This window comes from Schistocerca gregaria, chromosome 5 (assembly GCF_023897955.1).
Source record: "Schistocerca gregaria isolate iqSchGreg1 chromosome 5, iqSchGreg1.2, whole genome shotgun sequence".
NCBI lineage: Eukaryota > Metazoa > Arthropoda > Insecta > Orthoptera > Acrididae > Schistocerca > Schistocerca gregaria.
Window position 1 is genome coordinate 182237050 of NC_064924.1, and position 576716 is coordinate 182813765.

At 43.0% G+C, this 576716-nt stretch overlaps 1 protein-coding gene across 3 annotated transcripts; it reads left to right on the forward strand.

The window, feature by feature from the left end:
• Positions 1-3311: 3311 nt before the first annotated feature.
• LOC126272508 (uncharacterized) lies at positions 3312-460813 on the forward strand. 3 transcript variants are annotated; one of them, XM_049975405.1, is made up of 3 exons: positions 3312-3364; positions 387519-387655; positions 458378-460813. In XM_049975405.1, exons 1-3 carry the CDS (start codon positions 3333-3335, stop codon positions 458767-458769), a joined length of 561 nt encoding a protein of 186 aa, XP_049831362.1. In that variant the 5' UTR covers positions 3312-3332; the 3' UTR covers positions 458770-460813. The 3 variants fall into 3 exon arrangements, with proteins under 3 accessions (XP_049831362.1, XP_049831364.1, XP_049831363.1); XM_049975407.1 differs by lacking the exon at positions 3312-3364 and adding an exon at positions 156089-156248; XM_049975406.1 differs by lacking the exon at positions 3312-3364 and adding an exon at positions 232958-233052.
• Positions 460814-576716: the final 115903 nt, after the last annotated feature.

Here is a 576716-nt window from a genome sequence, read left to right on the forward strand (position 1 = left end):
TTCCTGACTGAGCGCCTACAACCGCTAGACCACCGCGGCCGGCGCCTGGATGGACTTCTTAATTTTGTTTCGGCCCGAATAGACTAGTTAATATTATTCAGTCTCACAGTGAAGACTACTTTCGAACGATGATATGCAAAACCGTCTAAAAGCACGGTAAAATTAAGGCGGAATAAAGCGCCCCCGAGAAGTTAAAAATAATGAGCAACCTAATCAAAGGCTAATCCATTTTAAACAATAATTTGTCTCTGAAATGTTCATAACAGTGAATGCTTTTAATGACCACGTATGGGCACACTAATTTTCAGTTAGCTCTGACAGTCAAAGCAACAAAAAAATTACAGTACAATGAAGCGTAGCCTCCAGACATACAAGGGATGCGATGTTTGCAAATGACTACTGGTATCCCCAGCTCTTCACACATATCATCACAAGTTTGAACTTAACTGCCGTTAACGCACTTAAGTTGGAATCCTAAAGATTATAAATTGCCATTCAGGGACTATAGATGTAAATATGATAAGCTAAAATTTTTACAGAAGCTTAAAGCTCTTCTCAGACACGGTCTACAACAACTCGTTCTGAAGGTAACTCTGAACTGACAAAACAGGTGATATGAATTTAGTTTGATTAGGTGATAAGAACTTTTGTTACCTCTCGACGAAGTCTCATCGAAGACGAGACCATTAGCGAGCAAGAACAAGTTCTGACAGCACACCTTTAAGGTAAAGCGGTGCTCAACCTGCAGTTAGGTTAGAACACTGCAGTGCTTCGCTATATCTGGTCCTAATGAATCAGGGATTCAGGAATTCAAAGCGAGTTCAGAGCTGTAGATACAACACGTCGCTCTCATGTGTTCTCTTGTCATTTAATGTCGCTCATAACTCAGTTTATCCTTGAATTACCGTATTTATACGAACTTAATGCGTCATCGATTATAATGCGAACTCCAGTTTTAAAAATTAAAATCATGAAAAAAGAGTTTGTTGGCGCATGACCGGTAGGCTAAATTTATTTTACACAACAATGGATGTATAAGTGAGGTATCGAAACAACAATTTTAGGTGACCCATTCAAAAATGACACAGTCGTTATTAAAATAACGCCTAAATTGATTACCTACGTGACATGCAAACAAACATACCGTAAATTATAGGCATTACTCATATTATTCACCTAATAATATGAGTATCATCATTACTGGTTTCCTCAGAGTAGTCTTCATCAGAAACTTTTTCATTTCCTCTCTCCTAATCATGTTAGATGTCATTCCAGAGCACATCATCTGCACTGCCGTCCAGAGCATTTGAAATGCAACATTTCTTGAATGATATTGCTATCATTGTTACTTTGATACTTTTCCAGACAACCGAAACCTAGAGTCCAATACTGTGGAGTGCAGCATGCTTAATTTTTGCAGTTGGAGTCAGCTCATGGCTTCGTTCTCAAAACTATTTTTTATACTGTTCCTGAATGTAACCTTTGAAACGTTTATGTATTCTAAAGTCCAAGTGTTGCAACATAGAGTCATCCCACCAGGAATAATAACAAGGTCACTAGGTAGGATGTGGATCTTCTGTTTTACGCTGCCAGTGAGACGACCACGATCTGCTTCAAGACAAAATACTGATGGTAGTTTGGAAAGTACCCAGGACGGACGAGTTCCCTTACGTTTCGGAGCCAGTCAAGCATTATAGTTTCAGTCATTCATCCTTTTCCTTGATTTCGAACAATGACCTCATCAGGGAACAGCTTTTCATTTTTAGGGGTCTTGGGGCTTGCTTTCCTCTTAAAGATGAAGAAATGGGAAGACTGCGACCGTCTACTGTGATTGCCAACTTTACAGTTACGTGCTGTTTTTCACATCCTGATGTTTTGATGATAACTTCTTTTGTCCCCTTTCCATCAATCGTGAAATTACGCGGCATATCAGACCAAACTGACGTCTCATCAGCGTTGCCTGTTTCGCCCATCAAAACATTCTTCCCTTTCATGAGTGTGATAATATACCGCTGAAGTTCTTGAAGTTTTTGTTCAAGTTCCTGTGGAAGCTTTTGCTATACAGTTGTACAGCGTTGTAGAGATAAGCCTGCCCATTTCGTAAAACGATCAACCCATCCACGGCTAGCCTTAAACTTCTACCTTGGTATATTCATAACGGCAGCCCCCTCTTTTGTATTGTTTCTTATGACGTCACTAGTCACTGGTTGCCACTTTTCCTTCTTTCACGCCGCGCGAGGTAGCCACGTGGTCTTAGGCGCCTTGCCATGGTTCGACCCCCTTCCACCATCCCCTCCCCCCTCCCCCCGTTGGAGGTTGGAGTCCTCCCTCGGGCACGGATGTGTGTCTTGTCCTTAGCATAAGTTGGTTTAAGTTAGATTAAGTAGTATATAAGCCTAGGGGCCGATGACCTCAGCAGTTTGGTCCCATAGAAACTTGCCACAAATTTCCAAATTTCCCCGTTTCGCACACAAATTCCACAACTCGTACCGCAACATCAGGATTTCTTTCTTTGCGAGTGCCAGTGAACTTCTTTCTCGTAGCGGTAGTTGCAAATAATGCCATTACCTGTTTCTTACATGAGCGAACATTATCCTCGTACCGTCCTCCTGTTACCATATTTTTCACCATAAAGAATTACTTTCAACTTGAAAGTACCATCGCTCGATACTTTTCTCTGCTTGCCTTCCATTTCGTGACTACCTACTGCGTACACACTACGCAAATAGGCTACAATACTGTAACGACTATGAGAATTACAACAACGCATTGTGACGTAAGGAACAATCCCTACATTTCAATTATGTTGGCAGTAACCACACATTCAAGTTTTTACTCGAATGGAATGAGCCATGGAATCTTACATGCAACCACAGTTTTCAATACGTGGTAAAATTGTGATCATTAGACTAGCGCAAATACGGTAGATAGAATAGAAAAGTGAAAAGAAGGCCTACTAAAATGTTGCTCTTCCTCTCTCTCTCTCTCTCTCTGTCTCTCTCTCTCTCTCTCTCTCTCTCTCTATCTCACACACACACACACACACACATACAGAATTACAAAAATACCGTAAAGAGGAGGAATAAGATGGAGAAAGAGAGAGAGAGAGAGAGAGAGAGAGAGAGAGATGGAGATGTAGAGGAGAGTACCCTACAGTATCTGAGATGCTAAGGTGTGGTTGACCAAGTCTACAGTAATCACGTTTGGTAAGGAAACGCTAACGTAACAGCAGTTCCTGCCGGTCGCAGCCTTATCGCTTTGGGCGGATGCTGGGATGGAAGCGATATCGTTTGTGTGTGCTGGGTCCATATCAGTTGCTCCAGCTGAGCCTCATGGTTGTCTACGACCATCGGTGCAGAAATAGGTAAGTGACAAGTTAACTCGCTGCATCACTATGTAAAGTCGATTAACTAAACTTGAAAATCAGCATCAAGGTCTCGCTGGTAATACAAAATTTTCTCATCAGCTTCTGTCACAGAAGATATTCAAAGTATATTAGAATACTGTTCTCTCAGAAACTAATAGGTGGAAGAATTGTCTTAGAAAGAAAAGAATGAATTACTCATATAATTGCAGCTACTCATAGAGTCCCAGAGTGGGCTGTAATTACCCTAAGGCAGTGAAACTTTTACATAATCTAATGCGTTAATGTAGAACTCTAGAAAAAGTTAGTTACAGTTTGGCCATCACCCGCAAATCTGAGGCTCTGAATACAAGAAAGACGTACAGAAATGTTTCCATATGTAATGGATTAGGAAGGGGACGTGGGCACAAAACGTCAAACAAGTGAGGAAAGCATAACGCTAATTTTATTATCAAACGCCGTTTACACAGTTGGTTCAAAATTACCACAGAAGATGTCGACGAGATTCCATACAGCGCTAGATTAGCACCTGTTGGCCAAAGTTGGAAATAAATTGTTTTCTATAGTATAGTTTCCGCACTAAAGCATTAGCATACCCTCTACGTTTCACTGTATAGGATAATTATAGCCCACACTGAGCCTCAGTGAGTAGTTGTACGTTAATTATACTGCCAGGATTTGATCTGTGTTTCTGTAAAAGAAAAACTAAACGGACACAGCCACGATCATGCCAAAAGGTAGATCGAAACGATAAATCATTGAAGAGAAGTTATACTTGTTCTCTCTATCTGATGTAAATGATTATACCAGAGTTATTCAGTAGGCACGTTTATCAAGGGCAATGAAATGAAAATAAAACTATGTTCTTAGAACCATTTGATGTAACAGATACACCAACTGTCATCCTACCACTGTACATAATCTGGTCGTGCCATACGCTCATACATCTATGTCAGCGGTCTGACGCCTACCATGGGAACTAATACGTAATAGCTGCCTGCAACTTTTCGTGCTACGAAAATATGAAGAAAAATGTACTTTCTTCAGATATAACAAATGTGTGAATGTGTGCTGTCGGTAACACTAAACCCATGAATATATATTTGATGACCTTACGCTTCCCAGCAGAGCACAAGTTATGCTCTAAACTGTTTTTATCGCAGAAGAAATACTGCTCTGCATTAATTTGGTCTTCCGCGGAAATCACTGTGATGATAATGATAGCATTCCTCTTTCTTTCTGGAATAAAAGTGGAACCGATTCTTTTAAGTTTGGAAGTCAGGTGACATCGACCTCGCTCGTACATTCTGGAACATATACCGCTTCGTAACAATTTCGCGTACAAAGATTGAGGATATCTATGAGAAATTGCAAAATTAACTGTTGTTTATAATGCGCGCAGTGTTATCATTGATGACGAGCACATACAATTGCGCTCCTCATCGTGGACATTTAAATGACATTAAGAGAATTTCCTGCGTCATGTACCTGCTGTCGACTTTCTATTCCACTAACCAAGAATTTCGACAGTTTTATATGTTAAAAACCTCTTTCAGTCTCCTAAGCTAAGAAAGGAGCGTAGACAATATTTCTTTTCTTTACTGATAAGAAAAACAATTAAGTTTTATCATACTACAACAAAGGAGTTATTAGCTATTTAATGACAATTAAATAATAAACATAGCCCAAGATCTAAGTACTAACTTACGTGCGTTCCTAAACGTTTTACCAGATTCCGCTAAAGTAATGGGAAAACAGTCTACTATGGTGTCGCCTACATTGTATCATCCGCTATACTTAAAGCATCTAAAGAGGTCACAAACAGTACAGGCCTAACAGATGCTGTAGCGAAAGAGATCTCAAACAATGTATAAAGAACTTACCATACTAATTAATTTTGAAATTTCTATTGATATTTGCCTTAACATTTAGTGCACGTAACGAAAGAAGGGCCGTGGTTAAGTAAGGTTAAACTGCAACAAAGTTAAATATGGTGAGCAGTTGCCGATACTTTTATGTCAAAAATTCCAACTGTTCCAGTGCAGCGGAACGCACTTGATTCGATTTCTCACCGAAAAAGATGTTACTGATTATAATCAAGCTGTTACCTGGACCCGCCAGGGTATTCGTGCGCTCTCACACCCCGCTTGCTGTATTTGAGTCTCGCGGGAGACGCAGATCGAATGCACCCGGCGGTTTAACTACGACGGCTAATATGCTCGCCTGCCTGAAAAAAAAAATGAAAAACTAGAAATGACATTCAAAGCGTGTCCAACGCCATGTGCAATGCAGACACAAGCAACACAATATTTCTTGTATGGAAATAATTTTGGTGGATAATTCTCTACAAATGATTTTTCTTAAACTATTTTATGGCAAAGAATTACTTTATAACTTCATTTCCAAGATCGCGAACAATATTAACTTTATAAAACACTGATTGGTTTTAGAAACAATTCCAACAGGTTGATTACTCAAAATTTTACCATACACAAAAAATTAACCTACCCAAAATGATCTATATTTTTCCACAAATGTATATCTGAGGAAGGAGAACGAACTTCCCTAGCTTAAAACAATCTATGTGATTTTTTTTTTCAAACAAACTTCGGTACAACAGTCAATGATACTACAAAGTACGAACTACGCGCAAGTATGCAAAGCTGCGGATTTACCTTCAATCTCAATTCTCCACAAAAATCATTTCAAAATCCATAAATACTCTCATCATTATCTTATTCAATGATTTCCAATGAGTCTGAATTCAGTATTTCGCAGCTAAACTCCAGACTATTCAGGTCCACGTCTGCTTCCTACCAAACCTCGACTAATATTAATGCACTCTCTGCGTGTGTCCTCAGACAGAAACGGTGTAACAACACAACCAAAGATCGCGGATCTACGAGGCTTGGTATCATAACAGGCGCAACACTCCTCGTTTTTGTTACCCATAGTGACAGCAGCGCCCAAGCGGCCAGCAAGCGACGCTTGTGAACTGGATATCGAATGAATGCGAGTACTAACGTTTATATTGATTTGTAACATTGCTTTTACTACAGATAGTGTACGTAGTGCCATAAAGTCGACAGTGACAAAATGATGCCATACTCGGAGATACGAAACGGTACACTACAGGACAGTTTATTTACCTTTCTCTTGTAACGAAGAGATATTTATTGAATAATGTGGTTTTCGTTCAGTAACAAAAAAGTTATTAATAAATATCAGAAAACCTGCCCTCTTGCAAACAGACGTCATATATCTGTCCAACGAAGCGGAATTTTGTTCGCTAAACTTTCAACCAAATCAGTGAATGTGAAAAGTAGCAAAGGTATATGGAATGTAATAACTACACGATTTAACCTTCTAAACGAGGCACCACATCTTTAGCTTAAGAGAAAACCACGAAGACCAGGTAACAAATCGTCAAAAGCAGTAAAACTGCTTTTTGACACAGAAAAAACCGAATCCACAATTTTTGTTAACTCTGAATCACAAAAAAGAAGAGTCTTCAGCACATTCGCTTTTGAAGCCAAAGTAGTTACATTTACAAAAATATTGGTGTATTAGAAAGTCGAGTGAAGTGTAAGAATGAGAGGATCATTAGACTCCATGAATTTTTCTTAAGTGCCAAGAAGAGAGCCTCTGATAATAACTATACACAATAACAGTAATACGTGCTCCTCATGCATGAAATATGTGTTCACATTCTCTCGTCTTTAGTTAAGCAAGCTGCATATACAGAAACATTCGAAATATTTCTTCATGAGCAAGACGTAGTTTACGTTACCAAATCGGTATGATTCGGCTGTTTTTACATGTGTTCTGCGATAATTCATGTCTCTTCGTAATTTGCTAACGCACAAACGCAGGAATATAGCAACTATTTCGTTAATCAAGTAGAATATAATTAAAAACAAACATACACTACTGGCCATTAAAATTGCTACACCAAGAAGAAATGCACATGATAAACGGGTATTCATTGGGCAAATATATTATACTAGAACTGACATGTGATTACATTTTCACGCAATTTGGGTACATAGATCCTGAGAAATCAGTAACCAGAACAACCACCTCTGGCCGTAATAACGTTCTTCATACACCTGGGCATTGAGTGAAAGCTTGGATGGCGTGTAAATGTACAGATGCCCATGCAGCTTCAACACGATACCACAGTTCATCAAGAGTAGTGCCTGGCCTATTGTGACGAGCCAGTTGCTCGGCCACCATCGACCAGACGTTTTCAATTGGTGAGAGATCTGGAGAATGTGCTGGCCAGGGCAGCAGTCGAACATTTTCTGTATCCAGAAAGGCCCGTACAGGACCTGCAACATGCGGTCGTTCATTATCCTGCTGAAATGTAGGGTTTCGCAGGTATAGAATGAAGGGTAGAGCCACGGGTCGTAACACATCAGAAATGTAACTTCCACTGTTCAAAGTTCCGTCAATGCGAACAAGAGGTGACCGAGACGTGTAACCAATGGCACCCCATACCATCACTCCGGGTGACACGTCAGTATGGCGATGACGAATACACACTTCCAATGTGCGTTCAACGCGATGTCGCCAAACACGAATACCAACTTCATGATGCTGTAAACAGAACCTGGATTTATCCGAAACAATTACGTTTTGCCATTCGTGCACCCAGGGTCGTCGTTGCGTACACCATCGCAGGCTCTCATGTCTGTGATGAAGCGTCAATGGTAACCGCAGCCATGGTGTCCGAGCTGATAGTTCATGCTACTGCAAACGTCATCGGACTGCTGGTGCAGATGGTTGTTGTCTTGCAAACGTCCCCATATGTTGACTCAGGGATCGAGACGTGGCTACATGATCCGTTACAGCCATGCGGATAAGATGCCTGTCATCTCGACTGCTAGTGATACGAGGCCGTTGGGATCCAGCACGGTTTTCCGTATTACCCTCCTGAACTCACCGATTCCATATTCTCCTAACAATCATTGGATCTCTACCAACGCCAGCAGCAATGTCGCGATACGATAAACTTCAATCGCGATAGGCTAGAATCTGACCTTTATCAAAGTCGGAAACGTGATGTACGCCTTTCTCCTCCTTACACGGTACATCACAACAACGTTTCACCAGGCAACGCCGATCATCTGCTGTTCGGTAGTCACCGTGCCATCAAGGAATATCGCACCAATTATTCAGTGAGTGGATATTGCGGTTCGCACAGACATCATTTCAGACCCCCACATCAGCCAGATTTGTTAACTGACGAACCAAACCAAATGAAAGTAGGCTTTGTCCCTGAACCAAACCATACAGCGCATACTTACTCTAATTATCACCCGCGGCCAACCGTTCAGTTTGAACGTCCTAATGTAAACCATTCACAAGTTATAACGATTTTATTTCGTATAGTTCAATAATAGTCACCCTGTATGAGAGTAAGATGTTAACAATTCTGTGAAGATCAAGTCATAAGATGACGCACAAACACACACACACACACCACACACTCTATATAAATTCCAAGTACTGGCAGAAAAAAGTCGCCAGGTGGAAAGCCAACATAACTTTTTCACATGATTTTGAGCTACTAACTATGTTAAATGATTTTGGAAGTGATTAAATAGTGAAACGGCGACGGCTCATGAATATGATTACAATTTAGTACAGAGGATTTTAGACCTGGATATATATTTCATAGGAGCAACAACCACAGTAGTTATAGTACAATAGTTATAGTACCAGTATATAGTTATAGTAATATAGTCTTAATGAAGTAACTGAGTGGCCAGTCTACAAAACTGAGTGTGTCCTAACTGAAGTACAGCACTTTTCAGTGTATAACATAGCAGCGCTGGACGTACTCTCATGTAGCGACAGTTGGGTGCATGTAATGCTTCCAAGAACGCTATTCAAATAGTTCAATTGGCTCTACGCACTATGGGACTTAACATCTGAGGTCATCAGTCCCCTACTTAAACGTAACCAACCTGAGGACATCACACACATCCATGCTCGAGGCAGGATTCGAACCTGCGACCGTAGCAGCAGCGCAGTTCCGGACATAAGCACCCAGAATCGCTCTTCCACAGCGGCCGGCAGGAACAGTGTCGAGTATGATCGTTTTGGTGGTCAGTTCTTATGGTGTTAGGAAGCATAATGTTGCTTGGCGTACTGATCTCCAAATCTCTGAAGACGGTACACTCACCGCTTAGCGTTACTGTGACACTTATTTTTATGGATGACAATACGCGACCATATCTAATAGCACAGGTGGATGAGGTCTTGGAACGGGAGGACATTCGGCGAATGGACTGGCATACCGGTTCCACGGATCTAAATCCCACCCAGCACGTGTGGGATGCATTTGGGTGTCGTATTGCAGCAGATCAATATGCGCCAACGAGCATCCAGCGTTTGTCAATGGCACTGATGGAGAAATGGAACGCCTTACCACAAGAACTCTTATAATCCTTGTCGTCAGCATGGGAATACGTTTCAGATCACACTCCCTATGAAGAAACATGTCCCGCATTTTGTAATGTCCATTATATCATCATAAATCTATCCTCTGGATTATACCGTAGCAGTTCTTTCTGTAAATAGTCCAAGTTTCATCGATTTATTTTACTTGGCACTGACACATCATGCGACACTTACCTTCATCCATAAGTTATACATATCAGTGTATTTTCAAGAGAACCATCCCATTTCATCGTATTTATTACATGTGTACACATGCAGCCTTGGGGTGCTTTTTAAAGATAGGTTAAAGATAGAAGTTTTGATTTATTTATCACAAAAGTTGAATGTGTCCTCCACTGGAAGCACAGCATATATCCAGACCATACTCCAACTGGTGTCATATTTTTACAAGAATATCAGGAGTTACTGCGTTCACTGCTGATGGCATGCAGCCCCGCAGTTCACTCAAAGCTGTTGCAAGGGGAGGCACACAGATGTTGTCTGCCAGAGATCAGGGGACCTTGGAGCTCATGGTGTAATGCGAGGTCCGTGTGCTTCTTTCAGCCGATCAGTCTTCGAAGCAACTCATTGTTAAGAAATGTTCTTGCGTTTGCCGTCTGTTGGCCTGTACCGCGTCCTGTGCAAAAATGAAATTTTCGGAATTTTCTGGCAACTGTGTAATTGACGAGAGCGAGATAGCTACGCTAGTGAGATTCTATCGGCAGCCGCATTAACGAGCAACTTACGACTCGCACCAAAGTTCTGTCCTCACTTAAGTAGACGATATAGTCTCGTGAAATCAGATATGTCTTTTTGAAAGACTCTGTATTATTGCACGCCTCTGAGTGATAATATGAGCAGTGTACTGGTTTCGTGCACTACAGAATGGCTGTTATTTGCTCACTCCAAGTTGACACTAGGCCCCTAGACTGAGGGGAGCGTGCATAAAGGCATTCCCAATACACAGCATTCCCCATATACAGATGCTCTCATCAGTCAACACGCCGAGTGTCAGCTTGGACTGCGCGAGTAGTAGTATAATTCCGTTGAAACTAGAAGAAGGGCAACAGCTGTAAATAAATGACCGTATGTGATCCGTTTTAGACCGGAAAACTTGCATACGAAATTTGTAAGGATTAAGCATAATGTTGTTGTTGTTGTTGTGGTCTTCAGTCCTGAGACTGGTTTGATGGAGCTCTCAATGCTACTCTATCCTGTGCAAGCTTCTTCATCTCCCAGTACCTACTGCAGCCTACATCCTTGTGAATCTGATTAGTGTATTCATCTCTTGGTCGCCCTCTACGATTTTTACCCTCCACGCTGCCCTCCAATACTGAATTCATGATCCTTTGATGCCTCAGAACATGTCCTACCAACCGATCCCTTCTTCTGGTCAAGTTACGCCACAAGCGTCTCTTCTCCCCAATCCTATTCAATACCTTCTCATTAGTTATGTGATGTACCCATATAATATTCAGCATTCTTCTGTAGCACCACATTCCGAAAGCTTCTATTCTCTTATTGTCCATTCCGTTCAACAGCTCATCCAAGTCCTTTGCTGTCTCTGACAGAATTACGATGTGATCGGCGAACCTCAACGTTTTTATTTCTTCTCCATGGACTTTAATAGCTACTCCGAATTTTTCTTTTGTTTCCTTCACTGTTTTCTCAATATACAGATTGAATAACATCGGGGAGAGACTACAGCCCTGACTCACTCCCTTCCCAACCACTGCTCCCTTTCATGTCCCTCGACTGTTATAACTGCCATCTGGTTTCTGTACAAATTGTAAATAGCCTTTCGCTCCCTCTATTTTACCCCTGCGACCTTCAGAATTTGAAAGAGAGTATTCCACTCAATATTGTCAAAAGCTTTCTCTAAGTCTACAAATGCTAGAAACGTGGGTTTGCCCTTCCATAATCTAGCTTCTAAGATAAGTCGTAGGGTCAGTATTGCCTCATGTGTTCCAACATTTCTACGGAATCAAATAAGATCTCCCCCGAGGTCGGCTTCTACTAGTTTTTCCATTTGTCTGTAAAGAATTCGCGTTAGTACTTTGCAGCTGTGACTTATTAAACTGATAGCTCGGTAATTCTCGCATCTGTCAACACCTACTTTCTTTGAGATTGGAATTATTATATTCTTCTTGAAGTCTGAGGGTATTTCGCCTGTTTCATACATCTTGCTCACCAGGTGGTTGAGTTTTGTCAGGACTGGCTCTCCCAAGGCCGTCAGTAGTTCCAATGGAAAGTTGTCTACTCCGGGGGCCTTATTTCGACTCAGGTCTCTCAGTGCTCTGTCAAACTCTTCACGCAGTATCGTATCTTCCATTTCATCTTCATCTACATCCTCTTCCATTTCCATAATATTGTCCTCAAGTACATCGCCCTTGTATAGACCCTCTATATATTTCTTCCACCTTTCTGCTTTCCCTTCTTTGCTTAAGACCGGGTTTCCATCTGAGCACTTGATATTCAGACAAGTGGTCCTCCTTTCTCCAAAGGTCTCTTTAATGTTCCTGTAGGCAGTATCTATCTTACCCCTAGTGAGATAAGCCTCTACATCCTTACATTTGTCCTCTAGCCATCCCTGCTTAGCCATTTTGCACTTCCTGTCGATCTCATTTTTGAGACGTTTGTATTCCTTTTTGCCTGCTTTATTTACTGCATTTTTATATTTTCTCCTTTCATCAATTAAATTCAATATTTCTTCTTTTACCCAAGGATTTCTACTAGCCCTCGTCTTTTTACCTACTTGATAGTCTGCTGCCTTCACTACTTCATCCCTCAAAGCTACCTATTCTTACTCTATTGCATTTATTCCCCCCAATCCTGTCAATTGCTCCTTTATGCTCTCCTTGAAACTCCGTACAACCTCTGGTTCCTTTAGTTTAGCCAGGTCCCATCTCCTTATTTCCCACCTTTTTGCAGTTTCTTCAGTTTTAATCTACAGTTAATAACCAATAGATTGTGGTCAGAGTCCACATCTGCCCCAGGAAATGTCTTACAATTTAAAACCTGGTTCCTAAATCTCTGTCTTACCATTACTTAATCTATCTGATACCTTTTAGTATCTCCAGGGTTCTTCCATGTATACAACCTCCTTTCATGATTCTGAAACCAAGTGTTAGCTATGATTAAGTTGTGCTCTGTGCAGAATTCTACCAGGCGGCTTCCTCTTTCATTTCTTAGCCCCAATCCATATTCACCTACTACGTTACCTTCTCTCCCTTTTCCTACACTCCAATTCCAGTCACCCATGACTATTAAATTTTCGTCTCCCTTCACTATCTGAATAATTTCTTTTATTTCATCATACATTTCTTCAATGTCTTCGTCATCAGAAGAGTTAGTTGGCATATAAACTTGTACTACTGTAGTAAGTGTGGGCTTCGTATCTATCTCGGCCACAATAATGCGTTCACTATGCTGTTAGTAGTAGATTACCCGCATTCCTATTTTCCTATTCATTATTAAACCTACTCCTGCATTACCCTTATTTGATTTTGTGTTTATAACCCTGTAGTCACCTGACCAGAAGTCTTGTTCCTCCTGCCACCGAACTTCACTAATTCCCACTATATCTAACTTTAACCTATCCGTTTCCCTTTTTAAGTTTCCTAACCTACCTGCCCGATTAAGGGATCTGACATTCCACGCTCCGATCCGTAGAACGCCAGTTTTCTTTCTCCTGATAACGGCATCCTCTTGAGCAATGCCCGCCCGGAGATCCGAATGGGGGACTATTTTACCTCCAGAATATTTTACCCAGGAGGACGCCATCATCATGTTTAATCATACAGTAAAGCTGCATGCCCTCGGGAAAAATTACGGCGGTAGTTTCCCCTTGCTTTCAGCCGTTCGCAGTACCAGCACAGCAAGGCCGTTTTGGTTATTGTTACAAGGCCAGATCAGTCAATCATCCAGACTGTTGCCCTTGCAACTACTGAAAAGGCTGCTGCCCCTCTCCAGGAACCACACGTTAGTCTGGCCTCTCAACAGATACCCCTCCGTTGTCGTTGTACCTACGGTACGGCTATCTGTATCGCTGAGTCACGCAAGCCTCCCCACCAACGGCAAGGTCCAAGGTTCATGGGGGGGATGGGGGGGGGGGGGTTGGCAGTTGTATTTGAGCATTGAAATGGATCAATGGTAGCAGTAGAAAATTTGTGCCGGATTGGGACTCGAACCCGGATCTCCCGCTTAACGTGACCTGTCATCTTAACCAATTAACCATGTTTTAGTTTTTTTTCTCCTGAACTGCCACCTTTTATTCCCTTAAGGAAGTAGATCGTTCAGATTCAGGCCGGAGCATACAGAGTGGACAGGCGGCGAAACCCGAAGCCTCACCACGGTGCCACGTCCTTCACGTCCCTGAACCGCCCACTCCGACCATTTTCATTTGTGGGACTTGAAGGGAGGTTAAACAAAACCTCTTCATTCGTAGAATTGTTCTTTTCCACTGGAAAAACTAAAAAAAAAGTAATGGCTGCCCCTCCGGGGGAACCAACATTGACACTACATGCGCGGGCTCTAGCGACAAGATGTCGGCAGGTCTATCTAACACGCCATTGGGACGGGGCACGATCTGACAAACAAAGGGCCCGCATGGTTCTGTCACTTGTTCCGGTCCGTGAAACTGACACGCACATAACGTTAACTTCTCATATCCGGCACACCCTAACTGGATGGTCTAAGAAGACACCACCAAGCTTATAGGAATGTCCAAAAATAGAGAAAGTGCTTCTCAATATCCCAGTAAAGATGCATTGTAGTAAAACCCTTGATCCATATCAGTTCTTGCATCTTAGTACACGGATAAAACGTCATATCCGTTATATGAAGGAACTGCAGTTGGGGTCGTGCGGTGAATGAGGAGCAACATCACTCTCACCAACTTCTGCACCTCCGCAACAGACCTCCATTCCAGACATGGTCATCCGTATCAGGTAGGTGGCACTAGAGACGGAGGGTCTGCGGTACGTATGGAATGGACTCCCTGCGGATTCATATATTTGTGGTTGACCAACAAATACCAGGCCACCGTAAAATTCGAATCGAGGACAGCGCCTTGCACTGAACGTCAGATCACCGGCCAAGTAGCCGAAGGAAATCGACTTTCGATCCAGTTTCGGGGATATCCTCGCATCATCCAGCAATAAACGTCATGTGCCCTCTGCTCACTCAGCAGATCGGCATTGATGTAACTGAAGACCACAAGAGACTCCATAAGGTGAGGTAGTGTTAGGTAACTACGTACCATTGTGACTGGTGGTCCGGAAGCGGCTGGGGCCAGTTCTTCGACCAGAGCCCCCGTGAATCCGCGCTGGCGGTGAGTCCACAATACATCGTGGTGACATATAAAGCAGCTGCTCTAACCCACACACTGACCATTCCGACACCACCCTTAGTGGTATAGAGAGTTAGCGTTGTAATGTGTAATAATAAAATGGATTTGACTGGTTTCCTATATTCAACTTCGTGTATCTGTGTTGTTGCCCAGAACGCTGGAAGTGGCGTAATTACGAAAACGCCATCTGATAAAATAATTCACCGAACTATCTGAACGTCCATAGGTGTACACCTGTACAGCGATTAACTTCTACCAAATTAATTAGAAAACCAAAACTGTAAACTAAAGAAACGTTCTTAACTAATTCTCTGTTATGTAGTGCAGGGAACGGCGGTATAGTGTGTGATGTTACAATACGTGACTTGCAATTTGAACACACAAAATTACCACAAAAAATACTACATAAACTTAACAGTCGAATTTAGAAACAGTAAATACCAAAACATTTCTTCTAAAATACTCTGTGATTTTATGTGTGCAGAATGAATAAATAAAATTGTAAGTACTAAAGAATAAAACAGTCTGCATAAGAAATGTAATCTGAAATTCTCTCTATCCAAACTGATAATGAGTTTGAAAAACAACACCTAGTTACGAATGATACTGCTGTTTCCCAACTGATGTAAAAGTAGCTCTAATACATTTATGTAGCTTACCTGTGGCAATGGGAACTCGGTCAGTACAGCTCAAAGTGATGAATAGTGGAACAAAGCCGAAGAGACGCCATTCTACGTTGTTTACGAAATTTATTGAAGATGGCGGCACTTTCTGAGTGGTCCCACCACTTCCTCTCTGTGGAGGGTATATGTGACAATGTCACACTGGTGATATCACTACACCACATCTCCCCCTCCCCCCTTCCCCCCCCCCTTCCCCACTTCCCCCTCCCATCCTCCATTTCCCGTCCTCCCCGCCAAAGGTGAATTGATGGGGGAAAGACTCAGATGTACTGAGATACTGGAGAATAAGGGTGTAAAGTACTTTCTTGGGAAACGTGTTCATTTATTTATATATGTACTATCCTGGTGGATGATTTTCCTAAATTTTGTTGGGGAAACTAAAATGGCAATTACCCTACAGGTTTGCTGCTCCAGTTTTTAAGTAAACACAACTGCTTAAAATTGCAGGGGTGATAGGAAAACGATTTTGTGACACGAAATGGGTGGTAAATTCGAAAAAGTTGTGGTTTATTTAGTTGAACAGTAGTTAACTTAATTAATTAAATTGCTGGGAAAATGTTCAGTTGCCTAGATGTTGATGTTGGACAGAGAGGAATTTCGTAAGGGTGTTACCTGTAAGCATACAGCTGAATAATGCATTCATAGCCTCTCACATTAGGAATGGAAGGAGATAACAATAGATGATCGTAAGGGGGGGGGGGGGGGAATAGTTTTCAGCAAATAATCGTGATGAAGCAGGATGGACTAAGGATGCATTTCACAACTCTTGGAAACAACTGCCTGTGTGGCGCTGTTTATCTTTTTGAAATGAGCAGTCAATCCACAGTGCAGGAGACAAATCTTTCGTATTCCACTACCCCAGACTGAATGAAACAGAGGTGTACGAAAATCAACTGAAGATGCATGAAACGGTTTTTGTTCCCCTTTCTGATCACTGGTGTGTTATGTTCACCTTGATGCGTGCTCCAGTTCACAATACCACTCGAAATTGGAGGGAAACTGTCCTACACCTGCTGCCAGAAGAAATGCCTCCAACCGAACAACAAGTGAAACAGCAGCTGGGGAAGTTATACACATGCACACATACATGGTAAGAGGGGAGAGGACAGCAATCTATCAAAGAAGTGTAGGAAGAGTTGCCTCCTACTAATGTTCACCACCCACTGATCTACACGTGATAAAACTGCTGAGGAACTTGTGCACATGTGCATGGTAAGAAGTGGTAGGACAGCACACTATCACAGAAGAGGAAGGGTTGCTTCCTACTGATCTACAACTGAAGTACCTACTGAGGAACTTGTACGCAGATACATGGTAAGGAAGGACAGGACGGCAAACCATCACTGAATGTAGGAACGCTAGTACACTATACCACAACTGAAAGAAAATATTTCACTGCTATAATCAGATATCGACACTGTTTTAAATAAACCAACTCTCAGAAACAACGAATTATAATGCAACACAAGCACTGGAAATTCAGAAAAACCGGTATAATAACACAACTATTGCAATAACCGGACACAAAAGATGGCATGAGAGAGTTGATGCAACTGCATGTCTTTTCATCTCGATGTGTGGTTATAGATTAAGCAGCTTAGAACCAGTTCTATCTCCTCTCCTGCCTCCTTTCCTATCCTGTTGCTGATGGTACACCATGAGATTCATCCGCTGGCAGTGATATATTGTTCCCAGTCTGCAGAAATCAGTCACAAACGGACAGAAGACTCAATAGCAGATGGCTTCCTGAAACCTCATTTCTCAGAAAGACTGGCTCTGCTGGAAAAATTTCCTAGAAAGACTGTCCCCCTGGAAGAACAGCGAAATACCTGATTATTCATCACATAACTGAACAGTCAACAGTGGAGTGCTTTAAATCGCTCTGATTGCGCTGGTAGTATCTGAAAGTGATCCTTGGCTAAGTAAAATCAGTCTCACGTAGAAATAAACATTAAAGTAATACATTCTGTATAAATGAGATACAAATGGATCTTTATACTAGTCATCTCACAGTGCACTGATCTGCTCGTTTTGCCATCGACAGGTAGGGAGCGGTGCCACACACGCGCTAACCTCTGCCACTGCGTGCGGTTATAACATGTCGTTCACTTTTATTCTACTTCTTCTGATATCCAAAGATTTTCTGCTACAGGTTTCAGACCCTCCACTGTACCGAATAACAGGTTTCTGTGTGTATGTGTTTTCATATACTGTGGAAGTATGAGATCCTTGCCTTACGGAGGCAGAGGAATAGATGGTGGAGGAATTTTACACAGATCACTTGCTCCTCATGGAGTAACACATTGAGTGTCTGCCTAAAGTGCTGCCGTTCGTAGCAGGTCCCCTGCTGTAATGTCAGCTCATTTATTCAAAAATAATTGACTGAATAAACACATAAACCCATTCGCTGCATAAAATATTATCACCGTTTATTCTCCAGGTGCGATTCTTACCCTTACTACAACAAATACTGTACCGACAGACCTCACTTCACATCATATAATGGATTTAATATCATACTTCTAAAATGTGGCTATTGTGGCAGTACTAAAATCAAGGAAATCTCCAGGTGAATAACCATAAACTCACTCTCCAGGTGTGATTCATATGCTTGCTACAATGAATATTGTACTGAGAGACCTCACTTCATGTGGTGTGAAGGGTGTAGTCTTACGCTTGTAAAACGAATATTGTGACAGTTCAGGTAGTGGCTATAGTTCTCAATCAACGAAATATCCAGCTAAAGAAGTGCAAACTCGTACTTTCAGTGTGAACTTACGCTTGCTACAATGATTACTGAACTGAGGACATTGAATCTTGCTTAGAATATACTACAAAATAAGCATTAACACCATCCAACGGTTTTTAAACACACATTTAGTGAGCAACTTCCACATGCTATCGTGAATAGAAGACTTCACCAATAACATAAGCTCTGGTAGGACCAAATAACAAACAATAAGCATTATTGAGCCAAAATTTTTGGATAGATAGCCATGTTTTCCTGGTGATTGGTACCAATGAGTCTTACGAGGAGACAGACGTAATCCTCTTATAACTGAGCAACTATAAAGGAAAGGGCCCAAAACAGAATAGCTGGGACTCTGCTACACTGTAGTAACATCACGCAAATGTCGAAAAAGAAGTAGAAGGGCACTGTACATGGTATATACAATATCTCATGAAGGAACAGAACCAGCTGAGTTCCATGTAATCAATAAACTGCTATATTTTGCTTTCAGAACGAGCATAACACGTTTCAGACTTGCACAACTGATCAACGCTAGTGATGTGGACTGACATTCTCATTACATTATACTGTAACTGCCCTTCTGCAAACACTGTTCCATACAAACCTTACTCACATCACACATATCAGTGCACACGATCTCTCTAGATGCATGCATGCTGAGGAGGTTAGCACTCCTTACTGTTGTATAGTAGATGCTAGCCTGATGCATTTGAGATTGTTGTGGTGATGGAACAGTCGGTCAAGAAATGCATGGTTTATCATTCAGAATCAGTGGAACGAGGGAGAGATTGAGTGGGGCCCTGCCTGGGAACACAGCACATGAAGCAGCATAACTGCACAGTGTTTACAACAGAATAACTTCAGCCCTCTAACCCCAAACAGCGATCCATGTATGTGTGTTTTATCGACGGACTGTAATTATCCTGTCTGTGCTGGGGGCATATGTCAGCAGAAATTGCATAAAACACCCAGTAAGCAATAAGAGCATATATTTATGGAAAATCGAGGCAGCAGGAGCAGGAGAAATCGGCTCCATACACTCAACAGCTTGCCGCAGCTCCCTACACACTTGAGTGGAAATCAAGTAAACATGCAGTACTGTTTCCAGATTTTGAGTTTCCATCAACTGCACCACTATATGCGTCTGCAGACGGGCTCTCTAATGCATTAACGGAGAACATTGAATTGTTTTCAAACTATGAGCTTCCACAATGTCCTTTGCATGCAACACACATCGAGCCTCACATAGCTATAAAACTAGGGATACTACATTTCAGCCATTTAGTTCAATTATTTTCATTTTTGTCCCATCTGAAATGCATGCATGTAGACTACCAGAAAGAGGGAAATTCTCAGGATGTTTAGTAGGCTGACGAATATTACCCATATAAAACTAAGACACACCTGGTTATGTTAGCAATATCAGCATAAGGATATCAAGAAAACGTGGAGAAAAAGCCATAAAATAGAAAAAATACGAAAATTGAAGAAAAATACATATAAATTAAGGTAAAATACAACAACATGTGGGAAAAGTGAGGGAGACAAGAGAGTACTTACATGTCTGCCTGGTACAGGAAAATTCTTGTACATGGGAACGATTGTGTGACAGCAAGAGGAATACGAGAAAGACGGCAGCGGTGGCCGAGCGGTTCTAGGTGCAACTGATATGGCCGCAGGTTCGAATCCTACCTCGGGCATGGATGTGTGTGATGTCCTAAGGTTAGTCAGAATTACGTAGTTCTAAGTTCTAGGGGACTGTAGACTTCAGATGTTAAGTTTCATAATGCTCAGAACCATTTGAACCATTTGGATATGAAAAAAAGTCGACATGGGCGCTCTGGAACCCAGAGAAAAAGTAATTGATCGTGGACAGTGATAAGGTGGCTGGAATCGACTGTTTAATAAGGATGACCACTAAATATAGAGTAATAAATTCATCTATGTCGGATCAAGCCGAGGTGTGACCCAAACGTCAATGGTAATTACCTTATAGCTTATTATGAAGTGTCCAGACAAATTTTACATCCTCCTTAGTTAAAGAGCGTGGTGTTATCAGCATGGAAATTGAAATATACAACTACAGAATGGATCGCATGCTCGGACTGTTTAAGTGTTTTCAACTCTAACAAATTGTATTTACAATGTGCTTCACTGTACCCTCTACCAATCGCAACCATTGGGTGTCAGCTAACAAACACATTAAAGACCCCTTATTGCACCCTTGGTCTACGGGTAGTGTCTTTAATTTATAGTCAAAACGTCTTCGGTCCCGGGTTCGATCCCCGCCGCTGCCTAAATTTTGATAAATAATCAGCATTGGCGGCCGAAGACTTCCGGCATAAGAAGTCAGCCTCATTCTGCCAACGGCCTTGTCAAAGAGGGCGGAGGAGTGTATAGAGGTTCAGGGCACTCTCTTGTCCTAGGGGTGGGAAAATTGCCCCTAAAGGCGGAAGAATCAGCAATGATCAACGACATGAGGATGCAGAAGGCAATGGAAACCACTGCATTAAAGACACGTAACGTGTATCCACAGAACATGTGGCCTGTAGTTGAAGAAGTGTCATGATGATCTCTCCATTGGCAAAAGATTCCGGAATAGTCCCCCATTCGGATCTCCGGGAGGGGAATGCCAAGGTGGAGGTTACCATGAGAAAAAGAATGAATAATCAACGAAAGGATAACGTTCTACGAGTCGGGGCGTGGAATGTCAGAAGCTTGAACGTGGTAGGGAAACTAGAACATCTGAAAAGAGAAATGCAAAGGCTCAATCTAGATATAGTAGGGGACAGTGAAGTGAAGTGGAAGGAAGACAAGGATTTCTGGTCAGATGAGTATCGGGTAATATCAACAGCAGCAGAAAATGGTATAACAGGTGTAGGATTCGTTCTGAATAGGAAGGTAGGGCAGAGGGTGTGTTACTGTGAACAGTTCAGTGACCGGGTTGTTCTAATCAGAATCGACAGCAGACCAACACCGACAACGATAGTTCAGGTATACATGCCGACGTCGCAAGCTGAAGATGAACAGATAGAGAAAGTGTATGAGGATATTGAAAGGGTAATGCAGTATGCAAAGGGGGACGAAAATCTAATAGTCATGGGCGACTGGAATGCAGTTGTAGGGGAAGGAGTAGAAGAAAAGGTTACAGGAGAATATGGGCTTGGAACAAGGAATGAAAGAGGAGAAAGACTAATTGAGTTCTGTAACAAGTTTCAGCTAGTAATAGCGAATATCCTGTTCAAGAATCACAAGAGGAGGAGGTATACTTGGAAAAGGCCGGGAGATACGGGAAGATTTCAATTAGATTACATCATGGTCAGACAGAGATTCCGAAATCAGATACTGGATTGTAAGGCGTACCCAGGAGCAGATATAGACTCAGATCACAATATAGTAGTGGTGAAGAGTAGGCTGAAGTTCAATACGCAAAGAAGTGGGATACGGAAGTTCTAAGGAATGACGAGATACGTTTGAAGTTCTCTAACTCTATAGATACAGGAATAAGGAATAGCGCAGTAGACAGTACAGTTGAAGAGGAATGGACATCTCTAAAAAGGGTCATCACAGAAGTTGGGAAGGAAAACATAGGTACAAAGAAGGTAGCTGCGAAGAAACCATGGGTAACAGAAGAAATACTTCAGTTGATTGATGAAAGGAGGAAGTACAAACACGTTCCAGGAAAATCAGGAATACAGAAATACAAGTCGCTGAGGAATGAAATATATAGGAAGTGCAGGGAAGCTAAGACGAAATGGCTGCAGGAAAAATGTGAAGACATCGAAAAAGATATGATTGTCGGAAGGACAGACTCAGCATACAGGAAAGTCAAAACTGCCTTTGGTGACATTAAAAGCAACGGTGGTAACATCAAGAGTTCAACGTGAATTCCACTGTTAAATGCATAGGAGAGAGCAGATAGGTGGAAAGAATACATTGAAAGCCTCTATGAGGGTGAAGATTTGTCTGATGTGATAGAAGAAGAAACAGGAGTCGATTCAGAAGAGATACGGTATCCAGTATTAGAATCGGAATTTAAAAGAGCTTTGGAGGACTTACGGTGAAATAAGGCATAAGGGATAGATAACATTCCATCAGAATTTCTAAAATCATTAGGGGAAGTGGCAACAAAACGACTATTCACGTTGGTGTGTAGAATATATGAGTCTGGCGACATACCATCTGACTTTCGGAAAAGCATCATCCACACAATTCCGAAGACGGCGAGAGCTGACAAGTGCGAGAATTATCGCACAATCAGCTTAACAGCTCATGCATCGAAGCCGCTTACGAGAATAAAATACAGAAGAATGGAAAAGAAAATTGAGAATGCGATAGGTGACGATGGGTTTGGCTTTAGGAAAATTAAAGGCACGAGAGAGGCAATCCTGACGTTACGGCTAACAATGGAAGCAAGGCTAAAGAAAAATCAAGACACGTTCATAGGATTTGTCGACCTGGAAAAAGCGTTCGACAATACAAAAGGGTGCAGGCTGTTCGAGATACTGAAAAAAGTAGGTGTAAGCTATAGGGAGAGACCGGTCATATACAATATGTACAACAACCAAGAGGGAATAATAAGAGTGGACGATCAAGAACGAAGTGCTCGTATTAAGAAGGGTGTAAGACAAGGCTGTAGCCATTCGCCCCTACTCATCAATCTGTACATCGAGGAAGCAATGATGGAAATAAAAGAAAGGATCCGGAGTGGAATTAAAATACAAGGTGAAAGGATATCAATGATACGATTCGCTGATGACATTGCTATCCTGAGTGAAAGTGAAGAAGAATTAAATGATCTGCTGAACGGAATGTACAATCTAATGAGTACACAGTTTGGTTTGAAAGTAAATCGGAGAAAGACGAAGGTAATGAGAAGTAGTAGAAATGAGAACAGCGAGAAACTTAACATCAGGATTGATGGTCACGAAGTCAATGAAGTTAAGGAATTCTGCTACCTAGGCAGTAAAATAACCAATGACGGACGGAGCAAGGAAGACATCAAAAGCAGACTCGCTATGGCAAAAAAGGGATTTCTGGCCAAAAGAAGTCTACTAATATGAAATACTGGACTTAATTTGAGGAAGTAATTTCTGAGGATGTACGTCTGGAGTACAGCATTGTATGGTAGTGAAACATGGACTGTGGGAAAACCGGAACAGAAGAGAATCGAAGTATTTGAGGTGTGGTGCTATAGACGAATGTTGAAAATTAGGTGGACTGATAAGGTAAGGAATGAGGAGGTTCTACGCAGAATCGGAGAGGAAAGGAATATGTGAAAAACACTGATAAGGAGAAGGGACAGGATGATAGGACATCTGCTAAGACATGAGGGAATGACTTCCATGGTACTAGAGGGAGCTGTAGAGGGCAAAAACTGTAGAGGAAGACAGAGATTGGAATACGTCAAGCAAATAATTGAGGACGTAGGTTGCAAGTGATACTCTGAGATGAAGAGGTTAGCACAGGAAAGGAATTCTTAGCGGGCTGCATCAAACGAGTCAGTAGACTGATGACCAAAAAAAAATTGCATGGTCTTTAACAATATTCTGCAATATGTATACAGAGGTAATAGGAACACATGCAAATTGGGGTGTAGTGGTTGTGTGGTATAACTGTGTTCCACTCTTGTACAACCACATGTTCTGGATGTGACTTATAGCACTGTCTACCTGCAATTGTAAACAGCAAACATCTCCATGCCACAGTGGGCAGAGGAAATCCAACGTATGTGTGATGACTCATGTCGACTAAACAGATGGAAAACCTATTTTGGCACCCTCCTCTAGATGAACGTGAAGTACACCATTTCCCCACACATCTTGGACATAGCTCAAGTCTTCATTTTCAAGACTGCAGTAACAAGACTTTGTGAGGTACTGAAAACAGTTGTGTGTGGAAGAGAATGTGTTCTATTGTCACAGTTAGTGCAGCATGGTATGTAATTTCACTTGTTAAAGACCACTGTGAAGCATTTGTCTTTTTCCTCATAAGATGTCGTTGTTTCATGCACTTTCCATTGCTGATGGTCCTCTTATAGGACTGGAGTGAGCATACTTGGATGTGAAAGCTGGGTGCTATTTATCTGTCTCGAAAACTATGTACTGCATGTATTGCAAAAAATATATGTTGTCTTTTTTGTGTGGAATGGTATAGTTTTATCATCTTATATATATATATATATATATATATATATATATATATATATATATATATATATATATACTCCTGGAAATTGAAATAAGAACACCGTGAATTCATTTTCCCAGGAAGGGGAAACTTTATTGACACATTCCTGGGGTCAGATACATCACATGATCACACTGACAGAACCACAGGCACATAGACACAGGCAACACAGCATGCACAATGTCGGCACTAGTACAGTGTATATCCACCTTTTGCAGCAATGCAGGCTGCTATTCTCCCATGGAGACGATCGTAGAGATGCTGGATGTAGTCCTGTGGAACGGCTTGCCATGCCATTTCCACCTGGCGCCTCAGTTGGACCAGCGTTCGTGCTGGACGTGCAGACCGCGTGAGACGACGATTCATCCACTCCCAAACATGCTCAATGGGGGACAGATCCGGAGATCTTGCTGGCCAGGGTAGTTGACTTACACCTTCTAGAGCACGTTGGGTGGCACGGGATACATGAGGAGGTGCATTGTCCTATTGGAACAGCAAGTTCCCTTGCCGGTCTAGGAATGGTAGAACGATGGGTTAGATGACGGTTTGGATGTACCGTGCACTATTCAGTGTCCCCTCGACGATCACCAGAGGTGTATGGCCAGTGTAGGAGATCGCTCCCCACACCATGATGCCGGGTGTTGGCCCTGTGTGCCTCGGTCGTATGCAGTCCTGATTGTGGCGCTCACCTGCACGTCGCCAAACAAGCATACGACCAGCATTGGCACCAAGGCAGAAGCGACTCTCATCGCTGAAGACGACACGTCTCCATTCGTCCCTCCATTCACGCCTGTCGCGACATCACTGGAGGCGGGCTGCATGATGTTGGGGCGTGAGCGGAAGACGGCCTAACGGTGTGCGGGACCGTAGCCCAACTTCATGGAGACGGTTGCGAATCGTCCTCGCCGATACCCCAGGAGCAACAGTGTCCCTAATTTGCTGGGAAGTGGCGGTGCGGTCCCCTACGGCACTGCGTAGGATCCTACGGTCTTGGCGTGCATCCGTGCGTCGCTGCGGTCCGGTCCCAGGTCGACGGGCACGTGCACCTTCCGCCGACCACTGGCGACAACATTGATGTACTGTGGAGACTTCACGCCCCACGTGTTGAGCAATTCGGCGGTACGTCCACCCGGCCTCCCGCATGCCCACTATACGCCCTCGCTCAAAGTCCGTCAACTGCACATACGGTTCACGTCCACGCTGTCGCGGCATGCTTCCATTGTTAAAGACTGCGATGGAGCTCCGTATGCCACGGCAAACTGGCTGACACTGACGGCGGCGGTGCACAAATGCTGCGCAGCTAGCGCCATTCGACCGCCAACACTGCGGTTCCTGGTGTGTCCGCGGTGCCGTGCGTGTGATCATTGCTTGTACAGCCCTCTCGCAGTGTCCGGAGCAAGTATGGTGGGTCTGACACACCGGTGTCAATGTGTTCTTTTTTCCATTTCCAGGAGTATATATATATATATATATATATATATATATATATATATATATATATATATATATAGATCAGATAGTGGAACAGAACCCATTTCAAGTCTCCTCAGCTGAACCCTATACACCAATTTCTTTCGGTCTGGGGTAGTGGAATAGGACTGTGGACTGCACTGTGGGCTGACTGGCTGTTTCAGAAAACTAAGACACCTCCAGCACAGGCAGTAGTCTCTATGAGTTGCAAAATGCATCATCATCTCATCCAGCAACATCTGTATTATTCGCTGAAGATTATTTTCCCTATGTTCATCCATTATCACCTCCTTCCATTCCTTGTGTAGCAGGATATGGATGCAATCCACAGCTGTATGACTTCATGTAGTAACTTAATAAATTCTACTCAATGCAACGCCAACATCTCATCAGTTGAATATATTTCGCACAAATTTAATTAATTATTTTAATTAGTGTTGAAGTAAATGAACTATATGTTGACGAAATTTACTGTCTTATTTCCATAAGAGCGTTTTTTTATCTTTCAGCCAATTAAAAGCACCTGGGTTTATTTGAATTTTAGGCAGCAAGGCTGCCAAAATTTAGTAGATTCTTCCAACAGGATAATTCACATTAAAAGAAATGAGCACAGTCCCCAAGAAAGTACATTACATCCTTCTCCTCCAGTAGCTGAGCACAGACTGCGCCTTTTTCCCACCAATTCATGTATGGGGGAGGGGAGGTTAAGTGGCCAAAGGGAGAAGGGAACTTAGGTATGGCTGGGAAAGTGGAAGAGAGGAGGAGTAGGTGTAGTGACATCACCTGTGTGACAGTTCCTCACCGACCACCCACAGAGAGGAGGCAGGGGACTACTCACTAAGATCTGCCATCCTGAATAAATTTGGCAACAATGCAGACTGGTACCACTTCAGCTTTGTTCCACTACTACTCCAGCTAATTAAAAATCAAAAATGTAAACTAAAGAAACGTTACTGTGCAATTCTTTATTATGCAGTCCAGTGAACAGTGGTACAATGGGCGATGTCACAATACATGGATTACACTTTCAACACACAAAAATAGCAGAATAAAAATGCTACATAAAATTTCCAGTCGAATTTCGAAAGAATAAATAACCAAAATATTTCTACTACAATTCTCTGTGATTTTATGTGCGCAAACTGTCTAAATAAAATTCGAGAGATCGAATAATGCCAACAAAATTGTAACGCTGCTTTGTAAGAACAAAACTGTTCATGTATGAAATGTAATCTTAAGTGAACTTTACCTAAACTGAAAATAATTTTTAAAAGCAGTGCCTAACTATTAATGAGAGTATTGTTTCCCAACCGGCGTATAACTGACCCTAGTAAATTTATATGTCTTACTTGTTGCAACAGAGACTCGGCCCTGCTTAAAGTGATGAAAGTAAAAAAATGAAGCACTGGAGTAAAGTAGCTAAAGGAAAGAAAGAATAGTCTTGCACAGTACAATTCAGAGATGTGCAACTATACTAAGCATATCGTGCTTCAGTCTTAGGAATCTCTGTCTGTGCAATGTGGTAGCACATGTAACCAGAAAATAGACTGTTGTTAGGAGAAAGTGGCCGCACTTCAGTTTGCTAAATGATTGAAAACTACCATAAAAATCAGTTATTGAAATGGCAAAGGAGTTGTAAATCTATAACATCTGAGTGCTAGTGCTGTGAACTGATAACTTCACTTTATCACATCTGAACGTATGTACTAACTAACCCAAATCAATAAAGAAAAGTCCTACTAAAACTTCCCATTATCGAAATAGATTATAAATTACGAGCAAGCAAACAGTATAGCCAGAACAGTACCTGGAAATCTTCACTTCTCAAGTTAATCTTTACTAAATTCCTCACTAGCTTGGCTCAAGTACCACTGCAACGACGATGATGCTAGCAACCAAAGACCACTTTGCTTGTACTGAGAACCCCTGTGGCATAGTAGATACGTTATTGAAAACCTCTCTTTGGAAAATAACCAGTATGCAGATATGAAGGATGATACATCGAATTAAAAAAGAGGTTACATCACTTTTCTTGAACGTAAAAAATGCGATAGTAGCCTTACAGCTTTCCTTTCTCATTTTGATGATAATTCCCTGATGAGCGAAGTAACCAAAGACTGCCTGCAGACTTCGGCATCAGAAGGACCATAGCCAGATGGCGTATCCTGGATGTCAGACAGACTTTGACATAACCCATTCGTTGGACCAGCAAGCTGCTGCGGACATCCATATGTACGCCCTGCAGGAGACGAATACAGGTAAGGTGCACCATCTGTGGACTGTCACTCGTACAGATGACCTGCAAACATTATCACCTTGCCCATCTGAGCAAGCTTCCCAGCCTGCTGCACACTACTAGCTTAGCATCGCTTAACGGTGAACCCCTCAATCATCGCTTCGGCTTCCTGCAACAGGTTGGGTGTGATGTGAGTACAGGCTGAAAGAATGAATCTTTGGTCTCGCATCTTATTTATATACACTGATCAGGCAGAACTTTATGACCACCGACCTACTATCGGTATAAACCCGTCCAAGCTGTAGCAGCGTTACCTGGCGAGGAATGACTGATAGTCAGACACATGGATGGAGCATGTAGTATCAGTGGGCATGCTGTCCCTGCGTAGAATGGGGAAGGCGCGGGGTCTGCCTGAATCTGACTGAGGGCAGATTGTGATGGCCAGGAGGCTCAGCACTAGGACTTCGGGAAGTGCACGAGTTGTCGGGTGTTAGAGGTGTACTGCGGTAAGTTTCCTCAACACGTGACAAAATCAGGGTGAAACCACGTCCAGTCGTAGTGCTGTCGGGCGTCCAGCTCCTCCCCCCCCCCCCCCCCCCCAATGATGGTTGAATGATGTCAGTGGCTGGTCAGCCTGGTAATACAGGACAGGCGGCAAACTGTGACGGAATTAACATCAGACGTTAATGGTAAGCACAGTACAAGAGTGTCTGAACACACAGTGCACGAACACTCCTAACGATGGGCCTCCACGTCTGACGAACCACAGATTTGCCAATGTTAACACCACAACCCTGGGAACTATAAATGGCATGGATTCATGACCATCGGTACTGGACATTGGCTCAGTGACTGAGCGTTGCATGGTACGATGAACCTCGGTGCCTTTTCCATCATGCCGATGGGGGGGGGGGGGGGGGCGAATCCGTCTTCTTCCAGGGGAACATCTTCTTGACACCTGTAATGCAGGACAGAGACAAGCTGGTGGCGGCTTCATTATGCTCTGGGGAAGATTCGCGAGAGCATCCATGTGTCCAGCGGAGCTTGTGCAAGGTACCATGACGGCCAAGGTATATCGTACACTGGTTGCTGACCACATACACACCCTTCTTGACGATCGTATTCCCCTATGGCAGTGGATTTTTTCAGCACGATAAGGTTCTATGTCACCAGGCCAGGAGTGTAATGGAGTGGTTTGAGGAACATACAGAAGAGTTCCTATTGACGTGCTGTCCTCCCAATTTTGCAGATCTGAACAGGATCGAACACATCTCTGCTGTGACTGACTGTCGCGTCACAACTCATCTCCTCACTTCCCGGAATTCACAGGAATTAGGTGACTTCTGTGTGCAGAGTTTGTGCCGAATCCCTCTAGGGGTCCAGTAAGGCCTCATTGCTTCCTTGCCATGATTTGTTTCCGCTGTTGTCCATGCCAAAGATTGACATAGTGTCTACTAGATAGGTGGTCATAATGGTCTGGTTCATATATATTCTGTTCTTTCGCACATGCCCTTAGGAACAAACACCATGTATTATATTTTATTGACCTAACACTGTAAGAAACCATTATTATTATGAAATTCTCCATAGATGTTGTTCAGAATACTGAGTTCAGGTGCCTGAACAACATCTCATCGATACTTGTTAATGCACATGCTACACATCCGAAGGTAACCACTGGCTTAATCATGACCCTGTATGTTTGAAATTTCGGCTATTTAATAACCTGGAGGCTAATAATTTGTTAAACATGTGGAAGCATCAATTATCACTTGAGATGCGCAGATTTATTTCAGACATTTATGCTTTTAATACTGGATGCCAGAAAATCAAAATTATACACATGTTCAAAATTGAGGCTTGCTGATAGATTATCCATGTTGTTATTTCCCTTTCTGGTAAGATTCATATATTTAGTCTTCGTTTCAATAATAGCAAGCCCCTCAGAATGTGTGGTTATTCTCAGCTCACACTTTACTCTCTACAGTGCAACTCTTCTTTATTCTAATGATTACTGCACAAGCACGTATCTGAGATATCTGGAGCTTCCAAGTGGCTTCTGCAAGAGTTAGGTTGAGAAGTACTATAGTGAGGGCGTTTCCTGCTCTGCCTGTTTTATAACGTTAAACCAGTTTCTTGGTTCTCCATCTACTCGCACTTCAGCCTTGAAACCAATAAATACTGCCGGAGTGAATGAATCATACATAGATGGTATACCAAGCAGTCACAAATCATCTAGAGTTTCTGCCCTGTCCATACCATTAACAACCTGCTTGAAGGCTACCTAGAGGTTAAGGTCTTAAATTAACAGTGTAACGCGTGTACTTATCAAATTTTTGAAATGGTTACTTTTCAAATGCTTCCTTTTTCTGATTACAGTTTCTTGAAGATCTTGAAGTGATATAATAACCACTGATGTAAGCGATTTATTGTTATTATTATTGTTATATTAAGACATTTTGTTATTGTTATCAGCGGAAAGCACTCGAAACCGGATTCCCATATTGTTTTTGAGTTTTAAAAAAATTGTAAAAAATTATATTTTAAAAGAACATTACATTTTCTTCATAATGTTATGCACCATTTACATTCTACTCTAAGCAGATAGAATTAAAAGTTACTATGAAAACAATTACTTTCAAAAATTGTTAGAGATACAGTTGCTAAAATCGGACGCCTTCTAAAAATCATCAAAATAGCACTGAACAAAACTGGTGAGAGGTAGTAAATCGGAGAACAATAATCTAGTTTCACAGTGGGCATAATTTAACATCTTTCAGAAAGTTAGAGAGTTTCTCTATGGTGATTTTTTAGGTATAATGTAACGTCTTCCGGAAGGTTATAGAAGTTATTGAATAATATACTCACACTGTAGGAAATTCCCGTAGGGTTTCTTCCTGACAGTTTGGTTTTGTGGCTTTTCAGAGACAGACTAACCCACTCTTTCCCAGCAGTCTTGTCTTTGAAATGGTGCACAGTGCCACTTCTCTCTAACAGTAGTACGGCCATTCTTTAGAAGCAGTTGCGAGCAAGGCCGAAGAAAGAAACTTCTACAGCAAGCCGATACTGACCAGTTCTTCTTCAAGGTTGGTATCCAAAATTAAGGGTCAGTCCCGTTTTGTTTTAGCTCCTTGCTAAAGTGCACCGTTCTTCAAGCTGGACTACCTCGTAGGTGTTGTTTTGGAATTTAAAATTGTTTAGTGGCCTTCTTCCAAACCATATCCTTTTTCTAAAATGCATAGCTTCAATCGTTTTAGAAGGACTCCACTTTCTTTGGTCAATATTCCCCACTGTCCTCTCCGAAACTGAAACAGAATTCCAAAAGAATAACAGTGTGTATTAGTACAGGCAGACTTTAAACATGCAAAAGGAAGGGGCCCAGTTCAAGCAACTGAAGCGCATCCATTTTACGCAACTAAAGCCCACATTTTGTTAACCAAATAAGTATTTTAACTAAAGTTCTAAATGACACGGTTTAATCATAAAATTTAACGTGAAATCTATTGAAAAACATATATTAGTTTAAAGCTTAACCTGCCAATATCTAGGAGACATGTCGAAAAATGTGGAATAATATAAAATATTTTTCCATTCGCAAAGTATCTAACGGAGAACTGATAACAACAAGTGAAGCGGGTGATTTAATTACTCCTCTAGAGAGTAATGGTGGGCTAAAATATCACTTACATGAGCATGGAGCAAGTTATTTAAGACCTAGATTGTCGGTCTTGTATTTAATTTAAGAGTATGTTGCAAGGTAGGAGAGAAAGGTAGAAAAAACTACTGCTAACTAAGAAACGAATGACGACTAAACCCCAAGATTTACGATGAAGGTCCTGATTGGAACGACAAATTCCAATACAGAAACTGCACATGAAAAAGCTGTACCAGTTTTCTTTGGGAATCCTTACACTCAAGTGGAGCAAGATTTACGGACGGTCTTGGATTTCATTTGGGGATTACAGAATCTAGAGAATGAGGAGCAAGTATTCGGAAGATTTAATTTCAAACAAAGAAGATATCTAAACGTAGACCTCTTTCCTGACGCGTTGTCGCTTTACATACAGCTATGCCTCAACGCGCGGCGCACAGTGAATGGAATATCTCTGTCAGTTCCCCAGAGAGCGAGTACACCGCAGGCGACAGCGCCCCGTCGCCGTGCATCGGTTTTTGACGTACCGAGAGAGCGGATTCCCCGACGGTCGGTTCTGTGGAACAGGCAAGCGGCGGCTGCTCTGAATGCACTCTGGAAGACCCATCTCTCTGAAAGGCAGACACTTCTGCGCCATGCGGACAAGAACGTCCCCGCTTTTCTTGCGCCCCACTGTGAACTGCTGCGAGATGTGCAGGGCGAGGCGAAATAAAACGTTGTGCTCTGTGAGATCCCGATTTAAACCCAATGTGGCCCTCTTGCGTCACTCCTTCCTTAATAATCGAGAAACGTTTCCTCCAGATATCACAACGCTTAAGACAGGGACCAATATTGTGAAGTAGCCAAATTAAAATCTCCGCCAGGATCCTCTCTATTTATCGTTTCCCTAAACAAGTGTTTCTTGATCTTTTCATAATTTTGAACATATTTTAAAGGTCCACAGACAGTCACAATCGAAATTTTTTTAATACAGCGTTCTGTAGATTGATTATATGGAACAAAAATAACAATTACATATGATAACATATATTTCCTTCGAAATTTACTTCAAAATTAATCAAAAAGTTCTGATAGTTATTTAACTTTAAAATATATCAATAAAAGAGAACTTTCAAACAAATATTTTAATAATATTAGTATCACTGGTTCTTATTTTCGTAGATACTCCTCTGGTTCAAATCACTAGGTATTGCGGAATTGACTATAGGTGTCATGAGAGATGAATCATCAGTATAAAAGGAGGCGGAGACTGTTCAGGGGCGATTCTAGAAGCCGTCGGGGGAGGGGGGGGGGGGTTACGGGGACGGGCGAGAGGGTTTGGGGGAATGGAATATTGCTTAACAAAAGGAGAGTTGGGGGTCATCCACCGAAAAATTGGTAAAATATGGTGTTGTTTAAAGTATTTCTTAGTAACTGTTTTGAAGTTCAGGTTAAAAAAAGAAATTATTTTAATGTGGGTAATATTATAAATTACATAAACCACAAAAAAGGTAAACTTACAACAAATTAGTTTTCAATAATTTTCTGGATATAGAAGACGACATGAAGGTAAGAACTTGAACTTGACAAGAATATTAAAAAAATCTGTATCAAAATTCTCTGGATATTTCCGACTTCTGCCCAATTTTTCATGCTCATTCATCTCTGTTTCTTTTTACTGAATATATCAATGATATTTTCAATGTCCATATCTCTTTCCCTATGCATATTTGCAAGAGACAATCCATTTAGTCTCACCTGCCCCACTGTGTTACATAAATAAGTCTTTATTCGTAGAGGTGAATGTATGCTTTCTCGGCGTATACAGCTGGCGAAGAGTTCTCGGGCTTCCAGCCGGGTGGCAGTGTCTTCAAACTGCGACGTTTCGACGAGTGACATACTCATCATCTTCTGGCGACGTTGCGGAGTTCTTTCGATTAATATTGTACCTTGAAAAGTCAATAGCAGTTACACGTCAAACTTTCTCCTTTTACAGTTGAGCTTTTCTGAAGAAGTGTCTTAGCATCCTTGGCGTTGTTTGCGAAACCTCTTTCAGAGACTGGAAGCTTTGAAAATGCATTAACTGATCATCAAAGACCACCCGGATTCTGATCGTGTTCTAGTGCGGCGTATGCAGTGGAAAATGGATGATAGTCATCTTGCTGTAGTAGCTAAAGAAAAGTTTGTTAAGATAATATAACCCAAAAGAAATCTGACCGTGTTTACAGGCTCTCACTATACAGTGATTCTTCATGAATCCACACGATATATGAATCTCTGAAGTATCTGAGAATCATAAGGCTGTGAATTCCGCAATTAGAATGCCAACAGACACTTGGAATATTAAACAAACTCTGTTCTTGAATAAGAAGTACACCGTCTCCCTATGCATTCGATGTAATTTCTCTGATAATTAACGCACAGGAATTGTACCAATTCAACACGCAATGAAAACTCCGGAATGGTGGCTGCCAACAATGCCTAGATCATAGAAATGAATCTAGTCGTAATAACTTGTTCAAGTACCATGACAGAAGTAAGTCTTCCACATTTCATCTTCGGAAATTACCACTTCCAGGTCACAATATATATAAATGACCTAGTAGATAGTGTCGGAAGTTCCATGCGGCTTTTCGCGGATGGTGCTGTAGTATACAGAGAAGTTGCAGCATTAGAAAATTGTAGCGAAATGCAGTAAGATCAGCAGCGGATAGGCACTTGGTGCAGGGAGTGGCAACTGATCCTTAACGTAGACAAATGTAATGTAGTACGAATACATAGAAAGAAGGATCATTTATTGTATGATTAAATGATAGCAGAACAAACATTGGTAGCAGTTACTTCTGTAAAATATCTGGGAGAATGCGTACGGAACGATTTGAAGTGAAATGATCATATAAAATTAATTGTCGGTAAGGCGGGTGCCAGGTTGAGATTCATTGGGAGAGTCCTTAGAAAATTTAGTCCATCAACAAAGTCGGTGGCTTACAAAACACTCGTTCGACCTATACTTGAGTATTGCTTATCAGTGTGGGATCCGTACTAGATCGGGTTGACGGAAGAGATAGAGAAGATCCAAAGAAGAGTGGCGCGTCTCGTCACAGGGTTATTTGGTAACCGTGATAGCGTTACGGAAATGTTTAGCGAACTCAAGTGGCAGACTCTGCAAGAGAGGCGCTCTGAATCGCGAGGTAGCTTGCTGTGCAGGTTTCGAGAGAGTGCGTTTCTGGATGAGGTATCGAATATATTGCTTCCCCCTACTTACACCTCCAGAGGAGATCACGAATGTGAAATTAGAGAGTTGGGTGGCTTGAGGAGTATAAATGTAGATGTAGATGTAGATGTAGACGTAGACGTCTCAGGAGGGGGGCTTGAGGGGGAGGAGAAGGCGAACCGAGCTACCACCGAGGGTGACAGGTTTTGGGGGCGGCAAAACCTTAAATTTCAATTGGTCTCAAAACAATAAATGAAACAAAATGAAAGTTTTACATAATTCGGAAAGTGTGAGCATAAGTTTTAAGTACAAAAAATGGTTAAAATGGCTCTGAGCATTATTGGACTCAACATCTGTGGTCATCAGTCCCCTAGAACTTAGGACTACTTAAACCTAACTAACCTAAGGACATCACACACATCCATGCCCGAGGCAGGATTCGAACCGGTGACAGTAGCGGTCCCGCGGTTCCGGTAGGAAAACGGAGAAGGTATAGTGTGGTGTGGTTTCAGTGGTATGGAGTGGAATAGCGTGTTAGTGTTATTATAATTATCTTTACAAACAATAAAGAGGAGAAAGTAGTAACAAATGGAAAAAATTACAGAAACGTGGGTCTGAACATCTGATCTACTGCACAGTAGTCTCTAACGCAACCGCTAAGCCACCGACTGAGCAATCACGTTATAGGCTTAAGTATTTCAAGGCACTTGCCTACTTTCTATTTATCGACGTACGTGGAACTGTCATAGCCGTTTGATAACGTGGTCGGTAGTTAAGAATCTAATACGAACTACATAGCTGCTGCTACTCGAGCCGGGAGAGAATATTTATAAGGGATGGTGAATAATTATTAACTGCTGTCGAAATTCCCATACTTCTGTTCGCTGTAAAGTTTTCGAATTTTCCTTTCTTAGTCTGTGTCTATAAAATGCCATTGAACTATCCATATAAATTACGAGTCGTCTGCCAAGAGCTATTATAAGATTGATCATTACGTACACACGGTAGCCGGTAATTCCCTTAACCTAACGTTCCAGATCGAAAGAAATATATCAACCATCAGCGGGGTGGGAGTGGGTTAGTCGCATATTTATTTATCTTTTTTGTTAATAACAACTTCTTTTACTACTTTAATTGGTATATAAAATATCTAAAGCGACCAATCATGATGCCACAACACTATAAACTAACGATTAGAGCTTAACCTGACTTTGAAGCGCGAATTTTTGATAGTCAAATATTATCCGTCTTCACGGCCATATGATCTGGGGTTAACGTTTATACAACGAAGATTTCTATGTTAAGTTTGATCTGAGGTCACTTTCTGTCTTGAAAGGAACATTTATCACAGGCAGTACAGTTTTAGCTTTTGTCATAGTTACAGAGGTTACCCTAACACTAACCTTTAGCGTAAGGTCGATCATTTTACTCGATCGATTTTCACTCTATTCTGTTTAAATAAAAAAATTTAAACGTTTGTATTTAAATTTAACTGTATCATCACAACATTTTGTACCCCAGTGTATTATAGCGGTGCAGAAGATTTATCACAAGAGCCATGTAGTTTTCTGCCCTCTTATTTCCCAAAAGTTTGTTGACACTTGAACAAACGCATCCTAAGCTACCCTTTCATCACCTGTTAGGATGGTGCTCACCGTTTGCGTATCTGTAGACTCAGGAAAATCCATTAAGTCATGGAAATTTCTCCGCAAGAAAAGAAATACTTCCCCAGTTTTGTCCACGACAAAGTCTTTCATTAGGATCAATATTATATGAAGAGGTGGGAGAATTATGTTCTTGGATTCGACAAGTGCTTCGTGCATAACATTGTCAGATCCTGGTTTAAGTGACTGACGTTTAGGCCAATCTTTCTTCTGATAATAAAGTTCTCTGGAATGGTTATCCCAAAGACACAAGAAGCAAGAGAATTTGTAGTAGCCGTATTGTAGCCCAAGTAATATGCCTATGACTTTCAGATCCCCGGAAATCTACCGTTGAAACTTGTCGTAATTCAATCGCAACAGCAAGTGCTATGTTACTACATGTTTCTTCCACCTAAGGTGCACACCGTATCGGAAATGATGGTATCACGTTGCCATTATGCAGTAGCATATACCTCAGGATTCGATGAACAACATCCACTGATCACTTTTATAGTCTCTCCCCATACCTACAACTATATGTACGTTGCTACAAAACGCTAAATTCTTTTCACTTTAGAAAAATGGAATGGCATATGGGGGTTACGGAACGCGGTTACAATTACAGTATTATCGAAACAATACCACTGTTGTGGTTTTGCAGCCAACCGTTCACCTTCACCTTTCGGTTCAAATGGTTAAAATGGCTCTGAGCACTACGGGACTTAACTTCTGAGGTCATAAGTCCCCTATAACTTAGAACTACTTAAACCTTACTACCCTAAGGACATCACACATATCCATGCCCGAGGCAGGATTCGAACCTGCGACCGTAGCGGTCGCGCGGTTCCAGATTGCTGCGCCTAGAACCGCTCGGCCACTGCGGCCGGCTCACCTTTCGGCAAAACCAGATCATTCACTAGGTCATTAAGTTCATTCTGTGTTACTTTCAATCAATGTGCACCCATCGTTACACACAACATCAGGATCTTTCGAAGAACTGTTTTTAAGATGACGGTACAGCACTAGTTTCACTACCTCCTTCGTCACAGTTACAATCAGATGGGACAGGAACAGGCAGTCCTCTCTGTGAGGACCGACGGTATGTTAGGATAAGTCAAGGAAGACTTTTTCTTATTGGAAAAACCGTGTGTTAATGGAGTTGTCATACAAAAAGAACAGCCACTGTCATGGTATGGTGGTTGTCGCCAGATCATGGACATAACAATGCCCATGGAAGGTGCTTTATGATTCAGCCACGAATGAAGGCTCGAGACACGAGATACGCTACATGAGCAGCGAAGGGTTTCTCCTGTTCCTGACGTTCACTGCTAAAGCACAGCCTGTATGCCTTCCTAATATACGGCGTTATTGGCATTCTTCACGATTTCAGTATAGCCTATCCACAAATGTAGAAAAAGTTTTCAGCACCGTTCACACATTTGCGAGGCATATTGATACATAGGAATTACAATGGCCACACGCACTAACTATACATCAGTTCAAAAATGGCTCTGAGCACTATGGGACTCAACTGCTGTGGTCATCAGTCCCCTAGAACTTAGAACTACTTAAACCTAACTAACCTAAGGACATCACACACATCCATGCCCGAGGCAGGATTCGAACCTGTGACCGTAGCAGTCCCACGGTTCCGGACTGCGCGCCTAGAACCGCGATACACATCAGTAACACGTTCTTCCAGCACACGAACAGAACATAAGGTGTAAAGACTGTAACTACACTTCCGTTTCTCTTCCCTTCTCCTTGTTGCTACGAGACCGGGCTAAAAAACAGCGGCAAAATACACGCAGCTATCTTTGTCTGAAACTTCATCATTCTGCCTACCATCAGCGAGAATTCGAAACCTATATGGGAAGGGAATAACAGTGGATGCTAATGCAACATAATTATAATTAAATACACCCTAGTTTATTAAGGAAACAAGAGATAATTAGAATTTTTCATTATCGTTTTCGTTATCAGCTTGGTCGATGTCGGTGACATTTATTTCATTTACTTCATCCCAGTCACGTTTTAACTGATGGCTAGTGTAACTGCATACTTCGCTGGGTTCGTTATCCATGACGTAGCCTTATATATTATAAATGGTGGGACTTTTGATTTGTCAGGCTGCACTTCAGCTCTTATTTGAGCTTTGGTGTGGAAGTGGACTTCGAAAATATGTTGGTGGATCTTGAGGTATGAATAATGATCTACCAATTCCTGTAGGAGACGTGTAAAACATCTCTTTCTGATCTCGTTTTTTGTTGTTTTTTCTCTAATTTTTGCATGCAGTACCACGTGGTGGTACACCACTAGTGAAATTCCGAGATGCTCTTACGTTTTGAAGTTTGAACGCTGCTTTAGTTCACAGGTGAAACTAGCGGCAAGAAACAACCAATGCCTTCTCTGCGGAATAGCAATGGAAATACTATCGAAGGCAGTGCTGCTAAAGCAGAGTTACTAAACATAACCTTCCCAAATGCCTTCACAAAAGAATACGAAGTAAATATTCCAGAATTCGAATCGAGTACAGCTGTCAACATGAGTAACGTAGAAGTAAATAGTCTCGGAGTAGTGAAGCAACTTAAGTCACTTAATAAAAGCAAGTTTCCTGGTCCAGACTGTGTACCAGTTAGGTACCTTTCGGAGTATGCTGATGAATTAACTCCATACATAACAATCATATACCACCGTTCGCTTGACGAAAGATCCGGACCCAAAGACAGGAAAGTTGCACAGGTTACACCACTATTCAAGAAAGGTAGTAGGAGTAATCCAATAAATTACAGGCCCATATCATTAACGTCGGCATACATCAGGATTTCAGAACCTATATTGTGTTCGAACATAATGAATTACTTCGAAAACAAAACGGTCTATAGACACACGGTCAACACGGTTTTAGAAAACATCGTTCCTGTGAAACACAACTAGCTCTTTATTCACATGAAGTGTTAAGTGCTAATGACAAGGGATTTCTGATCGATTCCGTATTTCTGGATTTCCGGAAGGCTTTTGACACTGTACCACACAAGCGCCTCGTAGTGAAATTGCGTGCTTATGGAATATCTTCTCAGTTATGTGACTGGATTTGTGATTTCCTGTCACAGAGGTCACAGTTCGTAATAATTGACGGAAAGTCATCGAGTATAAGAGAAGTGATTTAAAGCGTTCCCCAAGGTAGTGTTATAGGCCCTTTGCTGTTCCTTATCTATATAAACGATTTTGGAGACAATCTGAGCAGCCGCCTTCGGTTGTTTGCAGATGACGCTGTCGTTTATCGACTAATGAAGTCATCAGAAGATCAAAACAAACTGCAAAACGATTTAAAAACGATATCTGAATGGTGCGAAAAGTGGTAATCGACTCTAAATAAGGAAGAGTGTGAGGTCATCCACATGAGTGCTAAAAGGAACTCGTTAAACTTCGGTTACACGATAAATCAGTCCAATCCAAAAGCCGTAAATTCAACTAAATACCTATGTATTACAATCAAAAACAACTTAAATTGGAAGGAACACATAGAAAATGTTGTGGGGAAGGCTAACCAAAGACTGCGTTTTATTGGCAGGACACTTAGAAAATGTAACAAACTTACTAAGGAGACTGCCTACACTACGCTTGGCCGTCCTCTTTTAGAATACTGCTGAGCGGTGTGGGATCCTTACCAGATAGGACTGACGGAGTACATCGAAAAAGTTCAAAAAAAGGCAGCACGTTTTGTATTATCGCGAAATACGGGAGAGAGTGTCACAAAAATGATACAGGATTTCGGTTGGAAATCATTAAAAGAAAGGCATTTTTCGTTGCGACGGAATCTTCTCACGAAATTCCAATCACCAACTTTCTCCTCCGAATACGAAAATATTTTGTTGACACCGAGCTACATAGGTAGGAACGATCACCACGATAAAATAAGGGGAATCAGAGCTCGTACGGAAAGATATAGGTGTTCATTCTTTCCGCGCGCTACACGAGGTTGGAATAATATAGAATTTGAAGGTGGTTCGATGAACCCTCTGGCAGGCACTTGAATGTAATTTGCAGAGTATCTATGTAGAAGTAGAAGTATTCATACTGCTTGTATTGGTACTTAAAAGGTCGTTATTTATACTGAGATACGTTGTTAAGCTCCGGTGACTTATCCCCATACTTCTTCGTGTGTTGTGGCGTCTGCTAGCGTACCCCAGAGGTCGGCCAGTTGTGAAATCTCAGCAGACGCTGGTGCCACGGAAGCCTTTGACGCAGGCGTTGTCAGAGAGGACTGCAGCGTGCACCCTCCGGATCGTTCACTCGACGCCCTCTGGGACACGTGACGCCGCCGCAGCAGGCAAAGCGTTTGAGCTGCCTCCTACTCCCTCTACGTGCCGTTGACCTTTCGGTGTGAGAAAGTTTCCCTCGCTCGCTCTGCCGTAGGTGACACCGATTTCCCGATAGTTTTATTTCTATGTACTGTGTGGAGTCAGTTCATAGTTGAAATTTCATGCTTCAGTTTCCGCTCCGCGTTATTGGAAAGAATGCGCAAATACGTCACGATCGTACTGATTTAAACACACACTCTAAGACAAAGTAAACGACACATAACGAATGAATTATCTGAATCAGTAGGAAATCGGTAGATGTACAGAAATCATTACAATTTCAGAAAAATAGACCGACCGCAATGGCCGAGAGGCTCTAGGCGCTTCAGTCTGGAACCGCGCGACCGCTACGGTCGCAGGTTCGAATCCTGGGTGTGTGTGATGTCCTTAGGTAAGTTAGGTTTAAGTAGTTCTACGTTCTAGGGGACTGATGACCTCAGATGTTAAGTCCTATAGTGATCAGAGCCATTTGAACCAATTTCTTCAGAAAAATAGGATGATTCATTCCAGAGAAAGAGCTTCACAAACCGAGGAAGTCAACAGCACGTCATTCCGCCTCTGGCCCTTATGCAAACTATTATCCGGCTTGACAGTGATTGGTAGTGTTTTTAGATCACTTCCTCAGAGATATGCTGCCAACTGTCCAGCTGGCGCGTTAGATAGTCAAAATCCCCAGCTTGTTGTAAGACCCTTACCATAATCCTCCAAACCTACTCTACTGGGAATAGATGCTATGACCTTCTTGGCCAAGGAAACGTTTGGCAAGCACGAACATAAGCAACAGAAACTCTTGCCGTGTGTTGGTGGCCACTATCTTGGTGGAACGGAAGCCCAAGATGGTTTTCCGTGAAGAGCCACAAAACTGGGAGTAGAATATCGTCGAAGTTCCGCTGTGCTGTAAGGGAGCCCGGATGACGACCAAAAGGGTTCTGCGATGAAAAATAGTGGCACCCGAGACCATCACTCCTGGTTGTCGGGCCCTATGGCAGGCGACAGTCAGGTTGGTAAAGCACTGCTGCTCAGTTGGTTTAAAAGGTGGGGAGGGGGGAGGGGAAAGGACGAAACTGCGATGTCAACGGTCCCTTGTTCCCGGTAGAACAATTACCCCAGGGAAAGATAAAAAGAAAGAAGACATACGACACAATAAAAGGAGAAAGAAAAAACCAGAAGGACAACAAACACTAAAATGGACAAAATAGGACAAGAAAACCACAGAGAGACGAAGAAACAGGTAGAAGAGACTAAAAACAAGAAAGCATATTACCATGGCTGGCTGATCATGAGAATAAAAAAGGAGAAGCCAGCCACTCCGCAACACATTAAAACCTCCGCCCTAAAAGCCCTAGGCTGGAGGACACACAGGGACGAAGGACATGCACTAAAACCCAGATCAAATGATAAAACTAACCCTCAAGAATAAAACGTAAAACTAAAGCTGCAGCTGAGGCATTGTCACCCAACACCGAAGGTAGGTTTCTGGGAAAGTTAAAAGTGCACCGCAGAGCGGCTAAAAGTGGGCAGTCCAGCAAGAGGTGGACGACTGTAATTTGGAAGCCACAGTGACACTGAGGTGGGTCCTCGCGACAGAGGAGTTAACCATGTGTGAGCCTGCTGCTACGGTCGCAGATTCGAATCCTGCCGCGGGTATGGATATGTGTGATGTCCTTAGGTTAGTTAGGTTTCAGTAGTTCTAAGTGTAGGTGACTGATGACCTCGGATGTTAAATCCCATAGTACTTACAACCATTTGAACCATTTGCGCATCACTCAGTGCCAAGCCGAATAATTGCTTCCATAAGGGCCAGAGGTGGACCGACGCACTGTTGCCTCGCTCAATTTTCGAAACACTCTTGAATAAATATTCCAATTTTTCTGAAACTGCCATCATTTTTTGTACATGTACACCACATATACCAATTTCCTTCCCGTTCGGGTTATTCCTTCGTGGTGCCTCATGTGTCGGACTGCATTAAGTAACTAGGAGAACGTGCAAAGATACCACTGAAAGATGTAACAGATACTTTTTTTTTTTTTATTCCAGCAGTGTGCGTTCTGAAACGGCAACGACTAATATGACAGTAAAGGAAGGACTCCTACCGCGGATGATGTGCTCGCTTGTTCATTACTTCAAATACTGCTAAAAGCAACAGTGTTTCCACGCTAATGGGTTCACGTAAAGTTCGGTTTATGCACATATACTGTTTCCCTTACTCGCCCCACAACCCTTACCCTCTCACCGTCTGTCTTTTTTTCTTTGTGTTTTCGTAGATATACTGTGACGCAGTTTCCACTATGACTCTAATGAATCCAGTACGGACAGCTTCATATGCCCAAAAGTAAGAGTAAGGGGTAACTTAGACTGCGATCATAGGCCCTTGTGGTTCCACTGGTACCAACCGCTCGCCGTGTCTACCTCTGCCGATGGTGTCATTGGATGCGGTATGGAGAGGCGTATAGTCAGCATACCGCCCCCATATGGCCAAAAGTAATTTTCTAAAATAATGAGAAGATATCGTTTAACCATAGCTTCAATACCAAAACCAATATACAGATACACTGTTACATTATTAGTGTCTCAGCAATGCATAGAGCTTAGTTTGAAATGCTGTCCATCAACTTCACTGTTTCCAATACAAGAATTTCCAGGATTCACTTGTGGACGTTCCTGTTACTGATAAAGCGTTTTCCACGGCGAGAGTGTCACATTACTGCAATTCATATTGCTCACAGGAAATCAGTAATACGAATAGTTGAACACGAGGAAGATAGTTTGTACAATAGCATGCCTTTCAACTCTGAAAAACAAAGTTATCCATGTATAGTCAAGATGTCCCACTTCTTACTAACCTACTACACTACTGGACATTAAAATTGCTACACCACGAAGATGACGTGCTACAGACGCGAAATTTAAACGACAGGAGGAAGATGCTGTGATATCCAAATAATTAGCTTTTCAGAGCATTCACACAAGGCTGGCGCCGATGGCGACACCTACAACGTGCTGACATGAGAAAAGGTTCTAACCGATTTCTCACACACAGACAGCAGTTGACCGGCATTGCCTGGTAAAACGTTGTTGTGATGCCTCGTGTAAAGAGGAGAAATGCGTAACGTCACGTTTCCGACTTTGAGAAAGGTCGGATTGTAGTCTTTCGCGATTGCGATTTATCGTATCGTGAAACTGCTGCTCACCTTGGTCGAGATCAAATGACTGTTAGCAAAATACGAATCGGTGGGTTCAGGAGGGTAATACGAAACGCCGTGTAGGATCTCAACGCCCTCGTATCAATAGCAGTCGAGACGACAGGCATCTTATCCTCGTGGCTGTAACGAATCGCGACGCCACGTCTCGATCCCTGAGTCAACAGATGGGGACGTTTGCAAGACAACAGCCATCTGCACGGACAGTTCGACGACGTTTGCAGCAGCATGGACTATTAGCTCGGAGACCATGGCTGCGGTTACCCTTGACGCTGCATCACAGGCAGGAGCGCTTGCGATGGTGTACTCAACGACGAACCTAGATGCACGAATGGCAAAACGTCATTTTTTCGGATGAATACGGGTTCTGTTTACAGTATCATAATGGGCGCATCCGTGTTTGGCGACATCGCGGTGAACGAACATTGGAAGCGTGTATTCGTCATCGCCACACTGGCGTAACACCCGGCGTGATGGTATCGCGTGCCACTGGTTACTCGTCTCGGTCACCTCTTGTTTGCATTGACGGCACTTTGAACAGTGGACGTTACATTTCAGATTTGTTACGACCCGTGGCTCTACCCTTCATTCGATCCCTACGAAACACTACATTTCAGCAGGATAATACACGACCGCATGTTGCAGGTCCTGTACGGGCCTTTCTGGATACAGAAGCTGGCCGCGGTGGTCTCGCGGTTCTAGGCGCGCCGTCCGGAACCGCGCGACTGCTACGGACGCAGGTTCGAATCCTGCCTCGGGCATGGATGTGTGTGATGTCCTTAGGTTAGTTAGGTTTAAGTAGTTCTGAGTTCTAGGGGACTGATGACCACAGCTGTTAAGTTCCATAGTGCTCAGAGCCATTTGAAAATTTGGATACAGAAAATGTTCGACTGCTGCCCTGGCCAGCACATTCTCCAGATCTCTCACCAATTGAAAACGTCTGGCCATTGGTTGCCGAGCAACTGGGTAGTCACAATACGCCAGTCACTACTCTTGATGAACTGTGGTATCGCGCTGAAGCTACATGGGTAGCTGTACCTGTCCATGCCATCCAAGCTCTGTTTGCCTCAATGCCCAGGCGTATCAAGGCCGTTATTACGGCCAGAAGTGGTTGTTCTGAGTACTGATTTCTCAGGATCTATGCACCCAAATTGCGTGAAAATGTAATCACATGTCAGTTCTAGTATAATATACATGGTGATTCAAAAAGAATACCACAACTTTGAAAATGTGTATTTAGTGAAAGGAACATAATATAACCTTCTGTTATACATCATTACAAAGAGTATTTAAAAAGGTTTTTTTTTTTTTTACTCAAAAACAAGTTCAGAGATGTTCAATATGGCCCCCTCCAGACACTCGCGCAATATCAACCCGATACTCCAACTCGTTCCACACTCTCTGTAGCATATCAGGCGTAACAGTTTGGATAGCTGCTGTTATTTCTCGTTTCAAATCATCAATGGTGGCTGGGAGAGGTGGCCGAAACACCATATCCTTAAATACCCCCATAAGAAAAAATCGCAGGGGGTAAGAGCAGGGCTTCTTGGGGGCCAGTGATGAAGTGCTCTGTCACGGGCTGCCTGGCGGCCGATCCATCGCCTCGGGTTGTTGACGTTCAGGTAGTTACGGACAGATAAGTGCCAATGTCGTGGCGCTCCATCCTGCTGAAATATGAATTGTTGTGCTTCTTGTTCGAGCTGAGGGAACAGTCAATTCTCTAACATCTCCAGATACTGTACTCCAGTTACAGTAGCACCTTCGAAAAAAAAGGGACCAAAAACTTTATTGGTTGAAGTGGCACAGAAAACGTTCACCTTAGGCGAGTCACGTTCATACCGAGTTGTTTCCCGCGGATTCTCAGTGCCCCATATACAGACATTGTGACGGTTGACTTTCCCGTTAGTGTGGAAAGTTGCTTCATCACTAAACACAATCTTTGAAACGAAAGATTCATCTGTTTCCATTTGAGCAAGGATAAAATCACAGAAATTTATTTTTTAATCTTATCAGATGCAGACAGTGCTTGAACCAATTTCAGACGATAAGGTTTCATAACTAACCTTTGTCGTAGGACTCTACATACAGTTGATTGTGGAATTTGCAGCTCTCTGCTAGCTCTGCGAGTCGATTTTCCTGGGCTGCGAACAAATGCTTGCTGGATGCGTGCAACATTTTCATCACTCGTTCTCGGCCGTCCAGAACTTTTCCCTTTGCACAAACACCCATTCTCTGTAAACTGTTTATACCAACGTTTAATACACCACCTATCATGAGGTTTAACACCATACTTCGTTCGAAATGCACGCTGAACAACTGTCGTCGATTCACTTCTGCCGTACTCAATAACACAAAAAGCTTTCTGTTGAGCGGTCGCCATCTTAGCATCAACTGACGCTGACGCCTAGTCAACAGCGCCTCAAGCGAACAAATGTACAACTAAATGAAACTTTATAGACGGTAGACGGGCAAGGAGGGGGGGGGGGGGGGGGACAGCTACAACAAAACAAGAAGTGTTCCGAATGGGGCCGGCGGCCAAGTTACTGCGCCGTTACTACAGCCATTCTATTGTGCGGGGGGCTCATAGAGTACTAATTTATGTAGGTTACCAATTAATAATAAGATCGGTTCAGATGTGGTCCTAAGTGCCAACGCACAGGCTCAGTATTGTCTCTGGAATAAAAGAGTTTGACGAGCAATAGATTATAGTAATTCAGATCGCCGTCAGTGTGAACGTGGGACGTCAGAAAACCATTTCTGCACGACTGCACGAAGACGAAAGACAAAAGCCGAAAGCGTAGGCTCCAGCGGTACCGACTCACACCCAGCGCCCTGCCATGACTTACAGCACTTGATGAGTTCATAAATGAATGCATGTAACTGATGAACCACCCCGGGAAGCTGTGCGTATTGCGGCACCGTTTCTGGTTTTCAGGCGGTTTCCCATAATCTGAAAGGAGAATACAGCACTACTACCCCAATCCAGCCTCCGTTATACGATTGGCAAACAGTTAGAATCCTTTCACTGACTTTCACATGAATAACACTACAAGCAGACGCTTCAGGTTTACATATTCCGTCCCTTAAACCAGGGGTAGTTAGCCTTTTTATCTACCGCTCACGTTTGTATACTGTTAGTAACGGTGGTTGATAAAGCAGGGAAGCAACTTGAAATTATGAAATTTTTGTATCAGCGTTACGGCAGGTTAAACCACATACATCGCCCTGTATCATTAATAGCACCAACAGTCAAGAACCTTAATAACCACATTTGGCAGCAGGGACCATTGCGAGACCCGCGAGAAGAGAGTCATTTAGGTTCTGAAAGGTATCAACAGGGATGTGGAACCTTTCCGACTCCAGTGCTGTGACCAACTGCGCTCAGTATCTTGGCTGAAGATCCAGGATACGAACAACCCGGCTGAGGTTGTCCCATAGATTCTCGGTTGGCTTTAAATCCCGCGAGTTTGGTGGTGCGGGGAGTGTACCTTATCCTGGTGCTCTTCGAACCACGCACGTACACTGTGAGCTATGTGACACGTGGCGTTCTCCTACTGGTAGGTGCCCCAGTGCCGAGGAAAAGCTCGTGTTGGGTTGGATATGATCCACAAGGATAGATTATTTTTGTTGATCCATTGTGCCTTCCTGAACAACGGGATCACGCAGAGAATGTCACAAAGACATTCCCCAGACCACAAAGCTCCCTCCTTTTTCACTTTCGGGTTTACACCGTGTACACCAACAGCCATGTGTCTGATGAAACGTAAAATGTGATTCGTCTGAAGAAGCCCCTGTCGCCGTTGAGTAGACGTCCAGTTTCTGTATCAGCGTGCAAATTCGGAACTTCGTGGCAGATGAGTAGTTTTCGGCATGGGTGCATGAAACAGGCGCCTTCTGCGGAGGCTCACACGCAGAAGCATTCATTGAACGGTCACAGTGGAGACACTGTCGCTAACCCCTTGGTTCATCTGGGTGTTGGGCTGCTCAGCAGTTGCAGGTCTACTTGCCCCCCATCATCTATGGCCCATGGAGCACCACAGTTGCCTTATGCCGGATTGGATAGCGTCAGTTTGCAACGAACAATATACATTAACACCCGCATCACAAGAAGAGTTTACAAACCAAACCGTTTCGAAAGTGGTACTTTTTCACGTCAGGTAAATCGCTTCGTTTCCACATTACAACGACTGCAATGATTTCGGCATCACCCCCTCCCCCGACACCCATTACATACCCTCTGCTGCTAGTGCTGCCACCTTTCGTCTGTTCCGTCTGTGAGTGGTTTTTGTAAGATGACGTCGAATATAGGCGATGGTCGCGTTAACGTGACTGAAATGCGTAATAGTAATTACTTATCAAATATTTCATGTCGAATTTTCATGTAAACCAAACATAAATTTTTAGAACCCCTCCTACCACCTTTCGCCCGCCGCCGAGTTGCACTCCCATGAGTGGATGATGGGGTCAAGATTTAAACAAACCATGCCATTCGACATACAAGTTTTCTGGATATGGTTCCACGTCGTATTGTATAAAACTAGTCTCCTATGGTGGTCGCAGGATCCAGAACGTGGTAGGCTTCACTAAGGGCGAAGTGGATGCATTACACACTGCAGGCGTGTACAATGTGGAACGCGAATGTGGAGAGGCGTACATCGGTGAGACTGGCGGGCCAATAGCAACGCGCATTCGGGCACACGAGCGCTATATTCGTCTAGGGCAACACAACAGATTTGCAGTGGCAGAACGTCAGCAAGATTGCAGAAAGTGAACTAAACTCCTCCGGCACAGGCCATGAATGCCCAATGGTACCGACCGGCCGCCGTGTCATCCCCAGCCCACTGGATGTGGATATGGAGGGGCATGTGGTCAGCACACCGCTCTCCCGGCCGTATGTCAGTTTACGAGACCGGAGCCGCTACTTCTCAATCAAGTAGCTAATCAGTTTGCCTCACAGGGGCTGAGTGCACCGCGCTTGCCAAGAGCGCTCGGCAGACCGGATACACCCATCCGCGAAAAAGAAATTCAGCGAAGCCTGTGTGTTGGCCAATTAGTCGGTTATGATGAAACACAAAATCACAGTGGCCATCGAAATACTTACTCACTCTAAGAACATAAATAGAGAAGATGGACTCAGGCTTGCCAGTAATCAGAGCCCAACAGACGGTATTGTGAACATGAGGCACGATCACTGCCAGCGAGTTACTGCCACCGTGCTGCCGACGTCCAGCATTTGGTAAGCAAGAGCCAACTTCTCATTCGCCGATAACCACCAATATTGGCACATAACAGAAGAGCCAATAGACAACAGAGGTTACGCTCTCTCTCCACCGCAACAACCTATTAAAATAGAGCTTCCTCTCCTTCTTCCTTAAGTGGCCAATGAAACGATCTATATTTTTAAAATTATGACGTAAAACATCTCAGGTCATCAGTCCGCTAGATCTTAAGAACTACTTAAACCTAACTATCCTTAGGGACATCACATACATCCATGCCCGAGGCAGTATTCGAACCCGAGACCGTAGCGGTCGCGTGGTTCCAGACTGAAGCGCCTAGAACGGCTCGGTCACAGCGGCCGGTCAGTAATAACAAAATATAAGGCACACGGCATACCTGGAATGCTCCAGTGGTCCCAGAAGAAGGCTGCAGCAATCATGGCCGAAACTTTGGTTTTTCTCTAGCGCGGTACCATACCCAGAAAGCTTTTATATCCACTGACTCCCGTCGTGAAAGCCTACGCAATTAAACCATGCTATATTGGTAAATAACCAGGTCGATCCTGTTCCCATGCGCACAAGAAAGAGAAGAAGAGTATGTAACTACTTTATTCCGCTAGCGTTTAGCCTGTCTAATACCGGATACGCTTTTTCAGGATTTGGCAGTTTTTTATTGTATTGCTTTACTTTGTCGCCAGATGTTCATTTATGGGCCACAGTCGTCAAGGTAACTTAAGAGTGGTATCTGTCTATGAATATGTGTAAACTTTGATTTGTGTGTGACCATATTTTACGCGTTTGCTTATCGTATTCTCTAAAGCGTAATCTGGGTATCAGTGCAGCAGTTCTCTAAACGAGCGAGGGAAATCGTTGAAAAGTAAAACTAGGGCTCGTCAGTGTTCCAGGCCTGGCTGTTGGATCCTCGTGAGGGTTCGATCCAGATTTGGATCACCTCACTATCTCGCAATTTAGCATGATGTGCGTTACGCTATACGTGAAGTTCGTTTATAGTTAGGTGACAAGTGTCATGGGATACCTCCAAATATCGTGACGGACCTCCTTCGTCCCGGCGTAGTACAGCAACTCGACGTGGCACGGATTCAACAAGCCGGGGGTAGTCCCCATCACAAATATTGAGCATTGCTGCCTCTAGAGGCGACCATAATTGCGAACGGGACGCCAGCGCAGGATTTTGTGCACGAATTGACCTCTCGATTATGTCACATAAATGTCCGAGGGAATTTTTGTGGGGCGACGTGGCTGGCCAAATAATTTAACGAATTATCCAGAACGTCCTTCGAACCAACCGATAATAAATGTGGCCAGGTGACATGGCGCACTGTCATCATTAAATTTCCATCGTTGTTTTGAAACATGAAGTTCATGAACGGCTGTAAGCGGTCTCCGTGTTAATGACCACATCAGGTGCACCAGAGCACCCAGTCCACCCACGTAAACACAACGCACACCATTACGTAGGCACAATAAGCTTGCACAGTGCCTTTTTGCCAACATGGGCCCACGGCTTCGTTCGCTCTGCACCACACTAGAAGCCTTCTCTTAGCTCTTACCAATTGAAATCGGAACTCATATGACTAGGCCACTGTTTTCCAGTCGGCTAGGGCCCAACTGACGTCAGCACGAGTCGAGGAGAAGCGCTGCAGGCAATGTCGTCTGCTGCTGTAGCTCATTAACGTCAAATGTCGCCGCACCTGTCCTAACGCATATGTTCGTCGTCCCACATTGATTTCTGCTGTTATATCGCGCAGTGTTGCTTGTCCGTTATCATTGACAACTCTACGCAAACTCTGACGGGTACTAGGTTTTCCGCGATGAGTGGTAATGCCTGAAATCTGGTATTCTCGCCGTACTCTTGACACTGAGGATCTCGGAATATTGAATTCCCTAAAGATTCTCCAAATGGAATGTCCCATGCCTCTAGTAGCAACTACATTCCGCGTTCAAAGTCTGTTAATTCCCATGGTGCAGCGATAAAGACGCTGGACACGTTTTAACCTGACTCACCCAAGCACAAATGATAAATCCAACAACGTGATGATGATGATGATGTCTCAGATTAGATTAGATTAGATTAGTACTTGTTCCATAGATCATGAATACGACACTTCGTAATGATGTGGAACGTGTCAGGTTAATAAAAGGTGTCTATACCAGATATTACATTAGACAAAATATTACATGACACCCATTTTTTTTGTGCTGCTTGGGGAATTACCCACTTAATATATCCAAAAATTCATCTAATGAGTAGAAGAAGGTGCCATTAAGAAATTCTTTTAATTTCCTTTGAAATGCTATATGGCTAATTGTCAGACTTTTGATGCTATTAGATAAGTGACCAAATACTTTTGTGGCAGCATAATTTACCCCCTTCTGAGCCAAAGTTAGATTTAACCTTGAGTAGTGATGATGATCCTTTCTCCTAGTGTTGTAGCTATGTACACTGCTATTACTTTTGAATTCGTTCGGATTGTTAATAACAAATTTCATAAGTGAATTGTGAGGCTAAAGTGCAGATTTTCAGCGCTTTAAGTAAGTGTCTGCAGGATGATCTTGGATGAGCTCCAGCTATTATTCTGATTATGCGCTTTTGTGCAATGAACACTCTTTTACTCAGTGATGAGTTACCCCATAATATGGTGCCATGCGAAAGCAGAGAATGAAAATAGGCGTGGTAAGCTAATTTACTCAGATGTATATCGCCAAAATTTGTAATGACCCTAATAGCATAAGTAGCTGAACTCAAACGTTTCAGTAGCCACTCAGTGTGTTTTTTCCAGTTCAACCCCTCATCAATGCATACACCTAGAAATTTTGAATATTCTACCTTAGCTACCGATTCCTGATAGAAGTCTATATTTATTAATGGGGGTCATTCCATTTACTGTGTGGAACTGTATATACAGAGAACCACTTAACAATTTTCTGAAAAACATCGTTTACAATTTCACCAGTTAATTCTTGTCTGTCGGGTGTGATAGCTATACTTGTAGCATCAGCAAATTAGTACCAGCTTTCCATCTTCGTGAATATAGAATGGCAAGTCATAAATATATATTAGGAACAGCAGAGGACCCAAGACCGAACCTTGCGGCACCCCATTCTTGTTTGTTCCCCAGTTTGAGAAATCACCAGTTTTTGCATATTATGTGAACTGTTTATTTCAACTTTCTGCACTCCTCCAGTTAGGTATGATTTAAACCATTTCGGCACTGTCCCATTCATACCACAGTACCTGAGCTTATCTAGAAGTATTCCATGAATTACACAATAAAAAGCCTTCGATAGATCACAAAAATCCCAACAGGTGACTTCCGGTTACTCAGAGCATTTAATTTTTCATTAGTGAAAGCATTTTCCGTTGAAAAACCCTTCTGGAAACCAAACTGACAGTTCGTTAAAACTTTATTTTTACAAAGGTCTGAAGCTACTCTACAAAACATTACTTTTTCAAGAATTTTGGATAACGCAGTCAGAAGAGAGATTGGGCGGTAGTTTTTGACATCAGACGTATCCCCTTTTCGATGCAGTGGTATAACAATGGCATACTTCAGTCTATGTGGGAAAATACCCTGCTTCAGAGAGCTATTACATATGTGGCTAAGAATCCCACTTATTTCTTGGGAACAAGCTTTTATTATCCTGGTCGAAATGCCATCAATCCCACGTGAGCTTTTATTCTTGAGAGAGTTTATTATCTTCCTAATTTCAGATGGACAGGTCGGTGGAATTTCAATTGTATCAAAAGGTGTGGGTAAGGCCTCTTCCATTAACTGCATTGCTTATGATGAACATTCAGATCCTATTTTCTCTACAACATTTAAAAAATGATTATTCAAAAGGTTTTCGACTTCCGGCTTGTTGTTTATCAAGTTACCATTCGCATTGATGGTGATGCCGTCATCCTGTACTCTTGGTTGTCCTGTCTCCCTTGTAATAATATTCCCAATTGTTTTGATTTTGTTGTCAGAAGTATTAATCTCAGACATGATTCACATGCTTCTGGACTTTTTAATAAGCTTTTCTAATGTAGCACAGCAGTTTTTATAATATTTGGCTGTTTCTGGGTCATTACTCTTTCTTGTTGTTAGATAGAGTTCCCTTTTGTGGTTACAAGATATTTATATTCCTTTAGTAAGCCAAGGTTTTTTGCATGGTTTCTTATAATTAGATTTAACTACTTTCTTGGGAAAACGGTTTTAAAATTCTCTTACAAGTGTATCATGAAATAAGTTATATTTTGAATTAGCATCGGGTTCCTTGTACACCTCATCCCAGTGTAACTGCTGAAGATTTTCTCTGAAATTTCTAATCGTTGAGTCATCAATTGAACGCACAATTTTGGAGGGTAATTTTGAATTACTGGATGGAGCTATGTCATATACTGTAACTAGCTGAGCATCATGGTCAGAAAGCCCATTCTCAACACTACAAGAATTTATGTTTTTATACCTATCTTGGTCTATAAAAGAGGGGCGTAGGGGACGATGCGGGAGGCCCGCACCGCCTACTAGGCAAGGTCCTAGCGGAGGTGATTTGCCATTGGAGGATGAATGATAATGATGAAAACGACACAACAAAACCAAGTCATTTCGAGGCAGGGAAAGTTCCTGACCTGGCCGGGAATCGAACCCGGGACCCCGTGTGCGGAAAGCGACAACGCTACCGCAAGACCACGAGCCTTTCGTCACATCAGTGTACAGCACATAACTAAATGCTTCATAACCACTCTGATCTGGTGCCATGTTGGAGAACAAGCAGTTGACCATTTTCTCTTTCAATGTATATTTGTGTTCGTTGTCTGGATTAAAGACAGGTGCACATTTGAGAATCCGTCACAATTTTCTGCACTTCATCTACTCTCCCGAACCCCTGTCACCGCCTTTCAAGAGTTTCACTGTAACTGTCCTCCCGCTTAGCGCGTACTTCCTCCTTTCATCGATCAATAGAAAGTATTTTTTGTTACCCACGATTTCTTCGCAGTTAGCTTCTTTGTATCTACGTTTACCTTCCAAACTACTGAGATGGTCCTTTTTAGAAATGTCCATTCCTCTTCAGCTGTACTGCCTACTGAGCTATTCCTTATTGCTATATCTTTAGCCTTAGAGAACTTCATCTGTATCTCGTCATTCCTTAGTACTTCCGTATCCTACTTCTTTGCGTATTGATTCTTCCTGACTAATGTCTTAAACTCCAGCCTACTCTTCATCCCTACTACATTGTGATCTGAGTCTATGTGTGCTATTGGGTACGTCTTACAATCCAGCATCTGATTTCGGAATCTCTGCCTGACCAGGATGTAATCTAACTCAATCTTCCCGTATCATCCGGCCTTTTCCAAGTATACCTCCTCCTCTTGTGATTTTCGAACAGAGTATTCGCTATTACTAGCAGAAACTTGTTACAGGACTCAGTTAGTCTTTCTTCTCTCTCCGTCTTTGTCGCAAGCCCATATTCTCCCGTAACCTTTTCTTCTACTCCTTCCCCTACAACAGCACTCCATTCCCCCACGACTATAAGATTATCATTCCCCTTTATATACTGTATTACCCTTACAAAATCCTCATATAGTTTCTCTATCTCTTCATCTTTATCTTGCGCCGTCGTCATGTATACCTGTACTATTTTTGTTGGTGTTGGTTTGCTGTCGATTCTGATAATAACAACCCTGTCACTGAACTGATGATGATGATGATGTTTGGCTGAGGCGCTCAACTTCGCGGTAATCAGCACCCTTACAAATTACCAACTTTGCTCAGTCCAATCTCGCCACTTTCATGAATGATGATTAAATGATGAGAACAACACAAAACCCAGTCATCTCGAGGCAGGTGAAAGTCCCTGACCCCGCCGGGAATCGATCCCAGAACCCTGTGCTCCAGAAACGAGAACGCGACCGTGAGACCACGAGCTGCGGTCCTGTTTCTGAACTGTTTACAGTAACACACTCTCTGCCCTACTTTCCTATTCATAATGAATCCTACTCCAATTATACCATTTTCTGCTGCTGCTGATATTACCCTATACTCATCTGACCAGAACTCCTTGTTAGAACTATACTAATACCTCCAGCTGCTAACGGTCGTTGATATATATCAACGGGGACAGGTGAAAATGTGTATCCCGATTGGGACTCGAAGCCGGGATCTCATGCTTACATGGTAGACGCTCTATACATGTCAGCCACCGAGGGCACAGAGGGTTGCGCGACTGCTGGGACTATCTAGCGCACGCCTCCCGCGAGACCCACATTCTCACCTTGTATGTCCACACATACATTCGTAGTGTCCCACCCCAACACACTCATTACACGTGGAAGACATTCTTATCAAGTTCCGTAAGAGTTCGGAAATATGTGTGCATCCGCACAGAAGGTCATGGCCGGCGTTGCCAGAACTATATACTTATATGGACATGGTGTCAGATCTAAACCTAATTATATCTTGCACTTCCCTTTTCCGATTTTCTAGTTTCCGTACCACGTTCAAGCTTCTGACATTACAAGTCCCGACTCATAGAACGTTATCCTATCGTTGATTATTCAATCTTTTCCTGGTGGTACCCTCCCCACCTCCCCATTGGCAATCCCCCCTCCCCCCCCCCCCTGAGGTCCGAATGGGGGCCTATTCCGGAATCTATTGCCAATGGAGAGATCGACACTTCAGTTACAAGCCACATGTCCTGTGGATACACGTTACATGTTTTTAATGTAGTGGTTTCCATTGCCTTCTGCATCCTCATGCCGTTGATCATTGCTGATTCTTCCGCCTTTAAGAGCAGTTTCCCACCCCTAGGACAAGAAAGTGCCCTGAACCTTTGTACGCTCCTCCGCCCTCTTTGACAAGGCCTTTTCCAGAATAATAGTGACTTCTTTATGCCGGAAGTCTTTGGCCGCCAATGCTGATTATTAATCAACATTTTAAGCAGCAGTGTGATTCAAACCTGCGACCGAAGACGTTTTGATTATGAATCAAAGGCGCTACCTATAGACCACGGGTTTGTTGCAAATGTCTACCTGTTTAGTAGTGCCTACTGTCTCTCAGCTGAAGAGCGGCGCCTATGCTGTTGCCAGCCCGCCCCGGACGGGGCATTGAAATTCAATAAACAAACGAAAAACTGCTTTATTTAGCAGTTGGCCTCCACAATCTTACGGATTTTGCTCCATCCATTACCACCAGGAGCCAGCATGGATATAGCATCGTACTTTGTTGTTTTTGGAGATTTTGTTCTAGATGTTTTTTAGCCATATTACTATCTGTTTGTATAGAAATCCCTCTGCATGTGTATTACTATTGTCCTGCAGTGCTTATGGAGGGAAGATGATCTAAATTATAGATGTAAACCGGTTGCTAACCAAAATAAATATCTTTTGGGATGAGACTCTTTTACTGAATTTTAATATTCATCAAGTCTTGTTAAGAGGAGCAGAATCATCAGATCTAAACCTAACTTCAAACACGCATACACAGGAAGTGTTGCACAGCAGTATAGTGTCTATTATGCCTGCTTACTCGGATCGCTGCCGGCTGCTGTGGCCGAGCGGTTCCAGGCGCTTCAGTCCGGAACCAAGCTGCAGGTTCGAATCCTGCCACGGGCATGGATGTGTGTGATGTCCTTAGGTTAGTTACGTTACGTAGTTCTAAGTCTATGGTACTGATGACCTCTGACGTTAAGTCACATAGTGCTTAGAACCATTTGAAGCAGCTGAAATCGAATCGCTAGACAAACGTTCAAACCAATCATATTGATGAGTTTTATTATAAAAAGAAAAGATACAATACAGTACTTAACTTTGCAATTACACAGTTGTGTCACAAGCAAAGGGCGAATGCAAAATAACGAATCTTCATCAGTATAGATAATCCTAAGTCTGTGCTACATAGTGTGTACAAGCAAAGTAATGAGCATTGACGCTGCTACCCAAGTCGCTAGACTTGAAGCTGCTGTTCAACTGGGGCGTCGCTTGTCGGTCGCAGCGCTTATGTCCTCTTCACATAGGGGCCGCTGCTGTCGCATTGTCGTCCTGGAAAGGAGTCGGTCAGCGTGCCATTGGCTGACGTTCTCTCACAGTCATCTCTTCCCCATCTTCCCGACTGGCTTGGGAAGGAGGTGGTGCATCTGGAAATCCTGATTTAGGTTTTCCGTGATTTCCCTAAATCGCTCCAGGCAAATGCCGGTATGGTTCCTTTGAAATGGCACGGTCGACTTCCTTCCCCACCCTTTCCAAATCCGATGAAACTGATGAATTTGCTGTCTTGTCTCCTCCCCCAAACAACCTAACCAAACCCCGACTGGCGCGCCGGAGCTTGAATTCACGCCGACACAGGCAGTTACCGATAAGTACATATATGAATCAGAGGACGATAACATTAGATGGTGCAATGTAGAATACGCTCCTGGTGCAAAAACATGCAACTATCTCTTAACATAGATAACACTAAAACTGTGCATGTAACGAAATATATGAAAGCAGCTGTGTTTGTGTGAACGAGTTAGTGGCATTAACTTAATGAAGAACAAAGAGAGACAGCAGCCATGTCGTACAAAGAGCTGGAAGTATTAATATATGTATACTTCAAGTGGAACTATAACATAACCTTATTTGTAAGTGTAATGACGCACAAGCTGTGATTTGTAGTTAAGATACTAAGAGCTTGCGGTTTAGCTTCGAAAGGCACTGATTACGTAACACTTGACCAGCCCATCCTAGAATACTGGTCAGATACATCAGCTACTGTTTTAGTTTACTAAAGAAAGTAAAATGTAATAATTCAGAAAAAATATGCAAATAGTAGTCGCGGAGATGATTAAACGGAGAGCTCTATATAATAAATTCAAAACTGCGTTATCTTACAGTCACGCTTAAATGTACAAGAAAAACTCAAATTTCGTAAATAAAGATACAAAATTTCACAGTTTTAAATAATTCAGAACTCTTTCATCGAATTAAAAAAATAATCAAAATTCAGTGCAGTTGCAAAGCTGTAATACAAACCACTACCAAAACAACAGTAAACACTTACACAAAATCAAACATAATTTAAATTTGACAGTATTATTGCATTTAAATAATTTGACCATTTAAATAATGAAAAATCCAGCAGTTGTATTGCAGCATAACTTCAAAAAGATGAAAGGGAGGCAGAAAGCTACACATGCAAATATCGCCCAAAATATCCGTGTAAGCGAATTCACTTCAAAATGAAGATAAATTCGCTAAACTCATTTGGTAAGCATTAAAAAAAGTGATCAGTGCAGTATTCTTTATTTAAATCATGAATTACACAGTCACAGGGTTTCCCGAAGCATCGAATATAATGTTCGAAATTAAGTTATTTTAATATTATTTTAATAGTACGTTCGTTCATTTTGTAATGTTTTGTACTGCCTGTGATTGTTATACTGAATAACTTTTTGAGGAGCAATTACTGAACAGCATACATTATTCTCCATTAAAACAAAATTGTGACATATTTTGAAATATATTCTTTGTTTGACAGATTAGCGACACTCGGTTCTATTACAATAAGAAAGGTGCAGGATTGGATAACAAGGTTAATGACAAGAGAGAGGAGCTACAGTTTTACATCGCTAGCATCGTTATTCAGTTCTCAGTAAAATTCACTGGGTACATATTGGAGTTCTAAGCTGATCTACTTGAACACTCTTATAGGCTGTCGATGCTGCTGAGAAGACTTCGTCGGTCTCTGTGACAATGATCGATTTGCTCCAGTCGGTCCGAGAATATTCTGGTCAACTGCAGACGTATCAGAGGCAAGATTTTGAACTTAATTCATCTACCCACACACGTCATTCTCAATGTATCTCTGAAAGTACGAAATGGTAACTTGACCTGATGAAGTCACATCTTGTCTTGTTCGAGATACACACATTCACACTGTAATATGGCTTGTACTAGAGTGCCGAGTGCAAGTAGAAAGCGCTTAGAGCTGTTGCAACCATTAAAGTTAGCTCCCTGACGATAAAATCCATGTAATTTTCCCTAAGACTGACCTACTGACAATAATTATTGACACAGAACTACAAAGGCTGTTAAAAATTGTATTACAAACTGCATATCAGGTACAAAATGTTTCTTTTTATTTCACTCGATTTCGAAGTTGCAGAAATACCAATATTTCTGATGGTTCGAAAGAAAATAATATTTAAGGAATATATTAAAAATATGTTACCCCTAAATTATTGTGTTACAAATCTGAGATTAGTGTCGTCTTTCCTCTATATTTATTGAGGAATCCGTTTCGTAAGTATGGTTCAATATTCTACAGACACACTCTAGCGAGAATATTTCAAGTATGGAAAAATTCGTGTTCATGAAGCGCTACATAGTAGTTTTCCGTCAAGACAGATGTCGTCTACCACATTTTCATAGAAACGACGGAAGCGTAGAATAATTAGTTGAGTGACAGAGGTGTTCCTCGAATCCATTCCTATGGATGAGAGGAACATAATTGTTCCTCGGAATTAATGAGAGTAAAAGTCATTATTTCTGTTTCCATCGCTATATTTGTAATGCCATACAGTGAAGAATGTATTTTCAGTACACAAAGAGACTGGTTCAGTAACAGCTTCTGTGCCAATCAACAGAATGGACTGCTGCCTGCTCCTTCAATGCACGCATCTAATTTCGGTGTTTTAACTCACATCTAGTGAATTTCTCTTCCACGAATCCAGCAACAGCGCAACTAAGCGCGCAGACTACTCCCTCTGAGGGTGAGTGTTAAAATATGAGGAAATGATGGAGAAATTAGTGCCAGAAAACAAATCCGAACACAATTAGGGCTGCGCTACAGTCTTCATTGTGCAAGCAATTATTCTCGAGAATAGAAACCAGTGCGTATAAAATATGCACCATTTACTTATACCTCCTATAGGGCTGTACATGTTTTTTGGTGAGGTAGGTATGGCGTGTACTGTATTCATCACCGTAAATCTGATTCCCAACATCGAAGCTAGCAGGAAGCGAAACCCCTACTACAGAATGATTTTTACTGTACAAGGTAGCTCCTTGCCCGCTATCAACTAATGTGACGGCAGAACGTTATATCTAAAAGAAATAATACGGGGAACACAGTATGAAACAAGTAATAAACATTAATTTCTCCATTTTACTAGGTGTTGAACTCAATGGCGGTGGATTATATTATTTCTATAAATACTACAACGAGCCACTTTTTTATGTATTTTTGTTCACACCGATTCGCGTTTCGGGCTTTAACCAATCTTCATTTGGCTCAATACATATTTAAACTCCAGTTAGGACTGAAACGCCACAATCGGTGACGTTCCACAACAGAGACAATGTGGCTGTAAATTCAGTTTTGCGGTTGGTCAACTGCTTATGCTCTGGAATTTCAACCCCGCCAGTTTACTATGGGAGGTACACTGACGTTCAAAATGGTTCAAATGGCTCTGAGCACTATGGGACTTAACACCTATGGTCATCAGTCGCCTAGAACTTAGAACTACTTAAACCTAACTAACCTAAGGACAGCACACTACACGCAGCCATAAGGAGGCAGAGAAAATCCCTGACCCCGCCGGGAATCGAACCAGGGAACCCGGGCGTGGGAAGCGAGAACGCTACCGCACGACCACGAGATGCGGGCTACATTGACGTCCTTGCGGAATAAATATGGTTTAGTATGCTTCTTTTATTTCCTGTTTTGTACGTCCTGTGCCATTTCTTCCACTCCCTATCTTTTCCTATAGTGTGCAGTCAATCACGAATGGTTTTCAGTGCAGCAGACAAACAAAAGGTGCAAAGGGACTGTTAGTCTTGTATGAACATAGCTTCAATCTAGGTGTGGTCAAGTCAAAGATGAGTTAAGAGCTAAGGTTTGCTGTGCAGAAGTTGGTCATGGGCACTGATTCGGTTTCCTCCACCATTCGTGGTGGATAGAGAGGGGCCCTCTGGGTTTGCCATCTTGGGCACTGTTACAGAAGACGAGTAAGTGACCGGACTTTCCCTCAGAACGCCTGTGTCGAATGATCGGGAAATGGTACTAGAATGGTTTATTTGGTGGCTAGGTGTAATTATTTCTTCCCTTCAGAGGTTTATACTTGAAACAAAATTAAAAGAAAGGTAACATAACCCAGTTACCTGATACTGTACTTCAGTGAGCAATCGGAGTGTTACAGTACACTGCTAAAAACATCGACTTTAATTCGGATGCTGCTCCTGCCTTTCTGTTCTGCTTGTTGCTAATCCAATTTCTCGCATTCATATTCGTGGCACAAGCAATTTTTCTTTGCGTATTGAACAAAAACAGCGCAGTATCCGCTAGATAGTCGACAAAATGGCTGATACAGGGATGTTTTTGTGCAATATGCAAAGTGCTTCCGAAAAACTGAAGCAACAACAAGCAGAAAAGGAAGGCAGCTGCTGGATCTAAACTGAATCGAAGTTTTTGGCGATCTGTTAATTGAAGACATTACTCCAACAGAAGGTGGATGAAAAGCCGGAAAGCATACTGGCGTAAACAAAAATACTTAAATAATCGACTGCTTGCTATATTTCCTAAAATAATAAGTAATTTTTAATAATCAGAATTTTTTTAAAGAATTTCTACAGAATACTCAGTTTTTAATAATGTGCGATGTGTGTCTCTGTAGTTGAAGACTTACGCACTACTCTAACACACTGAATGGACCTTTGTCGTCTAAAGAAGTTCAGCCTGGAGTGTTATGTAACAATTTTTGGAGTTCTGGTTGTGAACTGAATATCACATGACACTTGGCGTTTACCGTCCGAAATTCACTAGGTAAGAGCAGGTGGCTTTAACGGCGGCAACTGTTGTTCTGCGCCGGCCGAAGTGGCCGTGCGGTTCTAGGCGCTGCAGTCTGGAACCGCGAGACCGCTACGGTCGCAGGTTCGAATCCTGCCTCGGACATGGATGTGTGTGGTGTCCTTAGGTTATTTAGGTTTAACTAGTTCTAAGTTCTAGGGGACTAATGGTCTCATAAGTTGAGTCCCATTGTGCTCAGAGCCATTTGAACCATTTGTTGTTCTGCAACGGCTGGCGATAACAGTAGAGGGAAACGCTGCTAACGATGAAGTGGGACTATCGCCAACTGGCGAACTGTGTGCAGTGCTACTCCATCTGTCGACGAGCAGCGGAATGATATCTATCTGTACCCAGTTTTGCGGAAGAGAACGGCAGTTCCAGATATCACAGTGCCCTGAAGCGAGTAACATATTTGTAGGTTTATGCAGCGGACTATTTGAAAGTCTTGTGGCAGAAGTAGGAAAAGTTTCCAGCTGTTTAGCGACACATGGGAACTTTCCACTCTAGGCTTGTCAGAGTACCTACACGGTGGCGCCCACTGCTGACATTGTTGTACACAACATGCCTACTTTCAAAGAAATGTGAATCACGAATAAGAGCTTTATTAAAGGATTAGCATCGTTGTGGCCACTGCACACTGTGAGACTGAATGCAGCCCGATGGTGTTCCAGAAACGTGACATTGTCAGCAAAGATAATCAGCGGAAAAAGACGAAATGGAAATAATAATAAGAATAATAATACAGGATGCGTCACGAAACTAGGCAGCTCAAGGTCACCTCACCGTCTTACAGCATTGCCAATTAGTGATAATTTCAAAAGTTAGTAAAAATTTCTAAAAAGATATTAGACATCTCTAATTTTAGTTTAGAATATGATACAGTATTTAATTTTTTTTGCCAACTGCCACGAAACAACTAAAACTAACGATACAAGATATTCTGAAGAAGTATTTTTCTTTTCTTCAACTGGTGGAAAAAAACGCCGATATATTTGGACTGAATATTGCACACTACTGGCCATTAAAATTGCTGCACCAAGAAGAAATGCAGATGATAAACGGGTATTCATTGGACTAATATATTATAGTAGAACTGACATGTGATTACATTTTCACGCAATTTGGGTGCATAGATCCTGAGAAATCAGTACCCAGAACAACCACCTCTGGCCGTAATAACGTTCTTCATACGCCTGGGCATTGAGTCAAAGCTTGGATGGCGTGTAAATGTACAGATGCCCATGTAGCTTCAACACGATACCACAGTTCATCAAGAGTAGTGCCTGGCGTATTGTGACGAGCCAGTTGCTCGGCCACCATTGACCAGACGTTTTCAGTTGGTGAGAGATCTGGAGAATGTGCTGGCCAGGGCAGCAGTCGAACATTTTCTGTACCCAGAAAGGCTCGTACAGGCCCTGCGACATGTAGTCGTGCATTATCCTGCTGAAATGTAGCGTTTCGCAGAGATCGAATGAAGGGTAGAGCCACGGCTCATTCCACATCTGACGGTTCAAAGTGCCGTCAGTGCGAACAAGAGGTGACCGAGACGTGTAACCAATGGCACCCCATACCATCACGCCAGGTGATACGCCAGTATGACGATGGCGAATACCCGTTTCCAATGTACGTTCGCCAAATACGGATGCGACCATCATGATGCTGTAAACAGATCTGGATTCATCCGAAAAAATGACGCTTTGCAATTCGTGCACCCATGTTCATCGTACACCATCACAGGCGCTCCTGTCTGTGATGCAGCGTCAAGGCCAACCATAGCCATGGTCTCCGAGCTGATAGTCCATGCTGCTGCAAACGTCGTCGAACTGTCCGTGCAGATGGTTGTTGTCTTGCAAACGTCCTCATCTGTTGACTCAGGGATCGAGACGTGGCTGCACGATCCGTTACAGCCATGCGGATAAGATGCCTGTCATCTCGAGTGCTAGTGTTAAGAGGCAGTTCTAATCCAGCACGGCGTTCCGTATTACCCTCCTGAACCCACCGATTCCATACTCTGCTGACAGTCATTGGATCTCGACCAACACGAGCAGCAATGTCGCGATACGACAAACCGCAGTCGCGATAGGCTACAATCTGACCTTTACCAAATTCGGAAACGTGATGATACGAATTTCTCCTCTTTACACGAGGCATCACAAGAACGTTTCAGCAGGCAACGCCGGTCAGCTGCTGTTTGTGTATGAGAAATCTGTTGGAAACTTTGCTCATGTCAGCACGTTGTAGGTGTCGCCACCGGCGCCAAACTTGTGTGAATGCTCTGAAAAGCTAATCATTTGCATATCACAACATCTTCTTCCTGTCGGTTATATTTCGTGTCTCTAGCACGTCATCTTGGTGGTGTATCAATTTTAATGGCCAGTAGTGTATATGAACAATCTGAAAACTTACACATGCGTGCGATCCGCATTTCATCGTGAAAATATAAAAGTATTCTGACATAAAAAATAAAATACCATAAGACGTGTGAAGCTGTTCTGCCAACGTAACGAAAAATGTCATCGCTGATGAATATGCGTTGTTTTGGAACTTATAGGAATTTACAGGGAGAAAGTTGTTAAGAAACTAAGAAACTCATTTCGGTTAGTGCTCTGTCCTGTTGCTAGTGCGACTTAGTGTGAGTGCACCGAGTGTAGCGCCGCCGCGCGTGTGAACTTAAATCTGCCGGCGGCCTTATGTGTAAGGCGGACACACGGCACGGTCTCCGCCGCGCCGTCTACCAGCGACTCGCGCCTGTATACGCACGGAGCAGCGCTGACTCACCGCCACTATGTTCTTTTGGTTTGCAACGCTCACATAAGTTGTTCTGTGCAACGCTTATGCTGCATCCTCTGTATGATTCTTTTGTCTTGTGTAGTACGGAGTCACGAGAGGCTCGTTTCCGTTATTGTTCAGAGCTATATGAATAAAGCTGTATTAGTGATACTTGTATCTGTTTTGTGCATTACATGTTTGCCACAGGATTGGCGATGCGTTCGGAACGGTTCCCGCGTGTACAGCCTTGCTACCAGCTCTGACTGAACACCTTAATTCGACAGTGACCACTTTGGCGGCTTTCATTAACAGAGAAGGTACCGTTCTACCAATCTAATCACCCACTTTTCTTCCGTATGATGATTTGGCAGAGGATTGGACAGCTCACGATAAAAGATTCATCTGTCACCTTTAGTCTTACGGTGTGACAGACTCGAATTTGTTCAAAGCCTCATTCCTCTCTTGGATTCCACCTAAGAAGTTACAGTAACAGCGTTCCACTTTACAGGAACGAGAAGGTCTTACTTCCGATCATAGGTGCAGTTTATTGTCGAACTGCCATCGCAAACGATGTCACTGCAGCGCGAGATGAATTCCACCGATGCCGCAAGATGGTTCAAACGGCTCTGAGCACTATGGGGCTTAACATCTGTGGTCATCAGTACCCTAGAACGTAGAACTACTTAACCTAACTAACCTAAAGACATCACGCACATCCATGCCCGAGGCAGGATTCGAACCTGTGACCGCTACGGTCACGCGGTTCCACACTGAAGCGCCTAGAAACGCACGGCCACACCGGCCGGTGATGCCGCAAGAAATCAAACCAGTAATACAGGTCCCGGGCAGCCGAACTTTACGACCTTAGCCGTAAGTGTAAAGTCATTTTTGATGCCCATAATGACTCTAATGCAGACGCTATGGTGCATGACGCAATTACCTGTTAAGCTCCGAAACGAAGGGCGCCAGAATGCTTTGCTCTGTAAAAACCCTCCTTTGGAAGACGTTATGCAGCAAGCACAATTTTTCGAAGTTGCTCGGGCAGCGGTGACCAAACTGATTAGGGTGATGTGGGAGAAGTGTCACAAGATGAGCCCACTAGGAGACAGATAGCTTGCACGAGGAAGCAGTTGTGGCGGCGGTAAGCATGCAGGCCCAGTGTCGGGCAGACCAAGGCCTGGTCAAACGGCAGCAATCGCATCAGCCACAGAGACGGCGTTAGCGTTCGTTGTTTCCGGCTTGTCCTTTCTGTTTTATCCAGCACGAACGTTCGGCGTGCCCTAAGCCCTGCGCTACTTGTAATGCTTCCCAGAAGAAAGGCCACATCGCCGTCGTGTGTAGTGTGCCAAAGGTTGCTCAGGATATGGACACTGAGTGACTCCATACTTGTGACTTCTCCCAAGTTGTCTATCGAGTTAAGCTGTTTCCGCCAAGTACTCTGGCTACATGTGGCTCCATAAAGTTTCCTGGCCAAGTAATTCGTGATATTCATATCGGGTCTCCGGCGAGTTATTGCGATGGCTTACTCACCTAAAAATGGTGGCCAAGTAGTTCGCCGAAATATTGTGTCAAAATAACGTTATGTTCCGGCTGCAGACCCGATGTGAATATCATTACTCCGGCTGCAGGTCAACACGGATGCTGCAGTGATGTTAGTGAATTCTCAAACCTATATGAGTTTAGGCTCGCCGCCGCTGACACCGGTCACGTGGAAGCTGGTCACTTAATAACTGGCTAGTTATAACAAACAGAACATTGCGCTGTTGGGACAACTTATGGCATCTTTACTTCCAAGTCAGTGGTTCGTTCCATTACATTTTTGGTGGTTGCCGATGCTGGTGTAGAAAACTTGTTCCGGAAGTAAATATTTCAGGCATTGGGATTTTCTACCACAGACGCAATTCACCTTATGTACGATCAAGTATTGCATTTTCAACTGGAAATACTATGTTAGGTATTTTAGAACTCGTTTTCGGAAGGTAAAGGATGTGTTACGAACGTTTCTGCTCTTTTTTTTTTTTTTTTTTTTTGAAATCTACGTCTCAGCTCCGGTTTTGTCGTGCGCATAACCGGACAGACTTCAATCTACAGATGTGTTGCCGCCACCTTTTATGGCTAGTGACTGGTCGTCTCCGCTGGTTATAGTTTGGAAGCCATCTGGGAATGTGCGCCTCTGTGGTCACTGCAGTACTACTATGAACGCGCAGTCCATTGTGGGTACGCGCCCTCTGCCACAAACGTTTTTTCTAAGTGACGGAATAAAGACTGAAAATAAGAGAAGAGAAGAGACTGTCAAAGACAATAATGACAAACAAACATTGAAATATAAGTGTGGTGGAAACATTACATCATTAAAAGAAACAACTTGTTTATACGTAATTGAAATAAAATCACCGACAGCGTAAAATTATTATTATCATTGTTCTTGTTCGTTTGATGAAGAAGGACACTTTCGTTTGTCTCGTTTCGTGGAAGTAGGTCTCAATCGCAGCCATTGATGACGAAATCTGTAAAAACGTTGCCTGTCTGCTCTCGTCTGAGAATGTAAATGTAATTCTGCGGAATACAGATTATAAGATTTACGTGTTACCTTTCATGTATCCAAAAAGTCATTTTCCACATCCCCATCCCATCATATCAACTGATTATCGTATTGGCCGTTTGCTTGCAGTATTGCTTAGTCAGTGGCGGTTAGAGGCCTTTGAACTAACAGTAAATATAATTCATATTATCGGCCGTAATAGCCTTGAGAGCTGAATATAAATATTATTTATATTTGCAAGATTAAAGTGTACGTAATTAAAAGTATTTTTTTTCTTCAGAGAGAGAAAACTAAGGCACTGCACAAAGTTACTGGCAAAGATTACCTTTCTTGGCGGCCTACGGTCGCATTTTCATTCATTACGTAACAGTTATTTATATCAAATACAAATTAATGAGCGTGAATGTTCATATCAGCCACTGCCAAAGATATGTTCACAGCAGCCGGGACACAAAAATTAATATCATATGCACGTGTGCTTGCTTGTGATTTGGGAAAGGTTAATTAAACGGCAACCACAGCCACACAATTTATCTCTTCGCTTCGTAAGAAGCCAGTTCGCGCTCACGGTCGATTATTGCCTGATCGCAAGAGCAGCGACTACCAAATTAGCAACAATAACAATTTCTATCGCAATCGCCATAATTTGAAGAGAGCTCAAATTTCAGTTCTGCTAATGCGCTACACGCACACAAAATCAAATAAAAGGTAGGCAGGGGCTGGTATACTCTCCCACACCAGAAGGGACTGTTGGGGAAAATCGCTAGCGGCTCATACTTTACTAAAAGTGCTTTGCCTGAAGCGTATCTTCACGTTCCTGTGGACGAAAATTCACGGCGAGTTCTGGTTTTGAACACTCTTTATGGCCTCTATAAATATTTGTGCCCTCCTTTTTGTGAGTCTATCACACCCGTTATTTTTAAACAGTTTCTGGAGCTATTGACAATTCCTGTCACAGGTTGCAATAATTAAATGTATCATATTATTGTCACAGGCTCCTCCATGGCCGATCACTCAGAAAATTTGCGCCTTTTTTCTTCTAACAGTCCGCAGGCTTACAGTGTAACCTTGCGAAATCTCAGTTTCTTCAACCTTCTACTGTTTATTTGCAGTTCGAGATATCGCCGGATGGGGTTCGCTCTGTGCCAGACCACATCTCCGCTGTTACGCTATGGCTCATCCCTCGTCCACGAAAGAACTTCTGGCATTCCGTGGGAAGATAGCCTACTACCTGTTGAATGTCTTCTTACACAAGCACGTACGTCTCTGCTGGGGCCCAGATTAAATACATGCTTTTCAAATACTGAAATCCAAACTATTATCGGCCGCTTGTTTAGCCAAGTTATCTGTGGACCAGAACATTGTTTTGGCGATTGACGCCCCAGCGCGGTTCTAGCGCACCGATGTGCCTACGGCTCTGAATGACCTGTTACTTTCAGCTCTAAGTCTCTCACTCCGTCCAGAAACGTTACTCGCAGGTGGAACAAGAGGCCCTTGCTACAGGCTATACTCTCAAGAAATGTCATGGTCCCTTTCGTATGGTTCCAAGTTTCACCTTATTATTGACCATAAACCCTTGATTTCCTTGTTTAACCCTCACACTTCCTTGCCTGACAATGCAACACACCGCCTGCACCCCTGGGTGCTGTCCTTGTCTCGCTACAGTTGCGCAATTCATTTTCGAACTACGTCAAAACATGCTAATGCAGGCGCCTTGTCCGGCCTTCCTGTGGATTCTGATCCCGACTTTGATCGTGAAGAACTGTTTTGCTTCCATCTTGATACTGAACCGCATGCTGCAGTTGAGGGTTTCCCAATTACGAGCACCTGCATTACAGCTGACATTGCCGCTGAACCGGTTCTCCTCCTGGTGGTTCGGTTTCTTCACCAGGGCTGGCCAGATAAAACCGTCGGGTCAGGCTTCAGACCCTTTGCGATGCTATTTTTCCTTACGGTATGACCTCCCTGTTTTTGGCAGTTTTTTCCTGTTGTCCACGGAGAACTTCACGGAGCGAGGTTCTATGCCTTTTCTACCAGGTCCATTAGTTTCACGGACTAAGCTATTAGCTAGGATACATGATTCTCGGCGAAATTGTCCGTTTTGCCGTGGCTTGTGAGCAGTGTGCCCGACAACAGACAGCTCCATGGGGTGTCGGTCCCCATGGTCCGGTCTATGCCAGCAATGGGAACGCATTCATGTAGTCTTTTCTCGTCCCTTCTTGAATTCCTCTTTGTCATGGATGCATTTTCCCAATTTCCTTAAGTTCCCTGGTGTGTGCGTCGTTGTTGGCTGAGGCCACAATTCGTACGGTTCTGAGGCTTTTTTTTCTGTTGAGGAGTTGCCCTGTATCTTAGTTTCCGATAATGGTCCTCTGTTCGTTTCTCACACCTGTCAGTTGCTTTGTTCCGGTCAAGACGTTCGTCACGTTACAGCTCCGCCATTCCACCCTCAATCAAATGGCTAGGCGGAACGATTAGTGCGTACGTTCAGGTCCCAAATGAAAAAGTTTGTTGTGGGTTCTTCGTCGAACGATGCCACTCTCCGTTTTCTGAGCACCTGTCACTTCACGAGTTACGGGCAGCGGAGCCCAGCTGATTTGCCGGCAGCCACGCACGCCCCTACGCCATTTACAGCCTGCGTCGCACCTGCCACGTCGGGATCGTCAGTGTGGGACCGAGGGTCTGTACGAATATCTGGTGTCTGTTCTTTCGGACATGTCCATAGAACAGACACCACGCACTATCCGGAGATGTTATACATTATACGTAAATTGAAGGTGGAGACGGGAAGAAAGGACAGGAAAGGGGTCACTGTTGTCAGGTGCGCTGGGACATGGCGCGGATGTAAATGTGTACCGTACCGGGATTCGATCCCGGGATCTCCTGCTTACTAGACACGTGCAGTAACCACAGAACCTTCCGGGACACAGCGTTATCGCAACTGCACGCACTGTCTCGGCTCACCTCACAGCCGGTCCACACTACCATCGAGCGCCACCTAGACACAGCCCCTCTTCAGTTCCTTCATATTCGCTCTTTCGAGATTCTCACACGAGGTCGGACGTATTTGTGCATCCCAGCTAGGCCTATGAAATATAATATATCACATAATCTGATACGTCTAACAGAGCAATGAATCCACCTTCTTCAGTGCGCATGCATAAATACGTCCGACCTCCTGTGAGAGTCTCGGAAGAGCGAATATGAAGGAAATGGACGGGGGCTGTCGATGTGTGACGCTCGATGGAGCATGGATCGGCCGTGAGGCGAGCCGAAATAGTTTGTTCAGTCGTGGTAACTCTGTGTCCCCCATGGAGCACTGGTTACGGCACCAGCATAGTAAGCAGGATATCCCGGGTACGAAACACAGTCCGGTACACATTTTCATTCGTCCTCGCCGATGCCGCGCTATGTCCCAGTGCAGCTGACAGCAGTGTTCTCTCCCATTTCTTTCTTCCCCTCTCCAACTTACATACACCGGGAGTTTGGTCGCCGGCCCAAATGGACACCAGCTACCGTTGTACGCCGCCGGGGCTGCCTTCTTCGTCCTTAGACCAGACGGGCTGGCGGGGCGCCACTTTGATTAGTTGCGCCCCCGCCCACACCAGGGAGGTACCCAGTTGGCGAGTGCGGCTCCTATCACCACAGCCTGCCCCACCGCCCACCGCCTCGGGCCCGCCTTCGCCTGCTGTGGAGATGCCCTCGTCACAATAGCTGGCTGCCACCTCCATGCATGCCGTCCGGGAGTTCGAAGTTACCAGAGCCTTCTGTATGATTCGCTTATCTTGTTACGCGTGGAGTCACGATAGGCTTATTTCCGTTATTGCTCAGTGTTTTATGAACAAAGTCATATTTATGTTAGTTTTATCGGTTTTGTATATCACTCGGTTACAGAAGTTACATGTAACACATCACTACTATAAGTGTCAAGTATCAACGCGTTGTATTTACGAGAGACTCCGTGTCCGACAGTGCGCGAATGGTGCTACGCTGTCGCCAGGATTTTACTTCCGACGGGTCGCTTTTTATCGGTTTTGTATTTCACTCGGTTACAGAAGTTACATGTAACACATCACTACTATAAGTGTCACGTATCAACGCGTTGTATTTACGAGAGACTCCGTGTCCGACAGCGCGCGAATGCTGCTACGCTCTCGCCAGGATTTCAGTTCCGTCTTGTCGCTTTTATACGATCGAGAATACGAGGTCTGTTTAAAAAATGACGACACATTCGTAGTTTCGCGCAAGCGGTGTGCTGGAGCGAAATGTGGTTGGCATACCTGCATACGCCTGTATTTAATGTGTAACTGCCGGAAGTTTGATTGTTGTTTGTCTGTCCGTTACTTGTAAGTGATGTGCTGAGTAGAACGTATTGTCGCACAGTTGCCGAGTTTCGCGATGACAGAGTTAGTGGAGCAAAGCGTCTGCATTACATTTTGCGTGAAACTCAAGAAAACCTTCACGGAGACACACCAAATGAAGCCTATAGTGATGAGCGCTTGAGCCGTATTCGGTGTTACGAATGGGTCACACGGCTTAAAAGTGGCCGGACGGAAGTTGAGAATCACCCTCGTTCAGGACGCCCCTTGACGCCTACCGCCGACGCTCATGTCAGGAAAGTCAACGAAATTGTGCGTGCCAAACGAAAACTAGTTGTCAGCGGGATTGCAGAAGAATGCAACGTTTTAATTGGATCAAGTCATGAAATCCCGACTCAGCATCCTCGAATGCATCATGTTGCCGCCAAGTTCGCCCACGGTTCGTGAGGCAAGACCAGACCAGAAACACACTCGCTTCGCAATATCTGAAGAAGTTTTCGATCGCACAAATGGGAACAGATGTTTCTTAAGAGAATCATAACTGGTGATGAGACGTGGATCTACGGTTATGACCGAGGGAGGTTGCGCAGTGATTAGTACACTTCACTCGCATTCGGGAGGGCGAAGGTTCAAACCCGCGTCCGCTCATCCTGATTTAGATTTTCCGTGGTTTCCCTAAATTGCTTCAGACAAATGCCGGGATGGTTTCTTTGAAAGGGCACGGCCGATTTCCTTCCCCAACCCTAATCCGATGAGACCGATGACCTTTCTGTTTGGTCCCCTCTCCCAAATAAACCAACCATTCAATCTATGGTTACGACCTTGAGATCAAGATTCGGTCTTCAAAATGGTTCGAGAAAGGTTCTCCAACACTAAAAAGAGGTCGTCAGGTCAGGTCCAATATCAAAGCCATGCTGATAGTTTTCACTGACGGTTAGTTCATCACGAATTTGTGCCACAGGTACAAACTGTTAATCGATGGTTCTATCTGCACGTGTTGCGACCCCTGCGAGAAAATGTGAGAAGAAAACAGCCTGAAATGTGGCGAGACAATTCAAGGCTCTTGCATCACGATAACGCACCTGCACATTCATCGGCGTTGGTGCGTGATTAGGGCACAAAAAACGAATTCGCTGCTCTGCTCACGCTCCGCACTCTCCAGACTTTGCCTCTGTGGACTTTTTAGACGAGATAAAGGAAAATTCGCAAACAGCCCTTCTCACGATCCGGCAAGAGACTTGCCAAAACTACTTCCGGAAGTGGAAACGGCGTTGGGAGCTGTGTTATCAGTTCTGGAGGAGAGTATTTCGAAGGAGACCATGCACAATAAGTAAAAGGTAAGCGTATGAAAACTTTGTGTACAATGTTATGGAATTTTTCCAACAGACCTCGTATTCCCCACCTCACGAAAAATTTTTATTTGCTGTTGTTACTGACCCTTCACTCTTGTATCCGTCACTCATGTCGTCTATATACGCTACGCAAAGGCAACGTAGGTGCTTGCAGGCCAGTATTTCCGGTGAAATCGAGCAAAATATAATTATGCGTTGGTTTTGTGGAACCCAAGTTTGACCGAAATATGCTACAGGACTACTGTCCTCAGAAAGTAGTAAGTGCATTTTACACAAAAATTTGCTCTTGCTGCTGCACTGTCTCTGCATTCCACTAAAAAAAATTTTCCATCATTACACTTTCTCAATCAAAAACAAAGTGAGCGGAGAAGACACAGATACAGAGGTCTCTGAGCCAGAATAATTAGTTTTTTCACGGAGGTCACTGTGTATTTTTCTAGCCCTCTGATGTTCTTCTCCGTTGTAGTATTGAAGTGTAGTCAGACTAAAAAAAATTTTTTTCCAATATCGTCAAATTCCGTAATTTCCGTTTTTATTTCTTTCTCTTCCGTGGAGAATCAAAACGTATGCTCACATTTAGAGATACTGCCGATATTACTGCACTGTTAATACGGAATGTAGTAGATTCGGAAATATCACAAGTTCTGTTGTCACTTTATGAACTTGTGCAAAATTTATGTAATTCCGGGTTTCTTCTCTGTTAGTTGCATCAGTAAAAATATTCAGTAAATTCGATAATAATTTTATATTGTTTGTGCCCTTTAAATACACTGACGAGAGTAGAACATCACGTAGGACCCTGCTTCTGCATTTTGTTCACTGTCAAACCCACCTCAATGCGCTATGCCAAGAAAGACTGAAACCACACGTGAACATGCGATATCGCACGCAAACACAGAACATCCACCTGGCTCTGTCCTACTGCTCTGTTACCAGTGTACATGCGGCAACAAAGCCATGCTGTCTACAGGGAGGGGTATGACGTTGTGATGTCTAATTTCGTTACGGCCACTCTGTCGACTACATAGGCAAGTGAGGAAATTCACTAACATAAGTTACTTTGACAAAGGATAGATTTTCACGGCTTAGCCCTGGGGAAGGAGCGTCCCTGAAACAGGAAAGCTGCTACTGTGGTGAGCATCTCTGGCAAGTGAAAATGACAGACATAGAAATCATAAGTAGGAGACGAGGTGTTGGACGTCCAAGCATCTCACATAACGTGGAGGATGGAAACTTGCACGCTCTGCAAGTGAATATACGCCGTGATCTGTGGCAGATCTGACAACAGTATATAATGCTAGTGCATGCACACATGTTTCAGAGCACACGATTCAGCAGACAGTGTTGAACTTGGGGCTAAGCAACAGGCGACTGAAATTTCTTCCCATTCTGATCCAAAGAGATAATCAATTGCAATTGCACTGGGCGCGAGGTCATTTAAATGGGACCCTGGATAAATGTAACATGTCGTATGCTTGCATGTATCGCCTTTCTTGCTACACCAGGGCGATAGTCATGTCTGGATTTTCCGTCATCCATGGTATGCTGCTCGAAACGTACACCTTACCGCGGGATCAGGCTCGTGGCGCAGCATTACTCTGAGGGTGACTTTAACTACGATACCGTGAGGCGTGTGGTAGTAGAGCACCATGGCAGATGTGCGGTATGTGATCATATCTGAGGACCACCAGCATCCCTGCATCCTTGATGTCTCCCTCGAGGGCAATGATATCCTCTAGCAGGATAGCTGTCCATGTCACTAAGGGTTTAATCTGAACACAATGAGTCACATCCGGGACACTATCGGGCAGCAGCACCGTACCCATAAACCACCGACCTGAAACTTCTGAGAATTGCATGAGATGTGCGTAGACGTGTGGAAACCTACCACGCCACGATGAGTCGCTACTGTATTACGTTCCATATGTTGATCAATACAGTATAATGCTGGTTATTATAACGTCATGACTCATGTATACATATTATAATTTAATAGGATGTCTTGGCTTGAACGACAACAAATGAGCGCGTACAATATCGTCAACGTACCGCTATGCTGTAAGAGCCACACACACGGCTAGAGTTTCTACTGGTCGTCTTCGTACTTTCCAAACCTTACCTTGACTAGGAATGTCACCAGATACCTCCACAGCTGATAAGTTTTGGAGCATTGTGGTCAGAACCCTCCAATCATCTCACGATTTTGGCGAACTAACGCGCCAGTCGGACAGAATTTGGCACGATATTTCTTCAGGAGGACATCCAAAAACTCAATCAACGCAAAGCCAAGTAATTGCTTTCATAAGTGCCAGAGGTGGACCAGTGCGCTACTGATCGCATCGGAAATGGCAGCTGAGTAGCCATTGGACGTTGGCACGAAGACACAAAATATAATCTGCATCCGCGAGCTCGGCTCCAGTGCACCACCAGCAAAGGAGGGTGAAGCTTTGACAATGCCAGCCACTCGTGCTGGAGAAACGTTACAAAAAAACATCAGACAAACGTCGGCTGAAGAACCGAGACTTCTGCCAACAGGCAGTACATCAACAACTGGCCAAGAAAGCCTTCACAATTTTGTGTCAATTTGTGATACTCTTTCTCTTAAATGAAAAATCCAACTTTTCTGAAACAGTAATCATTTGTTTGTCTGTATATGTACATCACATCTACCGATTTACGTCTCATCCTGATAACTCCTTAGTAGTACATCGTTGTCTTTGTCTTAAAGTGTCCATGTGAACGAAACTACGTTATGAGCTTCGACGCTCTATCAGTTCTTGGAGAGTAATTTTTGCTCCTTGAGTTGCTCGTATATCTCCGCAACTCAATTTATAGACAGATCTTAGAAGTTTTATTCACATAGTGTAATCGGTGTATGGAGCAGATGGGCATGTTTGTAATTGTATGTTAAAGCTTCGGCAAAAAACTCTGGAAGAAGCAGGACATATCTTACTGACTAGGACTACGTAATCGCAAAGGAATTATACGTTACAAAAGCTTAAAAGAAGAAAAGAAAAACAGTTAACCCCCAAAATATAAATATTAAGAACAGAAAAATATTCGTGAACAGCTACTTTTAGAGTACAGTTTCTTGTGATTGGGAAGTGTAGACAGTAGAGAAGGCAGAATCGCAACAATTACATGATTTTGAAAATATAATGTTTCAGCGGAATGATGAAGAAGAGATATTTTGCGTGGAGTAAGCTAGAAAAAATGCCTAATGACGAACAAACTGAATGCAATAGCTGGAATGACCCGGCACATATTACGAAATGAGTGGTTGCTGAAAACTGTACTTGAAGTGATAGTGCAAGAAAATTAATCACCGGAACATACCTGATTATCAGTAAATATTCCAAGTGGTTGATACTGTAGGTAGTAATGTTGAAACGAAGAAGATGTCTGGCAACTGACAAGGCTGAAAAATCACAGGCAAAGCCGAGTGGTTCTAGGCGCTTCAGTCTGGAACCGCGCAATCGCTACGGTCGCAGGTTCGTATCCTGCTTCGGGTATGAATATCTGTGATGTCCTTAGGCTAGTTAGGTTTAAGTAGTTTTAAGTTCTAGGGGACTGATGACCTCAGAAGTTAAGTCCCATAGTGCTCAGAGTCATTTGAACTTACTGTTAGGTATTAGTATCGCGTTCCGTTCTTATTAACGACTACTGTTAGTACAAGAAGTCCCATAATGTTTAGAGCCATTTGAATCATTTGAACTTGCTGTTAGGTATTAATATGGCGTTCCGTTCTTAACGGCCACTGTTAGTACAAGCTGTTGGTATTATTTGTAGTAAAGAAAGTCTTAATACTTGTTGGCAGTTGAAAATCACTTGGCTGAGAGAAAGCAGTACATCTACTGACAGAGACTCAAAACTTAACGTTACTCCACGTCATCTGTGCCAGAGCATTCCAGAATGTTTGATAATCTTCATAAGTGCCAACCTGTACAATAGTGCTTCCTCCATACAAACTTCTTTCATAAATCAAAAAGTTAGCAAACTTTTAACAACTCGACTATCCTTTAACTTATGGTACGCCTGTTATTATCCACCGCAACAATCATAGTTAAGTCGCTAATAACAAGCAAATCCTCTCACCAAAGTCGTCTCTGAACTCGCGAACAGGGAGATTTTGTGTCCAGAAGTCATATATAATTTGAAGTTGGCAAGCTAGAATAACGAGGTTGTGTGGCCTCATGACCACGAAAGAAAACTTATCCGAATCCAAGGAAAAAAATTAATATTTGGGTCAACATTTGTAAAACTCTATTTCCTCTCTCTCAAACCCCGCCCTATGTGGAGCGAGAGAGAGTTTTAGTTACAGCGAATCAAAATTTACGAAGTAATTAAGTATTTTTTATTTATCCGTAACCATTTTCCACGCAAAAATGAGAACATGACAGCGGCAACTACCTAGAATCAAAACAAATGTTTAAAACAAAATGTACGTAGATTTTTTATGTAGGATTTGATTCTGAAGTAAAAAATGGGGGTTCTCATTTGAAATTTTAAAGTTGCCTCCCGCCCCACTTCCAAGGGGCACCATCAGATGTCCCCCTCGAAATTAATCAACTTTGGATTCTACACATTTTTTCGTGTGAAGCTTATTATTGGAGTTGTTCTGGTTTGTCAACTTAAAATTTACACCCTATATATGTCATGGGAAAGTCTCCACTACAAAGGTTCAGTTTTGCATCAGTCTTACAAATGGTCTGAAAATGGTTCAAATGTCTCTGAGCACTATGGGACTTAACTTCTGAGGTCATCAGTCCCCTAGAACTTAGAACTATTTAAACCAAACTAACATAAGGACATCACACACATCCATGCCCGAGGCAGGATTCGAACCTGCGACCGTAGCGGTCGCGCGGTTCCAAACTGTAGCGCCTGGAACCGCTCGGCCACCTCGGCCGGCATAATGCTCTGACATTCGTGATGAAAAATGGTTCAAATGGCTCTGAGCACTATGGGACTTAACAGCTATGGTCATCAGTCCCCTAGAACTTAGAACTACGTAAACCTAACTAACCTAAGGACATCACACAACACCCAGTCATCACGAGGCAGGAAAATCCCTGACCCCGCCGGGAATCGAACATGGGAACCCGGGCGCCATTCGTGATAGAACAGGAAGTGTCGCGTTGATATATACACTCCTGGAAATGGAAAAAAGAACACATTGACACCGGTGTGTCAGACCCACCATACTTGCTCCGGACACTGCGAGAGGGCTGTACAAGCAATGATCACACGCACGGCACAGCGGACACACCAGGAACCGCGGTGTTGGCCGTCGAATGGCGCTAGCTGCGCAGCATTTGTGCACCGCCGCCGTCAGTGTCAGCCAGTTTGCTGTGGCATACGGAGCTCCATCGCAGTCTTTAACACTGGTAGCATGCCGCGACAGCGTGGACGTGAACCGTATGTGCAGTTGACGGACTTTGAGCGAGGGCGTATAGTGGGCATGCGGGAGGCCGGGTGGACGTACCGCCGAATTGCTCAACACGTGGGGCGTGAGGTCTCCACAGTACATCGATGATGTCGCCAGTGGTCGGCGGAAGGTGCACGTGCCCGTCGACCTGGGACCGGACCGCAGCGACGCACGGATGCTCGCCAAGACCGTATGATCCTACGCAGTGTCGTAGGGGAGCGCACCGCCACTTCCCAGCAAATTAGGGACACTGTTGCTCCTAGGGTATCGGCGAGGACCATTCGCAACCGTCTCCATGAAGCTGGGCTACGGTCCCGCACACCGTTGGACCGTCTTCCGCTCACGCCCCAACATCGTGCAGCCCGCCTCCAGTGGTGTCGCGACAGGCGTGAATGGAGGGACGAATGGAGACGTGTCGTCTTCAGCAATGAGAGTCGCTTCTGCCTTGGTGCCAATGATGGTCGTATGCGTGTTTGGCGCCGTGCAGGTGAGCGCCACAATCCGGACTGCATATGACCGAGGCACACAGGGCCAACACCCGGCATCATGGTGTGAGGAGCGATCTCCTACACTGGCCGTCACCTCTGGTGATCGTCGAGGGGACACTGAATAGTGGACGGTACATCCAAACCGTCATCGAACCCATCGTTCTACCATTCCTAGACCGGCAAGGGAACTTGCTGTTCCAACAGGACAATGCACGTCCGCATGTATCCCGTGCCACCCAACGTGCTCTAGAAGGTGTAAGTCAACTACCCTGGCCAGCAAGATGTCCGGATCTGTCCCCCATTGAGCATGTTTGGGACTGGATGAAGCGTCGTCTCACGCGGTCTGCACGTCCAGCACGAACGCTGGTCCAACTGAGGCGCCAGGTGGAAATGGCATGGCAAGCCGTTCCATAGGACTACATCCAGCATCTCTACGATCGTCTCCATGGGAGAATAGCAGCCTGCATTGCTGCGAAAGGTGGATATACACTGTACTAGTGCCGACATTGCGCATGCTCTGTTGCCTGTGTCTATGTGCCTGTGGTTATGTCAGTGTGATCATGTGATGTATCTGACCCCAGGAATGTGTCAATTAAGTTTCCCCTTCCTGGGACAATGAATTCACGGCGTTCTTATTTCAGTTTCCAGGAGTGTAGAACAGAATAATGGAAATATATATAGAATTGTTGTTCACTTTGGGCTTTTTAATTTTACCATTATTTTTCGTTTTATTTTGGTTTGTCAACTTAAAATTTACACCCATTTTTATTTAACTTATTGTAAATTTTAAGTTGACAAACCAGAATAAGTCGAAACTGAACAACAATTTTATATATATATATATATATATATATATATATATATATATATATATCCATTATTCTGTTCTATATATCAACGCGACACTTCCTCTCCTATCACGAATATTAGAGCATTTGTAAGACTGATGCAAAACTGAACCTTTGTAGTGGAGACTCCCCCATGACAGAAAACGCAGATAAACGTGATTTCGGCTCAACAGTCTGTTACTGTCAAATGTCTGCACATCCACACTCCCCATTCTCTGTCCCGAGTACTTTACTGTGTTATTACGTTTTGGTGCGTGAGAGGAGCAGACGTGTTCAATGGCCAGTTGAATGCATCACTATATGTAGCCTACGATAAAACACATGGTGTTCATTGTCGAGTGTTATTACGTACCTTACGTTTGAATAAGTAATACAACACATTGCTTCCGCAAAGCACGGTGATTTTATTGAGGACTCCAATAAACCGTATTACTTACCATTCGTTTAACTACAAAACCCTAGCCGCGCGGGGTAGCCGTGCAATCTAAGGCATCTTGCTACGGTTCGCTCGGCTCCCCCCGTCGGACCATTGGAGGTTCGAATCCTCCCTTGGGCGTGGGTGTGTGTGTTGTCCTTAATGTAAGTTAGTTTAAGTTAGATTAAATAGTGCGTAAACCTAGGGACCGATGATCTCAGCAGTTTGGTCCCACAGAACTTACCACAAATATAAAAAAAAAATATTTTTACAAAACCCTGTTTTTCAGTATAATCTTCGTTCAATGCGACGGCCTTATTCCACATTACTGGGAGAGGCTGTATGCCCGCATGGTGCCACTGTCTGGTAGATGTCGGAATCAACGTCTTGCTGCATGAGTAATCTCATTTACCATCCACATGCTGCTTCTCGCGGAGTGCATCTTTCATTGGGTCAAAAAAATGGATGTCGGAAGGTGAGAGACCCCCCCAGCTGTAAAGTGGGTGAGGAAGAACAGTCCAATGAAGTTTTGAGAGCTCGTCTCGGGAGCGCAGACTTGTGTGAGGCCCTGCGTTGTCATGGTGAAGGAGAAGTTCGTTTGCATTTCTGTGACGAGGATAACGCTGAAGTCGTTTCTTCAGTTCCTGACGATAACACAGTACACTTCATAGTTGATTGGGGCACCATGCGGGAGGAAACCAAACGGAATAACACCTTCAGAATCCAACGAGACGCTCGCGACCACTTTTCCGGCTGAGGATGTGCTTCAAAATGGTTCAAATGGCTCTGAGCACTTTGAAACTTAACTTCTGAGGTCATCAGTCCCCTATAACTTAGAACTACTTAAACCTAACTAAACTAAGAACATCACACACATCCATGCCCGAGGCAGGATTCGAACCTGCGACCGTAGCGGACGCGCGGTTCCAGACTGTAGCGCCTATAACCGCTCGGCCACACCAGCCGGCTGAGTGTGTGGCTTTGAACGTTTTCTTCAGAGGAGAGTGGTGTGGCTCCACTCCATTTCCGGTTAGAACTGATGAATCCATGCATCATAGCTTGTGACGATGTTCGGCTAAAAACTGTCACAATTAGCCTCGCAACGCGCAAGTAATTCCGGACAGATGGTCCTCTGCTGATTTTCATGGTCTTTCGTCACGCGGAGAGGGATCCGGCAGGCACACACTTTTGGTAACCCAAGTGGTGGACGAATGTGTCAGCACTGTCAACAGAGAAGTACAGTTGGACAGCGAGGTGTTTGACTGTGATCCGTCGATCACATCGAATGAGAGTGTCCGCACGTTCCACCGTTGCAGAAGTCACAGCTGTGTGCTGCCAGCCAGCACGGGGAGTTCGGACAGCTTTGCGCGACATTGGTGCGATGGCGACAGACGTTCCGCTTTTGTTCACCGCCAGGTGTTCGTGGATATACTGTAATCATCTATGAACATATACGATGCTCGGATTTCCCGCCAAAGGAATCTGAATGACAGCTCTCTGCTTGGAAAGCATGGCAGATACACACACCATTTTGAAGTCTACATGTAACGCTGGCACTTATCGAAACTTCATGAAGCTGCAGTGGATGAAGCGGGAATATTCCACGATGTCCCACGACAAATTCCCCATTTCTTCAACAGAAACTGGATAACAACAAAAATTGTTGCATTACTTATTGAACCTCCAGTCGTAAGTATTATTTTTTGTGATGCTTGCTGTATTACACCTAGAGCACATCTCTGATAGACAAACAAAAAGACAGGAATGCCCACAACAACCAAGGTCAATGCACTTAATACATTGCGCTTGAGAGAAAAGGTAAAGGTCGTCGTAGCCTTTGGAGTTCACTACAGCACAGCACGAAATAACGCCATCCAAAATGTCCAGGGCGAATAAGGAGGCCGTTAAGTAGTTGTCGCATGGCCCACTGGGCGAATAAATAAGAACGAGGTGGCAATCAGTAGGGGACTCGTGAGAGAGCCTCGCCCGTGATTGCACGCCCTTAATTAGCTTTGCTGGAAATAGCCCAAGGCTATTAATGCGCAACCGTGCTGGCGCCCTCTGTGTGAGCGTGGTGCGTTCCTATTGGCTCTGGCAGCCCGTTCTGAATGTTGGTCTTCGTAGGAAGTAAGGAAGAACGATCATGGCGTACCACCTCTTCACAGACGAAAACACTGCAGATGAGACACACGCCTGTGTAAAAGAAGGATGAGGAAGTAAATCGAACATACTCCTTTAAAAGTAATTGTTCTCGCATTTACCGTAAGTGCTTTAGCGAAACGATCGAAAACCTAAATGGGTGACAGTAAGGGGCCTTCAACAGCACTCTCCCTAATGCAAGTCCAATTCACTCGGTAAAGACGTCCGGTACCAACAGCAAGTTCTACCTTAAAATCGTCATTACCGCCAAAGTTTTGGCACTATATGATAACTTGGGTAGGTGCTTTAACGTGTGAGATACAATTCAGTACTGTGTTTAAAAAACTGAAAGATCCTAGGTATATAAAACTGGAACATGATAGTTCTAGTTAGGTTTGTGATACTTAAAAGAGCTGAAACAACAGAAATGAAGTTTCTAAGCTATATCTTGCGTAAGTTTCAAAGGCGTCTGCTGCAGGATCTTTCATATTATGTATTTATGTATGTATCGATAAACACTTGCAAGTTACGTCCTAGCAGATTAAAACAATGTGCCGGATAGGACTCTAACTCGGGACCATTGTCTCTTGTAACAAAGTCCTCTAACGACTGACATCCAAACCTCCCGATTTCAGACTGTCCTATCGGTACCAAGCTTTGTATATCGATAGAATATCGACCAAAACACCGATGTAGTTTGTGCTATGCGCTGCCGACCAGGAGAACATGTGCAAATGTTAACTTACACATATCACATAACCTACGGGGAACATAAAAAGAAAACCTGAGCGTTGCCTGAGGCCATGCATAAGCATTAGATAGCAGATGTAGCCGGAACTGGTTGTTGAACGTACTTGGTTTCTTAAAATAAGCAATATATATTGGATGAAAGGATAATGTCATACATCAGTACTTTCATATGAGAAAGTTTATGCACTCTAGAGAGATTGTACCATACTACATAGTCAGGAGCATGGTGTATGTTTTCAGAAATTGGTATGTATACAGCAGGAATGTAACAAAAAATCCGTCTAAAACAGCTGAAATTGACCATCAGCTTATACTACTATATACTAGAGACGACTACAGGCTTATGGTTTAGGATAAAACGCTAGATTTCTTATGAGAATGGATATTTGCGAATACATAACGTTTGGGAAAAACATTTACATGCTCCTCCGCTAAAAATAACTTAGTTTTTATACTCTAATTTATAACTATGGAAATGGACTGTTTGAATTTGATGCTGTCTAAATACTAGCGATACGAAAGTACATTTCTGAAATCAGTATGGGATGTATGTGGTGCAGAAGACAGTATTGTTAATGGAGGGAGGGAACACCACACACAGCATCACTGTACTTAAATAGCTCTGACAGATGGTTGGAGAATAAGTTACACACATCTCTTTCCACTGAACCTAAGATATTTGGGAATCTAAACTTAGAACAATGCAGGACAGTACCTTCATGGTGACGTCATGGTTATTTCTGTCCCTCCTGCCCAGTGATACTGGAATGCCCGATGAGAATAGCGTGTTAGAAATTGATAGCAGAGACTTCGTCTTGATGGATAGTGAGCATCGGTGCTGCAAGCGAGTAGTGGATAGAAATCTGTTGGAAGTGTTAGATGTCTTATGAACAACGTAGAACACTTATAATTTATGAGAGGAATGTCTTAAAAATGCAGTGCTAGCCTCGACATTAGATTACATTCTGTTTATAGGAAGGATGGATAGAGTTCAATATTCTGTCTGGATCAGTATCAATTTCCCATCAGACCAAGAAATGTCTACAGCGAAAATCAGTGTTAGTTAAAAAAGATGCACTAATATACTAAAAGAGTGTGTGGTTTGCTACGGTACAGCTCGCTGGGAACCTACTGTTACTTGTGGACCTGTTGTGATCTGAACTCGTCACGGGCCAAATGTTTCAATTTATTGAGTCTAGTATGATGCTATACCAACTGAGCCAAAGTCACCTACATAATGCATGAACTATTATTGAACATTTCCCTGTACAAACACCAGTACAATTCATCAGAAATGAGAGGTGTGATGTTTAGTGTCTGGTGAGCGTTGTGTGTGTGTGTGTGTGTGTGTGTGTGTGTGTGTGTGTGTGTGTGTGTTTGCTGTGTTAAAGCCTTTTGTGCTATATTGCTCCAAAACATTCCCTTTGAGTAGTAAGGCAGCGTACAACACGTTGTGGCGAATGTCTTACATAACTGCTAGTCGCTCTCTCTTTCTATTCTACTTGCATATGGAGCAATGCTGCTCTTCGATTATGTTGTCATATCAACTATTAGAGCACATTTACCAGTACAGCGCCAGTATTTCAGAACTTGGATTCTGATGTCACAGAACCTATCCCAGTATATCCACTCTGCAACAGTATACCACAATTCGACACTGCACCTCTTTCTTATTCCTCTACTCCTATGTGCTCATGTTTAAAACTAAGGTCACGTGTGTTTGTGTGTGTGTGTGTGTGTGTGTGTATGTGTGTGTTTTTTTTTTCTCTGTGTCACGCACACTCTTTATGTATGTATATATATTTACACACTCACAGGCTTTTTGCAAACAACAACATCAATGATGTGTGGTTATGAATTCAAATATTTTATTCTCTTAGACTCAGATATATATAAATGATAGATGCATTTCCGTTCTTTATGATACAGTTTGGTTATTAAATTAAAAAATTAAAAAACCAAAATCCTCTGGTTTGTTTTTCACAGCAGTACAGTATTTCTCGAATAACTGTTTCTTGTATGCTATAAATTATGCACAGATTTCTCTCAAACTGATACGAGCATCACAAATCTCTGGTATTATATCTGTAAATTTAACATGGATGTCTTCGATAGATACTGAAGTAATAGAGGCTGACTTTGGCACTGCACGAATACATGACTTGAAGCACTGTTCTACATGATTCACAATTATACTTTACACACGAAAATAGTTCACATAATCATTGGATACAACTTAAATACACAGCAGTCAGCGATTCAGTCTCTCTGATACAAGAGATAGCAGCATCGCTAGTCGAAATAAGTTCATAACAATAGCGTGGCCTTAAATAAATGGATAAGTCTCCTGATTTCACCCTGAGTGATGCCTCATTGTACACTGATGTGATAGATAGCGCCATAACAGCACAGCAAATATCCGGGACAGAAAGAGATTTAGTCATCTTAGCATTGATGCACGCCAGTGCACGACATACTTCCATAATAAAATCTTTAAAAACAAAGCATTCTAGTGGTTACGAAGAAATATCAACAAAGTTAATTAAGGAATATTCTTGTGAGTTTAGTACAATTCTAAGTTACTTGTGTAACCAGTCAATTATAACTGGGACATTTGCTGACTGGCTGAAATATGCAAATGTTAAGCCTCTATTCAAGAAAGAGGATAAAGAGAGGCCATCAAAGTACAGACCGATTTCACTTTTGCCAGCATTCTCAAAAATTTTAGAAAAAGTAATCTACAGGCAGCTTCTCAACCATCTGACCACAAATAACATATTATCAAGAACACAGTTTGGATTTCTGAAGGGTTCTGATATCGAAAAGGCTATTTACACCTACAGTGAAAATGTACTTAATTCATTAAATAACAAGTTACAAGCAGCAGGTATTTTCTGTGATTTGTCAAAGGCATTCGATTGTGTAAACCACAACATCCTTTTAAATAAATTAGAATTCTATGGTGTCACGGGCAGTGCTGCAAAATGGTTCAAGTCATACCTCGCTAACAGGAAACAAATGGCGTCAGTGAAAGGGACTAGTGAATTAAGTCATCAGTCATCATCAGAATGGGAAGAAATTGCATGTGGTGTCCCACAAGGATCCATTTTAGGGTCATTCTTTTTCTTGTGTACATTAATGATCTCTCATCAGTTACACTGCCAGAAGCAGAGTTCATTTTGTTCGCAGATGACACGAGTATTGCAATAAATAGTACGTCGAGTGTAGTTCTAGAAAGATCTGCTAATGATATTTTCATGGATATTAATAAATGGTTTAAAGCCAACTCAATGACATTAAACTTTGAAAAGACTCACTATATGCAATTCAGAACCTGTAAGAACTTTCCACTCAGCATATGCATAAAGTACGAAGAAGAGCAGATAGAAGAGGTTGACAGTCTTAAATTCCTGGGATTACAACTTGATAATAAATTCAGTTGGGAGGAGCACACCACAGAACTGCAGAAACGCCTTAACAAATCTGTATTTGCAATTAGAGTGTTAGCAGACATAGGCGACATAAAAGTGAAAAAGCTTGCATACTTTGCCTACTTTCATTCCATATTGTCATATGGTATAATATTTTGGGGTAACTCTTCAAATCAAACAAAAGTTTTCAGAGTCCAAAAGCGTGTAGTACGTATTATTTGTGGAGTAAACTCACGGACGTCTTGTAGAAACCTCTTCAAAGAACTGGGTATACTAACTACTGCCTCTCAGTATATTTACTCCTTAATGAAATTTGTCCTAAATAATATATCTCTTTTTCCAACAAACAGCTCAGATCATACATACAATACCAGGAACAAAAATAATCTGCACAAGGACTTAAAAGCACTTACTTTAGTTCAAAAAGGGGTCCACTACTCAGGAACACTCATCTTCAATAATTTGCCAGCAAACATAAAAAATTTAGTTACAAATAGAGATCAGTTTAAAAGGAGCCTGAAAGACTTACTAGTGGCCAACTCCTTCTACTCCACTGACGAATTTTTAATAGAAAAAAATGATGTGTTGTATATATTTATATTATTAGTATTGTTATTTCAGCTTAAAAAAAATAAAAAATAAAAAAAGGTGACATATTCCACATCCACGAGGATCTCCTCAACACGGATCTATGGAACGAAATCTAATCTAATCTAATCTAATCTATGTATGACTCATTAAACTATACTTTAACGCTTTTCATCACATTCCCAGTCTCTATCACCACACGTCAATTACTGTCTCCTGCTTCTATACCTATATTCAGAAGCTTTGTCCCAATAACAAAAATTATATGCAGGAGTGAATAGTGGTAGTAGCCCACTGGGACCAATCGCTGTCTTCTCATCCACTGTAAGTATACACTGTCCTTGCAGTATCACTGGTATGTCCCATGTTTCAATTGATGGTGCGTATGTTCGAGACAAAACACCCCTCTGCCATGATGTTTGAGACTCACAGTGCTCTGCTGATGCTGCTCAGCAAGTTGTGGCTGTGGAGGTCGAAAGCCTCCAGTGAACTTCTGTGACTCTTGTGCGTGTATCTCTATGCTGTGCTGTGCTGCTTTTGTCGATGAGTTGAACAGTGAATATCAGATTCTTACCCTGCTCCAATATGCTTATCAGTTACTCTACAGGATCTCATATGCTGGAGATCACTGCTGCAGCTGCAGGCACTCACAAGCTTGGCTGTTGTACTGCTGTGGGTCTTGACAAGCTGGAGGCCACCTCTGCTACAGGTTCTGATTTGTACTGCTGAACAAAGCAGAAGAAGAAAAACAGTTACGTGCGATGGTAGTAATAATAGCACCTACAGACATAGATGTAACACACATAGATGTAATATTATTAAGCCAGAGGATCTTACTCTTCCCCTTCTTCCTGTTCTGCTGGGAGGTGTAGGACGATCTCAGCTGCCAGTGATGTGTCATGGTCCTTCCATTGACTGGTAAGATTAGGTGCTCGCCTTACACCTCCAGTGTTGTGATATCTCAAACAGGCATCAGTCAGTCTGGAGGTGTGGAAGAGTATGGTTCACTGCAACCCCATCTAATTGGCTCTGGGGAGAAACGTTATACGTTCAGCATATTAGAACTCTCAGTATGATGCTCCCCCTTCCCAGACCACACACAGTGTTAGCACCCAAGAATAATGTCACTTACATGCTGCATTGATGGTAACCGCCGCTTGCACGGTGCAAGAGGTAGATTGGCCAGTCATTTCAAACAAGTCAGAATTCTGAGCACCAGCAAGCATCTGTACCAGTTGTGAAATTCATCTTCAAGCCATCAAGCTTCACCACTATTATTTGAAGAAAAGCATTCTTTTTATGCTTCTCCATTATCATTAGTGGCATTCTTACAGTTAATATACTTATGAAAGTCCTCTCTGTCTGACACCAACAGCTCATCAATTGAAAACAGTGTGCGTAAATACAACTGCTTCCACATCAACAGCTCAGCACAGACTGAGCTTTTTCCACCAATTTCCAGGTTGCTGAAGAGAGGGGAGGAGGGGAGGGATTGGACGGGTAGGTTTGGATGGGGGGAGGAGGAAGGATGGGGAGCACTTGGAATTTTTCAGTTCTGCATATTAGTGACAAATTTGGCAGGAATCAATAGTAGCCCTTCTACATAGTGGTAAAATATGAAAATCCATATCTGCGAGTACAGACACTTTCGGAATGGGAAGGTACACAAGTCAGCAGTCCAGGCATGTTTCAGTGGGCAAAATGCATTTCCCTGAATGTTCAGGTGTTTCAGGAATGTCTCTGAAGCAGTCACTACAAACCACGCTTTGTCGGTGTTTAGGTGTTATTCTAGGCAGGAATTTTGATTTAGAAGGAAAATAGCTTTCAGGACAGTAGAACTGTTTCGTTTCGAGAAGTTGGGACATGTATTAGTTCTCTCTGCTGCAGGTTCTGTTGCGAGAGAGAAAACTTTTAGCATTATCCACAGTTTTCAGAGCAACTCTGTTATGGACATATAACTCTATGGGGGTAACCACCAGCGTGTGGTGCGATGCGGCAGCTGCGGCATGCCCCAAGAGCGGAGGGACTATAACTCCGATTTTCTTGTCGGTTACGACCCACTACTTTCATAAAAAATATCGTATGACATGTTTCCCATGTTTCTGTTGGCTAAGATACGACTTGCGACTCGTAAATAGATAGAAGAGTGTTTCATTCCCCAATACTATTGCTACATGACTCCTGTATTTAGGGGGCGGATTTATGCTAGCGCTTATCAAAGAGTCAGAACTCCTCCTTCCATGCGGAAGAATTTGTAGTCTGGGCTACCTTCAGAAGATATCTGCCGGTTGCAAGAGCTGTCAGTGGCCCTATCCTGCGCCCGCTCACTGCCCATCGACATCGCCGCTGCCCGCCGCCATCGTCCACCACAGTTACCCGCTGCCCATTGCCGCTGCTCGGCGCCGCCCACTGCTTCAGGCCCAGCTGCTGGCTGTCCGCCTCCACTGCCTATCGCCATTGCCATCGACGTCAAAGCAGTATCGTTGCCCTTCCTTTGCTATCACTGTCGCCGTCGCCACCTACCGTCTCCGCCACCATTATCGTACTATTCCTCTGTCTTTGTCTTCTACTTTGTCTTCTTGTTCATCCTTTCGCTTATTACCTCGGCAACACCAGTCGCCAGTAGGCTCATCTCCCTTTCATCATGGACACCCCAACCACCTCCATCATATACACCTCTCCTCCCCATGCCCCCACCATTATTTCATGAAATTCCTCCTCCTGGCCTCCTCCCTGTGTCAGGCCTCCTCTCATTATAGTTTCCTCCCCTTCCATCTCCTCCCCCATATTACATCCCACATCTACCAGTCCACTCCCACCCCCACCCCCATCCTAAAGAGTTTACCCTAATTCTCAGTCGCCCTGCACTCCCCACACCTATTTCACCAATCTGAGTCGTAGTCCATTGGGCCACAGTATCCACCCCGGAACAATCACTGTCACCATCTTATTTTAGCGTCACTGCATCCCAAGAAGGGCCTACCTCCTGTCCCTCCCAGGCCACCCTCACCAAAACACTCCAGACAGTGTCAACACCACTTACTCCCCTTCCACCAAAAAACCACAGCCTGCCCCCATTCCTTCTGACCCCCCATGTATAACACCCTATCTCTACATCTCAACCCCAGCCCTACACATCTTGCTTGATCGCAAATTCCTTTATGCCTGCTCAGCTTAGAAATCTGTAACTAGGTCCCCAATGCCCCTTTTCCAAATCATTCCCTGAAAGACTCCACCCTCATAAAATCCCCCAATCCAGTCCTCCATACTGATCTCTTAATATCCCCTATGTCACCTTTGATCCTATGCCACCCTCACACCATTCTTTTTCCCCACCTGTCCTCACCAGTCCCAACCCTCTCGCCATAGCAAATTTCGTTATTCGTTTGCACCTTCGTACCGCAAGTGCTGGACATTTCGAAAAGATTGCGATATCATTGCAAAGACTGCTTGCTGAGGAAGAGTTTAATTATGCACGCTAATACTGTACGATCTGCACACCGTACAGTGCCACCTGTCAGCAGCTTTTCTAACTATTTCGAAACTTCTGTATAAAGTTATTATAGTTTTCACAATAAACACACCTTTTGTTGCACTCAACTATCGAGCTTAGTTTGCGAGATATTTAATTTAGAAATCAGGGTCTCCTCCAATCTCCTAGCTTTGCGTCTTAAGACACTAATGTCCATCACGTGTCCGCACCCTTTAGGTACCAGTTGCCACACGCCAAAGTACAAGACCATTGGCGCCGGAAAAAATTACCGTGCAGTTTGACACGACAAAACTTAAAAGAAAGAATCATTTGGTAGGAAAAATCCTGAGGCATCAAGGAATAGTCAATTTGGTAACAGAGAGAAGCGTGTGGGGTAAAAATTTGACGCGAGCAGTCATGTGTGATACCGGTAAGCAGATCTGAATGAATGGAAGTCGCAGTACCCAATCAGAGATGAAGATTCGCTCACAGGATAGGTTAGAGTAGAGTAGAGAGTGTGAAAAAGTTATCTATTATTGCATTGCAGATAATAGGCTGATTTTCCTATCATCCTACTGTTTCTTCGTCATTGATTTCATCTGTATCATTCAATTCATTTTACTTAGTTAATCTAGAACAAGAACGTGGACCTACAGTCAAAAATGATTTGAAAAGTACTTCGCAGTTTTAATTCAACGACTTGCGGGAGGATTCCTTGCTTGTCGTAGAGCTCCCAGGAGCAACTCCTATGAGCAATGAGGAGGAGCGTCACTCAGAAGGAAACGATGTGGCCGCGCGAGAGAGGACGGTGCGTCGCTTCATTGCAGAGTCCCCGCGCGGCGACTCGTAAAGTTCAGCGCCGCACGCAGCGCCGCAGCGGCGGAAATGGTAACCACGACGTAAGGCCTCCGCGCTCATTCGGCTAGCTCCCGTCAGCAGCGGCTTGCGCATTCCGCAGGGGTGACGTTCGCGACAAAGGAATGTAGCGCACCTGCCACAGCGGGAAGGTTCTCGTGCCGCCAGCTGCTGCTGATGAAACCATTTGCCCTGTGTCCATTACCACTCTATTCCAACCAGGGTACCCACATTAAGCGTGGAATGCTGGCGAATTTTTAAAAGCGTTTTAGTTTCTGCTGGTCACTGAATCACACTAAATGAGAATACAGGGTGTTGTAACGTGTCGCAATTAAATGAAAACGTTCAAAAAATCGCTGGTTGGGAATACTATGTGTCTAAAGGCCAGTCACTTTCGTTAATGTATGTCTTCCAAAAATTTGTTTCTCAATAAAATTTTGATTTACCCATATAGCCTGTTTTACTCGGTTTTTAAAATACACAGATGTCCACAAAAAAAAACAAAAAAACCTCTATTTCCCCGTCGTGTGTCTAATTCACTATACTCTCTCTGTCGTCAGGCCACGAGTGGCCTACTGGAACCATCCGACCGCCGTATCATCCTCAGTGGAGGATGCCGATAGGAGGGGCATGGGGTCAGCACACCGCTCTCCTGGCCGTTATGATGGTATTCTTGCCCGAAGCCGCCACTATTCGGTCGAGTAGCTCCTCAATTGGCATCACGAGACTGAGTGCATCCCGAAAAATGGTAACAGTGCATGGCGGCCTGGATGGTCACCCATCCAAGTGCCGACCACGCCCGACATCTGGGAACTGGTGTATCAACTGCGGCAAGGCCGTTGCCGTCGAATTGACTATATCATCATAAAGCTATCAACACATGTCCATACGATCGTGTCCTGCAAGGAAGATGGTATTCGGGTCAACAGACAACCACGCCAACGATGACGTCAGGGCACCTATCAAACGTGATTGTGTTTGCTGGGTAGTCCCACACTCACAATCGCTGTGTAAACAGTCACAGGTGGTGCAATATAGCACTGAGAAGCCACCTGCCAGGCTCTCTGTGGTGTATAGTCATAGGAAGAATGGAAGTAAAAAATGGCTCTGAGCACTACGAGACTCAACTGCTGTGGTCATTAGTCCCCTGGACTTAGAGCTACTTAAACCTAACTAACCTAAGGACATCACACACATCCATGCCCGAGGCACGATTCGAACCTGCGACCGTAGCAGTCCCACGGTTCCGGACTGCGCGCCTAGAACCGCGAGACCACCGCGGCCGGCGAATGGAAGTAGGACAGTAGCAAATTGATGTGGCCCTATCGCTTAATGTGAATCGTTCTGTCGTTTTTCCGATGTGGCATAGAGATCGAAACTGTATCTCGAAGATCAGGGCGGGTCTGACCTCTTACAACATCGGAAAGAGAGAACCATACCGCCTAAGTACTGCACAGCAACTGGCATCTGGCCTCGCATCATCCACTGGACGTGTTGAAGCGAGGCAAACGGCTTGCAGAAGCCTTCGACAGATGGTCCTTTATTGTCGGAGACCTGCTGTATGTGTATCTCTGACGCGTCTTCACAGAAGAGAACGTCTAGAGTGGAGCCGTCCAACATGCCACCTGGGCGGTCGAACAGTACGCCAGTATTCTTCTCACAGATGAATTCCGATTTGGTATGGATAGTGATTCTCGACGGATTCGCATCGGAGGGAACGTGGAACACGATTTCTGTATCCAGTGATAATGCAAGGAAACTGACATCGAGGATGATCCCTAATGGTATGGGCAGGGATTATGTTGACTACTTTCTGTAGCCAACGATTATGCAAAGAGACCGACATCGAGCATGATCCCTAATGGTATGGGCAGGGATTATGTTGACTACTTTCTGTAACCAATGATTATGCAAAGAGACCGACATCGAGCATGATCCCTAATGGTATGGGCAGGGATTATGTTGACTACTTTCTGTAGCCAATGATTATGCAAAGAGACCGACATCGAACATGATCCCTAATGGTATGGGCAGGGATTATGTTGACTACTTACTGTAGCCAATGATTATGCAAAGAGACCGACATCGAGCATTATCCCTAATGGTATGGGCAGGGATTATGTTGACTACTTTCTGTAGCCAATGATTATGCAAAGAGACCGACATCGAGCATGATCCCTAATGGTATGGGCAGGGATTATGTTGACTACTTTCTGTAGCCAATGATTATGCAAAGAGACTGTCATCGAGCATGATCCCTAATGATATGGGCAGGGATTATGTTGACTACTTTCTGTAACCAATGATTATGCAAAGAGACTGACTTCGAGGATGATCCCTAATGGTATGGGCAGGGATTATGTTGACTACTTTCTGTAGCCAATGATTATGCAAAGAGACCGTCATCGAGCATGATCCTTAATGGTATGGGCAGGGATTATGTTGACCACTTGAACACCTCTTCATGAAACTGTACCGTTATATCGGCAAGGTTTAACTGCTGTCAGGTATCATGACGAGATTTTGGACCTCGGGTGTGGCTGTTGCGAGGTGCCGTGGACCCAGGCTTCATATTGCTGGACGGTAATGCTCGACCTCATAGAGCACAAGTGGTTGATGTTTTCCTGGAAATGGAAGATACCGCCCGCACGGCGTGGCCTGCTTGCTCTCCCAGTTTGAATCCCATACAACATGTCTGGGCAGCACTAGAGAGACGCGTTGCATCACGTGAGCCTCTGCCAGCCACTCCCCAAGATTTGGGAGTAGCTCTGCAAGAAGGATGGGCGTCATTGCCTCAACATGAGATTGATGGCATCATTCGCAGCATGACCTGTCGTTTTCGGGCCCGTTTTGCTGCCAGAGGTGGTCACACCCCATACTGAGCACATTAACAAGTTGTCGGAACGACTGTACAAATCCGTTAAGTTGGAAAAAAACCCAGAACATTTTTGTCTGCTGTCAAGAATGTAGCAGGTGTTTACATTCTGTATTCTTTATATTGTTTCTACTTTACCATCACCTGATTATCGTGTTTTGTGGCCAAATGAACTCCACCTTGCACAATTTCGGTTTGTTGCTTTAATTTTGGACACCAGCGCAGTCGACTGTTGTAGATAAATCAATAGGATATTTAAAAGAGAAAATGAGCGTAGATTGAGATTATTGTGTGGGCCATTCTGAAGGGAAGGCATCATATAAACGTTTACTCTCTGCGCAGTAGCACTATACTATTAAAACAAGTTTACATAATTATAGGCAACTACCCTTTGACCCGCGAGACAGAATTAAACTTCTAAATACTCGAAAGTCCGTATTTAGGGACCTCTAGCTATCGAACTACTTTCAGAATGATTCTGGCACTTGAGCACTGAAATGCTAAATTCATGCCTCTAACAGTTCATTCACCACCTCCATCTTCTAGCAACTTAAACAGGCTCTTTCAAATAATAGTAATACAAGACTAGGGTATGAAGCGACGTATGTGACAGGAATGAGGATTTTTTTTAGTAGGGAGAACGTAGCGTGCTACCTTGGATAGTCATCGACAGACGTAAAAGTAACTTCAGGTATGCCACTGCGTGTTTCGCCCTTACTGTTCATGATGTTCGAGGGTTGGAATTTTAACAGTGGCAACTATTTATTTACAGCTCGTAAAAAATATATACGTGTTTCCAAGTTTTACTGACTTTCAAATTAGTCACCAGTATTGTGCATAACTTGTTCCCAGCGATGTAGAAGTCGCAGGCTAATCTTAGCAGTGCCAGTTGTGTTGACAGTTCGAGCGGTCTGGTCTATTGCCCGACGAATTTGTAACAGTGCTGAAGCGGATGCCGTGAAGTGTTTCCTACAGTTTAGAATTCAAGTTGATCTCACGACGGCTTAAGTCAGGGAAGTGCAGTAAGTGGTATAGCAGTTACCAGCCCCATCAGTCAAACAAATCTGTAACAGCTTGCACTGTACATGCTTGAGCATTGTCCTACAAAATGATGGTCAGGTCCTGCAGAAAGTGTCATCACTTCTGTCTCTGTGCTGTTCGTTTTTGGAACACAACTTACCACCAGCTTAAAGACACTTTCTACATGACCTGCCCATCATTTTGCAGGACAATGCTCAAGTACGTACAGTGCAAGCTGTTACTGATTTGTTTGACTGACGGCAAATCATCGAGTAAAACTGAAGTGATATCAGGTGTTCCCCAGGGAAGCGTCCTGGGACCTCTGCTGTTCCTGATCTATATAAATGACCTGGGTGACAATCTGAGCCGTTCTCTTAGGTTGTTCGCAGATGATGCTGTAATTTACCGTCTAGTAACGTCATCCGAATACCAGTACCCGTTGCAAAGCGATTTAGAAAAGATTGCTGTATGGTGTGGCAGGTGGCAGTTGACGCTAAAAAACGAAAAGTGTTGGAATTTGATTACTCGATAAATAGTACAATTCTCAAGGCTGTCAATTCAACTAAGTACCTGGGTGTAAAAATTACGAGCAACTTCAGTTGGAAAAACCACACAGATAATATTGTGGGGAAGGCGAGCCAAAGGTTGCGTTTCATTGGCAGGACACTTAGGAGATGCAACAAGTCCTCTAAAGAGACAGCTTACACTACACTCGTTCGTCCTCTGTTAGAATATTGCTGCTCGGTGTGGGACCCTTACCAGGTGGGATTCACGGAGGATATCGAAAAGGTGCATAAAAGGGCAGCTCGTTTTGTATTATCACGTAACAGGGGAGAGAGTGTGGCAGATATGATACGCGAGTTGGGATGGAAGTCATTAAAGCTAAGACGTTTTTCATCGCAGCGAAATCTATTTACGAAATTTCACCAACTTTCTCTTCCGAATGCGAAAATACACTCCTGGAAATGGAAAAAAGAACACATTGACACCGGTGTGTCAGACCCACCATACTTGCTCCGGACACTGCGAGAGGGCTGTACAAGCAATGATCACACGCACGGCACAGCGGACACACCAGGAACCGCGGTGTTGGCCGTCGAATGGGGCTAGCTGCGCAGCATTTGTGCACCGCCGCCGTCAGTGTCAGCCAGTTTGCCGTGGCATACGGAGCTCCATCGCAGTCTTTAACACTGGTAGCATGCCGTGACAGCGTGGACGTGAACCGTATGTGCAGTTGACGGACTTTGAGCGAGGGCGTATACTGGGCATGCGGCAGGCCGGGTGGACGTACCGCCGAATTGCTCAACACGTGGGGCGTGAGGTCTCCACAGTACATCGATGTTGTCGCCAGTGGTCGGCAGAAGGTGCACGTGCCCGTCGACCTGGGACCGGACCGCAGCGACGCACGGATGCACGCCAAGACCGTAGGATCCTACGCAGTGCCGTAGGGGTCCGCACCGCCACTTCCCAGCAAATTAGGGACACTGTTGCTCCTGGGGTATCGGCGAGGACCATTCGCAACCGTCTCCATGAAGCTGGGCTACCGTCCCGCACACCGTTAGGCCGTCTTCCACTCACGCCCCAACATCGTGCAGCCCGCCTCCAGTGGTGTCGCGACAGGCGTGAATGGAGGGACGAATGGAGACGTGTCGTCTTCAGCGATGAGAGTCGCTTCTGCCTTGGTGCCAATGATGGTCGTATGCGTGTTTGTCGTCGTGCAGGTGAGCGCCACAATCAGGACTGCATACGACCGAGGCACACAGGGCCAACACCCGGCATCATGGTGTGGGGAGCGATCTCCTACACTGGCCGTACACCTCTGGTGATCGTCGAGGGGACACTGAATAGTGCACGGTACATCCAAACCGTCATCAAACCCATCGTTCTACCATTCCTAGACCGGCAAGGGAACTTGCTGTTCCAACAGGACAATGCACGTCCGCATGTATCCCGTGCCACCCAACGTGCTCTAGAAGGTGTAAGTCAACTACCCTGGCCAGCAAGATCTCCGTATCTGTCCCCCATTGAGCATGTTTGGGACTGGATGAAGCGTCGTCTCACGCGGTCTGCACGTCCAGCACTAACGCTGGTCCAACTGAGGCGCCAGGTGGAAATGGCATGGCAAGCCGTTCCACAGGACTACATCCAGCATCTCTACGATCGTCTCCATGGGAGAATAGCAGCCTGCATTGCTGCGAAAGGTGGATATACACTGTACTAGTGCCGACATTGTGCATACTCTGTTGCCTGTGTCTATGTGCCTGTGGTTCTGTCAATGTGATCATGTGATGTATCTGACCCCAGGAATGTGTCAATAAAGTTTCCCCTTCCTGGGACAATGAATTCACGGTGTTCTTATTTCAATTTCCAGGAGTGTATTTTGTCGAGCCCAACCTACATAGGTAGGAATGATCATCAAAATAAAATAAGAGAAATCAGAGCTCGAACAGAAAGGTTTAGGTGTTCGTTTTTCCCACGCGCTGTTCGGGAGTGGAATTGTAGAGCGATAGTATGACTGTGGTTCGATGAACCCTCTGCCAAGCACTTAAATGTGAATTGCACAGTAATCATGTAGATGTAGATGGGGCTGCTAAGTGCTATACCACTTACTGCACTCCCCGGACTTAAGTCCTTCTTTAGTTCAACTCGATTTCTAAACTGAACGAAACTCTTCAGGGCATTCGCTTCAGAACTTCTACAGATTCGTCGGGCAACAGACCGCGCCCCTCTAAGTGTCAACACAACTGGCACTGCTAAGAGAATCCTACGACTTCCACATCGCTGGCAACGGGCTATACACCGTGCTGGCGACTACTCTGAAGGTCAGGAAAACTTGAAACACGTATCTATTTTGTACGCGCTGTAAATAAATAGTTGACACTGTTGAAGTTCCAATACTCATATATTAAGGCGCTGCAGGTAATTCATAGTAATGTCACACGTTTCCTAGTTGCTACAGTCGTCTATAATGAAGTATTGTCTGACAAAATCCGCAAAAATATTATGTCGAATCCAGTGGGGGCTGCTGTGTAAGAGCACAAGAGCACGGGAGCAACATAACTTTCGACATCTCGCGGATTTACTTTTTTTTTTTTTTTTTTTGCTTCGAATGCTGGTAAAAGCAACATAAAGGCTGCTATCTGAAAAGTACGGCTCTTAAATTTACCGCGCTACTGCTGCTTTAGATTCCGTGAAATTGGGCATCAGGATCATAAGCACACCTGTTGGGCACGTTTTAAGAAGCCTTTGCACATGTGCAACTCGTGTGACTTAATTTCCTTACTGGCCATGTACATGGGATTTGGTAAGCAACGTGAGCGGTTCACCTAGCCCTCGCCACTCAACTAGAAGTTTATGTCTGTGTCACCAGGTGGTAGCACACTGCGGCAGAGTTTTATCCCCGATCGTCCGACGTAAATCCTGCTGGATGATATGACACTTCTTAGACACGATAATTCATTCATTGTATACTGTAGTAAAATTAGATGGGACGTCAGTGTATATTGAAGCTGTACTGATATTAAAAATATTTTTTGGGTTCTTTAATGAGTTGTAGTATATTAAGTTATGAATTTTATCATACAGTAATCCATTTCAGGCGCTCAGAATCATAAGGGCCTAAAGCACATTGTGAGATTGTAGCATTTATTCATGCTTCTGAAATCTGTTGGTGTTATGGTGAGTCAGGGTTATCTGTACTGTAGGCCCACATTATTTATTCACCAAAACGCCAAAGAAACCGTTATAGGGATGCGTATTCAAATACAGAGTCATGTAAACAGGAAGAATAAGGCGCTGGGGTCGGCAACGCCTATAGAAGATAACGTCTGGCGCAGTTGTAGATCGGTTACTGCTGCTACGAGATGTATGTGAGTTTGAACGTGGTGTTATAGTCTGTGCACAAGCGAAGGAACTCAGAAGAAGAGAGGATTTTCCCGTACGATCATTTCACGAGTGTGCTGTGGACATCAAATCTCCGACATCGCTGAGGCCGGAAAAAGATTCTGTAAAAAAAAGACCAACGACGGCTGAAGAGCATCGTTCAACATGACAAAAGTGCAATCCTTCCGCAAATTGCTGCATATTGCAATTCTGGGACATCAACAAGTGTCAGCGTGCGACCATTCAACGAAACATCATCGATATGGGCTTTCGGAGGCGAAGGTCTAGTCGTGTACCCTTGATGACTGTACGATGCATAACTTTAAGCTTCGCCTCAGCCCGTCAACATCGACATTGGACTGTTGATGAGTGGAAACATTTTGCTGGTCGGGCAAGTCTCGTTTCAAATTGATCGAGCGGATGGATGTGTACGGGTATGGAGAAAACCTCATGAATCCATGGACCTAGTATGTCAGCAGGGGACTGTTGGACTGTTCAAGCTGGTGGAGGCTCCGTAATGGTGTGGGGCGTGTGCAATTGGAGTAATATGGGACCCCTGATACGTCTAGATAAGACACTGACAGGTGTCACGAAAGTAAGCATCCTGTCTGATCACCTCCTTCTATTCGTGCCCATTGTGCCTTCCGATGGACTTGGACAATTCCAGCACAGCAATGTAATACCTCACACGTCCAGAATCGCTCCAGGAACACTCTCCCGAGTTTAAACTCTTGTGCTGGCCACCAAACTCGTCACACATGAACATTATTAAGCATACCTGGGATGCCTTGGAACCTGCTGTTCAGAAGAGATCTCCACCTCCTCTTACTCTTACGGTTTTATGGACAGCCCTGCTGTATGTATGGTGTCAGTTACCTCCAGCACTATTTCGGACAGTAGTCGGGTCCATGCCACGTCGTGTTGCTGCACTTCTGCGTGCTCGCGGGGCCCTACACGATATTAGGCAGGTGTAACAGTTTCTTTGATTCTTCATTGTACGGAAATTCACGCTGTATCACTGATTTCTCTGATATTCACTTAAATGTGGGATCGACAGCAGTGTTCTTTAAGCCCTTGCGGATCAGAGCGCCTTATTTGTATTACAGTCAAGTGACCCTGTTGGTAGACATTACTATTTGAATTTAATCGTTTCCACAAACGGCACTTTGGAGTTAGCTGCAAAGGAACTAGTGCCTCCGAGAACAGATCCTTTGATTGAGAAAATGACGAAGTCAAGTAAGCGTGACTACAATCGAAAGTACACACATACAGATGGCAATAGTATCATCTACATAAGATATAAAAGGGCAGAGCATTGGCGGAGATGTCATTTGGACTCAGGCGATTCATGTGAAAAGGTGACAGACGTGATTACGGCTGCATGACGGGGATTAAAAACTCAGAATGTGGAACGGTAGTGTGGAGGTAGACGTATGGAACATACCATTTCTAAAATCGTTTGCGAATTCTGCATTCCCAAATCCACTGTTTCAAGAGTGTACCGAGAATACCACATTTTAGCCATTACCTCTCACAACGGACAAGGCAGTGGCCATTCACGAACTTCATGTTCCCAAACACTTCACCAGGCCACAACTGTTCGCGACCGGTCTGAGGAACGTTCTGGACAATTCGAGGGAATGATTTGGCCACCCAGTTCGCCCGACATGAATTCCACCGAACATCTATGTGACATAATCGAGAGGTCAGGTCATACACAAAATCCTGCACCAGCAACACTTTCGCAGTTATGGACGACTATAGAGGCAGCGTGGCCCAATATTTCTACGGGGGACTTCCGAAGACTTCTTGAGTCCGTGCCGCCTCGAGTCGCTGCACTGCGCCGTGCAGAAGGCAGTCTGACACGATATTAGGAGGTATCCCACGCTTTTTTGTCACCTCAGTATATACTACCACTCCCTTCGTACAGATTTGCTTCCAATAGTGAGGACAAGCTTAGATTAATATCAGAGCTCACAGAGGCGCTTAAACAGTCATTCTTCCCGCGTACCATAATGAATGGGAGGTCTAGAAGCCCTCATAAGTGGTATAGTGGTAAATATCCTATGCTGTTGACAATGGTGTGCAGAGTATGGATGTAGATATAGCCCCCTTATCACCAGGTGGAACAGAAGTCTCTGTCCCCTGTTACGGGAAACTGGCGCTGGCACGCACAAAAGGAAACATTTGCAGCACCCGGGTGCGGACAGGACATACACTCCTGTAAATTGAAATAAGAACACCGTGAATTCATTGTCCCAGGAAGGGGAAACTTTATTGACACATTCCTGGGGTCAGAAACATCACATGATCACACTGACAGAACCAAAGGCACATAGACACAGGCAACAGAGCTTGCACAATGTCGGCACTAGTACAGTGTATATCCACCTTTCGCAGCAATGCATGCTGCTATTCTCCCATGGAGACGATCGTAGAGATACTGGATGTAGTCCTGTGGAACGGCTTGCCATGCCATTTCCACCTGGCGCCTCAGTTGGACCAGCGTTCGTGCTGGACGTGCAGACCACGTGAGACGACGCTTCATCCAGTCCCAAACATGCTCAATGGGGGACAGATACGGAGATCTTGCTGGCCAGGGTAGTTGACTTACACCTTCTTGAGCACGTTGGGTGGCACGGGATAGATGCGGACGTGCATTGTCCTGTTGGAACAGCAAGTTCCCTTGCCGGTCTAGGAATGGTAGAACGATGGGTTCGATGACGGTTTGGATGTACCGTGCACTATTCAGTTTCCCCTCGACGATCACCAGAGGTGTACGGCCAGTGTAGGAGATGGCTCCCCACAGCATGATGCCGGGTGTTGGCCCTGTGTGCCTCGGTCGTATGCAGTCCTGATTGTGGCGCTCACCTGCAAGGCGCCAAACACGCATACGACCATCATTGGCACCAAGGCAGAAACGACTCTCATCGCTGAAGACGACACGCCTCCATTCGTCCCTCCATTCACGCCTGTCGCGACACCACTGGAGGCGGGCTGCACGATGTTGGGGCGTGAGCGGAAGACGGCCTAACGGTGTGCGGGACCGTAGCGCAGCTTCATGGAGACGGTTGCGAATGGTCCTCGCCGATACCCCAGGAGCAACAGTGTCCCTAATTTGCTGGGAAGTGGCGGTGCGGTCCCCTACGGCACTGCGTAGGATGCTACGGTCTTGGCGTGCATCCGTGCGTCGCTGCGGTCCGGTCCCAGGTCGACGGGCATCTGCACCTTCCGCCGACCACTGGCGACAACATCGATGTACTGTGGAGACCTCACGCCCCACGTGTTGAGCAATTCGGCGGTACGTCCACCCGGCCTCCCGCGTGCCCACTATACGCCCTCGCTCAAAGTCCGTCAACTGCACATACGGTTCACGTCCACGCTGTCGCGGCATGCTACCAGTGTTAAAGATTGCGATGGAGCTCCGTATGCCACGGCAAACTGGCTGACACTGACGGCGGCGGTGCACAAATGCTGCGCAGCTAGCGCCATTCGACGGCCAACATCACGGTTCCTGGTGTGTCGGCTGTGCCGTGCGTGTGATCATTGCTTGTACAGCCCTCTCGCAGTGTCCGGAGCAAGTATGGTGGGTCTGACACACCGGTGTCAATGTGTTCTTTTTTCCATTTCCAGGAGTGTATCAATGTGTCCGCCGCTTATGTTCGGCGTCACACAGACAGCACGTGGCAGCACACATGAAGCTTTCCAACGTTCCAACGTTTTTTGGACGACAAGAGATAGTAAGGTGTTGGGTTGCACGACTCAGGTGTCTTTTCCAGTTCACTTACACGTTGTGGGTGCAGCCGATCCACTTCTTTGGCTCATCAACTACGTCGCTCTTACCGTTTAATTCTTCTCCGAAGACTATATCAGGTTAAAGGCGAATAATGTTAACCAACCCTCTATTCTCCAAATGAATCATGTACTCGTAGAATCTTCTCAGTTGAACAACTATATATTTTCAGCTCTCATCCCAATTTTTCTGTACAAACTCCAGCAAGCCAACTGGTTCCAAGATAAATGGCAGCATCGACTAAACACTGATACATTTACATACGTTCTGCCTCATGCAGAGGTAAGACATGAAGTAAGAGTCTCTATACAATACACACTTCATCTGTCTCTGTAACAATCGTCATTTCACCACAAACCACGGACCATTATACAAACACTCTTTGACTTTTTGATGTAAATTCCAAGACGCTGCTGGTAACCACTTGTCGGGGCCCCTCGTCTGACGCAGCTCCTGGCTGCTGGCTGCTGCACACACAGATATGTGTGGCGCAGTGAAAAGGCTCTTCACCGTCGTCACTGAAACATCGGGTTTCGAGACAGTGGAGAGCCAAGTGTTTCTAGAATTTACCCCTAAATTCTCGAAGCACTACAGCGTCTCAGTGGGGTGCGGAAAGCAGTTTGGTCGTTATAATAGTGCGGAAATGGAGAGATCTATCTGACGTCCTAAAGTACGTGGTTACAGGCTTTCTGAGGACAGTTGTAAGCATATCCAAAATGTCTAAGTTTTCAAAAGATTCGCGTGCTGCTGTGGTTAAAGTACACCGTGCATAGCAAAACGGCGCTATCCAAAGCCGGGACTAAGGCAGCTCTGATGCATTATGTTACGTCTGTTTTGAATTGTTTTATTTTATGGCGCAAAACCAACTACGGTAGTACGCGCCCATGTTAAAGCTATAGACAGAATACGCAGACAGAGAGAAGTCAAAAAATTACAAGTCAATCAGATTAGACGTAAGAGAAGGCAGCTAAAAACAGGGACGTGGATGAAGTATAATTTAAATGGCCTTCGCCATATTGCTACGACGGATAAAAAGTAAAACGCGGTCGACAGCTCGCGCGTCGTTTGCTAAAACTGCTGATAGCTGAGACGGCAAACCTAAGCGGGAACGTATACGGTTAAAGAAGTGGCATTCCATCTGGAAATGGTGGACAGTTAAAAATGTGTGCAATGTGGTGGGGGAACGCAACATAACAAATGGCGACTGCTAAAATAGCAGTGTCCAATACGCAGCATAGTTAAAATGATCATCTCGCGGTGGGAGGGCCGAGAAGAAGTCGTCTAAGCCGCTGTGAGAGGCTTAATAACCTGGAGTTTATTCCCATGAAGGGAGGACAAATGGCGATGCCAAAGTGAGACCACCTTCTGACAGACGCCAACACAGAGATCATCAGAAGGAATATAATAAATAGTGGGCTGAGGTACGAGGACTTCAGTCTTGGTAGCACCATCAGCAGCCTCGTTTTCTGTCAATCTGACAGGACCACCCACTCACACAAACAGCACAGTTCCTCCATGAAGAGTGAGCAAGTGACAGTTTTCCTAGACCCGTGGCACTACGTGATGGGCAGTGAGCAGCACACATAGGTTTTGAAGGGCACTGGGAGAGTCTGAGCAGATGACACAATTGAAAATCCTGTCTCGCCGGATGTGCTCCATGGCCTGACACAGGGCGAGGAGCTCTGTTGTAAATACTGAGCAGTGTGCCGGAAGCCGATACCGATAAACGCAGGCGCCAATGACGAAGGCGCACCCGACACCACGGTCAGTCCGAGAGCCATCAGTGTACACTAAAGTGCTATCGCGAAGTTCCGTGCTAACGTCGTGAAGCTGAAGTAGATAGAGCGAGGCTAGAGTGGTGTACTTAAGAAAGGAATGAAGGAGAAGGTGAACACGTGCCGCCGCACGAAGCGACGGTGGTGAAGGGTTCACTCCCACCGGGAAATTTACAGGGAACTAGAAGTTAAGCTGCCGGAGCAAGAGCCGGAAGCGAAAGCCAGGAGGTGACAGAGAAGAGGGACGCGCCCTTACTGGCAATCAAAAATGTCATCAAAGAAAGGGGCATAGGACGGGTGGTCACGCGTGGCAGGCAGACGGCATGCATACCTGCTAGGATAAAGTCACGGCAGTAGTACAGCAGCTTCTGCATACGGACTCTCAACGTCATTTGCTACGACCTAGCAAGGCGCCATTATCAGTTACTATTGATATTGTGAACTATGTACCGCCAAGAGCGACGTTCGTCATTAATGGATTAAAGTCAAGAACTCCACCACCTACGTCCGTTTTTCTAAATTCTAATTTCCTTGTCCTGTTCCAGACCTCACGCCAGCCTGCGTAAGCTAAAACGCATGCCTTTCGGCCTCCTCTAGTAACACGGTGTTGGCTCTCCTGCCAACCACAACATTGGCGACGAGGCAAAACCGCGATCTTATCGATATTGCCCTGATTTCCGTGTGTAATAGCTTCGCCACAATCTCCACATGTACTGTCCGAATTTTATCGCTTAAGAATCAGCAGACGCAGGCCTTACTGGATGTCCTTGGACAGCTCGTCCAGGGTCAACGTGCAATGCAAAACGATGCGGCAGCCGCCGCTCCACCGCTAACGCAGCCACAACACGCTGTTGCACCCACTTTTCGTCCTTTTGATGCTGCACTGTAAAGCTGGACGGAGTGTCGCGCCAATTTGGATTCCATCTCGCCGCCTACAGAATTAAAAGTAACGAGCGGCAGCCATTTTTGTTGTCTTCGGTCGGCGTACAAACGTACCGTGTGATAGTCAAATTATTTCCCCGACGCGACGTAGCAACTCTGTCCTACGAATAAATTTTGTCTGCATTAGATGTATATTTCAAAGAATCAGTCAGTGTAGTTGCGAAAAGGTATACCTTCTTTCGTACAAAACGTACTGCAGCTCAGACTAATCGGGAGTGCGTTGCAACCTTGCAAGGCCTTACTAGGGATTGTGCTTTTGAGTGTCAATGTCGACTCCCTTATTCAGATACTATGGTACGTGATGCAATTGCACAGAATGTTTCTGATGTTCGTATAAGGGAACAGATTTTGAAACTAGTAAATCCCTCCCTTCAACAAGTGATGGACATATTGGATCGGCAGGACACTCTTGACTTTGCTTAGGAATCATTTGAAACTTCGCCAGCAGTATGTCAGGTTATCCGGCCCGCCGGGCGAGCTGCACGGAGCAGTAAACAGCCCTCGCGCCCAGCCACGCCGCTGCCGCCAGGCTCTCAACCACGTGTGCCGCGCAGGCAAGCAAATGCAGTGATTAAATCATGCCCGCGGTGTGCTACTAAACATTCGCGTGAGAATTGCCCATCACGCCAAGCTCTTTGCTTTTATTGTAATAAAAAAGGACATGTTCAGAATGTTTGCAAGAAGCAGCTCAGATCGGAAGCTCAAAACTGTTCCAGGCCCTTTGCTTCGCGCCGGAATAGGAATCGAACCAAGGGTACTCAGGCTCGAGAACCTTCACCCATGGAAATTCGTGTAGTTCATTCCACTCCGCGCAGTGCCACTCTCTCTAACAGTGACTGTGTTCGTCCCAAAAATAGTGTGCGTCGACATCGCAGGAAATCCCGTCAGGTTGCACGTGATTTTGTACCAGTGTCAGTTCACGTTGCACGAGACAGTCGCTCTTGTCGTCAGCAGGACAATAAAGTTTTTATAGACTTGGACATTAACGGCAAAGTGATACCATTCCAGCTCGATAGCGGAGATGCAGTTTCACTGATCACTCAAGACACTTACAAACGGCTGGGCACACCTCCGTTGCGTGCCGCAAATGTTAAATTAAGCAGCTATTCCGGTCAACACATCCCTGTGTTAGGACAGTGCAGCCTTCTTGCAACATACAGAGAACAAACAAAACTTGTGTCATTTTACGTCCTTCGTTCTTCTTCTGCAGTGAACTTGTTTGGTTTCGATTTATTTCAGTTGTTTAACTTGTCTCTAGTAAATCAGGTCCTATCAGTGAACCAGACGGTGCCTTCAGACAGTGTTTCTCGTCTATGTGAAGAATTTGCAGACATTTTTGTACCGGGCCTCGGTTGCGCTAAGAACTATAAAGCACATTTGGAACTGAAAGTAAACGCGCACCCGAAATTTTTCAGAGCGCGCAATGTTCCCCACGCATTGCGTGATGAGGCCGCAAAAACATTACACGATTTGGAATCACAAGGTGTAATTGAACGTGTGCAGACTTCTCTCTGGGCATCACCTTTAGTAATTTTGCCAAACTTTCCGGAAAGTTGAGACTTTGTGTGGACTTCAAGACAACAGTGAATCCACAATTAGTGATTGCAACTTTTCCTTTACCCCGTCCGGAAGATCTTTTTGACAAACTGTGCCCGGGTAAATATTTTTCGATATTGGACCTCGCAGATGCGTACTTGCAAATACCGGTGGACAAAGAATACCGGCGCGTTTTGGTGGTTAACACGCATCTTGGGTTGTATCGATTCAAACGACTGCCATTCGGGTGTGCATCCGCCCCTGCATTGTTTCAGCAATATCTGCAAACTGTTTGTGCGTCGGTCCCTACTGCAGAAAATTATCTGGACGATATTGTGATCTCTGGAAAGACGGAAGAAGAACATTTGGCCAATCTCAGAACATTATTTCAGGTCTTGCGACAAAATGGTCTTCGCTTGCGGAAGGACAAATGTGTGTTTTTTGCTCGTGGCTTCCCATACTTGGGATATGTACTCAATCCCCAAGCCATACATCCCAGTTCAACGCCCCTCCGTGCCATACAAGACTTGCCTTTGCCGCAGAATTTGAAGCAGCTACAGTGTGTGCTTGGAAAAACAAATTACTACCACCGCTACGTGCCGCATCCCTCTTCCATTTTAGCTCCGCTTCATCGCTTACTCCGTAAGGGTGTTCCGTTCGTCTGGACGACGGAATGCGACCGCTCCTTTCGCCATTTGAAATCGGCGTTGCTTTCCAATGCTTGCCTTACGCCATTCGATCCCCAGAAGCCCCTTTTGTTGATGGTGGATGCATCGGATTTCGGGATCGGTGCTGTGCTTGCGCACAAAGATGGATCGCACGATCGCCCTATTGCCTTTGCGTCCAAATTGCTCTCGTCTGCGCAAAGAAATTACTCACCGATCGAGAAACAAGCATTGGCTCTCGTATTTGGTGTTACGTAGTTTCATGATTTGTTGTATGGTCGTCACTTTACCATAATCACAGACCACAAACCTTTGACATCGCTTTTTCATCCGACCAAGCCTGTACCTCCAGGTACAGCGCAGAAATTCATTCGCTGGTCTATTTTCCTCTCGCAGTACCGCTACGATATCTTGTATCGGTCCCCTGATAAGCACGGAAACGCCGATGAGTTATCCCGCTTGCCTGTTGCTGAGGATAGGGCATTCGATTTCTCCGAACTTGCTTGCATGTTCATTGATGCTCAAACCGATGACGTGGTCGAATCGTTTCCGATTGATTTTGGTAGTGTAACTACAGCCACAGCTGCCGACAATGGCCTTGCTCCCGTTCTGCGTTTTGTTGCTGCGCAATGGCCCTTGTCAAAGTCACGGATCGGGGACCCGTTGGTTCGCCGATTTTTTGCTCACAAGGATAGACTTTTTGTATGACGTGGTGTTTTGCTGTTGCGTTCTGATAATGATCAGTCCAGGGTCGTGGTACCACGTTCGCTACTGTCCTCTGTCTTACAGCTTCTCCACCAAGGACATTGGGGTATAGTGAGAACGAAACAACTTGCTCGTCAGCACTGTACTTGGTTCGGAATTGATGCCGCGATTTCGAATATGTGCTCTTCTTGCATGGTGTGTGCCGAACAACAATCAGCACCACCGCGGAAATTCTTTGCATGGCCAAAAGCCACTTCCCCTTGGCAACGCTTACACATAGACTTTGCTGGTCCATTCTGGAGTGCTCGATGGTTGGTTGTGGTAGATTCATTCAGTAATTTTCCTTTTGTTTTCCGGGTGTCTTCCACGACGTCATCTGCCACCATCCGCTATCTTTTGCACTGAAGGTCTTCCACAGACTATTGTTTCCGACAATGGCCCACAATTCATGTCCTCAGAATTTCAGTCACTCTGAAAGGCCAATGGTATTCAACATCTGACATCCGCGCCGTTTTCGCCACAGTCAAACGGTGCCGCTGAACGATTGGTCAGGACCTTCAAGTCACAGATGTTGAAGTTCAAAGAGTCACATTCTCGGGAGGACGCTGGCTGAGTTGCTCCACGGTCATCATCATCGAACATTGATGTCTTTGCTACAACCACCGCATCAGGTTCCTGTGCAGCGCCATAACCTGCTTTTGTCGCAGGCGACGTTGTCTACTATCGCCACTATCGAGGTTCACGGCGTTGGCTCGTAGGGCGCATTCTTCGCTGCCTCGGCAGCGCTATGTATCTGGTTTTGGGGGCCTCTGGTGAGGTGCGTCGGCATCTCAATCAGCTGCGCCTCTGTCGTCGCACGGGATCTGCCGCTCGCCATCTGCTTTCAGCGACGGTGCCGTCCGGTCAGCGCCCCGGGGATCCATCTATTGGCTCGCCTCATCCCCAGGTGTTACCGACACTGCCTTCCATTTTGCCCCATGGGGACGCGCCGCCGCCACCGCCTGTTCTCCCGCCGGCGACGCCCGCAGTGGAGGCGTCGCTGCAACCGCCGGGTGCCTCCCTGGGTCACACGCCGCCGATCGCTTCCCGTGCCAAGTTGTCCTCCGACATGGAACTCTTGCCCGCTCCGGACCATATGTCGTCTTCGCCCGTCGGGTGCTCCGGCCCGATGGAGGTCGACCCTTCGGCCCCTCCTGTCTCTCTACGGGCGCATACACCGAATGGTGGCGTGCACCCTGGAGCGGGTTTTCAGGTGTTTCCTAGCTGCCCACGGTCCGAATGGCAGGTTGCGGGTGGCTCAGCCTCGCCTGTTGTTAGGCTCCCCACCTCGTCGCATACGTCAACATGGGGTCCTCCCCACGGTGGGCGGAAGCCTTATGCCACAACCTACGCCGATTTGCGGGGGAGGAATGTGGTGTCACCGCCAGACACCACACTTGCTAGATGGTAGCCTTTAAATCGGCCGCGGTCCGTTAGTATACGTCGGACCCGCGTGTCGCCACTATCAGGGATTGCAGACCGAGCGCCGCCACGCAGCAGGTCTAGAGAGACTTCCCAGCACTCGCCCCAGTTGTACAGCCGACTTTGCTAGCGATGGTTCACTGACTTCTACGCTCTCATTTGCCGAGACGATAGTTAGCATAGCCTTAAGCTACGTTATTTGCTACGACCTAGCAAGGCGCCATTATCAGTTACTATTGATATTGTGAACTATGTACCGTCAAGAGCAACGTTCGTCATTAATAGATTAAAGTTAAGTATTGCACCAGCTACGTCCGTTTTTCCAAATTCTAATTTCCTTGTGTTCCAGACCTCACGCCAGCCTGCGTGAGCTAAAACGCTTGACTTTGGGCCTCCTCTAGTAACACGGTGTTGGCTCTCCTGCCAACCACAACAATAATTACGCAGATATACAGCTGAGATGGTTTTTGACCCTATGATGGGCTGATTCTAGACCGAAATTCACCTTCTGTAATAAAATATACCACTAAAGCTGAGTATTGCACAATGTAGTTCTTGATGCCCTGTAAGTCTTATAGGACTAAATATCAGAAGCATTGTATGAATTATTGATCACATCTGTGCCGCGTATACTACTCTGCAGGTGAATAAGTACATAAATCATGGCTTAAAATAATTAAAAATAAAATTAAGGTATCACCAAAGATAAGTGTCTTATCTAGAATGACATATCCAGCTCCTTTCTATTGCCAAAGTTGTCTGTCACTGAATAGTTAATGGACAAGAGGGGTAATTCAATTAGTCTTCTCTGAAAGAATAAAACACGGTTGTCAACTTAATTTAATTATTACAATTGCATATATTATTTGTTTATAGAACATGTATATTTTAATAACTGCTAATATAACAATTGTTACATGACTTAATCAGGAACAATGAACTTCGAAATTGCCTGTCCTGTTGAATTTCGCAGGTAGGCCTTGATTCTCTTTAAAGTGGAGAATGACCTCTCTGCTGTGGCTTTAAGTGCAGGAAATGTGGGAAATATCTTCTGAAGCTTGTTGGTGATTGGATACACAACGAGGGTACTTTCATGTCAGGTGTTCTGGGATCTTCTTTAACAGATTTTCTTCTTCATAAATGTAATTCAGCAGCAACATCTTCAACTTCACATTCCATATCTTCAGAGCAGAATTCAATTAGATCTTTAAACTCTACTCGTCATTCACTGTTTGCGAGTATCTCAGTGACTGAAACCGCAACAGTGAAGAATATCCACAAAGTATTCTTTTATATTCTACAAACTTTAAATGGGATAAAGTCCGCCACTTGTATTATATGCCAGGATCACGATCTTAACCACGCAGGGAACCAAGACTGAGAAGTCCAGCTGTTGAAAAATTTCAGTTGCTCTTTCTGAAAGAGCCGTGAAAATTAATGTAGCTCCAGAGTTGAGAATTTCCAATACTTCTCTAGTGTTTTCGGATACCTTACCGGCTTCTCTCGAGCACAGAGTTGGTTTCTGAAGAATTCTGCTTGACAAATCCAAACACATTAGCTATTGCTGAGTGAGGGAAGACAAAGTCACACTACAGAATCAACACTTTAAAGAGTTTGCCTCTGTAGTGTCTCAGGAATCATCTGGCCAATACGATATAACTGTCAACGCTTCAAACGACGGTTCCAGCATATCCAAGAAATCAGTCACAGCATGAAATCTGTACGTCCTCCGAGCCGCACAAAGCTTTCTCAGCATTTTTGAAGAAGGTGATCCATCACAATTGTTAATGCAGTCTGAAAGGATAACTTTCCTTTTCGGATTCCATTCGTTTGACGGCCATTGTGGCTGAGCGGTTCTAGGATCTTTAGTCTGTAACCGCGCGACCGCTACGTTCGCAGGTTCGAATCTTGCCTCGGGCACGGATGTGTGTGATGTCCTTAGGTTAGTTAGGTTTAAGTACTTCTAAGTTCTAGGTGACTGGTGGCCTCAGATGATAAGACGCACAGTTCTCAGAGCCATTTGAACCTTTCGTTTACGAACATTATATTATTCGTTACGGTCACAGCTCCACTCTTAAGATGTTTTTTTTTTTCCGCAACGGGTCTATCTTCTGCAGCGTTACTATTATTTTTCAAGCATTTTAAAACATGTTACTACAAACACATTTTCAGTCGCCTCCGTGTCTTAGATCACAGCGGCCTTTGGCTGTGGTGAGGCGCGCAAGCCTTGTTCGCGTCTCGTCTGCTGTGTTGCTTGCAATCGCGCAGGCGTATGTTTACTGCCGCCTAGCTGCATGTCCCAGTCCGACTTTATTGACCGTCATGGCGTTTCCCTACGGCCAAGCCCCAATTAAATTAATTTTTCCATTAGATCACGAACGACCGAAAGCCTGTGAAGTTGATCGTTTTATACGTTATTAAATGCGTCTCTCGCCACAAGACGTTCACGGAATACATTTTTTGATCCTCGGTACTACTATATACATGAAGCTGGCGGGTGACGATCTATGCGCCGACATTGTGCGGCGCCACGCAAAAGACCTCAAGTTTAGATACCCTGACGGACATATAAGGAGTGTAATGGTTAATCACGCTGGTCTTAGCCCCCTAACGTTGCGGATTTTCGAACTCCCATTTGAAGTACCGTCGGAAGCTGTGGTGGCCGCGTTTAAACCTTACGGCGACGTCGTCAGTCACGTGGCTGAAACGTCGAAGACGTTCGAAACGTACCGTGTCCTTAGTGATGTCCGTCAGATAAAAATTGAACTTCGGAAACACATGCTCTACTATTTGATTAATGCCGGCTGCAGAGCTGCCATATTTTACGAAGGCCAGCCGCGCACCTGTTTAGGTTGTGGCCAGAAAGGCCATGTTCGTTCTGAATGTCTCCCACGTAGACTGGTTCAGACGCCGGTCGGTGACGTCTTGCGGCGCCCATTGTGTCACCTCTGTCTTACACGTCTGCTACGCCCACTCTGAATCTGTCGATACCGGTGTGGCTTCTCTTGGCGACGGGATGGACGTTTCGCCTGTCTCTCCGAAACCCCTGCCGGAGGTAATATGTCTGAAGACCGTCGGCAGGCACAAGCTGTCTGTCCCGACCCCATGGTTGTTAGTCGTGGAGCTGCACCTACGTCCGCCTTTCGGCCATCTAGCCACATGTCGGACGACAGTCGCCCGCTATGCGACAAGGAACAGCATGTTAGAAGCAGCGGTCAACGAGGAAACGGAAGAGAGAACGCCGTATCCCTTCTGATGACTGCGTCCATCGGAAGTCTGCATAGGATGACGACCCTGCTACTGACGCTGCGCTGTCCTCTGACGCCCTGACACCTGACGACGCGACGTCCTTCGCTGCCTCCATCTCCAGTCAGCGGCCACCCCTGGACACAGACCTTCTCCCGTCTGCGTCTGACACAGTTCCCTACCTTTCAGTGTCAGACGCCACCTGTGGGCGCACCCCGGTTAGTATTCCACTGAACTGACCCGTTGACACGTCTGTCTTGTGGGCGGGCGACGTTCTGGAGGTGTTCAGAATGATGGACCACCTGGTGGGGTCGGTTCCATCCCCATGACAGTCATGAGCCCTTCCTTAGAGGCCTAACAGGGAGTTCCCAGTGCTTACCCCGTGTTTGAATCGCCTGTCCTACTGGCGATGGCAGCTTTCCAGACGGCTGGTGGCCGAGCGGTTCTAGCCCTTCAGTCTGGAACCACGCGACCGTTAGGGTCGCAGGTTCAAATCCTGCTTAGGGCATGGATGTGTGTGATGTCCATAGGTTACTTAGGTTTAAGTAGTTCTAAGCTCTAGGGAACTGATGACCTCATATGTTAAGTCCCATAGTGCTCAGAGCCATTTGAACCTTATCGCAAGGCTGCGTTCGATGTCAAGACTATTCGCGCACGCCACAAACTGGCATTACTCCATGACAAGCTGTATGGCTCAGACGTATGCCCCCCGTGGTTTTACGGCACATGTCGCTCATTCTTCCCCTATTGGTAGTGTGGTGGCGATCCTCTTTCGTGACGGTATCCTCGCTAATGCAGTTGCCTATCTCCCTGATGCCTGATGTACGGCTCTCAAGTTTAGCGGTGTCAGGATCGTCAACGTCTGTGCACCATCTGGTTCGGGTCGCCGCTGTGAACGTTCCACCTTCTTCTCAGATACAGTCATGCCTCTCTTCCTGGGTCAGGAGGATGCATTGATCATGGCAGGCGATTTTTACTGCACCCAGGCGCCCAAAGACCAACTAACACGTCATTCTCTGTGCGTGGCGCTAGCGGAAATTGTCCAGCACCTCACTCTAGTGGATTATTGGGACCATGTTCATGGCGATCGTCCGGGATCTACGCCAGCCGACTCGATCATGTTTATATCTCCCACGATACTGTCACTGGGGTGCAGGCCATGAAGCCTGGGACACTGGGTTCTCTGACCAAGACGTATCAATCTCTGCCGCCAAAGGGTGTGGTGCAGCCGTGGACCATAGAAACTTAACACGATCCACCTTACTTCACTCGACGGCCGGCAGTTCATCGAGACCATGTGGGCAGCTTGTCTTTGACGCCGTGATGCCTAACAGTCTGGCCTGTCATGATGGGTGCTCGTGCAAAGCCTGCTCTCCGCAAGTCTTTGCTTGGTTACGAGAGAGCTCGCGGCGTGGCGGCGACGGACTCATGAGTTTTATTTGACAATTCTCTGGGAGTGTACTATCCAGACGGGTTCTGCGAAGAGGTCGCCTGACCGTGACGGCCTCCCACTGGAGTTTCATCGGACATTTCGTCCCCTTCTGGCGCTAGTGTGGACGGCAATTTTCAGGACCTTATGTCACCTTTCGTACTGATTCCAGACGGTTTCCTCGATGGTTTCCTCACTCACATCCACAAGCCTCGGGATACCTCACGGACGTGCGATTACCGCCCGTTGACGTTACTCAACAGCGATACCCAGCTGCTGGCTTCTCGACTTAAACGGACAGCTCGGTACGTGGTTTCCCCTGATCCACCCTCTTTGGAAGGTACCAATAATATCAGCACTGCCCTCTGCATGTATCGGGACATAATCGCTCTTGCGTGTCGTATTCCTGCACTTTTAGCAGTTCTCCACCCATGCGTTCGATCGAGTCGATCACGATTTCCTGGAAGGTGTGCTCCGAAATATGGGCCACCCTGATACTTCCGTCGACGCCGTAATGCGTCTCCTTCTTGTAGGTACTTCTCGTGTACTCTACAGTGGCCGTCTTATTCCTCCCATCTCGATCCGTCGATCCGTACGTCAAGGCTGCCCCCTCTCTGCACTGTTTAATGCATTCGCCATGGTGCGGTGCGGTCTCCATCAACGCCTCTCTGGGATGTATCTCGGTGACCAGGTATTCAGCTCCACTGAATATGCAGACGTTCTCGTCATCGCTAGTAACGCTTCTAAGGTTAGGGTGTCACTGTTATCGGCTAACTCCTACGGCGAAGCTTCTGGTAGCTGCCTTAACGTCCGCAAATCGAACGCCATGGCTATAGGTGTGGGACTTCCTGCGGACAGTGCTGCTTCTATGCGTGTAGCGGATACTCTCCGATGCTTATGATTCGATTCCACAAGTGATCTTCTGCGGACAATTGCCTTCAGATGCCGATGACTACTTTCCCAACTACGAGCTGGGCTCTTAGATCACCGTTTACGAGCACTCGGTCTTCTGCAACCCGCAAATTAAGTAAATGTATAATTGGCGTCACGTATCTCACAGGTGGCACAGACACTTCCCTTTCCGCCATCCATGGCACGCCACATGATAGCGGAATTGGGTTCGTTTGATTGCCATGGCTTGCTGTTCAAGATAAGGTACGAAACCCTCACCCTTCCTCGGTGCAGGGGTGGTTTAGGTCTGTATGATGAACTTGACAGAGTGGTAGCGCTTTTCATTGGCTCTCACATGACGTTGTGGCGCCGTAGTCCTATGGGGCTTACCTATTGCTGAAGGCCCTTGCATCACACTCTCTCTCAGCACCTACTCAACTTTCGGAAGTCCCTCTTTTATTCCGCCACTTTTTCCTTGAACTGAGCTACGTCCGTACTGTGACACTGCCGGCGCAATTTACATCAACGAAGGCGATCTATGGTTTCCTTCAGCAGCGCAGGTCACCGATTGTGGTTGAGGGGAAGCTTCGACTTGCGTGCCGTTTGGCGATCGGTGTGCACTACTTATCTTGACACTGACATCCTGTCTGCATAGTACCTTGCTGTGAATGGGAAGCAAGTATGCCGGTCACGCCTTCACAGGATTCACCTCGTATACGCTCCATTGTGTGTCGACTGTAATGTATGGACACAGATGAGTACCGCCTGGTGTACAGATCGGCGAGAGGTGTCTGGTTCTCGGTGCGGCAGCTTTGTCCCTAATTATCCGTACAACTCCTCACCAGATACCTACTCGACTGCTCCTCTTTACGGACGCGGGATACTTACCACAAGAGAACACGAATTCTATTAGATGGACTTGTGGACAGGCAGGTCACTACTTGTTTGCTGATAGCGAGAAAAGTGTCCTTGACTTTTGGCAGTTCCTTAAAGAACATCATTGTGCAGTTGTCCGCAATCCAAAATACAGACAATTTTTCTCCAATTTTCGCCAAGCCGAGCAGCCGATCGGTCTGAGGTTCCTTGCCACGGTACGCGCGGCTCCCCCCGTCGGAGGTTCGAGTCCTCCCTCATGCATGGGTGTGTGTTTGTCCTTAGCTCCAGCTAGTTTAAATTAGATGACCTCAGCAGTTTGGTCCCATAGGCACGTACCACAAAATGTATCGAATTTCCTGTGCAGTGTGTTCCTTAACCCACCCCACAGCTGGGGTGCTCCTGTCTTGAAGAGTTGATCTCCACCTCTTCCACACTATGAACTGATAAATTCACTGGTAATGGGAACGTACTTTCGGAAAAACTATACCATTATAGCCTCAATTAGTCTGACGTCTTGCTGCGCCCTCCTCCTCGCATGACGCCGGTTCTCTATGGTATTAATGACAAAAATAATTAATTAAAATTAAAAAAAGAACGAAAAGAAAAGTAAATAAGTAAATGACGTTGATTGTACCTCTACTTCACGTTCCCTAAGCTTTCCTTGGTTCCTGGAGTGTGGGAAAGGGACATAGTGGCTCGGTGATTGGTCAGTGATCCTGTATCACAGCCACCGGGTATTGTTAACCCACTGGGAATACGTCAAACGTATATATTTGGTACAGTGTTGTAGCCTTACTAAATGTGAAACCCTGAGACACTCTAAGGTCTAAAGCGTTAAGAGGTCTGTATTCAGTATGTTGTTTAAGACATGTTTCTCTAATTTAAAGTTTTAGTGATCTCAGGCGCCATAATTCTGTTCCGCAGATATCGATAGGAATTGATATATGTTGTATAAGCTAGGTCAAGTATCGATCTAGTACAATGTGAGGCACACCAAAAGCTGAAAGGAGAGCTTTGTCGTCACAGTGGGAAGGACGTAAGAGGTAAAATTTTATCTGTCTGCTATACAATGAAGCCTCTTAAGATATTTGTGGGCGCACATAACCAGCAATTATGGTACGAATTAGACACGGGAGTAACAAGGTTCTGTGAAACCATCTCATAGAGTTATTCATGTCCAAACATGCTTGTTACGCTACTTATGTTTTAGCAGACATACATACACACACACACACACACACACACACACACACACACACACACACACACACGAGTTCGCCGTGCTGCTACAGTGCTACAATTGTTAGTTCACAGAAGATGGCAGCAATCGCAAACATAAAACAGTCCGACACGAAGTCGATAACAAGTTGGGAGTAGGGAGCACAAGATCAGTTTGGAATCGACAGCTCTTGGACATCGTTCCTCTTCTCACTGCTGTCAAACTTTACAATCTAACAAACATTCTAAGTCTTCAATAGGCAAAGTCATTACAAGTAGTAACTGCCGTGTTTTAAGGTGAACGACTTTAGACCCAGTAAAAGAAAGCTCCTAGGATCTGGGTCAGGGGGAGGGGGTGAGGGGGGCTTGGACCTCCTCCTCAACCTACCCATTTTAACTACTCCCTTGGCTTTGATTTATAACTCTAATTATGTGTTGCTGTTTAAGACGCTTGTGGAATTGGACACCTACACTGATTTGAGCTCACGTTACTTGTAGTCGTTGCTCTCGGCAGTCTTCTGGCTATCAGCTTATCATCGATCTTGATTATCACCTAGTACATGACTCGTGGCATTGCCTTCTGAAGCTACAATCTTGTGCCGGGTTATGGTACAAATATGTGCAAACGCTGACTTACTACATGCGTATAGGTAAACAAGGATTTTTGCAAAGGACATCTCTGATCAGAAGCGTGTTTTAGCCACGGGCGTATTACTCAATGTCTCCTACAAGAGAAATCATGTATTACTTATGTTCAAATGTTGACCTTGTACAAGGCACGCACACCTCTTCTTCTTCTAAATTTACAGGCCAGCTAAGACCCATATTTAAGCTTTAATTTAGCGTCAAGCTTTCTCCAATAATCCTTCATCTACAAACTTTTTTTCTTCTTCCTCTGCCCTGAATTTTCCATCCTATCTTCTTGTGGACTATTTTGTTTTGGAAACGTTTAAATTTCTTAATATTTGTCTCTATATTTCGTTCTGCCCTCAGTTTCCTGATTATTTATGCCATATTATTCTAGGTCTTCATGCATTTTCCTAAAACTTTTCGGATTGCGTTGTAAATTCCCAAAACGCGGGAAATTTTTTTCTTGCGTAATTGTTAGACCTCAAACTTTGGATATGCTTGTAGAATATCGGTCTTCTTTTCATGATGTCGATACAAATTTTTTACTGTGTAGTTCTGTGCTATTTTTTAATTTAAATGTTATACTGTTATTTAATTTCCTAATGTATTCTACACAATATTTAATTATTCCTTTTTTATTCGATAATTTTATTTTATTGATTCTGAAATTAGTTTTACCGATGGATGTGCGTATTTTGGACTAATACATGTCTTCTAATGATGAATTTTGGCCTTTCTAGAAATTCGTGTATTACAAATGTCGCTTATTAAATGAAAAGCTAAGTCCATTGTTCTTAATCTTGCTTTCATGGCTCCATTGGGCTGAATCACTTCTCACAGATACTTGTATGTTCTTCTGGATCTTTCATACTTTTCAACACCGCTAATAAGTTATTTGCTGTACCATAATTCCAGTCTTGGATTTGTAATAAGTTTATCTTTTCAGTCAGTGATGACCATCTTCAGGAAAAACATCATGATCCAAGACTGGAATTATATAAAGCAAATATTTTCCTGGATTGCTGAAAACTTTTTCCTGACTATGTCACAACTTGGAAACACTTACTATACTAAAATAAAAAGAGTATACAATCTGCGGTATGGGTACACACAGAACGCAGTTAGCCCACTGGATGGATTCAGATTCATGACTGGCGGGAATACCAGGTCACTTCATCATGTCATCGCCAGGCCCCTCCCCTCTCCCCTGCCCCTACACCCACACAAAGACGACGGGACGTTCCGGTCTCATCGCTCATCTGGTACCGCGGGCGCCTGGCGGTATCTAATCGCGGGACGGAACTCCCTCAATCACAGCCGCCGGTGGCCCCGGTGACAAGTGACGGCGCGCGACCGTCTGCTGTCCTGACTGACGGCCGCAGCTGTGTGCGCAATCTGCCGTCTGCGGTTAATGAGCTTTCCGCCTAAGCAAACAGCGACGCTGTCTCCTTACGCGCCACATTCGTGTCAGTTACAAGGGACCACCTCTGATACTGTTGCCTTTGAGCGACATTGCCCGCAGGAGTGCACATATTTAAAGACTGCCTCTCACAGAATGTTGTAAATATTCGCATTTATTAACAGTGAAGATCTAAATGTTAATTTACTTTATCTTTAATACTAAAATCGCTAACAATGGATCATTCCCAATGAACGATCTTGATGAAATTTGGTTGGTATGTGGAGGAAGCAAAGTAATACAACACGTATTCATTTACTTGTGCCCAATTTCACACGGACTTGGAATTTTACATTGCAAAACAACAGAGTTTATAACCAGACATTACATAAGTGATAAAAATGATCCGGAACAGGCCATTTTACGGCTTGTAGTGAAAGTTGAGCGGCATGTCAGCGTTTTGGGGGCTGAAACTCTGATCAGAGCGGATTCAGCCAGGAGTTGCACTCTGAACGTACTATGTTCCAAACGGTGCAAAGAAAGTTGAATCCATGGTGCAGTCGTTGTCACCAATTACTCACAGTTACCTGATTCAGCCTACAGTCTCTGCAGCTGGCAGACTGCTTACCCACCTTTTCACAGTTTTAAAAGAAACTATTGGACCGAGAATTAGAGGATCTCTTTTTGAAGACCCAAATTTTCTTGTGACGTCATCTAAATCTGGTAAATTAACGTCTGACAACGTTAAAAGGTATCTGAAAGAGGTTTCCTTTCCCAATGGTGGAGGAAAGTCTGTACTATTTTTACTTTTGTGCGTTGGTCATAGTGCAAAAACTGTTCTGAGTCTCGTATCTGATGACAAGGAACTTGTCCATCTGGCGGGTCCAAAAGATTCGACAGGGAAGATGTATTACTTCGATGATGGAAGAAGTTTATGAGAACATTTTCAGATGTAGTTCTGCTGCATAATTATAATATCGATCTCCACTCGAGAGACAATGTAATCACCACTATATAGCCAGTTCTGTTCGTCAAGGTTTTACAGTGTACTGGTACGAATCTGGTTATTTAGAGTATCTCCCGCCACAATTTGAGACACCTGTTTTTTTTCTTTGTTATCCATTGTGTATATTACGTGAAGAAATGTCGTTCATTTTGTGTATGTACAATAGCGTTATGTTTTCACCGTTTTTTTTACAGATTATTATTATTGTGACGATCTTGTATCATAATAATGAGTTACTTATTATTTCAGTTAACAAAATGCACAGGGTGTGATCAATAAGTAGCAGGACTGAATTTCTGTAGCGTGAACGGAGAGGTGGAGGGGGGGGGGGAGGGGGACGGACCACCTGGGCTTGATGGTGGGGAGGCTTCTGGTGAGACATTTTTTCCAGTCGCCTGCAGGGAAGGGGAGAGTGAGCACATCAATTTTTGTGGTCCTCCGTCCAGTAGTGCAGTCGCATTTCAAGATGGAGGAAAATCTCGAGCAGCACTACGCCATAGAATTCGATGTGAAACGCGGGAAAACGGTGACGGAGGCCCTCGGACTGATTAAGGACGGCTACAGGGGTGCTGCCTTAAGCCGCTCAGCAGTGTTCGAGTGGCACAAGTTGTTCTGAGAGGGGCGGGAGCTCGTCGAAGACGACCAGATCGCCCATCGCCTATCAACGTCAAGGATTGATGAAAATGTGGCCAGAGTGAAGGTTCTCCTGGACTACGACTGGCGCTTAAACATTCGTTTGATGGTTGATGAGTTGGGGATTTCGTATGGTACCATAGTACCATACAAAAAAAATTACTACCAAGGACTTGGCCATGCGAAATGTGTTGGCCAAATTTGTGTAGAAATTCCTGAGTAACGAACAAAAACTGAATTGTGTGGCAAATACTTCAAGAGTATGATTACCGGTGACAAATCTTGGTGTTTTAAGTACGCCCCAGAGACCAAACGCCAGAGTGCTGAGTGGCACACCGCCAATTTCCCACAACCGAAGAAAGTCAAGGGTCCAAACCATGCTCATCTGCTATTTTGAGCGTCCTGGAGTGGTTCACCGCGAGTTTTTGCCTCCTGGACAAACTGTAAATCCAAAATTTTACGTGTAAGTGCTTGAAAGATTGCGCAAACGCGTCCTCCGAGTGCGGCCACACATCGCCGCTTGCTGGAAGCTGCACCATGACAACGCGCCGTAGCACTATACGCTGCGGGTGTTGGAACACCTGGCAAGGCATAGGGTTGCCACGTTGCCTCACCCTCCCTGCAGTCTAGACCTCTCACCAGCGGATTTCTTCCTCTTCCTACGGCACAAGCAGGACATCAAGGGACACAGTTTCGGCTCTGTAGAATACGTCCAAAACGCCGTGACGGCGCCTCTAAAGAGGATCACAGAATGCGAGTTCCAGAAAGCATATGTGCAGTGGGAATCGCGTTTTACGTGTTGAGTCGAAGCACAATGGTGCTACTTCGAGGAATACAAAGGATCTGTACCAGTTAGTTGAATAAAAAAATTTTTAATTAATCCTGTCATGCTCACTGATCGCACCCTGTACACATAAGTGAAACAGTGAACAAAAAAACAAAACAAAGCATGAATTGAAAATGTTAACATAACAATTTACATAATACAACAAAAATGTGTTCAACAAATAATTACAAGAATAATAAACGTTTAGATATTTTAATTAGGTATGTAATATATACTCCGACATCACATTTTGTACAACTACTTTTCAAAAATGGCGTTAGAGAAACTACACTACAGGCTATTAAAATTGCTACACCAAGAAAAAATGCAGATGATAAACGGGTATTCATTGGACAAATATTTTATACTACAACTGACATGTGATTACATTTTCACGTAATTTGGGTCATAGATCCTGAGAAATCAGTACACAGAGCAATCACATCTGGCCATAATAACGGCCTTGTTACGCCTGGGAATTGAGTCAAACAGAGCTTGGATGGCATGTACTTGTACAGTTGCCCATGCAGCTTCAACACGATAGCACAGTTCATCAAGAGTTGTCACTGGCGTATTATGACGATCCAGTTGCTCGGCCACCATTGATCAGACGTTTTCAATTGGTGAGAGATCTGGAGAATGTGCTGGCCAGGGCAGCAGTCGAACATTTTCTGCATCCGTACAGGACCTGCAACATGCGGTCGTACATTTTCCTGCTGAAATGAAGGGTTTCGTAGGGCTTGAATGAAGACTAGAGCCTAAATCTGAAGTGTAACGTCCACTGTTCCAAGTTCCGCCAATGCGAACAAGAGGTGGCCGAGATGTGTAACCAGTGGCACCCCGTACTATCATGCCGGGTGATACGACAGTATGCCGATGACGAATACAGGCTTCCAATGTGCTTTCACTGCGATGTCTCCGAACACGGATGCGACCATCATGATGCTCTAAACAAAACCTGGACTCATCCGAAAAAGTGACGTTTTGCCATTCGTGCACCCAGGTTCGTCGTTGAATACACCATCGCAGGCGCTCCTGTTTGTGATGCAGCGTCAAGGGTAACCGCAGCCATGGTCTCCGAGATGATAGTCCATGCTGCTGCGAACGTCGTCGAACTGTTCGTGCAGATGGTTGTTGTCTTGCAAAAGTCCCCATCTGTTGACTCAGGGATCGAGACGTGACTGCACGATCCGTTACAGCCATGCGGATAAGATGCTTGTCATCTCGACTGCTAGTGATTCGAGGCCGTTGGGATCCAGCACGGCGTTCCGTATTACCCTCCTGAACCCACCGATTCCATGTTCTGCTAACAGTCATTGGATCTCGACCAACGCGAGCAGCAGCGTCGCGATACGATACACCGGAATCACAATAGGCTACAATCCAACCTTTATCAAAGTCGGAAACGTGATGGTACTCATTTCTCCTCCTTACACGAGGCATCACAACAACGTTTCACCAGGCAACGCCGGTCAACTGCTGAGAAATCTGTTGGAAACTTTCCTCGTGTCAGCACGTTGTAGGTTTCGCCACCGGCGTCAACCTTGTATGAATGCTCTGAAAAGCTAATCGTTTGCATATCACAGCATCTTCTTGCTGTCGGTTAAATTTCGCGTCTGTAGCACGTCACCTTCGTGGTATAGCAGTTTTAATGGCCAGTAGTGTACTTCGGTATCAGTGATGGTCGTGAGTTGATTAGAAGCAGGTCAGTTGAGGATCTGCAACCAACCTGTCTGTGTGCTAGAGACACTGGACGTACACCTGGAGTTATGGTCTGTGGTGCAATCTCGTACGACAAAGGAGCTCTTTTATGGTTATCCCGTGCATCTTGACTGCAAATTTGTTCGTCAATCTGATGATTCGATTTGTAGTGCTGCCATTGATGAAAAACATTCCAGGGGGTGTTTTCCAATAGGATAACGCTCGCGCATGTACCGCTACAGAGTGTCAGCATGTTTCCTTGTCCTGCTCGATCACCAGACCAATCAATCACATATGAGACCTCATCGGACGAAAACTGAAGCGTCATCTCCAACCAACATTAATCATCCCTGTATTGGTCAATCAAGTGCAACAGGCGTGGAACGAAACAAATCACTGACTGTGCATTTCAAGGACCCGACAATCTGTTGTAGCTTTGTGGAAGTATAATGCTTTAGATTTCGACGCACAGCTCATGTAATTCGCGTAAATAACGGGCCGTAGATTTGCGTACGCAGTGATAGCGACGCAGATGAGTTGCGTAGGATTTAAATTAGGCACATTTGGTCGCCGAGACATCAATGTGAGTTCAGTAATATGCTCCTGAAACCACTGTAGCACGGTTCTGGTTCCGAGACACGGACAATTATACTGCCGAAAGATGGCATCGCCGTCGCCTTCAGGAAAGACACATAAAGCATGATGGAATAAATACGGCTCCCAGCTGTCAGTGTGTCTTACATTACTACTACAGGTCTCACGCAAGCGCAGGAGCATGCCTCCCACAGCATAATACTTCTGTCTCCGTGCTGCGCTGCATGTTCCGAGCCGCCGTTCACCGCAATGACGGCGTTTGTAGAGACGACCATCGACCTAGTGTAGCAAAAATGCGATTCACGCGAAGAACCGAAGCGTTTCTTCCATTGATCGACGGTCGAATCGCGATGGTCTCGTGGCCGTTGCAATCGTAACTGGCGATATCGTTGGGTCAACATGTGAACTCGTAGGGGTGGTCTGCTACGGAGCTCCGTGTTCAACAATGTGCGATGAACCGTGTGTACCAGCATTGGACTCTTTCGGCAGAGATGCCAAAGAGCACCATATATTCTTCTTTACAGAGCAGACAAGCCACCGAACCCCATTTTCTGTGAAGAGCCGTGGACGTCCAACAACTTAGCGCCTAGCAGTGGTTTCACTGATCTTCTACCTCTTTCTGTAGATGCTCGCGGCAATAACACGTCAACATTTGACCAGCTTCACCGTTTTCGAGTACTCGTTCACAGGCTCTGGGTAATAATAACTTGCCCTCTGCAAATTCGCTTACCAGAATGGGTTTGTCCATTGCAGCCCATATCATCGGTAGAGTGATCCCAACGTCCGAGTCCGCTGCGCTTACACACTTCTGTTATAGCGTCATGTGCCAGCAAAGACACCAGGTAGCATCCAACGTCTTGGTCGGCAGTGGTCATCATGTTTCACCCCTTAAAGGGGACACTGGGCACAAACAAAAAATGCGTACTGCATTATTTTGCCCCCTCTACATACCCTCTAAGTTTTATCTAGTTCGTTCATTGACACTTGGGAATGTTCCCTTGTAAGTGAAATGGTGCGAATGTTGTATAGCGGGCAGGATACCGAACTATAATGGGGTGATATCTACTACAGCTACACCTATACTATGCAAGTCATCTTACTGGGTATGGCGGAGGGTACTGTTGAGTAAACTGTAACTTCCCCCCTTTCCTGTTCCAGTCGTGAACATGGAGGGAAAAACGATTGCTTGTGTGCTCTAATGGTCTAATTCTACTTTTATGGTCTCTTCGCGAGATATACGTAGGAGGAAGTAATATATTGGCTGACTATTTTAGGAACGTACTAAGAACGTACGCTCTCGGAACTTCAACAGTATATTTCATTGTGATGCAGGTCTCTCTTGCCGCGTCTCTCACTGGCGTTGGCTGAGCACATCCATGATAGTTTAGCGCTTACTGAATGAACCTGTAACTAAACGCTCTGTTCTTCTTTGAACAATGTCTATATCCACATCAATGCTATCTGGTACGGATCCCAGAATGACGTGCAATGTTCAAGTGTTGATCAAAAGAGGGTAATGTAAGCTACCTCCTTCGTAGATGGACTACATTTCCTAAGAATTCTTCCAGTGAATCTTTGTTTGGCATCTGGCTTTCCTGTGTTCATTTTTACGTAGTGGTGGCACTTTAAAATTCTCCTACACTGCATCCAGTGACAGTTCTGCAAACCTGTAGTCATACAGTAGTGAATCTTTCTGTCAATGTATCAGCAGTAAGTTTTGTTTGTGCTGATGATTAATTGCAACTTCCTGCACGAAGCCTCGGTCCTCTGCTGGTCTTCCTGCATATCGCTACAATTTTCTATAGTCGCGACTTCTCTGTATACAACAGCACCGTCCTTGAAAAGCCACAGGGGACTTCCTAGGCTATCTACTAGGTCCTACACAGGGTGGTCCATTGATAGTGACGGGGCGAAATATCTCACGAAATAAGCATCAAACGAAAAAATTACAAAGAGCGAAACTCGTACAGCTGGAAGGGGGAAACCAGATGGCGGTATGGTTGGCCGGGGACGTCACATCCGGTGAACGTGCGGGCCATGGTATGATGCTTCGACGACCAATCCACCTGTCATGAAATATGCTATCAGTACCGCTTGAACCGCACGCGAGCTATGTGCCGGACATCCATCATGTTGGAAGTACATCGTCATTCTGTCATGCAGTGAAACGTAGTAACATCGGTAGGACATTACGTAGGAAATCAGCAAACATTGCACCATTTAGATTGCCATCGATAAAATGGGGGCCAACTATCCTTCCTCCCGTAATGCCGCACCATACATTAACACACCAAGGTCGCGGATGTTCCACTTGTCGCAACCATAATGGATTTTGCATTGCCCAATGGTGAATATTATGCCGGTCTGCGTTACCGGTGTTGGTGAATAATGCTTCGTCGCTAAATAGAACGCGTGCAAAAATCTGTCATCTTCCCGTAATTTCTCTTGTGCCCAGTGGCAGAACTGTACACGACGTTCAAAGTCGCCGCCATGCAATTCCTGGTGCATGGATGCCGATGTAGAATTCTCAAGACCGACGATTTTGAGATTCCCGATTCTCGCGCAATTTGTCTCCTACTGATGTTCGGATTAGCCGCGACAGCAGCTAAAACACATACTTGGGCATCATCATTTGTTGCAGGTCGTGGGTGACGTTTCACATGTTGCTGAACACTTACTGTTTCCTTAAATAACGCAACTATCCGGCGAACGGTCCGGACACTTGGATGATGTCGTCCAGGATACCAAGCAGCATACATAGCACACGCCCGATGGGCATTTTGATCACAGTAGCCGTACATCAACACGATACCGACCTTTTCCGCAATTGGTAAACGGTCCATTTTCACACGGGTAACGTATCACGAAGCAAGAACCGTCCGCACTGGCGGAATGTTACGTGATAGCAAGTACTTATACGTTTGTGACTATTACAGCACCATCTATCACAAAGCGAAAAAAGTGGTCCAACTAAAACATTCATTTTTCTTTTTCGTACCACACGAATATGGAATAAAAATGGGGGTTCGTATTTAAAAAAACGCAGTTGATAGCCGTTTGACCTATGGCAACAGGAGTCAACCCTCGACATCGGTCTGGCCGGTGCGAGCTGCGACGCCGTGAGACGGGAGATCGGCGCGTCTCCTGCGTCCGTTGAAGCGGCTGGCAGCGGACGGTTCGGGAGAGCGTTTTGGGGCTGCCGCGCCAAAAATTGCAGTGTATTAGAAGTTAAGTGATTGGAGATATGTTGTTTCATTTACTTGTTAAATTCTACTTCTTTTCTTGGTGAGGTCACCAGCCGCTTTGTTTTGGGGTCGTCCCACCATTCTTCTCCATTGGCCCATCCGCGGGAAGGTGGTTATTTATGAATTGGCTGGTTCGTTTTTCGCTTGTGGAGTAGGGGCGGGTTAGAGCAACCTGCAGTCGAGTTGTTCTGTAATCTCCCTATCAATCTGCAGTATGTTAATAGCTGCCTCTGTCATGTTTGGTGGATTCGGTGTTCACGAATTTATTGCTTGAAGTGTAACGGCCGAATTCCTGAAATACGTTTTTATCTTGCCTATCACTTGAGAGGCGGTATATGTGTAACGTAGAGCATGTTTGGACCAACCTTGTATATTTTATGTAAGACTGTATTTCATGGGTTTTTATTTAAATAGTCATTTTAGTATATAAAGTTTCCGCCCTTCCACCGTAAGAGTTTTTCTTTTAAAATCAGGTTGCACCTCCGGTGGCAAGTTAATCTTTTAATGTTAGTGTTTTGTACCATTTCCATCCCTCCTACGGGGAGCATAGTTTATGTGCTTGTGTGAGTTGTTAAAATTTTAGTTTAAACAAAAATAGTGTGTTGCAGATTTGCACCAGTGTTGTCTTTCGGAGGTTGTTGTGAGCGGTCGCGACTAGGGCCGTTTTAAAAGGGAGCGGTAAGGTTTTCAGCCCGAAGCTCATACCGTCAAAATTTGTTCTTTCTGCCTCTGAATAAATTGTAACTTGATATTTAGAGCGTGCTTTCTGATTATAATTTTAAATCTCTTTCTAAAAAAAATGCTTTTAGGAATAAAATTTCCATTTGTTGAAAGAAATTTGATTTGTTTTCATCAGTTACCCACTGGCAACTACTTCCACGCTCACATAGTGTGATTAAATGTGTTAATGTTCTTGATGATTCGCTAGTAAATAAAATAAATTCTTAAGTATATTCATTGAAAATAAATCACGGTTCAAATACGTCATGAATCTGCTGCTGTAGATACCTGCTGACATTTATATTTAGACGTTTCTGCTTCTTACACGAGGCACAGCATGATCTTCTCACGAACAAACATCGCGATTTCTGAGTGAGAAATCCACCGCGTAATCTTTTCTTTGATAGAGAAACGTTAAACACTGATCATTTGGTTATGCAAGCGTGTATGACCAGTGTGCAAAGTTTGACGAGTTGACGTTTGTTAAACGCTTCTTACATGGTGCAGCAATTTCAGTGGTCAGCAGCATATACATAAGTGGGTTCAAAAAGGGGAGTACCCAAACTGGCAGACATTACAACGGAGCCAACAACAAACATTCTTCTTTAAGGAACCAGATGACGGAAACGCATACTAGACGAAGAGTAAGTATGCGAATGTGCGCTTGTAACGAAGAAGATAAACAAAAACAACCTTCTTCAGACATCGTTACACCAAAACTGATTTGAGATACGTAGCTGTTGTGGTGGACAGGAGTTCTCACTGAGCCAATAAACAGCACGTACTGCTGTCGTGCCTGCTTGTCAGTTAGAGTACATAACATGGTAAGCTACATATGACAGTTGGAGTACATAACATGGTAAGCTACATATGACATTTGGAGTGCATAACATGGTAAGCTACATATGACAGTTGGAGTACATAACATGATAAGCTACATAAGACAAGAAATGCAAGACATGCACTTTGTTTCCGGTGCGGCTGAAGGCATTAGTCGAAGAGCTCAGCGAATGTACCGTGAACTTTCCTTGCACGAAGATGTCCAGACTATCGCACTTTTCTGCACTCCAGGTTCGACTAGTCGATACCGGGAACAAGGCGGTCGGCGGGCGCTGAGGTAAACTTTTGTGGAAAACGTTCCTTTACGCTGTGATAACAGGTCCGAGAGACGCACACGAACAAATGCCATCGAGTCCGGCATTCACATTAGCTTAATATGGAAAGTGCTGCGTGAACATCTGCTTCATCCTACCAGAATGCAGGACTTGAACCAAATGACTGTACGTCTGAGCTTGTTTGTACGCTGGTTTCTGCTAGCGGCAAACGAAGATGCGTTAGTCTCCTGTCGTTGTTATGTTCACGAATAAGACTGAATGAAACGTATGTACAATCCTCATAGCTCGCATGTATGGGTGGATGAAATCCTATGTACAACAGTTATGCTAGGTCATCAGAGACGATCTGCAGTAACTTGTGGGTCAGTATCGGTGGGGCACTATTTGCTTGGGCTCTACATCTTGCCACCTCGATTCCGCTAGCCAATTTACGAACTGTTCTTGAAAAAGCAGCTGCCAACATTACTAGATGAGGTACAATTACGAATGATTACGGTTGCAGTTCGATGCGATCAGTGTTATTTCGCAGAACCTACAAGTGCAGCATTAACCCGTACTTCCGGCAATCGGTGGATCGTCCGGAGAGGACCTGTATATTGACCCGTGATATCACCGGGCCTCATCGCAATATTTTCTGGGTAGCATGAAAACCGAAGTTTTTAATATTCGAGAGTCCTCAGAGGAAGGATTATTTGCCGGCAATCCTGCAACGGCCACAATCAGAACATGTTAGATGTTTTCCATCGAGCACAGGACACCCTGCAACGTCTATCCTGGCTCTGCTCTGAAGTTAACGGTGCTCATTTAGAACATTTGTTATAATACTGATCAGAACAATAAAGAACTATAACACATTAAACACAACCCGGATATTCCATATTCAGTCGATATGCGTTTCGGATATCCGGTAGCTTAAGGCAATATACCCACATAAAAAAAATTGCACCACTCTGATTCCCAGAACTCCTGAAGACAGACGTAGCCCAACGGCTACAACTGCAGTGGATGACCACTGCATATGGATTATAGATAGGAGGAAACCAGAAAGCAACGGCACCTTGCTGAGTAATGCTTTTCGTGCAGCCACATGACGTCTTCTAACGACTCAAACTGTGCGCAGTACGCTGCATGTCACTCCCGACGTCGATGGCGAGGTCCATCTATGCAACCACGACACCATGCAGCGCGGTAAAGATGGGCCCAACAACATGCCGAATGGATGGCTCAGGATTGGCATTACGTTCTCTTCACCGATGAGTGTCGCATATGCCTTCAACCAGACAATCTTCAGGTGTGTTTGGAGGCAACCCGCTCAGGCTGAACGCCTTAGACACACTGTTCAGTAAGTGCAGCAAGGTGGATGTTCCCTGCTGTTTTGGGGTGGCATTATGTAAAACCGACGAAGGCCGGTGGTGGTCATGGAAGGCGCTGTAACTGCTGTATGATACGTGAATATCATCCTCCGACCGACAGTGCAACCATATCGGCAGCATATTGCCGAGGCATTCGTCTTCACGGACGACAATTCGCGTCCCCATCGTACACATCTTGTGACTTCCTTCAGGATAACGAAATCGCTCGACTAGAGTGTCCAGCATCTTCTCCAGATATGAACCCTGTCTTACATTCCTTGGATAGACTGAAAAGGGCTTTTTATGAACCCACCAAACACTCTGAGGGACCTACGCTGAATCGCCGTTGAGGAATGGGACAATCTGTACCAACAATATCTTGATGTATTTGTGAATAGTATGCCACTACGAAAACAGGTATGCATCAGTGCAAGAGGACATGCTACTGCGTATTAGAGGCACCCTGCTGGCCGACCAAAATGGTTCAAATGGCTCTGAGCACTATGAGACTTAACTTCTGAGGTCATCAGTCCTCTAGAACGTAGAACTACATAAACCTAGTTAACTTAAGGACATCACACACATCAATGCTCGAGGCATGACCCGAACCTGAGACCGTAGCGGTCGCGCGGCTCCAGACTGCAGCGCCTAGAACCGCTCGGCCACCCCGGCCGGCGGGCCCACCACCTCTGAAGGTCTCGCTGTATGGTGGTACAACATGCAATGTGTGGTTTTCATGAGCAATAGAAAGGGCGGAAATGATGTTTATGTTGATCTCTATTCCAATTTTCTGTACAGGTTCCGGAACTCTCGGAACCGAGGTGATGTAAAACATTTTTTGATGTGAGTATATGTTTTTGTCTCCTTCATTACATCTTTCAGCTTGGGAGTTGAATTTACGAACACCCTGTATGTAATGACATTTACGGACGAGTGTGCGCGCGCGCACGTATATATATATATATATATATATATATATATATATATATGTGTGTGTGTGTGTGTGTGTGTGCGTGACTGACAGAGAGGGAGAGAGAGAGGGAGAGAGAGACGTCCAAAATGTAATCGAATATCGTTAAAAACAATAATTACAGTAAATAGCTGAAGAGATAAAGTGGATTAAAGAGAATTGGGTAAAGAGGCTGCAGTCTCGCTATCGTTGGAGAGGGGCAGCCACGTGTGGGCAGCCGCCAGGTAAGCGAGCGGGGCAATCTGCAGGAAGATTGCGGGACGAGAGATCTTGTTACAGGAAGTGTAGAAAAGTGCCGGAAACAGCTTGAGTTTCTCCAGCCTAAATTGTCTCTTGGATTGAATAGTTCAAAGCACACTCAGCGAAAGTGGAAAGTAAATGGAAAATTAGCAAGCTATGGTGCCCTTTGCTTAATCTTCATTTAACTCAAACACTGTGCTGTTTTAGGTCTTCTGTTTCCTTTTCTAAATGAATAATTCTAAGAAATTAGGCGGGAGGGAAGATAATGATTTGCAGCTATTTTGTCCAAATTAAGAAACGGTACAATAAAGCAACAGAGGTCCAAGGAACCGGATGGACCATACATTTCAGAATTTATATTTATTCTTCGGTGGTTGTGCATCTGCTGCAGTGTAGTCACAGTAAAGTATAGCAGTCCACGGTACCTGTAGGTTACAGTGTTCGCAACCGTATGAGAACGCACTCTGTCACTATTTGCTTTTGGAAAGAGAGATATTTTATTTTTAGAACATTTTGTAAATATACACTGATAAGGGAAAACTTTATGACCAGTGTCAATTACGAAACGTTACCAACAAATGGCGATGTAAGCGTTTCAATGTAAATGGTATCGCTTGCAAACCACAGATGAATCGGAATACGGCGGCTATAATTTGAGTCCCACATTACACTATCCGTGCTGTTCACTGTGCATGACTGTACACGTTTTGCAGTTTAACAGTTGTGGGGTTGTTAGTTAAGTAAGCCCATCCACAAAGCCAAAGTCGTAGCACATCGCCGGAAAAAAAATCAGTTTTTAATTGCCGTGATGCCAAAAACGGCATAAAAAGCAAAACGACATCAGTTTTTAATCGTCCTCGGGCCAAGAACCGCATAGAAACCAAAATGACATGGGTTTTTAATTATCCTAGAGCCAAATGTCCTTTAAAAGTAAAATGACATCGGTTTCTAGCTGTCACGAGTGGTGAAAGACATGTTCAGTACCCTGTCCACCGTTTTCTGCAACAAGTTGAAATCGAGAAACAGTACGTCCCACAACAGATCGGGGTGGCTCTGGGGTGACGTTCAGAATACTTTGCGGGATGCGTGTCTTCAGTTCAGCTACATTCGTAACTGGAGCATTGAACACAACATCTTTCAGATAACCCCACAACCAGAAGCCACACGGACTGAGTTCCAGTGATCTGGACGGCCAGGCTGAACGGAAATGACAGTTGATAAATGCCTCTGTAGCAACTGCTTCACACGCTGTGCAATGTACGGTGGCGGAGTATCTTGCAATGAAACGACCCTGCCCACAAGCCCACACTGTTGAGGGATTGGACTAACGTTGGTGCGCACAAGACTGTTGTAGCGCTTACCATGAAGGTACAAGTAACAAGACCCGCAGGATTCAACTCCTCGGAACAATACGTCACCACGAAAACGATGCCGTCAGCCGAAACCAAACACTCTCTTTTGCAGAAAGAAGCACTGCAGATTGAGGCTCGTGTGGATGTTCCATTGCTCATATTACGCACTTCTCTTATTGATATCTCCTCATTGTCCACTTCTATATGAGCAAGAAATTCCAGAGGGAACGTTTCTCTTGCTGGCAGTTCAGCAGGAAGCGACTTCTGAACGTGGATGATTTGATGTGGATTGTGATGCAGGGCGCTCTGTACGACTTTTGCGCCGTGCTGACAGGCATGCCGAACGTTCGGGAAATTCCCCGTGTACTGCATATTTGCACACCATAGCTCGAACTCGACCCGTCCCGCAATGCTGTGGATCTTCGTCAGACTTCGGATTTCGGATCATCTGCTTTCCTCCATCTTCCCAGCCTCCTCCCCCCCCCCCCCCCCCCCGCACTACCACCAACATATCCCTGTTTAAAACACTGACCCAGCCTTCTGAATGTGATCCTGAGAAGACAAGTCGGATTGCTGACACAATTACTTGTGTTAATTGTTCATTTACGTACAGTTCTTTTCTTTTCAATTCATTGTAAAGTATTAGGTGGTTCATATTTAGTTTTACTTTGCATTAAATATGAAGATCATCCACAGTGACCGAAACACGTCATCTAATTAAAAATCTGCAACTGAGAAGAAACAGTAAATGACAATTATCTTAATGTATACTTACTTAATTTTTTGAATCTATCTTGTTATCATTCGACTGCCTCTATTCTTGTTCGCCAGTTGCAAGCTGTCAAATGTTAAATACTGGTTTGGACAAGTACTCTAAGAATTTTATATTTCCTTTCACTATGTGTCAAGGCTGCTGTAGTTGTATTATCCCTATGCGTTTGAGCAAAGTTTTTGTACAGTTTATTGCTGTACCTAGTCTCTTTCGTATACACTCCAATCTTCCTTTATCTGGTCCATACCTTGGGCGTCTGTAATCAATATTCCTAGAGCATCAGCGTAAGCTTTAGAGAGCGTCCGTGACTTTCCCACTGTCAGTCGTGGAATACCGACCAACGCGAGCAGTAATAACTTAGTTTCAGCACATCTCGCCACGTGTTCTTATACCTTTCTGGATGTTAGAACATCACAGACAACCTACATTCAGCTGAGATTGCCGAATGAGAAACACGCTACTTAATCTTTGCTTATGTGCAATATGTAGATGGCGTTAATTCCATTTAACAGCTGTTAAATGCTAATGATTTGTGTGTCAATGCGTGTAGTGTACTACATGAAAAACTGAACTTTGGGGCATACTGCCTTCTTTAAGTTGCAGCTTTAATGCCCACTAGTACATTTGCATGACGATGTGTGGGAATAAAGTAAGCCGCGACCTGGACATGTGGTTTCTCTATGTGCATACCCCATTATATCACTTAAACTGAGGTGCAAAAAAAGTCATGGGATACCCCTTACTATCATCTCGAACCTCCATTTTCCCATGATAGTGTCGCAACTCGACTTGGCATGGACTCAACAAGTCGTTAGAATTTCCCTGCAGAAATACTTAGCTGTCCATAATTGCGAAAGTATTGCCGATGCACGATGTTATATACGAACTGACTTCTCTTCAAAAATGGTTCAAATGGCTCTGCGCACTATGGGACTTAAGTACTGAGGTCATCAGTCCCCCAGAACTTAGAACTACTTAAACCTAACTAACCTAAGGACATCACACACACCCATGCCCGAGGCAAGATTCGAACCTGCGACCGTAGCGGTCTCGCGGTTCCAGACTGTAGCGCCTAGAAACACTCGGCCATTCCGGCCGGCAACTGACTTCTCTATCATGTCCCATAAATGTTCGATGGGATTCGTGTCGGACGATTTGGGAGGCCAAATCATTCGCTCGAACTGTCGAGCATGTTCTTCGAAACAAATTGCGAACAACTGGGGCCTGGTGACACGACGTCTTTGTTTTGGGGAACATGAAGTCCATGAATGGCTCTAAATGGTCTCCAAGTAGTCAAACGTAACCAATTCCAGTCCAGTATGACCAGAGGACCTAGTAGATACCAACTAAACACAGCTCACACCATTATGGAGTCACCACCAGCTTGCACAGTGTCTTGTTGACAACCTGGGCCCATGGATTCGTCGGGTCTGTGCCCCAATCCAACCCTACCATCAGGTATTACCAACATAAATCTGGACTCACCCGACTATCTCACGGTTTCCAGTCGTCTAGCGTCGAATCGATATCATCACGAGCCCAGGAAAAGCTCTGCAGGTGACGTCATGCTGTTAGCAAAGGCGCTCGTGTCGGTCGTCCGTTGCCATAGCCCATTAACGTCAAATTTCGCCGCACTGTCCTAGCTGATACGCTCGTCGTACATCTTACATTGGTTTCTGCAATTATTTCATGCAGTGTTGTTTGTCTGTCAGCACTGGCAACTCTATGCAAATGCCGCTGCTCTCGGTCGTTAAACGAGAACCATTCTTGACACTGTTAATCTCAGAATATTGAATTGCCGAACTATTTCAGAAATGAAATGTTCCTTGCTTCTAGCTCCAACTACCACTGCGCATTCAAAGCCTGTTAATTCCTGCCGTGCGCCTACGAGGGTCACTTCAAAAGAAGTACACACTATTTTTTTTTAAAAAAAATCCGTCTTTTATTCTACTTGTTTGAAAGTCTTACAATGTGTAGATACATCCTTTAGGAACAATATTTTCATTTCTCCACATAATTTCCATCCCTCTCAATTGCCTTACGCCATCTTGGAACCAGTTCCTGTATACACGCACGGTAAAATTCTGGACCAACCTGTTGGAGCCACTTTCTGGCAGCGTGCACAAGGGAGACATCATCTTCGAACCTTGTTTCTGTTTTCCAAAGAGCTGTTAGTCACATGGAGCCACGGAGCCAGGTCAGGACTGGAAGGTGGGTGTCTCAGCGTTGTCCATCCGAGTTTTGTGATCGCTTCCATGGTTTTTTGACTGACATGTGGCCATGCATTGTCGTGCAACAGCAAAACATCCTGCTTTTGACGATGTGGTCGAACACGACTCAGTCGTTTCTTCAGTGTCGTAACATATGCATCAGAATTTATCGTGGTTCCACTTGGCATGATATCCACAAGCAAGAGTCCTTCGGAATCGAAAAACACCGTAGCCATAACTTTTCCAGCAGAAGGTGTGGTTTTGAATTTGTTTTCCATGGGTGTATTTGCAAGATGCCACTCCATTGATTGCCTGTTCGTCTCTGGTGCAAAATTATGGAGCCATGTTTCATCACCTGTCACAATTCTTCCAAGAAATTCATCTCCACCATTCTCGTACTGTTCGAAAAGTTCGCTGCGTACTGTTTTTCTTGTTTCTTTGTGAGCCACTGTCAACATCCTGGAAACCACCTGGTACAAACCTTTTTTAACGCTAACACTTTCAGTATTCTGAAGACACTTCCTTCCCCTATCCCAATGCAGCGTGACAATTCGTTCACTGTGGTGCGTCTGTTAGCAGCCATCAGTTCGTTAACTCTCTGCACATTATCTGGGGGCCCGCCGCTGCGTGGACAATCCTCAATATTGCCGTGCCCGCTTTCATCACGTAACCTGCTTGCCCACCGACTAACTGTACTGCGATCGACAGCAGCATCCCCATACACCTTTTTCAACCTCTTGTGGATGTTTTCCACTGTCTTGTTTTCACAGCACAGGAATTCTATGACAGCACGTTGCTTCTGACGAACGTCAACTGTAGCAGCCATCTTCAAGACGTGCTGTGATGGCGCCACTCACGGGAACAAGTTGAATTAAGTTTGCAAACAAGTGGGAAGGATGTATCTACACACTGTAAAGATTTTACACATGTAGAAGGGAAACTGTATTTTTACAAAAATAGTGTGCTTTTCTTTTGGAGTGACGTCCGTATAATCAAATAGGAAATCTTTTTGCATGGGACACCTGCTTGCAAATAACATCTCCGGAAAAGCGCTGCCCTTTCATACAGTTTTCAAAAGCGGTTCAAATGGCTCTGAGCATCATGGGACTTAACTTCTGAGGTCATCAGTCCCCTAGAACTTAGAACTACTTAAACCTAACCAATCACACACCTATGCCCGAGGCAGGATTCGAACCTGCGACTGTATCGGTCGCGCGGTTCCAGACTGTAGCGCCTAGAACCGCTGGGCCACACCGGCAGGCTTTCATACAGTGTGTAAGCGATATTACCGCCATCTGTGTATGTGCATATCGCTATTCCATGACTTGTCACCTCAGTGTATTTCTGTGACAATGTGTGTGAATAAAGCGAGCTCCAGTTTGAACGAGTGGATTTTCTGTGTGCATGTCCCATATAATCGGTTAATTCGACATTTCTGCTGCTAATTGGAAAAAAAGAAAGTTCTGGAATAAGGTTAATTGTTCCTGTAAGTGCCGATTAGCTTACATTAAGAGCTACACCGTTTATAGCAAAGAATGGCAGAGACTGGGAGAAAGAGGGTGACGTCAGAGTACAGTTAGTAGAGCGGCAGCGTTGTTAGCCTGGGGAAGAGCAATTCCAGTATGTCCTGCACAAACCGATGGAATGTCTCTGCTGAGCTGGAGGATTAAACCCACCGCCTGCGCCTAGTAACGGGAGACGCCCCAATAACAGCAGGAGGTGTCGTCGCTCCTGGTCGACGACTCCGGCAGCGAAATGCGTGGCGCGGCGAATAGCGAGGGTTTCGTCGCGCCTGGTGGCAATTGCCGACGGCGCTCGCGTAATGTGAAGCCGGCTTATCTCCAGAGGCGAGGAGCACGCCACGTGAACCCTTGCTGCACACACACACATGCCACCATTTGGGGTCCTTGCTCTGCCGGATACAGCGCTCTGGAAATCAGCAATTCTGTTTAGTGGATTCAACACTCGCAACTACATCGATACTCTTCAATACAACATGAAGCACACCAAACAGTATTTCATACGAGGGTTGGAACTTTAGTAGTGGCAAATTTCTATTTACAGCTCGTACAAAATAGATACGTGTTTCAAAGTTTTACTGACCTTCAAAGTAGTCACCAGTATTGCGTATAACCCGTTGCCAGCGATGTGGTAATTGTAGGATACTCCTAGCAGTGCCAGTTGTCTTGACAGTTCTAGCGACGCGGTCTATTGCCCTTGCTATATCAGGAAAATATCGTGAGGCAGGTGGAGGTTGGAGGGCGCTGGGGGAGGGGGAGGAAGGGGGCGGAGGGAGATAATTTTGATGTTTTGATTATCAATCTTTGTGGATTGGTGAATATATGATGTTGTTGTTGTCCTCAGTCCTGAGACTGGTTTGATGCAGCTCTCCATGCTACTCTATCCTGTGTAAGCTTCTTCATCTCCCAGTACCTACTGCAACCTACATCCTTCTGAATCTGCTTAGTGTATTCATCTCTTAGCCTCCCTCTACGATTTTTGCCCTCCACGCTGCCCTCCAATACTAAATTGGTGATCCCTTGATGCCTCAGAACATGTCCTACCAACCGATCCCTTCTTCTAGTCAAGTTGTGAAACAAACTTCTCTTCTCCCCAAGGCTATTCAATACTTCCTCATTAGTTGTCTGATCTACCCATCTAATCTTCAGCATTCTTCTGTAGCGCCATATTTCGAAAGCTTCTATTCTCTTCTTGTCCCAACTATTTATCGTCCATGTTTCACTTCCATACATGGCTACACTCCATACAAACACTTTCAGAAATGACTTCCTGACACTTAAATCTATACTCGATGTTAACAAATTTCTCTTCTTCAGAAACGTTTTCCTTGCCAGTGCCAGTCTACATTTTATATGCTCCCTACTTCGACCATTATCAGTTATTTTTCTCAATAAATAGCAAAACTCCTTTACTACTTTAAGTGTCTCGTTTCCTATAATTCTCTCTTCATCACCCGACTTAATTCGACAACAATCCATTATCCTCGTTTTGTTTTTATTGATGTTCATCTTATATCCTCCTTTCAAGACACTATCCATTCCGTTCAACTGCTCTTCCAAGTCCTTTGCTGTCTCTGACAGAATTACAATGTCATCGGTGAACCTCAAAGTTTTTATTTCTTCTCCATGAATTTTAATACCTACTCCGAATTGTTCTTTTATTTCCTTCACTGCATGCTCCCTGGCGCGGGAAACGAGAACGCTACCGCACGACCACGAGCTGCGGACCCGATGATTATGAAGACGACTCAACACCCAGTCATCCGAGGTGAAAATGTTCAAATATTCAAATGTGTGTGAATTCCTAAGGACCAAACTGCTTACGTCATCGGTCCCTAGACTGGCCCACTACTTAAACTAACCTACGCTAAGAACAACACGCACACACTTGCCCAAGGGGGTACTCGAACATCTGGAGGGAGGGGCCGCGCAGCCCGCGACATGAAGCCTCAAACCGCACTGCCCAGGTGAAAATCACTGACCCCGCAAGGAATCGAAACCGGGACGTCGTGCTCGGGAAGCGAGAACGCTACCGCGATACCACAAGCGCCGGACTTGCATGGGTGTAGTGACCTCAAAGTCTTTGAACACGGAGCACTTACAAGTTAACTTTAGTGTGACACTGTACTCCTTCCCAAGCTGCCTGTTGTCAGGGATGCATTCAGCCCAGATTTCATTTCTATTGATGACAGTGTGCGATCGCTTCGAACTCCCATGATGGAGAAGCTTTGAATGGGTGGACATTCAGTGAACAGACAGTCCTGCCCTTTCCTCCGACTTAAATCCCATCCAGCACGTGTGGAATTCGCTGGGGACATGTTCTGTAGCATGTCCACATGCGCTAAAGATTATACGTCATTTGTCAACCACGCTAGTGGAGCAATGGAACAACCGACCATAAAATTCCTTGCCAGCATTGTGGTGAGCTTGAGAGCATGTCGCAGAGCATGTCCGTTGTGATCACATGCCCTATTATGAACCATATCCCGCACTTGCCACAGGATCCCATCACATTTATTTATGGTTCAAATGGTTCCAATGGCTCTGAGCACTATGGATTTAACATCTGAGGCAATCAGTCCCCTAGAACTTAGAACTACTTAAACCTAAATAACCTAAGGACATAACACACACCCATGCCTGAGGCAGGATTCTAACCTGCGACCGTAGCGGTCGCGCGGTTCTAGACTGAAGCGCCTAGAACCGCTCGGCCACAACGGCCGGCTTTATTTATGTAAAAACCTTTATTTGTAATTATTGTAAATTATCTGAGATAACCATACGGTACACCATAATACCTGGATCTCCAAAACGATCATGTTCTACAGTGTTCCTGGGGTCTATCATTAATCGCGATTTCACTGTATCTATTGTCTTTGAATGAAAGTGTCATTTCTGTTGGTCTCATTTCGGAATTCAATCAGGTAGCTTCTGTACTGTACTGCAGTAATTCTTTCTACGTATCGTCCAAGTCTGGCACCATCTTCCGTGTAATACATCGAGTGTTTTCATCTGTACACGTTATCGCACACAAACACACGCTGCAGCGCCCGCCTAGGTGGTGTGGCGGTGAAGCTTCGAAGGCGTTATGATTCAGTGTCGCCGGCGGCCTGAGGGGGTCTCTGAGTCTCGGCCGGAATCAGTGAGATACATAATCCCCGGTGACTTAAAACTGATATGCTGAGTGTGAGCGTGTGCTTGGCGGTGGACCAGTTAAATAGCGCTACTACAAGTAGCGCAGTGACGATTTTGGTTTCAGCCGCCACAAGACTGTCAGATGTGGTCGTCAACTTCTGCAGAATACTCGCTTCAATGGGTTAACTTGATCTAACTGTCGTGTAAAACCCCGCCTCATTTATGATTTGTGTGATGCATCTGAGATCTAGTGCAGCAAAGCAAGTTCCGGTCAGCGAACGTCTACTCAACTCTGTGTGCAGCGATTTGACAGATTTTACAATTTCCAACATGTTGGACCAGTTATGGAGGTAATTTAAGCATGTTGGATGAGGCATTCGGCTGTACTCATAAGGGTGAGCATCACATGTGTTCGATGCGTCGGCTTTTTAATATAATAAAAGGTAAATTCCTTAGCCGAGCCAGATTCTACTAGGTACAATTATTTTAAGTCTTTTTGAAAAGTTGTTTTTTCTTAAATCATCAGTCATATTCTGGAAGTGGTTATAAGCAACTGCAATTTAATGTAAACAGTGTATTGTACAGCCACCAGTCTTACGCTACATGTTGCGCTCCCAGTTGTGCTATTGAAAGAAGAAAAGATTTACAAAACAGCGATACGCTAGACTACGTGCGTCAGCTCATCAGTAAAAGTTTTACTAGTGTTAATATAAATGCATCTAATATTGATGCTAGAGAAGTAGAATGGCTGTAATATTTTAATGTTTTAAGATATTGGTTTCAAGGCTTCTGGTTAGTCACAAAGAAATCAATTTTCTGCTTGGGTAATTTGATTAATTTAGTATGATTAATTTAGTATGGGGTTGGTTTTTCCTCCTTGTTCGCTTGCATCAATAAGTGTAACTTGTGACTATTTTACAGCGTAAACTTTTCTTTGAGTCAGCCGTATTATCCAACCACATCGTATCATTTGAACATTTGTAACCATGAGCGGAGGAGAAGACTGAACTGGGTTCCGAATTGTGTCACATCTGCAGTTTCCTGTGAGCGCATCAGGATGGTAACTAGACGCTAAATCCAGTAATGAGGTGGCTCGTCCAACTCGAAGTCCTGGTGCAGGAAAACAAGCGGGAATTTCTTTGCAGATAAGGGAACTCATACTTCTGATGAAATAACTGAGATGAAACACGAGGTATGATAAAAGCACTGTCGAACCCTAAGAGGCACCAACACATTGAATGTAAGTTGGTCAGTCTTGTATGGAACCTGTGCAGCTAAGTGCCACGAGAAACTTCCTGTCCAGAGGGAAGAGTAACTCAGGTGCAGCGTCTGAGGCAACTGTCGAAGGAATCTCCCCAGCAGCACCAGCGGCCCTGCTTATATAGGCTCGTCTCATGCATTCTTCCTTGTCACTTCTTCTTCTGTGTGTTTTTGTTTTTAGGAAGCTTTAAGTGTCGATTACTATTAATAGTGTTCCATAGATTTCGTGTTTTTTTTTTTTAATACAGTCAGAGACTCGTTTTAGTCAGCCATAGTGCCAGCAGTGTCAGTGTCGTCCTAACCGCCGTCTGCTTCACGTCTGCTGTGGAGCGAGCTACCTTAATTTAAGTATTAACTGTATTTTTCTTCCTTGTCAATTCTTCTCCCGTGTGTTTTTGCTTTTAGGAAGCTTTAAGTGTCGAGTGCTATTAATAGTGTTCCATAGATTTCGTGTTTGTTTTGAATACAGTCAGAGAGAGTCCCTTTAGTCAAACATAGTGCCAGTAGTGCTAGTGTTTGTTTTCAATACAGTCCAGAGACAGGTAGTGCTATTTTCATTGTTTTCTACAAGAAGTGGCTAGCAATCACAGTTTAGTCAATAATCAACCGCCGTTAGTGAATTAGCAGTCTAGTTAAAAGTTGATTAAGTCTCCTAAGTAAATTGATTCCTTAGGATGGATAGGATGTGTGACTGCTGTGTACGGACGCAGGAGGAGCTGGCCACTCTTCGCGAACAGCTGAGCGTGTTGATGGCCGCGGTCAGCCATCTTCAGGCTGCTGCCTCCGAGTGTAGCGGCAGTGGGGAGTCCGGTGCGTCGCATGGTACACCCCAGGTGTTACATGCTTCACCCACTGTCCCAGCTGTCGAGACATCTTCGCGGGTACCCGGCGCGGTTGGGCCACCCTCTCCCCAAGGGCAGTGGCGGGTTCAGCGGCGCTCGCGGCGCACGAGGCGGAGAGTAAATCTGGAGGCAGTCCGTGTGGCATCGCCCGCTCTGCCTGTGAGTGGACATGTGGTTGCTCCTTCAGCAAGGTCCGATCAGGCACACGGGAGGAGGGGTTTATTATTTATTGGGAGCTCCAACGTTAGGCGGGAGATGGAGCCCCTTAGGGAAATAGCGGAAAGGTCGGGGAAGAAGGTCAGTGTTCACTCTGTCTGCTTGCCGGGGGTCTCATCCGAGATGTGGAGGAGGCCCTGCCGGCGGCGAGATAGATCACTGGGTGCACCCGACTGCAAATTGTTGCTCATGTCGGCACCAATGACTCCTGCCGTCTGGGTTCAGAGGTCATCCTCAGTTCGTACAGGCGGTTGGCGGAATTGGTGAAGGCGGAAAGCCTCGCTCGCGGGGTGGAATCAGAGCTAACTGTTTGTAGTATCGTTCCCAGATCTGATCGCGGTCCTCTGGTTTGGAGCCGAGTGGAAGGCTTAAACCAGAGGCTCAGACGATTCTGCGGAGATCCGGGGCGCAAATTTCTCGACCTCCGCTATCGGGTGGAGAAATATAGGGGCCCCCTGAATAGGTCAGGCGTGCACTACACGCCGGAAGCGGCTACAACGGTAGCGGAGTATGTGTGGAGTACACATGGGGGTTTTTTAGGTTAGAGAATTCCCTCCCTAGGCCCGACAAGACGCCTCCTGAGACGTGGCAAGGTAGGAGTAGGCAAAATGCAACAGGGAATAACAATAATAATGTGCTAATAGTAAACTGCAGGAGCGTCTATAGAAAGATCCCAGAACTGCTCTAATTAATAAACGGTCACAACGTCCATATAGTACTAGGGACAGAAAGTTGGCTGAAACCAGACGTAAACAGTAATGAAATCCTAATCTCAGATTGGAATGTATACCGCAGAGAAAGGCTGGACAGTGAAGGGGGAGGCGTGTTTATAGCGATAAGAAGTGCAATAGTATCGAAGGAAATTGACGGAGATCCGAAACGTGAAATGATTTGGGTGAAGTTCACGGTTAAAGCAGGCTCAGACATGGTAATTGGATGTCTCTATAGGCCCCCGGGCTCAGCAGCTGTTGTAGCTGAGCACCTGAAGGATAATTTGGGAATTATTTCGAGCAGATTTCCCCACCATGTTATAGTTCTGGGTGGAGATTTTAATTTGCCGGAAATAGACTGGGAGACTCAAACGTTCATAACGGGTGGCAGGGACAAAGAATCCAGTGAAATATTTTTAAGTGCTTTATCTGAAAACTACCTTGAGCAGTTAAACAGAGAACCGACTCGTGGCGATAGCATAGTAGACCTTCTGGTCACAAACAGACCCGAACTATTTGAAACAGTTAATTCAGAACAGGGAATCAGCGATCATAAAGCGGTTACTGCATCGATGATTTCAGCCGTAAATATAAATATTAAAAAAGGTAGGAAGATTTTTATGTTTAGCAAAAGTGACAAAAAGCAGATTACAGAGTACCTGACGGCTCAACACAAAGGTTTTGTCTCATGTACAGATAGTGTTGAGGATCAGTGGACAAAGTTCAAAACCATCGTACAATATGCATTAGATGAGTATGAGCCAAGCAAGATCGTAAGAGATGGAAAAGAGCCACCGTGGTACAACAACCGAGTTAGAAAACTGCTGCGGAAGCAAAGGCAATTTCACAGCAAACATCAACATAGCAAAGCCTTACAGACAAACAAAAATTACGCGAAGCGAAATGTAGTGTAGGGGAGGGCTATGCGAGAGGCGTTCAATGAATTCGAAAGTAAAGTTCTATGTACTGACTTGGCAGAAAATCGTAAGAAATTTTGGTCTTATGTAAAAGCGGTAGGTTGATCAAAACAAAATGTCCAGACATTCTGTGACCAAAATGGTACTGAAACAGAGGATGACAGACTAAAGGCCGAAATACTGAATGTCTTTTTCCAAAGCTGTTTCACAGAGGAAAACTGCACTGTAGTTCCTTCTCTAGATTGTCACACGTATGACAAAATGGCAGATATCGAAATAGACGGCAGAGGGATAGAGAAACAATTAAAATCGCTCAAAAGAGGAAAGGTCGCTGGACCTGATGGGATACCAGTTCGATTTCACACAGAGTACGTGAAGGAACTTGCCCCCCCCCCCCCCCCCCCCTCTTGCAGCAGTGTACCGTAGGTCTCTAGAAGAGCGTTGCGTTCCAAAGAATTGGAAAAGGGCACAGGTCATCCCCGTTTTCAAGAAGGGACGTCGAACAAATGTGCAGAACTGTAGACCTACATCTCTAACGTCGATCAGCTGTAGAATTTTGTAACACGTATTATGTGCGAGTATCGTGACTTTTTTGGAGACTAGAAATCTACTCTGTAGGAATCAGCATGGGTTTCGAAAAAGACGGCCGTGTGAAACTCAGCTCGCGCTATTCGTCCACGAGACTCAGAGGGCCATAGACACGGGTTCACAGGTAGATGCCGTGTTTCTTGACTTCCGCAAGGCTTTCGATAGAGTCCCCCACATTAATGAACAAAGTAAGAGCATATGGACTATCAGACCAATTTTGTGATTATATAGAAGAGTTCCTAGATAACGGAACGCAGCATGTCAATCTCAATGGAGAGAAGTCTTCCGAAGTAAGAGTGATTTCAGGTGTGCCGCAGGGGAGTGTCATAGGACCGTTGCTATGCACAATATACATAAATGACCTTGTGGATGACATCGGAAGTCCACTGAGGCTTTTTGCAGATGATGCTGTGGTGTATCGAGAGGCTGTAACAATGGAAAATTGTACTGAAATGCAGAAGGATCTGCAGCGAATTGACACATGGTGCAGGGATTGGCAATTGAATCTCAATGTAGACAAGTGTAATGTGCTGCGAATACATAGAAAGATAGATCCCTTACCATTTAAATACAAAATAGCAGGTCAGCAACTGAAAGTAGTTAATTCCATAAATTATCTGGGAGTACGCAAAAGAGTGATTTCCAAAGGAATGATCATATAAAGTTGATCGTCGGTAAAGCAGATACCTGACTAAGATTCATTGGAAGAATCCTAAGGAAATGCAATCCGAAAACAAAGGAACTAGGTTACAGTACGCTTGTTCGCCCACTGCTTGAATAGTGCTCAGCAGTGTGGGATCCGTAACAGATAGGGTTGATAGAAGAGATAGAGAAGATCCAACGGAGAGCAGCGCGCTTCGTTTCAGGATCATTTAGTAAACGCGAAAGCGTTACGGAGATGATAGATGAACTCCAATGGAAGACTCTGCAGGAGAGACGCTCAGCAGTTCGGTACGGGCTTTCGTTAAAGTTTCGAGAACATACCTTCACCGAAGAGTCAAGCAGTATATTGCTCCCTCCTACGTATATCTCGCGAAGAGACCATGAGAATAAAATCAGGGAGATTAGAGCCCACACAGCACACCGACAATCATTTCCACGATCAATACAAGACTGGAGTAGAAGGGAGAACCGATAGAGGTACTCAGGGTACCCTCCGCCACACGCCGTCAGGTTGCTTGCGGAGTATGAATGTAGATGTAGATGTAGATCACGTGCGTCTCCCATGTCCTGTCGTCCTTCCAGAACATTCTGTCTTAGCTGCTCATGTAGCTCCAGCGTTCCTAGCCACAAAAACGCACCCCCCCCCCCCCCCCACCCCCCTGCTTCCCAGCCCCTGACTGACTTTAGGTTGCATTCCTACATATTTATCTCATGCAATCTTATGCTTTTCTACTCACATCCGTGACCCATTCGCGACAACTGCTGTGATGGAACACTTTTATAACTGTTAAACTGAACATCGCACAAGAATTCAAATTAACATCTTTCCTGTCATCCTTATTAATTTCATGTTTGAAACACTTCTTGATCAAGTAGGTTCAACTTCTGTAAATGATTTATGTTTAACAATCTTTGCAATTACTTGTGAACTTTATCAAATGAAAAACTGAAATGAAGTTTCCTGAATTTTTAAAAATTAGAGTTTGTTATGGCATGTTACCTTCCACTCATCCAAATCCTCGCCTGCAGTAACAATTTCATCACTTGTCAGTGATACATCACTCGGACGTTATTTTCGACCTTAAGTTTTGCACACCAGTGTGTTATGATTTAAGCACAAGAACTCTAACTGAACATTGTAACCGCTTTCCTTTATGCGGAATATATCTTCGACACGGTGCCTCTTGGAACAACAAACACTTCGGCTACTCTGGATTCGGTTGCACCCCCATACGAGCATCACCATCTTCCCCTCGTTCGACTTGACTTAGGTCCGACATAATGAGCACACAGCTACAGAGAAGATTGTTCTGCCCACGACTGTCACTTGTATAGGAGTCGTTGGTGGTCAAATGCAAGAGGGCAACCTGCAGGCTTGGCTACCATGTAGATATATGTTCAAGCATACATTTGTCGCTGTGGTTCCCTATTCTTGTACAACCCATCAGCCATAGCTACCTAATTATCAGCATGGCATGAGAAATGCCCAATGGACATGAAGGCGTTTGGTTGCTATCCAGCTCCAGAGGACGCTACCTAAATCCTACTGAAAATACACTCATGCTCATAAATTACGGATAATGCTGACACATAGTGAAACAATGCTCTGGTGGTCGGTTTACAAGTTTAAATAACCTCGGGGTATGATCATGCGGTGCATTTGACCTGCGGTCGTCGCACGGTGGCGCTGGCAGCAGTGACACGCCGAGGTGTGTTCGTGCATGTCAGAGTACAGTGCAGCGGGTAAGTACGCAGACGTTTTCAGACGTGCTAACGGTAACTGTGTGTTGAAAATGGCTCGAAGAACACATATTGATCTCATTATGAGGGGTAGAATACTAGGGCGACTGGAGGCTGGTCAAACACAGCAGGTCGTAGCACGGGGCCTCCGTGTGCCACAAAGTGTGATTTCAGGATTATGGCAACGATTCCAGCAGGCAGGAAAAGTGTCCAGGCGCTACAGTACGGAACTTCCACAGTGTAAAACCCCACAAGAAGACCGATACCTCACCATCAGTGCTCGCAAACGGGCACGGAGTACAGCAGGTAGCCTTGCTCGGCACCTTACCGCAGCCTTTGGAACCGTTGTCTCCAGACACACAGTCTACAGACGACTGAACAGACATATTTCAGTCATCGGGAGACCTGCACCATACGTTCCACTGGACTACTGTCACAGGAGAGCCCGTAAAGCCTGGTGTCACACATGGTCATTGGAACAGTGGTCTCAGGTTATGTTCACGGACGAGTCCAGGTATAGTCTGAACAGTGATTCTCGCCGGGATTTCATATGGCGTGAACGAGGAACCAGAAACCAACCCCTTTATGTTCTTGTAAGGGACCTGTATAGAGGTCATGGTTTGGTGGTGTTGGGTGGGATTATGATTGTTGCACGTACACCCTAAATGTCTTTGACAGAGGAACAGTAATAGGTCAGGTGTATCGGGACGTCATTTTGCCGCAGTACGACCGCCTTTTGAGGTGTGCAGCAGGTCCCGCCTTCCTCCTGATGGATGATAACGCACAGCCCCACCGAGCCGCCATCGTGGAGGAGTACCTTTAAACAGAGGATATCAGTCGAATAGAGGGTCTTGCCTGTTCTCCAGACCTAAACCCTATCGAGCACGTGTGGGATGCTCTCGGTCGACGTATCGTTGCACGTCTTAAAACCCCTATGACACTTCAGGAGCTCCGAAAGTCACTGGTGCAAGAACAGGAGGCTATACCCCGGCAGCTGCTCGACCACCTGATCCAGAGTATGCCAACTCGTTGTGCGGCCTGGGTACTTGTTCATAGTTATCATAACCCATACAGAGGTCGGGGTACATGAGAAGGGAAACAGTGGCGGTTTGTAGCACATGTGTTTCGGGACGGTTTTCTCAACGCAACACCAATACTGTGGTCTTACAGATCTGGGTCTTCTGTGTTCCCTATGCGCCTATGCTACTAGCGCCAGTTTTGTGTAGTGCCACGTTGTGTGGCACCACATTCTGCAATTATCCTTAATTTATGAGCATGAGTGTAGCTGGAACTCCATTGAGCAAGACGTGTGCTCCGTAGACGCTTCTACGACCGGTAGTTGTGAATTTTTGGTGTGAGTCAGTAGTGATATTCAGGATGGCTTCTACATTCCTTCAACATTCGTGGAGTCCATGCCGTCGTCACTGGGATAAGAGGAATGGTCACCGCTCAAGAAGAAAAAATTCAACAAATTTCTCACGCCCAGATTATCCTAATGATCAGCCAACTGATATCCACTGATGGATAAAGGAGTCGTCATGATTTTTCCACACGTTGCGCCCTTAATGTATACCTAGTTTTTTCCTCATGTCATCTAGACGTTACCACGTGGTCTCGCTCTCTTCTTATTTCTTCCAGTAGAGAACTTTCTTGGTACAGCTGCCATTTTTTAGCCTGCTGTTATGTTCTGCCCACCTGCATTTCGTTTCATGCCGGTACTAATTAAGTTTTCCAAAAAATGTTCAAATGTGTGTGAAATCCAAAAAATGTTCAAATGTGTGTGAAATCTTATGGGACTTGACTATTAAGGTCATCAGTCCCTAAGCTTACACACTACTTAACCTAAATTATCCGAAGGAGAAACACACACTCCCATGCCCGAGAGAGGACTCGAACCTCCGCCGGGACCAGCCGCACTGTCCATGACTGTGGCGCCTTAGACCGCTCGGCTTTAAGTTTTCCACTCCAGTCTGTGTTCATACCCATTTGTTCGTTTGGTTAGATGATTCCTGACAGGCATTTCTCCAATGTTAGTATTTGGGCATTACGTTAACTTTTTGTGCCGTTATTCAACAAATGTTTATTATAAATTTATTTTAACTGTTTCAAGCAGTCGTGAAGTAGCATAATGGAGGAAAGTTGTGTACGTGAATTGTTTGAACCTTATTCGGCGTATTACAATATTTTTGAAGGATAAGACTGACGAAACTTATTTGCCTAAAGTAATGCGCGAGACTGCGTAAAACCCACGATGCGGGAGGTGTGTGTAACATAGCAACCGCCGTTACTCTGGCACACGGATTCTTTATGGAGCTGCCACATTTGCCTATCACGAAATCTAACGTGCAGCGCGTGAAGCTGTAAGAGCAGGCAAGGGTTTCCTCTTCTTTACTGAACGAGTAATCGCCAGATGTAAAAGGCAATGGCTCGCCTGACTGACTCACTCATTAACTGCCTCATCATTACCCACGCCAAACCACTAAGAACAGAAACTTGAAATTTGCAAAGAGGGTTGATATTTTACCGTAGGCGTCATATAAGAAGGGATTTTCCGAAATTCCATCCCTAATGGTGTGAAATAAGAGATAACAGGTTTTCTTTTTGAAAATATGTCACTATTAAGGCAATTTTGAAACTAGGCTTACGGAAGCTAGTATTTGGTCTCTCGGTCATAAATGAAGAAATCTTTGTTGCAGCTTTTTTTTTTTAATTTAACCCCTGTGGCGGTAAAATAGCTGCTGAAAGTTGTTTTGAAAATAATGATTATTAAGGAGCTACTAAATTATTTTTAAAGCTAAATTTGTGAAAACTAGTATTGGACTTCTCGGTTAGAAATAAAAAAATTTCCTTTCAGGGTTTTGGGAAATTCAACTGCTAATGGGGTGTTTTTTCAAATATTTCTTTTTTTAAACCTAAATATCTTGAAATTTCAGTTCGGCTACTTGGTTAGAATCGAAAAAATAACGAATAACGTCTTTCAGTGCTTTTGGAAATTGAACACCTATTGGGGTTTAGACGATGAAAGCTTTTGTGGAAAAATTTCATTATGCAAGCATTTGTATTTGGTTTTTCTCTTAGAAAAATATGCGTTTCATTGTTTTTGTAGAGTATACGCCTACGGCGATGAAACAGGGGCTGAGATGTTTTATGAAAATATTTAATTGTAAAAGCCTTTTTACAGCTATATCTATTGTAACTGGTATTTGCCTTCTCACTTAGAAATGAAAAAAAATACGTTTTTCGATGTTTTTAGAAATTCATTGCCTAAGGGGATTGAATAGGGCCATACTGATCAGACCGTTAAGAATAGAAACTTGAAATTTGGAGAGGGGGCCGATCTCACAACGGTAGGCATCGTTTGAGAAGGGACTGTTTGAAATTACACAGTAAAGGGAATGAAATAGGGGATGAAATACTTTTTGAAAATATGTTGGTATTAAGCCAATTTTGAAGTTAGAACTATGAAAATTCGTATTGGGTTTCTTTGTCAGAAATAAAAAAAATACATGTTGTAGCAGTTTTGGAAATTCAGAGGCTAACGGGGTAAAATAAGGGAAGAAAGATTTTATGAAAATATTTCATTATATTAAATTACAGAAGTTTACAATTTTTAAAGGTGAATCTTCTCGGTTAGATATAAAGAAATATGTGTTAGAGGATGAAGTTTCTATGAAAATGCGACCATAAGAACCAAAAGGGCATGATTAACAAAAACTTCGGACCCCAGCTACCAGAATAGCTTGTTTGGTCAGAAGTACATTCGGCAAAGACCATGCTCGTATGATCCTGCTTAGCATGAAAAGTTTATGAAGTATTGACATTTGTGATCAACATGAAACTTATAGTGAAGAACAAAAATCTGTGCAGACTATACAGTGTGCACAGCGGGTGCTAAGTTAGTAAGTAAGTAAATAAATAACAATCTCTTTTAATGGAGAAGCAGTTCAAACTTCACGACGGTTACTTGTTATTTTTACTTATTGTTTACTACTTCTCCTTCGGTAAAAATACTCGTTTTTATAGTTTCAGTTTTTAAGAACAACGAAAGAGACAGTAAGCATTTCAAAGATTATAAGGTCTGTGCATTAATGCCGGAAATCTATTTTGATGTAAAAGAAGTAAGTCCTTAGCGAGTTTGTCGCGATTTTTAAATACGGCCACATTACGTTTTCGTCACCCAGAAACGAAATGTAATTTGGAACTCTCCAGGTAGTTTTGTTTTGAATATTCTCCTGCGTAAACTGTGTACGTCAATTCACAGTCATGTATAAAATGTAAAACAGTAAAATTCATTTATTTCACCTTTTCTTTTATTCTTTGCGCTGTAATGAATGTTCTTGTTATGGTTGGCAGGAGGGCCAACACCGTGTTACCAAAGGCGGCCGAAACCCACGCGTTTTAGGTCACGCAGGCTTGAGTCAGGTCTGGAACATGACAAGGGAATTAGAATTGAGAAAAACGGACGTATCTGGTAGAATACTTAACTTTAATCCATTAATGATGAACGTCGCTCGTATCAGTACATGCTTCACAAGATGAATAGTAACTCATAATGGCGCCTTGCTAGGTCGTAGCAAATAAACGTAGCTGAAGGCTATGCTAACTATCGTCTCGGCAAATGAGAGCGTCGAAGTCAGTGAATCATCGCTAGCAAAGTCGGCTGTACACCTGGGGCGAGTGTATGAAGTCTCTCTAGACCTGCCGTGTGGCGGCGCTCGGTCTGCAATCACTGATAGTGGCGACACGCGGGTCCGACGTATACTACCGGACCGCGGCCGATTTAAAGGCTACCACCTAGCAAGTGTGGTGTCTGGCGGTGACACCACAGTTCTAACTCACTTATGGACAACTTATAGTGAGTGAATGTGAGCTTACCTTACCTACCTCACAATTTAAGCAACAAACAGATATATCTTACGTTACCAACTACCACGATATATTGATTTTCTGAAGGCTCTTCCAAACAAATGTACACCTACGCTTCTCAAAAGCATTTTTTTTTAGATATATGAAAGGATGAACTTGGTCTCAGAACAAGCTTCCCTAGCAGCTTCATTGAGCTGATTTTCCAATGTCAGTGAAGCTATTCATTGGATGAGAAAAAAATCTCCCGAACAAGGGTTTCAGAAAAGTACAAGACACAGTAGAAACAAACACTTATCAGTGGATAGACCATTTCCTGAAGTTTTTAGTTGACAATACAAGTGCTCAGTATGAGCACAGCTTATGACTCGGCAGTGTCAATTGATGCATGCAATTCACTGAAGTCGCTGACATGAATTGCGTGACAGGGGCCCGATTCGGAAATTTGTTTACTGAGATGCCTATCCGAAGGTGCGAACTACCTCGGCGGGAGAATACAGAGAAGATTTGTCTACATATTACGACACAGCTGCTCACTAGTGCAACTCCATCATGGCGTGTATTACGAATCAGAATTTGGAGCAATGCTCCATTCACCGGTACGTCTAATTTTACTGTACGTCTCGTAATTTTCATGTAGTCTTCTTTTGAAACTTTGGAGGTGGTTACGAATAGCCCTGTACATATAGAAATCTTAGTAATCCTTGGCAATGTTTTGCTGACACTTGCAAGTCCATGATTTCTTGTAGCCTCTGCGGTCTATAAACCTCACGATAACTTCGAAACAGCCAATACCATGACTAGCCTGGAAAATCACGCACTTTTTGTCCATCGTTTCAAGCAAAAGATGAATGTTTCAGATACAGAGTTGTGGCGTTACAATGCACTCTGCCAAGGTCCCAAGTCCCATGTCGAATGTGGTGTCATCACTGCGTACCATTGCGTGACCAACAGCTCATAAATTATATGCCGTAAATAATGAAGGAATTTACATTTTACCCATTTATCTATTTTCACGATTCTATTACTAATATGAAATCCGGAAATGCCTTTCCAGGCTGTTGTTTAATTTATCATAACATGTTATTTGAACAACAAAATAAATTGTGTGCTACAACTGCATGATGAAATTGACATTGGTGCTGTAATCAATTTATTTATCTTAATCAGTTTATGGTATTCAGCTTCCCTCTTTCACAGGAGCAGGAACTTAAGAACTTAAAACTCTATTGTTTCTGGAGCTTCTCAATTTCTAAATATTTTTGTGATTCACCTAAGCGGACATCAGAGTACCATTTATGACAATACTTAAAACCAACAATAATAATAATAATAATTATTATTATTATAGAAAATTTTGTGCGTAGTTACTAGGCAATACATTATTTGAAGAAAACAGACCACAATCTTAAATGTCTGCTCCATTTTAGTCGACCACTTTTGACTCATATTACAAATGACTGCACCTTACTAGATATAATAATAATAAAATCAATAACATTAATAACACTAAGAGTTCTTTTTAAGAAACATTATAAAGAAAATGGAATGCTATTTAGGAGAAACTGGAAAACCAAATAAACGAGATTAGGCATCTGGCACTTCATGATATTATATATTATGTTGTTTTCAACGGAAGGACTAACTTCAACGAACATCCTGAACATTATGAAGTTCTTACAAGGCCCTGAGGAGTCTCTGAGAAGAGGAAGAGATATGTTTCGTTACGAGCACAAGTAATTTGAAAAGTTTGGTGAAGTAACCGTGTACCGGTCTGTTACGTCTATAGATAGGTATATCTGAATATTACACATTTTTTTCAACTGTGAAAATATATGCTTAAAGACTACGAGCTTCAGAACTTTTGATGCTCAGTTTTTGTAATCAAGTGATGAGCAATCATATCATAGGAGAGAGGTAAAATGAATGTTATAGTACATACTAAGAAAGAGGGCGCAGGCGCAATAGAAGGCTCTGTGAACAAAGAGTGTGGAAAGAGGCGTCTTTGGTATTCAGAGTGGAGGGCGCGACAGACAGGTTTATGAAAGAAAAGGCAGTGATATGAATTATTTCATAGCTGTCTTTTGAAGCTGGAAACCTACGTGACTTCTGTGACTTTTTATAAATTCGTTTCTCTGTTGAATTCCGGGTACATAAAAATGTTTTGCGGGAATGGTTGCGTTCTGAAGAGGCACACAAAAGATTTTTACTTAAGGGACAACAATTATTTCCGCTACGCCGTTCATAGTGAGTTGTCTAATTCTAAATAAGAAGGTATGCAGAAATTGTGCAGACGGCAGAATCACAACAAGCACGTAGTGCAGTACTTTTAACACTCAATAACACTGTCAAGATTTTCTGTGTACAGCAATGAGTGATGCTTTCGTAAATGTGGGTGACGCAAACGTAGCGCACCCAAACCTTCACGACCAGCTGTTTTCGTTGTAGCCATAATGAAGAATTTATGATTTCTCTTTTTCAACTGTGGAGGTTTTCCCAAGAGGTTTTTTTTTTTTTTTTTTTTTTTTTTTTTAGGAAAGAGAACAATACTACCGATTGCTGTGTGTGATGTTTCGGTAAGGATGACAGTGTTGCAATTCCGAACAGCTGTTCTTTGTTTGGTTCGTCTTGCAAATTGAAGATCGTTGGTGTAAAAGAAGAGCAGACTACTTGCAACTAGGTTGAGAAAAACGCCAAGGAGGCAATTTGGCTTCTAAGGAAAAGGTAAGGTGAGCTCCTCGTTTATCTAACTAGGCATCTGCTTACAATTTACCAGTCTTCTTTTATATAAAAAGTGTCATTAAAGATGAAACAGTCGCTCTGTAGCTCCTAGCTAGTCTGTTGGCCAAGATCTATATAAATCATTTAGAAACATCTTTTTTAAAAGCTATAAACGTTATTTGATGATAGACATATCCTGTATGTTGGAACAGAAGGGGAAACAGATTATTTTGCACTATAATATAAAATTCACTACAGATCATGAAACTTGTATTACTATAAACTTCCTAGATATGAAGATCTGTAAATGCAATTACTAACATAAATTTCAAATAAAAGGAAAATCCACTGCATTTGATGTCACAATCAGTAGCACTTCATGACATCCTCGGCAACTCAACATAGCTAACTATAGGGCAAACTCAACATGACGGAAAAAAATTTCTATTGAATGCCGAAGATAAACTACTAGAACACATTTAAAATGATAGATCACAACACTGATTTTACATACGACACCATCAACTAGCTTCACGGCAGCATTACAAACAAATACAAAAAGAAAAGAAACTCCATGTCTACAATGAACAGAACTTCAGCACAGTTACGCCGCACAATTCTCGGAAATGTCTTCATGGCACTCATTGGTAAAGTGTCAATTTCATATCCAGATTAATTTCTCTACAAATGCTAAAATGAGAGATAATCTAATTCATAACTTAAATGTTCCAAGTATAACAGAACGTAAAATCATGTATGTCAGTAATTTCTTTACATGTAAAGTTTTATGTAAATATAGCCTTTGACTGTGAGTGTAAGAACTAAAAGACGGTTATCTTTGGTCATGGGGGAAGAAGGTCGAGCTTTGAAAGTGGTGGTTGATGGTCTTTGGATAGGGAGCGGGGGTTGGAGGAGGTGGCGATACAGATGTGGTGTAAAACAATATCTTATTTCATATTATTGTAGTAGAAGTGTTAAATGTGAATAAATGAATTTAATAGTGATGTGCAAAAATAATGTAAAAACAAAAAGACCACGTTGCCTACAAACCAGTTAGTCTCATCCAAACACAAAGAAAACCGGGGGGAACATCGCAGTGGAATCACCTCTAGACTTCACGAAGACAACAACGCAGCCATCGATATGAGTTAAGTACCAAACTGTTCGCACTTGTTAACGACCTCGGCCTATAAATTTGAATCTCCTGTAGTGCCTGAAGTCACCATGTGGACAAAGGAGTAGGACAACTTATAGACTGTGGAAATCTTAGGAAGAGGTCAGTTAAACTTGGGGGCTCGTCCGGGATATTACAGTTAAATGCGATGAGACTAATTGTGCTTCGTTTGCGGAACATTATAAATTTTATAATTCGTGAAACATGAATAACATTGTACACGTTTCCTGGACCAGAAAAAGTAGTGTAAGAACCAAGAAAGTGCTGGCTTATCGGAGAGGTGGACCTGTGATCGACGTCATGGTGTGAAAAGATAGGTACAATTCTGCTTTGTTTTAAACTTTTCGACAAAGCTGTGTCCAAACACGTGATGCCATCATGACGCTATCAGAAGAAATTAAAAAGGAAGTGGGAGAAACGTTAGACTCGAACGTGTGTGGTGTAAGTGACGATCCAGATGTCTCACAAAATGAAAGAAAACCGGATCAACAGGACTGGGTAAGTTTACTCTTTGCCAGAATGGGACAAATGCAGTCCGAATTAACAACGGCAATGAATTCAAATAGTGAATTCCTAGAATCAAAAATAAATGCATCCAGTGAGTCGCTAGAAGCGAAATTAAACTTAACTAGTGAATCGCTGGAAGCAAAAATGGAAAGCAACGGTGATGTACTGAAAGAAGAGATCTCAAATTTAAAACTTCAATTAGGAGAAAGTTTGAAGGGCGTGAACTCCAAAATTGAGGCTATACAAAATAAGTTTGTGACCTTAGAAAATAAATTGGCCACAGTTGGCTCAAGTCAAGGAAAAGAGATTGAAAGGTTAACTGCAGCTCAAAGAAATGTGGAGGAGAGAGTAGACAAATTAGGTCTAGATACAGAATCAAAAGTTAACGCCTTAAATGATGAATTAAATAAGATACAAGAGTCTGTAACATGTGATTTAAGTGTAATAGACAAGAGGTTCATTGAAATGCAAGATAATTTTGTGTACGAATGGTGGGAGTGTTTGGAGTAATTCACCTGTAAAAAGTTTTCCTTGTTATAGTTAACAGTCTGTAGACTTTTTACAACACTGCTCTGACAACCTTGTTCCTGGCATGTATGATAATCTAAAGATTAAGTTTGTAAAAAATTTCCTTGAGGGAGAAGCTTTGTCTTGGGCAAACCAACATTTTTATGAGTGGAAAACATTTGATGATTTTAAGAAGAGTTTCTTAAATAAGTTTTGGTCTGAGACTGAACAGGGTAGAATAAAAAGTGAATTTTTAAATGGGCCTAGTTTCAGGGGCAGAAACTACTCAATGAAAAACCTTTGCAGGGATCACCTTAGGAAATTGGTGCATCTAGATAAACCCTTCGACAAAATGACACAAATTGATGCCCTTAAAAGGAGGTTACCTGAAATAATACAGTGGGAATTTGTGCATGGACCTGATGACTGTTTCTAAAATATATAGACAAATTAGACAGGGAAATGGAGAGAAATTTGAAACAGTTTAGTAATGGAAACCATTACAGTGGGAGGTGGAATTCTGATTACCGTGGGGAGAACACTAGAAGGAACGATAGAGATTTTCAGAATGAACACCAATATGATAGAACAAGAGAGTACAATGCTAATGGGAGAGGGAGTAACTGGGAAAACAGTGGTGTAACTGGGAACAACTGATGGGAAGGTAACAACAGAATGAATACAAATTGGAGGAGTGACAATAGAGGTAGACATCCGGAAAACTCCGGTCCGCCTCAATGAGGGTCCACAGCTTTGGGGCGAACAGATTTAAATATAATAGGACCACTAACGTTCACACAAAACCCAATAGTGTAAATAACTGTACCATTAACAAACAGGTTAAAAACCAGGAATATCAAGTGAATTATACAAATTTTGATAAAAACTTTGGGATGCTATGTGGCACAGTAGACCACCACAAAATAAACATAGGATAGATCAAAGTTCTGACTCAATTCTGGATGAGATGTTAAATGATTTTTACAGCTGGGCAAAAAGGAGAGAGCAAGCTACTGGTGAAGAGAGTAATAAATGTTTTAGTTCAGAATTGGGGGGATTGTTCACACAAGAAGGTAATAGTGAATCAGCTGATGATATACCTAAGCAACAGGAAAAAGAATCAACCATAGAAAGTGAGAAACAGAGAGAAATAGATGAAACTGGCAGTAAAGTATACCATAGTAGTGATGATGTTAGTATTATTGATGTGAAAAGTATGGTAAGCAAACCAGAATGTGAGTACAATGTTTTTATTGAAATAAATAATGAAGTGTTGAAACTTGATGATAGTTGTGGTGATGAATCAAAGGAATATGACAAGAATAATGAAGTGACAGCTGAAAATCAATTGCTACATGTCTGTCCTGATGATCTCATGGTTAATCAAACTGGTGATAACAAAAGCGAAAATATTGTGAAAGAATTAGATTTGCGTGATATTGAAAGTAAAGGAAGCCAATTTTTGGAAATCCTGTGGAACCAGTATAATGAGAGTGTTAGTAGCAATGTGTTTTGCTATCATCTAAGTGTAATTAGTAGAGTTTTATGCCACACTGGTGGGAGAGTAAAAGATAGAGTCTGAGTGAAAGGTACATAAACGGTAGGAAGATATTTTGTGTACAGCCAAAGTGTAAACTTGACACTAGTAACTCAGAATCTGGAACTCAGGTAAACCTGATGAAGACTGAAAGGGAGGAAGTAGATGGAAATTATAAAGGAATTGAAAAAGATTTATTATATGAAATCCCTGAGGGGAAGGTAGATGATACATTAAAATAAGAGTCAATCAATGGGAAGGACACCGTCTTATTGGTACAGGAAGCCCCATATGTGCAATATCAGAAAAATTTAGAGATAAAATTAGAGATGGTAAGAACTTTGTAGAAATGCTGGTTGTAGTGTAAAAATCAGAGGTGCCACTGGTAGGCAAAGTAAGGTAGTTAAGAGTCAGGTATTGTTAACATTTGAAATTGAAAATGTGGAGTTTGAGCAGGGTTGCCTTATGGTCCCAAGGTTAGAAGAAAATATCATTTTTGGCATGGATTGGGTCTTAAAAGTGGGTGTAAGCTTCTCTTGGGAAGATAAGAGTGTTATAATTACTGAACCTGAGAAAAATAGTATTCTGAAAACAGAAATGTTCATCCTTAACAGTAGTAATTTTTGCAACCTTATCAAAGCTGTTGTAAGCGAGTTAGATAATCAACCCATAAGTGATAACACACCCTTTGACCTTATAAATGAACAAAATTTCGAAGAATTAGTCGAAGTCAAATTGAAGGAAGCTGTAACTCTAAGTGAAAGTCAGAAAAATCAGTTAAGAGAAGTGTTATGGGAATTTCAGGATACATTTAGTGAGAGACCAGGGAAGGTAAAAGATTATCAGTGCAGACTTCAACTCAGAGATCATCATCCTTTCTTCTTAAAACCATATGGCATTCCATTCTCCAGGAAAAAAGATGTAGAAAGGGAAATCCAAAAAATGGAAACTTGGGGGACTATAGAAAGAAGTAGAAGTACTTACAACTACCCATTAGTAGTTGTGTCTAAGAGAAATGGTGGGGTTAGACTTGTGCTTGACTGTAGGCACCTTAAAAAGTTCTTGATTAGAGAAAATGACCATCCTGAGAATATGGATGAACTGCTGCACAAATTTGATAATGTAAAATTTATGAGTAGCCTAGACTTGACATCTGGTTTTCGCCAAATACCACTTGAACTTGATTCTAGGAAGTATACTGCCTTTTTGTATGGTGGCAAAAGTTACCAATATTGTGTTGTCCCTTTTGGATTGAATGTATCTGTGATTGAATTTATCAGAGCACTGGATTTTGTATTAGGTGATGAATTGTCTTCAAAATTAATAGTATGTGTAGATGACATTCTTGTAACTGGAAAAACCTGGGAAGATCATCTAAACCTTCTGAGACAAGTCTGTTCAAAATTGAGGGAAGGGGTAATGACTGTAAAATTGGAAAAATGTTGTTTTGGAGTTAATGAACTGAAATTTCTGGGGCATAATATTTCAGAAACGGGAATCTTACCTGATAAGGACAAACTTGAGACCATTGTAAACTTCCCTACCCCCAAGAACAAAAAAAACTCAAGTCCTTTTTTGGTCTCACTGGATTCTATAGAAAATTTCTTTGTACCCAAGCTTTAAATGCAAACTGCTTATGTAACTTACTAAAAAAGAATACCGTTTGGGATTGGACACAAGAATGTCAGGATGCATTCGTGGAAATAAAACAACAACTGTCCCAAAGTCAGATGTTGTATACACCTGTTATGTCGTTACCACTCTGTATAATGACAGATAGTAGTGAGACAGGTTTTGGGGCACACTTGTTTCAAAACATAGAAGTAGAAGGAAAATTAGAACACCATTCTATTGCTTTTGCTAGCCGGGTTTTACAAAAGTATGAAAAATCATATACAGTCACAGAGAAGGAACTACTTGCCATCCACTGGGCATTTAATAAGTTTAAAAGTTATCTGTTACAGCACAAGGTAATTGTTTTTTCTGACCACAAAGCTCTATCTTACATTCAGGAGTGCAGACTCTATCATGAGCGTATAACAAGGTGGGTTTTATTCCTTCAACAGTTTGACTATGAGATCAAATTTATTCAGGGTAAACATAATGTCATTGCAGATACCCTTTCCAGACTACCAGTAGGTGCAGATGTTGAAAATACTTACGCAAAAGAGGAGAAAGAGTTCAAACTTATGTACTTAAAGTGTGTAAAAGATGAAGCTGAATTACTGAAAATCTTTAATGATATTCGTAGAAGCCAAAGCCATGATGAAAATTGGAAGTTGGTTAAAAGTTAAATATGGAAAAAGGGAGGAGAAAAGGTAGATCAGTATTATAAAGTACAAAAAGGGATTTTGTTTAGGAGATCTAGACCTGACTTAGACAATTGGAAACTATGCTGGCCTGAGCAATGTATTGACACGTTAATCAGGTACATACATGAAACCTTTGGACACTGCGGAGCAACAAAATATATACAGAAGATACAGGAAAATGTATACTTCTATAATATCAGTAGGAGAGTGAAGAAAAAACTTGAAACCTGTGATCGTTGTAAGAGGGTAAAAGTGAGTAACCAGACTTCTAAAGGATTTATGCAATACATTTTACCAAATAAAAACCTTGAATTGACAGGTATTGATCTATATGGACCACTACCAAGATCAAGGGGAGGGTACAGTTACATCTTTGTTATAGTTGATGTTTTCTCGAAATTTATAAAATTGTATACATTAAAGAGAGCAACCAGTAAATAAATTATCATCAAGCTGAAGAATTATTATTTCACAAATGTTGGTATACACCAGGCCATCATGTCTAATAATGGGTCACAGTTTACATCTAAATTATGGAAAATTTTTATTGAAGATACAGCAGAAAGGTACATGAGGGAAATTGGAAGGCTCTGCAGAACATACTGTAGTAAAAATCATGTTAATTGGATTGAAAATGTTATTGACTTCAAGGATATAATGAACAGCCTACAGCATTCATCCACTGGTTTTTCACCTTATGAAGTAATGTTAATTAGACAACCTGCAAATTTGATTTCTGAGAATGTTGATTTCCCACCTTGTCAAACTATGACACCCCAGGAAAGAGATAGAGCTGTTAGGAACACTGTGAAAAGGCAGGGAGAGGTAAGAAAACGGAGACATGATGCAAGAAGTGAAGGAGTACAGTTCAGGACGGGAGATCTGGGTTTAGTAAAAACACAGAAAAAATCTAAATTGATGAGTTCTGAAATGAAGAAATTTTTCGACATCTATAAAGGCCCCTTTGAAATCAAGGAAAACCCGCACCCTAATGCCTATAGGCTAATCTACCCAAAATCCAAGAAGTTATTTGGACTGCGCAATGTTACAGAGTTAAAACTCTACAAACATGACCCATAAAATAGTCATTAATAAGTAAAATGCTGCTCGGAAAGAACTAGTTGACTGGCCCAACTGTATCACTTTATTGCTTTATCATTCAAGGAAAACTTCATGTCAAAGTGTGGGACTATGTCAACTGAAAGTATGAAGTAGATTTTGTGTATGTGAATTACATCTGCATTAATGTCTCTTTGTTCTCTAATATACCCATTCATTAAATTTGGTATGAGATTAGTGTGTCAGACTACGAACCAGTCTTCAGTGTCATAGTAATGTCTCTTAACAAAAACCAAAGTTAATGATGTGGACGCTTTTAAAGTCATAAGATATGGATAATGATTGTGTGTAAGAAGAAAAAACCTTGTCTTTTGTAAGCTATGTCAGATGGAACATTATTTAATGGATAAAGCAAACTGGAGTTACTTGTCAGATTATGAGAGCGTGCATTGAAAGACCAGGCATATTATAGTGTGTTAAAATGTAGTGGATAGTCATGAAGTTTAATTATGCAGATTAAGAATATATTGAGGTTTAGAGCATTATGGAGACATATGTTGGTGTGTTACGTTTGAAACCCCTGTGATGGATTGATGATTATATGATACTAATTTTGAAGTTTATATTGTGGGAGAATATTTTGTAATAGTTTAGATAATTTAATGCTAAAGTGAATGAAGAGCTTTTAGGAATTTATCCCATACCCTGTTACACAATTTGAAATAATTTCTATTCATGGTAATATGCTATTTGAGCACAAGAGAGTGAATAAAAATGAAACACTGTTTAGTAATGATGTAAAGTTAAGGTATAAAGACTAACAATCTTACACAATTTAAGTGTAGAGTTTGTCATAGTTTGACCTATAAAGCTGACATAGATGTGCAACTCGAGGATACTGCAATGATAGTCACAATAATATATGGAATGTCTCAGCTACCTCATTATAAAGGAACATTAAATCATAAATATGTAAACCAATCTGACTCTGAAAATATAGTGCTGATCACACATAATTGAATTTGCACTGGATCCACCATGTGATTATATTCATCACACATACATGAATTTTCCCTAAGAGTCAACCATTTAACATTGTGTGTAAGTATTAGAATATTTTGAACTATGTCTATTTTATGTACGTGGTTAAAAGAACCTGTTTATTTTAGAATAATGATTTCTTTAGATTTAATGGTTGTTTTGGGCACAAGCTTTGGCCATAAGATATTTTGTTGAAGCACTAATATTAAAAGATTGTGAGAGATGCATCATTTCACAGTTCACTTAATACATTCTAAAGAAACCACTGACAATATTAACTAAGATGCATTAAGTCAGCATTGAAGTAAACTTGAGTGTATACATATACTATATAATTATGTACCCATCTTAATGTGGCACTGCAGCTACCATGATCAATTAAATTTAAGGTGCCATATTTTATTGTTAGTTATAAACTCATTACACTTATTACTCAATACAGCCAATGTAACCTTCAAATTGTATATCTTGGAAAGTATATATATATATAACTAAGATCACTTGGGAAACCAATTTTATTACTAACTTTCGGAACTGGAAATTTTATCATGATGTGTGTATTAGATTATTTTATTCCATAGTGACACACAATCCCATACATGGACTTGTGTGTGTGTGTGTGGGGGGGGGGGGGGGGGGGGGGTATTATAACAGAACGTAAAATCATGTATGTCAGTAAATTCTTTACTTGTAATGTTTTATGTAAATATAGCCTTTGGCTGAGAGTGTAATAACTAAGAGACGGTTATCTTTGGTCATGGGGGAAGGAGGTCGAACTTTGAAAGTGGTGGTTGATGGTCTTTGGATTGGGAGCGGGGGTTGGAGGAGGTGGCGATACAGATGTGCTGAAAACAATGTCTTATTTCATATTATTGTAGAAGTGTTAAATGTGAATAAATTAATTAAATAGTGATGTGCAAAAATAATGTAACGTTTGCTCTCTAAAAACAAAAATACCACGTCGCCCTACAAACCAGTTAGTCTCATCCAAACACAAAGAAAACCGCAGGAACATCGCAGTGGAATCACCTCTAGACTTCACGAAGACAACAACGCAGCCATCGATATGAGTTAAGTACCAAACTGTTCGTACTTGTTAACGACTTCGGCCTATAAATTTGAATCTCCTGTAGTGCCTGAAGTCACCATGTGGACAAAGGAGTAGGACAACTTATAGACTGTGGAAATCTTAGGAAGAGGTCAGTTAAACAAGCAAATTGCACAACAAAAATGGTATATGAGTGTTCCATAAACTTTATTTTAGCCTCACTGGTTGTAATTTCAACATGAGATACAGGGAACACACGAATGCACTCAGGCCAAAAAAATTAAGTGTATCAACTTTTAATGGTCACGTGGTCCAACATAGAAAAACAGACAAGGGCAGTCAAGAAAACTATTAAAGACTTTATTTCTTTTTAAAAATATGCAAAAAATAAGTAATTACTCTGTATTAATGGCTGAAATCTACAATTATGTTTTATACGTTGAAATCTTAAGTAAAATATTGATTTTGCGGTTTTTGCACACGATTAATGCAGTTAGCGGCTTTTGAAAACGTGTCGATCTTATTACGAAAAAACATTCGGCTGCATAACCCGCTATTCGGTGATATGTTAGGAATAACAGAATGATGGAACTTTTACTGTGAATATAAACACAACACATTCTATTTGAAAGAGGAGCCTGAAAATTCTAAAAAATTGGCATATAAAATACGAAAATGACATTATTTTACTAGGAAAAACTGACTCATTTAACGTCAAAAAGAGGAGGAAAATAAATGATTGATATAATTTTAAAAAAATACGCAACTGTGCTTTAGATATACAAGATATTGTAGAAAATAAAATAAGCACCTAATTACATCTAAATAAAACATCGACAAAATTTTATAAAATGAAAAAATTGGTGGACAGTTGCATCTTAGTTAAAACAGCGACAAAAAATCATAAAAAATCAAATTGGCTGAAAATTGCTTTTAAGTAACATTCACCTTAACGGCGTCCATCAACTCAAAATCGCTTCCGACTTTGCTTTGTTCTGAGGGTTGGCCGCGGCAGGAGCGTTTTTAGTAGTGCCTCCCTGCCCTTCGAACACCGCAGTGTAAAATTTGATTTTGTCGTTCATAGCGCAGTCTTCACTAAAGTGAAGGTCCAAAGACTTTTGACATTTCAGAGTTTGGCTTCCAAAAGTTCTACACTGTTGTGATTGGTGTTAGGCCGTTTGTTTTGCTGAAATTTTTTTACCTCTTCAGGATGCTCTTGCCTTCTGTAGCTTTAAAATGGCGGAAGTGCTCTCCACGAACTAAAAAAACCTTCTTCTTTTTGCTTTGCGTGAATACGATTTTTTTCCAGCCTGGAAATGCCACTTACTAATAACTTTCACGGAGGCTACAGCATATTCTTTCCAATCGTAAGCAGGGCATTTATTTTGTCCCAGACGTATTCCCGTTGCAAATTTCCCACTGTACTGAATGTATACAGACGAGTTCTCACTGACGCTCAATCTGCGAAGTTGCCTTTCTACACTCATGCTCATAAATTAAGGATATTGCTGATACATGGTGAAACAACGCTCTGGTGGGTGGTTTGCGGGTTTAAATCACCTCGGTGTATGACCATGCGGTGCCTTTGACACCGTGACGCTGGCAGCAGTCCACATACGCAGAGGTGTGTTAGTGCATGTCAGTGTACGGTGCAGTGAGTAAGTGCGCAGACGTTTTCAGGCCTGCTAATGGTGACTGTGTGTTCAAAGTGGCTCAAAGAACACATACTGATGACGTTATGAGGGGTGGAATACTAGGGCGACTGGTCAAACACAGCAGGTCATAGCACAGGGCCTCCGTGTGCCACAAAGTGTGATCTCAAGATTATAGCAACACGCACAGCAGACAAGATACGTGTCCAGGCACTACAGTACGGGACCTCCACAGTGTACAACACCACAAGAAGACCGATACCTCACCTCGCCTGACCATCAGTGCCCGCAAACGGCCACGGAGTACTGCAGGTAGCCTTGTTCGGGACCTTACCACAACGTTTCGAACCGTTGTCTCACAGACACACAGTCTACAGACGACTGAACAGACATGGTTTATTCACACGGAGGCCTGCTAGGTGCATTCCAATGACTCCTGGTCACAGGAGAACGCGTGAAGCCTGGTGTCAAGAATACAGTGTATATGGTCTTTGGAACAGTGGTCCCAGGTTATGTTCACGGACGAGTCTGAACAGTGATTCTCGCCGGGTTTTCATCTGGCGTGAACAAGGAACCAGATTCGAATCCCTTAATGTCCTTGAAAGGGACCTGTATGGAGGTCGTGATTTAAAAGTGTGGGGTGGGATTATGATTGGTGCACGTACACCCAAAATGTCTTTGACAGTAGATCTGTAACTGGTGAGGTGCATCGGAACGTCATTTTGCACCAGTACGTCCGCCTTTTGGGGGGTGCAGAGAGTCCTACCTTCCTCCTGATGGATGATAACGCACGACAGAACCCGTTTCGCGGTCTGTGTACGTGTAAATGCTGATCATATCTCATATTGATGTCGGGGTACATGCGCAGGAAACAGTGGCGTTTTGTAGCACATGTGGTTCGGGACGGTTTTCTCAACGCATCAGCAATAGCGTGGACTTACAGATGTGTGTCTTGTGTGTTCCCTATGTGCCTATGTTATTAGCGCCAGTTTTGTGCAGTGGCACGTTGTGTGACACCATATTAAGCAATTATTCGTAATTTATGAGCATATGTTACAAAAAATCTTGTCACGTGGCATGAATGAGAGGCCCACTACTGCAAACCACAGTTCTATTTCGTCTAGATTGTCCTGAGCTTCGAGAAGAAACCAGTGACATATCAGGCTGATCATCATTCTGTTTTTATTCTGACCCCAATCCGTCGGAAAACTGACGTTTTTCGTTCCTTCGAAATTTAGGTGAGTTAGTCTGTGGTGAACCACCGAAGGTATTTGGTTTGAACTTTTGGCATATTCATATTCCAACCAAATGCACGAAAACACCATGTCGGTGTTCTGAGGGGGCAGCGAAGAGCACTGGCAGCCCGTACAGTTGTAAAGGTGCATTTGAAGGGAATAATAGGCCTCTTGGCATGGCTGCTTTGGTAGTACTATATTCTTTGGACAATCGTAGCTGAGACATATTTCACCCTGGTTATTTTCTTTTTTAGCTCTGTGTAGAACATGCCACCTGTTATTTTATGGACATCGAGCTGCCTTTGTTTTTGTGGTTGGCAGGAGAGCAAATACCGTGTTACTAGAGGAGGCCGAAAGGCACGCGAATTAGCTCACGCAGGCTGGCGTAAGGTCTGGAACATGACAAGGGAATCAGAATTTAGAAACAACGGACGTAGCTGGTGGAATACTTAACTTTAATTCATTAATGATGAACGTCGGTTTTGTCGTTAGATAGTTCACAATTTCAATAGTAACTGATAATGGCGCCTTGCTAGGTCGAAGCAAATAACGAAGCTGAAGGCTATGCTAACTATCGTCTCGGCAAATGAGAGCGTATGTACTCAGTGAACCATCGCTAGCAAAGTCGACTGTGCAACTGGGGCGAGTGCTAGGAAGTCTCTCTAGACCTGCCGTGTGGCGGCGCTCGGTCTGCAATCACTGATAGTGGCGACACGCGGGTCCTACGTATACTACCGGACCGCGGCCGATTTAAAGGCTACCACCTAGCAAGTGTGGTGTCTGGAGGTGACACCACATTTGCAGGCTTTCTCTTTCGGTGCTTCGTTTCTTCCGCTTCAGTACGATATTCCTGCGATTAGCACGTCGAGCAGTTATCAACATAATTATTAGGCACCAAAGCCAATATTGAAATCTTGGCGAAAAATACTCCTGCAGTAATCGTATTTGACAAAGTTTTCAGGGTTCTCGTTACAGTACATGGTCCATGTCTTCGTTATGTTCAGTTCACTACTTAGACTCTTTGAGTAATGGTTCCTTGCGAGTAGTGACGTTATAAGGGGGTGAACTTCTCAATGTGATTTTTCACACATTCCTTTCTCGCTTCAGACAACATGGTTCTTCTGTCACCTCCTTTCGTCGCTTGGTCTAAAATTTTTTGGCAGAACACGATAATCCTATCTTTCTTTATTTGTAAAATTGACAAAAAGCCACTTTGCAAACATAAACATTTTCGATCTTCTCGACTCTCTGTTTCGGTAAAGAAAAATATGTGGTGATGGTTCGTTTCTGTTTTCGTCCTCCCCGGATCTTCCGTTGGGGATGCGATAGAGGTATGTTGAGCTTCATAGTTGCGCTGGCACTCTCGCGTTCCTTTCTGCTTGAACGTTCGGTGAATTTTTCTTTCGTCTTGCGTTGTAAGTTCGTTACATCTTAGTTTTCCGAAGGGATGTTTACAATCAGGTATCTTTGCCAAGGCCTTGGTTTTGTATCTGAAAAAGACCCATTCTTAAGTACGTAGAAGCATTCATTGGTGACGAGAGGCAGGGTGCAGGGAGAGGCGTGGGGGCGGGGGGACGTGGGGTTGGGGGGGGGGGGCGGGGAGGAACCAGATCACGGTTATGGAAAGAAGGCAGAAGTCTGTAAACACAGATAAAATAAAAGGGATGATAAATACGACGGCCTAAGTTTTAAAAAAAATCAAGTCGTGTGTACAGAAAGGGTCAACCACGCGATAGGCGCAAAATTCACTACCGTCAACCCCTCACCCAGTGGTTGCTTAAAATCCTCTCGCATGGACAATCCCTGGAAGGAGTCTGTCAACAGTGAAGTGGAGTGCGTAACACAACAATGCGAGATCGCTCGCACGCTGTGTTGCTCCCTGCCAAATCTACTGCATTTCACACAAATTGCCTTTAGTTTTGCTATGCACTGTACTCTCACTTTGGTGCCAGATAGCTACCAATTTCAGTTTTGCAGGAATTGTCCATGAAATTGGTCGGACTCCGCCGCTGTGTAGAGGAGGCACACATCGCACCACGAATTTGTTAATATTATGTGATAACAGTTAGTATCAACAAAGTTTTCACTCTATAAAGTTGCTTTAATAAAACAGTTTACGCTCTTAGCTTTCTGCTGGAGAAACAGTTCCCTTCCACTGATAGGGAAGCCTCTTCCTTTATCTGGAGGGACCGTCGCTCTCGGTCTCGTTCTGATCATTTGCGGCTACTATGACGGGTTCGAATTCTTGCACAATTCCTACTATTTCAATTACTACCATATAAACCGTACACAAAATCACTAATTCGCTTCGAAACATTCACGCAACGAACATCATTCTGATTCGCTGAACTGTCCTTACCGGCGTATATTTCGACTACACAGCGGCAGCGGAAGCTTCCTTGTTGCGTACGCGTTCGCTACAGCGCAGCCAATCTAACTCTCAGAAAGAAAAATATCTCTTCTAATAGTAACAAAGTGAACGGTAGCTTTGAATGTCTAGATTGGTGAGTTTGATATGCGACTGCCACATCTGTTGAACTTGGGGAGACTTTGCAAAAGCTGGACATTTAGCGGGCTTTTCACCCGAAGACAACCTGCAGTTCGCGGGTTTTGCAACTGAACACGATTTGCCACGGTTTAAACGGGTTTTGCACCCTGAAACGTATTCCATAGTGTAGGAGTTGAAAAAATCTGTACGGCAGCGCCCAACTCAAAATCTATAAAAAATGCATTTAGCAGCATTTGCATTGGTATTAAATGACTTTCAAAAAATCACGTTACAGTGACAAATCAGAAGACTTTATTGTAAGAGTATTTGACTAGTGCTCCCCTCGTGTCTACTCTAATATTTATAAGTTTGCTAATTACTTGAGACTGTGGCCCTTTTTCTTATATAACTATTATTATATATAAATTAACCTCCATCTTTCATTGGTGAAAGTCGTTATCGCCTTATTCATCCACAATGGAGGAACCCTGTTTTGTTGGCAGTGGAAACATATTGCTTGGCTTTCTCTTTAATTAAGTCATCCTGTTTCGTCCAACCGCCAAACCATAGTCTCATCAGCTCACTGGCTAACAGGAGCAAGCTTGCACTCTAGTCCGTCCAGATGTATGCTTGTATTTGTCTGGTGTCCAATACTCATTTCTTGCAGGGAATGCGATTGGTCTTCTGTGACCGAACGGCCCGAAGGAGACACCAGAACTGGTACATACAGCCATATGTTGGTTAAACGTCAGTCGATCGCTCGTATGTGGTTACGTGTTTTCTGCGAATACATGCACTGTGCAGTTTTATAATCGGGCCTCTCTGTAGTTTTGCTTTAAGGAATATGGGCATCGTCTTGCACAATGCGCTTGACTTTCAGACACCAGCTGACTATCCCGTGCAGAATGCCACTAGGTTTGGTTTCCAGTTCTTCTGTTGGCTGACACAACAACCAACCGACCATCAGCGTATACAATAGTTCCCTCAGTGACCGGGAAGCAACACTAAACATGACAACAATAATGCATTCTGTTGGTCGTTTTACGTCTCACAGTGTGTAGAAACTCTAATACACTACACCACGAAATTTAACCGACAGGAAGAAGATGCTGTGATATGCAAATGATTAGCTTTCCAGAGCATTCACACAAGGTTGGCGCCGGTGGCGACACCTACAACGTGCTGACATGAGGAAATTGTCCAACCGATTGACCATACACAGACAGCAGTTGACCGGCGTTGCCTGGTGAAACGATCTTGTGATGCCTCGTGTAAGCAAGAGAAATGCATACCATCGAGTTTCCGACTTTGATAAAGGTCGGATTGTAGCCTATCGCTATTGCGGTTTATCGTATCGCGACATTGCTGCTCGCGTTCGTCGAGATCCAATGACTGTTGGCAGAATATAGAATCGGTGGGTTCAGGAGGGTAATACGGAACGCCGTGCTGGATCCCAACGGCCTCGTGTCACTAGCAGTCTAGATGACAGTCTTCTTATCTTCGTGGCTGTAACGGATCGTGAAGCCACGTCTCGATCCCTGAGTCAACAGATGGGGACGTTTGCAAGACAACAACCATCCGCACAAACAGTTCGACGACGTTTGCAGCAGCATGGACTATCAGCTCGGCGACCATGGCTGCGGTTACCCTTGACGCTGCATCTCAGACAGGAGCGCCTGCGATGGTTTACTCAACGACGAACCTTGGTGCACGAATGGCGAAACGTCATTTTTCGGATGAATCCAGGTTCTCTTTACAGCATCATGATGGTCGCATCCGTGTTTGGCAACATCGCGGTGAACACACATTGGAAGCGTGTATTTGTCATCACCATACTGACGTATCACCTGGCGTGATCGTATGGAGGGCCATTGGTTACATGTCTCGGTCACATCTTGTTCGCATTGGCGGCACTTTGAACACTAGACGTGCATTTCAGATGTGTTACGACCCGTGGCTCTACCCTTCATTCGATCCCTGCGAGGCCCTACATGTCAGCAGGATAATGCACGACCGCATGTTGCAGGTCCTGTACGGGCCTTTCTGGTTACAGAAAATGTTCGACTGCTGCCATGGCCAGCACATTCTCCAGATCTCTCAGCAACTGAATATGTCTGGTCAATGGTGGCTGCGCAACTGGCTCGTCACAATACGGCAGTGACTACTCTTGATGAACAGTGGTATCGTGTTGAAGCTGCATGGGCAGCTGTACCTGTACACGACATCCAAGCTCTGTTTGACTCTATGCCCAGGCGTATCAAGGCGGTTGTTCTGGGTACTGATTTCTCTGGATCTAGGCACCCAAATAGGGTGAAAATGTAATCACATGCCGGCCAGTGTGGCCGAGCGGTTCTAGGCGCTTCGTTCTGGAACCGCGCGACCGCTACGGTCGCAGGTTCGAATCCTGCCCCGTACATGGATTTGTGTGATGTCCTTAGGTTAGTTAGGTTTAAGTAGTTCTAAGTTCTAGGGGACTGATGACCTGAGATGTTAAGTTCCATAGTGCTCAGAGCCAATTTTTTTTATCTCATATCAGTTCTAGTATAATATATTTCTCCAATGAATACCCGTTTATCATCTGCACTTCCTCTTGGTGTAGCAATTTTAATGGCCAGTAGTACAATATACACACCCACTGTTGCTGTGTACGCGTACGGAGTTACATTGACCACCGACCATGTTTTTTGGGTGCTTCAAGTTTCTTGTCGAGCAATGTATACGCCAGAATGAAGTGCACTTCATGGCCTTCACAGTCTCTTCAAACTTATCTACGCTCCTATATATGTCTATATATGTCTTCTTGTGATATTGAGTTATATGTCTTTGTCGACAACTTCATCTGTGTTTTGTCGTGTATACCGGCTATGGTGACGCCCACGCCGTATCTGAGTTCTGTGAAGCCACTTCAGTGTCGTCGAAGTTCTTGTGCAGTACCTATTATCGGCGACACGTTGCTTTAGCGAGAAGGCTATAAATAACACACACTTCGCTCTCTCTAGAGCTAATTCACCTATCTCGAACGTTAACCGATGAAAAGAGGTACTTCCTAGTTGTACTAATTTTAGGCATGGTCAAGAGAGAGTTAACGTGGTGTGCTGTGTGTGCATTCGCTTTCGGCTGGTGAGAGAATTTGGCATTTATTTTTTTCTTTTGTATATGGGCCTGGTTGTACTCGCTATTCAGTAATTTGAAAGATGTTTGAAAATGAGCAGCCTTTTTTCCTTGTGCTCCACAATGCACTACTTAAAACTTACTATTGTTTCCAGAGAGGACGATTCCTCATGGTCTAAAATCCATGTGTCAGGAAAAGAAATACACATATCAAGAAAGTTCTTATGTTTTAGCACGAAATATTACAAAAAAATGTTCTCTATTCTTCTGCTAATGCAACTACATAATTCATTATTATACTTAAGCCATCTGGTTACCTTTCCCTAACATCACTGAGGTTTGGAGTATCAACTTAGAATTGGCTCTTCGTTTCAGAATGAGGCAATTAATTCATCGCATTTACTGTATCGTAACATTAGCATAAGCTTGTAACGAAGGGAAAGTTGGAATGAGCAAAGTGGATGAGCCGGTTTAATAACGGAAAATGGCTTACAAGAATATGTGATTCCTTTAATAACTTTTTAGTTTCCTTAGTATGTTGAGACGATTTGCTTTGCAGTGCTGCTTTTAGCACGCGGACTATCAGCATTAGAAGCATCAACGCACTTCCGAGAGCATTACAAATGCCTTCAGTGGGTTTCTGTTTCGGATGTCTCATTGCACATTTCATGATCAAAACTAATCACCGCCGAAACGAGCGCGCAGAGATAAGACGTCACCTTCTACTCCGGGGTAAGGCCACTGTAACGACACAACACACAGTAGGCCTACGAAAAATATCGTAGTATATCTTGCATCTTTTAACATGCATTCACAACGTTGTGGTTTTCAATACACGTACTCCAGTGATACGTATCTGTAGTCGAAAGAACTCTGAACTGGCCTGTGTTATAACTGTAATAAGCGTGTTACCGCTTCTAGTAGTAGTAATTATAGTAGTAGCAGTATTACGTAGGAATTTTATTCATTTGTTGATCACTTTTACTAGGACTCCCACGGGGCGCCGATCCCCTAGCGCGGGAAAAGGGGGGGGGGGGGAATGTGGTCGGCCGCTCACGCCCTCACAAGCTCTTCAGACTGTTTCTGACAAAGGTTGGTGGACATTGATTTACATAAATGGGTTAAGTTCAAAATTTGTAGTGGACTGGAATTAGAGCCCTGGTCTTCGCTTTCTAGACAGATGGTCTGTCCACTGAGCCGTCCGGACACAGGGATCAGCGCAACTTCACGGACTACCCAAGCACGCCTCCCGTCAGACCCAAATTCACATTTGTCCCCGCACTATTGACGTAATGCCATTGTCCATCATCCTGATTACTCGCGGCGATTCCCCACTGACGTAAACCGATGCTTACTAGCACCTACATGTCGTAATTCGTTTGTATCTTGGTTGATGACGGCTACAGGATCAAAATAGTGTCTGTTCATTTGGACAAGTCTGAAAGAACAGACACCACATATGTAAAGCCCTCGCTGCTGCTTCCGAACAGTAAGTGAGCAATTACATTTGTTCAAGTGCAACTAGGAGACATAACTTGTAACTAGCAGTCGATGCTTTGTGTCTCATGATAGCAGATTCAAATGGCTCCAAGCGCTAAGGGACTTAACATCTGAGGTCATCAGTCCCCTAGTCTTAGAACTACTTAAACCAAACTAACCTGAGGATATCACACACATCCATACGACTGTAGCAGCATCGCTGTTACTGACTAAAGTGCCTAGTACCGATCGGCCACAATGGCCGGCCCACGATAGCAGACTGCAACACTCGCTAGCAGTTGGGGTATCTCAGTTCGTGATGTTGATGGGCACCAAGTGCTATTTGTCACAAAACTGTCTTCTGTTTCTCTGCACGTCACAACTATTTGTTGATAATCGGATTTAGTTTGATTTACCGTAGTTATTCAGATTGTAATATCTGCATGTTCAGAGTAAAAGATACTGATGGCAAAAAATCGCACGCTGAAGAGCCAGCCGCGATCTCTCTGCTTCTGCTGCTCTTGGAACAATACACACAGACACGAACAATCTTCGTACCTGGCAACTAGTTGAGGCGCCTCCTTCGGCCATTTTCATTCTCTGTAGTCGACACCATTCTCTCGGCTGCCCATTCAGTCATATCAGATTAAGTGTGTAGAAAATATTTCTACGTTAAAACCACTATTCCAGGTCAGCCTGAGCTCTGAAAATATTTCATGAGATGATAACGCTGGAAGAACATTCTTGACTTCATGGAAGAAGCCCAGATCACACGCACAAGAATACAACAGCAAAGTAATAAAAGCTTCCCTTAACATTACTCATCAAATATTACTAAGATACTTTTTCATTTATGCCTCCAGCAAGGAGCCATAACGGTGACGTAATCAGACAGTTGAAAGTCTATTGATTGCAGCTAGTATGGGCAAGGTTCTGGGCAGTCGTAAAGTTGTTTCACTTGTAGTCTTCACTGTGATGGCTTCGGCAAGATGACGTCAGATAGATTCCAATATAATCTAATGTTATTCCCCACTTAGATGAAACATAAATGATTAAAATATCTGTTTTGAATGCTATGTTCCCAGTAACATAAAAAGACAATTCTTAACTATCGATACAGAGTTACTCTTAGTTATTAACAGGTTCTGCAGCAAGTCCCCGAATTTACAGGTTGTTTCAGAAGACCGTAGAGGTCCCTTGCTCTATACGGCGCAACGAATGACAGCCGTCTTTACGTTTGAGACTAGTACCCATGCGGGCACTACGAGCTGACTGAGCCTGTAATTCTATCTGCAATCACCAAACGGGCAGAAGAACCGTCACCTGCGGTGTCAGTGTGAAGTGAAGCTGGAACCGCTTTGTCCGTCGTTGAACCTCACGTGGCACAACCTGCTTGCTGCATCGGCCGTCGCAAAGCTCACCCACACACGGCATCATGCAACCTTTCACCGATTCTATTTCACAAAGGAGGACCTCTCGCGTCTGCTCCTGTCCCACAAAGAAGCGTTCTCACTTTCTTCCCTCTCTATCTCTTAACGCTTCCTACTACGTAGCTAAGTGGTCAGCGCTGCTGACTGCCATGGGAAGGACCCGAGTTCGATTCCCGGTATGCCAGGGACTTTTCCTTGATGGGAGAACAGGAACAGGGTGCAATGAGCCACGCGATGCCAATCGAGCAACCACTTAACCGATTCGGAGCTGCTCCGCGTCACGAAAACTAACGGCGAAGGAGAAGGGTGTGCTGACTTCATGCCCCTCCACACTGTATAGAATGACGCTATTGGCAGATGGATGACAAGGTGTTCGATCGGAACCGATGGGGCTCCGAGTGCCTGTGGACTGAGTATTACTTCTTAATATAATAGTTGTATAACCTTGTGTGGTTCACAATACTAAAGAAACAGTTTACGGTATATGTTGAGGTGACAGAAGTTACGGGGTACCTCTGATTTCATGTCGGACCTCCTTTTGCCCAGCATAGTGCAGCATCTCGATGAAGTGTGGACTCGATGAGGTGTGAACTCAATACGTCGTTGAAAATCCTCTGCAGAAATAATGTGCCATGTTGCCTCTATAGCCGCCCACAATTGCGGAAGTATTACCGGTGAACGAACTGACTTCTAGATTATGTCCCATACATGTTCGATGGGATTCATGCCGGCCGATCTGGATGGCCAAATAATTTGCTGGACTTGTCTTCAAACCAATCTTGAACAGTTGTGGCCCAGTGACAGGGCGCATTGTCATCCATAAAAATCCCATCGTTGTTTGGTTGCATGTGGTTTCCAAGCAGCCGAACATAATCATTTTCAGTCAATGATCGTTTCAGTTGGAGCATAGAACAACCGTCCACTGTGGACGAGCGGTTCTAGGCGCTTCAGTCCGGAACAGCGCTGCTGCTACGGTCGCGGGTTCGAATCCTGCCTCGGGTAAGGATGTGTGTGATGTCCTTAGGTTAGTTAGGTTTAAGTAGTTGTAAGTCTAGGGAACTGATGACCTCAAATGTTAAGTACCATAGTGCTCAGAGCCATTTGAACCATTTTTGACCAGTGAAATCAGCCGATTCCATGTAAAAACAGTGTGGGGCGGCGGGTTTAATATGAGGATGTTTTTATAGTACGCCGTCTTTCTCACGCGAGTCTGCCAGAAAGCGATGGAGAACATACTGGCTGCACGGCCACATTGTGGTCCAGTCCACTGAAAGAAATATTTATATTCACATTCTACTTAGCGGGATCAGGCTAAGATTATAAATGAAGGTATAAAGTTCTAGTTCAAACATGTATTGAGTAAAGTATCTCACGTACAACAACTTGAAAGTCACTGTGTTGAATTGACAGTAAATCTTTCTATCCTAAACAGCACTTTAATCAGTTCAGAGGCTACCTCTACGGTACGTTCCTACAAATAGTGCTTCGCCCTGACTACTAATACTCAAACAAATGTTCAAAATAAATGCTCGCTACAAAAGTGGAAATAATAGTTCCCACTTGCCACGCAGACTTGTAATTATCACGGGCGGCACACTAACAGTTACCGTAGCAAAATCTAAGCGATCCAGGACGGTGTACAGATCTCGCGGGTTCACTACCAGTTAATACAGAAAATACGCGTTTTGTCACAACCCGTCTCTGACGTCATCTGAGGCAGAGCCCAATACGACGTTTAAGAGACGCGGATCTTACAGTGGCTGAGTGCGAAGTGAACCTTCCTCTAGCCTCTCGGGCTGTATTTATGTATGTGGCGCAACGGATGGCCTGGGGAACACCTGTTGTCAGCTGCCTTATGCATACGGAAACAGCTTGAGAACGACCGCTTTCTCGGTCACATAATCTTTCATAACAAAGTTATGAATTAATTTAGAATCTTCTTAATTTTTACATGCATTCTGGTAAGTTATTTGAAATCACAGAAAAAAGTTTCAGCTTGCTTGAATAAAATTTTGCCTTCTAGAATTTTTATAGTGGAACTAACGGAACATCGTACCTTTGAACAATACCTTTACTAGAAATTGCATTGGATATCATTACTATTACGATTCTAAAATTTGTTATAGCTTTATTATTTGGTAGATTTCATCATGTGCTGTAAAAAATTTTTCTGTCATTAAAATTACAGGTACTTAACCTATTACAAATGTCAATACTTTAGTTACAAATTTGGTTTTCCTTAAATTACACAAAAACAGTAAGAGCTAGCTTAACTTGGTCTCTTAGTTATTATTTTTAGGTTACCTGAAGTATCTTAGAAATTTTTACATTACTAAGTCCAATATTTAAGGCCTTCAATTTTTCTTAAAAACGTGGATTCTGGCTGTAATTTTTATTTTTTTGCTTTGAAACTTGCACCACTCATGTATGACCTTCATAGGCACATTCTGACCAAATTCTGGCTGTCTAGTTTTATTATTCAGCTTCACTTATTTTTTCCTTAGAACTGCATTTTTACAGAAACCATTGATTTAATTACATTAAGACTTGATATTTAAACGTTATTACAATAAAATATATATTGACAAAGTTTGAATATAAAATTTGGACTTTCAGTTTTATAATCAATTAAGGTGCAATACTGGCGTGATACAAGCACAGACGCGTTAAGGTGACGTGGTGCTACTGGCAGTGAACTGGGGTAAGTCCCGGCACACTCGCTCTCCTTTGTACCTCACACACGACACATCGCTTGTTTTGCTTCAACAGGCCGCACTATTATGGAGCCATCACCAGCTTGCACAGTGCCTTGTTGACAACTTGGATCCATGGCTTCGTGGCGTGTCCACCACATTCGAACCGTACCATCATACCATCAGCTGTTACCAGGCCGGTGTGGCCGAGCGGTTCTAGGCCCTTCAGTCTGGAACCACTCGACCGCTACGGTCACAGGCTCGAATCCTGCCTCGGGCATTGATGTGTGTCATGCTCATAGGTTAGTCAGGTTTAAGTAGTTCTAAGTTATAGGGGACTTATGACCTCAGATGTTGAGTCCCATAGTGCTTAGAGCCATTCGAACCATTTGAACCAGTTGTTACCAGCTGAAATCGGGGCTCATCTGAACAGGCCACGGTTTTCCATTCGTCTAGTGTCTAACCGCTATGGTCATGACCTCAGGAGTTGAGCTCCAGACGATGTTGGCACTCGCGTCGATCGTCTGCTGCCTTAGCACATCAACGCCAAATTTCGCAACAGTGTCCTTACAGATACGTTCGTCGTACGTCCAACATTGATTTCTGCCGTTAATTTCTGCTTGTCTGTTGGCACTGACAACTCTACGCAAATGCTGCTGCTGTCTGTTGTTAAGTAAAGGTCTTCGCCCATTGCAGTGTCCATGGTGAGAGGTAATGCCTATAATCTGGTGTTCTCGGCACATTCTGACACTGTGGATCTCGGAATATTGAATTCTCTAATGATTTCCGAAATGGAACGCCCCAAGCGTCTGGCTCCAACTACCATCCCGCGTTCAAACTCTGTTAATTCCAGTCGTGAGATCATAATCACATTGAAAACCTTTGAACATGAGTCTCCTATGTACGAATGAGAGCGCCATCAATGCACTGCCCTTTCATTTATTTCCCGTTCTACAATGTTAAATATCTGTAAATGGAAAGCTTAAAGTCCAATTGGAAAAATAAACGTACTTTGCAAATGTGATTAATGTTCAAACTGGTGGCCTTCAGTATCAATACATTTCTGAGTACGAGTCACCACTGATTCCGTATATCGTACCAAAGTGTCCAATGAGATTTCTGCGCACACCACCTGAATCGCATTTCAAAGAGTATCCAGTTTATGTGGTTTATGTTTGAATACATCATCTTTTTTCTGTGCCCCATAAGAACAAATCCAGCGGCGTCAGGTCTGGAGAGCGTGCCGGAAACTCGAATGGTCCCCTGCGTTCTATCCACTGTCCTGGCACATTGTGATCCAGGTATGCTCGTACGTTCCTATGATAGTGCGGCGGGCGCCATCTTGTTGGAAATAAAACTCATAATTACCGTATAATGCACGAATGGCAGGGAATATGGAGTCAGCAAGCACTGTTAGGGAAGTTTCGCCAGTAACAGTACCTTCAAAGCGGAAAGACCCAATGAGTCCCCTTGCAGACAAACCACACCACACATTTATACCAGGAAAATTCACAGCCTTTTCAACTGTAATGTGAGGATTATCTTCAGCCCAGTACACACAATTGTGCCTATTGACAGTTCCATTGAGTTTGAATTGGGCTTCATCTGATCAATTTATGCTACCCATAAATCCCGGTTCACGTCTCACCATCTCCTGAACACATTCACAATATTCTAACCTTCGATCTGGATCGTCGTCACTTAGCTGTTGCACCAGCCTTGGAATGTACACACGAAACTTGCCTTTCTTCGGAATGCGTAGCACACTACTAGAACTTACATTACTCTCACGCGCCGCTTGCCTTGAAGATTTTTGAGGCGAACGCTGAAACAGTTCCAAGACCGCAGTTGTGGAATCATCACTTGTAGCTGTCCGAGGTCGCCCTGATCGACCTTTATGCACATCACACACTGTTCCATGAATTTCTAATTTGTCTCGTAGACGTGTAATTGTTAACCTTGAAGGTGGTTCTGTACCATACTCACTTCTCCACTGTCTTCGAATCGCAGCTACATTCCCAAACTTCCAGTATCAATTATCTGCTTCCGCGCTTCAAAGCTCGAACGCAGGTCCGCCATGTTGCAGTTACTTCCTTGTCACTGCTGCCACCTGTTGAAGAAACACGACATTATTTTATCACAGTTATTTAACCTTGTAGAACGGGAAATAAATTGTCTGTGATAGTTCAAAGTGTGTATACATTTTTTTGTATGTGCGTACCGTTATAACATGGCTTCTGGCACGTCAGAGTAGTTTTTAATGTAATATAGAGTTCAGAAAATTATAGAAACTGAATATGTGCTTCCTTTGTTTAAAACAGGGCATTGCACTTATATCTGGTATAAATTTGACCGTTTAAGTGCTCTGAAATAATGAATTTGGGCTGCTTGAATTTGTCTCTCATGTTTTCCGTCAATGATAGCCCCTTTTCCGATCTTACAAGGAACAACTCGAATGAGAGGTCACAAAAGGACAATGAGGTTTACGTCATTTGACGCCCGCTTATTGTCTACCATGCAAACACAATGTTGACTGCTAACGGCAACAGGGAAAGGACCTTGAGGTATACAATGGAGAGAATAGCATGAGGGTCAAATGGCTCTAAGCACTATGGGACTTAACATCTGAAGTCATCAGTCCTCTCGACTTAGAACTATTTAAACCTAACTAACCTAAGGACATCACACACATCCATGCCCGACGCAGTATTAGAACCTGCGACTGTAGCAGCAGCGCGGTTCCGGACTGAAGAACAGCATGAGGCTTAGGATCACAGCTGAACTGCTTAGTCGACGAGTAACTCACAACAGTGCTACAGTGCTAATGTCGTTAATACAAAGCAGGGCAATGGCGACTATAAACAAAGAAAACATTGGATTATACCTACAACAGAAGCTGCCAATGTTGCCATTTCGCCAAAAAGAAACCCATGGAATTTTTTCAGAGTGAGAAATAAGTGGTAGATGAAATATTGGCGTTCCTGCAAGATGAGTCAATGGCATGTGTGGTGTCATATACGTTCGATTTCGCGTATAATGTACATGAGGTGTACAATAATGATGATAAGTGCTTAACAAGTGAAAGTAATACCGAAAGAGGTGTAGAGCTAAATGGTTCACTATCCTTGTTGGAGAGGAAGCCACAAAACCGGTCTCTAGTGAATCGTAGTAAAGGACAATCGTTGCCCAAGGATCGGGTATTAAACATAATTACATACATGGAAGATCATGAATTATAAACAGATTTAGAATAAGTCCGCAGCAATATGACCGTGTAGTGCATAAGAAAAGCTACAGATATTCAAGGGAGGTGAAGGCGCGTTGTTTGCAAAAACAGGTACTTGCGCGTTTTAAGAGTGCTCGACACAATTTAGAGGATTTGCATGATAGTGACCTACTGCGTTATGGACATCAAACTGTGTACGACCGACATGACAGTGATTTCGAGGAAGTCGGTGGATCGTTGCATAACTTCAGACAGCGCTACAGAATCGGAAGACGTAAGCTAACGAAATGTAAAACAAAGCGTCAACTTGACGATGCACAGAAAACTGCGGAATCATTCTGAAAATTTGTAGATGAGATAAAGAAACTTATCGCATCGTTCAGTAAGAAATTTAACTCTGACCAATTGGTATTTGAAGAGGAAATGCGTATGAAAGGAATTCTAGAAATTAGAGGTACCAAGAGAGTTGTATCAAGATCAGCTAACACCAATGCCTTAACGTATTCATATAAAATTTCGCCGACTTTTAATAAGGACGGTAAATTGGCTGATAAGTTACATATTGTGCTGTGAGAGGTTGTAGGCGCTCTGCCCCCTACGATTTGTTCTTCTGTGCATGTTCTCGCAAGGGCAGTCTGGAATATTTTCGTCACAGCAAGCAAGAGTGGAAGAATGAGTGCAAGAGAACAACAGTGGTGTGATTCCTCGTCTGCGTCTAAAAATCAGACTTCTTTAGGGCGAACTATCCCTCCTAGAAATTTGGTGACATAGCGGTTCATACCAACTGGAACCACTGGAAAAATTCAGCCTTGGACGTTTGCTCCATCCGCTCCTATAAAACTTGTTATCGCACTATCTGCTACATCTACATCTATATCTACATCCATACTCCGTAAGCCACCTGATGGTGTGTGGCGGAGGGTACCCTGAGTACCTCTATCGGTTCTCCCTCCTATTCCAGTCTCGTATTGTTCGTGGAAAGAAGGATTGTCGGTATGCTTCTGTGTGGGCTCTAATCTCCCTGATTTTATCCTCATGGTCTCTTTGCGAGATGTACGTAGAAGGGAGCAATATACTGCTTGACTCTACGGTGAAGGTATGTTCTCGAAACTTTAACAAAAGCCCATACCGAGCTACTGAGGGTCTCTCCTGCAGAATCTTCCACTGAAGTTTATCTATTATCTCCGTAACGCTTTCGCGATTACCAAATGATCCTGTAACGAAGCGCGCCGTTCTCCGTTGGATCTTCTCTATCTCCTCCATCAACCCTTTCTGTTACGGTTCCCACACCGCTGAGCAGTATTCAAGCAGGGAGCGAACAAGCGTACTGTAACCTACTTCCTTTGTTTTCGGACTGCATTTCCTTAGGACTCTTACAACGACTCTGTCTGGTATCTGCTTTACCGACGATCAACTTTATATGATCATTCCATTTTAAATCACTCCTAATGCGTACTCCCAGAAAATTTATGGAATTAACTGCTTCCAGTTGCTGACCTGCTATTTTGTAGCTAAATTATAAGGGATCTATCTTTCTATGTATTCGCAGCACATGTCTACATTGAGATTCAACTGCCATTCCCTGCACCATGCGTCAATTCGCTGCAGATCGTCCAGCATTTCAGTACAATTTTCCATTGTTACAACCTCTCGATACACCACAGCATCATCTGCAAAAAGCGTCAGTAAACTTCCGATATCATCCACCAGGTCATTTATGTACATTGTGAATAGCAACGGTCCTATGACACTTCCCTGCGGCACACCTGAACTCACTCTTACTTCCGAAGACTTCTCTCCATTGAGAACGACATGCTGCGCTCTGTTACCAAGGAACTCCTCAATCCAATCACACAATTGGTCTGATAGTCCATATGCTCTTACTTTGTTCATTAAACGACTGTGGGGAACTGTATCGAACGCCTTGCGGAAGTCTTGAAACACGGCATCTACCTGTGAACCCGTGTCTATGGCCCTCTAAGTCTCGTGGACGAATAGGGCTAGCTGGGTTTCACAAGCCCGTCTTTTTCGGAACCCATGCTGATTCCTACAGAGTAGATTTCTAGTCTCCAGAAAAGTCATTATACTCGAACATAATACGTGTTCCAAAATTCTACAACTGATCGACGTTAGAGATATAGGTCTATAGCTCTGCACATCTGTTCGCCGTCCCTTCTTGAAAACGGGGTAGCCAGTTAAACGATAAGCTCCAATACAGATTGTTTTTCATTCCGTTGCATGCCATGACATTCAATCAGTTCTCACCACCTCATTACATCGATAAGCGTCTATATGCATTCGTTAAGAGCTGGTACCTAGCTGACGATTTAAAACTCCTCAGGAGTTCGCTTTCAGTCTTGATTGAGCGAACGTTTGTCGTCACTGTGGCATGCCATTTTTCATTGATGTTGTTTTGATCATTTCTCGAATCTCCATTTTGTGAAGTGTAAAGCGAAGATCCCATAACAGGTTGATCTCTGCACCTCCCGGGCACTAAATTTCTGTTGCCCTCCTGATGCGCATGGCAAGCCATTAGCAACTAATATTTATCCTGTCATAATTGTTAACATAACACTTTCAAATGAGCCTTACCAAAGACTGAACTTGTGACATCGCACTCAAGGGGTTCCTCGTTAGCGAGGCTCTCTCCTCTGTGCCTTGTTTGCTACGTCAAGGACACAGAGGTAACCATATTCGTATCCTGCATGCATTACTGCAGCACGTTAGACAGCTCTGAGAAAAAAATGTTACACCAAATATCAGAAACGTAACAGCTCCAATGTTCGACTTTCCTCAGATGCTGTTCTATAGGCGACCCCCCAGTGCTGACAAGTCTTTTTGCGGTAGAGAGATAGTGCGCGTACAGTCTAAGATTGAAGTGACCCTTCGATACACGTTTATAGACTGGACAGGACACAAAAACGTCTGTCTGACGTTCACGAACTGGAGACACAGAGCTGTCCCCTATACTGAGAAAACAGGTTTATCCTCCCCTCCATTACAGTCGAGGCTGTTTGTAGCGATTTCCTTTGGTCGAAAAAGTATTGAATAACAGATTAACCATCACATAAAGTCAATTACGCAAGTCATGATAATGGTGAATAACTTATTTTGTGAAATTTATAAGGACTAGGTGATCTGATACAGCGTCAAAGAAATTGGTCTCGTATTAGCTACGTTCTCTGTCCACCCATCCTGGTTTACGCTTCTCGTGTTGTTCGCAAATTACACCGGACGAACAGTGTAGCTCTTCATTCGACACGACCACTACGAATGCGAGCTGGTGCCCTCCGTCTCAGGCTCTATCTAAGAAAAATAACGATTTGCTGGGAAACCGTCGAAAGCAATAATCATTACAAATATTCGTCAGTATAGCTGTGAGGAGTTACGTTCAACCCAGTTGGCTTACTTAATACGAGGCACGCCAGTTCTAATCTCGCCATGACAGAAATGTCAACAAATGGTTTTCAAATGCCATTATAAATAATAATTACATTGAGCCCAAACGTATTCGTCTAGATGTATATTTTTGTTTTAAAAAGAAGTGTGTCTTTCGTGAGGAAAAAGAAGCTAATTCGAAATCTGAAGAGCTAAGCCTGTAAATCATGTTAATTGAATAACAGGGAATATAATATATACATAGGCGTAAAAGCGTTAACAAAATAGAAAAATTCACACTAAAGCTGCTTAATAAATGAAAAGCACCAGTTTGCTTCTGTTCTACAATAATATTTTTATTGTTAACCGGTGTTCAGTTGCAAACGACATTGGAAGAGAAGTAACATGTGTAGACTGAAGTAAAAACATACAGTAAGTATTATCTTTGACAGTGTGGTGATAATGCAATGAAAAAGTGAAAACTGAATAGTGCGTATATAACAATGGAGTAGACAGGAAACCTTTAACACACAACAGATATAGCATGCCTACATAACAGTTTCTCTTAATAAATGCTATTAATTAACGATATTGCTATTTCGTGTTAATAGGAATAGCATGCCTACATAAAAGTTGCTATTAATAAATGCTATTAATTAATGCTATTCCTTTTTTGCGTTAAAGGTTTTCTTATCTACTCCATTGTTATTTATGTACTGTCCAATTTTTACTTTTTCATTGCATTACTACCACACTGTCAAATATGCTACTTATTATATGTTTCTACTTCAGTATAGACGTGTTACTTCTCTTTCAATGTTGATTGCAAACATTGTAACTTCTTTGGTGATAATACTCATTAAAGGTCTGAAGAAGGCCTCGTATTATAATGTTGTTCTACCAAGTACCGACTGAAGATTCTGCTAACTAAAGCAACTTCATAAAGTATTCGTTCGTTCATGGTTTTGACATTTAGAACCTGGAAACATGGGTTAAACTAAAACAGATTACTATTTAATGGCGTTTCCTTCTTCCGTTATTACTGCTTACAGTCGTTTGGACATAGTACTGACTAAGTTTCCTGTCACAGACGATGGAGTTTCGTCCCACTCTTATGGAAGGGCTCTTTTTAAGTCTTCCTTTGTTAGGAATTTGTCTTTCTGTGGCAGCATCTCCGTGTTTTTCTTATGCCACACCATTCGCTGAAGAAACTGCAAAAAGGTGGGAATTTAAGGAGATGGGACCTGGATAAACTGACTAAACCAGAGGTTGTACAGAGTTTCAGGGAGAGCATAAGGGAACAATTGAAAAGAATGGGGGAAAGAAATACAGTAGAACAAGAATGGGTAGCTTTGAGGGACGAAGTAGTGAAGGCAGCAGAGGATCAAGTAGGTAAAAAGACGAAGGCTAGTAGAAATCCTTGGGTAACAGAAGAAATACCGAATTTAATTGATGAAAGGAGAAAATATAAAAATGCAGTAAATGAAGCAAGCAAAAAGGAATACAAACGTCTCAAAAATGACATCGACAGGAAGTGCAAAATGGCTAAGCAGGGATCGCTAGAAGACAAATGTAAGTATGTACAGGCTTATTTCACTAGGGGTAAGATAGATACTGCCTACAGGAAAATTAAAGATATCTTTCGAGAAAAGAGAACCACCTGCATGAATATCAAGAGCTCAGGTGGAAACCCAGTTCTAAGCAAAGAAGGGAAAGCAAAACGGTGGAAGGAGTATATAGAGGGTCTATGCAAGGGCGATGTACTTGAGGACAATATTTTGGAATGGAAGAGGATTTAGATGAAAATGAAATGGGAGATATGATACTGCGTGAAGAGTTTGACAGAGCACTGAAAGACTGAGTCGAAACGAAGCCCCGGGAGTAGACAACATTCCATTAGAACTACTGACAGCCTTGGGAGAGCCAGTCCTGACAAAACTCTATCATCTGGTGAGCAAGACGTATGAGACAGGCGAAATACCCTCAGACTTCAAGAAAATATATAATAATTCCAATCTCAAAGAAAGCAGGTGTTGACAGATGTGAAAATTACCGAACTGTCAGGTTAATAAGTCATAGCTGCAAAATACTAGCGCGAATTCTTTACACACGAATAGAAAAACTAGAAAAGCCGACCTCGTGGAAGATCAGTTTGGATTCCGTAGAAATATCGGAACACGTGAGCCAATACTGACCCTACGGCTTATCTTAGAAACTAGATTAAGGAAAGGCAAACCTACTTTTCTAGCATTTGTAGACTTAGAGAAAGCTTTAGACAATGTTGACTGGACTACTCTTTTTAAAATTCTGAAGGCGGCAGGGGTAAAATATAGGGAGCGAAAAGCTATTTTCAATTTGTACAGAAACCAGATGGAAGTGATAAGAGTCGAGGGACTTGAAAGGGAAGCAGTTGTTGGGAAGGGAGTGAGACAGGGTTGTAGTCTCTCCCCGATGTTATTCAATCTCTATATTGAGCAAGCAGTGAAGGAATCAAAAGAAAAATTCAGAGTAGGTATTAAACTCCATGGAGAAGAAATAAAAACTTTGAGGTTCGCCGATGACATTGTAATTCTGTCAGAGCAAAGGACGTGGAAGAGTAGTTGAACGGAATGGATAGTGTCTTGAAAGAAGAATATAAAATGAACATCAACCAAAACAAAACGAGGATAACGGAATGTTGTCGAATTAAGTTGGGTGATGCTGAGGGAATTAGATTAGGAAATGAGACACTTAAAGTAATAAAGGAGTTTAGCTATTTGGGGAGCAAAATAACTGATGATGGTTGAAGTAGAGAGTATATAAAATGTAGACTGGCAATGGCAAGGAAAGCGTTTCTGAAGAAGAGAAATTTGTTTACATCGAGTATAGATTTAAGTGTCAGGAAGTCGTTTCAGGAAGTATTTGTATGGAGTGTAGGCATGTATGGAAGTGAAACATGGACGATAAAATATTTTCGACAAGAAGAGAATAGAAGCTTTCGGAATGTGGTGCTACAGAAGAATGCTGAAGATTAAATGGGTAGATCACGTAACTAATGAAGAAATATTGAATAGCCTTGGGGAGAAGAGAAGTTTGTTTCACAACTTGACTAGAAGAAGGGATCGGTTGGTAGGACATGTTCTGAGACATCAATGGATCACCAGATTAGTATTGGAGGGCAGCGTGGAGGGTAAAAGTCGTAGAGTGAGACCAAGCGATGAATACACTAAGCAGATTCAGAAGGATGTAGGTTGCAGTAGGTACTGGGAGATGAAGGATCTTGCACAGGATAGAGTAGCTTGGGGAGCCGCATCAAACCAGTCTCTGAACTGAAGACCACAACAACATCATTCTCTTGCCGTCCGATCCGAAAATAGTATAAAATGGTGTATTCACTTCCATGAGTAAAATATCTGTTCCAGACCTCATCCTTGAATCTGTTAGTGGGCAAAATCGAAATGTTTCTTCCAATTCTTTTCACTGACCCTAACTTTCTCAACTGAGGAGAGATCCGATGACCTAGCTGGCCGAATTCTTGCTGAAATGTAACCTGTAGGACGGCTTTCCATGAAGTGCAACAAAATGAAGCACAGAACACCGTCGAAGTACCGCTGCGCTGTAAGGATGCCATGGGTGGCAACGAAAGGGGCCCTGCTATGAAAAGAAGTGGCAACCCTGACTTGCTGTCAGGCCATATTCCGACTGACAGTCAGACTGGTATCCCACCGCTGTCTCGGATGTCTCCAGACACGTTTTCGCTGGCCACCGGAGCTCTCTTCGAAGCGGAACTCATCACTGAAGACAATTCTGCTCCTGTCGATGAGATTACAGTCTCCGATGACTAGCAAAAACGTGTCTGTAGACGCCTAGGACTGCGGTGCTGTACCATCCTGTCCGTCATCCGCAATATGAACAGTCACGAATGACGATCGAGGGTGCGATTTCGTTTCATAGGAGGACCCCTTTGACTGTCATCCGCTGTACCTTTACAGCACCATTGTACGTCGACGATATTCTACACTCCAGTTTTGCTGCTCTTCATGGCAAGCCATTCTGGGATTACATTTCAGCTGGATAATGCCCTACATCACTCGGCAAGAGTTTCTACTCCTTATCTACAGGCTTGCCAAACCCTGTTTTGGTCAGCAAGGTCGCTGGATCTCTCCCAGGTTGAGTACGTTTGGAGCATTGTGTATAGGGCCCTTCATCAAGTTCGTTACTTTGACAATCTAACGCGCCAACTGGACAGATATTAGCACAGTATCTCTCAGGAGGACATCCGACAATGGTATAATCAGTGCCAAGTCGAGTAACTGCTAGCTTAAGGGCTAGAAGCGGACCAAAGCGTTGTTGACTTGTTCCATTTGTGAAGCTTCAATAAATAATCTAATTTCTCTGAAGTTGTAATCATATCTACTACTTATCTCTGTCCCATTCGGATACTTCCTTAGTGGGGTGTTGTTCCTTTTCTTTCTTTTTTTGTCTTAGAGTGTATTTTGTTCCTTGTTTTCCAATGAAATTTATTTAATGAGTTACTTTCCACAAGACTGGCTCTTCAGGTTTTTGAACCGTGCCTGGCTCGCATTGATGCCGTTTGTTTTATAGCATTTTGTCGCAATCGAGTGATGTCTTATTTCTTCCTGAGTTATTAGCATAATGCGTTGCTGACTTGCCTCCGTCAGTGGCACCAGCAGCGCTTATCGATACTAGTACTGCTTTACCATCTTTGGTGTGAACACTATATTTACGTATGGTGGTGTGTGTGACTTTCGTTCGGTTGGGACAGAGCAGCGAGGAAATCTCCGTAGTGAGAGGTCAGGCCAGGACCGCTGGACGCATGCACACGCAGTCGGATTGTGAGGCGCTAGCTGCAAGAGCTAGAAAGTGCGTTGCCAACCGAACCTGGACAGTTACCTGCCCTGGTCATTAGCGTAGTTTTGTGGCAGTGTGTTTTCCTCGCCTTGTTGATGCTGTCTGGCACGGCATGTAGCTCGACAGCCTTTTAATTGCGCCTTGGCTGTTCTTAGACGCCAATTTGCAACACCTAGTGCTGCTGGTATCTTCGTTCTCGGCTCATATTTTCCGTTGTCTTAGCATTGGTCGGGCGGAAGGGAATTGATTAGGTTTTTTGGTCGGTGCTTCAGCCGCCCTGGGTCGGGTTGCTATCCGATTATTTAACCTTATTCTTGGCTGCCTGTCTCACCCCACCTTAGGTTAGAGCTACCTCCTCAGGGAGACCTGTGGGACACTTCTGAGCACCACTGTTCTGTTTATTTTAGATGGTAATTTACCTTTAGTCTGAAGTACTGTGCGAGGTCTTCAGCCATCTATTAATTTAGTTTGCTTCAATTTTAAATAAGACCTTCAGCCGACTTAAATTAAAAATTTGAAGATTGATTTGTTTAATAATTAAAATTTTGAAAGTTTCCTCTATCTGAAATTCTTGTTATCCAGGCGCTAAGCCCTGAGTTGTTCATGTCTTGTGTGTGGCCTTCAGCCGAGTATTCACGTCAAATACTTTTTTTTTAAAAATAAGGCCTTCAGCTGCGTGTATTCTTTAAACAAATTTTTATAAGAACTTTTAACATTGCAGCGCGTCAGCAATCGTGAATAATTTAATGATTATAAAGAATCCGCCTCGATTGCAAATAGAAACCGTATGTTGACGTAGGTTTCGGAACGGATAACCACGCCTTCTTCTGAACACACTAAAACTACAAACTGCCTAAAGAGCCATGATCCAACATTACTACAGAACGCCCAAAAGGGCACAAGACTCGCATAAAATGCATAATCATTCAATTTTTATAACACGTTCAGGCCTTCTGCAGTTCTTGTTTTTGGTCTGGTTTTTGGCCTTCAGCCCAGGAGGTATTGCAAGTTTTCTTAACTAGGCCTTCAGCCTATTATTTTAATTTGATCCTTTTAAGGCAATGTGTAATTAAGTGGTTCTTAGGGAAATAAAGGTTTGTGCATTTTCTGCAGCTATCAGTAACTGATTAGGGCTCCTCTGCACAACCATAACCTGATCCGCTCCATCCTGCGAAACCAGATTTCAATTTTGTATTCATTTTACATGCCACAGGTCTACTTAAAAAAAATGCAAATAGACGAGAACTTTCTGACTCACTGTAACAGTAAAAAGTGAAAAACGCTTGTCCAAAATTTAAGTGACTGGTGTTTCACTTTTACAATACATTTCACTGACAGTTTCTTCTTGCAATCAACTTGTCGACTGTGGCCTCACATTGCGGCACTTGCTGCAATATTCTAGCGTTCGTCGAGTAGCATGGCTTGACACCTCATATCTCCGCTGTTTTGATCCTTGTCTGGCCATTTTATGTCACGGAAACACGCAGGGCTGTGGCGTGTGCGCGTAACTCAACAGTTAAAGTGATTTAGATTATTCCTTGTGCAGTTTAAAATTAAACCGAGATCGTTAGCAAATGCTGGCCAGCACTGTTGTGAGAGCCCGATTTATCCCGCACTTTAAAGTGGCACTTGCGGAGTCCGCAATGGCGCAGAAGTATCTGCACGGAGATTTTCTGCGCTTGAAGTGACTGACAGTATTCAACAGCTAATATTTTTAACTACTTTTTCAGTACTATACAGTACTACATATAATAGACACATTTACAGTCTTTGTGGAGCCTGGAGATGGGCGATTAGAGCAGAGCTGTCAGAAACATTAATCGTAGTATAGCAAAGATGGGCCGATATGGAGACGTGACAGAATGAGAGGAGAGAGCCTTTGTATTTGAATGTGACGACGGCCACACTCTGAAAGAAGTTTCCTGATTTGTCGGTGTATCACCGCGGACCACCTGAGGTCTTTATAAGGAATGGTGAACCATTCGCAGCCATGTACCACGTTATGAGAACAGTCGTAAAAAGATCTTATCCGACAGGGACCAGAGATGAGTGTCATATCTTCTCAATGACAAAGGATTTCTTATACTATAGGTATATCTGCTGCCGGCAAATGGAGGTACATCTCAACCAGTTTCCGAGAACACACTGCAAAGGGAGCAACATGCATTGGACATTTGGAGTAAAGGACCTGGCATAATGTCATTGCTCACAACGGCGCATTAAATGTCTTAATCGACCAAACTATGAAAAGCCTTGATATTACCATACTGGAGTTTTGTAATGTGATCCAGTTTTAGCTCATTTCAAATAACACAGGGCTTCGAGTGAACTGACAGCCCAATGATGCATTTAGCGCGCAGTGTGAAGAGAATGTACAGAAGGTAAGCAATAATGTGGGAATACCACAAGCCTAATACAGCGTAGGAATGCCCTTGGCATTCAAAACAGCTTCCAGTCATCTGGGAATGGATAAAACCATGTTTTGTAGGTTCCTAAAGGAATCTTACGCCATTCGTCTTACAAAATAGTGGCAAGCTCCCCCCAACGGTGATGAAGGTTGATAGCTAGCAAACACCGTTTTCTACATAGCAGGCCACAAAGGATCAATAATATTGAGGTGTGGTGACAGTGGTGACCATGGGAGATGTGACAGTTTGTTGACGTCCTCACATAACCAGTCCTGGATGATGTGAGCCGTGAGAACAGGGGCTATGTCGTCATAGACCGCAGAATCATTATTTGGAAACAAACATTGTATTAACGGGTCGTTCTGGTCAGCCAAAATGGTCACATCATCCTTGGCGGTATACTACTTTGCAAAGTAGCCATGGGGCCCATGGAATACCGCGATACGGCTGTCCGAAACATCACGGAGCCCGCGTCGTGTTTCAGACTTGAGACATAAACTCGGCCGGAAATTGGAACCAATGTGAAACAAAACTAATGCGCTTATGTCTTCGGCCTCATGTCGTCTCGCCCTGTAATTCCCTGCTTATGGAATTCCCTACGTGTTTTGGTGCTGACAGGATTCACGAGTGCGACATTTAGTTCTGCAGTGATCCTGCAGCTGTTGTCCTCTGATTTTTCGTAACAATCCTCGTCGACGACAATCCGTCGCGAACACTCAACACATGCATTCGACTGCGTTGTGTCTTATCGGATGATGTTTTCCCGCTTCCTCTGTATGCGGTACAGATCATCGATACAGCTTATCTTGAAACACCAAACACTTCTTCTACCTTGGTTACGGAAGCATTCACCATATGAGCTCCAACAGGTTGCCCACGTTCTAATGCACTGACCTCCGACATAATGCATTCACAACTACATGGAACACTGTTCTGGCCACTACTGGCACTTGCAAAGTACTGAGGACATTCCTCAGGTGCCGTTTGTGGTAAAATACAACAGTACAACCAGCAGGATTGGCAAGCATCTGCATTTATCTTCTCGCGGTGTTTCCATACGATAGTCCACCTCCGATACTTCAGGCTGGAGGTCGTTTTGTGGTGTTTGGGGGATATTTCTCGCATAATGTCTCGGGCGCACCCTTCGGGTCACCGTGAACATGAACTAGAGTATTTATTTCAACATTATCGGTCAGTAAGTGTTGTCCTTTCTTCTACGCCTCCATGTCGAGTACATCGTGGACAGTCCTGTCTTCCAAGACGATTATAGCCGTGTTTTATGCTTCACAAATACGTTCCTCGTTTAAGGGACACTCAGGCTATCTAAATCACTCGATCTTAACAGCAAAGAAAATTTCTAGTACTATCTGGAACAGCAGGTGATACCTGCAGATGGCTCTGAGCGGTATGGGACTTAACATCTGAGGTCATCAGTCCCCTGGACTTAGAACTACTTAAACCTAACTAACCTAAGGATATCACACGCAACCATGCCCCAGGCAGGATTCGAACCTGCGACTATAGCACTCGCGCGGCTCCGGACTGAAGCGCCTAGAACTGCTCGGCCAACGTGGCTGGCAGGTGATACGTAGTCTCAACATTCCTGCAATCTGATAACTCTGTGGGATCTAGTCGTCAGGGAGTGGCTTCAGCTCGATATGGCATACTTGAAGAAATTTGTGAACTCTCTCACTGAGCTCACCGGTCCAGTGTTCAGCCCACTGGATACGCATTCGGGAGGATGACGTTTCGAATTCGCGTCCGACCATACAGTTTTAGGTTTTTCGTGATTTGCCTAAATCGCTCCTGGCAAATGACGAGATGTTTCCTTCGAAAGGGCACTGCCGATTTCCTTCGCCATCCTTGAAACAATCCGAGCCTGCCCTCCGTCTGCAATGACCTCGTTGTCGACGGGACGTGAAACCTTTTCGCCCCGTAATCTTTTCCTCACCAAGTGAAGTCATTATCAAGGCTGTAGGGGTTGTTACTCGGTATGGGCGTCTTGTGTACTTTGGTGATTAATTTTTTGTCCGTGGTGCCTGTAACAGACAAAATAGGTCTCGGTACTCAGTGACGGTAAAGACAATAATCTTCTAAACCTAGAGTTTTTACTTACACGTGGCGTGTCTTGAACACCAAGACAATTCTGTACATCTACTCTCCTTGCTTCAGGATAAATCAGCACAATTTTCTGTTCAAGTATATTAGAACTCTGGATACGACGGTATAAAAAAAGGTGCATGTTGACCCTAGATGGAGTCTTTGGACTGAACAATAATGGGTACCCAGAGCCTTTAGAACAAAAAGCGTGCAAGTCTGCAAGGGGAACAGCGACCGACCGTAATAAATAAAATTGTGGAACAGCTACTAGTCAAATAAAATTTATTGCTGGTCTGACTTCGAAGCTGCACTCATTCAACGTTTAGCTAGAGGCTGCTAAACTCTGCAGATGCTCGTTCGTGACGTGCGAAACCGGTAATAAAGGAAATTACATGCGATTTGTGCTGCTCTACGGTTTTATTTCACGCAGCTCACAACATTCGCTCGAACAGAGAATTTTACTCTGCAAATGAATCATACAATTGCATCGTTAACTAGCCTACACTAGACCAGGACTAGAAAATTATCTTTCGCAGATAACGGTCTAATGCATGACTCTTTAGAGCGATCTTCGGAAATCGACTAAAATCTTTAATCGTTCAGTATCTTTCAGCCTGGCTTCATTTCATAGAATGTGGCTGTATTTTTTCTCAGTGGGACTCTAATAAGTCCCAGGACATATGAGCGAGGTAACAAGAGACAGATGGTTGGGATCGGTCGGTGACGTGCAGGATCGCTGAGCTAAACTGTTCACAATTCCATTTTCACCCTGGCGCATTGTTATAATGTCCTCACTAAACGACGTGTAATCTTTTTTTAAAGCTATATTAATAAACGAGACGTCGGTGTAAAATTCGCTTTTCAGATGGAATTACATCTGATGCTAGTTAATGAAGTTCCAAAAGAAACGAATTAAAAGGTGTAGAATTAATCTGTTTTGAAGATGAAACCGGTGATACCTTCTGCGGACGTTACTGATTTCATACCCAAAAAGGTTAGTACGTCACGACGTTTAAGGCCACGAAACAGGTATACAGGTATAAAAGAACCACAGAGGGAGACCACATGACTGCTCCTTACTTTACTGGACAAACCGTAAAGGATAAGAGATACACAGAGTTACCGAGAAGCTACCGCCTCGCCTAGAGGAAGCACCATTTGAAATAAGTAAATGTATGTGATGCCAGCGCGATGATGTCTGGCTCACTGCTCACTTGTGACCGGGAAACGGTGCACCCAGGTCTTTCCTGGTCACTGGAGCCATTTTCAATCGGCCTGCGCTTTCGCTTGGTGTTACGCCACTGAACCTTTATCGCGGGGGTCAACCAAAGATGAAGTCTATGCAAAACAACGACCCAAGAGGGGTAAAAACAGCGCACTGTTGCAACATGTGCAATGACATCGACGGAATCTCTTCAGTCTGTCCAGAAATCCTTGCACCAGCTTTTAAAAACATGTATTGCAGTAGACGGTGGGCATTTCGAACGCTTTGATGACTTAAATGAAATTTTAAGTTAGTGTTTATGACCATATTCTTGCTGTTACTGATGTAATATTGCAATGTATATGTGTATCTTGACATTAAACTTACGACTCATATTTATTACTTAACAATATCTGTATCTCACTTCGCCGGCCGAAGTGGTCGAGCTGTTCTAGGCGCTGCAGTCTACATAGTTCTAAGTTCTAGGGGACTGATGACCTCAGAAGTTAAGTCACATAGTGCTCAGAGCCATTTGAACCATTTTTTTTATCTCACTTCCATTTTTACAAGGCTCTTTGAGAAACAAGAGCGGAACAGTTACGATAGTTAATAAGAGAATAATAATGAAATGCCATATTCTTTGTGTTCCACTTGGTGTGTCAATCCAACCAAATGTAGCTAAGTGTTATAAGCATCAGTTTTACATTTAACTTTTCTCCACTATTCCGGTTTTGTAAATAACTGCGTCAAGCTGGAGCATTCCAGCAGCCTGGCACGATATTTCAATATAAGGAGACGAACTTCCGCATAAGATAGCAATCGGTTTCACGTTCAAAACACATAAATCCTAAACTCTCATTTCAGCAATTTCTCGGGAAGTACTACTCGAATTGTGAAGAGTGAAACCCCGTTGAATGAAGTTCTTTTAGAACTGCTATGCTACCAGCAGAAATTACTACAGCTGCATTTGAAAAAAGCAAAGCTGATACTGATATCTCTGTAATTAATGTAGATATAAAAGGAAACTATATTTCCGTTAGTGAAAACTTTATCATAATTCATTTGGGAGAAAACAGAATTATGATATCTTAAGCGATTCAGGAAATATCTGACACGAAAAACTAAGTGTAATTACCCCGTATACTCAAGACAATATACTGGGATCTAACAGGCAACAACATGTAATAGAATTAAGCTTATTTACGACAAAATAGCATATTTCACTCTAAGAGAAATGTGTTTCTTGTCTGGTCGTTAAAACGTCCACGGAGAATACATTGACTTGTCTACTATTAAGCTATTGGCTTCTGTAATCATCATCTTGAAAGAAAGTGCCTGTAAGGAATACAATTATGGGACGTCAGCAGCAGAAGCGTTGTGGCACTATGTATGGTGCTTACGTAGAGAGCCATCAAGACACTGAAACGGTCGCGGATTTTACTGGATGCTCGTGTGTGACACTATATGTGACGACTCTCTCCGGGAAAATGAGTGTCATGATATTGGCAATAAGGCCGAAGAAAGAAGCTGTCCGGAAGAATGACGAGGCCCTCTGCAGAGAATTAGAATGATGTTGCCTCCAGGGAAATATCACACGTTATAAGGGCCGTACCGAGCGAGCATATCAAAACTTCAGCCATCAGCTTAATGGACGTGGATAGTAACACTCCGTGATATTACGCCATACAGCTGAGTGGCCACACGAAAAGTAGCTTTTCGCGAAATTCCCTTAATTCTGACCACAAAGCTACACATAACTGGATTGTCATTCATTAACGTTTAGAGCTCGTGATCGCTTTCCTTGTGAAAATAGAACCATTGCCTTCATTTTTCGGACAGTAACACAAGACAAGACATAAGACTGGTTCTATAGTGTAAGGTGTTATTGCACGAAAAGACAGATAAATTTGGCCTTCACTCAGTCTTTCATTTCAGCTTCATTGACACGTATAGCAATAGATCACACAAACATCAGCAAGATACATGTAGCGGGATGAAGATAGGGCGTACGTTTTTGCTAATATTCATCGAAATGTACTTAAGATTACAGTACCAAATATTCGTTATCGGATTACTCCTATTGAGTCTGTCAATGCTTGGAAAACCTCACATGTGATCTGTTCATATACTTTATGGCTTTTCTGCTACGTTTCCCTACTGATTTTTAACCGTGTGTTATTATTTCTTATACGTTAGCCCACTCTGTCGACATGGTTTAATTGTTTTACCTTACGTTCCTCACTTTCTTACAGTTTACGCCTAGTCCGAATATTACATCTTCATTTCGAATGTGTGCATCCTAATGTATCTTAAAACTGGGAGGTGAAACACATTCGTTGTCTCAATCCTTCGTTTGCATTTTTCTGCCAGGATCCATAAAGAAGATTTTTATATGCTAAACACGGTCTTTGCCATAAGCGATTCTTTTAATTGTGTTGCATAAGCTGATGAACGATTTAAGTTAATGTCTCTAGAATTATATGGAGGTATATTATACAGAATTCGTTAAACATGTTGACCCATTCAAAATATTTGCCTCGTGTAACGATATTTATCCAAAGTAAGCGCTATTTCGCTCTTCATATGTGTTCACAGTGAATGCTTGTCTCTTAGTATTGTGTACAGATACTTAACAACAGTGGGTTGGCGAAGATGAAACTGCAACAAATGGGCTTCAACCATCTTGATAGCGGAACAGTGACGGCCACTGTTTTTCAGGAGTCACAGAGTATCAGTATGGTTGCTTGCTGGTAACATCTAAAATAATTACTGGCTGTTACTCCGCAGGTTCTTGGTTGATCTGGCCATGAGTCAAAGGAGCTGTTACTGCTCCATTTCGAAAACTAGAAAAGTCATTTATTCCTTCTTCTCTTAATCATTATTTTTTATTACATTCAGAGCAGAAATTCTCTATGAGTATCAAACAGACAAGCTTATCGCACAAATTTGCAAGGATATTTGTACAATTATTTCTTTCCCGTACAAATATGATACATCTTTTCCACTTTGCTTTTCTCTTCTTCCTACGTTGTTGGCAAATTCTTAATCCCTCCTGAACATTTGTATGAATCGGGATGTGAGTAAACTTCTTAGCGTCGACAGGGCGGAATATACGGATGATAAACTCGTAATTATTTCTGAACTTTTTCCTTCTTTTATCCCTTTCAGTATTTTCAAAATAAGTCAGTTGTGCGTTGACTGGGCTCATATTGACCATTACGAGAAACATTATGATTAAGCAGTGCATATTTCTTTGAAGACAGTAGGAGACGCTCAACATGACTGAAGCGTCTTCTCCGTCTTTGGCGCCATTATGAACAGCGGCAAAGCAGGGCTTCTGTTTATCTCCTGTGCCACCATCGGTTGCCTTATTCTCTTCACGCACTTTCTAGAACATAAAGAGCAGTCTGTTGTAAGGCACGAGATTCAATGATCGACCTCTCATCCATCAATGGTTGTTACTTCCACTGGAATGTCTCGCTTCTTACTTCGTACCCTGACAAAAAAGAATCCGCCACAGGCAGAGCAGCCACCTGTATTTGTAGTGTAACATGGCAGGTAGCGGTATTCATGAAATCACAGCGCAGCATCCGAGAGTTTGTTGCTTTCGGTATAACCCTTCCGTTTACAACCCAGAGTGTATTTGCGAATTACGCAGATGCATGCGCAACAGTGTACATCTTAATGTCGCATTTAGCTCGCTTGCTGGTAATATTGTTGTGGTTGGCAGAAGAGCCTACCGTATGGTTAAATGGCGCGAGGTCTGGAACATGACAAGGGAATTAGAATTGAGAAAAACGGACGTAGCTGGTGGAATACTTAACTTTAATCCATTAACGGAGAACGTCGCTCTTTATGGTACATGGTTCACAATATCAATAGTACGGATACTGGCGCCTTGCTAGGTCGTAGCAAATAACGTAGCTGAAGGCTATGCTAACTATCGTCTCGGCAAATGAGAGCGTAGAAGTCAGTGAACCATCGCTAGCAAAGTTGGCTGTACAACTGGGGCGAGTGTTAGGAAGTCTCTCTAGACCTGCCGTGTGGCGGCGCTCGCTCTGCAATCACTGATAGTGGCGACACGCGGTCCGACGTATACTACCTGACCGCGGCCGATTTAAAGGCTACCACCTAGCAAGTGTGGTGTTGGCGGTGACACCACAAATATAACGCAGAAACGTCAGTCTTGCACTCAACGTTAACATTTTGTCTTACAATATAGCTAATTTTTCCTTTCTTGGAGGGTCTCAAGGTTATCAAATTGGCTTCATCAACGTGTTAATAACACGCTTTTTATGGTTCCAAGCTTGTGGTATTGACTGTAGTCGGCCATCTACATATCTACAAAACGTGAAAAAAATGAAACTGAATAAAGATAAAAATAAAGCTATAAGAACATATACCAAAACTATAAATATGCGAAATATGCTGATAACATGCAGTGCGGATAAAAATGTATATCACTCGGGAGAAACAAGAGAAAACCTTACAGTCGATTAACATATCGATGGAACGTCGAGTTTACCCGTTGGGAATATGATGAAATGTTCATGTATTGTAGCGCATAAATTAGATAGGTATGAGGATTATAATAAATGAATAAATATTATTTGTATTCAAAGTAATCATGTATAGCAACATTAAGATAGACAGAACGGCTTAATTAAAGATTCTAAGCACGTGTGACAAGTTATACTGTATAGAAATAGTTTGAGTGGCCTTTTTAGAAATAATTGGCAGGGAAAAATTATCAATAATAAGAAACTGCATGAGTCTAACGTTTCACGAACGGCATGACTAAGAAACCCGAAGGTGAAAATGTCAAGCAGCGTGCTATATAAGCCTTGAGTATTATTATTCTTCAAGGCACTTAAAAACCAGAAAAAAATGAATATTTTCCATTCAATACGATCAACTGGTTTGTGCCTCTGTTGAATTGAAAGGGGTCTTCGGTGTTCTCGGTACAGTCTTTTGGGAAATATCATTATCTACAAGGCAACACAAACGTTCGAAAGACGACGCGTCAGTTTCATAGCCGCCGCTGGTCCAGGTAACTTCTTACTAAGGTGGGTCTCGGAACGCATTATTTGTTACGAAGGAGTTTTAATCACCTCGGTCTCTCTATCCCTTCCCATAAGTACCACGTACCACGAGCCTTCCTTGATCTCTTCGTTGGTTTCTTCCTGCGTTCGTGAAACCTCCTGGCGAGTTTTAACTTCATCGTTGCAATGAATGCCTAATTCATTTTCAAACTCTTCCTCAGTTTCATTGTTATCTTGTTCAAGGAGCAATTTTCAGATTTCTCTGACATGACTTCCGTCAGGGAGAAAGTGCGCCTTATTGCAACCTGCAATGGACGAATATATCTCACTTAAAACAATAAAATTCGTGTAAAGTAACATATACAGGTGTTATGTTTCTGTTTGACATTTGTACACAAAAACGAACAAGTTCTTCGGAAGGAAAACAGACACATTTTCTGTGTTTAGATAACGCTGCATTACTTACCATGTAATATCGAAAACAGAATAAACGGGAACGGGGCAACGTATAAAATTAAACAGTTAAATACAGAGAGGAAGCCGAAATTGCTGTTGATTGTTGACAAATAATCGACAGAGAACTTCAAGGTGCATCAATCTGACTAATAGGACCGAATGAAAGATTAATTGAAAGTGCATCGTTCTGCGTGTTCTAGCTGAGTGCACACACTTTATTCACCATTTAAACGTCACTAAAGATATTCGGATTTAGGTTATGACATGTTGAATATGCCTGCCATCATTAGCAATGATTTGTCGCAGACGAATATCGAAATTCTGCATGACCCACTGAAGTGCCGGAACATCGATGCTGTCGATGACCTCCTGAATAGCTGTTTTCGGTTCAGCAGTGGTTTTGGGGTTATTCCTATACATCTTGTCTTCAGTATAGCCGCAGAAAAAGGAGTCGCATGTGTTCAGATTCGGAGAATATGGCGGCCACACAAGCCCCATGCCAGTGGCCTCTAGGAACCTCAGAGCCACAATGCGGTCCCCAAAGTGCTCCTCCAGGACATCAAACACTCTAATGCTTCGATGGGGTCGAGCTCCGTCTTGCATGAACGGCATCTTGTCGAAATCAGGGTAACTCTGGATAATGAGGATGAAATCATCTTCTAAAGCCTTCACATACCATTCGGTAGTCACAGTACCGTCAAGGAATATCGCACCGCTTATTCTGTGACTGGATTTTGCACACCACATAGACACCCGTTGAGGGTGGAGAGACTTCTCGATCGTGAAGTGCGGCTTCTTAGTCCCCCAAATGGGCCAATTTTGCTTATCCATCCAAAAGAAAGTGGGCTTCGTTGCTAAACCAAACCATACTAATTCCTACCATGCCCAGCAGCCAACCCTGAAGTTTGAACGTCCTAATCCAAATCGTTCAGAAGTTATGACCATTTTATTTCGTGTGGTGCTGTCACCCTGTAAATGGCATCATGCATGCAAGAGTCAGTCAAAACAGTGGGAAAGTTATCCCACGAATGCAGTCCTGACAGTTCAGTTCGTAAGCCGTTCGAACTTCGAGTAGATTAGTGCAGATATCCAGCAAAGTTGGTGGACAAGTAATTTCGGTATGGCCTAGGCTGTACATCTCAATATACTGATTTTTCTTAATGCGATTCGGGCCATTTGGGGGTCTGTTCTTGTTCGTTAGCATGAAACGTCCCAGAAGACGACGGAAACGTAGGGAGAGATTATTCTGTAATTCATCCAGTATGCTACTAGTAATTGGTGTCTACAGAATATATCTCACTTCCAAATAAAATCTCCATTCAGTTACTAAAGTTGCTCTAATAAGACGCAGTGCCTTTCGGCAACCCACGGTCAGCTTAAATCGCGGTCACGTAGCTTTCGTTTCACTGTCTGTTGTGAAAAGTTTAGATTGTATTGGAAACTCAAAACGAAGGTGCCAACACGAGATAGTGTAAAACATATAAAACAGGAGTTCGCTAACGAATTAACTCGCCATCCAACGAGGTGAATAAAGAAAGTCACTTCATCAATCATATCTTCGTTTTGTTTGAAAGAATCGTTTTTGAAAAATTGAGATAGCTACGAGAATCTGATTCAAGAACCACAACTTCCGTTACAACACTTATGTGACATTTAGAAACATAAGTGGTCTGCTTTATGGACTTCATGACAATAGAAAGATTTTGATACCCCTTACACACAGTGCAGGGAATTTGATTACTGTATCCATCGTGAATAGTTTTATCGGGACAAATGAAAAGCGAAACGTAATGTAAGGACAGAACGTGGTTACACTGAACAGACAATCTGAAGTGAAAGTGTGTAAATTGCATGATGTTAAGTTAGTTATGTTTATTTCAGTATAAAATGATACAAAAACATCATTTTCCTAAATACTTAGCTCTAGCTTTTTTTTAAAAAGTAATCCACATTTTTGTATCAATAACTCACTAACAAAATAGCATTCATGTTCCAAGATTTAGCATAACAAATTTTAAGTGAATACTTACTTGAATTATGTTATGTGTTATGCACTGATAAATTTCAGTGCCATTCTGGAAGTACAATAGTAAAAAAATTTAACATTTGTAATCGTTTATATTTACATGAATGAAAATACTTTGTAAGTTTGCTTTGTACCAGAACTATGTAAAGCACAAAAGAAAATATATAAATTAACTGGTCACAAATGTATGTAAACGATTACAAATGTTAAATTACAGTATATTTACATGAATGAAAATACTTTGTAAGTTTGCTTTGTACCAGAACTATGTAAAGCACAAAAGAAAATATATAAATTAACTGGTCACAAATGTATGTAAACGATTACAAATGTTAAATTACAGTATATACAATTACATATTTTGTTCACAGATAAATACAGAAGATGACCGCTTTCGCTTGGTTTGACGTTTATACACATACTCGGAAACATCCGTTATGACAATCCAGCAGTAATCTGCCAAAAGAGTAGGGCTCCACTTTCCGGCATACCTCTTCTCTAATGTGGCAATATCTTGATGAAATCGCTCCCCATGTTCATCACTTACTGCACCACAATCTTTGGGAAAGAAGTCAAGATGACTATGTAAGAAATGCATTTTCAATGACTTGTTGCAACCAAGTTTCTCATAAGATGACTACATGCTATCTACAATCTCCTAGTAATTCATTGCTCATTTGTCCCCTGGGAATTGTAAACAGACTGTCTTAAAACATACCCATGCATGCTTCTCGTCACCTTGTATGATTCCATCAAAACTATGGTCTCCAAAAAGATCTAGAATCTGTAGGCCTACAAAGATGCCCTCATTTACTTTGGCATCGGTTAAGTTATCGAATTTTTGCCAAGTTCTTAAACGCGTCTCCATCTTTGTTCATTCCCTTAACAACGCTTTCATGAGACCCAACTTGATGTGCAAGGGCTGGAGCAGAATCTTTTTAGGGTGTACTAGAGATTCACTCAATGTTCTTTATACCTGGTTGAAGACATTTTCTGGTGGGGATTCATGTTTAATGTAATGAGATGCACAAAGTCAGCTATCTCTTTCACTGAAAAAGCAGCAATATTTAGTATACCTTAACTGCATACCTAATAGCAGTGCAACCATTTTCAATTCACTACAAATCTGTCATTGAGAGACATTGTATTTGATGGCTTCTAGAAAAATTTTCAAGTTTTAGCATGACTCTTTCATATGCACAATATGGAATAGAAGAAAGCTCATTACCAATATATAAACGCACTGCTTTTAAGCTCAACTTTGACGAAACAATAAAGAGTTTTCACTCATCACGGTTGTAATTAATTCTGAGAGCGTTCATTAGAACATTTATGTCAACACATGCCACAAAACTATCTTGCATGTGGAAAAAAGAAGTGAATTGTTCCTCTCTTCTGCGGTAGAATGAAACATTTACATGACTTTCCAGAAATGTCACTTCTCCACACACATAGCAAAATGTGTCACCACTATTAACACAAACTCGTGGCATTTTTGTTCACTTCAATAGTAGTTAATCTGGAAACAAATGTGCAAAAATTATTACATGCGCTAATAAAGTCACTGAAGTTGAAGAGGAGGGAGACAAAAAGATCACTAAAATTGGTATCAAAATGTTTACATCCAAAATATTGCACACAAGTAAGACCAAGGTTAATAATATAATCCACTGTTACTAATTATTATGACTTTGACTAATCATTATAATATTTTATTTTAAATTTAACATAAAAATCCGTATATAATTATCTCACCATAATGAAACAGCGTAAAATGAAAAGTACTGCTAATTTAGAATTGTCTTTGTGATATTCGCGATCAGCACATTAGAACTGACAGAAACTGGCTATTTTAATGCGATTTACATTGTCATTGTGGAACAGTGTTATCGAGACAGCTAGGTGACTCAAAAGATGGTGATGTGAAATGTATTACTCAACGGTAAAGAGGAAGCTATTAACGAAACAACAAAATTCGACAAGCTGGCATGTCATCAATGGAGTAAAGGTTCGCACAACGAAATTACTGCAGCTTAGTGCAAGTTAACACGATTTTCAGAATGCAACTGAGTGTGCACTGATTTATCACTTTCCGACAGATTCAACGGTGTGCGGAATTTACACGACACTTATGAAGCTGCATGCAAAAATCAATAAAAAAAGGTCGCTCTTCATAGAAAGTATACGTCGTCACTATTAGCACAGAAATCACATTTTATGTCGCAATAGTTATTGGCAGTCAGCTAAATGATGTCCTATGATCCAGTCAGATGGTTCTAGCCTCAACATGTCCTACTGTAACTAATTTAAATTCATAGCTTTACACAGCGGTCGGATGAAGTCAGTGTGCTTTGGGGGAGGGGGGGAGAATTAATTTATTGTGGCAGAGGAGAGGTCAGGATGGCCCTCCGTGGACTAACTTTAGAGATGATTTGCCTAACACAGTCGTACTTAACTACACAAACCGCGAACACATATTTTGGAAACATATCCAGCTTCTGCGTATCCCATTATACGCCAAATCCTGTATATCCGTTTGACTACAAACTGACGCCGTATGTTGGGATGAGAGAAACCAGCTGCGAAGGACTGAGCCGGTGTCTCAAACGACTTTCAAACTTGCAATGAAAAGGGGGAAGAAGGATGGTTTACAATCCAAACTGACTTTGTTATCATTTGTAACATCTTTAACAAACAGGAAATTATTGCACTCTTGACACATGAGTAAGATCCTTCTTATAGTTTCTTCGGATCGATTTAATAAGTTATATTATATCCAATATTAAAATGAATATGACCTTTAAAACTAAGACCTATCAGAAGCTTTTATTCAGTTATATAACAGGGACTGGGTATCTAGGTTGTCAGTGCTTTCTGTTAGACACCTACCAAGGCATACACTAGATGCAAAAAAGTCTCAGTAAATATAGGTCCGCAAACATATTGTTTCGTGGATAATTGCGACTTTGTAGTCACCGGCCACTTCTGGCTTCATTCCGTATAAACGTCTTCCCTATTAGCAAAAGTTAACAACAATGTATAGCATTAAAAAAGTTATTAGAGACACTTTGGTAGAAGTGCACGTTTCGAATCAACACTAAAACAATTACATCTCTGTACTCGTAGTTAAAGGAGGTATTCAAAGCGTCGTCATTGTTCCCGGATGCCTGTTGCCGCAATGAGTTTCGAATGCTTTCAAACACAAACTTAACAAGAACAAACAACTCTCTGCTCATATTCTTCAGCCGTGGCTACCAGAACGGCGTACACTGTACCTTAAGTTTGCCCCAAGCACAGAAATTCACGGTGTTCATATCAGGTGATCTTCTAGGCGACGTTCATCTGTGGCCATATCGGCACGTTAGAAGCAGTGAACCACAGAAGCAAAATGTACCAGTGATTCTTCATGAGTGAATCACATCCTCTGGCTTTGCTCTAAGGGAACATCCTCAAGCGGTCTTGCAACATGGTGCAGCAGAAACCAAATGTAATTCCGTCCATTGAGTTTGTTTGGTAACGTGTACTGCCCAATAATACGATCACCTAATAACTCCAACCACAGATTCAACGAGAAACATCGCTGATGTGGAGATTGATGCACAGCATGTGAGTTAGAGCCTAGATGACTCCAAACGTGATAACTGTGATTATTAAACACACCATCACGAGGGAATCCTGGGTCATCTATAAAGAATATGTTATTGTTAAACGTAAGGTTGCCTACAGCTTTTCGTTGCAACCATTGACAAATCGTTGTGTAGGACCAAAATCCTCCTTACTAAGACAGAGAACACGCTAGAGAAACAAATTCCAAAAATACTCCATAAAGTTTGTAAACTAAGGATAAACTGAATATTTTCAATTTCAAACTCCCAGCACACGATGCTATTCTCTCACTGGCCAATCTCGCTCTTAACGTAGCCGTCCGTGTTATACTTGAACCTCCAGAGCCTCGTTCTTAAAAAACGGCCTTGCCGCTAGCACGCTGTTTTGTTATCTCACGGCTACGTCAGTTGCTACTGGGAAACTAAAGATTTCGAGACGTATAATGTAATTAGTTTATGCTAATACAAGGAAATAGTGCATTATTTCTGCACAATTGGGATAAAGAACCTCTTTCACCGTAATTCTGTTCACTACAAGTCGGTGAAAGTTAGAGATGTTCATATGAATTGCAGTTACTGCGGATGTTTGCTATCTAACAGTACCGTAATTCTGTTTAATTTGGTATCATATCCATTGCTGCAAATATGAACTGCATTTGAACATGAACATCCCTATAATGGGCTTCCAAGAAATCTTTTCTGCGTGCAATTTCTACCACAGCAGAAGAGAGCTATAAATCAAAATTTGTTAGTACTGTACGTGATGGCGGAAGCTCCCTCTTTGCCCTTCATCAGCCCTCAGCTGTCATGATGCTCATTCCCGTCAAACAGCACCGCCCTAGGAAAAGTTCTTTTATAGCGTGATTGTACTGTACTGTATGGCGGCAACAACTTGGCTCCTGTCGCTGGTCGGTACTTATCGGTATATGTCGGGAGTCATCGTTTTGGAACTACTCTCAACCGATGCGAACTAACAGTATCTTTGTTGCACTTTTAAAAATCGTTCCTGCCCAGTGACAAATATCCCTTGCTGTACAGTCATGCGTTATATATCTCACCTTTGTTTTGAAGCAAGTACGTCTGAGAACACTTATTTTCAAGAATGTTGCACACAAATCGTAAAAATATAACAATGATCTTAGATGAACACCTTGAGACTACCCGGATAATTGCAACCATTTCGTCCGAACCTGATGTTGATACATTAGTTTCCAAAATTGAAAGTCAAACTTCACATTAATTCTATAACTTGTAGTTACTTATATATAAATTTATTAATGAAATTTAATACATAAAATTTTAAATTGTTTACATCTTGCTTTTTTAGAATAAAGAATCATATATTAATCATTTGTATATAACCTAATGTGGTAACTATACATTTCTCACAGTCCCCGTCTTCTTTTCCTCTCAGCGGTGTTATATTACGTGCGGCCCAAGAATACTCGTCTTCACCCAAAGTGGCCTGGTTAGTTAAACTGCTAGAGACTGCTGGTCTAAGCACTGCTGTTGCTCATTCCAGGAACTCTTGTGGCAAGTTTTCATGTCCAAAATCCTGTGGAGCGTTCAGCTATTTCGAGCACAACAGCTCGGAGGCGTTGTTGCACCCTTGTAGATCTTCGACTCTCGGGATACCTTCGGGCAGGATATTCTTCTTGGTACAAGCGTTCAGCTTCACGTGCATTGCCGTCAACACTACCATACGCGAAATGCATATCCGGCTACTCATCGCTACTGTGATATTTCATGTCACTATAACACTCTTACAATATAACTGACGCTCCGAAATCACACTGCATTAGTGCCATTCTGCCTACGCACTGTACTGTCATACGCATTACAATTACAAGTCTCGTAAACGTAAAGAAAGACCACTTCACTGACCAGCATGCGGTGTATGCACAGAATCACGTCAGCAGTGGGGGTCACCACCAAGTCGCAATTATCTCGCAAACGGTTCGTTTGCAGGTCTATATTGACTGAGACTTTTTATCTTTTAGAGTCGCGTACTTTCAACGGTATGCGTTTACACCATTAGTAATAATGATACATCCCGGACATTTAATCATATATTTAATGTTCATAATGTGAAACTGTTATATAGATTATTAAAATGTAATTTCCATGATAAATTTGAATTTATATCCTTGTGAAACTGTTCATGCATATATTTACTGAGAATTCTCCATTGTACAATGTGGCAGTGCAGACCGAATGAACAAATTGGTGGTTTGGAGAAGGATTTCCTGGAGGCCCAATGGAAAAGATACAAACTAGAGAGTAAGAGAATGCTTAATTTCTCTGTTATGGACCCCTGGCAATGAGAATGGCACTACTCGCTGGAAGAAAAGGCGTAAGTGTGAAGGAAGGAAGATTATAGGCGGAGCACAAGCTCTGAAGGTTTCAAGTACGTGCCCTTTTCTAAGGAATCAGCCCGGAATTGGCCAGAGACGATTTAGGGAAATCATGGAAAACTTAAATCTGGATGGTCGCATGCGAATTTGAACCGTCGTTATCCCGAATTCGAGGACAGTGTGTTCCCCACTGCGCCGTCTCACTCAATGCGTAAGTGACAGGAAAACGAGGATTTGTATCGCTTTTACAAATTACGATATTCTCTGCTTCGACTGTTTCAAATACACTTAACAAGCTGTGATTTCTAAAATATTGTGGAACAATGAACACGAGTAAGGAGAAAATAATCTGCTTTACTGTTAGAGAAACGGAAGTGTACATGCAGGGAAGCATTATGAAGATAAGAAAGTGCTTCATATATATTTTTTTTAAATGGAACAGGCTATTGAATTCTGTCTAGATTTCACGGCACGTTGTTCAACTCGAGAACAGTAATGTTCGAGACGGAGATTGATTTGTAGCATGAATGGCCGCAGCTGAAATATTAGATGAGACATGATGGGATATGTACTTGTGGTAGGAGGTACTGCGGCTGAAGCGGGTTAGCAATCTGAGAAGACGATAAAGTGGACGTAGCATATTGTACTAAACTAATTTGTCTGACCATAGCCATCCTTTCAGACGTATGAACACTTATGGGATAAAGGAGGCATGTTTTGCAGACGCATCATTTACAGGTATTCAGAGTTAGTTGTAATCGGCTAAGTTTTGAATACTCCTGGTTTGAGGTATTACTTTGGAATAGAAAGAGGTTCGGCAGAACGAGTGGCTGCACGAGATTGCGTTTCAAACCGAACGGGAATGTGTTTCTGAAACGTGCACAGATAATTGGTAGTCTTCCTGCACGTGGCGTCAGAACTTTCTGCCCTTTGAAAAGTTCACCGAAAGTTCAGAGTTTACTTCGCTGTCCTATATGTTATTGTGATACCACTGGAAAATATATAGGGGTAGAATTCAAGACTAAATAACTTGTGATGATGTAAAAAAAACTATTTGGGACCTCTCCGCATGTAGTTTTAGGCCCAGTTATTGCTCCAATTTTAACAAAGCTCCACGGTAAGTCTAGCTGAAGATCAGCGGCACATTTTTATTTTATTTTATTTTTTACTTTTATTTTGGACCATCCGTCTTTTAACTTGTTTGATACGACGTGCCAATATCTTCATTTCAGAATACCACGTAAATACAACGTCTTCAGTTATATGTCGTATATATTCCAGTATCCGTCTCTTCATACAACTTTTCCCCTCCATAACTCCCTCTTGAACTGTAAAACTTATTTCCTTATGACCTACCATTATCTCCCTTCCTCTAGTTTGCGTTTCCCACGTGTTGCTTTCCACGCGAGAAGAACTTCTTCATTCCTTGTGTTAACTGTCCACAAAATTTTCTGTATCCTTCTGAAACACTAGCTGTCACACTCTCCGATGCTTGTTTTTCAGTCTTCCACAGTCCATGATTCATCTCCCTACAGCTATGTACTCTAGACAGTCACTCGCCAGTATTTATTTCAAGCTGAGACCTAAGTAAAAGAAATGTATTTGCAGTTGTGAACGTGGACAACCTTCAGCGGTATAACGGAATAACGACATAGAAATTTTGTGCTGGACCAGGACTTGTACCCGGATTTCCCGCATGTCGCGAGCAGTCAGCTAAACCACTTCGGCTACCCATGTACGCTTTACACCCAGGCCCAAACTTCCGTTATGTCTCTGTCCCTGTGTGTACAGCCTGTACTCATACAGCCATTATTTATATTCCCGGGCAGCGGGACATTTTAATTGAAATTCACTTGCCCGGTATAGGCAATTGAATATGATATTGTAGTGCACGCAAGTCTGAAGGAAGAGGTAATGTGGTAACAATACATGGAAGTTCGGGTCTGATCGTGAAGCGTGCTCACAGCCGAAGTGGGTAAGGCGATCACTTGCGACAAGCGGGCATTCTAGGTTCTAGTCCGGGTCGAGCAGAAATTTTCAATGTCGTCATTCCATTATACAGATGATAGCTGTCCTTCTTCGCGACTGTGACTGCATTTCATTTACTTTTCATAACAGCTGTAGTTGCCACATCCTTCCGACATCCATGCACTACTATATCATATAAGACCTAAGTTAAGTATTAGTAGATTCTTTTTGGTGAGGAAGGCTCTATGTTTCTTTGCTAATGTTGTGTATTCCATGATTTATTTTAAAACTGCACATTACCTTTACTAAGACTAGTAAGTGATCGCGAATGTCGATGTGAAATACACCGTATGTCGCTGAGCTCCATGCTTTCGTACTGATCCTCTTATTCCTCCTCAGTTTCGGAGGAGACAACAATATCAGCAACGAAAGTCTATCGTTGATGTACTGTCGGTCTGAGTTGTAATCCCACTTTTTTCAATCTCTTTTTTTTTTCATTTCTTCATTTATGGAAAGTGTGAACTGCAACCACACCTTACCCCGTTTCATATCCTAGCTCTTCTCTCTGTGTCGTCCATTCTCATCGTTCCCCCTCAATTGTTCTAAACGTTGTGTACTATCTGTATTCCCACAGATTTTTTTTTCAATTTTTCTGTTGATTTAAAACGTCTTGCACCGTTGTACTCTGTCTAACTCCTTTAGGTCAAGTGAAAATTGTGGTGTGTGATTTTTGTACACGACAGACCCTGAAGGTGCTGTATTACCGTTCATTTTAAGAAGACAATCTGCTACCAGCTTTAAAAATGAAGCGGCGACCCTTTCTGCAGGTCCTAACCACCACTTTGGAGGCTAATCCTCGGGCCCATACAGCGTGAGCTACGACTAATTTGTTCGATCGACGTGGCTGCGAAATGCTGTACTATCCACCATACTCCCCGGACTTAAGCCTTCGTGACTTCGACTTGATTCTTAAGATAAAGGAAGCACTTCGTGGTAGAAACCACTCCATTCGAATTATCGACACATCCAGTGGCAGCTAAAGGTATCCTAAGATTTCATATCAATATCAACGAGTTATACACAATTCTGAAGACTACTTTGATGGACAGTAAATGTTTGAAAGATGTATAAAAATAGTTGCGACTGTTGAAGTTCCACTAGTTTGTGTACTTTGCTATGTCTCTGAAATTTTTATCGGCCCCTTTTGGATTATGCGCAATGACAACAGGACTTACATGAAAAGCGAGATGTACAGTTATTACCTCTCTTTGTAAATGATGCTCCAGAATGATACAGAAATATTTTGTGGTTATGTGTGGGTGCATGGAGGAACAAACTGAGCCTGGGAATACAAGTCCGGAGGCCACATCTGAAGATATCACTGAGCATCGAAACTATATTGTATTACGGCTGCTACGATAACCTGGTGTAAATCCGTTAGACTCCTGTCTTCGGGGACATGAATGAAACCATGCTGGAGCGAGTCGTGCAGTAAACTGACAGAATACATGTAGCGTAAGATGATCTTCTCACATCGTTAGATATATTCGAGTGTATGCGACACGCGATGGTAAGCAAGATCCAGACTTACTACCAACAGGAAGATAGATGAGTGCTTAACGTCCATCGACAGCGCTGTCATTGGAGACGGAGTAGAAGCTCGGATTACGAAAGAATGGTGTTGGAAATAGGCCGTGAACTTTTCCGACAGTACCAGTCCAGTGTTGCCTGGAGCGATTTAGGAAAGGTTACGGAAAGCCTAAATCTGAATGCTCGAACGCGGATTTCAACCGTTGTCCTCCCAAATGCGAATGTAGAATCGTTATCGGTCGAGCGCTCCGAACAGTTGTTGACATTTTGTTCCTTTTCTGTAAAGATTAACATAAGTGATACAGTTAATTACTTTAAGATTCAATTATTTATTTTCAGGAAATTCGTGACTTCTTTTATGTTATTATATATTTATCAGTTTTAATAAAAAAACTCAGTTTCTTCGGACGATTTATTTTGCGAAGGTAGTGTCTATCACTGTTTGACTGATAAATTAACGTAATCGGAACATTCCGTAACCTTCATTATAAAAGCCACGACGCGTTTCTTAGAATTATTTTCAGATTCATATGAAAATCTTGGATTTTAGTCCACCATCATATCTCACTGGAACAACGAAGTGAACACCTATACCCCCGGGGCTGCCAGGTGCTACAATTCACCCTCGAACAATAGAATTACACTGATGAATTTGGCAACGCTTCCTGACAAGGCCAATACGACACAAGATGAGAAACTAGGTTGGCTTGTCTTTCATTTCATCCTCAAAAACAGAATACATCAAACATTTCTACATACATGGTCTTGTAGTCCTTCACCGAATTCACGAGTGATTTTCTGTACTGTAAACCATACGTCCGCTGTTAGAAGACTACCGCCGCCATTCGACCAGCAACTGATTGTCCTTGTCATTTTACTCTGGCGATGTCGGTGTTCCCCACATCGGCTGCTCGCAGTACGCACCTGCCACTGAAGACGTGAACAGCCCATTGCCAGCGTAGAAATATCCCATTTGTCGAGCATCCACAGCCTCGTCGCAATCAAATGCGCTGATATTGGGAGGTTTGCTCATCCGACAGTCGACTGCCATGGTGAGGCGCATTTCAAGGTCTGCAGACATCGCCATTACGTGACACGTCCACCGACAATCCATTCGCCGTGGTGACCAGATAACTATCACCTTTCTACATCTACGTGATTACTCTGCTGTTCACAATAAAGTGCCTGACAGAGGGCTCACTGAACCACCTTCAAGCTGTCTCTCTACCGTTCCACTCCCGAGCGGCGCGCGGGAAAAATGAGAACTTAAATTTTTCTGTGAGAGCCCTGATTTCTCTTATTTTATTGTGTTGATCATTTCCCCCTGTGTAGGTTGGTGCCAGCAGAATGTTTTCGCAATCGAAGGAGAAAAGTGGAAATTGAAATTTCATGATAAAATCCTGTCGCAACTATAAACGCATTTGGGTTAATTATTGCCACTCCGGTTCACCTATCATGTCTGCGGCACTATCTCATCTGTTTGGCGATAGTAAAAATGAGCTGCCTTGTTTGAACTTTTTGGATGTCATCCGTCAGTACCACCTAATGCGGATCCCACACTGCACACCAACACTCCAGAATAGGGCGGACAAGCGTGAGAGTCAAATTCAAGCTCCTCACACAACTTTCGCGCACATTGATCTATAATTACGTGCACTGGATAGTCTATTAAAAGTACTAGAGCCGTGGTGAGCAGTTTGGTCACCGTGTCGATGTTCTGACTGGAGATATACAGGGTGCAACTGTACGAGTTCGTCAACATGAAGTTATATCGCCCTGCGGTGCTAATCTAATGGTCCTGCCAGGGGGAGACAAAATCTTAATTGACTATATCCCTACGTGCTACTTCGCGGAATAAGAAACAATCTGCTTTTAAACGTATGTCACTATATATCTCCTGTGTGACGAGTCGGACTGCTGGTGTAACTGTACGTGTTGCAGTAATACACAACACTGGACTTGTAATCTGTTCTTCTGTTCCGTCAACATTCTGTTCTGTATCCCCTACTTTTGAAACAATTCTCAGAGGACGTTCGATGAATTTTATTGTTAATTTAAAGATATAGTCGTTAATGTGGACAGAATTGCGAATGCCCCAAATGTGTACCAACGGCGATTTATCTTTTTTTTATTGTGTCATTTTGTTATCGTTTTTTATTGTGTTGGCTACAAAACTCTATTTTTTAACATAATCTGCCTTCATTGCGAAGGCCTTAGGCCACCTGATTAGTGGGAGGTGGGGAACCTGACAAATTTTCGCAACTTTGTTGCGGTGATGACAGACTGCTCGCCGTGCTTTTGTTCATTGGTAGATCTCCGTAGATTTTCTGCAAGCGCCTACGAATATCTGTGATGCTCTAGTTTTCCGTCAAGAGAAACACAATGGCAGTTCCCTGCATGAGACATTCTTCCATTACAGGAGCCATTTTGAAGGATATGTATAGCCGCGTCACTTATCGGAATTTATAGACTATGGGAGCTGAAGTGTCAGTTCTGCGAATTCTGCCTTTTTCAACCGAAATTGGCCGAGGAAAGACTGTTTCGTTACTTATTGTACCACTTTAATATACAGAAGTCGTATTACTTGCACTTTATTAAAAACATACTTAAACGAAATTAACTTTCTTGTATGAAAACCTTTTGTAAACAAAATAACGGCTCTAAGAGAGACTGGCGGTGAGAAGGCTTACAATTTTCTTTAGTTTTTAATCAATAGTAATTGAATTTGTTTGGCAACGTTAAATATTTAATTTGAACTTTCGCAATCATTAGACTGAAATTCGGATTAATAGATGAGGCATTACAATTCTGAGGTCAGTCAAATTATAATACGTTAGAACTCTGACAACAATATTTGTGATAAAACAATAAGCTGAAAATTAACTGGAAACTAGGAGACGAGGTAATGGCGGAAGTAAAGCTGTGAGGAAGGGTCGTGAGTCGTGCTTGGGTAGTTTATATGGTAGTGCACTTGCCTGAGAAAGGAAAAGGTCCCGACTTCGAGCCTCGGTCCGGCACAGAGTTTTAATCTGCCAGGAGAGTTTCATGAAAATTAACTATCTTGTATGAAAAGTACGATTACATTAAAATTCTTTAAATTACAATAATTAATATTATATTGAGTTACTTACTTTCGGTTTGGTGTCAGTATTAACAGTCACATGCCCGCGAAGTAGGCGTTCTGAGCTAGAACTCCGTGTGAGTAACTCCAAGGTGGAGCTCTCCGCAGTAGTGCTCGTGTAGGCCTCGTGGGATGATGATGACAAAACGTGTTTGAAGAGAACATATGAAACCCTTCAAGGACAAAACTTTGTAACGAATTTCGTGTAAACGCTAGAAACCATAGAGGAAAACGTAATAAAAGGAAGATGTATACAACTAGAACTTTTTAATTCAACACCATAATGAGATTTCTTGATCGTTCTAGTTCCATGAATATTTATGGACCGAAAAGAAGATAGATTTGAAGTACAAGATTTCAACTAAACCACATATGTGCAAAAATTTAAATGATTTATACTTGCCTTAATTTCAATTTAAAAGAAAATTAATCTCCTGACAGTTGTTTAACACCTACGCAGTTGTACAGTGTATATGAGAACTACGGATACAATATATTGTATATTGGAGTATTTAAATACAAAAACTATGTATCTAACTAATCTATGAGTATATCATCGTGACTTTCAGAGGTCTATGCGTCTCCATGTCCTTGACATCTTCCGTAGCATCTCAGAAGACTTCAGAAGGTTTTCTTAACAGCTTTGTGCAATAATTCATTAACCTCGTACGGACGTTGAGCGAAATGCGTATTATTGTCCATAAATAGTTGTCTGTCACGATAAGCTCCGGGCTACGTGGTGCCATTCCAGTGGAGCTAGAGAGGTCCGAGCCTCGCCCAATGCAGCGGCCTCGAAGCTGATCATCAAGGAACTCACGGACCCAAATACCAAAGGGCGATGTAGCTCTGTCCAGCTGAAGTCATACATGTTTCACATAACTGCCTTGTCTTCGCAATGAAGCATTAACAGCATCAGCAACATGTGACAACAACATTTTCCATTCACACACCATTCAAAAATGTGTCGTGATGACATCCCAGCCGATATCGTAAGATGAGGAGCGGTGCTCTCCGTCTCCTGCACATATTGCGGATTTCACTTAGACGAGTTAACCTCTTAGATATATCGGACATACATACGAAACTTAAGCGGGAAACGACATCTGAAGTGTCCCAACAAAGCATGGCAGGCTGTATCCGGCTGCTCCGTTCAAGAAACATCGTCCGAAGTCCTTTCATTTTCAAATAATTTTTTTAATATTGTCATGATTTGTTGAGGGTGGTACTTAAGTTCAGTTATTGTAATTGAGAATGGATACCAGTAAGTGGCAGCAAAATGATTTTCTCCAGTTGGTGCCTAGAATCCATGAGACTGAAGAAATCAAGTTTGGGAAAAGTATCATTCAGTCTCAAAGGGAGCAAGGCCTTTAAATGTGAGAAATGTCTTATAAAAACCTTAAACGCTGACGCGTCCAAATTGCCGAGGAGAATAATACAGTGAAGAATGAAAAAGAACAACGAGTATCTGTTAGATGACGCTGAGTTTGGATTTAAGAACGATGGAGGCAGCAGAGGCACTTCAAATGTTGCACTTAATAACGGAAGCAAGACTTAAGAAACATCAAAAGATGTTCATAGTCCTTTCCGACCTAGAAAACGCCTTCGGCAAAGTAACATGGTTAATATGATCATTAATTAAAACTTCCGGGCTGAATTGCATGGTCCATATATAAAATTGCTTCTCTTTCGTGACGTTTCGATGCCTAATGCAGGCACCATGTTCTGAGGTGAGTCGGCGACTTTAATTAATTAAGACGCCAGTCGTGAAATCTTACATTTTATGGTGGTTAATATGTTCGAAATTATCGGAAAAATCGGTATTAGCTACTTGGAGAGACGGGTAGTGCTCACTGCGCAATATAATTAAAGGATCACTTTTTGGAAACCACGTAATTGTCTCCCGTTGCGGCGCAGAAGTTATAAATTCGGTTCAAAGGTGCCTACAACCTTCCTCTGTAATGGTGCAGAAGCGTGGCGCCCTGCGACATTATTCTCGGGCTCTGCGGCGTTTCAGACAGCAAGGTGCCGACACTTGCTAAGAAAAGACCAGAGCTCAGAAGTTCATGCGAGCTGTAAGCCGGGTTAGAGATGTAACAGTGATTCCAAATTACATCGGAATTCTACAGAGAGCCACCGTGTCACACGACCAGTAGGTCACAGCCCCTCTAACCCACATGTTCTCTCTCCTCTTGACGTCTCTGCAATGGACGTCAGTATCGCAACAACCAGCGTTGAAATCATTCGGCTTTGTTATTGATGGCCGAGGAAAATATTTGAGACACATCAGCGCTCAGAATTGACAAGAAAATGCCTCAGAATGTGGCATAAATGACGTCAATGAAACCATCTTTTGCCAGGGGCGTTGATTCCCACACGTTTGGCAATTATAAACGACAGTTCGCAATGCGATACTCGGCAAGAAGACGTTCGCGGCGACCTTTGACACTGCTGACACCCTCGAGCGTTTCAGCCCTTCTCTATGGGATTACATTCCCATAGAACGTGATCGCACCCCTCTGCAACCTATGCGGTCGCAAGTTTGCTCTAGTGGACAGCATAGAACCACTAAGGACTGTTCAAAACCATTCGACGAAATCTGAACGGCTGGGTTTGCCTGAAGCTAAGACTGTAGAGCAGACACCATGCACATTTGGTGCCGAAAGTTCTGAAGACATAGTTCTGACGTGCTCAACCAAGGTGCGTTGGCAGCACAGAGGGTGTTGCCGAACTGGGAGCTCTTTGTCGTTTTAATTACACACAATTTAATGTTGCTTCTCGCCGCAGGAGAGCGGGAAACAGGAAGGCCGAAAAAGCACAAGTACTCTTTGGTGCTTCGGATCACGGACAGATTTCCGCGAATGGTTCTGGACAGTCCCTAGTGGCCCCACGCTGTACGCGAGAGCAAAAACTGCCGTCACGCTAGACTCCAAAGGAGTGTGATAACGTTCAGTGGGGAAGCAGCCTCTCAATGTCCTACGAGAAGGGCTGAAACGTCCGCGGGAGTCAGCAGTCTCAAAAGTAGTCACGAACATGTCCCTTCTACTCATCGCACTGCAAGTTGTCGTTTCAACTGCGAAATGTGTGGCAGTGAATGTCCCAGGGAAAGAAGTTGACTGACTTCATTGGCTTCATTGACGCTCTTCATTGCACCCGGCGAGGCCGCTACGTGGCGATTCTGTGCTCTGGTGAGTCTGAAATGTTTTCTTTCCCTACTCACAAGACAACCGCATGATTTCAACGCTGTATGTCGCGCTGTTCTGAGCATCGCAGAGGCGTATGAAAATGGGTGACTGGCTGTGACGAACTTTTCAGTGTGTGACCCGTCTACGATGTGACGTTGGGCAGAATTTTGGTTAAATTTGGTGCCAATGTAATATAATTAAGCCAACTGCCTTGCCGCAGTAGTAACACGGGCTCCCGTCAGATCAACGAAGTTAAGCACTCTCGGGCTGGGCTAGCACTTGGATGGGTGACCATTCGGTCTGCCGAGCACTGTTGGCAAGCGGTATGCACTCAGCCCCTGTGAGGCAAACTGAGGAGCTACTTGAGTGAGAAGTAGCGGCTCCGGTCTCGGAAACTGACATACGGCCGGGAGAGCGGTGTGCTGACCACGTTGTTATTGTTGTGGTCTTCAGTCCTGAGACTGGTTTGATGCAGCTCTCCATCCTACTCTATCCTGTGCAAGCTTCTTCATCTCCCAGTACCTACTTCAACCTACATCCTTCTGAATCTGCTTAGTGTATTCATCTCTTGGTCTCCCTCTACGATTTTTACCCTCCACGCTACCCTCCAATGCTAAATTTGTGATCCCTTGATGCCTCAGAACATGTCCTTCCAACCGATCCCTTCTTCTAGTCAAATTGTGCCACAAACTTCTCTTTTCCCCAATCCTATTCAATACTTCCTCATTAGTTATGTGATCTACCCATCTAATCTTCAGTATTCTTCTGTAGCACCACATTCCGAAAGCTTATATTCTCTTCTTGTCGAAAATATTTATCGTCCATGTTTCACTTCCATACATGCCTACACTCCATACAAATACTTCCTGAAACGACTTCCTGACACTTAAATCTATACTCTATGTTAACAAATTTCTCTTCTTCAGAAACGCTTTCCTTACCATTGCCAGTCCACATTTTATATCCTCTGTACTTCGACCATCATCAGTTATTTTGCTCCCCAAATAGCAAAACTCCTTTACTACTTTAAGTGTCTCATTTCCTGATCTAATTCCCTCAGCATCACCCGACTTAATTCGACTACATTCCATTATCCTCGTTTTGCTTTTGTCGATGTTCATCTTATATCCTCTTTTCAAGACGCTATCCATTCCGTTCAACTACTCTTCCAAGTCCTTTGCTGTCTCTGACAGAATTACAATGTCATCGGCGAACCTCAAAGTTTTTATTTCTTCTCCATGTATTTTAATCCCTACTCCGAATTTTTCTTTTGTTTCCTTTACTGCTTGTTCAATATACAGATTGAATAACATCGGGGAGAGGCTACAACCCTGTCTTATTCCATTCCCAACAACTGCTTCCCTTTCATGTCCCTCGACTCTTATAACTGCCATGTGGTTTCTGTACAAATTGTAAATAGCCTTTCGCTCCCTGTATTTTGCCCCTGCCTCCTTCAGAATTTGAAAGAGAGTATTGCAGTCAACATTGTCAAAAGCTTTCTCTAAGTCTACAAATGCTAGAAACATAGGTTTGCCTTTCCTTAATCTATTTTCTAAGATACGTCGTAAGGTCAGTATTGCTTCACGTGTTCCATTATTTCTACGGAATCCAAACTGATATTCCCCGAGGTCGGCTTCTACTAGTTTTTCCATTCGTCTGTAAAGAATTCGTGTTAGTAGTTTGCAGCTGTGACTTATTAAACTGACTGTTCGGTAATTTTCACATCTTCAACACCTGCTTTCTTTGGGATTGGAATTATTATATTCTTCTTGAAGTCTGAGGGTATTTCGCCTGTTTCATACATCTTGCTCACCAGATTGTAGAATTTTGTCACGACTGGCTCTCCCAAGGCCGCCCGTAGCTCTAATGGAATGTTGTCTACTTCGGGGGCCTTGTTTCGACTCAGGTCTTTCAGTGCTCTGTCAAACTCTTCACACAGTATCGTATCTCCCATTTCATCTTCATCTACATCCTCTTCCATTTCCATAATATTGTACACAAGTACATCGTCCTTGTATAGACCCTCTATATACTCCTTCCACCTTCCTGCTTTCACTTTTTCTTAGAACTGGGTTTCCATCTGAGATCTTGACGTTCATACAAGTGGTTCTCTTACTTCCAAAGGTCTCTTTAATTTCCCTGTATTCAGTATCTATCTTACCTCTAGTGAAATAAGCCTCTACATCCTTGCATTTGTCCTCTAGCCATCCCTGCTTAGCCATTTTGCACTTCCTGTCGATATAATTTTTGAGACGTTTGTATTCCTTTTTGCCTGCTTCATTTACAACATTTTAATATTTCCTCCTTTCATCAATTACATTCAATATTTCTTCTGTTACCCAAAGATTTCTACTAGCCCTCGTCTTTTTACCTACTTCATCCTCTGCTGCCTCCACTACTTCATCCCTCAAAGCTACCCATTCTTCTTCTACTGTATTTATTTCCCCCATTCCTGTCAATTGTTCCCTTATGCTCTCCCTGAAACTCTGTACAACCTCTGGTTCTTTCAGTTTATCCAGGTCCCATCTCCTTAAATTACCACCTTTTTGCAGTTTCTTCAGTTTTAATCTACAGGTCATAACCAACAGATTGTGGTCAGAGTCCACATCTGCCCCTGGAAATGTCTTACAATTTAAAAGCTGGTTCCTAAATCTCTGTCTTACCATTATATAATCTATCTGATCCCTTTTAGTATCTCCAAGGTTCTTCTATGTATATAACCTTCTTTCATGATTTTTAAACCAAGAGTTAGTTATGATTAAGTTGTGCTCTGTGCAAATTTCTACCAGGCGGCTTCCCCTTTCATTTCTTAGCCCCAATCCATATTCACCTATTCGTTTCCTTCTCTCCCTTTTCCTACAATCGAATTCCAGTCACCCATGACTATTAAATTTTCGTCTCCCTTCACTATATGAATAATTTCTTTTATTTCATCATACATTTCTTTAATTTCTTCGTCATCTGCTGAGTTAGTTGGCATATAAACTTAAACTACTGTAGTAGGTGTGGGCTTCGTATCTATCTTGGCCACAATAATGCGTTCACTATGCTGTTTGTAGTAGCTTACCCGCATTCCTATTTTCCTATTCATTATTAAACCTACTCCTGCATTACCCCTATTTGATTTTGTGTTTATAACCCTGTAGTCACCTGACCAAAAGTCTTGTTCCTCCTGCCACCGAACTTCACTAATTCCCAATATATCTAACTTTAACCTATCCATTTCCCTTTTTAAATTTTCTAACATACCTACCCGATTATGGGATCTGACATTCCACTCTCCGATCCGTAGAACACCAGTTTTTCTTTCTGCTGATAACGACATCCTCTTGAGTAGTCCCCGCACGGAGATCCGAATGGGGGACTATTTTACCTCCGGAATATTTTACCCAAGAGGACGCCATCATCATTTAATCATACAGTAAAGCCTCATGCCCTCGGGAAAAATTACGGCCGTAGTTTCCCCTTGCTTTCAGTCGTTCGCAGTGCCAGCACAGCAAGGCCGTTTTGGTTATTGTTACAAGGCCAGATCAGTCAATCATCCAGACTGTTGCCCTTGCAACTACTGAAAAGGCTGCTGCCCCTCTTCAGGAACCACACGTTTGTCTGGCCTCTCAACAGATACCCCTCCGTTGTAATTGCACCTACGGTACGGCTATCTGTATCGCTGAGGCATGCAAGCCTCCCTACCAACGGCAAGATCCATGGTTCATGCCCCTTCATATCGGCATCCAGTGACGCCAGTAGAATGAGGATGACACGGTGGGCAGTCGGTACCTTTGGGCCTTAATTGCGTGTGCGGGAGGAGAGCCTAACATCATTCACCGAGCTTGCAGCTCAGATGAACTTTTGGGGTTTTGGCCTCTTTTTCGCAAGTATCGCCACGTTGCTATTTGAAGCGCCGCAGAGCCCGAGACTGATGTCGCAGGGCGCCACAATTTCGGAGCCTTACGGAGGAAGGTTGTAGGCAACATTGACCCAAATTTTGTGAGACTGAGCTGCTGTTTTTCTTTTTTATTGTTCAATGAAATGAAGTCAGTGAAAATGTTCGTTGAAGGCATTGCTAAGCTTAGTGAAAGAGAGAGAGAAATGCAGGACCTGTTGAATGGAATGAACACACACCGTAGATTGAGAGTTAATTGAAGAAAGTCGAAGATAATGAGGAATAGCAGAAATGAGAACAGCGAGAATTAATTGGGACCACATAGTAGACGAAAATAAATTTTGGAACACTGTGTAGGTGAGGAGCGCCACTACGCGGTTTCTCTGGAAAAGCGGTAAGCGGCCGAGAAGACAGTACACCAAACACGAAGGACAAATCGAGAGGAAGTCAAACGTGAGGCCTGACAAATCATCGGTAGCGAACGAACAACCTCACTAACGGACTGTGACAACAACCTATAGCAAGGATGTCATTGTTTACGTATAGTAACGTCTGTGACCGGTAATCTTCAAATACATAAACGCACCTGGCAAGGACGGTGCGCTCACTTATTTCGTAGCCTCAAAGCCTCTTGTCAGCTCACGTCGCGACCACGCCGCTTGCGGTGAAGCCAGACAACTTTATATGGCCAACACTGCTGCGTTCATCTCGGTATCGACGCCTGAATCCGGCGACGACCGTAAATGAAGGAATGCTGCTATCTCGAAAGCAAAAGTACACATTACGCACGAAGCAAGGGAGATATAAGATGTTGTCTATCACAGGCAAAAAGGGCATTCCTCGCTGAAAGAAGTGTACTAGTATCCATCGTAGGCCGTAATTTGAGAAAGAATTCCAGCAAATGTAGAGCACAGCTTTGTGTGGAGCTGAAGCGTGGCTTGTGGCACAAATAGAAAAGAAAAGAATCGAATCGTTTGTAATGTGGTGCTTTAGAATGATGATAAAAATAAGGCTGAGTTATAATATAAGAAACGGAATTCTTGCTGAATCGGAGAGGAGGGGAACACATGGAAGCTACTGCCAAGAAGGAGAGCGATGGGACATATATTATCAGGAATTGGCTTCCATGGCGCTGGAGAGCGCTGTAAGGGGGTAAAAAGCTGTAGGGAAAGCCAGTAATTGAACACTTCTAAATAGTAACCTTTTTTTGCAATACGTTACAATACAGCATCACCGGTCTTTTGCGGTCTGTGTTGGTGAGGCAGTAAATTTAGTCACCGGGCAGTGACACTGCGTCACTGCAATACACTTTGGAGGTGTGGTGGTGGGACTTGGGAGTCCTGTACCACCCTCCGCCAGTGGCGGTACTACATTAGTCAGGAAGAAAAACTTAGCCCAACGTGGGCAGGTAGGGTGGGAAAGTATGGGACGTAGAATGGGAGCTGGTCCCGCCAGAGGAAGCATTCGTAGTAGGTGTGCCAGGCCTGTCGTTAGCCATGGTCGGAATCCGATTCCTCTAGGATGTTTAGGGGAACCGGATGTCGATGCCAGTGTCATGGAAGTGTGGTCCCAACGTGGCGTAACCCATGGACAGTGTCCCGCAAGGCATCCACTTTCTCATAGAGCCACCGCGCGTTGTTGCGTATTGTCGTCTTGAGGGGGAAAATATCCGCTTCCTCGTGGAGAGCGACAATTCTTGATAGTGGCGGGGCGTGTAGGCTCCACCTCAACACTTTGTTCTGTGGTCCGCATCCTGGTGACACTAATCGTGGCCCATGCAGCACAGCCATACGCGAGGGCAGGCAGGATAACTGTTCGGGAGATGCGGAGCTTGGTATGCAGATTAAGTTCCCTACTGCGGAAGAGTGGGTACAAAGCCCTGGTCAGCACTTGCCCCTTGTTGGCAGCATTCTTCGCAAGACAGTAGAGGAGCAACTTGTGGTTCCTCTGGACCCAGAGATGGGTGGCTGTCGGGAAGCAGGGCGGAGGACTGGGCGCCGTTTCGTGAAATAGACTGCTGTAGTTTTGGTGACATTGGGAGCTATTTTGTTTGTCCAGAACCAGGTGATGTCGTCCGCCTGTCCCTCGTGGCGGGCGATGGCGGAGCCAGCGGCAGGGTTGTGATATCCAGACAGCGCGATTCTCGTACTAACCTTAGAAATTATCGTACTGTAATAAAAAGGTATATATATATATATATATATATATATATATATATATATATATAGCTTCACAAAACCTTATTTACAAATGAATAAAACTATGAACAATAATTTGTAATTATGAAACAAATTCGATGTCTACATCTTCTTCTTCCTGTTTCGTTTTATAAAGAGTGTCCGACGTCATTTTCTCGTACACTTCGTGTGTTGGCTCAAAAATTAGACATGTTCCGTTGTTTCCTGGTCATTCTTTAATGCATTCAGAGGCAAGAACTGCTCCATTCAGTGTACTGGTTTGGAGTCTGTTCCTAATTTAGGTTTTCATGAGGTTTACCTGAAGGTGAACATGAAACTTCAATAACCTCACAAGTATAATATCATATTATGAACTAGTAATTAGCTTCATTGCTTTACATACCTTAGAAAAAACTCTTTCGCAGTCTGCATTTGAATGAGGTAAACTCAAAATTGAGAGAGCGAAAACGCTCAATTCCTTAAATTCTTCAGATTCGTTATTTAATATATTTCACATTTTATCCGCTGGTTGTTTTGTAGTGAGTCTGGGAGACAAGCCAAAACCAGAGGGAGATGCCTCCACTGGTCAATTGTAGTTTGTGCTAAATCGAGATCTGAGGGAGGAATTATACGTGGCAAGAGTTCCATTAAAGCATGAGTGAATGTGTTGTATCTCGGAAACTTTGTGACAGAGCATTTGAGTGCCGCTAGTTTGGACAGCACTTTATCTTCCATATCATACCGTAATTTGATCTGGCACGAAGCTGTCTGTAATATTTGAGAATTAATAGCTCTCATTAGGTATGCCACACATAAACACACAAATGTATAGAAAACAATAAAACACAAATTATATATGATTTCAGGCAAACGAGAAATACCCACCACAAGAAAGTTCCTGCATCGATGATAAAAGTCCTTGATAAGATGTGGGTGATTCTTTATCTCTGGTGTGCCAACGTTCTTCAGAATTTTCACACCCAAATACAGTTGTGAATCTTCCAGATGATGACCTGAATTTTTTGGGGCAACATCACAGAGATTTTTTCTCATGACATAAGTGCGTTTCATGAAACACAGAAGTATTTCTGTATAGAGAGTTCAAATCTGGTCATGAAGGTCAAAATTGCTACTGCTCTAGACTGGAAATACTCGTTGAAAGTAGTAAATTTTGTTAGAATCCACTCTAAGAACATATGATACATTTTTGCAAAGGAGTCATGTAAACAGTTAAAAACTTGTTCAGCATTGAAAACTCGCTCAGAAAGCCTTTTTTTGTTAAGAAACAGCATTAGAGCATCCCAATTTTCCAGCACAGTCCTAACAACGGCGATCATTGACAGCCAACGTGTCTGTGAAGGATGTAGTAATTTGTGTGGTTCCAAGTTTAAAAATACCTGGAATAAAACATAATGTTTAGCCTATTTCCACACGATCGGACGTAAAATAAAGTCTATGAGATATAAAATGCTACAATACCTGAAATTCCTTGAACTCTGCCTGCCTCTTCGCACTGAGTTTGGAAAAACCATAAATATTCCTCGCGAGGTCCTCACAAGCTCTTGGAAGGTTCTTCCACGCCTCGCTTGCGCGTATATGCACCGAATGTCAAACACACTTCATTAAAAAATTCGTTTTGTGATGTCGGTAGTTTGGCGCACTCTCTCCTGCCTGAAATTTGTTGACTGATAGAGACTGCATGGATTCGTAACAGTTTCTAATCATTTTTAAAATGTAACAGATGAACTGATTATTTTCCAAACAAATATGTATAATGTACATTTGGTAAAAAATTAGGACCCGTCTCCATAGCCACAATACTTGGTGTGGTGTCACGAGCCACGAGCCCGCAACTACTCAGGTTCGAGTTCCTCCGTGGGCATGTATGTTTCTGTGATGTCTGTAGACTAACTAGGGTAGGATAGGGTAGAGTATGTCGTCTGTGACGACACAGTTATCGATGGGATTAAACGCAAAAGAAAAAAAATAGTTCTAGGCAAAATTCTCGTATGTTCGAGTACGATATTCACTTCTGCCTCGTACCTCGTACAAATGTCAAAAATCTCGAATACGTACGAGAATTCTCGTACATATCGCAACCCTGGCCAGTGGTATACGGTGCTCTGTAGTCAGCATGTTGTGTTACGTGCCACTCGGGAATGACTGGCATATCATTTGCATGGAGTCGAAACAAGGCCCCGGGAGTAGACAACATTCCATTGAAACTACTGACGACCTTGGGAGAGCCAGTCGTGCCAAAACTCTACCATCTGGTGAGCAAGATGTATGAGACAGGCGATATACCCTCAGACTTCAAGAAGAATATAATAATTCCAATCCCAAACAAAGCAGGTGTTGACAGATGTGAAAATTACCGAACTATCAGTTTAATAAGTCACGGATGCAGAATACTAACGCGAATTCTTTACAGACGAATGGAAAAACTGGTAGAAGCCGACCTCCGCGAAGATCAGTTTGGATTCCGCAAAAAAGTTGTAAGACGTGAGGCAATACTGGCCCTACGACTTATCTTAGAAGCTAAATTAAGAAGAGACAAACCTACGTTTCAAGCATTTGTAGACTTAGAGAAAGCTTTTGACAATGTTGACTGGAATACTCTCTTTCAAATTCTGAAGGTAGCATGGGTAAAATACAGGGAGCGAAAGGCTATTTACAATTGTACAGAAACCAGATGGCTGTTATAAAAGTCGAGGAACATGAAAGGGAAGCAGTGGTTAGGAAGGGAGTGAGACAGGTTTGTAGCCTATCCCCGATATTATTCAATCTGTATATTGAGCAAGCAGTAAAGGAAACAAAATAAAAATTCGGAGTAGGTATTAAAGTCCATGGAGGAGAAATAAAAACTTTGAGGACTTGGAAGAGCAGTTGAACGGAATGGATAGTGTCTTGAAAGGAGGGTATAAGATGAACATCAACAAAAGCAAAACGAGGATAATGGATTGTAGTCGAATTAAGTGGAGTGATGCTGAGGGAATTAGATTAGGAAATGAGACACTTAAAGTAGCAAATGAGTTTTGCTATTTGGGGAGCAAAATAACTGATGATGGTCGAAGTAGAGAGGATATAAAAGGTAGACTGGCAATGGCAAGGAAAGCGTTTCTGAAGAAGAGAAATTTGTTAACATCGAGTATAGATTTAAGTGTAAGGAAGTCATTTCTGAAAGTATTTGTATGGATTGTAGCCACGTATGGAAGTGAAACATGGACGATAAATCGTTTGGACAAGAAGAGAATAGAAGCTTTCGAAATGTGGTGCTACAGAAGAATGCAGAAGATTAGATGGGTATATCACATAACTCATGAAGAGGTATTGAATAGCACTGGGGAGAAGAGGAGTTTGTGACATAACTTGACAAGAAGAAGGGACCGGTTGGTAGGACATGTTCTGAGGCATCAAGGGATCACAAATTTAGCATTGGAGGGCAGCGTGGAGGGTAAAAATCGTACAGGGAGACCAAGAGATGAAAACACTAAGCAGATTCAGAAGGATGTAGGTTGCAGTAAGTACTGGGAGATGAAGAAAACTGTGAACATAAGGTTTTGACTTGGAGAATGTGTTGCAAAATCAGACTGCGAGAAAGTAACTTGAAAATGCCTATCTAGAGCTCTGCCTGTTTAAACATTCTCAATGGCAACAATGCTATCTGAATTCAACACTGCAAATCATTAAACTTTTGAAAAGATAAATTGTCCCTGTAAAAACTCAATGTCCCCTTTTTTACTGTTTAATTTTGGCTTACCGTTTGCACAATGGAAACCCCGTAACACTGCTCTAGTCTTGAAAGCGTGTCGTATTTGCTGAGCTAGGCTACAACAAAGTACCGAGATCATACTTGGTTCATACCAAATCTGAATAAGTAAACTATGATAACTCATATTTTGGCATGGGCTTTGTATGCGGACAATGACTTGGATAAATTAAAACATCATATGTAATTAGTTTTCTGGTTGGGGAAGCAGTATATTGAAGAATTGTCTCCTTTCTTCATAAACATTAATACTCACACTCACACACAAACACTCACTCACACACTCACACACACACACACACACACACACACACACACACACACACACACACATAAAAAATTACGTTGCATGAGTGGACAAACGTATAACATCGAATGAGATCTTTCCAAAAATGCAACTCGTAAAACTGACATTAAACATTCAACAGTTATCCCTACTCCCAAATTCAAACTGAAAATTGTGCATGGTTGTTTATCATTGCCTATACTCAAGTCTCTGGCTGTCTGAATCAAGAATTCCTAACTACAAGCTGCCATAATAAAGCACAAAATTTAAATCAATGACCTTAAATTAAATCCTTTTCTATTACTCATAAAAATAATCATAATAAAGTATTCTTCTGAAAATGCTACAATCTCTTTCCTCATCTCAACAGTAAAACAACATGTTCTATTCCCTCAGATTATAACTGCAACCGTATCAGGCGGCCTACGCCGTACCACAACTCATGACACACCACTAAAAACTACTGTCTCTCCTCACCTCATGATTAACAGTGCGCATCATCTTCAGCGTATCTTACAAAATAGAGATGATCCTAGCAGACATCCAGGCAGCACAGCATCTCCAATGAAACTCTGCGCTTGTAATTCCAAACAGTACAAAGGCGCTTACGCGTTCATGATATCCAAATACTAGAGGAATGCTCATGAAATTATCCACAGCTCCCTGTCAACTGCTACTATGAAACGAGAAGGTTGGCATTGCCGAGGAAGTCGAAGTGAGCTGTATTAAACCAGTCATAAGGCTGATGGGAAAAAAAATCTCCAAAAATGGAAAGGGCTTTCTCGGACAATCTGTAGGGCAAAAGTAGTGGCACTGTCGCGTTGATTAGTGGCTGTTTTAAGTTCTTCTCTCCTGAGAATAAAAAAAATTCACAGAATTTTTTTGCTTCCATATTTTCCAGTAAACTGATAAACAAGCACTACACAAATGCAAATGAAACATTTTTTGATTGTTCAGTAAGGCATAGCGTAAGTCCACAAATGTGGACCCCATTTCTCACTTATGAAAATGTAGTTCAATTTGCATAGTATTTTATCCCCAATTCTTAAAAAAAATATTATTCAGTGGTATCTATATTTTGTTTGAAACAGTTAACAGTACATGATAATCGACACAGACAATAGAATTCTTAGTGTTGATGTTGTATTATATGAATTCCAATACAGGTTCTTGTTAATGCTCTACAGCAACTACATAAATACAAGAAAATAATAATATACAATAATTTCTGCCAAGTAATAATTTGCTACTTCAGTAAATAAATCTTTACGTTTTATAATAAATTTCAGCACAATTATTTTTCGCAGTACATCAATTAGTTTCACATTTGACGCACATGTCTCGCTTGTCTTGGAACTGCAGCCAGGTTTCCCGCATTTTGAGAGATTCCTTGCCCGAACAAATTTTTGTAATTGACCAACATATTAAAGCCTAACTTCTGGAACTTGTTGCAGCACAGCTCTTTTTGGTTTTTACTCACGTTTTCTACATCACTTACATATTCGCAGTCAGAGAAAGTCACTGTACAAAGACGTCCTCTTCTCCTTGCTACTTGCACAATAGCTTCACATTAATATGGTTTACCAGTTAGGACAGTTTCACCAAGCTCAGAAGGTCAATCTTAAGTAAAAACAGAGAATTCATCATCTTCTCATTCAGATAATTCCGCATTGCTGTCATTAAGCAGAGCTTTTCTTTGCTCATCAGTTAATATTTCAAATGTTTTTTATTCCAGTCTTTGATCATAATATCCGAGTTATAAAACTGCTGCGGAAGCAAAGGGAACTTCACAGCAAACATAAACATAGCCAAAGCCTTGCAGACAAACATAAATTACGCGAAGCGAAATGTAATGTGAGGAGGGCTATGCGAGAGGCGTTCAATGAATTCGAAAGTAAAGTTCTATGTACTGACTTGGCAGAAAATCCTAAGAAATTTTGGTCCTTTGTCAAAGCGGTAGGTGGATCAAAACAAAATGTCCAGACAATCTCTGACCAAAATGGTACTGACACAGAGGATGACAGACTAAAGGCCGAAATACTGGTTTCTGAGCAAAGTTACAAAAAACTGGAATCAATATGACAATACGGGTGATTTGTTGTAGTATTCGACCACTTATCACTTTTCGAGAAAAGCAACGATCGGTGGATGGAGTAAGATTTGTTTTATTTGCCTATTTACTTTAATTTTTTCATTCTATGTATTTTTCTACATTTATTACAGGAAATAATTGTAATAAAAACTGAGAATCGTTTGTTTTTTCAGAAACCAACTACTTTGAGCGTTTTCAACAGTCAAGTTACACCAGCAGCGAAAAAAAACGATATGACCGAAAACCTGTTGTTTCAGCCCTGACCTCCATCCCTAGTTCCACGATATTGGAAAAATATGCATATTTACGCAGAAAGACAATAGTGAATGAGGGGACGAAGAAGTTGAGTCCTGCTGGGATAGTTTATCGGTAGCAGATATTCTGCAGTGACGTTGCATGAGGATTCCAGGAATGGCTCCTGATCTACTACCTATCCGCCAGGGTACTCTTCACAATATATTTGGTGGCAAGGCTGTAAAGACGCTGATTTACTTTGCGAGACCGGTCATTCGGAAAGCTACATTTTGCTTATGCACCCGCAGGCATACTGTAGTTGTCAGCATCTGGTGTGCCGATAGGCCACGCGTACTCCTCGAGTGTTTCCGGGAAGAGCGTCCCACGTCCCACACGCGGCGGCGTGGAGGAGGCGGGGGCGGCGCGCATGCCCCCAGCTGGCGGCTGGCAGCTATAAAGGGGGGCGCACGGCGCCGCCACGCCACAACACGCCGACGCCACCGACGCCGCAGCCGACGCCGCCTCCGTTGCACCACGCTCCGACGTAGCCGCTCCACAGCCCGACTCACTGCAGAGCGACAGGTGAGGGGCTCACTGCCAGCTTCAGGTACCCCCACGCCTTCTCCCCCCATCCACCCGTTGGCCTCAAAAGATCATCATAAAGGGATTCTTGTGCTCCTAAAATATGCATTGCTTACTGCAGCGGGTGATGTTAAAATTCTGTCACGTATTCTACCATATGTGTGAAAATTCTTCGGTAAACATCGAGAAAATATGGAAGCATGTCGTGTGGTATTTTGGAAGGGAAAGTACAATACCATGTTAATCGTGTCGTCGTCCATGTTCTGCTAATGTCGATTAGCTGGTATGCGACATCTATCCATACGATGGTTTCTCTCACGTATTAATAACAGACCGATAAAGAATAACATATGACATCATTGTTTTATACACGATGACATGACAAATAGTTCGGCATCGTCATTCGCAAGATTCTTCATTCAAAAGATATATTTTACATAGTGAGTAACGTCTTTCAGTATCTTCCCTACGTACAACGTACACACATAACTTTTCTATGCACTCTAAAACCGAACAAGTTCGTTGCAGTAGTTATAAAGTGCATATAAGAATTATGTGTGAACATTTTCACGTAGGCAGAAAACTTAATACGTTAAGATGCCTAGCCACTAATCAAAACGTCTAACGTCATGCGACTGGAATTTTTTGTAGTCGTAGCAAAACATAATTTCAAACTTAATATTATGCTCATCTATTGTGCCACGACAGTGTCGCTTCGCTTCGTATCTTCAGCATTATAAGGGCCTAATGTAAATAGTTCAGAACAGACCAGTCTTTTTGACTTGAAACGAGGCAAGGAGACGAAACCACTACTCTCTCATCGTTAATCTTATCTTTTATACCTACCGACTCCTGAAGAAAATACACATTTATTAGACGTGAAAAGACACTTCTGTCTGCGCTATTCCCACGCTCTTTGAAAGGGAAGTACACCAATATAAATCATGTCGGTGTCGGGAGACGATGCGTATGAAAAACAGCCAATAATATGACATACATATGGGGACTGCTCACCAATACAACTCAGCTTGATACCCAATTATAATAAGTTGGCAATTCAAAAGTTTGGAAAAGGCGTTTTTTTAGGACTATGGCCGTTAACTTGCATTTTCACTCTACAACTCTTTTTGCGACTTAACAATTCTCTTAGGGAAGTACATGTTTCATTAAATAAATACAGTTACTGCAATGTGTTCTATTTATGTCTCACCATGTAATAATATTACTGATATGGAGTATTGAGTCATACATTTCTTTCTTTGCGAATCATCACGTGAGCCAGAGCTCCATAATCGTTAACCGTTGGTGCGAAACCAGATGTCCACTCTGTATTGGACAATTCTCACTAAGAATTCGTGATGTTCAAAAGTAGTTTGCCACAACTGTATGTGAAAAAGGAAAAAAATTATTTTCAAATTTATCTTTTGGCAGGAAAGATGCGGGCTATGTTATTTTCTATAGTGCACTACTCACAGAGAACTAGCTATTTTTATGATTAAATGAATGGATAGTTTCTAAAAAGCTTACATTTATTTCTGAATGTGAACGGCCGCTGTCCCTTAAACCTCCAGTCAGAAGGATGGGTATATAAATACTTTTACTTAAGGTGTGCTAGACATGACTTCATGACATTCATAAAAAGTAAAATAAGTGTAAGTCTGCAGCCAGGAAATATGCATTTATTTTCCTAAATAAAGTCGGCCCTTCACTGAAATTTACAAAACGACGTTTTATCCGCTGTAGCTATGCTCTTAGAGATAAAATTTGTTTATACCGTGAATTAAAGCGAGTTCCTTAGACTTGAGCAATCACTAGCTTCCTCGATGAAGACATTTACCCTTTAGTAGTGCATTTCAGTAACCGACACTGTAATATAGGAGCACCAAAGTTCGCATACAGGGCAAAGCAGTCAGAAACACTCTTTGTTGCCAACCTTTAGTAAACATCTGACAGTTTTGTCTGAGGGCGGTGCAGTATTGAAAAACTGATGAGAGTAATGTCGAACAAACTCGTATAAAAAAAGACAGGCTGAGATCTTCCCATATACAAATTATTAGCTCTAATTTATGTGAAACATACAACTATTGTCAGCTTTGTCTTGTGTTCCGAGCAACCTTCGGTATCTGCAACAGATACAAGTCAGACATGGAATCATGTAAACTGCGATAAAGCACCCGATTCGTCAACCTAAATGATTAAACAAAATCTTCGATTTGTAAATAAGATTGATGTTCAGTGTTTAAAATTATTTTCTGCGTTTGTTAATGTAACCATCCAAGCTGAGTTTCTGCTTTCCATTTAGAGCTTCAAAACATAGTCCTACATCCGTATGTTTTCTGTGTGTATTGACGTACGCCTCCTGTATCTCTGTTACATCTGAAATTTCGTCATTCAGCCTACAAGTGCAACATTTAAATTTAAATTCAGTTCTACATCAAGCGAACTAAAGTGTATTCCAATGACTCCTGTCATTCTTCCCTACTACTCACATTTTTACCTTTCTTTTACGTTCTGTCTGGCATCAGTTTGATTTTTCAGGACACTTTTCCCAGCGAATGGACAAATCATGGGTAACGGTGTATAATTATAGCGAGCGCAGGCACTTGCCTGCAGAGGTACAGCGACCATTAGAAATTACAATTGTAGAGCCACTACAAATCGCCATGTAACTTTTTCTTTATTTTACATGTTTCACGACACCAACTCGACTTCGCAACCATGGAAATACAACGCCTTACACCACCTTACAATAAGATAAACTTTACTTTCAACTTACAACATGATATATTATATTACGTGACCGAGGGGCACACGTTACAAAAATCGGGTTGTGTATAAGGACGCCGCCATACACAAAATGGAGTGATTTGGTCCAGTATAGTTGAAGTAAACTCTCTACGCTTCCTTTAACTCTGCTTCATGAAACGTTATGCAACACTATGCAAAAAAAATATATAAAAAATTTAAAAAAACTGGCCGGCCGTTGTGGCCAAGTGGTTGCGGTTGTAGGCGCTTCAGTCTGGAACCATGCGACCGCTACGGTCGCAGGTTCGAATCCTGTATCGGGCATGGATGTGTGTGATATCCTTAGGTTAGTTAGGTTTAAGTAGTTCTAAGTTCTAGGGGACTGATGACCTCGGATGTTAAGTCCCATACTGCTCACAGTCATTTTGAAAAATACTAGTATCACTAGACTACGGCAAATATCCGCCTCTTTTTCGGGCGTTCACGAAAGTTCCGTTGTTGTTTTTGTTGTGGTCTTCAGTCCTGAGACTGGTTTGATGCAGCTCTCCATGCTCCTCTATCCTGTGCAAGCTTCTTCATCTCCCAGTACCTACTGCAGCCTACATCCTTCTGAATCTGCTTAGTGTATTCATCTCTTGGTCTCCCTGTACGATTTTTACCCTCCACGCTGCCCTCCAGTACTAAATTTGTGATCCCTTGATGCCTCAGAACATGTCCTACCAACCGATCCCTTCTTCTAGTCAAGTTGTGCCACAAACTCCTCTTCTCCCAAATTCTATTCAATACCTCCTCATTAGTTATTTGATCTACCCATCTAATCTTCAGCATTCTTCTGTAGCACCACATTTCTCTTCTTGTCTAAACTATTTATCGTCCATGTTTCACTTCCATACAAATACTTTCAGAAACGACTTCCTGACACTTAAATCGGTACTCGATGTTAACAAATTTCTCTTCTTCAGAAACGCTTTCCTTGCCATTGCAAAGCCACATTTTATATCCACTCTACTTCGACCATCATCAGTCATTTTCCTCCCAAAAAAAACAAAACTCCTTTACTACTTTAAGTGTCTCATTTCCTAATCTAATTCCCTTAGCATCACCCGACTTAATTGGACTGCATTCCATACCTCATTTTGTTTTTGTTGATGTTCATCTTATACCCTCCTTTCAAGACACTGTCCATTCCGTTCAACTGCTGTTCCCAGTCCTTTGCTGTCTCTGACAGAATTACAATGTCATCAGATAGCCTCAAAATTTTTATTTCTTCTCCATGGATTTTAATACCTACTCCGAACTTTTCTTTTGTTTTCTTTACTGCTTGCTCAATATACAGATTGAATAGCATCGGGTAGAGGCTACAACCCTGTCACATTCCCTTCCCAACCACTGCTTCCCTTTCACGTCCCTCGACCCTTACAAATGCCATCTGCTATCTGTAAAAATTGTAAATAGTCTTTCGCTCCATGTATTTTACCCCTGCCACCTTCAGAATTGGAAAGAGAATTTGAAAGTTCTGTGCAATTTCAAATTTGTTACCTTCATGGGTATAAGCAAATACGTATATGTGAGAAGTATGTGTTTTACAAATAAATATGAATGTTGTAAACACCTTCCTCCCATGTACACTGCACTCTTAATAATTGTAAATGTAAGATGAATCGTGCAACCACGTATGAATGGCAAAATTAATTTGCGCTGTCAGTTTGGATGCCACTAATATCCTGTTACATGCATTACTTACGTATTAACGTCCGTAAATGTGGCAATTATAATTTTATTTTGCAATTTTACTGTGTCTCTCTACAATTACTTCAATAACTGGGTATGCTTTTCAGGCTTGTAAGAGTGAACACCCGAAAATAATGTGAATATTTTCCATAGTTTACATAGCTTTACGTAAGGCTTTGTGAGATAGTTTCAACGAAGGTGCATATCGATAGGCCTTTATTCGCTCAACGGGAAAAGGTATGTCTTGCTGTTTAGTCTTAGAAGGCACGTGATCAGAGAGTTACATTAACCGTTCACAACTAAGTTATTCCATTTCATGTGTGACGGTGGTGCTACACACAGCTCGATTTTTGCAACGAGTGGCCCTCGGCCGCCTAATATAAGTTATTATGTTGTAACCTGAATCTGTTAATTCATCTTATTGCGTGGTGATACAATACATTGTATTTCCACACTCCTGAAGATGCTCGCGTTGATCGAGTGCGAAATAAAGAAGTTACATGCGACTTGTGGCGACTCTGCAGCATTAATTCATTTTTATATGTAAATGACGTTTCGATAAATGTTCTGTCACTTCCTTGTAGAGATTGTTTTTTCTATTGCAAATCGCGATTTAGGCCTTGCCATTTTCAAGAACCACAATGTTAAGGAAGATCAGACGTCTGTAAACGAAGTCATCTTGGAAATTTATTAAATTTTGCGTATTTTTATTCTTTAACCTCATAAATATCAGCTTTCCACGATTTTGACATCGAGCGTTCTGCTGTGGTATCTGCCTGAGAACTTTCTGCGTAATTATTAGAAAATATGTTTCTGGGTGGCCAAAAATCCTATACAATACATCTTCTCTAGGGTTTATCTCGAAGTACGTGGCTCACTTTTTTCATGATCCAGAAAATTAATTTTTTCTTAACATTCTGCCAGTATGTCCTACATGTGGCCACATCCGTCAGTTAATCCAAGCACCAAAAAAAAAACCATGTCAAGTAAATTTTTTTCTATTTGTCACGGTATTTTAGCTGTCCGTATAATGTATTCTCCGAGATGGAATTTGGGAAATAGCCCACAATTGACCTAAATGAGCATGGAAAACCGCTCAAACACCAAACAGCTGACCGCTGCGCCAGACCAACGGTCGTTAATCCGTCGCGCGCATTTGACATGGAAGTCACACCCCCACCCCCCCCACCCCCCCCCCCCACCCCCACCCCCACCCATCACGCATGTTAGCGCGCAGTGCGTTGAACTAACCGAGCAAATCGTCAGTATCCAAAACACCGTTCAGAAAAATAAAATTGTGAACTTAGCTGGAGAGCAGGAAACATATGGGCTGGACGAAAACGTGGAAAAACACGGCGAGCAATGCATGCTTGAACGTAAATGCAGACGATAGCCGAGTTCGCAGGTTGCGCTGTTGTATTTGACCACGAACAGCACGTCCACAGTGCCCTAAGCAAAAGTGTCAGTCGTTTTCAGAACAGTGTCATGTGCTGTCGTGATTGCAGTAGGTCGGATCTAAGTCAGTTCGAAAGCGGAAAAATTATTGGTGCTCGTATGGTGGGTGTCCCGTAATCAAGGGCGCCGAATTGTTTGCTGTTTCTGGAGGCACTATATCGAAGATTTATACCGCATGCAGGGAAAGCAGTTAAACAAATGTTTCAAATGGCTCTGAGCACTATGAGACCTAACTTCTGCGGTCACCACTCCCCTAGAACTTAGAACTACTTAAACCTAACTAACCTAAGGACATCACACACATCCATGCCCGAGGCAGGATTCGAACCTGCGACCGTAGCAGCAGCGCGGTTCCGGACTGAAGCGCCTAGAACCACTCGGCCAAAACGCCGGCAGCAGTTAAACGTCATCCGCTAAAAAGGGGGACCGAGACGAACTTCCCCTCGTCGATTAGTACTTAAACATACATGAAAAGGAAGATGCAACTCTCAACATGTTTCGAGAAAATCAAGTTTGAAAATTTTAGACGAGGTCATACACTGATCAGCCTCAACTGGAACTCAGCACTGTGTTCCTCGAACTATTCCGTCACATTCCTGGACTTGTGGCATGGTGCATTATCCTGCCATTGCAGTCGGGAAAAATGATCGTCATGTAGGTGTGTACGTGGTCTGAAACCGGTGCACGATACTCGTTGGCTGTCACGGTGCATTGCACGAGCTCAATGGGACCCAGGGATGCCCACGTGAATGTTCCCCAGAGAAAAATGGTGCCGACGCCAGCTTGTCTCCGTCCCGCAGCACAGGTGTGAAGGAGCTATTCCCCTGGAATTCTCGCCCTCCCATCGGCGTCACGAAGAAGGTGCCGGGATTCATCACATCACGAAACGCTCTGCCACTGCGCCAAGGACCATAGTTAGGAGTGTTCAGTGGAGTCACTGTTCAGACACACTTGTATTCTGTCCAGCATTAAAGTCTCTTGTTTGTTTCGCGACATTCGCCACCACGTTTCGTCCAGCCTACGACGGTCGACATCTGTAATTAAGAGTGGCCGCCCAACCCCACGACGTGTGGGCGTGGCTTCACCTTCGTTTCGCCACATCTTGAAGACAATCACCACAGCACGCCTCGGACAACGGACAATTCGCGCAGTTTCCGAAGTGCTCTTGCCGAGTCTTCGCGCCATCACAATCTGTCCAATCTGTCCTCGGTCCAACGCAGATAGATCATGCGCCTTCCTCATTGGACACACAGACAGCACTGTCACTGATATTACATGCACCTTGTGTGTGTCTGACTAGCAGTCATTCTCTGCCGGGCGACGCAGCTATGCCTGGACGGATTTATATCGATAGTAGGTCTGTGGTAATAATGCTCTGATCAGAGCATACTTTGTAAGCTCGGAAGTGTTCATAGTATCCACAGCGGAGCGAGCAAGCGCCTAAAGACGAGATAACTGTATCGAGTCTCGTTAGCAGTCATGTTTCTTGATTTCATTCTCATGCATATGCAAAAGTTTGTCGTTCATTTTATGTTCTGTAAATCGCAATAATCATTGCTTTCCTTGTTTCTGCGGTTAGTATCATCGTGTTTCGTGCAATACTCCTTAGGTTACACATCACATTTGTTACAAATGTAGATATGGTAGTATAAATAATATGAGTAGAAAGTACTGATTCAATTAAACTTCCAGTTAATCCTTCTTCTGTTTCCAGTCTCCGTACAGAACACTTTTTTCTCCTTTTTCCAGGTTAAAGATTATGAAAATAATAAATGATCCATTACATATTGATAACCTGTAGAATATTAATAAATGTGTTGCTTGAATTACGTCCAAGTTAAGAAAATACAGGCAGCGAGATTCAAAACAGAGAGCTGTTGTTTATGAAACCAAGCGCTTATTCGCTGAGATGCGGACACCGGAAATAGGAGCGCCCATAGAAACTATATAATCATGCAAAAAAATTTCAAACTGTATTTTCTCAAAAACGGTTGAGAGCTGCGTCTTCATGTTTACATAAGTTGACAAATGGTTCAAATGGCTCTGAGCACTATGGGACTTAACATCTGAGGTCATCAGTCCCCTAGAATTTTTTTTTTGGTCATCAGTCTACTGATGTATACTGAAGATAAGGTGGATAGATCACGTAACTAATGAGGAGGTATTGAATAGGATTGGGGAGAAGAGAAGTTTGTGGCACAACTTGACTAGAAGAAGGGATCGGTTGGTAGGACATGTTTTGAGGCATCAAGGGATCACAAATTTAGCATTGGAGGGCAGCGTGGAGGGTAAAAATCGTAGAGGGAGACCGAGAGATGAGTACACTAAGCAGATTCAGAAGGATGTAGGTTGCAGTAGGTACTGGGAGATGAAGCAGCTTGCACAGGATAGAGTAGCATGGAGAGCTGCATCAAACCAGTCTCAGGACTGATGACAACAACAACAACAACAACAGTCTACTGACTGGTTTGATGCGGCCGGCCACGAATTCCTTTCTTGTGCTAACCTCTTCATCTCAGAGTAGCACTTGCAACCTACGTCCTCAATTATTTGCTTGACGTATTCCAATCTCTGTCTTCCTCTACAGTTTTTGCCCTCTACAGCTCCCTCTAGTACCATGCAAGTTATTCCCTTATGTCTTAGCAGATGTCCTATCATCCTGTCCCTTCTCCTTATCAGTGTTTTCCACATAGTCCTTTCCTCTCCGATTCTGCGTAGAACCTCCTCATTCCTTACCTTATCAGTCCACCTAATTTTCAACATTCGTCTATAGCACCACATCTCAAATGCTTCGATTCTCTTCTGTTCCGGTTTTCCCACAGTCCATGTTTCACTACCATACAATGCTGTACTCCAGAAGTACATCCTCAGAAATTTCTTCCTTAAATTAAGACCGGTATTTGATATTAGTAGACTTCTCTTGGCCAGAAATGCCTTTTTTGCCATAGCGAGCCTGCTTTTGATGTCCTCCTTGCTCCGTCCGTCATTGGTTATTTTACTGCCTAGGTAGCAGAATTCCTTAACTTCATTGACTTCATGACCATCAATGCTGATGTTAAGTTTCTCGCTGTTCTCATTTCTACTACTTCTCATTACCTTCGTCTTTCTCCGATTTACTTTCAAACCATACTGTGTACTCATTAGACTGTTCATTCCGTTCAGCAGATCATTTAATTCTTCTTCACTTTCACTCAGGATAGCAATGTCATCAGCGAATCGTATCATTGATATCCTTTCACCTTGTATTTTAATTCCACTCCTGAACCTTTCTTTTATTTCCATCATTGCTTCCTCGATGTACAGATTGAAGAGAAGGGGCGAAAAGGTTACAGCCTTGTCTTACTCCCTTCTTAATACGAGCACTTCGTTCTTGATCGTCCACTCTTCTTATTCACTCTTGGTTGTTGTACATATTGTATATGACCCGTCTCTCCCTATAGCTTACCTTAACTTTTTTCAGAATCTTGAACAGTTTGCACCATTTTATATTGTCGAACGCTTTTTCCAGGTCGACAAATCCTATGAACGTGTCTTGATTTTTCTTTAGCCCTGCTTCCATTATTAGCCGTAACGTCAGAATTGCCTCTCTCGTGCCTTTACTTTTCCTAAAGCCAAACTGATCGTCACCTAGCGCATTCTCAATTTTCTTTTCCATTCTTCTGTATATTATTCCTGTAAGCAGCTTCGATGCATGAGCTGTTAAGCTGATTGTGCGATAATTCTCGCACTTGTCAGCTCTTGCCGTCTTCGGAATTGTGTGGATGATGCTTTTCCGAAAGTCAGATGGTATGTCGCCAGACTCATATATTCTACACACCAACGTGAATAGTCGTTTTGTTGCCACTTCCCATAATGATTTTAGAAATTCTGATGGAATGTTATCTATCCCTTTTGCCTTAATTGACCGTAAGTCCTCCAAAGCTCTTTTAAATTTCAATTCTAATACTGGATCCCCTATCTCTTCTAAATCGACTCCTGTTTCTTCTTCTGTCACATCAGACAAATCTTCACCCTCATAGAGGCTTTCAATGTATTCTTCCCACCTATCTGCTCTCTCCTCTGCATTTAACAGTGGAATTCCCATTGCACTCTTAATGTTACCACCGTTGCTTTTAATGTCACCAAAGGTTGTTTTGACTTTCCTGTATGCTGAGTCTGTCCTTCGGACAATCATACCTTTTTCGATGTCTTCACATTTTTCCTGCAGCCATTTCGTCTTAGCTTCCCTGCACTTCCTATTTATTTCATTCCTCAGCGACTTGTATGTCTGTATTCCTGATTTCCCCGGAACATGTTTGTACTTCCTCCTTTCATCAATCAACTGAAGTATTTCTTCTGTTACCCATGGTTTCTTCGCAGCTACCTTCTTTGTACCTATGTTTTCCTTCCCAACTTCTGTGATGGCCCTTTTTAGAGACGTCCATTCCTCTTCAACTGTGTTGCCTACTGCGCTATTCCTTGTTGCTGTATCTATAGCGTTAGAGAACTTCAAACGTATCTCGTCATTCCTTAGAACTTCCGTATCCCACTTCTTAGCGTATTGATTCTTCCTGACTAATGTCTTGAACTTCAGCCTACTCTTATCACTACTATATTGTGATCTGAGTCTATATCTGCTCCTGGGTACTCCTTACAATCCAGTATCTGATTTCGGAATCTCTGTCTGACCATGATGTAATCTAATTGAAATCTTCCCGTACCTCTCGGCCTTTTCCAAGTATACCTCCTCCTCTTGAACAGGATATTCGCTATTACTAGCTGAAACTTGTTACAGAACTCAATTAGTCTTTCTCCTCTTTCATTCCTTGTCCCAAGCCCATATTCTCCTGTAACCTTTTCTTCTACTCTTTCCCCTACAACTGCATTCCAGTCGCCCATGACTATTAGATTTTCGTCCCCCTTTACATACTGCATTACCCTTTCAATATCCTCATACACCTTCTGTTCATCATAAGCTTGCGACGTCGGCATGTATACCTGAACTATCGTTGTCGGTGTTGGTCTGCTGAACTAATTAACTAACCTAAGGACATCACACACAGCCGTGTCCGAGACAGGATTCGAACCTGCGACCGTAGCGGTCGCGCGGTTCCAGACTGAAGCGCCTAGAACCACTCGGCCACACCGGCCGGCCATAAGGTGACAGTTGACCTCCTAGACCATGTCAATATGAATAAAATCGATGAGGGGAGGTTCGTGCGGTCTCGTTGAAAGTCGTAACGCGGACTAAAGTGTGTCTTGTCGTGGCGGACAGTCACTGAAGGGGATTTACAAGCAAGGTAGCATTCGACACCTGAAACCAAATTTTCAGAAACAGAACAGCAGAACACTTAAAGAAGAGTGAGGGAAAGTATCGAGCATACATATTGAAGGCGTTCATTTCTTTATTCACGTTAACTGGTTTTATAGAAGCTGTAGCAAATTTAAATGAGATGACCGGATACACACCGCCCCTAAACGAGACTAGCGCAATAACTCCCACACCGCCTCACCCAATGGCTTTATCACATATGTCAGCTTCGACGAATCTTCCTTTCCATTCCCAAGCATGATATGATGCTCTTGTGACTTACAACTTCGTTTTTATAAACAAAGACCAATCCAGTACCTGTTTGTGTTGTCCATATTAGCTAATGCCATTAGTTAAGCGTGTATTACTTGCTAATCTTTATTCAATACGCTTGCTTGTCAAATTTTTGTGTAGTCTAATTCTGCCACTTATCATTGCACACGTTCGTTACTAATGTATTGCGATAATTGCCCTGGTACCTACAGACGTACGTTATCGGCATGACTGCAAAACATCTTTCTGCGAAAAACATAAATATTTGTGCAGTTTTCTGCAAAGCTTATGAGTCATTAGTCCTAAGGTAAGTAAAACTAAATACAGGAGATGAAGCAAAAAGAAAATGGAGTTGTTTGACTGATGTAACATTCAGAACTGTGAGTTAAGATCCATCTGTCGTGTTTCAGATATTGGCTGCCTCTTGCCAGTTCTCACACACTTAAGGAGTATGTCAATTCTTCCAGTCATTGTGCGATTATAGGTCCCTTAATTTGAGTTTCAGCTTTTTGTGATTCACTATTGTAGCTGTAAATTCTTTTAAGCTTTGAAAAAAGTGCTGGCATATTTTCAGGGCTTAATACTATCTTTTTTTAAAAAAATAAACCGTTTCTGTAGACAAAGTTCGATCTTCTTGCGTTACAGTCGAATATGTACATGAGATTTTCGTTTTGATTTGGTTTGTGTTTACTGTATTGACTAATGACATCGTACGATATAATCTGTGATTGCTTATTGAAAAGTAGAAAGTACAAAATATTTAGAAACGGAAGTCCTGACATTGAATGTTTGTGTTTAATGAGTTTAATCAAACTATTCTTTCGGAACACGGTTTCTTGATTGTGTAGAACAACAAACGGTTTAGAATACGCCTAAAATGCGGTTAAGCAAACGTGTTCCAATCGAAAAATGTTTACACTAAGGACAACTACTATTTAGAACATAGTTTACAATGAAATGATCACTGCCGCCCAGTTCCGTACATTCTTAATCGCGTCGTGTGCTTTGGACTGGCAAATGAATAGAAATTAAACTGTGCCATCATTTTACACCCTGAATGGACTTGGCGTGAATTTATTTGCTGCGGAAGCGAATGAAAAATTGTAATCCAGCCAGTTTTCAGTAATAAAATTTCTATTCTCTCTGTAACAGTGTCTGCAACTGCAGCAAAAATAATCACTCACGAAATGAAGAGTACATTTATTATTCTTAACGGTTTATACAGCATTTTCTAGGTTACTGCAACATTCACAGTGTATTTTTTCTGTGATGAAGGAAATTACGATCACTCCCTCTTTTCTCTGTCACTTTCGCTTGCGACCTCAGTCCACGTCCCTGCAAGCAATGTGAGAAAGTCATTCTTACCCACGGATTGTGTTTCTGTGTTCCACGTCCCCGTTTTTCCTTGCTAAGCGTTCCCTCCTACGTTACAAAATCGAAATTATCAGTTTAACACATATTTATGAAAGAAAACACCCTAGTTTCGATATTCGCTGCATTAAGACCTAAGCTGTGTTTGCAGTCCCAAGTACTGAAAACACGGGTGCTACATAAATACAAACACTGTATACCCAACACAGTAAGTAAGCAAAGTGGCGCGGTGCTTTACAACAGCCTCGTAATCAGAAGTGTGGGAACTAAAATCTCCGTTCTGCTGGCCAACCTGAGTTCGATTACTCGTTAATTCCCTAAATCATTTCGGGTGAGTGCTTGACTACATTACCCCCTGCTGCCGAGCCTTCTCTGCAGGTCACTGAAGTTCATTTCAGAACTTCAGAATTGCAACCATTGCTCGTAATTACCCCTTTATCCACTAAATATTGCCTCTCATCCGTGCTAAAACTTAGCAGCACTGCCTGACACTATGGTAGCTGTCACAGCATGGAACCATCATGTGATCAGATACGTGCTCTGTGCATGTTCAACGCGCCGCTAACAATGTTGTCACTACAGAAAAATCTTCTAATCTTAAGAATTGTTGTTTCAAAGTGGTCGGGTTTTGACGATTCTATAAGTGCTACCATGAGAATTCTTTTGAGACGTACCTACTTCCAGTTAGCATTCACCTCTTAAAAGGCACTCACAACATTTTCTTCTAAATATGTTGACTGTGCCGATACCTTGTAATAATTACAGTGATGTGATTTCCTTCGAAGAAGCGTTCAGTACGCCTTCTATCAAGAATGGGGTATTTCTTACATCTTGGTTGTAAGATGGGGGACCAAGCCAACAATGTGCACCATGTGTTTACTGTACTAGGTTTTCTTAGCGTGTGGATCGGTAGAAGAGGACGTAGTATGCCACTGGAATTTTCGACGATCTGGAGGTAACCCACCAGCCTTACCAATTACTGTAATTTTTGTGTGGTTCCTCCTACAAAGAAAGGAGTCTCCATGAAGGAAAAAAGCAAGAGTTGCCACTAAAAATGAAATTATTGCATGGACACTTGGAGATATTCCTCCTAAACTGTTATGATGTGAGGCACCATGTCACGGATTGCGCGGCCCCTCCCTCCGGAGGTTCGAGTCCTCTCTCGGGCATGGGTGTGTGTCTGTTGTTCTTAGCATAAGTTAGCCTAAGTTAATACAAGTAGTATGTAAGTCTAGGGATCAACGACCTCAGCAGTTTGGTCCCTTAGGAATTCCGACACATTTGAACATTTTTGCGGTGATGTGAGGTGTGAACGGGGCGACTGCTTTCAGAAGGACATTTCGCTGATGAAGATAAGGTACGAAGATGAATGAAGGGTTGCTACCCAATGTGAGACGCGTGGTGATGACTCCAAACTGATGAAGGTAGTTAACTGTTTCATATTAATGGACTATTCCCTTATTACATGTTGCACTGTAATTTCATAGTATAAGTTGAATAGCGAGACAACATTAACAACTGACTCGATGTCATTTAGTTTTGGTTTGATAAGCAGAAAATCGGTTCGTAATAAATAAATATTAATGGAAAGAGGTGAAGTTTGTTTTTCCACATTAAAGACACTCTTTCTTTTGATCCGAAGAGTGTAGAAGGTATACAAGGAGCTCATTTGATCGTGACCGGGCCAAAATCTCACGAAATAAGCGTCAAACGAAAAACTACAAAGAACGAAACTCGTCTAACTTGAAGGGGGAAACTAGATGGCGCTATTGATGGCCCGCTAGATATCACTGCCATAGATCAAAAGGATATCAACTGCGATTTTTTTTAAAAATAGGAACCCCCATTTTCATTACATTTTCGTGTAGTACGTGAACAAATATGAATGTTTCAGTTAGAACATTTTTTTCGCTTTGTGATAGATGGCGCTGTAATAGTAACAAACGTATACGTACGTGGTATCACGTAAGATTCCGCCAGTGCGGACGATATTTGCTTCGTGGTACATTACCCGTGTTAAAATGGACCGTTTATCAATTACGGAAAAGGTGGATCAAAATGCCCAACGGGCGTGTGCTATGTATGCTGCTCGGTATCCTGGACGAGATCATCCAAGTGTCCGTACCGTTCACCGGATAGTTACGTTATTTAAGGAAACAGGAAGTGCTCAGCCACATTTGAAACGTGAACCACGAACTACAACAAATGATGATGCCCAAGTAGGTGTTTTAGCTGCTGTCGCGGCTAATCCGCACATTGGTAGCAGACAAATTGCCCGAGAATACGACCTCTCCAAAACGTTGGTGTTCAGAATGCTACATCAACACCGGTTGAACCCGTACCATATTTTTATGCACCAGGAATTGCATGGAGACGACTTTGAACGTCGTGTACAGTTTTTCCACTGGGCAGAAGAGAAATTACGGGACGATGACAGATTTCTTGCACGCGTTCCATTTAGCGACGGAACGTCATTCACCAACAGCGGTAGCGTAAACCGGCATAATATGCAGGATTTGGGCGACGGAAAATCCACGATGGCTGCGACAAGTGGAACATCAGCGACCTTGGCGGGTTAATGTATGGTGCGGCATAATGGGAGGAAGGATAATTGGCCCCCATTTTATCGATGGCAATCTAAATGGTGAAATGTATGCTGATTTCCTGCGTAATTTTCTACCGATGTTACTACAAGATGTTTCACTGCATGACAGAATGGCGATGTACTTCCAACATGATGGATGTCCGGCACATAGGACGCGTGCGGTTGAAGCGATATTGAATAGCATATTTCATGATAGGTGGATTGGTCGTCGAAGCACCATACCATGGCAAGCACATTCACCTGATCTGACGTCCCCGGATTTCTTTCTGTGGGGAAAGTTGAAGTGTATTTGCTATCGTGATCCAACGACAACGCCTGACAACATGCGTCAGCGCATTGTCAATGCATGTGAAAACATTACGGAAGGCGAACTACTCGCTGTTGAGAGGAATGTCGTTGCACGTATTGCCAAATGCATTGAGGTTGACGGACATCATTTTGAGCATTTATGGCATTAATGTGGTAATTACAGGTAATCACGCTGTAACAGCATGCGTTCTCAGAAATGATAAGTTCACAAAGGTACATGTATCACATTAAAACAACCGAAATAAAATGTTCAAACGTACCTACGTTCTGTATTTTAATTTAAAAAATCTACTTGATAACAACAGTTTGTTTAAAATTGTGAGCCATATGTTTTGACTATTACAGCGCCATCTATCACAAAGCGAAATAAGTGGTCCAACTAAAATATTCATATTTCTGTACGTACAACACTAATATGTAATAAAAATGAGGGTTCCTATTTAAAAAAACGCAGTTGGTATCTGTTTGACCTATGGCAGCGTCATCTAGCGGGCCAACCATAGCGCAATCTGGTTTCCCCCTTCAAGCTATACAAATTTCGTTCTTTGTAGTTTTTTCGTTTGACGCTTAATTCGTGAGATATTTGGCCAAGTCATGATCAATGGACCACCCTGTATAATACTTTCTGTGTATTTAGTATACGACAAAACTGCCGAGAGAGATCTGTGTCTCATAAAATATGAAATGGCTTCACATTTCGCACAGCATACAGTTCGGTGAGCGCCGACATTTTTTTAACATTTCATGTTATCGATTTTTTTAACATTTCATGACGCTCTGTGCACGCCACTGCAGTCGTAAATTGAGACAACAACGCTAATATTTACCCCTGTTCGCCGCTAAATGAATCAGGCCACGTTAATAATTCCGTGCCTCCTACGCATTTTTCGCAAGTGGCGCGTCAATGTTATGCGACTTTCCATTGTTTTATTTATTTTTTTCGAAATGTCGTTCTTGCGAACAAGGGTCCGGGAGAGTGGGGGTGCTGGAGAGGGGAGGGGGGGGGGCGGCTAGGCTTTCATTCGAGAGGAAATGACTTAAATTCTTGTAGTGCCATCGAGATATAGATTTCACGTGGTCTTAATAAACCATTTGAGATGAGCGCATGGACGGTTCCCCAGAAAAGGATACGATCGCTTTCTTTCCTTTGGCTTCTGTAATCCTGTGGTCTGTTTCTAATGACCTCAATGCCGACGGAAAGTTTAACCGTAATTTTCACTTCTGCAACATTTTATCATTGAAAATAAAAAGAAATCGTTGCTAAACATGAGCACACTTATTATTTGTGGATTATGAAGCCGGAAAACATGGGGAAACACTTCAGAAAAACTTTATCCCTAATAGAAGTGCTATGTAAAATCCATAAAAACATTAAATGCTTTTAAAAATGTTTCTTGGGTAATACTACCCTATAAGTTATCGGTTCCACATCTTCACCTCCTCCGAGCAAGAAACTTCATGATGTGTGGCGAAGGGGACTTTGTCTATCACTGTCAAACCTCCCCCACTTTTCTCTTCCAGTCGCGAGTGCTTCACGTGAGTTAGACTCACTCTAATTTTACGTTCGTGACCTTCCCGCGAGCTATAGGTAATAGGAAGCAATCCTGATAAGCCACAACATTTTGACCAATATCCGGCATGTCCACCATTGGCACGGATCCAGAATGAGATTTTCACTCTGCATCGGAGTGTGCGTTGATATGAAACTTCGTGACAGATTAAAAGTGTGTGGCGGAACTAGACTCTAACTCGGGACCTTTGCCTTTAGCGGGCAAGTGCTCTACCAACTCAGCTACCGAAGCACGACTCCCGACTCGTGAGGTCCCGAGCTCGAGTCTCGGTCTGGCACACAGTTATAATCTGTCAGGAAGTTTGATATCAGCGCACACTTCGCTGAAAAGTGAAACTATCGTTCTGGAAACATCCCCTAGGCTGTGGCTAAGCCATGTCTCCGCAATATCCTTTCTTCCAGCAGTGCTGGTTTTGAAAGGTTCGCAGAATTGCTTCTATGAAGTTTGGATGATAGGAGACGAGGTACTGGTAGAATTAAAACTATGAGGACGGGTCATACGTCGTGCTTGGGTAGCTCAGTTGGTAGAGCACTAGCCCGCTAAAGGCAAAGGTCCCGAGTTCGAGTCTCGGTTCGGCACACAGTTTTAATCTGTCAGGAAGTTTCACTTTGGCACGGCGTCATGGCATGGAGAGAGTCGGCAACCCATCTGTACACATAATACCCTAAAAGGGGGCAATGAGCTCTGACGCCAAGTTCAATCATATCCCATATTTGTTCGCTCGGGTTTAGATCTGGTGAATTGGAAGGGGGGTGGGGGGGGGACAGCACATCAACTGGAACTTGTTCCTCGAACCACTCCGTCACACTCCTGTTCTTGTGATATGGCGCATTAACTTGTCGAAAACTGCCACTGCCCTCGGAAAAGATGATCGTCATGAAGTTGTGTTTTTGGCCTACAATCAGTGAATGATACACAGGCATGGTGCCTTCCACGAGCTACGCTGACCTATGGATGCCCAGATGAACGTTCCCCAGAGCATAACGTAGCTTCCGCCGACTTGTCTCCATCCAGCAGTACAGGTGTCAAGGACCTGTTGCCCTCAAAGACGATGGATTTACACCCACCCATCTGCATGATGAAAGAGGTATCGGGATTCATCAGAACATGTAACGCTCTGTCACTGCACCAAAGTCTAGTACCAATGGTCACGTGCCCATTCCAGTCATAGCTGCCGAAGTCTTGGTGTAATATTGGCACGTGCATGGGTCGTCGTTTGCGGAGGCCTGTCGTTAGGAGTTTTCGGTGCACCGTGTGTTCAGACGCACTTGTACTCTGCCCAGCATTCAAGTCTAATCTTACTTCCGCCACAGGTCGCCGCCTGTCCTGTTTTACCAGTGTGCACAGCCTACGACGTCCGACATCTGTAATGCGGGGTGGCCGCCCAACCACAGGACGTCTCGACGTGGTTTCACTTTGTTGAAGACACTCACCACAGAATTCTTCGAACACCTGACAAGTCGTACAGCTTCAGAATCGCTCGTGGCGAGCCTCCGGGGTATCACAATGTGCCCTCGGCCAAACAGGTAGATCGCGCGTCTTCCCCACTCCACACACGGATAGCACGCGGACTAATACTAAATGCACCGTGCGTCTGTCCGACTATCAGCCATTCCTCGCCAGGTGACGCTGCTATTGCCTTGTTCAAATGGCTCTGAGCATTATGGGACTTAACATCTGAGGTTATTAGTCCCCTAGAAATTAGAACTACTTAAACCTAACTAGTCTAAGGACATCAGACACATCCATGCCCGAGGCAGGACTCGAATCTGCGACCATAGCGGTCGCGCGGTTCCAGACTGAAGCGCCTAGAACTGTTCGGCCACTACGGCCGGCTGCTATTGTCTGGAGTGCTTATTTCGATAGTAGGTCGACAGCTGTAATGTTATGGCGGATCAGTGTATATTTCCCGAATTAACGTAGTGCCTTCTGGCGTTGGTGACGCCTTCAAGGGGTGACCATTTTTCGCACTACGTGCTCAGTCCTGATGCATTTGGCGCCCGTACGTTTTGTGCGCTTACAAACAAGCGTAAATTATATGAATGTGTGGTGTCTGTTCTTTCGGTCATGTCCGAATGAGCAGACACCATGTGGAATCCGCAGCTGTGATACATACTTGGTGATCAAAAAGTCAGTATAAATTTGAAAACTTAATAAACCACGAAATAATGTAGATAGAGAGGTAAAAATTGATACACACGTTCGGAATGACGTGGGGTTTTATTAGAACAAAAAAAAAAGTTCACAAATGTCCGACAGATGGCGCTGGACAGCAAAACTGCTACCGTGACGGGTGAGAGGTACGCCGATATGTTACAGAATCGTATCATCACCAGCCCGGCTGATAAACACCTGCTGGAACGTACGATGTTTATGCAGGATGGCGCTCCACCCCATATTGCTAGACGCGTGAAAGATCTCTTGCGCGCGTCGTTTTGTGAAGATCGTGTGCTCAGCCGCCACTTCCGTCATGCTTGGCCTCCCAGGTCCCCGGACCTCAGTCCGTGCGATTATTAGCTTTGGCGTTACCTGAAGTCGCAAGTGTATCGTGATCGACCGACATCTCTAGGGATGCTTAAAGACAACATCCGACGCCAATGCCTCAACATAACTCCGGGCATGATTTACAGTGCTGTTCACAAAATTATTCCTCGACTACAGCTATTGTTGAGGACTGATGGTGGACTTACCGAGGATTTCCCGTGAGGAACATCATCTTTGCTTTGTCTCACTGTGTTATGCTAGTTATTGCTATTCCGATCAGATGAAGCGCCACCTGTCGGACATTTTTTGAAATTTTGTATTTTTTGGTTCTAATGAAACCCGATGTCATTCCAAGCATTAGTGTCAATCTGTGCCCTTCTATCTTCATTATTCCGTCATTTATTCAATTTTCAAATTTATACTGCCTTTTTGATCACCCTGTATTATGTACATGGAAGCTAAGGGACACACATTTGCACTCGTCGCCGGCGATTCCGCACAAAGTTCCGACCTAGTTCATATCATCAGTTCCCTCCCTTTCCTTTTCTTTTCCCGCTTCCACTTTTTAACGTAAAAAACCTATGTTCACCGAAGATGTATTCACGTCCTGTTACACTATACTCGTCCCCAACAAAAGAAGTCATATTTTATGACTCGTTTTCAATTATAATTTTCTCCTAAGTGAAGTTCTGCTCCGCTCTGATAACCGTATATACATACTGCAATCCGTCCTACATTAGCTGACACTGTCTCTGTAATTTTAGATTGTCAATTATTGATTATGCATAAGTTGACTCGAACTCAATATTTTTACGACTTATCTTCAGAGCCCGTCATAATAACGGTACGCATCACAGTTTCTAATCAGTCTCTCTTTTTAGAAAATTTGGAAAATTGAATCTACACTACTGGCCATTAAAACTGCTACACCACGAACATGATGTGCTACAGACGCGAAATTTAACCTAAAGGAAGAAGATGCTGTGATATGCAAATGATTAGCTTTTCACAGCATTCACACAAGGTTATATTTCAGATGTCTTACGATGTCTTAGATGTCTCTACCCTTCATTCGATTCCTGCTAAACCCTAAATTTCAGCAGGATAATGCACGACCGCATGTTGCAGGTCCTATACGGGCCTTTCGGGATACAGAGAATGTTCGACTGCTGCCATGGCCAGCACATTCTCCAGATTTCTTCCCAACTGAAAATGTTTTGTCAGTGGTGGCCGAGCAACTGGCTCGTCACAATACGCTCGTCACTACTCTTGATGAAACTGTGGTATCGTGTTGAAACTGCATACACACCATCCAAGCTCTGTTTGATTCAGTGCCCAGGCGTTTCAAGGTCGTTATTATGGCCTGAGGTGGTTCCTATGCACCCAAATTGCGTGAAAATGTAATCACACGTCAGTTCTAGTATAATATATTTGTCCAATGAATACCCGTTTATCATCTGCATTTCTTCTTGGTGTAGCAATTTTAATGGCCAGTGGTGTACTACAGTATCTTATTTTATTAGTCAACCCTCAGTTATAACTTTAAACTAAGTAATGCACAGCAATAACCTCAGAAAGTTTAGAGAATTTCAAATGTATCATGAGTTTGTTATTGTTGATTGTTTGCTTCAAAAGACATTGCAACTAAGTTCATCTTATTTACATTGTAGACATTCTGTTTACTGCAAGTACAAAGAACGCTGAAATATGACTAACACTATAGTTAATTCAAAGCTGACAATAGGTACAGTTGAGCCGAAACGATATGATCACTGCCCAGCGCAAGACGGAATGCGTCCTGGTGGTGTTGCAGGTACGTGGTGACGAAGGGAAGGTGAGAGACTAATGGGCAGTTATTATAGCGATGATACGGACCACAAATACGTAGATAAAGCGGTGTGAATTAGGGGCACACTGTTGTGGCGCTGCGGGTAGAAACGAGAATCTCTGAAACGGCGAAGCTGGTCGCCTGCTGGGATACTACTGTCTTGAGCACCTATGGAAAGTGGTTGAAGGATGGTGAATAACGAGTAGGCCGTACGGTATTGGACGACCGAGTCCCATCACACAACGTAGAGGTCTGAAGATTCCCCACTGTGTAACCCAGGATAGGCAGCGATAAGTGGCAGATCGGACGATAGGCTACAATGCTGGTGCAGGCACAAGTATTTCGGGATACATCGTTCAAAGGTCATTGTTGAACATAGAGCTCCACGTCATACGACCCCTAAGTGTTCCTGGATTGACCCAACGGTATCATCAGTTATGAATGCAGAGGGCGCAGCATCGCTGAGTTATCGCCGTGGATCAATAGAAACGTTTCGCCTGTCGAATGAATCGCGTTTATTGTTACTCCAGGTCGATTATTTGGTGCATCCACGCCGTCATCCACGCGAATGGCTGCACGGAACATGCACTGCCCCACACATGCAGGCCAGTGAGGGCATAATTTTGCTTTGGGTACATTAAGTTGGACTTCCATGGGTTCTGTGGTGGTAACCGAACGCATCATGGCAGGAAGTAAATTATGTTAACATTAATCCTGACCACGTGCATCGCTTGATAATTAAAATCTACCCCAACTACCATGATAACATCCAGCATGATAATTGTCCGTGTTTCAAGGTCATAATAGTGCTACAGTGGTTTGAAGTACATTATAGTGAACTCACATTAATGTCTAGGCCAGCAAATGTGCCTGATCTGCACCCACTGGAGCACATACCGGGCGCCATCTGCGTTCACGTAAACCAACATCGCATGTTTTGCGAGAATTGCTTGACTTGTGCCTAGAAATCTGGTGCCACATACTTCTGGAATCCTGTCAAGGAATTGTAGAATCTATGCCGGGCAGACTTTCTGTAGTACTGTATTTGAAAAGTGGAACAACACGCTATTACCCAGGTTATCATAATGTTTTGGTTCACTGGTGTATTCTGTAAACGAAGGTTCTATGTGAAATGAAACGGCTGTTTCAAATGCAATGGACAAATTTTATTATAATCTGCCATTCGAACTATCGTCTCGGTTTGGCATCGCTGCTACACATCAGTTAGGTCCAGAAACTTAATTTGATGAGCAGGTATGCCGAAGATTTGGTAACGTCTTTCAAAAAACTTCAGCATTGAATCTAGCTGCATATCTTTGAACTCTGAATACTTATTGAGTCCAGTAATCTGAATAGTTTCAGCAAAGACTGAGCACTAACTTCTGATACGCTGGGATACCAGTGGTGTACTTCATCATTCTGGTATCTAAGGGTTTTGCAGTGTTAGTAGTAGGTTTACGAGTGACCCTGTAGCCTGACTATTCCATACCGATAGCTACCACAGCCGTCTCTGCCAGATGCCCCGATCACTCGACTGCCCACTAACACGTTGAGATTTTTGACAGCTAAACACCATCGCTAGCCTCAACCAGCGAGGACTAGACTGTGGATAAAAATGAAATCCTCAAGTAGTCTCGGCGTCCGAAAACGTGCCGCCTGTTTCGACATTACTGTATGTCGAGTTTTGCACTGTAAAAGATTTCTGCAGAAACTGCCTTGCCAACCTTGGCCTTTAAATCAGTATTGACTCCCTTGCACACCTTTGGATTTCTAATACACGCATCTGGGTGGTAAAAACAAGTGGCCCAAAACGTGCTTCAGCCATCTCGTGACACACAGATACAGCAAAGAGACCATTAGACAACCATCCAAAACAAGCTCGAACACTGGGAAATATTACTTAAGAAAACATAGCTTGCATGAAAGTGCGCAACAATAGAAATATCTATTACACTGATCACAAAATCGTATCTCTGATTCACGTGTCCACAAAGGCCGGCGGCCACAGGGCTTTTCGTTCTTGTACACCTGAAGACGGGATTATAATATCCCGAAACCGGTCTTGACTTTCAATCGACGAATCTATTTACAGTTGAACCGGTTGACTGTCTGTCTCTGCGTTTCTTTTTCATTCACAGGAGAAATATACAGTGTTTCTGGGGAGATAATTCGACGATGAATCCAGATCTAACTGAATCGGTCATTTTGAAAAAGGGTCATCTCCAGTTTTTTCAGATTTTACGTGAGATGCAAAACCCCTATTATAAAGCTTACGTTTTGCGGAATGGTGCACAAGGAAATTACTTTATTATGAGGGAGATGCCCCGTTTTCAATATGAACTTGAGGTTAAACAAACAAGTTTATTTTTGTTTTTGTCGATTGTATGGGCAATATTTCAAACATCTCCAAATAAGTACTATGCAGTCGTACAAGTAAACTGAAAAAGAACTTGAAATCAGCACGATGACTCTGGGAAGTCTGCATAAGAAAATGAACTTGGTTTTTTCTTCAGGAGATTCATTGTTCGTGGTGGTAGGCCAAAGGTAGATCTCACTGTGAAATTCCTTGTGTGTATCTTATATGTATTAGTACAACAGTTTCAAATCTTCAATTTTCTTGACATTTGTAGGACTTTTCCCAGAAAAATCTGGATTATTACACGGATCAGGGATAAATAGTAATGAACCAATTTTTTTGTTTCTCCAGTAAGCGAAGTCGCTTCTCTGCTATGCAGTCTATGAAGGGTTTCGTCGTTACAGTTCCTGGTTCTTGACTTGTACACTAAAATGCGTTTTGATTATGCAGTGTGAAATAAGATTTTCTTTGTTAGGAGTTGCACGGCGAAACATTCAGTTTAAATGCTTTCTTTTTGAAAAATGTAGACCAGCAAGTTTCGATTGCTGCCCCATCTTGATGCTTTACATTAAATTTATGACCTTTCAACCAGGTCTTCATACTGCCGAGGAGAATAAATCCTGTCCTGACCTCGAATTTTCCTCGCAAAATATCGGTCGCAATCCTTGAAGGAATGGCTGCGTTGAGGAAAGTACAGTGTTAGTTTTGGAAACCTTCCCTTCCTGGCAATGGCAAGCAAGAATCGTATCACGGTATTATTATGTTTTTGTCCCGGACAACCGTCATAGAATACATCAAGCGGCTCTACTCCACTGGGGATATATTCTCTACTGTAGTCACTTAAAAAAGAACAAACATCGTCGGAACCTTTGTGACCTTCGCCTTCTACATATCAATAAAAAGTGTGAAGTTTGGAAGGTAGGACACGAGGTACTGGCAGAATTGAAGCTTGGAGGACGGGTCGTGGGTCGTGCTTGGGTAGCTCAGTTGGTAGAGCACTTGTCCGCAAAAGGCAACAGGTCCCGAGTTCCAGTCTCGGTCCGGCACACAGTTTTAATCTACCAGGAAGTTTCAATAAAAAGCTGCTTTTCCAGTTTTGAAATTGTGAATGCAAAATTCTTTTATGAGTAGCTGACGGTAATAAAGGTCTTCTTGAATAAGCAAACAACGTAGGGGAAGATATTCCATGTAGTCAAAGCACTGTTTAGTTACTTCTTTCATTTTCTTTACATGTCGGAGGATATCCATTTCTTTTTCTTTTGAAGAATTCTGGGGCTATTCTCTTGTCGACAATGCGTTCAGCTGTTGCAGCACGTTTGGCATTGTTATTTAAATCTTATTTCGGTACCTAGCTCCTCACACTTCGAGCATACGTCGATTTGTGGTCGACTAAAGATGAATTAATCTTTTTTGAAAATATTTGCTTTACTTTGATTTGGGATTCTGGATATTTTGTGATGAACATTTCGTATAAATATTTTACGTTTAGCGCTATGGGGAGATGACATTTTATGGTGCCAGAATAATGCAACTGTTTGGCAGGTACATCACTTATAAATTCATGAATCTTCCGGCAATATGCACCACGAATCGTATTCGAACAAGAACCAACTGATTTGCCTCTATTATCATGATGACTTTGGTCATGACTATTGAAATAACGCAGTCGCTCATCGGGTGTCTTAGTTATCCCAGACAACGATTGGAAAGCAGCATGACATACAGTTTGATGACAGTTATTAAACAGTACAACATGGTACTTGAAGATGTTTGATTCGATGTTGCTAGTCGTGGACTTGAATGTTGTCATCAGACAAGCGTTTCTGACAGTTTTTTGGTGGCTGAAAGAAAAAAAGATCTTGTTCGTTCCATAGATTCTTTAAGGCAATGTACTGGAGAAACATTTGACACACACTTGAAAAAGAAACACCAATATAATAATACTAGGTAGCACGAAAAGCTTATTACAATCGAAAATTTGAGTTACAACCTATCTTCTTGACAAGGCAGTAAAATACAATGATGATAATGAATTTTTGAAGTTCGTTTACTAGGTAGCACGAAAAGCTTATTACAATCGAAAATTTGAGTATACAACCTATCTTCTTGACAAGGCAGTAAAATACAATGATGATAATGAATTTTTGAAGTTCGTTCAAAGCGCAAACGTTAGAATGTTCAGGTCTTTAATTAACAGAATATAAACTTACTTGTAGGAGTTTCCAGCGTGTTGAGCTTGAACAAGTATTCCACCGTGGTTACTATGCTCCTTTTATGTCGCTTTTGAGTTTCTAACCACGCTCTGTTTAATATTTATCAGGATTTCGAAGGCTTTTGTTTCATTTTTTCGAAGGAACAAAACGCGTACTTGACGAACTTTCACATCCAGACAAAGTCATGTTTATTTAACAAAAAGAAACATTTACACAGTGCACAAGCGTTAAGCTGTAAAAAGCCACTAGACTACAAATGGCACGCTCGCAATTATTGTTGCGTCAGCCACAACAATGGTAGAGATGGAGAAGGAAAAAGTGGGGGAACAGTGGGGGGACAGAGTCCAACATCAGCTAGTGGTTCATTCTGGGAACAGGCTATCGCCGAGAGATAACTCCTTTTCAGAATGAATGCTATGTTTCTTCCCTACTAGAACTCCCTGCGACGAAGAGATTTGACTCATCTTCATGAGGAATCGCTGAACCGACATTCAGAAAACCCGAATACAAGAAAAAAAGGTCTTGTGAAAAAATTGTAGATGACTTTTTCAAAATGGCCGATTCAATTTCACTATTTCTATTCGAGCCTCAGGTTTTGTGCAACAATGGTTTCTGCAAGTACTTACCACACCCTGCCTAACATATGACTAATAAAATGACATGCTCGGTCAACAATACTTCCAAATCGAAACAACAACAAAATTTATCAGTACAAAAAGGAATTAACAATTTTAACAACGGAAGACTAAAAAACTACACAAACATACCTAAACGTATTTGCTTTTTCATTTTCTGCGTTAGTTTGTCGCAGGAATGTCGCTTTAGTGGACCATCAATAGTCGGACAACATTGTGATACTCCCGCTGCTTTGACAACGTTTTTCGATTTGAGAAACGTGTTTGAACAGCTATTCTCCACGTTCGTTATTGATGGCTTCTACATTACCGAAGCGGAAATACAAATGATTATCAATAAATTCAGTTTATCTCATCGTTCAACTTCAGTTATAGGATATGAAGTTTGTACACAAAGCACTGTATACTGGTGCTAAAATAAAGTTGTTGATTTTATTGCCTCTCAAAACGGCAAGCATAAATTATGTGCACCACTACTGAACACTGATTCTGTTACAAAACTGTATTTTTTGTTATTTATAGCCACGTAACTGACATTTAATCCTTTGTTGTGCAACCTTTTTATTTTTGTTAAAATGTGACCACAAATGTAATAGAAGAATCTGTGACATGCAACGTCTATTCTTGAATGCTCAATCCTATTGTTCTCATGCTGAAAGTGGTTCTTGATATGCCCTCTATGCTTTAAGTGATAGTGCCGGAACACGCCAATGATGTGCCGTGTTTTACATGTGTCACGGCTAGGAACCCAATTTGAGTACTAGCTCCCACTATGGTGAGATCTCTGTAAGTTTTCGACTTCGCAGAAAGATGGTATTAAACAAGAAGCCCACAGTTGTATTCGTTTTTGAGTTACACATTGTTATCAATCGATTGAGTTCTCGGCATCGATGAAATTATAAAAACCTAGTACTAACTGTACTGTCTCCCTCAGTCACAGTACACACTTTGGTGAACACTGAAATAAACGTGGTACTTGGGCTATTATTCACTCACGATACTCGTGTCTTTTGCTTCCACCCTCGACATGGTATTTAAAGATATTTAATTTTTATCAGGTCTGTGCACACACTCTCAACCGTGCCTGCACATCTTCCACTGTCCCCCGCATAACCTTTCCCTTCATTTCCTTCCGCTGGACCATCTGCAAGTCTCGAACCACCAACTTAGTGCTGCTTTAGCTCGGTGTCTCGACCTGCCAGTCACGCTCTTGTCACGTGAACATCACAGAAACACAGTAGCAAAACATGCGTACCTCACGTGACAGTCTGACGATACTTTTCTGAGCGATTCCCTTTTTCACGGTACGTTCGTAACGAAAAGATTAAAACAAAGTAGCAGCAGGGTGGTTCCGGACTGAAGCACCTAGAACCGCTCGGCCGTCCGATAGTTGACATCTGAGGTAGGTGGCACGGTCACTTTACAGTTACATGTTACATCGGATAAGGTGAGGTGATCTCAGTAGTTTTTGCACAATATCACGATGATTCTCCACCCTTTGTTTCAAGAGAATTATTGCACACGCTTGTGAAAGACAGCCATGATATTCTTTCAACACCAGTCAAAATATCAAGAAAATGCTGGCATTAATTCCCTAATTTACTGCGCTAGTTATATTCTATCCTTTATTTTTGCTCCACTCATCATTGGAAACTTCTCTCGCAAGTACACGAAAGGATGTGAAGTTTTATGTATGCCTTTCGCGAAGATTTTGAGAGACGTAATTTAATGTGCAGCAGAGACAGGTACACATTTTAGAGGCCAACAAGATAGCGTTCACCATATTATCCGGTCGAAGCAGTTGTTCATTCGCAACTGGACATTTCCCCCCCATAATATTGTTTTTTATTTTGCCTCTGCTCTCCCTTTCGCAAAGAAACGCGGAGCGCTTAGTGTAACCGAGCTGCATGCCGGAAAGAGCTACAATTACATTGAGAGTTTCATGAGTACTTCTCATTCTGCATTTCTCAACAGAATTTAAGGATAACTTTCTCGGAGTCATGTAATTGCCTCCCATTGAGAAACCTAAGTTTGAAATTTGGCTTAAAGGAGACTATAACGTTCCCCCGTAATGGTGCAAAAGCGTGCAGCCCTGCAACGTCACCTCCGATTCGAATACGCTTCAAACAGCAAGATATTTACAACTACGACTTAGCAAAGAGCACCTTACACTTTCTTTATGAGAAAGTGCACGTCAGGATATAATAAAAAAGGCTTTTCATCGTAAATCTTAAAACTATTATGTCGTGCGCGCCTTAAGGCATCTGGAACATAAGGTGCATGTTTATTTGTAGTTGTTATTTCAGTATGAAGTTATATCGTAACTTTTCGATCTTCGTTCTTAATATTTCTTCAGACAGGAACTTGCTTAGCCTGTTCGGGTACGTCAACTTGTAGATCATGATTCGTTTTACAATAGCAAACTCTCGTCTACACGTTGAAAAGCTGTTCCACAATATTGTTATTGTTACCTGATAGTCAATTTTTCAGGTCAGTTTCATTTTTGACACCTTATCTTGGAAGAATCTAATTACAAATTTTTTCTATTTTGAGAGACTACTATTTACTATTGTTATTTATACCTGAATTAACTTTCCCTTTACCATAAACTTACTTTTCAAATCTATTCTACAAAAATCCCCTTTGTCCATATCCATACTCCTTCGAAATGTTCCTACAATAAATCCTACTACATAACTCGTTAAACAATTATCTTCATATTAACCTTAAACCACACTCACGCGTCATTCATTCTGCTAAAACACATTTATAACATTTTTCATACACAAAAACACATTATAACACTTTATGGAAATACTAGAACAGTTTATGAAAAACATTCTATTAATTTAGTGCACTCTAGTGGGCACAGTCGAAACTAAATCAGTCCCCTACTCAATACTGTCCTCTATCGGCTAATACATAAACTACGTGAGCGTCCAGTCTCGCGTCACCATCTGTCACTATCCAGCTCTGACAAGGGAACCTCCCCATCGCACCCCCCTCAGATTTAGTTATAAGTTGGCACAGTGGATAGGCCTTGAAAAACTGAAGACAGATCAATCGAGGAAACAGGAAGAAGTTGTGTGGAACTATGAAAAAAATAAGGAAAATATATAAACTGAGTAGTCCATGAGCAAGATACGCAACATCTAGGATAGTGTGACAGCAGGAGCGCAGTGATCCCGTGGTTAGCGTGAGCAGATGCGGAACGAGAGGTCCTTGGTTCAAATGTTTCCTCGAGTGAAAAGTTTAATTTTTTTTATTTTCAGACAGTTATTATTTGTCCGTCCGTCCATCCGATGCGAGGTAACTGCGCCGTAGTATGGGGACGCTACACTTAAACAAACATCGAAACACACGACGACAGTCGACTACAGCGCACAGAACAGAGAGTATTCCTGCTAACGAGGCTCCCTGGCTGGCAGTTGACTGTTCGCTACTTTGGACCAGAGTGCATTAACTACGTGAGATGTATTCCGTGGGCAATATGAATCCAGCAAATATAGCTCGCGACTTTCATCTACTAATCGCACGGTTTTGCGATGCGGTCGCAAAACACAGACACTAAACTTATTAGAGTGAACAGAGACGTCAATGAACAAAGGGACAGATCATAACTTTGCGAAAATAATGAAAGTAAACTTTTCACTCGAGGGAAGACTTGATTGAAGGACCTTTCGTTCCGCTGCTGCCCTCGCTAACCACGGGACCACAGCGATCCTGAGTTCACGCTATCCTTGTTGTTGCCTGTCTTGCGCATGGACTACTCAGTTTGTATATTTTGCTTATTTTTTCATAGTTTAACACAACGTCTTCCTGTTTCCTCGATTGATCTGTCTTGAATTTTTCAAGGCCTGTCCACTGTGCCAACTTATAACTAAATTTGAGGGGGTTGCGATGGGGAGGTTCCCTTGTGAGACACATATCCCACTTAACCGTCTCCAAGGCAGGATCGTTATACAGCGCTACGCCTCACCCTGACTGTTGGAATCCTGTCACGGGATAATTTTTCTTTGGCAGTGATACTACAAGCAGCCGGTCGGTCGTTTGCAAAATGCTCAGGTAAACTCAACATTAGTTAAACGCGAAATTCTCCAACTAATAACTCGCCCCTCACCCCAAATTCTTGATGATATGGATAACGGATACGTTCGATATGTTTCGCAAAGTAATGCCAATTTTAGGAATTGCATTACGCAATACACAACTGTAATGGTATGCTTTATTATAGACGACTGATTTTAGTCTAGGATCGGACCATCATCTGGTCGAAAATTCATCTCAACTATGCATCAGCGTACATACAGTATAAGTTATTAGATGGACAATGTCTGTCATTACTACTAGCTGTATATCGATAGGCCATGAAAACCTCGTAACTCCATCTCTCTGTGAAAGTTATTAGATGGACAATGTCTGTCATTACTACTAGCTGTATATCGATAGGCCATGAAAACCTCGTAACTCCATCGCTCTGTGAAAACTCATTATTCCAGTAATCAGTAACTCAATAATCAAAGAGAGATTTTAAGGTGAGTTGTTTTTTTCCTCTACCTTGTCAATAACTAGGCTTCTACTGTACAGTTCGACATGCAGCAAATTTCTGTATCATTTTATATTACTTTTTAAGATACCGTTTTTGCTTCATCCGCAGAAGTTACCGAAATAGGGCTCCGAGGTTTCATTTCCTACCATCAACACGTCTAACACTGTGTCCATTTGCACTGATAGTTGTTGATTGTACATTTGATCTCTGGAACTATAATTACGCACATACCTAGCTGAGATTGTTTTGGACCACATGATTGTCGGATACTAGACCGAAATCAATCGTCTGTAATAAAATTTACCGTTAGAACTATGTATTGCATAATGTAGTTCATAACATTCGTTAAAACTGTAGAACACCACTTCCGTAAAATACTTCTAATGCCAATTTTGTTTTCTGCAGCCATCTACGACCGAGGAGCTCCTACGAACTGAGATTGACATTACAAACTCCCACCCAAATAACAGTCCAAACAGACACGAAAATTAAATCTGAGACATTATATGCTTGAAACTGCGTTGTTAGTAATTTCTAGGTCTTCTCCTTTGTAAATTTCGGCGGTTTGTATATGTGCGGAAATTGCAGAGCAGTAGCTCGTAAAGAGGTAGGAACATCTGGCAACAGTAACATGAGTGGGATTTTATTGTAGCTGTCTTCTTCTATGTAATGAGTATATAAAGAGCGAGTAACACAGTGTCCATAACTGTGCGTCGTGGAATGTCCCTCTCGTAGCATTAATTACATTAAGTTTAATCAGTGTTTAATTACTCTGCTACCGGTACAGGAGAGTCCAGGGTTTGTTATTTGAAAAGGGAGAGCGTGCATATTCTCTTTGTGGCTTGTTCAGTAACTGCATCAACCAGGAAATGACAATTAGAGAGCATTATGTTCCCAGTCACAGATTCCATTTGAGAAAAACACAAATGAATGTATGAAGGCCGTCTGAAAAGTAACATTGTTTTGAAAACACAGCTGCTAATTTTCTACACTGACTATGTATTTCTTTATCGCCGACATTCGAAATCAATTTTACAGCAAGGTAACAATGAGGAGACAGGACTGTAGAACCAATGAAAACTCTTTCCAGGTCTCTGATTTATGCTTAGCCACATGGTATATGCTACTTTGGCAGAGAAACCCGAACCATAAAGACAACACGCGTCACTGGAGATTGTAAGAAGGAAGTAAGATCAGAGTTTAACGTCTCGTCTGTGATTAGGCTAAGAGAGACAAAGCACAAGCTCATATTTGGGGCGACGGAAACAGATATCGACCCTGTTCTGTCACAGGAATCATACTGTCATCCGTCTCGAACATTTTTTTTTCCACTCTCCATATTCGCCTTCATAGACGTCGGCTTCTTCTTCCATTCTAAACTCTTTAATGTGCTGTTTTTCCGTAACAGTTGTTGAATGGCAAATCCGTCATCTACACAGGTGGTATTACACCAGGGTCGAAAGCAGACTTTGTCGACTTGTTGAGAGGTGGTTAAGATTTGAGGAATCTTCATGTAAAATGAAACAAACTAACATGTACGTTAATAAGTTGAATTATTGTTTATGCATAAAACCCTCTCTCACACATCGAAAACATACTATAAAGGAACAAATTAAACACAAAAGATTAAAATCGCTAATTCTCTTCTTTAGTTTGTAGAAGGAAGAGGGGGGGGGGGAGGAGTTGCAGTGGGAAACTGGACGTAGTGAAGGTGATACAGATAGGAGGGGGTTTGATCGTGGGTTGAAGTGTGAACGTTTTAAGCCGAATGAAGTTATGGAAATTGGAAATTTGTGATAAGGTCTTACGGGACCAAACGACTTAGGTCATCAGTCCCTAAGCCTAACTTAAACTAACTTACGCTATGGACAACACACACACTCGTGCCCGAGGGAGGACTCGAACCTGTGACGATGCGTCGGGGAGGGGCGGGGGGAGGGCGTACGGGCGGTGACAAAGAGCCTCAGAACTCGCGGTTTGCACCTCGTTCGCAGGCACTTCATTAGATACCAATGATGATTTTGATGGTAAGTCCTGAAGTCATCAAGATGGGGATATGCAGTCTGTAGGACATAGTAACTGAAGTGGCCAGCCAGCCAAACGATTTTAACAATGGCTATTTGCAGGGTGGGGTTTCAGCTTACCATGTGTAGGCACGGTGTCGTTGACTGCTTCATACCACGTTACAATGGTTCGACGGAACATATTGCTTCATATCCTGGGTAAGTTGTGATTTCGGAACATGGTTCTACGTGGTGCGGTGAAAGAGATCCAAGCAAAGTATTGTACAGTATATGACTGACTTGGAGCTGCGAAGCACTGCCTTATGCATTTGGTTCGAGGCTTGGTAGTAAATCGTAAAGTATCCTGCTACAACATTAGCAGTGACATCGGGAGGCAACGACAATAGATGTCCTGCTGGAACGGTGCTTGGCAACCATCTTCGCACGTCTAAGCATCCAGTAGTAGAAATACTTCATAAACCTGCCAAAGGTAGAAAGCTTAGTATGTAGGAAAACTTACGAACTTACATAAAGGAAAAGAGATACCCCACTTTCTGAATGACCAGTTAGTCAGCTAACCGTAATTATTTAGCATTTTTGATGGTGCATTGTAAGTCTATGGGAGCCAGAGGCAGAGATTTCAGTTTACTAATTTGGTTGGTTTAGAAATAAAGCGTTTATATAGTGACATGTAAGCGCTTGTAGTATATCAGCTTGTAATTACCAAGCCATTACCCCCAAACCTTACAGGTAACTTATCCCCCCTGTAATCTCATTAATTGTACAGCCGTTTAGCATTTCACTATCTGCTGCATTAATATGAAGGCAGATCATCGTATACCCTTAGGGGTTGCAGATATTACAAGTTCTGTGCCATCCCCTAGCCATAATACTAATTATGGACCTCAGACGCAGTCCAGCTACTTGATTTTCGTTATTGCTACTTGCTTACATGCCTCATTTACAGTACTTATTGACAAAATGGTTCAAATGGCTCTGACTACTATGGCACTTAACTCCTGACGTCAGCAGTGCCCTAGAACGTAGAACTACTTACACCGAACCAACCTAAGGACATCACACATATCCATGCCCGAGGCAGGATTCGAACCTGCGACCGTAGCGGTCTCGAGGTTCCAGACTGTTGCGCCTAGAACCGCTCGGCCACCTCGGCCGGTACTTTCTGACACACAGCATGGATTAGATACATCCTCTACGCACTAGGTGACGTATTCACCTACATTATATGATCAGAAGTATCCGGACACCTGCCATAAAATGACATACAAGTTCGTGGCGCCCTCCATCAGTAACGCTGGGATTCAGTATGGTATTGGCCTACCCATGAGCCTTGATGACAGCTTCCACTCTCGGAGGCATACGTTCAGTCAGGTTCAAATGGCTCTGAGCACGATGGGACACAACTTCTGAGGTCATTAGTCCCTTAAAACTTAGAACTAGTTAAAACTAAGTAACCTAAGGACATCACACACATCCACGCCCGAAGCAGGATTCGAACCTGCGACCGTAGCGGCCTCGCGGTTCCAGACTGCAGCGCCTAGAACCGCACGGCCACCTCGGCCGGCTTCAATCAGGTGCTGAAAGGTTTGTTGGGTAATGGCAGCCCGTTCTTCACGGAGTGCTGCACTGAGAAAAGGTATCGATGTCGGACGGTGAGGCCTGACAGGAAGTCGGCGTTCCAAAACATACCGAAGGTGTTCTGTAGGATTCAAGTCAGGACCGTGCAGGCCAGTCCATTACTGGGATGTTACTGTCGTGTAACCACTCCGCCACAGGCTGTGCATTATGAACAGGCGCTCGATGGTGTTCAATGATGCAATCAGCATCTCCGAATTGCTCTTCAACAGTGGGAAGCAAGAAGGTGCTTAAAACATCAGTGTAGGCTTGTGCTGTGGTAGTGCCACGCAAAACAACAAAGGATGCAATTGTGGCCTGAGGGATACTGAGTGACCTACATCGGTTCTCCGCTCTGCTTCTGAGAGTCGTTGCCGTGCGTCAGTTGCATCCGAGAGCCGAACATAGTGGCACGTTCCTCATCATCTGTGACTATTTCGTTAGAATTTCTCTCGATTCTGTGTGTACATTTTTTGAATTGGCAGTCTGTGAAATCCACGTCCTACTGCGCGAATTTAGGCCGATTTTGTTCGGACATTTCTGGATGAGCTGGAAAGAGTGAGCACGAGCCCTATGTCACGTGAGGGTTGCGACTGAGAGCGCTACTGACTTGGCCTCTCTGTTGTCGTTCAATCGTGTGCCGTCAGGTGAAGCTCTGAAGAGGTCGATGTTTCAGGTAGCCGTATAGATCCCTCTCTTGCCCTGCAAGACAGATGGCGGTCGCCATCGAGGAAGTGGAATTGTGACAACAGGAGGGCGGGTAGGGCGCCTGTTGATTTTGGGGTAGTTTGATGTCGTGTGTGAGTTCCACTGCTGTGAGTGAACCGGCTACGACGATACAGGGCGGCCGGCAATGAAACGGCCAGCGTAGGTGTCTGCCCGCAAAGTTTGATTTCGCAGGTTCTCGCGAGAGCTGAGTGCTTGTCTGGCTGCAGCGCAAGACGGGCGCCGAGCGCGTAGGTGGTCTACAGTACTGCACGCCACCCAAGTGCAGAGTCGACCGACGTATACAGTCGTAGCCCTACAAACATTTACTAGCAAGGAAGAAGGTGGAAGAGGGTGTATGCTTCATCAAATCTACTAATGGATGAGATACTGTCAGAGAGAAGACGTACCTATATCACTGTTATTTAATATGTTTATTACAACAGTTACTTAATAACCAATTTTGGTCATATTTAATGTTCATCTTCAGCCATCAACATAAAATTAAGTAAAACCTTAACAAAAGATCGTTAACACGCATTGAAATTAATTAAACTTAAAAAAATTGAATTTTTACCTGAATAAGCAAATAATAGAGCTTGACATTTAGAGGGTGATTCAGCTGTCCCAATCTATGGGTTTTGCGCAACCTGCAACGCCTTCTAAGACCAAGTGCAACATTATTATAATATCTCGCTCTCTATGTGTGAACTATTAGTCCTACACAAAAAATCAACAGGAACTTTCTGTAGAAAAAATTAATATACCTAAATTTTTGTTCTGGGACACATTTTCGCTGGAGGCCGTAGCTTTCGAATTATTCAAGAAAAACCTACTAAAGTGACACTGAAATGCGTTTTTCTGCGTTATTCAAGAAAACCGTACAACAATGACACTGAAATGGGTTTTTCTTGAATAACTCGAAAATCGTGGCCTCCAGCAAAATGCACCCTAGCACAAAATTTAGGTACAGTTGTTATTGTTGTTGTTATTGTTGTGTCTTCAGTCCGGAGACTGGGTTGATGCAGCTCTCCATGCTACTCTATCCTGTACAAGCTTCGTCATCTCCCAGTATCTATTGCAACCTACATCATTATGAAATTGCTTAGTGTATTCATATCTTCGCCTCCCTCTACGATTTTTACCCTCCACGCTGCCCTCCAATACTAAATTGATGATCCCTTGATGCCTTAGAACATGTTCTACCAACCGATCCCTTCTTCTGGTCAAGTTGTGCCACAAACTCCTCTTCTCCCCTTTTCTATTCAATACCTCCTCATTAAATACGTGATCTACCCATCTAATCTTCAGCATTCTTCTGTAGCACCACATTTCGAAAGCTTCTATTCTCTTCTTGTCTAAACTATTTATCGTCCATGTTTCACTTCCATACATGGCTACACTCCATACAAATACTTTCAGAAACGACATCCTAAAACTTAAATCTATACTCGATGTTAACAAATTTCTCTTCTTCAGAAACGCTTTCCTTGCCATTGCCAGTCTACATTTTATATCCTCTCTACTTGCTCCCCAAATAGCAAAACTCATTTACTACTTTAAGCGTCTCATTTCATAATCTAATTCCCTCAGCATCGCCCGATTTAAATCGACTACATGCCATTATCCGCGTTTTGCTTTTGTTGATGTTCATCTTATATCCTCCTTTCACGACACTGTCCATTCCGTTAAACTGCTCTTACAGGTCCTTTGCTGTCTGTGGCAGAATTACAATGTTATCGGCGAACCTCAAAGTACTTATTTCTTCTCCATTGGTTTTAATTCCTACTCCAAAATTTTCTTTTATTTCCTTTACTGGTTGCTCAATATACAGATTGATTAACATCGGGGATAGGCCACAACCCTGTCTCACTCCCTTCCCAACCACTGGTTCCCTTTCGTACCCCACGGCATGCCCGTTTCATGCTCTTATAACTGCCATCTGGCTTCTGTACAAATTGTAAATAGCCATTCGTTCCCCGTATTTTACCCCTGCCACCTTCAGAATTTGAAAGAAAGTATTCCAGTCAACATTGTCAAAAGCTAGAAACGTAGGTCTGCCTTTCCTTAATCTATTTTGTAAGGTAAGTCATAGGGTACGTATTGCCTCAAGTGTTGCAACATTTCTACGAAATCCAAACTGATCGTCCCCGAGGTCGCCTTCTACCAGTTCTTCCATTCGTCTGTAATGAATTCGTGTTAATATTTTGCAGCCGTGGCCTATTACACTGATAGTTCAGTAATTTTCACATGTGTCAACACTTGTTTTTCTGTAGGATTGGAATTATTATATTCTTCTTGAAGTCTGAGGGAATTTCGCCTGTCTCATACATCTTGCTCACTAGATGGTAGAGTTTTGTTAGGGCTGGCTCTCTCAACGATATCAGCAGTTCTAATGGAATGTTGTCTACTCCCGGGGCCTTGTTTCGACTTAGGTTTTTCAGTACCCTGTCAAACTCTTCACGCAATATCAAATCTTCCATTTTATCTTCATCTACATGCTCTTCCATTTCCATAACTATATCCTCTAGTACGTCGCCCTTGTATAGACCTTCTACACTCCTGGAAATGTAAAAAGAACACAATGACACAGGTCTGTCAGACCCACCATACTTGCTCCGGACACTGCGAGAGGGCTGTACAAACAATGACCACACGCACGGCACAGCGGACACACCATGAACCGCGGTGTTGGCCGTCGAATGGAGCATTTGTGCACCGCCGCTGTCAGTGTCAGCCAGTTTGCCGTGGCATACGGAACTCCATCGCAGTCTTTAACACTGGGAGCATGCCGCGACAGCGTGGACGTGAACCGTATGTGCAGTTGACGGACTTTGAGCGAGGGCGTATAGTGGGCATGCGGGAGGCCGGGTGGACGTACCGCCGAATTGCTCAACACGTGGGGCGTGAGGTCTCCACAGTACATCGATGTCGTCGCCAGTGGTCGGCGGAAAGTGCACGTGCCCGTCGATCTGGGACCGGACCGCAGCGACGCACGGATGCACGCCAAGACCGTAGGATCCTACGCAGTGCCGTAGGGGACCGCACCGCCACTTCCCAGCAAATTAGGGACGGAGTTGCCCCTGGGGTATCGGCGAGGACCATTCGCAACCTTCTCCATGAAGCTGGGCTACGGTCCCGCACACCGTTAGGCCGTCTTCCGCTCACGCCCCAACATCGTGCAGCCCGCCTCCAGTGGTGTCGCGACAGGCGTGAATGGAGGGACGAATGGAGACGTGTCGACTTCAGCGATGAGAGTCGCTTCTGCCTTGGTGCCAATGATGGTCGTATGCGTGTTTGGCGCCGTGCAGGTGAGCGCCACAATCAGGACTGCATACGACCGAGGCACACAGGGCCAACAGCCGGCATCATGGTGTGGGGAGCGATCTCCTACACTGGCCGCACACCTCTGGTGATCGTCGAGGGGACACTGAATAGTGTACGGTACATCCAAACCGTCATCGAACCCATCGTTCTACCATTCCTAGACCGGCAAGGGAACTTGCTGTTCCAACAGGACAATGCACGTCCGCACGCATCCCGTGCCACCCAACGTGCTCTAGAAGGTGTAAGTCAACTACCCTGGCCAGCAAGATCTCCGGATCTGTCCCCCATTGAGCATGTTTGGGACTGGATGAAGCGTCGTCTCACGCGGTCTGCACGTCCAGCACGAACGCTGGTCCAACTGAGGCGCCAGGTGGAAATGGCATTGCAAGCCGTTCCACAGGACTACACCCAGCATCTCTACGATCGTCTCCATGGGAGAATAGCAGCCTGCATTGCTGCGAAAGGTGGATGTACACTGTACTAGTGCCGACATTGTGCATGCTCTGTTGCCTGTGTCTATGTGCCTGTGGTTCTGTCAGTGTGATCATGTGATGTATCTGACCCCAGGAATGTGTCAATAAAGTTTCCCCTTCCTGGGTCAATGAATTCACGGTGTTCTTATTTCAATTTCCAGGAGTGTATATACTCCGTCAAACTTTCTTCTTTCTCTTCTTTGCTTAGAACTGTGTTTCCATCTAAGCTCTTGGTATTCATACAAGTGGTTCTCTTATCTCCAAAGGTCTCTTTAATTTTACTGTAGGCAGTATCTATCTTAGGCCTTACGATTTATGCCTCTACATCCTTACATTTGTGCTCTAGGCGTACCTGATTAACCATTTTGCACTTCCTGTCGATCTCATTTTTCAGACGTTTGTATTCCTTGATGCCTGATTCATTGACTGAATTTTTGTATCTTATGCTTTCATGAATTAATTTCAATATATCTTCTGTTGCCCACGGATTTCTACTAGCCCTCGTCTTTTTACGTACTTGATCCTCTGCTGCCTTCATCCCTCAAAGCTACCCATTGTTCTTCTGCTGTATTTCTTTCCCCCATTGCTGTCAATCGTTCCCTAATGCTCTCCCTGAAACTCTCAATAACCTTTGGTTCTGCCAGTTTATCCCGGTCCCATTTCCTTAAAATCCTACCTTTTTGCAGTTTCTTCGGTTTTAATCTACGGTTCATAGCCAATAGATTTTGGTCAGAATCAACATTTCCCGTGGAACGTCTTACAATTTAAAACCTGGTTACTAAATCTCTGTCTTACCATTGTATAATCAGTCTGAAGCCTTCCAGTGTCACCACGCCTCTTACATGTATACAACCTTCTTTCATGAGTCTTGAACCAAGTGTTCGCTATGATTAAGATATGCTCTGTGCAAACTTCTACCAGGTGGTTTCCTCTTTCATTTCTTACCCCCATTTCATATTCACCTACTACATTTCCTTCTCTTTCTTTTGCTGTTATCGAATTCCAGTCACCCTTGACTATTAAATTTTCGCCTCCCTTCACTATCTGAAGAATTTCTTTTATCTTATCATAGGTTTCATCCTTATCTCCGTCATCTGCGGAGCTAGTTGTCATATAAACTTTTAGTACTATGGTAGGCGTGGGCTTTGTGTCTATCTTGGCCACAATAATGCCTTCACTGTGATGTTTGTAGTAGTTTACCAGCACTCCTATTTTTTATTCATTATTAAACCTACTCCTGCATTACCTCTATTTGGTCTTGTATTTATAATCATGAATTCACCTGACAAGAAGTCCTGTTCCTCCTACCAGCGAACTTCACTAATTCCCGCTATATTTAACATTAACCTATCCATTTCCTTTTTAAATTTTCTAACCTGCCTGCCCGATTAAGGGATCTGACATTCCACGCTCCGATCCGTAGAACGCCAGTTTTCTTTCTCCTGATAACGGCGTCCTCCTGAGTAGTCGCCGCTCGGAGATTCGATTGGGGGACTATTACACCTCCGTAATATTTTACCCAATAGGACGCCATCATCATTTAACCATACAGTATAGCTGCATGCCCTCGGGAAAAATTATCGCTGTAATTTCCACTTGCTTTCAGTCGTTCGCAGTACCAGCACAGCAAGGCCGTTTTGGTTAGTGTTACAAGGCCAGATCAGTCAATCATCCAGACTGTTGAACCTGCAACTACTGAAAAGGCTACTGCCCCTCTTCAGGAACCACACGTTTGTCCTGAATCTCATCAGATACCCCTCTGTTGTGGTTGCACCTACGGTATGGCTATCTGCATCGCCGAGGAACGCAAGCCTCCCCACCAACAGCAAGGTCCGTGGTTCATGGGGGGGAGAGGTTTCAAATGGTTCAAATGGCTCTGAGCACTATGGGACTTAACATCTGTGGTCATCAGTCCCCTAGAACTTAGAACTACTTAAACCTAACTAACCTAAGGACATCACACACATCCATGCCCGAGGCAGGATTCGAAGCTGCGACCGTAGCAGTCGCGCGGTTCCGGACTGAAGCGCCTACAACCGCAACCGCTTGGCCACAACGGCCGGCCAGTTTTTTTAAATTTTTTATATATTTGTGGCACAACTTGACTAGAACAAGGGATCGGTTGGTAGGACATGTTCTGAGGCATCAAGGGATCACAAATTTAGTACTGGAGGGCAGCGTGGAGGGTAAAAATCGTACAGGGAGACCAAGAGATGAATACACTAAGCAGGTTCAGAAGGATGTAGGCTGCAGTAGGTACTGGGAGATGAAGAAGCTTGCACAGGATAGAGGAGCATGGAGAGCTGCATCAAACCAGTCACAGGACTGAAGACCACAACAAAAACAACAACGGAACTTTCGTGAACGCCCGAAAAAGAGGCGGATATTTGCCGTAGTCTAGTGATACTAGTATTTTTCAAAATGACTGTGAGCAGTATGGGACTTAACATCCGAGGTCATCAGTCCCCTAGAACTTAGAACCAGTTAAACCTAACTAACCTAAGGACATCACACACATCCATGCCCGGGGTAGGATTCGAACCTGCGACTGTAGCAGCAGCGCGGCTCCGGACTGGAGCGCCTAGAACCGCACGGCCACCGCGGCCGGCTATAATATGAACATCAACAAAAGCAAGGGCAAAACGAGGATAATGGAATGTAGTCGAATTAAGTCGGGTGATGCTGAGGGAATTGGATTAGGAAATGAGACTCTTAAAGTAGTAAAAGAGTTTTGCTCTTTGGGGAGCAAAATAACTGATGATGGTCGATGTAGAGAGGATATAAAACGTAGACTGGCAATGGCAAGGAAAGCGTTTCTGAATAAGAGAAATTTGATAATATCGAGTATAGATTTAAGTGTCAGAAAGTCGTTTCTGAAAGTATTTGTATGGAGTGTAGCCATGTATGAAAGTGAAACATGGAAGATAAGTAGTTTGGACAAGAAGAGTTTAGAAGCTTTCGAAATGTGATGCTACAGAAGAATGCTGAAGATTAGATGGGTAGATCACATAACTAATGAGGCATTATTGAATAGAATTGGGGCGAAGAGAAGTTTGTGGCACAACTTGCCAAGAAGAAGGGACCGGTTGGTAGGACATGTTCTTAGGCATCAAGGGATCACAAATTTAGCATTGGAGGGCAGCGTGGAGGGTAAAAATCGTAGAGGGAGACCAAGAGATAAATACACCAAGCAGATTCAGAAAGATGTAGGTTGCAGTAAGTACTGGGAGATGAAGAAGCTTACATAGGATAGAGCACCATGGAGAGCTGCATCAAACCAGTCTCAGGAGTGAAGACAACAACAACATGACGAAACGAAGCTAAACAACGAAATGAGTCTACACTGTATGAACTTTTCACTTACTTTCGAACTTTTTCATTTTGGTTACATACTAGAGAGTCAAATGGATAACATGTAAGAATACACTGACAACATAAAGTGTACTTCATTGAAATAATCAAGTAACTTACAGTCTACGATAACGTAAACAAAACCGAGGCCAAAATTAACACCTATGAAATATTTTCTTTTTCTGAAAAGTACGCTAATAAAAGTGAGGCCTTCAATTGACTGCTTACAGCAGATACTAACTTTCTTGTTTGTGATACAATATTGCTTAAATTAGTTGTTATTACGCAATTAAACGCTTACCTTTACGAGAGCTCTGAATGTACACGATTCGTCAACCTTAGAGCCATAAAATAAATATATTTTTCATGACATTGGCCTGCCGTAGAGTTGAAATTTTAATCGCTTGCCTAGAAGTCGTAACAATATAGTACACGTCAGAGGTTACCGATAGTGCAGTTAATAATTTTTAATTATATTACTAATTATTATAGTTATAATCACTAACTTCTGACGTCGATCGTCTTTGGTTTGTGGTGGCACTAGTGTATAGTGTATGTACGTTGTCTTTCCGGAGTTCCTCTGAATTGATTTGCGCAGCTCTTACGTGTTGCAGCTCTTCTTTGAAACTGGCAGGGTGTGCTTCTGCCGAAATATCGGCGATTTGTCGACGTCACTTGCCTGCATTCCCGTTAGTTATTTGATTAGTTATCAAAAAGTTTGGGTGAGAGGCTTTTGTACCTCTGCGCCATCTCAATTCCATGCACTCTGTCTTCTTTTTTTCATTGTATATGCCTGTGTTGGAAGAAATACGTTGAACGGGTGAATTATGAGGTTGTTCACGGGTATTTTCCTAGTACTTTGGTATAAGGCGCTCTTGTCTCCCAGTGGTTCATTACACGGCAATTGCATTTGGTTTGATTTCGTAGCCGTATCTGTACAGCATTGGAAGTACCTGCGCACAATAGTGCAAATGTCAACATTACACGCTGCGTGTCTTGTCTGAAAGCAAGCTTGCCCTTTCATTCAGGGTATTTTCTGTTGACATTTGTCATGACCGCTTTACTCATCTCCCTCAAGTTCGTACACAGTACTGCTCGTTTCTGTCGCGAGTTTGTTTTCCTAGCAGTGTTGGTTGGACGTAAACAGTGAAACAAAGCAGTATAGATGGATTCCTGATAAAGAGTTAGTCGGTATGTGCCTTCCTCATGGGTACACCCAGTACAATGGAAGAGCGCTATGACGATGCCAAGATGAGCTGTCCCCGCGGCGACGGCGACCACATCGGGGTATTTTTACATCTGAGTGCTATTGCTTTACTCTACGTTTTGTAATGCACGTTTTAGTAATTAAATATTACGGGCTCTCCCATTGCTGTTTTCACCGAAACAGAGGTAATCAGGGTAACAAAACGAATAATTAAGAATTAAATTCTTAATTTGAAACTACACACCGGTGAGCAGAGATCATTTCCATCAGAATAGTTAAAAAAAGTCCCTGAACAATCACAAAGGTTTTGTTGGTGAAGTTCGGGTTCCAATGTGAACCGAAAACACTAATTTTATATTGAAAACTTCGTCTTGCTGGTTCCTTCGGATACTGAGATGAGGAACTGGTTCAAATGGCTCTGAGAATTATGGGACTTACCATCTGAGGTCATCAGTCCCCTATAACTTAGAACTACTTAACCTAGCTAACCAAAGGAAGCACACACGTCCATGCCCGAGGCAGGATTCGAACCTGCGACTGTAGCGAATGAGGAACTACACTGAGAGAAAATAAAATCGCAGCACAAAAAGAATTAATGTTGAGTAATGAAATTTCGGGAATACATTTGTTTAGATAATCTATTTAAGTCATTAACACTGCAAGATCACAGATTAATGTAAGTGCGAGATAAGATCGCAAGCGTGAAGTGCTGCGACATTAATAACCAGTGTAACAGCGAGAATGTTGAATTGCTTACAGGTGCCGGACATCAGTTTGTTGGATGGAGTTCCACGCCCGTTGCACTTGATTGACCAATACACGGATGATTAATGTTGGTTGGAGATGACGCTGTAGTTTTCGTCCGATGAGGCCTCATATGTGATTGATTGGTCTGCAGATCGAGCAGGCCAAGGAAACATGTCGACACTCTGTAGAGTATGTTGGGTTACAACAGCGGTACATGCGCGAGAGTTATCCTGTTGGAAAACACCCCCTGGAATGTTTTTCATCGATGGCAGCACTACAAATCGAATCATCAGATTTACGAACAAATTTGCAGTCAAGATGCACGGGATAACCACGAAAGACCTCATTTGTCGTACGAGATTGCACCACAGACCATAACTCCAGGTGTAAGTCCAGTGTCTCTATCACACAGACGGGTTGGTTGCAGATACTCAACTGACCTGCTTCTTATCAACTCACGACCATCACTGATACCGAAGTACACTACTGGCCATTAAAATTGCTATACCACGAAGATGACGTGCTACAGACGCGAAATTTAACCCACAGCAAGAAGATGCCGTGATATGCAAATGATTAGCTTTTCAGAGCATTCATACAAGGTTGACGCCGGTGGCGACACCTACAACGTGCTGACATGAGGAAAGTTTCCAACAGATTTCTCAGCAGTTGACCGGCGATGCCTGGTGAAACGTAGTTGTGATGCCTCGTGTAAGGAGTAGAAATCCATACCAACACGTTTCCGACTTTGATAAAGGTCGGATTATAGCCTATTGCGATTCCGGTTTATCGTATCGCAACATTGCTGCTCGCGTTGGTCGAGATCCAACGACTGTTAGCAGAACATGGAATCGGTGGGTTCAGGAGGGTAATACGGAACGCCGTGCTGGATCCCAATGGCCTCGAATCACTAGCAGTCGAGATGACAAGCATCTTATCGCATGGCTGTAACGGATCGTGCAGCCACGTCTCGATCACAGAGTCATCAGATGGGGACGTTTGCAAGACAACAACCACCTAAACGAACAGTTCGATGATATTTGCAGCAGCATGGACTATCAGCTCAGAGACTATGGCTGTGGTTACCATTGACGTGGCATCACAGAAAGCCTGCGATGGTGTACTAAACGACGAATGTCAAAACGTTTTTTTTTCTGATGAATCCAGGTTCTGTTTACAGCATCACTATGGTCGCATCAGTGTTTGGCGTCATCGCAGTGAACGCACATTGGAAGCGTGTATTCGTTGTCGCCATACTGGCGTACCACTCGGCGTGATGATATGGGGTGCCATTGGTTACACGTCTCGGTCACCTCTTGTTCGCATTGACGGCACTTTGAATAGTGGACGTTACATTTCAGATGTGTTACGGCCCATGGCTCTACCCTTCATTCGATCCCTGTGAAATCGTACATTTCAGCAGGATAATGCACGACCCCATGTTGCAGGTCCTGTGCGGGCCTTTCTGAATACAGAAAATGTTCGACTGCTGGCCTGGCCAGCACATTCTCCAGATTTCTTACCAACTGAAAACATCTGGTCAGTGGTGGCCGAGCAACTGGCTCTTCTCAATACGCTAGTCACTACTCTTGATGAACTGTGGTATCGTGTTGAAACTGCATGGGCAGCTGTACCTGTACACGCCATCCAAGCCTTGTCTGACTCAATGCGCAGGAGTATCAAGGCCGTTATTACGGTTGTTCCGGCTACTGATTTCTCAGGATCTATGCACCCAAACTGCGTGAAAAGGCAATCACATGTCAGTTATAGTATAATATATTTGTCCAATGAATACCCGTTTATCGTCTGCATTCAATCTTGGTGTAGCAATTTTAATGGCCAGTAGCGTAGAACCAGCATTTATCAGGAAACAGAACAGACCTTCCCCCCACCCTGCTCTCCAATCAGCTCTTGGTTGACACACTGAAGTCGCAAATGGCCGTGGTTTGCAGTCAGTGGAATGTACGCAACAGGGCGTCTGGATCGGGGCTGTCCTTGAAGTAACCGATTTACAGCAGTTCGTTGTGCCGCTATGGTTCCAACTGCTGCTCCAATTGCTGCTGCCGACGCAGTACAAGTCTCCGCAGAGATACACCTGACAGTATGGTTTACCCTCTCAGTAACGCCACGTGACAGTTCGGAGCCCGGTCGCCTTCCGACCGAACATTCTCGTCAGCACCGCTGTCAGCAGTCAAGTACAGTGGCTACATTCCTGCCAACTCTTTCTACAGTGTAGGAAGCACATTGTGCTCATGCGGAAGAAATCTAGATGCTTGTAAAATAATGAACTGGTAGCCAAGATCGCAGGAATTCTTTTTATTCCGTGCTTACCGGTTGCGGCGAAACTAAAGACGCCATCACCGGATCTAGGGAGGACAGAAAGCTATAAAAGTGGGCTTGCATTCCACTTATATAACATGTATACATATAAATTTAGTTACATTGACCCTACGACTTATCTTGGAAGCTAGATTAAGCAAAGGCAAACCTACGTTTCTAGCATTTGTCGACGTAGTGAAAGGTATTGTCAATGTTGACTGGAATCCTCTCTTTCAGATTCTGAAGGTGGAAGGGGTAAAATACATGGAGCGAAAGACTATTTACAATTTGTACAGAAAGCATATGCCAGTTGTAAGGGTCGAGGGACATGAAAGGGAAGCAGTGGTTGGGAAGGGAGTGAGACAGGGTTGTAGGCTCTCTCCGATGTTATTCAATCTGTATATTGAGCAAACAGTGAAGGAAACAAAAGAAAAATTCGGAGTAGGTATTAAAATCAATGGAGAAGAATTAAAAACGTTGAGGTTCGCCGACGACATTGTAATTTTGACAGAGATAGCAAAGGACTTGGAAGAGCAGTTGAGCGGAATGGACAGTGTTTCGAAAGAAGGATAATGGAATGTAGTCGAATTAAGTCGGGAGATGCTGAGGGAATTAGATTAGGAAATGAGACACTTAAAGTAGTAAGGGAGTTTTGCTATTTGGGGAGCAAAATAACTGACGATGCCAAAGTAGAGAGGATACAAAATGTACACTGGCAATGGCAAGGAAAGCGTTTCAAAAGAAGAGAAATTTGTTAACATCGAATACAGACTTAAGTGTCAGGAAGTCGTTTCTGAAAGTATTTGTATGGAGTGTAGCCATGTATGGACGTGAAACATGGACGATAAATAGTACGGACAAGAAGAGAATAGAAGCTTTCGAAATGTGGTGCTACAGAAGAATGCTGAAGATTAAATGGGTAGATCATATAACTAATGAGAAGGCATTGAATATGATTGGGGAGAAGATATTGCACAGATATTGCACAGAATTACAAAAATCACCAGTGGGTTCACTGTAAATGTATACTAGCAGTCAAAAACAACGATGTCAGAAGCATTTATTTCGGTATTCAAAAAGAAATACGAAGTGAAGCTACAACTATCAGTCCATTGATACCGCAATGAATTAAAACGAAGTTTCCAGGTATCCACAAGAACTCTTGAATACACTTGATTTGCCAGCCATGCCGCCACAAATTAACATCGAAAATTGGCACGCCTCCTTCAAAACTGGACTTTTCATTGGTGTTAGTGTTCAGTGAAAAAGTTGATAAACGGAATCATCGAAGTTTTTAACTGAAAACTTTACAGAGGAGGTGATACCGACAGATATGCGGAACACATTAAAAGACCTGAGGTTTCCGTGTGCGTCTCGCATTTGCAGTGATCATCAACAAAGCACTGGAACAGTAGTCTCATGTGTGTGGACTTAATTTGGAAAATCTCTGCTTTTGACCTGCAAAGCTGTATGTGGCGTCCCCGCGCGCCAGCGAAGCTTTTGATTTTTCCGCTTACCCATCAGACGGCGAAACAAAACATATTGTGTATCCAAAAGGACTTCAGTGAACAGAATTTAAGCACAAACATTTTCTTCTTCTACGTGGCACTGAAACGCACGCAGCCCACTTGCGAAGTTGACTTTAAAGAGGAGACGTGCTTACTTCAGAAGAGAAGTCTTGTTTGTTCTGGAAGAGGAGCTACATTTAATTTTGAAGAGGTATCACGTTTGTGGCGTCAAAAAGCAAGGGGAAACTACAGCCGTAATTTTTCCCGAGGACATGCAGCTTTACTGTATGATTAAATGGTGATGGCATCCTCTTGGGTAAAACATTCCGGAGGTAAAATAGTCCCCCATTCGGATCTCCGGGCGGGGACTACTCAGGAGGATGTCGTTATCAGGAGAAATAAAAATGGCGTTCTACGGATCGGAGCGTGGAATGTCAGATCCCTTAATCGGGCAGGTAGGTTAGAAAATTTAAAAAGGGAAATGGATAGGTTAAAGTTAGATATAGTGGGAATTAGTGAAGTTCGGTGGCAGGAGGAACAAGACTTCTGGTCAGGTGACTACAGGGTTATAAACACAAAATCAAATAGGGGTAATGCAGGAGTAGGTTTAATAATGAATAGGAAAATAGGAATGCGGGTAAGCTACAACAAACAGCATAGTGAACGCATTATTGTGGCCAAGATAGATACGAAGCCCACACCTGCTACAGTAGTACAAGTTTATATGCCAACTAGCTCTGCAGATGATGAAGAAATTGAAGAAATGTACGATGAAATAAAAGAAATTATTCAGATAGTGAAGGGAGACGAAAATGTAATAGTAATGGGTGACTGGAATTCGAGTGTAGGAAAAGGGAGAGAAGGAAACATAGTAGGTGAATATGGATTGGGGCTAAGAAATGAAAGAGGAAGCCGCCTAGTAGAATTTTGCACAGAGCACAACTTAATCATAGCTAACACTTGGTTTAAGAATCATGAAAGAAGGTTGTATACGTGGAAGAACCCTGGAGATACTAAAAGGTATCAGATAGATTATATAATGGTAAGACAGAGATTTAGGAACCAGGTTTTAAGTTGTAAGACATTTCCAGGGGCAGATGTGGACTCTGACCACAATCTATTGGTTATGACCTGTAGATTAAAACTGAAGAAACTGCAAAAATGTGGGAAATTAAGGAGATGGGACCTGGATAAACTGAAAGAACCAGAGGTTGTACAGAGTTTCAGGGAGAGGATAAGGGAACAATTGACAGGAATAGGGGAAAGAAATACAGTAGAAGAAGAATGGGTAGCTCTGAGGGATGAAGTAGTGAAGGCAGCAGAGGATAAAGTAGGTAAAAAGACGAGGGCTGCTAGAAATCCTTGGGTAACAGAAGAAATATTGAATTTAATTGATGAAAGGAGAAAATATAAAAATGCAGTAAATGAAGCAGGCAAAAAGGAATACAAACGTCTCAAAAATGAGATCGACAGGAAGTGCAAAATGGCTAAACAGGGATGGCTAGAGGACAAATGTAAGGATGTAGAAGCTTATCTCACTAGGGGTAAGGTAGATACTGCCTACAGGAAAATTAAAGAGACCTTTGGAGAGAAGAGAACCACGTGTATGAATATCAAGAGCTCAGATGGCAACCCAGTTCTAAGCAAAGAAGGGAAGGCAGAAAGGTGGAAGGAGTATATAGAAGCTTTATACAAGGGTGATGTACTTGAGGACAATATTATGGAAATGGAAGAGGATGTAGATGAAAACGAAATGGGAGATACGATACTGCGTGAAGAGTTTGACAGAGCACTGAAAGACCTGAGTCGAAACAAGGCCCCCGGAGTAGACAACATTCCATTAGAACTACTGACGGCCTTGGGAGAACCAGTCCTGACAAAACTCTACCAGCTGGTGAGCAAGATGTATGAGACAGGCGAAATACCCTCAGACTTCAAGAAGAATATAATAATTCCAATCCCAAAGAAAGCAGGTGCTGACAGATGTGAAAATTACCGAACTATCAGTTTAATAAGCCACGGCTGCAAAATACTAACGCGAATTCTTTACAGACGAATGGAAAAACTGGTAGATGCAGACCTCGGGGAGGATCAGTTTGGATTCCGTCGAAATGTTGGAACACGTGAGGCAATACTGACCTTACGACTTATCTTAGAAGAAAGATTAAGAAAAGGCAAACCTACGTTTCTAGCATTTGTAGACTTAGAGAAAGCTTTTGACAATATTGACTGGAATACTATTTTTCAAATTCTAAAGGTGGCAGGGGTAAAATACAGGGAGCGAAAGGCTATTTATAATTTGTACAGAAACCAGATGGCAGTAATAAGAGCGAGGGGCATGAAAGGGAAGTAAGACAGGGTTATAACCTCTCCCCGATGTTATTCAATCTGTATATTGAGCAAGCAGTAAAGGAAACAAAAGAAAAATTCGGAGTAGGTATTAAAATCCATGGAGAAGAAAAAAAAGCTTTGAGGTTCGCCGATAACATTATAATTCTGTCAGAGACAGCAAAGGACTTGGAAGAGCAGTTGAACGGAATGGATAGTGTCTTGAAAGGAGGATATAAGATGAACATCAACAAAAGCAAAACGAGGATAACGGAATGTAGTCGGATTAAGTCGGGTGATGTTGAGGGAATTAGATTAGGAAATGAGACACTTAAAGTAGTAAAGGAGTTTTGCTATTTAGGAAGTAAAATAACTGATGATGGTCGAAGTAGAGAGGATATAAAATGTAGACTGGCAATGGCAAGGAAAGCGTTTCTGAAGAAGAGAAATTTGTTAACATCGAATATAGATTTATGTATCAGGAAGTCGTTTCTGAAAGTATTTGTTTGGAGTGTAGCCATGTATGGAAGTGAAACATGGACGATAACTAGTTTGGACAAGAAGAGAATAGAAGCTTTCGAAATGTGGTGCTACAGAAGAATACTGAAGATAAGGTGGATAGGTCACGTAACTAATGAGGAGGTATTGAATAGGATTGGGGAGAAGAGAAGTTTGTGGCACAACTTGACTAGAAGAAGGGATCGGTTGGTAGGACATGTTTTGAGGCATCAAGGGATCACAAATTTAGCATTGGAGGGCAGCGTGGAGGGTAAAAATCGTAGAGGGAGACCGAGAGATCAGTACACTAAGCAGATTCAGGAGGATGTAGGTTGCAGTAGGTACTGGGAGATGAAGCAGCTTGCACAGGATAGAGTAGCATGGAGAGCTGCATCAAACCAGTCTCAGGACTGAAGACAACAACAACAACAACAGGAAAAAAAATCCTGGTCCGACGCAGAAAGTTTCAATCGGGAATGGAAGAGATATGGCACTAAAATAATATTATCTGTACGCAGTTAACATTAAAGAAAAGCTTTCATTACAGACAAGAACGTCGGAACCTTTAGCCATAACAACAGCAGACACCTCGCACCGGTGGTGTATGGAAGGCCACACAGAGTCGTTACCTGGCTGAGCGAGAGGTCACCGCGGCCCTAGCAGCGGATGAGACAGGAGTAACAGGCCACTCGGCGCGGAAGTGCTCTGCGACCTCGCACCTCTAAAAGAACGATCTCGTTACCTGCTGGCAAGCCAACAAAGCGGAACATCATTCGCAGCTGCTGGCGTGCCGCGAATGGCAAACCGACATCCTAGCGCTGTAGGCCCGACCCTTATAGAGGTATACGAGCCTACCATATTGCGCGCGAAACACGTGATAACGTGCGGGTGTGACGGCGGGGCTGTACTAACATACCCCTTCTGAATCGAATTAAAGCACCACTAGATGCTCGTGTATCCATAATGAAGTTAAAATTAAACTTATGGTCTTATTAGGAAGCTCGAATGTTTGGGTCAGCAATTACAAAAACGTGATCTCCTAAGTCCCAAATCTCCTCCAAAGCGCGTGAAAACAATGAAACGAAATTTAGCATTTAGGTCCCGTCGACAACGATACCATTACAAAGGAGAATTAGAATTTCATGTCCCACCGTAGCATGGAGAGCTGCATCAAACGAGGCTCAGGACTGAAGACCACAACAACAACAACAACAAACCTTAGGACACATACAGGTTTGCCTTGATTTTGTAACCTGTATGTGTCCTAAGGCATGTAACTAAATTTATATGTATACATGTTATGTAAGTGGAACCCAAGCCCACTTTGATAGTTTTCTGTCCTCCCTAGATCAGATGATGGCGGCTTTAGTTTCTCCGAAACCGGCAATCAAGGAATAAAAAGAACTCCTGCGATCTTGGCTTCCAGTTTATTGTTATTTCTACAGTGTCACAGAATTAACGTCCAGCTTCTAGTAGCCCTATTAGACGACCTCGTTCAATCTCATTGAGTTGTCGATAATGGTTTCTTTGTCACCTTAAAGGCATTCTTGACTAACATCAATTCATAACGTGCGGTCTCAAAGACAATTAACCCCCTATGCGTTACAGTGGGTATTTAAAGCGTACCTGATTTGCATCCTCACGGTGGCGCTATTGGCACCACTCTTGTGCGACTGGAGCGAAACTGGAACAGACATCATCTTCCAGATGTAGAAACAAGCCTACCACCTTTCGTTGACGTCGCGCATCTACTTCTTGGTGTTATGGTCTCTTTCCCGTCAGTGTGTTACTGCCACTGTACTAATTTAACCCTCCCACTAGAATTACATCTCGTCGCGGTGCTTATCTGTCCATAATAATATTAAGCGAGTGCGATAGTAATTAAAATTACTTGGGGAACTGACGTATGCATAATAAAGTTTGGAAAGTGCCTCAGAGGTACTGGTAAAAAGTAAAGTTATGAGGAAGGATTCTGAGTCTTACTTGGATAGCTCAATCAGCGTTTTTACTGTTATAATGACTGAAGAAAAGCCAACACTATTCAAAAGCAGAGAAAGCCGATAGCGCAACAGAGCGAACGCCCGCTTGATCAGCATCTGTGTCACCCAATAAGCCTTACCCAATATCCTTTTCACAAATATTAGTTATAGTTTGCGAAAGGATCCCTGTTTGTTAAAACAGGACTTACACTGTTTTAGAAGATGTCTTGGCTGTTATAGATGAGGCGCTTTGTTTTGTTTAGAAGAGAACAGTTTGCTTTAGAGAACGTTTGTTCTTTAGAAGAAAAGCCTTTTCTGTTTTAGAGGAAAAGCATTGTCTGACTTAGGGTCAATTGTATAAACATCGCCGACTGCAGGTAAAATTTGATGTCAGATCTGAAACTGAACTACGTTCAGGTCTCAGTTCTATTTTATAACGTTAAACTTGGATTCACCGAAGCAGGTTCAGATTAGATCTAAGGTAGCACGTAACATTCTTGGCACAATGGCTGAACTCGGCTATCGGTTAGATTATTGCTCTTCGACCGCAAATATTTATCGTATATTATAGATAAACAGTATTTATTATCGATCATGTCTTTCTATAACTGTGGATACAAGTAAACAAGAAAAGAAGCAACCCTCAAATTTTTCTGTGCGAGAAAGATTTACTGTGGGAAATTGTGTTGGATCAGCATAAAGAAATAACTGAATGCAAAAAAAAGAAAAAAAGTTAAAGTCACAACAGCTAACAAGGTGAAGACATGGAGAGAACTTGCTGCTGACTTTAATTCTCCTAACATCGGAACAGATCGTAACTTGAAGAGTTTGAAAATGCGTTACGAAAATGTTAAGTGAAGGACCGAGAAAGCATCCGCACAAGACAAGACTTTCTAATTATTCCATTTCATTTCTTTATGCATGTGGTATTTAAGCTGGGAGAAAAACAGTGTCAAACTCTTCAAGGTTGAAATGCATAAAACTGGACGTGGTAATTTCGTAGGGACTACTGTTACAGATAGATAAGATAATTGCACTCTGAAACCACAATTTTTTCCTATTTCCAACCCTTACGATGACGATGCAGATTTTCTTCCTGAAATAATGTGCAGTGTTTTGCAAACATTTTGATACGAGTGCAAAAATTTTTTGAAGTACGTTTGTGCCTGGCTGGTTGTTTGTAATGTTATTCGTTACGTTCTTGTTCTGATATAGATTCAGGTAACACAGGGTGCAGCTCATTCACAACGTCAGTTAACGAAGTTACAGCTGCAACGTCAAGCGAAAATATTCTCTTATGGATGTCAATGACAATAAAAACGAAGGAGAGGTAGTTTACATTGAAGTGGTAATAACGGTAACGCATTAAAATAACACAATAACTTTACTGTGACAGCACAACGTCGCGTATTTGCACAGATACTCAACTTTAATTACAGGAAGATGCACAATCCGCCAGCCAGAATTCTGTTATAGTGTCAGAGTCTCGCCTCAGAAACAATAGAACAGAAAACGTTCTGAATAAGAAATATCAGTTTTGCAAGAGAAGATTAGAATGCCTCGAACATGAACATAAAATCAAAGTACATTGCTTGCTTGCAAAACTTGAGATAATAATGGAAACCTGCAAAATATAAAAAAAGAAATTAAAGAACTGGAACATAACAAAATGAAAAGACAATCAGACTTTTAATCTGATACATTGTAAATTTTTCCAGTGTTGTAACTTTATGTATAAAAACCAAGTTGACAAATGTTGCATTCATTGTATTGTGACTGCTGTTGCCTTCGCTTTCTATTGGTGTGTAGTCTACTAGAATTTCTTCGTGGACAGATTTTCCTCCAGAAGTTGTATACGGTATACGGTGTTTTGTTTGCATTTTAATACATCATGATTAATGATTCGAGACAAATTTGTTGCGTAAAAGATATTTTATAATATCGTCCTTGGTGTTCTTGTTCTGATACTGAATTCAATAACCAGGAGACAGAGAAGTAACTAGAACTAAAAGAAAGGAAAAGAAAAATCTGGCTTTCAAACTGACACTATGTACATTTATTCCAATTTTTTAACTTCTTACATAAATACATTGTTATGCCACCCTCACTGCATTATGAACCCTGTTGACTTAATATTCTATAGGTAGTGGACTTTTTGCGCACACTCTTCTCGCAGTAAATCCGTCTCTAATGACCTCGTTGTCGACGGGACGTTAAACACTAACCATCACCATCTCGCAGTAAATACATTGTCGTTAGTTTGAGGCTCTTCCTCGTGCAAGTAAAATGCTGCAATTATTGTAAATGCTGCACGATTTACTTTCCCTCATAGCCTTAATCTCAGACGGGGAAATCGCCTTTTTGCTACCCAAAACATTCTCTCAACTCCTACTCTTGTTGTCTTGTGGACACTATTATAGATTCGCTCAGCTGCCGTTTCTTCGCGAAGTGCCTGCGTCATCAAATACCTAACAAATACCTGCCACACTGATAGCGACTGTATCCCAGAAGTATGCCTTCAGGAATTTCTCCTGTTTCCAAGTGAGCAAGTACAAGTGAGTTTTGGAAAATATTGCCATTATGGGCCAGGTTCTGGCCATCTGCCTACGATATTCAAACATTGCAGCTTAGCGTTTGTGATCGGTAACCGGTAATTCCCTAAACCTAACCTTAGGGATCGAAAAAAATATTTCAAGTATTACCGACGTGGGATGGCGTAGTCATCTATTTACTTACTATTTTTTGCATTAATAACAACGTTATTGCAAAGCTAATGCAGTGAGCGCTCAGCTACTATCTACTCTCTTCTGCAAGAAGGAAGTCAGTACTAAGACTAAGTTATCTGTGCACCGTTCAATCTTTCGACCAACTTTGTTGTATGGGAGCGAAAGCTGGGTGGATTCAGGTTACCTTATCAATAAGGTTCAGGTTACGGATATGAAAGTAGCTAGGATGATTGAAGGTACTAGTAGATGGGAACAATGGCTGAGAATGAATTCTATAGATGTACCAATCAGGGTGAACAGGCTTAGATGGCGGGGTCATGTTACACGCATGGGAGAAGCAGTATTACCCAAGAGACTCATGGGTTCAGCAGTAGAGGGTAGTAGGAGTCGGGGCAGACCAAGGAGAAGGTACCTGGATTCGGTTAAGAATGATTTTGAAGTAATAGGCTTAACATCAGAAGAGGCACCAATGTTAGCACGGAATAGGGGATCATGGAGGAATTTTATAAGGGGGACTATGCTCCAGACTGAAAACTGAAAGGCATAATCAGTCTTAAATGATGATGATGATGATGAATAACAACGTTTTTCATTATTTGAATTGGTATCTGCCAAAAACAAAAGTGCTAAATCGTAGTGTCACTACACTATAAACTGACCATTAGAGCTGAACCAGACTTTGAGCTGCCTATTTTCGCCAGTCAAAAATGATCAGACTTCACAGCGATATGATATGGAATTAATGTTTATGCAACTCAGATTTCCAAGTTAAGCTTGATCTGAGGTCATTTTCTGTCTGAATCTACGGTTAAATGTTTCATGTAATCGGCCCTTAGTAAAACAGCCTTGTTGGGTTTACAAGAGGAGTCTTGTTTTAAAAGGGAAGATTTACTTCTTTTATAAGAAAAGCCTGGTCTTTTTCACTTTTCTTGTTAATTTTAGAAGAAAGTATATTCATCTTAAAGGTTGGGTTTTTTAGTTCTTAGTGAGCTTTGTTTCTTTTAAAAGAGTAACTGCATTGTCCTAATAGACAAGTCTAAGCTGTTCTGAAAGAGGAGTTTTATTTGTTTTCGACGAAGAAACTGAGATCGTATTAGAAGGGAAACCGTAATTGCATTAGACGAAGAGCAATGTTTATTTCAGATTAAGACTTGTTTGAGTTTAAAAAAGGTTTTGTTTTTTGAGGAGGGGAGACGTATCTACATACATAAAAATGAATGTTTCTTTGCCTGTTCCGTATGCGTTGGAATGTAACTTTGGTGAGTTGTCTGCACGTCCGCGAAGGTTTCTGAATTATTTGTCTCATTATAATTCCAGTCTTGGATCATAGTGTTTATTCCAAATAAACACTGTGATAGTATGGCTGGAGCTTGTGTGATTCCGGTGCATGAGTGCGCTTATGGTTGGCCGTCGCTAACAAAGCACTGGTACAACTGGAAATGGAAGTAGTGAATCGATCTTCAAATGATCTTTTCAATTGTGAGCTGCAACAAGAAAGACTGTTTGATGTCGACGAATTAGATACATTTATTCAAAAGAATCCTCCGAAATTGGCCCAGGAGAACATTTATTGTATTACAGAATTATGTATGCAATTACAAGGTGAGGTGTTGGACTGTATTTCTTATAGATGCCTGGAGGCACGGGAAAACTATTCTCCCTTCACACATTCTGGCAACCGTATGAGCATGAAGAAATATTGCACTCGCAATCGCATCGTATGGAATTGTGGCAGCTCTTTTGGATAGTGGCCAAACGGCGCCTTCAGATCTGAAATTTCCATTGCACGTGCAAGCAACCGAGACACCAATATCCAGTATCAACATGAATTCTGGAGTGGGTAAAGTACTCCAATCACACCAACTTATTATATAGGACGAATGTATTATGGGACACAAAAAAGCGTTGGATACTCTTCATCTTACGCTCAAGATTTGAGAGGAAGTGAATAGTTCATCAGTGGCGTATTTATTTTATCATATGGTGGTTTTAGACAATCTGTAGCAGATATACCGCGTTCAACAATTGCTGAGGACTTTTAAAAATGGATTACAACCAGTCTCGACTGCAATAAAACATTCATTCCAATGTTACGGTTTCGGTCAGAATGTGACCATCCTCAGACCCGTTATACTATTATGGTAGGCGGTGGCGGTGAGCGGATCAGGTGTTATGATTTCACGAACGTCAACTGCTCCACAGGAAATGTTCTGAAAAATAACTGATGATGATCTTCACGCAAGTCCCAAGTCATTGTATTGCAGGTGACACGTACAGAAATTCATTCTGAAGACCAACACACATGTATAACCACACATCCACTGACCTTTCCGCAGAAAAGTTGTTGAATATTGGGAATGGAAAAATGGCAGTCGATGAATCCACACAATATGTCAAATTACCACGATACGGCTGTAAAATCACAGCAACCAAAAAATAATAGATTCACAAAGTTTACTTCCAGATATTGCACAGAATTACAAAAATCAAAAAATTACAAAAATCAAAAAAGTGGTTCACTGCAAATGTGTACTAACAGCCAAAAACAACGACGTCAGAAGCATTTTTCCAGCATTCAAAAAGAAATACAACCTATCAGTCCATCGATACCGTAATGCATCAAGGCGAAGTTGTCAGTAATATAACAGAATTCTTGGTTTCACTTGATTTGCCAGACATGCCACCTCTAGTTTTAACATCCATTGTCAGTAATATAACAGAATTCTTGGTTTCACTTGATTTGCCAGACATGCCACCTCTAGTTTTAACATCCAAAATTGGCATACCTCTTTCGAAACAGAACTTTTCTTTGGTGTCAGTGTTCAGTGAAGAAGATGATAAACGGTATCATCGAAGCAGTAGTTTTAAACAGAAAATTTTACAGAGTAGACGTACAGTACTGTTGCCATGGATCCATGCGATACCGACAGATATGCCGTACACATTAAAAGATCTGAGATTTCCGTGTGCGACTCGTATTTGCAGTGATCATCAACAAAGCACTGAAATAGTCGTCTAATGTGTGTGGACTTAATTTGGAAAATCTCTGCTTTTCACCTTTCCCCGGGCGCCAGCGAACCTTCTGTTTTTTTCCGCTTACTCACCAGACGGTGAAACAAAGCATATTGTGTATCGAAAAGGAATTCAGTGAACAAAATGTAAGCGCAAACATTTTCTTTTTCTACGTGGCTCTGAAACGCCCGCAGTGTACTCGTGAAGTTGATGTAAAAGAGGAGACTTGTTTTCTATAGAAGAAAAGTCTTGTTAGCTCTAGAAGAGAAGCTATATTTCCTTTTGAAGAGGTATCATGTTTGTGTTTTAAAAAGTTGTATTGTTTGATGTTCGAAGATAAATCGCTTTTGCTATGCTATGTCGCAAAGAAGCGTTACGTGTGTCGCCTTAACAAAACACCGAAGCTTATAGCTTGAGAAACTAGACGTAGAAGGCATTTCTGGAGAGCTACACGTCTATGAGGAAGTATGTGAGGCCAGGAAAAAAAATCCTGGTCCGACGCAGAAAGTTTCAACCGTGAATGGAAGGAATAGGTCACTCAAATATTATTATCTGTACTCAGTTAACATTAAAGAAAAGCTTTCATTACAGACAAGAACGTTGGGAGCCTTTAGCCATAACAACAGCAGACACCTCGCACCGGTGGTGCATAGAAGGCCACACTGAGTCGTTACCTGGCGGAGCGAGAGGTCACCGCGGCTCTAGCAGCGGATGAGACAGGAGTAACAGGCCACTCAGCGCGGAAGTGCTCCGCGACCTCGCACCTCTAAAAGAACGGTCTCGTTACCTGCTGGCAAGCCAATAAAGCGGAACATCATTCGCAGCTGCTTGCGTGCCGCGAATGGCAAACCGACATCCTAGCGCTGTAGGCCGAACCCTTATAGAGGTATACGAGCCTACCATATTGCGCGCGAAACACGTGATAACGTGCGGGTGTGACGGCGGGGCTGTACTAGCATAGCCCTTCTCAATCGAATTAAAGCACCACTAGATGCTCGTGTATCTATAATGAAGTAGAAATTAAACTTATGGTCTTATTAGGAAGCTCGAATGTTTGGGTCAGCAGTTACAAAAATGTGATCTAAGTCCCACAGCTCCTCCAAAGCGCTTGAGAACAATGAAAGGTAATTTAGCATTTAGGTCCGGTAGAGAACGATGCCATAACAAAGGAGAATTAGAATTTCATGTTCCACCGTCGACCAGGTCTCCCAGGCAGTGCAGAAATTGCAGTTCGGCAAGGACAGCGAATGAAACGGGCGTGACGTTTTTCAATGGAAGTGTCACGGTACTGACCTTAGCGATTTGGGGGAAATAGTGAGACGCCTCTAACTAATCGTAAGATTCATTGCAGTGATACATGCTTAACAAAGAATATTTATCACAAGTAGTGTATTGAAACTTAAGATTTTTCGGTGACATATAAAGATTCCATGATTTTCTATATAGAGGAAAGACGCCATGTTAACTCTCTCTTATCGCTCGTCTTTTTGATCTTGTTGCTTAGCTCTTAACTTGGCTTGCACTCCGTTAGACGTATAGAGGCTTACAGCCAGTTCATGTATTCTGAATTACCGTTAAATAATAATTATCAGTGTTGTATTTTAAAAATTCTTTCTTGCTTTGAAACGGAAACTTTATCCTCTCCTTACCAGTTACGTAAATGTGGTCAGTGCCTTGTTCGGGTGGGAGCTCGTATGGTATTTTAATTTAATTGCAGAAGTAGCTTAAAATTAGTTTTCTCTCATTTCTCGTGCTCTAGATTCTGAATAATCTGCATTTTAAAGTTATTTACAAGTTCGATTTTCAGTTAACACAGCACGGTTATCTTTGATTGTTGAAAATTTATATTTACGTAAATCCACACTAGCACAAAGCTGGGCTTGAGTTTGATGAAGTAATATTGCATAATTAAAAGAATTCTCAATTTATTTCCAATCAGAAAGAAAAACATTTAATATCCATACCAGAGATAATTTTTCGTAGCAATAAAATCTCAGAATAATAATTGCTAACATCATAATATTTTCACTTTAGGTAAAGTATGTATGAAAGGGCGATTTTCATTATTAAATGTACGAAGAGAAATTCATAATAATGAAAGGTATTTATTCTTGCTTTCCCAATAATTATTTTGAGAGACAGTTAGTCAATTTCCTTTAACAAAGTCACCAATGTTATAACAAAGCACAGGTACGATCTAGTTTAATAGGAGTAAGAATAGTCAGGTGAGGAACTGGTCAGTTCTTGCCCGAATGAGAGCATGCTGTCTTAAGTACGGTGCTTCAAAGTAAATCCATGTGTCTTTGATTGAATAGTACATGAACTTTCTGAATGAAGTCTAAATGTTAAACATGGCTGAAATCCTTCATTTTGTTCATTGAAGAGCCACTTGTTTACACCCTTCATACCTCCTAGAAGTACTACAGTAAAAATATCGTAGATAAATTCGCATTATAACATTTGACATTTTCATGATAAATGCCAATGCAGAACTAGTTCGAGCTCCAGATAAAACTTAAGTAAATTACAGAAATAAGTAAGAGCAGCATAGTGAAAGGTATTCCAGCTGAGTTTTTTGGTTCAAATAGTGATTCAGATTGCAATCTTTTTTCATCAGCTATTAACCAATTCCTTTGATAAAATGTTGCAAATAACGTAACAATTATTTGGATAATAAATCTAATAAAAATTCTTGCAGATGGTTTTTCTTCGTTAGTACTATTTTTATTTGGAAATGAAATGAGCTGTCACTACTAGAAAACAATTATATACTTCATCTGTAAATTTGCATATTCAAGATTCAAAGTACACAGATAAACTGTCTAACATCATGCAGAAGCTTCAAATCCAAAGTGATTTCTTGTCGAGAACTGATTTACGCATTGTCGAAGTAAGGATGTTGACAAGATTTCAATAATAACATGTTGTCCATGGAACCCTGTGGCGACGGAAGAAGCCGACGCACAAATGATATCAGCAGTAGTGAAAGGTGCTCTCAACATTCATATGCGTGCAACGTAGTGAAATATATCTCCGTACATCCATCTTCCAATAGACCATGTGACAGCAGCTTTTACTGTAACTTTGTGCAGTGGGGATAAGACCTTCAGCTCTATTCACAGGTATCATTTTATTTGGAGTCGAATTCTGGTAGCGAGGTGCTCTACTTTTGAAGCTGTTTGAGACTGCCAGTTTCTTGTGCTTAATATTGTGTATTATATTCAAGGGTTTGCCCCATTGCCTGGACAATGAAACACCTAAAGCGACTGCAAAAAATTAGACCAATAAATACAGCTGAAGGCCTCATACTTACTTCATAAACAAAGTGAAATGTAGACCTAATAACACATTGAAAAATAATGATAAAGGAGGTGCAAGGATTAAACGAGAATTACTACCCGGAAATTAATTTAAGGAGCAGGAAGCTACATAACATGTACTGGAAAGAAGTCTCGGAATGTTTCAATTATACTATAATGCCATTAAAATCTGTACTGAAAGTTTCGTAGTTAACATTGAACCAGTGGTATAAATGCATGATCACAAGTAAGAAATTTGATGATGTAAGAAACACTACTACTTTTAACATAAGTTGCTACGAGGATGGGACTTACTGTAGGCCTTCGGAACATCACTATGTCAAGATCAAGTGTCTAGTGTGTCTGCTTATCTCTCCGATATTACTTGCTGATCGTAGTTTCCGAATAAAGTGGAATCGTATAATGATTAAGGAAATGAACTTCCTGAAAGGTGGAAAGCGATTTCATCTAGCAGAAAATAGGCGACCTCCTCAGCAAGCTTTACCAGCTCATCAGACTACGATAACCTCTATATTTACCATTTAATGCGTGAATATACCTAACTCTGTTGCTCATATTTCATGAGGAAGAAGGGGATTTTACTATCATACATTTGCACTGAACCTGCCACATAACACATTTTTTGAAGTTAAGTTTCAGTGCAGAAGCGACAAACTTCTCACAATTGTAACTGCTTACTGTGCTGCAGAACACAGACTGAAATGAGCAGAAATACAGCTGTCCAAACAAAGTCTGTCGTTTCTACCTGGCTGCACTTCAGTTTTAATTTGAAAAGCTTCATCCCTAATGCACAAGGAATATATCATTTTGAAGAAGAAATCGTTACATTTTGCTACGTCAGTTGCAAAACTTTTTGTTTCTGAAATATTTTTTCCGCTTGTTAGGAGTTTGACATATAACTTCGATGCTACTAAAATACAGTACTCCATTTCACATCGTACTTACCTTTCGATGAAGAACTGCATTACAAGAATCTTAAAAGTCTAAGAGAAAATAACCATGAACATTTGAAATTTACTGATCATAATTACCCATAAACCAGCAAGTAGAGGAAAACGATAGAACAATAAAATACAGTCAACATCAGTGTTTGACACTCGCTGCTGAAGTAGGATCACACACGCAGTGCTAGACAACAAGGTTCTGAGTTTTTTCAAGCGCAATAAAATGCTAGATGCGTTACCCCTGATCAGATTTCTGCTGTTCTTTCTACTGCACTGACCACAGACGAGTATTTTGTATGTTCTCACATTTAATGATGCTAGAACAATGATTACATTCGGGAAAAATGTTGCTTTAGTTTGTTAAGTCTAAAAAAATGGCGCTGAACACTATGGGACTTAACATCTGAGGTCCCCTGGAACTCAGAACTACTTAAACCTAACTAACCTAAGAGCATCACACACATCCATGCTCGAGGCAGGATTCGAACCTGCGACCGTAGTGGTCGCACGGTTCCAGACTGAAGCGCCTAGAACCCCTCGACCACTGCGGCCGGCTTTGTTAAGTCGCTTGCATAAGCTTATCCCTCACTCGAAAAGAGTGCGTGACTGAAAGCTCCCTTTGTGTTGCTGAATCGCATTATTGGTAGTGTTGCTGCTGATTAAAGGTTTCAAAAGACTACATATCTAAGGTCATCAGTTCCCGTCCCTCTTCCTCGAAGTCAAAATCGTGGACCCTATCCGTCTGCGTCTAGAGATAATCCTATGTAAAAGTGTGAACAAGTTTTCTAAATATTTTCCTAACGTGTGTCTCAAGCGTTCCGTGGGCACCAGCTCTGCATTCACCAAATGGAATGTGGGAAACCGCCTAACAACTACTCCAGTCGGCATGGTAGATTATTGCTTGAATTGAGAATCCTACATCTCACTAATACCTGCACGATAAACACTACAATTCCAGGAGTCTGGCTCACAGCAAAATTCACTGTTCAGAAAAAGGACTCACAGCAAAACTTCGTATTATAGAAGCCTCAATATTTTAAACACTGCGTATAAAATATATTCGAGTGTATTAAATAACAGGTTAAAGATTATTACAGCCGTGCTACTACTAGAGGAACAAACCGTCTGCATAAAAGGAAAGTATACAGCGACTATATACTTACTGTGTGACAAATAATACAGAGGAGAATTTACTTTACCAAACTATTTCGCTTTCATAGGCTTTGCAAAAGCATAGATAGAGCCTTTGGGAAATTACGGCAATACGTTGATATCCAAATCACTTAATAAATTGCATCAAGAGTCTGTATAACGAACTTGTATTATAACTGACACCCCAGCTACATAAAGGAAAAGATTTTAGTAAACCAAGATGTGGGAAAACGAGTTAACCTTGTCATCTACGCCTTTTCAATATTTATGTCGACGTTGCCATCCTAAATGAGAAGGACAGGAACCTAAAACAGAAAGATAGGGCGCCAGGAGCGATCCCCACCGGCAAGAGAATATTAACATACTGTTATCTGCTGACGACACGCTTCTGAAGACTATCAATCTATTTTTATACTTAACTGGAGAGGAAAATAATTTTATGAAATCAGTAAATAAAACTAATTCCGTGGGAAATATCCAGTCCGAAACAAAATTTTAATCGAAGTTCAAATTTTGGAACAAGTTCAGCACTTTAGCTACCTACGGAGATAAGAATCTAGATATAAAATTACGGAGTTATTATAATATACGTGGCACTATAAGCAGAGAAATAAAACTACACAAAGAGACACAAGAATGAGATTCTATAAGGTGACGATTGTATCTGATCCATTGAATGGCAGCAAACGCTTTTTTATGAAGAGGAAAGATTTTAGTTACGTTTAGGCGGATGAAACTAAATTTTTATTATCAGTCAAAAGTTGCACTATGTTTGACAGGGTTTCTAATGGCAACGTTAGACAAGACCTGAATACTTTTGCTGTAAATTATAAAATGGGAGTAGATAAATGTAATTGAAACACCATCTGGAACGTTTCGGAGAAACAAGGATTCCTAAGATGGCCTTACAATACAAACCCAAGGGAAATAGGGACATAGGACAGACAGTATGAGGATGGATCTGAGGCTAGAACAGGTCGATAGGTCTCATCTGTGAAGAAGAATAAGAAGAAAAACAACTAAAAATTCACATGGAATACATGATCATTGCGGATATTTTGTGAATCAAGCCGTCTAGATCTCCTAATATATTTTTTTCATTTATAAAGCCATTTCGACTACAGCCATCATGGGATGAAAACTTGTAAAACATCATTGTAGTTGCAGTGAAATTTGTGCCTAACCGAGTCGTCAACTAAAAGTGTCAAAAATATGTGGAAATTAGTCGCACTTACATAATTGCTAATGAGAAATGATTACCTTGCTACACTACTGGCCATTAAAATTGCTACACCAAGAAGAAATGCAGATGATAAACGGGTATTCATGGGACAAATATATTGTACTAGAGCTGACATGTGATTACATTTTCACACAATTTGGGTGCATAGATCCTGAGAAATCAGTACCCAGAACAACCACCTCTGGCCATGATAAGCCTGGGCATTGAGTCAAACAAAGCTTGGATGTCGTGTACAGGTAGCTTCAACACGATACCACAGTTCATCGAGAATAGTGACTGGCGTATTGTGACGAGCTAGTTGCTCGACCACCATTGACCAGACGTTTTCAATTGGTGAGATGTCTGGAGAAAGTGCTGGCCACGGCAGCAGTCGAACATTTTCTGTTTCCAGAAAGGCCCGTACAGGACCTGCAACATTCGGTCGTGCATTATTCTGCTGAGATGTAGGGTTTCGCAGGGATCGAATGAAGGGTAGAGCCACGGGTTGTAACACATCTGAAATGTAAGGTCCACTGTTCATAGTGCCGTCAATGCGAACAAGACGTGACCGAGACATGTAATCAATGGCACCCCATACCATCACGCCGAGTGATATGCCAGTATGGCGATTACGAATACACGCTTCCCACGTGCGTTCACCGCGATGTCGCCAAACACGGGTGCGACAATCATGATGCTATAAACAGAACCTCGATTCATCCGAAAAAATGACGGTTTGCCATTCGTGCATGCAGGTACGTCATTGAATACACCATCGCATGCGCTCCTGTCTGTGATGCAGCGTCAAGGGTAACCGCAGCCATGGCCTCTGAGCTGATAGTCCATGCTGCTACAAACGTCGTCGAACTGTTCGTGCAGATGGTTGTTGTTTTGCAAACGTCCCCAATTGTTGACTCAGGGATCGAGACGTGGCTGCACGATCCGTTACAGCCATGCGGATAAGATGCCTGCCATATCGACTTCTAGTGATACGAGGCCGTTGGGATGCAGCACGGCGTTCCGTATTACCCTCCTAAACCCACCAATTCCATAGTCTGCTATTAGTCATTGGATTTCGACCAATGCGAGCAACAGTGTCGCGATACAATAAACCGCAAATGGCGATAGGCTACAATCCGACCTTTATGAAAGTCAGAAACGTGATGGTACGCATTCCTCCTCCTTATAAGAGGCATCACCACAACGTTTCAGCAGGCAGCGTCGGTCAACTGCTGTTTGTGTATGAGAAACCAGTTGGAAACTTTCCTCATGTCAGCATGTTGTAGGTGTCGCCACCGGCGCCAACCTTGTGTGAATGTGCTGAAAAGCTAATCAATTACATATAACAGCATGTTCTTTCTGTCTTATATATTTCGCGTCTGTAGCACTTCATCTTCGTGGTGTAGCAATTTTAATGGCCAGTAGTGTAATTCTCTAAGCGCTTATATTCTCGCGCTGAATAAGATTACATATTTCTCGAATTAAAACACTGCAATTTGCAGTTGATTTGTAATTTGACCCCCGAATCATTCACAAGTGTGTTAAGTTTCTACGACGAGGACGGAACGGTCACGTAAGGGAACAGCTATAAAACGGGACAAAATGCGTTTTAGACGGAGAGAGCAATTCCAAAAAGTGACCAGGTAAACTCTTTTCATAATCTCAGTCGTACATATTAGATAGCATTCCGTTCACCATAAATAACTGCTACTCCTTATGCGTTACCGAAATGACAAAATCGTCTTTCCCTAATGAATCTTACAAAAGAATGTAATTTTTCGTCTATTGCTGTTTTAGAAAGACTTTTATATTAATGAATTTTTTACAGTAGAGGAACGGGTTTGAAGGCTTTGTGTTCTGGGGCACAAAGAAATTGTCATTAAGCCAAGCCCGCGAATTCTATTGTTCTTTAGATCCTCGCCGCAAATGAAATCTGCTTCAGGTCTGCCCACTGAACGCGGGCCCAGTGTCAGATGAATAAAAGGTATACAGTAATTGCTGAGAGAACTGTTTATAATGTGAGATTTTCTTGCACAGCAAATAAGGGAGATCGACGTTTTACCAACTCTACAGAAATAATGCCGGTAAATAACGATGTATAACTGGGACAAAAATTACCTGATTTTAAAATTTCTATGAGTGTAATAACAGCGATCGCAATACCATTACGATGTTAAAAAGTATAAAAAATGTGAGGAGATTGAAGAAGATACGAAATATATGCATGAATATGTAAATATGAGAAGCTGAACCCCTTGGAGAATTGCGTACTTTGGTTGTCCGCGGGAGCAAAGAACAGGGGAACCAGAAACGGCATGTATCGAGAAGTTTAGTGTAATTATAGGTTATTCGAGTTCCAGCCATTATAGTTAGGCTACTCATAGGTTTCTGTTTGTGCATCTGGCGAAAAATTCCAGTAGAGTCCATCGAAAATTTGATGACGTGTTTGAAAAACTGATTGGAGCTGTACATTTAGTGTGTTGTGTAGACCTACATCTACAGCTATGTACGTACTCTATACCACTACTAGCCATTTTTCCTGTTCCACTCCCAAACAGAGCTAGGAAAAAACGACTATCTATATTCCTCCGTAAGAGCCTTAATTTCTCGTATCTTGTCTTCGTTGTCCTTATTCGAAATGTATGTTGGCGGTAGTAGAATCTTTCTGCAGTCAGCTTCAAATTGGGGTTCTCTAATTTTGTTCAGTGTTGTTCCTCGAAAATAATGTCGCCTTCTCTCCAGGGATTACCGTTTTATTTCCCGAGGCATCTCCGTCACACACGCGTGTTGTTCGAACATACCTGTAACAAATCTAGCAACGCGCCACTGAATTGATTCGATCTCTTCCTTCAGTCCGATCTGGTATGGATCACAAAACTCGAACAGAACTCGATAAGTCGCATTAGCGTCTCACTTCCATAATCCTCCCAAGAAACAGACGTCAACCATTTGCCTTCCCTATCACAATCCACACATGCTCGTTGTATTTCATATCTCTCTGTAGTGTTACGCTCAGATATTTAAACGTGACTGTGTCAAGCAGGACACTACTAATTCTGTTTTCGAACACGATTGGCTTGTTCCTCCTGTTCATCCGCATTAATTCACATTTTGCTACACTTACAGCCAGCTGCCATTCATCACACCAATTAGAAATTTTGTGTAAGTCTTCTTGTATCCTCCTATAGTCTCCCAACTTCGACACTTTACCATGCACCTCACAATCATCAGCAAACAACCGTAAATCGTTGCCCACCCTGTCTGTCAGATCATTTATGTACCACACTTCCATGAGGCACGCCCGACGATACCCGTGTCGCTGACGAATATATCCTCTAGAAAAAAAAGGGTTATTAGTTTACAAACAGGACAGAACGTAGTTAGACATTTTCTGACAATTTAGAAGTGTTGCACGAATGTAAAATGAAACTTGACTCCCTCTTTGGGACGGCTCAAAAAGTCACAGGGGAGTCAACAGACGAGTATACTGGCCATTTCATAAACATTCATCCGATTTCATAAGACTATATCATCCACATCAATGAAGGTCGTAACTTGCTGTTAATTTTAACTTACGCACCAAGTCTTAAGTCTACTTTAGTGCCAGTTATAATTTGGTGGGTCAAGTGATAGTGATTTTCGGTGCCGGCCGCTGTGGCCGAGCGGTTGTAGGCGCTTCAGTCCGGAACCGCGCGACTGCTACAGTAGCAGGTTCGCAGGTAGCGCATGGATGTGTGTGGTGTCCTTAGGTTAGTTAGGTTTAAGTAGTTCTTAGTTCTAGGGGACTGATGACCTCAGATGTTAAGTCCCATAGTGCTCAGAGCCATTTGAGCCATTTGACCCATTTGATTGTCGATAGGGGTGTCCCTGGCGTAGCTATTTCGCTCGTCGCTCATTATCTAAGGAGAGTTGCATCTAGGTGCGGTAACAAAGCAACAAAGAGCGTTTTGCGTTCTCTTATCCTACGGGTGGAATCCAGTTGCGTCCATGTGGCGTGGTCTCCGTCGCGAGTATGGCACTGACCCAGGGAGGGGGAGGCGGGGGAGGGGGCGTAGACGGAAGGAGGAGGATGTTATTTAAACCACCGGCCTGCAAGATTCCCTCATCTCAAGATTTATATTTTGTTATGGTTTATAAAGACTCTGCCTATGTGTCTCCTCTGCTAACAACCTTGAGTGATTTGCAACCTCGCGTAGCAACCGCTGTGAAGGCACAAATTCCTGACAAATCACAAGAGTATGGGACAAAAGTCGCTTATGCTCCTATGTTTGTGTTCGCTGACAACAAGTTAAATGAAAAATCGCCTTCTTGTTGTATCCTTTGTATCTCGTTTCCTTGCTATGAGATAAATGACATCGAAAATTATTTTTCTCGTCAAATACCTCTGACATTCACTTTTGAAATAATTACCATTAAAACACTTTAATCTATTGACGCTATTTTTCAAGCAGAATGTTAACTTTTTCTCCATAAAACGCAAATACCTTTTTGTTTCAGATATTTCGACTTTTTCATAAGAGAATAATACTAGGGAAAAATACCATGACTTCGATTTCGTGACATTTTAAAAAGTTACGAAAACTACACAATAAATATTAGGAATGCACGAAAGCACAAAATCCATTTCTACAATAGGAATGAGCTCGGCCAGAGCATATTAACTTTTGATATTAGAAGACGGCGCTATAGTCCCTTGTTTGTGAGTAGTGTGAGGCATGGTTCAAATGGCTCTGAGCACCATGGGACTTAACATCTATGGTCATCAGTTCCCTAGAACTTAGAACTACTTAAACCTAACTAACCTAAGGACTAACCTAAGGACATCACACAACACCCAGCCATCACTAGGCAGAGAAAATCCCTGACCCCGCCGGGAATCGAACCCGAGAACCCGGGCGTGGGAAGCGAGAACGCTACCGCACGACCACGAGCTACGGGCAGTGTGAGGCATACTCGGTAAATTCCAACTCGACGCTCGGCACACTCAACAGATCATTAGCGACATAGAGTCACTCGCGTCGTGGCTGACTGCTGATTTACACACAGGGATGAAAGGTGCATGCATTTGAAATAGTCAATTTTGATCAAAAACTCGCTCGTGTGAAATGAGCATTAATGCTCTCGCCCCGACTATACGATCCCGTGACGCAAGGCGAAGCTCTTCGTTAGATCTTGTCTGTCTCTTCAAATAATCCATCCTATTAAGGATCTCATACCGACGAGCAATACTCAGTAACCGGTAAGTTGTTCCTTTCGTAGATGAATTACATTTCCGTAACATTCTTCCAATGAACCTGAGCTTGGCATTTCATTTTCCTACAATTACGCGGTCATTCCACTTTGGGTCGCTGCGAACAGTTATTCCTATCTGTTACACGGTAGTTACTGTTTCCAATAATTTGTCACCAATAGCGTAATCCAACAGCAGCGGATTTCTTCGCCTACTTCTGCGTAATACGTTACACGAATTTACGTTCATGGTCGGCTGTCGTCGTTAGAGCAGTTCGCTTCTGTCTTCTTGTGTTGTTACCTTCTTATAGACAATCGCATCATCTGTGAACAGCAAACCGTTTCCATTAGGTTATTTATATATACTGTAAATAGCAACTGTCCTATAACACTCCCTTGGAGTATTCCTGAAATAAAAGTTATGTGCTGGACAATGTGTGCAAGGAAGTCGTGAATGCAGTCACGCATGTGCTCCGATACTCGTTAAGCTTATATTATGTTCACTAAACGACAGAACGACAGTCCGGAACTTTTTCGAATGCATTCTTGGAGTCAACGAATACGACACCAACCTGTGCGTCGATGTCTACAGTGGTTTTCCGGTGGGTCGCAGATTTTTTCAGTTCGGGGACAAGGTGTTGTTTTTTACATCTCATTGTACCGGCATAACTGACATAAAAATTGCCTGCTTGGCGAAGGAGAGAACGTATAGGTAGAAAGTGTATATTGAGGGCCTCTGAGAGAGGAAAAACTGGTCTGACGACTTGTCAGAGGAAAAAAAAACTTAAGTATATAAGGAAAAGATAGGGGATCCAGTATTAGATCCAGAGTTTAAAAGAGTTTTGATAACACTCCATCGGCATTTAAAAAATCATTGGGATAAATGGCAACAAGACGACTATTGACATCGATGTGAAGAATGAACGAGAATGGCGATATATACTCAGACTTTTGGGAAAAAACATCATCCACACAATTCCGAGGATTTCAAGAGCAGACAAGTGCGAAAATTATGGCCCAATCAGCTTAACAGACGGCGCATCCAAGCTGCTGACAAGAATAATAAACAGAAGAATGGAAAAGAAAACTGAGTATCAGTTAAATGACAATCACTTTGACTTCAGGAAATGAAAAATCACCAGAGAGGTAGTCCTGGCGTTACGGTTGATAATGGAAGCAATAATGAAGAAAAATTGAGGCACGGTCACTGGGTTTGCAGACCGAGAAAAAGTATTAGACAATCTAAAATAGTACAAGATGTTCAAAACTGGGAGAAAAATAGAAGTCAGCTGTAGAGGAACACGGTTAAAATGCTATACGTACAGAAACGAAGAGGGAGCAGTAAGAGTAAAAGACCAAGACTGAAGTGCTTGATTACAAAGGATGTACGGCAGGGATGCAATATTTAGTCCCTACTCTTTCATCTACACATCGAAGAATCAGTGGGGGAAATAAAAGAAAGGTTCAAGAGTGGGATTAGAATTCAGGGTGAAAGGATAGCAGTGATAAGATTCGATGACTTCATCGCCATCCTCAGTGAAAGTTAAGAAAAATTACAGGATGTTTTCAATGGAATGAACAGGCTAATGACTAGTGAATCTGGATTGAGAGTAAATCGAAGAAAAACGAAAGTAATGAGAATAAGTAGAATTGAGAACAGCGAGAAACTTAATATGAGAATTGGAGATCACGGAGTACACGAAGTTAAGGAATTCTGCTACCTTGGCAGTAAAATTGCTCATGACAGACGGAGCAAGATCATAAAAAACAGACCGGGCCAAGAGAAAGCTACTAGTATCAATTATAGGCCTTAATTTGAGGAAGAAATCTGTGAAATTGTGCATTTGGAGCACAGCACTATATGGTAGTGAGACACGGACTTTGGGAAAACCAGAAGAGAAAGGAAGTCTTTGAGATGTGGTGTTACAGAAGTATGTTGATAACTAAGTGTATTGATAAGATAGTAATGAGAAGGTTCTCCGGTAAATCGTCGAAGAAAGGAATATATTTAAAACACTGAGAAGGAGGGACAGGATGGTATATCTTCTGTTAAGACATCACAGAATTACTCCCATGGTACCAGATGGAGCCTTAGAGGGTAAAAACAGTAGGGGAAGGCAGAGATTCTAATACACACATGATCAATACATTCTATACGACGTAATGAAACAGTTGTTGCTGAGCTGCCATTCACTTACCCGAGTTCTGTACCACGTCCATAATTCAATATTCTGAATAAGGCAGTTGCACCGACTAAACAGCTTCCACTCAACAGCGACACAAAGGCGACTTGCAAACAGTGGCCTAGAAATGGGCATACACACAGATTGTAACAGCGTATCTAGCATAAAAGAGTGCTGAAATATCACTCGCACACGACGTTATTGTCACATCGTGAGTCTGTGACGACATCTGGAAGCTAACAATATTTCACGCATTTACAGACAGTTATGAAATTAGCGGAAACATTTATCTTTCCGAAAAAGCTACTTATGTAGCCCTCAATTCGTGCCCCTATGACATTTTATTGATGGGAGTAAATCTGCCAAACGCTGATTGCTGAGGTAGCTATCCACCGTGCAATTGATGTGACCCAGAGCTGTGAAACGATGACAACTTAATACGTGAAGGAGGCCGGTGAAGTACAAAATACTGCGTTATTATTGGCTAATAAAGTTTATAATACTGAGCGAGAATAAAGGAAGTCGCGTACTGCTACCACTGTAGTGTCGAAGACTGCATTAAAGTCTGTGGTGGAGAAGCTCAGCTCGATTCGTTGTGATAAATTGATTAATAGTTGTAGTAAACGTAGTAGGAGACATATGACAGTCCTCCATAGCGACGTGCCTCAAACAATGAACAGGTGTGTCCCGAAGAAGAGCAGTACATAACTACAGTGAGACTGCTTGCACCAAATCACAAATCGCCGTAGCAAACATCTCGTTTCCATGACGAAGGAAACGAATATACCATATACCAAGATACATGTACAAGGTTTGTAAATAATAACGCAAAAACAAATTTTTAACGTACGATATGAACCCCTATTAGCATCAAAAATATACTCTGTTGGTGACGGTACACCTTTGATAATGTTTAGGAAGTTAACAGAAACTCGGTGTGAAGATTTCTTTGGCAATGTGCCGACATAAAATGTTACTCAGATAACTGCACGAGACAGTCCTGAAGTAGCTACCTCATTACCGATTAAACTGGCAGCACCAGCTATCATTCCATACAGTGATGGTTCACGTAAAACATGGACCTTGGTCACTCGTGTCTGCGACGTCTCCTGATCGTCATTTAACTTGTGCCACTCGAATCGTGTACGTTTGCGGAAGTTACCACAACATCAGTCCTGTGTTACAGAGGAGAGTTGCATGGTTTGTGCCAGCACCTGCTGTTATCTGCTGTTGCGCATATTTTCGAGAGACTCAAGCGTGAAACATCATCTACAGTTTCCTTTCCTCCAGAAAAGCATTTGAATCTCTTTCAAACATATTCGGTATTCACAACGACCGTCATGTTTCCTTGACTAGGTCACAGGTATTACTGTCGCCGTTTTCACCATTTTTAACAATACTTTGTGTTTAGGACTTACGTCGACTGAATTACTCTACAAATATTCATGCTCACTACATTAGACTCCCCGTAGCAGAAATATCTGCTTGATCTAGCTTAAATCGATGCTATAAGCGCTTCCACGAAAGGATTTTATGAAGTACGTGCACTTAATTGTTACGTAGTTAACGTTTTCAATAGTTGCAGATATATATTAAATGCTTTGTACTGCAGGAGCGGACATTTACAAGCTACATCGATTTACATTCGATTAGTGCATAGCAGCCTTACTCTTTACGGGAGCAAGTTACAATACTCATTTGGTCAGATGTTTTCACTGATTTCTGCGGTTGCTCGCAGCTCATGGCATTTTCAAGCTCTCACGTGAAGACTTCTGACATCTTTCGCTTTAGGACAGTTAATGTAGAAGATAATTCCAAATATTTCACACATTAAGCTAGTCGTACTGCACATTGGAAACCCAATAATTCGGACAAGTTGTGTAGTTTTCAAAGTACCGAGGGAGGTGGCTCATTGGTTAGCACACTAGACTCGTATTCGGGAAGGAGCGGTTGCAATACCTGTCCGGCTATCAAGATTTAGGATTTTCGTGAATTCCCTAAATCAGTTAAGGTGAATGTCGGGATGGTTCCTTTAAAAGGGCACGGCCGAATTTCATCATTCCGCAGTGCGAACTTGTGCACCGTCTCTGTTGACGGGACGTGAAACCCTAATATTCCGTTTCTTAAAAATCTGAATCGCAGAAACATTTTCTAAAATATAACTGTAACAATATGTCAAGTACTGTAGGGGAGAGTGATGTACCTTGGAACTCTTTTCGTACTTTCCGATCTAGCCAGTTCTGTAGTAGAAGTTTAAAAATAGCATTCACTTTCCGTGTGCTGCAGTCTTTTTCTGAAACTATAAAGCTGCTACAGAAAAGTTTTTCCATATGCGAAAACCGGCTCCAAGGTACAAGTTCATGAACCTAGGAACTAATATTTCATTCAAATTTAAAAGTGTCGCAAACGAGAAAATCTTGTCAATATTGTATTTAATAGTGTATGTGTTGCGTCATTACTCTGCCGTGTGTGCCGTGTGAAACCATAATAAGTAGTATTATGAAAAACCAGTTACAAGCTAAAAGCATTTTGTAACAGCAGCTATAGGCAACGAAGACAAATTTCCATTTTTCAAGATAGGGGAAGGTTTTAAAACTTCAAGGGAACTCAGTTTATTGGCAAAGATGACGAGTTCCATGGTAGAAGACACTCATATCTCGCAACAACAAAAATGTAGGAATTCCCGGAAATTGCTTGTGTTGGTTTCTAGTGCGCATTCTTTAAAGTGATTCGAAAATCAATCACTAGACTGAAACACGGTCCAGGAAACATCATGTTGTCATAGGTTCACTATCGTCCAGGAAGAACACTCTCCCTACAGCATAATTTGAAATCAATTGATGTAACTACAAGAACATTACAATTATAAACAATGGGATTAAACAATTTAAAATTAAAGAAATATTTAAAGTATATTCAAAGATTAAACGAATTGATATTAGCAGTTATTTGGCAGTGGAATGTGCTTGGATTTGAAACTTCCTTGCAGATTAAAACTGTGTACCAGACAGGGGTCTGGGCCTCGAACCCAAGACTTTTGACTTTTGCGGGCAGATGTTCCACCTTCTGCACTACCCAAGCTACGACGCGACACGTCTCCACAGCTTTACTTCCGCCAGCACCTCACCTCTTATATTCTAAACTTGGCGTAAGTTCTCCTGCCTATCTCCCCAGTAAAGGGATTATCGATTTCAGACAAAGTGCCCGAAAGTTGCATCACGTTCGTATTCGAAATATTTTTATCTCGCATACAGTTCCGAACAGAGTTCAGACTGAAGACAGTTCCTGTCGTTCAAGAAAGTATTTCAATTGTCAACATTGAGCATAAGAATTTAACTTCATAGTAGTGAATAAGAAGTCAATAATCTCTTAGAAGAGTTTAATTTGTCTCCAGGAAATCAGTAATGATGAAGATTTTAGGCTTGTTTTTAGGAGAAACGAATTCCAGAGGGAACATTAAGTTTGGTGTTTTTTGTTACATTACAGAAGTGACATATCTGCTTGATTTATAGTATGAAGCTACGGTAAAGATAAATGCTACAACGCGACAGGGGGAATTAAGATTTTGTTTTCTATCGATGTTCTTTCTACTTTTACGTTGTATTCCATTTTTCTATCGATGTTCTTTCTGCTTTTAAGTTGTATTCCATTTTTATCATTCATCAAACATGTAAACACTTCGTTCCTTTAGAGTTTTTTCACAAAGGGGAATCAGCAGCTGAAGAAAGAACAAACGATATTTGCACAACATGTGAATAACAATCTCTGCAAAAACACTGATAGCAGTATTAAGCTTCTGGCGACTGGCGCTACCTGACTTACGAGAAGCCAGCTTCAGAAAACCATCCCTGGAAAACCGAAACATAGGAAAAACACGAAAATGTAGCCTTGAGAAGAGAAAATTTGAGATCATTCCCAACTGGCAACAGTCGTCAGGCAAGAGCTAAAAAAGAATATTAAAAAATGAAATAGAAAAATTAGAAAATTAAGAAAAAAGGTGGCATACACGAAATTTCCCCGGAATATGCATTAAATCAAACCTCGAGAAGAGAAAATTTCAGGCAAAGATTCCAATCCGACAAAAAGTTTTAATCTACCAGGACGTTACTCAGCTGGTGTTGAAGCCATGACACTAATTTTGATTGCAATATCTCTTTATAATGGCTTAATGAAGGAGCTTATTTATGGTTGAGATTCTTTTGCACACTGCTCTGATCACTTGTTGTAACACCTCTTTTCAAATAACGTAATAATTTCGATAGCCAATGGCTTTACCTCAGTGGCAATGCCGGTTCCCAACAAATCACTAGTTAAGTACTGTCGGGCTTGCGTAGCACTTGAGTGGGTGATCGTTTGGGTCTGCCGAGCACTGTTGATAAATGGGTTTCTCTCAGCGCTTGTGAGGCAAATTGAGGTGCTACTTGGCTGAGAAGTAGGGGCTCCATTCTCGTAAACTGGCAATAGCACAGTGTGTGGTGTGGTGACGATGTGCCCCACCGTATCCGCACCCAGTGACCACTATGGGCCGAGGATCACATGGCGGTTGGTTGGTGCCGTTGGCCTCCATGGCCTTTTTCGGACACAGCTTTTTTTAATAATTCTCGTAACACATATTAGTGTCAATAAAAATCATAATTATGCCCGGGGACTAATTTCCGTTTTCTGAAACAGTCTGTGATTCTTTACCGTTTTCTGTTAACGATATTGTGCTGAACAGCCATCTATTAACAGCATTGAAACCTGATTGGACTGAAATAACTGTAAATCTTTTCGCTGCAGCCTGCACGTTGACTGGTCTTAGACGAACTGCACAGAGAGTTCCTGTTCATACAACAGATCATCGACTGTCGTCAGGTTTGGTGCAGTTGTCCGTTCTCGTTTTCCCGACTGTTCGTCCTCGTCTTGTGTGAGCAAAAAGTATTAAGTGTTGTAAAAAGTCGACTCATCAGTGCCAAACTTTATCATAACACTCTGGGGAGAAGCATCGGATTCAATTTTATCAAGCACTGTCCTTTTCTTCTTCTATATTTAACTATTTGTATTTATTCCTAACAATCATCTTCGGTACTTTTTTCATTGTACGAGGGATGTTCTATAAGTATGCAACGCATATTTTTTCTCGGCCGGTTTCGGTAGAAAAAATGCGGAATTTGTTGCGGGGCATCGTTAAACATTCTCACTTCAGCCCCTATAGTTTTATGAAGTTCCGATAGGTGGCTTCACTATACGTAGTCTTCAAATTGACGTCTCTAACCGAGGTGCGTTCCAAACAGAGAACTGTCGTTGCGTTTCTTTCGCCGGAAAGCCAGAGCATTGCAGATATTAATAGGCGCTTTCAGAATGTCTACATGCATCTGACAGTGAACAAAAGCGTTGTGGCTTGTTGGGAGACGCGTCTCTCATCATCGCAACAAGCCTGCGAAAAACAGTCCGATCTCCCACCCAGTGTGCCGGCCGGCCGCACACAGCTGTGACTCCTGCAGTGTTGGAACGTGCGGACACTCTCACTGGAGGTGATCGATGGATCACAACATCGCTGCACAACTGGAGTCGTCTGTTTGTAGTGCTGACATACTCGTCCACCAGTTGGGTACTCAGAGATGTGTACCCACTGGGTTGCTCGGCGCCTAACAGAAGATCATAAAGAGTAAAAAAAGGACCATTTTGGACGTTACCAGACTGATCGTGACAATTTTTAGTCGAACATAAACACAGGTGATGAAATATGGGTTCATTACTTCGAACCGGGAACAGAACGGCAATCAATCGAGTGGCGGCATACCACTTCGCCTCTGAAGAAATCGTTCAAAGCCGCACTCTTAGCTTCTGGGACTCTGAAGTAGTTATTCCTTATTACTTGCTTATTGAGGGTCGCCGCTACCTCTGCTAGTGGATGTGGCCCATAACTTATATGCGTTAACTAGTCGTTTCGTAGCTGTGAAGTAGAATGACCACACAAGTGAAGGTTTTCAGCGCTATTACTCTAGAACAATCAATACCGCTACGAGTTGTGATGACTAACATAGTTACATTGCTCAGAATTACATCAATAATAATGTTTTTAGAAGGGCACGTACCATTAAGCACTCGGCTACGCCACAATGCCCACTCCACAGGCAACCACATTCCTCCCTGCTTTCTTCTAAGCTACTGACCGTGAACACTGAGCTACAAAAAGGAGTCTGACGGACCAGCTCAAACAACGATTTGCCAATACAGTCTGATTAAAAATATTTATTAGTCGATTGACGCTTATTGTCTTAGGTTTCATTGTACCCAATGAAAGCTCTTTCATTAGCTGCAAACTGTCCACCTTCGACATTATGCCACAACAACGCATCTCTTTGGTATCAGTGGCGAATAGTCCGATACACAACAAACGTGTGTTTAATTACCAATATTGTGATAATTTGATTTATTTCTCATTCTCTTTACGGTGTTTTTTGAAATACGAAAATAAGTGAGCAGTCGGGAACGAAAGAGAAGAGACGGCTGTGAGAAAAGATCAGCCAATCGCACGCTGATCGACCTCCCTCCAAGACGACAATGCGACAGCAGCAGCCTCTAGGTGAGGACATAAGCGCAGCGCCTGACTAGTGAAGGCTACTTCGACAGCAGGTTAAAAAAAAAAAATCGGTCAAATGTCTGTGATATCTTATAGGACTTAACTGCTAAGGTCATCAGTCCCTAAGCTTACACACTACTTAACCTAAGTTATCCTAAGGACAAACACAGACACCCATGTCCGAGGGAGGACTCGAACCTCCGCCGGGACCAGCCGCACAGTCCATGACTACAGCGCCTCAGACCTCTCGGATAATCCCGCGCGGCGCGACCTTTTCATCAGTACTCTCTATGTAGCACAGCTTTCTATTCGCCTATTCTGAAGAAGACTGATTATTTTGTAGTTCGCCCTTTGCTTGTGACATATATCAAAGTATTGTAATTGTCTGGTGTGTTAAAAATCATTAATTCGAGTTCTTTGATTGTTTGAATACGAGTCGTTTAATATTTTATCTATAGAACTGACTATGCAGGATTTCTAGACACAACACTCAGGGTTCACGGTTCAAACACAACAAGATACTGCACAAGAAATAGTGATAAAAGAAAAGTTTGTTTGGAATTTGTGGGTCTACTGTGAGAGGGAAAACTGGTGACTTTTCTTAACGAGTTTCCAGCATCAGTGACTGTCGTGCTGGGACTACTGCAAAGTCACGGTTACGTTAGCCTATGAGACTGTGAGACAGCGCTGCAGCTTCCCTCGAGAAACATCGCGGTTCCTTTTCGTACGTATCAAAAACATGAGACTTCTCAAAAATGTCGTGATACTAGTACCATAACTGTTAACAGCAGCTCGTATTACACTAAATAAAGTTGTACCACATGGAATTGTGCACAGTCAAATGTGCGCAGGTACTAACGTGTGGGCAGTCAACAATTTGCGAAACTCCATAGCAGCTGGCGTGGCGACCGTAAACAAATAGTATTGTAACAGCATGAAAGGAACAGAAAAAAGCAAATCTAAATAAAAAATACTAACTTTTTCTTCATTATTTTTGGCATGCGACAGTTTGTTTTGTTCACAGGCAGCGGTATAGTTGTTGTCAGAACCTGTGTTCACATACAACGCAGACACTATTCACTCTTGGACTCTGAACTTAGGAACTTTTCGAGACACAAGAAAATTGTTCACAACCGAACGTTGAACCAAAGATGGTCACTATCTCAGCTGCATTTCTGTGCATCTTGAAAAACTATTCTTCACGTACCACCGGGCAAATGTGTACTGCCGTGATACCTTCATTGAGCAGCATAACGTTTCATAAATCAGGCACTTCCAGTTGCATTTCCAAAGGTACAGCATTTTTGTTCTAGAAAGCAGACACCTACATTAGCTTGTAACGTTACGTGTATGTAAACGGTACATTTGACCACCCTGGATTGGAAAATTTTGGGAAATTTGTGGTAAGGTATCATCGGTCTCTAAGCTTACGCACTACTTAATCTAAATTTCACTTACGATAAGGACAACATACACAGCCATGCCCGAGGGAATACTCGAACCTCCGTAGAGGGGGGGGGGGGGAGGGGAGGGGGAGGTGCCCCGCGCGGACTGTGACAAGGCGCCTCACGCCTCAGAGCGCGCGGCTCGCCTTGAGTTGACAGGCCAGCCAGGCGTTGACACGAACAGTGACACCGGAAATGGCTAAATCCCAAAGCTGGATTATCGGTTGGATTATCGGCTGCTACTAGCGTAGCCTTTGTGCAGGAGATGCGCTAGAAATGGTGGAGTGGCAGGCAAATTGCTAGATGGTTTCTTACAACTCTTTGAAATAACTGTAAATCTTTTCGCTGCAGCCTGCACGGTGACTGGTTTCGCAACGGCGGACTGTTCTAACGTGCTATAGCACACTGTATACATCCCTCTATAATTATGGCATTTTCTCTTCAAATGCGAGACGGAGATCGCACTAAATTTACGCCAATTTTTTCGAATGCGTGTCAAAAGTTGCACTAAACGTACACTATTTCTCTTATAATCCGCACTGGTAAGCAAATAAAACTGACTAAAACATCTTTTGTTGCCCTCTCGCTCTAGAATCTAGTGCCTTTGCTGAAATGAGGGTCAGCCGTGCTACGATCAAATCAGAGAAGGGACGCAGCTGTCTGTTTTCGACTGTACATGCTCTGACGTAACGTCGTCCCTTCCGCCGTTATTTTTCTTTGAAAGTGCAAGTACAGCACATGAGAGATCCTTTGAGGAGCGGTTGAAGCAAGTGCCGTGGCCTGTGGTCAAGGGCACTGACTGGCAGTTTATTGGCTCAGGTTTCAATCCTGCTCCTACTATAGTTTTTTTCAGTTTATTTTATACCTCAGAATGCTAAAAAATGTTCAAATATTAATATCAAAATTTAAATATACTTAACAGTTTATATACGTGAAATTAATATATTCTATTTAGTTACGATTACTACATTTGTAAGTCAAAAGGTTATGCCACCATATAGTAGCATATTGATAAAATTTTGCATGAACCGGCAATGATTTAGATGACTGCTGACATGAACCAGGAAGGTTATTTCAAAAATTATTGCTGAGCAATGATGTCTGTTCTGCTACAGTTCCCGGACGAGTAGACAGCGGCTACCACAATTTTTCAAGAAGACAAAAACCACGTTCACACGGCTGCTTATGAACATTCCTCATTTGATGATGAATTAGGTGCCCCTCCGCACTTCGACGGTGCTGTTACATCTTCCAGTCTTAACCGAACAGAGAACTGTCTGGGACCAGTAAGAACAGCCGGTAGTTCTACCGGATCCAATCATAAATGAGTGGCTTCAGTTGGATATGGCGCACATGAAGGAACTTACCGACTCTCTTCCTCGCCGTACTGCTGCTATCATCAAGGGTAGAAGCGGTGTTACACGGTGTTCGCGTGACGTCTCCGAGCCTTGTCGCGGTAGTTCGAATTACCTTTGCTTGAATATCCTCTTTGTATGGTAGAGTGGAGCAAATGATCAGCAGTGCTCCCTCGCTGAGCGACTGCCAGAGAGGAAAGTCGTGTTGGATGGTCTTCGTTGATGTGCCGTGAACGGTGGTGCCCTGATAGTGGTAGTTGTGCACGTGCTATGGGCTTGAGTAGTGAATGGATGGAGCAGCTCTATTACCGCGCCATTTAGAAGCGCGTAGCAGCGTCAGGGTTCGATGGTCTGGGGCATGGCAGACGAAAAATTCTTCTGCATTCCCTCAAATTCTATCTTGGTCACTAGTAAATTTTTTCTCTGTAAGAATTCTTTGGCTTGTAGCCACAGTAATTTTCTGTAGTTTAAACTTAATTGAATATTCCTCTATAACGTTTGTGTGATTAAGTCTATTGTTGGCGTGATCATTTAAAGGTGTATTTAAGATCGTGTTTATCCTCAGGGAAATTTTATCCGTACTAAATGTGTTTCAAAATTTGTGTTTATTAGCTAATCCAACTCCTGAGCACTCCATCACCTAGCTCCCGGCTATCGCCCCATTACAGTCACCTGTGGGTGACGAATAGTTTGTCCACAGTGCGTAGTTTGGCAATTTTGTACATTGTTTTCTTAATAAATTACGAAACATGCGTTTTTAGGAAAATGTAGCAATGAAAATCATTCTGAAAGTTTGTTTGTCTTTCACCAAGCCGACTTTTATGTAGAGCTTGTCTTCAAACACATTACGTTTGTCGCACGCGTTACGGGTAAACCAAATCCTTCTCTGAAGTGTCATATTTAGGTCATTAAATATTTTATTGAGAAAGGTAGGTTGCACACGATACAGCATAGCTAGAGCGAAGTGTGACAAAGCCCCATTCTTGGTATCCAAACTATCTGATTCTTTACGTCAGGAAATCCACGGGCGTACGTGGGTGTAGTAGAGCTGTGGGTAACGTTGGGACGGTATGCACTATAGCAGGACATTACATATCCATGCATAAAGAGTTTAAAAGTTTAGCTGACAATGAAAGAGCCAAAAATTATAACGATCGCCAGGCAGAATTCATTGTTCTGTACATCTAGAGACACTTCGTGCTACATTTGCAGGCTTGCAGCATGTGAAGAAATGGGCGGTACAAATACTAAAATTTCTGAAGTCCCTCCCATTATTCCACTGTCACTTTCAACAGTTTTCAGTGAAATTAAACGATGAGTATGGAGACTTTATATATTGGAGCAAAGTACATTGGTTATGTCAAGGGACATGCCTGGAACAATTTTTCCGTTTAAAGGTCGCTATTGTTGAATTTATGAAGAAGAATCGACTGCAGGAACGAACATTTGAACATCCGAAATGAATTACAGATCTCGCATTTTAAGTGGACTGCACTTTGCACCGGCCACAGCAAGACACTGCAAGGTGAGAAACAACCTCTTTCTAATTTTATGGCAATACAATTGAAAAGAAACTAGCGTTATAAAAGGGAAACAGTCTCATAAATACAGTCAAGTTCCATAAGCTCAAAGACGTTAAAGAAAATGTGGGGTTTGGATAATTCACTGTGGCCCTGAATGAATTGTAAATATAATTTTCTAAACCTTTTCAGCACACTGCCAATCTTAGATCAATTTTAAAGACTCTTTTCCGTTTCAATTGAAAGCGCCTGACGCCTGGCGCTTGACCTGACGCTGTAAAGACGAGCCGATCCTTGGCTCGAGAATGGTGCAGTCTAGACAGATTTGTCATTCCTGCGGTTCCTGTGGAAGAGAAAAGAAATATACATTAACACACTTGTCGAATTTTCCATGCTGGTGTGACCTGTAAGAGAAAAATAACACACTCTGCTGGGGGACAATAGAAAGCGCCCCTGTGCATATGCAGATATAATTGATTGATCTGCCGGGTAGTTCCCATCTTAAACACAAATCCTTCTACTTTACAACTGTCCAGGACTCTACATTGTTTTAAACAGAGTTTCGACGTATCCATAATGAGGTTGCAAAAGCACTACAATATTTCGATCAACATATGTGTGTGAACGACCTTATTTCAGATTATGAATCTTGATATGCCACGACTACGTGACAATGGCAGTGTCGAAATCTGTGAAACTCTGAGAACTCTCTGTGTCTGTCCATATACCGACAGGTTGCACCAGTTAAAAAGTATGTTTGTCTTCAGAGCGCAAAAATTAATTAAATAATACTGAAATTAGTTGTTTTTGTGATCTATGTTTTTGAGAAAAGTGAACTATAAAAAAAAAACCAAGTCGTATGCAGTGGGCCTACACTGCTATTTAAATGCGGCTTATTCACAGTTTCCACTCCATCACCTCCTCAGACAATGTGGCGTGGTGGCGAGGGAAACGTGCAGCGAGGCTGAGCGTTATAGCGCTCATGCTAGGGCATGGCTTATGAGCTGATTTCTGGGCCATCCCTGCACTAAATAGTAAAAGTATGTCTTCTCAGTAAGCTTCCAAAGGCTGTAGGTAAATGTGTTCTACATCTACATCCATACTACGCAAGCCACCTGACGGTGTGTGGCGGAGAGTACCTGGAGTACCTCTATCGGTTCTCCCTTCCATTCCAGTCTCGTACTGTTCTTGGAAAGAAGGATTGTAGGTATGCTTCTGTGTGGGCTCTAATCTCTCTGATTTTATCCTCATGGTCTCTTCGTGAGATATACGTAGGAGGGAGCAATATACTGCTTGACTGTTCGTTAAAGATATGTTCTCGAGACTTTAACAAAAGCCCGTACCGAGCTACTGAGCGTCTCTCCTGCAGAGTCTTCCACTGGAGTTTATCTATCATCTCCGTAACGCTTTCGCGATTACTAAATGATCCTGTAACGAAGCGCGTAGCTCTCCGTTGGATCTTCTCTCTCTCTTCTATCAACCCTATCTGGTACGGATCCCACACTGCTGAGCAGTATTCAAGCAGTGGACGAACAAGCGTACTGTAACCTACTTCCTTTGTTTTCGGATTGCATTTCCATAGGATTCTTCCAATGAATCTAAGTCTGGCATCTGCTTTACCGACGACCAACTTTATATGATCATTCCATTTTAAATCACTCCTAATGCCTACTCCGAGATAATTTATGGAATTAACTGCTTCTAGTCGCTGATCTGCTATTTTGTAGCTAAATGATAAGGGATCTATCTTTCTATGTATTTGCGGCACATTACACTTGTCTACATTGAAATTCAATTGCCATTCCCTGCACCACGCGTCAATTCGCTGCAGATCCTCCTGCATTTCACTACAATTTTCCATTGTTACACCACAGCATCATCTGCAAAAAGCCTCAGTGAACTTCCGATGTCATCCACCAGGTCATTTATGTATATTGTGAATAGCAACGGTCCTATGACACTCCCCTGCGGCACACCTGAAATCATTCTTACTTCGGAAGACTTCTCTCCATTGAGAATGACATGCTGCGTTCTGTTATCTAGGAACTCTTCAATCCAATCACACAATTGGTCTGATAGTCCATATACTCTTACTTTGTTCATTAAACGACTGTGGGGAACTGTATCGAACGCCTTGCGGAAGGAACACGGCATCTACCTGGGACGCCGTGTCTATGGCCCTCTGAGTCTCGTGGACGAATAGCGCGTTATTCACACAATGTCATAGAAAAGTTTGAGGAATGAGGAGAGCAACCACTGGTAAGTTGAAACCTTCAGTAGAGCCCCGTAATTTATGCAAGTAACCCTGCACTCCAGAGACAAGACTAAGGTTTTGTGTGCCACTTCGGTACATCGTTTTGACTGAAAAACGTTTATGTTGTGTATAGGGGACACACTACTTTCTATTATGCTATCTCAAGATGGTCATTTAACTTCCTTGCTATGTGGTAAAGAAACAGTTTTCCTGAAAGACTACATCGCCTCCGTATTTATTTATTTTTGACATAATAACGTTTTCTCGCGTAGTTCTCAAGCACCTTTGTAGATCGCCGAGGACAATGGCACAAAGTTGGCCTATGTAGCAATGTAGCCAACAGCGTGCATTGCTGCAGTGCAGTCTCAACACATCACAACACCATGAAGTCGAAAGATAAAGGTTAAACTGCATCAATGAACCTATAGCGTGGAATATAATCCGCGAAAAGGGATAGCAAGTCAAACACAGTGAAATAGACTTGGCTGTAATGCCAACTGCAAACCCAGAGTAGACTCTCTTGACATTTCCTTGTCATGCAATTTAATTACTGAATACCGGATAGAAGCGCTTCCTCTTTCGTTGTTCCCGGAACTCCAGGGGTTGCACGTGCACCCGAGGATTGACTTCCTGCTCATTCTTTGAGAAGCAGAGACTCCACGTGGCAGCCAGCAGGCGCCACCCTCCCCACCCCTTATCAAACTCTGCACGTAGCTGGCAGGTCGCGGCTTCGTTATTAACATACCGCCTGTCCGCGCCAGATTACGCCTTCCACTGTCCATTTCTCGGTAACTGACGGGCGCTGACGTTTCCTGTTAATTACGCCAGCATTTGTGCAGGTCAAAGCTGTCTTTTGTCTGTCAGTCTAAAATCTTATTATAAATATCTCGGTTTCAATCGGTCCTGGAATTATTATTTACTATTCATGTCAAAAAAAAAATGGTTCAAATGGCTCTGAGCACTATGGGACAACATCTGTGGTCATCAGTCCCCTAGAACGTAGAACTACGTAAACCTAACTAACCTAAGGACATCACACACATCCATACCCGAGGCAGGATTCGAACCTGCGACCGTAGCCGTCACGCGGTTCCAGACTAAAGGGCCTATAACCGCACGGCTACACAGGCCGCCATCATTTATGTCCACACTGACATTATTCACACGAAAAATGAACTGCACGGCGGTTTGTAGTTAAATTGTAGATACGCCTATAGCAACAGGGTAGTCAATTCGAAGTTTGGAGGACTACGGCGGCATATTACATCCTAACCAACCTCCTGGCTGATGACAACAGCTTTACCTGTCCTCATACTGAACTTCACTTTGCTTCGTACCACATATACAGATGCTATTCCCAAACGTGACGCTCTACAATTTAATCTATAAACAGGGAAACCGAAATTAGTAACACTCGACGACGTCCGCATCAACAATTAAAATTTGAAACCGTGAAATGTCATGTGTTCATCTGAATATGGTAAAAACGCAACTTGTGGATTATGCATAGGGTATCATAATTTTTGGTGTCAACACTTACACTTGAAGCAAAAGAAGTCTCAGTAAACTTGGACTCTAAAATGTCTACCTTAAGAGCTATGAGCACTTCTTCGTCTTAGGTACTGTGGAACAAATCTCTTCTTCTGCAGACTCTTTGCTTTCTGTATTTTGGAAGGGGATAATATGGACAGAAGCTAGAAAAGAGGTGCGGTAAACGCACACTCTAAAGTGCATATCTTAAGAACTATGAGCACTTGTTCAGTCAAAGAGATGTGTTCTACAGTAGTGAAGATGAAAAAGTGCTTACAGCTGTTGAAGTATGCACTATGGACAGTCCACACTGCCACCTCTCAAAATATGAAAAATAGAGAACTGGCAGTAGAAGAGAGTTGTTCGACATTGTCAAACATGAAGAATTGCTCATAGCTTTTAAGGTACGCGCTTTAGAACCCATGTTTACTTTGAGTTTTTTGCTTCTACGAGGGTGGTATGGTAAATCTAGTAATAAAGCAAGAAAAGTAAACAACTCGCCTTACATAGTCTCCTTTCAGCGGTATACACTTGGTCCACCAATTCTCCAACTTTTTCATTCCACTGGAAAAATATGTTCTATCAAACTCCGCAAAATACTCGTTCACTGCAACTATCGCATCCTCATTTGATGAAAATGTCTTTCCAGCAAGCCTTAGTTTCAAGTTGGGAAACAGGAAGAAGTCACTTGGGACAAAGTGCGGATGAGGAATTAATTCAAAGCCCAAATCATGTATTTTTCTCCTTGTTATCGCTGTTGTGTGGGATGATGCATATTCTGGTGGAAGAGCACATTCCTGTGTGCCAAACGATCCAACAATAAAGCATAATAGGGTCCAGTTACGATTCCGATTTTTCAAAGTGGTCTATGAGTATTATTCGTTGGGAATCACAAAAAACAGTGCCCACCACCATACCTACTGAAAAAGTGGTTCTTGTCTTCGTCAGTGCACTTTCACCAGCCTTTGTCCATGTTTTGACTCTGCTGTATAACGGCGGATTCAGGAATCATTAACAGTCAAAAATCGGTGCAAAAAATCTTCTCTATTGAAATCAAACATTGCCTGATATTGTGTTAAAATGTTGTTCAGGTTCCTGTTTTGGTCGACTGTGAGCAATCGCGGGACCCATCTCGTAAAAAGCTTCTTCATAGCCAATTCTCCTTAGAGAATGTTATGTACTCGCTCAGTTGAGATGCCTACAGTCACAGCAATCTCATAAATTTTTATTTGTCGGTCTTGCATTACCCTGTCATGGATTTTGGCAATAGTTTCCTTTGAGATGACCTCAACTGAGCGGCCGGATCGCGCCTCGTCTTCGGTGTTCATCCTGCCACATTTAAATTCATTAATCCAAACGTAAAAGCTCTTCAATGATGTTACACAGACCAGGTGAACTTCATGCGATTCTGTTTTCATATGTGTGTCACCCCTTCCTTCTAAATAAAGTTAATAACAGCACGAAACTCAGTCTTTTTTTCCAATAGACACACTGACCAATTCCTGTGATGGATTTCAACAACGAACTGTGCATTTAACCACATTCTAAAATACAGTTGCGACACTCCGTCTCGTTTCTGTTGGCCACAGCGATAGCAGCGCTCCAAACGGCCAGGAAGCTGCATTACTGGAAATGATATCGGATGATTGCGAATACTAACGTTTAAATTGATTTGTAACATAGTTATTACAATTGGGAGTGAATGTAACGCCATAAAACCGACAATAACTAAAAAAAATTACACCACGTTTCTCATTACTTAGTTTCCTAAAGAAGCTGAGAGGTACGAAACACTACGTTACAGGACAGATTGTTAATAATCTCTGTTAATGTACAAACATTTACTGAATGATGTTATTTTCCTTTTATAAGAGAAATTTGTTAGCAAACACTAGAAGACCTGAACCTTTTTGAAAGACGTCGTATATCTACGCAACAAATCAGAGTATTTTCGCTACATTTACAGCTTAATCAGCGAACGTGGAACTGCAACTGAAGAAACCTATACGGAACGTAATACCTACATTAATTGAGGTTACAAAAATTCCACGATATATATGTAGCGCAAGGGAAAACCAAACTGACGTGATAATAAATCGTCAAACGCCATAAAACTGTTTTCCAACACAGAGGAAATCAATGCCATAATTGTTGCTGTATCTGAGTCACAAACGGCAAGAACCTTTAACGCAATATTCTTGTATTATAAAATCGAATGAATTGTAAGAATGGGTGAAACATTAGACTCCATAAAAAAGTTTTAAGGGTCAAGGAAAGTGCCTGTGATAAGAACAACAGACAACAACAGAAATATATGCTTCTAATGTACGAAATACGTGTTTGCATTCTGTTGCTTTCGATGGAATGAGCTCTAAATATATAAATAAGTTGTAGTTTACGTCACTGAATTAGTGTTATTCGATTGTTTAACACATATTTCACGACATTTCATGTCTTTTGGTAATTTACTAACAAATGAAATTCAAAAATATATCTATTTCGTTAATCAAATAGAAAATAATGAAATACAAACATCGTTACCAACACATGTGACCTTCTGCTTCCTGGTCGCTTGGAGCCCTGGTGTCGCTCGAGCTTTCAAACGGTAACAACTGTTACACCATGACTGTATACATTAGACTGTGTTGTACGTTGATCTTTGGGATAATCAAGCTCACCAACCTTGAAGGCCCCAAAAAATGTTCCATTCTTTGATGGAAATTTACCAGATCTACTAAACCACCACCTCGTTTACTTGACTGTATGCATTTAAGGTATTAACTACGATACACTCTGTATATAAAAATTACAAATGGTCACTGTTTCCTCGTCACAGAGCGCTATAGTTAATCTTGGCCCTAAAGTAAATCCTTACCCGAACAAGGGTAGCACTGCTCTGCTGTGACATAACTCTCAAAATAAATCACTGAGCCCCATGTACTTGTAGAAATTATTGCGCTGCACGTGTGCTTGAAACTAATGTAGCTCCTTGACAAAACTCAAAACGTTCATCAAGAATGCAGCTAACTTACCAAGCGGCAGTGCAATGTGTGTCAGCAATCTTATGTTTTACTTTACTCACAGACTTTAAAATAACACGTGGTAGCCCGGGATTAAACAAGTTAAAGCGATGTTTTAAGCTGAAATTTCATTGTAACTTGAAACAAAACAAATTATTTCATTTACATTGGACTGAGAAGTTTGGACCCTCTTTATGCATTATCACAAGAATAAGACCGATGCAAAAGAATTCGGTAAACGATTATCATGCGATTTACTCCTTACCTGTTTTTAAATGAATGTAAAGGATGTGGAGAATACTTGAAAAAAAAAGTTCCTGAGCACACGATAGGTAATCATGAAATGGTTACAAAGATAGAGATTGTCGATCGGAATGAATGATACAAAAATAGCTGGCGTAAGTATTACGATTAATTCTCGCAGCAAATATATAAATTTTGATGCATATTACCTCACTCCAGCTGTACAGGCATACAGGGAAGCATCTCAATAATCACCTACTGCGACCAATCATCGCCAACTGCCCTACACATACCTGAATAAGAGAAGAAAATGACGTTATCTGCCCCTAAACTTATCTCTGATAACCAAAGACATGTATAACATTCACGTGTTCAAGACACACACATTACTACACTGGCAATAATGTATATAATATCAGTGATGTCATTGAAGTCAGCATTTTGTAAATGCAATGTGGTGGCGAGCGCAATAAACGTTAAACAGATGTTTGTTGGTGGTACGTTTCTATGGGACTAAACTGATGACGTCATCGGTCCCTAGGTTTGCACACTACTTAATCTAACTTAAATTAACTTAAGCTAAGGACAACACACACACCAGTGCCCAAGGGAGGACTCGAACCTCCGATGGGGAGAGCCGCGCGTGCCCTAATGAAAGCGTTGCTAGAAATATCAAGAATGATTGTTTCTTCTTTTGCACTGTATGTAAGCCTATATTACGGTTTGTCTTATCTGAAACACTGGCAGTGTTTAAATAGTATATGTATATTTTAAGAGGTTTAATAAATATAGAATTAACAGACGTAGCTTAATGATCAACTTCGGCTTTTCTTCGAATAGTATGCTCGCTATGAAAGTGCTCCTGTAAGTAGGATTTGCTATTTGCCGTTAATAAAAGGTGTCTTTATTCATCTGAGTGTTCTTACGAAAATTACAGTCGGCTTTAAATGTGTGTATATGAACTTGATGTTCTCATATTACAACGTATGTGTTGTTACACTCAACTAGTACGCAAATATTTGCTCAACTGCAGATCTTGTTTAGGACACCTAATGAAGCTTACAACGTCATTTAGTTTGAGAAAATCGTAGTACTACCACTCACAAATTCCCTAACACCGCCTTCTTACTTCACCAAACGTCAGGCTTCAGTGCAAGATGCGCATTTGCCAGTCCAGTAATGTATGCCTGTGGATCAGGTATGGACCCTGCAAAGATTTTGAAATTTACAGCCATTTCTCATCATACAAAAATCTTTCAAGTTTTACTGTTGTACATGGTCACTGCCGATACAGTAGTACCTCGGCAGTTTTTGACTCCATGCACACCCGTGAGTGTCTGTCCGTTTTATAAAATAATCATAAATATTGGCATTTAAAAGACAATTGAAAATTTAATTCGTAATTACTATGTTTCTGCTGTTGAACTAAAACGTATTGTTATTCTTCTCATCTGAACTGATTCTTACACCCGATTAATATCTGGCAGATATTCAAAAGTTCATCTCGACTTTAAGGATCGGAAGTCTAGCAAATCTTTCTTTGGAATGCAGTTTGCAATTATATCAGTTTTAGCCCATAGGTCTGTATCCTGCAAATGGTTCAAATGGCTCTGAGCACTATGCGACTTAACTTCTGAGGTCACCAGTCGCCTAGAACTTAGAACTAATTAAACCTAACTAACCTAATGACATCACACACATTCATGCCAGAGGCAGGATTCGAAACTGCGACCGTAGCAGTCGCTCGGCTCCAGACTGTAGCGCCTAGAGCCGCACGGCCACTCCAGCCGGCCAGGTCTGTGTCCTCTATGGTTGTTAACAGAGTGCAGTGAAACTGCCTAGGTTTTACTATTTTGGTTGCAACACAGTCAACAGCCGCCACGTTGTCTCTAGGATGACATTTCACCACCCATGAAGTTATTCACTCCTTTATTTTCCTTCCATTGTTCAGTTGCTGTTGCGTGCAATTTTAAAATACAAACTACCACAAATATCGTACCACAAAGATTGTCATTTCATCAAGAGTCCAAGAACACTCTCCTAACAGTCTAATAGTACGTGGTTGAGTATATTAGCGGACTTTACAATCGAAGGAGTAAGTGATGCTAGTGCAGTACAGCGTAGCATTTAGAATTTTGTGAGCGTACTAATACTGTGTGCTTCTGTCTTGGAGACAGTGAATGTACAACTTGGAATGTTTTTGGGTTTCAATTTGAGTTAATGTGTCTCATAGATGCCATATGGAATACCCGTTTGCAGATTATAGTGTGTGACATCAACAATGGCATAATTAAAATATTAAACTGCAGGGATGATATCGTCCCCTCGAGGAACCACTTTTAATATAACGATAGAAAAACTTATGATGTTTATAGTTCTGTCTAGAGGTCGGTGCAACCCAGGTGTCCAACTGGCATTTTCCTTAACCTTTACCATACAGCTCTAAAGCCGTTCTAAATTTCGTCATGTGGCGACACAGAACTACATATGATACTGTCGAAACTCTAACTACATTAAAGAAATCTTCCATTCGCTTAAAACAGCTGATAGAAGTGGTGTATCATATCTGGGTCTGATTGGAACCCCATTAGAGGCACAAAACTGTAGCACAGCCTGAACTCCACTAGGTTTAGCGTCAACTAAACGTGAAGTTAAATCTCTTACGAAAAACCAAACCACACAAACATGACAAAACGTGCGCCATGTAAACCTGACTTCCTTAAAATATTCAGAGTTTGAAGACTATCTCACAAGCCCCTGTACAAAAATAACTGAAAAGAATTATGAGTGTTGTACATTGAGTCCAGCGGAAAGTCCCCCGAAACACCAAGTCATGGTAAGAATTGAAACCAATGTAACCAACTGCCACGAGAGATCCTGTCACTATAAGGATCGAAAACATATTGCTCCCACCGTCTTCTGAAGGCCAATACTTCTATCTTCCAATATCTTCCAAATAAAGCATCATTAACTGATGACCGATCCCAAGGTAAAGAATGAAGCACGCTTCCGCGCTGGTTAACATAATGCCAAATAACAAAATCTTTTATTCACTAGTATGATTATAAGTCTTAAATAAAGACTGAAGTAATTGCTCCATTGTCACAGATTGCTTAAATGCGGGCATTAATTATGACACGATAGTTTTATAGGGATTTTTCTCCAAGCTGCACAACACAGGCAGCACGAAAGATAATGAATCACAAGCGTTATTCTACTCAAAAATTCTTAATTAATCTAACAAGAATATATGAAACGAGATATGCTCATACTCAGTAGCGTGGGAAATTCTAACAGCTACCATGTGTTGGCGATTTACCTCCACGCGTAACTGTCTTCTTTAATTAAATATGGTTAGGTAAATAGATCTCTCATCTAAAACGGTATTTACAAATTGTTACTTTGGTATGTAGTGGACACATATTCAGAATTTCGATCTTGCAATGTTTAATATCATAAACTGAAACTGATCACAGTACATATGTGCAAATTACATTAACTGTGAACAGTTTTGTTAATTTTTTGATTTCAATCTTGATTAACATAAGCAAAGAACATTCAGCCACTACCTTGAAACACTAAACATTGAAGATTTGACGTGTAGTGGTAGTCACTGCTGAACAGCACTAGATGATAACCTCCACCTACATTTTAAGCCTGATAGGTAACCCAAGACTAAAGTAACAGAACTGCACGCTCCATCGTTGCAGGAAACTGTGAAGAACGCATCCACGCCATTTAGCCTCTAGGTGTGTAGTACGTACAGCTGTGTGAACTCCACGTTCCTCCAAGTAACACAGCGTGCAGGGAAATTGTGCACTGAACCACTTAGAACAGTATCTGGATCAGTGGCATCGCGTTTTCTTCACCGACGACGCCAGGACTTGAATGTCATCTGATGATCGTCGTAGAAGATTGTTGAAGTTACACAGGTTCAGCAGGGAGACTGGACAGTCATGCTTTGTGTTGGTATCATAGGAGACCTCACGCGCCTCTCGTAGATGGTAATTTCAGAGCTCCAGAGATCCTCCAACTTATTACCCTGCCCTTGAATCATCATGTCGGGGATGGTTTTACCTCCCACAACGAGCAAGCTGCGCCCAACTCGTGAATATCTGTCGTCAGCATGTGTGGACCAACCGAATAGAATGGTTTGTGGTATCAGCTTACAGAAATCCGACTGAGCGTCCTGAGACCAGCTGAATCTTATACCGCGTTATCGCAGAAACGCTCCTCACGCGTTTGTCATAGCAATTAAACTTATCCGAAACTGTCTCCCGCCAGGCATTTCAGACTCTCGTTTCGTCGATGACTTTGTGATCTACTGCATTTCTCAAAGGGTCTATTTACGTGAGCGAAGACTTCAGCCACGTCTCGACGACCTTTACGCGTGGAGCATCAACAATGACTTCCACTCTTGCACCGCAAAAACTGTGTATCTGAACCTCTGGCTGCGTAAGAAGTTCCTTCCAGCGTCCTTGCATCTCGGTCCTCTTGCTCTTTGTCGAAACTATGAAATTCTTGGGACTCACGTTCGATAGGATGCTCTTTTGATCTTCCCACTCATCTTAACACACTATACCCGATCTCTAAATATCTTACGTGTTTTAAAAGCTAGAAAAATCATAAACCGCTTATACCAGACCCTTCTCTGATCAAAAATTGACTATGGATGTCTCCTTTACTCATCTGCACGATCCTGTACTTCAGTCTGTCTCAGCACAATCTACCAGCGAGGTATACGTTTGGCCTCTCGAAGATTCTGCACTAGACCAATTATGAGTCTCTATGCAGGCGCTGCTCACTACCGATGTCATACCGGCATGATATTCTCTTCAGGTGATAAGCGTGTCGTCTGTCCTCTATGCCCAACCATCCATCCTATGCGCCCTTTTCTGATGACTGCCTTGATCGTAAATGCGGGGTAAGCGCAACTTGTTGCCTCCTGGAGTTCGCTTTGGTGCACTGCTTCGGAAGCTGAACCTTTCGTTAAGTGCCACGTTCACGATTGCCTCGAGAGCCCTGCACCGACTTGGCTTCGTGCGGAGGTCCGCGTTCATCTAGGACTTAGTTCGCTTCGCAAGGACACTACTCTAATTTCGACTTATCGCTGTAAGTCTCTCGAACTTCTCACACACCTTGGAGACAGCTCTAAGACCGACTGTAGTGTAGCATGCGTCATTGTCATTGGCAACAAACATTTTAGGTATCGGCTTCAAGAATAATGCTCAGACATATTAGATATCGGCTTCTACACTACTGGCCATTAAAATTGCTGCACAAAGAAGAAAAGCAGATGATAAACGGGTATTCATTAGACAAATATAATAGAACTGACATGTAATTACATTTTCACCCAATTTGGATGCACACATCCCGAGAAATCAGTACCGAGAACAACCACCTCTGGCCGTAACAATGGCTTTGATAAGTCTGGGCATTGAGTCAACCAGAACTTGGATGGCGTGTACAGGTACAGCTGCCCAAGCAGCTTCAGCACGATACCACAATTCATCAAGAGCAGTGACTGGCGTATTTTGACGAGGCAGTTGCTCGGCCACCATTGACCAGACGTTTTCAACTGATGAGATCTCTGGAGAATGTTCTGGCCAAAGCAGCAGTCAAACATTTTCTGTGTCCAGTGAGGCCCTTAAAGGGACCTGCAAAATGCGGTCGTGCATTATTCTGCTGAAATGTAGGGTTTCGCAGGGATCGAATGAAGGGTACAGCCACGGGTCGTAATACATCTGAAATGTAACGTCCACTGTTCAAAGTGCCGTCAATGCGAACAAGAGGTGACCGAGACGTGTAACCAATGGCATCCCATACCATCACGCCGGGTGATACGCCAGCATGGCGATGACGAATACACGCTTCCAATGTGCGTTCATCACCGTTCACAGTCCATGCTGCTGCAAACGTCGTCGAACTGTTCGTGCAGATGGTTGTTGTCTTGCAAAAGTCCCCATCTGTTGACTCAGGGATCGAGAGGTGGCTGCACGATCCGTTACAGCCATGCGGATGAGATGCCTGTCATCTCGACTGCTAGTAATATGAGGCCGTTGGGATCCAGCACGGTGTTCCGTATTACCCTCCTGAACCCAAAGATTCCATATTCTGCTATCAGTCATCGGATCTCGTCCAACGCGTGCAGCAATGTCGCGATACGATAAACCGCAATCGCGATAGGCTACAGTCCGACCTTCATCAAAGTCGGAAACGTGATGGTACGCATTTCTGCTCCTTACACGAGGCATCACAACAATGTTTCACCAGGCAACACCGGTCAACTGCTGTTTGTGTATGAGAAATCGGTTGGAAACTTTCCTCATGTCAGCACGTTGCAGGTGTCGCCACCGGCGCCAACCTTATGTGAATGCTCTGAAAAGCTTATCATTTGCATAAGACAGAATTTTCTTCCCGTAGGTTAAATTTCGCGTCTGTAGGACGGCATCTACGTGGTGTAGCAATTGTAATGGCCAGCAATGTAGAACAATGCTCCATTTTTACTATAAAGCTTTCCGCCCTCTACCAAGCCAACCAATACGTCCGAAAATATAGGCTTCTCAATTGCGTGTTATCCTGAAATTCACTCAATGTTTTTCAGAGCCTCTGTGTGCTACACACATACCACCCTTTCGTACAACGACTCGAAAAATGCCTCCAGTCGCCTGCTGATGATGAAGCCAACGTGATGTCCATGTGGGTCCCTGGTCATGTCGGAGTCTCGGGGAATGAAGCTGCCGATGCTGCTACCAAAATTGCAGTCCGACTACCAAGGCCTTTTAGCTATACTGTTTCTTCAGATTATCACTGTGCTGCCACACTTAGGAATACTGTGTTCCTCTGGCATAAATGCTGGTCCTCTCTATATGCTTCGTCTGGGATCGGCCATGTCAGTATAATGACATCATTTGTCGCCATCAGTAACGACAGAGGATAGGAATTGTCGGTGTTGTTCACGAGCCAGCTGATAACGAGCAGGAAGATGCATGTTATGGCCACCTGCTCATTTGAGTGATTTTGGCTTAGAGCATGTGGTACCCATACACCCTATTTTTTAACTTTACACGTTACAGAAAAATGTCGCACGACGGTGGAATGATGACAGCTCATCACACTTGGCAGTTCTCGATTGCACTGACGTGGATCATTGTAGATTAATGCGTATGAACGGTCTTCTCCAGTCCCGATGGTTTTTCTGAGCATGGCGAGGCTCTAATGTCAAAACGATCCTCCTAAAAAAGGGAAAACCATTTTCTTGCCGTTCTGCGGCCACTGGCATTATCCACATACATGGTGCAAATGTTTCTCGCTGCATCTGCTGCTGTCACGTCTCTATTGATCTCAAACAGACGAATATGTCGGGAATGATCCGATTGCTCCACTTGGCATTCCACGCCTCCACTCACTGTCTCCAAATGACAATACGTAAACAGCAACAGTAATAGCAACAGTGAACTACAAATAAAAAATGACAATCTCTAAATAAACTCTTAGCAACCAGAATACCAACATGCAAAACAAAAATTAAACGAATCTATACACCAACCCAGTATACACATCCGAAAACAAATCAATCATTTACAGTAGTCATGCATTGCATTTCCTGTTAACGCAGGCAGTGGACGAAATTCCAGGTCAATTAGGTGGCAAACTAATGGAACAGTTTACATTTCAAGTACATTTATGATAACTTGTAACGCCCCTCAAGCCGGAGGTTTGAGTCCTCCCTCGGGCATGGGTGTGTGTGTTGTTCTTAGCATAAGATAGTTTAAGTCAGTATGTAAATCTAGGGACCGATGACCTAAGCAGTTTAGTCCCTTAGGAATTCACACACATTTGAACACATTAAAACTCGTAACGAAACTTCTGCAATTACCTCGCAAATGGCTCGTTTACAAACCCATGTTCACTGGAAAGTTTCTGCTCTTATTATCTATATTTTCAGTTTCCAGTTTATGCATTTACTGCCGCTTGTGTCGCTCAGACCTAAAACAGGCCCTGTTTCCCCCTACTACTTAAGATACCGGTACGGTCCTAGGTCAACAGCGAGACCGACTAGGTAGACCGGCCGAGGTGCTTACGTCACGGGGGTAGGCCTGAGCTCGCTCAGCTCCGTACAGGAACTGCGTTTCTAAACCTGTTAACTCGTAATTGGATATTTCCGAAGAAACGAGAATTGCATCTTCCATTGGTTCAAATGACTGAGCACTATGGGACTTAAAAACTTCTGAGGTCATCAGTCCCCCAGAACTTAGAACTACTTAAACCTGGGTAACCTAAGGACATCACACATACCCATGCCCGAGGAAGGATTCGAACCTGCGACCGTAGCGGTCACGCGGTGCCAGACTGTAGTGCCTAGAACCACTCGGCCACCTCGGCCGGCCCAACATCTATTGGTATCGGCTTAGGTGGAGTCTTATTGGTTTCTAGCACCCTACAACGACCGGAAGTCAATGTGCCTACTATTGTGTGTGTGCATCGTGTATTGAACCGGGGACCTAGAAACGTAGCCGTCACTGATTCACAGCCGCACCACAGACCATAGCAGTCCAGCCAGTCCAGCAACCTCACCGCCGCACCACACCGAACCCAGGGTTATTATGCGGTTCGACCCTCAGTGGAACCCCTCCAGGAACGTCTCATACCACACGAGTGTACCAAAAATGTTTGCGTAGTAGAGTGATTGCGGTGTACATGTACGTGGAGACAGTGTTTACGCAGCAATCGGCGACATAGTGTAACTGATGTGGAATAAGGAGAACCAACCCGCAACCGCCGAGGCAGATGGAAAACGACCTAAAAACCATCCACAGGGTGGCCGGCACACCGGACCTCGACACAGGGCGGATTCGTGCCGGGGACCGGCACGCCTTCCCGCTCGGAAAGCAGCGCTTTAGACCGCGCGCCTAGCAGGACGATCATAGGTCTACTGTTATTTTGCTGCGGCAGTACTAGGTGCAACAAATCTTAAAATTACAGTATACTGCAAAGTCGTGTGTTTCGTTATAGTACTAGTGATCAGTAAGACTCCATAATAGCGGACTACACTAGAAGATGCAATTCTCCTTAATGTGTTGTTGTGTACATAGTTCCGCGTACTCAGCGCGTACACAACATTCCCAATAGAGCGCGCCCCGCTAAGCACAACAGCGCAGGTGCAGCGCTCGTCCGTCTCCGCACTACGAGATGGCGCTGTCTTAGAGACAGACCAAATTCTGCTTCTTTTTTTTTCTTTATTGTAATTTTAATCACCTCAGACAAGGCGGGCTGGCAGCAGCACATTACCCAGCTCTTCAGCCTTGAGTGGTACAATAACATGACAAATAGGTGGCACAGACAATACAATAAAAACGGCGGGCAAGAAATGTAGATACAAAAAACAGTAAATATGAAGCTGATCACGCTGGATGAGAAAAAACACTAACACTTGTTGACACAGCGCACATAACACGGATGACTGCGACGGCACACGTGAACAGTGGTGGCGTGACGGCGAGAGGACACTGAACACAAAACGAAGGCACACACACGAGACACTGATGGCGCGCGAATGTTCACTGAGTGTGTGCGAGTCTGGGGACCTGCCAAGGGAAGGGGTGGAGGAAGGGGAGTGGAACAGGGAGAGGGGAGGGCAGATGCCATGGGCAAGGGAGACAGGGGGAGGGGAGGAAATAAGGGGGGAGTCCGGGGGAAGAGAGGTGGAGGAAGGGGACAGGGGAAAAGGAAAGAGAAGGGAGGGAGGGTGCCAAGTGGAGAGGCCACAGGAAGTGGGGGCGGGTAGGATTAAAGTTGATAGTAGGGGTATATGGAGAGGAGGAGGACTTCATCACGAAGGGGGAGCTGCCGGAAGCCACCTTGGGAGAGGGTAAGGAGGGTGGAGGGATGGAGACCGGGTGGGACGTGGGAATACAGGCGCTGCAGCAGGTGGGGTTGGGAGAGGATGGGTGAGACAAGTGGGTGAGGAGGGTCGAGTTTGCGGGAGGTGTACAGGATCCGTATCCTTTCAAGGAAAAGGAGGAGGTGGGGGAAAGGAATGAGATCGTACAGGATCCGCGTGGGAGAGGGGAGACGGATGCGATAGGTGAGGCGGAGAGCATGGCGTTCAAGGATTCGAAGGGATTTATAAAAGATAGGTGGGGCGGATATCCAGGCCGGATGGGCGTAGCAGAGGATAGGGCGGATGAGGGATTTATAGGTCAAATTCTGCTTCCGACGATGCGCCTATTAATATGTAGCGCAGCCAAAGAAATTGCTGCTAACGTAGAACCTTTTCCCCTCGCGGATCACACTCGCGCTGTGATACCTGAACGCTAGAGGTATTATAACGAGTGTACAGACCTCCGATTAGTCAGTCTGCATTTGTCTGCACCAGTGTGTACCAGTCTGCATTAGTTTGTACCAGTCTATAGTCAAGTTTCAGTCTGCGCCTAATAAGATTATCATATTCCTGTACATAGCCATGAAGAGAAATGTATAGACACTTTGTCAAGTATCAGAGATATGTGAGAATAAGATTAATGTACCAGGACCAAAGGAACTTCAGATTGTCAATTATAAACAGCATCCAGAATCAAGGTAAGTAATTTCTATGCTTTTTATTATTTTAATAAATGTGCGTGAAAATTTATCAAATTCTGTTTAAAGTTGGTCACCGTCAATCTGCTACTCTAAGCATGCAAGTGGCATTTCAATCGTCTGACCTAACGGCAGAAGATAAACACGCAACGATAAGACCACCAGACATATTGCTGACAATCGCCTACTTCGTTAGAGCGACAAGTCAAATAATCTGATGGTATGTGTACCGAAGGTCTTTCTGTGGTGTCACTGCCAGACACCACACTTGCTGGTGGTAGCCTTTAAATCGGCCGCGGTTCGGTACTATACTTCGGACCCGCGTGTCGCCACTATCAGTGATTGCAGACCGAGCGCTGCCATACGGCAGGTCTAGAGAGACTTCCTAGCACTCGCCCCAGTTGTACAGCCGACTTTGCTAGCGATGGGTCACTGACTTCTACTCTTTCATTTGCCGAGACGATAATTAGCATAGCCTTCAGCTACGTTATTTGCTACGACTTAGCAAGGCGCCAGTATCCGTACTATTATATTGTGAATCATATACCATAAAGAGCGACGTTCTCCGTTAATGGATTAAAGTTAAGTATTCCACCAGCTACGTCCGTTTTTCTCAATTCTAATTCCCTTGTCATGTTTCAGAAGCACGCCAGCCTGCGTGAGCTAAAACGCGTGCATTTCGGCCTCCTTTACTAACACGGTTGGCTCTCCTGCCAACCACAACACTTACAGTACGCACACCATATGTCTAAATACCCAATTACAAGTTAACAGTCTAAGGAACGCATTTCGCCTCCTCAGCTGAGCGAGCGAGGGAGCTAGGCCTACCCTCACGACACATGCAACGCGACCTGTTTTCGTCGTGGGCCTCGGGTCGACAGAGAGTGTCGTAGAATCACCTCCAGTAATATCTTTCGAGTGAGAGCTGTCTTATATCTTTAATTTTCTTTGTACGGTGGAAACTGGGATTGTACCTACTTAAACATTATGTCGCCTTAAAATGCAACTCGGCTGGCAGGCGCAGCGGGAACATCCTTTGGCGTCTGTAAATGGCGTAGTCGATAGTTATCAAATAGAGCACCGGCGCAGGTGGCTGGGCGCGGGCCAGTTAACGAACGAACGGCGCGCCTGCAATCAGGGCACCGGCCTCATCAAGTACCAGGTAGTCTCCCCCCTGCCCCCTCCCCCCTCCACAGAACCGCTGCTGGTCATCAGCCGGCTCTGGAAAATGACGAAAACAGCTGCGCAACGCAACTGCCCAGGCCAACAGAACACTTTGCTCAAATCATTCTTCATTTTAGCTGTTTTTCCGTCACTTCCACAGTAACTAGAAAGGTAGACAGTGTAATTAGTTTCATACAGTAAGTCGACTAACACCATTAATGTAACAGATGATCAGGACACAGTACGCAGGATAGAATGATGCAAATTTTTTGTGTACATATTCAGTCAAATATTAACTGGAAGACAAAGAAACTAAAGTCTTTGCATTATTGTCAGTTTTTGAACCCGCTCAACATCTTAACATGTTACGCGTATTTGCACTCACTAATATCATTAGGATGATTTTCTGGGGTTATTCAAGTGTTAAATAGAGAGAATATGAAGTATGAATAAATGAAATAACCTCAAGCTGTAGTTACAAATTTTATTGCATTGTCTAACAATTCACAAAAGTTTTGCAACACCTCGGTTCCCAGAACTCCTGAAGATAGACGTTGACTGTGAATATTGTATCACAGACACAGTCCCTTTGACTGTTCAGAGATGTCACTAAACCCACCCAAAGATGTAAACAACCATTCATTAGAAGGTAGGGGTCCGACAGTCGATCAGTTCAAGTCATTCTATCAGGAATGAGGTACACGGCTCGTGCTGGCTGTAGTTCAACCATGTCTAGACGGTCTATACCGCGGTACGATCGCGTCCGCATTGTTACTTTGTGCCAGGAAGGGCTCTCAACAAGAGAAGTGTCTAGGAGTCTCGGAGTGAACCACGGTGATGTTTTTCGGGCATGGAGGAGATACAGAGACAGGAACTGTCTGTGACATGCCTCACTCAGGCCACCGAAGAACTACTACTGCAGTACATGACCGCTACCTATGGATTGTAGCTCGGAGGAATCCTGAAAGAAACGCCACCATATTGAATAATGCTTTTCGTGCATCCACAGGACATCGTGTTACGGCTCAAACTGTGAGCAATAGGCTGCATGATGCGCAACTTCACTCCCGACGTCTATGGCTAGGTCCATCTTTACAACCACGACACCATGCAGCGCGGTACAGATTTACCGCCGGCCGGCGTGGCCGTGCGGTTCTAGGCGCTACGGTCGCAGGTTCCAATCCTGCCTCTGGTGTGGATGTGTGTGATGTCCTTAGATTAGTTAGGTTTAAGTAGTTCTAAGTTCTAGAGGACTGAGGACCTCAGAAGTTAAGTCCCATAATGCTCAGAGCCATTTGAATCATTTGAACAGATTGACCCAACAACATACCGAATGGACCGCACAGGATCGACATCACGTTCTCTTCACCGATGAGTGTCGCATATGGTTTCAACCAGACAAAATAGTCGGAGCCGTGTTTGGAGGCAACCCGGTCACGTAGAACGCCTTCAACACACTGTCTAGCGAGTGCAGCAAGGTGGAGGCTCCCTTCTGTTTTGGGGTGGCATTATGTGGGGCCGACGTACGCCGCTGGTGGTCATGGAAGGCACCGTAACGGCTGTGCGATACGAGAATGCCATCCTCCGACCGATAGAGCAACCATATCGGCAGCATATTGGAGAGGCATCCGTCTTCATGGACGATAATTCGCGCCCCCATGGTGCACATCTTGTGAATGACTTCCTTCAGGATAACGACGTCGCTCGACTAGAGTGGCTAGCATGTTCTCCAAACATTAACTGACCGAGCGAGTGGCGCAGTGATTAGCACACTGGACTCGCATTCGGGAGGACTACCGTTCAATCCCGCGTCCGGCCATCCTGATTTAGGTTTTCCGTGATTTCCCTAAATCACTCCAGGCGAATAGCGGAATATTTCCTTTGAAAGGGCACGGCCGACTTGTTTCCTCGTCCTTCCATAACCCAACCCAACTAGACACGAACCCTATCGGACCGGCCTGGGATAGATTGAAAAAGGCTGTTTGTGGACGACGTGACCCACCAATCACTCTAAGGGATCTACACCGAATCGACGTTGAGGAGTGGAACAATTTGGACCAACAGTGCCTTATTGAACATGTGGATAGCATGCGACGACGAATACAGGCATGCATCAAGCAGGGGGACATGCTACCGGGTATTAGATGAACTGGTGTGTACAGAAATCTGGACCAGCAACTCTGAAGGTCTCGCTGTATGGTAGTACAACATACAGTGTGTGGTTTTCATGAGCAATGAAAATGGCAGAAATGACGTTTATGTTGATCTCTATTCCAATTTTCTGTACAGTTTCCGGAACCCTCGGAAGCGAGGTGGTGCAAAACTTTTTTTGGTATGTATATTTCGATACTTTACGCCTCATGCTTAGAGTGTATCTACCTTTTAGCTATTGATATTACAGGGGGAAAAATCGGTAGGCACCTCCGGCACTTGAGAATTTGACCACATTGTTAATGATTCACAACCTCGCCTGGTACGAAACGCATGAACTGTGTCTACACTGTCGCAGTAATAGCAGTTCAGATTTGCTTGTGGCTCTTCAGGGCAGTGAATTCTTAACGTAAGATTCTGGAATTCGAAGAAGTTTCCAAAAATATAGTGTAATGTAACGCAGAGGTCAAGAACAACTATGTCCGGGTACTAACAGCACAAAATCAGTGCGTTTTATAGTGTTTTAAAGTGCCTGTTGATTTATTTATAATTCAAACACTCGACAAATAATCAATGCAGGAAAAGTCAAAGTGAGACATTGAAGATCACCTTTGCAGTAGCCATAGTACTTGTCTTCAAAAGTAGTATGCAAGTAGGGGACCTTTTGATTCTAATGGACGGGCTGCTTAAAAGAGTATTTGAATAAAGTATCAACAAACCATTGTCTAAAGTGGTGAAGATTAACAGAAAGGAGACTATTGCATTAATAAACGTCAATATTGGAGGAAATGTAGAAGATTTGAAAGAGTAATTCTACCATTAAAGGTAAATATCCGAGTAGTCATATAGCTATTTCACTGTAGATAGCAGCAACGCGGTAACGCTTTAAGTAATTTAAAGAAAGAGTGGAAACTAGTACCATTGTGAGCAGATGTTGATTTGGACCACTTCCACTCGAGGACACGAGTCGACAGTGTTCGGCAACATAAATCATTCTACCACTCGGCCTCTGTCTCAGCAGGAGTGAAGGGATTCGCTATCAAGGAATTAAAATTTCACTATAGCGAATATTATTTTCCTTTCCAACGGACGCTACACTGAATAAAGTTCTGACCACTTTGAAGCTCCAGTGATAGTCCGGAACTCATGGCTTTTCGTGAACTCTTACAGAAATGAGACCTTCGCAGCCTCGTATTCACGTTCTGCCGTTTCAGGTACTTCGATTCAAGGACTCCGAAGAGCAGCCTCTTGAAAAAATGTTTCACATAAATATCAAGGCCTGCTCAAGGTTTTAACTCAAATGAACTTCTAACGTACTTTACAATGTTTACAAGCGAGCGACCTGGCGCAGCGGTTAATAAATTATCCCACCTCGCTCGGTACCCCAATCCGAAGTCCAGTTCTACTCCCCGTCTGTAATGACAACGTAGTTGACGGGACCTTAAACTTCATTATTACTAAATTCTGACAAAGTTCACAGAGGAGACTCTGAATTCGCTGAATGACTCAGTTTCAATCTGCCACCAAGTTTCATTGTACCGTATCGTCTGCTGCACAGTGGAAGTTTAATGACGGAAACAACTAGGGTGAAGGCTGGCAGTTCTCCAACATATCCTTCCGTCCCGGCAAGATCGTGTGCTTTCTCCGAAAAGGAGGAGAGATAAACAGTCAGAATCCACTGCTCCAGCAGTAAATGAGAAATTTCTCTAGACAAGTACTGCATGGGCCCATGACTAAAGACTGATTTGATGCAGTTCTCCATGCTACTCTATACTGTGCAAGCCTATTCGACTTTGAATAACTACTGGAACATACCCCCTGTACGGATGAGTCACGTTTCGCATTGCCTCGAGCGGATGGACGTGTACCGGCAAGGACCTGAATGCCACCAGGGGACTGTTCAAGCTAGTTGAGGCTCTGTAATTGTGTGGGGAATGTGCACCTGGAGTTATATAGTGCCGCTGATACGTCTAGATACGACTCTGGCACTTGACAAGTACGTAAGCATCCTATCAAACCTGCATCATTTCACATCCATTGTGTATTCCGACGAACTTGGACAATTCCATCAGGACAATGCGACATCCCACACGTCTAGAATTGCTACATAGTGGCTTCAGGAACACTCTTCTGAGTTTAAACACTTTCTCTGGCCAGCACCCTCCCCAGTCATGAACATTACTGAGCATATCTGGGATGCCTTGGAACGTGTTGTTCAAAAGAGATCTCCATCCCCTCGTACTCTTAAGGCGGGACCACACTGAGCTCGCCGCGCCACGCCGTGCTGCGCCGCGGTGCTGCATCCCGCGCACAGCTGTAACAGAGGGAAGTCCGCCGTCTGCGCCCCGCCGCGCCGCTCCGAGGCGCGAACTGTGTTCCAGTTGGAGCGCGCGCATGGTTTGAAGATGGAGCGAGCCGAAGCTCCGTCTAAACTGAGCGCGCGCAAACGCGCCACTTCCTTTGATGTACCGACAACAGCCGGAACACGGCACGACGCGGCGCAGCGCGGTTCGCCGTCCACACTGAGCGCGCACAGCCGCGCACAACCGTTTTGCGCAGCGCGCTCAGTGTGGACCCGCCTTTACGGATTTATGGACTGCCCTGTAGGATTAATGGTGTCAATTCCCTCCAGCACTACTTCAGACATTAGTCGAGTCCATGCTACGTCGTGTTGCTGCAGTTCAGCGTGCGCGCGGGGGCCCTTAGCGATATTAGGCAGGTATACCAGTTTCTATGGTTCTTCGGTGTATCTTCAACTACTTCCACTTCTCATTCTATAATATTGGCTTCAAGTTTATCTGCCTCTAAGTACTGCTACACCCTTTCAGATATCCCTTCTTTGCTTAAGACTGGTTTCCCATGTGATCTCTTGGTATTCATACAGCTGCTTCTCTTTTTTTCCCCCAAAACCGTTTTTAATATTCTTGTAGGCGGTGTATATCTTTCCCCTAATGAAATATGCTTCTAAATCCTTAAATCTTAGCCATTTTCCGCTTCCTGTCAATCCGATTTTTTAAATGTTTGTAGCCCCTTTCGCCTGCTTTATTTGCTCCATTTTTATATTTTCTCCTTTCATCGATTAAATTCAATATGTCTTGTGTTATCCAAGGATTTCTACTAGGCCTTGTCTTTTTACCTATTCGATCTTGAGCTGCTTTCACTGTTTCACCACTTAAAGTTACCCATTGGTCTTCTATTGTATTCCTTTCCTGTATCGTAGTCAACCGTTGCCTAATGCTCCCTCTGAAACTCTCAGCGGCCTCGGGTTCTTCCAACTTGTAAAGGCTCCGTCTCATTAATTTGCCACCAATTTCTTTAGCTTTAATCGACAGCTCATGGCCAATAAATTGTAGTCAGAGTCCACATTTGCCCCGAGAAATGTTTTAAAATTTAAAATCCGTTTTCTCAATATTGTATATAATCAATCTGAAACCTTCCATTTTCTGCAGTTCTCTTCCGCTTATATAACTTTCTTTCAGGATTCTAAAATCAAGTGTTATCTACGATTAAGTTATGCTCTGTCCAAATTCTACCAGGCGGCTTCCTCTTTCATTCCTTATCCCCATTACATATTCACCTACTACTTTTCCTTCTATTCCTTTTCCTACTATCGAATTCCAGTGCCCCACCACTATTAAATTTTCGCCTCCACTATCTGAATAATTTCTTTTATTTCATAATACGTTTCTTCAATCTATTCGTCTTCTGCGGGGCTTGTTGGTATATAAACTTGTACTACTGTAGTAGGAGTGGGCTTCGTGTCTACCTTGGCTACAATAATGTGTTTACTATGTTGTTCGCAGTATCTTACCCGCACTCCTATTTTTTAACCATTATTAAACTTTCTTCTACATTATCCCTATTTGACTTTGTATTTATAACCCTGTATTCACCTGACCAGAAGTCATGTCCTTCATGGCAGCGAACTTCACTAATTCCCGCTATATCTAACTTCAACCTATCCATTTCTATTTTTAAAATGTCCTAACCTACATGCCTGATTAAGGGATCTGGCATTCCACGCTCCGGTTCGTAGAACGCCAGTATTGTTGCTCCTGATAACGACATCCTCCTGAGTAGTCCTCGCCTAGAGACCCGAATAGAGGACTATTTTACCTCCGGAATATCTTACCCAAGAGGATACCATCACCATTTAACCATACAGTAGAGCTGCATCCCCTCGGGAAAATTACGGCTGTAGTTTCCCCTTCCTTTCAGCCGTTCACAGAACCAGCAAAGCAGGGCCGTTTTGGTTCATGTTACAAGGCCAAATCAGTTAGCCATCCAGACTGCTGTTGCCTATGCAACTACTGGAAAGACTGCTGTCCTTCTTCAGGAACCGCACATCTATCTGGCCTCTCAACAGATACTCCTGTGTAGTGACTGCACCCACGATACGTCTATCATCATGGCTGAGGCACGCAAGGCACTCCACCACTACAAGGTCCATGGCTCATGGAGGTTCATTAAGAGCCTAAATTGTTGTTGTTGTTGTTGTCTTCAGTCCTTAGACTGGTTTGATGCAGCTCCCCATGCTACTCTATCCTGTGCAAGCTTCTTCATCTCCCAGTACTTAATGCAACCTACATCCTTCTGAATATGCTTAGTGTATTCATCTCTTGGTCTCCCTCTAGGATTTTTACCCTCCACGCTGCCCTCCACTTCTAAATCTGTAATCCCTTGATGCCTCAGAACATGTCCTACCAACCGGTCCCTTCTTCTTGTCAAGTTGTGCCACAAACTCCTCTTCTCCCCAATTCTTTTCAGTATCTCCTCATTAGTTATGTGGTCTACCTATCTAATCTTCAGCATTCTTCTGCAGCAAAACATTTCGAAAGCTTCTATTCTCTTCTTGTCCAAACTATTTATCGTCCATTTTTCACTTCCATACATGGCTACACTCCATACAAATACTTTCAGAAACGACTTCCTGACACTTAAATCTATATTCGATGTTAACAAATTGCTCTTCTTCAGAAACGCTTTCCTTGCCATTGCCAGTCTACATTTTATTCCTCTCTACTTCGACCATCATCAGTTATTTTGCTCCCCAAATAGCAAAACTCCTTTACTACTTTAAGTGTGTCATTTCCTAAATTCCCTCAGCATCACCCGACTTAACTGCACTACATTCCATTATACATTCCATTTGTTTTGCTTTTGTTGATGTTCATCTTATATCCTCCTTTCAAGACACTGTCCATTCCGTTCAACTACTCTTCCAAGCCGTTTGTGTCTCTGACAGCATCACTGCATCACTTAACGAATGGTTCTTATATATTAGGCTATTAATTTAGGCTCTTGCTAGGCTCTTGTAATTTTGTCAAGAGCCTAAATTAATAGCCTAATATATAAGAGCCGATCGTTAAGTGATGCAACAGATTTCCTTCTCTGCCAATTTCAATAGAAAAAAATGCGGAATTTGCTGTGGGGCATCGGGGAATATATATTACACAACTGTCCACAAGAATGCTGCTACGCCAATTAACGGAAGGTGGCTTACTCGGTGCAGCCGGTCCCACACTGAAACGTCCAAGTCACCACGGCCAGCACGCCTCGAGTACACCAGGAAGAACTCAGCGGCGAAGCACGGATGCAGAATATGAGGCCACTATAGCCAGCGCCGAGTGAAACTGCCACCCACTCCCGGCTCTGCTCCTCGATCATCCCCACAGCGCCACGACCGAACTTCCAGAGAGCGAGGCCGCTGCCGGTGCAACCTGGCACCTCGGCCAAAGGTGAATACTATTCAGAGGATGATGTGACATATCGATTCGCGGCACGGCTCTCATGTACATCTCTTGTTGTTTTATTCCGGGTGTCACAAGGAAAGCGGGAAAGGCAGGACGCTAGGCCCAACCCCTGGTCTCGTTTGTCAGCTGTCCTCCAACGACACCGTGTCTTTTCACAGTCAAGAAGAGGCGGAGCGCAGCGCCACAGTTGGCGGTTATCACCGCGGTGAAACTGCGTGGCTGGGTTCCATTATTTTCCGCGGCGTGGACGCAATTTGTCGCCGTAATTGCGGTGGGCAAGTCGCCGCTGTCATTAGAGACCAGCGGGGTGCATTGGCTGGCAGGCTGCTAACGATCACCACCGCCAGTCAGCTCTGCGCGCCGCGGCCGGGCGCTCAAAAAGTGGCTGCGGGGAAAGAAAGCAATTAGGCGCTGGTGACATGTGGGCCCGACAGCCACCAGTCCGTCTCGTCCCGCGTGGAAGGAGCGGGACCCTGTGCCGACGCCGACACGCGACTAAAGAGACGAGCCGCTAATTGTTTACACCAATTAGAACCCTATTTAACGCTCATTAAGCGATACGCGGGCTGCAGTTTAGTTCGCTCGTCAACTGCGCAATACGCGTATGTCTGCCCGCTGCGGGTAGCGTTTTCATTTTCCTGATCAGTACGGAGTAATTAAGTTTATTACTCGAACGGGCTTATTTAACAAATTGAATTTTCGATATTTTAGCAATCTGAGTTTCGTAATTAGTTGAAATACAATTCATTCGGGCCTTACCTACGAGGCACAGGTTAGAGCGTTTTCGAAATAATTTAGCTGAGCTGTGCCTAGCTGTAATACACTGAAATTACACTGCTAAATGTCAAAATTATTGGTCTCCTGGCTCGGAGCAATAAGTTGAGCGATAGTTTTTTTTGTCACTTGCTTACCCCGTATAGCCATCCACCACATTTAGGTGCAATGATGGCCATTAAAACTGCAACGCCGTGCAGGTGGCGTGCAACAAAAATTCAATTAGCATCAAGTGAAGGCCTACTACTTGCTTCGATATGCAAATATTGGCATTGCTACGAAACTGTAGAGAGTAGGTAGCGGTAGGAACATCTACATTGCGTACTGAAACTCGATGGTGTCTCTCTTTAACTTCAAATAGCAGCTGGTTGTGTTTGCCCACTGCACACAGTGAAAACACTGCCACAAAAAATGGTTCAAATGGCTCTGAGCACTATGGGACTTACCATCTGAGGTCATCAGTCCCCTAGACTTAGAACTACTTAAACCTAACTAACCTAAAGACATCACAAGCATCCATGTCCGAGGCAGGATTCGAACCTGCGACCGTAGCTGTCGCGCGGTTTCGGACTGTAGCGCCTAGAACCGCTCGGCCACACCAGCCGGCATCACCACCACATTGAGAACAACAGCTTAGGGATACAACAAAATGTATTTGTTATTTCTGGGTTGTCCAACAATGGAAAAATGTTGGGCAATCAAGAAATTTTGTTAACTACGTCAAGTCCGACTATAGCTCATTATGATGCACACGGTTCACGTAAAATTGACAGAGAGCACAGTTCTCTAAACTCTCAAAAGAAATTGAACAAAATGACTGTGGGATGTACTAAATTAGATGGAAGACTCCAAGGAGGAAACGCAGCAACGTTTTCTCATCTGGGCACCTCGCCACTTCAAAGTTAACGAGAGACAAAGAGACCAACATTTATAGTCAATTAGGCAACACAACTATGTGATAGAACAAGCCATTTGCGTGCTGCTCAGAATATGGTCTGCACTACCGAAATTGTGAGACTTACATTCCCCCAAAAATCAACTAGGATTCCCCAATCAGTGCCAGACGGTATCCGGCAGATGAGTAGCCCCGAAACTTCCACATCCACCAGCAAATTCCAACTTAAAACTCCACATACAGAGGACGACTCAGCGCCATTGCCAATGTGACGAACCAAAATACCGCCTATTTAACGAAAAAACAGGAGAACACACCAGAAACTTCGCACTTACGACGTGCACAAGGCACCTTAGCAAACACGACCTTGGTACTGGCGTTTATAAGTGTCTCACTGATTGGAGGGACGCCCCGTACCACGCACGGTGACGGAAACAATGCATCCCGATGGATACGGCGAAATTTTGAGGCGAAAGCAATGGACTTTCTCACGCTGTTCAGGAGGTGCAATGGCGTCACATCCTTTGATGTATAGGAAAGGATACATGTGACGCTCAGTTATTTTCTGGATCGATGGTGAGAGCACGGCAGTCTCTGGCCTCAGTGAGGACAGGCACCGGCTCTAGCCGACAGAATCACGGAGTGGCCCGCAGCCCCACTTCTGCAAAGCTGCTGAACATCCCGGTGCATGCTTGCCCCTCCTAATCAGACTCACTGGCAATCTTCCGCCGACTAACAGGTACTAGAGGCCGTACTGGGAGCGCGCCTTAAGGGACTGATGAGCTTGCAGTTTAGTCTCATTCACTCCCAAACAACCAACCAACCAAATATCTACGTCACCGTGGCTCAAATTAGGTAACACAAAACCCGTTGCCTACATTGACAGGAACTGAAATACAGGCAATACATCGTTACATCGGAGCGCACCTTCCCACCGATTTAAATGCAAATCTTTCATCTCAAGCAAACATTCCTACACTACATTAAAATTGCTACAGCACGAAGATGACGTACTACATATGCGAAATTTAACCGACAGGTAGAAGATGCTGTGATATGCAAATAATTAGCTTTTGAGAGCATTCACACAAGGTTGGCGGCGTTGGCGACACCTACAACGTGCTGACATGAGGAAAGTTTCCAACCAATTTCTCATACACAAACACCACTGACGATGCCTGGTGAAACGTTGTTGTGATGCCTCGTGTGAGGAGGAGAAATGCGTACAATCACGTTACCGACTTTGATAAAGGTCGGATTGTAGCCTATCGCGATTGCGGTTTATCGTATCGCCACATTGCTGCTCGCGTTGGTCGAGATCCAATGACTGCTAGCAGAATATGGATCGATGGGTTCAGGAGGGTAATACGGAACGCCGTGCTGGATCCCAACGGCCTCGTATCACTAGCAGCCTAGATGACAGGCATCTTATCCGCTTGGCTATAACAAATCGTGCAGCCACGTCTCGATCCCTGAGTCAACAGATGGGGACGTTGGTAAGACAATAACCATCTGCACGAACAGTTCGACGACGTTTGCCGCAGCATGGATTATCACCTCGGAGACCATGGCTGCGGCTACCCTTGACGATGCATCCCAGACAGGAGCGCCTGCGATGATGTTCTCATCGACGAACCTGGGTGCACGAATGGCAAAACGTCATTTTTTCGGACGAATCCAGGTCCTGTTTACACCATCGTGATGGTCGCATCCGTGTTTGGCGACATCGCGGTAAACGCACATTGGAAGCGTGTATTAGTCATCGCCATACTGGCGTATCACTCGGCGTGATTGTATGCGGTGCCATTGGTTACACGTCTCGGTCCCCTCTTGTTCGCATTGACGGCACTTTGGACAGTAGACGTTACTTTTCAGATGTGTTGCGTCCCGTGGCTCTACCCTTCATTCGATCCCTGTGAAACCCCACAGTCATCAGGATAATGCAGGACCGCATGTTGCAGTTCCTCTACGGGCCTTTCTGGATACAGCACATGATCAACTGGTGCCCTGTCCAGCACATTCTCCAGATCTCTCACCAATCGCAAACGTCTGTTCAATGGTGGCCGAGCAACTTGCTGGTCACAATACGCCAGTCACTACTCTTGATGAACTGTGGTATCGTGTTGAAGCTGCATGGGCAGCTGTACCTGTACACACCATTCAAGCTCTGTTTGACTCAATGCCCAGGCGTTTCAAGGCCGTTATTACGGCCAGAGGTTGTTGTTCTGGGTACTGATTTAGCAGGATCTATGCACCCAAATTGCGTGAAAATGTAATCCCATGTCAGTTCTAGTATAATATATTTGTCCGATGAATACCGGTAAATCATCTGAATTTCTTCTTGGTGTAGCAATTTTAATGGCTAGTAGTGTACTACTCTCAGTAAAATGGGCACCCAAGAGTTGGAGAAAAACGAAAGCTTAAAGTACGATATATGTTTTAGTTATAATAAATATTTGTTCTGAATACCTGTTAATCATCTGCATTTCTTCTTGGAGGAGCAATTTTAATGGCCAGTAGTGTACTACTCTCAGTAAAATGAGCACCCAAGAGTTGGAGAAAAACGAAAGCTTAACGTACGATATATGTTTTAGTTATAATAAATATTTGTTCTGGGAATACTGAATCATTTATCAGTGCTCATTCCTATCATCTCCTCAGTATTAATTTCATTTTAGTTATGCATTTTGCTAAGATTACAGGCACCAAGATCAGCAGTTCAATTTGCGTGTTACATTGACAAAAATAAAACTGTTTTATCGTCTTCTTGCATCAGCTTTAATACTGAATTTCCCTTTTGTGTGACGTTACAGTTGCTTTTGCGCCCTTAAGAACTTTCTGGTCCCTTAGGAAATTATTTTGTCATAACCATAACTTCACGACCGGGTATGATCGTATCTACGATCAAGAAGTAATTAGAAAGACGATAATGCAATTTCTTAATCAATAGCACGCTAGCTGTGACTGCTTCAAGCCACGTGAAACTGCAAGTGAAGACTATTCACATTTCATATTTTATGACAATGGTCAATCCATGATTCTAACTCCAATTGTGATTGAAAAAATAGTAAGCGAAATCTCAATTTCCAACTTTTCCATTGAGATGACAACATCAGTTTTATTTTGTTACATAACAGGATTCATAGTTTTGTATACTTGTTTTTATTATGTACAGTGATCTCATCTGCTGCACCCACTACATTTTTGTTAACTACTGACCTTGAAGTCATACGATACGAAGAAATAAACATTTTTAATCTGTGCTATTGTAATAAGACAGGTCGTTGTCTGAAGTCGTTAGCAAAATCCTCGAAAAGTACTCGATAGACTTCCTTTAAATTTTTACATGATTAATAAACATTTGGACAGACTTAGGGTACACATTTTAATATATATAACAAAGAAACATACATCTTATATATGAAGGTGTTTGACTGACATAGTTTAATCTCTACACGATAATTTAATAAACATTCATATGGACATAGCCCATATATCTTTTTATACGACAGTGTGTAGGTTTCCTACTAACACCGTCTGCGACATTGAAAATGTTGTGCTGTGCTGTCAAAATATGCGGTTTCTTCTAGCTCCTCATAGTCGATTTTAACTACGATAGCAGGGCATGTAAACTATTACATAAATTTTCTCTCATTTCTATTTATATATAATTTCAAACACAATTACATAAGCACAAATGTGCTGGTTTTGTTTCCTTTCTCATCATCGGTGTTACAGAAAACAGGAAAGATGTATTTACGGCTTATCGACATATCGTTAGAGTATTACAACAGAAGCCGAGTCGTCCGAAACTTTGTAGTCATACCAACAATCAGATTAAAACTATGCGAAATACTGTCATTGAAGTTACTGTTCTCACTTACAGAGCAGCTGGACACGTCCCTCTCATACCCCATACACCAATGATCCCAATCAATTTACTCACTTATTTTAAGCGACTTTAGTTCCCAATCAAGGTTTCATTTGCAATAGCATTAAAAAAGGGTCAAGGTCAGAATGAAGGCATAAGAAAAGATGGACGGTGGGGAAGCAGGGGGGAGGGGGGAGGAAGAAACAGACATAGGGGGATGGAGGAAATGGAAAAAGAATGGAGAATGGATGGAGGTGGAGAGAGGGGGCGGAGAAGGAGATGGACAGGGAAAGGTTGGAATGAATTTAGGATGCATATCCAATTCCCATACGCATTTTCAGCAGTTGCAAAGCACTGCAAGGTTCGCTATTAAATTTATATTGGCAGCCTTCAGTATTCTCCTTTCTCTTTTCGCATGATGCAGGTATCTATGCAGACATGTCCTCCACCTGTTTTAAATCGATGTAATTTAAATGTTATTTATCGATGCTCTAGCAGAAAAAACCCGCGTTACCCTGGTATTTATCTATATCTATGCTTTCACGGCCGTTCATGCAGTGTCAGGCGTTGTGCTTAATGTTTATGATGTCATATCACCTGAACTAGGAGTCGTACAATAATACAATGTTGTAGTACATTCAGCGGCATATGTGGATACTGTCCGCAAAATGTGCTGCGGATAGAGTTAGTATCAGAGAAGTAATAAAATTAAACGTCATGCGGCAGTTTTGCGCTTACATTCAGTGGTATATGTGAATACTGAGTATGTAGCGAATACAGTTAGTACTAAAGAAGTAATAAATTACGTGTCATGCCTCAAGTGGTACCATTCCTGTATGAACATTGTCAAAGTAGTACGCGATAAACATTTTTGTTTTCATCACTTTGTAGGGGTTCTCAGGGAGAAACATTTTCATTGATGTTTCAAATTATGTGTAAAGTGTGTTGGATGCTCTTAAGTGCTCTCATTCTCAATTGCTGGATTAATGAAGTCTGGAAATTCACTTATCGTGTCCTACGATTCTTTCTCTCCCCCACCGCCATCCCTTTGACAGGTAGGTGCTGCCTCACAGTAAGGTATGTGTGCACCAAGTGTGATTGAGATCAGTTCAGTACTTCAGGAGACACAAACTCTCTCCCTCTCTCTCTCTCTCTCTCTCTCTCTCACACACACACACACACACACACACACACACACACACACACACACACACACATACACACACACAGGAAGAGAAAGAGAAAGAGAGAGATTTTGTGAATATTATTATATACATTATTGTATAAGGAAAGCATCACATTCACTGTGCAGGAAATCAGTCAGAAAATTTGTCGGAAAAATGTGTTTTTTTTATACAGCCAGGTAAGCACCTGAGAAGATACAGACTCGAAACACTTCGAACTCTGAGAAAGACATGAGCGTTGTTTGTTTTGACCAGCTCTATCTTTTCTCAGCCAGCTGCTACAGGATGGTACAAATAAAAGTGGCCCAGTGAATAAAGTTCCAGGCCACAAGGAAACATGGCAGAGGAAAGGAAATATAGTGCTAATCTGACTATATCAGATGTTGAAAGTGGTCACCGTTCATCTTTTGGCACTTTCGGGCCTGGTCAGAAACTTACAGGAGGAGGATCGAAAGTGGACTGCTGAAAACGCTGCACTCACACCCGAAAAGTTCTTTACGATTATGAAGACTGTTCCGATACACCTTAGACTTGAGGCTGATCCACACAGCGTAATCGCACATTGACAGTTCAAGTGACCTGTGTAGCCAGGTAGGACCACGAGCAAGCTGACCTCTGCTAAAAACTGTGTTAGGTGTGAACGTACTCCAAGGTTCGGCCAGTTGTATGGGCATTTGCTCCATCCTGTTGGAACTTACTGTAGGTCTTTTCCTCCTCCATTAATGCTGCCACAAAAGGTTAGAAAATGGTGGCAATTGAACACGCCTAAGTCAGCATCTGATGAAAGAAGATGGAACCAATAGTGCGGCGTGCAGACACTGAACAGCAAACCCCAAGCTCCTAGTAATGCAATGGGGTTTCATGGAAGTTATCGGGATTACCCGCTGCCCAGAGCCTGTGAGTTCACATCACGACTCATGTGAAACCAGGCTTCATCATAAAGAACAGATCCATGTCCAAGTCATTCATTGTTACCTTAGTGAACAGCCAGTCACTTAACTGTAGGCGCTGAAGAGCATCTGCTGGTTTTAATGAACGAATGACAGATACTCGGTAGCGATGCTGGTACAGATCCAAGTGGAGCATGCGTCTGCGTGATTGACGTCATATGCGATCTCTTGCGACAGACGTCGGTTTGGTTTGATAGGGCTCTGAAGCATTTTCTCGTGAACTGCAGCCCCATTTTCTAGTGTGCGGGCACGCCTCGGAATGTTTCTTGTCTTGTTCAAAACAGAGCCTATCAGACGCCATTTTAGTACTAAGCGTTCCATGGCACTCCACTCGCATCCACTCGTACGGGCCATTTTTATTTACCCGCCCTGTTTTGAAGGGGACTTCTTCGTTGGTCATCAGACACGCATTCTCAGAAATCTTCCTAGAATAAACATTTATACTCGTTTCTGATTTGACTGATATACCACATTCGACGTAGTCAAATGATAATTTTAGTTCAATTCTAGGTTCACGTTTCCTTAAAGCTTGTATACAATAGTTTTATAAGAAGTTAATGTGTGTAAGCCCAGTATGTGCTTTAACATTTTATGAAATTTTTAGTGGTATTTTATTAATCTGACACGTGTCATGACTAAACGCCTCAGATTCTGAAGCTCTTTTTAGTTTCTCGTGAACGAGTTAGTGCCTGTTATTTTACATTACTGTTGGCGTTGCACATTAGACAACGTACTTGGCTTATCTTTGTACCTCCATAGTTGAAATGGAGAACAGTGGGACGCCAGCTGGTATAAATATATATTAAAAATGAAGAAATTCCTCCAGCTGTATTTAAAGTGTCGATTTTATTTTGGCAACTAGTTTCAAAGTTTGAGTTACTAGCGTCCTTCCCCACGGAGAACGTCCGTATCTCACCACTGACTTCTAGTATCAGCCGCACGCAGCTGACGTTAGTAAGTGTATGTACCTGAAGATGACGTTGTTACAACGTTGAAACTAGTTGCCAAAATAAAATCGACACCTTAAATACAGCTGAAGGAATTTCTTCATTTTTAATATATACTTGACTTATGTTCTGTTCACTTATATCTGATATCCTTAGTCGTGCAATATTACGGTTGAAGAAGGTTTATTCTCGTGAAAGAGCTGACTGACACTGTGTCCATAAAACGAATTATCATGCACATGGCCACGACTCTCTCTTATACAGGCAGTCAACGAACGACAGCGTTTGATTACAGCGCTCAGCACATGTTTGTATAGAAACAATAGCGTTCTCTGTGTGAGGTGTGTTTACCTTAGGCTTTTCTTCCCATTTTTCTAACGTGTCCGGTGCCGCTGGCGCTGACTTCCTGCGATAAAGGGCTTTCCGGGAGCTAATATTTAGAGAGCGGCTTCGGAAAGGATGCTGAAAAGCGGATTTACGAAATTCCTTCCTTCAACTCCGTGCTGATGTACGGAATCAGTATCATCAAAGTGAATTTGTGGTAGCTGGGTTTCCCACGCCTTTTGAAACTGGCTCGAATGATACGCACTTGGAACAATTTTTCACCAATTTCAGTTATCTTACTAAGCGAAAGTCATGCCAAAAATAACTATGAAGCACGTTTTTGTGTACATACACGAACTTAACTACTAGGATAGAACCCTTTAATTTGTGCAGAATTAAGAACATACAAAAGCAGTATTTGAAATACTGCTTTTGTATTCTCTTAATTCTTTGGCTTGTTGATTCAGGTACCTGTCTCTTGGCAAATGGTGAAATATGTTAGAATCAGTCTCCATTTGTTCATAGTCTACGATGATTCATATTTTTTATGGTTTTCAGAACCTTTCTTTGTTAATTACCGTGTCATTTCAACGGAATATTCGCTTTATTGTGCAATCTTTGTCAGGATTTTTCTCGCAAAACAATTATACACTGAAGTGTCGAAAATCGTGGGATACCTCCTAATACCGCGTCGGACTTCCTTTACGCAGAGTAGTGCAGGACCTCAACTTATCATGCACACAACAAGTCGTTGGAAGTCCCCTGTCTAGAAATATTAATCCATGCTTCCGTTACAGCCGTCCACAATTGCGAAAATGTTGCCGGTGCAGGACATTGTGCACCAACTGGCTTTTCCATTATGTCCCATATGTGTTCGATGTGATTCATGCCGGCCGATCTGGCTGGCCGTATCATTCCCTCGAACTGTCCAGAATGTTCTTCAAACCAATTCCGAACAACTGAGATCCGGTGACATGGTGCACTGTCATCCATAAGACTTCCATCGTTGTCTGAGGATATGAAGTCCATGAATACCTGCCAATGGTTTGCAAGTAGCCGAACATAACCATTTCCAGTCAGCGGCAGGTTGAGTTGGACCAGAGGACCCAATCTGTGCCACACACCATTATGGAACCACCAGCAGCGTGCCCGTGTCTTGTTGACAACTCGGGTCCGTGGCTTCGTGGGGATGTGCGCCACACTCGAACCCCACTATCAGCTCCTAGGAACTGAAGTAGGGTCTCATCTGGCCAGACAACGATTTTCAGTGCGCCGTAACCGATATCGTTACGAGCCCAAGAGAGATGCTGTAGGGGATGTCGTGCTGTTAACAAAGGCACTCGTGTCGGTCGTCTGCTGCCATAACCCATTAACGCCAGATTTCGCTGCACTGTCATGACGGATGCGTTCCTTGTGCGTCCCACACCGATTTCTGCGGTTATTTCACGCAGTGTTGGTTGGCTGTTAGCACTGAAAGCACAACAGAAACACCGTTGCTCTCAATTGTTAACTGAAGGCCATCGGCCAGTGAATTGTCCGTGGTGAGAGGCATTAGCGGAAATTTGGTATCCTCGACACACTCTTTACTCTGTGGATATCGGAGTACTCAATTTCCTAATGATTTTCGAAACGGAATGTCCCAAGCGTCTAGCTCCTATTACCATTCCGCGTACAGAGTATGTTAATTCGCATCGTCTGACCATAATCACGTCGGACATGAGTCATCTGAGTACAAATGACAGCTCCGGCAATGCACTGGCTCTTAATACCTTGTGTACACGACACCAGTCGCCATCTGCATGTGTGCATATCGCTATCCCATGACTTAGGTCACCTCAGTGTACTATATCACCGCAGCTCGATGGGTCAACGTAGAGACGTGATAACTATTTAGGCATATACTTGAAAGTCCCTCACCTCCAAAGATATGGAAAGCAAGATTAGGGTTTAACATTGTCAAATTCATGCTCATAAGAGATGAAGTCGAAGCTCGAATTATTTCGATCCTAGGGAAGGAAATAGGCCGTCCCCATATAGAGGTACCATCCCAGCATTGCACCGATTTAGGGAAATCGCGGAAAACTTAAAACTGGATGGCCGGACGTGGATTTGGACCATTGCCCTCCTGAGTGCGTGTAACAATATGGTGATTTAGAGATTGGCGGCGATGCTAGTTGTGTGGCAGACTTAATAACGTGCACCCTTTTCCAAGAGATGAATGCTCGCTATGGAACGCTGTATGGGGGTTTGATAAAAATATGCAAACACCGGGAGAAATGTGTATTTGAACGTGAATATAGATGTTAGCGAAGCCTGAAGGTGGCGCTATTATACCTGATGATAATAAAGTGCAGCTATTCATGAAGTACAATGTGGTATTTAATTCTCGTATGGCAGAGAAAATTGGTAGATATTCTAATGCATTAATGTTGAACCGATTTACGCTCGAAAATTAATTATTTCCAATTTTGGCCACCAGGCGTAAATCCGGCACTGTGATTGCAAGAAAGACGTTTAAAAATACTTCCGTGCGTAATGGGTTAGGAACGTGACATGGGCAGAAAAGGCCAAGCAAATACGAAAAGCATAGCGTTGATTTCATTATTAACCACTCCTTACACAGTTTGTTCAGTACGAGCACCCAAGACGTCCACGAGATGTTGCATCAGTAAAACGACGAGATGAACAGTTGCTCGCAGCAGCTCAGGTGAATATGAGCTAAGTATTCCTGTTAACTGGCATTCAGATCAGGAAATGACCGAACGTGTCACTGATAAACGCGTTTTTTTAGAGAGCCTAATGTTACATGTATTCAGATCGGTATATATTGTAGACTTTGCAAAATGGTTCAAATGGCTCTGAGCACTATGGGACTTAACTTCTGAGGTCATCAGTCCCCTAGAACTTAGAACTACTTAAACCTAACTAACCTAAGAACATCACACACATCCATGCCCTAGACAGGATTCCAATCTGCGACCGTAGAGGTCGCGCTGTTCCAGACTGTAGTGCCTAGAACTGCTCGGACGTCCCATTGCCCCATCTGGCATGAAAACATTGGTTTCCGCACAATTCCTCTCTTCCAAAGCAGGAATTACATGCTATACAAGGAGGCTTCGATAACGAGCAGACGTCTCGGTACATCTGACGGAATCTCTGGCTGCATTCTCTTCGAAGTAGAACGGAACGAGAATAAACGTGCTTGTGAATGCACACCGCACTGTCACATACCGCGAATGCAGTGGCACTTCGAGCCCAACACACAGTGTAATAGTATTTCAGACTCAGCAGTTCTGCTTATTCATTGTACCCGGTAGTGTAAAATGTGCCTCGTCACTCCATAGAATATTTCCCGGCAACATGTCATCAGTTTCAGTCCATGCCAGAAACAGAATAGCAGATTCAGAATGTTGCTACGGATCATGTGGTTTCAGTTGCTGCACCGTCTGAATACTGTACGGCGGAGGTTCGAGTTCTCCCTCGGGCATGGGTGTGCGCGTTTGTCCTTAGGATAATTTAGGTAAAGTAGTGTGTAAGCTTAGAGACAGATGACCTTAGCAGTTAACTCCCATAAGATTTCAAACACATTTGAACATTTGATACTGTACGGATACCAGAGTAATATGGAGCGCAAAACTTTCGGTACCGTTGACCATGCGATGAACAATTCTCGTAATGCTTCACGAGCTCTAACACTACCCGGGGAACGAGTTGTATGGTCAATGACAGCAACAGAAACTTCGTCAGTAACTTACATCGGGATTGGACGCCTTTCTCTTCCAGGTGCCACTTCAAGCGCATAGTGTTTTCGAATTTCATTGTCATGTTATTTCAAGAAACTTAATGACACCGGGAATCTCCTCAGACATTTCAGCCGACGATACTTTCTCGATGCGATTCTTTAGTCGTTGCCGTTCACATAAAACTGTTTCACTAACAGTGCACGGTCTCTCTTCTCGGCAGCAGTATTGTTCACTCATGTTAATGATTGCCCGATGACGACGTGGATGTCATATCGTCATACAAAGTGTACAGCGCGAGATTGCACCTGGTGGTGACAACTGCAACTAATTTGTTTACCAGCGTGTAAAGGTTCCGCATTAACGGATTAGTATATCTATCAAGTTTCGGTGCCATAGGATAACTGCTGTCTGAACTGTACCTCCCTGAGTAACTGCACTTCAGGTATACACTACTGGTCACTAAAATTGCTACTCCAAAAAGAAATGCAGATGATAAAAGTGTATTCATTGAACAAATATATTATACTAGAACTGACATGTGATTACATTTTCACGCAATTTGTGTGCATAGATCCTGAGAAATTAGTATCCAGAACAACCACCTCTGGCCGTAATAACGATCTTGATACGCCTGGGCATTGAGTCAAACAGAGCTTGGATGACGTGTGCAGGTACAGCGGCCCATGCAGCTTCAATATTGTACCACAGTTCATCAAGAGCAGTGACTGGCGTATTGTGACGAGCCAGTTGCTCGGCCACCATTGACGAGACGTTTTCAGTTGGTGAGAGCTCTGGAGAATGTGCTGGCCATGGCACCAGTCGAACATTTTCTGTATCTAGAAGCGCACGTACAGCACCTGCAACATGCGGTCGTGCATTATCCTGCTGAAATGTAGGGTTTCGCAGGGATCGAATGAAGGGTAGAGCCACGGGTCATAACACATCTGAAATTTTACGTCCACTGTTAAAAGTGCGTCAGCACGAAAAAGAGGTGACCGACACGTGTAACCAATGGCACCCCATACCATCACGCCGGGTGATACGCCAGTACGGAGATGACGAATACACGCTTCCATTGTGCATTCCCTGCGGTCTCGCCAAACACGGATGCGACCATCATGATGCTGCAAACAGGACCTGAATTCATCCGAAAAAATGACGTTTTGCTATTCGTGCACACATGTTCGTCGTTGAGTAAACCATCACAGGCGCTCCTGTCTGTGATGCAGCGTCATGGGTAACCGCAACCATGGTCTCCGAGGTGATAGTACATGGTGCTGTAAGCGTCGTCGAACTGTTCGTGCAGGTGGTTGTTGTCTTGCAAACGTCTCCATCTGTTAACTCAGGATTCGAGACGTGGCTGCACGATCCGTTACAGTCATGCGGATGAGATGCCTGTCATCTCGACTGCTAGTGATACGACGCCGTTGGGATCCAGCACGGCGTTCCGTATTACCTTCTTGAAGCCACCACTTCCATATTCTGCTAACAGTCACTGGATCTCGACTAACGCGAGCAGCAATGTCGCGATACGATAAACCACGATCGCGATAGGCTACAATCCGATCTTCATCAAAGTCGGAAACGTGATGGTACGTATTTCTCCTCCTTACACGAGGCATTACAACAACGTTTCACCAGGAAACGCCGATCAACTGCTGTTTGTGTATGAGAAATCGGTTGGAAACGTTCCTCATGTCAGCACGTTGTGTGAATGCTCTGAAAAGCTAATGATTTGCGTATCACAGCATCTTCTTCCTGTCGGTTAAATTTCGCGTCTGTAGCACGTCATCTTCGTAGTGTAGCAATTTTAATGGCCAGTAGTGTAGCTAGCCGGTATTGACCATGAAGAGGACCTGGGCAATGCCCTCAATAAGTTGTGGTCAGAGCAGTGTTGTGTGTAGTTGCAAGTGTATTAGTCGGAAAGAAGTGAATTCGAACGTGCGCAAATTGTTGGTACTGGTATGGTCGATGATTCCGTAACCGAGGCAGTGGAAATGTTTGCTGTCTCAAAAGGCACTGTATCGAAGACTTATACTGCATATAGAGAAAGCAGAAAACAACTCACAACCAAGTCACAACAGTTTGTGTCGAGTAATCGTGACATACGGACATTGAAAAGGATTGTGAGGAAGAAGAAGAGGTTGACAACAACGAAAGTCACTGCAGAATTGAATGTCGCATTCACGAACGAAGTCAGCAGAAAAACAGAACGAAGCCAGCTCTATGAGCAGCGTGAGCTGGAATACCCAAACCACTCATCTGTGATGCAAATACTAGTAACAGGCAAACGAGGTAACGAAGCCACAGAACCTGTATAATGGAGCAATGGAAGAATGCCGTTTATTCGATAGAGTCTTGTTCCACACTGTTTTAAACTTCATGCCTACATACGTCCCACGAGTGAAACAGGGCGGAGTTTCGGTGATAATTTGGGCCACCATACTGAGATGTTCCGTGGGCGCGGTGGTTACTCCACAATGTCGCATTACTTCCTAGCACTATTTGACCATTTTGGCTGTTCAGATCCATCCCATCGTGCAATGTTCATTCCCCAATGTGAAAAATATGTGTGTTCGAATGTGTATGAATTCCTAAGAGACCATACTGCTGAGGTCATCGCTCCCTAGACTTACCCACCACTTACACTAATTTATGCTAGGAATAACACACTCACCCATGGCCGTGGGAGAAATCGGACCTCCTGCGGGAGGGCGACTCAAACCGCTCGGCCACTTTGCGCGGCTCCCCAATGTGAAGCTGTGTTCGAAGACCACATGACCACTGTTCACACAGCTAGTATCATCGACTAGTTTTGTGAGCACGAGGATGAATTGTCGCATGTCCCTTGGACACCACAGTCACGAGCTCTCATTGTAGTCTACGTTGGAGAGAAGGGTGTGTGATCGCTATCCACCTCCACTAAAAATGTTTCAAATGGCTCTGAGCACTATGGGACTTAACTGCTGAGGTCATCAGTCCCGCAGAACTTAGAACTACTTAAACTAACTAACCAAAAGGACATAACACACACCCATGTCCGAGGCAGGATTCGAACCTGCGACCGTAGCGGTCACGCGTTTCCAGACTGTAGCGCCTAGAACCGCTCGGCCAACCAGGCCGGCCCTCCTCCACCATCGTACCTGAACTTGCCACTATTTTGTCGGAAGAACGGTACAAGATCTCTTTGGAAATCATATGGGACCTGTACTTATACGAGCATTCCGCGATGACTGGAAGCTATTTTGAAGGCCAAAGGTATTCCTACATCATATTAGGCATTGTAATGCCTTTTTCGTGTTTCCATATCTTTGTCCTCTGCCTGTAAATAGTGAAGACCTAGTACAAGGGGCCAAGTGGTCCTGCACCGCTGACGTAAGTGCAGTGAAGTGATGTGTGTGTGTGTGTGTGTGTGTGTGTGTGTGTGTGTGTGTGTGTGTGTGTGTGTGTGTGTGTTTGGATGTGCCCATGACCACATCTTGAATGAAGTTTCCCGATTTGTTTATCTATCAAAACGGAGTGTTGAATTTGTTTAGAGAAAATGGTGCACCACTCGTTGGCATGTGACTTGGAGTGAGAAGAGTGGATATAAAAATGTCATAACCGGCCTGGTCTAGACAATAGTATCACGGCTTTTCAATGACAGTGACTTAACCCCCGACAGGAATTATTACTGAAATTAAGTGCAGGTCTATCCCAACTAGTTTCCGGGTGATCATACGGGAGACGCTTTCGGGGATCCAAAAAATACACAAACGTGGCATTAACTTATTAGAGGCGTGTTCTTTGGAGTGTTGAGCAGTCCAACGAGATGAGGTTGCTTCTCTTTTCAAACGATATATCACGACGAGTGCACCGAAAGCAGAACAGACGTCTAAGCCTCGGTGTGTGGAGGATGTCGGTGCTGTGACGTTTCGGGATTGCTTTTAGAACTTCGTCTTGGGAGCAATCATTCAGGCAAAAACTTTCGGGTGATAAGTTTTTTTTTTGTGAAATCCAAGATCGCTCGATTTTAAGACCTTTATTCAGATTATTAGTTTCGGCAGAATCTTGTTGTCATCTACAGATTGGAATTACATTTTGCGTATATGTTCACGTACACGTGTCGACATTTTGAGAACAAAGTGTTAATACATTACATTTGGCAACCCACCAGGGAGCATTATGTTTTTTAAATGACAGACCATGTGGAGTTTTTAATGTATTTACTCAAAGTTTAGGGCCAATCTGAAGATGACAGCCGATTCTGTCTGAACTAGTAACGGGAATAAAGGTTTTAAAATCAAGCTATCCCGACTTTCACAAAAAACAAAATATATATATCATTCGGGTTACATTGTGGATGGCAAATGTTTCCCTTTATTTTACGTCTTCATGAAGAATATGTTGTGGACGCTTCCCTCTTTCAGTACTCTCCCATCTTTCAAGATGCATTGGCGTATTGACAAAACTGCACTCATCCGGTCCTGTTTGGCGAACACCCAAACACCCTATCGCAACCGGTCGGAGTGGCCGAGTAGTTCTGGGCGCTTCAGTCTGGAACTGCGCGACCGCTACGGTCGCAGGTTCGAATCCTGCCTCGGGCATGGATGTGTGTGATGTCCTTAGGTTAGTTAGGTTTAAGTATTTCTGAGTTCTAGGGGACTGATAACCTCAGAAGTTAAGTCCCATAGTGCTTAGAGCCATCTGAACCAACCCTATCGCACCTCCATGGGCCTGCCACATTATCCGATCTTAGCTTCACAAACATGCCTGATTCTGTTTGGAACAGCGGGGGAACACAGCAGCCAACATCCTTGTAAGTTGGTAGCTCTGTAGTTTCTAATCATCAGTGTGTGCCTTCAGCTGGACACTTCTGAATCCTTAGTATCGCTGAACAGATACCATTATGAAGATTAGAGGTGGAGTTACGCAGTATAAGCATGGTTTCTCGTGGGGATGGCTAAGAGCAGGGTGGTACAGATTCTCACGGAGTGCAGTGCGGTTTGTAATAACGTGTGGCAGCGAAATTTGGTAGAAATGCAAATATGTTAATGCGATAACGATTTATGCTGGAGAAAAATTAGTTCCAGATTTGACCATATGGTGCAAATCTGGTGCTGTACACTGATTGTGTGACAAGACATGACGTGAGTGGACAATGTTGATATTGGGAAGAGAGATCGTGCACTGTTAGTGAAACTGTATTATGTGAACAGGAGCAAGTACAGTACGCCATTGAGAGAGTGTCTAATACTGAAAGGTCTGAAGATCAGCCCGATGTCATTAAATGGTTGAAAGAATATGACAATGAAATTCTAATAAACGGTCAAGCTTGTAGTGACACCAGAAAGGGGAAAGCGTTCTGTCCCGGTGGAAGTTATTGACGAGGTCGCTGTTGCTGTAACTGACCATGCAGCATGTGTCCCAGGCAGTGTTATTGCTCGTGCAGTCTCAGGAGAATTATCCATCCCGTGGGTAGCATTACGGAGGTTTTGTGATCAGCTAAGTAAGTACTGGTACAAGATTCAGACGGTGTAGCAGCTAAAACCTCATCATCTGCAGCAACGTACTGAATTTGCTCTTCGCTTTATGGCACGGATAGAAATTAGGGACACTTGACCGGGCAAATTCTATGGAATGTTGTCGCACATTTTACACTACAGTGAACAGTGAATAAGCAGAAGTGTCGGATATGGGGTACCGTGATGTGTATGAAGAGCCATCACGCTCGTCATACATGACTGTGTGGAGTGGATTCACGAACACCTTTATTCTCCGTCCATGCATCTTCAGGTGTAGAATGATGCCTGCACGCCACCAAGACCTCTTTTGACAGTGTGTGATGGCTACGTAGGATGACAGCATCCGTGTAGAAGCCACTGTTTTAATGAAAAATGAGGCAACGATTCATGTTGCTCGCCCAGTGGCAATTCTGCTTAATGCAACCTTCCACGAACGTGTTATCTCGACACGTTTTGTGGATGCGTGGCCAGCAAGATCACCTAATCTGAATCCATTAGATTTTGGCTCTGGGGATATCTAAAAGAACGCGTTTACCAGGGAAACGTTCGGTCTCTATCTGATCTGAAGACCAGTATACAGGAACACGTCACTCAGATTCCACCGGAACTGGTGCAAGAAATTGTTGATCACATCATTTTACGGATGCAGTGTCTCGTTGATCTCTCCAGTGCTCATATTGAAAAAAAACTGTGTAACCGGCAGTTAATAATAATATCAACATTGTACCTTTCTCACGTTTTTCACCTTTTCTGCCTACGTCTCGTTGACAATTTATTTCCAGCGTAAATCAGTTCCGCATTAACGCAGTAGCATATCTATCAAGTTGCGCTGCCATGTTACAATTACAGCCCACAATGCATCTCTCTGAGTAGCGGCAGTTTAATTATAACCACACGGTATATTACAAAGAGAAGCTTATTTACAATTAATCTGTTCTGATGTTTGTAACGCGGCCTTCAGTATTTACTGCCGAAATACCCTTCCTAATTAGACATAATGACCGTGAGCGCATCAATATCCCAACGCTGTGTTACAACAACGGTCGTAGGAAAACTATAATTCCATGCGCGCTCGTTTGAAATAATAATAATTTCCCAGAAGAATATGATACTTTATTCAATTTCAAATTCAGTCTGAGCATATACCAGGAATCTTTCTTATTCATTCTCCAAACTTTTAACGTTACACTTCGCCTGCATCATCGTCTTATGACTGATTAAAAGACTAGCTTAGCGCCCACTGCTTCATTTGCATTGGCTGTAAAGTCTGCACTCAGCTTTTTGTTTTTCTTTAGTCGAATGTTTATTTTGTTGTAAAATTGCAACATCTTCTAAGCTTTCCACGCTAATTAAGGCAATAGCGGAGTGATCTTTTCCGAATGCACTTCTGACCAAAAAGCGGTTCTGGTAGCTGGAGTCGGAGATCTTCGTTAATCTTCCGTCTTAAGGTTTTGTATTTCAATAAAAACTTTCCTTAGAAGTCGAATACCAATTCAATATAACGAAATATTTTTATAAAATGTTTAACCCCCTGAATTTGCAGAAACACTGAAACACGTATTTTTTCCAACAGACTAGTCAAATACCAATTTTGATGTATGTACTTTTACGATATTTTAGTAGTACTTCAATAATTATGTATTTTAAAAAATTTCACCCACTATTTTACTCTGTTGGTGGTTGCATTTCCAAAAATTCTGAAGCATGTATTTGTTTATTATTCGTAGTTATAGCTTCAAAGCTGCCTTAATAGGGACCTTCACACCATTACAGGTGAAAATTCGAACGATCCCTAGTGAATGGTGCCCAGAGTATAAGATAAACACCGTGTCCAAATTTCCAGCTTCAATCCCTAGCAGTTTGGGCTGCGCAATGATGAGTCACTCAGCCAAGACATTTCCTTTGATGCATAGAGATTTGACCGTTCGAAAAAAATATTGTAGTTTTCAGAAGTTAATGGTTAGTACCACATTCTGTACCTCTAGACACTTTCACAGCATGCTGTTTTAAATCGAATTTCTGTCTTTTTAAAATATAAAAGTTATAGATTTTCCAGTATAATTTGTTGTATTTTGGGGTACTGTAGGAGACTGCCACTACGTTTTGCATAATAACACGAACTGTAATTCTTTAAGTCTAAATAAACCATTTTAACAACAAAATTTTTGGAATGGATCGTTGGATTGTGATGCTTCTGACTCCATCAGAGCGTATCTGTTAATCCCTAATTCACGAATGAAAAAGAAATTTAAAGTTATGGTTTACTGTTCCGTCGATGACGAGGTTATTAGAGACGGAGCACTAGGTCATACTGGAAAAGGTTAGGGAAGAAAATCCAACGCGGGCTTTTTAAACGAACCATTTCCGTAGTTGCCACAAGCGATTTAGGTTAAGTACGGAATACATAATCTGGATGGCGGACAGGTATTTGAATCCTGTTGCTTAAGAACGCGAGTCAAGCTCGCTCGGCTCCCGACTGACGACAAGATCCTCATGTTCAGCTGTGCATTTACCCAAAGAGCGTAGAAGAATGGCGTGACCCAAAGTGTATGGCGTGCGTCGGGTCGTAAAAAGACTGCAGATAGCATAGTGGTGGGTCAGATGGCGAGATGGAAATCTCCACCACTCGAGACCTGCGTAGGAGAGAGCGGGGGTGGGAGAGCGGTGGGGGGCTCTCCCATCAAGTTTACTTGCGTCACAACAGCATTTCAGCCAGGATTAGATGAACGCTTTCGCCCATCTCATCACACCTCATCATTCATAGTGTGTTAATGCGCTGTTTACACGAGTCAGACCAGGAAAGGTACAACGTGATTCAAACAGTTTTAACATCTGAGAGATACACTCTGTGACAAAAAATTGAAGCACCTAGGAGACATAGTATGATGGCAGTATAACTTCGTACACTTTACACCGTCAGCAGTTATGTAATTGATTACAGCTGTAATTCTTTGACCGGTTGAACAGCCACCAGTATACATTACATTTGTTAGTATTTCTACATCTACATCTACATCCGTACTCCGCAAGCCACCTGACGGGGTGTGTGGCGGAAGGTACCCTGAGTACCTCTATCGGTTCTCCCTTCTATTCCAGTATCGTATTGTACGTGGAAAGAAGGATTGTCGGTATGCTTCTGTGTGGGCTCTAATCTCTCTGATTTTATCCTCATGGTCTCTTCGCGAGATATACGTAGGAGGGAGCAATATACTGCTTGACTCTTCGGTGAAGGTATGTTCTCGAAACTTTAACAAAAGCCCGTACCGAGCTACTGAGCGTCTCTCCTGCAGAGTCTTCCACTGGAGTTTATCTATCATCTCCGTAACGCTTTCGCAATTACTAAATGATCCTGTAACGAAGCGCGCTGCTCTCCGTTGGATCTTCTCTATCTCTCCTATCAACCCTACCTGATGCGGATCCCACACTGCTGAGCAGTATTCAAGCATTGGGCGAACAAGCGTACTGTAACCTACTTCCTTTGTTGTCGGATTGCATTTCCTGAGGATTCTTCCAATGAATCTCAGTCTGGCATCTGCTTTACCGACGATCAACTTTATATGATCATTCCATTTTAAATCACTCCTAATGCCTACTCCCAGTTAATTTATGGAATTAACTGCTTCCAGTTGCTGACCTGCTATTTTGTAGCTAAATGATAAGGGACCTATCTTTCTATGTATTCGCATCACATTACACTTCTCTACATTGAGATTCAATTGCCATTACGTGCACCATGCGTCAATTCGCTGCAGATCCTCCTGCATTTCAGTACAATTTTCCATTGTTGCAACCTCTCGATACACCACAGCATCATCTGCAAAAAGCCTCAGTGAACTTCCGATGTCATCCACCAGGTCATTTATATATATTGTGAATAGCAACGGTCCTATGACACTCCCCTGCGGCACACCTAAAATCACTCTTACTTCGGAAGACTTCTCTCCATTGAGAATGACATGCTGCGTTCTGTTATCTAGGAACTCCTCAATCCAATCACAGGCCTGGTAATGTACCGGGTAATCAGAAAGTTGGTATAAATTTGAAAACTGAATACATCACGGAATAATGTAGATAGAGAGGTACAAATTTATTAAGTTTTCAAATTTATACTGACTTTTTGATCGCCCGGTATATAGCGTGATTCGGTTGCTCCTACCGGTTCGTTTTATGTAACCATGCATAACAGAACAATTTCATTGGACAGTTCGCTCTGGAGATGCGAAGCACATTGTCAAAATGTCCCTGAATAACTGGCAAAATATATTGATACATCTTAGGCTTAATGTACTAATTTTGTTTGTGAAACTGCTTTAGCACATTAACGCAGTGAGTCATACAATAATCATCTGCTTGGGTTATAAACCGGAACGTTGTTTCGAAGCTTCCCATTTTTAACTCTCTTGTGAATTCCGATGGTGAAACACACTTTATAAGTCAATACTCCTGAACCATTTACTAAAAGTTAAGTACTATAAATAGAATAACCTCACAGAGACATCTAAAACCTGTATGACTATACAGCTAATTACACAAAGAAAGACTGTACACACTTGTATAAGTATGGCAGAAGTAGAGAATATTAAGTGCTGTAAACAGAATAAATTTACAGAGACACCAAAAACCTTTTTAACTTTATGGATAATTACAGAAGAAAAAGGTTAGAGACTCTTGGGAAAGTTGGCAGAGCTAAGGTATATCCTGGTCCAACAATACTGTTTAACTACTAACACTTAGGTGAGTACCCTGCATAGGTTCGTGATCAAGACTGAAGTTATGGTTTCGAACACGAGTTGACGTTTTATTTGATAATTATTGGAACGACACACAAATTAACTGGTCCATGCCAATATATATTTCGTAACTGAATGTATGCAGTCTGAAGCAGTGGCGAAGATTAGTGGCAGGCTAAATGGTGGCTAACTGTACTCACGGCTCTTGATGTGCGAATGCTCTATATCATCTCTTCTTGGCATCGAATTTTCAACATATTACATCTATTGCATCATTCCGTGAATGCCAAATAATAGCCAGATCCACATCTTAGGCGAATCCCTTCTAATGCAGCTTCCAATTGCCACCCCATAGCACCGTCGAGGTGTACCGTGCTATAGCTAGCCACACACTGCGTGCCGTTCACACAAAGTAGCCGCGCAGTTCGACCGCCAAACCCACCTTTTACATTGCACCAGGCCAATTTCGCTGCGGACGGATTTCCCTACAGCGTTTACAGTATCAAATACAAGCTTTTAACAAACATACTTATTCCATAAACATATTCATATTATAATAATTTTAAATTTCAACATATTCATTTGCTTTTTCCAGATATACATTACAAAACTCTAATATCCTTGCCATACATCAAGGAATTCAAACAACACTGAATGTACACTTCATAAATCCCAGATACACAGTAACTTAATGTATACCTACTCCTAATCGATATAAGTGTTACATGCTCAGGGCCAGTCCTCATTTAAATTTTTTTTACAGTATGATTGCGCTTGCTAACAGTTGCCCAAAGCTCTGAGAGGGATCTTACATCGATTTCGTGGCTGTCGCCTGCCTAGATACCGTACCTGATGCAGACGGAGTGCGGGTTTCGTAAAACGCTATCAGGAGGAGCAGTTGAAACACCTCGTATAAGGGACGTCAAGAGTGTCATACGTTGAGTGACTATTGTCAAAGACACGGACATAACTCGTACTTATGTGAGACAGCTTTATGAACACATGATGGAATTTTAAACAGGCCTTACTGTAGGTCTCCGTTTGCCCGATTGGTTGAATTGTACAAAATCCAGATTTGTAGGTATTCAGATGTGACAGTCGTCTGATATTAGACTGTTTAGGAACGTGACGGCACGCATACTTGTCAAGATTACAGGCGACCACGTCTCACCACCACAAGGAGGATCGCAGTGTTGTGAACCAAGTACATCGAACACCTTTCAACTACGAGAAGTTACAACGGCTTTGTAACACTTTTCCAAACCGAATAGAGAATGCTTTCGGGTCAGAAGGGGTACAATGTCGTACTGATAAATGGGCTCATACTGTCAGGTTCTTTGTGAATTTTGCAAAATGTTGTACTCACTGCAATAACATGGGACACACTTTCAATCCACTAACCTTCATTAAGTTTCATGCGCCTCTTCTAAGTGCTTAACTTCTTTTTTCAAGCAGTGTACTTACTTACAGTACGACGAGTGCTTTGGGTACTACAACGCGGAGGTAAAATAGGGTGTTTCCAGATTGATATTTTCACTCTGCAGTGGAGTGTACGATGATATGAAACTTCCTGGCAGATTAAAACTGTAAGCCCGACCGAGACTAGAACTCGGGACCTTTGCCTTTCGCGGGCAAGTGCTCTACCATCTGAACTACCAAAGCACGAAGCTGTGAGTACCGGGCGTGAGTCGTGCTTCGGTAGCTCAGACGGTAGAGCACTTGCCCGCGAAAGGCAAAGGTCCCGAGTTCGAGTCTCTGTCGGGTACACAGTTTTAATCTGCCAGGAAGTTTAAAATAGGGTGTTTTCATTTTCCTCTTCAGTTTTCATGATGCGGGAAGAAATATGTTTCACAAAAATTATACACACATCAGAAAAAGTTTTGCATCACCTCGGTTCCGAGAGTTGCGGAAATCGGGAATAGAGATCAACGTAAACATCATTTCTGCCCTTCTCATTGCTCATCAAAACCACACATTGCATGTTGTACGACCATACAGCGAAACTTTCAGAGGTGGTGGTCCAGATTTCTGTACACGCCGATACCTCTGATACCCAATAGCACGTCCTCTTGCATTGCTCCAGGCCTGTATTCGGCGTGGCACACTATCTACAAGTTCATCAAAGCACTGTTGGTCCAGATTGTCCCACTCCTCAACGGCGATTCAGCGTAGATCCTTCAGAGTGGTTGGTGGGTCAAGTTGTCTACAAACAGCACTTTACAATCTATCTTAGGCATGTTCGATAGGGTTCATGTCTGGAGTACATCCTGGCCACTTCAATTGAGCGGTCATTAGCCTGAAGGAACTTATTCACAAGATGAGCACGGTGGGGGCGCGAACTGTCGTCCACGAAGACGAATGCCTCGCCAATATGCTGCCGATATGGTTGCACTTTCGGTTGGAGGATGGCACTCACATATCGTACAGCCATTGCGACGCCTTTCATGACCACCAGCGGCGCCACATAATGCCACCCCAAAACAGCAGGGAACCACCACCTTGCTGTACTACCTGGACAGTGTGTTTAAGGCGTAGGGACTGATCGGGTTGCCTCCAAACACGTCTACGACAATTATCTTGTTGAATACATATGCGACACTCATCAGTGAAGGGAACATGATGCCAATCTGAGCCGTCCATTCAGCATGTTTGTGGACCCATCTGTACCGCGATGCTTGGTGTCGTGACTGCAAAGATGGACGTCGCCGTGGAAGTAGGGAGTGAAGTTGCGCATCATGCAGATTTTTGAGAACAGTTTGAGCCGTAACACGAAGTCCTGTGACTGCAAGAAAAGCATTATTCAACATAGTGGCGTTGCTGCATGCTCCATATGGGGATTCTGAAAATAGAATGTACGTTCTATCACCATACTTAATTTGCAACACTTATCTGTCCTCTCTTTGGCGTGTGCCTCCGTGATTATAGAACGAGACGCCACTGCACATTCAAATTAGGACTCAGATTCATGGTCACACGTACACTTCCCACTCATCATCCAAGATCATCCCAAGCAGATATCCGTGGATATTACGCATTGGTGATACAACTGATTGCTTCTCCACTCACATGGAGTTAACACCACTGATTTTGAAAATTATTGGGTAGTTAACACTGTGTGCTGGAATGGGATGGAAACAGAACTCTTGCCGCCTTCTAAGCAATAAAAGCGTTGTCCTCGAAAGTGATACGTCTGGCGCCTGTTACCATTGCGGTCTGCAGTTTTAAGAGATTTAACAGCACTTTTATTTTGCTGCATTGTGGAAAAACTGATTTCTTCATATAGGTATTCACGATAAGTCATATCTAAAATACGTTTATCCAGTTGCAAGATCTAAAGGACCGAATTACGAGCGTGTCTGCAGAAATAGCAGAACATGCTGCGCTTACACTGCATGAGTAACGAGCTTGTGATCATTTCCTGGAGCAGCTCGTCTGGCTGGGCTCTATCCTTCTCGTGCTGAATAACTGTACGCATAGTGTACGCCAGCTGGCATTCATGCATTCAGTGTTCTTGGAAGTAGCAATGGATGTCAGTGCACGGAAAGTGACTGTTACTGCTTCGTGGAAAGCAGGAAATTTGCGAAAATTGATTCCTATCCCCGCTACCACCTACTCAGTCGCTTCAGCCATAACAAGTTGTAGTGCGAATTATACCGTACAAACTGAAGCTGTAACGCCTACTGAATGTTGGATTTTCTGCTTCTGTATTCATAGCATCTAAATGCAACCTCCCACTGGCACAGAAACATCTGCGGTTGTCGTGTGTGTTGTACAACAGTTGCGTTAATGTGCGAGGAACCATTCCGAGAAGGAGACCGTGTTGTGCGGGCGGCGGCATTCCAGGCGCGCCGCGGGTGCTCTGCCAATTTGTTGGGGAATCTCAGGAGCAGTGTGTGCGTGCGTGACCTGAGGGGGGGGGGGGGGGGGGGAGAGGATTGTTGAGGGGGGAGGGCTCCCACCTGCGCAACCGTCCTTTCCGCCGCCCCAGGCGAAAACATGTGCTCGTTCATACGCCTGAACGAACTGTGCAGAATTTCCCAGAATTCCCAGCCGCGCGATGTTTTCACCCTTTTCTCTACCTTTTGCTAAATCTTTTGGTTGAGCTGGTATCGCCAGGTAGCAGTAGTAACGGTCCCACGTTCAGTTAATAGAACATATTGTAAGGTAAAGCTTTCAGAGTGTATTTCCACAAGTAGGATGAACGAATTCAGTTCGCAAGGTGAGTGTTTTTGTCAGCTCGAAATTTCAGATAGTTTTATTAAGCACTTAAATGAAATATAATTTCAGTAAAAGATTAAGGAGTGAAAGAGAGAATAGGAGTTAAATTTTGCTTATTATAAGCTGGAGGAAGGGAGAGAAACGCTCAGTGACAGACGAGGGAATGACCATATTGTGTGAGTGATGAAACTTGTAATGAAGAATGTTGGTAGTCTACAGAGGTGACCTCTATCAATGAGAAACACAAACTTTGAAACGAGTCAGAGACTTTTAAAATGTGCAATACATATGATATTGCAGTGTCTGTGTTATTATGAGCCAATGGCGTTGCCGCAGTGGTAACGCTGCTTCCCGTCAGTTCACCGAAGTGAAACGATGTCGACCTGGGCTAGCACTTGGATCATCAGGTCTGCCGAGAGCTGTTGGCCAGCGGGGTGCTCTCAGCCCTTGTGAGGAAAACTGAGGAGATATTTGATTGAGGAATGGCGGCTCCGGTCTCGTGAACTGACATACGGCTGGGAGAGCGGTGTGCTGACCACGTGACCCTCCATATCCGCATCAAGTGTAGCCTGTGAGGTGAGAATGACACGGCGGCCAGTTAGTACCGCTGGGCCTTCGTGGCCTGTTCGGGAGGAGTTTACTTTAGTTTCTTTGTGTTATTACGAATTACGTGCAAGGTTCCTTCGGACGTGGATGTCCCAAGGAAATGAGCAGCGTAATTCGTAATATCACATGCTCTGCAATATCATACACTCCTGGAAATGGAAAAAAGAACAAAAAAAAATGTCTCTGAGCACTATGAGACTCAACTGCTGTGGTCATCAGTCCCCTAGAACTTAGAAATACTTAAACCTAACTAACCTAAGGACATCACACACATCCATGCCCGATGCAGGATTCGAACCTGCGACCGTAGCAGTCGCACGGTTCCGGACTGCGCGCCTAGAACCGCGGCCGGCAAAAAAGAACACATTGACACCGGTGTGTCAGACCCACCATACTTGCTCCGGACACTGCGAGAGGGCTGTTCAAGCAATGATCACACGCGCGGCACAGCGGACACACCAGGAACCGCGGTGTTGGCCGTCGAATGGCGCTAGCTGCGCAGCATTTGTGCACCGCCGCCGTCAGTGTCAGCCAGTTTGCCGTGGCATACGGAGCTCCATCGCAGTCTTTAACACTGGTAGCATGCCGCGACAGCGTGGACGTGAACCGTATGTGCAGTTGACGGACTTTGTGCGAGGGCGTATAGCGGGCATGCGGCAGGCCGGGTGGACGTATCGCCGAATTGCTCAACACGTGGGGCGTGAGGTCTCCACAGTACATCGATGTTGTCGCCAGTGGTCGGCGGAAGGTGCACGTGCCCGTCGACCTGGGACCAGACCGCAGCGACGCACTGATGCACGCCAAGACCGTAGGATCCTACGCAGTGCCGTAGGGGACCGCACCGCCACTGCCCAGCAAATTAGGGACACTGTTGCTCCTGGGGTATCGGCGAGGACCATTCGCAACCGTCTCCAGGAAGCTGGGCTACGGTCCCGCACACCGTTAGGCCGTCTTCCGCTCACGCCCCAACATCGTGCAGCCCGCCTCCAGTGGTGTCGCGACAGGCGTGAATGGAGGGACGAATGGAGACGTGTCGTCTTCAGCGATGAGAGTCGCTTCTGCCTTGGTGCCAATGATGGTCGTATGCGTGTTTGGCGCCGTGCAGGTGAGCGCCACAGTCAGGACTGCATACGACCGAGGCACACAGGGCCAACACCCGGCATCATGGTGTGGGGAGCGATCTCCTACACTGGCCGTACACCTCTGGTGATCGTCGAGGGGACACTGAATAGTGCACGGTACATCCAAACCGTCATCGAACCCATCGTTCTACCATTCCTAGACCGGCAAGGGAACTTGCTGTTCCAACAGGACAATGCACGTCCGCATGTATCCCGTGCCACCCAACGTGCTCTAGAAGGTGTAAGTCAACTACCCTGGCCAGCAAGATCTCCGGATCTGTTCCCCATTGAGCATGTTTGGGACTGGATGAAGCGTCGTCTCACGCAGTCTGCACGTCCAGCACGAACGCTGGTCCAACTGAGGCGCCAGGTGGAAATGGCATGGCAAGCCGTTCCACAGGACTACATCCAGCATCTCTACGATCGTCTCCATGGGAGAATAGCAGCCTGCATTGCTGCGAAAGTTGGATATACACTGTACTAGTGCCGACATTGTGCATGCTCTGTTGCCTGTGTCTATGTGCCTGTGGTTCTGTCAGTGTGATCATGTGATGTATCTGACCCCAGGAATGTGTCAATAAAGTTTCCCCTTCCTGGGACAATGAATTCACGGTGTTCTTATTTCAATTTCCTGGAATGTATTTATCCGCCAACACCGGCAGCGACTTTCAAGTAAAATGTCTTCCTGTACGGAATATACACTCCTGGAAACTGAAATAAGAACACCGTGAATTCATTGTCCCAGGAAGGGGAAACTTTATTGACACATTCCTGGGGTCAGATACATCACATGATCACACTGACAGAACCACAGGCACATAGACACAGGCAACAGAGCATGCACAATGTCGGCACTAGTACAGTGTATATCCACCTTTTGCAGCAATGCAGGCTGCTATTCTCCCATGGAGACGATCGTAGAGATGCTGGATGTAGTCCTGTGGAACGGCTTGCCATGCCATTTCCACCTGGCGCCTCAGTTGGACCAGCGTTCGTGCTGGACGTGCAGACCGCGTGAGACGACGCTTCATCCAGTCCCAAACGTGCTCAATGAGGGACAGATCCGGAGATCTTGCTGGCCAGGGTGGTTGACTTACACCTTCTAGAGCACGTTGGGTGGCATGGGATACATGCGGACGTGCACTGTCCTGTTGGAACAGCAAGTTCCCTTGCCGGTCTAGGAATGGTAGAACGATGGGTTCGATGACGGTTTGGATGTACCGTGCACTATTCAGTGTCCCCTCGACGATCACCAGAGGTGTACGGCCAGTGTAGGAGATCGCTCCCCACACCATGATGCCGGGTGTTGGCCCTGTGTGCCTCGGTCGTATGCAGTCCTGATTGTGGCGCTCACCTGCACGGCGCCAAACACGCATACGACCATCATTGGCACCAAGGCAGAAGCGACTCTCATCGCTGAAGACGACACGTCTCCATTCGTCCCTCCATTCACGCCTTTCGCGACACCACTGGAGGCGGGCTGCACGATGTTGGGGCGTGAGCGGAAGACGGCCTAACGGTGTGCGGGACCGTAGCCCAGCTTCATGGAGACGGTTGCGAATGGTCCTCGCCGATACCCCAGGAGCAACAGTGTCCCTAATTTGCTGGGAAGTGGCGGTGCGGTCCCCTACGGCACTGCGTAGGATCCTACGGTCTTGGCGTGCATCCGTGCGTCGCTGCGGTCCGGTCCCAGGTCGACGGGCACGTGCACCTTCCGCCGACCACTGGCGACAACATCGATGTACTGTGGAGACCTCACGCCCCACGTGTTGAGCAATTCGGCGGTACGTCCACCCGGCCTCCCGCATGCCCACTATACGCCCTCGCTCAAAGTGCGTCAACTGCACATACGGTTCACGTCCACGCTGTCGCGGCATGCTACCAGTGTTAAAGACTGCGATGGAGCTCCGTATGCCACGGCAAACTGGCGGTGCACAAATGCTGCGCAGCTAGCGCCATTCGACGGCCAACACCGCGGTTCCTGGTGTGTCCGCTGTGCCGTGCGTGTGATCATTGCTTGTACAGCCCTCTCGCAGTGTCCGGAGCAAGTATGGTGGGTCTGACACGCCGGTGTCAATGTGTTCTTTTTTCCATTTCCAGGAGTGTACATAATGGATGTACGAGCACAGGCTGTAGATACATGGCTGACTACATTTTAAAATTTGAGTCTTGCCGTGAGTCGCGCTCTGATAGCCAAATGGTAGGGCGACCTCCAGCTACAAGTGGAAAATCCGGGCTCGAGCCCCTGTTCGGCACAAATTTTCATTGTCGTCTTTCTATTAAACAACTGAAGGTTGTCCATATTCACAACTGCGATTACTTTTATGGTATTTTAAAATGTGAGACGGCGTCTTATGACTATAACAAATATAATAGTTGTTTTCTTTTTAATATATAACAGTAAGATTATCACTAATTCCTGTGCTTTTGAAAATTACGAAGGATTGTTCTGGTTTACAGGAAATAATAATAGATCTTTCTGGAGCGGCATTAAACAGATTTCGAGAAAAATACAATGTTAAGGCGATGATAGAAGGCAAGAAATATTGTTACGAGTTGTAAAGGGAGGAAAACATTTGTAGCCAAGAATTTTATTTTATTCTAGATGGCAATAAGTTATAAGACATATTTCTCTTTTTCATCATCCAGATTGCAGTGTGCAGCCTTATGAAGATTATACTTTGTTCGCATGACTGGAGAAGTCCGATACTCTGACCTTTTGTGCTCTGACAGTACGAGACGCGACACTGGATGAAAAAGCAAAAGTAAAGCCGAAGCGGAATTTAAAGGGTCTCTTGAAAGACTTTTAATACTAGAAAGTAATACAGCGAGTGGCCAAAAGTCATGGGAAGGCAACGTATGGCTCTGTGGAGGGGTCGTGACATCCCGTCGTCAGACACTTGTGGTCACATAACGTAGCAGTTTGCGCGTGTGGAGAAATATTCTCTGCGATTCAGCCTAGACACTGTTCACTTATGAAACCTGAATCTTTGGGTAACCTCCGTTATGCTAGGACGCACGGGTTTCGTTCCGATCATCATTACAAGTTCAGAGTAGGTTAACTTAGTGCATAGACGGCTCTTGTTCAAATGGGGCATCCGTTCCGGTGACTTAGGTCACTCAGTTAAAATGTTCAAAAGTGATATCTAGGTAAAGAAACCTACAAATAAGTGTAGTACAAGATTACAGGAAACGTGAGAAGAGCCGTTTCGAAAATCTTGTGGACTTAAGGGAACTAGTGCCTAGCTCTGGCAGTGCTGGAAATGATACAACACAATTTACATTTTTCATCTATTGGTCAGAGCTTCACTGATGTTTCAAAACCTATTTTCCTTTATATATCAGTCTCAATTACGTTTTAATTTAAACTGCAACCACAGCTTCGGATGAACGCCCATTTTCCAGCGGACTAGTATTAGTCCAATTGTGTCTTCGTATGCCAGTAGCATCTGTTTAGATACATCGCCCTTTATGTGTACGTTGATGTATTTCGACTCATCATGGTGACGGAAAGGCTGTTTGATAATGAGTGTGAAAGTTTTGAATGAAAAAAACCATTATTACTGATAAGAGGATTGTTTGTTGTGTAAGTGATAACTTTTGCCACTGGTATCGCTGATACAAACTCATATGAAGAGGATTATCATAGTTAGACAAATATCTGTAAAAAACATGATGCACAATGCAACACATCAGCTCACTCTGTTAAGGCAGCTTCGATTTGTCGCGAAACTTAAATATACAAATCGTTACTGACTTAAATTCCCAATACGTTACAGTAATTAATTCCACTGCGTGATGATCTGGTCTGGGGCATCTGATTCAAATGCAAGCGTTTGGTAACAATACAGCAGACTCTGAAACTACGGAAAGCGTCACATCGGCAGCAAATCCAACGGTATTGAAGTGGACACACCCCCTTAGAGACAATGTAAGTGATCCGTGGTCGGAGATAGCAAACTTTACCGGCCGTATTGCTCTCTAAATTGTCACCGTTGTATATTGCATGCTATCGAGAACTTTTGCAGTGCAAAGGCGCGTTTGTACCGTTAACAGTTACGGCAGCTACAGCACTGCGGTCGACGATCCGTCTATAAGCTGTCAGTATATGTGTTTAATGGCTACTCCACTATGGAAGCAGTAGCCTATGTGTATTCTGCTTTATGCTTACTTAAAATTCTTCAGTTAACTGCCAAATACGCAGAGTAAAAAATTTTCATTCTGTAAAGACTAGAAAAAGATCTAAATTCAATGGCAGTTTAGTAAAGTTCTTGGAAGAATCACTAGGAGCAATGACGTGTTAAGAAATTTCGTAATTTTTTAATGAAATTCGTACAGAACGCTTAAATTACTGAAAGTTACGCTTACAGTTGATACCGACAATGCAATCTGAAAAGCACAAAACCAGCTGAGTATCTATTGCTTTGAATCTCATTACGCGATGTAGTAATGAAAGTGACGAATTTTCAAATGGAATTATCGACGGAGTTGAAACATTGGTGTCTCACGATACAACAGAAATGAAACAACACCTAAGAATAAATGAAACAACACCTAAGAATATGTAGTTCCAACAAACAATTTCGGTCCGGAAAGCCTTGTGTACTTTATTTTGATATAGACAGAACATGTGACTTGTGGTCTTCTTTGTGTCACAATAACATAGTGTGATTTTAATATAACTATGTCAAGCAATCTAAAACAAATGGAGTTCCAACGTCAATGAAGAGACGTTTTTGCTTAATGGCAGTGCGGACCATAGATCGCCCAGTTCCTGTCTGTGAAAATATATTTAGACGCAACTGCAACAACGACAACACAAAAACAAACGTTCAGCAGTGATTGGAAAATTTGGCGGAAAATTTTTATGTAACTGGAAATGAAAAACTGGCTGCTCGTTATGATAAGAACCACAACATTGGTGGCAATCGTCTTTAAGAAGCAGAGTCAGACGCCGGTTTTCACGTAGTAGCGGAACACATTGAAAAACACTGTCGTGCTTGTTTAAAATGGATAGCATACTTACTTTAAAAAATCACGCCTTCTAATAGCCTGTTCTTGAAGGGTTCTAGTAGATTGAAAACTTCCACACGGCAGGACAATTTCAATTAGTTCAGGTGGCATCCCGTTGTGATTACAGAAAACTTATGACACCGTGTGTGACTGTATTAACTCTGGCCTTCTCATTCCGAAGTCGGCCGTCATTGTCACTGAGGACCGTTTTGTCTGCACTGATTCTTCGCTGATTGGACTTTGTTTACTTGTAGCATATGTCGTCATAACTTTGAATTTGATACCATAGATACCGACTGACTTTCGATGCAATTGTTTGGACTTTATTCTCTTTGAATCCAAGTAATTGCTTCAGTAATGTATCACGTTAACACAGAGATTAACATGCGACGCTCGGTCTAAAGTACTCTACGCTAATTTCTTTGGATGCAATTGCAGACGGCAGTCTGGCTTAGAACGGTTAATGCTATATTATTGTATATGTAATTCTCTTTTTATTTGTCACAGGGAATCACCTCAAGCAGGTCTACATGTGATAATGAAACATCCTTTGAACTTTTAACTACTACTAGCCATAACACGAGTAAGAAATTACACTACTGGCCATTAAAATTGCTACACCTCGAATTGACGTGCTACAGACGCGAAATTTAACCGACAGGAAGAAGATGCTGTGACATGTAAATGCTTAGCTTCTCAGGTTGGCGTTGGTGGCGACACCTGCAACGTGCTGACATGAGGAAAGTAAGCAACCGATTTCTCATACACAAACCGCAGTTGACCGGTGTTGCCTGGTGAAACGTTGTTGTGATGCCACGTGTAAGGAGGAGAGATGCGTACCATCACGTTTCCGACTTTGATAAAGGTCGAATTGTAGCCTATCGCGATTGCGGTTTATCGGATCCCGACATTGCTGCTCGCGTTGGTCGAGATCCAATGATTGTTAGCAGAATACGGAATCGGTGGGTTCAGGAGGGTAATACGGATCGCCGTGCTGTGTCCCAACGACCTTGTATCACTAGCAGTCGAGATGACAGGCATCTTAGCCGCATGGCTGTAACAAATCGTGCAGCCACGTCTTGATACCTGAGTCAACAGATGGGGACCTTTGCAAGACAACAACCATCTGCATGAATAGTTCGACGACGGTTGCAGAACCATGGAGTATCAGCTCGGAGACCATGGGTGCAGTTACCCTTGACGCTGCATCACAGACAGGAGCGCCTGCGATGGTGTATTCAACGACGAACCTTGGTGCACGAATGCCGCAACGTCTTTTTTTTTCGGATGAATCCAGGTTCTGTTTACAGCATCATATGGTCGCATCCGTGTTTGGCTACATCACGGTGAACGCACATTGGAAGCGTGTATTCGTCATCGCCATACTGGCGTATCACCGGGCGTGATGGTATGGAGTGCCAATGGTTATCCGTCTCGGTCACCTCTTGTTCACATTGACGCCACTTTGAACAGTGGACGTTACATTTCAGATGTGTTGCCACCCGTGGCTCTACCCTTCATTCGATCCCTCCGAATCCCTACATTTCAGCAGGATAATGCACGACCACATGTTGCAGATCCTGTACGGGCCTTTTTGGATACAGAAAATGTTCGAATGCTGCCCTGGCCAGCAAATTCTCCAGATCTCTCACCAACTGAAAACGTTTGGCCAATGCTGGCCGAGCAACCGGCTCGTCACTATTCTTGATGAACTGTGGTATCTTGTTGAAGCTGCATGGGCAGCTGTACCTGTTCATGCCATCCGAGCTCTGTTTGACTCAATGCCCAGGCGTATCAAGGCCGTTATTACGGCCAGAGGTGGTTGTTATGGGTACTGATTTCTCAGGATCTATGCATCCAAATTGCCTGAAAATGTAGTTACATGTCAGTTCTAGTATAATATATTTGTCCAATGAATACCCATTTATTGTCTGCATTTCATCTTGGTGTAGCAATTTTAATGGCCAATAGTGTGTCTGAATTGCCCTTAACCTTGATGACTTTTCAACAAGATGCCTTTTATTTCGGAAGACAGTTTAATTTAAACCTGGAGAAAGAGTAAATGTTTATACCTTTCTCAGGTTTATTTCATCATGTACACATTTCACACACCAAAACGTAAGTTTTTGTTGCACGAAAGAGTAATAGTGTTGAATAAAGTGCTTGCACGCAGAAAGCTTTTATTTAGAATATACGTATGTCTTTCATTCGCATATACATGTGAATACAAGGTTTATGGTGGATGCCCAAAGAATAAAGCTGATCTTCAGCCGGGCGGTTTGTACGTATGATCCGTAGGCGCTAAAATCGTGCTTCTTTCTCTTATGCGAAGTCGGCTTCACTTGCTTTTGGAATGATTCTCAGCGGCGATATTTTATGCTTTCGTACTAAAGTAATATCGTAAATTTATATAACAATGGAACCTTCATGTACCTGATACCCAAACACCCTGCTGGACTGTACAAACCAGCCAGAAACGGGGTCATCGCGTCACAGATTTGACAATAGCTTGTGGGAAATGGTCAGAAAGAATACTTTGGGAATATATTGAGAGAAACCCTTACAACTAACATTATTAAATCTGTTCCTTAGCCACAAAGAAACATATCAAGTAAAAGGAAGCTGAAAACTACTTTTTGCTCCAAAATGTACTTCCCTAGCACTTAACTTCTTATGACTTTTACTGAATATGTAAACCACTGTGAACATGCTACTCTTAGCCTCACCATAATAAAAATCTATCGAGAGTTACGCGACAATACTACGCTCCTGGAAATGGAAAAAAGAACACATTGACACCGGTGTGTCAGACCCACCATACTTGCTCCGGACACTGCGAGAGGGCTGTACAAGCAATGATCACACGCACGGCACAGCGGACACACCAGGAAACGCGTGTTGGCCGTCGAATGGCGCTAGCTGCACAGCATTTGTGCACCGCCGCCGTCAGTGTCAGCCAGTTTGCCGTGGCATACGGAGATCCATCGCAGTCTTTAACACAGGTAGCATGCCGCGACAGCGTGGACGTGAACCGTATGTGCAGTTGACGGACTTTGAGTGAGGGCGTATAGTGGGCATGCGGGAGGCCGGGTGGACGTACCGCCGAATTGCTCAACACGTGGGGCGTGAGGTCTCCACAGTACATCGATGTTGTCGCCAGTGGTCGGCGGAAGGTGCACGTGCCCGTCGACCTGGGACCGGACCGCAGCGACGCACGGATGCGCGCCAAGACCGTAGGATCCTACGCAATGCCGTAGGGGACTGCACCGCCACTTCCCAGCAAATTAGGGACACTGTTGCTCCTGGGGTATCGGCGAGGACCATTCGCAACCGTCTCCATGAAGCTGGGCTACGGTCCCGCACACCGTTAGACTGTCTTCCGCTCACGCCCCAACATCGTGCAGCCCGCCCCCAGTGGTGTCGCGACAGGCGTGAATGGAGGGACGAATGGAGACGTGTCGCCTTCAGCGATGAGAGTCGCTTCTGCCTTGGTGCCAATGATGGTCGTATGCGTGTTTGGCGCCGTGCAGGTGAGCGCCACAATCAGGACTGCATACGACCGAGGCACACAGGGCCAACACCGGCATCATGGTGTGGGGAGCGATCTCCTACACTGGCCGTACACCTCTGGTGATCGTCGAGGGGACACTGAATAGTGCACGGTACATCCAAACCGTCATCGAACCCATCGTTCTACCATTCCTAGACCGGCAAGGGAACGCTGTTCCAACAGGACAATGCACGTCCGCATGTATCCCGTGCCACCCAACGTGCTCTAGAAGGTGTAAGTCAACTACCCTGACCAGCAAGATCTCCGGATCTGTCCCCCATTGAGCATGTTTGGGACTGGATGAAGCGTCGTCTCACGCAGTCTGCACGTCCAGCACGAACGCTGGTCCAACTGAGGCGCCAGGTGGAAATGGCATGGCAAGCCGTTCCACAGGACTACATCCAACATCTCTACGATCATCTCCATGGGAGAATAGCACCCTGCATTGCTGCGAAAGGTGGATATACACTGTACTAGTGCCGATATTGTGCATGCTCTGTTGCCTGTGACTATGTGCCTGTGGTTCTGTCAGTGTGATCATGTGATGTATATGACCCCAGGAATGTGTCAATAAAGTTTCCCCTTCCTGGGACAATGAATTCACGGTGTTCTTATTTCAATTTCCAGGAGTGTATATCTTTCATGCGCACGAAGTGGCGTCTTTCAGATAACGGTTTCTCTTGCTTAGTTCGTCCCTAGCTTGCCGCTTTCTGGCCAGTCAGGGAAAGTCGTTCCGTTGCTTTTAGGAGATGGGAGTGCAAAATATCGTATTGTCGAGTAGATCTCGTCACACTAATGGCCGAACTTTCGGGTAGCACCGTCGTCTGAAAACGCCAGCGAGCTGCAGGAAACTGCCCTGCTATATGTACGGAATCATTCAAATGGAAAACACGTTACTCCATTGTTTGAGCATTACAGATTTCTGACTAGTATTAGTCCATTACAAAAAGACTAATTGTAATTTAATTTCAGAGTTCCCGCAGAGCACTGAAACCACTTAGCGTTCCTCCGAGAGCGAACACAACAGTGTATGGTTTTCCTCACCAGGAAACTAGCAGCGTTTCCGGATCGAGTTCTAAAGGAATGTGGTTAATTCCCTGCAAGCATTACCGCTAAGCTTTTATTAATTTACATAATGCTGGAATGAATTGTGTCTGAAAGCAGGCGAAAGAAAGTAGTTTCCATCCTTGTTCCCATTATATAACTGGATCGTAAGTAAGTTTTGAGATGCTTGCATGGGGTTGTAGTTCCCTGCCAGCATCTACACCTTATTTAAAAAAGCAATCTGGTCACATACATACATTTATATGCCAATTTTGGAATTAAAATCCCTTGTACTGTAGAAAAAACTGACACTTACTGAACGAAACGTAGTAGTTTATTACGATAAAAATGACTGCCGTAGGTGAACATATGCAAGATCATACTGAGAGTATTATTCACTTTACTAGTTTAATATATGACGGCCATTAAAAATTTAAAATGACGACCATTAACAAATTTTAAAGAAACAGAGAATTTTCGTACTGTTTCTAGTGTGCTGCTTCAAGTACAGTTTCATTCTGTAAACGATGGACACCAGAGAGCTATCAGCTGCACAGTAACGAAAAAATGAAAATTTTGTTACAAGGCATCATTGACTCTCCATACAATATAGAAATAGAAAAGATCTCGATGACGATATTCGGCAAGGGCATTCACACGAGATCTAATGTTGCTTACACACACTGATGGAAAAACAATCGCAACACCAAGGAGGAGTTGTGCGATATAAACAGAAGTCGGTAGGCGTGTTTTTGCATCTGTAAGATGATGTCAACTCAGATTTCAAGACAGTCACATAAGATTGGGGTTAGTAGCGCCACTATGAGAATACAGATCAGGTTTTCTTTAGATATACGTTATAACGGTGGAGACGGTCCAGTACCTTTGAAACTGGGCGTTGTGAGTTGATGTCAGTCATGAAAGCCTTTAACTCCACAAAGACATCATTATCAAAAAATTCACTGAATTTGAATGAGATCGCGTAACAGGCTACGAGTAGCTGCATGTTCCTTCTGTGATACTGTAGAAAGACTTGGCAGGAATCCATCCATTGTACAGCGGTGGTCGCGAAAATGCACGGTCGCAAGATGTCCGGGCTCCGATAGCCACGTGGCAGTACGGAAGGGGAAGACCATCCTGTTCGGACTACGCCTCTAGCGCATCATACTACATCTGCAGCAGCAACCTGAGCAGCCGTTGGCACCACAGTGACACAACGAACCGTTAAAAATCTGTTACTTCAAGGACAGCTCCGAGCCATACGCCCTGTTGCTTGCATTCCACTGACCCCAATCCACCATCATCTGCGACTTCAGTGGTGTTAAACGAGAGGTCATTGGGTGCTGGTTGGAGGTCTCTTATGCTTTCTGGTGTAAGCTGGTTCTGCCTTGCTGCCAGTGATTGGCCGTGTGTTGGTTAGAAGGAGGTCAGTCGAAACCTACACCGAACCTGTCTCCATGCTGGAAACACTGGACCTCCACTTGGAAATATGACACTGGAGCACTTTCGTGGTTATCTCACGAAACGTACATCGAACCTGTCTCCATGCTGGAAACACTGGACCTACACTTGGAAATATGACACAGGAGCACTTTCGTGGTTATCTCACGAAACGTACACCGAACCTGTCTCCATGCTGGAAACACTAGACCTACACTTGGAAATATGACACAGGAGCACTTTCGTGGTTATCTCACGAAACCTACACCGAACCTGTCTCCATGCTGGAAACACTGGACCTACACTTGGAAATGTGACACAGGAGCACTTTCGTAGTTATCTCACGAAACCTACACCGAACCTGTCTCCATGCTGGAAACACTGGACCTACACTTGGAAATATGACACAGGAGCACTTTCATGGTTATCTCACGAAACCTACACCGAACCTGTCTCCATGCTGGAAAAACTGGACCTGCACTTGGAAATATGAAGCAGGAATACTCTCGTGGTTACTCACGTACCCCGACTCCAAAATGGTACATCAGTCTGGTGATTCGACTTGTTGTGGTGCATTCATGAACAACATTCCAGAGTGTGTTTTTCAACATAGTAACGCTCGCCCGCATACTACTGTTGTAACCCAACATGCTCTACACCGTGTCGACATTCTGCCTTGGCCTGCTCGATCAACATATTATCTCCAATCGAGCACATATGGGACATCATCGGGCGACAACGCGAGCTTCATCCACAAGCAGCACTAACTGTCCTGTTTTGAGCGAACGATTGGAACAGTCATGGAACTCCACTCCGAACTGACATCCGGCACGTGCACAACGGAATTCATGCCCGTTTGCGTGCTTGCGTTCAACATTCTGGCAGTTATGTCCCTTATTAGTGTACCAGCATTTCACATTTGCAATGGTTTATCTCGAGTTTACAGAAATCTGTGATGAAACACTCTAGCAGATTAAAACTGTGTGCCGGACCGAGACTCGCACTCGGGACCTATGCCTTTCGCGGGCAAGTGCTCTACCATTTGAGCTACCCAAGCATTACTCACACCCTTTCCCCACAGCTTTACTTCTGCCAGTACCTCGTCTCCTACCTTCCAAACTTTACAGAAGATCTCCTCTGGTAGAGCACTTGCCCGCAAAAGGCATAGGTCCCGAGTTCGAGTCTCGGTCCGGCACACAGTTTTAATCTGCCTGGATGTTTCATATCAGCGAACGCTCCGCTACAGAGTGAAAATCTCATTCTAGTAACCTGTCATCTTGAAACGAAAATCACTTACATATCTTACCAGATAACTGCATTCCCGAAATTCCATTACTGTGCATTTATTCAATTTATTGTTGCGATCTTTTTTTCCGTCAGTGTATTTTCAATCATTTTGACATTATGCTACGTAGAAATGATTTTCGTAAATGCGAACACACGAATTGACTACCGGGCGCCATGTTTGGTGTACTCTCTGCCGAGTTTCTACGTATTAGAGTTACATATGTAAGGACTAATGCAGGAGTCATACATGTTCATGAACCTGCTTATTTATTCAAACTTTATTCTCCCTCTATAATTTGTACCCGCACGCTTCCCTTCATTACATAATATACGACTGCCTAATGCCGCAGAATGTGTCCCTTCAATAAATCGCTTATTTTCGTCAAGTTGTTCCGTAATCCTCTTTGCTCTACAGTTTGATTCACTACCTCTGTATTAATTACCCAACCTACAATTGCAGTCTTTAAAATTCTTCTAGTTCAAAAAACTATTATCTATTTATGTTACTACTATTCACTATTTATGTATGAGACTATAATTATTATTATTTAATCTACATTTTGTGGCCATAGCACAGTACTCAGATGGGTGGTAGTTAAAAAACATTTTCTCCCTTCTATATCCGGGTTTCAGGTTTTAGCAATTAATGCTTTTGTGTTGCAAAACGCTGTTGCTTATTAGTGCAGGGAAGTTGCTTTCTGCTTTCCATAGTTGCTTATTGCCTTCCACGCATTGGACAAATACGTCTCAAAACATTGACTGAAAAGTGTAACGAATTAAACAATTGCAGCAATAATCTGTTTCAGTTAGCGTGAGAGCACTAAGGAATTCACAGCATATTGATCTAATGTAATAACTGTGAAGATTAGACGACAGTAAGTACATAAAAGGAAATTTGTAGTATGGACGGAAGATACACTCTAAGACAAAAAGAAAAAAAATCTAACGACGCACCACGAAGGGAAAGTCCAAAAGGCACGGATATCTGTAGATATGCTGTACATATACAGACAAAATTGTGTCTACGATTTCAGAAAAATTAGCTGTTTGTTTCAAGAGAAATAGCTTCACAAACTGAGCAAGTCAGTAACGCTTTGGTCCGCCTGTGGCCCTTATGCACACATTTATCCGGCTTGGCATTGATTCATAACGTTGTTGTATGTCCTGCTGAGAGATATCGTGCCCATTTATGTTCAACTGGCGCGTTAGATTGACAAAATCCAGAGCTAGTTAGAGGGTCCTATCCGTAGTGCTCCAAGCGCCAAATGAGGGTTTGGGAAATACGAAGACAAGCAGGTGAAACCCTCGCGGTGTTTGGACGGGCATTATCTTGCTGAAGTGTAAGCCGAGGACGACTCAACACGGGGGGGTGGGGGGGGGGGGGCAAGAAAACGAGAAGTAGAGTCTCGTCGACGTACCGCTGTGGTGTAAGGGGTAAGGGCGCTGCGGCAGACAACCTAATTCGTCCTGCTATGGAGAGAAACAGCACCCCAGATCATCAACCCTGGTTGTCGGACCGTACAGTGGCTGTAATCGCACCGCTGCCCGGGACGTCTGCAAGCACGTCTTCGGCCTGAAATCTTACTGCATGGAGTAGAATTGTCGTCACTGATAAGACCTACTACTAACTGAGCCACGATGACTAGCGAATGAATGTCTGGAGACGCCCCAAATAGCGGTGGGGTGCCAAGCTGACTGTCGCCTGCCGCGTGGTCTGACATCCAGGGGTGAAGGTGTGTGATGCCACTTCACAGCAGGACGCCTTTGTTGTCAAATGTGGCACCGTTATAGCAGAATGTTACCTTGACAACATTTTAGGCTCCGTTTTGTTGTCCTTCATTACAAACCATTCTGAGCGTACATTTCAACAAGATAAATGCCCGCCCACACACTGCAAGAGTTTCTACTGCTTGTCTTCGCGCTTGCCAACCCTACCTCGATCAGTGAGGTCGTCGGATCTCTTCCCGTTTGAGAACATTTGGAGCATTATGGGCCAGGGCATTGCAAATAGGTCTGGATTTTGGCGAAGTATCGCGCCAGTTGGGCAGTATTTGGAACGTTACCCCTCAGAAGACCTCCAACAACTCTATCAATCGAGGTCAAGCCGAGAAACTGATTGTATAAGGGCCAGGACTGGACCATCGCGTTACTGAATTTCTAGGTTTGTCAGCTCTTTCTCTTGAACCTCTTCCAATTTCTCTGCAACTGAAATCATTTGTTTGTCTATACATGTATGCCACACCTACCGATTTCCGTCCTGTTCAGATGAAGTCTTCGTGCTGACAAACAAGTGCCGGTACTCAGAGCCATGGGGATCGAGAACTGCATATGCTATACACCGGAACAGAGCTGTTTCTCTACCGGCTGGTCTGTAGCGTCCGTTGGTGGTGTGTTGCAGGCAGACAGAGAGCGCCCACCTGCCCATCATGCTGTTGCCGCTGCTCCTGGCGACGCTCGCCGCCGGCCCTGTGCTGAGTGAGGCGGCGCCCGCCCCCGCACCTCAGGCCGCAGCCCGCAGCCCCACCGAAATCACCGGTGAGTGGCCGACCGACATCCGCTCTGAGACCGTGACCCTACCGTCTCATTCCGCAGTTCACGTGTTTCTGGACAGTTGTGTGGCCTTTGAATACGTTTTGGGAGTGAACAGTGATCAAAGTGTTACAAACATTTACTATCAAAAACAGTCTTGATCACAAATTATTTCTTAAGGTGACCGTTTCGACCACTACTGTGGTTATCTTCAGACCAATGAGTAGTGATTCTCCAGCAGGATGAGTTCCTTACTCATTGGCCTGAAGATGACCACAGCAGTGGTCGAAACCCGTCACCGTAATAAATAAATTGTGATCAAGACTGTCTTTGATAGTAAATAGTTCTGTGTCCATTTAGATGACTGGTCATGGAAACTGCAGCACATGGAGAGGAAATGAGCGATTTTACAGTTTTACAGGAAAAAAACACGAATAAATTTGTTGCTGATCTGGAGTATTGAGGGCTTGGAATTAGGTACATAGAGCTGCCACTTCTTCCAGGAACAACAATTCAAATACGGGCTTCCATGATTTGTGGCCACCACAGGTTCTTGACGTTCCATAAGATCTTTTTCTCTTTACAATAGTTTACTACGAGTACAACAGTGTTCCAGCTTGTCGATTTAGATCGTTCCAGTCTACAGGATGGCTACAGGAGCATTGTTTCTTAATGGTGTACAGTGTCAACTGAGCTTTCCAGATACTGCTCTCGATATCGCAATGATCCACATTGGCTGCACTGGCCGATAGTTACTATAGGGGAAGGATGGCACTAGCAAACATGTGACGGGGATGTGAGACCTTAGCTTTTCGCGGCGAACCGAAAGTTCAAATAATTTACGGGTTTGCCGCCGGGTGACTTTGCGGTTACTTGTTCTGTGTGTGCTATCTTCCTTGTTTCTCCTCTGTGAACCGAGGTATCAAATTCCCTTGCACATTGCTTCCTCCTTGCATTTGTGCCTTGAGAATGGCAGGGTGTGCTCCTATCGAAATATCGGCATTGGTCGACGTCGTCACGCGGCAGCAAATCTGTAACTTATCTGAACATGTGGCGGGGATGTTGGACCTCCAGATAGATTATATAAAGAGAATTAACCAACTATGCAATGAAATAATGGTCCAAACTGACTACCGCTAACAAATATATGAACAAGAATTAATCACAGCACCTGTTAGACATTGAAAAATACAGACAAACTGACAGTTACTAACATGGAACAGATCTAATCTAACAAATATCTAGGCAAATAACGGGCAAAGTAGGTGAATTGGAAAGATCGGCAGCCTACAAATCAGTTATGGAAAGATAAATTGGCGCTCGACACACAGTGATCGCCTGATTGCACCAGAAGTACGGAAAACTACTCCGTGAAAACAACATCGATAACCCAACAATGATCGAGATTTAACCGCAATTTTACACTTGCAAAATATATTCTTAAGGAATTTACTAGCGGTTCATCAAGAACACTAACACACTATGTGAGCGTGGAAGTAGTTGCCAAGGAGTAATTGATGGAAACAAATCATATTTCAACCAATGGAAATTTTATTCATAAAAGCCTTTTCTAAAAGAGATTTAAAATTGATAAGTAGAGAAGCACCCTCGAAATATCAAGTTACAATTTAACAAATGTGAATTTTATCCCTAAAAGCTTTTTGAGAACAGATTTAAAATTATAAGCAGAAAATCACCCTCGAAGTAACAATTTACAATTATTCAGAGGTAGAATCAAAAATTTCTTTTTGTTACAGTAGGATCCTTCGGGCTGAGAAGCTTCTGCTCCCTTTCAACAAGGCTGTAGTCACGACCGCTCACAACGATCTCTGAAAAACTACACTGGTGCAAATCTGCAACACACCAGATTAGATTACAACTGTGTGCCGGACCGAGACTCGAACTCGGGACCTTTGCCTTTCGCTGGCAAGTGCTCTACCAACTGAGCTACCCAAGCACGACTCACGACCCGTGCTCATAACTTCACTTCTGCCAGTACCTCGTTTCCTACCTTCCAAACTTAACAGGAGAGCTTCTGTTAAGTTTCGAAGGTAGGAGACGAGGTACTGGCAGAAGTGAAGCTGTGAGGATGGGTTGTGAGTCGTGATTGGGTAGCTCAGTTGGTAGAGCACTTGCCCGCGAAAGGCAAAGGTCCCGAGTTCGAGTCTCGGTCCAGCATTCAGTTTAAATCTGCCAGGAAGTTTCATATCAGCGCACACTCCGCTGCAGAGTGAAAATCTCATTATGGACACCAGATTACTTTAAAAATTTTAACTAACACAAACACATTAACTATGCACCCCGTAAGAGGGAAGGAAATGGTACAAACACTCGCACTAAGAAATTAATTTCCACCAAAAGTGCAATTTGTTTTTAAAAGGGCTCTTACGGTTGACGGGTGGCGACTTTATAAAAATGACTTTTGAAATAAAACCTATGAAATTCAGACTTACATAAAACGTACAACATGCTCTACATTACACATATACCGCCTCACAAGATGATACCTGAATTCCGTCTCACGGCGTCGCAGCTCGCACCGGGCAGACCGATTGCGTAGGTTGGCTACTGCTGCTCTCGTGTTGGCCGCGAAGCCACTACCCCTCGCTATACGGGGCGGCCCACTGGACTCACGTGGCGACCTCACATGCGCCGACGCTCAAGACAGACAAGTCATCTTGGGTCCCAGTGCGCGACCGACCAACCGACCGATCCAACCACCAATGACCGTTGCCCGAAGAACTCGAGCAGACTGGCGGCCTAACGCGCAGACTCAAATACAGGAACTCAGCCCCGACCGGGTGAGCACTAGCTGCATTCTGTTACTGGCGGAGTGGCAAGACTCTCATTTTCTGGCTTTAAAGTTTGGTCCAAACGACAGACATACTAGCACTTCGACGACAGACAGACACTAACTACCGCACAAATGCAAACGAGAGACAGACCAGCAACTGGTGACGCGAGACTGACCTAGCTTCACTCCGACTGATCAACTGACTAGACTCGCAGAGACTGACAGACTGCCCCCTTACGGGTCTTTATTGTATTTCAATTCCCCATCGGGGCGGGCTGACAGCAGCATATGCGCTGCTCTTCAGCCGATCGACATAGAACAAACAATAGAAGACATTTAAAAATAACAAAGGAGAGAATATGGTGAACATAGATATAAAAAAGGGGGAACATCATGGAACGCAATAGACAAAAAACGGGGTGACTGTAAAAAGGAGATGAAAAAACTCTTTAAAAGTAGGACACACAAAAAGCATCGGAAATGGCATATGCTCTGTGTACCAAAGTCCCAAGGACGCCACTGCGTTGATATGGTGGATGACAACTCTTAAAATGCGGATACCGATATTTGTGCGTCGGCGTTAGGTGACCACTATGTCCCAAAGTACCATTTGATTTTTTGTGAACTATAACGTCCAAGAACGGAAGCATTCCATCACTTTCAACCTTCATGATAAAAAAACAAACCCGAAAAGACTTTCAAACTCTCAATTTTGTGAACAACTCCCTGGTAACACCATCACTCATAAATCCGTCTCCATATAAACGACGTAATAGACTATGAATCTCGGGGGCGTTGACTCCTTTCTTTTATAGAAAGCGAGTGATGAACGTACCTCAGAACTTAGCGGGATATGTAATAATAACGTCCGTTTCAATCGCTTGCTGTTTACACACACACTCACGAACAGAACAGATCTTATTGACACAGCGTCATCTACAAATTCTCTTTCTCCAACTGTGAAGGCACCATGAAGCTATAAGTATGAATCGACAATAGGAGGTTAATTTCTGAACTGCGCTCATACGTCGATTAGAGTTCACATTTTTTAAGATTTAAGTTCAAATTTTAAGTTCAATTTTTAAGATTCGCCTACGTGAACGACAATCTAAACGGCGTCCTGATTCAGATCTTAGACTCTAGGGTATTTTTAGATGTATTCTGTTAAGGAGAACCACCCACACTGCCTTACCGAGCAAGCGCGAATATACTGTATCATACTCATGTGAATTGCCTCTTTGAGGCAAATTTAGAAAAATAAAGATGTGTGTGTGTGTGTGTATGTGTATGTGTGTGTGTGTGTGTGTGTGTGTGTTGTTGTGTGCGTGAGAGAGAGAGAGAGAGAATAAATGGATAAGAAAAATGCATTGTGTTACGAAGCTTGCGGTGAAACAAAAGACTGCTTTACTTTCTGCCTCAGAACAGCGGCCATTAATTATGTTGCCACACGACTCGCGGCTGAAACAAGAGGAAACTAAGAAAAAGTACCTACAGTAATGAGCTGTATCGTTATTTATGCCGACATAATTCTTCATCTCGCGAATGAAGATCTCTTAATTAAAAGAGTACGCGAGACATCGGTACACGCTGGAAACAATACTTCGTCTTGTGAGTCATGAGGAGAAACAGCTATCGTTGACAATTGAAACTGAATGGTTAAGGAGACCATTGCACTCATAAACTACTATACTGCGATGCAATAAGGTGCTTTCGCGATGGGAAATCATAGAGTTTGGAAGTACAGATCGTTTGAACACCTGTTCTAAATACTAGATAAAGCACCTTCCGAATTCCAATTATCCTGTCATCTAAGTTAAGTTGCTTCTGGAAGGAGTCGGATGAAGTATTAAGGGATCTGTATGTCGGTAGTTTGCACACACTCGTGAATATCAGCACAGAAATGGAATCTATTCACTGGACAGTAACAGAAATCGTCTCCCTGCCTTCGCAATTACTAGTGCCACATCTGTCGCTATGGAAATGGATGAAAAAGCTGTACAACACGTTTAATGCTTTATACTCCGTATTTAGGAACAGATGCCTTGAGAAGGAATCTGTCGGAATTGTTGCAAACAGTTGGGGAAGTGAAGTGCTTCAAATTTCTAGAGTCTACAGTTACTGCTAACGCAACGCACATGGATTATGTATCTGTTCACTGAATGAGAATCACTAAAATGAAATCAATGGATCCATGAGTGTTATGTCAGTAACGATGAAAAGACATTTCAGTTGTCACTGCATACTGACAACACAAAACTATAGACACTGTTACGAAAACACATCGTTACACCTTCAGTGATGTGTTTCCTATCTGAGGGCATTTCATTCAAGTTGTTACGAAGCCTTTGCCACTGAGTAAACCATATTCCACCACCACATGCCTTTTCCGAGTGGTGCTATTTCCATATATCTGTGGTTGCAGTGTTTGAAAGTCAAGATGGAAACATCCCTGACGATGTAACTCTTGAGTCAGGCCCGGAGACGTGCTCAGGCAGAAAAGCAGGAAATTTGGGTTCGATTCCCTACTTGGTACAGATTTTCAATTGTCACGGCATATTCATTGAAAAAATATCTGCTGAAAATTGCTTCCTAGCCCTCATTCACACGAGACATCCACAGGCAATCAATGGTTCAAATGGCTCTGAGCACTATTAGTCCCCTAGAACTTAGAACTACTTAAACCTAACTAGCCTAAGAACATCATACACATCCATGCCCGAGGCAGGATTCGAACCTGCGACCGTAGCAGTCGCACGGTTCCGCACTGCGCCCCTAGAACCGCGAGACCACCGCGGCCGGCCACAGGCAATCATCGATATGATTAAGAAACTTAATAAATAAGTCAATAAGCCTAAGAGAATGTTTCTGATAGAAAGAGCGGATAAGCTGTTGTTAGCATCTGACTTAGATAGTGAACTGATACACTTTCCTCCAGTAAGACGGACGTAGAGGAATTAACGACAAAGTGTAAACAGACAGAACACCGTAATCTGGGAACGACCCACCATTATTTAACAACGAAATTCAGGAAATTCTGAGCAATCGAAAGCTGGTGCATTCTCGTTTCAAAATCCCTAGCGCTAATGACGACAGGAAAACTTTAGCAGAGATTCGTATATCTTTGAAAAAACTATGCGCGAAGCCTATAACAGCTACCACCGTCATAGCTGAACAAGAGATTTGGCCGAAAACCTGAGAAGATCCTGGCTCTACGTAAAATCGCTAAGTTGGTCTAAGGCTTCTACCAGTCATTCGTAGAGTAGTCTGTTGTGGCACTAGAAGATTGCCGAAGTTTTAAATTTCGTGTTTAAGAATCGTTCACGCAGGAGAGTCCAACAAACATACCGTCGTTTGAGCATCGAACATACTTCCGATGGACGACTCAGTAATAAGCTTCCCGGGCGCAGAGAAACAACTGAAAGATTTGAAAAGAAATAAGCGCCAGGTCCGAATGGAATCCCAGTTCTATTTTACAAAGGATACCCCTTACTTATCTTGCATTTATCGCCAATCTCTGGCCCAACATAAAACCCCAAGGGATTGGGAAAAAAGCACAAGTGACTCCTGTATAAAAGATGGGTTAAAGAATGGACACGCGTATTTACCGACCAATATCCCTAATATCGGTTTACTGCAGAATCTTTCAACGTAGCTTGAGTTCGACTATAATAAATTTTCTTAAGGCCGAAAAACTTATGTCGAATAATCAACATGGTTTTAGAAAGCATCGCTCGTGCAAAACTCAGCTTACAATTTTCTCACATGATATACTGCACAGTGTGGGTGAAGGACAATAGGGGGATTCAATATTTCTAGTTTTCCTGAAAGCATTTGAGACGGAACCCCACAGCAGACTATATACGAAGGTGCGAACATATGTAACAGGTTCCCACATATGTGAGTGGCTCGAAGACTTTTCAAGTAATAGAACCAAGTACGTTGTCCACGACGGCGAGTGTTCGTCAAATACAAGGGTATCGTCAGGAGTGCCCCAGGGAAGTGTGATAGGGCCGCTATGATTCTCTATGTACATTAATGATCTGGTGGGCAGTAGTCTGCGGTTGTTTGCTGATGATGCTACGGTGTATGGGAAGGTGTCGAAGGTGTAGGAAGATAGAAGATGACTTAGACATAATTTCTAGATGGCGTGGTGAATGGAAGCTATCTCTAAATGTAAAAAGAAAGTAAGTTAAGGTGTACGAGTAGGAAAAACAAACCCGTAATGTATGGATACAGTTTTAACAAAGTCTTACTTGACACAGGAACGTGGTTTAAATATGTGGTCATAACGTTGCAAAGTGATATGAGATTGAATGAGTATACGAGGATTGTGGTAGGGGAGTCGAATGGTTGACTTCGGTTTATTGGGAGAATTTTGAGAAGGTGTGGATCATCTGTAGAGGAGACCTATTCCTGAGTACCACTGAGCAGCACTGCAAACTATCATGTCTGCAACGCTGATCAAGAATATAGGCCGAATAATTACTATGGCTACAAGTGCGATCAGCATTCCAGGGCAAGCTGAACTCGGACTTGGGCAGAAACATCATATACTGACACTCACAAGGGAACGTTCCCAAGTGTCAATAAACGACCTTGAAGAAACTTGGCGGATTTGTAGGGGGGGGGGGGGGTAGGCAAATTATTGCTTATTAGGTTGGAGGGAATATTTTCGAAACGATGATATATGAAAAGGGATGTGATATAAAAGTTGATATGTAATTAACGCTCTTGAAAATTGCATAAACGAATTTTGTAATAATTTTAAATTTTGCGAAATATCCCTCCGCCATTAAGTAATTTTCTAAAATCAAAACTTTTGTTACATAAATTAAATAAGCTTTCAAGCTACATATGTCCATGTATAAAAAATGCCGGTTTCTGAACTATTCTTTATCAGTGAACTATTCTGCTATTGCCTAGGCATGCTGCCCACGTTTATAACAACTAAGGCTCTAATATGTGATAACAATCATTTCTGTTAATTTTTACGTAAATCTAATTTCTTTTTCACTCAGCTTCAGGTGGCTGCAGATTACTTCCAGCTTCGTGTTGCTGATAAAAATTATCGCATTAAATAAGAACACGCAGCTTCCAGTTAAATCTCTCTCGATCAATTCTTCTCGAATCACAGTTTATTAACTTCGTGATACAGATAACGACTTTATTCAGCCATAATGCACAGAAGCTTTCGAAATGTGGTGCTACAGAAGAATGCTGAAGATTAGATGGGTAGATCACATAACTAATGAGGAAGTATTGAATAGGATTGGCGAGAAGAGAAGTTTGTGGCGCAACTTGACAAGAAGAAGGAATCGGTTGGTAGGACATGTTCTGAGGCATCAAGGGATCACCAATTTAGTATTGGAGGGCAGCGTGGAGGGTAAAAATCGTACAGGGAGACCAAGAGATGACTACACTACGCAGATTCAGAAGGATATAGGTTGCAATGGGAACTGGGAGATGAAGAGGCTTGCACAGGATAGAGTAGCATGGAGAGCTGCATCAAACCAGTCTCAGGACTGAAGACCACAACAACAACAATGCATTGTCTAATGAAATGTCTCTATGTACAGAAAAAGTAAATATTAGACTTTTTCTTGATATGATTTGCTGTTAATTATTACAGTGGTTTGTATGGAATTATTTCTGTAGAACTAATACATCAAACAACGAATATATGGATAATTAGGCGATAATTCGGCCGCGATGACCGAGACTTCGAAGATTCGTGTCAAATGAAAACCATGACACTGCCTTGTCACGATTCCCGCTAACTGCACATAAAAAGAAAGACATACAGCAATGTGAACACACTGAAGTATAAATAGCGTAAGTACATTGAAATATAAATATTCAAGCTTATAGGGAAGTCTGTCAATGCACCACAGCAGAATAGCGGAGGTAAACTCTAGCCTTGAGCTTGTAAAACGGCATGTGCGTGGAGATAAGGCATTACACCTGGAAACGCACTGTTTTGTTTTATTTTACTTATTCATAAATTTATCCAGTCAAGATTGCAGTCGTCATCCACTTTCTAGCGTCTAACCCGGAATCCTATATGCCTTACACTATTGTCATTACTACATACACGGTACGAGTAATCCTAGATTTAATACAGGACAGACCACTTGGAATTCACTATAACACCAGTAGAGCAAACAGTAGTTGCTGTAATAGAGAGAATTCACATTTTATTAGGCCATAAAAAGTAGAGCAACAAAGATAAATTTTGAAACTTCCTGGCAGATTAAAACTGTGTGCCCGACCGAGACTCGAACTCGGGACCTTTGCCTTTCGCGGGCAAGTGCTCTACTGGCAGAAGTAAAGCTGTGAGTACCAGACGCGAGTCGTGCTTCGGTAGCTCAGTTGGTAGAGCACTTGCCCGCGAAAGGCAAAGGTCCCGAGTTCGAGTCTCGGTCGGGCACACAGTTTTAATCTGCCAGGAAGTTTCATATCAGCGCACACTCCGCTGCAGAGTGAAAATCTCATTCTGAAAGATAAATTTTAGTCAACTTGGTGGTAAAATAAGGACGTTGACAGCAATGATCGTCAAAGAGAAGAGAGAGAAACGGGAACCTGATTGAACATGTGTAATGAAGTGAGGTAGATAGAAAGTAATGTGACTGATTCAGATACAAACAGAGAAAGAAGCGCACCTGGAGATGTGGGTACATTTGATTTACCGTTTTGGAAGGAAGGAAGGAAGATTGAGTTGAACGTCCCATCGACATTGATGTCATTACAGAAGGGGCACAAGCTCGGATGGTGTCAAGGACGGTGGAGGAAATGGGCCGTGTCCTTTCAAAGGAACAGTCCCGGCATTTGCCTGGAGTGACTTAGGGAAATAACGGAAAACCTAAATCTGGATAGCCGGCAGTGAGTTTGAACCGTCGTCCTTCCAGTGTGTTAATCACTGCGCCACTTCGCTCAGTTTACCGTTTGACACACGGAAACTGGACGTACAGGTTAATTTTTAGGGACAGCAATTTGAAATTTACAGAAGGAAAATCTTCGGCTATTTCGTCAATGAAACATCAGGTTGCCTGGTGTGTAGAGTGCAGGGTAGCTTGAACCAGAGGTGCACAACAGGAACAGAAAAGGAGGATGCGAAAGTTTCATGAATGGGCACATCGATGATACTATATAAGTGGGATATTTTGCTGCAATGATAATGAGGTGGCAGGTGTTTCATTTGTCATACGATGCACTCGGATGCATTTGCACTGGGCAGCCTAAAAACTAGTCTGGTCGCAAGCACCCTGAATGAGCGTATGACTCACTGACATAGGCAAACAGACAGGAGTTGTGGATGTAACGCACACGAGTATTCATAGTTAATCCTAACCGTCTAACTAAAATTTCCACTATTCACGCGATGCTAAATTACACATGCTGTGAATATGCTCCAAAATTCTGAAGGGAATATAGAGGCGTTGTTCTTGAATGGGGTGACGCTATTTTCTGCCGTTTCGAGTGCTCAGCCATAGTTACACACAAGCTCTTCGCCGTTTTCTGTTATGATATTGAGATACCGCCGAGAATAACGTTGGACAGTTGTTGACGAAATCACAATTAACTTCCGATGGGGCGCTAAAATTGCTTGCGACTTCTTTGCATTTTGTTTAGCTCATAACTCATTGCTTTTACCCCCTTCTGACAACTGAAGACTTGTTCATTATTCAGGGTAATAGCAGTATTGATACATTCAGGCGTACCATTTAAGTGAAGCTGAAGGTAGTCCGCATGGTAACAATACTTCCAGGACAACAGAACTGGCGAGATACCGTTCGTAAGCAAGACTAACAATAATGGGTGCAGTACTCAGGCCTTCGGCACTCCTGAGAGAACTTGCTACCGGGACGACTTTTCGGTCCCCAGTCAACTCCCTACTGTCTGTTTCTCAAGAACCTTCCACACCATTCGAATGCACTGTCGGAAAATTGTAGCTGGCGCACTTGTCTGAGCAGTACGTCGAAGCTGATGGTATCAAATACCTTTTTTTTTTACTTCAAAATGAAAAACAGTCTAGATTGCAAAGTTATTTATTTCAGTAACGCGATCCACCCTCTAGGTCATTCTCGGATTATCTACAAAACAGGAAAATAATCCATTAAGAACGAAACAGAGTGGAGGGCAGGGTCCTATCTCGTACAACTACACAAATAAATGAACTGAAATATGGACTAGATCTAGCGAAAAAGTAACAGAATGTAAAACCCATCATTCAAAGAGTCATAAAGGCCGGCCGCGGTGGTCTCGCGGTTCTAGGCGCGCAGTCCGGAACCGTGCGACTGCTACGGTCGCAGGTTCGAATCCTGCCTCGGGCATGGATGTGTGTGATGTCCTGAGATTAGTTAGGTTTAAGTAGTTCTAAGTTCTAGGGGACTAATGACCACAGCAGTTGAGTCCCATAGTGCTCAGAGCCATTTGAACCATTTTTAGAGTCATAAAGAATGAGAGGTGGACCTAATTAAAAGAAAGGAAATACGACATAAGCCATCCCGCATATATAGGAGACGGAAACACTTTTACCTTAATCACACCAGCGAGCTTAGTCGTAACAGCATAGCGCAGGTCCACGCTTACAGACGTAGCAACGCCGTCCCAGCTGTAGGTAGCACAACAGATCCGTTTAGCGCTTTGGCAGACTAAGAAACACGCACAGCGCTAGTTTGGCAAACGATAACCAGATAGGGCTAGAAATCAACTATAAGGAGCGTTGCATAATACATAAAACTACTTAAAACAAATAAACTAAAATTCATGTATGCAAATCGTAAGAATACATAAAATAACAGAAGCATACAAAATTGTGTAAAACCAAATATATATTATGCTGCCCATATATGAAGCAAAACAGAAAAATAGTAAAATGATGGTTGCTTTATTCATAGTAAGTCAAGTACGTCATAAAGGCCCAGTGTTACACAGTAAATGGGCTAAAGCTTAAAGTACATGTACAACACATACATTCAATAACCAACAAATACAAACACCAATACACAAGAAACGGGGGTTGTGATAAAATTTGCAGATCACAAACAATGACCTATCCTTAAGAATAAAATGAAAAAATGTAAATGTACAAAAACAGATGAAAAAGTAAGCCACCTACAATGAAATAAAGCCTTTGTAAACCCCATAGCAGTCCCTTTCATTACATCATCTCAACATAACAAAAGGGTAATCTTAAAAATAATCCTGACGTATGAAACACCTGAAACGGAAAACAGTGCCTATCAGTGCACCAACATTCTAAAAGCCGCGACTATCTTAGCGGATAGTTTCCTTGTTTTGTAGACAGTCTGACAATGACCCTATGGATGAAACGCGTTGTTGAAATAAATATACTATGTGATCAAAATTATCTGGGTACCTGGCTGAAAATGACTTACAAATGCGTGGCATCCTCCGTCGGTCATACTGGAATTCAATATGGTGTTGGCCCACCCTTAGTCTTGATGACAGCTTCCACTCTCGTAGGCATACGTTCAATCAGCTGCTAGACGGTTTCTTGAGGAACGGCCGCCCACCCTTCACGGAGTGCCGTACTATGGAGAGGTCTCGATTTCGGTCGGTGAGGCCTCGAACGAAGTCGGCGTCCCTAAACACCCCAAAGGTGTTCTATAGGATTCAGGTCAGGACTCTGTTCAGGGCAATCGATTACAAAAAAATGGCTCTGAGCACTATGGGACTTAACATCTGTGGTCATCAGTCCCCTAGAACTTAGAACTACTTAAACTTAACTAACCTAAGGACATCACAGACATCCATGCCCGAAGCAGGATTCGAACCTGCGACCGTGGCGGTCACGCGGTTCCAGACTGAAGCGCCTAGAACGGCACGGCCATACCGGCAGGCTGCAATCGATTACAGGCAAGGTATTATCCTGTAAACACTCCGCCACAGGCCGTGCATTATGAACAGGTGCTCGATTGTGTTGAAAGATGCAGTCGCCATCCCTGAATTGCTCTTCAACAGTGGGAAGCAAGAAGGTGCTTAAACATCAATGTAGGCCTATGGCGCGACAGTGGCACGTAAAACAACAAGGGGTGCAAGCTTCCTCCATGAAAAACACGCCACCGCCTCCGAATTTTACTGTTGGCACTACACACGCTGGCAGATGACGTTCACCGGGCATTCGCCATACCCACATCCTACCATCGAATCACCACGTTGCGTACCGTGATTAGTCACTCCATACAACGTTTTTCCACTGTTCAATCGTCAATGTTTCCGCTCCATACACTAGGTGAGGCGTCGTTTGGCATTTACCAGCGAGATTTGTGGCTTATGAGCAGCCGCTCGGCGATAAGATCCAAGTTTTCTCACCTCGCGCCCAACTGTCATAGTACTTGCAGTGGATCCTGATCAAGTTTGGAATTCTGGTGTGATAGTTTGGATAGATGTCTCCTGCTAACATTACGACCCTCTTCAACTGTCGGCGCTCTCTGCCAGTCAACAGGCGAAATCGACCTGTACGCTTTTGTGCTGTATGTATCCCTTCACGTTTCCACTTCACTATCCCATCAGGAACAGTGGACCTAGGGATGTTCAGGAGTGTGTAAATCTCGCATAAATAGGTATGACATAAGGGATACCCAATATTCTGACCACGCTCGAAGTACATGAGTTCCGTGGAGCACCCCATTCTGCTCTCTCACGATGTCTAACGACTACTGTGATCGTTGGTATGGAGTACCTGGCAGTAAGTGGCAGCACAATGGACCTAATATAAAAAACTTATGTCTTTTGGGATGTCCGGATACTTTTGATCACATTGTGTAGCTTTGGAACACAGACTGTTTTTCAGCTTGAAATAATTCCAAGCGGTAGCAGTCACAGCCGGCCAGAACGGAATGAAGTAAATTTTTTTTTTTTTTGTTTTGGTAAAAGACTGGCGTTTGCCGATGACATATATCAGGACATTATATTAATACATCAATACATTTTACTGGGATAGGTAGTTACTGTGTTTAGTGTGTTGTTTTTGTACTACGTGTTATACAATTAGAACTACAGCAAGTGTAACTCCATAATGTTTAAGTTCAAATTCTTGTTTTTAGGCGCTTGCATAATTGTCTGGATAAATGAGAAATTATTTCGTAGTTGACTCACAATCTGGAATGAAGGGGAGATTGGTGAAGACTTGAAATAATGTGTTCCAAACGCCAATGCAAGACGACATTCAAATATAACAATACTGCAGGTTTAAAGTGGAAGATGCCAGTCTCCGGGCCTTACAGGTTGCCTCTCTGCCTCGTAAAACGTAGGTCTCACGGTTCGAGTCATGACTCGCCCAATGTTTTAAATGGGCTGTTTTCTCTGAGTTCAGCACAGATAAAGAATGAAATATTGTAAAGTGAACATCACAGGACGCATACCAGCAAAAAAATGTTCCTAAATAAATTGTGCGGAAGCTGTCAAAGCAAAATACATTCGATTTAATTCTCACGTGTCGATGCTGGCTAAACGTATAAAAGTACGAAGCCTTTTTATAATAAAGTAATAGGGAAACGCTGGGATACATGTTTACCAGGGAGCTGCTGTGAGGCAGCCCGTAGAATTTATCCCGGTGTGGTACCGTGTAATCCAGAGTCAATCATCTCGCTACGCTAAGCACATCGAGGACGGGACGCCGGAGCGAATGAAAGCCAACCGTTCTGTTGTCGCATGTGCGACAGAGAGGCCGTCTGACGGTTTTGTACGCTTTTGCCTACGCTACCTGAAGTCTAATTTTCCACGCGATTTCCTCACACGATGAACTTCTCTGTGTAGAGCACTCTCCGTTTGAAGTGTATCAGTCAGTCATAAAAGTCTCTCCTGTCGAAATTTACCTTCTGGGGCACCTCTACAAATGATTTTCGTCGAATATTAATGTCTTGCGGTCTGCATCGAGTGCAACATTTTCCACACGATAGTTAGTACAATAATAATGTTTATAGTCAACTACTTTATGAATAACGCACTAGTTTTTCATTGACTCATAATGACTTGGACACTTCTATTCTCTCGTCTGTAGAACTTGCTTGTGTGACAAAATACCATCACACTGGAATCGCTTGTAACTATGAGACTTATAATGTGTAAACAATGATTGAGACAACAACGAACGGATATGTCTATTCGTGTTTGTGGCGCAGTATACTGAGGTGGTAAAAGTCGTGGGATAGCAATATGCACATATACAGACTGCTGCAGTATCTGGTACACAAGCTATAAAAGGGCAGTGCGTTGACCGTGCTGTCATATGTACTCAGGTGACTCCTTGATAAGGTGTCCGACGTTATTATGGCCGCGAGACGGAGGTTACAGATTTTGAAAGCAAAATGGTAGTTGGAGCTAGACGCATGGTACGTTCCGTTTCGGAAATCGTTAGGGAGTTCAGTACCCCGAGATCCACAGTGTCAAAAGTGTGTCAAGAATACCAAATTTCAGGCATTACCTCTCACTGTGGATAACTCAGTGCTCGAAGGCCTCCACTTAACGACCGAGCGCAGCAGCGTTTTTCTAGAGTCGTCGGTGAAAACAGACAAGCAACACTACGTGAAATAATGAGAGAAATCGATATAGATCGCACGGTGAACGTATCCAACGAAATTTTCCGTTACTGGGCTATGGCAGCAGAAAACCGACACGAGTAGCTTTACTAACAGTAGAGAATCGCCTGCAGCACCTTGCCTGGGATCGTCATCATATCGGTTGGACTCTACACGGCTTCGAAACATTAGACCGGTCAGATGACTCCTGATTTCAGTTCATAAGAGCTACGAATAGGTTTCGAGAGTGATCCAGATCCCATGAAGCCATGGACCCAGGTCGACAACAGAGCACTGTGCAAACTGGTGACGGTTTCATTGTGGTGTGGGCTGTGTTCGCATGTAATTGACTGGATCCTCTGGTCCACTTGACCCGTTCATTGACTTGAAATGGTTACGTTCGGCTACTTGTAGACCATTTGCAGCCATTCATCGACTTCAGGGTCCCAAACAACGATGGAATTTTTGTTAATTACTGTGTGGCATGCCACCATTGTTCGTGACTGATTTGAAGAACATTGTGGACAATTCGAGCGAATGATATAGCCAGATCGTCTCTCATGGATTCCATCGAACATTTAAGGGACATAATCGAAATGTCAGTTCCTGAACAACGTCGTACACACTTCCGCAATTGTGGACGGCTGTAGAGGCAGCATGGCTCAATATCTTTGGAGAGGACTCCCAGTGACCTGTTGTCCATGCCAAGTAGAGTTGTTGCACTTCGCCCGGCAAAAGGACGTCCGACCCGATATTAGGAGGTATCCGAAGACTTTTGTCACCTCCGTTTTTTTGCCTGTGAAGTTATCGCACCAGTGTAGCTTTCTGTGAAGATATAAATTGGTGTACAGTGGAAACGCGTTTAGGTAGGACATTAATTATGGTGCTATTCTGAAAATCTTATGGAGCATAGGTCTGAGAGAATAAAAATATACGCCGGAATATGAGTGAACATTGGTGTTAAATTGAAAGTTAAAAAATACTGAAAGATTTCGTTCCATATGGCTCGTACATAAGGTCGGAATTATGGAAAACATAATTCAGACAAAACTCGATACGACAGCTTGCCTATGTAGTCCAGCACCGAGCGAACGAGGGAACTGTGGCAGCTTCGAAAAGGAAACGGTAAAACGGCACAGCGAGATTACGTAGCTGACCCATCGCGCAATCAACGGCCAGTGACGGTCCAAGCTTGTGATTTGTGTATTTTACAACCATTGTATTAAGAGACTGTTAATTGAGTTACACATGAATGCGAAACACTGTTAAGATTTTATCAAGAAGTTTTCACGAAAAAAATATCGCCTCGATACGAATTGCGCACAAAGATACTTTTTGTCTTGAGGTCCTACGCATGGTTCGATACGATAATATTTCTCCATAAATACTGATGCAATGTATTTACTTCTTTTTAAGTCTGCATATTTGATTTCTGAGGCTTGTCCCATTTTTGTCATGTTTCAGCGCAAAAATGTGCAATGATAAATACAAAACGCTTCCAAAACCAGCAGAATGTTGTAATTCTGTTTTATGCTACTCCGGATTTTTGTCGCGACCTATGGTGATGGCTTGTACCTGTCTAATTATTACGTCACTACACGTCGAAGTGGCCAAACTTCCACTGCTAGTGTTTGACATATCTTTAAATTCTGCGCCTCTTTCCCTCTTACATACAAGCACTTTCATCAAAATATTTCCATGAACTGATCAAACGATTGCATGTGCGCAGCGTCTTGACTGCATATCAATTAGCAAACTTGTCTCTGCCAATCTCATTTTCCTTCACTGAATGTTCCTTTTGCAGAATCAACACGTTTATGAAGACCATGGTTCAATGTTTCCTCGTTATTCATATTCTCTATCCATTCCTACAATTTGTCAATATCTAGGGCAACTTCAGTTTGCATTATTCACTTGGCTTCTCGTCTTTTCTAAAATACCTCCACTATTAATTTTAAAGTGTTAAATTGTTTCTTTATTTCGGTCAGTTGATAACTGAATCACCTAGTCACAGACGATTTTGACATACTCTTTACCTATTTACATGCTGCTGCCTTGTTATCTATTAATCTCGTAAATATTTCTGGCATGGAATTATCTACATGTTAACTTCTTTATTCACGTTTTCTTCAAGGTCTTTTCCTCTCATGCTTCACTTTGGTCGTTTCATACAGCACGGCTGTTTGGTTTATATAACGTCACTTTCTATCTTATGATTAGTTTTCTGCCAAATTTCGAGAATTTTGATATCGACTCTAACAGCAGTCCATGCCGTATTCTTGGTTTGTTCCTTTAAGTCTAACATAGACTGTTCTTCGTCATCTCCCCTGTGAAACCTTTATATGTTCCTCAGTGTGCAACATACTATAAACGTTGTATATGAGCGTGATCATGGGAAACAAATCGGTGGCTTTTCTACAACGTGCAGAAAAAAAACTGCCTCTAGGCATAGATTGGGTACATTAATAGTGGTAATTTATCGGGAAAACTGTCCACTTCTGGATCACCTATTACCTCGCTAAATAACGTTTACGTATTGTACCATATGTTCAGGTTTAAGAAATCTCCAGTACAGTTGAAAGGCTGTTGTATGTAATATCCAGGGTAAATTTAGATACTGTAGTTAAAAGCTTCGGTTGATTTATATTTATGTACAGTATTTGTACTGCATAAATAAAGTGACCAGGTAGTCGGGTCACTTCTATCTAGTAGTCTCGACAGACGATATGATTATGGCTCCGGGCCCTCACAGATCTCGAGTAAGAAAACATATTCTTGAAATCACATGTAATTTCTTATTGTTTTGTTCAGAAATGCTTCTGACCACTATGGGACTTAACATCTGAGGTCATCAGTCCCCTAGAACGTAGAACTGGCTCAAATGGCTCTGAGCACTATGGGACTCAACTGCTGTGGTCATTAGTCCCCTAGAACTTAGAACTACTTAAACCTAACTAACCTAAGGACATCACACACATCCATGCCCGAGGCAGGATTCGAACCTGCGACCGTAGCAGTTGCACGGTTCCGGAAACGTAGAACTACTTAAACATAACTAACCTAAGGACATCACAAAAAATGGCTCTGAGCACTATGGGAATTAACTGCTGAGGTCATCAGTCCCCTAGAACTTAGAACTGCTTAAACGATAACTAACCTAAGGACATCACACACATCCATGCCCGAACTTGCGTCCGTAGCGGTCCCATGGTTCCATACTGAAGCGCCTAGAACCGCTTGACCACACTGGCCGGCTATCGTTTTGTAATCGGAACTCAGCAGCCCAGACTACCACCCCTGGTTTTCGAGCGGTTGCCGGACAACAGTCCGGTTGGTAACCCACCACTGTTCGAGGCCTCTCCAGACAGATCTTCGCTGGTGATCGGGGCTCATTTCGAAGCGGGGATCATCACTGAAGACAGTTTTACTACACCAATGAGATTCGAGGCCGAAGGCGAGTCTGGAGACGTCCAGAAAGCGTTGGGGGACCACACTGACGGTAGACTCCTTACGCTCCAGCAGCCGGCAGTAATGGTCTGAGGTGCCATTTCATTTCATGACAGGAACCCCTTTGATCGTCGTCCGCTTCACACTTACAGCACAGTGCTATGTCGACGATACTCTACGCCCTATTCGGTTGCCCTTCAACGCTCACCATCCTGGCCGTACATTTCAGCGATAATCACCGCCCACACACGATGAGAGTTTCTACTGCTTGTCTCCGTGCTTGCCAAACCCTACCTTATCCAGTAAGGTCTCTGGGTTCTCCCCAATTGAGAATGTTTGGAGCATTACGGGCACGGCCCTGCAAGCAGCTCGGGATTCCGACGATCTAACTCCCCAATTGGACATAATTTGCACGATATGCCTCACGAGGAAGTCCAACAACTCTATCAATCCGAGTTACTCGGCGTAACTGCTTGCATAGGGGCCATACGAGGACCAATGAGTGATTTGCCTGCACAGCTGGTGAAGCTGTTTCTCTTGAATAAATCATCCAGTTTTTCTGGAATTATAATTATTTGTTTGTCTGTGCAGGTACATCACATCTATCGAGTTAGGTCACATTCGGACAATTCCTTCGTTGAACGTCTGCATTCCTCCTTTTTTTTATTTTTTTAACAGTACCGAGATTACGGTTCCGACATTACGAGAAGGGATCCCACAAACATTCGTTACGCAGCACCAAATGTTGGAAAACACATGCCCCAAATACGATTTATTACTTTCAAACACTGAACAACGCCTTTTATCTAGAGCACATGAAATGTTCAAACATATCCGTTCTTCAAGAGTTATAAAATAAATTTCAAATCGAACAGTTATTCCCTTTTACTGTTGAATGATAGTAATGTCTTTTTGCGTAGGCCTTTCGTCTGCACGAAAACATAGAATCATTTTCTTGACTTATCGTCCGACATTTCGTTTTATACCAGCGTATACAACATACATTTCCTCGTAAGAGTGTGTGGCATTAGCACGACACTTTAAGTTTGATCGGACAGGAAAAGAGAAATATGAATCTTCATCAAATTTTTTTAGATTATCCTCAGCTGACACATGTACATTATAAAATGTGGCAAAAATAGGTCACGACGAAGAAACAATTTTTAATAGAAACAGTATTCCGCCCGTGATAAGTATCCGATATGACAATGTGAAGATGTAGGTATTTCAGTTAACATCTGCACTTAATAGTCGTGTAACTTTGTGTACATGGCGGTCAGAAACAGGCTGAGAAGCTTGTAAGGGAGTTGCATAGTAGGTTGTGCTGAGAAATAACTGGTAAAAAAAATTCCATAAACTTCGCCATTTACGAGTTGGTAGCATTGAAGTTAATCAATTAGGCCGTTGCAAGCGCAAATTAAGTGGCTACCAGAGATGATGTAGTCAAATGTTTTCTTCGATTAGTTTCGTAAAACAGAACAAGTGAGCGATACAGAAATTGGACTTGGAACGGTGGTATGGACCGAACCCGAGGCAAAGGCTAATCAGTCGCGTGCTCTATCATGTATGAAAAAAAGTCAGAACAGGGCTTCAAAGCCCAACAGAACCGATCGGTCGCCGTGTCACCCTCAGCCCTTAGGCGTCACCGGTGTGGACGCGGAGGGACACGTGGTCAGCACACCTCCGGCCGTTATCAGTTTTCATGACCGATGCCACTACTTCTGTATGAAGTAGCTCCTCAACTGTCCTCACAAGGGCTGAGCGCACTCCGCTTGCCACCAGCACTAAGCAAACCAGGATGGTGACCCAACTGACAATAATTGTACTGGCAGGCCGCTTGAAATTTCGAGCGCAGCAGCCTGATTGGTTAACTTAAATTCAAATTAACTCGTAAAAGACCCAAATTTTCGAATTTTTTCCTTAACAGTTATTTCAAAGCATAACCTACCTTGAATCCTGCAATACACTTCCAACTTTCCTAGGATGTTTCTAATCAACCTGTATCACAATATACACTCCTGGAAATGGAAAAAAGAACACATTGACACCGGTGTGTCAGACCCACCATACTTTCTCCGGACACTGCGAGAGGGCTGTACAAGCAATGATCACACGTACGGCACAGCGGACACACCAGGAACCGCGGTGTTGGCCGTCGAATGGCGCAAGCTGCGCAGCATTTGTGCACCGCCGCCGTCAGTGTCAGCCAGTTTGCCGTGGCATACGGAGCTCCATCGCAGTCTTTAACACTGGTAGCATGCCGCGACAGCGTGGACGTGAACCGTATGTGCAGTTGACGGACTTTGAGCGAGGGCGTATAGTGGCCATGCGGGAGGCCGGGTGGACGTACCGCCGAATTGCTCAACACGTGGGGCGTGAGGTCTCCACAGTACATCGATGTTGTCGCCAGTGGTCGGCGGAAGGTGCACGTGCCCGTCGACCTGGGACCGGACCGCAGCGACGAACGGATGCACGCCAAGACCGTAGGATCCTACGCAGTGCCGTAGGGGACCGCACCGCCACTTCCCAGCAAATTAGGGACACTGTTGCTCCTGGGGTATCGGCGAGGACCATTCGCAACCGTCTCCATGAAGCTGGGCTACGGTCCCGCACACCGTTAGGCCGTCTTCCGCTCACGCCCCAACATCGTGCAGCCCGCCTCCAGTGGTGTCGCGACAGGCGTGAATGGAGGGACGAATGGAGACGTGTCGTCTTCAGCGATGAGAGTCGCTTCTGCCTTGGTGCCAATGATGGTCGTATACGTGTTTGGCGCCGTGCAGGTGAGCGCCACAATCAGGACTGCATACGACCGAGGCACACAGGGCCAACACCCGGCATCATGGTGTGTGGAGCGATCTCCTACACTGGCCGTACACCTCTAGTGATCGTCGAGGGGACACTGAATAGTGCACGGTACATCCAAACCGTCATCGAACCCATCGTTCTACCATTCCTAGACCGGCAAGGGAACTTGCTGTTCCAATAGGACAATGCACGTCCGCATGTATCCCGTGCCACCCAACGTGCTCTAGAAGGTGTAAGTCAACTACCCCGGCCAGCTAGATCTCCGGATCTGTCCCCCATTGAGCATGTTTGGGACTGGATGAAGCGTCGTCTCACGCGGTCTGCACGTCCAGCACGAACGCTGTTCAAACTGAGGCGCCAGGTGGAAATGGCATGGCAAGCCGTTCCACAGGACTACATCCAGCACCTCTACGATCGTCTCCATGGGAGAATAGCAGCCTGCATTGCTGCGAAATGTGGATATACACTGTACTAGTGCCGACATTGTGCATGCTCTATTGCCTGTGTCTATGTGCCTGTGGTTCTGTCAGTGTGATCATGTGATGTATCTGACCCCAGGAATGTGTCAATAAAGTTTCCCCTTCCTGGAACAATGAATTCACGGTGTTCTTATTTCAATTTCCAGGAGTGTAATTTGCCATGGTAACGCGAAATTGTTCACTTCTCGTGAAAAATTGAAGGTAATATGTGGTTCTGTTTGTACTGCATCAATTTGGGAATAAACATCAGTGTATCTTTTGATACCAATCGATTTAGCCTTTTCTTTGGAACACTCTCAGATACTAGTCCTCAGTTTTCTTTCCGTGGTGGGTAGTAAAACCATTGGTGATTTTTTTGGGTTATACTCCGTTAATCACGAAGTATTTTATAATGAAGCTCTCGTGTTTTACGTAAATGCTATATTTCTGTTCTCATCGTTTTGGATATGTTCGTACTCGAAAGTTGTTATGAGAGGAATTTTATAAACAAAACACATTTCTTAGCAACAAGAAAAATATTGTAAAATCATTAAAATATATTTTTGTCCATATTCTACATTCTTGTAACCAGTGTTCGACATAACTTCTATTGCAGTTCCAACATTTGCGATACCACTCACAAATTTTTGAATCCCGACGCCAAAGAAATCTGCCGCCTATGAGAAACCCAATCCATGAAAACAGTTTTCACTTATTCGTCGCCGATGAATATTGACCGCCAAGGAACTGCTTTAAGTAATGAAACAAGGAAAAATTCTGGGTAGCAGGTATGGACAGTAAGTGGATCAAGTTGATCCCATTTGGAAAACATCATTAGATCTTATGTTTGTGCAGAAATTTGCGGCCTTGCATTGTCGTGGAACAGCATCGCAATGGGAAACAGTAGACCGCGCTGTTTGTTTTGTGTGGCACACCAGTGTTTTTGCACTCATGAATCTAATTACAAATCATATCTTACAGTCGGCGGGGAACTCAGTTATCTTAAACAAAATAAACACATTCATGTCGGTTACAAGTTGTTAAGTACAAAAAAATTGTATTCACACACAGATCAGCAACCGCGAGCGCGCACTAACACACACACACACACACACACACACACACAAACACACACACACACACACACACACACAAACCCACAGCGCGAGCACGCAGCCCCTAATGGGAAAATAGAAATACTCACAGAGCGAGAGCAGACGCTTCCATCATAACCTGAACAAAAGACGAACGCATCCGTCTCTAGCAAACCGAATCACACGAAACAGCTAGACGACAGTGGTTCTTCTGAACACGGAAACGTTTAGTGCAGTGAATGTGCTGTATGCTGAAAACCCAACACATGTTCGTGGAAGAATAGGAAGAGAGAAGTAAACAACAAAAAAACCGTTAGTAACGATTAGAGTCAAAACCGGTTATAGTAGTAAATGAAGCATGCGAACTGTTCATGATCTGAGGAAACAGACTTGTAAGAGGGAAAAACCATATTGCTGCAGTGACTACTGAAGAATCTTTAGAATTAAGCAAAATGCGTCTGGTCTTAATAAGACTTGCATTACAGTTGCAAAAGACGATAATTACCCTATACAAGTTGTACATTTGCAACTGCGGGAAAAAATGGCCGAAAAACAAAGAAGACTACATGTTCAGATCTGTTACCCCGAACTCAAATAACGGTACTGGAGGAGACAATGGAACAATACTGCAGGAAGCCACAAAGTGTTCTATTCACGGCGCATTGAGAATTATGTATTGTTTGTATTTCAAAGTACGGATTGTGACCGGAGCGGACCTCAAAAGTGGAGTAATAAGATAACGTATCATAGCGTCAGGTTAAAACTAAAGCAAGTACAAGGATGTGGTAGCTTTTTTCAGCGAAATATCAATACCACCCCGCTCTATCCATACACTCTCAATTCCAAATGGCATGTATGGTCTGTTTCACAATGCAACAGAGATCTGTGCGCTATTTATCGCGGATTCTCTAACAAGTGGCCACGGGAAAAAAGAATACATTCCACTATACTCGGAATCAATGTGGGGAAGTGCATTTTCACAATAGGGCTTGTATTTCTTCTATCAGAAGTAAAACCAACAACTAATATATAGGGTGGGTTGAAATAGTCTGAAAAGCTTCTAAGGGTGTTGCAGGGTACAATTCTCGGAGAAATGATTATTAAGAAAAAAATTCTATACTCTGCTCCATTGAAGTCAGCCAATCGGGCCATTTCGAGCGCAAATTCAAACAGCCCGCTAGTAAAAATCAGAGCCAGTTGTTTTTGCAGCGTATATGCTAGCGCACGAGATAGCTCAGCCTTCTTTACTACCGTCTGAAGTCCAGTTTTTGTATCGCTCTCTTGTTCGCTTTTAGGAAACCAATCGAAGAATACATTTGGCGAACCGTCAAAGGCAGGTCGCTTGAATTTGCGCGTGAACGTCCTAATAAACTAATTTCAATGGCGATTAACTCGGAACGGTGCAACGTATAGAAGTTTTTCTTAACAATTATTTCTCAGCACAGCCTACCCTACAAACAACCTTACTAGTTTTCATACTCTTTCTGACCACCGTATCACCCTGTATATTGTTCATTTATGAATCGGCAGCCTCAAATTTTAGAACAATTGTTCTAACTCACAACCATGACCTGAGGTGGAACAACAGTTGTTACATCCTTGTTAAAACTAACAGGAAATGGAGCCACCAAAATCTAATTATGGAGTGTCACGCAGCTTTAACATCTGAATCAGGTCATAAACAAATTTTTTGATCCCGTCTATTACTGAATAAGACTGTATTTGTCAGCTAGAAACTTATTTAATAGGCAAAACATATTTTTCCTTCAGCTGTGTTATTGATTCCATTGTTTAAATTATACTCCGATTTATTTCGGATTGTTCCCTGTTCACATACCACAACGTTCTCTGCAAACCATAAAAGAGCAAAGTATCGATCAATTCTGGAATAAAGCCGGCAAGTGACAGAAGCACCACCAAGTTCTCTATCTTGTAGCCACCTTCATCCCACTTGCACCGCAAATATTACTTATGTAGTACTACTGGCGTAGTCTCGCTGTCTTACGCTTGTCTTTGCTGAAGACTTGTTGCTGCGCCGAATAAATATTGCAGTGAAACAGCCTTATAGCATTTGCATCGTTTCTCGTTGTGATGAATTTCCCTCACTCCCGGACAAACTGTATTTCCAATCATTTAATACAACAGCGTACTCAAAAAGACAGAGATCAGCCGGCCTAGGAATGGCATTCGATACGCTTCTGTACTGTCGTAAGTTGAAAAAAAATCGTGTTTACAGAGTGTTGTACCAGATTTAGGGTGAACACGTCACTGTTAACTACCGCAGACTATCATGCGTAAGTGTAGACTAGGGTAGTTTTCCTAGTAGTATTGATTAGTTTACATCGTAGCCGAATTGCATTTATGGTATGTGTGTTGCATACCTTTCCGGCGTTACTTCATTTCGATCGTACTGTATGCGTATGCGACCGCAGGCTTAGTAGATTCCCGTAGAACCAGTAATAGTTATGTGTCTAGAAACTGAGTGAGGATATGTAAAGAGCCACATAATCCAACCAACATTTCTTAAAAAAAAATGGTTCAAATGGCTCTGAGCACTATGGGACGTAACATCTGAGGTCATCAGTCCCCAAGAACTCAGAACTACTTAAACCTAACTAACCTAAGACATCACACACATCCATGCCCGAGGAAGGATTCGAACCTGCGACCACAGCGGTCGCGTGTTTCCAGACTGAATCGGCTAGAACCGCTCGTCCACACCGGCCGGCGAACGTTTCCCTTCTAAATAGTTATCCTCATGTCGGTTACTTAAAAATAAACAGTTTTGTAGCAGAATTTTAATTGCCAATGTTTAATTTTGGATTTATTCGAAAATTGTTGATATGTAACGTGAAATACTGGGATGTTGTAGTGAAAATAAAAAAGAATACAGATTTATGATACAACGCTACAAACACAATTTCCTCAAAAAATGTAAATTTAAAAAACAAAAACGAAAGAAAAACATATAAACCACCTCTAAAATAATTCGTCTAGATAATAGAAAACATCCTGCTGTTATTCATAAAAAACTTAAACACTTATCAATAATAACAGGAAACTCTTGCCTTTGATCATGATGAAGGACATTCTGTTGAATACAGAAACAACAATAATCATACAGATTTCTTCATATCTGTGCTTGTATACTTTACTTGTATCAAAAGTAATTTCCTTGCTTATATAAAAGGGTAGAAGTTATACGATCATCTAGTTTATATTACTTAGAAAATGCAAGAACATTAATTAAACCGAACTATGGGCGGATTTAATTACGTGCACAACAAAGAGAAAGAGAAATCGCCTGCTCCCAGTTTTTTCTTGTACATTCATTTATGTTTCTTTCCCTACTAGTGCTATCAATACTACCAGTAATCCTACCATTTATTAGGACATTTAGGTACTCAGCGAAAACTAACGAAACGTCGTTTTGGTTGAATGCAGTTCTGCTCTTAATGGAACAAAATCGAAAAATGTCTAGGTAATTTCAAGGGTACCCCACGGATGTGTGATAGGACCGTTAGTGTTTACAATTTATACACTCCTGGAAATGGAAAAAAGAACACATTGACACCGGTGTGTCAGACCCACCATACTTTCTCCGGACACTGCGAGAGGGCTGTACAAGCAATGATCACACGCACGGCACAGCGGACACACCATGAACCGCGGTTTGAACGTCGAATGGCGCTAGCTGCGCAGCATTTGTGCACCGCCGCAGTCAGTGTCAGCCAGTTTGCCGTGGCATACGGAGCTCCATCGCAATCTTTAACACTGGTAGCATGCCGCGACAGCGTGGACGTGAACCGTATGTACAGTTGACGGACTTTGAGCGAGGGCGTATAGTGGGCATGCGGGAGGCCGGGTGGACGTACCGCCGAATTGCTCAACACGTGGGGCGTGAGGTCTCCACAGTACATCGATGTTGTCGCCAGTGGTCGGCGGAAGGTGCACGTGCCCGTCGACCTGGGACCGGACAGCAGCGACGCACGGATGCACGACAAAACCGTAGGATCCTACGCAGTTCCGTAGGGGACCGCACCGCCACTTCCCAGCAAATTAGGGACACTGTTGCTCCTGGGGTATCGGCGAGGACCATTCGCAACCGTCTCCATGAAGCTGGGCTACGGTCCCGCACACCGTTAGGCCGTCTTCCGCTCACGCCCCAACATCGTGCAGCCCACCTCCAGTGGTGTCGCGACAGGCGTGAATGGAGGGACGAATGGAGAAGTGTCGTCTTCAGCGATGAGAGTCGCTTCTGCCTTGGTGCCAGTGATGGTCGTATGCGTGTTTGGCGCCGTGCAGGTGAGCGCCACAATCAGGACTGCATACGACCGAGGCACACAGGGCCAACACCCGGCATCATGGTGTGGGGAGCGATCTCCTACACTGGCCGTACACCTCTGGTGATCGTCGAGGGAACACTGAATAGTGCACGGTACATCCAAACCGTCATCGAACCCATCGTTCTACCATTCCTAGACCGGCATGTCCGCATGTACCCTGTGCCACCCAACGTGCTTTAGAAGGTGTAAGTCAACTACCCTGGCCAGCAAGATCTCCGGATCTATCCCCCATTGAGCATGTTTGGGACTGGATGAAGCGTCGTCTCACGCGGTCTGCACGTCCAGCACGAACGCTGGTCCAACTGAGGCGCCAGGTGGAAATGGCATGGCAAGCCGTTCCACAGGACTACATCCAGCATCTCTACGATCGTCTCCATGGGAGAATAGCAGCCTGCATTGCTGCGAAAGGTGGATATACACTGTACTAGTGCCGACATTGTGCATGCTCTGTTGCCTGTGTCTATGTGCCTGTGGTTCTGTCAGTGTGATCCTGTGATGTATCTGACCCCAGGAATGTGTCAATAAAGTTTCCCCTTCCTGGGACAATGAATTCACGGTGTTCTTATTTCAATTTCCAGGAGTGTATAAATTATCTAGAAGAATGTGCCGGAAACTCCATGAAGCTGTTCGGAGGTGATGTGGTTGCTTGTACTGGAAAGTAGCAACGCCGTAAAACTATAACGAAATGCGGGAAGATCTGTAAAGAAATGATGACTGGTACATGGAGTGCCAGTTGACGGAGAAGGTAACTACCACTGCCAACAGTAACTACCGTAAAATAGCTACTAGCGACCTAAAGTAGAATGACAAGATAAAACAAACGGCAGGAGAAGCAGATGGCAGGATGAGACTGACAGCAAAATTCTTAAGTCATCCACGAATAAAGTGGCTTACAAATCGCTTGTTTTGCTGATTAACTAGTATTGCTCATTAGTCGAGATGCTTCACCAGGTTGCATTAACAGAAGAGACTGAGGAGATACAACGAAGAGCGTCGCGTTTTGTCACGGGATCGTATAGTCGCCGCGAGGGCATCCCGGCCTTTGCACAGTATTTTTTCGTTACTTGAGCTTCTATCCTTATCAGAGATAAAGTTGAGACTCAATATACAATATATTCTCAGGAAAACATAATTACGTGACTTATTTGTTCTCAATGTTTGTGTGTGTGTGTGTGTGTGTGTGTGTAAGAGAGGAGGGAAAGAGACAGAGATAGAGAGAGAGAGAGAGAGAGAGAGAGAGAGAGAAGTAGTCGAAATATGTGACTAAATAATTGTAGTAGTTGACTTAATGAATTCTTTCATCATAAATCACAATACTGCAAATAACTGTTACTCTAGGTGCTACAGTCTGGACCCGAGCGACCGCTACTCTCGCAGGTTCGAATCCTGCCTCGGGCATGGATGAGTGTGATGTCCATAGGTTAGTTAGGTTTGAGTTGTTCTAAGTCCTAGGCGACTGATGACTACAGATGTTAAGTCGCATAGTGCTCAGAGCCATTTGAACCATTTTGAACCAACTGTTACTCTGCACCGAAACATTTAACGTCATGCTGGATGCCAGTGGAACATTTGCCTTGGGTGCCGATATGTAATACTTGGGGTTGCCTGACAACACTCTGAACATTACATGGGAAGACTGCTGACAGCCTCAAATACACTGATGGACATTGAAACTGCAACACAAAGAAGAGTTATTAATTACAAAACTGTGCTTATTATACATATACGGTAGAGTACAAGGAATAAATGATTAAATTTCTTGTTTTTGGAGGGGGAGGGGTGGCGATGAGGGACGGGGTACAGAGTGAGAAATTTAATACACGGAGCTGTCACTTCAGGCAGCAAAGACGACTTTGACCATCTGGGCATCGTGGCTCAATGAGCTTGGATGACAGACACCGGTACGTTATTACGTGCTGCTTCAATTTTGTGCTAGAGTTCATCAACGTCCATAGCTGGAGAGTGGTGACTCGCTGGTCTCTCTACAACCCATGAGCAGATGTTTCCAGTGGATGAGAGGCATGGAGATGGTACTTTTCCAGACTTTGAACTGCCTCTGCATCAAAATAGGTCAGGGCAGTACGTGTAACAAGCGGTCTTGCATTATCGTGTTTGCAAGATAACATTAAGCAATTCTCGAAGATGGGATACAGCCAACGTCCTTAAAACGTCAGAAATGTGATGGCTGTTGTCCAAAATAATTGCCTAAGCGATCCATACGTGATCGAATTTGTAGAATTTTTCATTCTGACACAAGGCACACTACTACCTTGGCACAAACAAATAATATTCAAATACGATTTCTGCATGAGAAACCCGCTGCGCAATCTTTCCTTACCTATAGAATGTAGATGGCGCGGTTGTGCTGAAATGCTGGTCATTTTCATATCGAAGCATGTAGTACAATTCTTGGCAATTTGATGTTTGTTGCACGTCACTCTCATGGCGTTGCAATTTTAGTGGCTAGCTACCTTTAGTACAGCTCAGATGAATCTACTCTGCGCTGTAACTGGATCTTAATTTTAATGGCGGCTAAAAGACTAGGCTAAGGTTGCAAGGAGAGAAGAGGGAGGTATTACATTTTGCAGCGTGTCCTTACGCAGTTTAATGTTTACACTATGGACTTGATGTAGTTTTAACGCATCATTTTAATATTACACTCTGATTGATTAGAAAGAGGAGAGGGAAGGGATGAAAAAGTACACAGTTGGTCTATACGTAAATAACGTAATTCGATACAACTTCTATACTGGAAATAATAAATATCTTTGACTTTCAAAGAAATAATTAACATCTCTGACTTTGAAGGAAAGGTTATAACGTTTTTACAACATATTTACTGCTATTTTTACTCACAATTTAAATGCTGTACCCTGAATTCCTGGAAAGAGGAGAGGGAAGGGCTACAAAGCAGACAACTGGCCTATTTCCATCATCTTGGATTTCTTTCATTTTAATACTAGCTATTAAAATTTCAGAAGCACAATTTGGATATTTTCATCACACAAGATTTTTCATTTTCAGTCATGTGCAACGATTGGCTGGTAATTTCATACGAAGACAGTTGGGCTATTTTTATCATATTTGATTTTTTATTGTTTTTTTTTTTCATTTTTAATACTGCAGCATGATTGGCTGGAGCTAAGGAGATGGAGAGGGTTTTTAATTTCCAATTATTGGTTCAAATGGCTCTAAGGACTTAGTACTAATTAAAACTAGCTAACCTAACGACATCACACACATCCATGCCTGCATCTCGTGGTCGTGCGGTAGCGTTCTCGCTTCCCACGCCCGGGTTCCCGGGTTCGATTCCCGGCGGGGTCATTGATTTTCTCTGCCTCGTGATGGCTGGGTGTTGTGTGTTGTCATTAGGTTAGTTAGGTTTAAGTAGTTCTACGTTCTAGGGGACCATTTGAACACATCCATGCCAGAAGCAGAATTCGAACCTGCGACCGTAGCAGCCGCGTGGTTCAGGACTCCAATTACGGGTGAGTGATTTTATTAACTGATGACATCATGAGTTTAAGGTCATCAGTGGCGTCATACATGAACTTCATAATCATGCGACGATCTCATGGAGATCTTGAAGGTGATTTCAACATTGAAGTGTATCTCATAGTTGGCAGACATACTGTTAGTGTGCAAAATAACATAATACTTTTAAGGATTTCTACGGTGACTGAAATATTGTTGATAGCATTATTAAGCTGCATTGCGTCATTTGCTCCTTTTGTAACCAGATGCATTAATTTCACTCTCTAATGTCAGGAGCTCGGAGTCCTTATCGTCATAAGCTGCCGTCTTGGAAAATGAATCAGCAGAATGGGACTGCATCAGAACAGCGCTCACCGATTTGGTCATCGTGAAACATAGTGCCTCTCTGCAATACTAAGCCGTGGGTTATTTGCAATCGCAGTGGGACTTTCTCCTTTTCCAGTCAGTCGTACAATCTGTCACAACGCATATTCGTAGTCATTGCCTCCTAACTTTACTTCTTGTTGATTGATAAATGCAATAAATTTCCTGAATGAATCAAAGATCACTGTGGATTTTTGTGAATAAAGTAATGCAGATTGCTTACCAAGTTTGTTAATTTATAACGACGTTTCGATTGTTACGATGATCTGATCTGCAACTTCCTCGCAGATTAAAACTGTCTGCCGGACCGAGATTCATACTCAGGACCTTTGCCTTTTGCCGGCAAGTGCTCTACCATTTGAGCTACCCAAGTACGAGTCACGACCCGTCCTCACAGCTTCAATTCAGCCAGTACTTCGTCTCATACCTTCCAAACTTCACAGAAGCTCTCCTGCGAACCTTGCTGAACTAACACTTCTGGAAGAAAGGGTATTGCGGAGATGTAGCTTACCCACAGCCTGGGGGATGTTTCCAGAATGAGAGTTTCACTCTACAGAGCAGTGTGCGCTGATATGAAACTTCCTGGCAGATTAAATCTGTGTGCCGGACCGAGACTCGAACTTAGGACCTTTGCTTTTCGCGGGCATACGCTCTGATCTGTAACTACGATGAAAGGAGCATAAGCATTAAATGTGTTAGTTAAGGTAACAGACAAAAAGTTAAGAAATCTTAAAAAGTCAATCACCAAAATATTGTTCAACACAAAATGACACCTAAGATGCCAATAGGGATCAAAGGTTTACACAGATACAAGTACTGGCGTAGAGGTAGCGCTGCTGCGAGGTATGTAGTCTTCATTTTTCAGGTCGTCCATATAATATTACGAATACCCTAAGTTAATTCATTTATCACGATTTCACCGGTTATAGCAGCATCATAATAAAATAACAACAATTAGTATTCGTCGTTTTTGCTTCACATTCATATGTTTCAATCTGCTTCGTAATACTTTGGTTTTAAAATATTCGCGCTTAAGTGCAAGACTTTCATTATGAAAATTGTTTTTGCTGTTACAACTACTCTTTCTTTCCTAGAGGAGTTCTGTCAAGCGCTAACAAGACAAAGTACCTGCCGTTTATGTCAACTTGTTATGCAGTCGCACCACGTGTTCGTCAAGTTCTCCCCCCGCTAAATGCATTAACTAGGCGTTGTGTGTTGGAACATCGGCCTGTGTTCGTGACGTGGTACATTAATTTCTAAACTAGCTGTTGTGGCTGCGGCTCTAAGTTTTCTACGCAGGTCACCAAACTTATAAGCTTAGAACGCAGTCTTTTCCTGGAACTTTCGCATTGTCTGCTTCTAGAAATTCCGATTATCGCTTGGTCTGGCTGGGTGTCTAGCAGTACGGCAAGTACTTTAATTATGCCCTGCTGTAATCCATACCATACGATGAGTAGTGCTTAACATGAAACTGAAGCAACTGGAAGAGAAAATAGACAGAAGTAATCGCGCTACAAGAAGTTTCAACAACAGCCTTTCATCACTCTAACCACAAATGTCAAATCTCTAATGTATTGAACAGTGCAAAAACGCAAGTTCGAAATGTACTATTAAACCAATAAGAAAGTGAAGGAACTGAACAAATTTGAGACGTCATCTTTGGGTCAGGTCTTGAGGACTGCTCAAAAACTCAATTGGAAAAGAGTTGCTAGAGAAGATGCAGTTCTATAACACGTCTTAGTCGCACATACTACTAAATTACACTCTAAGAGAAAGAGAGAGAGAGAGAGAGAGAGAGAGAGAGAGAGAGAGAGAGAGAGAGAGAGAGAGAGAAGCATCACGAAGGTATTATCTGAATGGGACTGAAAATGGTGATGTGATGTACATGGACAGACAAACGAATAATTACAATTTCAGAAAAATTGGATGATCTGTTTTAAGAGAATGAGATTCACAAATTAAGCACGTCAGCAACTCGTTGGTCCACCTCAGGCCCTAATACAAGCAGTTATTCGACTTGGCGTTGACTGACAGAGTTGTTCGATGTCCTCTTGAGGGATATCCTGCTGACGTCCGTCCAATTAGAGCGTTAGATAGTCAAAATACCCAGCTTGTTGGAGAGCCCTGTCTATAAGGGTCCAAACTCCCTCAGATCGGGAGAGATCTGGCGACTTTGCTGGCCTGGAATCTCACTGACTGGAGTAAAATTGACTTCGGCGATAAGTCTTGCTTTCAACGTGGTCTCGATGATTAGCGAAGTCATGTCTGGAGACGCCCTGGACAGCGGTGGGATACCAACCTGACTGTCGCTCGCCATACGGCCCGACAGTCATGACTGATGGTCTGGACTGCTATTTCATTTAATTGCAAGACACCTTTGGCTGTCATCAGCGGCACCTTTGCAGCACTGTGGTACGTCAACGATATTCTAGGCGCCATTTTGTTGTTCTTCATGGCAAGTCCTTCTGGGCTTACATTTCTCCAAGATAAAGTCCACCCATATATTGCAACAGTTTCTACTGTTTTTCTTCGTGATTGTCAAACCCTACCTTGGCCGGATCTCTCCCCAGTTGAGAACATTTTCCACATTATGGGCTGCGCTCTTCAAGCGTCTCGGGATTTTGATTATGTAACGCACCAACGCTCCCGATGATCCACTTGTGGCCTGAAGACGGAGTGCTGCTTTTAGTGGGCTTGAGTATAAAAGAAGAGTAAAAGCAGATATTGGCACTTAGCCTATTGAGTTTGAAACCCAATTCCACGCCAATATGAATTACACACTTACATCGGTACTCTTGTGAAAAAGCCAGGCGTTGCATACAGAGGATATTTCTAGTATTATTACAGCGGAAATCACTGTAGCAGATTGATACTCTATACGCTGCACGAGTAAACAACCTTTCTACTTAGTTTCTGGCTTTCCATGTTAGCTATAAGGAGAATTACATTACCCAGTACATACACTGATCACACGATCAACTTGTAAATCATTATTTCCTCGTAAAACCTGCTCACCAACCACAGCGTGTCACGCATTCGCCGTTCCACCCACGATGCCTCTTCATAAACGCAAACGACTAAAAGTTACTTATCCTCAGCACTGCCAACTTTCACCTTCTGTTCCGAATTTTATTGCAACAAAGATAAACGGTATTGTATAACGATAAAGCGTCGTGTAAGGTGTACACAAGAGAAAGCTTTTCTGTCCACCGTAACCGAAAGAGAACAACTTAGTGATATTCGGATTTGTTAATTTGTACATTTTTTCGTACTTTCCAAGAACTGTTGTATGTTGTAAATTATCTCTATTAGCTTATTATTTTTCTTTGCTGTCTGTCTAAGAAGTTTACTTGGTTGCAACATAGAAGCATTGTCAGCTGCCTCAGGGCCAGACAGATGCAACACGAGCTTACATTTTACTGTGAATGTAAATAAGAGTTTTTCAGCGAACATTACTCCTTACCTAATTAACCCTCACACGTATTCACCCTGAGTGTTTCTGTGAAAGCAGAGTGCCCCGTGACCTCAACTACCTGAATGTAATCAAAGCTCGTAAACCAGACTAGTGACTAACCTGCTTTGTGCTTCATAAGCCACAGCTCAGTTTTACAGAAGGAGGAGAATTAAGGCAAAGACGTCATTTAGACGAATTACAACATGGCATCGCCTAAGGAAGAGGAAGACCACCTGCTGTATCATTTTGAACGGGATCATTTCGTCTTTCGACTTAAACGATTTGCAAAACCTACGAAAACCTAAATCAGGATGGCTGGAGTGGGGTCCGAGTCGTCGCCCTCCAGAAAGTGAGTCCCGAGTCTTGACCCTTGGGCCACCTCCTTCGGTTTCCGGAGAAGGCGGCCCATGAGTGTGTGCGCAGACGCATAGACGTGTCGCAGCCCACTGGAGCAGGTGCCCTCAAATCCCTGCTGAGCCGCCACGGACTGTCAGCTTTTCTTCGCCCACCGCCAGCTTCCTCCAGCAGCCGATGACAGACTCAACATGTCGACTATTACCTATAGGTCGATGTGAAAACCCTCTACAAGTAGAAATACTGCCTTTCACCTGTTTCGCGTTACACTACCTCTCTCACAATTGCAGGAAATTATTTAAATGGTCGTAAACAAACATCATCCAGTGGGAAGAGAAAATGAATTCCACTACATAGCGACTTATCTTCCGTAGCCATTCCAGTAACTTACTGTACTACGTTGGCGGTCGATCCGGAGACAGATACATGGAATTCTGCGAGTTGAAAGACTTTATATCTCCAGTATTTGGCTAACAAGGGAAGATATCTAGTCACACGTTCCGTAGGTCACTTGTACGATGTGTCGTAATCGCATGGAATGAGCCAATTTACACGTTATTAACGAAATTCTGTTTAAATGTGGCAATTCTTAATATTTGGGTTCGTAACAGAATTTGCCGCGTAACACATTTGCCTTACATAAGCTACTAGATCCAAATAACAATAGTCTAAGGAACAAATGGAACTACTTAAAACGAGCGTTTTCGATCTGGTCTGATCTACAATGAAAAGCGAAGTAACTTCCACGCGTGCCTAATATCGTGTAGGGCCCCGCGAGAAGGCAGAAGTGCCACAACACGACGTGGAATGGACTCGACTAACGTCTGAAGTAGTGCTGGAAGGAACTGACACCACGAATCCTGAATGGCTGTCCATAAATCTGTAAGAGTACCAGGTATGGAGATCTCTTCTGAACAGCACGCTGCAAGGCATCCTAGATATGTTCAATAACGTTCATGTCTGGTCAGTTTGGTGCTCAGCGCAGGTGTTTAAACACAGAAGAGTATTCCTGCAGCGCCGGCCGCAGTGACCGTGCGGTTCTAGGCGCTACAGTCTGGAGCCGAGCGACCGCTACGGTTGCAGGTTCGAATCCTGCCTCGGGCATGGATGTGTGTGATGTCCTTAGGTTAGTTCAAGGCGACTGATGACCTCAGAAGTTAAGTCGCATAATGCTCAGAGCCATTTGAACCATTTGTGCCTGCAGCCACGCTGTAGAAATTTTGTCCGTGTGAGGTGTCGCATTGTCCTGCTGGAACTGACCTAGCCCTTCGCAATGCACAATGGACATGAAGGGATGCAGGTGATAAGATGCGATGCTTATGTACGTGTGACCCACAGAGTTGTATGTAGACGCATTACGGGTTGCATATCACTCCAACTGCACACTCCCCACACCATTGCAGTGCCTTCACCAGATTGAACAGACCCCTATTGACATTCATGGATTCATGAGGTTGTCTCCACACACATACACGTCAATCCGTACGGTACAGTTTGAAACGAGACTCGTCCGACCAGACAATGTGTTTCCAGTCCTCAAAAGCCCAATTTCGGTGTTGACAGGCCCATGCGAGGCATAAAACTTTGTGTCGTGCAGTCATCAAGGGCACACCTTGGGCTTTCGGCTCCGAAAGCCCATATCAATCATGTTTCGTTGAATGGTTCGCAGGCTGACACCAGTTGATGGCCCAGCAGTGTAACCTGCCGCAATTTGCGAAATGGTGGCACTTCTGTCTCTTTGAACGATTCTCTTCAGTCGTCGTTGGTTCCATTCTTGCAGGATCTTTTTCCGGCCGCAGCGATACCTGAGATTTGATTTTTTACCAGAATCCTGATATGATCGTACGTTAAAGGACCCACTTCATTGCTACCTCGGAGATGCTGTGCCCCACCGCTCGTGCGCCGACTATAACACCGTGTTCAGAATCACTGAAATCTCGATAACCAGCATTTTGGCAGCAGTAACCGATCTAACAACTGCGCCAGTCATTTACTATCTTATATAGATCCTAGACGTAGCCGACCGCAGCGCCGTATTCTGCCTGTTTACATATCTCTGTATTTTAATACGCATGCCTATACCAGTTTCTTTGGCGCTTCAGTGTATTTCCATTAACTTAAATGCAAGATAACTGCACAGTAATTCGTATACAACAACAGGTGATTTAGCTGTTTCGTCAGGTAAGCCAATACCATCATCTGCCTTACTTCTGTTCAAACTGTTTTTCACTTCATTCACTGCCACTACATGATCCTTTTGTGAAAAATCTTTACCGTGAATAACCTCATACGTTCTACAACACGTTTGAACTCCACACGTGCAAACGCAAATAGTATATAAATAAACGCACGTGATCTGTATTTTAGTGTGAAGCGACTTGAAGAGTACCTGTTCAGTGAAGAAGCTGCGATAAGTGTGGGTAAAACGCGGTGTCGCGCGTGTGTTGCTGAGGAGGAGTAGAAAGAAGAGAGGGCGAATAGACTGTCTTGTCGACACATTGCGTACTGGTCTCGAAGAGCAGCACCAGAGCCGCTTCTTTTAATGTTTCTAACCCATGGCCGGATGACAACTTTTGCATATCTCTGGTATTCAGCCCAGTACTTTGGTATTCAGTCTTATTCTTTGGTACTGCACAATACTAACTATTCTGGTTATGGTAATTCACAAATAACAGGTACTTTTAAGAAACATTTCTTAAACATAAAAGGGACAGTGGAGTGAAGGTGTTTAGCAGAGAAATCAAGGTAATTTGTTGAGAAAGCAAATTATAACAAAATTTGGTGAACCACCACTCTCATTCACGTTCCCATCTGAAATAAGGAAACTGGCAAACTCTCACATGAATGACAGCGACGGTATTTGCAAGTAAATATGTTTTTGCTACACAATAAGCGCCATTCCTTTCGAAGAAATGTCATACACCACTTCAAATGGTTCAAATGGCTCTGAGCACTGCGGGACTTAACATCTGAGGTCATCAGTCCTCTAGAACTCAGAACTATTTAAATCTAACTAACCTAAGGACACCACACACTTCCAAGCCCGAGACAGGATTCGAACCTGTGACAGTAGCAGCCACCTGGTTCCGGACTGAAGCTCCTAGAACCGCTCGGCTACCGAGACCCGCTATACATCACTAAGTCATAGAATTTTATCAGAGGTACTGAGATATTAATAGTTAAACCGCATTATAAGTAAGTCGGGCACCGCGGCCGGCTATACAATATTAAGTCAAATAATTTTATCAGAGGTGTGGAGATATTAATAGTTAAACCGCATGATAAGTAAGTTGGTAGAGTCCAAGTAAATAAATTACGAAACAGATTCATTACCATCATCTTTCTCCAATATTTTTGAGAAAGCTATGTGCTCTACAACAGTAACCTACATTACTTAATAACAGTGCACTTACTACATCATCGACCGAATATCCGAATGGTTGCTCCACTGATAATGCTGTTTATCCATTATCAAATTTCATAAATTTCAACAAAGATAAAGCAGCGGCCGGTGCAAGTGACTGTGTAAAACACATTTTGTTAGAGAAATTGAGATATTGTGGAAATAATGGTGGAGCTATCAAATAGGTGTCCTACGTTATTCCACAACCTTAGGTATGCGAGTTCCTTCCGAGGGAAATCAAAAATGGAATTGCACAAGGGTTAATAACGTACGTGTAAATGTCCTGCCATTTTATACACACAAAAAACTTAGCTCTTTTTTGTGATTAATAGCAACAGACATAAGGGACAGAGGAAGCTGTAGTTAATTTGTTGAAAATAATTGGAAGGTAGTCGACGAATAAATGGCAGATTTGAAGCAGTGGAGCGGGTCGTGAGTTGTTCTTGGGTAGCTCTGTTGGAAGAGCACCTTCCGGCGAAACGAAAAGATCCCAAGTTCGCGTCACTGTCCGGCACACAGATTTAATCTGCCAGGAAGTACCATAATTTTTGACTGGTTTATTGCAAATGGCCTCTCTCAATTTTTTAAAAAAATTCAGCACATTTGATATTGTATTACAAATAGTAGAAAAAACCATAATTAGCTAAAAGCGTCAGCAAGAGTTAGTAAGGCGGAATATCGTCTTATGTTTCGTCACAATTCTCTTTAAAGACCATCTGACAGGATCACTGAAGACATACACCTTCGTCCTCTTCTGACGTAGCGGCTTATGTTTATTCAGTTTTTCCTGTATGCGATATAATTCTTCGATATGGTGTCTCTTGAAACACCAAACACTTCGGCAACCTTTACTACGGAAGCACCCACAGTATGAGCAACAAGTTGACCACGTACGAATTCATTTGATTCCGACATAATGCACTCACACGAGTTGAGACCACGATTGAAATCAGCAACGTAATGAGGCCATTGCAAAGCTTGTTTTCGTGGTCAAATAGAAAATCGCCAACTGCAGTCGTGGCTAGCACCTGAGTTATGTACACACATTAAAAAAGCGTTCTGCATCACCCCGGTTGCCAGGTTGTATGAAGACAAGCGTTCACTATGGATACTGTAACCCAGACACAGTCCCTTTGACTGTTCAGGGATGTCACTAAACCCGCCCAAAGATGTAAACAATTATGGATGAGGTGCGCCTATTAGACGGAGGGGGTCCGACAGCCGATCAGTTCTAGTCATTCCACCAGGAAGGAGGTACAGAACTGGTGCTGTCCGTAGTTCAACCATGCCTAGACGGTCAATACGGTGGTCGATCGCGTCCGCATTATTACTTTGTGCCAGGAAGAGCTCTCAACAACGGAAGTGTCCAGGCGTCTCGGAGTGAACCAAAGCAGCGATGTTGCTCGGACATGAAGGAGATACAGAGATACAGGAATTGTCAATGAAATGCCTCGCTCAGCCCGCCCATGGGCTACTACTGCGGTAGATGACCGCTACCTACGGATTATGGCTCGGAGGAACCCTGACAGCAAAGCCACCATCCTCAATAACGCTTTTCATGCAGTCACGACTCAAACTGTGCGCTAAGGTGCATGATGCGCAACTTCACTCCCGTCGTCCATGGCGAGGTCCATCTTTGCAACCACAACACCATGCAGCACAGTACAGATGGACCCAACTACATGCCAAATGGACCGCGTGGAATTGGCGTCGCGTTCTCTTCACCGATGAGTGTCGCATATGCCTTCAAACAGACAATCGTCGGAGACGTGTTTGGAGGCAACCCTGTCAGGCTGAACGCCTCACTATTCAGCGAGTGCAGCAAGGTGGTTCCCTGATGTTTTGGGGTGGCATTATGTGGTGCCGACGTACGCCGCTGGTGGTCATGGAAGGCGCCGTAACGGCACTACGTTACGTGAATGCCATCCTCCGACCGGTAGTGCAACCATATCGGCAGCATATTCGCGAGACATCCGACTTCATGAGCGACGATTCGCGTCCACGTCGTGCACATCTTGTGAATGACTTCCTTCAGAATAAAGACATCACTCGCCTAGTGTGGCCAGCAAGTTAGCCAGACATGAACCCTATCGATCATGCGTGGGATAGACTGTAAAGGGCTGCTTATCCACGAGGTGACCCACCAATCACTCTGAGCAATCTACGCCCAATCGTCATTGAGGAGTGAGACAATCTGGACCAACAGTCCTTTGATGAACTTGTGGATAGTACGCAACGACGAATACAGGCATGCATCAATGCAAGAAGACGTGCTGCTGGATATTAGAGGTACCCATGTATACAGCCGTCTGGACCACCACCTCTGAAGGTCACACTGTATGGTGGTACAACATGCAATGTGTGGCTTTCATGAGCATAAAAAGGGCGGAAATGAGGTTTTTGTCGATCTCTATTCCAATTTTCTCCACATGTTTCGGAACTCTCGCAACCAAGGTGATGCAAAACTTTTTTTGATGTGTGTATTTCTCGGGGCGTTTGTCCAACTTCGTACTTTATTTTCATTCAGTAGCGCCATAAGGAAGAACATTCTGAGATAACCCATCTTTAAAAATGTATGTTTTAAATCTACTAGAATGTGCCATTTGAACAACTGTTCAAGGAGTTACGTATTGAAGCACCATCTCCTTTCTGTCCAAATATATGGTATGTGAACCATTAGAGATGATATGGAACAATGATGCCAATAATTAAAATACTGGAAGAAAATAATTACCTCCGTTATTATTAATAATCTCCTCCATTTTCATTCACTGCAATTAATTTTACACTGAAGTGCCAAACAAACTGGTAGAGGCATGCGTATTCAAATACAGATTTAGGTAAAAAGTCACAATACGGCGCTCAAGTCGGCAACAACAAGCGTCCAGCGCAGTTGTTAGATCGATTACTGCTGCTACAATGGCAGATTATAAAGATTTAAGTGAGTCTAACTATCTTGCTATAGCGGGAAACGAGCGTTAGGACACAGTATCTCCGAGGCAGCGACGAAGTAGGAATTTTCCTGTACGACCACTTCACGAGTGCACTGTAAAACATCAAATCTCAGTCATCGCTGGGGCCGGAAAAAGATCCTGCAAGAATGGGACCAACGACGAATGAAGAGAATCGTTCGACGTGACAGAAGTGTAACCCTTCCTCAAACTGCTACAGATTTAGTTGCTGGACCATCAAAAAGTGTCAGCATGCGAACCATTCAGCAAAACATCATCGCTATGGGTCTTCCGAGCCAAAAGCTCACACGTATACCCTCGATGAATGCACGAAACAAAGCTTTACGCCATGCATGGTCCGCCAACACCGACATTGGACTGTTGATGACTGAAATCACGTTGCCTGGTCGGACGAGTCTCGTTTCAAATTGTAACGAGCGGATAGACGTGTACGAGTATGGAGACAACCTCATGAATCCATGGACCCTGCATGTCAGCATGGGACTGTTGAAGCTGGTGGAGGCTCTGTAATGGTATGGGTCGTGCAGTTGGAGTGATAAGCGACTCATTTTAAGACTAGATACGTTTCTGACAAGTGACACGTATGTAAGCATCCTGTCTGATCACCTGTATCCAGTGATGTCCACTGTACATTCCGACGGACATCGGCAGTTACAGCAGGGCAGTGCGACAACAAACACGTCCAGAATTGCTACGCAGTGGCTCCAGGAACACACTTCTCTCTTCTGAGAGTAAACACTTCCGCTGGCCACCAAACTCTTCAGACACGAAAATTATTGAGCATGCCTCGGATGCCTTGAAAAGAGCTGTTCAGAAGAGGTCTCCATACTCTCGTACTTTTACGGATTTACGGATAGCCCCGCAGGATTCATGGTGTCAATTCCCTCCAACACTACTTCAGACTTAGTCGAGTCAATGCCACGTCGTACTACGTCACTTCTACGTGCTCGCGGGGGCCCTACACGATAATAGGCAGGTATACCAGTTTCTTTGGCTCTTCAGTGTAGCTTTCAACAGAGGTGAATAGATTTCCGATTTCAGTTCAAGAAGTATCTTGGTTGGTTGGTTGGTGGAAGCGACCAAACAGCGAGGTCATCGGTCTCATCGGATTAGGGAAGGACGGGGAAGGAAGTAGGCCGTGCCCTTTCAGAGGAACCATCCCGGCATTTGCCTGGAGCGATTTAGGAAAATCACGGAAAACGTAAATCAGGATGGCCGGACGCGGGATTGAACCGTCGTCCTCCCGAATGCGAGTCCAGTGTGCTAACCACTGCGTCACCTCGCTCGGTAAGTATCTTGGCAAAATATAAAAAAGTCACTCATTTTTAGGAAAAGTGTTACAGTATAGACTGATTTCGACGTTACAAATTAGACAGGAATCAGCTGATTACCACTCTGACGTTTCCATCAGTAATGCACGCAAGTACGAAGGGTCTTCAAAAGTTTCAGTTCTCGTCCGAAGCTTAGACCATTCTCCACGAAGAGTGTCCGTTGTCAGAAGAGAATACATGTTGTGGATGCCCTGCTAACGTTGTTCTGCTGTGGTGAATGGATGACAGGTGTTTCACAGTGCGGCCGTGATATAACACGGCAGCTGGCAAAATACTCAAAAGTGCTAGCACACGAGATTACGAGTTTTGTGGGCGAAACGTGTAAACTGCATACTGTTTCACCGCGAAATGTTGACGGTTTATGGACCAAGCATAACGCCGCTTTTAGTTGTAGTGAAATGGTGCCAAAAATTTGACCAAGACCCAACAGACATGAATGATGCTGATCGGAAATGAAGGCCAAAGACGGCGACCACAGAAGACAATATTCAGGAAATCAGGTAAGAACATCTGGAGGGGAGGGGGAGATATCTTCCAACGAACAGGACATTCATACAGCTGTTTTCGAATGCCTCCGTGACTAAGGAACAGATTGCTACAACATTTCGACAGTGGTGTACAGAGACTTGGTGATTAATTTAAAAAAAAACTGGTTTTATGTGTATATACCCCAAAGAAGTATAGTGTAGCATTCAGTAAATTCCAAAATTCCACAAGAATGTATAACTTAGGTTTTGAAGTCTCCTCATAGTACATATATAATATAATACTGTTTCGTTAGTTGGTAGTTGCACAATTTGGGAGGTTATTAATTAGTTGTCAGATAATTACTTGCGGTGTTATTATTGGTAGATGTGAAAACAAAAGTCAATAGTCAATGTTAAAACATTTTCTATCATCAGTCCATTACGGAAATAGTTTTTTGAATTCATAAACACCTTTCAGTGACAGGCAGTATACATATTGCACACATTGTAGACGATACAGCGCAATGCTCCATACATTTATTGCTATTCAGGACAACTCCCATCCAAGATACGCAAAGCGGTTTGATAGTGACGGACAGCACAGACCACAAAATCATGATTGTATCATGAAGAAGAACCCATGATTAGTGTCAGAGCTTTTCGGAAAATTCAAGATCATTTCAATATTCAGTTTTTGTTAGAATTACTCACTTCAAGGAGAAAGAATGTTTCTAACGCAGAAGCGTTCCATATGAGCCCAAAGATCCTTTTTTCCATTTTAAAGTTCGAAGCTTGTGCATATCACTATTTGTCAAGCTGGGGCTGACTTTACAATTTTTTCCTACGGTGGCAGTTATTTTAATTTTCTCTTTCTTGAGTGAAAAAATTGTACAATCTTTCCACAAGACATTTACTACCCAGTCTTTGTTATTTGCCGTTCGCGAAAAACAGTTACCTCAGATTACTGTTCACGTGCACTGCAGTCTCTGTGTGAAAAAGTTTCTGCTAGTGTGTCATCCACGTGTTCGACCTCGCAGACAACTTCAATAGTTGTTTCGGTCCTCCCGCCTCTTTCAGCGTTCTCCCAAGTACTTTGTCGCTGCAAGTCTATTCACTGACACTTTAATGAGAAGTAAGATGTCGGTTCGTTTCCACTTCTAATACTGCGCAAAGAACCACAGAAGTACGAAACTACACTTCCACTCCTAGAAGTAGTATAAGGTAACATGTCTCACCTTAAAAGACAGGACAGGGCAGGAGCTGTAATCGAATCCTTCTGTCGATTGCCTGGTAAATTCCCAGGAGGACACATATTTACCATTAACAGCTTAACAACTGGTAGAGACTCACGCCACACCGTGATATAGTGTTCTAATTCCGAATTCTCAAGTGGCTGAACACAGAATTTCGTGTGAAACTGTTATAAAAGCTTTCTTTGAAAATTACCGGTATGAGATAGTTCGGAACGGCGTTACCGAAAGAAATTTGTTAGAATTGCAAGTGATGTATCCCATCCCGAACGGGTAAAACAGAATAAAAACGTTTTTTAAAATATGGAAATATGGAGATGTACCTATTCCATCACCCATCGGGGTCATTTATTCGTAACACGGCGTTCGTGTACAAACGATGTTTCAAAGTTTTAGAGAGCACTGAATCAGAAGTCGCTGAAGAGACCATACTCAGTTCAGTTATTCAAGGCTTTTAAGAGACTTTTACTATTTCTACACATGAAAAGAACCTTGGTGCATTCACTCATAAATAGGTAATGACACAATGTCCCATTTTCGTGAACACTGATCTACTCCTGCGTATATTTATTCATAGTTATTGTATATTTGTCGTAATACATTTTGTAAAATACAAGTGTAACTGTGTCAAAATTATCGTTATACCGAAGTTTTATATTTTAAACCAAGAATCGATAGACTAAGAAGTTGACATACTTATCTTCGCTCGGTTACCGTCTCTGTGATCACTTATTTAGAACCTGAATCAAAGATCGTACAGTAATAATGAAGTTTTTACAGAAGGCTATGAATGTGTTTCGTTTAGTTAATATGCAGTAGATTAATTGCAGCGATAAAATATTATTTTTTACATGGAGAATATGGTATGTGTTAATGAGAGTCGAAATCACCTCATCACTGTAACTCCCGAGAAAGTGAAGAGATCAATTATGAATAAAACACTGAAGGTGTCTGCAAGCTTGAATACATAGAATAGACGACATCTGGCAAATATGGATATATAAATAGTAAACAACTTTTTTAAAAAAGTCCCTTGAGTTCGGGGCATTTTACTCGACGAGATTTTAGATTTTTTTTTCAAATTTATTGCTCCAGGTAAGAAATTTACTTCCAGTTTTGCGTAACATTCTTCCTCTTACAAACATTTATTGGCATCAAGTCAATATTGGCACTGAGGAAACGGAAACAAAGTAACATGGTGTGAAATATGAGGAACCGGTTAAATGGATCAAATTTAATTGCCACTTTAGAGTATATTTGCATCGTAGCGGCCGTTACATCGCCAAGGTGTGCCTGTGCAGGAACACTCTTTTTGATCACTTCTGCTTTTCCTTACTAGTGAATGCTTCAGTAACTAAGGATAACAAGAGCAGGTGACTGTTTTACTCGTCAGTCATAATATATGGTATTGTTGGCTGGGATATATCCGAAGGGCACAGCTAGCTAAATCAAAACTCACACGGACAGGTTTCTCTACTTTTTTGTTCCTTTTATAAAGTCAAAGCGTCGTTCGTTACAAATATTTGCCAACACCCTGTTTTCACCTGGATACTTTTTATGTTAAACCTTTAAATATATCCTTCTTATCTGGCTATGTAATATTGAAACTTGTGGCTCTTCTGCATATTACACAGATCACTTACAGTGTAATGGGCTTTTCTTTGGCTCGTTAGAAGAATGTCTTCCACTTGGAATTTAATATCACTCCACAAGAAGTAAGATTGTCCACTATTATAAACATCGACACTGAATTAGTTTGAATAGAATAAGTAAAAATCTATTTGACCTAGATACAGACATACCGCAATAGGAAATGACAAATGCTTTAAAACATACAAAAGATTACTCACTGTTGTCTGTCTGTGTAAACGAGACAGAAGTCATAAGAGATTGTATCATTTGACAATTACAGAAAAAATGTTGAAATAAACATGAACACGCGTTGGACCTGTCATAGCCTATTTCTCAAGCCACCACTGTCCTTTAAGGTAGGGTACCTACACAAATTCTCTTTATCTCACAGACATTATTTCAATCAAGCCAATATTGGAGCTGAAGAAACAAAATAAGGTATAGAAAACGTGTATTAAAACACGGAGATAGCTGTCATTGGTTTATTGAACTAAATTAGACCTTACACAAAAATAAGCAAATAAAAAAAACTCAGAAAGACTGACAATTAAAGCTGTCCATCCATCAGTAGCAGTACCAGCAGGAAAGTCAAACCAAGTAGGATGTAACTAATTATGTGAATGCATAAATTGTCACTCTCTTCGGGTGACGAAACCGAATGAGATGGTGAGGTGGTAGGACACTGGCCGTAAGTGATTTAGGGAAATCACGGAAAACCAGTCTGGAGTGCCGAACGCGAAATTGAACCGTCATCTCTCCACATTGCTTTCCCATGATTTCTCTAAAACACTTAAGGAAAATTACGGAATGGTTCCTTTGAAAAGGACACTGTCAACTTCTCTCCCCATCCTTTCCCGCAATGTGTTTGTGCTTTATCTTCAGTAACCACGCTATCGACGGGCTCCATTATAAAGAAAACACGTTGAACTCAAATAAGCGTCTGTGACTTTTTATGTAAACCATAGGTGTAAATAGGTATTTTACCACTACTGTACACTAATCTTCATGGATACAACCATTGCAACATTCACTCTCACTAAAAGTGTGATTAACAAAATTCCTCAAACTTTTAGAAAAATTGTACAGACTGAAAACTCCTCCATTGTACGAACAAGCACAGCAGATGATAATGTAACTGGACTTCAGAGTCGAAAGCCATCAGAATGTTATCGCGAGTTTGCTTTGCGTGACATATTTCTGCGAAGCTACGTCTTTCTTGTGGTCATATCACCGATCTCTAACTTAGCGGAACATCCTTATATCCTTCAGTGAAAGCCCTCCCGTTTACTGCGCTCTGATCGCATAGATTCAGTGCTCTTCGTTTTCTTCACAGACGAACTGGCTGGAAGAACCAGAGCGTATCTCGGGAACAGCGATTGAGACAGAGAGAGAGAGTGAGGGAGAGAAATAGAAAGAGAGAGAGAGAGAGAGAGAGAGAGAGAGAGAGAATGTGGACAGTTGTTCAATGTTGGCTCGTTGGAGTAAGTATTCATCCCTTACTGGACCAGTCGGTTTCGTATTCAAAAATTTTTCTGTAATATCACAGTTCCAAGGCTTTAAATAGTTTCATGTCTGTCTTTCTAGTTGTCCACGTTCGTAAACGTGCAGATCCTTGTTGGAAATATAGATTTCCATGAATTTTTTTTCTGGTCTGATAGCTTATGTATTTGGATGTTAGCATCAGTTTCGTTGCATTACCCTTCCTCATTAGTGCTACTTCCGAGAAAGAAATATTCATCCCACTTCTTTCAGGAGTCACTAATCGAAGTTTATCAGTCATCAAGCTTGCCCACCTGCTGCACAGGGTTATTTTTCAGCCCACATGTAGTTTGATCAGTTAGTTTTGAAAAATAGACCGTGCAGAAGACTACAAACGACGATGTCCTTATCCTCTGGGATTTATATTTTAATTATATATTAACTTTTTTCCTCCATTTGTAGCTGCTGATTACATTGAGGCAACGGTTTCCTTCCGTGGAACTGGAGTTATCTCGAATGTGATCATGACATCTCCACAGATATTTGTAACTTTAAAGTAAGAAGTAGTTCAGTTTTTGTTTCTTAGAGGACTGTGAATTTTGTTCCTCAGCCAAGTGGATACCTGCAGAAACAGCCCTGCATCGCAAGTTTGGACAGTTTCTGCAAAATCTCACGGCAAAGAACGACGCGAGAGGGAATAGTGTGCGAAGGGGTCGGGGATGTGCGTCTTCGACAAAATCCTGTAGGCTCTTAAGGGCACTCCGTTCCACTTAAGTAGATTAGCTGCTACCATGACAACGAATTACGAAACTCCATTAAGTCTGAAATGTGATTGCTTTTATCGCTCTCAGATTTATTTCTCCGGACTGTACGTGCGTCAGCTTAATCTCCTCTAACTCTTACTTCTGCTAATGCTTCCTCAGGCTACAGTTTCCCCCGTCATTAGTAAAAGCAATGTCTGGAAAAGTGTAGCAGTTCTACGTTCCACCATTTCTTTCAGAGCAAATGGATGATCTCACGTTGGTACAGCAGCGAAGTGTGTGATAGTACGTTGCAGCTGAGGAATATCGAAGTTTGAATGCCTTCATCGTACGACATAATGAGACTGATGAATTGTTTTTGGCAACATGCAACAATTGCGACATGTGTCTCGCGCAAAACTTACACGAAATTAACACTTTATGTTAAATGTACCGTAATCATACTTCTGATGATCCTGTTTTCAGTTAATTCCTCCAGTGTCACAATGTGACCCGACCCTATATTTCCCTATGTTGTTTCAGTTTTGAAACGTCTTTAGATACATCATCTCCAACAGAAGTGCGTGCATTTCTGAAATGTTGAAAGTGAAGGAGCTGACTCCTAACACAGCTTCAGCAACATTAAATGAATTTTCATTGTCCCATTGCCAGCCATACGGAAGTATTATATGACTGCACACCAATTCAGATTATCCGTACTAATGAAAGATTTGTAACAAGAGTCCTCTTCCATAATGTTACACACAAAATTATTTCACTGACGAGTTTCAGATAGGGCTGCCGTTAATAATACTGACACAGAAATGAGTTCATTGACGTAACGCGATCTCTGTACTAAGCGGTGAGCCTCTCAATTTTAGCCACACACTATACCGGAATTTTCTCTGTAAACCCAAAACCATGCGTTTCGCTCTCTGCAACAGGTCTTACTTGGTCGTCCCAATTTGTACAGCTCAACGACTGATTTAGCTTAGGTAAACTACATGACGATCTGACAGGTCGTTTATATCAACAGCAAAAAAATTCTCTAATCAACTCCAAGTACCAGTACGGGGTGCTGTATACGCAATGATTTGACCTGGAAATCGTGTCCGGCAATAAATTCGCTTTTCTCCTCGAGGTAGAAACGTCTATAACAAAGTATTCCATTTTCTTCCATTTTCGGAGCGAAGAAAAGGATGTAATTAACTGTGTTCTAGAAATTATTATATACGTAAACAAAAAACTAAACTCAGTCCGTACTGGTCATGAATGGCCCAACGGTACCGACCAGCCACTGTGTCATCCTCAGCCCACAGCCGTCACCGGAAGTAGATATGGAGGGTCATGTGGTCAGCATACCGCTCTCCCGGCAGTATGTCACTTTACGAGACCGGAGCCGCTACTTCTCATCAAGTAGCTTCTCAGTTTGCCTCGCAGGGCTCAGTGCACCCCGCTTGCCAACAGCTCTCGGCAGACCGGATGGTGGCCCATCCAAGTCCTAACCCAGCCCGACAGTCCTTAACTTCGGTTACCTGACGAGAACCAGTGATACCACTGCCGTTGGCCATATATGTAACCAGCTAACTAATGTGTTCGAATAGTTCACATGAATCTATTAGCATAAAATCGTCGAATAGACACAATATTTCGATAAGGCAACCTGAATCCCGGGCCCTTTATTCTTAAATTAGTTGAGAAACCCCAAGTTCCCAGGTTGTTTATTTACAGCAATCTTCTATCAGTTTATCTCGACTGACCTCCTCTCTCGTCACTCTATCCTTGTCGACTCCGTCCATCACTCCACCGCCACCCCAATGGCAGGTTGGTATATTTGACCTCACAATTTTTCGTTTTTTCCAAATGGTGATCTGTGCACCAAGTTTATGTGAAATCGATTCCGTGACTGAGGGGATGTTGGACAAATGCGTATGTCACGTATATTGCACACGTATACGTCGGCGTCTCTGCTGTTTTACACCTTATGACTACAGAGTGAATGTTAAATTTATTTGTGGCTTTCAGTCATGTTGCTTGATCTTAGGTCTCTAATCACGTTAGCAAAATTGTTGAATCGCTGCAGCGCTCATTCTCGTGACCTGGTTGACACACCGCATAGCACAAATAAAAGACAGTTTTTTTAAAGTATTCCAACGGAACTAAGTACAAGAAATAAACGGCAACAAGTCGTTTTCTACCAGTTTTATGTCATCCACAGCCTCATCCGAAATGGAAGTGGTGAACTTCATTTACAAAGTACTTTTACCCAAATAATAAATCACGTACCTAAAAAATTTGCTTAAAAAACCGAGGTGTTGCGAAGTTATGCTCCAATGTCACACATTTCCATTTGTACTCCTATGAGATGTAGCTGGCTGTAAATCCCACCGTGCTCCTCTCCGCATATGTTTCGCAGTAGATAACCAGTAATCCCCAGATTCGTTAAACGTCTTTAAATTATGTTTACTTTAAATGAGATAATGTGTTAAATATTTGGCGTTAAGCATGTGGACGAGAAATTTGAAATTATGTTTGTTGGAAATTGCTAAGTGTTCTCATTATCAAACACTGCATGAGAATAATCCTGATAATTTGCCTTCCCTTTTAAGAAAACCTAGTTTTTCACGCATCTCAGTGTTTTTGACGTCGTATCTCCTGAACAGTGAGTCGTACAGTGATTCACTTTCCAGGAATTTTGAGTGGTGTATGTGGACAATGTCTGCAAAATGTGTTGCAAATATAGTTAGTATCAAAGAAGTAATGAAATCATAGCATGTAAGATGTGTCAGTTTTTCAGCATAAAGCGGAAATGTTGAAAAAGATAAACTTTTTTCCTTTCATCATTTTGTCTCAGGTGTCAGCGATAAAATTTTTCGTAAGGATTTGAAATTATGTGTAAAGTCACTAAGTTTCCTCATTCAGTAATACTGGATGAATAACTATAAACCTTTACAGATCTTGAAAGCAATCACAGTCGACATCTTCATAATTAGAGCTAGCTTAGAAATGCGCCGTTTCCCGGGTATTCATTTACTCCAGTATTCTATTAGTCTTGTCATCTCTCTGTCTGTCTCCTCCTTTCCCCTCTCTCTATCTACCTCATCCGCACCCTCTCTCTCTACCCGTCCGCTCTCTCTTTAAACACTTCTCCTCTCTCTATCCATCCCCCCTGCCCCTGCCAATACCTCCACCTCTCTTTTCTGTTCATCTCTACCACCCCTCTCTCTCTGTACACCTCGTCTACCCCGCTCTCCTCCTGCCCCTCACTCTTCCTGTCTCCTCCTCCCCGTCAATCTGCTCCTCCCCCTCTTTCCATCTGCTCCTTCTCCCTCTGACCATGTCCTCCTCCTCCTCTCTTTGTCAGTTTCCTCCACCCACTCCCTTTGTCCACTTCTTCCTCATCCTCTCCATAATCATCGCATCTGCGTTCCTTTCTCTGTTCATCTCCTCCTCTTTCCTTTCTCTGTCCATTGCCTCCTTGCCTTTCTTCATGTCTCTTCCACAGCTCTCTGTCTGTCTATCCTCCCCCTGTCTCTGTTCATTTCCTGTTCTTTCCTTTCTCTGTCCATTTCGCCATATCTCCTCTCTCTGGTCATTTCCCCCCTCCCCTACCCCTGTCTATCTCCTCCTCCTCTCTTCTGTGCCTCTCTACTCCTTCCCGCTCGCTTTCACCATCTCGTTCTCCCTTCTCTCTCCACTTTATCACAAACACCTTAATAGGAGGCAGGTGGTTTTCATTCCTACAGTATTTATTTCCAGATAGTAACTAATATGTCAACCAAATTTAATTGAAACCTTTCTAGGGGTTCAGAATGAGCGTTTTACCCGTCGCTTTGCTGGCATACGCAAGTGTCAAACATCTTTCACGCATATTGAAGACATTTCGCGCGAGTCTGTACTCATATTTCACGCGTATGTCTAGCGAATTTCGCCCTGAGCTTTCTTTTCACGCCGTGTAATGTTTATTACTTCGTATCTCCTGAACTGTGTTCTGTACAGTGGTGTAATTTTCCAGATGCATCCAGTGATATATGTACCTACCGTCTGCGATATATTTTGTGAACAAAGAAGTAATAAATTAAAACGTCTTGCATGATGTGGCAGCTTTTCATGCATTCAGTGTTTGAGACGACGTATCTCCTGAAGTAGGTCTCGTACAATGACGTTATTTTTTTGGTAAATTTATTGGTATATTGTAACACTGTCAGCGTAATGCCAGGAATAGAGTTAGGACTAAAGAATAATAAATTAAAATGTTCGCTGCGTGTGGCATTTTTATTGCGTAACAGCGAAAGTGTAGTATGCGACAAATTCCTTTCATTACTTTGTACGGGTCGAAGGCGAGAAAGAGTTACTTAAAGGTTTGAAATTATGTGTAAATTTTGTTGTAAGTCTGTAAGTGCTGTCATTCTCAACAACTGAAATATAGGTATTCTCGCGTTGTGGGCTACACTGCAGTTCCACACTTTGATTAAGCGGGTGATTCTTACCCTATAGTGATGCTTTCCAGACACTAAGTGATATGTGTACCAAGTTTCGTTTAAATATGTCCTTTTGCTTAGGAAGAAATGTGGAACATACATAGATACATACACTATATGAGCAAAAGTATCCAGACACACTGAAAAACAAAAGTTTTTCGTATTAGGTGCAATACGTAGCCGTCTTCAGATTGGGGTGCTCCGCAGAACTCACGGACTTCGAACATGGTCAGGTGACTGGGTGTCACTTGGGTCATACGTCTGAACGCGAGATTTCCACATTCCTAAACATTCTTAGGTCCACTGTTTCCGATGTGATAGTGAAGTGGAAACGTGAAGGGACACGTTCAACACAAAAGCGTACAGGCCGACCTCGTCTGTTGACTGACACAGGCCGCCGACAGTTGAAGAGGATCGTAATGTGTAACAGGAGACACCTATCCACACTACCACATCAGAATTCCAAACTGCATCAGCATCAACTGCAAGTACTATGACAGTCAGGCGGGAGGTGAGAAAACTTGGATTTCATGGTCGAGCGGCTGCACATAAGCAACACATCTTGCCGGTAAATGCCAAACGACGCCTCGCCTGGTGTGAGGAGCGTAAACATTGAACAGTGGAAAAATGTTGTATGGAGTGACAAATCACGGTACGCAACGTGGTGATTCGATGGTAGTATGTGGGTACGGCGAATGCCCTGTGCACGTCATCTGCCAGCGTGTATAGTGCCAATAGTAAAATTCGGAGGCGGCGGTGTTATGGTGTGGGCGTGTTTTTCATGGAGGGGACTTGCACCCCTTGATGTTTTGCGTGACACTATCATAGCACAGGCCTACATTGAAGTTTTAAGCACCTTCTTTCTTCCCACTGTTGAAGAGCAAATCGGGGATGGAGATTGCACCTTTCAACACAATCGAGCACCTGCTCATAATGTACGGCCTGTGGCGGAGTATTTACAGTACAATATCATGTCTGTAATCGATTGGCCTGCACAGAGTCCTGACCTGAATCCTATAGAACACCTTTGGGATGTTTTGGGACGCCGACTTCGTGGGAGGCCTCACAGACTGAAATCGAGACCTCTCTTCAGTGCGGCACTCCGTGAAGAATGGGCTGCCATTCCCCAAGAAACCTTCCAGCACCTGATTGAATGTATTCCTGCGAGAGTGGAAGTTGTCATCAAGGCTAAGTGTGGTCCAATGCCATACTGAATTTCAGCATTTGCGATGGAGGTCGCCACGAACTTGTAAGTCATTTTCAGGCAAGTGTCCGGATAATTTTGATCACATAGTGTACGTATATACATTTTTATAATTTGTATGGAGAACCTCTTTTACTTTTTTCGTAGCTCCTGCCAGTTTAAAAGTAATTGTAGCATGGCGGTCTCCCATTAGCGCCTAAAAGCACGAGACTGCCATTCAGTGCGCCACAGGCCGGCGGTAAACAGGCCCCTAATGTGGTTAATCGCCCTCGCGCCACCGGCTGCGTGGGCACGGCGGAGGCCCGACCACTGCCGCAGTACAGTGATCCAGCCGCCAGGCGGCAATCTCGCCGGATTACACGCAGTGTCGTTTTGTTGCGCCGGCGGGAGCGTAGCGACGGGATTGCCGAGCTCCGCCCACACAAACGTGTTTTGTGGCGCTGCATGCAAGAGCGCTAATGTGGTCCCAATTTTTGCTTTGGCGAACGGAAAATGCCTAGGGATGCAAGCTGACTTTGACGACGAACAATGCAGTGCCGCTAGACGCGGCTGACTGTTTGTCGCTGTGCGTACAGCCAGCTTGTTGATACACGCTTCGAAAAATTATATCTCTTTTCAAAAAAGAGACAGCGATCAGATATGAACTGAAAAGAGAGAAAGAAACGCGCCTGGTGCCCCATTTTTTCCTTTTACTGTTTTTGTGCGACACTGTTCCGGTTAACTAAAATGACGAAGGAAAAATTCTCCGACACATTCGTGGCGACGTAATGCCTACAGGGAGGAGGAGACTAAAAGCAGAAAACGGTGAATGAACAGATTCCATTTATTCTGAAGTTCCTACTAAGGCGTATCACTTACAACCATACAGCCTCGACGTGCCGTATTTCGACATTGTCGGCTTCTGCACTTGTCGAGGCAGTAATATTTTCCCTTTCTAAGGGAATATGAAAGTCTTTTGTGATATAGGTACAAGATTCTTTCATGAAATTCCCCATTAAAAAGTTGCGAAATCACTGTTTGTGAATACCGACAGTTTCTGCTACTCACATAGGTAATAGATATAATTTTCAGAATTACGAGGGACTTAGCTTATGTAAGTGATATTAACATTTAGGTGACAAAGCCATGCCATAGCAATGCATACATAGACAGATGGCGGAAGAGCGCGTACGCAAGGTATTAAAGGGATGTGCGTTGCCGGAACTGTCATTTGTACTCAAGTGATTCATGTGGAAAGGTTTCACACGTGATCATGGCCGCATCACGGGAATTAACAGACTATGGCAGCGGAATGGTAGTTGAAGCTAGAAGCATGGCAACCTCCATTTCGTAAATAGTGAGGGAATTCAGTATTCCGAGATCCACAGTGTGAAGAGTGTGCCGAGAACATCAAATTTCGGGCATTACCACTCACCACGGATTAAGCAGTGGTCGGCGGTGCTCACTTAACGACCATGAGCTGCAGCGTTTCTGTAGATGTGTCGCTGATAACAGACAAGTAACACAGCCTGAAATGACTACAGAAAAAAATGGGAGACGTACGACGAATATCTTCGTTAGCACCTTACAGCGAAATCTCGTGTTACTGGGCCATGGCAGAAGACAACCGACGCGAGTGCCGTTGCTAACAGCACGACGTCACCTGCAACGTCTCCTGGGCTCGCGACCTTATCGGTTGGACCCTTGACTGTTGGGAAACCTTGGCCTGGTCACGTGACTTGCGATGCCAGTTTTTAAGAGCTGATGGTAGGGTTCGAGCGTGGTGCAGACCACACGAGGCCATGGACCCAAGTTGTCAACAAGGCACTGTGCAAGCTCTCGGCTCCTCCGTACTGTTGTGATCTGTGTTTAACAGAACGGACTAGGTTCTCTGGTCCTACTGGACCGATAAATTGGCTGGAAACGGCTAAGTTCGGCTGCTTGGCGACCACTGCACCCGTTAATGGACTTCATGTTCTCAATGTTTATGGATGACGATGCACCATGTTATCTGCCCACTGTTGTTTGTGATCGTGTGAATAATAATGTTGACATTTTGGAAGAATGATTTGACCGCGAGGGGTCAGTTCTTGCACAAACTCCTATACCGGCAACACTATCGTAATTATATACGGCTGTAGAGGCAGCATAGTTCAATATTTGTGTAGGGGTTTTCCAACGACTCTCTGAGTCATTGCCAATTCGAGTTGCTGCATTACGCCAAACATACAGAGATCGGACACGATCTCTGGAGATGTCTTACGACTTTTGTCATCTCAGTGTATAAAGGCGATTAAAAGATTTCCGTTTGAGTGCGTTGCTGCAGCGTATATGCAGTGTAGTGCGACTCCGATCCGGGTACACAGTATAAGCACCGACATTTGTGTATGAAAATTATAATCTCACAACAGGAAATAAGTGAAGTTAAACGAGCACAGCACCGCCAGCCCAGCACCGCGACATAAATCTTGAGAGTCAAGTTTCATGTGGCTCTCGGTTGTATGGAATGAGGGCAGTAATATGGGTCGATGTGAAGGCATGGCAGGATGGCAGAAAAGAGCTAGCGTCCTTGGACGCACAGATGACCACATCTTTGATGAAAACGCCAGATTTGCTTGTGTATCAACGCAGAGTGTCTAGATTGTCTACTAAGAACAGTATCCACTCGCAGCCATCAAAACGACGCAAGAGCAGTGGAAATAGAAACACCAGAACCGACAGGGATCGGAGACAAGTCTCACGCCCTTCCTACATTTGCATCTACATAAATTCTCAGCGAGCCACCGCACAGTGCGTGGCAGACAGTACCTTGTACCACTACTAGTCATTCCCTTTGCTGTTCCATTTGCAAACAGAGAGACTAAAAAATGTCTGTCTATAAGCCTCCATACGTGTCCCAATCTCTTTTATCTTCGTGGTCCTTACGTGCAATGTACACTGGTTGCAGAAGAATCGTTCTGCAGTCCAGATGCCGCTTCTCCCAATATTCTCGAGAGTGTTCCGCGAAAAGTATGACGTCTACTCTCCACGGATTCCCATTTGAGTTCACGAAGTATTTCCGTAACATTCACGTCTTGACAGAACCTATATGTAATGAATACAGCAGCCCGTCTTTGAATAGCGTCGATTTTTTTTTTCTGAGTCATCCGTGATCTGTCTGGTTTGATGCGGTCCGCCACGAATGCCGCTCCTCTGCCAACCTCTTCACCTAAAAGTAGCACTTGCAAGCTACTTCCTCAATTACTTACTGGATGTATTCCAATGTCTGTCCTCCTCTACAGTTTTTGCCCTCTACAGCTCCCTCTTATACAATGGATGTCATTCCCTCATGTCTTAACAAATTTCCTATCATCCTGTCCCTTCTCCTTGTCACTGCTTTCCACATATCTCCTTTCCTCCCCGGTTCTGCGCAGGACCACCTCATTCCTTACCTTACGAACCCACCAAATTTTCAACATCTGTCTGTAGCACCACATCTCAAATGCTTCGATTCTCTTCTGTCCCCATTTTCTCACAGTCCATGTTTCGCTACCATACAATGCTGTGCTCCGGACATACATTCTCAGAAATTTCTTCCTCAAATTAAGGCCTATGCCCGGTGATAGTCTGCTTTTGACTTCCTCCTTGCGCCGCCCTTCATTGGTTATTTTGCTGGCTAAGTAGTAGAGTTCCTTAACTTTACCTAATTCGTTACCATCAATCCTGGTGTGATATTTCTCGCTGTTCTTATTTATCCTACCTCTCATTACTTTTATCTTTGTTCTATTTACTCTCAGTCCATATTCTCTACTCATTAGACTGTTTATTCTATTCAGGAGATCATGTAATTCTTCTTCACTTTCACACAGAAGAGAAATGTCATCAGAGAATCATATCATTGATATCCTTTCACCTTGAATTTTAATTCCATTCCTGAACCTTTCTTTTATTTCCATCATTGCACCTTCGATGTACAGATTGAACAGTAGTGGCGAAAGACTACATCTCTGTCTTACAACCTTCTTAATCTGAGTACTCCGTTCTTGTTCGTCGACTCTTATTATTCTCTCTTGACTCTTGTACATATTGTGTAATACCTATCTCTCCCTATTTCTTACCCCTATTTTTCTCATAGTTTCGGACGTCTTCCACCATTTCACTCTTTCAAACGCCTTTTGTAAGTCGACAAATCCTATGAACGTGTCTTGATTTTTCTTTAGTCTTGGTTCTACTATCAACCGCAACGTCAGAATTTGCCTCTCTGGCGCCTATACCTTTCCTAAATTCAAAATGATCGTCACTGAACATACCCTCAATTTTCTTTTCCATTCCTTTGTATATCATTCTTGCCAGAAACTTGAATGCATGAGTTGTTAAGCTGATTGTGAGACAATTCTCTCACTTGTCAGACTTTGAGGTCTTCGGAATTGTGGGATGATATTTTTCCGAAAGTCAAATGGTGTGTCGCCAGACTCATACATTTTACACACCAACGCGAATAGTCGTTTGTCGTCACTTTCCCAATGATTTTAGAAATTTCTATGGAATGTTATTTATCCTTTCTGCCTTATTTGATCTTAAATCTTCCAAAGCTCTCTTAAATTCTGATTCTAATACTGGATCCCCTGTCTCTTCTAAATCGACTTCTGTTTCTTCACATCAGACAACTCTTCCCCCTCACAGAGGCCTTCAATGTACTCTTTCCACCTATCCGTTCTCTCCTCCGCATTTAACAGTGGAATTCCCGTTAACAACCTTGCTTTTAATTTCACCGAAGGTTGTTTTGACTTCCCTATATGTTGAGTCCCTCCTTCCAAAACTAATTTCGTTTTCGATTTCTTCACAGTTTTCATGAAGCCATTTACTCATAGCTTCCCTGCAATTCCTACTCATTTTATTCCTCAGCGATTTGCTTCTACATCTTTCTTTAATCTGAAATGGCAGGGATCCCAAACACTCGAGCAGAATCTAAAAATGGGCAGCAGCAGTGTTTCACACACGGTCCGTTTTACAGATGAGCCGCACTTTCGTAAAATTCTACCAATAACCACTCGGCTTCCCTATTACAGCCCTTAAGTGCTCGTTCCATTTCACGTAGCTTTGCAATGTTCCTAGCAGATACGAGGAAATGCTGGAAGTTAATGCCTTCGAATATCTTACGTGAAAAGTATTAAAACTGTTTAAAAAAAACGTACTTTATTTACATTCAGCATCTGTATCCTACATGTCTACATATTGATTCTCAATATAGTCATCTACATTCGAACACATTTCTCCCAAGGACAGGCTAGTTTCTTGATACAGCCACTGTGGAATGTGATTTGATCCATTATAAATGGTTGTGAAAGCCTGCGACTGTGAAAATAATAAGTCTGTTTCTAAATAACTCATCTGATACCAGTCACCATTTTCTTTATTTTATTTTTCACACGACGCGTTTCGGGAAATGATTCCAGTTTCAAGTGCGTTTTTTGTGATTGTTATGTCATTCCTATGTGAAAATTGTTGGATGTGAGGTCCGCCAGTTATGCAGAACACCGTTTTTTCTCAGTACCCGAACATGTCTCGACACCACTGTGCCATCATCAGCGGATTTTCGTTTTTCTTTATTCTGTAATGTGAACATTTTTGTTAAATGATTATAAAATTATGTGCAGCTTTATTTCAAACAATAGATCGGTTCTTTTTGTGAATAAATTTGGTGTGCAGAAATTTTCTGGATCACTTGTGTGTCAATTACTACAGGTAGCTTGTCATCTGCAACCAAACGATGTTTATGAGAAAGTTTTTTGCTGGGAGTTAACCTATCTTCTAGAATGTAATTTACTTTGTCGCGACGTTTTCGTGCCTATATTCGTTTTTACTTACGTTTTCGTGTGGGAAGCACTTCCATTCTCCGCATCATGCTGAGGTGTTGAGATGCAGTTTCCCCACTGGCAATGATGAGCCCAATAATCGAGAGACTGTTGTTGGGATCTGACGTTGGATTTTATGCACAAATACCGTGTTTAAAGACTATGGCATCATGAAATAAATGTGTGATTGGCTACAGCTTTTTTTATATCATTCCACCTTAGAAATTCTGGAGGCTCTTCATACTATTTGTTCAGGTTTTCTAATGTCATGTGGCCGTCCTCCCTCTTCCACTGTCATGTGCCAATGTTTTAATATACGCTTAGCTACAACCCACATAGAATTCTCTATGGTATTTGTTTGATATATATACAGCCTACAGCCGTTCCACAGTGGTAACAGCAGTACCCGTCTGAACACCAAAGTTAAGCATTTTCGGGCGTGGATAGCACTTGGATGGGTCACCGTCCAGATCGGCCGAGTGCTGTTGGCTAGTGGGGGTACACTCAATACTAGTAAGGCCAATTGAAGAGGTACTTGACTCAGAAGTACCGGCAAGGGTCACGAAAACTGACAACGGCTGGGAGAGCGGTGTGTTGACCATATGCCCTTCCATATTCACATCCGATAGTGTTAAGAGCTAAGGACGACACGGTGTCCAGTATGTACCATTGCACCTTCAGCGTCTGGTCAGACGGTCTCTATCTCTCTCTCTCTCTCTCTCTCTCTCTCTATGCATTAACAGATTTAACAGATGACTTATTAAATCACCCCTTCTACAAGGAAACCTAATTTTAAAGAGTCGAAGTTGCTGTTTATTTGTATTGACTGAACAATTGTCTTTATGTAATCGTTTTAGATCAAATGCTCAACGTTCCTCAGCTTTGGCAGCGTTGATGAAGTAATATGCTAGCTACCAGTCAATTGTGTAAAATAAACTTTCAGTAACAGATCCATAGTATCAGGGTGATGCTGTGGGTGTTCAAGGGACAGGTAATCAAGACCTTCGGTCATGTCACAGTTGCTGTTAGGGATAGGGCTCAATGAAGGCGGTAAATATACTGGCAGAGGTTCCCGTAGTTCAATTGTAGCCCAACAGTTGTCATTATTGGTAGATGTCCCAAGGATTGTCACCTATGGAGAGTGAATTGAGATGTCAGCACGACAGCAGGTTTGTTTAAATAACTTATTTATTCTGGCCGTCAGCCTAAGTACATGTGGAACAGCTTGGTGGAAGTGTCCAGTTGCCTCTCATGCGAAACAATAAACGTCTGGCATTGCTGACAGCGCCAAGGGCTAATGTGGCTTCACTCGAATGGCACTGTCAGCAATGTCTCCAGTTGGAAATGTGATGCAGTGGCGAGCTGACGATTGCCGTGACCTACCTCCAGCGATCAGGTGGCCCCCTGCTCCAGCAGCAGCTCTCTCGGGGTAAGCTGCCTTGTCCTATGGCCTTACTGCATTCCAGGACGTCCCTCTGGAAGTCACAGCCTCAGTGCAGTCTGTGATATTGAGACGAGAATAATTTGGTACACAAACGGCTGAGTACAAATACGCTACAGAATATATTCGTGCTTCTTTCCCTGCTACTGGTATAGAAACGCAAGTGAAAACTTTCGCTCCATCAGTTCTCTCAATAGTGTGGCTACCTTTAAATAAAAAGGTATGTTTTTGTGCTCAGGTAGTAAAACCAACCCCAACTCCAGCGTTAGTTCCTTCTGTAATCTCGTCTCAGCTTACCCCCAGCTGACCTCTCACAGCCTGCTGCATAACCTCCTGTGGTTCTGTTATTTTTTTCGTGCTTTCCAAACATTATATTCTACGGACTGCAACAATTTTGTCATTACTACTCCACTGCTTCGGTTTGTAGTTTCCTGACTCTCTGATTAACTGCCCCTTCAGAAGCTATGACATACAACTTCTCCAGTCAGTTGCAGTTGTCGCATGTTATTCAACACGTCCTGCTCCAAACTTGCAATCTATGTAGTGTGACAATCACTCCATACCCTGGCACTTCCTTTGACTATTCCCTGCCTTTCCCTTCCCTCCAATGCTTCTTCCAACCTTCTCACATTTTTATAAATCTTCCATGCGTTGAATACCACGTGTATCCCACGCGGCAATGACTGGTGATCAGTTGTCTTCCTGCATGGCGAACAGCAGCTTCCCTTCCAGGTGCTCGCTCCGCAACGTTTCCATGCCGACGGGGATCAGTAGTTCCATTATGAACAGCTTCATCTCACCTTCTCCGCACCTCACCTACATGCAGGAATACATGTTACTTTCCTCCCTATTAAATTCATTGCTGCTCCACAGCTGCTTGCACTAATTACCTTAAATCTGTACCTAATAAAAGATATTAAATGGCTGTCTCCTAGGCCTTAATGTATAGCGATTCCTCATTATACTTTGATTCACAACATCTTGTTTAAGTCCCGATACCTTTCTCCTGACTCTCCCTTTCCAGTCCGCATGCCCTATCCCTGGAATGACTTCTGGTCGCCCTTGAAAATGTTTCGGCCGCTATACATGCATAATTGTCGTTCTCGTCGGCCACTGAATGTTGATATCTACTGGCGATGTACTCGATACTATTTAATATGGCCCGTGATACTTTGCAAAAAAACTGCTTTGTCTTTCCCTTCGGCGTATACTAAGTTGATAGCATCACACACTGGCCAACCTTAAACAGTGGCATTCTTGCCGTAAGACCCACTACTTCCTCCTGTTTCTCCAGTCCTCGTGTGTTTGCCCTCCGTACTCTGTTCCAAACTTCGCAAACCACTGAGTCAAATTCCTTAACAGCCTTCTAATAATTTCCGGGTATGTAGCCGGATCCCGTCGACATTCTGCCACGATATTTCGGCCCAGAGACGTCCGGCGATCATCAGGTGAGTACACAACTACTGAAGAGCCCAGGTGCAGTCGCGGTATTTATGCCGAATCTCGCGCATGCGAAATGTACTGGCATCCTACAGCGCATGCGTCACGTGTTGACTTGCGCGGCATAGCCGAGTTGTACGTCCTGCCCTCGGTGGTGAAAGTAAAAGATCATCTAATCATTGAGTATCGAATGACGCTATCTATTCCACTGTGAATATATAATTTTAATAACAGGATTCCAATTTTTATCCAGTTGAAAGCCGTTGCTACGATTTATAAGATTATCGGCAAGACGTATTCCCACTGATTCCTTGATTACGGAATCCCAAAATCCGGAAACTGGAGCTAAAATTTTTGTTCCATTGTATTCCATTGAATGTCCTAAAGAAATACAGTGCCCTGCTACTGCCGGTTTTGACGGTTGCCGCAGACGGGTGCATCTTTCATGTTCTGTACATCGTTCATGGACACTTCTTGTCGTCTGGCCAATATATGCAGAGCCACATTCACAGGGAATTTTGTAGACGCCTGCTTTCTTCAGTTGTAAATCTTCTTTAACGGATCCAACCAGGGCCCGGTTCTTTGCTGGTGGACGGAAGATAACCTTGATTTTATACTTCTTCAGTAATCGGCCTATTTTCGACGACACATTCCCGGCGTATGGAAGAAACGCAGTTGATATAAAATCGTCATCAGCGTCCTCAGTGCGCTGCTTCTTGTTAAGACAGCTGCGCATGGCCTTTCTTATTTGGCGTGAAGTGTAGCCATTGTCTTTAAAAACCTTCTCCAAGTGTTCTAATTCTGCGTGGAGGTTTTCATCATCCGATATTACACGCGTTCGATGTATTAAGGTACTGAGAACACCGGCTGTTTGTGCTGGGTGGTGGCAGTTTGACGCCTGGAGATACAGATCTGTGTGAGTAGGTTTCCTGTACACTGAAGTCACTCCTTAAGAGCCTCTCCAGTTTTCCATTTTTTCGTTTGGCATTTTACGAGCAGATACTACTTCATGTGGCGATAATCCTGTATTCGCCTGCCGCTTTGAGTTGTAGGCTGAGACGACTTACTTCAAATAGACATCACAGTTGGTGTGATGCGAGTCACCGAAGTACCCAAGAATATTTCCGACTGCCCTATGTACTCTCTCAGTTCTTCCATTTGCTTGTGGACGGAGAGGACTCGTCCTTAACTTCTTCGCATTCAATAGGTTACATAATTGCCTCTTGTGACAACACTCAGCCGAGTGTATGGCTTGATGCATCACATGATAAAACAATTTCTCTTTGAAAATCCACAAGTACCAATATCGCACTCGATGCTAAAGCTTCTTTTACATCCTCAAAAGCATGCTGGCACTTTTCATACCACAAAAATTTCGTACGCTTTCTTAACAATTGCGTCAACGGTCTCGCAATATCCGTAAATCCTTTTACGAAGTGGCAGTAATAGTTCGTGACTTCTAAGATTGACAACAACTTATTTACATATTCGTTTACAAGGCATTCACGTATGGCTCTAATTTATCTTGGCTCTTTCTTAACCCAATCTTTACTTACGATACGACCTAGGTATGCTGCCTCTTCCAACTCAAAACCACACTTTTCTTTACTCAATGTTATCTTCACTGCTTCTACCCTTAGAAATACTTTCGTTAATCGCTGCATATGCTGTCCCATATCACTCCAATAGACAATAATGTCATCGAGATACACTAAAGTATTGCCATGGTTTTAAACCTCTGAGTACTGTATTTAACAATCTCTGAGAAGTTGCAGATGCATTTTTTAATCCAAATGGCATTCTTTTGAACTGGCAGTGTCCCCATGGTGCTGAAAGCGCTGTTTTGTGTCGCTTCTGCAGTGCAACCTGTATCTGGTGATAACCACTTTTAAAATCCATTGTTGAAAAGTACTAGCATTGCCCTAAATGATTCCAATCTTCTGTGATGCTTAACAAGGGGTAGGCGTCCGCTATGGTCTTCGCATTTAGATTTCTGTTATCACAACAAAATTTATATTTTCGTGTTCCATCTCTCGATTCTTTTGGAGCAACGACTATTCTTACACCCCACGCATCACTACTTTCTTCAGTTGTTCCATCCTTTAGCTATTGATCCATCAATTCTTCCTAAATTGACTGCAAGTATCTAGGTATACTGTATGGTTTTTTATTCATTTCCCGTTGGTGTGCGGTGTAATAAGCGTAGCTGGTAATGGCACTTTTGGAAAAAATAATTCTTCCATCCATTCCCTATTGCTTCCCTGTAGGTGTTACCCTTCTGCTTGTAATGCAGTTTCAAGGGCGTCTGGAGATTGTCCATGGCTGACACTCCTCGCGTCTCTTTCTTCTTCCTCGAGATTATCCATATTAGCGATTAACAACCTCTTCGTTTATCCGATGTCCTATGCGCGAAAACTATATACAAAAAGAGGTACCTTTTTTCACCATTTATTTCTAGTATGTGTACAGCACCTCTTTTATCTAAGCAACCCGCCGGATCTAATACTTCATTATGTTCTAACGGCTCCTCCACACACAAAATTCTCACCGGCAGGCCTACATCAGTAGCTGGTTACATTTATCATTAGTGTATCGCCTAATCATGGAAAAGTCGGAGGAAAGTTTAAGGAACTTGTAATTTAAATCAAGTATGAGCAAATCAGACTTTTATTTGCTTTAATTATCGGACATAGTACACAAATAGTTAACTGAGAACAAAGTTCTCTAAAAATATGGACTGAGTTCACGCAAAATTACTTTAAAACTGTAGATAGGAATCAAATTATATGGAAGACTTCTTGGAGAAAACGCAACAGATTATCCTTGGGCAGCTAACAAATTCAACATAATGAGACCAAATCACAAATTACTCATATAGAAAAATGGGCAACTTAAGTTAAACACCAGATCAAGTAAGTAGCGAGCTGTTCAGAGTGTAGATCACGCTACCACAGACTTCGAAACTTGCATTTCACCGAAGTCAGCAAAATGTGGGCCCATCAGCATCATACTGCAGCCAGGAGACCAAATTCTCTGTGGCCAGAATATGAATGCCATGAAATGCATCTTCAGCTCTCTGTTTTCAATAAACTCTACATCGAGTGGATGTCCCGATTCTGTTGCCACTGTGATGGACGAGAATATCACTTGTTTCATGAATAAATAGGAGAACATAGTAGAAACTTCCTACTCTTGGCAAACAAAATGAACATTAACACACTTGAGTTGGTGGTGGCCTACAGTAGTATCTCCTCGATTGGTCGGCCAAATCACGCCCAGCACAGTGGCAGAGAGACTCCATCAAATGATTGGAATCATTTTTGTCATGTTGCCCGGGTGTCTCGACCGTCAGTATTTGTGCTGAATAGGCGAAAATGTCGTACTCAGTTATAATTTGGGGGCGGCAGTAGTGACTCGGTGACCTCTACCCTTAGCTGGGCCAGGCGCCGGCTCTGCCCGCAAAAGCAGGAAGTAGACTCGGGCCTCACTTCTGCAAAAACTACATATCTCCCTGTGGAGGACTGAACAATGAGAGGACGCAAATTTAGGGCAGGGGAACGTACCGGTGGTTTACTGAATGTCAAGAGAAACTTTTAAAAACATTTATTCGACATCAGTAGCCCAAATTTGAATCGAACATTTTGTCATATTTTTCAGCTCTTAGCAAAAAGTTTAACTTTCGAAATATTGTCTACACGACAAAATGATCTTTACGGCTTTATTTACAGCAACTCCTTAGCAAAAATTACAACTTCCCGAAAGTCTTAACTGCCTTAATGGGCTTTTACGAATCACACTCAGTGTTGAACACTAGCTTTACAATAAGGCAAAAACATTATAAAGCTTTTCTTATTATTACCAAGCGTGTATACCCATCTAAAAGCTATATAAAATGAACAATCAAAATTTAACAGACGCACCACGCTCGCACCCGCGTCTCTGTCCACATAACTCCGCATTCCAATTCAGCTCCCTCAGCTTCCCGTCCACAACATTCAGATATCGATTATGAAGAGTGTTCAGAAATTCCCATTACAAACTTCTAGGACTTCTAGAGGGGAGTGAGTACATAATATTTTGAATAGGAACCCTTTTCTAGAGACATACCGTTTCCGTGCTACAGCAACAAAATGGTTCAAATGGCCCTGAGCACTATGGGACTTAACTTCTGAGGTCATCAGTCCCCTAGAACTTAGAACTACTTAAACCTAACTAACTTAAGGACAGCACACACATCGATGCCCGAGGCAGGATTCGAACCTGCGACCGTAGCGGTCGCGCGGTTCCAGACTGAAGCGCCTAGAACCGCTCGGCCACACCTGCCGGCTGCTACAGCCAATCGAGAACATATTTGCCAGCTAGATTTTTGACTGGGTACTCGTGGTGGGGGTTCTTACGTCGGATTGCTTGACGTCATTTGACGCCTATCTTACCTCTCTGAACTGGATCGAGCAACATGGCTCTGTACACGTTAGCATATTACACCGATTTGATCCTTCTGTATGGTAGAACAGTAATGGAAGAGCTGCTCGTGGCCTTCATCACGGTTGTTATGCACAACGTCCGACTTCATCACGAAATCCTCTTGTTACAATTACGCAATGGATTCGAGAGAGGGGTACCTTCACCGTCAGCAGGCGTGACTGTGGTGCTCCAAAGAGAGGTTGCACACCCGAACTGGAAGAGGCCGTACTGCATCACGTTGAACAGAACCCTTCAACAAGAGTAGTTGCACGTCCAATGGATGTTGCTCCCAGCACCGTGTGATATGTTCTGGATGACCAGCAACTACATCCGTTCCACCTCCAACTCTCCACACCATTTCTAACACTCACACAAACATGAAAAAGACTCGAACCAGGTCGCAGAAGTAGGATAGTCATCAAATGACATCAAGCAATCCGATGTAAGAAGCCTGCACTATGACTAATCTTTGCAAATCTGCCTGGCAAATATGTTGTCAAATTATTTATTTCAAGTTTCTGCTACCAGTAACTTTTTATTTTATGCTTAATCCAACATAATGTAACGCGTTTCGAACATGTTCCGTTCATCTTCAGGCGTTTATACACACATACATACATAGAGAAATGTTACTTAAACATAAACAGTCTTAAATTAGATTAATCTAGAAAAATTTGTCCATTGTCTTTTACTGTAGCTGCTGTTGTTTCATTTGGGGGGGGGGGGGGAAGGAGGGGGTAGTGTATGGCTAGAAATCGGAATCAGTGATGTCTTCTGCTGGTTTTCTTGTTTGTGGTTGACTATGTATATAACAGTCTGTATGGGATGCAGATAGATTTGCATCACTTATGTGTTACGAAAATAGTGTGAAAGGTTTTTATATGACAGTTGGTTCAAATGGCTCTGAGTGCTATGGGACTCAACTGATGAGGACATTAGTCCCCTAGAACGTAGAACTACTTAAACCTAACTAACCTAAGGACATCACACACATCCACGCCCGAGGCGGGATTCGAACCTGCGACCGTAGCGGTCTCGCGGTTCCAGACTGCAGCGCCTAGAACCGCACGGCCACTTCGGCCGGCTATATGACAGTTGATGACTTACAATTTCATCACCATAAGTGATCAGCTGTCATATAAAAACCTTTCACACTATTTTCGTAACATATAACTGATGCAAATCTATCTGCATCCTATACAGACTGTGATGTACATAGTCAACCACAAAGAGGAAAACCAGCAGAAGACATCGCCGATTTCGATTTCGATTTCGATTTCTGCCCCCTCCTTTCCGCAAAATGCCACACCAGCATCTACAGTAAAAAACAATGGACAAAGTTTTAAAATGTTTATTTTTAAGTAACATTTCTCTATGTATGTATGTGTGTATAAACGCCTAAAGATGAACAGAACATGTTCGAAACGCGTTGTATTATGTTGGATTAAGCATAAAATAAAAAGTGACTGGTAGCAGAAACATGAAATAAATAATTATCCCACACAATCGCGGTTCACAAACATAGGCATTATGGCAGAAAATAATTATGTTCTCAAATGTCTGAAGCACGGAAAACGGTTCCGGATATCGATTTCTGTTTGAAATGTGGTATAGACCTACTCAGTCCTCGTTACAAGTGCTAGAAGTCCGTAATGGGAATCTCCGAACACGTTGTATACATCAATTGCTTAGATTGTGTATCTGAGAACAGCCGAAAAACTACGGCTCGACCCCAATCGACCAGCTCAAAGATCATCTCTCCTAATGAGGATCACTGGATGCCTTCTGGTAACAAGAGGACTCAGAGGCCGCTGTGGGGGTGGACCTTCCCAGTACGAAAATCGCAAACTCTTCTGCTCAAGCCCACATACCCAGTACTGTCTATAAAATAACCACCTCACAGTGGCAGAAAAGGTGCACTGTCGCTTCATAACACTACTTCCCATTAAAATTGCTACACTAAGAAGAAATGCAGATGATAAACGGGTATCTGTTGGACAAATATATTATACTAGAGCTGACAAATGACTACATTTTCACGCAGTTTGGGTGCATAGATCCTGAGAAGTCATTATCCAGAACAACCACCTCTGGCCGCAATAACGGCCTTGATACGCCTGGGCATTGAGTCAATCAGAGCTTGCATGACATCTACAGGTTCAGCTGCCCACGCAGCTACAACACGATACCACATTTCATCACGAGTAGTGACTGGCGTATTGTGACGAGCCAGTTGCTCGGCCACCATTGACCACACGTTTTCAATTGGTGAGAGATCTGGAGAATGTACTGGCAGGGGGAGCAGTCGAGCATTTTCTGTATCCAGAAAGATCCGTACAGGACCTGCAACATGCAGTAGTGCATTATCCTGCTGAAATGTAGGGTTTCGCAGGGCTCGAAAGAAGGGTAGAGCCACGGGTCGTAACACATCTGAAATGTAACGTCCACTGTTCAGAGTACCGCCAGTGCGACCAAGAGGTGACCGAGACGTGTAACCAATGGCACTCCATACCATCACGCCGGGTGATACGCCAGTATGGCGATGACGAATACACGCTTCCAATGTGCGTTCACCGCGATGTCGGCAAACACGGATTTGACCATCGTGATGCTGCAAACAGAACCTGGATTCGTCCGAAAAAATGACGTTTTGCCATTCGTGCACCCAGAGTCGTCGTTGAGCACACCATCACAGGCGCTCCTGTCTGTAATGGAGCGTCAAGGGTAACCGCAGCAATGGTCTCCGAGCTGACAGTCCACGCTGCTGCATAATTAGTCGAACTGTTCGTGAAGATGGTCTTGCAAACGTCCTCATCTGTTGACTCCGGGATCGAGACGTGGCTGCACGATCCGTTACTGCCGTGCGGATAAGATGCCTGTCATCTCGACTGCTGATGATAAGAGGCCATTGGGATCCAGCACGGCGTTCCGTATTACCCTCCTGAACCCACCGATTCCTTAGTCTGCTAACAGTCATTGGATCTCGACCAACGCGAGCACCAATGTCGCGATACGATAAACCGCATTCGCGATAGGCTGCAATCCGACCTTTATCAAAGTCGGAAACGTGATGGTACGCATCTCTGCTCCGTACACGAGGCATCACAACAACGTTTCACCAGGCAACGCCCGTCAACTGTTGTTTGTGTATGAGAAATCTGTTGGAAACGTTCCTCATGTCAGCACGTTGTAGGTGTCGCTACCGGGGCCAACCTTGAGTGAATGCTCTGAAAGGATAATCATTTGCATATCACAGCATCTTCTTCCTGTCGGTTAAATTTCGCTTCTGTAGCACGGCACCTGCGTGGTGTAGCAATTTTAATGTCCAGTAGTGCACATATGACAGTTACGTGACAGTCTTTTGCAGGTGTTTTTTTTTTTTGCCCACTGTGCTTTGTCAACAAGTAGTTTTGGTAAGAAGCGGTAGTGATGAAGCGTGCCCTGTCTGCCTGTCCGCAGCGGACCCTGAGCAGCTGGAGCTGCTGAGCGCCTACCTGACCCGCCTGCTGGTGGACGGCTGGCCCGAGGGCGAGCCGCCGCTGCTGTACGTCGAGGCGGCCGACGACGACGACGTCGACGCCGCGGAGCGCGACAACGTCATCGGCACCGGCGCGCAGCCCATCTGGAAGCGGTCGCGCTACTACCGGCGCTACCCGTGGAAGCGGCAGAACGGCCGCTACCAGGCCGCCGACGACCGCTACCTGTGCCAGCCGACGCGCGAGGACGTCTTCCAGCTGCTGGTGGCGCTGCACGAGGCGCGCCGCGGGGACTCCAGCCGCACCGTCAGCTTCTGCAACCGCCGCCGGCCCGCCAGCGCCATCTTCACCAACATACGCTTCCTCGGCCGCTAGGCGCTAGGCGTCACCGCTCCCTACATGTCACAGCCACTGCCACCGCCTACACCTCAGCGCTTCGCTTCTCATCCGCTTCTCTACGTGCCTGTCTTCCCCATTTCACCTTTCCTTTCATGCCAGTTCTACAAGAGGCCGATGACGACGAACGACAAACGGGAACAGTAACGTACGAAAACAAGAGCAACACCAAGGTGTCCTCTTCTCGCAAAAAGATATAATTCCAGAAATGGAAAAAATGTCTGACTTACGGGGAACCAAACGGTATAACCCTATTTTGAATACCAGTATGACCCTTCATGTACAGACATAAATTATCTTCTGGCAACAGTGTTTAAATTGTAGAAACTACACATATATCCTTCTGTCCAATTACGGGTGTATCTCCACGTAAGTGCGTCCCCCTTCCCAAAACAATAATGCCAGTGTTTCAGAATTACGAAGTGATCTCGCATCGAATGTGAGAAATGACAGACTACTCACTCCACTGTCCTGTCGTTGATAGTGAACTGTATGCTCTGGCTTCTTGTTTGGCACTATCTGCTTTTTCTGGTCTGCGACATCGAGTGGGTGCATTCCCGAGAGATTCGTGACCTCGTCAATGACGCCTATTTAGTAAGTCTTTCGTCGTCTTCGAGGTCTGGTTCAGATCGGGATTACTGTTAGTTCTGCACTCCTATTGCACCAACCGATATTTCTTTCTGGATGTGTTTTAAGCTGGTGCAGTATTCTGTCACGTCATCTTTACTTGTAATCAAAGCAAAATAATATTTCTTTCTGTCAGTCTTTTTCTCTCTGCGCCAGTCACTTTTATTTTCCCGTGTTGAATATTAATAAAGTGTTGTCTGCTCTTAGAAACACGAACTTTTGAACGTATGCCTGCAAACTAACTGGTTTTTGGGCATGAAAGCAAGAATTGTTCCATATTCGTGACACAGACAGGGAATGAAGAAACACAGGACTACGAGTAGCGAAAATAATAACAATTCCTCTTTTCCTATCGTCACACTGTCTATAAAACTATTTTAATTTAGTGTAAAATCAATTCAGCTATAATTTCATCCGATCATCTACATGCCAGCAAACTATTGCACTAGAAATACCGAAACCTTCATTTGAAGTAAATAAGTAAATGGGGGACAACGCATATGGTAAGCTGTGCCTCCATCGATGTATAGTGTTCCAAAGGGTACTATGTTATTCCTCATCTTACATCAAGTTCCATCTGCAGTGTTTCGTTCAACACAGAGTGATCTGTTTGTACTTGCTTGATCACAAACACAGCTTTTTTTAAATTTTTTTTTTTTTTTGCTTATATACCATAAACTTTATTTTGCTCCTTGAGTGTGGAATTCACGGACGTTATCCACATACCCAGCGAAGAACTAATGTAAAAAAAATAAAAGTAGTAACATACTCAGAAGGTATTACGTCCTAATCCTCCTTCCCCGTTTTATTAACAGTTATCGTCTGCATATTACACAGGTTTAGACTGAAGCGAGGGGTAGGTGGTGGCAATGTCTTAAAATAAGCAATTGTTATGAGTTTAGCATGTCGTAATAAATCTCACAAATGCATATCAAAGTATTTCACATCTTTCTTCTTGGCGTTGGTCATTACGTACTGAATGTCTGTTTCTTGCAACACATACAGGTTGCATGCCTCATTCCCTTTCAAATTATGACCCGAATCCATTTCTCCAAGAGGTATATATTAAAATAAATGAATATGCAAATGAAAATCAGTCTTAAAACCTCATTTCTGTCTATTTAAAGTATCTGTAATACTTTCGAAATTCTTGTCGTAACTAAACATAACTTATTTGTGTCATCGCTAATGATATGAAATAGGTACTTACACTGTTAACTTCTCAGTCGTCTTGAACTCGCAATGGAAAAATGGACCGCTTGTCTGACGTGTGTGTGATAAATGACAGGTATTCGAATTCTATGTGCTGCTGTCAGGAATTCATGTTTGCATTAAATGATATATATGCATACTTAATGTTTACCACGTTTTAATAAAGGTATATTATAAACATTTCCGTAAACTCGTTTCTGTTACCACTGGATGAAGTATAACCATTATCAGTTTTCACGTAATTACAGCAATAAGATCTATGGCCATGTCGGAAAGTATTTTATTTTAATATGTTACGATAACCGTACACGGGCTGATGAAGAGGAAGGACCTAACGCAAGTCTAGGATACAGCCGAATTATATATTTTTTCTTTTATTTGCCGAGACACAAGACATGGTAGGATGCATAAAACAGTTAAGTAACTTATGGTTTGACAGAAACGCTCAGCGGTCTGAGTAGTACAAAGAGCAAAGTTTAGACAGACTGATTAAAGCACAAATTAATTTGAAACATTTAAGTAAAATGTGATTTTACAGGCAGGCTCAGCAATCTGATTAGTTAAACAAACTCCAAACAAATGTTCAGAGAAATTTTAATTATAGTAAAACTTGACTACCAACCTAAAAATACTAAAAGTTTTTTAATACCATAAGACTTATCAATTTCAGGTATATGAAAATAGACATGCAAATATCATAGCTTTTATTAGGATTTTCTCAGAAGATTAAGAACGTACTAGCCGCACGTTTGTCCTCTTAGTTGATCTAGGCGCCGTTCTACGCACAGATTAACTTAAGTAATATTCCACGAAGAAGTGGAGGAGATCTGAGCACACCAAAAGGCAAGTAATACGTCATACTCTGCTAATCAACACTTATAATTTCCCTGAGCGCTACCACTAATCAGAGCAGAAGAAAAACGAACTTTAGTTTAAACTAACAATTACGAAAGAGCACGAGTCAAACAGTCATCTATAAAGGCTGCATAAAAACCTTTTCCAAATTATAATTTAAATTATTCTAATGGAGGGATTAACACAGCAAACAGGTATCCTGAGGCGCCTTTTAACGACGGATTTAGAAAAAAACTTCTCCAAAGCTTAATCAAATTCTCAAGAGGTAAGTAGACCTTTAAGTAAATGTTCACGGTCTGAAAAAGAGTAAAGTTACACTGAGCCGTCTTTAAGAAGTAATAAAAATCTTTCAGATTTTAAACAAATTCACAGTAGTAAGGGTATATTGCCATTCTCAAAGGACAAGCGCTTCCAGATCCCCCACAGTTGAGAAGCAGAGGTTCCAGAGTTACAATTATCAATAATTAATTAACAAGTTGGAAGTTCCGTAGAACGTGGCATGCTGGAAAGGACTAAAAAGATTGGAATAGCTGAGTCAAATCAAGTAACAGCTACGAAATCAAATAACAACTACGGAGTGGTGAAGGAAAACACAGAACACTGCACCGAGCGAGGTGGCGCAGTGGTTAGACACTGGACTCGCATTCGGGAGGACGACGGTTCAATCCCGCGTCCGGCCATTGATTTATGTTTTCCGTGATTTCCCTAAATCGCTCCAGGCAAATGCCGGGATGGGTCCTTTCAAAGGGCACGGCCGACTTCCTTCCCCGTCCTTCCCTAATCCGATGAGACCGATGACCACGCTGTTTGGTCTCCTTCCCCAAAAACAACCAACCAGCACACTGCAGGAGTGGTAGCTGTAACAGTACCCACTGAATGTGAGAGTCGAGGAACGATTTCCAGATCAATATCGTTAAAACAAAGTGGGTCACGAGTACGGTTAGTAGCCAGCAGACCAGCACACACAGACTCTACACGGCAAACAGTTCCGTGAGACGGCACACATTGCCCACCAAGACCACAGCCAGTTCCGCCATAAGACGCGCTGCTCCAGCAGCTGCCTGCTCCAAAGTAACCGCTTCTGGCCGGCCGCACTCCTTGCCATCGAGCTTCCTCGGGGCCCTCTGCTCCTTCATACGTGTGGCCGCTCGTGTTCTGAGGCTTAAAATTACTTTTTAGCATTCACATTGTTTTGGCCCCTTACAGTATTTCCGTGTGGTTTTCTACGGACAAGCGTCCGGTTTTCAACGCACTGCACAGCAATAGCCACCTCAGTCTTGTAACTGGCATCTTTTGGCTTATACAAGGTGAAGCAGAGCTCCACCGACATGTAGAATAATCTGTTATTATAGTTCCATAGCGACCTGTGGTTAATTGAGTCGATGATGCATTTGAGCACGGAAAGATATACTACTGGCCATTAATTGCTACCCCAGGAAGAAATGCAGGTGATAAACGGGTATTCATTGGAAAAATATCTCATACTAGAAATGACATGCGATTGCATTTTCACGCAATTTCGGTGAATAGATCCTGAGAAATCAGTGCCCAGAACAACCAACTCTGGCCGTAATAACTGTCTTGATACACCTGGGCATTGAGTCAAACAGAGCTTGGATGGCGTGCACAGGTACAGCTGCCAATGCAGCTTCAACACGATACCACAGTTCATCAAGATTAGTGACAGTTAGCTCGGCCACCATTGACAAGGCGTTTTCAGTTGGTGAGAGATTTGGAGAATGTGCTGGCCAGGGCAGCAGTCGAACATTTTCTGTATCCAGAAAGGCCCGTACATGACCTGCAACATGCGGTCGTGCATTATCCTGTTGAAATGTAGGGTTTCGCAGGGATCGAATGAAGGACAGTGCTCTACGAACTGAGTTACCCAAGCACAACTCTCGCCCCGTCCTCACAGCTTTAATTCCGCCAGTACCTCGTCTGTTACCTTCGAAACTTCACACAAGCTCTCCTGAGAACATTGTAGAACTAGCACTCCTGGAAGGCAAAGGTCCAGAGTTCGATTCTCGGTCCGGCACATAGTTTTACTCTGCCAGGAAGTTTCAAGGCCCACTTAGGTGAAATTGGCCGTAAGTGACGAATGAAATATTTTATTCAAATTACTAACAGCCTCAGCGGAATCATGTCTTTTAACAGGCATGGACTCTTGGATCTAATGTAAGGTGACTATTGCCAACTGCTGAGAGGAATATGTGTGACAGCAGTAAAAAGTATGTGCACCAGAAAACTAAACAGCTCATTGATTTAACAAGATTTTTATGAATCTCATGTCAACATTTTAACTGTGGTTGACGTGAACTCGGATAGGAGGAATTTAAAAAAAAATAGTTCAAATGGCCCTGAGCACTATGGGAGTTAACTTCTGAGGTCATCAGTCCCCTAGAACTTAGAACTACTTAAACCTAACTAACCTAAGGACATCACACACAGCCATGCCCGAGACAGGCGTACATAGCGTGTGCGCCGTTCCAGACTGTAACGCATAGAACCTTTCGACCACCCCGCCTGGCGGAGAAATTTTAAATATTTTATTAGGCGGCAGTGCAGAATAATTCTTATAATACGTTTCACTCCAGTTGGTTACACAGTTAAAGCTGTTAGACTATAATCGAAATAAATACAGAATATGTTGAGCGAAGCCCAAGTTCAAAGCTGAGTTTCATGAAGTCCACCTCAGATTTCAATACGCTTTTCGGTTCTCTCGGCAATCTCACTTTCAGCACTTGTGCTGGTTTTCTTTTATGAGGGCAGCATTATTCATAGTCAGAACCGTAAGTTTGTCTCTGAAGTTTACTGTTTATGTGCAGACTTCGATTTTCAACTATCCGTAAGCACAAGAATCTAAAGCAGTAAGGGTCAGGAACATAGGTGGCCAAGACACGTGATCATCAAAATTTAAAATTCTCCCGAAGATGCATCGGCAGAAATGATACGTCGTTCAATGACCAAAAATAATGTGCAGGGGCCTCGTCATGGTGGAAGAACACACTTACCCTTTTAACAATAAGAAACTCTTCCAGTAACACTGGAGTCTCTTTTTCACGAAACAGAGCCAATGAGACTATGCACTAACACAACAGGTCCAGTCAACTGACTGTTTACCATACTATACCACACATGTAGAGAGAATCGTTGTTGAAAATGTGTCTCCGGAAAGACATGTTAATTTTCGTCAGGCTACCATTGTGTGTTGCGAGTATTTTGATGTAGCCACGTGTGGAAGTGGTTTCATCGGTAAACAGTAACTGGAATTACTATGCGATCGGCAATTACTTAATTACAAAGTTTGACTGGCCTGTCTCCTTCTCTAATGTGTTAAACACGCTCTAAAACATGAGAATAGAGGCTGTACATACACCGATCAGCCAGGACATTAAGATGACCTACCTACTAGCCGCTATGTCCACTTTAGGCACGGATCACAGCGGCGACCCATCGTGGAATGGAAGCAATGAGGCCTTGGTAGCTCACTGGTGGGAGTTGGCACCACATCTGCACACACAAGTCATCTAATTCAAGTAGATTCTGGAGGAGGGGAGGGGAGGAGGACGATGAGTTCTGCCGCCACGTTCAGCCACATCCCAGATGTGTCCGACTGGGTTCAGATCTGGTGAGTTAGGGGGACAGCATATCAACTGGAACTCGCCACTGTATTCCTAGAGCCTCTCCATCACACTCCTGGCCTTGTGACAGGGCGTATTACCTTGTGAAAATGTGCCACAGCCATCGGGAAACATGATCGTTATTAACCGATGAACGCTCTCTGCAGCCACTGTACATACTCCTTGGCTCTCATGGTGCCTTGGACGAGCTACACTGGACACATAGGTGACCACGTGAGTGTTCCCCAGAGCATGATAGAGCCGCCACCAACTTGTCTCAGTCCCACAGTACAGATATCAAGGAGCTGTTTCTCTGGAAAACGACCGATTCGCGTCATCTTATCGGCTTGATGAAGAAGTGTGTATTTCATCAGACCATGCGACGCTCTGCCACTGCGCCACCGCCCAATATCGATGGCCATGTGTGCATTTCGGTCATAGTTGATATGTCATGGTGTTAACATTGGCACATGCATGGGTCGTCGGCTGTGGAGGCTCATCGATATGAGTGTTCGGTGCACTGTGTACTCTTCCCAGCATTAAAGTTCCGCCACAGTTCACCGTCTGTCCTATTCTACTAGTCTGCTCAACCTACGACGTCCGACATCTGTAATGTGGGGGATAGCATTGCTATGGGGTGAAAAGGAAGGTAGGAAATCACTCCCACTCCATAGCACAATTTTGAAACCGATCTATGACATCGGCGTCATGCAGGCATGGACAAGAAATTGCTTACTCTACGGAAAATAACAGGAATTCGAAAATTATGGCACCTAATGAATATCTTTTCCAGTACGAAATTAATTTACATTTCCAACAAAAAATTTCCCATTTTTCTTTTTTAATCTAGTACTAATAGTTCCGTGTTGCAGTGGACTGAAAAATCGCAGATTGCTAAAAACAGTTTTTAATAGTATAAAATTAATTTACATTGTTTAACAACGTGGGTTAAGAACAAGTATTAAATGTTTGTACCACAGCTAAGAGCAGTAGAACCGTATTACGGGATAAATTATGTTCCGAGAACGCAAATGTGTGGAAAGGCACAGTGGACCTTTGAGGCATGAGGGAAGATATTCGCCCAACTGTAGTCATGTACTAGCCTCTTTAATTGATAGCAAGCAGGCAATTTTCTATTCTATACCGCACTACGTCACAAGAATCAGCTAAAAGATGTTTCACAGAGTTATAGTACCCTTCCCTAACCTGCCTTATGAATCACTGACGACGCAGTATGCAAAAATGCACGGAGGTGTTTATTTTTCACAAAGCATGTAAAACTACATGGAATATATGGATAAATTACTACTAATACTAACCCAATAAACACATATGGTCACAATTTCGTAAGTAAATCTTTGCGCAATGCTACAGAGAAATTTATCATTAATACAAGAATAAACACAGGTGAAAATTACTACTTATACTAACGCAAGAAACACATACGATCAGAATCTAAGTAAGTCTCTACACAATGCTAGAGCGGAATTGATTCTTAATCATTCTCTGCAGCAGCGTAGCATTATTCCGAGAAAGGTGACTTCCCCCATTACGAGCGCTGCTAGATTTTCATTTTGCACACAGACTATACCTTCACTGCAGTTTCTGTGCAGTTCCCCCCAAGTGAGCAGACAAAATACGAGGGTCACTCCAAAAGAAATGCGCACCATTTTTGTAAAAATACAGTTTTCATTCCTCATGTGTGAAAGTTGTTCAGTGTGGAGATACATCCATCTCGCTTGTTTTCAAACTTAGTTGAACCTGTTCCCATGAGTGCCGTCGTCACAGCATGTCTTCAAGATGGCTACTACACTTGACGTTCGTCAGAAGCAACGTGCTGTCATAGAATTCCTGTGATGTGAAAACGAGACAGTGGGAAACATCCACAAGAGGTTGGAAAATGTGTATGGAGATGCTGCTGTCGATCGCAGTACAGTTAGTCGATGGGCAAGCAGGTTACGTGATGAAAGCGGGCACGGCAATATTGAGGATTGTCATCGCAGCGGCAGGCCTCGTACTGCACACACTCCAGACAATGTGCAGAGAGTCAACAAATTGGTGACTGCTGACAGACACATCACACTGAACAAATTGTCACGCTACGATGGGATAGTGGAAGGAAGCGTTTGCAGAATACTGAAAGTGTTAGCGTTAAAAAAGGTTTGTGGCTGGTGGGTTCCCAGGATGTTGACAGTGGCTCACAGAGAAACAAGAAAAACGGTATGGAGCGAACTTTTGGAACTGTACGAGAATGGTGGAGATGAATTTCTTGGAAGAATTGTGACAGATGATGAAACATGGCTCCATCATTTTTCACCAGAGACGAAGAGGCTATCAGTGGGGTGGCATTATGCAAATTCACCCAAGAAAAAAAATTCAAAACTACACCTTCTGCTGGAAAAGTTATGGCTACGGTATTTTTCGATTACGAAGGACTCTTGCTTATGGACATCATGCCAAGTGGAACCACCATAAATTCTGATGCATATGTGACGACACTGAAGAAACTTCTAGCTCGACTGAGTTGCGTTCGACCACATCGGCAAAAGCAGGATGTTTTGCTGTTGCACAACAATGGACGGCCACATGACAGTCAAAAAACCATGGAAGCGATCACAAAACTCGGATGGACATCACTGTAACACCCGCCATACAGTCCTGATTTGGCTCCATGTGACTAACATATCTTTGGGAAACAGAAACAAGGTTTGAAGATGATGACCCACTTGTGCACGCTGCCAAACAGTGACTCCAACAGGTTGGTCCAGAATTTTATCGTGCGGGTATACAGGCGCTGGTTCCAAGATGGCGTAAGGCAGTTGAGTTGTTGTTGTCTTCAGTCCTGAGACTGGTTTGATGTAGCTCTCCATGCTACTCTATCCTGTGCAAGCTGCTTCATCTCCCAGTACCTACTGCAACCTACATCCTTCTGAATCTGCTTAGTGTACTCATCTCTCGGTCTCCCTCTACGATTTTTACCCTCCACGCTGCCCTCCAATGCTACATTTGTGATCCCTTGATGCCTCAAAACATGTCCTACCAACCGATCCCTTCTTCTAGTCAGGTTGTGCCACAAACTTCTCTTCTCCCCAATCCTATTCAATACCTCCTCATTAGTTACGTGATCTATCCACCTTATCTTCAGTATTCTTCTGTAGCACCACATTTCGAAAGCTTCTATTCTCTTCTTGTCCAAACTAGTTATCGTCCATGTTTCACTTCCATACATGGCTACACTCCAAACAAATACTTTCAGAAACGACTTCCTGATACATAAATCTATATTCGATGTTAACAAATTTCTCTTCTTCAGAAACGCTTTCCTTGCCATTGCCAGTCTACATTTTATATCCTCTCTACTTCGACCATCATCAGTTATTTTACTTCCTAAATAGCAAAACTCCTTTACTACTTTAAGTGTCTCATTTCCTAATCTAATTCCCTCAGCATCACCCGATTTAATTTGACTACATTCCATTATCCTCGTTTTGCTTTTGTTAAATGTTCATCTTATATCCTCCTTTCAAGACACTGTCCATTCCGTTCAACTGCTCTTCCAAGTCCTTTGCCGTCTCTGACAGAATTAGAATGTCATCGGCGAACCTCAAAGTTTTTACTTCGTCTCCATGAATTTTAATACCTACTCCAAATTTTTCTTTTGTTTCCTTTACTGCTTGCTCAATATACAGATTGAATAACATCGGGGAGAAGCTACAACCCTGTCTCACTCCTTTCCCAACCACTGCTTCCCTTTCATACCCCTCGACTCTTATTACTGCCATCTGGTTTCTGTACAAATTATAAATAGCCTTTTGCTCCCTGTATTTTACCCCTGCCACCTTTAGAATTTGAAAAAGAGTATTCCAGTCAACATTGTCAAAAGCTTTCTCTAAGTCTACAAATGCTAGAAACGTAGGTTTGCCTTTTCTTAATCTTTCTTCTAAGATAAGTCGTAAGGTCAGTATTGCCTCACGTGTTCCAACATTTCTACGGAATCCAAACTGATCCTCCCCGAGGTCTGCATCTACCAGTTTTTCCATTCGTCTGTAAAGAATTCGCGTTAGTATTTTGCAGCCGTGGCTTATTAAACTGATAGTTCGGTAATTTTCACATTTGTCAGCACCTGCTTTCTTTGGGATTGGAATTATTATATTCTTCTTGAAGTCTGAGGGTATTTCGCCTGTCTCATACATCTTGCTCACCAGCTGGAGAGGGATGCAAATTATGTAGAGAAATGAAAATATTGTTTCTAAAGGATGTATCTACACACTGTAAAACTTTCAAACATGTAGAATAAAAGATGGATTTTAAAATAATAGTGTACATTTCTTTTGGAGTGACCCTTGTAACTTCACTCAGGTCGTCTTTATATAGTGGAGCCATTTAGAATTTATTAGATGAGTATTTATTTGTATATAATATATGATCTGTTACATGAAAAAGATCAACATCTAGAGCCGTCAACAGTCTACCACACAAAGAGTCTGCTCCAAGGCTAATAAGAACTCTATACGTATTGAACAATGTCGACTTTATATCTTCACTATATTTTTTTCCATTAAATCTCCACTATATTTTTCTCCATTACATCTCCACTACCCTTTTCTCAGCCTGAGGGTATCAAACGCATCACCCTAGCTTAAGCTTTCCCGAAATCTGGAGAGACCCAGAGGCTTAAAGTGCCTCCCTATGTAACAGGCGTAGGTCACCTACGTGTTACGAAACTTCGGATATTTCAACACAAGTCAAGCACTGCATTATAGCAGGTTACTTTAAATTTTTTGTAGGATCTAAAATTTAAAAAACCTCTCTCACACCGGCCTGATTTAGCTTCACTGACCAGGACTGTAAAAACATGCGTATATTAAGGGAATTTTCATTCACAAAGCAGGCTTATCACATTCACACAGTTGAATACTGTTCTATCCTGATTAAATTGAGCTTAACTTAAATACCATAAGGCAGTAAAGCAATTTCGAAGTCTCGGTGCGACGAAAATTGTCAGTCGATCTCCTGAAAACATTTCAAATAATTATTAACTTTCGGTGATCACATGGAGAAGACCGGAGATCTGCTGGTAAGACCGTGTTAGCCTATTTATTTGAAGTAATAAACTGGATATCTTGAGCATATAAAACGGCAGGTTCTTCAAGTGTAAATCAGACGTTCCCCACTGATCCCGTGCAACACAGCGTAGTAAGCAGACACTGTCAATAATAATCAGTTAAATAATACGCGAACACACTTACTTTAGTTTAGTTCATGTATTAAATTCCTTCTCATACAGAATCTAATCAAGATGGTGACTAGCTCAACAATACATACATATACATCCTCCTTCTTTCACGGCTAATCGGCAAGATCTCTTTCATTCTTTTCATAAGAGAAAACATAGATAGCAGAGAAGCTATCCTATGGAGTAAATGGACGCTCCAAGGAATAATAGGGCTCGAAACTACTTTGCATTGATAATCATCGAATATTAAAGTTTAGGAATCGGTAAAATAAGAAGAGATATTTCGAGATATGTGCTGAGTTATATAATTTATAAAATTTCTGAAAATATCGCGGAGAGACCGCTGCAAGAGACATTACATACTCTTACAGTTTTAAACACCATCAGAAGTCCTTCTCCATCAGACATTTTTACAACCACCTTGAAAGATATACTGTGGATGTGTGGCAAGTTGCTACATTGATTGCAATCCACTCTAAAAGAGCCATGAGGTTCTGAATGGAAGAGATTTATGCAGTCTACCACTTACACGATTAATGGTGAGAGAAGTGCAGTAACTTTTTGCTCCTTCATTAATTCACCAACAAATCACTACAACACGGTTACATCGCTTTACAATATGCTGTTAACGACAGGCAGTGTAATAAGACACGTCTACCGATCCAATCCCTTTTCCGCCAACACTGTTAGGTCACTGCCAGCATCACGCAAATTAAGCACTGCCCAACCATCGTTATAGGAACGTATTTTGCATAAAATCTCACTTAACAACTGCAAATATATGGTAACTTAATAACGTGAAAATAACTTCGTTACATAGATACGAGCTCAGTGAAGCTATTTTTTCTACTTAGATAAGAAAGCTGGACAGAAAATGCTGGGGAGATATAGTCTGTCTGTAAACTGAAAAACTAGCGGTGCTCGTGATGGAGAAAGTCACCTTTCTTGGAAGATTCCTACAACTGCCACACAGGAAGACTAAGACTCACTTTCCCATCTAGCAACGCATATCAGTGTGCAGAGGTTTCTGAAGATTCTGACCATACGCTTATCTTATATTATTGTTGTTGTTGTTGTTGTCTTCAGTCCTGAGACTGGCTTGATGCAGCTCTCCATGCTACTCTATCCTGTGCAAGCTGCTTCATCCCCCAGTACCTACTGCAACCCACATCCTTCTGAATCTGCTTAGTGTACTCATCTCTCGGTCTCCCTCTACGATTTTTACCCTCCACGCTGCCCTCCAATGCTACATTTGTGATCCCTTGATGCCTCAAAACATGTCCTACCAACCGATCCCTTCTTCTAGTCAAGCTGTGCCACAAACTTCTCTTCTCCCCAATCCTATTCAATACCTCCTCATTAGTTACGTGATCTATCCACCTTATCTTCAGTATTCTTCTGTAGCACCACATTTCGAAAGCTTCTATTCTCTTCTTGTCCAAACTAGTTATCGTCCATGTTTCACTTCCATACATGGCTACACTCCAAACAAATACTTTCAGAAACGACTTCCTGATACATAAATCTATATTCGATGTTAACAAATTTCTCTTCTTCAGAAACGCTTTCCTTGCCATTGCCAGTCTACATTTTATATCCTCTCTACTTCGACCATCATCAGTTATTTTACTTCCTAAATAGCAAAACTCCTTTACTACTTTAAGTGTCTCATTTCCTAATCTAATTCCCTCAGCATCACCCGATTTAATTTGACTACATTCCATTATCCACGTTTTGCTTTTGTTAAATGTTCATCTTATATCCTCCTTTCAAGACACTGTCCATTCCGTTCAACTGCTCTTCCAAGTCCTTTGCCGTCTCTGACAGAATTACAATGTCATCGGCGAACCTCAAGGTTTTTACTTCGTCTCCATGAATTTTAATACCTACTCCAAATTTTTCTTTTGTTTCCTTTACTGCTTGCTCAATATACAGATTGAATAACATCGGGGAGAGGCTACAACCCTGTCTCACTCCTTTCCCAACCACTGCTTCCCTTTCATGCCCCTCGACTCTTATTACTGCCATCTGGTTTCTGTACAAATTATAAATAGCCTTTCGCTCCCTGTATTTTACCCCTGCCACCTTTAGAATTTGAAAAAGAGTACTCCAGTCAACATTGTCAAAAGCTTTCTCTAAGTCTACAAATGCTAGAAACGTAGGTTTGCCTTTTCTTAATCTTTCTTCTAAGATAAGTCGTAAGGTCAGTATTGCCTCACGTGTTCCAACATTTCGACGGAATCCAAACTGATCCTCCCCGAGGTCTGCATCTACCAGTTTTTCCATTCGTCTGTAAAGAATTCGCGTTAGTATTTTGCAGCCGTGGCTTATTAAACTGATAGTTCGGTAATTTTCACATCTGTCAGCACCTGCTTTCTTTGGGATTGGAATTATTATATTCTTCTTGAAGTCTGAGGGTATTTCGCCTGTCTCATACATCTTGCTCACCACCTGGTAGAGTTTTGTCATGACTGGCTCTCCCAAGGCCGTCAGTAGTTCTAATGGAATGTTGTCTACTCCGGGGGCCTTGTTTCGACTCAGGTCTTTCAGTGCTCTGTCAAACTCTTCACGCAGTATCGTATCTCCCATTTCGTCTTCATCTACATCATCTTCTATTTCCATAATATTGTCCTCAAGTACATCGCCCTTGTATAAACCTTCTATATACTCCTTCCACCTTTCTGCCTTCCCTTCTTTGCTTAGAACTGGGCTGCCATCTGAGCTCTTGATATTCATACACGTGGTTCTCTTCTCTCCAAAGGTCTCTTTAATTTTCCTGTAGGCAGTATCTATCTTACCCCTAGTGAGATAAGCTTCTACATCCTTACATTTGTCCTCTAGCCATCCCTGTTTAGCCATTTTGCACTTCCTGTCGATCTCATTTTTGAGACGTTTGTATTCCTTTTTGCCTGCTTCATTTACTGCATTTTTATATTTTCTCCTTTCATCAATTAAATTCAATATTTCTTCTGTTACCCAAGGATTTCTACTAGCCCTCTTCTTTGTACCTACTTTATCCTCTGCTGCCTTCACTACTACATCCCTCAGAGCTACCCATTCTTCTTCTACTGTATTTCTTTCCCCTATTCCTGTCAATTGTTCCCTTATGCTCTCTCTGAAACTCTGTACAACCTCTGGTTCTTTCAGTTTATCCAGGTCCCATCTCCTTAATTTCCCACATTTTTGCAGTTTCTTCAGTTTTAATCTACAGGTCATAACCAATAGATTGTGGTCAGAGTCCACATCTGCCCCTGGAAATGTCTTACAACTTAAAACCTGGTTCCTACATCTCTGTCTTACCATTATATAATCTATCTGATACCTTTTAGTATCTCCAGGGTTCTTCCACGAATACAACCTTCCTTCACGATTCTTAAACCAAGTGTTAGCTATGATTAAGTTGTGCTCTGTGCAAAATTCTATTAGGCGGCTTCCTCTTTCATTTCTTAGCCCCAATCCATATTCACCTACTATGTTTCCTTCTCTCCCTTTTCCTACACTCGAATTCCAGTCACCCATTACTATTAAATTTTCGTCTCCCTTCACTATCTGAATAATTTCTTTTATTTCATCGTACATTTCTTCAATTTCTTCATCATCTGCAGAGCTAGTTGGCATATAAACTTGTACTACTGTAGTAGGTGTGGGCTTCGTATCTATCTTGGCCACAATAATGCGTTCACTATGCTGCTTGTAGTAGCTTACCCGCATTCCTATTTTCCTATTCATTATTAAACCTACTCCTGCATTACCCCTATTTGATTTTGTGTTTATAACCCTGTAGTCACCTGACCAGAAGTCTTGTTCCTCCTGCCACCGAACTTCACTAATTCCCACTATATCTAACTTTAACCTATCCATTTCCCTTTTTAAATTTTCTAACCTACCTGCCCGATTAAGGGATCTGACATTCCACGCTCCGATCCGTAGAACGCCAGTTTTCTTTCTCCTGATAACGACATCCTCCTGAGTAGTCCCCGCCCGGAGATCCGAATGGGGGACTATTTTACCTCCGGAATATTTTACCCAAGAGGATGCCATCATCATTTAATCATACAGTAAAGCTGCATGTCCTCGGGAAAAATTACGGCTGTAGTTTCCCCTTGCTTTCAGCCGTTCGCAGTACCAGCACAGCAAGGCCGTTTTGGTTGATGTTGCAAGGCCAGATCAGTCAATCATCCAGACTGTTGCCCCTGCAACTACTGAAAAGGCTGCTGCCCCTCTTCAGGAACCACACGTTTGTCTGGCCTCTCAACAGATACCCCTCCGTTGTGGTTGTACCTACGGTACGGCCATCTGTATCGCTGAGGCACGCAAGCCTCCCCACCAACGGCAAGGTCCATGGTTCATGGGGGGAGGCTTATATTATTAGCAGCTCATATTTGTATTCAATGTAGTGTCATCGCACTTCGCGCTAAATAAACACACTACATCCGCCTGCGTCACCAGTGCTTCATAAGGCGAACCGCGATGGGGCCGGTATAACTTTTTGACATAACCTGTAGTTGCGTCTTGTGACGTAGTGTGTTAGAGAGAATGGGGAACTGCCTGCTCGCTCTTCATTTTGAAGACCTATGAAGAAGGGATTTGCATGACCACATTCCGGCGACCTACCTCTCATCACGCTCCTAATCTTCACCCCCGCCCTTTCTTCCTGTTACACATCCACAACACAATTAACCCCTCAATACGTTTCTACTACACTCTGATCTGGTACGCACATTTGATATTTGTCCTAAACTTCATTTATAAATAAACACTAATTCCTTACCATTAAAACACTATTTTTAATAATCTGTGAGCTTTTACATCATCTGCAAGTTGGAAACTATTGGCCTAGAAATTTTTTTTTAACAAGGTTGTTTCTCAGTAACCGTATACTAGTTTCAACATAGGTTTCTACTGTCAAGCGATTGCAAAGAACTGTTAGGTACAATGCCCTAGGTTTCGACACCTACTAACGCTGTATTCATGACAATGAAATTTTGATAAATCATATAATTACATTGCTGAAAAGCAATGGTCAGAATTTAGAGCATCTATTCTCAAGTCAAAAGTGAAATAAAACATTGCAGCCTTATCCACGTGTAGCTAGCTAGGAACAACAGGAGTCCGATGTTGTTCCTAGCTACGTAATCGTCGAAAAAGTTGGAATGTTTTATCTCACTTTTGATTTGAGCATAACTTCCCTAAATCCCGATCATTGCCTTTTAGCAATGTAATTTTACGATTTGTCAACATTTCATTGTGGTGGAGGCACCCTGCAACCTCTTGGCTGTATAATCGTATGTTGAAAATGAACAGCGCCTTTTCTGTAGGAAGCCTAATTATGGACTTGGAAACATTTTCCCTACAAGCCGCTGTTTGAGAGATATTCAGGAAAACCTAAAAAGTTATTTTTAAACGCCGCCCTCACCCGACCACCACCACCATATTCTCACATCCTACAGGTCACGACTTTTAGTATTTTGTTCATAACACTCCCCCATGCAACTGCACAATAAATGAATTTCTTCTCCAGACTACATTGTCTGATCTTCCTTGACCACGACATTTGGTAAGTAATTCGTTGTGTTTGCAAGTTAGATTCACTTCCCAAATTAAATTCAAAACAAATTATTCTTTTTAGATCATAACATCATTCGAAACTCATGACTCGATTTCTTCGACATTTCTTTGATTAGTATATGTCTGTAGTTTGTTGGACCCCTCCTTTGGTATTGGACAGCAGTAAATGTGTACTATTTGTTTTTAAATCTTGGATGAGACATTACTACAATAGTTGTATGTGGTGCAGAAAGGCGAAAAACGTCTTCCAGTCGTCTCTTGACTATTTCTTTATAAAATAACTGCTACTGTGCTGTGATACAATGAACTGTTTTATGTACTCAAACCCGATTATCTCTTCCAAAATTTTTGGGTGTCAATGCTCTGTGTAACTGCATAGAGGTACGTCAGATCGAAAACCTATTCCGTATTCAACGGAAAGATTACTCAGATTTGATGTTAGCAGTTAGCAGCTGAATCGTAGATTGGTTCAATGATTTATTAGTACTACAAACACAAGCGAATTGCTTAATTACGTCTACGAGACATCCGTATTCGACAGTGTTTGTGATTTTGGTATAGTGGAGGAAGGTGCTCCCGGTTAAGAGATTCTCGTTGTTGCATTCTCTTCTTTGGCTGCTTACGAAGAGTATGTCCGCATGTTAGCAATGGATGGGAGGGGGGGGGGGGGGGGGGAGAAAGTTCTGGCAAGTGCAGAGTCAGTTGAACACCACTGCGTTTGTTGGGGAACTGCTAAGACCGTCTGCCTATGAAGCACTTATATGTTGCTTTTGTTAAGCTGAAAAATAAGGTAAAGCTGTCAACGCCAGTGGTTTGATCGCTGTGGTGTTTAGTGGGCATGGCAGTGTGACCTGGACTTCCTCCCACCTCTGCACCGACTTACACGGTCAGTTACAAGGAACCTGCGCTTCAGAATGTACTCCCAAAACATGCTGTAACTGGACTTGGCACTTTTATCTTTGTTAGAGATGAACTAAGCGATAAGTAATAGAAGAAACCACAGAGCCAGCGGTGACTAGCACCAAAAACCTTCACCTTTGTGGTCTGGAACATAACCGACTCAGCCCCAATGCACATTCATGTACAACCCTTTAATACTCGTAAGATATTTATCAAATAGAAACTGCTCTGAGCCAGGGGGACAAACGTTAGTCATAGAATTTGATACAAGAAATAAACGAAGGAAATACAGCGGCATTCTACGTTATTCTTTAGTTACAAGTGATTTATTCCAGAATAAGTTTGTTTGAATGATCTACTTACATGAATAATTATCAAGATAGATATTTATTCGAATAACAGCCACCTCTCATTACCACTATACATTGCTCTTCCCTCCTCTTTCCATTCATTGCAGTTAATGTTTTCAACAGTAACAAGGCCTTGTAGGTCATTTGCTCAATTTACGCACCAGATCCTACATTATAGTTAGAATGAATTTCTTGCTTGATTACAAGGAAAGTTAACTAATATAATGTGTTATCAAGTCCCTCAACAGAAATGTTTTTTAAGTGTTATGTGCAAAATATGTCTCAATGCCAGTGTGAATTTAGCAGCAGACTGAATGTGAATATTATTACATCATCCGCATTCTCCATTGAGGATGACACGGCGGTCAGATGGTCCCGGTAAGCCACTCGTGGCCTGAAATGGAGTGTTTTTTGTTCTTTCGTACAGATTTACAGTTCCGTAACATTCAGTATTCAATTACCAGTATCAATTCTGTTTGTACATGATCACTGTGCTGGCTAAGTTGGCACCAGCTCACCGATCGACAAAGATATAGCGCGAAGATCGATAGTAGGCACTGGATCGAGCGCGCCTATCACGAGAGAGGCCAGAGACACACTGACAAGCAACACGCCGACAACGTCCTCTCGATACCAAGTATTTACACCACCGCCGCTGACTGGAGGGTCTCAGTCACTCACTCACTATCTCAGTCACTCACTCACTAACTCACTGGCACAATCACTAACTGGGGCACAAACTCGCACTCCAGTGTGGCATCTCCTCTCAGTACTCGCAGAACGGCCTTAGGTTACGGCAGTACATAGCGTCAGATTATAGCAACATCACCGATATTGTCTGCAAGAGGACTATTACGGTAGAGCTTGTACGTCAACACATGAACGCTGTTAAAGATCAGTAGCTTTCTATTCATGTAAATAAATAATAATCCACGCGTGCATTGAAGCTGTAGAAAGAGGATACCTACCACCCATAACCACATCTTCTCCCATGCTTCCATGGTGCAAGACTCTACAATCATACTTAATCGCTGTGTTATACTTCTCACCTATACAGCATACAGTTTATCCACAAAAAAACATGGAAAATCGACAGCTAAAAGCAAATTCTAGTTCTAAATGCATTCCAAATGCCGCTATTTCTTTCTGACTAAGCTGTATATAGTATATGTTTCTACGTCTACGTGATTGCTCTGCTATTCACATTAAAGTGCCTGGATGAGCGTTCAATGAACCACCTTCAAACTGTCTCTCTACCATTCCACTCTCGAACCTGCTTTTACACTGCATGCGAAGAGAGTGACAGGCAGTGAGGGCTGCTAACGTGGTTCCACCATGCGGATATGGTACTCTTCTGAAGAGTTCAACGCCCTTGCCGTGGGAAAGGTATGTAACTGTCGACTCACAGGCAGTCACGAGGAGGAAGTCCCTGCAGTAAACCACCTTAAAAAACATTCAGAACCAGCAAAGACGGGTACAGCTGAAATCTGTAATGAATGAAAGTGTCTCAAAGCTTTTATCCAGCAAAAGATTTAATAATAAATATCTTGAGATTAAGCTTTGATCTGACAACAGCACTATCAAACACGGCGTAATAAATGAAAGTCAACTGTGTAGCAACCAACGGATTTCAAATGGTTGAGAAGCTCTCCTGTCTCTAAAATTGTGAGAACTGCAACGGAATGAGCTGCAAGCTGTTCTACACTGAAGAGCCAAAGAAACTGGTACACCTGTTTAATAGCGTGTACGGACCCTGCGAGCACACAGAAGTGTCGTAACACGACGTGTAATGGATTCGACTAATGTCTAAAGTAGTGCTGGAAGAAACTGACACCACGAATCGTGCAGAGCTGTCCATAAATCTCTAAGAGTACGAGGGGTGTAAATCTCTTCTGAACAGCACGTTGCAAGGCATCCCAGATATGCTCACTAGTATTCATGTCTGGGGAGTTTGGTGAGCAGCGGAAGTGTTGAAGCTCAGAAGAGTGTTCCTGGAGCCACTCTGTATCAATTCTGGAGGTGTGGGGTGTCCCAATGTCCTGGTGGAATTGCCCAAGCCCGTCGGAACGCACAGTGGATATGAACTGATGGAGGTGATGACAGGTTGCTTACGTATGTGTACCTGTGAGAGTCGTATTAGACGTATCGGGGGGTCCCATACCATACCAACTGCACACGATCCACACCATTACAGAGCCTCCACAACGCAAACAGTCCCCTGCTCACATGCAGGGTCCATGGATTCATGAGATTTTATCCATACCCGATACGTCCATCCGCTCGATAAAATTTGAAACGAGACTTGTCCAACTAGGCAACATGTTTCCAGTCATCAAAAGTACAATGTCCGTGTTGACGGGCCCACGAGAGGAGTAAATCTTTGCGTCGTGCAGTCATCAACGATACACGAGTGGGCTTTCGGCTCCGAAAGCCCATATCAATAATGTTCCGTTGAACCGCTCACATGCTGATACTTGTTAATGTCCCAGCATTGAAATCTGGAGAAATTTGCCGAAGGCTTACACCTCTGTCACGTTGAACGATTCTCTTCAGTCATCATTGGTCCCGTTCTTGCAGGATCTTTTTCCGGTCGCAACGACGTTGGAGATAAGTTTTACCGGATTACTAATATTCACGGCACACTCGTGAAATGTTCGTACTGGAAAATCCCCACTTCATCGCTACCTCGGAAAAGCTGCGTCCCATTACTCGTGCGCCGACTATAACATCACATTCAAACTCAATTAAATCTAGAAACCCTGCCATTGTAGCAGCATTAACAACTGTGCCAGACTCTTGTTGTCTGCCTTTTTACACATCTCTGTATTTGGATACGAATACCTACACATGTTTCTTTGGCACTTCATTGTAAATAAAATGGCTCAAAACACTATGAGATTTAACATCTGAGGGCATCAGTCCCCTAAACTTAGAACTACTTAAACCTAACTAACCTAATGACATCACACACATCCATGCCCGAGGCAGGACTCGAACCTGCGACCGTAACAGCAGAACTGTTCCGGACTGAAGCGCCTAGAACCGCTTGGCCACAGCTGCCGACTCAGTGTAAATAGAGCCACCTTATTTAAACAGAACCAGTAAATAAAAATCATTCTCATATACTACAGTTGTACAGTAATGTACGACAAATCATGACGCTGACAGTTAGTTCTTTGCCTCAATACCTGATACTCTCTTGTCCTGTGCACTCCGCATTTTTAAATGACTATCAATGATTCCAAGTCATAATCTGCTCACATCCCTAAATAAAGACTCACTTTCAAATACTCTCCCTTCCAGGAAACAGTCTGGTCTTAAGTCATGTGTCGAAAGAAGCTTTGCCTCACTTTCTGTTGCCATCGCATTGTGGCCAAAAATAGCTCTCCGTACCCTGTGCTGGTCTTGTAAATCCGCTTCTATCTAAAAATTGAATAAGAATCACGTAACTTCGCTTGCGCCATCGGTACCAACAATGAAATACAGATGATACATTTGTATTTCCCTCCCATTCTCAGGATTGGACTGCATGTTATTATAGTGCAAATTATTATTAAATACTAATACTTGGAGATTATATTATGTGCTTACATGAGGCTGGACAACCAGTGTGAAGATTTGACAAACATCTTACACAATCTGTAGCAATATGAAATGGATTGATCGTATAGTGTCAGTTGTAGGTAAAGCACGAAGCCGACTTCCGTTCAAGAAGGGCAGAATGAATGGTCACAAGTTTGTTTAACTCATGGGAGAGCGTTATGGAAGTGTTCAAGAAACTGGACAGCCATACGCTTCAATATTGACACCAACAATCCCGTGAACAAGCTTTATCACGCTAAAGTCGCGTGTACCAACGATGGTTCACGTTATACCAACACAGCAGACGGCGTGCGCCACTGGTGGTTCACGATAGACTCTGCCGCTATACAACGGCATGTGGTGTATTAACTATCAACCAGGCGCTACAAACAGCTCTGAATACGATTTTGTGTGACCCTTCAACGAGAGGACATTCGGAACAACAAATAATTTGGGATTAATTTAGTGTAAAATATTTATGTTATCCCTCATTTTTCAAAAAATGAAAGGTTAATACGTTAACGTAATACCGTAGTGCTTTTAAATACGACCGCCACCGTACAGGATAAGCAGCCCCGTGAGATGGAGGAAAGCGTGAATAGGCGCTGCCCCCTTCCCCACATCGAGAAACACGCTTCGCAGCGTCGGCATGAACGTGTTAAATGATGAATGTGGGTATATTACAAGCCCCTGCGTATTACTCCCAAAGGGATCGCCTGCGTATTGCTCCCAAAGGGATCGCAAAGACAAGGTCAGAGTAACTACAGCGCACACTGTCAAGTCTAAGCATCCAATCTTTACATTCTCCGTACGTGAATGGAATGGAAGAATGGGGAGAATATGAGACAATTCAAAGTATCGTCTGATTTGCACTTAAAGTGGTTTGCAGAATATAGATGTAGCGGTATATTGTCTCTGTCAGAGGTACTGGTCGCAATATGGCATTTCCGGGAGGCATGAATGTATGGCAGCATAACAGAGGGAAATATATTTTTTGCACAGCAATTCATGGCTAGTTCGAGTCGTCTCGAGTTTCCATTATTTCGCAAAATAATTCTCCTTTTACATTTGTGGTGAAAAATGGAACGTGCTTTTCCACGACACGAAACTAATAAATACTGGTTACTGGTTTCCTTTATTAATGTATAACACCCCGTTGTCAGGCAACATCATGGAACGTCACTAGTGACGTATAGTATTTATATTGCCGCAGTAAACACAGCTGTGGATGACGCTGTTCCATCAAGCATCTGGTGCTCAGATAAGCGTTATCTCCAGACGTAGCACAGTGATGTACGACCGTCACACCCTGCGATTACATGCTGTAGTACGGGGTGGGGCAATGTGCTCAGATCCACCGCGTCTGATATACTGGGCGTCCCAGGAAGAATGGCAAAACTCATGGACGTGACAGGAAAAACCATTCCAAGGAGAAAAGTATAGTAAACATGAGCTCTAAAATGCACACCTTAACAGCTATGAGCACTTGTTCCTCTTCGCTACTCTGAAACATATCTCATAGCTCTTAAGATACTCATTTCAGAGTCAATGTTTACAGGACAAGTTTCTCTGGGTTTGATCCATACTACCTCTTCCCAATACAGGGAAAATAAAGAGTGTTTCACGCTATCGAAGATGAAGATGTGCTCATAGTTCTTAAGGTGTGCATTTTAGAGACCATGTTTACTAGACTGTTTTGCTTCAGATGACCACACCCGCCATATGCCTGAATATTGAGCATTTCGTCCGGGGAACACCTGTATGTATCAAATTTAAAGCTCTGTTTGCCATTTACGGAGTAATTTAAAACATTGATGAGCTCAAATACTATTAACATAGAGCAGAGAACGCATGGTGATTAACGCTGAATAGCTAAATCGTAATGCAGTGTGAAGTATTTTTGTCTACATAATGTAATAAGTAGCTAGCAAAAGCGGCTTAAATCAGAATTATCCAATGGACTGCAGGAGGCTTTCGCCTTCTAACACTCAGTTCATTCATAAAGTCCATATTGAAGGGTAGAGCCATAAAGTATAACGTACCATCCGTCGCTACAGGTTAACGTATTTCATTCACATTAGCCATTATATTTCGTAAAAATTTGGGTCTCATACAAATTAACTAATACTATAGGGGACGTCTGTTCGTCGCATTTATCGTTAAAAGTATGAGTTAAGGAAATACCATCACGGTTGAATTCTCAAAGCCAAATTCAATGACAAACGTGGGATAGTAAAGGTTTCAGAATTCCATTTATGTTTCAGTATTTCTTAAAAGGCATTTTCTAAATACTAAGAGCTGCACCTAAAATGTTTATTACCCGAACCGGTATTCGAGTGTATAACCAATCGTCAGAAGCATCTGATAAACAAACAACAGCTGTCTGTACTGTCATCACAGCGACCTGAATTGAGTTTCCCCTGGTTTGCATGCAGCCCGCACAACGTAACTGTCTTGCAGGTCCTCTAATCTCGTTTCGGCACAGTCACTTGATTATACACAATCGTTACCACAAGTGGCTACTACAAAATGCTGCTCTGTATGGCGATAACTCCTGATATAAATTAATACCACGGGATACTAATATCAGGAAAGACCTGAGACAATCTTTAACGCTTGTAAACTCAAATTTATTACAACAAAAGTCATTTGTGAAATGTTAGAGCTCTCTTTGGTACCTGACACAAATAGTGGCCGTTTCTAACACTTCACTCATTCTTGAAATATTGTTCTCTAAAGGGAAATATTGTCCTCTAAAAGATTTTCCAGCCATCTATTAACCGTCCTTGACTTTCCGAGTGCTTCTTTATAAACTAATTAATGAACTACTCACTTACAAAAATCATGATTAACAGAGTCAAGCACAATGCCGAAACCTAATCGTTAACAACGTATCACTAGTAATATCACTATCTTCATGGGGGCACATAGATCTACGTGTAGATCGAAAACCAAATGTAGCTCTTGTCACCTGTCACAAAATGACATTAAAAATGTAAGTTACACACACGTTGTGATATTCGATTACAACACTAATCGTCATTGCTGACAAACGATAAAGAGATGAGATATAATATATTATTTGCCAGTATCAGTTAGCAAATCTGAACTTTAATTTATATGACGAAAATTTTGTACTGGATCGGGACAGTTACCCAGAATCTGTTGTCCCTGTTAACTAACTACGAAAGATGTTAAATATTATTTCATTCCCAAGTGACAAACTGGAAATGACGTGATGTAGGTGTTGGATGACGATTCTAACCCGGCATCTATTTCGAATGTTATGTAAGAACAGACAAAGGCCAGATATCAATTTCTCAGAAGTAGCGAAATATTTGGAACTGTAGTGATGGGAATATTAATAATTCTGCCTTTCCGTGATTGGAACCCATAACCTATCGCCGTTGTTTCTAGCCAGGAATGGATATTAAACAGACGATTCTTTCACCAGAAGCGAGATATGGGTATGTTTGCAGTTGAAGTGACGTGGCGAATTGTACAATGATGACAGGGAATCGAACCCAGCATATGTCGTTGTAGACTACAGATAAAGATACGTTAACTATTGGATTCTTTTCCACCAGTAGCAAAGAGTGGCATGTGTGAACTTGTTCTGGGGGTCTAAAACGTCAAATATCCTTATTGACAATGAATGAAGATAAGTTAAAAAATGTTCAAATGTGTGTGAAATTTTATGGGACTCAACTGCTAAGGTCATCAGTCCCTAAGCTTACACACTACTTAGCCTAAATTATCCTAGGGACAAACACACATTCCCATGCCCGAGGGAGGACTCGAACCTCCGCCAGGATCAGCTGCACAGGAACAGAAGTTAAGAATGAAAATAAATTTCCATTAACAGTTACGTGTACTCTGCTAAAGCCTGGAAGGTCATTATGACAATTTTATGCTGAGCCAGCATTCGAACCCTTACAGGCACCTTACTCGGAGGACTTGAAAAGTTTGGAACCTGAGGAAACATCGAATTGATGGCACTGACCGTCACGTCGGGATCAAATGCAGTGAAACCAGACCCAAAATATATTCAACAAGTCAAGCTGAAATAAAAGGTTTAATAAGTGCCATGTGACCTTATATTAAGTTTGATTCTTTAACTAAAGTAAAAGTGCCAGTGTAAGAAAGGTTACTGATAAGACAGTTTCGACATGCTGCCACTTACATCTGTGTCTTGGTCCAACCTAAGATGTAGTAAGCAGCGAAGGGGCAGCACGTTTAATGTGTATCTGGAACCACCGGCGAATTGGATCTTCTTAATTTGGTGTAACCATGGGTAAATAGGATCTAACTGTGCCTATTAAAAACTTTCGCCTGAAGTGGTAATTGAACCCTGATCTTACAGGTTCTAACCTAGTATCATTCACCGGACCGCATAACTCCACATATGGCAGGGTCATGATTTGTCGGATTCCTTGTACGCCACACTCGATGAGAATTCCGACTTCCTGAGTTGTTGGAGTGGATTGCAGTCTGTTCAATACAGTCATTCTTTACGCAATCGAATCGACATTGACCCCCTACCTCAGCCACCCAGTGCGTACACTCAGCTCGATCTTGTAATGACTGAAATAAAATCGTATAAGGGCCATCTACACAAACTGCCAACACTGTAGAATGCGGAAGTTCCCACAGGAAGTGTTGCTTCCACCTGAGCTTTCGTCGATTGTAAACGTCACGTAGTGCAAAAGAAAAGCTGAGTTATTGAACCTGCTTCTTCCGTAATTTAGAAAACTCAATCTTTTGAAAGTATAGAAATATTTTACATCATTTTATAATCCACTACTAATAGCAATACTTCGGGAAAATCGCGAAGATCTCGTTGCTATATATCCTGTTAAGAACAATTTCTTCTCCAGCACCCCATGGCCACCTGACTCTACCCGGTGTCAGCCCACGTGATCTTGGCGGATCGCGCCTTGCGCCTGTGATCCACAGTGGACCTATGTAGCTTCACACTGGCAAAAATAAGTTAATTTAACATTGTAGTCTCGTCTTCAACGTGAAACATTTCCTTTGAACTGTGTATACCATGCAGTAACAACTTTCTATGTAAATTGAAGGTGGAGAGGGGAATAAATGAAAGGAAAAGGGACGGATTATTGCTGTCAGCTGCGTCGAGATATTACACGGATTCATATAACTGATAGCCTTAGCTGAGCAATGAACCCACCTTCTTAACTGCGGATGCAGAAATCCTTCCGACCTCCTGTGGGAATCTAGGAAGAGCGAATGTGAAGGAAATGGACAGGAACTGTGGATAGGTGGCGACCGAGGCGAGCCCAGACAACCCGTGCGGTTGCAATAACACTGTATCCCGCATGGTACAATGTCCGAAAGACCAGACACTACATATTCATATAACTTTGTAACCAGTATGCTCGCAGCATGGAACGTGAGCAGTACTACGCTACTGGCCAGTAAAATTGCTACACCAAGAAGAAATGCAAATGGTAAACGGATATTCATTGGACAAATATATTATATTAGAACTGACATGTGATTACATTTTCACGCAATTTGGATGCATAGATCCTGAGAAATTAGTACACAGAACAACCACCTCTGGCCGTAAAAACGGCCTTGATACGCTTGGGCATTGAGACGAACAGAGCTTGGATAGCGTGAACATGTACAGCTGCCCATGCAGCTTCAACACGATACCACCCTTCATCAAGAGTAGTGACTGGCGTATTGTGACGAGCCAGTTGCTCGGCCACCATTGACTTTTTCATTTGGTGAGAGATCTGCAGAATGTGCTGGCCAGAGCAGCAATCGAACATGTTCTGTATCCAGAAACGCCTGTACAGGACCTGCAACATGCGATCGTGCATTATCCTGCTGAAATGTACGGTTTCGCAGGGATCGAATGAAGGGTAGAGCCACGGGTCGTAACACATCTGAAATGTAACATCCACTGTTCAAAGTGCCGTCATTGCGAACAATGGCACCCCATACCATCACGCCTATACGTCAGTATGGCGATGTCGAATACACGCTTCCAATGTGCGTTCACCGCGATGTCGCCAAACACGGATGCGACCATCATGATGCTGTAAACATAACCTGGATTCAACCGAAAAAATGAAGTTTTGCCATTCGTGCACCCAGGTTCTTCGTTGAGTACACCATCGAAGGCGCTCCTGTGTGTGATGCAGCGTCAAGGGTAACCGCAGCCATGGTCTCGGAGCTGAGAGTCCATGCTGCTGCAAACATCGTCCAACTGTTCGTGCAGATGGTTGTTGTCTTGCAAACGTATCCATCTGTTAACTCAGGATTCGAGACGTGGCTGCACGATCCGTTACAGCCATGCGGATAAGATGCTTATCATCTCTACTGCTGCTAGTGATACGAGGCCGTTGGAACCCAGCACGGCGTTCCGTATTACCCTTTTGAACCCACCGATTCCATATTCTGCTAACAGTCATTGGATCTCGAACAACGCGAGCAGCAACGTCGCGATACGATAAACCGCAATCGCGATAGGCTACAATTCGACCTTTATCAAAGTTGGAAACGTGATGGTACCCATTTCTCTCCTTACACGAGGCATCACAACAATGTTTCACCAGGCAACGCTGGTCAACTGCTGTTTGTGTATGAGAAATCGGTTGGAAAATTTCCTTATGTCAGCACGTTGTAGGTGTCGCCACTGGCGCTAACGTTGTGTGAATGCTCTGAAAAGCTAATCATTTGCATATCACTGCATCTTCTTCCTGTTGGTTAAATTTAGCGTCTGTAGCACGTCATCTTCGTGTAGCAACTTTAATGGCCAGTAGTGTATATATGTGATCTACCATTTCGAGTGAAATTTACAGCATACAAGGAGATTGTTGCGCAGGACTGCGGCGATTTGATAGAAGGTTTAAGGCAGGAAGCTCAAATATTTGTGTCCTGTACAGTGTGAGTGTTATCGACGAAATGAAGTCGAATGCGAGCTGTCTCGTGTCATCGTAGGATGATTTTGACGTGAATTATTTGCTACAGCTTTCTCGTGTCAGGTATAATGATTTTGGCGTGAATTATTTGCCTCAGTCAGCAAGCCGAGCATCTGTAGCTCTGTCACTTCATTACTTTTTTGGTTTTTTGTTGTTTTGTTTTTTGAGTACTCTCTCTTGTGATTGGTTTGTGCGACTCGCAACTAATTCCCCTCCTATGCTAACCTCTTCATCCCAGAGTGGCACTTGCAACCTACGTCCTCAATTATTTGCTGTATATATTACAATCTCCGTCTTCCTCTACAGTTTTTGCTCTCTATAGCTCCCTCTAGTACCATGGAAGTCAGTCCCTCGTGTCTTAACAGATGTGCTATCATCCTGTCCCTCCTCCTTATCAGTGTTTTCCACATATTCCTTTCCTCTCCGATTCCGCGTAGAACCTCCTCACTCCTTACCTTATCCATCCAACCAATTTTCAATATTTTTCTGTAGCAACAAATCTCTAGTGCTTCGGTTCTCTTCTGCTCTGGTTTTCCCACAGACCACGTTTCGCCACCATACAGTGCTGTGCTCAAAATGTACATTCTCAGAAGTTTCTTCCCCAAATTAAGATATATGTTTGATACCGATAGACTTCTCTTGACCAGGAATGCTCTTTTTGCCAGGAGTACTATGATTTTGATGTCCTCCTTGCGCGATTCATCATTGGTTATTTTGCTGTCTAGGTACTAACATTCCTTAACTTCATCTGTTACGTAACCATCAATCTTGATGTTACGTTTCTCGTTGTTCTCATTTGTGCTACTTGTAATTACTTTCGTCTTTCGTCGATTTACTCTCAGAACACATTCTGTACTCATTAGACTAGTTAATTCCATTCAATAGATCACGTAATTCTTCTTCACTTTCACTCAGGATAGCAATGCCATCAGAGAAGCGTATCATTGATATCCTTCCAACTTGAATTTTAATCCCACTCCTGAACCTTTCTTTTATTTCCATCATTGTTTCTTGGATATACAGATTGAACAGTAAGAGTGAAACACTACATCCCCATGTTGCACGCTTCTTTATCCAAGCGCTTTCTAAGCCGTCCACTCTTATTATTCCCTCTTGGCTCTTGTGCATATTGTATATTACTCGTCTCTTCCTATAGCTTAGCCCTATTTATCTCAGAATTTTACACTAACGAACACTTTTTTCAGATCGACAAGTCCTTTGAATTTGTCTTGATTTTTCTTTGGTCTTGCTTCCACTATCAACCGCAACGTCAGAATTGCCTCTTTGATGCCTTTAGCTTTTCTAAAGCCAAACTGATCGCCATCTAACACATCCTTAATTTTCTTTTCACCCAATTATTTTACAAATTCTGATGTTTTCTATGCCTTTTGCCTTATTTGCTTTTAAGTCGTCCAGAGCTCCGCTAAATTCTAATACGTCTATTATAAGGTTTAAACGTTTGAAAAGGTTGGCTTCGTTTGGATTTTACGTGCAAAAAAGAAGTTTTCTGGGTGGTTTTTGAAGCGTAACACTTTTATACCTTAAACTTGTACGAATCGGTTCAGAAATTTCACGAAATTAGATAAATGGGCAAGAAAAAACTTATTTTCTTATCAAATAATCTTTATACCTCGTCCAGATACGATACTAAACGTAGAACGTAAATAAAATGAATGCTTGGAAACGGTTTAAAGTGAATTCATAAACAAAAAAAACGCATTCTTTACATAAATTTCAAAAGTCGCTTTCAAGTGTCTACCTTCATTAGGATTATACGTTAAACACGTTTATGTGAGTTCTTTTTAGGCGTGACACTTTCATGTTTCAAACTTGTGGTAATCGTTTCCAATTTTGTAAGAAGGTAGACAAATAAATGTAGCTAATGGTCGTGCTGTCGTTTCGTGGAAACTTCATCCGTTGCCACAATACAAGCAACATGGTTCGAAAGTCAATAAAACAAACTATATCGGCTAAGTCGGCGCCTGAATCATCGTTGTCAAGCTGAAGCGGCCTAACGTCAGAATTATTGTAGAGTAAACGTTGGGAACGAGAATAAAAAATGCTTCCATCATAGAACAAAGAAACCGAACGTATCCTTGGCAAGATTAGGGCTGTAAAAGAAGCCTTAACTCCATAAGGCCTCGGAAGGCCCTACGGTACCGTTCGACCGCCATGTCATCCTCAGGCGGTAGGCGTCACTGAATGCGGATACCGAGGGGCATGTGGTCAGCACACCGCACTCCCGGCCGTTGTCGGTTTTTGTGACCGGAACTGCTACTTCACAGTTAAGTAACTCCTCATTTGGCCATACAAGGGCTGCCAACAGCTCTCGGCAGACGTAGATGGTCACCTATTCAAGTGCTAGCCAAGCCTGACAACGATTTACTTCGCTGATCTGACAGAAACCACTGTTGCCACCGCGGCAGAGTCATTGGCTAAAGAAGGGGATGTTTTCGAATAATCTGGCAGCTTCAGACATGTTTAAATCAGACCATCTTCACATATTTGCGCTTTTTTACGATTTAATCCTACTTCTCCAGCTCAATGAGTTCTGTTAGATGCAAGGTGTTGGCACATCTGCATATAAAAATTTGTAGGCTGAAATCCCTTATCCTGTGCTCATAATCCAGAAGATTCGCCATCTATACTAAACAGTATTTAATATCACATGGCTGAAGAAAATGCATGTAACAGCAGAAAGAGGTTTTCTGACAGTTTAAAATTTCTGGTGCCGGATGCATTGTATGGCATGGATACTAGTACTATTTTTAGTTTTATTTTTTATTTTATTTTATTTTGAGCCATGCGGTTTGATGCGTCACATCACAAATTCGTTACCTGTGCTAAATTCTTCATCTCAGAATAGCACCTGCAACCTACCTTCTCAATTATTTGCTGGATGTATTTCAGTTTCTTTCTCTAAAGTTTTTGCCTCTGCAGCTCCCTCTAGTACAACGGAAATCATTCCCTGATGTCTTAATGGATGTCCTATCATCCTGTCGCTTCTTCTTGTCAATGTTTTCCACATATTCTTTTCCTCTACGATTCTGTGCAGAACTGCCTTGTTCCTTACCTTATCAGTCCACCTAGTTTTCAACATTCTTCTGTAACACCACATCTCAAAATCTTCGACTCTCTTCTGTTCCGGTTTTCTCACAGTCCATGTTTCATTGCCATGCAATTCTATGCTTGTCAGAAATTTCTTCCCCAAATAAAGACCTATATTTGATACTAGCATACTTCTCATGGCCAGGAAATCACTTTTATCCATTGCCAATCTGCCTTTGATGTTCTGCTTCCATAGTCCGTCACTGATTCTTTTGCTGCCTAGGTTGTAGAATTCCTTAACTTCATGACCATCAGCCCTGATGTTAAGTTTCTCGTTGTTCTCATTTCTGCTACTTCTCAAAAAAAAAAAAAAAAAAAAAAAAAAAAAAAAAAAAAAAAAAGTGTTCAAATGTGTGTGAAATCTTGTGGGATTTAACTGCTGAGCTCATCAGTCCCTAAGCTTACACACTGCTTAATCTAAATTATCGTAAGAACAACCACACACACCCATGCCGGAGGGAGGACTCGAACCTCCGCCGAAACCAGCCACACAGCCCATGACTGCAGCGCCCTAGACCGCTCGGCTAATCCCGTGCGGTTGCTGCTTCTCATTACTTCCCTCTTTCTTCGATTTACTTTCAGTCATTATTCTGTACTCATTAGATTGTTCATTCCATTCAGCAAACAATGCAATTCTTCTTCGCTTTCACTCATAATAATAATGTCATCAGCGAATCGTATCACTAATATCCTTCCACCTTGAATATTAATAGCACTCATGAACCTTGTTTTTATTTCCATCATTGATTCTTCTTTATACAGACTGAACTGTAGGGGTGAAACACTACACCAGTGTCTTACAGTCTTTTTAATCCGAGCACTTCGCTCTTGGTCGTCTACTTTCATTATTTCCTCTTGGCTCTTGTACATATTGTATATTATCCGTCTCGCCCTACAGCTTACCCCTATTTTTACAGAATTTAGAACATGTTGCACCATTTTACATTGTCGAACGCTCTTTCCAGGTAGACAAATCATATGAACTTGTCTAGATTTTTTTTTAGTCTCGCTTCCGTTATCAATCTCATCATCAATTGCTTCCCTGATGCCTTTGCCTTTCCTAAAGCCAAAATGAACGTCATCTAACACATCCTTAATTTTCTTTTCCATTATTTTGTGTATTATTCTTGTCAGCAATTTGGATGCATGAGCTGTTAAGCTGACTGTGCGATAATTCTCGCACTAGTCAGCTCTTGTAGTCTTCGGAATTGTGTGGAAAATACATTTCCGAAAGTCAGTTGATATGCTCCTACACTCATACATTCTACATACCAATGTGAATAGTCGTTTTGTTGATACTTCTCCCAATGATTTTAGAAATGCTGATATAATCTTTTTCCATATCTGATCTTAGGTCCTTCAAAACTCTTTTAAATTCTGATTCTAATAATGGATCCTTTCTCTCTTCTAAATCGGCTTCTGTTATTCTTTTATCGCATCAAACAAATCTTCACTCTCATAGGTGCCTTCAATGTACTCTTTCTACCTATCTGCTCTCTCCTCTGCATTAACAGTGGAATTTCCATTGCGCTCTTAATTTTACCAACCTCACTTTTAATTTCACCAAAGGTTGTTTTGACTTTCCTATTCGGTAAGACAGACCTTCCAACAGTCGTGTCTCTTTTTCGATTTCTTCACATTTTTCATGTAGCCCTTTCGTCTTAGCTACCCTGCACTTCCTATTTATTTCATTCCTCAGTGACTTGTATTTCTGTATTCTTGAATTTCCCTGAACATTTTTATACGTCCTTCTTTCACTGATCAACGTAAGTATTTCTTTTGTAACCCATGGTCTTCCGCAGGTACCTTCTTTGTACCTTTGTCTTTCTTTCCAACTTGTGTGTTTGCCCTTTTTCGAGATGTCCGTTCCTCTTCAACTGTACTGCCTACTCAGTTGTTGCTTATTGTTGAATGTACAGCCTTAGAGAATTTCAAGCGTATCTCGTCATTCCTTAGTACTTATGTATCCCACTTCTTTGCTTTTTGGTTCTTCCTGACTAATCTCTTCAACTTCACCCTTCTCTTCATACTAGTACTAACAAGTAAAACAGCGCAAACATGTTGTTTTTATTTAAATGTGTTTCAAGTTGCCAGATACCTCTAAAAGCTAGTTTCTTTCTTTTACATCCCTAACCTTACACAGGTCATATTCGCCTTTTTGTGCTGTGATATGAGCATTTTTCTTTCTGGTTAATACAATATTCAAATTTTCTTTTCATATACCTCGAAAAACACTTACTAGGTGAAAAATTTCTTCATACTGACTATTTCAGCCGATACTAATTCAAAATCTAACGATTTCATTCAAGCCTTCCTATTTCTATGCAAGGGTAGATATTCATTCTGTAATCTGAATTCTTCTTTTGGCCTTTCCAGCTAATAAATTTCAAAACACGCTGATTCTGGATACATGTCACGATTATGAAAGATGTTTACAAAATTATTTACAACGGTGTAAGTCTTGTAGATGAGTAAAATTACTCATTATTGACTGTGTGACCTGAGCAGCTCTCACTCGATTGCCTTGTTAGCCATGCGTATTCGGCGTTTCGAGAGGAATGGTAAATATCTGAGGGAGCGAGTTAAACATGACATCTAAATACGTCCCCAGCTGTGTGTGGCAATGGAATCAAAATTTCTGCAGGCAAATTGATGGCTGATAGAATGCACTGAAACACTCAAATAATTCATAACACGTGAATATTTTGAAAAATCTCATCACCAAATCCAATAATTATGTTCTTTTACTAAACCGTACGTGCAGTTCTATTGAAGATACCATGGTCTATTTCAGTACTTCAACGATATCTGAATGAAACGTTACTCTAGTTTCAAATGATTCTTTGGGAACAGAACAAGTATTTAAAGTAATTCTACACGTCTTTAGTCTTGCTGAATAAATCCAAATTTTATTTAAATGTGTTGTGACGTTCTCTCACTTAAGGTGAACGCTTAAGTTGAGAGGCTCTTCAAGAAGTGACATTGCCCTGACAGCTACGTATCGATACATATGTGTGAATCCGTACACATAATAGGGAGTATTAATATAGAGCGTGTCCAGCATTCGCTTTTATCACGGCTTCAACCCTACTGGGACAGTTTCAATTATGTACGTGAGCACCTGCAGAGGAATGGCTGCCCGTTCTTTGTCAACAGCATAAACCAGAGAAGGTGGTGCTGGACGCTGGGAACTGGAACGAAGGGGTCATTCGGAGTCATTTCAGAAGTGTTCTGTTGGGTTCAAGTCGAGAGTCCGAACTGGTCAGCCCATTTCAGTAAAGTTATTGTCCACAAACCAATACCTCATGAATACTGCTTTATGACAGGGTGCATTGTCATGGTGGTATATACAGGGTGTTTCAAAAATGACCGGTATATTTGAAACGGCAATAAAAACTAAATGAGCAGCGATAGAAATACACCGTTTGTTGTAATATGCTTGGGACAACAGTACATTTTCAGACGGACAAACTTTCGAAATTACAGTAGTTACAATTTTCAACAACAGATAGCGCTGCAAGTGATGTGAAAGATATAGAAGACAACGCAGTCTGTGGGTGCGCCATTCTGTACGTCGTCTTTCTGCTGTAAGCGTGTGCTGTTCACAACGTGCAAGTATGCTGTGGACAACATGGTTTATTCCTTAGAACAGAGGATTTTTCTGGTGTTAGAATTCCACCGCCTAGAACACAGTGTTGTTGCAACAAGACGAAGTTTTCAACGGAGGTTTAATGTAACCAAAGGACCGAAAAGCGATACAATAAAGGATCTGTTTGAAAAATTTCAACGGACTGGGAACGTGACGGATGAACGTGCTGGAAAGGTAGGGCGACCGCGTACGGCAACCACAGAGGGCAACGCGCAGTTAGTGCAGCAGGTGATCCAACAGTGGCCTCGGGTTTCCGTTCGCCGTGTTGCAGCTGCGGTCCAAATGACGCCAACGTCCACGTATCGTCTCGTATCGTCTCATGCGCCAGAGTTTACACCTCTATCCATACAAAATTCAAACGCGGCAACCCCTCAGCGCCGCTACCATTGCTGCATGAGAGACATTCGCTAACGATATAGTGCACAGGATTGATGACGGCGATATGCATGTGGGCAGCATTTGGTTTACTGACGAAGCTTATTTTTAGCTGGACGGCTTCGCCAATAAACAGAACTGGCGCATATGGGGAACCGAAAAGCCCCATGTTGCAGTCCCATCGTCCCTGCATCCTCAAAAAGTACTGGTCTGGGCCGCCATTTCTTCCAAAGGAATGATTGGCCCATTTTTCAGATCCGAAACATTTACTGCATCACGCTATCTGGACATTCTTCGTGAATTTGTGGCGGTAGAAACTGCCTTAGACGACACTGCGAACACCTCGTGGTTTATGCAAGATGGTGCCCGGCCACATCGCACGGCCGACGTCTTTAATTTCCTGAATGAATATTTCGATGATCGTGTGATTGCTTTGGGCTATCCGAAACATACAGGAGGCGGCGTGGATTGGCCTCCCTATTCGCCAGACATGAACCCCTGTGACTTCTTTCTGTGGGGACACTTGAAAGAACAGGTGTACCGCCAGAATCCAGAAACAATTGAACAGCTGAAGCAGTACATCTCATCTGCATGTGAAGCCATTCCGCCAGACACGTTGTCAAAGGTTTCGGGTAATTTCATTCATAGACTACGCCATATTATTGCTACGCATGGTGGATATGTGGAAAATATCGTAGTCTGCCTGAAAATGTACTGTTGTTCCAAGCATATTGCAACAAACGGTGTATTTCTATCGCTGCTCGTTTAGTTTTGTATTGCCGTTTCAAATATACCGGTCATTTTTGAAACACCCTGTACATCCTTCCAAAGCGTCCCTCTACTGTTCGCAGTAGGCAGCGTTGTGAACTGTGTTCATATGCCTCCACATTTAGCCTTTTTTGAAGCGCAGTAAAGGGCCAACGCCCTAAGCACGAAAAACACAGCCCGTATCCTAACATCACCTCCTCCGTATTCCACTATTGGCGCTAGACATGTTGTCAGGTTACGTTCTCCAAGGATTCGCCTAATCAGAACCCTTCCATGCATTGCCACAGGTTATAACGGAAATTAGCACTCCAAATCATTCCTTTCCAGTCATCTACCATCTGTTGCGTAGCTCTTTATACCATCTCAACCGTCGCTTACCACTGATTACAGAATCTGTGGCTCGAATATCGTACTTCATCCCCTTTATCTCTCTACTCACAGCCTTTGTTGAAGCGCAAGACTACTGGTAGCACTTTGCAACTCACGAGTCATTCACTCTGTTGATTTAATGCGATTTTTTTGCAGCCATACTCTAGATTGCTCAACGGACTCTCTCCGTCAGTTCAAGAGGTACTTGGTGTTAATGTGTGGTTGTTCCTTGCCTTTCCAATTCACAATCACTTCATCAACAGTTGTTTCCAGTTTTTATACTGAAGAGCCAACCCCTCGTGTTATCTAATGGTTGTTTCGCATTCCATAGGGGTGTCCTGATACTTAGGAGCTGGTAGAGTATTCCTTGGCTGTGCACTGAAAAATGTTTTTGCGGTGTTTGGTTGACGGTTGAATTACACTGTCGGTCATTTCTCGTCTTCCTCCATCTCTCCACTTCTTTCATACTCTCCTTTATCACCCCAATGATGTCTTTCCTTCTGCATCTTCACGATGGTAGTAATACGCATTTTCTCTCCCATCAATTGCAAGACGCCTTTATCACCCCAAAGACGTCTTTTCTTCTGCATTTTAGTAATATGAATGTTCTCCCTTATCAACTGTGAGACTTTGTTCTGAAGGCCACCTTTAAATCACTGAATCTACTCGTTTTGTGTAAGATCGCGTTTAAAGCTCCACGTCCTTCATCGTTCAGGGACAGTCATCATGTTTGTTAGGATAAATTGCCTGAAGGAGCCACTCCGCATGGGCTGCTCTTAGATGGAGGATATATTCATTTTATCCCCATTTTCTTTAATTCCGTCAAATACAATGCTACATGAATAAGATTAGATTAGATTAATTATTGATTCCATAGACCCATAAAAGAGGGAATCCTCCTGGGTGTGGAACACGCCCGGTAAACACATTACAAAAATGTAATTAGAAAAACTAGAGTTTCGTTAGTTTTAATGATTCTCAGTCAATAAACAGTAACATTATGTACATGAATTAAATTTAAACTTCTAATATTTACAGGTTTAATAATTACATCTGCTTTCATTAAATCCATCATTCAGACATTTGCCAGTTTCTTGGCTATTACAACCAAGTATTGTCAAAAATTACAGTAAATTATTCATTTCAGTGATCCTCAGTTAAGGACAGTCAGATTATGTACAAGATTTAAAATTAAACTTCCACTATTTACAGACTTACGACTTACATCTGCTTTCCATACATCCATCAGTCACAGAGTAGGTAGTTACTTGGCTGTTACAACCAAGTATTGTCAAAAATTAAAGTATAATAAATTTTTATTAAAATGGTCTACTGCCCTTGTTGAGAAACTCATGGATGGAACAGAAGGAGTTAGCCACCAAAAATTCTTTTAAAATATTTTTAAATTCTGCCTTGTCTTAAACTAACCTCTTAATGGTTGCTGGTAACTTATTGAATATATTTGTTGCTGAATACTGGGCAAGAGTAAGTGATTTTAAATCTTTATGTATATTGTTCTTATTCCTAGAATAGATACTGTGTACAAAGCAGTTAGTGGGACAATGAGATGTATTAGTTACAACAAACTTCATTAAGGAATAAATATACTGAGAAGCTGTGGTTAATATACCCAATTCTTTAAATAGGTTTCGACATGATGTTCTTGGATTTACACTACTTATTACTCTTATTATACGCTTCTGTACACTAAACATTTTTTCTCTGTTTGTGGAGTTACCCCAAAATACGATACCATATGACATAATGGAGTGAAAATAAGCAAAATATGCCAGATTTTTTTTTAGTATTTGTATCTCCTATGTCTGATATCATTCTCATTGTAGGCGCAGACTGGTTTAGGCGCTTTAGGAGTTCGTTAGTATGTTGCTCCCCAATGAATTTGTTATCAAATAGTAATCCCAAGAATTTGACACTCTCAACTTCTCCTATTTCCATGTCATTGTATTTTATACACACACCAGAAGGAAATCTCTTGGAAGTTCTGAACTGCATATATTGGGTCTTTTCAAAGATTAATGACAGTGAATTGGCTATGAACCACTTATTAATGTCAGTAAAAATTTGATTAGCTGCCCTTTGTAAATTTGTATTTGATTTACTATATATTACATATTTCGCTCAAGCAGTTCGTAACTTCTTCACCCGATGCTCTATTTATAAGGTATATGTGGAAAAAAGATGAGAATATGACGAATATTTAGGCCATTCCTCTGACGCCCCTGAGACAAGGTCCTGCCAGTTCGACGCACACAAGCTCAAGTGACCATTTGTCACGATATTCTGCGTTTGCCTAGCATTCCTTCATTTACTTAGTGTAGCTTGCATTCCACCAAGAAGTTTTCCACATGACTCGCTTCTCAATTTCTTCTCACCATACTCCTCTTTGTTTGCCTGCACGTACTGATGAGAAGCGCAGGCATTACAGCCCTCGATATCGGTGTAATGAAAAAGGGGTGGGAACAGGGAGTGGTGTCACCCAACAGAGTATTAGTCCTTAGTTTTCACTATAACAACGAACCGTTTCTCTATTAGTGGCAGTTTGTCTCAGTGTACGTTTAATCTTGTCTGCCTTAATGCCTGAATTCCGACTCTACCTAAAATAAGTGAACTTCCTCTCTATTTTATTCTGTGCTGACTGGTATTCCAAATTACGTTTCATTATTTTCTGCTTTTACGTCTTCACTGTCCGCCTCTGGTAGCTGAGTGGTCAGCGCGACGGAATGTCATGCCTAACGGCCCTGATTAGATTCTCGGCTGGGTCGGAGATTTTCTCCCCTCAGGGACTGGGTATTGTGTTGTGATCATCGACACGCAAGTCACCGACGTGGCGTCAAATCCAAAGACTTGCACCAAACGAATGGTCTACTCGACGGGGGGCCCTAGCCACAGGGCATTTCCATTTCCAACGTCTTCACTGAGTAATTTGATACGCAGCCACGTTAGGGGATCAGTTCCTTTGGATAAGTATGTAACCCTAAATCCATGATATTGAAAGACTAACGCGCATCTCGTAAATCGTCTGTATAGCACTTACAAATACGTAAGAAAAGAAAGAGCCCAGCAGTTCGAAAACAAAGTGGAGGCAATATATTACGCCACTGCCTTTGGAGAGTGTAAATTACCTCTAATGCTTCCTTTTCGCTCACCGTGTAATTGAATTTTTGTTTATCAAGCATTTTGCTGGCATATTGGTATGTCTGCTTTTCCGCCTGGAAAATTCACATCCGCATTTCATATCAGAGGCAGCTGTCGGCACACAGGAAGACAAATTGATCCTGAGTGATGCAGTAGCACTCAATATGTCAAGACCTTCGTCGATTTTCCCAAGTTTTCTTAGCAATTATCGTGTCATAAACAGGCCTTATTCTTCTTTAGCAGGCCGGTAATGGGAAGATCTGTGAACTCCATACGCAAGTTGTCAATACCTCAAAATTTCGTTTTTTACTCAGCAATAGAGCAAAATTTAGACTGAATGTAGATTTTCTGCATCGAGCCGTATCATGGTAGATATTATAATATAACTTACTTATTTTATCCTTCCCTTATAAATCTACATTTTTCGCGTTAATCATATATCCTTCCTCTTGCCATTTTAGAAGAAATTTACATAACATTTAGTACTGCTCTCTATGTATTTTAGTAGTCACCAAGATGTCATCTAGCATGCGCAGACCGAATCTCTCAGTTCGTCACTCACAACATCCGCCGTATCATGGAAAATAGGCGCTACAAGCTTATTTAACCGGAAAGACTAGAAGGATTAATGATAGACCTCACCATCTAACCTGAATGCTGTTAGCGGTCCGGATTCGTTCATTAAGCGGAACTACGAATAGCCAGAAGATAAATTATCGGCAAAACCCCACTTCAAGTTTTCTGCTTATTTTGACAATATGTGTAGGTCTTTACAGTAACGGGAAAAAGTGATATCTTAGCTACCTAGCGTTCAGTATCAATCGACTTTACGTACCAAAGTATTACGTTTCTATCCTGGTTTCTACTTCCGTAATAACTTGCTTTTTGCTCTCTGATTACCGGAAAACCATACTGTTTGAAGTAAAATTTTTTTCGTGCTTTCCTAGAGCCTGCCTACCCACATTCCAAACAGTCTGAAGATTTCCGTGAGACTACTCTCCACCTAATTTTTCCTGTGAACGCCTCTTAATTTGTGCATGACAACGTCAACCTAAATGAACTAGGACCTGATTACTGCTGCCATGATACCTTCGCTACAGAAACCAGATGGCAGTTATAAGTGTCGAGGAACATGAAAGGCAAGCAGTGGTTGGAAAGGGAGTGAGACAGGGTTGTTGCCTCTCCCCGATGTTATTCAATCTGTATATTGATCAAGCAGTAAAGAAGACAAAAGAAAAATTTGGAGTAGGTATTAAAATTCATGGAGAAGAAATAAAAACTTTGAGGTTCGCCGACGAAATTGTAATTCTGTCAGAGACACCAAAGGACTTGGAAGAGCAGTTGAACGGAATGGACAGTGTCTTGAAAGGAGGGTATAAGATGAACATCAACAAAAGCAAAACGAGGATAATGGAATGTAGTAGAAGTAAATCGCGTGATGCTGAGGGGATTAGATTAGGAAATGAGACGCTTAAAGTAGTAAAGGAGTTTTGCTATTTGGGAAGCAAAATAACTGATGATGGTCCAAGTACAGAGGATATAAAATGTAGACTGGCAATGGCAAGGAAATCGTTTCTAAAGAAGAGAAATTTGTTAACATCGAGTATAGATTTAAGTGTCAGGAAGCCGTTTCTGAAAGTATTTGCATGGAGTGTAGCCATGTATGGAAGTGAAACATGGACGATATATAGTTTGGACAAGAAGAGAATAGAAGCTTTCGAAATGTGGTGCTACAGAAGAATGCTGAAGATGGGTAGATCACATACCCAATGAGGAGGTATTGAATAGAATTGGGGGAAGAGGAGTTTGTGGCACAACTTGACAAAAAGAAGGGACCGGTTGGTAGGACATGTTTTGAGGTATCAAGGGATCACAAATTTAGCATTGGAGGGCAGCGTGGAGGGTAAAAAACGTAAAGGGAGACCAAGAGATGAATACACTAAGCAGATTCAGAGGGATGTAGGTTGCAGTAAGTACTGGGAGATGAAGAAGCTTGCACAGGATAGAGTAGCATGGAGAACTGCATCAAACCAGTCTCAGGACTGAAGACCACAACAACAACAACGATGCCTTCGCTATCTTCTATTCCCCACATATTCCTCCACTGTTGAATTAAGTGCTACGTAATGGTTCAGAATATGTTTCATCAACCGATCCTTCCCTTGTCAAGTTGTATCACAAATTTATCTATTCTCCAGGTAGAGTAATTGCTGCTAAATTGGTTACCTGCTGTAACCACCTAACTGTATCGCTCGAGGAGTCGGAAGTTTTGTTGGGTGGTAGCTGGTGGCAGGTCGTCGTTAGGATGCGGATGAATTCCAGCTTGGTGAGAGGATCCATTCTGCCCGATGGTCTTTAGTAAAACAAGATCAAAGGACCAGACTTTACACATACACATTACTGCAGAAAATGGGTATGAGGTGCAAGGTACGTGGTGACCATCTCGCGGCTCAGGCTCACAGTCACAGGTAACAGTGACGCCAATGGAATCAGCTCTGATGACGCCACGAGACCGCTGGCCTTGCAGATCTAACAAGTGGCGTAAACCACACTGCCCAGAGCCCCTAACAGCGTCAGAAGCAGGTGATCCAGTTGCGCATAACCACACTGTAGACTGCACGCAGGAATGACAGCCACCGACAGCGGAGTCTGTTCACAAAAGAAGGAGGTAGACAGCCGAGAATGTGAGCCCCCCTCGATACCAGAAAAGCAGGTGAACGTCCCCAGAAGGGAAACAATTGGTATCCTGTCCTGTCACCTTTACGTTAATGGTGTATTATGTAGTGTTGGTGTACTGAACAATTGCTCTTGCATTCAACTTACGTTTTCTTACTTAATCGTGCCTGGTCACCATAATGACCCCAACTACCTCTGTAACATGTCGTTTCGCTGCATTGATATCTCTTACGTCATACAGTGCGCAGCAATCGGTTCTGTAGCGAAGACATTATATCTGCAATATCGGCGGACGCCACTTGTCGAAATTCTACCCGGCTGTTATGATCTGACCCACTTCAATCTGTTTTTTGCGTTATCAGTGAAGATATCTGAATTTTTACTTGGCTGCATGAACATATTATTTCTCAGTGCAACATAATAGTTCGCTTTCTTCAGCAGCACCACATTTAACAAGCTTCTGTTTCCAGTTTGTCTATATAGCTTATAAACCACGTTTTACTTCCACAAAAAGTTACTAATCAGGTAAACACTTCCAGAAACGTTTGCCTAAGACTTAAATTCGTTGTATCTAAATTTCTCTTCCTCGGAAGTATTTTTCTTCTAATTTTTTTATCTGCATTGTACATACCCTTTACATCTCCCAACGTCAGTTACTTTGCTACATAAATAGCAAAACTCAACTAAAACTCTTAGTCTCATTGCCTAATCTAATTCCCTCAGCGTCTTCCACTAAATCTGTTATCCTTGTTTCATATTTCATGGTATCTGTCTAATAACCTCTTTTCAGTACACAAAATATTACATTCAAATATTTCTGTAGCTTCGTCACTGTCTGTGACAAAGTAAGAATTCTATGGCTTGCACCGTTGTCCCGCACCGTGCGCGGGGTTGACGTGGTTCAATCGGATTTGGCATGTTATGTTTAAGGGGTGGCCGGATACCCTTACTGCCGCCACCCCATACCTCCAGGCACGGATTCAGAGTACCCCATCTGTCTGCATCTAGTGTAAATCATGGAAAACTGCTGATGTATGTCAGAGGGCTGTAAGGACTGTAACTGAAGCGGGACTTTCTCTTGTCGTCATCTTCAAATTAGCTTCCTTTTCCAAAACACAACGGGTTTTACACACTTACCTCACTAATTTGCTAACTCAACTGCAATTGCGACATAATCCTGAAGGAGTCTATTCTTAATCAAATGGTTGAGAACAAGTATTGTCAGTAGAGTATGAAAAGCACATGCCCAGTATAAAAATGAAAGTCTGATTCCCTCTTTTATGCTGTTACAAACATATATTAATTGTCATTTCGCCAGCTGTCGATGATCTTCAAAGCATTAAATTATTTCATCGAAAAACAAAAAAAGATCTATAGTCATACGTAGCAGTAAATAATAAATAATAAATAAATAATAAATAAATAAATAAATAATAAATAAATAATAAATAATAAACTTTCCTATGTTGGTGAACACTCTCGAATTTGCACACCATCAATTGCCAAAAATTAGCTTCGGTTTCTCGAGCTAATTATGACACATGTGGGATGTTACGAATATTTCACTTTCACTCTATCGTTAGTGCATAAGGTCGGAAGTGAACGCACTATAAACAATCCATTTTGTCGAGACTGGTGATGAATATAGACCTCGTCTCAAGTTTAAACAAAAATTCAATGTACTAGCTCCATTTCTTTGGCAGCAAGATGTGGTCTAACATGCATCGAATGAAAATTCATACCGACCCGCGTTTTTCACTGGAAAATGTTTGAATTTCTTACAGTACCTTGCTGCATATCACAATAATCATGCCTGTTAATGAAATGATATATGGTTCATCATCAAATGGTTCAAATGGCTCTGAGCAATATGGGACTTAACTTCTGAGGTCATCAGTCCCTAAAACTTAGAACTACTTGAACCTAGCTAACATAAGGACATCACACACATCCATGCCCGAGGCAGGATTCGAACCTGCGACTGTAGCGGTCGCGCGGTTCCAGACTGTAGCGCCTAGAACCGCTCGGCCACACCGGCCGGCGTTCATCATCAGTCTAATGAATGAGGCTGTGACATATGTGAGAAACAATTATTTTTTATCGAATAGGTTCTTTAAAATCGTTTGAGAAATGTTGCAGTACAACCAGCATGCATATTCCATCATCTCGCGGTCTAGCCAAGGCGGGCAGAGAATGTTTGTAATGGACGAAGCTCACAGCTCAGTAGGTAACAGGGAATAGAGACGGCCGCCCCTTCAGAACAGAGGGGTGAATTCGCCCAGTGCGGCATCATGTCAAACTGATCTTGCATAACAGATACATCTACGTCATTCCATACTGCTTCAATCTGTTCCAGAGTTCATCAATTATAGCAGCATGAGAGTGGTGTTGTGTCAGCCTCTCAGTATCCCATGATCACGTGTTCTCAGTGGGTGAATTTCTAGGTGCAGTTATTGTGGTAGACAGGTTTAATGCAGCTCTTACGCTATTCCATCTTATTCAAAACTGTTCATCTCTGCGTAACTACAGCAACTTATGTTCGTATGAATTTTTTTACTCTATTCTTTCCTAGGTCTCCCAGCACGTTTTTATCTCCCACAATTCCCTCCATTGCCAAATGGATGATCAGTTCATTGTCCAGAATGCGTCATGTCAACCGACCCTTTATTTTGTCAAGGTACACCTTAAATTTCTCTATTCCCCGATTCTCTCCGATGCAATACTTCTTCATTAATTACTCGATCTACCCATCTAATCTTCTGTAGCATCACATTTCAGCTTAACTGAACTGCTTATGGCCGACATTTCACTTCCGTACAAGGCTATAATCCAGCCAAACGTCTTCAGAAAAACTTCCTAACACATTTATGTTAGTTACTAGCAAATTCCTGTTTTCCAGAAATTTCTTCCTAAAGCCAGTATGCATGTTATATTCTCTCTTCTTCAGCCATTATGATTTATTTTGCTACCCAAATAAAAAAACTCATTTCCTAATTTAATTCCGTCAGTATCCCCTCATTTAATTCAACTACTGTGCATTACTTTTTCTTTACTTTTGTTGAAGTTCATCTTATAACCTCTTGTCATATTAATCAACTACTTGCTCTTCCTAGTCCTTTCTGTCTCGGATGGAATTTCACTGCTACTGGGAAACGTCAGAATTTTTATTTCTTGTCTCTGAACTTTAATTCCGTTCCTTAATATCTTGTTTTTTTTTTTGTTATCGTTATTGATCGCTCAGTATACAGACTGAATAACATCTGGATGAGGCTTCAATCCTGTCTCACTTCCTTATCAAATACTGCTTCCTCTTTAACTACTTTGACTCTTATAGGTCCAATCTGGTTTCTCTAAAAATTGTACTTGTGGTTCACTCAATAAAGAACTGAATCCCTGTTGCACAGTGCACTGTGCCAAAAATGAAATGCCACACTGTTATTTTTGTTAGTTTGGTTTCACAGCTAGTAACATAGCTGCTATGCAACATACGCATCCGTCACAGTGGCTGCCCAATGTCTACCTATAAGTCGAAAGGATGTATTGCTCAGCATGATTGGTTAGACGAATGTCGAATTTGAAAATGACTTCATAGCTGAAAGTATTCGCTTAAGCAAATAGAAATATACTACGACGAAATTTAACTTAATTAGAAATAACTACAGTGAAGAAATGCTAACATTTAAATAACTTTCTCATAGCCCCACAATCTTCTTCTTCCTTCCATTACAAAGGAAGAAATATTGCGATACTAGAAATACAACGTTTATCAAACAGAAAATTCAGAAATACTGCCGCAGACTCAATTTTTATTTTATTTCAAGAGCTATTGACTCCAGACGCTTAGAATAATTCAAAATTCTTTGGAAATCTTTGAATTACCAGGTTTTTATTCGCGAGAGGACAGTAGCGCATTTCATGAAGAGACCAAGTGCTTCTATTACGGCGGTTGACACCTAGTAGCCTGCTGGAAAGCACAGATATTCTTCCTGCTCAGTGGCATAATTTATGAAACTCAGAATACATCTGGGAAATTTTATTTATCGACCTCGACCATTATAACATGATATGCTGTACCTTAAGATATTTATTGGATAACCGAGTTGATATATAGCGCAGGGAGACTTTAAAAATTGATCTCACTTCAGGGCCACGACCTAGTCTTTCGGGAAATTCGTGGAGAGCAGTCGCCTACTTGGACCACAATCAAGCTGGTAGCACATTAGGTTTTGTTTAACATTGCGTGTTAGAAGACAGAGTCCCTGTTATTTAGTATACAAAGTCCCTGCTATTTAGTATCTGTGTCAGAGGTACGCCTCTGCTGTTCGCTTTTACTTATCTAACTACAAATCTTTATTCAAGTCAAACGAACCGACACAATAATTCTCAAAATAGAGGTTGCGTCGTTCCTGAATAGCTCATTTGGTAAGAGCAATGTCCGTGAAAGTTTGTCGTCATGGATCGAGTCCAGGTCTAAAATACAGTTATCTACTGTGACTGTTGTTGCAATACACGTGAACTGACATGTTCCGGTAACCTTTTCACTGTTCTTGCAGCAAATGCATCACTCATAATACGTAACAAAACGCATTAAGATGTATGAGATTAATTTAACGACTCCAACTACGGCAGTTTCGAGTTTATATCGAAAACACACCACTCTACAAGTTGTATCAGATGACGTTTAAGGCAAATGCTGGTAACAAATCATACCAACGCCTTTCCATGATAACCATGATAAAATTTAGGAACTCCATCTCAGTCCGCGGTGCTGTCAACACCGCAGTTAAATCTACAGGTTACTCGTTTCTACATCACACTCTGCAAGCTTATACACTTGAACCGCCAAAGAAACTGGTATTGGCATGCGTATTCAAATACAGAGATGTGTACACAGGCAGAACACGGCGCTGCGGTCGGCAACGCCTGTAAATAAGACAATAAGTGCCTGGCGTTGCTATTAAATCGTTACTGCTGTAGCAATGGTACGTCATCAAGAGTTAATCGAGGTTAAATGTGGTGTTCCAGTCGGCGCACGAATGATGGGACACAGCATCTCCGAGGTAGCGATGAAGTGAGGATTTTCCCATATAACCATTCCACGAGTGTTCCGTGAACACCAAGAATCCGGTAAAACATCAAATCTCCGACATCGCTACGAAGGGGAAAAGATTCTGCAAGAACGGGACCGACGAGCACTGAGGAGAATCGTTCAGTGTGACAGAAGTGCACTCCTTCCGCAAACTGCTGCAGATTTCAATGCTGGGCTATCAACAAGTGTCAGTGTGCGAACCATTCAACGAAACATCATCGATGTGGGCTTTCAGAGCCGAAGCCCCGTTCGTGTACCCTTGATGACTTCACGATACAAAGCTTTACGCCTCGCCTGGGCCCGTCAACACCGACACTGGACTGTTGATGACTGGAAACATGTTGCCTCGTCGGACGGGTCTCGTTTCAAGTTGTATAGAGCGGATGGACGTAAACGGGTATGTAGACAAACTCATGAATCGTCGGCCCCTGCATGTCATCAGAGGATTGTCCAGGCTAGTGGGGGCTCTGAAATGGTGTGGGGCGTGTGCAGTTGGAGTGATATGGGACCCCTGACACCTCTTGATACGATCCATCTGGTGACACGTACGTAAACATCCTGTCTGATTACCTGCATCCATTCATGTCTGTTCTGCATTCCGACGGACTTGGGCAATTCCCGCAGGACAATGAGACGCCCCACACGTCCAGTATTGCTACAGATGGGCTACACGAACACTCTTCTGAGTTTAAAGAGTTCGCTGGCCACCAAACTCCCCAGACATGAACATTATCGAGCCTTGCAACGTGCTGTTTAGAAGAGATCTCCATCCCGTCGTACACTTACGGATTTATGGACTGCGCTGCAGCGTTCATGGTGTCAAATCCTTCCAGCAGTACTTCAGAGGTTAGTCGAGTCCATGCCACGTAGCGTAGCGGCACTTTTGCGTGCTCGCCGGGGCAGATGTACCAGTTTATTTTGATCTTCAGTATGGATTTGATTCTTGTAACCTCACAGCCCGCGAGATTATAAACCTGAACGTTGAATCTAGCGTTACTGCTCTCTGCTATCCTATTCATTGTCAAAGGCACAGAAATTAAGTCTCTCGACCTTTTATTTGGGACTGTACTACAAAGTGGCTTTGTTCTTAGGAGGCAGATTCAGATGAATTGGTCTCAGTGCCGTTAAAGGTAGAAGCTGTCCACGTATTTTTCTTACTACTTAATTGTTTATCACCTCTGGAGATGATATACCATCGTTTCATATACAGACGAGTTATAAGAACATTCGCTTTCGGAAATCATGTCAGTCATTCAACTGCAAGCCGTTATGTTTGTATTCTACTGTCTTGTTGCCTGGCAACGTGATGCGCCTTCATCTATGTGGTCGAAACAAGCAGAACTTTCAGTGACGAACTTCACAAACATTCGTTGCGTAGTTGTTGAAAGTGTGGTGCGCTGTAGACGGATTTAGGGCCCGTACTTCGGTAGCGAAAAAGTTTGACAGTAAGCACTGACACTCGTATTTGTTAGGGAAGTGACGTAGTGCGTAAAACGCTGAATATTTTCTCGGCAGCGGTGGGCTCGAAATCTCCACCCCGCTGTCGTCAGTAAGGTATCCCCTTGTTGTACATCTGGAGATATAATCACTTGTACCTCCTTCATAACCTCTGCATGCGCACCTTAAAACTCGCAACATAAGCATCCAACTAGATACTTACAAACCGTAACCGAACGAAAATGTAAACCCTTAAGTATTTTGTCACTGTTACACTTCACTGTCTGCTTCGCAAGCTTGATCCGTCATCACACGGCGACTTCCGATATCCTTTCCTTTGGACAAATACTGCAGTCGTACAAAATTTATCAAACTACAAAATTTCTGTCATCTAATGGAATTATTGTACATGTTCCACTACTGGCCCATTTCGGCTGTTAAGCCTTTTTCAAGCGGTAGCTGACGTCTATGAGGACGGACCACAACTCGGTCCAGTCACCAGGATATGATGAGCAAACATAAAATTTGCAACATCGAGTAATTCTTTTCTTCATTGTTATTTCACCCTCGTCAGCTGTACAGTCATCCCATTCTTCTACCAAAAGATACACTCCTGGAAATGGAAAAAAGAACACATTGACACCGGTGTGTCAGACCCACCATACTTGCTCCGGACACTGCGAGAGGGCTGTACAAGCAATGATCACACGCACGGCACAGCGTACACACCAGGAACGGCGGTGTTGGCCGTCGAATGGCGCTAGCTGCGCAGCATTTGTGCACCGCCGCCGTCAGTGTCAGCCAGTTTGCCGTGGCATACGGAGCTCCATCGCAGTCTTTAACACTGGTAGCATGCCGCGACAGCGTGGACGTGAACCGTATGTGCAGTTGACGGACTTTGAGCGAGGGCGTATAGTGGGCATGCGGGAGGCCGGGTGGACGTACCGCCGAATTGCTCAACACGTGGGGCGTGAGGTCTTCACAGTACATCGATGTTGTCGCCAGTGGTCGGCGGAAGGTGCACGTGCCCGTCGACCTGGGACCGGACCGCAGCGACGCACGGATGCACGCCAAGACCGTAGGATCCTACGCAGTGCCGTAGGGGACTGCACCGCCACTTCCCAGCAAATTAGGGACACTGTTGCTCCTGGGGTATCGGCGAGGACCATTCGCAACCGTCTCCATGAAGCTGGGCTACGGTCCCGCACACCGTTAGGCCGTCTTCCGCCCACGCCCCAACATCGTGCAGCTCGCCTCCAGTGGTGTCGCGACAGGCGTGAATGGAGGGACGAATGGAGACGTGTCGTCTTCAACGATGAGAGTCGCTTCTGCCTTGGTGCGAATGATGGCCGTATGCGTGTTTGGCGCCGTGCAGGTGAGCGCCACAATTAGGACTGCATACGACCGAGGCACACAGGGCCAACACCCGGCATCATGGTGTGGGGAGCGATCTCCTACACTGGCCGTACACCTCTGGTGATCGTCGAGGGGACACTGAATAGTGCACGGTACATCCAAACCGTCATCGAACCCATCGTTCTACCATTCCTAGACCGGCAAGGGAACTTGCTGTTCCAACAGGACAATGCACGCCCGCATGTATCCCGTGCCACCCAACGTGCTCTAGAAGGTGTAAGTCAACTACCCTGGCCACCAAGATCTCCGGATCTGTCCCCCATTGAGCATGTTTGGGACTGGATTAAGCGTCGTCTCACGCGGTCTGCACGTCCAGCACGAACGCTGGTCCAACTGAGGCGCCAGGTGGAAATAGCATGGCAAGCCGTTCCACAGGACTACATCCAGCATCTCTACGATCGTCTCCATGGGAGAATAGCAGCCTGCATTGCTGCGAAAGGTGGGTATACACTGTACTAGTGCCGACATTGTGCATGCTCTGTTGCCTGTGTCTATGTGGGTGTGGTTCTGTCAGTGTGATCATGTGATGTATCTGACCCCAGGAATGTGTCAATAAAGTTTTCCCTTCCTGGGACAATGAATTCACGGTGTTCTTATTTCAATTTCCAGGAGTGTATATTAGATTACACAAAGACGAAAAACAATAAAATAAAGAGTGGATATTTACACTTTATTTTAAAATGTCTAATGACGAATTTAATTAAGAAGTTATGTAAATGTATCTTGATTTTTATCCTCGTCAATTTTAAAACAGGAATATAAAAGATCAAACAAATACAATAAGAATACATTTAAAAAATTTCACGACGTAGGAAAAGTATTATTTTAAAAGTGAAGCACTACACTGCCACTAAAAGTTGAAGGATGTGCCCCTGGAAAAATCATCTAATGTTGAAGCAGAAAATGATGATGATGTTTGGTTTGCGGGGAGCCCAACTGAGCGGTCATTAGCGCCCGTACTAAGTCCCAATGTTTACACTGTCCAATTCTTGCACAGTCCAATCTAGTCACTGTCATGAACGATGATAATGAAATGATGAGGACAACACAAACACCCAGTCCCCAGGCAGAGAAAATCCTCAACCCGGCCGGGAATCGAACCCGGGATCCCGAGATCTAGAGGCAACAACGATAGCCACTAGACAACGTGCTGAGGACTGAAGCAGAGACGGTTATGCGTTTTGTTGTGTAGGAGAATGTGGGTATAAGTACGGAGTACTGTTGGATAGTATTGACGGAGATGTGCATGTTGGGAGACAGGAAGGGAGGAGCAGTTAGGGGTGTTGTTAAGGACATACTATGAAGGAGGGGAGAGAGGTAGAGTAGGAAGGGGAGAAAGGAGGTAAGGGAGGACGGAGAGGGAAAGGTAATGCAAGCCATGATGATGTGGGTTGGGTAGAATGAAATACAGTTGGTCGGATGGTTCAGTGGTGGGAGGGATTTCATTATCTGGGAGAGGGAGGTGGTTCAGATTCCGCTGGAAGAGAACGTGGAGATTGTGCAGGTGTATGATTGACGGAATTTGTCGGTATAGCCGAGGCGGCGTACTAGAAATGGATATTAGAGGGGAGGTAATATGATTATTGGAATCGAGTTTGCGGATGGTGCAAGTTGTTCGATTGATTGTGTTCAGTATGAGTGACGAGAGGAAGGAATTTGATGAGATAGTAAAGGATCGATGTTGGGGAATGGGGAATGCATGGCGTTCAAGGATTGCTAACACGGTAGCTCAGCGTGTTCGGTCAGAGGGTTATCTGCCATCTGTAATAATTAAAAAAGAAAAAACTGAGTTAATCGATCAACGACGAACTTAAAGGGGTGTCTAACGACGTCCGCCCTGAGCAGATGCAACGAACGAAAGCGAACAAATTCAGATTTAAGAAAAGATTTTTAGGGACTAATAGAACTTAGTTGGATCTGGTGTCCATGTAACATTTGCTTAAGAGAGGCTCGGTCAGATTAAGGTTTTGCTGTTATGGACGATAGTGAAGGGGTGTAAACTTGAAATAGGACCAGTTAGTAGTTTTAGTTAAGTTCAAGGGGTGACGCATAAAGTTGATATAAAAATCAGAAAAGTAGCAGAAGCGAGAACACCGCCTAGTGTGAATCAATTGTCCTTGTGTTTACACGAATGAAAGGCGCAGATCTTAATCTGTTTTTGGACAAATTTTTCGCATGACTGCTAGTCATAAGTTTTATGTTTGTCCGCGATCTGCTAGTGGCTCTATAGTTTGGCGACCTGTTCTTATGCATATCATCTACCGCTTCAGAATGGAACAATAGCCGAAACTGGTCAGTTGTGGAAATCAATCATAATTACAGTCGATGGTGTAAACGTTGTCACTTCACAAACTTCGATATCCGTACATACATAATATATGCGTCGAACCAAGTGAGGCATCGCACTCCATCGGACAGAAGTTTCTTTAGGAAGAACATGCTTTCAAGATGAAGTCATTTCCCTACTCGCTAGTATTTAGTCTTGTTGCTACAGCATCTGAAGGCTTTGAAGGTTTCTGTGCTCTACTTGTGAACAGGAGACTGTGTGTGACAAAACCTCTCGTTAGAAATCTGAAAACGCCTACTTTAAATTCCACTTACATTTTATGATCTAGAGTTGCCTTTGATATCCTATTTTGAACACGAATATTAGCTTTGGCTAATAGTTTCAATCTGCGTGACACCAGTGAATCTAAACAGAATCTATTTGCAAATGAAATTAAAAACAAAGACTGGTTATCAGTTGTACACAGAATGGCTTCCTCATCAAACAGTCACACAGAGGCTAACCGTTGTACATCGAAAATATTCCCTGTTTGAGAAACGCATCTACTGCATTTATACGAAAATTTCGCAGACGAAAACTGTTCCTAATTTTCTCTCGAAAAGTTCATTTAGGTCATATCATAGCTTCTCAGCTGTGCAACGGATAACTCGAAACTGGTATGCATGCGTACTGCAGGAATATGAAGCAGCGAACTGCATGTACTTGAAATAAATAACTGAGCTGCAAACTGCCCTATCTTACGTTTTTTAAGCTGCTTTTATAAACTAAACTTCCTTCCTTTTCTTTAATAAATGCAGCTCATTGTCCACGCAAGAGCACAAGATGTGTCAGGGCAATTTTTACCAGATTACCTTTTCATTTCAGACTGAGCGTTAGCTTCAGTGAAATATTTGTAAATGAATGAAGGGTATTTGAAGTTTTATTGAATCCTCTCAATAACACAGAAGTGACTCGTACTAACAAGACAACAATTTTCTCTTCGCATTGTCGTACACCATAAAAATTACTTTTACACACAATACTTAAATTACGAACAGTTTAGTCTGTGCATTACATGAGATACGTTGAGCTAACAGTGGAAAGAGGGAGATAATTGGAATACTGGACTCATGATTGATAATTCACCCTGGATACAAACACGTAGCTACTGTTACATATAATGAAATATTTACGCTTTAATAATTACTCGTCTAGAGCTTGCAGCAATTTAACTCAACGCAAATTACATTTTTCCAAGTAAGCCGTCTCTCTATAAGACCCTTTATAAAAAATCATCCTTAATCCTAAATTTGACATCAAGAAGCATTTCAGTAAAATTCATTCTATATGCGGTACGTCCGCCATCCACCCTTCTCTCCCTCTCTCTCTCTCTCTCTCTCTCTCTTTCTCTCTCTCTCTCTCTCTCTCTCTCTCGCTCTGCAACTGACTCAATCGCAAGCCAAGCTCTGCTCAGCAACACAACTCTGGTAGCCTAAGGACACGTATCACTCATGTGTTGAGGCATTCAAAGAATCTCATAGTGCTAATCACACCAAACAATTGATATTTCGCTTGATATGTAAACCCTCCAGCGCACATGAATATCTTAAACTGGACAGGGCATATATATTCACCATAGTTTATGATCAGGTGGAGCGCAAAAAGTCTGCTTACACTTGAGTGTATTTTGAGACAAGAGTTTCATGAATTTTTAAATAACAGGTGATAGTTTAAGAATATTTAAACTCAAGGCTCCCCCTTTCTATTTTCCCTGACATTAGCTAATCGATTTACAGTGTTTTATTTATGCCATCTTTAAAGCACCAGTGCGAATGAGAAAATGTGTTCTGTTGCCCCGAGTGCTCTTCAGAGTATTCCGTATACGTATCCACTGATCAAAATGATCCAGTATATCCGGAACAACATTATCTATTTACAAAGTCACGGGAAAAAGGTATCATACATCTGGGTACAAAAACTCGTGGGAGCGAGCAAGTTAACAATGCAGCCAAACACACAGAATGTCTTTACATTACACGCAGCTACGGCGCACCATAGAAGACAACTTATGTGCCATGACTAAAAGTAGGACACAGCCCACTGACACTCGGCCACCTCCTACAGGTGTTACAGAGCGCCTTCATAGTGACCAGTATTCCATTGTAGGGAACATTGATTTTAACACATAAAATTTTTTTCAGTTTTTTTCTTATCTGGACTGCTACGCTAACTTTTACCTGCAAATAGAATATTTTTTGTGCTTCAGAGTGGCTCGTTAGTCCACACCACCCACCAGCCAGTTTTCTTTTATCTGCAGAGTTTCTTAAAATCTTTCTTTAAATGCTTTAATCAAGACAAAATCTTCGTAAATTTTCTAGCATCTGCTTGTGAAAATGCACACATGTCTATCATAGAGTATCATATTATTTGACCACAATCGCATGGCAGCAGCAACAGCACAGGTACAAATGATGTCGTGCACCCTAAACAAAGATCCCTCCGTCCTCCATTATCTTCAGTTTCGTTGCAGCTACTGCTATGTACAAAACGAATGTCTAAAACCATATGATGTCTGATGGACAAGAGATACAAATACTTCCATGGTATAAAACTGCAAATTGCCCAGCACTGGGTCTACTGTCAAAAGTATTGATGGATATCTATCGGCAATGAATGAGTTCTGAACATGCCTGTTTGAGGAAATGCATTTCGATACATGGCTCTAATTTCCGAGAGAAAAACTATTAAGCAATCTAGGAATTCGAAGGTGCAAGTAAATATATTAAAGAGAATGTGTTATATTCGACTACTTTTGGGAGCACTTCTGCTGCGTTCGTAATTTGTGAAAGGTGCAACAGAGATTTTATTTGTCGCAACTCGTGATAAAAATGAGTTTATGGACTTCTTTCTTATTATGAGCTTGTCCGTAGCTAACTCTCTATCAAAACTATGGTACAGAGATCCATTTCTCATGTATCGAAACGCATTTCCTCATGTTCGACACAACACTGCAGAATATATCAACGCGTAACAGACTGTAATGAAATGGCGTAATCTCGTCTGTCCACAGGTTGTTGTTGTTGTTGTGGTCTTCAGTCCTGAGACTGGTTTGATGCAGCTCTCCATGCTACTCTATCCTGTGCAAGCTTCTTCATCTTCCAGTACCTACTGCAACCTACATCTTTCTGAATCTGCTTAGTGCAATCATCTCTTGGTCTCCCTCTACGATTTTTACCCTCCACACTGCCCTCCAATACTAAATTGGTGATCCCTTGATGCCTCAGAACATGTCCTACCAACCGATACCTTCTTCTGGTCAAGTTGTGCCACAAACTTCACTTCTCCCCAATTCTATTCAATAACTCCCCATATTTATGTGATCTACCCATCAAATCTTCAGCGTTCTTCTGTAGCATCACATTTCGGAAGCTTCTATTCTCTTCTTGTCCAAAATATTTATCGTCCATGTTTCACTTCCATACATGGCTAAAATCCATACAAATACTATCAGAAATGACTTCCTGGCACATAAATCAATACTCGATGTTAACAAATTTCTCTTATTCACAAACGCTTTCCTTGCCATTGCCAGTCTACATTTTATATCCTCTCTACTTCGACCATCATCAGTTATTTTGCTCCCCAAATAGCAAAACTCATTTATTACTTTAAGCGTCTCATTTCCTAATCTAATTCCCTCAGCATCACCCGACTTAATTAGACTACATTCCATTATCCTCCTTTTGCTTTTGTTGATGTTCATGTTATATCCTCCTTTCAAGACACTGTCCATTCCATTCAACTGCTCTTCCAAGTCCTTTGGTGTCTCTGACAGAATTACAATGTCATCGGCGAACCTCAGAGTTTTTATTTCTTCTCCATGGATTTTAATACCTACTCAGAATTTTTCTTTCGTTTCATTTACTGCTCGCTCAGTATACTTGATTGAATAACATCGGGGAGAGGCTACAACCCTGTCTTACTCCCTTCCCAAACACTGCTTCTCTTTCATGTCTCTCGACTCTTATAACTGCCATCTGGTTTCTGTACAAATTGTAAATAGCCTTTCGCTCCCTGTATTTTATCCCTGCCACCTTTAGAATTTGAAATAGAGTATTCCAGTCAACATTGTCAAAAGCTTTCTCTAAGTCTACAAATGCTAGAAACGTAGGTTTGCCTTTCCTTAATCTTTCTTCTAAGATAAGTCGTAAGGTCAGTATTGCTTCACGTGTTCCAGTATTTCTACGGAATCCGAACTGAACTTCCCCGAGGTCGGCTTCTACTAGTTTTTCCATTCCTCTGTAAAGAATTCGTGTTAGTATTTTGCAGCTGTGGCTTATTAAACTGATTGTTCGGTAATTTTCACGTCTGTCAACACCTGCTTTCTTTGGGATTGGAATTATTATATTCTTCTTGGAGTCTGAGGGTATTTCGCCTGTCTCATACATCTTACTCACCAGATGGTAGAGTTTTGTCAGGACTGGCTCTCCCAAGGCCGTCAGTAGTTCTAATGGAATGTTGTCTACTCCCGGGGCCTTGTTTCGACTCAGGTCTTTCAGTGCTCTGTGAAACTCTTCACGCAGTATCGTATATCCCATTTCATCTTCATCTACATCCTCTTCCATTTCCATAATATTGTCCTCAAGAACATTGCCCCTGTATAGACCCTCTATATACAGCTTTCACCTTTCTACTTTCCCTTCTTTGGTTATAACTGGGTTTCCCTCTGAGCTCTTGATATTCATACAAGTGGTTCTCTTTTCTCCAAAGGTCTCTTTCATTTTCCTGTAGGCAGTATCTATCTTACCCCTAGTGAGATAAGCCTCTACATCCTTACATTTGTCCTCTAGCCATCCACGCTTAGCTATTTTGCACTTCCTGTCGATCTCATTTTTGAGACGTTTGTATTCCTGTTTGCCTGCTTCATTTACTGCATTTTTATATATTCTCCTTTCATCAATTAAATTTAATATTTCTTCTGTTAACCAAGGATTTCTACTAGTCCTCGTCTTTTTACCTACTTGATCCTCTGCTGTCTTCACTACTTCATCCCTCAGAGCTACCCATTCTTCTTCTACTGTATTTCTTCCCCCCATTGCTGTCAATTGTTCTCTTATGCTCTCCTTGAAACTCTGTACAACCACTGGTTCTTTCAGTTTATCCAGGTCCCATCTCCTTAAATTCCCACATTTTTGCAGTTTCTTCAGTTTTAATCTACAGGTCATAACCAATAGATTGTGGTCAGAGTCCACATCTGCCCCTGGAAATGTCTTACAATTTAAAACCTGGTTCCTAAATCTCTGTCTTACCATTATATAATCTATCTGATACCTTTTAGTATCTCCAGGGTTCTTCCATGCATACAACCTTCTTTCATGGTTCTTAAACCAAGTGTTAGCTATGATTAAGTTCTGCTCTGTGCAAAATTCTACCAGGCTGCTTCCTCTTTCATTTCTTAGCCCCAATCCATATTCACCTACTACGCTTCCTTCTCTCCCTTTTCCTACACTCGAATTCCAGTCACCCATGACTATTAATTTTCGTCTCCCTTCACTATCTGAGTAATTTCTTTTATTTCATCATACATTTCTTCAATTTCTTCTTCATCTGCAGAGCTAGTTGGCATATAAACTTTTACTACTGAAGTAGGTGTGGGCTTCGTATCTATCTTGGCCACAATAATGCGTTCACTATGCTGTTTGTAGTAGCTTACCCGCATTCCTATTTTCCTATTCATTATTAAACCTACTCCTGCATTACCCCTATTTGATTTTGTGTTTATAACCTTGTAGTCACCTGACCAGAAGTGTTATTCCTCCTGCCACCAAACTTCACTAATTCCCACTATATCCAACTTTAACCTATCCATTTCCCTTTTTAAATTTTCTAACCTACCTGCCCGATTAAAGGATCTGATATTCTACGCTCCGATCCGTAGAACGCCAGTTTTCTTTCTCCTGATAAAGACATCCTCTTGAGTAGTCCCCGCCCGGAGATCCTAATGGGGGACTATTTTACCTCCGGATACCAAACTTTATACTCAGGTCAAATAAGCGCGAACTAGATTTGGGCATTGTAACAGAACCATCAAATACAGAAGGTTACATTAAAATATATCCAGCATACGGTGAAGATTACGACCATATATGACTTAAAGTATTAATACGGTCTTCACATCAACGTGCTACCCGACCCATATCGGGTTCTATTTATTGTGCTCTTCTGTATACGTTGACATAATCTTCAGTACGCGTTCTTACTGTGATTAGACCCATTTCGGTCTGAACGTATTTGAAGCTGATATCTGCTAACGAACGAGACTAGCATTTGACGACATTCTACTACTCATTCATATATTCCAAGCATTTTGTGATCATTCCATGCGTCCGAGAAATGGATCCTTATCAAATTTTTTGAATAAAGTTGTCTGAAAATGCCCGACGTACGGAAATAGGACATTAGCGCATGAAATGTAGAGGTTATTTCAAATAACAGTAAAGCCTGTAGCAAGAAAAATTGTGTGTACAAGTAATTTTATGCGACAGTGGAACTGAGAATCAAAAACATAATCGTATACAAGTATATACACACAGTGCTTTAAACGGAATGAGATTACATTTGTGTCTAGGTCTACATATACCCTCCGTAAGCCACGTCATGGAGTCTCCCTTTTCCTGTTCCAGCGACGAAAGTTTCGCAGGAAGAACGATTACTCTGGTAAAATTCTGTGTGAGCTCTATTCTCTCTGATTTCATGTTCGTGATCATTTCGTGCATTATATGTAAGATGAAACAATAGATTGGTTGACTCTTCTAGGAACGCACGGTTTTGACACTTTAACAGTAAAGCATACTCTGATCGCCACTCTTGCAGCGTCTTCCACAGCAGGTGCCCGAACATATCCGCGACGCTTTCCCGCTTACTACGAGGATTGTTTGGTAAGTCTGGTAAATTTCAATGAAAGAAGGAACAATTTTGTTGCGTCTTCATTATTGGTAAGCTTGATTATTCCAAGGATCGTACAAAGAATTTCAACAATTTACACAGCTTAGTTCATTGTTTACAGCCGTCTGAAATGGTCAGTGTGTATGCTGAGATTGGTAAAGGAGAAAACCGATTTTCATACTGTTATTCAACATTTTCGTTTGAATAGACAGGCTGTCGCACAAATCAAAACAGAACGGGATGTAGTTCACACGGACTTTGCACCATCACTGAAGACCATTTGATTTTCGATTAATGAATTTAAACGAGGTCAGACAAGCACCGAAGACGAAGCTCGCACCGTCCGTCCCAATGAGGTCACCGCAAAGGAAACCATCGACAAAACCCGTGATATAAAAATGCAAACCACCAAACAATCATTCGAGAAATTGCTCAGACTGTGGGCATCTCAAATGAGCGAATATACAATATCCTGCACGGAGAACTTGCGGTGAAGAAGCTGTCTGCGAGGTGTATGCCGCGATTGCTCAAAGTCGACTAAAGTGCATCGGCAAAGCATTTCAACAGTATGTCTGGCGACGTTTAATTGCAATTTGCAAGACTTTTTGCGCCGACGTGTGACTGCTGATGAAACCTGGTTCCATATCAGAGTCTAAGCGGCAGTCAAACGGATAAAGATCGGTGAAAGTGCGCCGAAGAAGGCAAAAAGTATTTCGTCAGCTGAGAAGAATATGGTCACTGTTTCCTTGGGAATTCTATCGAATAATTCTCATAGATTACTTGGGAAAAGGCAGAACCATAACTAAATTCTAGAGTTTGAAACGTACGGCGGCTGGAATAAAACCGAGGTCGGCAACCAAAATAGTGGTCTTTCACCAGGATAATGCACCCTCACACACATAGGCGATAACAGTGGCGAATGGCATGAACTGTGGTTTGAATTAGTTCCTCATCCACCCTTTTCACCAGACGTAGCCCTAGATGACTTCTTACTGTTCCCTAAATTGAAGCTTTGGCTTGCTGGGAAGGTATTTTGAGCATATAAGGAAGTAAAAGTGGCAGTCAACGAGTATTTTGCAGAGTTTGACAAAATCTATTTTTCCGATTGGATGAAAAAGTTAGAGGGTCGCTGGGCCAAGTGTATATTCCTCAAATGAGACTGTGGCGAGAATTAAGGTGCGTTTGTACCAGACATATCAAACCACCCTCGTAAACGAACTTGTAACCAAACACACTGCTCTTCTATGGATCTTCCTATTTCCTCTAATCCTCTATAAATCTGGTACAGATTCCGGAAATAACAGCAATATTCAAGGATTGGTCGAGTGAGGATTTTGTAAGTTATCCTAGTTCCTCTATCAATATTCAAGTATTGGTGGAATGATGGTTTTGTAAGTTATCCCCTTCGTGGTTGGACTATATTTCCTGAGTGTTCTTACAATGAATTTGCCTGGCAGCTGCCTTAACTGCGATTAGTTTTATGTGGTCATTCTACTTTAAATGGCTACTTTAGACGATTTATAGATGTGACTGCTTCCATTGTTTCTTCTGCAATCATTTAATCGCCAATAACGGCTCTTTCTGGCTATTTATTCGCAGTACGTTACGTTTATTTATGCTGAGCGTCAATACCTTGTCCCTGTAGCAAGCGTCGATTATCCACTGGTTTTCCTTCTGCTGCTTAGTATATGTTTAAGGAGACAAATCCAGGATATAATCAGTATACCCAATGTCTCTGCATAGATTAAGCACTGTGTGCAAGTGTAAGAAATGTACTAAACGTTTGCGTAGCTCCTGGCTTAGTCGGAACATGAGAACCAGTCCAATGAGATGTGGAAAACCGCCTCATAGTGCGTAGGAGGGATTTGATCAGGGGCCAGAATACATACACGTCTTGGAAGCTGTCGGGTTAACACACGCGGCTACCCGCAGGGGGGGGGGGGGGGGGAGTGTCTTCCTTCATCTCGCTACAGGTTTCTAGTATGTGAACAAGGGTGAGAGTACGATTTTTAGCAACGAAGATACTGCTAATGTCTCTTGCCATTAATCCAGTGGGCGTGAAATGGAATGAAACTAATAGCAGAATATTGACACATTTCTTGAAGCACGGTAACTGATGAGGTCCCTGGCCCTGTAGTGCTGAACCCACAGGTGAACAATGCCGAGGAGTATGAAGAACGTAACATTCAGACTTAGGACCGGCCAATAAGGCGGTGGAATGTCCATCACTGACAACACTCTGAAGATTGCTACTAAATGTAGAATCAAATATCAGCAGACTCAGGGAAGTAGTTTCCCGCTAACAGCTCGTATATCCATATGAAGTCCCGTAAGTATGAGCAGACTTAGAGAAGTAATTTTGCACTGACAACTTATATTTCCAGTTTAAATATCTGGACTATACGTGCAGTATTGTCTCTCTAAGAAATGACCTTATACCTAGCAAATATCTGAAAGAGTACAAGAGCAGTGCATGAAAATAGAAGTCGAAGCTCATGAGCCAAATACGAATATTTGTAGATAACAATAATCGATGCGATAAGAAAACATCTATATACAGAAAGAATTATGCAGTGTACTGTACCAGACACAAAGTAACGTTAACAAGAGGAGCAACTGACAAAGCATCATTATCTTCTATTGGTGACAAATCTAGTGTGCTCACAACAATGAATCTTGTATTACAAAAAATGTTTAGTTTCTCAGAATTAACAAATAACATGAAAAACCCAGGAACAGTAGTAATAAAGATACATACATGAAAAACACACACACAATGTAAGAGGAAGAAGGTATGTAGACCGGAGGTAAAGGACAAACAAACAGATGAATCGTGGTTAATGTAAAGAAAAAGGAAGGGGAATTCAGTGCCCTTTAAGGTCAAGGTTTCAGAGAGTCTGTGTGATATTTTATCGTAGTTTCATGTATTATTCTAATTTACAGATGAGCTTTATAACTTCTGTACTGTATGCATACTATCGTTTCACTGGAACCTCATACTTTTCTCAGCTTGTCTCAGTTTGCGGGCACAGTAAATATTAACAGGAGACTGGGATTTGAAACTAATTTCCTGTCCGTTATCTGACTGTGTAAGGCATCGGCAACGTTCCTACTTGTATGGGTTCCTGATTCGTTTGGATGCTGGGAAAGGATGGGAGGGTATCGCAGCACTAATAAAAAAAGGAGTATTAAAAACAGAGACATAATCTGTAATCAGAATCAAACAGAACCACATTAGCCCGAGAGCAGCTTTCACTAACGCTGCGCAGTGACAAACGATGCAGAGAACAAGTATTGAATCATAGTTAGATACCCACAAAACTGAGACAAAATCTGAGAGATAATGATGAGCCCTGAGAAGAGGATCAGAGCGATAAATGGAGGTGGAGAGGACCAGGTTTCGTTGAAATTTACTACATGTTTGGTGTTGTTGGTTTGCAGTCGAAGCGCGAGATACTCGCACTCACCAGGTGAACGAAATGGTGAGCGAAATCGACATGGCTCTCTTTTGTTCAAAGTAGTGAAAAGGTACTGCGCGACAGTAAATGTTTTTAGCAACACGAGGCTGCGAGCAGTGACGATTCTGAAGCTGCTGGTCCACCTCCTGGACCACCTTATGGAGGTCTTCGCATTTTAAAAAAACAGCACTGTTCCCAACTACTTGGGAGGCTGAGGGGCTGCATCGTACCTGCTGAGACATAGCAACTGACCACATTCTTTTCTCACAGAAGTTTCCTGGACTGGCACAGTCCCAACCGTCACAAAAGCGGCCTTCGCTGTTGTCTGGATGCCTAACACGTGCAAGATGATTCCCCTTTTCAAACTAGTACAGTTTTTAGCAGTTGCGGGCATCTAGAGTCGATAATTAATTCTCAAAATGACAATTTCCCAAATCTGTTTCCAGATTTCGCTTCCTTGGTACGTTAGGGGAGTTGTCATGAAGCTTTTTTCCTCTCGAAACTTTCTTTCACCCTAAATTACTAAACTCGATTATGGTAGGGTATATAACAGTTTATTTTGTACATGATTTGGTACGTAACATACCATTAGAAATCTAATAATGGTAATTAACCAGCGAATAACCTATAAATTCTTTGCATAAAATGTGGAGTAATAAACGTTATGATGGTCTGGTGGCAATGCAATATTTTCCCCTTTTTACTGCTCTGGGCTTAACGATTTAGTTCGTTACTGAATTTTTGAGTACCTTAAAATAAAATTGATGGTTCAGATATAGATGAAGCAGTCGCTTGTTCAGTACTAAAGGATCCTGACTTTGTCACCCAATTTATTAAGTATTAATTCCCAGTCGACTCTTTCTTTACTTTCGGTCTTGTGTGGCCGCATAGGTGCGGGTCTTGATGCATGGCGGTCTGTTCGAAAGATTCGTAACAGGCGGTGTTACAAATGTAACAGCAGTTTTCCAACTATTACGGCGCAGTTGTTTCAGATAGGGCCATCAAAGGTTAATACATATTGAAGTTTACAACTGTTCGTCTTTCCTCAATTGCGTATCGGTTGCATAATTAATTTCTTAATTCCCTGGGGTTGTTACTTGAAGAGCTGCACATGGTTTTAATATAAAAAATAATCATAAATAGTTTAATAATTTTAAGAAGTCAGTGCTGTTAAAATTTTTCTAGATGAGTTACATTAAATTTATAGTAGGCGTTGTGGGAGCAAAATTGGCTCATGAAACAGATAAGCCAACTTTGTGAACGTTAACTTACTTCAGACTTAAGAAGTCGCGAATCCGGCCATCGTCTCTACAACGAGTGTCGTTTATCATATTCACGTACTTCAAGCAGAAAAAAGGAAGGAAGGAAGGAAGATTATGGTTCAACGTCCCATCGACATCGAGGTCATTAGAGACGGAGAACAAGTTCGGGCTGTGTGAAGAATAGGGAAGGAAATCGGCAGTGTCCTTGAAAAGGAACCATGCCGGTATTTGCCGGAGTGATTTAGAGAAATCGCGGAAGACACAAATCAGGATGGCCGGACGCAGGTTTGAATAGTTGCCCTTCCGAACGTGATCCCAGTGTGGTAATCATTCCGCCACCTAGCTCGGTGTATAAAGACAAAGAATGGAACTGCAGAAATAGGTGTTCATGTGTACTGTAAACTTACAGTTGAAAATAATAATAAATAGTTACATATCATGGTTGATGGCTATGTTCAGAGGTAGTCAGTACTGACCAGTAGATTGTATGGCCGAATGACCAAAAGCAAAACAGGGAATAACCTGTACATCTTTAGCGACTGGCAAGAGAATCGGAACCCATTCTAAAATTTTTAACGCAGGAAGAATGAGAAAAGCACAGTCAAAACTTTAGCTGGAAAGACAACAGTATATACTCCTGGAAATTGAAATAAGAACACCGTGAATTCATTGTCCCAGGAAGGGGAAACTTTATTAACACATTCCTGGGGTCAGATACATCACATGATCACACTGACAGAACCACAGGCACATAGACACAGGCAACAGAGCATGCACAATGTCGGCACTAGTACAGTGTATATCCACCTTTCGCAGCAATGCAGCCTGCTATTCTCCCATGGAAACGATCGTAGAGATGCTGGATGTAGTCCTGTGGAACGGCTTGCCATGCCATTTCCACCTGGCGCCTCAGTTGGACCAGCGTTCGTACTGGACGTGCAGACCGCGTGAGACGACGCTTCATCCAGTCCCAAACATGCTCAATGGGGGACAGATCCGGAGATCTTGCTGGCCAGGGTAGTTGACTTACACCTTCTAGAGCACGTTGGGTGGCACGGGATACATGCGGACGTGCATTGTCCTGTTGGAACAGCAAGTTCCCTTGCCGGTCTAGGAATGATAGAACGATGGGTTCGATGACGGTTTGGATGTACCGTGCACTATTCAGTGTCCTCTCGACGATCACCAGAGGTGTACGGCCAGTGTAGGAGATCGCTCCCCCCACCATGATGCCGGGTGTTGGCCCTGTGTGCCTCGGTCGTATGCAGTCCTGATTGTGGCGCTCACCTGCAAGGCGCCAAACACGCATACGACCATCATTGGCACCAAGGCAGAAGCGACTCTCATCGCTGAAGACGACACGTCTCCATTCGTCCCTCCATTCACGCCTGTCGCGACACCACTGGAGGCGGGCTGCACGATGTTGGGGCGTGAGCGGAAGACGGCCTAACGGTGTGCGGGACCGTAGCCCAGCTTCATGGAGACGGTTGCGAATGGTCCTCGCTGATACCCCAGGAGCAACAGTGTCCCTAATTTGCTGGGAATTGGCGGTGCGGTCCCCTACGGCACTGCGTAGGATCCTACGGTCTTGGCGTGCATCCGTGCGTCGCTGCGGTCCGGTCCCAGGTCGACGGGCACGTGCACCTTCCGCCGACCACTGGCGACAACATCGATGTACTGTGCAGACCTCATGTCCACCCAGCCTCCCGCATGCCCACTATACGCCCTCGCTCAAAGTCCGTCAACTGCACATACGGTTCACGTCCACGCTGTCGCGGCATGCTACCAGTGTTAAAGACTGCGATGGAGCTCCGTATGCCACGGCAAACTGGCTGACACTGACGGCGGCGGTGCACAAATGCTGCGCAGCTAGCGCCATTCGACGGCCAACACCGCGGTTCCTGGTGTGCCCGCTGTGCCGTGCGTGTGATCATTGCTTGTACAGCCCTCTCGCAGTGTCCGGAGCAATTATTGTGGGTCTGACACACCGTTGTCAATGTGTTTTTTTTTCCATTTCCAGGAATATATATATATATATATATATATATATATATATATATATATATATATATATATATACGTTAAATTTACTCGTTTTTGTCGCACGTAGAACCGCAAATGACGGCGCGGCGCCACGTAGTTTTAATATTCAGAGTGACACAAACGAGTAATTCGCTAATTTGAAGCATCTAAACCATTCAAGAAAGTCACTTATGATTGACATTTTAAATATCGACGGAAAAATTGTTGAAAATGGAATTCTTGCAGAGGTCACTACCAGAGAAAAATAAATCCAGGCAGTATTTTATGCTACACTACTGACGACTTCCATGAATCGTGATTTTAATTTACTGAAGTGAAATATTTCTCACACGTACATCAACTTATAACAATTTCTGCAGCACGGTTCTTCTACACCTACAGCTACATAGATGCTCCCCAATCCACCGTACGGCACGTGGCGGTGGGTACCCTGTACCACCACTAATAATTTTGTTTCCTGTTCCACTCACAAATAGAGCGAAGGAAAAACGACTGTCTGTATGCCTCTGTATGAGCCCTAATTTCTCGTATATAATCTTTGTTGTTTTTGTTTCCTGTTCCACTCACAAATAGAGCGAAGGAAAAACGACTGTCTGTATGCCTCTGTATGAGCCCTAATTTCTCGTATATAATCTTTGTTGTGCTTACGCGCACTATGTGTTAGCGGCAGTAGAATCATTGGGCAGTCAGCTTCAGATGCCTGTTCTCCAAATGTTCTCAACAGCGTCCCTCGAGAAGAATGTCACCCTCCCTCCACGCATTCCCGTTTGATTTCCCGAAACATTTCCGAAACAATGAGTGTTGTTCGAACCTACATCTAATAGCCCGCCTCTGAACTGCTTCGATGTCTTCCTTCAGTCCATCCTGATACGGATCCCCGACACATAACTCAAGAAGCTATACATATCTGTGAACCTATTCCATATGCTCATACCTTCTTGAACAGCCGGCAACGAGGCATCGTGCAAAGGCTTTCCTGAAATCTAGGAACATGGAAACAGCCTGTTGCCCTTCATCCATAGTTCTCAGGATATCATGTGAGAAAGGGGGAAGCTGAGTTTCACACGAGCGATACTTTCTAAAACGAAGCTGATTCTTGCACAGAAGATTCCCGGTCTCAAGAAAATGTACTATATTCGAACTGGGAATGTGTTCAAGGATTCTGAAGCAAACCGATATTAGGGATATTGGTCTGTAATTTTGCGAGTCCGTTCTTTTGCCCTTCGTATGTACGGGAGCCACCTGGGCTTTTTTCCAGTCGCTTGGGAAAATTGCGCTGGGCGAGAGATTCACGACAAATGCAAGCTATGTAAGGGGCCTATGCCGTAGAATACTCTTTGCAAAACAGAATTAGGATTCCAGCCAGACCTTGTCACTTATTTGCTTTGAAATCTTTCAGTTGTTTCTCTACTCCAGGGATGCCTATTTAGTGTGTCGTCAGAATGGGAGTCTGCGCGAAGGTCAAACGACTGTATGTTTATACCGTTCTCCTGCTTGAACGATTTTTTGTACGTGAAATTTAAAACTTAATCTTTCGGTCTGCTATCTTCCGTTGGCACACTAGCTGGCTGAAAGCCTTTGACCCAGTTAACGATTTTACATGCGACCAGAAATTGCTCCGGTTCCCTGCATGACTTTGGTAGTCGTATGCTTCACGCACAAATATTTTCACGGACGCACGAATCTCTATTAACCTTTGCTTGTCGTCATTTATACGTTCTCTTTTTAACCCGCCTCTGCTTCCTCAGCATTTTCCGAATCTCGTTATTAAGCCATGGTGGATCTTTCCATTTTTAATCCAATTACTGGGCACATAATTCTCCAGACCAGGATTTACAATCTGTTTAAACTTCGACAATAATTCCTCTCCTTCCGTCTTACTGGAACTAAGTGAGATGCTAACGACTGCTTATCTGTTATTTCTAGCAGAAACACTCTCCTAGCCTTTTAATTGATTTATTAACTTTCGTAACAATAGTTGCTACAATGATATCACGATCGCTAATCCCCGTTACTATTCTGACGTTGCGATAAGGCCCGGCCTATTTGTAGCTACAAGGTCTAAGATAATTCCACTGCGTGTGATCTGTCGAACTAATTGCTCAACACAGTTTTGAGAAGATGTGTTCAAAAGTACTTCGCATGACAGGCACTCTGTATTCCTTCCAATGAGTCTATAGACATCGCAGTCTATACTCGGCATTTTAAAGCTGCTGCCAGCTAATATTGAATGATCTGGATGTTTACGCGCTACTTACCGTAGCCTTTCTTTCAATCACTCTAGAACTGTCACAGCAGAATCCGGTGGCCTGCAAAAATATCCAACAATTATTTGGTTTTACCTTGCACTGTTTTACGCGACCAGATAACATCACTGTCACACTTAACTTCGACCTCAATAGAGACAATGTGTTTGTCAGTTGCAATCGACTCTCTCCCTCCTATGTCCTCTAATCTGTATTTCCGACATACGTTGCATGACTAGCTAAATATCTCAGAGCTTTCCACTTTGGGATTCAGTAAGCTCTTGGTCTTGAGGATAATTGAAACTCGAGAACTTAGTTACGAATACTTCGAGAAATTATTGATAAAATTTTGGCAGGTGAGGTGTCTTTACTTTTAACGTAATCTGACTTCCCTTGCTGCGTATCGACTATCGAGTGTTCATCAGAGTGCGTCAAACTACAGCCAAGCCTTAAAAAAAAAAAAAGAAAAAAAAAGAAACCACCTCTCATGTGTAAAATCCTCTGCTACCCGAGTAGCTGCTTCCTTTGTGTAGTGCATCCCTGACCTATAATGGGGAGTCCTACAAAGTCCCAATCGATAACACAGGTATAGAAATCTGCAGGCAAGACAGTCACGATTCTTTGGCTGAGACCCTCCAATCAGCTTCAGACCTAAGGATCTCGATCAATTTTTTAAACAGTGCTACAAATTGGAGCTCTGCTTGCAACCCACGAGCGAGGCCAGCAGCCTTTACCACTTCCGCCAGCCGCCTGTATGAACTGAGCAAAGCCTCAGAACCCATGCGACAGACACCGGTGGTGCCAACGTGAGCCACAACGTGCAGACGTCTGCACTCTGCACCCAAGATACCAGCAGGCTAGGCCGCCTCCACATCTTGGATGAGGCCGTCCGGCACACATACCGAGCGCACAGTGACTTTCTTTCACTCTGCATCGTCGGGTACACTAGGAGGTTCTTACAATAATTTTTGAATAATTTACTTTTTAGTAACAATGTAACAGTTCCATTTTTATTACGCATAGCAGTATATAAAGTGTCATCTGAATGAGGAAAACAAACATTTTCCTAATACCAAGCAAATCTTCCAAAAAAGTAATGGTTTCAGGAGCGTCACAGCAATTTTTTTTTTAAAGACAGAACTGCGGTGGAGCAAGAAATGGTCCTAATGCTTATTGTGCTGAATACCGAGCACACTTAAAGCAATTTTTGAATTGAATTGTGCCGATGCAAAACGAGAATGCACAAAGGACTGAAATTTAGGAATACGGTTCTCCTGATAAACTTCAAGTGACACACAGCAACCAGAAATTACCTCGTCTCCCATTTTAAAAAAATACTTTGTACAATCGGGAAAGTTCTGTATCGAGAGTCACACTGGTTGATCCGGGAGGAATCTGAATCGTATCAACAGTCCGTCCACGTTCTTCTGAAAGACGGTGGTGCCTTTATGTCCAGGACAGAAGTCCAATGACAGAAATGTATTAATTTCTGCAACTTGTTAGAAACTACTTCGAATGAAGTGTGAAAAATTATTCTTTCATATTTTTCCAGATTTTCATTGGTCGATTACAATATGTTGCCACTAAACAATCCTTTTTCTAAAAAAATTTCTGTCCAAATATGCCTTGAGGTCCGTGAGGTCAGACATAGTGCTGCAGAAACAGAAATCCATCCATACATATCACTGTAACTGTTGCATGTGATCGGATTATAGTATTAATCGGTTGCACAATAGTCTATCTTTTTTCAGCTGTAAAAGATAAAGTGCGGTTTGCTTGCACTTCTTTCATGAAATCCGACCGGCGTTAGACACAGCAGATATGGGGACAACAGCAAGCTTCGTCTTCACAACAGCCACAAAATCATGGCAGCTGGCCTCAACTTTTGCTTGAAGAAAACTTCGTTGTTTCCGACTTCCTACATTATATAATTTCTTGTCTTTGCTCAACCACGTCCAAGAAGACTTGTAGTTAGTAGTGTTCATCTCAATTGCCCAGTCTTACAGATCTTTACTAGTAACGCTGCACTGCCTCTCATGAGCAGCTCTAGGTAGTTCATATAAAAAAAACTCCTCTAAAGAACTATTATTTACGTTATTTATTTAAGTTTAGAAGTTTATGTAGCTTATTAATGGGAGTAACGGAACTTTGTGGCCACCTTATGTAGTAAGTTTTTCGGATAGTTTTTCTTTCACAGTTTTGTGAGTTCTGTTTTGGCACATATTTACTACTTCCACTGTTAGTACTTATGCTACCACAAAGGATACTGGTAATTATTATGGATATAAAAGGAGCTACAAATTTGAGTAACGGTAGCTTCGGACAGTTGTTTCAGAGAAACCATCAAGAGAAAATATACTTCGCTCCACAAATGACGGTCGAGCCGAATCGTGTCATCTTTTTACCAATGCGGCGTCCAGCAAGTATATTGTATGTACCTTCCATACCCAGAATCTGCGGTCTCCTTCGATAGGGTGCACAATTCTCCAGCTGGCTTACAAGCTACGGATATGGCAATTTTTAACATTCAAAAAAATACTTTCAGTGTGTCTTAGCAGCTAAAATACATCGAAGTGCCAAAGAAACTGGTACTGGCACGTATATTTATATACAGAGATACGCAAACAGGCAGAATGCGGTTCTGCGGTAGGCTATGGCTACGTAATACTGTACAACAAGTGTCTGGCGCAGTTGTTAGATCGGTTACTGCTGCTACAATGGTAGGTTATCAAGATTTAAGTGTGTCTGAACGTGGTGTTATAGTCGACGTACGAGCGATGGGACACAGCGTCTCCCAGATAGCGATGAAGACGAGATTTCCCCCCTACAACCATTCCACGAGCATGCTGTGAATATCAGGAATCCGGTAAATCACATCTCCGACATGGCTACAACCGGAAAAAGATCTTGCAAGAACGGGACCAACGACGACTGCAACCCTTCCGCAAATTGCTGCAGATTTCAGTGCTGGGCCACCAAAAAGTATCAGCGTGAGAACCATTCAACGAAATATCATCGATATGGGCTTTCGGAGCCGAAGGCCCTGTCGGATGCCCTTGACGACTGCACGACACAAAGCTTTACGCCTCACCTGGCCCCGTCAACTGTTGATGACCGGAAACATGTTGCCTGGTCAGACGAGTCTCATTTCAGATTGTGTCGATCGGATGGACGTGTACGGGTGTCGAGACAATCTTATGAATCCATGGACGCTGCATGTCAACAAGCGCTATTTGAAGCTGGTGAAGGCTCTGTAATGGTGTGGGGAGTGCACACTTGGAGTGATGTGGGGCTCCCGATACGTCTAGATACAACGGTGACACACCGACACGTCCGTAAGCATCCTGTTTGATCACCTGCATCCATTCATGTCCGTTGTGCATTCCGACGGACTTGGGCAATGCCAGCAGGACTATGCGATATCGCACACATCCAGACTTGCGACACAGTGTGGCTCCAGGATCACTCTTCTGAGTTTAAACACTTCCGCTGACCACCAGACACCCCAGACATGAACATTATTGAGCATATCTGCTATGCCTTGCAACGTGCTGTTCAGAAGAGATCTCCAGCCCCTCGTACTCTTAAGGATTTATGGACAGCCCTGCAGGATTCATGATGTTAGTTCCCTCCAGTCCTACTTCAGGCATTAGTGGAGCTCATGCCACGTCGTGTTGCGGAACTTCTGCATGCTCGCCGCGGCCCTGCACGATATTAGGCGCGTGTACCAGTTTGTTTTTGTCTTCAGTGTGTGACGTTACCTCATTCCTGACTGCAGCAGATAGTGAACGTGGTGCAGGACGACACACGAAGCAGACTCTTCAGACACGGAAGACGGAGCAACAAACGTTTTCCAATCTATAGGCATCTATTGTTGTTTTCGAAAGCGTTAGAGAACGTTCGAAAGTAGTCACACAGCCACGACACTAATTCAGCCCGTTATACTACCCCTTTCAAGACATTTTTTGCACAATGGCCTAGTGTTTCAGTTTCTGTACCCCTAACGTCATAGTATCTTAGTTACTTTATTATACCGGGTGATTCAAAAAGAATACCACAACTTTAAAAATGTGTATTTAATGAAAGAAACATAATATAACCTTCCGTTATACATCATTACAAAGATTATTTAAAAATGTTTTTTTTTCACTCAAAAACAACTTCAGAGATGTTCAGTATGGCCCCCTCCAGACACTCGAGCAATATCAACCCGATACTTCAACTCGTTCCACACTCTCTGTAGCATATCAGGCGTAACAGTTTGGATAGCTGCTGTTATTTCTCGTTTCAAATCATCAATGGTGGCTGGGAGAGGTGGCCGAAACACCATATCCTTAACATACCCCCATAAGAAAAAATCGCAGGGGGTAAGATCAGGGCTTCTTGGAGGCCAGTGATGAAGTGCTCTGTCACGGGCTGCCTGGCAGCCGATCCATCGCCTCGGGTAGTTGACGTTCAGGTAGTTACGGACAGATAAGTGCCAATGTGGTGGCGCTCCATCCTGCTGAAATGTGAATTGTTGTGCTTCGTGTTCGAGCTGAGGGAACAGCCAATTCTCTAACATCTCCAGATACTGTAGTCCAGTTACAGTAGCACCTTCGAAGAAAAAGGGACCAAAAACTTTATTGGCTGAAATGGCACAGAAAACGTTCACCTTAGGCTAGTCACGTTCATACTGAGTTGTTTCCCGCGGATTCTCAGTGCCCCATATACAGACATTGTGACGGTTGACTTTCCCGTTAGTGTGGAAAGTTGCTTCATCACGAAACACAATCATTGAAACGAAAGATTCATCTGTTTCCATTTGAGCAAGGATAAAATCACAGAAATCTATTCTTTTAATCTTATCAGCTGCAGACAGTGCTTGAACCAATTTCAGACGATAAGGTTTCATAACTAACCTTTTTCGTAGGACTCTCCATACAGTTGATTGTGGAATTTGCAGCTCTCTGCTAGCTCTGCGAGTCGATTTTCCTGGGCTGCGAACAAATGCTTGCTGGATGCGTGCTACATTTTCATCACTCGTTCTCGGCCGTCCACAACTTTTCCCTTTGCATAAAGACCCATTCTCTTTAAACTGTTTATACCAACGTTTAATACACCACCTATCAGGAGGTTTAACACCACACTTCGTTCGAAATGCACGCTGAACAACTGTCGTCGATTCACTTCTGCCGTACTCAATAACACAAAAAGCTTTCTGTTGAGCGGTCGCCATCTTAGCATCAACTGACGCTGACGCCTAGTCAACAGCGCCTCAAGCGAACAAATTTACAACTAAATGAAACTTTATAGCTCCCTTAATTCGCCGACAGATAGTGCTTAGCTCTGCCTTTTGTCGTTGCAGAGTTTTAAATTCCTAAAGTTGTGGTATTCTTTTTGAATCACCCCGTATACTGGAATTTAAAGAGAAATCCACCTCTAGTGTTGTTTGGTAAACATTTGATCATTGCGACTTCCTTGCCCCGACTGTTCCTTTTTTATCGTATGATACAGGGTCCATCCGCTCCCGCCATGTAGCAGCACTACTCAGTAACTCCTTTCTATCGAATGGACGGATCAGTTACAACTTATATAAAATGTGTAACGCAAAATTAACCGATATCTTCAGTTTACACTATCTTTGTAGGTTGAAATAGGAAATTTCAAGTATTTTCAGAAACACCCTGACGACTGTTGTGGAAGACGCATTTGTTTGCTTTCCAGTCTCTTCTAATAATTCCCAAGATATATGTCTTCATTGATCAGTAAATGTCTGGTGTCACCGCCAGACACCACACTTGTTAGGTGGTAGCATTTAAATCAGCCACGGTCCGTTAGTATACGTCGGACCCGCGTGTAGCCACTGTCAGTGATTGCAGACCGAGCGCCGCCACACGGCAGGTCTCTCTGTCTATTCTAGAGACTCCCTAGCACTCGCCCCAGTTGTACGGCCGACTTTGCTAGTGGTGGTTCACTGATTACACACACTCTCATTTGCAGAGACGACAGCTTAGCATAGCCTTCAGCTACGTCATTTGCTACGAACTAACAAGGCGCCATATTCAGTTACTATTGATATTGATATTGTGAATCATGTACCATCAAGAGCGACTTCATCATTAATGGATTAAAGTTAGTATCGAATTAGCTACGTCCGCTTTATGAATTCTAATTCCTTGTCATGTTCCAGACCTCTCGTCATTATAGTTCTTCCCTCCTCACGCCAGCCTGCGTGCATTTCGGTCTCCTCTAGTAACACGGTGTTGGCTCTTCTGCCAACACTACAAAATGTTCAAATGTGTGTGGATGCCTAAGAGACCAAACTGCTGAGGTCATCGTTCCCTAGACTTACACACTACTTAAACTAACTTATGCTAACAACAACACACACATCTATGCCCAAGGGAGGACTCGAACCTCTGGCGGGAGGAGCCGCGCAGTCCGTGACATGGTGCCTCTAACCACTCGGCCACTCATTGATCGGCAGAGATGGGTGACCAGGGCGCAGACCGCTGTGGCCGAGCGGTTCTAGGCTCTTCAGCCCGTAACCACGCTGCTGCTACTGTCGCAGGTTCGAGTCCTGCCTTGGGCATGGATATGTGTGATGTCCGTCTCATAGTGCTCAGAGCCATTTGAAACATTTTTTGAATTATTGTCTAGAGCCTCCCGTCGGGTAGACCGTTCGCCCGGTGCAAGTCTTTCGATTTGACACCACTTCGACGACTTGCGCGGTGATGGAGATGAAATGATGATGATTAGGACAACAAAACACCCATTCCCTGAGAGGAGAAAATCACCGACCGGCCAGAAATCGACGCCGGGCCTTTAGGATTGACATTCTGTCGCGCTCACCACTCAGCTACCGCGGGCTGACATTGATCAGTAAGAAACCGTCGCTGTATGAGTGGAATTCACATTAAAACTTCATCTGTCAATGTCACAAGTCAGAGCCGGAAACGAACACTAATTGTAAACATTTATTTTAAAACGCATTAAAGCTTATTTATAGACAACCCTATTTAGTTTACTGGAAGCATTCCCGATCATTTTAGCTCTCCATCCACATACGGTCTTCAGCTGACGTAAATACAAAAATCCCTACAAGTTTTTCTGTGACTTCATTGCTTAACTGCGCTTTTCCATTTCGTAGTTGGGCCTGTAGAGCGTCCCGACACAACGGCTAGTCTTACCAGTGTGGAGTGAGGTTATCTTGTTTTCACTGACAGCGAACTGCGCCAATATTACGATAGCTGTACCTATTTAACACCTATTATGATATTTTCCTTGTATTACTCAAGTTTTACAGACTATGTTCCAGTATTATCACTGTACTGCACACTTAATGTTAGACACCGATAAAAATATGTTCGTGATGATAGTGCTGTTGGTGGCAGTATGGATCCACAATATAAAAGGGTAGACTTTATAATCACTCCCAAACTTCTCTTCAATTTTGTTTTGCAGAAGCTTCGTTACGAGTTGACGCTCATATTACAAGCGCAATTTTTTCCCGGATTGTCTAAGGTTCCATAAAACAAATCACCTTTCTTTAGCCAGGCGTAACACCTCTTCCTATACAGATACTGGAAGTCCGGTTATAAGTGGGAAGGGTGCTGTTTTCCAGGCTTGAACTCACAGTTCATCGCCATGCAGCCCGATGATATAGTAAAATACGCGACTGATGTTATGAAGGGCGAGCTGCTCTGTTTTGTGTACGAAATCAGATCCTGCTCTTGATGGTTGTTTACGAGTGAAGCCACGAACAGGAGAGCTGCGACGGCCTGTGTATATCAGCACCAGCATGATGTGGTGGGCGAGAAGAAACAATAGACGCACACGTCGTGGGTTAATTGAGCGACCGGTAAACAGTGCAGCACATCCACACCACCCAATCCACGCCGTTGTCGTTCTTATGACTGTAGTACGTAGTCATCCGGAAGGACCCCGCCTCGGTGTATGCTCCTTGTGTTACCAAGATCATCAGCCTTTATGTTGAGTAGCATGACCAGATATCTACCCGTTTCGCTTTTGTGAAACGTATTGGCACGCCGTTGATCCGGTATACATGACCTGCAACCGTTAACCTAACTCAAAAGTAGAACTGTTAGTATGCACACAATTTCGCAGCATGACATGATAGTCTAGATACGAATTCAGGACTATACTGGAGGCAAAGAAGAGCTACACAAGATAATGAAATTGTTGTTCGCAACAGTCTGGCCCTAGTTTTATGACTTCATGATTACGATCACGCATAGCGTTCAATCTGTGTTATGTGCCAATGAAATATCGTCCAGGTCCGATAAATGATTCCGAGTCTTCGTTTATTTTGTAGCGCCGTAACTATAACAGCTCTGACAATGATGGTATGCTAGAGAAATCCTTTGCCGAATTCTATGCGGGTCTTCTACGTACAGAATAGAAACCTTGTTTTCGTAACATGCCTCGGGCATGGATGTGTGTGATGTCCTTAGGTTAGTTAGGTTTAAGTAGTTCTAGGGGACTGATGACCTCAGAAGTTAAGTCCCAAAGTGCTCAGAGCCATTTGAACCATTTTGTTCATTCGACATTCGTGGATCCATGAAACCTGCTCCCTTCACGGACACCACCTTCCATCATGGTGTGCTATGGTTTGAAGATGGTCACATTTCCACCGTCATCGGTTACTATTGCGGTCAAGACTATTTTCAGTTCAATTTTATGTCTGGCTCTGAGCACTATGGGACTTAACAGCTGAGGTCATCAGTCCCCCAGAACTTAGAACTACTTAAACCTAACTAACCTAAGGACATAACACACATCCATGCCCGAGGCAGGATTCGAAACTGCGACCGTAGCGGTCGCGCGGTTCCAGTCTGAAGCGCGTAGAACCGCTCGGACACAACGGCTGGCAGTTCAATTTTAAATCACTTTATCAAGACCGTTGATATTCCCCACTACAAATGTCCTAAAAATTACAGCTTCCGGCAGTCATTTTGCGTGTGTTGTCTAGTTTCTGTCATTACAAAAGTTCGATCCACAGTCAGTACAGAAGACTGAATCTCTAGTAATTCATCACTTTGCCATTAAAGAAGTTCTGTCGTCTCTCACATATGATCTCAGAGATGATACAGATACCTTTGCCTAATTACGAATTAGCGCTCTGCTGCAAATTCATGACTGTTAACAGAACGGGTTTCCGTGCGGTGTGTACATATTCAAATTAGTTTATAATGGACGATATTACGGCCGAGGTTTCCAGACCACAATCCAAAGAGAGATTGAAGTGAGTATTTGCTTAATCGAAAACAATTTCCATTATACTTCTCGCATTGTGTTTGCCCTGCATGAATATGGAGCTGAAATTATGCGCAGATTAGCGTATTGTTGTCGAATTATTTCCGTATAAGCCGCTCAGAATTTATTTCCTACTGTCTAGGTATACGAAGCAGACGCTTTCTGTTACAATGCGTCTCTGTGCTTTGTTGATGGCAGTGGGGAAAGATAGATTCGCACAGCCATAACTGCCATGGACCTACAGCTGAAAAGATCTTTGATGGTTTTCAGTTACTGCTACTTTGCCCAATTCTTTTGTCCTTCACTTTTAATTCTGAGTGGTCCCTAGAACTGCGTTCTTTAATGTTATTGGAACTGTTGACTGGTACTTATATTGCACTGAAGATTCCATTCATCATTTTTGCGAATGTGAGACTCCGTCTTTTTTAGAATCTAATCTCCCACCAGCTCCTTCCTAACTTCCTACTACTGCAGAAACCTTGCCGGATCTGATGCTGTTCTGTCTTTAATAGCATTTACTCTACCATGGATCCGACTTCAAAGCGTAAATCATCTATCCATTTATACCCACTACCTAATGTGTTCATCTGGATACACCAAGACTTACTAATAAGTTTCTTGTTTCATTTAGTGGCTAAAATAGAGCTCAGCGTTTGTTCTATATCTGTATATTATTTTTTTCTGGAAATTTAAGGTATTACCCTTGTGGATTAGTTGTCTGTCTATCTGTTCAAAATTATAGCAGAAAACTATTTAAATTTTCTATCACTAGTAATACCAGCAAATGCGTCTCACCACCACCGACTGACAACTCCCCAACTGCATACTGTGAAATGATAGAAAAGTCGACCCATTGCTCCACGTGGATAGTTGCCATGGACGGCTGCTACAAAGTAATAGAAAGCTTTCGACTTTTACTGCACCCATACCGCGCTTAGTTTTATTCAGTAATGAGTACACAATAATCCTTAACAATTGGAACTGTATTTCACATGTACCTCAAGCTTACAGTGAATTAAAGAATGAATATCAATATGCTGAAAGACGAAATACAGATGAGCAAAATTCCGGTAGATGGAGAAAAATAGGCAAATTGAGAGCAAGACTAAAGGCACGGTATCAAGTACAGTTTCAACAGGCGAAGAGTAGCAAGCTGACCTTCTGGAGAAGGCAATCTATTAGTTCAGTCAGCATTTGAAGTACCTTCAGTGCATCTAAATTCTACAGGGAGGCAATACTCCTATCCCGAACCCCACAAAAATCACAGTGAACGGGTGGGCTGAGGAGCCATCTCGATGAATAGATTCCCAGATATGTTACTTATGTGAGTGGCTCAAAGACTTCGTAAGTAAGGGAACCCAGTACGTTGTCCTCGACGGCGAGCGTTCGTCAGAGACAGTCAAGAGTGCCCCAGGGAAGTATGGTTGGACCGCTATTATTTTCCATATATGTTAATGAAACGGGAGACAGGGTGGACAGCATTCTGCGATCATTTGCTTTACGGGAATGTGTCGAAGATGAGTGAGTGACTGTAGGGTAATACAACACGACTTAGACAAAATTTCTAGTCGGTATGATGAATTGCAGCTGTTTATAAATTCATAAAAATGTAAATTAATGCGAATGAGTAGGAAAAACGAACACGTAATGTTCGAATAATACATCAGTATTGTCTTGCTTGACACAGACAAAAATGTTCAAATGTGTGTGAATTCCTAAGGGACCAAACTGCTGAGATCATCGGTCCCTAGACTGACACACTACATAAACTAACTTATGCTAAGAACAGCACACATAACCAAGGCCGTGGGAGGACTCGAACCTCCGGCGGGAGGGGCCGCGCATTCCGTTCATAGCGCCTCTAACCATGCGGCCACTCCGAGCGGCTAACACAGTCACATAGTTTAAATATCTGAGCGTAGCGATGCAAAGCAGTATGAAATGGAACGATCATGTGAGGATCCTGGAAGGGAAGGCGAATGGTCGACTTCTGCATACTGGAAGAATTTTGGGAAAGTGTGGTCCATTTCTAAAGGAGGCGTATATAAGACGCTGGTGCAATCTATTCCTGAGTACTGCTCGAGTATTTGGGATTCGCACCATGTCGAATTAAAGAAAGATATAGAAGCAATTCACAGGCTGTCTGCTAGATTTGTTACCAGTAGCTTCAAACTACACGCAACTCGAATGGTAAGCGCTGGAGGGAAGACGACGATCTTTTGGAGGAATACTAACAAAGAAATGTAGAAAACCGGCATCTGAAACTGATTGCACAACGACCCTACTGCTGCTAACATGTATTTCGCGTAAGGACCAGGAAGATAAGATACGGCAAATTAGGGCTCGTAGGTAGGCATGTAGATAGTCATTTTTCTTTCGATATGTCTCCGAATGGAACAGGGAAGGAGACGACTAATTGGTACAGGCTACCCTCCGCCACACACCGTGCAGTGGCTAGCGGAGTATGTGTGTAGACGTAAATGTGCAATGATAGGAGAGGTGAAGGAGAGATCTTCTCTAGTAACTGCCAGGAAAGCAGATTTCTTCTTGAATATGTTGCTGAAAAGGCGAGCAGAGTATGTGATGATATATTTGGTTGGGCGCGCGACGTATAGGACTTTAGGGCTCGTACGAAAATCTTTTGTAAGACTAGTGTAGTTAAGAGAAAACCATAAATGTTTCAACATATATTAAAACGTTTCAGTTCCCTAGAAACCAAATGCTCAATCAACTGCAACATACTATCCTTCTACCCCGTCTCATTCTCTCTGTCGGACACACACACATAGACACACTCAAAAATCAGTGCAATCGCCAATTATGAAATTATTAAATGAAAGAGAAATGACATTGTGTAAGACGTAAACTAGTACAGCTGATTTAAATGACTATTGACTATACTCCATGGCCTTAGACAGAGAAGAAGCACATATTTCGTTGCCTACTGACACACTACATGGTGTCAGAACGCATGATTATCAGAGGTTACTGGTATCGGCCATACTGCAGAAATCTCAGATTTCGTAAGCAGCCCATCGCTGAACAACACTGTAGCATTATTTGACAGCGCATTCGTTAATCTGACTCTTGTTGGAAACAATACAAGCCGTCCCCAAGGCTATTTCCAAGCCCAGTTTCATCATATGCCTGTCCAGCCACACACAAGTCCGGTTTCAGGCCCAAACGACACAAGCGGCTGCTTGGGATGCCATGATCAGCAGCGCCGTACAGATGCCCAAGTACCAAATATTCACAATGGGTGCATTCAGTAAACATGTGTCCAAAAGCGATTCGTTCACGAGATAATTCCGAATGTGTGATTACGAGCTGCCACTGAGCTCAGTACCAAACATTGCGCTAGTTAGTGTGAACGTATTCCAAATACAATGACGGAAAGTAATTGTACACTTGGGCAGACATCGTCGATTTTGGTCTGATGACGGCATATACCACCTGGGGGATAGTCAATGTACTGAAAATGATTTCAAAGTCGGCCGCCAACAGGTAGTGTAGTGGAATAGCTACCAGAGCGCCATCTGTGTCTATCCATAAATAGGGAATGCTCACTGCCAGAATTCCCAGTGTTGCGCAAACGTGTGAAGCAAGCACGCAACCACGTGACGCAGACGCACTAGTGCTTCCAAGAGCCAAATGAGCGAGTCTGAGACTGTGGCCTTCCGAGTGGCTTGATGGTCATTTCGAAGAATTGCCACACGGATTGGACGTTCTGCGTCGGTTGTGCAAGGATTTTGGTATCTGAAGTCACGTGAACGTTCTCACACGCATAGACGAGTTTCTGGAAGTCCACGCAGCACAGATGCCCGTCAGGATCGTCGTATTGTAATGGGTTCGAAAATGGTTCAAATGGCTCTGAGCACAATGGGACTCAACTTCGGAAGTCTCCTAGAACTTAGAACTACTTAAACCTAACTATCCTAAGGACATCACACAGGATTCGAACCTGCGACCGTAGCGATCTCGCGGTTCCAGACTGTAGTGCCTAGAACCGCACGGCCACTCCGGCCGGTCTATTATAATGGGGGCAGTGGCAGATTGTGCAGCTACCATAGAACAGAAAAGAGGGCTTGTGAGCCCATGTGTATCAACACGAACTTTGCGAACCGGCTGTTAGCAGCGGAATTACGGACACGTACAGCTCTAGCTCGTCTTCCACTCACGCCACAGCATCGACGTGCACGGCTTCACTGGTACCGTCAGATGATGGAATGACGCGCAGTGGTCTTCAGCGATGAAAGCAGACTCAGTCTGTACGCAAGTGAAGGTCGTTTGCACGTGCCACACAGACTTGATGAGCGCTGCCTCAAAGAGTGTATTCGTCCAATAGACACTGAGGTGCGATAAGCTACAACTCTCGTTCACCTTTGGTGCTTCTCGAGGGGACGCCAGCCAGCGCTCCTTACGTGCAGAATGTTGTTACGCTCGTTCTTTTGCCGTTCTTGCAACAGGAAGGTGGTATGTTGTTCCATCAGAATAATGCTCACCCACACACTTCTCATGAAATTCATCGTGATGTGCAAGACGTGCAGCAACTTCCATGGCCAGCACTATCTTCTATCGAGCAAGTGTGTGATGTGGTGGTTGAGAAGTGTCTCATGCGACTCCTCTACCGACAGCTGTTACAGAACTGTGTGAACGGGTTGAGCAAGCGTGTCTGGGGTATCCGAGGTCAGTATTCGCCATCTCTGCGGTGGACTGGATGCCAGGTCAGCATCCGTAGAGGTTTCACCACGACTAATACGCGTGTTACAGCACGGTTCGATACATGGTACCTCAGGGCCGCTTGTGCTATTGATCTGTAAGTGCAATCTTTTGATATACTCTGACACGTCTTCCTAATTAATACATTTACGGAAATATGTACGTGAGATTCCATCTCTGACAATAATGTTATTCTGACGGAGAACAAAGAGAAACAGAAGTTTGAACAGAAAATTAATTACTCCTCCCACGAATTATAAAGTAATAAATCATCACCCATCTGACTGCGAGTTTTAAAATACCCTCTAACGTCTCCGAACGACTAGTTTGCAATGCTCCTGTACGCAACAGACAACTGGCCTTGTGTTGCCGCTGGTACTGCGAGATTAGCAAGATGTTAAAATATTTCAAAAAGCAATACTGCGATCCATGCCGAGAGCAATGCATGGACTAATTACAACAATTACTGCCACACTTTTATACATAGAAATTGAATGATCAGGACGGGTTTGGTCAACTAACATTATACGATGTAAGGAAAAATGAAAGAAACAAATAAAAACTTTTAATTTACTATATTCAGAAAATTGATTATTTAATTGCTGACAGACTTTACACTGAGTTTTAATTATTCCATAATGTCTATACTCAATAAATACGTTTCTGACCACAACAAATACTACCCTATGTGTATCCATACACAAATCTGACAAAGATCTTTCAGTGCGCAAGCAAGCAACAACTACGTGCAGCGAAAAGGCTAATTGCAAAAAATACTCAGTTAATACCAAAGTCTCCTCCAACGATACTAGCACGATCACGGCAGGCTGCGACCTCGCATGTTGCTCTGCTTTTCTCCACCGCTCCCTGTGTCCCAACACTTCCGACTTCCCTCGACAATTGCTCGCTCGCTACTACTCACGATAGTAATACCTGAGATTCAGAGATTGTTTAAGCACACAGCTGAATCATAAACGACCAACTTCCAACTCCACACGCACTGTTGCAAGAATAAATCTTGACTGAATTGTAAATCTCTAAACGGGTGCACCAATTTTTTTTCCGTCAGTGTATAAACTTTGCGAATAAGTCACCATATAATTGGGATGAAATTGCACCGTGAAGTTTTTATCTTACCGCCCAATCTGTTTGCTGAAAGTTCTCCGCAAAGCTCATTGTCTTATATTAGTAAAAGCAATCGATTAACGTATTTGATAATATCTTTGAAAGCTACTGAATTCTTTTGACTTTATCTGTAACCACAGCTAGTGCGAAAAGAGTTTATCAAAACTCGAACGTACCTTAGGTCACCACTTTCTCAAAAACGATTTTGTGGACTGTCATCTTTAGAGACTGAAAGAGGCGAAGTTATCGTGTACCATAATTCAATTTCAATACATTAAAAAGTCCACCCTATCTGGATTGACTTCAAAGCTAGAAACGAGAGTATACGTATGATAAAAGTTGATCTGAATGATTGCCAGACCCAGTTAATATGTTTCCACATTAAATTCTTCATCTGGAGGTGTGTTTAAAGTAAGTCGCGAATATTACTGAGCACAGATTCGGCAGGGGCCACACAAGAAGGGGAAAATAGCCATCGTCGGGCCATTATGCGCGTCGAACGTCTTTTTGAAGAACAAACAGCACCAGGAAGATACGGACCGTAGATAGGAAGCTGGAATAGTAAACTGCATCTAGACTAAACTCAGCTGAAGGAGCCACCACCTACTTTGTGTACTAAACGACAGGAATTCATCGTATCATGTTTCTCATGTGGGCAGTCCGTTGGCACCGGAAGAACGTGTTGTTGCGCAGACAGTGATAGAGCACAGTTTTGCAGCGCCCTACCCTCAACAGAAGTCAGCAATCTGGGAAACGCTAACTCCGAAGCCATTAAAAAAACAGAAATCTCTAAGGTGGAATAAGGTAGGAACCCATCCGGTACTTTTGCGTTTAAGAACACGGGACCAGAATCTTACAGGCTAGCACCAAGTGAATTACCATATTGTTGACTCTGTTGTAGTAAAAGCTACTTCAGTTGAATAATATGGATAAAATCTAGAATAGAGGAAGAGGAATCTTTGTGTGTACGTTCAGTAGATCCGTTTGGCTAAAAACGCGAAATAGGACAGATGGTGGTGGTCAGGAGCGGCTTGTTTCTCAACTCCAACACTAAAAATACATACGACTGGTTGCTTATGTTTAAATTGAGCATAGAAGGGATATACTTGCAATATTAGAATGAACCGGATTGTTCGGCACTCAGATGAATCACTGTCAGGGAGTGATGCTCAGAATCAAGCACATGTAAAAACTGTATTTCTTGCTGGGAGCGCTCTGTGTAACTTACTTCTATCCTACAATGATAGCCACAAAACTAGATATGACGAGCAACTGCAGAGTTCTCAAACCAAATGATAGGACGTATAGAGAGTTTCCAGAATGATATCAGGCCGTTTCAGTTTTAAATTCAAATATATTCATTAGTAATCTGGAACTCAACATGTACTCAATGAAGATAGAGAGTACGTGCATAATTATTTCAGTAGATATTTCTTTCCCTTCTGATCAACATTACGTATTCCGCCAACTAAATCGTTTCTGCTCATGTATTTTTAACACGTTCATTTCTATCTCATTATCCGACCTTATGCCTGGTGTTGTTACTTTGGTTGCATTGTAAACTTGCATTAATACTCAATGAACGCAATGCTTTCTTGTCCTTATGTACTTCTGATTAACTTGAACTCAACAGCTATTGTAACAAAGAGCGCTTTAATGTGAGCACTGTTTCATTCAGTAGTCTGGTGAAATGCCCTATTTTATCATATTGTGAATTACTGCTGAAACGTCCCCTTTGAAAAATTAATGAATTACGGTGCTGATAAACCTCTTACATTATTTGATTTTCAAACAGCTGAGCACAACGGAACGTACTCAGACATTTTGCTCTTTACCTATTCTGATCAACATTAAACTGGCACACAATATTTTTATCGCAACGCAATCTGACTTTCAAAAATCCCTACAAAAGAATGGCCCTGACTAACAATAATCCTTACCTTTCATTAATCACTTACCTCACAAAGATCTTCGTTACTCGAACTACTGCAATACAGCGAGCGCCACAACTGCCAGCTAAGTCAAAGATTCAAACTACTGAAGGCACTAACTACTGATAGGCATAGTTAGCAAATGAAAGATTTTGATAGAGAACAAACAATGTATTTACCTTAATAGTGTTCAAAAGTCATAATATATATAGCACTTCATGACATCCAGTCTTACAAATTTACTGACTCTGGTGGACACACGTCCAGATCATCCGCTCTCAAAACTCCACCATCTCTCTCCCCACATCCACCACTGCTGGCGGCTCACCTCCAACCTCCGCAACGTTACGCGCTGTTAACAGCCAACTGCCCAACACTACAATAGCAAACTCCAACAATGCAAACCAGCCACAGACTGCACACAGCACAGTCAATGATTTTCATATAGAGCTCTACGTGGCGTTACCAACATAAAAACCTAAACAGCCTACTTACACTGCAGCCATGCTTCACGCACTCTAGGGCCACCTTGTTTAATAAATCGAATATGGCCAGGGAGCGGATTATCTGTAATTTCACCCTGTGCAGCTTTTTCTGCAGTTGTTTCTCGATGGCTCAGCAGTAACCTCACTAAATCATATTCAATTTTGGAATAGTCTTCAAAGCTAAAAGCTAGAAAAATATCAATACAGTGTTTTTCTTTACGGAGAAAACGCATATACTCAAGAACTTTAGGGCCTGCAAGAATTATACATGATTTGATTAACGTAATATTTCTCATTCATGTCACACACAAATTTGTGTTTTTTCTTTTCAGCTGAATACATAAAAATGTTAACCATGTTTATCAACTTTCAGCTACTTTCATTGCAAATCCTCTGAAGTCATCTACTTGTTAGGGAGATTCATTCACCTGCAACACTCACCGTACATAGTTAAAATACTTCTTACAAGTCAATTTAAAATTTTATGAAATTTTGTATTTCTGTATCACTGTTCCCAATGGAAATTATTTGTAAATTATATAATAAAGATTTCCATCATTCAACAAAATCAGTAACAGATGTTTTATATTTTCATCCTTTACTTATAGCTTAATAGATATAATGTTTTCACTAAAACTGGACCAGTACATTGGACCTAGTTCCTTCTGCTCTCACCAAAAGCTTCTAAGGTCTCAGGAATATCATAAATGAAAATGAATTGTTTCATTTTTAATATTTGGCAATGGAATGAAATTGAGAAGTTTATTTCTATTACAGTGTAATGAGTATGTAATAGTTACTTTCCTTCACCTAAAGGAATCCTTTTCCACTATTACTACCACTAAATTAAAATTTATTTTCTAGGTCTTACCAAGGACCCGAGGAAAGGCAATTAATGCCTGAGCATGAGGAAGAATTATGCTCTCGAACTGGCCCTGACCATGTGACATATCCTGTGACAAATTGCAGGTGGCAGTTTGACGCAAGTATTCTGTGATTACATCCAATAAAAGAAAAATGAAATTTTACCAATAATAACCATAATACACATTACATTGCTGAACTTCTCAGCCAGTGAAGATTTATACATACTTTTAATCTCATGAGAGCGCCAGAACGTATCATGAGATGCATGTTAATACCTAAAATGCCTACCAGAATATAAATACATTTTATTGAGGAGATATAAATGTTTTTCTTATGTTGTTCATTTCGCCAAACTGTCAGCCACCATATCACACTGTAATGAATACAAAGCTAATTCTAGCTTTTCCCTAGAAAAATGAGAACGGATATCTGTATCCTTTGTCTTCAGATGATAGCACTTTCAAAAATGGTTCAAATGGCACTAAGCACTTAGAACTACTTAAACCTAACTAACCTAAGGATATTACAGACGTCCAAGCTCGAGGCAGGATTTGAACCTGTGACCATAGCAGCAGCTCGGTCCTGGACTGGAGTGCCTAGAACGGCTCGTCCACGGCGGCTGGCAATAGCAGTCTGCAGCGTCGGCGTTATTGCGCTTTGGTTGTAGCAGTGCATGACTAGTGCGTTATTTCCTTGTTGACCTACTTCAGGTAGTATCACAGTAGGTCAGTCCAGTTATTTCTGTGGAGTTGTCTTCAGTGAAGTATAGTTGCAGATTCTTGGTTCCCTAAACATATCTGAAAACTCGTTTCACAGAGATACAGTGTTGATTTTATGGATCTTTTCATTGTTGAATTAAAAAATTGTGTAAGCATATGTAACGTCAGGTCTTGTCACGTGTGAAAGATACAGCAGACATCGATACATTGTCTGTACAGTATGTTGTTTCTTTTTTCAGAAGGATCTTTATTAGTATTTGCATTAATAGTAATGGCAGATCGAATGAATCTGCAATGTGACATTCCAAAACGATCTAATGCTTCACTGAAGTATTTCTTTTGACCTTGCTTAATCACACTACTGTCATGATTTCTGGTTGTATTCATGCCAGTACACTGCTTCATTTCACCAGTATATTTCACACAATATTTGCCTTATAGCTTTTCCTTGGTTTCTGTACTGACCCGCCATTAAGGAAGAGCATTATTGATTTGTTAGTAAAATAACCTATTCCTCTGATATCACTGTCGACTAACCTGCTTGAAACCATACAGATACTTTTGTAACATACCTGGGAGCCTGAATGTGACTTATAAACATCGGTGTCAATAACTCCCTGCAGAACTGCCCTTACTGGAGCCATCTGATCAAAGTTTAGAATGTTCTTAGCATCCAAAGCAAATAGGTAGCTAACTGAAATGTACCTTGCAACTGGTGAGCAGACTTCATCATAATCAGTATCTTCTGTTTGAACATATCCTTTACCACTAATCTTGCCTCACGTAGAAGTATTTCTCCTTTTTTACTTGAAGAAAATATGCCAGTAACCACGTTCTGTGTTTCATGAAGGAGTCATATTCTTCACCTGTCGCTTTCGTCCATGGCTCATCATGAGCAGGTGACAATTCCTCTCCAACAGCCTGAGAATTATTTGACATAGAACAAAATAAACCGCCGTCATCCATTTCTTTCTCTCTGTATTGGAAAATATCTTGTCGCGGATGTAAGGTGTAATCTCGTGTCGGAGTATCTATTGATACTCTCTCCTCAAGTGTTTAGGCATCATCAGCAGCAGCAACACAGACATCACCGTTTTCTGTTTCATATTTATTATACTTGGGACGAATTTATGGTCTACAAAATTACGGAAAGTATGTTGCGTATTTCTTCTGTTTAATATCTTCGGGTGGCATAAAACTTCACTCGGCTCGTACAGTTTATCACTGTTTACTTCATTGTCTATAAAAAAAATAAAAAAGTTTCTGCACTTCACGTAGTCTGCGTGTTACGTCTTTCGCTTGTAATCCAAACGTCGTGGGTCTAGGTCTCAAGCCTAACCGCTGCTTGGCATCGGCAATGGCGGCTATAGACTTCTGGCATAATAAATCACACTCGTTCTGCAACGGCCTTGTCAAAGAGGGCAGAAGAGGGGACACAGCAGTATCTAGCCCTTGGAATGGGAAACTATCCGTGCAGGGTGGAAGAATCAGCACTGATCAACGGCATGAGGATGCAAACGCCAGTGGGAACCAATGCATTAAAAACACATGGGACACGTGACCTGTAATTGAAAAAAAATATGATTATCATCTCTCAGTTGACAAAGGATTCTGGATTGGTCCCCCTTTCGGATCTCCAGGAGGGGCTACCGAGGGGAAGATGGCCATGAGAAAAAGACGGACTTAACAACAAAAGGTTGACATTCTACTAGTCAGGACGTGGAATGTCAAGTGTTGTGGTGGTCTGTGAAGTGAAATGAAAAGAAGACAAAAATTTTTGGTCCGACGAATATAGGCTAATATCGACAGCAGCAGAGAAATGGTATAACAGGATGGTTCAAATGGCTCTGAGCACTATGGGACTCAACTGCTGTGGTCATCAGTCCCCTAGAACTTAGAACTACTTAAACCTAACTAACCTAAGGACATCACACACATCCATGCCCGAGGCAGGATTCGAACCTGCGACCGTAGCAGTCGCACGGTTCCGGACTGCGCGCCTAGAACCGCGAGACCACCGCGGCCGGCCGGTATAACAGGAGCTGGATTCGTTGTGATTGGGGAGGTAGGGCAACAGAGAGTGTGTTACACTGTTCTGTTGAGTGTGGGTTATTCTCGTCAGAACCGACTGCGAACTAACGCCATCAACAATAATATAGGTATACGCACCGACGTCACAGGCACAAGAAGAAATAGAGAACGTGTATAAGAATATTGAATCGGTAATGTAGTATATAAGGGGAGATGAAAATCAACTATCAAGGGAGATTGGAAGGCTGTTGTAGGGGAAGGATGAGAAGAAAGGGTTACTATATAGTACTGGCTTTGTAGCAGGAATGAGAGTGGAGTAAAAACAATTGAGTTCTGCAATAAATTTCAGCTAGTAATAGCGAATACGCCGTTTAATAATCGCAAGAGGAAAGGAAATACGTGGAAATAGTCTGGAGACACCAAAAGATTCCAGCTAGGTTACTTGATGGTTAGACATGGATTCCGAGATTGGATATCGGATTGTAAGGCCAATCCAGGAGCTGATATAAACTTAGCTTAGAATTTAGTGACGATGAAGAGTACACTGAGGTTTAAGAGAATAGTACAGAAGAATCAGGTTGGAAGGAAGTGAGATACTGAAGTAATGAGAAAGGATAAGACTCCTTCGAAGTTTGCTAAAGATGTGCACATTGCAATACGTAATGCCACAGTAGGCATTCCAGTTGAAGAGGAATGGACATCTTTAATAAGGGCAGTCACAGAAGTTAGAAAAATGTGAGTATAAGAAAGGTAACTGACTGGAAATATTGGGTAATGCTTAAGACATTTCAGTTAATTGGCGAAAGAAGGAAATTCAAAAATAGTCAGGGAAAGACTGTAATGCAGCAATATAAATCACTTAGGAATGACACAAATAAGAAGTTCGATAAACTAAGGCGAAAAGGCTGCATGAAAAATGTGAAGAAATCGAAGAAGAAATACTCGTCCTGAGGACTGGCACAGCATATATAAAAGTCAAAACAATCTTTCGTGAAATTAAAAGCAAGGGTGGCAGCACGAAGATTGCGAAGGGAAATCCATCGTTACATGCTGAAAAGAGTAGCCCACACTAAAGTCATCGACGAGGGAGAGGAATTGTCCGATGACATGTCTGAAGAAGAAACTGGAGTCGATACGGACGACATAGGGGATCTAATATTAGAAATGGAATTTAAAAAACCTTTGGAAGACTTAAATAAGGTTTAATCAATAGATAACATTTCATCGAAATTTCTAAAATCAGAGGGGCAAGTGGCAATCAAACGACTGTTCAAGGTGATGTGTAGAATCTACAAGACTGGTGACGTACCATCAGACTTTCGGAATAACATCAGCAAAGGCTCGTAGATAGAAGAACTATCGCACACTCGGCGTTACAGCTTACGCATCCAAGTTACTGACAGGAATAATAAACAGAAGAATGAAAAAGAAAACTGAGAATGTAGACTGTAATGACTGTTGTATCTGTGTGTGGTAATAGGAGTTTTCCCTGTAGACATTTCAATTCGCCATAGAGCAGCGGCCTACTGACTCAAGAGGGGTAGACATAACAAAATAAGAGAAATAACTGGGCAAGACATAACCAACAAACGGAAATTAAAGAAATGCAGAAATGACTCATGGCAGACAGAATGGGACACAGCTGATAACGGAAGACGGTCTACTCTTTCTTTCCCAGCACCCGGAAGAGCATGAATTTGAAGTACACAAATCCAACACGAGTCATGGTGCACATTCTCACGGCCCACGGGCCGTATAATATGTTTCTTTGTGCTTCTGCTGAGAATGGCCCGCATGATCAAATAGTGCACATCTGTTATGCCGTGGAACATTTAAGACCGAGGTTAGGTAACTAAGACATTGGACACTTAATAGGTGCAACTCTATAAACAACATCGCAGGCAAAATATCGAGAGCGCTAAATGCAGCAAACAAACAGGGGATACCATGTGCTAAAATAAGACAGGCTCCACGTCTGATAGTCAACAGTACGTAGTAAACGACACAAACACAGACACTGAATCGGGTGCTATAGCACACACAGGAAGTTCAGACGAGATACACATGCAAACATAGTGAAAGTAAAAACGCTAAGTCGAATCAATCTGAATTGAAACTCTCTATTCAGTTGGTTGTTTACCATTTCCTTACATTTAACAGAATCTGAAGATGTGGCATTTCTTCTTTCGCTGCATCGCGTGTGACTGGCTCGATGTGTTACCGAGCCCTCGCACCTCATGCAGTTGACTATGACATATTAAATAAACTCTCAACTTCCATTGTTACCTTAAGTTCGGAAACAAACTGTTAGCTAATTAAACAATAAATTATTAAGTATGACAACAGTCAAGACAAAATATGTAACAAATCTATACCACGAAAGGCATAAAGGGAAAAACTGACACACCATATCTACGTCAAATTTATTATCATCTCTTATCTCTTCCATTAAATACGATTTTAATTTTCACTTAAAATACGTCCACAAACTATTATCTCTGCTTATCATGATTCTCTAAGTTAGGAACGTATTCCAACAAAATTGTATATACACACTTGCCCTTTTTTCTGTCTTCCCACTTTTAATTCTTCTGTAAAAAGCTCAAAAATGTACTAATAACATAAATGGCTTTGTGTGATATAACATGAAGAATCACGAAATGTACGACCTGCTATATAATAACAGGCACCAGGTCCTTACTTGATAAATAAACAAATAATAAATGTTATCTCTACTCAAAATCATTTAGGCAATAATAATAATGATATCGTATGGTTAAATGGCCCTCTGCAAGTCATTCCATTGGGCGCCCTCCCACTGAAGTACTAGCAGACCCCGTTGTTGCCCATCTTCAGTGATCGGGTGAGATGCGGCGTATACAACGTGGCAAAGCCGTAAAACAGCATTTAATAATGTACACATTGCTGTTTTCAGCAGTGCTCTGTTCATGTGCTCTGTAACGCCAGTCTGCTGAAGAGAGCATTGAGTAATCGTCTGATCCTTAATACTATTTCAGGTCGAGAAGAATCCGAGATAGATTTGTTTTTGGAGAAGGTCCGCCTTAAGCGAAACACAACTTCTTTTTTTTCTTTTTATTCCCCAGACTTGTTTCGCAGCAGTTACAGCACCATCATTGGGTTTTACGTTATATTCTATAAAACAGGAAAAATGACTTTTGCTAGTAGCACACACATAAAATTGAGTTTTTAAAGACGGTACTAATATATTTGAAAAACGAGCAAAATTTTGTATACAGGGTGGTCCGTTGATAGTGACCTGGCCAAATACCCCACGAAAAACTACAAAGAACGAAACTTGTCTAGCTTGAAGGGAGAAACCAGATGGCGCTATGGTTGACCAGCTAGATGGCGCTGCCATAGGTCAAACGGATATCAACTGTGTTTTTTTAAATAGCAATCCCGTTTCTATTACATATTCGTGTAGTACGTAAAGAAATATGAATGTTTCAGTTGGACCACTTTTTTCGCTTTGTGATAGATGGCGCTGTAATAGTCACAAACGTATACGTACGTGGTATCACCTAACATTCCGTCAGTGCGGACGGTATTTGCTTCGTGATACATTACCCGTGTTAAAACGGACCGTTTACCAGTTGCGGAAAAGGTCGATATCGTGTTGATGTATGGCTATTGTTTCAAAATGTCCAACGGGCGTGTGCTATGTATGCTGCTCGGTATCCTGGACGACATCATACAAGAGTCCGGACCGTTCGCCGGATAGTTACGTTATTTAAGGAAACGGGAAGTGTTCAGCCACATGTGAAACGTCAACCACGACCTGCAACAAATGATGATGCCCAAGTAGGTGTTTTAGCTGCTGTCGCGGCTAATCCGCACATCAGTAGCAGACAAATTGCGCGAGATTCGGGAATCTCAAAAACGTCGGTGTTGAGAAAGCTACATCAACATCGACTGCACCCGCACCATATTTCTATGCACCAGGAATTTCTTGGCGACGACTTTGAACATCGTGCACGGTTGTGCCACTGGGCACAAGAGAGATTACCGGACGATGACAGATCTTTTGCACGCGTTCCATTTAGCGACGAAGCGTCATTCACCAACAGCGGTAACGTAAACCGGTACAATATGCACTATTGGGCAACGGAAAATCCACGATGGCTGCGACAAGGGGAACATCAGTGACCTTGGCGGGTTAATGTACGGTGCCGCATTATGGGAGGAAGGATAAATGGCCTACATTTTATCGATGGCAATCTAAATGGTGCGATGTATGCTGACTTCCTACGTAATGTTCTACCGATGTTACTACAAGATGTTTCACAGAATGGCGATGTACTTCCAACATGATGGATGTCCGGCACATAGCTCGCGTGAGGTTGAAGCGGTACCGAATAGCATATTTCATGACAGGTGGATTGGTCGTCGAAGCACCATACCATGGCCCGCAGGTTCACCGGATCTGACGTCCCCGGATTTCTCTCTGTGGGGAAAGTTGAAGATCCACCGACAACGCCTGACAATACGCGCCAGCGCATTTTCAATGTATGTGCGCGCTACTCGCTGTTGAGAGGAATGTCGTTACTCGTATTGCCAAATACACTGAGGCTGACGGAAATCATTTTGAGCATTTATTGCATTAATGTGGTATTTGCAGAAAATCAGGCTGTAACAGCATGCGTTCTCAGAAATGATAAGTTCACAAAGGACATGTATCACATTGGAACAAACGAAATAAAATGTTCAAACGTATCTACGTTCTGTATTTTAATTTACCAACTGCTCGTATAAAATTGTGAGCCATATGTTTGAGACTACTACAGCACCATCTATCACAAAGCGAAAAAAGTGGTCCAACTAAAACATTCATATGTCTTTACGTACTACACGAATATGTAATGAAAAAATGGGGCTTTCTCTTAAAAAAACGCTGTTGATATCCGTTTGACCTATGGCAGCGCCATCTATTGGGCCAACCATAACTCCATCTGGTTTCCTCCGTCAACTTAGACAAGTTTCGTTCTTTGTAGTTTTTCGTTTGACGCTTATTTCGTGAGATATTTGGCCCGGTCACGATCAATGGACCACCCTGAATATAGGCCTACCTTGTTGCCACATGCTGTGGATTTCCTGAATTTAATTTAATTTAATACAGTTGTTGTATTTTACAAAAATGGTTCAAAAGACTCTGAGCACTATGGGACTTAACTTCTGAGGTCATCAGTCCCATAGAACTTAGAACTACTTAAACCTAACTAACCTAAGGACATCACACACATCCATGCCCGATGCAAGATTCGAACCTGCAACGGTAGCGATGGCGCGGTTCCAGACTGTAGCGCCTAGAACCGCTCGGCCACTCCGGCCGGCTGTATTTCAGTTATTCGTTTGCAGCCATACAGAACTTAATGTAGAACAATTATTTAATTCGAAAATTTTCGATTGTGGGTGTTATGGTTATGCCTACCATTACCTAATAGTATTTGGAAGATCTTGTGCCGCACAGGGTAGCCATGTTGTCTCAGGCGCCTTTCCACAGTTGGTGCGGCGGTTCGAGTCCTCGCTTGGGCATGGGTATGTCGGTTGTCCTTAGTGTAAGTTAGTTTTGGTTAGATTACGTAGTGTGTGAGACTAGGGACCATAGAACTTACCACAAATTTCCAATTATAGGAACGTTTTGTATGTGTGTGTGTGAGTGTGTGAGCGTTTGCAATATGCTTCATATACTTTTACAGGTTTCCCCAACATCTTCACTGTGAAGTAACTTTTAGTGTCACTGTTTACAAACAACAGAAACAAGATGGGGGACAGATGACTAGTTCAATGCTTTTTGATTATGAATTTTGAACCTTCGTGCAGTGTATCTGTTATATTCTGTGTGTGTGTGTGTCTGTGTGTGTGTGTGTGTGTGTGTGTGTGACAGAGAGAGGATATACAGGTGTATGTTTTATTTATTTATTATTTTAATTTTACTTAATTTTTTATTGTTCTGTGTGTGTGTGTGTGTGTGTGTGTGTGTGTGTGTGTGTGTGTGTGTGTGTGTGTGTGTGTGTGTTTGTGATTGGAAGAGGGTTTGAGGTGTTTATGGGTTGGTGCCCTCTGACAGTTCTTCGAGGGCAGAGAACAGAGTTCCATTGCAGAGAATTGTGTATTCATTTATTACTTGATTTCCTATAATTATGGCTTTTTGTATTTGATAGTTTTCTTCAGTTATCAGTTTTTGTTGTGGGCTGTTTCTACATTTGAGAATTGTCCCGCCACTCTTAATGTTCGATAGGCTGTGTTTCACGTCCATAAGGTGTTCAGCAAATGTTGAATGATAGCTGTTACTTTACAACGCTCTTCTGTGTTCTGTGTATCTGCTAGTAAAGTTTCTGCTTGTCAGCCATACATAAATTGATTTACAGTCTTGAGATATCAGCTAGTAAACACGAAATGTGTTGTGCCTCTCTCCTCCTGTGTTGGCTGCTCTTAGTTTTCTCTGTATTGAGTTGTCTGTCCTGTAGACTATTTTTAGTCCTTGTTTTTTGAATATGTTGCCTGCTGTATGGACTGTTTTGTTGATGTATGTGAGAGTGTACACGCTGTTCGTTTTTTTTTCAAATATGTAAATATTGTCTCTAAAAATTCCAATTTTTGTGTGTGCTAGTACCAAAAAGCATTTTTTCTGTTTTATAGAAGATGTTGCTGTAACTTCTGCGAAACATGTCTTGGGAATAAAGACAAAAATAAGAAATTATGTTTTGTCAAAGCGGACCTTCTCCAGAAACAAATCTATTTGCAGGCAAACATTAACAGAAGAGCTTCAACATTCAGAGTTTTCTAGACCTCTGTTAAAGTACTCTTTAGTACTGTCTGAGCGAATAATGTATGTTTTATTCTCCAATTCATTTCCCACTTTGACCTTTTACGCTTTGAAAGCTGCCAAGACATACAGTTTGTCATTTAGTAAATATAGGTAACATTTCTGAAACACCGTCAATGAAAGTTATTAAATATTTCGTATCTCTTAGAGATGCAATCATCATGCTGCCACATACGACGGTGTGAATCAAATGTAGGTCGCGGTTCGGACTGAGTCGATACGATACGTGATATCACACGTTGCAATAAAGGTTGTATGCCGCGACACGTATCAGTGCAACACTGGTGGTCCCACTGGTATGATGCGTCACGCGATCCAATATGGAACGCTATACTCGTCATACAGGTAGTAACAAAAAAGCACGGATCATGTTTCTGTTTTAGTTTCAGTTGCAATCATAAGTTCTTCTAAAGAGGATATTATGTGTCCTACCATTATTTAAAGCACAAAAAATTGGAAAAAAGAACATGTACTGGGGTCACACAGACAACGCTATAAATATGAAAGATAGTTCTGCTGTGATTTCTCGTGCTCTCTTCCAACACGAACACACATTCCACAAATTCTAGGACTGTTTGCATAGATTTCCATATTTGGAGGAACTACTACCAGTTACTGTGACAAAGCAGAGAAGTTACATCATTTGTGTATGAGTGAGGTGAAACTGGTGAGATGGAAATATAGATACTTTAGTGATGAATGGAGGGTTTGACTGGTAGCAAGGAAGGTGCTCATCAGGACACTAAAGAAAACATATCAGAGGGAAAGGTTTTAGTCGTCAGCTTTTGTAGGTGCAGAAAAGGTAGTGATGGGATTCTCAGTGCTAGTTACTGTCGGGCATTAAGTGTGGGAGTTTATTGTTACATGGGATGGACGCACAATCGGTAAGAATGCAGCGAGGGGAGAGCAAGTGGCTGGACGCATCAGCAAAGTGGCTCTTGAGGCCGTAATGGCTCGTTTCATGACAGAATGTTAAATGTCTAGGGCTATGATGCTTGTTGTATTCTTGGTACAGGAAGGGGGACTGGGAAATGGATAAGATCTGCAGAAGAGCAGGGGAGAAACTACAATGTGTGGTGGTAAAAATAACTGACGTCTGAGGTGTTTTTGGATGCGTTTGGAGAGGATGAATCCAGGAAATTTGCTGAAGACAGTAACACCAATAATGGAATGTGCGTAACAGATACCAAAAGAAGGTCTATTGGGTTTCAGAAAGATTTTGTATGGTTTGAGTTGAAGCTGGTCTAAAGAAATTCAAGATAAGGGTACTCATGATCCATGGCTATGTTGTTCTTTGTTTGCAGTAGTGAAGTTTATTTTATGTTCAGTAGTGCGAGTGTTTCTGTTTATTTATGCCTTGGAAGGTAGGTAATGAAAGTTGAGAGTAAGGGGACCGTAATATGTGTCAATGAGCTTGTCGATATATGTAGCAATTGTGAGTCTAGATTTGGGATTATTATCAGCAATGATGAATGCCTTCATTCTTCTTGCTGCCTTCACATACAGATACACCCATCGTGATAGACGAAGATGTTCAAATGTGTGTGAAATCCTATGGGACTTAACTGCTAAGGTCATCAGTCCCTAAGGTTACACACTACTTAACCTAAATCATCCTAAGGACAAACACACACATCCATGCCCGAGGGAGGACTAGAACCTCCGCCGGGACCAGCTGCACAGTCCATGACTGCAGCGCCTAAGACCGCTCGGTTAATCCCGCGCGGCATAGACGAAGAGCTTCGACGCTTCTGAATCGACAAAGTGGTGCCACTCACGTGTCCAGTGTTGCAGTTTTGCACATCACTGTTGGCACACCTCTCTCTCTCTCTCTTTCTCTGCTGCCTCGTAAGAGGTCCTGCAATGATGGTCACACTGCTGATGGTGCATCGTGCTACAGACGTAGTCACACTGCACGTTTGCTGGGTACATGTCTTGATGCAACCAGCCGATCCCCTGACTCAAGATGCATTACATGGCTGTGTCATCCTGCAACGCTGAAAAACAATGTGTTGTCCTCTCGGGCGCTAACTACAAGTGTGGTATTACGTATCGGTACTACACTATTGCTGTATCAAAGTTTGCAATATATTTTCAAGTTTACGTCAGACACCAATAGCAAATGTGCGGCATCTGGCGGAGCCAATGGAGTGTGGCTCCGAACCTCGAGCGCCCATTGCGGCCACGATATAGGATAACAACATGACCCTCTTGTACTCGGAGCCTCTTCACTACACCACGTTACGCAGACGCCAGCTAGGTGTGGCTTTGATACCATTGTTCATGCTTTAGTTCAGAAAGCCTCATCCTTGTTACTACTGTGTGAGCTGGATTCTACAAGCGTTGGAACTTAAATAGTGGCAACTATTTATTCACAACCGATACAAAAGAGTTACATGTTTGCACCTGTTGCTGTCCTTCAAAGTAGTCACCAGCGTTGCGTAGAACCTGTTGCCAGCGATGTGGAAGGCGTACTATACAGTTGGCAGAGCCTGTTCTGTTGGTGGTGCGAACGGAGCGGTCTATTGCCTGTCGAATCTCTGGAACTGTTTTGAAGCGAATGACACGGAGTGGCTGCTTCAGCTTCGGTATCAAATCAAAGTCACAAGGACGTAAGTCCGGGGAGTGTGGTGGATGGTACAGTACTTCCCAGTCACATCGACCGAACGGAGCAGCCACAGCTTGCGCTGTGTACGACCACGCATTGTCGTGTTGGTGGGTTGCGCAGAAAGTGTCGCGGCTACTTTCGCAAAGCTGGTCTCAGGCAACGCTACAAAAAGAACAGTAACACTGTGCATTGACGGTCTGTCGTGGAGAAACTTAACGCATTATGATAACACCATCACAGTCGTACACAGGAATCAACATAACTTTAGACCGCTCCATTCGCAACATCAACTGTATACTACGCCTTCCACATCGCTGGCAACGGGTTCTACACACCGCTGGTGACTATTTTGTACGACAGTAACAGGTGCAAATGTGTAACTCTTTTGTACCGGTTGTGAATAAATAGTTGCCACTATTAAAGTTCCAACCCACGCATTTCCTGATGCTTTATTTGAAATGAGTCGTAATGGATTTGGAGAAATACAAATTAACTAAGTCTTCTCTTTACTATTGTAGCCTATCAACCATATCTGGTCGAAAGGAAAGCGTAACACCTACAGCGCCTCTCGGTATTGAAAAAACAAAAATAGCTCCCAAATTAGCTCCCATGACCTTAAAATATCAATTCATAAAATGACCCAATTCCCTCCACAAGTAGTAATTACGAAAACTAAATAAAAAAGAAATAGAAGGAAGTATCTAGTATAGAAAGGAAAAGGAAAATTTAATTATAAAACATGGGAAAGTGGAAAAACAGTAGAAAATATTAAAATATTAGTTATTCCAATGCGTAAGAAAATCAATATTATAGTCATAGAACGTAGGTCTGGGACGCCAAAGATAGTGTTTATTAAAGCATAAATAGCCATACGTTGTAATTACGATACTCCAGTCTCTAGTCTGTTCTAGTTCGGGATTATTAAAGACGTACAGTTTTAGAGAACAACAATTGGGACTTTATTAAACGGGGATCAAGAATAGATCGTGACGAGATTGTTTTTGAGGATTGTCAATTCAAGACTTTGATTTGGACATTTATCAGATTATATAACGGGAAGGCGAATAGTAATCTCTTTGGTTTTAATGTCAATTCGTGTGAATATTTAAACGCTTTACTGAATTGAGAATTTTAACCGGATTCGGACTTTGAATTGTGATCATAGTTAATGACAGTTTGCGGATATTGAATAGAAATAACTTATTTACTGAAAGTGACAGGATATTATCTAACGTCTCTGATGATAGCGGGAATCCTACTTAGACATCTAATTAAAGAACTTCTTTGAATGAGATCGTATGAGTGAACCTATTTATTAATAATTCTTGTCAATAAACTGACGTTGCTAATTTGAAACATAATACAAGTCTCATTAATTTAACTTAGATTAATAAACGTTAAGGTTACGTGATCTATGCCAAGAACAAACTAGCGATTCGTAACTAAAACAATTGAACGAAAGGTTAAAGTATCGTCGTCTGCAAACATTGGTAGTAAAGCTACTAAATATTTTTTTTCTCTCAGAGCTGGGAAGACTATACGTGTAGTGACCCACGTTTAACACTGGTTTTTAAAAGTAATCAAACTAATCCTTGGCCGGACAATATCAAATATAAGTCAATGCGTAAAAAATAAAATCAGACTTTCACCTATTAGACGAAAAAGCGAAAACAACAAAAGGGCTGCTACATAAGCCAGTGGAAGAGAGATGCAACAGAGCCACCCGCAGGCAGGCGAGAGTGTTACGCATTGCAAAGCAAAAAACGGCTGACTAGTGTTGTGAAGTGGAGCCAACTGTGCATGGTATAGCAGCAGCCTATACTGCAATACATTAGTGACAAGATGGAAGTCTTTCCTCACTTGCTAATACAGAAATGTTTAGAGTACATGCCCTAAGCCCTAACACAGTCTGGAGCATATGCGAACTTGGCCATTCGTGTACTAAAACACTCTTGTCTTCGTATCACAGCCTACACTACGAGCCTGTGACATCCAGAGCGACATGCTGGAATGCAGTATGGGGACTGCTGTTCGACCACTAGACTGGGCAGCCTGCCCTGTCACGATGGAGACGCAGGAGGAAGTTCATGACCATCGTCAGCTTCGCCGCTGTGCTGTCAATATGGTCGCGGCTGGAGCCTTCGCTGACAGCAGTGTTTGAGTGATGTCATGCTCAGCCCCGCTATTTGTGCTGTCAGCAGTGCCGGATGTCTATTCTTCGCCATGAGGGGCAACTGGATGCCTCCACCAAGGGCCGGAAAAAAAATTAACTGAACAACTGTACTGTCGTCCTGAAGTCTCATTTCACCATCCATGGATGACTATCCATGGGTCACTTAACACGCTGTTCACATGTCGCTAATCATTTCTGCTCATATCGAGCTTTCCTAAGACAACAGCTGCTGCAGCACTCTGTAGGTCACCTCTCCTCGCCATGATGTACACAGTTGTGCACAACAGCAACAGCCCACTGAAATGCAGCAAGGCAATGAATACAGCCCCCTGATTGCTTGGATTCCATATCCGCGTGGCAGTAAGGGGTCACAACCAACTGAGCATTAATAATGTGGGACTAAAACACTGCATTTGCGACAAGCCACGACACTGACGCTAGGGGAATTCCGACACATACTGGTAGAAATTTCTCCTTTTCATACGAACCATAACACGATCTACTTACAAACAATGCGATTTTTAATATCTGTTGTGTGCAGTTGTGCTCAAATACTAATCGTTTGCACATCCAAGCTGGAAATCAGGAATGGTTCGAAAATATTTCCAGACAAAAGCGACTCATCATTTTCCCCCTTTCCCTTTTCCTTCGTACCCTTTAATCCGTGTCAGTTTAGATACTAACTGTAATGTACGATATGCACATCTTACACAGTTTGGCGCTCCTAAAAGCCGCTACAACAGGGTTCAGCAGAAAATCGCGCTGTTTTACTGGAAATAAGACAGTATCGGTGGTAAAATATTTTTATTTGTAGTAAATGACGCTTTTCGTCCCTTTGGGGCGCCATCTAATTGGCCCCAGTAGCTGAGTGGTCAGCGCGACAGAATGTCAATTCTAAGGACCCTGGTTCGATTATCGGCTGGGTCGGAGATTTTCTCCACTCAGGGACTGGGCGTTGTGTTGCCCTAATCATCATCATTTCATCCCCATTGACGCACAAGTCGCCGAAATGACGTAAAATGGAAAGACTTGCACCTGGCGAACGGTCTACCCGATGGGAGGTCGTAGTCATCAAATTGGCGTAAAGGTTAATGTAGAAAATCAACATTCGCCCATTTATACCCACGCACGATATTAATGAGCTTCTTATTTAATCTCTAAAGGTGGAATGGTATTATTGGCAATATGGTATGTTTGTCAAATGTTTCAGGTAGGTACACTATTTGCTGGAGAGGGCCTGAACGTTCTGTGGCTGGGAAGGCCTTTTACAAAAAAAAGTGTGTGTGTTACAGGTGCTAGAGGGGAATACCGTCGTCATTTTAGTCTTCGACGCAGTGCTCCTGTACCGGCGGCACATGTAGTTTGGTTTGGGGTGAAAAACTTTGAAGCAATAAGAGGTACACTTAAGGTGAAAACGCCAGGTGGGTCCAGACGTTTGTAACGTATATGCAACCATTTCCGCAGCAGCAGCGGCTAAAGTAACGTATATGCAACAAATATGTACCGCTGTTACAACTAATATTGCCTATGTGCGTCTGTGAAGTTCGAGTCGACAAGCAACCCGAGTTATCAGTGAACGGAATCTAACCTGCATAAAACTGTGTTCGTGTTGTATGAGTGTCAGTTTCACTGTCACTTACGCCGTTAACAGATCGTTACAAGGAAATCTTAAAACTGAATCTGACTTGTGCAACGGAATTTAATGGTTTAGAGTACATGACATGGCATGGTGTGTCAGTGTCTCTGTTTTGGCTCTAAGTTTTGCAATCACCTCTTTAGACGACTGCCTTTTTCCATGGTGGTGGTTAGCGTTTCACGTCCCGTCGACAACGGGGTCATTAGAGACGGAGCGCAAGCTCGGGTTAGGGAAGGATTGGGAAGGAAATCGGCCGTGCCCTTTCAAAAGAACCGGCATTTGCCTGTAACGATTTAGGGAAATCACGAAAAACCTAAATCAGGATGGCTGGAGACGGGATTGAACCGTCGTCCTCCCGAATGCGCTTTTTCCATGTGGTTTACAGCAATTCACTGCAGCATGCAGCAGCACGACTAAAGCTTATTCTTACCACGAATGTATTTAATAAAAAGGAGTTTGCTTGAACCCTGTTAACTACTTACTAACTTTTGAGAAAGGATTTCACTAATTAAGTCTATTTAAAACTACAAAACCATTATGAGCAAGTATTAATAATGACAATGACAAACGATATATGTGTCAACAATGGCTGACTTCCACATTAACATATTATTTCAATTTCAAAATTGCCTTACTACACTCCTGGAAACTGAAATAAGAACACCGTGAATTCATTGCCCCAGGAAGGGGAAACTTTATTGACACATTCCTGGGGTCAGATACATCACATGATCACACTGACAGAACCACAGGCACATAAACACAGGCAACAGAGCATGCACAATGTCGGCACTAGTACAGTGCATATCCACCTTTCGCAGCAATGCAGGCTGCTATTCTCCCATGGAGACGATCGTAGAGATGCTGGATGTAGTCCTGTGGAACGGCTTACCATGCCATTTCCACCTGGTGCCTCAGTTGGACCAGCGTTCGTGCTGGACGTGCAGACCGCGTGAGACGACGTTTCATCCAGTCCCAAACATGCTCAATGGGGGACAGATCCGGAGATCTTGCTGGCCAGGGTAGTTGACTTACACCTTCTAGAGCACGTTGGGTGGCACGGGATACATGCAGACGTGCATTGTCCTGTTGGAACAGAAAGTTCCCTTGCCGGTCTAGGAATTGTAGAACGATGGGTTCGATGACGGTTTGGATGTACCGTGCACTATTCAGTGTCCCCTCGACGATCACCAAAGGTGTACGGCCAGTGTAGGAGATCGCTCCCCACACCATGATGCCGGGTGTTGGCCCTGTGTGCCTCGGTCGTATGCAGTCCTGATTGTGGCGCTCACCTGCACGGCGCCAAACACGCATACGACCATCATTGGCACCAAGGCAGAAGCGACTCTCATCGCTGAAGACGACACGTCTCCATTCGTCCCTCCATTCACGCCTGTCGCGACACCACTGGAGGCGGGCTGCACGATGTTGGGGCGTGAGCGGAAGACGGCCTAACGGTGTGCGGGACCGTAGCCCAGCTTCATGGAAACGGTTGCGAATGGTCCTCGCCAATACCCCAGGAACAACAGTGTCTCTAATTTGCTGGGAAGTGGCGGTGCGGTCCCCTACGGCACTGCGTAGGATCCTACGGTCTTGGCGTGCATCCGTGCGTCGCTGCGGTCCGGTCCCAGGTCGACGGGCACGTCCACCTTCCGCCGACCACTGGCGACAACATCGATGTACTGTGGAGACCTCACGTCCCACGTGTTGAGCAATTCGGCGGTACGTCCACCCGGCCTCCCGCATGCCCACTATACGCCCTCGCTCAAAGTCCGTCAACTGCGCATACGGTTCACGTCCACGCTGTCGCGGCATGCTACCAGTGTTAAAGACTGCGATGGAGCTCCGTATGCCACGGCAAACTGGCTGACACTGACGGCGGCGGTGCTCAAATGCTGCGCAGCTAGCGCCATTCGACAGCCAACATCGCGGTTCCTGGTGTGTCCGCTGTGCCGTGCGTTTGATCATTGCTTGTACATCCCTCTCGCAGTGTCCGGAGCAAGTATGGTGGGTCTGACACACCGGTGTCAATGTGTTCTTTTTTCCATTTCCAGGAGTGTATTTAGTAACGACAGTATATTGTTCAGATGTGGAGAATAATTATTATTATTTGGAGGATAAGGAGTCTGCTTTCACTGACAAGCAAAACATGGGATTATTGCTAACTCGGGCTAACAATCACCAGCCTAACACTGCAATTGCTTTTGCACTATGCTTGCGCATTTTACCTTGATTTCCTTCTTCAAGTGTAGGTAAGACATCTATATCTCTTCTGTCTGCGTCAACGATGTGAGGGCAGCGTGACACACGTCTTCTGTCCCTGAGCACTCGACCGACACTACTCTTCCACTCTCGCAGACAGACCTCGTCTCACAATAATGCTTAAAATCGCGCTCCCATGTTTCGCCCTCAGATTGTTACTATCGATACCTGAGTGCTTACAGGACGCAAAGAATAGCGTTAAGTTGGACATATTGTTTTATATAATGTATTTTATATAATGTAGAGTTGTGACACACTCTTTACAAGTTGTCGCTCACAGGAACGAATAGAGGAAGTGAAAAATGTTGTAACCAACAGTCCAAAGCATTCTTTGAGACAAGTTGCTGCAGTAGTGGCAATGTCCAGTCGAAATTTGCACAGAATGTTACGGAACGATTTAAAGTTGCAACGGTACAAGACACAGGTTGGTCAACAGTTAATTGATTGTGGAGAGCGAATGACCCTATAACTCTTAAAGGAATAAAATTAAGAACAATGAAAGCTTCTTCAGTTTGGTACAGACGAGGCACATTTTCATCTCAGTGCTTACGTCAGAAACAAAGAGCTCTTCTTATGGGGCAGACGGAACCATAGACGTGCATTTTGTAAAATGAAGAAACCGCACTACAGTTGTTTAATCAATAATTTTTTGTTGTATAGATGGCCGGTTTCGGAATATTTAAAGTTGCATCATATGGTGTAAAAAAATAAAATCATTTAACAATCTGAGATTACGCGCACCCCAGTGATATAACGGAACCAAAAGTTCAGTATGAAAAGGATCGAAGGGACATGTATTCCATAAAAACGGTTCTCTCTTTCTACGTGATCGGGAACACGAACAGGAACATTATTTACTATTACATAGTTTTTTCCTGTTTGTGTACCCAGTCGTTCAGCACAGGGGAGCGGTGTTCGTGGAATTTATACGCCTTTTATCCTTATGACACAGGAATTGGATACCCTGTTAATTCAGCGAAGCGGCTAGCAACCCATTCCTAAAATGCGATAGAAACATCCAATAAATAGGCCTATGCCCAACTGAGCACAGACAATGAAGCCCAGGAAGTTGCACCTGCCCAAGCGCTTTCAATCAGCAGGCATCAACTTGGGGAATTGCTGAAACAATTGAACGACCTATAAAAGTTCTGGTAGTTTGTTTCCATGACAACAGTGAGGTGCGGGTGATCTCGGATAGTTAAGTGAATTTTTTTTTCGCAGAATGATGGAACTTTAAGTGTTCCGAAACGGGTCGCGTTTACAGTAAAAGATTATTGACTAAACAACTGTTGTACGGTTTCTTCATGTTACAAAATCAGCAAACAAAATAATTCTCACGATCTCCATCAACGTCCCTTACGCAGTCAGAAAGTAAACGTGTGGTGCACTGCCTCTTCAATTGGTATTATCGGACCTTTCCTCTTTGAGAATGAGCATGGACGAGCAACCACAGTCTCATCGGTATGCTGCCGTGACTGACACTTTCCTCGCACTTGAACTTGGACTGTTTCCTACGAATTAATATTGGTTCCAGCAATATGGTACTACGTCTCTTTGTCCTTAAATTTCAATGGCAGCTGTACGTAGAGTGTCTGATAACTACAAAATTACAAGGAAGGGGACATTCTGCGGCTTCGCAGATCTCCTCACTGGTCGGTCTGTCATTACCTCCCTTTGGGGTTTCTTGAAAAACAGAGTTATTTTAGACATGTACAGAAAATTGCGGGAATGAAAGACACAATTCATGCTGGAATCAAAAACATTCCTATACAGATGCTTGAACGTGCCATGAACGATTTGCATCATACACTTGAGTGTCAACATAAGAACGGTGGCCACCTACTGCAAGGCGCCACCTGGGATCAAAATCGCTCTGAGCACTATGGGACTTAACATCTGAGGTCACCAGTCCCCTAGAACGTTGAACTACTTAAACCTAACTAACCTAAAGACATCACATACATCCATGCCAGCGGCAGGATTCGAATCTGCGACAGTAGCGGTCGAGCGGTTCCAGACTGAAGCGCCTAGAACCGCTCGGCCACTCCGGCCGGCGCCACTTGGGGTAAGGAACCAGTCAGTCTCATTTGCCACTGACATGGAATGAGTATCCCTACTCAAAGTGCAAGTCCCCCGTTATGGTCTAGGTGTGTGTAAACGAAATGTGCACAAGGAAGCGAAAGTGTTGCTGAGTCGTCAGGGATGGTCGAACCCTGGACTCCAGTGGCCGAGCTGAAGTTGGGACCCACAGAGCCGCCTTTCGTCAGGAGGCCGAGCAAGGTCAATGGCGTCAAGGGGCAGTGCAAAGTGATACAGCGGTATCTGGTGGTATTAGTTTATTCTGGGCCTGAGTACGTGAAGGAACTTGCCCCCCCCCCCCCCCTTCATGCAGCTGTGTACCTTAGGTCTCTAGAAGAGCGTAGCGTTCCAAAGGATTGGAAAAGGGCACAGGTCATCCCCGTTTTCAAGAAGGGACGTCGAACAGATGTGCACAACTATAGACCTATATCTCTAACGTCGATCAGTTGTAGAATTTTGGAACACGTATTATTTTCGAGTATAATGACTTTTATGGAGACTAGAAATCTACTCTGTAGGAATCAGCGTGGGTTTCGAAAAACCCGATCGTGTGAAACCCAGCCCGCGCTATTCGTCCACGAGACTCAGAGGGCCACAGACACAGGTTCCCAAGTAGATGCCGTGTTTCTTGACATCGGCAAGGCGTTCGATACAGTTCCCCACAGTCGTTTAATGAACAAAGTAAGAGCATATGTACTATCAGATCAATTGTGTGATTGGATTGAAGAGTTCCTAGATAACAGAACGCAGCATGTCATTCTCAATGGAGAGAAGTCTTCCGAAGTAAGAGTGATTTCAGGTGTGCCGCAGGGGAGTTTCGTAGGACCGTCGCTATCCATAATGTACATAAATGACCTTGTGGATTACATCGGAAGTTCACTGACGCTTTTTGCGGATGATACTGTGGTATATCGAGAGGTTGTAACAATGGAAAATTGTACTGAAATGCAGGTACAGGGAATGGCAATTGAATCTCAATGTAGACAAGTGTAATGTGGTGCGAATACACAGAAAGAATGATCCGTTATCATTTAGCTACAGTATAGCAGGTCAGCAACTGGAAGCCGTTAATTCCATAAATTATCTGGGAGTACGCATTAGGAGTGATTTGAAATGGAATAATCATATAAAGTTGACCGTCGGTAAAGCAGATGCCAGACTGAGATTCATTGGAAGAATCCTAAGGAAATGCAATCCGAAAACAAAGAAAGTAGGTTACAGTACGCTTGTTCGCCCACTGCTTGAATACTGCTCAGCAGTGTGGGATCCGTACCAGATAGGGTTGATAGAAGAGATAGAGAAGATCCAACGGAGAGGAGCGCGCTCCGTTACAGGATCATTTAGTAATCGGGAAAGCGTTACGGACATGATAGATAAATTCCAATGGAAGACTCTGCAGGAGAGACGCTCAGTAGCTCGGTACGGGCTTTTGTTGAAGTTTCGAGAACATACCTTCACCGAGGAGGCAAGCAGTATATTGCTCCCACCTACATATATCACGCGAAGAGTCCGTGAGGATAAAATCAGAGAGATTAGAGCCCACAGGGAGGCATGCTGACAATCCTTCTTTCCACGAACAATACGAGACTGGAATAGAAGGGAAAACCGATAGAGGTACTCAAGGTACCCTCCGCCACACACCGTCAGGTGGCTTGCGGAGTATGGATGTAAATGTAGATAATGTACAGTGCTTCGATGAGTGCAGCGCAGTGCCGGGGGCCGCCCAGGCGCTGTGCCGCGTGTTTAGCCGGCTCAGCAGCTCCTGGTATACCGACACCGCTGCTGCTGTCTGCAAGGCCCCTCAGCTGAAACTCAGCCGCGCTCTCCCGGTCGCCGCGTCGCCCGCCGAGGAGTAGCGACTTGCGCCGCACCGCCGCTCGCTATTTCGGAGACTGCTACAGTCCCTGGTCCTCGCCGCCCTCCGCCCCGTTTGGCCTGCTCTGTCCTACGATGGGACGAAGGTGGATGTACTGGCCACCCGTGGCCCTCGGACGCTATTGCTCCCAGGACAGGACCTGACACGAACCTGCACCCTTCTGGACGCAGTGTCGGAACTTGCCGCTAGTGGTGGTTGCCAGATGGCAACACCCGCTGCCATTTCTGATGCTGTTCCAACGTTGTTGCGCCTCTTGCAGCTTACGCCTCGCCCGGACCTCGGTACGCCAGGTGGGAACGTGGCCCGTCCTGGACCCGCTGCAGACTGCTGTCACTGCCTTCCTTCTGGCAGACCGTGCAATCCAAGTACTCGTCTGCTGTTCCATCCCGCGCCGGTGTTGTGTCCCTGGAGGCGGAATACCCGAACAAGTACTTGGAAACAAAGTACAGATTTACGTACAATATGTACAGTATCGCTGTCAGACTGGACCCTATAAGCTTAGACCAGCACAGGCTCGACCCGACTCTCGACTGACCTGGCACACACTCTGTCAAGGTAAAAGTTCCTCACTATTCAAACTGCCTCGCCTCTGACATAGACAGAGACAGAAACTATGGCAGAGATAAATTCTCAAACGTCAGCCAAGTATAAGTCTCGACTTGGCTCTGGCTTAATTCCTCGCCTCATATTGTAATAACTTGAAGCAACGCTGCGGTTTGCTGCCTCGTTGTTGGTGTACACAAAGCAATTCATGCAGAGAATAGAGCTGAATGTCACTGATCCTCCCAGTGAAGATGTGCTCTCTATGTTTCCCGGCGAAGAAGTGTGTTATCTCTGCGCCACACCACGCGAAAGTGCAGCTGATACTTTGCTCTCCTGCTCCTTTGCAGTGTGAGCCCGCCAAAACTGCCATTTTGGCCAACCAGAGACCGCGTTCTATACCTCTACAATCCGAAAACTCCTAACAGTTTTGTTCTGGAAGTTTAGGCGTCGCTTTTTGGAAGATTGGGGATGCTGACCTATCACAACCCCTCGTTCCAAAAATTTTAGAGTGCTACCTTATGCCATATCGCTGCTCACAAAGATTGCTAGTTCCGACCTATCAAAAGGCATGAGACAAGAGACTCGCCTGTGAAGGCGTCACCTGGTTACTTTACAATCATGTGATATTATCTTATGGGATACGCCATTTGCGTGGGTGATCTGTTCCTTTGGAGAAAACTCCGTATCTGGGTGAGTTCACTGAACTCAGCACACAACGGCTCTCTTACCCGAGTGTTGTTAAAGCCCCTTTTACACGATCGACTTTCTTCGCTCAACCCACCACTCGAGATAAGTGTATCTACCGCAGCACCCGTGGCGTTCCATTCCCGTACTCCCATTCTGTCTGTTTTGATTGGTCATTTTCGTTTACACGCCAGCACCAAGATTGCCATTGTTGTGAGATCCGTCCGCTGCGCATTCGGCATCTGAATGGTGAAAGTGAGGTTTTCAAGGACTATCCTTTTAGGGAAAGCTCGAAATATAGTAGCAAAATGTAGGAACAACCAAGGACAATCGATTTCTTTAAAGTCAGTACCGCCATTAGACTTGTTTATTTACAGTGTTACATTTACACTTACATAAACATGATTTCGGCTACAAAGTGCCATTATCACGTGTTTAAAGTGTTATAAATGGCTATTATGGCATACTGTCGTATTAAAATACACGATTAGACACTTTTAATATGACAGTATATCCTAGGCAATTTATAACACTTAAAACACTTGATGATGGCACTTTGAAGCCGAAATCATGATTGTGTACGTGTAACACTGTAAATAAACAACTGTCTAATGGCGGTACTGACTTTAAAGAAATGTATTATGACTGTTGCCCCGCATTATGAAAAAATTATTAAATGACAATATAGTTTATTGATGGTCGAAGCAGAATTCATATTGGAAGTTTTTGTCAAGTGTCGTATCATAAACTGACCACAGTCCTGATGACTGAAAGAATAGGAAAAGTGTCATCCAAGCATTTGAGAACATACACATTTACTTTGCTAGAGGAATTACGTACTTGCAGACACGTGGGATAATATGCAGAACGCAGTAACCAGCGGATTTTTGCTTTATCCTTTGAATCTTGTTTTCTTGCTGTATGCTAAATAACAACGAGTTATTCTTCTCGTCCAATAATTTTGACTTTTTCGCTACATTACACATATTTTCATCTTTAGGACCGAGCGAGGTGGGGCAGTGGCTAGCACAATGGATTCGAATTGAGAGGACGACGGTTCAATTCCGCGTCCGGTTATCCTGATTTAGGTTTTCCGTGATCGCTCCAGGCAAATGCACGGCCGACTTCCTTCTCCGTCCTTCCCTAATCCGATGAGACCGATGACCTCGCTGTCTAATCTTCTCCCCCAAAAACAACAACAACATAGGTACGTTCTTATTTATGTATATAGTAGATTGTTTTCTCTGTAGACCGTAAATACGTTTTGCTTTCATATATTTCATTTCACTTGTAGACTAGAGGCACACTAGAAGGAAAAAATACCAGGACCATGTGTAACTTATCAGTTGCTACAAAAACAAAGCAAGCAACGTAATAAAGATTAAGAAGACACGAAAGCACAAAACTAGTTCCTATATTAGGAGTGAGCTCGACGAGAATAGGTTATAACTTTCGATGTTAGCAGACCCAGCCATAGTCCCTTGTCTCTGGGCATGTGCAGTGTGCAGAGTACTCGGCAATTTAGAACTCCGTACTCGGCACTATCTACTGATCACTGACGTCATAGACACACACGCGACGTGGTTGCTTGCTGATTTACACGCAGGCACGAAAGGCGCACGCAGTTCGAAAGGTCGATTTTTACCAAAGTCGCTTGTGTTAAACGGGCTTTAAACCTGTGAAAGACACACGCTGCCCCCTGCCGCTGTCAACGCGACAGCAGGCGACCTCACAAAGGGGCTCAGCGGACAGCGTTCACCACCTGCGGTGCGCATGCGCACCCAGTATCTCGTCTCGCTCGCTGAGGGCAGGACGAAGCGTTTGGAAACTACAAGGGCCATACGTTCACTCCCCGCTAATTACCAGATGAATGAACTGAACATGTCTTTTAGAATGAAAGGAAATCAAAGAAAATCCTCTACAATCATCACACTCTCACACAGATAATACCGCTCTTTGCATACACATCGGAATTTAAAGATCAATTAAACCTATCGTTTTGATGAATTAAGAGTGCCTAGTGACAAATTACGAAACACATGGCTGGCTTTAGCTTGACCTGTTTCACTGGAAGGCATCATTTTCAAAAGAGTGTGAGAAATGGCAACAGGCAACGGTTTCGTTCCTGTGGCTGAAAAAGTTTTACGTATAATTGGAGCCTTCACAGCTAAAACAGTTATACAAGATTTACCGACCGTCTCAGAAACCGGAAGGCAGCCACAGCACACGGTTCGACAACAGACATGTCGCCCGAAAGCTTATGTTGTCAGCTGCTATGTCGTTGACAAACACACATGAGCGAGTCAGCTTTTGGCACTACAGGGCCCAGTACTTCCCTGGATAACATCTGTTTCGGTAATTGATTGCTTAACACAGGTCGACAAGAGCACACACTTCTGGCCATTAAAATTGCTGCACCATGAAGATGACGTACTACAGACGCGAAATTTAACCGACAGGGAGAAAATGCAGTGATATGCAAATTGTTAGATTTTCGGAGCATTCACACAAGGTTGGCGCCAGTGGCACCACCTACAAAGTGCTGACATGAGGAAAGTTTCCAACTGGTTTCTCATACACAAACAGCAGTTGCCGTCGTTGCCTGGTGACACGTTGTTGTGATGCCTCGTGTAAGGAGGAGAAATGCGTACTATAATATAATAAAATGATAATGTAATAGGATAGGGAATGAATGATAATAAAATGATGGAATGTGTGGCTTTTTTAAAATGGATGAATTAAAGAGATTAATTCTTTGGCATGAAGGACAAGCACAATAAGCTAGGCATTGCCTGTAACGGGAAAGGAATCATTTTAGTTTATATTTATATAAATAAATCTCTTCATAGTATTTTATGCGTACCAATTATTAATATTATGTCCGATCGCCGTCTCCTTGACTGTGGCCGTGTTGTTATATTCGGATCTTCGTAAATTTTCCGAAGTACACAGGTGGGCTTCCGTTCTTCTTATTGCATTACTACTTGAAATAATAATAACTCTCACAAATATTCTGTTAATAAAACACTACTATATTTCTGTTCGATGCACATAGAAAATACACACAATGGCGGTCTGCAATTACTCGCTAAAAAATGGCGGTTCTCACTCGTTCACTCACTGAGCGAAAACATTCCTTCCAACAACTCGTACAAGAACAAAAACTGCTCTCTCTTTTAACATCTGAAAGTCAAAAATACCTGACGGTAGGCACAGGCTCTACGCTGGGCTACTACCACCTCATCTTTTCTCTTTGCTTTTAAAGAGGATGAAAACATAAAAGTAAGAAATGCAAAAGGTATATCACAGTATTATCACGTTCCCGACTTTGATAAAGGTTGGATTGTAGTCCATCGCGATTGCAGTTTAACGTATCGCGACATTTCTGCTCGCGTTGGTCGAGATCCAATAACTGTTAGCAGAATATGGAATCGGTGGGTTCAGGAAGGTAACACGGAACGCCGTGCTGGATTCCAACGACCTCATATCACTAGCAGTCGAGATGACAGGCATCTTATCCGCTTGGCTGTAACGGATAGTGCACCCACGTCTCGACCCCTGAGTCAACAGATGGGGACGTTTGCAAGAATGGTTCAAATGTTTCAAATGGCTCTGAGCACTATGGGACTTAACTGCTGTCGTCATCAGTCCCCTAGAACTTAGAACTACTTAAACCTAACTAACCTAAGGACATCACACACATCCATGCCCGAGGCAGGATTCGAACCTGCGACCGTAGCAGTTACGCGGTTCCAGACTGAAGCGCCTTTAACCGCACGGCCACTACGGCCGGCCGTTTGCAAGACAATCACTATCTGCACGAACAGTTCGACGACGACGTTTGCAGCAGCACGGACTATCGGATCGAAGACCATACCCTTGGCGCTGCATCACACACAGGAACCTGGATGCACGAATGGCAAAACGTCATTTTTTCTGATGAATCCAGGTTCTGTTTACAGCATCATGATGGTTGCATCCGTGTTTGGCGACATCGCCGTGACCGCACATTGGAAGCGTTTATTCGTCATCGCCATACTGGCGTACCACCTGGCGTCATGGTATGGGGTGCCACTGGTTACACGTGTCGGTCACCTATTGTTCGCATTGACGGCGCTTTGAACAGTGGACGTTACATTTCAGATGTGTTATGACCCATAGCTCTACCCTTCATTCTATCAGCAGGATAATGAACGACCGCATGTTGCAGGTCATGTACGGGCCTTGCTGGACACAGAAAATGTTCGACTACTGTCCTGGCCAGCACATTCTCTTAATCTCTCGCCAATTGAAAACGTCTGGCCAATGGTGACCGAGCAAATGGCTCGTCATAATACGCCAGTCACTACTGTCGATGAAGTGTGGTATCGTGTTGAAGCTGCATGGGCAGCTGTAATTATACACGCCATCCAACCTTTGTTTGACTCAATCCCCAGGTGTATCAAGGCCGTTATTACCGCCAGAAGTTCTGGGTACTGATTTCTCAGGATCTATGCACCCAAATTGCGCGACGATGTAATCACATGTTAATTCTAGTATAATATATTTTTCCAATGAATACCAGTGTATCAACTGCATTTCTTCTTGGTGTAGCAATTTTAATGGCCAGTAGTGTATTTTAATCGGTATAGTGGTGAAAGTTCACTGTTTTAACACAGGCTGCCCGCTGTGGCCGAGCGGTTCTAGGCACTTCAGTCCGGAACCGCGCTGCTGCTACACGAAGGTTAGAATCCTGCCACAGACATGGATGTTGAAACGTCCCCTTAGAAAAATTATACAAAACTATGCTTAAACTGGCACACAATAATTTTAGCGCAACGCAGTCTGACTTTCAAAAATCCCTACAAAAGAATGGCCCTGGCTAACATTAACCTATACGTTTCACATATCACTTACCTCACAAAAATCTTGGTTACTCGAACTACTGCAATACAGCTGGCACCGCTACTGCCAGCAAAATAAAAGATTCTAACTACGGAAGGCACTAACTACTGATAGGTATAGTTAGCAAATGAAAGATTTTAATAGAGAAAAAACAATGTATTTACCTTAATAGTCATAATATAGATAGCAGTTCATGACATCCATTCTTACAAATTTCAAAACTCCACCATCTCTTTCCCCACATCCGCCACTGCTAGCGGCTCACCTCCAAGTGCGCAACGCTACGCGCTGTTAACATCCAGCTGCCCAACACTACAATGGCAAGTATTACAACAATGCCAACCAGCCACTGACTGCACACAGCACAGCCAGTGATTTTTCATACAGAGCGCTATATGGCGTTACCAATAAAAAAACCTTTCATACAGAGCGCTATGTGGCGGTACCAATAAAGAAACCTAAACATCCTACTTACATAGCCCCCATGCTCCCCACAAAAAATTTTACAAATTGTTTTGGGCAGTGGCCAATACAGATTTGAAAAATTTTTTCATAATTACAATAACAAAGAAATGAAATGCACACACTTATCGATATAATGTTGGTCAAAAGCTAAAATTTTCTCACAGTCCATAAAGACAGTCCTGATCGTTCATCACAGTAAAATAGCAGTGTTTTTGCTCAATGTCTGAGCAGTAAAAGAAAATGCACACAGAAGTAGTTGATTTCCATGCAGTCTTGAAGTAGTGTTGTCCTTCCAACGCAAAGACAGTGCTGACTCTTGACATGCAGACAGGTAATGGGCCACAACAGAGCAAACCCACAGCAGAGTCAGTCGAAGTTTTCAAGAATATTGGTAGGTAGGTCGCCACTGAGTAGACCCACTGTAGTCCTGGTAGATAGTATGGTAGCGGTGGGTCATTACAGGTGCAGACCCACTGCAGCCCTTGTAGAAATAATGGCATTGGTTGGTCATCAAAGGTGCAGACCCACTACAGAAATAATAGTATTGGTGGGTCATCAAAGGTGCTGACCCACTGTAATCCATGTAGAGACGGCCAGCAGCCACCTGTTGCGGCTGTGCAGGTGCACAGTCCCCATCGAAGAGTCTTGAAGAGAATATAACAAGTCCATAAACCACCACTTGTTCACTCACAAAAAATTTATTTCAAATGTCCTTAGAACCTGCCATGCTGTTATCCAGTCCCTTGCTGAATTGTCAACACACGTGCAAACACTAACAGTCTCTACTTCTAACATATTGTCCATATACTATGACCAACAGAAACGTGTGCAGTGAAATGTAACTTACAAGTAACTTAAATTGATGAACTGGTGTCAATTACAATATTATAACATGAAAATACAATGACAAAGGTACAAAATACATCATTAAAGAACATAAAAATACTGATAACATTTGTAGTACAACAGGCTTTACGAAAGAATAGAAATAAACATGCACATCAGTGTTACAAAAATTATGGCATAAGTACATACATAAAAGATCAGAATAATTATTGAAATGTCAACTTCACACATGAGCATTAAAATGAAACAGAATAAATAATGTCTAAGCATTTTTACAAGGTAAATAACATGTTATCTGAAAAATTCTACAACATAAATATTATTAGCTAAACACATAAAGACAGGGAAAAGATAAATACACATGGATACATAAACACATAGTGGGATAACACAGAAGGAAAGGACAGGGTTTGTTTTCAGGGTAACATTTGGTACTGCAGTCCAACCCAAAACTTCATTCCATAGATCGTCCCTCTTATTTCAATATTTGCTCCAGCCAAAAAAAAAAAAAAAATCCTATCCAAGCATGCTTTCTGTACTCTGTTCACATCCTCTTTCAAAAATAGTTTTTCTCCACTGTACACTACTATTTTGGCCAAACCATTTTCTTATAGCTTCTCAATGCTTTTCTTCCAATTCATCATAGTTAGTTTCTTATATAGTCTACCCCCTCTTAAGCTAACTTAAACCTACTGAGCTCAGATGCTAAACTAAGGAAC

Excerpts from the sequence above, each read along its gene's own strand:
- LOC126272508 (XM_049975405.1), top strand. The coding sequence starts at position 3,333 with ATGGTTGTCTACGACCATCGGTGCAGAAATAG. Across the intron at positions 3,365-387,518 it reads GACCATCGGTGCAGAAATAG|GCAGACAGAGAGCGCCCACC; the intron begins GTAAGTGACAAG and ends GGTGTGTTGCAG. Across the intron at positions 387,656-458,377 it reads CAGCCCCACCGAAATCACCG|CGGACCCTGAGCAGCTGGAG; the intron begins GTGAGTGGCCGA and ends GCCTGTCCGCAG.